The sequence below is a fragment of the Phocoena phocoena genome, chromosome 1 (assembly GCF_963924675.1).
Source record: "Phocoena phocoena chromosome 1, mPhoPho1.1, whole genome shotgun sequence".
Classification (NCBI taxonomy): domain Eukaryota; kingdom Metazoa; phylum Chordata; class Mammalia; order Artiodactyla; family Phocoenidae; genus Phocoena; species Phocoena phocoena.
In genome coordinates, this window is record NC_089219.1 from 132163788 (window position 1) to 132740503 (window position 576716).

Sequence of the window (576716 nt, forward strand, 5' to 3'; positions counted from 1 at the left end):
GGAACCAAAAGGTGAAAAAAGTCACAACAAGGTCTTTTTTTTAACAAGGTCTTGATTTGCCCAAGTCCCCCAGAAATACAATAGACCTGGAGGTTAAAAGGAATGAGAAAAATTTGAAAGAGCCACTGTAAGCCTTGTGGAGGGAGCCTACATGCAAAAGAGGAAGGGTTGCCAAGGAATACAGTGAGGACTAGGTGAGAGCAGGAAGCAGTGCCCCAGGGCCACCCAGGGCCTGGGGAGAGGGGCAGAAACATGCTGGGCGGGGACTTGGCAGGAGATAATGAGGTAGAGTGGCGGCAGCAGCAAAGTCAGGGCTGGTGCAGGAGCCAGTGGTCCCGCACACACGCCTCCTTCCCCTCGCAAATGCAGGGTGGCAGGCCTGTGGCCAACACACCCACTTGCCTGGGGAGAAGTCCTGGCCCCTCCTGTCTCCGAGGTGCCCTCGTGTTGACAGGACTCCCCATGAGGAGCCCACAAAAGGGTGAAAAGTAACTGAGTGAGTGGACGTGACTCTGAAGGGCAACAAAATCAATGAATGGAAAAGAGTTTATTTCTGTCCCATTGATTTTCTTTTTCCTGCTCATTGAGGATGCGGCCACACATTGTCATTAAACTAACCACTTTGCAGTGAAATGCTTTAACTTTCTTTAAGACTGACTCTCTCATAACCAATTCCGAAAATAAATTATTTATAACGTATCTCTTCCTCAAAAGAGTGAAGTTTTAGGTGGTTGCATAACCACAGTGCGGCAGTCAGTCCAAAGGTTTACTCCCATCCTGACATAGCCTCACTGCCCTCGTCCTCTCCAGGCATCAAGACTTTTAACCCACCCTCCTGTATGAGACTCCCCTGCACTCTGCCTCCGTACCAGTCGGGCTTTCCCTCGGAATCCCTGAGCCCTTCTCCGGTTCCTCCTGCCCTGAATCCTTTGATTAGCCTCTTCTTGCCTCCCCATCACTCATTGCTCAGCCTCCAGGCCTCCAGCAGTTGCAATCTTGAACCCACCCAACACATCAGACAGACCCACCCTCTCAGTTCAGTGGCCCTAGCTTACCTTAAGAGTGGTCCTCACTAGAGGGAGGGGCTGTTGAAACCTCGGGGGCATAAGCGTTTGTAAAATTCTGCCACGGGGGCTCCCCTGGTGGCACAGTGGTTGGGAGTCTGCCTGCCGATGCAGGGGACGCGGGTTCGTGCCCCGGTCCGGGAAGATCCCACATGCCGCAGAGCTGCTGGGCCCGTGAGCCATGGCCGCTGGGCCTGCACGTCTGGAGCCTGTGCTCCGCAACGGGAGAAGCTACAGCAGAGAGAGGCCCGCGTACCGCAAAAAAAAAAAAATTAATAAAAATAAAAAATAATAAAATAAATTAATTAATTAAATTAAATTAAATTAAATTCCACCACCACTGTGGATTGAGACAAGCTTCTCCCTCCCCTGAGCCTTTGTTAAGATTCTGGCTTCCCTCCCACCTCTCTGGTCTCTGAGAGAATGCTTGTTCACACAAAGCCTGTGGTGTGGAATAAGCCTCCTGTTTGCCCGGAAACCTGATCACCGTCCTGGCAGGCCAGCTTTCCTCTGCTGGACCCTGCAGAGAGGCACAAATCCAGGGCTAGAAGGCGTGGTGAGGTGAGCGTGGTAATTTTCAAAAGGGCCTGGAGTTTTGTTTACCCTTTATTTTGACCTTGTCTAGAAATTACCTGGTATACAAAATAACCTGTAAAACCTTCCCCTTGGAAACTTTTTTTTTAAGGTGGTGGCGGTTTTCAGGCTTTCACAGATGGAAAGCGTGTTTGTTCCTGTAAATCCTCTGCCTTCCGGAAGGATCCTGCCCCATTCTCCATTTTCAGGGCTGATCTTCCTCCTGAGCATTTTGCTCCCCACTGCCTATGAGATCCGCCCACTTGGGTCCAATATTTAAATTAAAACTCAAAATGCCTCGTTTTGGATTTTATTACTTGCCCCCCGAAATCAGGACCCCCTAGTGACTTCCTAGTTTCTATTAATGAACCACTAGTAGAGGTTCAAAAAAATATTTTGAATAAATAAAGAACAGACTGATGCTTTTCCCAGGCCCCTGGGTCCACCAGCATCTAAGAACTGGGTTGGGGGAGAAGCTGTGCACTGCTAGACTCCTCCACACTGCTGGGATCCTGACACAGAGTGGAAAAAGCACCGGCTGGTGGGAGGTAAGGGTGCAATCTTGGTGCTGCTTTTTGTTAGTCCTATGACTTAATAAATTCTCTCGAATGGTTGGAAAGCTGCAACAGAGATTCAAGGAGTAGACAATGAAAAAAAGATGTAGATTCACTAACACTGAAAAAAAAGAAATTCTTTCAAATTTTTCAAATAAAGAAGCACAGATTATTATTACTATTAAATAATTAACCTGATTTCACCTGCATAAACATATATACAGTGGTGATGGGGTTCAGGACACACTATCCCAAAATATGGCACCTTGGCGTATTAAATATTTTAAATTGAAAAAGTTTGAGAAAACAGCAGAATCAGGAAAGTCATTCTGACCCCCCTCAACGCTTTTTCCCTGAAACAGATCATTAAACTCCTATGTGAAAAGTACTTTCCCTGTACCAGGAGGAAGGGAGACGTTCTTACCACCAGAAATGGGGAATTGGGGGCTGAGAAATCTGTACAAACAAAGCTTGTCAAACTAATCCTTGTCTTCGTGGTTACTTCTTCACATTTACTACCCCTGGCACAAACCCCTCTGTTTTGTCAACACTTCACAAATGTATTGTTTCTTTGTCTGAAAGGTATAAAAACGTCCTGCCCTGGTCACTTGTTCAGGTCTTCATTTTCTTGTGACAGCTCCCACGTACCTGTAAACATTCATGAAAACTTGTATGTTTTTCTTCTGTTTATCTGTCTTCATTTAACTTTCAGACCCAGCCAGGAACCCTACAAGAATTAAAGAAAGCTTCTTCCTCCCCTGCTGTGGAGTAGGGGGAAATGGAGTTCCACAGTGGAGCTTTTCAGGGCTTCTGATTCCCTTAGATTACCTGTCTGTAAGGTTAGCTGAAATAATAACTTGAATAAGTGTTCCAGTGTTGTTAGTTCATTCACTTAGGAAACGTTTCTGACTACTATGTCCCAGGCATACCGTAGGGATATAGCAGTAAATATAACAAAGATCCTGCCTTCATGGAACTTACTTTCCGGTGAGGGAACCACCAGATCCAGATCGCCCCCAACAAAATTAACAACAACCAAAAAACCTTCCACACACATAAAATGTCAGGTGAATAAAGCCAGGTAAGGAGAAAAGGGAGTCCCTGGAAGTGGAGAGGAAATTGATCTTTTATACGCTATGGTCAGTGTGGGCTCAGAGAGGTGGCACTGAGCAGAGACCCGGAAGAAGTGAAGATTGACTTCAGATGTACAGCTAGCCTGCCCTGGTTCGGGATGGTTCAGATTTGGCCACTGTGCCAGGGCACGGGTTCTCAAAGGTGGTGTGGTTGGTCTCCACCAGAGTCAACTGACCTGGGCCCCCACTGAATGTGCCATCTTGTTTTCCTGCTCCCCCCTGGTGGGGAAGTAGCAAAGTGGGATCCTCATACCTGGGTAAGCCCAAATCCTCTCATCCCTTTCTGCACCCTCTTCAGATACACTAAGAGCACATCCGTGATGCAGGAAGGTGTCAGACAAAAAGCAGGCCAGCGGTGGAGTATAGCACTGCTGTGATTAGCAGGGTCATTTCTATGGTTTTGGCCTGGCTTGATACCTCCAAACACTATTACCTACCAACACTGTTCCAACCAAGCTAGATGAGAGAAGAAAAATGTGGTCAATCACCTGAGGGGAATCCTATCAACAGTTCAGAAGCAAGAAATTTGGATCTGATGAGTTTAAGATTTCCTCCAGCAAAATGTTCTGTTAACACTTAGGAATTGTTATCCCTCAGCCTAAATATCCATTCTCCCTGTCCCCATGCAACTTGCCAAGGCCCACAGTTACAGTCAAAAGGAAGTTTTATGTTATATTTTAAGTTTCATTGTATGTGGTATTTAGCCTTTCCCTTTCTTCCTCTTATTGTTCATTTCTTACTTTTATTTTTTCTTTCCTTCTTTTTTTTTTCTGACTCAGGGAGGGGATATGCAGATATATGTATGCATATAGCTGATTCGCTTGGTTATACAGCAGAAACGAACACAACATTGTAAAGCAATTATATTCCAATAAAGATGTTAAAAAAAAAAAAAAAGAATAAATCAGGGACTTCCCTGGTAGTCCAGTGGTAAAGAATCCGCCTTACAATGCAGGGGACACGGGTTTGATCCCAAGTCATGAACTAAGATCCCAGATGCCACAGGGCAACTAAGCCAGCGTGCGCCACAACTACTGAGCTCGTATGCCTCAATGAGAGAGCCTGTGTGCCGCAAACTAGAGCCCATGCGCCCTGGAGCCCTCACACCACAACTAGAGAGAGAAAACCCACATGCCGCAACTAGAGAGAAGCCCACACACTGCAACTAGAGAGAAGCCCACGTGCCGCAACAAATACCCAACACAACCTAAAAAATAGAATAAATCAGTTTTCTGAATCTCTGAGTCAACACTTGTTGTATACTCCAACCTCAAAGTAGAAACACTGGTAATAAAAAGGAGAGAGTGACAAAAAAGAAATAGCAGGAGACAGGAAGGAAGAAGAGTCACAATAACAGAAGGAAAGGCTACAAATAGAGCCCTAATTGATAGTTTGATGATGTCCCTCAGTTCTACCAACTCCTCCAGGTACCCACAGCCTCAAGCTCTTGAATTAGTGTGCTTGGGCTGCCATAACAAAGGACCACAGGCTGGGTGGCTTAAACAACAGAAATGCATTGCCTCAGAGTTCTGGAAGCTAGAAGTCTGAGATAAAGGTGTCAGCAGGGTTGATTTCTCTGAGTCCTTTCTCCTCAGCTGGTGGATGGCCATCTTCTCCATGAGTTTCCACGTAGTCTTCTCTGTGTATGTGCCTGCATCCAAATTCCCTCTTCTTATCAGTATACCAGTCACTGGATTAGGCCATTAATGACCTCATTTTACCTTAATTTCCTCCTTAAAGACCCAATCTCCAAACAGAGTCACATTCTGAGGTTCTGGATATTAGAACCTCAACTGATGAATTTTTGGAGGAGACAGTTCAACCTGTCTCAGCCCTGAAGCTTCAAGATCTCTGAACTTTTGTTTTCTTTGTCTTCACTCTTCCTCCTTTCTGGGCTAGTTATTCTGGAATGGAGGAATAAGGAAGAGGGTGTGCAGAGCCAATGGCGCCCAAGAGGCTGGCTCCATCACCGCAGTGGTGTGGATGCCCTGTCCTTTCCTCCCGTTCAGAACAGGCCCAGCCGAGCAGGGACCACATGGCCTCGCCTCAGTCCCAGTGAGCAGTGCAGCTACCCGCAACTCTCAGAAACAATGGACCAGAATCTCGCTCTAACAAAAGATGAGGGAGATGGGTTTCCTCAGTGATAGACCACTAGGGAAATGAATTTTCTCTTTTCTAGGGAGCAGTCAGGAGTCCATGAACAGAAGTCAAGCTTCTAACCATCCTTCCTCCCCTCACCAACACACCACCCATCTTCCCCTGCCCCCAAGATCTGAACATTCTGAAAGGAACCTGCATCCCTGAGGCCTCAGAGGTGAAAACAAGTTCTAGTTCCATCAGCCATCACTATCCACGTCCTCCAGACTTCAAGGAAGTTCTCAGGCCTTGTCCTAAGACCCTCTGCCTCACTTCTTGAACTCTTGCCTGAATCCCCCTTCAGGCGTGAAGTTGGGAACACTAAGGATCTTTCAAGCTCATAGCCCAGTGAACAACCCTCTCCCAACCTCCCACAGTTGGGTGTTGTCCCAAAGACAGGACTGTTTTCTCATTTTTCTCCCTCAGACTCACCCAGCTTTGGGGGGGAAGCCAGACTTGAGCAGCACTCCCACGTCTGGATGACACAGTTACGCAACAGCATTTTCCTCAGACAATGGAAGGCTCACCCTAGGCTACAGTGCATGGTGCTGTGCAGATAAGATGGGTTCCAGAGAGTCTGCACAGAGCTGTCAAAGCATGGCAGAGCTTTAATGATTATCCAGAAATGGCCCCTCAGGCTTTCCATCTTGCCAAGGACACAAGCTAGAGCTACGAATATTGGCTAGGCCTTGGATGGGTCTCTGCTGTATCCTCCTCCCAACCCCACTCCTGCTTCTCAAGAATCAAGGAGAAATGGGCTGTTCACAAGAGTGTCAACTGCCCCTCAGGGCCCATCAGGTAAAACTGTTGAACAAACAAACCCGAGTTTCTTAAATTTACTGCAGAAAGAAGAGCACCATCTTGTCAGGGCCTTAGCAGTGTTCCCAAAGGGAGAAGTTAAGGAAGAGTATTTATAGTACTTTGGGGTCTGGGCTCAAAGAGTTTAAGGTGGATCTTTTAAGGGAAGGACTTAGACAAAATTAGGCAAAGCTCCTGACATAATAGTTTAAGTTGAGTGGACACAGTAAAGAGAGGGCTTTGATGTGAATCTTGACAGGCACTCTCTTGTTTGAGAAGCAAGTTGTTTATTTAGGTAAGCAAATTATTATTCTGATCAGAGAGCTGTTTGTGCATATAAGAAAACTGTTTGCCTAAGTTGGTGTGTAGTGAGGCTGCAGTCACAGGTGTCTCAATTCTTAGTCCCCGCTCATGACCATTCTCCAGCCTAAGCTGGAAAATAAACCATTACTTTCTAGGGTTGTGATCTACCCAGATCTGCCCTGCTGTTTGAGGTGCCATGATCATGTGTCAGATTCTGATTGTAGCTATTTCTACCTCTATAAACATCAGCTTTTCCTGTTTCTGGTAGGCAGAAAAATGGCCCTTCAGAGATGGCCATGCCTTAATTCCTGGAACCTGTGAGTAGGTTATATTCCATACGTGTCAAGGGAAACTTTGCAAATGTAATTAAGGTTACTGACATTAAAATAGGAAGATTATTATGGATTATCAGGTGGGCCCAGTCTAATCACAAGAGCCCCAAAAAAGCTAAAAACTCTCTCCATCTGGAAGCAGAAGAGATGCAGCTGCAGGGGAAGTAAGAAAGTTTACAAGTATGAGAAGGATTTGACATGTCTTTGTTGGCTCTGAGATGTAGGGGTCCATGTGCAAGGACCAAAGAGAGGCCTACAGGAGCTAAGGGTAGTCTTCAGCTGACAGCCAGCAAGGAATGGGACCTTCTGGTTTATAGCTGTAAGGAATTAGATTTTGGCAACAACTTGAATGTTCTTGGAAAGCAAATTCTTCCCGAAGGCCCCCAATAAGAGCCCAGTCTGCCAGCACCTTGATTTCAGCCTTTTGAAAATTGAGCAGCTGAAACAATCAAAGCAGCCCAGACTTCTGACCTACACACCTGTGACATGATAGAGTTGTATTGTTTTGACCCACTGAATGAGTGGCGATTTTTTATGGCAGTGCTAGAAAACTGATACACTGCTTTTTGCTGGCTGATCATTTGTTGGGTCTTTTGATGGAGCAGCAAGTACACATCGAGCACTGTTGCATAACTAATGCAAAGAAAGGAATTATGATCAGTCCAGTCCTAAGCAAGGAGCCAAGTCTGTCCAAGAGAAAAGACCCATTACAGACGGAACAGCTTACAAAACCATATATGGAGTCATTAGTTACCTTCTTGCCTATTTTTTACGCTAGTCTCCCAGATCTCTAGAAATTTAAATACAACATTCTCCCCCTGAGATAGCCCATGTTCCACCTTGAAAGGCCAATATTATATCTGGGGTTTCTCTGTTGTGAATCGCCATCTGTCCAATCCTATAACCTTCTTGAGCCAGGACTTCTATGGCCTTCATAGCATTATCCAGCTCCCCGGTCAATGAATGGGCCATAGTATATAGAAATTTCCAGAATTTGAGGGCCTTTATTTAAAACATGAAATAAAGAGGCTGGAAGAAAAACAAAATAGTTCAGAATTCTCCTTAATGACTAAAATTTGGGCTATCAAATCAAGGCTTAGTTTTTTGAGTTATCCAAAAATATCTTCTTCCAAGAGGGAAAAATGGATGGGCCAAAACAAATTCTGGGTAATATCAGAGACTACTGGAAGGCAGGATAATAGAGACTATTGTTTTTCAGGATAACAAATCCCCATCTGGCTTGTGAGTTGCAGGCTTTTTGGCCACAAATTCAATCCTAGCTATTGGGAGCCTCCCAATGATCAGTAATCAGACAAAATACCCCTGTGAAGTTGTTGAATCTTGTTCTGGCAGGACTTGACAAGAGTGGTCTGGCATGTGCCAGTGAGATTTATAGAAAAGAGATCATTAGGTTGATCTGAAACAAAAGAGCAGGAAATTGGGCTTAAGTTGTGAGCCTTTCTGGAAGGGTCTGCAAAAGTAATGCAGCTCCCAAATGTTTATGGTACCCTGGCCCATATGTTTCATAATCCCTTTCCAAGGTCTGCTTCTGGGAGCATTCAGTTAGATAGGCCAGTTCCCATAAAAGGTTCCCAGGTGTTGTTTCAGTGGAAATAGGAAATTTCCTTCCCAGGTGTGATGTGACAGCAAGTCTTAGATTTTTAGCTCATTGGCCATCTTTGATGTTTGCCATCTAAAAAGTCACCAAATGGCTGAGGAAACCAAATGCCTCATCACAAAGGGCTGGTACTGAATAAAGATCGGTGGCAACCAAAGAAAAATGAGTATAAAGCCAACAGTTGGTTTTATTATATATTTTAGCCAAATCCTAAGCAAATCATAGCCAGATATTAGACTCTAAAATGCAAAGAGCAGTATGAAGACAGGAGCCTATGGGCGTCACAGTTAAGGGTTAACAAGTAGCTGTGAGCAGATTTTTTAAACTAGCTGAGAGGAAAGAATAACTAGCTAGGAGAACAAAGAACAAGAAATGCAAATTAAACCACGATCACGCATGGCTTAGGAAATCTGGATTTTGTTGTGTGGGTCTTAGGTGGAAATTTGCAGGAACAATTTACTCCATCGTCTGCTTGATCCAGGTATTGGTTTTATGCTGTTTCCTCCTTTCTGAAGTTGGTCAGAATCCTCAGCTTAAAGCCCCTGGATGGAGCAGTCTTCCAGGGATCTTTATTCTAGAGACATAAATCCAAGGGTCAACCCCTTGGAGTTTTACTGCTGTTCTAGTTATTTCTTGACAGTTTTGATTTTCCCCAGAAAACCATGTTAGCAGGATATACCTTTCTTCATCCATTTGCTTTTAATCTATATGTGTCATTATATGCAAAGTGGATTTCTTACAGACAGCGTGTAGTGGGGTCTTGTTTTTGGATCCACTCTGGCAATTTCTGTCTTTTAATTGGTGCATTTAGACCAATGATGGTCAAAGTGATTAGTAATATAACTACCATATTTGTTACAGTTTTCTATTTGTTGCCCTTGTTGGATTTTTTTTCTATTTTTGTCTTCCACTTTTTATCTGCCTTTAATGGTTTTAATTGAGCATTTTATATAATTCTTTCTTAGCATATCTAGTAGAGAAATGACCTGGTTTCCTCAACAAATAAATGGCATAATAAAAAAACAAGTGGGAGGGCTTCCCTGGTGGTGCAGTGGTTGAGAGTCCACCTGCCGATTCAGGGGACACGGGTTCGTGCCCCGGTCCGGGAGGATCCCACATGCCGCGGAGCGGCTGGGCCCGTGAGCCATGGCCGCTGAGCCTGTGCATCCGGAGCCTGTGCTCCGCGACGGGAGGGGCCACAGCAGTGAGAGGCCTGCGTACCGCAAAAAAAAAAGCCTGTAACATTAAATGATTCACATTAAACCTATCTAAAATATGTAATGGTACATAAATGGTTGGGATTGTTATTGTAGTAGTCATTTTCATCAACATCACGATTATTCAAATATATTTAGTTATAGGAGAGTGAAGGTGAATATCATATTTCCTATGGAGGGTAAGCCTGTGTAATGGGCCTAGGTGCTTGATAGAGAGAAGATGATGAAATAGACCAGAATAGGGTTCGATTCTCCTTGCCTGGTTTGAGAGACCTAGATATGGCCAGGAAGGTGGGACCTTCTAGGCCAAGACAGCTTTTTATTAATTCATTCATTCGTTCGTTTGCCCATCCAACAAACATATATTAGGTACTTGCTACTACATGCCAGGTGCTGTGCTGGATGCTGAGGAAGAAAGGAGCTCAAAGTTGAGTGAGAGGGACAGACATCTAAAAAGATGATGATAACAGGATGTGGCATTATGGGAACATGGAATAGAGACATCCAACTCAGTCTTGGAGTGTGAAGGAGAAACAGTAGGTAGGCTTCTTCAAGCTGTGTTGGTCAAATAGAAAGAGTGGGAAAGAACATTCCAGAGAAGGATACCATTACCAAAGACATGGAAGACGTGCTTTAGGAAACCACAAAGTGGCAGCAGTGGTGTATTTTTTGCCAGAGGCAGGAAGCTCTGACGTTGAAGGCACCTGTCAGAGTTGAGACTGAATGAGATGACAGAGGCCAGAAGCTGGGCATGGGGAGTGCGATCCTGAAGCCAGGGGATCTGTGGACCTGGTGACCAGACCGCAGTGGCAACTAAGAGTCTCCTGGGGGTTGGAAGTGGTAAGGAGGGAGCTGCTGTGCTTTTCCCTGCATTCGGGTTCAGTTCTGCATATAGGGCCTCCAGGGTGGCACACCCGACTTTAGGCTGAGCAAGCCACTGGGCTGAGGGCGGTATAAACAACAGCTAACTTTAATCGAAGATGCCACAGAGTGTGTGGTGCTGAGTGCACATTAATTAGGGCCTCCCAGGTGATCAAACAGAAGTACCACTTCCAGCTCAGTTAAGAAAAATGGTAATTAAAATAAATAAATAAATAACGTAAGGTTCAGATGCCTCTCTGCTGCCTTTTCAAGTCAAAACTCCATCTGTTCTTTGATTTGGGGGTGGTGAGTGAAGACTCCCCTCTCACCTATACAGCTGCAGAGCAAACAGCATCCTTTGACATTTGGGTCCATCAGATGGGCCCACGGAGGCGCTGCCAGCCTTCATCTCCCAGCTCCTGTCTGACTCACACATAACTCCTCCCTGCTTCCTTATCCAAGGGTGAACCTCAGTGTTGCTGTCCTCCCACTAAAGGAGGTGGATGTACGGTATGTAGATATAGAAGCTTTTTCTCATCTCTTTCCATGGAGCTGGGGTCAGTCCCTCATTTGGAGAACTGAAACTCAAGGAAACAGTACAAAGAGTATGCTTCTTAAACCAGAATCTTAGGATACCTACATGTGGGACTGTCCTGGATGTATTCCCAGTATCCTCTAAAATCTCTACATCATTTTTTAAATTTTGTACTTTTGTGTTAATCATAACCCCAAAAATAACGAAATCACAATCTGGAATCATCTTACGAGTGGCATTATGGGATTCTGTGCTCAGGTTTGTGCCACCAGAAGGCCAAATTGTTTCAAGCCACGCTGTATGAACAGAGGTTTCCAAATAGTTTACATCAAAACAATCACTGTCTCCAATCCCTTAGCCTCAACTCCTCCCTAAGGGGTATACGTGTCAGGATTTGCAACATTAACTATTGCAGGTAACTTGTACGTAAAGGATATGAGCTAACTTAAATGTTGGTTCAGGAGGCAGGGGATGCAATTGTCACATTAGAGCTGCTATGCCACACTCACAGTATTTTGCTATCACTGGAACCCCCTGATGTCAAAATTATAGATGTATCCTAAAAACAAGCAAAAACAAGAAGACCATTGTTGTAAGAGCAGAGTCGTCACACCTACTCTCCCACAATAGTGCATTTAATTTGTATTTACTTTTCTGCATTAAATAAAATCTTTAATGTGAATCTTTTCTTCAAGTAAATAGAATACCTTTAAAGAATTTTAAAATAACATCTCAGAACTGGCGTTTGAGATTTCCATGCTGGCCATTTTGATCAATTTGTAGATCCGATTGTCCTGAAATAGCAAACATGGCCCTGAATTTACCCAACATGGTTTGGACCAATATATTTAAATGCATTCTTGTCATTATTATTACTGAAGTCAAAATAAAGAAATAATGTAGAAGTGAATGTGAGCCTGCAAATTTCTCCCCTTTAGCCCAAAAAGTAGCTTTCAGGAAGCCCCATCATTTGTCAGTGTGAGGTCATGGTCCTGGGGACAGGCTTCGGAGGTAGTCCTCACAGGGCAAATCCCTGCCCTGCCATTGCCCAGCTATATGTTTTCTCTACGTTTGCCCCTTCAACTATAAAGTGGGAATAATAATAACACCTGTTAAGTAGGGTTATTTCAAAAACTAAATGAGTGAGTAAATAAAGGTAAAGTTATTATAACAGTGCCTGGCACATAGAGAGAGGTTTAAAAAAGAAAAATCAGTCATGAAATGGTAATGGTTTTAGTAAGCTATGGGCAAGTTCTTCAAACCAAGGTGAGGCCAATTGAATGGTTACTCTTTTCTACCCTTTGTGTGCCCTCGCTGGATTCAGAGCTTCTCATGGTGGAGAGAGGGGCCTTCATGGACAAAGTGGCCTACATACACTTCAGGAGTGGTTTCCAACTGTGCTCCTTGGAACCCTTGGAACCCAAGGGTACCCTGAGTTCCATGACATGTTTTGGGTTCCACAAATGTTCTGACTCAAATTTATAACATGATTTTTTGTAATTCTAATAAGACTCAACACAATCTCAAATGGCTCTGTGCTAACTTTGATATTGAAGACAACCAACCAATGGGTTGTTAACTCCATTCTGCCTAGTTAACTTGTTTTCATGCAGACCTTGGAGAAAAACTTGTACTGACAGATCGAGGGATATATTTGAAGGGCTTGTAAATGAGTCATTGATTATGATGTCTGTAGCTCTGCACTGTTCTTTTTAAAATTCAAACATGCACAAATAAAAATCAAAAAGTAAAAATAAAAATGTATATATAATCCAATACTCCATGAGAGACCAGGCAAGTTTGGTTTGTTCATTCATTCACTCAACAAACATTGATTTTGTGTCTGGTCGGTTCTTCTCTGGGCACTTTTATATAGCTATGAACAAGGCTCAGGCACATTTATTCAGCCTGTACTGAGTCATAATTAATATGCAATAACAAAATCAGAACACTTTTCATTGTGTTATTGTCATAAAATTGATAGGCTTTGTGTTTATTGTAAGGGTGGAGTGTTTATTGAATGACTTTTATATTTATGATAAGGAAGTGAGCTTGCTGTTAGTTGTTGGTGATTCAACTTTGAAACAAAAAAGTCCTACAAATCCTCTTTAATGCTTTGGATCAGTTTGATCGAAGAGAATCTTGAATTGCAAGGTAAGCTACTTGTCTGTTTGAATCAGGATTTCCTTGATATTGTATATCCAAAACAGATTACAGAAATAAGTTGGATATTGAGACTTGTATAAGACTGCAAATGTCAGCCACTATCATGATTTCCAGTTTTTTCATCCATCAAAATAGATTCAGTATTCTCTTTGATTGACTTTATAATAATTAGGAAAGGTGCAAGTATGAATTTATTAAATACGTTTATACTTATAAAATGGTGTCTTTATGTGATTTATATATTAGGATACTGTGTGAAATTTTGTCTAGAAAAAATCATGCTTCCGACTTTTTTAAATTGCTGGTCTAAAGAATCCAGTGAACTGAAGGAGAGAGAAGGTGTGATGAGTTCCACCCTCATAAATTGAAAACGAGAGCAGGGAACTATCAGGCCTTCCAGTTACTAACATAGGAAAGGAGTCAGAAACAGGATAAGTTCCTATAAGAATGCTGTAAGGTTCCAGAACCTTTTTATTCCCTACAGATTTTTTTTAAAAAAAAAGAAAAAAACCAACCTCAAACCCCTTTATCCTTGCCCTTTCTTAAGTATTGGCAGTAGAACCCTTAGAGCATAAAAGCTCTGTAGTTCTATTTTAAGGGACCACAAAGAAGAGAGAAGCTTGGGCGACTGGTCCTACCCCATTCTAGAAATATGGTCAGCCCTTAGAGCTCTGATTTGGAAAGCTACTTTGCGCTACTGTCCCCAGCCCTCCAGCCTCACCTGTGTTCTCAGTGTGGGTGGTAATATTTTCCTTTACCCCTAATGAATTTTCTCTTTCTCCTTACTTAGAGCAGTTATTCCAAACATTCAACATGCTCCCAAGTTCCCTGCTCTATCCTGGCTTACCTCACAGTGCACATAAAACTAGGCATTATAGTTAGGTAATCTGTGTAGTGATTTAGAACATGTACTGTTGAGCCACACTAACTGGGTTTGAATCCCCGCTCCACCACTCAGTAGCTGCATGAGCTTGGGTTGAGTTAACTCGTCACAGGCCTTGGTTTCCTCATCTATAAAATAAGATCAAAATGTGATGGTTAATTCTATGTGTCAACTTGGCTGGGCCACAGGGTGCCTGCCTATTTGGTCAAATATTATTCTGCGTGCTTCTGTGAGGATATTTTGGGATGGAATTAACATTTCCGTTGGTCGACTGAGCAAAGCAGATTGCCCTCCTTAATGTGGGCAGGTCTCATGCAATCAGTTGAAGGCCTGAGTAGAGCAAAAGGGCTGACTCTCCCCTGAGTAAGAGAGAATGCCTCCTGTCTCACGACCTTTGAACAGGGACATTGTTTTTTCCTGCCTTAGGACTCAGACGGAAACATTGGCTCTTCCTGGGTCTTGAGCCTGCTGGCTTTTGGACTGGAACTTACACTATTGGCTTTCCTGGTTCTTGGGCCCTTGGACTTGAACTAGAACAACACCATCAGCTCTGCTGTTTTACTGCTGGGTCTCCAGCCCGCCAACAGCACATCCTGGGACTTGTTGGCCTCCATGATCATGTGAGCCAATGCTTTATAATAAATCTTTTCTCTATTTGTTCTCTTTCTCTGGAGAACCCTGAGAATACAAATGATGACACCTTCCTCACAAGTTAGGCTAATGAGCTGATAGATGTAGGGCTCTTAGAAAAGAAGATGGTACATAGTAAGTGCTCAGTAAGTGTTAACTGACTGAACACATAATATGGCCTCTCTTCTCTTCCAAAATCATGTAATGACAAAAGAAATATAAAAACAAATTCAAAGCAGCACTGGAAAGTCAAGAAAGGCGCCAACTAGTAGCCCACACAAGAAGAATTTTCTGAAAAGTGAAAGGGAAAAGATTGACAACAAAGCCCACAAAACTAAGGAAGTCACAAATCCAACAGGTGAAAAAGGAAAGCTTCAGAAAAAGTGAATTTTCCGGGCTTCCCTGGTGGCTCAGTGGTTGAGAGTCCGCCTGCTGGTGCAGGGGACACGGGTTCATGCCCCGGTCCGGGAGGATCCCACATGCCGCGGAGCGGCTGGGCCCGTGAGCCATGGCCGCTGAGCCTGTGCGTCCAGAGCGTGTGCTCTGCAACGGGAGAGGCCACAACAGTGAGAGGCCCGCGTACTGCAAAAAAAAAAAAAAAATTCGGAAAAAAAAAAAGTGAATTTTCCATTAGTCCTCCAGAAAACCCTTAAAATCATAGGCACCAGAGGCTCACATAAGGGAAATTAATTTGTCACTGAGTGATGGAACAGCTGCTCTAAGTTCTTACTTTCAGAACAACGTATTTCAGTGCTTACCTCAGTCAAATTTTAAGGGCTGCTCTCTAAAATGGGAGTTCCAACATTAAAGTTTTAACTTGCAGGTCCGTGTTAGGACTGGAGAATCAGGGTACTGTCCCAAATAACTTAAGGCTACAGGGACATCTGGACAGTCTTCTCCCAGAAAATAAGCTACTTGCATACCCTAAATCCATGGTTCTCAAAGTTGGCTACATAATAGAATCATTGGTGGAGCTTTTGAAACCAATGAGGCCTGAGTTGAACCTGCAGAGGGTCTGACCTAATTGCTCTGAGGAGCAACCTGAGTGTCGTGATTTTTAAAATCTCCCCAAGGTGATTCCAGAGTGCAGGCAAGGTTGAGAACATGTTAACTAGAAGCCACCTGTCAGTAACCCCTCCCACTTACAAAACTAACAGAAATGAGCTATCTACTAGGTTGAACTATATGAAATTTCCAATATTCAACCATTTTTTTAACCTATAAACAAGGCCATTTCACATAGCTCATGGAGCATTGGAAATTGGAGGAAAGGGGATCTTTGTTACGTAGTGTCAGAAAGTTTAGCAATACTGCCACTTGCAGTAATGGGGACAATAAAAAATATACCCAATGAACTGGGTGATCTAGCTGGAGATATTTACAGGTCAAGTGCCTATAGTATTGACAGGAAATGTAAAAAGTGAAGGATATATTAAGAAAGGACTGTTAAACAAGGAGGAACTGGGAATTTATGGTTCTGAAAATTCTCAGCCTCTCTAAACAGCAAAGGATGCCAAAAGTAAGAAATGGCTCCTAAGATCAAGGCCAGGACATTGCCAGGAAAATATTGACTTACTAAGCACCTTTCTGAACCACCACCTCCTCTCCAACCCCACTACTATTGCAGTATTTCAAGCCTTTACTGTCTCTCATATGTTTTTATGACAGCATTTTGCCTGATCTCCCTGTATTTGGTCCAACATCATCAGTTTCCAGACAAAAATCTTTTAGCTGGTAATTAACATTTCCTTCTTCTTCCTATACACTTGTGATTGGTTCTCCCAAGGAAGTAACACCAGACCCATATTCAAAGTCACCTTAAAACAAAACAGCCCCCTGACAACTATACACCCCAGACAGTGCAAAGTAATGAGACTTTGGATACAGAAGCAACGGGGCTTGAAGCCCCGCTGGATGCCAAAGAAGGTTGAAGCTTTACTACTAGAGCATAAGATATAATTGGGAAAATTCCCAGAACTGGTATCTCTTTATTCTAGTTATCTTTTGCATTGACAAATAATAATGGCAGCCATTCCCAATTAAATCCTTATTTCCTATTTACACTTTGTAACCCAAAGACACTCTAATTCAGTAGACCCTTGGCATGCAAGAAGCTAACATTATCACCTACCATGTACCAGCAGCCCCAAAGATCTTTGACATGTGGAGATGTGTGATTTTGCGGAGACACAAATCTCAGCCACGTATGCTACGAGGCTGCTGTTTGTGAGTGAATCATTTAGCAGTGAGAGGGCCAAACATCCTAGAGTTTGCTGAGTCATACACTCAGGAATGGAGACTGAAGGCCAAAGCTCAGGATTTGTAGCAAATCGTTTAAGGCAAAGGGGGCCCAGGTATTTGTCATTCTGGAGGTAAAAACGAAGGAGAAACCTGAGATGGCGGCACTGCCCTTCACAATGAACCTCAATGGGAGAAGAACCACGGGGCAAGAGTGGCTAGTAGGCAGAGCCCATCTTGGGAAAACTGAGTTCTTGGGAACTTTGACAAAGAGAAGAGAGTTGGACAAGCTAGTCTGAGGCTGAGATGGAGACCCAGAGCAGCTTACAACAAGAACCAACCGAAAGAGAGAAGCTAACAGCCTTTCTTCCCCATCAGCATGAAGAATCATTACTTTTATTATCCTAAGTAGAAATGACTTAGAGCACAGCATGTTGACCAAGATGCAATAGCTGGAAGAGGCTGGGAGGTAAGAGACAAGCCAGGAGTGACACAGAATCCTCAGGCTCCTTGCCCAGAAGGGCAATCCCTTAAAAAAATGAGTCTTATTTGAGCGAAGATATCAGACTCCTAGTACCCATTTATAGGACTTGTTTCTGCTCCCTCTTGTACTCAGGGATGTCTGGATAACTCTAACCAGTGATAGAGGAATCTGCATCTTTGGGGGATACATTACCCTGGAAATCAAATTAAATGCCCTTTCGTATTGAGCTCCTCTTTCTTATCGCCGAGGGCTGGATACAGCAGCCGAGGGAGACGACGTTGCCAGGACTGGGCCTTGGAAGGAAATGGGTTTAAGCGTCTAGTTCAGTTTCAACACTTGGAAATCATCCATCTTGATGAAGAAATGAAATCAGATGATCTTTTACTTTGCTCATTTGGGGGCAACAAGACATTTCTCTGCATCAGATAATGGGCTTGTGACCCCAAAGGACACTTGCTCTCTCCACTTCACCTTGGCAGCTAGCTGTAAGCTCTGAGCAGCAGGTGCGAGCATGAAGGAAAAGGGGCTTCCTTCATGTGCACAGTCAAGGATGGATGGTCTGAGCCAACAGAGAGGTCAGGGACACAGGGAACCCCAAACGGCAGTTTTTAATTTTAATTTTAATTGGCCTTGGCATACCCTAGACGACTTCCCACATAATAAATCCATCCTCCTAATTATTAGCTTAATTAACCTAATTATTGGTTGGGCTAATATTTAAGTTAGTAGGTATTCTCGAAGTCACTCACAGTGCACAAGGACCCATAACCATGCAGAACCAGGAGCATTGGTCTGAGATAACACTGTTGGGTAACTGGGAGTTGACAGGCACTCCCACTGGGGGCATCAGGCACACTGTTGACCAGTGTAAACTGGTTAAACAAGGTTCTGGGTCAGCCAGGCACCCCAAACTCTCCAGCCGTCCTTCAGGGCTGGTTTCTCTTAATGGTGTTGACTTTACCCGGGGTGCTGAGATGGGAGAAGTGGCCCCAATTTACCATGCTGGCGCTCACCTCCACGCCTTGATGCACCCCGCTTGTATTACCCTACTCTTAAACTTCACTGGGCTCGCTCCTCCTTAAACTTTATGATCGTGCTTAATGATACCGCCTCCTGGCAGGCTTCTCAGTGGGCTTCCTAATCATTGTTCACGTATCAATAGCATCCAACACATTACCTTGTGGGGAAAGGCACTCAATAAATGTTTGATGAAGAAAGGAATCAATTATCCTGTTCTTAGCACTTTTTGCACTCTACAATGATTGCCTGTTTTCTTATTTATAACTCCAAGTACTGTGAACCCCTTGAGGACAAGAAACTTATTTTATTCATTTGTATGTCCCCACTCCTAATAATTCATGGCACAGAAAAGGCACTTAGCAAATGGGGGAAGAACGCATCTTGGGAAGTTGACTTTTCTGTTTAGAGATTATCCTTAAATAAACTAACTTTTGTGTAAAGCTTTCTGACTTATAAAATGTTTTTGATGTCTTATTATTGCTTGTCCTCATTGCAGGAAGACTGAGGGCAAACTGTGAATTAGATACTTGTATCATTCCCATTGTACAGATGGGGAAACTAAGGCTCATGAGGTTACATGGCTTGCCTGTGACCACACAGCTTGTAGATGAAGCAAGAGCTCAAGCTGGTTGTCTGACTTTGAGTCTATACTCAGTTATTTTCTAATCAACAGCAAAAGTTTGTTCCCATCTCTTACCCACAAGTCCCATCTCCCAGGAGCACTCTCCTCTCAGCTGGTTATGAACTAATGTTCATTCAGAGGTTAGCTCATTGCAGTTTACGGGTTAAGATAAAAGCATGTACAGAGGTCTTTGCCTTTTAAGATGACACTCCTGAAAATTGATGTCTAGAAGAGAATGACCTTCAAGTGCAAGAATTTTAGACACCAGGCCAGACAAGGAGAAGGTGGTTTACAACTACAGGAAGTAACTTAGGTGACCCAGGTTAGTCACTTATGTATGGTGTGTAAAATGACGATATTAGTCATTTATTGCTGCATAATGAATTACTCCCAAATTTAGCAGCTTACAACAACAGTAAACATTTATTTTCACACACAGTTTATTTTATTTTATTTTTTTTTTTAATTTATTTATTTGTTTATTTTTGGCTGTGTTGGGTCTTTGTTTCTGTACGAGGGCTTTCTCTAGTTGCAGCGAGCGGGGGCCGCTCTTCATTGCAGTGCACGGGCCTCTCACTATCGAGGCCTCTCTTGTTGCGGAGCACAGGCTCCAGACGCGCAGGCTCAGTAGTTGTGGCTCACGGGCCCAGTTGCTCCGCGGCATGTGGGATCTTCCCAGACCAGGGCTCGAACCCGTGTCCCCCCTGTATTGGCAAGCAGGTTCTCAACCACTGCGCCACCAGGGAAGCCCCTTATTTTCACACACAGTTTCTTAATGTCAGGAAACTGGGAGTGGCTTCACTGGGTGGTCTGGCTCAGGGTATCCTGGGAGGTTGCAGTCAAGCTGTCTGTTGGAGCTGCTGTCATCTGAAGGCCTGACTGGGGCTGGAGGATCCACTTCCAAGATGGTGCACTCACATGGTGTTAGTTGTTGGTAGGAGGCCTCAGTTCATCACCCTTTGATCCTCCCTCTCCATGGGCTACTTGTGTATCCTCGGGATACAGCAGCTGGCTTCACTCAGAGTGAGGGCTCCAAGAGCAAGCAAGGCAGAAGCCACAACGTCTTTGCCAATCCAGGCTTGGGAGTCACACTTCCTCCCTTCCGCAGTATCCTGTTGGTAACAAGGCCAGTCCTACACAATGTAGGAGGGTATATGGGAAGTTTGGATAATTAGGTACCATCTTGGAGGTGACTACCACAAACCAGTGGGCTGTTATGACCAGGATCTTTCCTCTGCCCCAGGTTTGCTTCATCGATGACTCCAGCATGAAATAAAAGTTTTGATTTTTATGTGTTTTAAACAAGCAGAACTTTAGTAAGATATTAAATCAAAGAAAGCCAAAAATGCAAAGTTAGGTCCTCTACCCTGATGAAGATGAGGTGGTCAAGGTCACACAGCTGGTTTCTGGAAGAACTCAGAAGAGACAAAAAGAGCAGGAGAGCTAGGTGGCCTCTACATTCACTGTGCCCTAAAAGTAGACTTTTGACCTTCTCTTTAAAAAAGTTATACACAGCCCTAAAGATACACTGATGGGACTGAAGGAAAAAGATGTTCATGGTTCAAACTTAGACTTGATTTTGTGACCATACAACACTGCCTGTAGTGCAGGATGACTGTGGATTAATATTTTTCTAGGTTTTGTGACTCTTAAAATATATTGCATTGTCTGTTTTCTGTAAAGAGCTCTAATTTATAAAATATAAACATTTGAAGTATTGTACAATTTTTATAACCCTCCTTTTTAATTGTTTCTTTTATTTTAATATACAAGGAGCCTCGAAAAGTTGAAGTACCCCAGGTCTCTCTTAACATCTGAGAGGCCTTGCTCTCAACACCCCCGCCCCACCCTTGTTCCATTTGAAAAAACACAGGGGTTGAGTACATGACCACAAAGGTCTTTCCAGGTCTAGAAGTCCTTTCCAGGTCTAGAGTCACAGTTGTCAAAGCGTATCTGTCAGTGCTCTGCGTGCCCCTAGATGCTCATTTAGTAAAAAGGAGGAAACAGGAAAGGGAAGCGTAAAGAACAAATTCTGGCCATCACACTGGTACTCTCTTCATAAGACAGTGAGCAAGGTAGGACCATGAAGTAGGAGAAAAACATAGGGATCATTTTACAGGGTTTCTTCCCTGATTCATAAAGTCACATTGAGATTGGCTGTTGGTTTGAAATAAAATGGAGTCTAGAATATTCCACTGGGAGTTCACCTCTCCTCTGTGGTCTGGCTCGGCCTCCAGCTACCCCTGCCGCAAACCTACTCTGGAAGGGCTATATATAGATGTCCTCCCTTAGGAACTGGGCCACAGAAGGGCTGGCCATTTGTTTTTGTTTGCTTCTTGTCCCCACTAGAATCTCTGCAAAGAATAATGATTGCAGCCGTGGGCCAGGGTGCAGGGCTGGGACACCGGGCAGAGGCAGGTAACACAGTAACGATTCCTGGTGCCCACGGGCAGTCAGGCTGCCATTGGCGCTGCTGGCGCTCTGCTAAAAAATCCATGCTGGATGTGTGGAACTGATAAATAGACTTCTTTGGACTGGAGAGGGGGATGTGGCCGGGTGAATGAATGAGGGAGGAAACCTCTGCTCACCACCCACTTCTGAGCCACCTCCCGGCTTTGGCAAAGGCTAAAAACATTGACTTGGTTCGATTAGGACCTTCCCCCTCCTCATTCTTTCCAATGATCCCTCACTGATCAAATGTCCCTGTCCCATAGCAAGGACGCTCAGCCCTCCTTATCTCCTGGCACTCAGCAAAGTCCCCTGCCTGGGTATCTGATACCCGGGAGGATACGAGCATTTCCCCCAAACTTCCCATCATGCCTGACACCAGCTACAGCTATAGAGTCCAGCTCCTCCAAGAACTTGCCATATCTCCCAGTAAGGTGCAGAGTGTAAATTCAGCTCTTTATTAAATGCCATTGCAGCTGAAGTCTTTTGCCCTCAGGTGACTTGCCTCAAACCCTAGGATGATACAGGTCTAGCCGCTACTTTTCCTTCAGTCTTTCCTTCTGGAGGAGCATCTGCTTAAGAAAAGAGAACCACTTGGCTTTCAGGGATGGAGATGGTCTCTTGTGGAACATCTATTGACATTGTGACACCATCAGAAAGCAGCTAGAGGGATGGGGCTCAGAGGAACTTTTTAATGTTACTGTATGATTGGGAAAAAACAAAATTAAAAAAAAACTTTGCTATTGTAGGGCCCTACGAAGATATACAACCATTGTCTACAACCATATGAAGAGCAGCCACAAAGAAGAAGTCATTCATTAATCCCAAAGGAAGGGCTAAAACCACTGGGGGAGGTTAGTGGGAGGCAGATTCCTGCCCAAAGTAGCATTTCCTGTCTTAAGAGGTGGTGAGCTCCCTGCCACTGGGGGTGTTCAAGAAACAATCTGTCCAAAATATTAGACAAATTTCAAAAATGAAAAATAAATTTCAGGAGACTCCAAATCCAACTGAGATTTTCTTTTTTAATGGAGTTGAAGGAACAGATGGATGAGTGTATAAATGGAGGAAGGCTTGAGCAAAGGGATTTCTTGTTATCTTTTCAGAGTTCCGAGTCTCTGTCCTCTGGTTCTTCCAAGACTTTAGGAAGCATGGGTTCCAGAAGGAATAAGACAGTGTGCCCATCCCCGGGCCCTCAAGGAAAATGAGCTGAGGAATGACTGGGACCTTTTCAACTCTAAGCATCTGTGATTCTGTCAAAAAAAAAAAAAAAACAGACACCCAGGAGATAAGGGAAATACTCCAAATCATTCCCAGACTGAATATTTAACAAAACTGGGTTTTGATTTTTTTAAATAAGGCATCAGTGGCTCTTTAAGCAACAAAGAGACTATTTTATGCAAATTTCCCCTCAGGGCCTTCATGAAGATGTTAACATCTTTCTTGTCACAATATCTATCTTATTACAATGAATCATAGTGCTTCTCTATTCTCTTGCTGAGACATCTTTGTAAGATAAATTCTCTGGACTGAGAGCAGGGCCTAACTTTTTTTTTTTTTATTAAAGTGAAAACCTCTTCTTGAGAGTTCCAAGGAAAGGGTTGGGAGACAGGAGATTTCAAAAAAACAAAGGACCTCTAGTGTGCTGAGACTGAAACCAAGGGAGGCCTTGTGGGACTCCTGAGCACGGAGGCCTTTTGGTTGCCCGTTTCTGGTAGGCAAGACTCCAGCCTCCATGACCTTCCCTGAGTTACAAAGGGCAGTTTCGAACAATTGCTAATCAAGGGAGGAGAAGCCAAAAAACCACCAGAGGCAGGATTAAAGGGACCGGAGAAGCTCATTCTGAGACAACCACCTGAGAGGGGATTAAGGGAGTGGAGGCCCTGCACACACCCTGATCTTATCAGCAACCCCACCCTTGAACCACTGTTATAAAACCCTTCATCAAATCCTCCTGGCTGCGGACACACAGTTTTCGAGGGCAGGAGCCCACTGTGTCCCCCTTTGCCTGGCAAAGCAATAAAGCTATTCATTTCTACTTCACCCAGAACTCTGTCTCTGAGATTCGATTCTGCACCAGCGCAGAGAGACCAAGCTTTTGACATCAAGTCCAGTGGGTGGACCCGGACACATTCTTGATGAAGAAGTGGGCTGGCTTGCTCTGATGGTTATGATTCAACTCCCACTGGACACCAAGCGCGTATCTCTTGCGCTGGGAACATTCGAATCATTCCACTTCTACTGGAGAGGCAACATCTAAGCCCTTTAAGGACAGCCTTCACCTCTCCATCCAGGTCCCCTCTCTAGGCCATGGGTAAATAAGTGGCTGTATGGTCACAAATACTATTTTTCTCTGCAGGGACTCATTCCATGGCCTTAGAATGAAAAAAAAAAGAAGTCACAGGAAAATAAACACCATGTATATTAATATATATAACTCCATGGTTATGGGGTTGGGAGGTTTTTGAATAGCAAGGTCCAAAAGAAAGAGAACCAGGAGTGTTTTCCATTGAGACCTAGATAGGAGAGCTGAGACCGGGAGCACAAAGAATCCACAGCAGCCTCGGGCTCCTTCTGCCCTACCAAGGGGGGCACTGAGATGGCAGGTCAGGGCGCGGGGGCAGCCTTCAAGGAGAACAGACATTCCTTTAGACCAGGAGTCGGCAAAGATTCTGTAAATGGACAGGTAGTAAACATTCTAGGCTTTGAGGGCCATATGGGCCAAATGGGCACAGAATGAGTGTGGCCATGTACACAATTAAGCTTTATTTATGGATACTGAAATTTGAATTTCACATTAGTTTCATGTCACACGAAATATTCCTTTTCCTTTTTTCCCCAACCATTTAAAAATGTAAAAAGCATTCTTAGCTAGCAGATTGTATGAAAATAGGCCTTAGTTTCTCAACTCCTGATGTGGACTGAACAGCTTTGTGATGGAGTCTTTCCCGCACTTGTGTGCGAGGCCCAGACACCCGTCACGGCAGAAAAGGAGCTCCCCAAACCCTGGGGGTGGCTGACTAGCCCTGGGAGGGTTGCATCCCAGCTCACGCTTCTTTTGTCGCCTGACCTCAAATGCAATGTTCTGCGAGGAAACCTTGTCTAAGTGTTCAAAAGTGCTTCTATTCTGCCTGTTGGAATGTGATGAAAGCGTGCCAGAGGAGAGTGGGGAGGCCAAGGGCCTTCCAGAAGATGTTTGGCTCAGACAGAGAGCCTGATTATAAAGAATGCTTTTACAATCATTTTAAAGAAGGTTGGTGCTAAATATTCATTGGGAAAGAGGAGGTTGCATGAAAGAGAAGTGAGTTAGAAGAGAATGCTGTGGAGCCGTCTTCTGGAAATGGCTTCGCTGGAAAAGGGGGTCACAGGACAGTAAACACCACAGACAATTCCACAGTCACGGGGCTGGGGGCTTGTATATATGAAAGGAGGGAGGGGGACAAGGCTGTTATTCCATGTGGCCTCGGCCACAGAGCTGAGGGGGCGGTTAGGAAAGCCAGGTTCCCTCTGACGATGACTCTCCAGGCTTTTAGCTGAAACACACCCCAGTCCTTGGGCAAGTTACTTACCTTTGCATGTTTGCTCTGGAGAGCATGCCTACTGCATATGAAGGACAGAGCATGGCAAAAATAAAGGGTCAATGAACACTGGTTTTTATTATCATCACAGCCATCACCACTTCTTAGAGTCTCTTCTACGGATTTCTATAAATACATAAAATTTCAAATTTGTTATGCTCAGTGGATCTTGCATTCTGTACTTTGCTCTTAAAAGCATTGTATATACTTTTCCCAGGTATCTGAATAACTTTCAATTTGTGGCCAATGGTTTTATAATATTTCTTTGAATAGTTGAGGTTCCAGTTACTTGACCTCTCCTTGATGTGTGAGGATTTGGGTCTTCACTATTATAAGCAGTGTTCCCATAAAGAACAGACTCTCCCAGGAGGGGAAACACAAGCCTGAAGATGGCCTCATATATGGGTTACTTATGGTCTGTCCTCCAGAATATTAACATTGACACTGGTGATAGAACTCCTGTCTGCAGAGAGCTGCACCAGCATTGGGTTTTATTATTTTAGCTTGTTTTTGCTAATAGACGGGAAGTGGGAGCTCACAGTTGCTTTATCTTTCTTTTTTAAAAATTAATTACAGGAAAAAAAAATTAATTACAGGGACTTCCCTGGCGGTCCAGTGGTTAAGACTCTGTGCTTCCACTGCAGGGGGCATGGGTTCGATCCCTGGTCAGGGAACTAAGATCCCACATGCTGTGTGGCACGGCCAAAAATTTTTTAAAAAAAGAAATTAACTACATATGACATGGGTCATCTTCCTCAACAGGCAGAAAAGAATATTGCATTTGATATTTGTTTACATTCTCCAGCTACAGGGTCAATAGACATGTGGTTTTATGCCTTGTAGACATGTGTAGGCTCTCTGTTTATGTTGAATATAAAACTTTTTCACAGGTTTTTCTCCATTGTTATCTGTGATGTCCATTTCCCATTCATTTCCTTAATATCTGGGTTTTATTGTTTTTCATGAACTTTTAACTCTATATGGATCTTAACCTGACGTTTTTATTAATGAAAATGTTATGATTCAAGCAAGGAAGAAATCAGCTCCCCTCCACAGTTAGGAAGGATAAGATTTATTTTATTCTTTTTTTTTTTTTTCAATATCGTGCCTCTAATCCACTCAGATATACAGTGCTATATGGTGTAAGTTATGGATCTGGAGTTCTCTCCACGTTGCTTCTAGTGATCCCAACAAAATATACAATTATGTGTTCCCTTGTGGTCCCTTATACTTCTCTTGTCACATATTTTTAAAATAGTTCCTCTTTAGAGTCTATTTCTGGAATGTATTCTGTTTTTAAGTCAGTACCATAGCATCTTAGTAATTCTCACTGTGAAATTAAAAAAATAACCTGTGAGTGCAAGTTTCTAGCAAGCAGCATGACATACAGTAGAAGCTCATTAAATGTTTATAGAAGAAATGAACAAAGCTTTCCAAATTACTTTTATTCTTAAGTATCATAATTTACAATAGTTTCCATATCTTTACTGTTTATTTAATAGTATCAAAACTGTAAGTTAACTTGGAGAATACTGTCATCTACTGTACTTGCCTTGTCATTCAAAAGTCCGGGAAGATTCCACATGCCGCGGAGCAACTAAGCCCGTGCACCACAACTACTGAACCTGGGCGCCTAGAACCCGTGCTCCACAAGACAAAAAAAAGCCACAGCAATGAGAAACTCACACACCCCAACGGAGAGTAGCCCCCGCTCACCACAACGAAAGAAATCCTGCACGGAGCAACAAAGACCCAACGTAGCGAAACATAAATAAACAAATAAATAAATTTATATATGTAAAAAAAAAAGTAGTTTTCCTTCTTTCTGATTGGAGTGTAACAGTGTAGCTATGTGACATTGTAATTAATACTCTTATACGCCTTCCTAATCCCCTTTGCTTCTGTCGTTTAGGTTGCAAGATCCCAGAGTTTTAAATTCTGTTTCTCTCCTTTTTTACTTGATATATCCTTTCTTTGTCTTTAAAGCTTTACAATGATATTTTCTGATCGTCTTTCTCTGGTCATTAATTCTAAAAGGGACTCTATACAGATTAAATTCTTTATTAAAAAAACTCTGGGAAACTTTCTACCATTATATCTTTATTTACTATTTCCTTATTTGTTAAGCTTTCTTGATTCCTATTCTCTATAGAGTAAATTTTCCTGTACAGCTAGTCTATTATTTTTTTCATGCATTATAATTATCTGTTTATTTAATCCTTCTATGTTTTTGTTTAATTTTCCAAGTTATCCTACATCTCACACATTTGTCATCCAGAGTCAATTTTAGTATTTTTTTCATTTCTAAAAATATTCTATTTTTATGATATCTATTATGTAACTATAGTCTCCACTTATTTGTGTGTGTTATTATTATCAATAAGCTTTAAATTTTCTTTTATTTTTCTCCAGGCATATTTTCTCTATTTCCTGAACCCTGGCTTGGAAGTATGTTGGTTTCATTTCTGTCACTATTTATGTTTTTCCTGAGCTTTTACAGCTTTATTTACTTTTTTATTCTGCTGCAAAACTTGTATTAATAAGTTTGGGTTAATTCAGGAGGGAGAGGGGCACAGGGCCCTTTGAACAAGGTTGAAATATGTCACTGCCCGGCTGAGAAGAGGTCCAAGCAATGAAAGTCATAGTGACCCAAGGAGGAGAAGGGTTCCCTGACCAAAAGATGCTTCAAGAAGAGGAAACCAGTGAATGATTGCAGCAGTAAATTGATGGGGCAAAGGGCGGACCTGGAGCATCTCCAGCTTCGGCAGTAGGAAGAGGGAAGAGCTGATTCACATGCTCTGTGTCTATAGTTCAGGAAGTCAGGCTTCAAATAGACCTGCAAGACAAACAGGGAAATAATTGGCTCCACAGAAAGAGGCAGAAATTGGAGAAGTTTCCAGAAGACTGATGAGTGAATTTATGGTGCTATGTAAACATGGAAGCTTAATAGGAAGAGTTTAGTGAGAGGTCATGATTGCACACCACTGTACAGCCAATTAAACGTTAGAACTGGAGCCTAACTGCTGTTTGTATCTAAGCCGATAAATCAGATCATTAGATTGGTTGCAGGGTTTTAGTGAAGAGGGCAGAGTTGCAGCTCTCTGATTTCACACGGGCTCACTCCTCACCCTCAGGTAGGAGGGAATAGTTCACAGGAACAGACAAGGACCTGGTGGATTGTTTTGTACATCGCAGAGAGCAGGAGGTGGGAGATACTGGGTGTGGAGTCCAGAAATCCAGGAGTTAGAGTGTGCAATGTTTTATCAAAGTGTTTCCTGCATTGCCCAGATGATGACAAGTGCCCTCGCCCAGTGATAGGGGTGGCTCAGTCAAGTGACTGCTCTTAGAAGGTGATCTACCCACCCTCCCAACGCCTGATGTTTGGTGCTTGACAAACGTTTGCAGTCATATCCTTCTCCCAAGTAGATCTGGTTCTGGGAGGAGAATTCACTACCCATCAGGAGCTTTCCAATCTGCTGTGTGTTGTGTTTTATTTGGTTTTTGTGACCTCCCAAAGTGGAACTAACGGTAATGGGCAGAATCTGTTGGAGATTGATTTGGGTATAGTTTTGGAAGGAAGCTTTCCAAGGATAGAGTGCACAGCCCGAGAAGTGGGAAGTGGGAAGACTGCAGACAGGGTTGGTGATTATATAAACTGTTGGATGAGACCACCTTTAAGAACATCTTCCAGTCCTGAGTTTCTGTGAGGTAAGGTAAGGGGAGACAACTTCCGGGTCTTCGTCTGGGGGAGAGGCAGCGGCTTGTAAGTGGTGAACAGGATCCTCAGGGGAAAGTCAGGGAGTTGAAGTAACAGCTTTGTTCTGCCAACTCTGACAGGCTACAGGACCTGAACCAGATCCTTGAACTTTCTCTAAGCTGTAAGATAAGAGGTTTAAACCTATTTTAACCCCAACCTCTTAAGTCCTACTGACTGCACTTCCAAAACGTCTTTTCCCTCTATACCTACTGCCTCAGCCTCTGCTGGACCCTAGTCCTTTCTCAGTCAGGCTATTACAAGAGTTTTCTCACGAGGTCTCCGGTGTCCTTCAGTGTCCCGCCCCCAATCCCTCCTCCACCCGGCCTCCAGAGTGATCTTTCTAAAATGCAAATTGGATCACATCATTCCCCTTCTTAAACTTGTTCAGAGGCTGTCCAGCACCTTCATAATAAAGGTCAACTTCTTTAGTATGACTCCCCAGACTCCCCAGCCGGCCAGCTGTAGGGACCATACTCAGCTAATTCCAGCATCCCCAGGACCTGGCACATAAAAGAGCTCCACCAATATTAGCTGAGTGAATGAATAAACAAATTTCCTGCCAGCCCTGTTATTACCCACTCTGTCAGCCCCAACTGACGTCTCTAAAGCACATGCCTAGCACATCTCTGTATTCTGGTGTTCTCCGCCACCTCCACAGCCCCAGTCATTCCTCTCCTTACCCCCCAATACTCCACCCTGCCTTTTCTAGAGGTTTCGGAGCACAGAAGTTGTATACTGTTCAGAACAGAGCATGGCTTTTGAAAGGGCACCCTACTTTGATCACATCTGCAAAAAACCCTCAGGATGCCCCCAAGGAGATAAACGTCACTGCCCCGATACGAAGTAATTAACAGCCTACCCCTTCCCTTCCCGAGATCTCCAAGAGAAACAGGGAGAGCCCAGCTTTTCTTAGTGGGGAGGAATCAGAGCTTACTCAAGCCGCACTCTCCCCTTCCCACGTCCATCAGAAAGGAATAAATGAGATGAAAAGGCGAAAAGGGGGACACGTTATAGATCAAAGTCAGGCCAGGGGGTTGGCTCTGCTCTTAATGAGTGAGAAAAGCCCTACCAGGTAGGTGGCAGGGAGAGGAACGCAGCACGAGGCTGGTAATTTATCGGGAGGCAGGAAAACTGCTGAATTTGACTCTGGTGAAGGGAAGATGTCAGTTGGACATTTGTTCCCGACACCTCAGCAACTAATTATTTCTCTGTGCACTGTGGTCGGTGGGCTGGAAGAGCCCAGGGGCTGGCTGAGTCCTGTCAATAAACCTGAGTTTGGCAAAATAAATCAGTAAATAAATAAACACAGCCCGCAGCCATTGGAAACAATAACACGCGAGCAGCTCTCCTCACCCCGTAAGATCAACTGATCTTCGTGCCTAGCAGGGCAGGGGAGCAGAGGCAGACGTGGGAAAGACTGAGGGCACCCCAACCCCTCCCTCCCATCATCTACTGTTCTCGGGGTCTCTTTCACCACATGGTCTCAAGAAGCACTAGTCCCCGTTTCTGGACCTCTTATTCCATAGCTGCTGAAAATTTCATGCTCTGTCAGCCCACATCTTCCTTGTTATCACAATCTGTGAGGACCGGAAACACCAAGAACATTTTTAAAGAGACTTTTCCTACACAGTGTCTACTATTGGATTAGATTGCAACCAAGTTGCAAGTTTCTTTGGGAAACTCTGTCTGCATCCTTTTCCCTCTTTTGACCCAATCTTGCCTCTCTCCTCACCTCTTACCTTCCCTGGGTCTCCAGCAAGGTAAACATCTGGCCAACTTCTTCACACATCATTACCAATTTAATTTGTGACGGTTGGTTTTCATATCTTTTTCTCCAAACCGGACAAGAATAATTTCTGTGAACCTGATGCCAGGTGCATAGATGGAGTCCAGTGAAAGTCTGAGGGAGAGAGGGAGGGAGGGTGAGAGGGGTGCTGTTGGTAGGAATGAATGAATGTTAGTAACAGTATGTCACTCCTCCTGGACCCCATAAAAAAAATAATGATTAATTCTAAAATGTAAATTGGGGTAGGAAAATGAAGACCACACCTGCAAGTCTGGAAATTTCCACCGTGGAGAATGAAGTCAAAGCCCTGGAAATATGGAAAGGGGGACATAGTAATGCCCAGACTGAGAAGGAACAGGTAGAAATAACCATAATTGTATTGTCACTATCGAGTGCTCTGGCCACGGGTAGGGGTGTTGCTGGGGGTGGTGGGAAGGGGCAATAAAGGCAAACAGGTACAAAGGGCAATGGCTCTGGACCCCAGAGTCAGCCATCTCTGTGGGCCCTGCCGAGTGCCATCAATTGTCTGAGACTCGGTTTCCTTGTTTGTAAAATAGGGACAGGAGAGCCTCCCTCAGAGGGTGAATGTCGGTAAGAAACCGGAGCTTCTTCCCTCCTGCATTCAGAAGCTTTTCCGAGGCTCATATCCGCTAGGTTTGTTCTGCTGAAAACCCTTCCATGACTCCCGACCACCCTTAGAAAAAAGCCCAAGGTCCTCCACAGGGCTCACACAGCCCCACGGAGTCTGTGCTTCCCATGTTTCCAGCTTCCCCTCCCCGCTCATTGCTGCCTAGGCGCCCAGATCTTCTTTCAGCACCTCAGCCTTAACTTGCCCCCACAGGGCACGCACCTGTCTTCACCTAGCTACTTCTACTCAGCCTTCAGATCTCAGTGCAAGTGTTGCTTCTTCAGGAAAGTCTGCCTTGGCCTCCCTAACCGGGTGGAACCCTCTTATAATAGAAGAAATTCCAAAGCTCACACCACCTCACCTCCTCCACCACCATCATCCAGGCCCAAGCCCCCACCATCTCCCTTCTGGGCTCCTGCTGACCCCCTTCCCACCACTGTTGCCCACCTACAGTCTGTTTCCACATGCAGCCCTTGTCCTTCCAGCCTGAGGACCTTTGCACGTGCTGTTCTCTCCACCTGGAATGATCTTCCTCTAGATCTCTGTGGGATTCTCTCACAGCTCTTCTGGTTCCCTGCTCACGAGTCATCCTTTCAGAGGGATCCTTCCATACCATCCTGCCTAGACTCACACTCTAACCACTTATTCTGCTTTGTTTTTATCATAGCACTGAAATTACATTTTCTGTTTATTTTGAAATTTTATGTTCAGTTGTGTTTTGTCTCCTGTACTAGGACATAAAATTAATGAGGACAGGATTTTACCCTGTTTACTGCTGTATTCTCAGCTCCTAGAACAGTCCCTGACACATAGAATAGAGCTTTAGAATACCATGAACTCTTATTGGTAGTAACCTCACAGTGGTTTTTGACTGCATAATACCTGCCCCTTTCACTGAATTATAGCTTCATCAGGGTGGGGACCATATCAGTGTTTCCTCATCATTGTCTCCAAGGCCTCACTAACATGCCTGATACATAGTAGGCACTCCATAAACACTTACTGAATAAATGCATGAGTAAGAGAATGAATGAATGGAAATGGAAAATTATAAGCACAAACATCAGGTCCTATTATGATTAGCTTCAGCCGTATCTCCTAATCATACTTGCTCACACTGAGAAGTAGTGATGGGCAGAATTTAAGTCTGTACTCTCCTGGCTTAACTCCCTCTATTGCTTTTCTCAAGGGTGTTGGCAGGGAGGGGCAAGCTCATGGGAAAACGTTCTCTGCCTCTCCGATTTCTCCTATACTTGAAAAAAGTTCAGGCCCACAAACACAGTTGTAAGGTTTCCCAACTTGTTTCCAGCACAATTTACCACTTCCCCCAACTCAGTCCTCAGAATAACCTCACATAAATATTAGCATTTTCTACATTGGCAGCACTTGTGAAATCTCCGTCTTGTGGGCAGGCTGCAAACTCAACTTGTAGCAAATATTATCTCTGTCTTGTTCTCCCCATTCCATGGAAGAGGCTGAGAAGGCGCCAGAAAAGAGCTGTGTTTGCATAAAGGTTGACGGTGTGCGATGCTGTAAACTTCATTGCCACACACTTGAGGAGACAGAAGTAAGCTGCTGGTATCCCTGTCACTCTGATGAAACATAGTCATTCCCAGCTCGGGAATGTAAACGTTACAGCACCCAGCTCTCTCAGAACGCGATAACTCACTTTCCAAGGGAATTCATCAAAATCCAGTTTATTTCATAACAGCATTTAGTGTGGTGATTCAAGTTACTATAAGCCCTCCAGAAATAGTCTAGGGCTCAAACAAGTCAGGGATAGACATCTAAACAGACTACCAAAAAGTCAACAGTCATAGTTCTGAATTCCATTCCTGTTCTACCAAGACCTTGGTCAATACCTTTTGATCCATCTAAGGTCTGTCTCTTGGAAAGCCCAGGAAAAAACTGATGGAAAACGTTGCAGGGTAGCCCTTTTAGAATAAGATTTGCTGTAATGTTTTTCTAACTTTGCATTTTAAGGTCTTAAAATGGGACCACTGTTATTTGACCTCCCTTTCCCACGTTTCCCAGCACTAACTAACCAGCACTGGTCCACGGCTTAGTGAAAGGCGTGTGGCGTTAGAAGACCTATTGATTAATCCTGTGACATCGGACAAGACATCTAATAATTCTGAGCCTCCATTTCCTGCTCTATCAAATCAGGATGATCAGTCCTGCCTCATAAAACTGCAATGAGAATTAAGTGAGATGATCAAGAGAGCTTATAATAGACGCTCAGTAAATATTGGTTCCTTTTTTAGAACACTGTCTCAATTCACTGCTTTCTTCAGTATCAGACTCAGTCTATCTTTTTTCTTGTGTTTGTTTGGACTTCAAACTAGATTATAAACTCTTTGGGGATAGGAATTGCCTCTTCTCTTTCTTTTGTAAATCACGATTTCACAACATCTAACTCTCTTGGCCTGTGTACCAGACAATGCTCTATTGACTGGGTGGATTTACAAGTGATGATCATGGTGACATCAGAGAGAAGGTGCTGTTCTGAGGCTGTGGGGAGAGCTGAGGAAGGGCTGAGCTTCCAGCACCAGTCTTTTACAGGTTGTAAGCAGCAGAAAAGTCCTATCCCAGAAGAGCAAATTCTCATTTCTCAGGTAGCAAGAATTTTCTCTGTGGCCCTAAAAAGGCAGCTTTTTTTTGTTTTGTTATACCTCATGTATGCATTTATTTATTTATTTGATGCCCTAAATATCATATGGAGCCCAAATCCCCATAAGGAAATCTGGTTGGCAGGGCAGGAATAAAGACGCAAACGTAGAGAACAGACTTGAGGGTGGGGGGGGGGAGGGGAAGCTGGGACGAAGTGAGAGAGTGGCATTGACATATATACTCTATCAAATGTAAAATAGATAGCTAGTGGGAAGCAGCCGCATAGCACAGGGAGATCAGCTCGGTGCTTTGTGACCACCTAGACGGGTGGGATAGGGAGGGTGGGAGGGAGACACAAGAGGGAGGGGATATGGGGATATATGTATATGTATAGCTGATTCATTTTGTTGTACAGCAGAAATTAACATAACATTGTAAAGCATTTATATTCCAATAAAGATGTGAAAAATAAAAAAAATAAAATCTGGTTCTGGCTAGGGGCATAGAAGGTCAGGTATAAGTTTGCCAGATTTAGCAAATAAACATGCAGCTTACCCATTTAGATTTGAATTTTAGCTAAACAACAATTTTATAAATACATCTGATTCGATATTCAAGACTTCCTTACGCTAAAAAATTGTTATTTAGCTGGAATTCAAATTTCACAGGGCATCCTGTATTTTATCTGGCAGCTCTAGCCAGGTAAGGGCAACCACAAAAAAAGCTAGATAGAGAGGGGTAAGAATAAAAAAAAGAGGGAGAGAGAAAAAAAAAACAAAAACCCAAAACCTCCCACTCAAAATGAGCCTTCAAACCAAAATCCCAATATACATAAAGAAATTAAAAGCTAATACATGTACAGCAACTATATTTCAATTAAAAAGAAAAGAACGCTAATACAGACAGCCAACAAAACATTTGCAACACAAATTCACTCTTGATGAAATTACTTTTTCGATAAATGGCATTAGGGGGAAATGTAATATCAATATTTTCTTTCTTGCCAAGCACATTTCAAGCATACTAAAGATTAGAATAACTCATTGTGCCTTTTTGCTTTTTAAAACATAATGTACATGGAGTAAAAAAGATTTAAATCCAAACCAAACAAAATAATAATAATAAAAAGAAATATAAATAAATTATATCAAATTGTACCATGTAGAGATAGATAATCGCTGCTCTCATTTTGATGTCTTTTTAATTAAGACATGAAGGACAAAAAAAGGCAGGCTTTTCAAGCACTGGGCAAAGAGCATTGCAGAAAGAGAGCAATATGTGCAAAGACCTTTCCCCCTGAGGTGGGAAAGGTCTTGTGTTGAAGGAACTAAATATGGGTCGGTATGGCCAGAGTGAAGAGGATATTGGTGAGATATGAGGTTGTACAGTAACCAGGGGTGAGTTCATGCAAACCTTGCTTAGGTTTATAATTTTACTCTATGTTCAGTAAAAAGCTATACATAGTTCTAAGTAGAAGTGGAGTATGTACTTAGCAACTATCCTTCTATTTGTATTTTTCCAATAGTATTTTAATAACTAGCTATGGCTTTTCTATCTTTTAGGTACAACTTTTTTTAAATTGAGATTTAATTGACATATAGCATTATATTAGTTTCAAGTGTACAACATATTGATTTGATACATGTATATATTTTGAAGTGATTACCACAGTAAGTCTAGTTAACATCCATTACGACACATAGTTCCAAATTTTTTAATTTGTGATAAGAATGTTTTAGATGAAACTAATTTTGTACAACAGTTGGACAAAGACTTTTAATTATAGTATCTTTAGTATGTTCTTAGAGAAAAGGGAAGCTATAACTTCCGTATTGTAAAGAATAAGATATCATTAAACAAAACTAGGCAGCAATAAAATAAGGATATTAAAATCCTAAAATTTAGTTCTAAGAGAGAACTCATTAGAAATCCTAGAAATTAAAGAAAAATGTCAGTAAATTTTACAAATTCAATAGTTGATAAAAACTCAGGACACTGTTGAAGAAATATTTCATAGTCTAGAAGAAGGAACTGAGGAATTCACCCAGAATCACACACACACACACACACACACACACACACACACTATATGTAATGTAGTTAAGCGACAAGAAGGAACAATTGAGAGAGGGTTTTTTTCTGTTTGTTTGTTTGTTTTGGTACGCGGGCCTCTCACCGCTGCGGCCTCTCCCATCGCGGAGCACAGGCTCCGGACGGCAGGCTCAGCGGCCATGGCTCACAGGCCCAGCCGCTCTGCGGCACGTGGGATCCTCCCGGACCGGGGCACGAACCCGTGTCCCCTGCATCGGCATGCGGACTCTCATCCACTGCACCACCAGGGAGGCCCCGGGAGAGGGGTTTTAACATTTATCTAATTCTAGAAAAAAGAGCGAATGAAAGGAATGACAGAGAATCAATATTTTAAGAGATAATTATTGAAATATTTCCCAAATTGGATAAAACACGAGTCATTAAACAGAAAGTGCATTCTAAAAATCTAGTAAGATAAATACAAATAAATCCAATCACCGATGCATTAAAAAACAATAACAAGGGTCATGGGGAAATCTTTAAAATTATCAGATAGGAAGATAGAACAATTAGACTAACAGTAGACCTCTCATCCATAATAACAGATGCTAAGAACAATAGAATGTCAGCCTCAGAGGGTAAGAGGAAACTAAATATCAACCTAAAATTGAATTTTGCTGTTAGCATCAGAGACCTAATAACAGGCTTAAACAAATCAAATAAAGGCTTCATTGTCTCACATCAAGGGGGCATGGAAGTGGCAGCCCAGGAGTGGGTGGGGCATCACAAAACCCAAGTCCATTCCCATGCTTCTGCTCTACTTTCCTTAGCTTGTGGCTTCTCTCTTCATTGTCCCATGAAGGCTCCTGTGTTCCACAAAAGAAGGACAAGGGTAAAAGTGTGCTCCTCGTAGATAAGTCAGCTCCCTTTAGGAAGATCTCCCCCCTTCAGTGTTTTCTGCTTACATCTCATTAGCCACTCATGGCTATGAGAGTCTAGAAAATACAGGCTTTCGGCTGAGCATACAGATGGCCTAAATAAAATCAGTGTTCCAATTCCCTTTCTAAGGAAGGAGAAAGAAAAGATGTGGGCTGGGCAGCTAACAGTAACTGCCACAGCTACCATTTAAGAGTGCAAGCAAAATAAAGACACTTTTAGCCATAAAAAAATACTAAAAGAATTTGGCATCCGCAGCCTCTCACTAAAAGCACTATCAAGGATGCACTTCATTTAGAAATAGTCAACCCAGAGGGAAGATCTGGACCCGGGGAAGCAATGGGGAGCAGAGAAATGTATAAGACATGTCAGTAAATGCAATTGCAATTTGATGAAAAAGATAAATATTATTTTTCACTTTTAAAAAGGGTAAAAGTAAACTGCAAATGAAAATTACAAGATGGTGGGGATATTTAAACGTAGCAAAATGTCAAGGTTTTACAAAGCTGGTGTTGAATATACAGGTTGTATGTTATCTTTTATATTTGTCTATGAGCTGGGAACATCTCATAATTTGAAAAATTGAAAGGCAATACTCTTAGTTTAAAGCAGCTTTACATCAAAAGGTATCACAAAGTTAAAAGACATCACAAAGTTAAAAGACAAGGGATAAACACCAGAGGGAAGACGCTTGTGATATACAACAACAAAAAATCAATGTCTAGAAAATAGAGCATTACTTTGCATCAATAGAGAAAAGCCAAAACCCAATGGAAGGAGAGGGAGAGGATACAAAGGAGATTTTGTCGAAGAAGAAATACAAATGGCTAATAAGTATATTAAAAGGATACTCAGCCTCGTAATCAGGGAAATTCAATTGAAAACAATAGAGTGTTATTTTTCACCCACTAGAGAAATAAAAACTTAGAAAATTGAAAATACTCAGCTTTGACAAAAGAATAGAGAATGGCTACTCTTAGACCCTGTGTGAATGTGCGTTTGGCAAAACTTGTTGGATTAATAATTTGGTAGAACTTAACATTTTTAAATGTTCATACCATTAGACCCAGAGTTACACTCCTAGAAATTCATTTTGCAAAAACCATGTGAACATGTGCACTGAAATGTTTGAGTAAGAGTAATCATTACAGCATTTACTATAAACATAAAAATTGGGACTAACCTAAATGACCAACAAGAGGAGAGGGGATAAATAAGTAATAATACATCTATGCTGTAGAATATCATGGAGCCATTAAAAAAAAATGGAGCAGACCTCTAGTCAGTGACATATTGTGAAGTGCACAAGGCAAGCAATGACTACAGCACGATCACATGTGTGCTCGTTAAAAATCATACATGAGTATGCTCTGTGCTTAGAAAAAAAGGCTGACATGATACTAAAATACTAATAATGGTGAATTCCAAGGAAGGGTGTGGGAAAGTTGCTCTGCTTTCTTCTGTACTGTTCGAACCATTTAAAAGAAAAGAAAGAGAGATAGTAGAATGTTCTGGAAGTAGTTCAGGAAATACGCTAGGCCTCATTTTTCTCATAGATAAAGTGAGGATAATTGCATCTGACCTTGCTCTTTCACTGGAGGTTGTAAGGTTCGAATGAGGGAGCAATGAGCACCTGTTTGGAGAAAAACAAGACCTTATTCAAAAGTAATGGATTATCATGGAATGAGTGGGTCCAGGCATTTCACATATGCAATAGATTTTAATATTTTAATTAAACCAGTCTAGTGAATGGCTGAGCTAGGGATTGAACCAAAGTTATTCTACCTCCTTGCTTTCCCAGAACCCCAAAGTCCAGCATCGAATGAGAAGCAGTTCCTGTAACGGCTAAGAACCCAAACTGCCTCAGTTTGGGTCTCCTGCTCTGTGACCTCGGGCAAGTTACTAAACTTCTCTGTTTCTTACTGTTCTTTTTTTATAAAATGGGTGTAATAATAGAACCTACTGCAGACTGTTATTGTAAAGATTAAATGAGTTAACACATGTGAAACACACCAGTACCTGACACAGCAGATGGTCTGTGCTGGCTATGTTACTATTCGCTTCAATTGCCTGGTGGATCAGTAGTAGAGAGAACATTTTCCTCAGCTCCTCTGCTTTGGGGCTGAGTGAGGAGTGAAAAACTCAATATGGACCTCTTTTCTCCCTTCGGAATACTTTATATAGAAGTAAAATATATCTTTATTATATTCCGAGTCCCCCCGTTCTCAAGGACATCTCCACCACTCCCTCCCTGCCACATGGCAATTCAAACACCAGCCAGGTCTGAGAATGGGACTTGCCCCTCACATGTTGTACACTCCAGCTCCACTCTTGGGGGCTCTCTTAGGTTGCCCCTGTCTGACTTAGCACTCTTTTTTTTTTTTTTTTTGCGGTACGCGGGCCTCTCACTGTCTTGGCCTCTCCCGTTGCAGAGCACAGGCTCCGGATGCGCAGGCTGAGTCAGCGGCCATGGCTCACGGGCCCAGCGGCGGCACGTGGGATCTTCCTGGACCGGGGCACGAGCCCGCGTCCCCTGCATCAGCAGGTGGACTCTCAACCACTGTGCCACCAGGGAAGCCCCTGACTCAACACTCTTGAATCCACCCTGCCAAACCGAAGACCAACATGCAGGGTTTTTTTAGCCCATGGATGGATCAGAGGATGGCAAAAGCCGCCTATCCATTTCAAAGCTTCATGAGAGGCATTATGGAAACCCGGCATTTCCTTCCTAAACTGTACATCTTCCCAGGACAGGGAAAGTCTGCTCCACTTTCTGCCATGAAGGGCCAGGGGCCTGAGTGACCCCAGCTCATCCTCCTGTACCAGGCCACCTGTCATCCCACTGCCAGCCTCTCACAGACTTCCAAGAAGTTCACGCATATCTGTCCACTCCTTCTACATGCAAGGAGGCAGGAGGAGGTTGATTGAGGACAGGAAGACAAGTCCTCTACTGCCTGCAACGCTGGGGAGCGAGGGCTGTGAAACCCCAGAGGGAGCTCCAGGGAGGGGCTCGCTCTGTCTCAGTTCTTCCAGGGACATGAGCTGAAGGCAAGGGCTGCCACTGTCCCTGACTTCACACACTTAGTCCATGGCTCAGGGTTGCCAAACAGAGTTCTCCTACTGGTAGGTAAAAGGCTTTGGGAAGCACTGAACGGCAGAAGGACCAAGGGCAAAGAGGAGGGAGAAGTAAAAAAGAAAGCCAGAGATAAAAAGAGCCCTCAGGAAATGGCAGCTCTGAAAAGCAAGATGCTTCGATCTTCAGGCAAAAGAAGATCATCATCTGGTATTTAAAATTTGTGGATCTTTGCCGACTGAAAAACATTTGGAAATGTTCTCTTTTAGGAAATGTGACTATGGCCCCTTCAACCAAAAAAGGTGGCTTTGAGCAAGTCTCTTAACTCTGCTTAGCAACTATCTCCTACTTTGAAAGGCAGGATAATCACACCTACCAGTAGAAGATGGATTGCACTGGTTTAAACAAGATAGAGGTTTATTCTCCTCTCATGTAACAAAAATCTAGAAGTAGGTCATTCTCGCTCCTTTGGCAGTTTCATAGACATTGGAGGCTCCAGGCTCTTGCTATCTTCCTATCTCACCATCCTTTGGCACATGGCTTCCAACTCCAAGTTCACTTCACAGTCTAAGAAGGCTGTCAGAGCACCGTACATCATGTCTGAATTCTAGGTAGAAATTAGAAGGAAGAAGGGATGGGCAAAGGGGCATACTTGCAGCTGAGTCAGTCTCCTAAAGAACTTTCCTGGGACCCCACCCCCCAACAACTTTTGCTTACATCTCACTGACCATTCGTAGCTGTAAGGAAGGCTGGGAAATGTCTTTAGTTTTGCACATTGTCCCCAGGAGTAAAAGGAGGAGGCTTAGGAAAGAAGCTGATGAGTGTAGATACTGGGCAGGCAGTCTGCTGTGAAACTTCAGGGAGCTGTTAAAGAACTACAGGAAATAGGGCTTCCCTGGTGGCGCAGTGGTTGAGAGTCTGCCTGCCGATGCAGGGGATGCGGGTTCGTGTCCCGGTCCGGGAAGATCCCATATGCCGCGGAGTGGCTGGGCCCGTGAGCCATGGCCGCTGAGCCTGCGCGTCCAGAGCCTGTGCTCCGCAACGGGAGAGGCCACAACAGTGAGAGGCCCGCCTACCGCAAAAAAAGAACTACAGGAAATAATGCCCGCGAATAAGCACTTGGTAAACTCAGAAGGGCTTTGCAGCTGTTCTCAATCACCTTCACAACAACACTGTAAAATGGAAACTGAGGTGCAGAGAGATATCCAAGGTCAGTAGCCATTAAGCGGTAAGAACTGGGATTCCAACGGATACCTGGCTGTGACTTTCCTGTACCTCCTCTTCCAATAGGAGAGGGTTCTTCTTAGGAGTCTCTTGTGAGTCTGTTGAGGGGGCTTGGCAGCCACGTGCGTATGACTGACTTCCCACTCCGCTGAGTCTAGATATTGGGTGGAGGGTTCTCTTGCGAGCTGAGAGCCTGGGCTGCTGTCCACTGAGTGTGGAGCATCAGAGGCCTCCCGTTCTTTTCAGCCTCCGTGAGCTCTGGTCATGTTGTCCTCTTAGAGATTATGGATGCTTTTAATTTTGCCTTTTACCAAGGGCCTTGGGACCAGAGGCCTTCAGGCATGAGTGCCCATAAATTGCATCTTATTACGTTATTAATTACCGTGTTATCTGGAGTCAAACAACTGATTAATTCTTTGGCAAGCAATGCAGTGAAGTAGAAATCCTTCCTATTGCCTTTCTCCCTGCCCCTCCCCAGCTCACAAGGAGCAGGTAGGGGATCAGACTTCTGCATGTGTTATGAACTCTTTGGAAGAACTGCCCCGTGACCGTGAGAGGCGGCTGTACTGTGGGTGTGAGTAGCAGTGTGCATAACGAGGAAGAAGTTAACCCACTGAAAACAGCATGATACAAACAGACACCCTGGGATGCCTGAAATCCAAGATGAGGTGGCGGGGACCGAGAGGAGACGAACCAGCCCGGGGTTTGGATGCAGCTAACAGAGGAGATGGGAAGTAAGAAGAGGCGTATTAGTTTGTAGGGACAGAGGGGCTAAAGAAGGGCAGCTGCTGGACTCAGAGTAGGCTGGGAGCCTCCAGCAAAGAGAAAGGAAGCACTCTGAAATATACGATTTGCCTGGAGTGTAGGCAGGAAGGCCCTTGGGTTCCTTGAGAACCCTGAGAGGGAGATCTGCTGGTCCAGAGGATAAACCCTGGAGATCTACGGAGGGATGGCAGCTGGGCCAACCGGGAATCGTCAGTGCTGCCTACCTGCCCTTTGCTCGGAGTCTGTGGTCTCTCCCCCAAGACTCCCCCAACCCCGTAATCATTCCTGCTTTCCAAATAGAGCCTCAGAGGACAGCAGCTGGGGTACCTTAATCCAGAAGAGGAGCATGAGAATAAGGTGATAGCCCAGGGACCTGCTCTGCAGAAAGGGACCTGTCTTTGCTTCTTGGTCCCCCAGTGCATGGAACCTCTAACTAGGGCTGGGATCCTCTGATTTCAGGGCATCCTGGAAGGTTTCTCACAAGCTCTTCTGATATTCCAGGATGAGAAGGTAGAGCTGCTCGTGGGTGGTAGATTTTTTTTTTTTTTTTTTTTGCGGTACGCGGGCCTCTCACTGTCGTGGCCTCTCCCGTTGCGGAGCACAGGCTCCGGACGTGCAGGCTCAGTGGCCATGGCTCACGGGCCCAGCCACTCCGCGGCATGTGGGATCTTCCCGGACCGGGGCACGAACCCGCGTCCCCTGCGTCGGCAGGCGGACTCTCAACCACTGAGCCACCAGGGAAGCCCGGTGGTAGATTTTTAAGGAGCTGTGACCTTCTCGAGTTTCAGTTGACAGATGATAGAAGCACCCCATCCCCATCTCCCACCGTCTTATAAGTGGTCAGACGTGCCGTGTCAGCGAGAGTCTTGGTGGGCTCTTCGTGTGGGAAGCGAACACTTGGCATCTTCCTGCTGCATCTATACGGTGGGCAAAATCCCTGCCTGCAGAACTGCTGTGAGGGTTCAATCACATACCTCAAACCCTTCACACGGTGCCTGATGCAGAAGAGCTCCTGAACAGATGTTAGCGACATATCGCTGCACTGGGCCCCTCCCAAAGGGATTGTAAATGAGAGCACAGGTGGGGAGGACAGGTGGAGGCAGGTCAGGGCTCCAGGGGGGAGCCTAAGAGGGGGAGCAGTCTTGGGGTGGGGGAGGTCATCACCCACAGTGAAGGTCTGCCCCTCTGTCTTTTCAGCTTGGGAATAAGAGCCACCTGCAGACTTTGCAGGGAGGCAACATGTCACACAGGGTTTAGCCTGAGTCGAACTCAGGTTTGGTATGGATTCTGCTAGTAACTCAGGTACTAGTTAGATAATCTAGGCCAAGCTGTTTAACCTCACTGAGCCTCAGTCACCTTACCTACGGAAGGATATTCATCATACTTCCCTTAGAAGACCCATGGTCTTTGAGGAAAACCCCTCCACCCGGACGTGAGGGTGCAGGCAGGTGGGGATGCTAAGCCATCATCCAAGCTCCCGTGGTCCCCACAAGATAGCTCCCAGAGCCCCTGTCAGAGAAAGGCCAAAGCAGAGGCAGCTGGAAGATTTCTCTTCCCTGGGTGTGGATGAGCATGGGGAAAGCCAAGAGGATGATGCCACCACCTGTGGGCTTCCCACCCTGAGGCCAAGAAACGTAGCCACTGTCGTTAGACACGACCCCACCCAGCTTCCCAGCCCTTTGGAGGCAGAGAAAGGGGGCAGGAAACTCAGGTAGAGAAAGATTGGCTTGAAGGGAATTGTAGGCCTAGGGAGAGTGAGGACTCAGGCTTCTCATAACCAACACTCAGGATGAATCCAGACTCAGCCCGTGCCTTGTTCAACCTCTCTCTCTGGTACATGTGTGCTCATGGATACCTACAGACACACACTTTTGAAATTGGACACACACTTTTAATACTGTGTGAAACTTGTGCATAAGTCAATGGAAAACAGAGCCGCTTTACGTGGGAACTGAACACTTGGCATCTTCCCTGCTGCATCTATAACAGTGGGCAAAATCTGTCCAATTGCTGTGAGGGTCAAGTCACATACATAAAACCCCTCCCCAGGTGCCTGACCGAGGGTAGCTGCGTAACAGGTGTTAGCTTTACGTTACTGCATTTGGACCCCTCCCAGGTCCACTCACACGCCACCACTCAGGTTGTGCGCTGCCCAGCTCCAGGAGACACCGTTCCCGTACACTATGCTGTGCATGACCCTTCCTGGATTTGGGCAGTGCACATCCCACACCACTGTACGTGGTAGGCCTGCTGAGGGCCTGCCCCTTACTCAGAGCAGACACACATCACTCTAGCACATCCCTTCTGACTTTGACTCTCGGCTGGCCTTCCTATCCTTTCACTTCCTCTTTCCCCAGCTTTTAATCACTCCATTGATGGAAAACCAAAGTGGTGTAGCCACCAGGAAGGCAGTGTGGGCAAAACTGAAGGCAGTCTGAGTTTCTTTCCTTCTTCTCTCAAGGTTTACCTAAATCTTTAGTCTTTTATTTTTTAGGGCCAGTGGCTGATTTTTGAGACAAAGTGTGCTGCCTTCCTTGGCCCTAGGCCTGGGATCTATCACCTGCGTCCTTGGGGGCCTGATTGAACTATAGCAGCCACCAGGTAGAAGAAGGATGTTGGGGGATAATGAGGTATTTTATTCAAAGCCAAGTTGAAGCCGGAAACCCTGGAGGCTGCTGCTGCTATTTCCATTTGAGTGTTGTTGAGTCTCAACCCCCAAGTCATTTATCCCGTAAGCCAGCCAGGCAAGGACAGAGCCTGGCTCTCAAGGCCGGCCCAGTTCCCAATGCGCTAATGACACTTGACAGACACCAGATCCTAGCAATTTCCAAACAAAACCTTGATGCTCCCATCCCAGGCCTCCCGGGAAACACTCCATTGCTTCCCCAGGCTTTGCTCAGCTGGTCCTCACTGATTGCCAACAATCCCCAGCTGAGCGAGTCCCTTGCTCTACCGCTCTCCCTCCCATCCTACCCCTTCCCTGCCCTCTCCATGTCCCCGTCTCTGCTTCGGTCTGGGAGGCCAAGTTAAGCTCCAAGAGCCTCTGAGAAGCTGGCGAGATGGTGCAGCAGGCCCTGATTTATGCTGCTTAAAATAACATCACCTGTTTGTAAGGGCTTTATCAGGTTGCTGCAATAATGCCAGTGGTGGACCTGGCTGGGATGTGCAGATCCACCATTTCAATGGTGCAGAGCTCCAGGGCTACTTCAAGTATTGTCTGCCAAGTAGCAGAAGATGGGAGCTTTTCACTCAAAAAAGACTTTACGCAGGAACGAGACGAGGCAGACTCACAGCCAGATTGGAATCCTTTTTACTCTGCTTCAGTTCTCGTTCTGAAAACACGGGGAATTTTTAAAATTGTATTATTATTTTAATGATGGAATAATTCATTTAAAGAAATATCATATATCGTCAGCAACCGTGTACACACCACCCCCCTTAAAGGAAATAACGAATGTGTTGAAAACTACGAGTGTAAGCTCCTCCCATCTCCTTGCCTCCTGCCCAGTTGTTGCTACCATGCTGAATTAGGTTCTTACTATCCCCCTGTGTCTTTATATACTACATTATTCTTTTAACTTTTTATCTCCAGATCCTTGCAGATTCGCATGCAGTTATAAGAAATAACAGAGCGAGCCTGTATACTCTTCACCCAGTTTCCTTCAGTGGTCGCACCCTGCAACATTTTAGCACAATATCACAACCAGATCACTGATGTTGGAACAACCCACTGACCTTATTCAGATTTCACCTGTGTGACGTGCATTTGTGTGTGTGTGTGTGTGTGTGTGTGTGTGTGTGTGTGTGTATAGGTGCATGTGTGCATTTAGTTCCATGTAAGTTTCCCTCCTGTGAAAATCTGTGTGACCACGACCGCGGTCAGATACAGAACAGTTCTATCACAAGGATCCCTGTCACAGTCACGGCCATCTTCTCTCTTGCCCTCCCTATAGCTCCTGGCAACCGCTAATCTGTTCTCCACTTCTATCATTTTGCCATATTAAGTCATATACATGGAATCATATAATAGGCAACCATATAAGATTGGCTTTTTTCCCTCCACTAGAGTGCCCTTGAAATCCATCCAAGTTGTTGCATCTATCACTGATCTGTTCCTTGTCATTACTGAGTACTGTTCCGGTGAAGGGATGTACCATAGTGGGTTTAATCATTCACCCACTGAAGGATATTTGGATTGTTTCCAGTTTGGGGCTGTTACAGATAAAGATGCTACGAGCATTTGTGTAGAAGCTTCTGTGTGAACTTAAGTTTTGATTCTTCTGATGCGAATGGCTAAGATCGCACTTGCTGAGTTGTAAGGTGAACACACACTATTATATGGTACTGATTCACTTCTTTTAAACATATATTGGTATCACACTGTGCATTTATTCTTCTGCAACTGACTTCCCTCTCAGCATATGTTCCCTCAAGCTTATCCACGTTGATACGTGTGGATAGCTTCTTTATTTGCACTGATGTATAGTATTCCATAGTGTGAATATACTACAATTTGCTATCTATTCTAACTCCAATTCTGGAAGGCATAAAATCGTTACAAGGGAATGGGTTTGGTAGGTATGAAGGTGATTTATCTTCCCAGTATTAGAATGGGGTGATATGGAACAAGCCTTAACCAGCCAAGAAGACAAGGCTTGGTGATTTAGCCTTGGTTCTGTCCACTAGATTACCTTGGTAACGTCACTTAACCTTTCTGAGCTCAGCTTTTTCATCCATAAAATGGGAATCTCCATAATAACAATAATATTTGCCCTAATACTTGTGGGAATTAAATAAAAATATAGTATGTAAATTAAACTAAACTAAAACATGCAGGATAAATAATTACATTTATTAGTTAATAACTATAATTAAGTACCTATTCTCACCAATGCAAAGAACAACCAAACTACACATTCTGGATTTATCACGGAAAATCCAGTTTCAAATAATCTCCCCCATTGTTCCTCTAAGTTGCCTTGTCAAGCCTGTCCTGCTTTGGGTGTCAGAAGATGCCATCAGTAACAAGATCCAGGTGACCACAGAGGTCCTGGCCCTGATCTCCCTTTAAGGTGGCAATTGTTATCCCACTTTATAGATGAGGAAACTGAGGCTCAGATGTTGAGTAACTGGCCCAGGATCACACAAGAGCTGGACTCCACTGCCTAGTCTGGATTCAGAGGCCATACTCCAATTTCCTTACTGACGTGAAGGGTCTCTGGGAAACCCAGAGCTGCCCACACGGCTTCGGCCCTGCTCAGGGTGGTCAGAGGCTCTTCCCTGCTCCCAGCAACCCCAAGAGCCACCCACCGCCCTCCACACACACACATACACATGCCACCAGAGGCCAGCCCATCCCCATCCCCTGGCTTCTGGAGCAAGAGGCCTGAGACCAGCTGGGCAACCACAGGATGGGAGGAAGGGAAAAGGGAAGCAGGGAAGCCTGCGTGAGACCAAAAACAAAGTCTTTAAATATGCGCTGCTGGACTGCTGGGCTAAGCAACAGCCAGGGTGACATGACAACACTCTCCAAATATTTAAAATGTGTGAGTCCTCAGGAAGGAGAATTTTTTTTTAGCCTGAAATGAGGAGGGGAGGCACTGGGGGAGGGGGCTGGTGAGCAGCAACCCTACAGGATTCAGGAGGAGAAGGAACTCGGATGTCGGACCCAGAACCCCTTCCCCTGGCTCTGCCTCAGTTCCTCCCCCTGTAAGTGGACGGGGCGGGGGTGGGGGTGGGTGTTGGCTGAATGTTCTCTGAGGTCAGCCCATGTCTGGAGTGTTCTTTGGAAAAACGTTACAGCTTGTACATCTGATGTCAAGGTGCTGCCTGTCCCGCAGGGGAAGCAGAGAAAAGAATGGTCCCCTGAGGAATTCCCGTTGCCCAGAGGGTTCCAGGCACGGGGTCTCACCCCCACTGCGTGATGCACCCCTGCTTTTTCTGGCTCCCCTACCTCAAGGTCTACTTGAGCTGGGATGTTTCCTGGGGCTGCAAGGTGAGGAAACTCACCTAGAGAGGGAGAGGGTAGGATGGAGAGACAGAGGGGGACGCTCCGGGGAGGGACTTAATCCTGGTTCTGGAAAGGGCATTGCCTGAAGCCCTGTTTTCCCAAGTGAGATCCACTGAGCCCCAAGCCCAAAGGTCCACCGTCTGTGACTCCCTGAGTGAAGGGCCTGGGGGCTCATCTGTCCTGGGTACTGATGCGTTCTCCTTGCAGCTCCACACAGGGAGTAGTGTCCTCACACAGGAGAGACCAAGAAGAGGCCTGCAGCCACCAGGCACCCCAGGTGCAAACCAGCCGCCCTGAGCCCTTGGTCATTCAGGGGTCAGGACCCCCGCAGCTCTTCCCAAGCCTCTTCTCCTACAATCTAAGTCTGCTCTCACAGGGGACAGAGCCCACCCTGGCAGCACCTTCTTCAGAGTTGCTGGTAGAAAAATACCTAACTTGAAACTCATCACCATTCCAGGAAAAACAGAAAGGAGCTCCTGCCTCTGCCCACTGGTTACTCACCGAGCTCTGCTCTCTACCCTTCTTGCCCCTACCTGGTCCACTCCATCCTCTCATTCCCTGACCCAATCAGGCCTCCTTCCGAGACGCTGCCCCATCTGGCCCTGCCCTTCTGTGCCCCACGCCACTCGCTCCTGCACATCACGTGCTTTCACATACATCACGGGCCCCCACCCCTCCTCCCGAACACATGGGGCCCGATGTGCTTCACAATTCAGGCTGTTTTAGGGAGGTGACCTGTGGCTTATCTCCTCTGGTGTCTAACATCCCAGCAAGGTCGGGGCCAACTCTCTGCAGGCAGACACATGAATACTTACTTCTTCAGGGAAAGCCACGAATATTCACGCCAAGCGGGAATAAATAAAAGACTATAAATAGCCTTATTCATGGCAGGTTTTGCCTCCAAATGAGCTCCATAAAGACTCTGTTTTCTGGTTTCCATAGATAAGAGAGTGAGGGCCTGACTCAGTCTGTCCTGGCCTCACCTTACACCTGGGCTGTTCCCCACTCACCTCCTGATCGGCACCTCCCTCCTTTGTCCGGAGTCCCTGCTACGCCCCGGTGGTCGCCTGCAGCCCCTGTGGCTCATCCTGCAGCTAGCTCATCTGCTGAAGACCTTCCACGCTGCCCTGAGAACGCAAGAAGTCCCCTCCCTCCCCTCTCTGGGCCGCTCTTCCCCAGGTCAGCGCCAGGCTCACGGGCCTCCCACCAGCAGTGCGCAGCCTCTTATTTCGCAGGCTCCTCGGAGGGTGAAGCTGGGCGATTCTTTGTCCTGTTGCGCGAGAGGTTTACACTGACGGTGCGGTGGGCGTAGACGGGGTGCTTGTTAAGACGGAGGCGTCGCTAAAGGAGACGGAGGCAGATGTTGAGGTGTTGCTCGCCCCTGGCAATGCCCGCTCGGTGGATGAGGCTGTGCAGCCTCAGCCTGAGGCCTGAGGGCGGGTGCCAGAAGAGCAGCTTGCCCAGTGAACGCCCCAAGTCACGAGCACAGGCAAGGCCACTGTGGAGCCCAGGACACAGTGAGCAAAGTAAACTGGGGATGAGGGCAGGACCAAGCCTGCCCTTATGATGCTTTTGTGCAAGTTATAAAAAGGCTCCCCCTCTAGGCAGGAACCTCCAGAACCATGGCCCAGCCCGTCCCTTCGCTCAGCATCCGCCCGTGTGCAGGCCACCAGGTGCGTAATTGTACACAGTGGCCCCAGGAAGTGGCCTTCCTGAGTTTCACGTAGAATACTGGGGCTTTGAGGGGAGCAGGCTGAGTGCATGGCCGGGGGTGGGTTTGCAGTTCCAGGGGTGCCTCTCTCAGACTAGACAGTGGGAAGTCCTCTCTCAAATGGCCTTGATGGGCAGCCAACATGGGGGATCCCCAGCGAACTGATGGTGAGCTTGCCAGACACTCCCCAGAAGGACTGATGGGTGTGTTTTGCAGGGAGTTGTCCTTTGATGTTATGCAGATGAGGGGCAACACCCAGACCAGTGAACTTTTTAAAGACCCCTTTGGCCATTAGGTAGTCAAAGCCTAGTTTTCTAGAACTGGCTGGCCCCTGACGAGTCAGAAATCTTCCTGCTGCTATTAAGAGAGGGGGCCCTGAGGTCAGGAAGGAGAGAGAGACCCAGGGAGGCTGCCTATTGCCCCCCAACGTTCTGAATTAGCCCTTCTTGTGCCCTAGGCGGGACAATGACAAATAAAGACAAATGGAGAGGAGCAAACGATGAGAAGGGCTCGCTTCAGCTCCCCTGTCCCCTCCGCACTTTTCCTAGAAGATCAAATTATGACCTGAAATCACTGGATACATATTTTATTATGTGGATAATTTAAAAGATTAGAGTGAGACAAAGAATTCATAAGCTGTAGTCACATTAGAAGATAAATTGTCTCCATTAATCTCTGAAGAAGGGAGGGAAAGAGAGAAATGAGAACATGTACGTGAGCAGGAGAAAGGCGGGCGGAGAAAGCAGAGCTGAGGAGGTGGGGACGGTGAGGCTTCTTTCCTCCCAGTCTCTGGCAGCGCCCACCACTCCCCAAAACAAGCTGAGGCTCCGCTCCAGAGAAGGCTGGTTTGCATTGCAGATTTATCTCAGCTGCTTTTTGCTTCTGTTGCCAACCAGAGACGGTTTAAATAACATGTATTGTTCTTCGTGATTCCTTATGCAAATGTTTCTGGCCTGTTTGTTATTCCTGAATAAATTCCAATGCCTGCTATCTGGGGCAGAAGAAGCAGCTCCCTTTCCCAGCTGTGCTAGGAATCACCTGCTGGTAGCAGGCTTTTAATGGTCCCGGCACCACTCCAGAAGGCCAGCAATGGCGTCCCGGCACCACTCCAGAGGGCCAGCAATGGCGTCCCGGCACCACTCCAGAGGGCCAGCAATGGCGTCCCGGCACCACTCCAGAGGGCCAGCAATGGCGTCCCGGCACCACTCCAGAAGGCCAGCTATGGCGTCCCAGAGAGCCAAGTAGGCAAGTCCCACCCCAAGGTTCGAGAATGTCACAGCTGGGAGAAATGCTAAGAATCTAGTCTAACTACAGGATTTTATGTAGAGGGAACCGAGGTCCAGAGGAGGGAAGTCCCCTCCGTGACTGGGCTCACCAGGTTTCTCTCTGAGGAGGAGGCCTGGGGAGTGCTGGTAGCACGGAGCCCTCTGCAAACACAAACCGTGAAGCCAAAGACCTGCCAACTGTGAAAAAACTAGTGAATAAAATGAACCATCTCAGGTGTAATGAATGAATTGTGTGGGCACCCACTTTTTTCCAGGAATGGGATCTAGAAAATAAGAATGTTACGGAATCAAATCTGGGTCCGCTCACCCGATGAGCAGCAAAGCCAATCTACTGATACCGGTTGTAGTGAAGCAAAGTCCCGTGTTTACTGCAGGGCGCCAAGCAAGGAGAATGGGCTGTTCATCCTCAAAAGACCTGAACTCCTCTATGGCTTTTAGGGTTGGGTTTTAAAGACAGTGTGAGGGAGAGGGTCGTGGGCTGTGTGATCAGCTTGAGCTCAATTCTCTGATTGGTTGGTGGTAAGGTAACGGGGTGATGTTTCAGAAATCTCAACCATCAACTCTTCCGTTCCAACCAGCCTGGGGTCTGTGTGCTGGTGGTCAGCATGCAGTTAACTTCTTCCACCTGGTGGCGGTTTTAGTATCTGTAAAACAACTCAAGGATATGGTCCAGGATATTATCTAGAATGCTTGAGGAAGAACTAAAAGTCCTTCACTTTGTTGTATGGCTAAACCATTATATTTTTTTGTCTTGCTTAACTGTTTTCCTTTGTTTCTTCATTTTCTCACTTCTCTGAATAAGTTTTCTCCTTGGAACTTGGGGAAGGCCTAGGAGACTAAAGTTTTTCTACAAACAAGAGGCAGGGGACGCGGGGGCTATCCCCAGGAAGGCCCCACGGGGTCTTGCTCAGTTTCAAAAATACAAAACAGACCCTTCTCTCAAGAAGCTCATTCTCCAGAGCCCAGGCTAGAGTATGTACGTGAAGCAACACCACCTTCAGGGTTTACTTCCCTCTCACTTCTACTGGATCACACTTTTGCCAAGGTTGTCCTGATCTTGTTTGCGAAAGAGAAGACCTGGAGGGGCTCTGAGAGTTCTCTTCAAAGACCTGGAGGCTGCCCAGGGACCAAGTCCAGAGGGCAGGTGTCAGTACAAGACACCAGAGATGTTTTTCTGCTCAAAGAGAGGAAGACTGTTGGAATGCTTAGTGCTATCTCATCAAGGAATGGGCTGCCTTGAGGGGTAAGGAGCCAAGCAGAGGATGGACACTGCAGGATGCTGGGGAAGGGATTCCAGAGTTGGCTGGGAGACTAGACTGTGCTTTGCAAAGTTCATTGACGTTATAGTTCCAGAATGTGTAGAGCACACAACACGTGATCTAGTAGGGAGAGAAAGGGAGAAATGAGGAGACTTCCAGGAGGAGGGGGCCTCAGACAGGCCCTTAAAAATGAGTGGAGTTTGAGTCATCAGAAAGAACAGATTGGAACGTTCTCAGCAGGGAAGTTGCAGGACCAGTTCCTTTTCTCGTGGGTGGTCCTGCCACCCTGGCCTCCTGCTGCTGACTTCCCAGGAGAAGTGCCAAGACGGCACATGGAGGTCAGGCAGTCAAGGCCTCAAGAGGAGCTCCCTGGGCCTGGAGCGAAGCAGGCTTCCAACCACCCACTGCCACAGCCCTGGCCACTCAGCTGCATGTTCAGACTCTGAAGAGTCTGATGTCTGCCCCCCCAAGCCTGAGTTGGAGGGCACCATGTGCTTGTGATGGGGACAAATGGACTGCAGCTTGGATCAGTGTGGGTCACCTTAACCTTCAAATCCCATTACACACTACAAAGGCGATGCTGTCAGACATGAACTGGTCGATTGAGAAGCAGTGAAAACACAGGCAGTGCTGGATGTGATTGCCACGCCCAGATGCTGCTGGAACCAGGAAATCAGTGGGCCCTAACTGGGGCAGATGGTCCAGAGGTGGGCACCCTAGCTGTGCTTCTTAGATCTGTGGGGACACTGAGCAAGTGAGTTCACCTCTCCAAGCCCTAATTTCCTCACCTGCGAACGGGAGGGAAAACACTTATGTCACAGGGTTGCCAGGAGGACAGGAGGAGATGGAGCAATATGTGTTCTCGTGGGCCAAAGATGGTGGCCAGCACACAGTGGGTGCTCAGTAAATATCCATCCATTTGTTTTATATCCTCATTTTTTCAATGGTGATGGACAAGTAGTGGGATGGGGCATTTTATATGGTACATAAAAGGGTCTCCCATCTGGGGTAAGAGGAGTATCTGTCACCCCTAGAAGCTGTGCTCCACCAAGCCTGGTTTGTTCTCATTTTAGTGCAAAAGATGAGAGAGAAGAGCAGTCACCCAACATGGCCTTAAAGCCCACTAGCTTTGGGCATAAGAATTCCAAATGCACATCTGAAATATGTAGACAAGTGATGCTATTCTCTTACCTTCCTCCCTAGGGTCCTAGGCTGAGTGGGGTGAGTAACTTCTTAACTCCACCAGTTTAGAGCAATTTTAAGCAAGTCCTTGAGCCTTAGTTTCTCCATCTGTAAAACGGGCATTAGAACACCTACTTCACAGAGATGGTGCAAGGATTAGGTGTCATAGTGCACCCAATACAGTGCTCGCAAATGGCAAACAAAAAAAAAAATGTGAGTTGCTCTCCCCTTCCCTCCCCTGCTGCTGATTCTAGCCCTGGGCTGGGGACCTTCCTCCTAAGCAAGGTGCTCACCCCTTTGATCCCTCAGTCTCCCTGGCAGTGGACTGACTATCATCCACCAATAACTGAAACTAGCAGCAGGACAGAGCAGAGTAGCAAGGGGAGAAGGAAGAAGCAGCACCGGAAAAGTCGTCAGCATTGATTAGAAAACTCTTGGTGGATTTACAAGGAATTAGTGTACCTTGTCTCATACCAGATGCCACACTGCTCTATTTTTAGAAACCTTGAGATGAGGGAAGTTTCCAGGCATGTGAGCATCCCAGCTCTGCAAGGTTGGCTCTATAAATACCCACCTAGCGGGCCTCAGCAGCCCTGTCCTCTGATCCAGAAACAGCCCCTCGCAGCAGCCCTGGCAGTCCAGCAGCGCCGGACACTGAGCGGGGCCACCAGCTCCCCACCTCCTGCCTCCTCCCCAAGGGCCACGCCACACCTCACAAGCTTGCTCTGGAGCCCCGGTGCCGGGGGCGGGGGGCAAGGAGGAAGAAGGCAAAGACAGAAAATAAGACGACTTTCCCTGAGCTTGGGGGTGAGAAGGAGGGGGCACGAGCCAGAGGGAGGACGGTGCGGCGGGAGGGCTGATGTTCATGTTCCCTGAAGCGTGTTCTGAGCTTCTGCTCCACCAGGCAGGCCTGGAGGAACATGGTAAGGACAGACACGGGCCTGCCCTCGGGGGGCTCGGAGTCCGCTAAGCCCACAGGGCAGGATGCAGGCAATCAGGCAGAACGCTGTCCTTCGGGGAGGAATAGAAACCTAATACCTGAATGGTTTGGGGAAATGGAGCCTAAAGAGAGAAGGAGGGAAATCCTCAGAAAAGCAAAGAAACTGATGTAGTTGCTCGGCTCTCTCGTCCATAGGCGCCTCTCCCAGTATCTCTGCACATGGGTGTGTAGATGGAACATCCACCATTTGCGTGAAGCGGGTTTTTAAAATATTTTTTATTGACGTATAGGTGATTTACACTATTAATTTCAGGTGTACGGCATAGTGATTCAGTATTTTTGCAGATTCTTTTCCATTATAGGTTATTATAAGATATTGAATATAGTTTTCTGTGTTATACAGTGAATCCTTGTTGCTGATCTATTTTTGTTTTTGTTTCTTGCGGTACGCAGGCCTCTCACTGTTGTGGCCTCTCCCGTTGCGGAGCACAGGCTCCGGACGCGCAGGCTCAGCGACCATGGCTCATGGGCCCAGCTGCTCCGCGGCATGTGGGATCTACCTGGACCGGGGCACGAACCCGTGACCCCTGCATCGGCAGGCGGACTCTCAACCACTGCGCCACCAGGGAAGCCCGCTTATCTATTTTATATATAGTAGATTGTATCTGTTAATTCCATATTCCTAATTTATCCCTTCCCCCGTTCCCCTTTGGTAGCCATAAGTTTGTTTTCTACGTCTGTGAGTCTATTTCTGTTTTGCATATACATTCATTTGTATTATTTTTTAAATTCCACATATAAGTAATATCATACCATATTTGTTTTTCTCTGTCTTATTTCACTAAGCATAATATTCTCTAAGTCCATCCATGTTGCTGCAAACAGCAGAATTTCATTCTTTTTTATGACTAATAGTCCATCGTGTATGTATATATCATATCTTCTTAATCCAATTGCTTGAGTCATGTTTTAAATGCACCCGGAGGGGCTCCATATTTAAGATGACCTACAACAGCTTGTCTGTGATGAAGCTAATTGTGCCCCCTGTACACACACCCAGAGGCACCACACTTTGCCTGCTTCGTCAGCCTAAAACATTCACTATGAGTTTCTAGAAGCTGGCCACCTCAGGCTTGGACGTCTTTGAAGAAGGGAGCCCCAATTCTCAAAACATCCTGGGTGGCTTCCGTCCCCTGTGCACTGGCCACGGAGGTGTGTCTTTGTGTCATTCTAGCTGCTGTCAGGTAGGGCCTCCCCACAGCCTCTCCATCACCCTGGAGGTCACCCAAGGCAGCTACAGCAGCCGAGGGATGCAGAGGAGGTGAGGGGGAAAGGAGAGAGGAGGGGAGAGGGAGGACTGAGACAAGGAGACGACAAATGGGACTCAAGGGAGACAGAAGGGGAGGTAAGTGGTCCTCACTTCTCTTCCCTTCCATCTGTTTCCTCAGTCCCCTCTCCTCTCTTCCTGATCTTTACCCCAGAGACCCACCTCACAACACACACACACACACACACATACACAACACACACACACACTACCCTCCACCCCATATCCTGGAGTCTGAGCTCCCCAACACAGATGTAAAAACCAGCACATGGGCCAGGCTCTCCAGTAGCCATGGGTGGGGTCTTGTTCTCCAGTGAAACTCCTAGGACTGTAGTCAGAGGTGGCCGTAGAGCTATGTGGCCTCAGCAACACCCTAAGCCTCCCTGTGCCTCGGCGTTTGCCTTGTGGGTGGGTGCTCATGAGACAAACCCACACGGCTGTGAGCCCTGGGATAATGTTCTCACGGCACAGGGCAGCTGTTCGATAGGGGGTGTGAAGCAATTGCACAGAATGACCTTGGACACATCATGGGTTTCATCTGTGCCTGGAAACGGGCACGCGGACCCAGCTGCCATCACAGACTTGGTTCCCCGGGAAAGGCCTTCCTAGTGCCCAGCACCTGACTGACATGGGAGTTATGAACGCGATTCCTGTAGCGGCCGGGGCTGTCCCATGCGTCCCTAGCTGGTGACCCTCTCTCAAGACCCATCCGCCCTCCCTCTGGTAGTTGGAGTTATTTTGTGACTTGGCACCAGTGGGCCTGAGGCACTATTTGGAGAGGTGGATGGTTTATTTTGAAACCCCTGTGTCACACTGAAGCAATCACAGGCTTGTTCCTGAGCCACTGCAAGGAGAATTAAATAGTCAGCAAGACTGCAAGGTTAAAAGTCAAGAAAGCAATTTTTTAAAAAAACCGACCTCAACTCATTCTGTAATATTTCCTATTTACATTGGGAAAATGTCAATTCTTGGCTTTAGGTCTCACAAGAGACCAAGGATTTAAAGATACTTATGAGACAGATATAAATCTTTGATAAGACAATAACCACAGAGAGAGACATGCCTGGAAATGTTAAGTGGGCTGGATTTGGTCACAGCTCTTTCCAGTCTTCCTCGACTTGACCTACACACGTCTGGGTGCTCTGCTTACTCCTGTTTCCTGTATCTAGTGCAAGGTGTGTGTGTGTGACTCGGGCACTTTGTGTCTGTGCCTGTTGTTCACAGGGGGAAAGAGCAATTAGAAACGTGCTAATTATCCTTTCATTTTTACTTTGGCCCCCAAAGCCTAAATGTTCAGCTTGCATTTATCTTGGTGTCTGATGCTGTTGTGGTGGCTCCTGGGGGCCCCAGCGCCGTCTACAGCTTCCCTTCCAGGAAGGCGAGATGCAACGCAGATCAGGCATCCAGGTGGAGTCTAGGAGTCAGGGCAGGAGCCCGGGGCAGGGACTGGACGTCAGGCAGGACTCTAAAGCCTTGACCGGACTCTTAGTTTCTTGAATCACACACCAGAGCTTGAGAATTAGTATGCCCAACAACACAGAACCGTGATGGGCTGGGCGGGGTTGGAGCCCAGGCTGCCCTGCCCTCAAGGCTCATGCCACCACTTTATCCGGCTACCCGGAGGCTTTCCCCAAACTAGCCTCCTCCACCGCTGCCTGTAACCCTGTAACTTCCCGGCTCCCTGCCTGTCCTGGCAGCCTCTCCCAGACTCTCAGTTCAGCTGACCATCTTGTGCAACTCGTGCCATTTCGAGCTTTGGTCTGATTCCCTGTTATTCTCCACCTGGAAGCAGCTGAGCTTGTCCATCTGGCTCTCCCGGCTCCTGCCGCAGCCGCATACGCAGCCCCGTAGTGTTTGGCAGCCCTGTTGTCTGTCACCAGGGGCCCCTCCCGCGGCTGCCCCTGACCCCTCCGCCCACAATCAGAAGTTGACAGAAGCCTGGGAGGTCATCCTGTCCAGTCTCCCACCTGGATTGCACACACCCTATTCTAGTCAATGGAGCTCTCACCTGTTAAAGTGACCCCGAAGGGAGACGGCAGTTCACCCCGTTGATGCCACCTGGAAGCACCTGTCTCCCCCAGGAAGTTGAGACTTCCCAACTCACTGCCCAACCCAAGGCTTTCCTGGCAAAGGAGGAAACTGGCCCGTGGCAGCCGTCCGACACACAAGAAACCCTTCACACCTTCAGCCCAGACCTGACCGTCTTCAGGCTAATTCCAGCTCCTCTATCTGCCCCCCGGGACCATTTCCAGGGCCCTAATCATCCTGGAGACTCTTTCCTCAAGACTCTGAAAGCCATCCTTAAACCCAGACTGTGAGTCCTTCCTTTAGGGTGACCTGAGTGGAGGCCTCTCAGTGACATCAGAGCCACTGGCTGTTTCCTCATCCAGGAGCACTGCCCACAGGCCACGCGGCCCACCCTGCGGGCATGAGGCCTGGGCCACTCCCAGTGGGAGCCTGGCTGGCGGGCTCTCAACATGGGCGAGCAGGAACCGCCCTAGCCGGGCCAATCCTCCTTTCTGGTTCTCTGAAGATTAGGAATGGGTGGGGCTGGGCTTTCCTCCCCAGGAGGATCTGGAGGTCGTAGCCTGCTGGGCAGATGGGATGGGGCCTAAGGGGCTTCCCTGGCTCAGCATGAGGTGCCCCTGTGTATGGGAAACAGGACACGGAGCTGTCCACTGCACACTGGAGGATGGGAGGGTGGGGACAGGCGAAGCTTGGGCCTCTTCTCACAGCTGTGCAGGTAAGCCATCAGGAGCCACCCCCAACATCAGCAGGGCAGAGGAGGTGGCCCAGACCCTGGTGCTTGGCTTGCATGGACCTCTTTGTTTGTTTGTTTGTTTTCATTTTAACATCTTTATTGGAGTATAATTGCTTTACAATGGTATGTTAGTTTCTGCTTTATAACAAAGTGAATCAGTTATACATATACATATGTTCCCAGATCTCTTCCCGCTTGCGTCTCCCTCCCTCCCACCCTCCCTATCCCACCCCTCCAGGCGGTCACAAAGCACCGAGCTGATCTCCCTGTGCTATGCGGCTGCTTCCCACCAGCTAGCTACCTTACGTTTGGTAGTGTATATATGTGCACAGACCTCTTTGAAAATGTCCTCGATGCTATGGACCACGCGTACAGAAGCTTGCCCACGATTTTAGGGGTGTGGCTGAACTCCCGGGGCCCCATGAACCTAGATCTGCCCGGCTGGCCTCCCCCGCTCCCTCTTGCTTTGTCACTGTACTCTCTGACCGCACAGTGCGGTCACACTGTGACTCCTGGGTGGGCTGGAGTCACCTCCCTCCTTCTGCCCCAACTCCCGGGAACAAGACGTTCCAAGGACCCTGGGCTCAGCCAGACGAGAGGGAGTTTCCTTCAGTCTCTTTGACTCTGGCCACTAAGGGATAAGAATGGGTAGAGGACACTCCTTCTGTGCTTGCTGTTTCCTATCCTGGTGAAAGGTCTGCTCTTGCGCTGCCGTAGGAGAAAAATAGGACCGTGACTGGCGTATCCGGGATTTGTGGCTGAAGTCATGCGCTTTGGATGGCCTGCCCTGTTTCTCACAGTTACACACACGCTCCTTCCCAGAGGGCCGTGGATGCAGGAGGCGCAGTCCTCCGCACAATCCAGCTAATCTCTTGGGGAGCTCTTGGAGTCTAGCCTGGGAGAGAAAATACAGAACGGGGAGTCCCCCTGGGAAGGCTGGAGGGGCCCCGATAATCCATAGCACAGCCCTCATCCATCTCAGATCCTCATCGGTCTGTGGCCTGTTAAGCGCTCCCTGCCTGTCGATAACCCAGTTTATGGCTCTCTTGCTGAGAGCACTGAGGCCAGCTTCCATTTGGCCGGAGAAATATCATGATTGTTTGTTTATTAGTTGGGAGAAAATGTCCAGCCACAAACGTGCCCTTGGGCCAAAGCCAAGCTCCATCAAGCCCTCCCTCGGCTGCCCTCTAGGTCTGCTGTACTGGTGGGTGTATAGGCTGGGGTCTGTCACATGCAGGTGGCCTAGGGGCTGCAGGGGTCCGAATGGAAGTTTCCACACAGCCAAGAACAAACAGGCAACCGTGGCTCCTTCTCGGCTGCTGCAAGGGCGGCAGGGGCGCCACCAGGGAGACTCCGGCACGCCACACAAGCTAATGTGACTTAGGATCCCAGGCTGGCTTGACCACAGGCTTGAGCCCTTCTGGGTGAGCTCCAGTGGGTCTTGGCTGGAAGCTGCTGACTGAAAGCTCTGACAACCGTTCCGAGGTGGGGCTACTGGGACCTATAGGGGGCCTGGGTGTGAGTAACCGTTTCCTCCTGCTCTGGGTCCGTTCCCACGCTCTCTTGACCAACTTCCTTCAGCAGGATCATGCAGACCTGGCTTCAAACACCAGCTCGACCACTTATAAACTCAGATCTTGGCGAGTTGTTTAACTTCCCTGAACCACAAATGACTCCTATAATCATTGGGAATCTTCTGATGGTGTGAGGTAGGATGCAGTAAGCGGCTGATCGGCAGCCTGTGTGTTCCAGGCCCCCAACACCAGGTAGTTGAGCTGCTCCTTTCTCCTCCTGGGGAGCCTGCACCTGAGGTTCACTCGGTGGCCTGTCTCGCTAATCTGTCTCCCCGAAACATCACTTTCCCAGTGGGCTGGGGGAACCCAAACCCCAGCTCCCACCTTCCTTGCTATCCCTCAAGTCAAATAATTTGCCCTTTTCTTTGGAAAGGTCTCACCGTTAATCACTAAAGGGAAACAGAAAAGATGCGACCAGAACTAGCATTGATCAGGCCCAGGCCCGAGTCCCAGCTCCAACAGAGACTCACAGTGTGACCTGGGACAAGCCATTCAGCACCCCCAGGTCCTCAATCTCCTCACCTGTCAAAGAACAGAACAGTCCTAAACAAGCCTGGAGAGGCTCCCCTACCTCCAAAATACTGTTTTCCTCTTAGAAACAAGAGAAATATCTTGCAGCATCCTCTAAGTACCATCTCTCGTCTATTTCCTGTGTTTACTGACCTCACACCATGTAAGAACAATGTTGCCCCACCGTTCCTGGGATGCTGGCGTCCCTCCCCACCCTCAGTGCTGTCTGTCTGTCCCACAGTCTTTGGACACCCTGTTCTGGAAGATCAATAGAGGTTCAGGTAACTCAGTGAGCCATTTACATCTCAGGGGAACTCCTAGGCACTGCCCTTCCCTCCATGGCTCCCAAGTTTACTCAAGCAAGGTCAGAGTCAATCAGTCCCTAGGGCATTGCCCTCCCTTTCTCCTCCTCCTTTCCTCACGTAATCGTCGTACCCATCAATTTAAGCTAAGTCCAGCAGTGGTAAAAATGGCCTTAAATCTCAGTGGCTCGAGCAGCCAGGAGTTCTTTCTTGCTCACACCCGTGTTCCTGGTGGGTCTGCAGCGCTCTGCTCCACACCCTATCCACTCCAGGACCAGGGCTGATGCAGAGCAGCCCTACCTGGCTGAGGAAGAAGCAATGATAGGATTGTGCAATGGTTCTTCAGGCTTCCGCTTGGACCTAGTCCCCATAGCTTTCACTATTTCACTGGCTAAAGCAAGTCACATGGTCAAGCCTGCCACAGAGGCAGAGGAGTCATAATCTTCCCACAGGGATAGACAGTGAGTATCCCGACAATAGCACAGTCCCCATAGTAAAGACTTACAGTGGTCCTCTAGCCTGCTCCTCTCATTTTACAGGTGCGGGGGAGAAAGCTCAGAGACAGGAGTAAATATCCCTGAGGTCACACAGCAATCAGTGGATGAGGAGGGGCTAGAGTCCAAGTGTACTGATGACCTTCCAGTTCAGATGTGGTATCGGGGCCAAGAAGAGACAGGTTTGAATTGAATCCCAGCTCTGTAATTCTGGACAAAGTATTTCAACTCTGAGCCTTGGCTTCCCTCTCTGGAACATGGGGTAAGGGTGTCAGTCTCCTGGCAGGGAGGTGGGGAGCTTGGGTGAGATTCAATAAAGTGTCACACTCAGTGTTTGACACAGAGAGATTTCTAAATACATGTTTGTTCTGGTCCCTTCCCTCCCTGTCAACAACCCCAAACTCTTTCCGCTCATCCCCTTCTACTCTTTTTCCTTACCTGCGTCCAAGCCCACCTCTTCTTTGTCAAGAAGAGGCCAGAGAAGCTCCTGGCTGAGAAGCCTCCTGGTGTTGCCTCCACGCTCAGAAAGCAAAGGGTCCTCACAGCAAAGTCTTTCTCAAGGATCTGACGACTCACTGCCCTTTTACATGCACTATCTCCTCAAAGCCTCACCTTAGCCCTAGGCATTATTCCCATTACACAGACGAGAAGACTGAGGCTCAAGGTGGTTAGGGGCCCGAGCTCGCCTGCCCTGCAGGAACCAGAACTTCTGATCCCTCTTCTACACTTTCCCACTGAGGTTGGGCCTGTCCCCATGATCACCTCTCCCTCCACATTCCCCTGACCCCTCGTGATGAGAAAAATGCCTCTGAGTTTCCAGAAGAGCCATGGTGGCTTTGGGCATGAGAGAAATGTGACTGGTGTAAAAAAATAAGAAAGAGCCTTCAAGAACAATTGTCACCAGTTCTGTGTGGCCTCGTCTTATAAAAATTCTGTTTTCAACCGTCATGAAATGAAGGTCCAGGAAAGTCTGTTCAAGCAAAGCCACTTCCTGAGAGATCGGACAGTTAACATTTCAGGGATGTGTGTGTGTGTATATATATATTTCAAACATCCCTCTCAAAGACAGCTCTGGAACCTGTTTGGAATATGTTTTTATGATTAGATGAGGGGTGTCTGTGTGTGTGTGTGTGTGTGTGTGTGTGTGTGTGCAGGTTGCTTGCTGCTGTGTTTGTGTTCTCTCTCTCTCTCTCCTCTCCCTGAAGGGCTGTTTTCTTTGTTCTGGGAATCTGGCTGTACTTGGAAGGTCTAACAACAGCACAGATGGTCCCAATTTATTGTCACCTCACCTGTCTGGGGAAGCATCTCCACGCCCCGTCCCACCTCCCCACACCTGTCTCCCTAAGAGTCCCGGGAGGCCCCTTCTGCAGCCGGCCTCTGCTTCCTTCCTGGGCCCCCCCTCTCAAAAGCCCTCCCATTCAAAACTGGCAGCTCAGGCTGCCCCTGCCCTGGGGTGGGGGGGTGCAGACATCTCTGCTTTGTGCTCCAACTGAACCAGGAAAACTCCCCTGGTCTCCCAAATATCCAGCCTCAACCAAGTGTGCAGACCTACCCGGCCTGGGTACAGGCTACCCAGCCTACCCTACCAACCTGCCCTGCAGGCTTTACCCAAAGAACGGGGGTCCCACAGAGAGCAAGAGAGAGACTCTGTTGTACTGATTTTGAACTGATTGTGCCAGAAGGGGAGAAATGTGTCTTTATGGTGGAGGACGAGATGGCAGTTTCGGCGTTTCCGTAGCAGCAGGCTGGACCTCCCTGGGGCCCCCCTCCCAGCACTGCAGGGCCTACACCTACCCCTCCTGCACCCCTCCTTCATCAAGCATTCTCTGAGAGCCTACCACACGCCAGACACTATTCTAAAACTCAGGGATATGGCAGGGGAAAAAAAGAAACGCAATTCTTAACCAACGTGTGGTGGACGAACAGTTGGATCAGAGAGAAAGGATAGAGTCCTAGGTGAGGGTCAGTGTGAAAGTTTAAGTATGACTTGAAGGAGATGAAAACTCAAGTAGGGCAGGTGTCTGGGGACAGAGCAATCCAGGAGGAGTGACCGGCAAGTGTGAAGCCTGAAGTGGGGCGAACCTGCTGTATTTGAGGGGCAGCAGGGAGGTGAGAGCGTCTGAAGTGAGACAGTGCCAGGGACAGAGGGTTAGGTGGAGAGCTGACGGGAGATCAGACTGTAGCCAAGGGCTGCTCCAGTGCCTGGCCGTTACTCTGAGGGCCACGAGACCATTCAAGGGAGTTCAGGATCTGATGTGTCTTAAACACACATCTGCTGTGTGGAGTATTGATGCAAGGAGGCAAGGATGGGAGCCAGCAGACAAATTGGGAAGCTTCGCCAGGAGCCTGGGGAGGTGGGAGCCAATAGGATTTGCCGGTGGCTCAGCAAGGGGCTGAGAAAAAAAAGGGTCAAAGATATTTCCATGGACTTGGCCTCAGCAACTAGAAGATGGAACAGGTTTGGAGGGGCCTCTCGGGGGTTAATTTTGAGTACATTATGTTAAGTTTAAGATGCCTGTTAGACATGGAGGCCAGGCAGACACATTTGGGAGTGGACATGCATGATGGGTGTGGAGCTGCACACGGAGGCCTTCCAGTCTCTATTCTCATTCACCGTGTCCTCTGGTCTTCACCACAGCCTTTAGAGTTGGGTGGAGACAAGCTCAGTAAAGTCCAGCGAGTTTCCTGAGCTCACACAGCCAGTAAGAAGGGCCTACAAAAGAACTCATCTCCTGGGAGGTTGTGACTCTTGACCTCGGGCACGTTACTCCCCGAATCCTCTGTTCCTCATCTGTGATTGGATCAGACATCACACATCAAACAGTAACATCAGACAAGATTTTCTTCTGAGGATCAAATGAGACAAGGGGCTCTAAAGAGATGCTAGGCCCCTTCTCTTCTCTTCTGACGTCGCGTCCCGGCTTTCTCCAGCGCCTGACTTCCAGTTAAAATGCTTCTTAATCATCCAGGACCCCCAGGCTCTGTGTTTATTTTGATGACTTTCTTACAGAGGCTCATTTAAGATGCCTCAACGTTACCCACCCTCTACCTGACTGTAAAAAACAAGCGGTTGCATTTTCTCATCTCTTTAACCCCATAGCTTCTAGAACAGTGCTTTGGATTTTGTAGATGGCAACCAGACAGACTGGAGAACCAGAATTATTTTTCTTGTACCCATTTCCCTCGCGTCCTCCCACGCTCCCTCCCACTGTTCTCTCCCTGTAGGTCAAGGCCATGCTCCTTTAAAGGCAGTCCTTTAATTCCTGTGACCTTGCTCAGGAGGAAGGGGGGATAGGGTAAAGTCTATGACAGAACACCTTCCCCTCATCCAGTCAACCTCCTGGGGGCCACAGGGTCTGAGCAGCCCTGCATGACAAAACTATCCTGTGAGCCGCTTCTGCATTTTCTAGTAAAAAAGAAAAATAATGAAAAGAAACAAGTGAAGGTAATTTTAACTGTATATTTTACTTAGCTCAATATAGCCTAAATATCATGGCAACCTATAATATAAAACTTAATAATGAGATGTACATTTTTCTTCATACCGAGTCTTGGAAGTCTGGTATGTACTTTACACTCACAGCACATATCAATTTTCAAAAGCCACATTTTAAGGACTCGGTAGCCACATGTAGCTAGTGGCTACTATACTGGATCCCGAAGGCGTTAGGGTCAGGTAGCTTTCCCAGTTTATCAGGTGTTCCCGGGTCCTGGTTGGTCTTGAATCCCTGGGCATCCCACTTGGCCATCCATCTCCTGGGTCAGGAGGGAGCCTCCCCCAGGGTCCCTCCCTCTCCCTTCCCATCCTCTCTGTCTTTTTAACACATTCTTTTCCTCTTCAAAATCCCCTCTGCCTCTGTCCTGGCACATGGTCACAGTCCCTGTCTGATGGCCTGGCTAGGTGGCTGCATTGGGGGAAGGGGAAAACAGAGCACTTCCAATCCTGAGTGTGGGGCAGAGGGGGAAGTAGAGAGCATGCTGGCCTGGGTGTTGTGCGGGCATCTAAGAAAGCCAAAGGTGGGGCTCCCCTGGTGGCGCAGCGGTTGAGAGTCCGCCTGCCGATGCAGGGGACACGGGTTCGTGCCCCAGTCCGGGAAGATCCCACATGCCGCGGAGCGGCTAGGCCCGTGAGCCATGGTCGCTGAGCCTGCGCGTCCGGAGCCTGTGCTCCGCAACAGGAAAGGCCACAGCAGTAAGAGGCCCGCGTACCGCAAAAAAAAAAAAGAATCCACCTGCCAGTGCAGGGGACCAGGTTCGAACCCTGGTCGGGGAAGATCCCACATGCCGCGGAGCAACTAAGCCCGTGTGTCACAACTACTGAGGATGCGCTCTAGAGCCCGCGAGCCACAACTAATAAAGCCTGCACGCGTAGGGCCCGTGCTCCGCAGCAAGAGAAGCCACCGCAATGAGAAGCCCGTGCACTGCAACAAGGAGTAGCCCCTGCTCGCCACAACTAGAGAAAGCACGCGCACAGCAATGAAGACCCAATGCAGCCAAAAATAAATAAATTTATTTAAAAAAACAGAAAGCCAAAGGTGACCTTCCTACTGGTGTAACCCCCGCACCTGATTAGGCTAAAAAGAGTGAGAGCTCCCTTCCCGCCTGGAATTCTATTGCAATGGCCCCTTCCAGGCCTTGGCTTTAGGAGGATCTAGGGTTCAAAAGGGACGGGCATGGAGAAAGCTTCCCCTGACTCCTTTCTTTCGCTTCACTCTCCCCAGGATTTTGTGACCTCACTTCAGATTGCTCCTCTCGGCCCTGGTCAAGTTCATCCCAAGCAAATTCATTGATCTTGGAGTTTGTTTAAGCTTGGGACATTCCCCACTGTCACCCTTTACTACCCCATACCAGACCTGAAGCCTGGAAACTTCTGTGGAACCCTGAGACATCATCCCTCAGCTAGTTCCAGCTCCCATCCACCACTCCTTCCGACCACCTGTCCCTCACTCACACGCAGACACCCGCAGGCGTGGAAACTCATCCTGCACCGTTAGTCCTGGTGGGCCTTCCCTGTGTCCCCAGAGCATCCCCTCCATGCTCCCTCTTCCCCTCACCCGTGAATCTCTTTGTGCGAAATGGAAATGATAGCAGAATCTACTTCATAAGAGTTACTGTGAAGACGAAAGGAGTTGTGTTTGTAAGGCTCTTAGAATGAGCAGAGTACGAATGAGTCTGTTTCGGGATTCCCATAACAAGTGCATGAGACAGGCATTTTAACCCCATCTCCGAGATGAGGAAACGGAGGCAGAGGAAGTGAATGACTTCCCCAGTCTCCCAACTAGGAGGTGGTAGAGCCCAGACTCCAGTCTGGGACTTGCCTCTCTAATTTCAGAGTTTGCCACATCACATGAAGCAGCTCCAGTGAAAAGAGAAAGCATGGTCTCTGCCCACAGGAAATGTAATGCAGTCAAGGAGGCTATAAATGCATGGAAAATTCCTGAGACTGTTATATAACTGGGGAATCCAGAGGGAAGGAGGCTGAGGGGTGCGATGAGCTGTCTAGCTCTCCCAGCAGCTGTTGTCAGAAGGGTTCCAACTCTCCGCCCCCATCGCCCCCTCAGTGAGGATCCCGGCTCACCCCCTCACCACCACCACCCCCCCCCCCCACCCCTCAGTGTGGGCCTCAAAGCTCTCCTCCTGGTTTGACTGACTGCCAGAAAATAAACAACAAAAAGCCCGGCTAGATTAGTGAGACAGCCTATGCTGCTCATGGGAACTTAAACAATTGCACTTCTAAATAACAGCTCAACATGGAATAGAAGAGATGTCACAAGGCAGGATACGATTAATTGCCAAATGAAGTATTGAAATTATAATTGCCGAGGAGTTCAGAGGAGTGTGTGATTGCTGCGAGTGGGCTCGGTCAGGAGAGGCCCGGGAGGAGGGCTGTGTGAGATGGGTCTGCGGTGAGGACAGAGATGGGCAGGGCACAGCCTGGGCGAAGGGTGTTCCTGACAAGGGGCAGAGGTGGGAAGGTCTGGCTCTGATGCCTGGAGCTCCCAGGGGCTGAACTGCAGACAGGTCCGCTCACCGTGGGCATCCTCTCGCCAGTGATCCCACCCTCACCATGACCTTCCACCTGTTCTCTGGGCCTGTGGGGTCTGAATGCCAATCCTCGATCCTTCTCTGGTCTAGCTGCCTCCTGTGTCTGTGCCTTAAGGGCTCCATCTGCACAGTGGGTTGAGAGGCGTGTCTTTCACACATCATAGGAGAGAAAACGCGCGTCTCTCAGCCTGGAATGGAGAAGTACAAAATTGGCAAGGTTTGCTGCAGCTCCATTATACTGAAGTTCATTTTTACAAGGGCTCAAATACCCAGTGAGCCAGATCACGCTTCCTGGAATGTGCCCTGTAGAACAGTGGCATAAGCACAGGCTGAGAGTTTATACAGACCTGCATCTCAAGCCCTGCTCTGTCTTGTGATGGCTGCGTGGTCTTGGCTAGCTTGCTGAACCTCTCTGAGCCCCCACTTTTCTCATCTGTAATGAGGAGCTGTGTGTGGCTATCTCCTGGTTGCCTTGAGTATTGCCTGCGATAAGGTAAACCAGGTGCCCAGCCCCTGGCTGGCCCGAGGTAGCCTAGCTCCATAAGCAATGGTGGTTATAGGCAATAGCTGTTCTTGGGGTCCCCAATGGACAATGGCATAAAGGGTGTGACATCCTATCGCTGTCCCAAGTGGCAGGAACGCATCATGGTTAAGAGCACAGGTGCCGGAGGACAGAACAATGGACCAGACATAAGGGCTGGGCACATGGAGATGTGATCAGGGAATGGAGAGGAGCACTAGCCTGGAAGACGAGGATCTGAACCCAGGCCGAAGGACGCTGTACTGTGTGGTCACCGTAATGATAATTAGGAAGAATTTGCAGAGATGTAAGAAAATGGTACTTTATGAAAATGGCAGAATTATAAAGCAGTACACACACTCTGGTTGCAACTAAATAAAAATGTTAAGGTTAAAAAACAACAATCGCGGGCTTCCCTGGTGGCGCAGTGGTTGAGAGTCCGCCTGCCGATGCTGGGGGCGCGGGTTCGTGCCCCGGTCCGGGAGGATCCCACATGCCGCGGAGCGGCTGGGCCTGTGAGCCATGGCCGCTGAGCCTGCATGTCCGGAGCCTGTGCTCCGCAACGGGGGAGGCCACAACAGAGAGACGCCCGCGTACCACAAAAAAAAAAAAAAAAAATCAATCGTGGAACTAGGCGAGTGCGAGAGTGAGGCTAGGACTATTCTGAGTTGATACAGCAGGTGCTGTTTGCTTCCTGTAAGCCATTTTTCAACCTGTTTGTTTTTTTTAAAGCCTTCCCTGAGGGTTGCCAGTACTATTGTATGGGGCCCTTTTAAGTCAGTATGATCGTTTCCCAGACTTCCATGATGCTGTTGAGGTCCTAAGTAATTGATACAGCAGTTGTGATCAATAAAACACTTCACCTAAGGAAAGAACTGTCATTAGCTTCTCGACATAAATGTGCCTCATCCGAAGGGCGGGGTTGGGGTCTCTGCCTCTTCTCCTGACCGGACCCTTTGGAGGGTGAGGCTCAGGTTTGGCGGCAGGTGTATTTTACGGGGATGGAGCCCAACGTGTCTAATGAACAGGCCCCCCAGGTGGCAGTCCAGGAGTGCTGCGTGGGAGGCCGCGACCCTCCCTGGTCCTCCCAGGTGAAGAGTTGCCAGGTGAAAAGGTGCTGGAAGGCAGTGCAGCCTGGCCCCCAGGGAGGAGCGGGTGGCGGGGGGCGTCATGTGGAGCAGAGGGGGCGGAGCGAGGCCGACCTTCGGCTCACGTAAGAAAGAACTTTCCAGCGTTCAGAACCTCCTGCGAAGCCATGGATGGATGACCAGCGGTCACGGGGCTGGGACGGGGGAGGGGCCGGGAGGAGCCAGCGGGAGGTGGACCTGGATCCCTGACTCATCAGAATCACCGAGGGGGTCGGCTGGGGTAGGAAAACACAGATTCCTGGAGCTCTAACCCAGACCCACTGAATGGGAGTCTCCAGCCTTGTATCAGAATCTGCGTGTTTGGAAAATCTCTTCCGGGTTCTGAGGCAGGGAGCGAGGCCGGCCCTGGGAACCGCAGGCTGACGTTGCCCCTAGTGGCCTTGGAGACACGGTGCTCCGAGCCCTTCTGGGGAGACGCAGCTGTGGGCCCTGGGCTCGGCTTGGTGCTTGCATGTAACGCAGCTGCCACCCTCCTCCTACCCCAGCAACCCCTGCACCCCCCACCCCCACCCCAGGGATGCTCTGATGGGGAACCCCTCGCAGCCACTCCCTTGGGAGAGGGTGGAAGAAGCTGTCCGGATGCTCCATAATTCTCCCTCCTTGCACTTGCCAAGCCAGATCAAAAAGCAGACAACGCGGAGTTGAAACCGCATATTCCTAATGAATGTGTGCGGAGAGTCTCAATGTCAGCTGACAAACAAAATATCACTTTTTTTTTTCTTAGAGTGAAGTTCAAGTCTCCATTTCCTCCAACTTGAATAAATCTACCCTCAGTCAGTATAAAAGCTGCTCCTGTCGCCCAGGATCTCACACAATCTGAGGCTTCAAGGAAGACCTTCTGGTGGTTCCTAAGTGGAACGGTCCACCCCTCAGCTTTCTCGTGGGAAACAGAAGCTGCTGTGAGGAGGCAGTGAATTAATACCTGTAAGGTAAGTAGATCAGGGCCAGGCACGGAGCACTCAGTAACCGTTGTTATTGTTGATCTGTCTCTACTGTGTACTACTGAGACACCCATTTTCCTGCCTTCATGATCCCTTCAGGCCCATATCACTCTTTTTTTTTTTTTTTTTTTTTTGCGGTACGCGGGCCTCTCACTGTTGTGGCCTCTCCCGTTGCGGAGCACAGGCTCCGGACGCGCAGGCTCAGCGGCCATGGCTCACGGGCCCTGTTGCTCCGCGGCATGTGGGATCCTCCCAGACCGGGGTACGAACCCGTGTCCCCCGCATCGGCAGGCGGACTCTCAACCACTGCGCCACCAGGGAAGCCCCCACATCACTCTTAGGGCCCAGGAACATTCAGGAAGAAGCCAGAAAGCTCCTCTAAGCTCTTGCTATCTTCCCAATTTGCTTTCACCAAATAGTTCCCAGCTTCTCACTCTGCCCCAGGCCGTTCTGAGGGAGCCCCTGTCCTTCCCCTCTCCCGGTGCCCTCAATGGCATTTGGCACAAGTTCATGTTAAATCTTGCACCAAGGCGTGCAGCAGCTTCTGAGGCTGTCGGGCTGACATGGGAGATGGGGAAATAGAGGGAGAATAAACACATTTCAGTGGGTGGAGCTGGGATTTACATCCAGGTGCCTGGAGGGTCCAGATTCAAATCTCTGATGGAGCCCTGAGAGCCCCCCAGCTTAACTACACCCCGGGAGGCTCACAGAGACTGTCAACCTGGTGGCTGATGGTGGCTTGGTGTATGTGTGCAGGGCTCCCCTCCAGGGCCACTCCACTTTGAAGGAGCCTCCTTGGGGACAGATAGCTCGGAGGACTGGTCCTCTGGTGATAAGTTCTGTAGACCTCCAGGGAAACATGAGCTAGAAATGTTGGGGTGAAATAGAGGCTTCCAAGTCCCCTCAAGTCATACCCACAAGCCTCAGGCCCACTCCATCATTCATTCAGTCAGTCAATTCATCAGAGCACTGGGGGGACAGAGTGAAGAGTGCTTAGAGACTCCGGGATGGGCCATTAGTTTTTATACCCTGGCTCCTGTCTTTGTCCACGTGTGCATCACTACAGGCCATCAGGTCAGAGGGCCATGCCCTGAAAAAACCCTGCTGGCAGTGATGGTATAAATATATCTCAAATATTGCATGGGACATATGTGTCCTAAAAAATTATTTGCCATTTATCTGAAATTAAAATTTAACTACTGGGCTTCCCTGGTGGCGCAGTGGTTGAGAGTCCGCCTGCCGATGCGGGGGACACGGGTTCGTGCCCTGGTCTGAGAAGTTCCCACATGCCGCGGAGCGGCTGGGCCCATGAGCCATGGCCGCTGAGCCTGTGTATCCGGAGCCTCTGCTCCGCAACGGGAGAGGCCACAATGGTGAGAGGCCCGCGTACTGCAAAAAAAAAAAAAAAAAAAAAAAAAAATTTAACTACTCACCCTGTGTTTTTATTTGCTACATCTGGCAACCCTACTTCCCAGGGGCACCCATCTCTGATCCACGGCCCCCAGGAAACCACCAGCCTGCATTTTTCAAATCCTGTAAAGAGTGTTCACCCATGTACAGAGAGGATCACAAATGCCCCAAATCACAGAGGTAGTGAAAGCACAGTCACAGCTAACACTTGGTGCTTTCTGGGTCTTTCTATGGGCCGGGCATTGTTGTAAGTGCAGACCTGTATTACGAGTACTAATTCATTTAATGCTCACAACAAGCCCATAAGGGAAATGCTATTACTACACCCCTTCTACAGGTGAGGGACCTAAGGGCCAGAGAATTAAGATCACACGGCTAAAAAGGGCAAAACCAGGCAGATCTGGGGCATGAAAGCAACTCTCCAGCCTGTGACACGGACTTTAGTTTTGATAAAAACGGGTCCTGGACCTACACTGAGAAGAAGATAGCACAAGTGCACTTGCTGGTGCTGGAGCTGCCAGATGGGCTGTGCCACCAGGCTGTCTCCCTCTCCAGTGTCATATAGAATTGTTGAATTGCATATCTATCATACAAACACAGCTCCATTTACATTCAGAATACTGACGGAGCATTAACCAGCTGCCGGGGCTGTCTGTCCTGGGCAACGTTTGGTGCACTGCCACCAACAGGCAGCTTCACAGACACGTGGGGACGTCACTGCCGGAGCAGGAACAGGCTGGGCTCCCGCACTGGGTCTGCTCCCCTGGCCTCCGCAGGCCTGTGTAAGACCTGCACCACTTCTGACACTTGACACTTGGTATTCATAATGGTGTGTGTACTGCCTGTCTCTTCCAATAAAAGTCGAACCCCTAAAGCAGAGAGCATGCCTTCCATTGATCCATTTACTAAATGTTTTTTGAGCACTTACTTTGTGCCAGGAGCAAGAGCTAGGGACTAAGACACACTGTCTCTATCATGGAACTGACAGCCAGTGGTGGCAGGGCTGGGTGGCCGAGACAATGAAAGAAACTAATATCATCAACTACGATGCATTCTAGGAGGGGTGCTGGATACAGAGAGGAGGCCGGCAGGGGCAGGCAGCTGAGCCATGGTCAGGAAGAGCTTTCCAGAAGGTCAGAGGCTGGGGAGGGGAGCCTGCTAGGGACCTGGTGGATGTCAACACGCTGTCCACTGTCCGTGCTACCCGTGGCCAGGCTTGTCGGGGGAAGGGAGGAAGTGGAGACACAGTGGGCAGGAAACATTTTCAATGTTCCCCTCTTTTCCCGGGAGGGGAAGGGAAATAGAGCAGAGGCTAAAGTGGGGTGATTCGGTTGTTGCTTTGCTTTTCTGGGTGAGAGACATTTGAGGATAATTAAATACAAAGGGAAAGGATGCTGTGCAGAGGGAGAGGTGGAGGATGCAGGAGGGAGGAGGGAGGGCGATCAATAGCACAGGGCTGGGGTGGGGCTGCAGGCATGGGGGGGGGGGCAGGGCAAGGAGACAGCTCCCGCTCACTACTCCAGCGGGAGGGGTGGCAGCAGACGCAGCCAGGGAATCTCAGCTACTACTTCTGTCTTCTCTGTGATGGAGACAGTAATCCCCCAACGGGTGGTGACTCAGGCAGAAGCTTGAGGGCAGAGGTGAGGGATTGAAACAGCCACTGTGCAGGACAGGACAAAGCTGAAGACGTTCCCATCCCTGCTGCCAGCTCAGAACACGGCCCACGGTTGGTGCCCCAGAATGTTTGCTGACCTTGACTGAACGGACTCTCTGCGCCCACCTGCGGGGGTCCCACCACCTTAGCCCAGGTCTTACTATGGTCTGCAAGGCTCCTGAGACCTGAGCCTGCCCACAGTCCCTCATCTGCCGTGCTCCCCCGACTCCCATGCCCACCCTGGGCCCTCTTTCTGTCCCTCCTGCCCTAACCCGCTAGGGGAGAGACATTCTCATCTGCCAGCCGGGGGTCTGTGCAGCGGCCCCTGCAGTCTCGCTCCCGCCCCAGGGCCTTGGCACCTGCCCTTCCCTCTGCCTGGAAAGCTCTTCCCCCAAATCTGCCCAAGGCCGCTCTTCTTCTCTTTCAGCTCTGGTTCCTCCAGGCATCACCCTCAGAAAAGCCTCGCCTGTCTACCTTTAGTAGCTGGAGCTCCTGGCCCCTGTCTATCCCAGCATCACCCCCACGACTCCCCTGTAGCTTTTATTACTGAGGGTGTTGGCATCTGTCACTTATTTAGTGCTTCCTCTCGGGAGAATATGACCTCTATGGGGGTCAGATCTAGTCTGTCTTGTCCCCTGTCTGGTACATAGGAAGCACCTAATGCCTATGGAACGAACGAATGAATGAATGAATGAACTAACAGACCCTGCCCCAGGCACTGCTGACCTCAGTTGTCACAGAGAGAGCAGCTGAGGCTTCCCGGGACCCCCTTGGTCCTCCTCTTCCTGTCTATTATTTTCCTCCTAAATTGTCTTCTGGGAATTTTGATGAGTTGGATTAGATAGCATAATCAAGATACACTGGTTGTTTAAACAATACCCCTGTAGACCACCCTATGGCTTTTCTAAAAGGCATTTTCACCAGACATTTTCTCTTCTGGGGATTAGGGCTTGTGCGGTAGGCCTTTAAAATGTGGCTGTTTGGTTTTTTAAAAGTGATTGCCTACCTCTGGGCTGTCAGATGCCCACTTCATTCATATTGAATAGACCATTTCCCAACCCCATGGTCCAGGCAGCCTGCGGAAAGCACGGCATCTTTCCTCCTCTCTAGAGAAGCTGCTGGGAACGTGAGACCCAGACCTCAGGGGGAACAGGGAGAACGAAATCTGCTGATAATCCATCAACTTGTAGCTTGCACCGAGAGAGGCTTACTGAGAGCCCGACACTGCTCTACAGGCTTTTCCGTGCCATACTCCTCAAGAATGCCACCAGATAGGCATGTCCCCATTTTACAGATGGCCAAGGCACAGAGACATTTAGGAACTTGCCCTAAAGTGACAAAGTGACTGGAGGGGCCAGGACTTGGCTCCACGGAGTCCAACACCAAAGCCAGCACCTTACTGTCTATTTCACTTTCTCAGCCTGTCCTGAGAGCTGTGGACAGGATGAACAAGGGACTGCAGGCGCTGCCCTCTCCATCCCTCCCTCCCTCACATGCCAACAAACAGGCCAGTGCCCAGAAGCGGGCAGGAGAGAACCTTGGGAACCAGGCACCTGGCAGGAGGCAGTGAAGCAGCCCAGCTATTGGCACCAGACAACCAGGGTCGGATCCCAGCTCTCCCTTCTTCTAAACACTCTCCGTTTCTGGGGGTAACACCCTGTGCTTCTCAAAGATACATTCCATGTATGACTTTGGAATTCCTTGGAGAAGCTAAAAAGACAAAAGAGATCAAGTAGGCGCATCCCGATGAGATAAATCCAGACGCTGAAAAGTGGGAAAGGGCCCTTAGCTACAAGTCAGACCCAAAGCCATGTTTTAGGGATAAGGAGACGGAGGCCCGCAGTGGGGAGTGACCTGTCCAGGGCTCAGGATGTGTCAGTGGAAGAGCAGAGCCCACTTCTTCCTCCCCTTCTCTTCTCTCCCCTCCCTTTCCTCGTACATCACTAGGGGAGGCGTGCTCCGTGCCACGTGGCGTATTCCTCTCCCTGCCCACAGACAAAGGCCTGCCCTGCTTGGCAGCCGGGCCACAGAGAAGAAGGGCCTATTGGGACAGGGATGACAGCCACGCTTAGGGGGTCAGTGTCGGCTCTCCACTCACCATCCCCCTGTCCCTAGAGAGATTTGGGCGTGAGAAAATGAACCACAGTGTGTGAGGGAAGCAGTTATGAGAGGAAATGAAGGTTTTAAAGAACTTTTGCTGTGGTCTACCTATCTCCCTTCAAGATTGCTGTGGTCTACCTATCTCCCTTCAAGACAGTCAAGACAAGTTTTAAGTGACACACTGGTTGTTAAATAGGGTGCTACTCAGAAACCAGATCATGAGGGTCCCAGCATCGCTTCATAAGCAGTACGTTTTTGGGCACCAACTATGTTCCAGGCACTCAGGACACCAAGCTGTCCTGGAAATCATGTCTCAGAGTAGAGATCTGAGTCACTCAGGACCCTGTCTTTTATCCAGAAAGTCTGAACCTAGACACTACTCTGGGAATGACTGTTTTCGGTCCCTGTAGGCAAGCATGGCTATGGCAGTGCTCCCCCTCCCACTTTCCAGGTGTCTATGTATATTTGTCAATAGAGCTTTGGCTGAAAATAATAGAAAATGCATGATAGAGGTTAAAATAAGGATTTATTCTTCTCACTTAGCAAGAAGTCTGGAGGTGGATAATTGCTGTTGGTGCTAATTAGGTGGCTCCATTCATTCAGCACTAATGTCTCTAAGGTTCTTCTGATCCTGATTCCCTCATGATTGCAATGTGGCTGCTGAAGCACCAGCCATCAGATTCTTATTCACAACAGGAAGAATGGAGAAAGGATCAGGAACCTCACAGTAGAGTTCCATCTTTGTCTTTTTTTTTAAATTATTCTTTTTAATTTATTATTCTTTATTTATTTTATTTTTGGCTGTGTTGGGTCTTCATTGCTGCACACGGGCTTTCTCTAGTTGCAGTGTGTGTGGGGGCTACTCTTCATCCCAGTGCACAGGCTTCTTATTGTGGTGGCTTCTCTTGTTGCAGAGCATGGGCTCTAGGCGCCCGGACTTCAGTAGTTGCGGCACATGGGCTCAGTAGTTGTGGTTCATGGGCTCCAGAGCACAGGCTCAGTAGTTGTGGCGTATGAGCTTAGTTGCTCTGCAGCATGTGGGATCTTCCCGGACCAGGGCTCAAACCCATGTCCCCTGCATTGGCAGGCGGATTCTTAACTGCTGCACCACCAGGGAAGCCCCCATCTGTGTCTTATTAGCTAGAATTGTGTCTCCTGGCTACATCATGGGAAAGGGCACTGGTTAGGAATGGGGCTTGGGTCAGGCAACCCACGTTATCAAACTCTCCTGGGCCTACTTTTATTTCTGCCAAACTCAGCTGAAGTTACTGTTATCTAAAGTGTAAGTTGAGAGGCAGAGGGGAAGATGGCGGAAGAGTAAGACGCAGAGATCACCTTCCTCCCCACAGACACACCAGAAATACATCTACACGTGGAGCAACTCCTACAGAACACCTACTGAATGCTGGCAGAAGACCTCAGACCTTCCAAAAGGCAAGAAACTCCCCATGTACCTGGGTAGGGCAAAAGAAAAAACAGAGACAAAAGAATAGGGACGGGACCTGCACCAGTGGGAGGGAGCTGTGAAGGAGGAAAGGTTCCCACACACTAGGAAGCCCCTTCGCGGGCGGAGACAGCGGGAGGCGGAGGGGGGAGCTTCAAAGCCGCGGAGGAGAGCACAGCAACAGGGGTGCGGAGGGCAAAGCGGGGAGATTCCCGCACAGAGGATCCGTGCCGACCGGCACTCACCAGCCCGAGAGGCTTGTCTGCTCACCCAACGGGGCGGGCGGGGCTGCGAACTGAGGCTCGGGCTTTGGTCGGAGCGCAGGGAGAGGACTGGGGTTGGCGGCGTGAACACAGCCTGCAGGGGGTTAGTGCGCCACAGCTAGCCGGGAGGGAGTGCGGGAAAAGGTCTGGAGCTGCCGAAGAGGCAAGAGACTTTTTCTTCCCTCTTTGTTTCCTGGTGCGCAAGTGGAGGGGATTAAGAGCGCCACTTAAGCTCCAGAGACGGGCGCGAGCCGCGGCTAAAAGCGCGAACCCCAGAGAGGGGCGGCAGACGCTAAGGCTGCTGCTGCCGCCACCAAGGGGCCTGTGTGCGAGCACAGGTCACTATACACACCCCTTTTCCGGGGAGCCTGTGCAGCCCGCCACCGCCAGGTTTCCGGGATCCAGGGACAACTTCCCTGGGAGAACGCACGGCAGGCCTCAGGCTGGTGCAACGTCACGCTGGCCTCTGCCGCCGCAGGCCCGCCCCTCACGCCGTGCCCCTCCCTCCCCATGGCCTGAGTGAGCCAGAGTCCCCGAAGCAGCTGCTCCTTTAATCCCATCCTGTCTGAGCAAAAAACAGATGCCCTCCAGCGACCTACACGCAGAGGCGGGGCCAAATCCAAAGCTGAGCCCCTGTGAGCTGTGAGAACAAAAAAGAGAAAGGGAAATCTCTCCCAGCAGCCTCAGGAGCAGCGGATTAAATCTTCACAATCAACTTGATGTACCCTGCATCTGTGGAATACCTGAATAGACAACGAATCATCCCAAATTGAGGAGGTGGGCTTCGAGAGCAAGATTTATGATTTTTTCCCCTTTTCCTCTTTTTGTGAGTGTGTATGTGTATGCTTCTGTGTGAGAATTTGTCTGTATAGCTTTGCTTCCACCATCTGTCCTAGGGTTCTATCCGTCCGTTTTTTAATTTTTTTCTTAATAATTAATTTTAATAACTTTATTATACTTTACCTTCTTTCTTTCTTTCTTTCCTTCCTTCCTTCCTTCCTTCCCTCCTTTAGACAACGAATCATCCCAAATTGAGGAGGTGGACTTTGAGAGCAAGATTTATGATTTTTTCCCCTTTACCTCTTTTTGTGAGGGTGTATGTGTATGCTTCTGTGTAAGATTTTGTCTGTATAGCTTTGCTTCCACCATTTGTCCTAAGGTTCTGTCCGTCCCTTTTTTTCTAAATAATTATTTTTTAATTTAATAACTGTATTATACTTTTATTTTACTGTATCTTTTCTTTCTTTTTTCCTTCCTTCCCTCCTTCCTTCCTTCCTCCCTCCCTCCCTCCCTCCTTTCTTTCCTTCTTTCTTTCTTTCTTCCTTCCTTCCCTCCTTTCTTTCTTTCTTTCTTTCTTCCTACCTCTACTAATTCTTTCTCTCTACTTTTTCTCCCTTTTATTCTGAGCCGTGTGGATGAAAGGCTCTTGGTGCTGCAGCCAGGAGTCAGTGCTGTGCCTCTGAGGTGGGAGAGCCAACTTCAGGACACTGGTCAACAAGAAACCTCCCAGCTCCACATAATATCAAATGGTGAAAATCTCCCACAGATCTCCATCTCAACACCAGCACCCAGCTTCACTCAACGACCAGCAAGCTACAGTGCTGGACAACCTATGCCAAACAACTAGCAAAACAGGAACACAACCCCACCCATTAGCAGAGAGGCTGCCTAAAAACATAATAAGTCCACAGACACCCCAAAACACACCACCAGACGTGGACCTGCCCACTAGAGAGACAAGATCAAGCCTCATCCACCAGAACACAGGCACTAGTCCCCTCCACCAGGAAGCCTACACAACCCACTGAACCAACCTTAGCCACTGGGGACAGACATCAAAAACAATGGGAACGAACCTGCAGCCTGCAAAAAGGAGACCCCAAACACAGTAAGATAAGCAAAATGAGAAGACAGAAAAACACACAGCAGATGAAGGAGCAAGATAAAAACGCACCAGACCTAATAAATGAAGAGGAAATAGGCAGTCTACCTGAAAAAGAATTCAGAATAATGATAGTAAAGATGATCCAAAATCTTGGAAATAGAATGGACAAAATGCAAGAAACATTTAACAAGGACCTAGAAGAACTAAAGATGAAACAAACAATGATGAACAACACAATAAATGAAATGAAAAAGACTCTAGATGGGATCAATAGCAGAATAACTGAGGCAGAAGAACAGATAAGTGACCTGGAAGATAAAATAGTGGAAATAACTACTACAGAGCAGAATAAAAAAAAAAGAATGAAAAGAACTGAGGACAGTCTCAGAGACCTCTGGGACAACATTAAACGCACCAACATTCGAATTATAGGGGTTCCAGAAGAAGAAGAGAAAAAGAAAGGGACTGAGAAAATATTTGAAGAGATTATAGTTGAAAACTTCCCTAATATGGGAAAGGGAATAGTTAATCAAGTCCAGGAAGCACAGAGAGTCCCATACAGGATAAATCCAAGGAGAAATATGCCAAGACACATATTAATCAAACTGTCAAAAATCAAATACAAAGAAAGCATATTAAAAGCAGCAAGAGAAAAACAACAAATAACACACAAGGGAATCCCCATAAGGTTAAGAGCTGATCTCTCAGCAGATACTCTGCAAACCAGAAAGGAGTGGCAGGACATACTGAGAGTGAGGAAGGAGAAAAACCTGCAACCAAGATTACTCTACCCAGCAAGGATCTCATTCAGATTTGATGGAAAAATTAAAACCTTTACAAACAAGCAAAAGCTGAGAGAGTTGAGCACCACCAAACCAGCTTTAAAACAAATGCTAAAGGAACTTCTCTAGGCAAGAAACACAAGAGAAGGAAAAGACCTATAATAACGAACCCAAAACAATTAAGAAAATGGGAATAGGAACATACATATCAATAATTACCTTAAATGTAAATGGACTAAATGCTCCCACCAAAAAACACAGATTGGCTGAATGGATACAAAAACAAGACCCGTATATATGCTGTCTACAAGAGACCCACTTCAGACCTAGAGACACATACAGACTGAAAGTAAGGGGATGGAAAAAGATATTCCATGCAAATGGAAACCAAAAGAAAGCCGGAGTAGCAATTCTCATATCAGACAAAATAGACTTTAAAATAAAGACTATTAGAAGAGACAAAGAAGGATACTACATAATGACCAAGGAATCGATCCAAGAGGAAGATATAACAATTGTAAATATTTATGCACCCAACATAGGAGCACCTCAATACATAAGGCAAATACTAACAGCCATAAAAGGGGAAATCGACAGTAACACATTCATAGTAGGGGACTTTAACACCACACTTTCACCCATGGACAGATCATCCAAAATGAAAATAAATAAGGAAGCACAAGCTTTAAATGATACATTAAACAAGATGGACTTAATTGATATTTATAGGACACTCCATCCAAAAACAACAGAATACACATTTTTCTCAAGTGCTCATGGAACATTCTCCAGGATAAATCATATCTTGGGTCACAAATCAAGCCTTGGCAAATTTAAGAAAATTGAAATTGTATCAAGTATCTTTTCTGACCACAATGCCATGAGACTAGATATCAATTACAGGAAAAGATCTGTAAAAAATACAAACACATGGAGGCTAAACAATACACTACTTAATAACAAAGTGATCACTGAAGAAATCAAAGAGGAAATTAAAAAAATACCTAGAAACAAATGACAATGGAGACCCAACGACCCAAAACCTATGGGATGCAGCAAAAGCAGTCCTAAGAGGGAAGTTTATAGCAATACAAGCCCACCTTAAGAAGCAGGAAACATCTCGAATAAACAACCTAACCTTGCACCTAAAGCAATTAGAGAAAGAAGAACCAAAAAAACCCCAAAGTTAGCAGAAGGAAAGAAATCATAAAAATCAGATCAGAAATAAATGAAAAAGAAATGAAGGAAAGAATAGCAAAGATCAATAAAACTAAAAGCTGGTTCTTTGAGAAGATAAACAAAATAGATAAACCATTAGCCAGACTCATCAAGAAAAAAAGGGAGAAGACTCAAACAAATCAATAGAATTAGAAATGAAAAAGAAGTAACAACTGACACTGCAGAAATAAAAAAGATCACGAGAGATTACTACAAGCAACTCTATGCCAATAAAATGGACAACCTGGAAGAAATGGACAAATTCTTGGAAATGCACAACCTGCCAAGACTGAATCAGGAAGAAATAGAAAATATGAACAGACCAATCACAAGCACTGAAATTGAAACTGTGATTAAAAATCTTCCAACAAACAAAAGCCGAGGACCAGATGGCTTCACAGGCGAATTCTATCAAACATTTAGAGAAGAGCTAACACCTATCCTTCTCAAACTCTTCCAAAATATAACAGAGGGAGGAACACTCCCAAATTCCTTCTACAAGGCCACCATCACCTTGATACCAAAACCAGACAAGGATGTCACAAAGAAAGAAAACTACAGGCCAATATCACTGATGAACATAGATGCAAAAATCTTCAACAAAATACTAGCAAACAGAATCCAACAGCACATTAAAAGGATCATACACTATGATCAAGTGCGGTTTATTCCAGGAATGCAAGGATTCTTCCATATATGCAAATCTATCAATGTGATAAGCCATATTAACAAATTGAAGGAGAAAAACCATATGATCATCTCAATAGATGCAGAGAAAGCTTTTGACAAAATTCAACACCAATTTATGATAAAAACCCTCCTTAAAGTAGGCATAGAGGGAACTTTCCTCAACATAATAAAGGCCATATATGACAAGCCTACAGCCAGCATCATCCTCAATGGTGAAAAACTGAAAGCATTTCCACTAAGATCAGGAACAAGACAAGATTGCCCACTCTCACCACTCTTATTCAACATAGTTTTGGAAGTTTTAGCCACAGCAATCAGAGAAGAAAAGGAAATAAAAGGAATCCAAATCAGAAAAGAAGAAGTAAAGCTGTCACTGTTTGCAGATGACATGATGCTATACATAGAGAATCCTAAAGATGCTACCAGAAAACTACTAGAGCTAATCAATGAATTTGGTAAAGTAGCAGGATACAAAATTAATGCACAGAAATCTCTGGCATTCCTATACACTAATGATGAAAAATCTGAAAGTGAAATCAAGAAAACACTCCCATTTACCATTGCAACAAAAAGAATAAAATACCTAGGAATAAACCTACCTAAGGAGACAAAAGGCCTGTATGCAGAAAATTTTAAGACACTGATGAAAGAAATTAAAGATGATACAAATAGATGGAGAGATATACCATGTTCTTGGATTGGAAGAATCAACATTGTGGAAATGACTCTGCTACCCAAAGCAATCTATAGATTCAATGCAATCCCTATCAAACTACCACTGGCATTTTTCACAGAACTAGAACAAAAAATTTCACAATTTGTATGGAAACACAAAAGACCCTGAATAGGCAAAGCAATCTTGAGAATGAAAAACGGAGCTGGAGGAATCAGGCTCCCTGACTTCAGACTATACTACAAAGCTACAGTAATCAAGACAATATGGTACTGGCACAAAAACGGAAAGATAGATCAATGGAACAGGATATAAAGACCAGAGATAAACCCACACACATATGGTCACCTTATCTTTGATAAAGGAGGCAGGAATGTACAGTGGAGAAAGGACAGCCTCTTCAATAAGTGGTGCTGGGAAAACTGGACAGATACATGTAAAAGTATGAGATTAGACCACTCCCTAACAGCATACACAAAAATAAGCTCAAAATGGATTAAAGACCTAAATGTAAGGCCAGAAACTATCAAACTCTTAGAAGAAAACATAGGCAGAACACTCTATGACATAAATCACAGCAAGATCCTTTTTGACCCACCTCCTAGAGAAATGGAAATAAAAACAAAAAATAAATGGGACCTAATGAAACTTCAAAGCTTTTGCACAGCAAAGGAAACCATAAACAAGACCAAAAGACAACCCTCAGAATGGGAGAACATATTTGCAAATGAAGCAACTGACAAAGGATTAATCTCCAAAATTTACAAGCAGCTCATGCAGCTCAATAACAAAAAAACAAACAACCCAATCCAAAAATGGGCAGAAGACCTAAATAGACATTTCTCCAAAGAAGATATACAGACTGCCAACAAACACATGAAAGAATGCTCAACATCATTAATCATTAGAGAAATGCAAATCAAAACTACAATGAGATATCATCTCACACCCGTCAGAATGGCCATCATCAAAAAATCTAGAAACAATAAATGCTGGAGAGGGTGTGGAGAAAAGGGAACCCTCTTGCACTGCTTGTGGGTATGTGAATTGGTTCAGCCACTATGGAGAACAGTATGGAGGTTCCTTAAAAACTACAAATAGAACTACCATATGACCCAGCGATCCCACTACTGGGCATATACCCTGAGAAAACCAAAATTCAAAAAGAGTCATGTACCAAAATGTTCATTGCAGCTCTATTTACAATAGCCCAGAGATGGAAACAACCTAAGTGCCCATCATCGGATGAATGGATAAAGAAGATGTGGCACATATATACAATGGAATATTACTCAGCCATAAAAAGAAACGAAATTGAGCTATTTGTAATGAGGTGTATAGACCTAGAGTCTGTCATACAGAGTGAAGTAAGTCAGAAAGAGAAAGACAAATACCGTATGCTAACACATATATATGGAATTTAAGGGGGAAAAATGTCATGAAGAACCTAAGGTTAAGACAGGAATAAAGACACAGACCTACTGGAGAACGGACTTGAGGATATGGGGAGGGGGAAGGGTGAGCTGTGACAAAGCGAGAGAGAGGCATGGACATATATACACTAACAAACGTGGGGTAGATGGCTGATGGGAGGCGGCGGCATGGCACGGCGATGTCAGCTTGGTGCTTTGTGGCCGCCTGGAGGGGTGGGATGGGGAGAGTGGGAGGGAGGGAGAAGCGGGAGGGAGGAGATGTGGGAACATATGTATACGTATAGCTGATTCACTTTGTTATAAAGCAGAAACTAACACACCATTGTAAAGCAATTATACCCCAATAAAGATGTTAAAAAAATAAAGTGTACGTTGACAAGAGTTTAAGGGGCTGCCCCCTTAGGAGGAGACTTAGTGGTCCAAAAGCCTTCAAGACACAAAGATATGAAGCTGCAAATAGTAGGAAAGCAGGTGGGTGGATAAATATGTTGAATCCAGTCCTGCCTCAAACTGTGCTCAGTGGCGAGCCCAGCCACATCATCCCTTGATGAGGTGTCCAGCAAATGTGCCAGTGAGTGGTGAGTTACAGATGGGAGCATGTCTGTAACTGCCCACTTTCTCAGGTCCCCTCAGTACTTCCAGAGATGAGAAAAAACTGACTTCTTATGGGAAAAGGCTTTCTCAGACCTTTTCCCCTCCAGCATCAATACAACCACCCAGGAAAAGTTAGTTCAACTCTATTCACAGAGATGTAGGAAGCACATGGTACATGCCAGGTCCTGGGTGAGGTGAGCTGTAAGACACGTGGAACATTGTCACCACCCACCCCATCTTGCCCTCAGGGAACCCACAGTCTAGATCAGCACTGGATTACCCAACAAAAAGATAAGACAGGCATCTAGGAAAGCCAAAGCTCCAGTCCAAGAAGACATTTGATTTTTAGCATAGAAGTGTGTTTTTGTCATTTGTTATTTTATGGTGTATCATCGCTTAACTTGAATTGTCTGTGGTGGCAGGTGGGAGACACCTCTCTCTAAACATACCCTCAGTGGGGTGCTCCCCAAGGGCAGGCGCTGTATTCACTCTCTTTTTGTCGCCAGCACCTAGTGTGTGAGTGCCAGGGCTCAAACATCTAAATGCAGCCCTGCTACATCTTGTCTGTCCTGCCGGCACAGAAATCCTTTACGGCATCTTTCTCAACCAAGTTATAAGGTGTCAAGTTTTGCCAGTTGTGTCACAAATAAGCTGCTACTAAACACAGTCTCAGAACCTAAGTTAGCAATGATGTTTTAAAAACTATGAAATATTTCAGACATACACATATTAGATGTCAGAGACCACTCAGGCTAGTCTGTATAATAAGGTCACTTCCACGGCTCTTGCTCTGATACATTTTTTAGGCCAGAGGGAGGAACGCAGCCCCAGGACATGTGTGGATGGGTTGTATGTCACTGGCTTTGTCCAGCGAGAAGTCCAAGTGCTCTTCAGTGTGAGGTCATGGGCATATAGGGAGGGGGTGGGATCAGAAGTGTGGTGCTTAGAAGTGCTGGGATGACAAGCGAAGGGGCTCCAGGTGACCCCTCAGGAGGCTGCTCAGGCCTCTGGTGAAAGGGTGGGGAAGTGTACAGCAGAGAGCCTCCTGAGGGGAGGCAGAGAGGGGTAGGGCTCTCCAGGCCTGGCTTCTCTGCTCCTAACCAGAGTCAGAAACACTGATGGTTCTCCAAGGAGGCCATGCATTCCTGGATGTAATGGCTCTTATGATGGGTTTGAGTCCAATGCTTGTAAACTATGTTGCTCCCAGACACTCTGGGAGCTGCAAATTTAGCCAGACCTAAATGAATATTAATCATCGGAGCCAGGACTGCTTTTCTGTGTTGCTTTTAGATGCCTCTTTCTTTGCTTTTAAGTCCCACCCGGGGAGATCCTGGACAGTTGCTCAGAGCCCCTCTCCCTGATCTCTAGGGCAGGGAGTGGAGGAAGGAGGGTGGGAGTAGAGGGGGTAGGAAGTGAGTGGGTCTAGGATCCAGAGGGCATGGGCAGATCTGAGCTGGAATCCATCTTCTGCCATTTCTGCAGGAAGAAGGAAAGCAAAGCAAACCAGTCCCTGTGGAATGGGCAGCTGGGTAGTCACATGCCCCTGACTGTTCATCTCCATCCTTACCTACAGGTGACCGAACCAGGGGTGGGCAGTTGACTCAAGGGGAATCAAACCACAGTTTGGTTGGTGGCCTGAACATGGACAGAGAGGATAGTTTTCCTTTGTTTTTTTTAAATTTGGGGGGGAGTATGGTTGATTTACAATGTTGTGTTAGTTTCAGGTGTACCGCAAAGTGAATCAGTTGTACATATACATATATCCACTCTTTTTTTTAGATTCTTTTCTCATATAGGCCATTACAGAGCATTGAGTAGAGTTCCCTGTGCTATACAGCAGGTTCTTATTAGTTATCTACTTTATATATAGTAGTGTGTATATGTCCATCCCAATCTCCCAGTTTATCCCTCTCCCCACCACCCCCTGCTAGCCATAAGAGAGTTTAGTTTTTAATCAGGTCAGTCAACTCTCCCACTTCAAACTCAAACTCAGAAATTCTCTATCCACTTAAAAAAAAGATAGTGAGCAGGGAAAGCTGCAGCTAAAGAACCGGCTGGGTGAGAGAGCATGGCCTTATGGGTCCTGAACATGCTACCCCGAACTCCTTTATCACCACCATCACGGTAGTCCCGAGACCTCTAGGTAGATGGAGGGTCGAGGAGGGCAGGTGGGGGGAGGATGTGTGCTTCTTACTGCACCCTGCCCAGCTCCACCAGGAACCGCCCCCGCCAGGTGTGAGCTACTTCATAGATCTCTTTCCAGGAAGCCGAGAGGGGCCAACCAGGTGGTCTCAGGGTGGGGAGGAAGGAGACCCTCCTGCAGCCAGGTTTTCATCACCTTGTTCCTCCTCTGCCAGCCACCAGCTGTTATCTGGGGGCAAGTGGCCATTAACCTGCCTGGGTTTCATCTGTAAAATGGACTAGTTGACCTTGAAGATCGTATTTGGCCATCTCAGTTGGTGAACGGTGCTCCGAAAGAAGTAACTGGGAAAACAGAGCGTGTGTGTGTGTGTGTGTGTGTGTGTGTGTGTGTTGGGGATAGTGGCTCCTTTGGTGGGCTGGCAAGGGGACCCTCCTGAGGATGCCACATTCATGCCGCAGGAGGGGCGATGGACGAGGGAGAGGGGCGAGGTTCTGGCGCTCCAGCAGTCTGGTGGGAGCATCCTCTCAGGGTGTGGGACCTAGTTCTCAGTCACAAAGTTGTCTTGAGTGCCTGCTGTGTGCCAAGTACCACAGTAGGTGCTGGGGAAGAAAACAAAACCACACAAAAAACGAAATGAAAAATACAGTGGCTGCCCACAGGGGAGCGCTCCACTGACGGCGTGAAGTTTAGTGGGAAATAAGGCAGGAGGGCTGGAGGCGTTATCAGTTCTGGTGCCTCCCGGACCGTGGTGGAATCAGAAACCGACACCCTCCATCTTTTCCTTTATTGAAACTGGCAGCACCTCTGACTTCCCAAGGAGGACATGACATAAAGAGGATAATGCTGACAGACCAGGTGGGGACAGGTTAAAACTTAGTTGGAGCATGCAGGTACCTGTGAGAACAGGACACATGGAGTTCCCAACAGGAAAAAAACAAAACAAATCAACTATCTTGGAAGCAACTATTTATTCAACACATTTTACGGAACACCTGCTATCGACTTGGTCCTGTCCTAGATACAGTAGGGCTGGGACTTGGTGACTGGCTGGGTGAGGTGGTACGTACCCAGCTCCTCCCTCCAGGGGAACCTCAGGCCCTGCAGACACCCCACGGCCTCACAAGCATCTCAGGTGCCCAAGACTCAGGGCCCAGAATGGTCAGCACCACAGGTGGGGCTTGTCCGGAGCCTCCCTGGGTGCCTGGGGAGCTGGAAGGTGGGAGGGCTGCCTGGGCTCCTCTCCCCGCGTGGCTAAAGCGAGGGAAACTGAAGCAGAACCGTCAAGCTGTTCTGGTCTATAAATAAACCCAGCCTGTAAATATTGGGTTGGCCCAGAAAGTTCATTCGGGTTTTTCCAGAGCATCTTATGGAAAAACCCGAACGAACTTTTTGAGCCAACCCAATACGAATGTGCCTCGGCGCTGTGACACTGTCATAATCTCTCATTTTGCTCCTCTGAAGGGCAGCTCCGGCACAGGCTGCTGCTAGGGTCGGAGGAGAGAGGGGTGGGCACTCCGTGCCTTCCTCTCCCGTAGAAAGGGCAGAAACAGCGCTTCAGTTCTCACATTTGCGTATCGCCTGCTACACACAGGCGTATGGCAATTCAACAGGGAATCAACGGCAGATGGAGCCCTTGTGATGCTGCCCGTACGGTGGGGACACGTGTGCCTACGTAAATCACAGATCCACCCTTTTCATGGCACCCAACACAGAGTGCTGTGGATGTACGCGGCAGAGGCTGATTTCCACGGTGGACGTGGTGCTGGTGGGGGGACGGGGACAGGGACAGTGGGCTGTGAAATCATGGAAGGTTTCCACGGGGAAAGGGCTTTCCTGGCAGAGGGCTTAGCTTGTGAGCAGGCTGAGTAATGGCAGATTCAAGGATGTTCTAGGGTGGTAGATTCAGAGGCTAGAAACCGTTTATTTATTCAACAAATACCTGGGTGCCCACTATGTGTCACTGCTGGGTGTTAGAAGCTCAGATGTCAGGGCCAGGAGCAGAAGTGGAATGGGGAGAAGGTAAGGCTTGCCCATTTTATGAGGACTTTGAAAATCAAGTTGAGAAAGCAAATATCTTTGAACAAACTAAGAGGGATGGGGCAAAGATCACCAGCAAGGGGATGACCAAGGTCATGTCCCTTTCCTCCAAGGGTCCTTAGCCTGATCCTTTGAAGAGAAGTCCCTAAATGAGGGAAGGAGGGGGACACACAGAGCTTCATTGGCAGGAGGAGCGGAGCCAATATAGTTCTGCGGAAACCCAACTTAGCAAAAGGCAAAGGAAACTGGGGTCACAGCAATGCTCAGAGGAGGTGTAGGGAGCCTGCCACCAATCAAGCCTTTGGACTCGAGGGGCTTTGGGAACCTAGTCCTGCCACAGGAAAGATAAATACCTCACACCTAAGGTTGGCAGAAGGAGCGTTCTTCTGGAGAACGCTAACGGGATCTGAACATACAAGAAGAGAGATAAAGAAAGAAAACAACAGTGACAACCCGGCACTCTTCTTGAAGCTGGGCGAGGCCTGTGCTTTAAAGTCATCTGCAGGCTGGGTGATGGTGGAGTTGGCAGCTATTAAAGCTACACCACCGTATGGCTGTTTGGAGTGGAATTCATACCTTTTCCACAAGAATATGTAAGAATATAGTGATACCACAGGTAGCATATTTGCTGATGATTTTGCAGAGTGTTAGAGAAATATGATTATAATACAATATAAATACAAACAAGGTCTCCTAACCCAGACATCCTCTCCACAAAGGTAGTAGAGAAAGAAACCCCTGCGATGACTGAATAAGTGTGAAGCCACAATGTGATGTGCATCACAGGCAACCCACTAAGAGATTGCAAAGACAGAAAGGAACCTACCCCTCATCTAGCCAAGTGGACACGGCCCATTACATACATGTTCCCAAGGTGATCAATCACCAGTCTTCAAGTAAGAGGACTTGACAACATCTGTGTCGTGCATAGCTCGTCCTAACTTTATTTTGGTAACTGGGGAGACCACTTGTGTTGGCTTGATCTGGAGGAGAAACAAAGTTCTCATACCTTTAGAACAAAAGGTAGTTTTGCAACTTGGAGCAAGGTGCACACAGAATTTAGGGTCTTACGGAGACAGGGGAGCTAGCTTCTTGGACGTTTGTGTTTCAAAAAATGTCTCCCAGGTCCAGAAGAAAACATTCCTGAACTGAGACACTGGCAAGAGGCTTACTTAGCCATTATAAATATTTATACACATATGAAAAGGACACGGAAAGAAGTTCTGAAAGAAAAAAGCATGTGTCTTTTCCCTTATTATTATTATTTTCCCCCTTATTTTCAACATGGAGATTTAAGCCTTATTTATTTATTTATGGCTGCCTTGGGTCTTCGTTGCTGCATGCGGGCTTGCGGCGAGCGGCGGCTACTCTTCGTTGTGGTGCGCGGGCTTCTCATTGCGGTGGCTTCTCTTGTTGTGGAGCACAGGCTCTAGGTGCGCAGGCTTCAGTAGTTGTCGCATGCGGGCTCAGTTGTTCCGTGGCATGTGGTATCTTCCTGGAGCAGGGCTTGAACCCGTGTCCCCTGCATTGGCAGGCAGATTCTTAACCACTGCGCCACCAGGGAAGTCCCAAGCCTCATTTATAATTTCTATTTGTCCTTACAATTTCCTCCCTGTGTTACTATAAAATAATAATGTTATAATCTTCTAATTATTTCCATTGTGGTGTCTACCTTTCTCTGGGCAACTTACAGTTGCCTAAATATCCAGTAAGTCCATAGTAAAATGCTAACAAAGCAATTACCAGAATTGCAATTTAATGTAAGGATGAATTTAAATATTCAGTGTAGCATATACAGAATAACCCAACGTTAAACTGGTGACATTAGACCAGTCTTTTTCAGTTTTTCTGTTTGTTAATTAGATGTTCTTCTTTTCTACATCATCTTTCCAAACAAACCAGTTAACATTTTTGTGTGTGTGTAAAATTTAGAGCTTGAGTACCTGGGTGCATATTAATTAGTTTCTTTGTTATTATCAAAAACGACTACTAAAGATGGTCCCACTTGGACTCTGCTAATAATCGGGCTACTGGACTTAAGTCCAGACTGTGTTCATACTGAGAGTACAATTTAGAGCTGATGAGAAAAATGTGGTGTGGGGACCGTTACTGGAAGCGCAGAAAGAAGGAGTAGGGTGTGTTTTCTTGTTAATGTGATTTTCAAAGTAAGTGGAATAATCGTGGCCGTGAGGAGGACAGCCAGGCAGCCTATGAGAAGAGTAATACATCTTCTGGAATATTTCTTTTCAGTTGAGGTCAATACCAACTGGTTCCTCTGGAAAAGTTAAGTGTTAGGTCCTTTGAGGGAACCACAGTCCAGTCCTCCTGTGGTGCTGGCTTCACATGGGAAGCATGAATCCAGCTGAGCTGTCCCTTCACTTTAGTAGCCTATGGGCGTGCAGCAGCAGATAGGGTCTCCTCCAACTTGGTGACAGCTGTCTTTCTTCTGGAACACCTTTATGTAGAGGAAGTCTCCCAGTTGACAGGGGTGGCCGACTTCCTCTTGGCAGGTCCTTTCAGATCCTTGTGACTTTAAGTCTCAAGGTTTCTGGGAAAAGAGAAGTCTTGAACACAATTTTAAGTATTGAACATAATTATGAGTGGATTCCATTAAATTGGACACAGAATATGGCCTCAGACCCAAATTCATAGGCCTGACACATAAGCTCAAAAGAAGACATTCCATGCCTGCTTGCAGGGGCTGTTCTAATTAATTTCTAACAAGACTAGTGATAAAGCTCTAGGCCAATGTTAACCTGCTAGATGCTGAATTTTATTCAAGGTGTTTTTGTTTTGTTTTAAGGTTTGATTCACTTGTTCTCCTTGTCTAGAGGACTGGGGCTTATAGGAATCTGCAAATGTTTGCATAATTCCTGGACAATGTAGAAATAAAGTGACTTCCTCTGATTCAATATAGTAAGAGAGCCTCTGCCACTGCCTGGACACCGGCTTCTGAAGAGGAAAACACTTCAGGCCACCCAAACACGGTATACACCATAAGTAGACACAGTCTCTTATCTTCCGCAGGCATTACTTCTATGAAATCCAATGGCCACCAGGTTCCTGTTAAAGCTGGTCAAGGAGAACTTTCTGTGCTTACTTTGGGAGTGGCCTGTAAGGAATTCTGTTGCCAAATAACACATCTTTTTTTAACATGTTTTGAATAATTTTACCTTTTTGGTAAGTGTAGTATGAGTTCAGTGCCTTTAAAATACCTCTCTTATTCAGGTGATTTTGTGGATGACACAACATCAACCGAGCAAAAGGGCACTAGTTTATGTTAGGTAATTCCCCTAATCCAGTCAAATTTCTTTTAGCCCCTTTTATATTCTTTTTGTCCGTTTTCTTTTGCAAGGCATGGTTTTAAAAATGAACAAACATTTCTTGTTGTGTTGAAAGTGGAGCTCTGCCATGTTTTAACAGCAGCTTTTGCCGCTGTCAGCAAAATGAACTACTGATATCGGAACAGGCAGTTGTAAAGCCCCTAACGAATCAGCTTTTGATCTGACGTGAGAGTTTTTTCATTCTCATTTAAGTCAAAAGTCCTCTATTTAAAAAAAAATTTTGCATGACAGACAGCAAACACATATTTACTACAAATATAAATTTTCATTTAAATTCCAGAATCAAAAATCAAAATCAAAAATCTAGTAACTATTAACTCAGCAGCTTGTGCCGATTTAATTCCAGACAGAACATAAGCCTCCAAGATTTTGCGGGAAGTCACTACATAGGAAGGCGTAAGTTGTTGTTCTTATTCTGGGTACATGACCCAGCAGCAAACATGATCAAATCTGTATTTTGATCTGAGACATCTGATGAATCAGGTCGAGGCCTAGTGTCTTCTTCTATTACTAATGTATAATCATGATCATCTACTAGACAGGATCTTGAAAGAGGGTTTCGGAGACTGCACCTCCCAAGCACAATATTAGGACTGGATACAAACGCTCACAGTTAGCTTGATGGTGCACTGACAAATGCTGGGTGTATGCACTTGTAAGATCACTGTCATAGCAGATGGACGTGCATGTAAGTCAAGTGACCCAAGGTAAGAGGTTGGGCCTTTTCACTAAGGATGGTGGCTGCTGCCACTGCCATTGCTCAGAGGCATCTAGGCATTCCCAGTACTGCAGCATCTAGAAAATCTGAGAAATAAGCTATTTGTCTATGGTCTGGTCCCAATTTTTGAGCCAATACTCTACTAAGTAGTAGTGCATGTTCAAACAAGTGGAAAGGTTTTTTCAAGATCTGGAATCCCCAAAGCTGGGGGAAAGGCTATAACCAATTTCAGTTGTTCAAAATCCTTGTCAGATTCTAAGGACCAGACCAGGGGTTCCGGAGAGTTATCATGGAATTGCTCTGTCAGAGGTTATGCATGCTTGGCAAAAGCTGGGATCCATTATCTATAACACCCAACTAGTATCCAATATTGTCCAAGTTGCTTCCTTGTAGTTGGCTGTCTTATATGCAAATTTGGCTGACTCCCGGACTGTGACACTTTATGGCCTTCAGCTGACAATAGATGCTCTAAATATTTACTTCGGCTCGGCAATACTGCAGTTTTGTCTAATGAGGCCTTATGATCCCATGAAGCAAGGAACTGCAATAAAGCCAAAGTAGCAGTTCTGCGTTGTTTTTTAGTTTCTGAGGCTACCAGCGAATCATCTGTGCATTGTATGATCACAGATCCCTCTGGTGGAACAAGTTTCTCCTCACTTCTCTTGTAAATGAAGAGAGAAAATAGTAGGGGAGTCTTGAAACCCTTAAGGAATTTTTTCCCCCACAAATATTGGGCTCCTTCATAAGTAAAAGCAAACAAAAATTTAGCCTTGTCCACTAGAGGGACAGAAAAAAAAAAACAGAACACAGATTGATCAGAAAGAAATATACTTTGCAGACAATGGTACTGAAGTTGCAGGGTTAGAGACTACAGGGGTTTGTGTGACAACACATTTATTCCTCTAAGATCTTTTACAAATCTATATAGTGATCGAGTATCTTTATCACATTTCTTCTTTACTGGAAGTATCGGGAGTATTAAAGGGTGAACGTTCCTTTTTAATTATCCCTAATTTTCTAATTCTTTTATACACAGCTTTATTCCTTTTAATTGAGCTCTTGACAAAGGATATTGCTTATACATGGACATAGCTTATCTTTCCTGTAAGCTATTTTTACTGGTTCCAAATCTCGAATTAAAACAATCCCATTAATCCCTAGGGCTCTGAGTGATGCCTCAATTTGTTTCGGGGTGCTTTTCCAGCATGGTGTGAAACTGCCACTCTTTGCCATCCCCCCTTTTCTTCCAGAGGGTACATAGCAACCAATTCACCTGCATCCCCCCTTTTTCAGGGAGCTCCACGAACACTCCATCCAGAGTACAGAATATAGTGGCCTTCGATTTGCACAGCAGGTCTCTCCCTAATAGGTTTACAGGAGAATCTGGAGAAAGTAAAGCACACATGCTCCTCAGTAAGGCTCCTGTCTGTATGGGAATCACAGAGGAAAAGGGAACAAGAGGCCTAACCTGAAACACCAACAGCTTGTACTATCTTTTGTCAGATGGAAAGTGAGAAATTTCTGAGGAAGTTGCAGAATAAGTAGCACCGGCATCTACCAGAAAAGGCAAGGATAACCCAAATAAAAGCTATTGACATATTTGGTTCCTCACTTCCCACCTCTGAGATTCTCTCAATCTGTGCATTCTGAGCCATCTGCCAAGTATTTCCTAGCAAAGGGATCTGCCTGTCTCTCTAACCTCCACGTGCTCCCATTTCCCTTTATGGTCCTTCCAATACCCTGGCATTTTGCAAAGCAGTTTTCTCCTCTTCCTTTGCTGTCTTCATAGGTTGGCCAGAGTAGGGTTTATTCCCTTTAGCGAAGAGTTCTAACTAAGCAGCCAACACAGCAGTCTTTAATCTCTCCTTTTCTTCTTTGTCTTTCTCTGGATTATCCCCCAATTGAGTAGCAGCTGCTAAGATTTGAACACTAGTCTATGCTTGCCATCCTGCCACCTTTTCCTTAATTTGGGTTTGGAGAGTTGGCAAGAGAGCCAAGAGAAAGGTTGTTACGACTAGAGTGTGGATTTGATCTGCCCCTGGGTCCACGCCCATAAAATTAGAGAAAGCAACAAACTGAGGATGGAAATCAACAGAGGACTCACATCCTCTGCTTACACTGCCCACAATTTTTCCCAGCTCACCTTGATTGGAAAGGTGTCCAGTCCTGCCATCAGCTACCTCTCAATGGGTCTCTCATGCCATCAGTTCTTCCGGGACTGTAGGGAGTGGTGGAGAGTCGACTTCTCTCAGCACTATGCCCTCTTCTAGGTGGATCACTTTCCGGTCCACAACGAGCTTGCTCCATCAAATACTCAAAATCTGCTGGTGCCAGAAGTCCCCACAGCAGCTAGTGCACATCCCCATGCGGGGCTGTAAACTGAAAACATGCTGACGAGCATTACTGCAAACTTTTGTGGATCTTCCTGGAGCGTGGGAGTGAAAAAAGCCTTTAGATGAATGATATCAGCAGGGGAGGTGGGCACAGAAACTCAGCATTTCCTTTGTGTCCGAGGGGCTTGGGTAGATTCTCAGCTGCGTCAGCTTTGCTAGAGATCCGAATAGAAGGGCTGGTTTTCTCCACATTGAGGTAGGAAAAAGGTAGGATTATATGGCACCTTGGTTTCTTTTCCCATATTTGTATTTATCAGCCTAGCTCCTTGCTCTTTTCTCTTTCTCCGAGTAACCAGTGTGACTACTCTCCATCCTCTATCCTGCTGTCAATCATCCCAGGATCTTGATCATTTCCCATTTCTGCCTTTCCAGCTACATGGTGTGTATATAAAAAGGGACTCCTGGAGGTGGAGTATGGTCTAGGACATGAAGTGGACTCAGGGCTAGGCCAGCAGGCACACGATTCTGCATCCTCAAGCAGGGCAGGTAACACATTATCAGTTGGGAAAGTTGAATCTTTCTTAGGGAAACCCACTCACCAAGGGAACCACTGTCTAAAAGATCATCATCTACACATTCTCAGGAGTCAGTTTGAGGCAGGGAGAGTCAAGCGCGGCAGGAGGAACAGAGGGGATGAGACAGCAGAGAAAGGCGGAGGAGGTTTCTGGCAAAGAGGAAACACCTTTAATTCCCACATTCCTGAGTTGTGAGGCTGGCAAGAGGCTTATTTAGCCATTATGAAGAGTTATACATATTTGAAAAAGACAGAGAAAGAAATTCTGAAAGAAAAAGGAGAGGAAGTCTTTCCCCTTATTTTCAACAGGAAGAATTAAGCCTCTTCTTTCTAATTTGTATTTGCCCTTGCCGTAGGCAGACAGGTGTTCTACCCGTTTTTCTCTCCCTCTGAATAAATGAAATAGGATTGTATTTTCAGATCTGAAATAGATCTGAAGGAATGATTCCATCTAGGTCCCTGCCTTCTGGCAGTGAGTGTCTAAATCATTTAGGACCAATAGTTGTCTGATCACCTCTGATGTTCTCCCAGGTGGAGATGTCACCCACCAATGTTGGTAGTGGCTTTCAGTGTTTTAGCAACTTGATAGGTTCAGAGTTTTATTTTGCCTATTTGAAGTCCCTTCTGCCATAAATTATCAGATAAATAGTATTAGATAAATTTAATTTATCATCAAAACTAGAAGATTCCTCGCTGTTTTGACAGGGTCGAGATGTGTACCTGTTCTCATCCTTGAAGATAACTCTCACCTGTGGCATTTAGCAGGTCAGTGGACGTAATCTAGACACAGATTCAAAATTTTTAGAGTGCCACTTAAATCCTACATCCTCTATACAACCCATTTAACACTCTAATCTGCCCTTTTAACAACCTTTTCACTATAATATAAACAGTAATTAATTTAACCCTTTTGAATGTTTTGTTTAAAAAAATAATGCTTACTTCACAGGATTACTATGCTATATAAAAATTATTTTCACAGGTGTATATCTTATCTGCCTAAAGCTCCATGAAGGGATCATGTCCTGTACTATTTGATATCCTCCAGAACACCTACCAGTAAGAACTAGGCCTAGTGGGGTGGGGAAGGGGTATTCCATTGAGACAGAATTCAGCTCAATCTAGGAAAAAAACTTCCTAACAATTAGAACCATCCAGGCAGGATGTTTCAGGAACCAGTGAGCTCTCTCAAATGCTAGAAGTACTTCAGTAGAGACTACAAGACTACCAATCATGGTACCCTATGAGGAATTCCTACATTGAGTAGGGTGTTCAGTTCACTGGTTGCTTTGGAGAGAGGACTGGCATTTTGACTCTGAGAGGAAAAAAGAAGGGATTACTTAATGCAATGTACTGCGACTGAGGTCACGAGGGCTGGATTTCTGCTCTAATGGCCTTACCTCTCCATCCCCCTCAGTCCAGAGGAAAGGTGAAACTAATGTCAAGGTTCTCTGGAGATTCTCAGATAATGGAGAAACAAGAATGCAGAGTTAAATAAACACTTGGTGTCACTAGACTGCTTACTGTCATATACCAAGGAGAGGTGAGGAAAGGGAGAGACAGAGAGACATTCCTCTTCTGCCATAAAGGTCTGTTACAACACAATTAGACAACCAGAGTGTGGCTAGATGCTGGAAGATAAGAACACTTCCTGGGGAATGAAACCTTGGGAAAACATCTTTGGCCACCACTTGTGGCTCTATGGATGTGAATCCTGTTTGCCACGATAACCAGTCTCTTCTCTTGCCTTCAGTCACAATTCCCCCTCCCTTCTCTACTCTTGTTCCCTGTGCTGAGAAATGAGACTGAAAAGACCCCAGTAAAGGTGATGCAGGTGTTTAGCCTGCAGTCACCTAAATCCTACTCTAAATCTTCTCTAGGGGGATAATGCACTAAGCATGTGGTAGGAGAAGGGACATTTCAGAAATTTCACTGTGGGCATTTTCCTAACTTTTCATTGCAGCTATGATGGTGGCCTCTTGGCAGGTCAGCTCACAGGCAGATGTCATGTTCAGAGAGCACAGGAATAAAGCCATTTTATGGACACACTGAGATTTCCAGAACAGCTAATCTAACCTTTCAACCTTCCATCCTTTTGTTGTTGATTGCGATTTTTATAATTTATACTTAATTATTCTTCATAATGGAAAGAAATTGAAGAGTGATTACAATTTTAATATGCATATGCTAATACTACCCTGTATTCAAGGAATGCTTTTTAATTTCCAAGAGTACCAGAGGCCTTTCCAGAGAAGATATATTACTGAAACTGCAAAGCTTTGCAATTCAGTGACACGGGAACATCACACCCCAGTTCTAAGAATAGAAGGGTGCCTTTCCCAAGGGAACCATAGAGCTCATGAGAAGTCTCTCCTGGGACTGGCCAAACAGAATTTGTAAAGTGGAAGTGAGGACTCTTTCTTATGGTATAACACTGACCAGAGTTTGGTCTTTAAACATGAAAAATATTGAAAAAATATAAAGTGCTTACTAACTGGGCTGGCATTTAACAGTGGTTAATTTGCTTAATTTAGGAAAAAAGTCATTTTGTTGCATATCTCAAAATTTAACCCTCAAAATTTGCCACAAAATAGGTATGAATACTTCTAAGAGACTCAGGCATTCCAAAGAAATATCAGTCAGGTTCCAAGTCTCCATGAAAGTGCTATGAGCTTGAGAAGCTCCTTTTATATTCAGAAAAGAAATTTCAATAGCTGAGGATGAAAGAACCAGAAAGGAAAGGGTGGGGGGATTGGGGGGAGCCAGCTTTGCACAATATCCTCTGCTTTCCCACAGACAACAGGCTGCCTTAAGCATAAATCTTTCAGAGTATTCAGTAAACATAATCTCAACCCCAGACCTCTCAGGTCTCTCTGTTCAAGGAGTAAAGATCTTCATATTCCATTCAAACAGTAAAACATCTAAAATGTCTTACTGTTTACTGAGCTTTAACAGAAAGAGTGCCCCCTGGTTCTGTGCAAATGCACGTACCAAAGTAGGTCAACACTGCTGTGCGCACTCCTGTGGAACTGCTATCAGTCCAGCAACCAAAAAGCTTTAGTCATGTGGTGTGCCCTGCAAAATGGCCTTCCAGGTTCCTGTGGTAGAGATACACCATTATGGAAAGAGAACCCCATTACTGCAGAAATACTTTTATTTACTAGAATGCAAGCTCAGGAGCGATTGGATTTTTCCTGGTTTTCCTTTTTCTTTTCCCCTGTCTCTGCTGTATGGTGAGCACTTTAGAATACAGGTCAGCAAACCTGGGCCTGCAAGCCAAATCCAGCTGGTGGATTTTTGTATGGCTCATAAGCAACAAATGGCTTTTACATTTCAAAATGCTTGGGAAATAATTTTTGAAAATATTGTGATACATGACAATTAAATGAAATTCAAATTTCAGTGTCCATTCATTGAGTTTCATTAGTACCCAGCCACACTCATTTGTTTACATTATGTCTAGAGCTGCTTTCACATGGTACAATGGCAGAGTGAAGTTGTCGTGACAAAGACCGTATGGCCCACAAAGCCTAAAATATTTACCATCTGGCTCTTTACAGAAAAAGTCTCATGACCCTTAGCCTGGACGAGACTACCTCATAATAGGCACTATTTGTTGAATGAATACAGCCACCCTACGCAAATGGCTATCGGACCTTACTCATCTCTTTTGAGCAACAGCCCATATCCATTACAGACCACTAGCTGAGGGTACCAAACTGGGAGTGAACTGGATTATTATTAGGCTGCGATTCCACTGAAGCTCACTCACAAAAAAGTTTCTGGAATAAAACATTCTTTCAGGTGTATAAAACTAAAGGTGAAGCCTTACATTTAGAATATACAATTACTTGTGTTTGCCTTGGTTCTTTCCCTTGAAAATCCTGAAGACTAGTTTTTATGTGGTTCTTCCAAAAGTCTCCTAAACCTCTGGTCACAGATAAGTACTGACAGTAGGACGAAAGCAGGGCATATAGGAAAATCCATAAAATCATTTGCAGAGAGACTGCAAAATATATCACACAATAATTGACTAACCTAGACTGTTACCACTTTTGGGAAGTTTCACTTAGAATTCATGAGAACCCCTACCCAGTTCCAATGCAAGAGCTCCTTCAGAACTTGGGCACTAGGGAGTTTGATTCAAAAACTGATCAAGGACAGATGACTCACAGAGAACGGAGGGCAAATTAAAACCATAAACAAATGGGAAAATTTCTTAATTCTCATACTGAGAAGCTGTAATGATCTCAAGTGAAAAGAAACATAATTGTAGGCACTCAGATATCTTAGTGACTAAACCATAAGAATGACAATGGAATTTGTATAGTATAATCTTATTTATTAACAGAGATTAGCATATCATTCTCAGTAAGTAGAATTTAGAGATAAATATGGAGTACAGAGGTTTACTTTTGTAAAACTACACAACTTCTTAGTGATAAAGTTGAGACTGTAACTTAAATCTCCTCTAAACTCCATGTTTGTCTCCATTTTTGTTTGAAAGTGGTCGCTGGAACAGATCATTGTGGTTTATTGTGTACTTCTCCAGCTTCAACTCACACTACTGTCTTGCACTTTGTTTTGTACATACTGAATCTATCCTCTTAACTTTTGTTTTTGATAAACTTACCTTAGAACAGCACTTTTAGATTTACAGAAAAATTGCAAAGAAAGAGTTCTTATATAGCCTACACTCAATTGCCCTATTATTAACATCTTACATTAGTATGGTACATTTGTTACAATTAATGAATCAATACTGATTGATTAATGAATCAGTACTGATCAGTCAACCGAAGTCTATACTTTGTTTAAATTTCCTTAGCTTTCACGTAATGTCCTTTTCTGTTTCAGGATCCCATCCAGGATATCACATTACATTCAGTCATGTCTCCTTAGGCTGTTTCTCACTTTCCTTGTTTTGATGACCTTGACAGTTTTGAGGAATACTGGTCAGGTATTTAGCAGAATGTCCTGCACTAGGGATTTAGCTGATATTCTTCTCATTTAGACTGGATTTATGAATTTGAGGGAGGAAGATCACAGAGTTAAAGTGTCATTTTCATTGTATGATATCCTGAGTACATAGTATCAACACGACATAACTTTTGATGTTGACCCGGATCACCTGGCTAAGGTAGTATTTGTCAGGTTTCTCCACTGTAAAGTTAATCTTTTTTTTTTCTCTCGTTCCATACCGGACTCTTTGGAAGGAAGTCACTATGCACAGCCCACCCTTAAGGAGTGGGGAATTATGTTCCATCTCCTTGAGGATGGAATAGCTACATAATGTGGAATTCTGCATGGGAAACTTTTCATTTATTTATTCAATCATTTATTTATATAAGCATGGACTCATGGATATTTATATTTTGGGTTATAATCTATAATCCAACACTAGTTTATTTTGTTGCTCAAATTGTTCCAACTTTGGCTACTAGAAGCTACTCGAGCCTTTTTCTTTGCTTCCCTTGGTCTTGAATGTTCCTTTACCTCTTTTCAGGATTCATCTGAGATGGAAAATATTCCTAAGTCCCCTATCCTGATCCTAATCTCCCACCACTCTAGATTATATATTTTTCCGGTACATCTAAAATGTATGTCTACTATGGTACTTACATATTTATACTTATGTGTCTCTCCCACTGGACAATAAACTTTTTGAGGGTAGTGATTACGTCTTATTTATTTTATATGCTTAGTATATAGTACATAGTGCCTCACTTACACAAAGCAGGAGCTCAACAAATATTTCTAGAATGATCACTATGATTTTCTCTTTAGTCCAAGAATCCAGGAGTGCCTAACATCTTAACCAGAAGCCACAAAGGTGTTGGTTACTAACTGCTCTGGTAGGAATTACAAGGTGCTACTATTGTAAGTATTAATGTCAGTCATGAAACACGTGTAATACGATAGGCTCAGGATCTAAATTAACACTTCTGCATGTCTCATTTCTAAGTAAGCAGACTTTTCCTGAATATTAATCCCAGTTACATGGGCATAATTACATTAAGGGCAATGACAAATTACCTTTATATTTAGAACCAAGGGTAGGCAGCTTCTAGTTTTGCTTAGCTTAGAGAAGTGGTGTCCTCAAAACAGCACACAGGAATTTGGGTCATGAGGTTCCCAAGTGACTTGCTGCTGGTTGAGGACTGCATAACCACTGAAGAAATAAATTTGCTGAGTTGCATTCTTTGTTGTCAATACATATTATGAGAAGATGACTTTAAAAATCAATGAAGAATCTTCCAAGATATAGGAGTTAAGAGGAACTCTAATAAACTGAAACAGGTTTTGAGGTTGGATCATGCTAGTCCAAGCCACCATTAACTCTTGACTGATCACCTTCCTAACTGCACTCTTGCCCTCATCTATCCATTTACCATAAATGAGATTGTGTCATTCCATTTAACACTTCCACTTAACTGCTTTTATAACAAAATTCAAATTTTCAAGCATGCCCTAGAAGTTTCCACATATCTTTCGGGCTCCTTCACCTCTTCAAACTCATCCCACACTCATCTCTTCCTCGACTAGTAATGGTCCAGCCATGCTCATCTTTCTGAGGTCGTGGCATGGTCCCATAAAATTTTTGATGTCTAGTAGCTCAATCTTCTTACAAGAACTTTTCAAAGTTTTTCAGTCCTTAGTGTTTCTTATGCATGAGTTCTGTACCTAAGAACAAAGGCAACTTTGTCTAAGAAACCCCTACAAATACACTGAAATAAAGATTAGATAAAAACATAAAAACCCATATTCTTCATGAGTTAAAGCTTTTTTGGTGTTAAAATGTATATTATCTTTAAGCTTTAGTTAACTAATATGTTATTTTTCTAAGAAACAGTAATATTTGTTTTTGACATCCTGCAAAGACTAACTCAAATTTTAAAATGGTTTCTATTTACAAGGAAAAGAGTTAAACACAAATTTAAATAAAACAACACTGCCTTCTTAAAATAATAAGTTATTAAAAAATTGAGTCCCTTTGATAACTAAAGGTACCTTACTGCAACCTTCCAAATGTATGAAAATTAACATAACCATACAATGCTGACAACTTGAAATAAAACAAAGAGACCAAACAAAAACCATAATAATCTGCTATTTAAACACATTCAAAGAGGCATTAACTCTCTGCTTCTATTTTGATGTCTTTCTGGACATATCTGCCTAAGTAAAGTTCTTTACGTGAACAATCTACCTGTGAATATTCTTTCTATATTTTTGCAAAAGGACATTCATTAATCTCAGAAAAAAGTCCAACTGACATGTTCTGGTTGATGACAAGTGTAACTTTTGAATGACAGTGACTTTTTCTCTCAGAATTGAGTCCAAAAGTTATCAGGTTCTTAACTCCCAGAAGTTAGTTAAGATATAATTGTCTTGAAGCTCTAAAAACTGAAAAATTTCACTTAAGTTTGAGGCTGACTCATTTGGCAGTAAAAACTGACCTGAACTAATGCAAGACTATTTTTTAGTCTGTATTAATCTCATATAACATGAACATTCATACATTTTGCTGCAGAAATATTAATGTGTTTGAAAACAGTATTGCTCCAGACTCTGTTGGAGGGTGTTATATAAAACATAGTGTATGTACCCTATTACTTTCCTAAAAGTCAGAAAGTTCTAAATTCCAAAACGCATTTGGCCCAAGGGCTTCAGATAGTGAAATGTGCACCTGCAGTAGGTTTCAATAATTTTAAATAGAGGGACACATGGGATATTCTGATCACCCTTATTATCCATATACTTGTCACACCAAGCTTTTCCAAGTGTCTATTTCTATAAAATACATGTGGCATAGAATTCTGTTTATATTTTTTTCTAAAAAGTGTTCAGACTTAAAGTAGCTCAAACAGAAAGCTTCACATTACTTTTGCTTGACCTGCTACTCTTAAGTTCTTTCCTTTTACAAATTGAAAACAATGTGTGAAACTAACTAGACAGTCTAAGAGATTATATGGCTTGGAAATTTGGATAATAGGGCTTCAATTTCTTTTCCTCTAAGTGAGAGCCTGGCAAACCATGGTCTGTGGGCCTCCACCTATTTCATAAATAGCGTATGCCCATTTGTTTATATATGGTCTGTCTGTGGCCGCTTTTCTGCCACAATGGCAGAGTTGGGTAGTTGTGGCAGAGACCATATGACCTGCAAAGCCTAAAATATTTACTATCTGGCCCTTTATGGAAAAAGTTTGCTGACCTTTGCTCAAAGTTGATCACCCCACAATGGTACTAACACCTATGACTATCATCTGATAGCCATGATTTTATAAAATAAGTTGGTTTGTGTACATTTAGCGTTTATTTAGGGCCTTATGGGTAACATTTCAAAGGAAAAGACAGAGATAGCTGTCACAGACTGATATTCCCTTTCTGTTTGAATGTGGTCTCAACAGGTCAAAATGTTAGACCCTTGGCCAGATCCAGAGGAACTGAGGAATCGGCTACTTGCTGATAATATAAATCTGGTCAGAGAATGAAGGGAGAACTTCATAAAGTAATTAATCTTTCTACCTACTGTAAACATTAAATTCACAGAAAGAATCCATATACTTTATGTTGATATGCATAATTCCAAAGAGGTGGGGAAATATGGACCTTAAAAATTATTCATCAGTATATTATACTATAGTTCATGTGTGCTACTTCTTGAAAAGATAAAATTATCTCTTGCCACATTGGACAAAAAGTTTCCCAGCTCAGCTGTGGCTCAATAAACTTTTATTATTTTTTGTTATTTATTTTTATTCAAAAGAATTTGTTTCCCTATCACAAAAATTAGATAACCATACCACCAACAGCAGCAAAGTCCATAGAGTTACATGGATGGTGGAGAGTTCACTGGGTATTCCCCAATGTCCCAAAGGTCATAAAGGAGGGAAAAAAAGGAAAAGAAAAAAATACTCAAAACAAATCCAAAACCCATGATGACTTTGGGGAGAGACATCACACGACAGTTTGTCTTCTCTTATTGTCAGCTGCAGATGTATTTCAGCCGGATCAAGTACGATTCAACTTGAGTAAACCCTTCATACCAACTCTAGCACCTAATAGGGAGAAAGAAGAATCAGTATAATAAAATAGTTTTAAAATATAGGAAGAGTTTAATCAGTCTTTATTATATTGTAAATGGAGAACCAAATCAAGTAGACTTTTCCCAACTGCTTTGGCTAAAATCAAAGAATTTGAAGGGATCAGACATTAATCCATTCTTACTTTCAATTCAATAGCTGCATGAACTCTTTCAGATTAGTTATCTCCACAGTCAACAAAGGAGCCTTCAAGATAAACTACATAAAACACATAGATAAATGAACTGACTGATCCATAGCATGAATATAACATTTTTGGAATATTATGTTGGTATCTTTCCACATTCATAAGAAAAAGTTTAAGTATCGCTGTTTAGAATTTTAATCCATTTATTTCTTGCACTGATAAACATTTTATAGTGATCAAGGTATACACGACCTAAAATCTTGTCTTTTCCTATTGCTTAATTTATTTTCTAGTCAAGCATCTGGATGTTGAGATATTTTGTTAGCTATTAGACTTAAAGTAGTACCATATCATACAAAAAAGCTGTGCTAAAACTAAAAATAAGAATTATACTTCAATAAAGATGTATAAAAAATAAATAAAATAAAGAAGAAGCAATGATCAGTTATAAAAGGAGTAGAAGAAATGGCTGAGAAAGGACATTGAACATGCAGACAATTATGAACACTGTCAAAAAGGATTATGTTAGATGGAGACTGTAATTCTAGGTGGCAAAGAATTAAAGGAGCAACTTATCTTCTGCTGTGCTAAGGCCTGACTTATATCTGTGCTTTCATAATGCTTTTTGTCTTTACATTTGCCAAGCAGGCTACTTTACATAAGAGGTCAATGCTGTTGAACAAAAATCTTAGATTTGTCGCTGAGGCCCTATAAGTATGTATGTAGCTTTGAGCTTTCTGTAGAAACATTAGCAATCCCAATTGCCTCAAAGGCCAAACTTGTTGAAGAATACAGTACAGCTTTTTCAATACATGTCTTGCCATGAGAATAAAGTAAAGAAAAACTGAGAGACTATAGAGAGCCACTTAAAACAGAGATTCCAAGACCTTCTACCATCTTGCTTGAGGCTTCCAGAACACAGGCTTGGCTCTCTAATGAGGCTTTCCAAATAGACAAACTGGCTGCATAAAAAGAAGTATACCATGTAAATTAATTTGACTAGCTAACAGTGCAGTTCTGCTTTGAGTTTGCTCATTTCATCTCTGTAGGACAGTGTGTGAGGCTTGGATTTGCTCTCTTGGCTGCTGGGTCATTCTCCGCTCAGGATGAATGGAAGGAAGCCATGGCAAAATTAATGCTAACTGGCAGGAAAATAGATACATATTATTTTTAAAAATGCATCCTGACACTTCTGTATCAGCAGAGAATATGTGGAAAGAACTGGTACCCACAGAATAAGTGCTAATCAAATCCATGTACTAAAAACCTCCTCCAAAATGGTGTTTTATTTAAAAGCTCACTGCTTAGCTCAGGATTTATTTATCCAATGTATTGTGCCCAAGTGCTGAATATCCAATGGTATAACTAGATAAAATTTTTACTGCCTTGAACTCCTAACTACGAAGAAAAGTATGTGGAAAACTATATATGAATTTGGGAATGATACTGTGAGCAAAGAGACATGGAAGTTTTCAGATTACACCAATGGCATGATCACATGATCAATCAATTTTCAACAGAACACTAGAATACCTTTTCTTTCCCTAGCAACTGAGCAAAAATCTCCTTGTCATGGAAGAGAAGGAAGAGAAACGCGAGGAAGAGAAGAGTAAAATCAGAGTAAGACATTTTAAAACCTGGTGAACGTCTAAGCATCTGCTGCTGTATCTTGGATCTTGTTCCCTGAACACCCTGTGGGGCAGCTGCACTGGCGTGACAGAAGCTCAGCAGTGCTCGCCCCACCGTGAATGCTTAACAGTCTTCATCTGTTTTTCATCCTGACCGCCTTTCAATCTCTTCAGCATTCGTATAACCTCTAACAAGTACTATCATCTTCCCCATAGTTGCAAGCTACCTATTCTTTTCCCCTTCAATCAAAGCCATTTCCAAGCAGACAGAGACCCATGATTTGGCATGCTCTCTAAGGCTTAGTACAACTCTACATTTCCATGTTATAGTTATAGTCTGTTATAGCCTAAAAATGGAGATGTATAAAATAGCTTACCTTAATTGTACCCTGACTGTTAGCAGCAATCAGCACATTGGACTCCTAGAAAAGAACAAGAACTTTTAGAGTATAGAGAAGGATTCCCTGGAGGGCAGTCCAGGAGAATAATTTAATCTTCATCCTTCTTTCTTCACTTTACCCTAAGACGCCAATACAATCTAAACTGGAAAACCAACTTTAACATGTTTTTAACTACGAATTATAAATACAAAATCCAATATTTTGAGGATTAAGTTTTAATAAAAACAATTAAGTTGGAAGCAGAGTAGGAAACTTTTAAATGTAAAGAAAAATAGAAACAGATTGCCACTAGGAGGAAAGCCAAGAGAAACAAAGACTGAAATAAAAATAAGAATAACTTGAGAAAAACAAAGTACACAATCCTTTCCACAGAAAACTCCCCCTTCATTCACTTTCTCCCAAAAGACACCAGTAATTGGCATAAATCTCTATTGCTAGCTATTTGGTATTAGAAAAACAAAAGAAAACAGAATGTGAATATTCATCTGGGAGAAAGAAGGCTATCTTTCTTTTTAATTATTCTATCACTCACTATATGCATTTTTAACAACCTTGGTGATTACTTGAAATAGAATGCATGTGGTAACATATTTTTAAAAATATTCTAAGCCTTAAGAAAAAACTATCTCTGGAAGGTAGAAGGGTAGAAAAAGAAATAGACAAGACTGAGTTTACCAGAGAGAATCTCATTGAGTAGGAAGAGCTAGGACATGCCTTCCATTGGAAACAGTCTAATAGGCTCTGAGCTTGGGAGTATAGACAAGTCTTTTCGCTTTTAAGAGCAGGCAGCCAGAAGGAAGTAAACAGACTCAAAACTGCCATAGAGGCCATATGGCTGATGGGAAGACCAAGCCCAAATAATAGCTTTCAAAAACAGAGAAAGTGGTCAAACTTCACTGAAGGATAGGATCTGTCTGAATACCCTACAGGTTTCATCAGAAAGTGATGAAGAGAAGAAAGAAAACTCTTGATCTGTATTCTGGGCAAGTTATTTCAGCCAACTTGAGTTAAACCTTAGTTTCTTTGATACAAGGCATCTGTGCTCTGCAAACTTCTACATTTCTATCTTTTAACTTTCTCTTTGATTCCTAGTACAGTTACTTTTGAAAAATGCTCACCTTGTTGCTACTGGTGAAGAGGAAATAAATAATTTCTTCCACTAACCCCCAAATTTGGGGGATCAAAATATTCCTTGAATGCAGTCAGTGGTGATAGCATCAATGGTCAGTTGTATCAAGAAGGAATAAAGACATGTTTCTTCTGGAGGCAGGCATGGGAATTGCTGATGATGGAGTTTGGAACACACAGCCCCCAAATATGGCACCGTGGCATATTGAATATTTCAAGCCAAAGGAGTTTGAGAAAATGGCAGAAGCAGGAAGGTCACTCTGACCTCCCATATCTCTCACCCTTTTCCCCTAAAACAGGTCATAAAACCCTCCTGTGGGAGGTACCCTCCCTATAACCAGAGTAAAGGAGCATCCTTATCTCCAACGACAGAGGAATGCTACGAAGAATCCAAATAAACAGGCCTTGCCAAGTTTCCCCACAGCTGACTACTCCTGAGTTCAATTACCTCACAACCCTGAACCTATCACATTGCTACATGACTACCCACTCTTCACAAATACAGCAGAAAATACACAGGTCTATATCCTTGGGTCTTCTTTTCCTTAGGAAGGCTCCCACGTCATATAAAACATATTAAATAAACCTGCATGCTTTTCTCCTGTTTATCTGTCTCTGTCAGCATAATCTTCCAACCCAGCCAAGGACCCTAAGAGGATTAGGGAAAACTTTTTCTCCCCTACACTGATATTTTCCTAGCTGAGCTTTTCCCTTAGATCAGCACATGTATTCTTGAAAATAGTAACACAGGTAATATAACATTCACTAGTAGAATTAGTTTTAATATCTACTTCGGGGAATTATGGGCTATCACTGGGGCTGAATGTGCATAGAATTAATACTTCCATATTGGGGAGGGTGTGTGTGGTTGGAATAAGGGATATTCCCAAATGCCCCTTATTTAACTACTCTTTTAGTAAACTGAGTTCAGAAAGAGTTTGAGGTATCCTTAGGGAATATAATAACTCACTCTGAGCTTCTCCAGAGGTGGAATTTCTAAGTCTGCCTCAGAAAACAAAAAGAGGCACTGTGGTGTAATGTGGATTTCTTTCTAGCAAGAACTTTAAAGAAGCTGTTTTACATTACAACTGCCACCAGAGAACCCAGAAATGATTCTTCTGTGAGCACCATCCAGAAATGAAGCTACAAACAGATCAATCTAGTTTCTGTTTGAAGAAAGACTCCTGTCTCCAAGAAAGCAACTACCATCATTAGATGCTGCAGTCACCAAGAATTGCTCCCTCTGCTATGGGAACACATAATGTCAGGATAACGAAAAATTTATAAGCCAGAGCTCTCTCTCTTTCTGCCATTTTGGTTCTAGTCACCTTTTAATACAGAAGAAGGTAGAAAAACGTGGTGGAGATGAAGATTCACCCTGAGGGTAAGGGGGAATCCACTTCTGCCAGTTATAGAGATTATGAATGACATAAATTTGTAATTCTTAGTGGAAGAATGTTTGAAAAATGTGATATATTATCATACAGTATGAAAGAGTATGCTCAATACATATTAAAAAAATCTAGTTAGATCACCACATAAGAGGGATTTGAAGTCTGTACAATTACTACACTAAACCCAAGAAGGAAGACATCTGATGACTACCCAACATAAATAAACGATGTCTTTTTATAACCCAAGGACTATTATGGCATTAATAGGTGGCCATATTAGGTGCTACCAGAGTTAACTCTAAACACCTTTTCCTGTGGAGACAGATAAATATCTCATTTACAAATAAGCCAACGCAGAAAGTGATTGCCCAGTTGGAATCGTCTTTTAGGACTAACATATAGGTGACAGAGTGTCCAAGGAAATTTTAGAAACACTCAAAACTATTCAAATTAACAAACAATGAAAGAAAAATAATAGCTTCACTTCTCAGTATGCCCCTCCCTCCAAAGACCATGAACTTATTAAAAAGGGATTTAGGATTAAACTGTCTTTCAGATAGCTAGATATCAGCTTAAGATAAATGAATTTTTACACACAACAGAAAAACAAAACCAGGTATTTTACTTTAGCATAGAGGTACAGAAGTGATATGTACAAGGTTATCACTGTAGGTTTTGAGTGATTCTTGTTTGCATTTTGCATGACTAGTAACTCTTAGCTGTAGCTATACCCTGCCAGAGCCCTAATGTAAGTTCTGGTTGAATAGGTTGCTTTTACTTGCGAAATAAAATTAAAATGCCTGCCAGTAATTCTCATTATTTTCTCCCTCTTTCTTGGAAACAGGCAGTTTTGCTGCAAAGCCCTCCTCAAGGTTAAGATAATAATGCAACTACTATTTTCTTCTTAAGATAAAGAGATTAAGAAAAGACAATGGAAAAATTAGCAGCAAGTTTTTTATAAAAGCAGAAGACACATACATAAACATATACCAACTTGCTTATAAAGTCAGAGATATATGTCAACTTATACTAAAACAAAACTAGCATCCACTGGAACAGTTTCCTCTTTGCCAGCTTGCCTACAAAAGTGCCATTATAGCTACTACATTAAAATCCTGAGCAAGTTGAGAAGTAACAATTATTCACTTAGTTTGCAGTTGGAGGATTTATTCCTAGAGATAATTGATTTTAAATGTGAAGCAATTTCACTAGATATATGAATATGTAATTTAAAAACTTCTATTTCTGGCTGTGATAGAATAAATGGAATGGATTTGCTCTCCTACTTTAAGCAACTAGAAAACTGAACAAAATACATAAGACACGACTGGACAACAGGCAGTACTGGACTGTGATCACTACAAGAGGAGAAACACAAAAGGTCAGTCCTATAATCCCCCTGGCTTTCTGCTTGGAGGCAGTTTCTGGAACACATAGCAAGGGAAGGGGAATCCAAATAGAGCACAGAGGAATCTGAGCAGACCATAGCAGACTAAGTTGAGGAGACAGAGGTATAAGCAGAGTATCTGTAGGGCAGCTGGAATTTGTAGGGCAAAGTATCACAGAAGAGAAAGCTACTTAAAAGTAGAGTTCCAGGAATCTGTACTGGGGTCCCCTTGATTGTACATCAGAATAAACAACTGTGTGTTCATAGGGTGAAACTACACAAAACCAGGCAAATAACAATGAACAGGGAAAGTACAACCACTGAGAACCTACAACATTATCAAATGCCAGAGTTCACACAGGGTTAGGAGATGTTTGAGTTCCGACCAACCAGAGTGAAGAGAACATTCAGTGCCCTCAATGGACATTCAGGGCATTTAGCAGAGTCCCCAGAAGGGTCATGCCTTATCAGTAGGGCTAAACTAGCCTTAAGGCAAATGTTTCTCTAGACCAGGGATCAGCAAATTGTTCCTGTGGACCAAATCCAGCCCTCTGCCTGTATTTTGTATTTCGGTTTTAGTAGAACCCAGCCATGGTCATTAGTTTACAGTTGGCCCTCTGGTTCCACATCTGCAGATTTAGCCAATGGTGGATCAAAAATATTTTGAAAAAAAAAATCTAGACAGTTCCAAAATGCAAGACTTGTATTTGCTATCTGCTGGCAACTATTTCCATTTCATTTACAACTATTTACATAGCATTTATGTTCTATTAGGTATTATAAATAATTTAGAGATGACTTAAAGTATACAGGAGGATGTGCTAGATTATATGTAAATACTATGCCATTTTATATAAAAGACTTGACCATCCACAGATTTTGGTATCTGTCAGGGGTCCTTAAACGAATTCCTTGACCATCCACAGATTTTGGTATCTGTCAGGGGTCCTTAAACGAATTCCTGTGCATACCAAGGACTGAGGGTATATATTGTCTATAGCTGCTCTTGCACTACAGTAGCAGAACTGAGGAACTGCAACAAAGACCATATGGCCTGCAAAGTGTAAAATATTTGCAATATCTAATTGCAAGGACTAAAATATTAGTCCTTTAAGAAAAAGTTTTGCTAATTGCTACTTTAGAGTCATCCTAATAAAGTTTAAAAACAAGTGTCAAAAGAATCAAGTTTATCTCCAAAAACTTAACTTTCTGTCAAAACAAACTTCAATACTCTTAAAAAAATTCAACAAAATCTAGACATTCAACAATAAAGCATTCACAATGTGTAGCATTCAAGCGGCAACAAGCATGACCTATAACGAGGAAAAATTCAATGAACAGAAACAGATTTAGAAATGACAAAGACTATAAAAGTAGCAAATGAGGACTTTTAAAGCAAGTATAATTATATTCCAATATTTAAAAGGAAACAATGAACTTAATGAGAAGAGAAATGGAAGACAGAAGTATAAAAACCAAATGGAATTTCTCCACCTGAAAAGTACAGTATCTGAAATGAAAAATTAATTGGATGGGCATAACAATAGTTAACACAGTGAAGAATAAAACACCAATAAATGTGACAACACAGAAAAAACAAAATCCCAACTGAAGCAGAGGGAAAAAAGGCTGGGAAGAAAAAAAAGATTAGTATTTGAGTGAACAGTAGGACAATATACAATCTGGTAAATGTGTAATTGGCATCCCAAACAAAGAAGGGGCAGAAAAGGTATATGAAGATATAAGACTAAAAATTTTCCAAATTTGAAAACTGTAAACCCACAATCTAAGAAGCTCAATATTCCAGTGGGAAAAAAGCACAGCACCACGTTAAGACATCACATCATAAACTACTACAAATGAGTGAAAAAGAGAAAATCTTGAAAACTGCCAGAGAAAAAAAGGACACATTATGTAGGGAGATTAGAAGGGGGAGCTCCCACATCCTATGATGATGATAGCAGAGCCCAGCAGGAAAAAGAAAGACTCCTTCTTTTGCCTGGCAAGAGCTCAGCCAATGAGAGACCGTCACAACTCAGCTAAGAAAAAGTCATGGACTCTTTGTTTACTATAGCTCCCCCAACTTCCTCTACCCTTCTATAAAAGAGTTCTCTTCTCCGTTTTTGCTGGGAACTTGCCTGTGCCTCGCCATGATTGTAAACCCTGAATTGCAATTCTGTGATCCTGCATAAACCCACTTTTGCTGGAGAAATAACTGACGGTCTATTTGTTTCAGGTCAACATTTCAGTGGCCCATATGGGGATCCAGACAAGACCCCCACAACAACTCCAAGGCTGGTGAGCAAATAGGTGCAGTACCCACACTGAACCCATTGTCACTAACTGCTTTTTTTGCAGACCTTGGGGTTTGAGGGTAAGTTTTTCTCTTGGATTTGAGCTTGCACCCTCTTTGTGGTTTTGAAGCTCACAGATTTTATTCAGGATATATTGTAAGGCTTTGTCCTTTCTGCTTAAGTGCCTGTTCTGTAGTGCCTGTTAAGTACTCATTTGGCACTTTGGGCTGATTATTGAAATCATGCTGTCCTGGCAAAAACTGCAAACCTTCAGCCTGTTCCTTTTGGAACAGGGGGTGTTTCATTGGAACTGTGCCAGTTAAGTCTTTGGCCTGACTCCTTCAGGATTGGGCTGCTCTAGTGGAACTGTGCTATTAAGCTTTCAGCCTGCCTCCTTCAGAATTAGGCTGTTTCATTAGAGCTGTGCAGTCTTCAGCCTGGCTCCTTCTGTACCAGACTGCTCCCTTAGGACTGGCTGGTATCATGTCTGCAGGCTGTTTGAGCTATTTGAGCTGTTTGAAAATTATTCTTTTATTCTAGAGAAAAACTTGGATCCCAGTTACCTAAATATTTTGAGGGTGTCCCCCGCCCTGAGGGGACTCTGGCCAATTTTATATTTAAAAACCAAGGTCCTTCTTCATGCATTTTTTTTTTTTTTTTTTTTTTTTTTGTGGTATGCGGGCCTCTCACTGCTGCGGCCTCTCCCGTTGCGGAGCACAAGCTCCGGACGCGCAGGCCCAGCAGCCATGGCCCACGGGCCCAGCCGCTCCGCAGCATGTGGGATCCTCCCGAACCAGGGCACGAACCCATGTCCCCTGCATCGGCAGGCCGACTCTCAAACACTGCGCCACCAGGGAAGCCCTTCATGCACATTTTTAACTAAATGGACCAACCTAACCAAAGATAATTTAGAACATCAATGGCCTTTATAGGGAACTTTTGAAATCCCTAAATTTACTTTTATAAAAACTAAATGAGGGACTTCCCTGGTGGCACAGTGGTTAAGAATCTGCCTGCCAATGCAGGCGACACAGGTTTGAGCCCTGCTCTGGGAAGATCCCACATGCTGCGGAGCAACTAAGCCCATGCACCACAACTACTGAGTCTGTGCTCTAAAGCCCATGAGCCACAACTACTGAGCCTGCGTGCCACAACTACTAAGCCTGTGCTCTACAGCCCATGAGCCACAACTACTGAGCCCACGTGCCACAACTACTAAGACTGCGCTCTAGAGCCCGTGAACCACAACTGCTGAAGCCCGCGTACCTAGAGCCGGTGCTCCGCAACAAGAGAAGCCCACGCACCACAACATAGAGTAGCTCCTGCTCACTGCAACTAGAGAAAGCCCACGTACAGCAACGAAGACCCAACACTGTCATAAATAAATAAATAAATAAATAAATAAATTTATTTATTTAAAAAACCCAAAAAAACAAATGACTCTGACATCTTTTATTTGTTCCATTTCTGATGGTACTAGAGCTGACCCTGGAAACACTGATCATCTATCACTACTGAATCAGCTAACACCCTCCTTATGGGCAAAATCTCTAACTAATATTGGCAAAATTCACAGCGCACCTCCCATGAAGATTCAAACAGATTCCTCAAAACCTCTTCTCCAAATTAACCAATATCTTTTAAGTAAAGAAGCTCTTCAAGGAATAAAATCTCTGATAGATTACAAGGCTCAAGGTCTCATTATCCCTCGTACTAGTTTCTGTAATACTCCCATTTTACTGGTGAGAAAACCTAAGGGCAGAGGGTGGGTTTTGTCTAGGACTTTTGAGTGATAAACAATGTTGTTATCCCTCCATGCTCTGTTGTTCCTAACTCTCATATGTTACTAACATCCATTCCCACTGTAACAGATTTATACAATGCATTCTTTAGTATTCCAGTTGAAGCTAGCCAATACCATTTTGCCTTTACTTGGGAAGAAAAACAACTCACCTGGGCAGTAATGCTTGCTCAAGGTTTTACTGAATATCCTTACTTCTCACAAATCCTGAAGGCTGATCTGCATGATATAAAGTTCCCTAGAGGTTCTACTTTGTTGCAATATATGGATGATTTGCTTCTTTACTCTTCTTCTCAAGCCTCCTCACAAGATAGCATCCACTTGCAAAAGCTTTTAGCATTAAAGGGACATAAGTCTGCCAAGGAAAAATTGCAGTTTGCCCAGATGAAGACTCAATATTTAGGGTATCTAATATTAGAACAAGGGCTACACCTAGATCCAGAAGGTTTCACGGTGTCCTAAGTTTATCAAAACCCCAAACTCAGTCTAGTTGGTTACTGCCAAAGCTGGATTTCAAATTTCTGTCTTATGGCCAAACTTCTATATGTTTTACTTTACAACAGCAACAACCCTGAACCAATTTTATGGGAAAAACTGGATGACATAGCCTTTAAGGCCTTAAAGGAGAGTTTGATGAACCTACCTACCCTTGGGCATCCCAATTACCAGATTCCCTTTTTCCTTTTTGTTTGTGAAAAGGAAGGAAATGGGGCTTCCCTGATGGCACAGTGGTTAAGAATCCACCTGCCAATGCAGGGGACACGGGTTTGAGCCCTGGTCCGGGAAGATTCCCACATGCCACAGAACAACTAAGCTGGTGCGCCACAACTACTGAGCCTGTGCTCTAGAGACTCCGAGTCACAACTACTGAGCCTGGGTGCCACAACTACTGGAGCCCGCACGCCAAGAGCCCATGCTCCACAGCAAGAGAAGCCACCGGCAATGAGAAGCCCGCGCACTGCAATGAAGAGCAGCCCCACTCGCTGCAACTAAAGAAAGCCCGCGCGCAGCAACGAAGACCCAACGTAGCCAAAAATAAATAAAATAATTAAAAAAAAAAAAAAAAAGGAAATGTCCTTGGGGTATTCACCCCATAACACAGGGACCACCACCAACCCAGAGGGTATTATAGGCAGCAACTGGACCCTGTGGAATGGGGATAACTTCTTTGCCTTATAGCCATTACGGCCACCAAAAGAATCGTGGGATCCCGTTTAATGAGGTATGCTGTCTTTAAAGGAACCAAGAGCAGTGAAACCCCTGTCATGGTCCAAAGGGACATTTCTACAAATGATAACTTAGAAAAACTGGCTAGAGAAGCCCAACAACTGACCTCAGAAAAGGAAAAATAAGATTGGAAATTAAAGTTATTAGTTTAATAAAAAGAGAAACCTCTGGTTTGGACCAGGCAACAATCCAGTCCTATTGGAGACTCTAAAATTCCCACTCCAAACCACTGTACATGCATTAAACTATTGGTTTATTGATAAAATAATAGCATTCGTTAATCAATATTGGTGGGGAAAACATTAAAAAGGCCGCAAAAAGTGCCTAACTCACTTGTCCCACTGTCTAAAATACAACACAGGGTAGCCTGTTCATACTGCTCCCACACATTTCAGACTACCTAATGGACCATTCAAGGTCTGGCAAGTGGATTTCATACAACTTTCTTTGTCTTGTGGAAATAAATATATTTTAGTCATGGTCTGTATTTTTTCACACTGGACTGAAGCCTTTTCTTACAGACAGGCTACTGCCTCTTCTGTGGCTAAAGTGCTCTTGGAAAAGATTATCCCTACCTGGGAAACTCCTCTTGAACTTCATAATGATCAAGGAGCCCATTATACTGGTTAGGTATTTCAACAAGTCTGCACTGTTTGGCTGGTTTGACAACACTTTCACTACACTTACCACTGTTAATCCTCTGGTTTAGTCGAATGCACTAATGGCATTACTAAGACTAAACTGGAAAAATCCATAAAGGCCCTCCAAATTCCTTAGCCAAAAGCACTGTCATTGGTCTTTCTAAATCTTAGATCCACCCCCTTTTGGAACTCAAAAACTCTCACCCTTTGAGATAGTCATAGGATGCTCAATGCCCTTGGCTCCTGATTCTTTACCCAAAACTGATAAAAGGAAAGATACTCAATTGTTTCTATTAAAACTAACCATGTTTTAGTACAGCAATCTTTTCACAATGTGCTCCCAGAAGATGAAGACCTTAAGCATCACACTTTGCAACACAGAGATTTCATCTATTGGAAAAGATACCTCCCAGAAAGATGCTCTTCAACCTTGCTGGAAAGTCCCCTATCAGGTACTACTAAACAACCCTTGTGCTGCCAAACCCCAGGGAATAGACTCTTGATTCACGTGACACAACAACAAAAAAAGTACCAAACCCTAACTGGACCTGTATATCATCTGGTGACCTGAAAGTAAAGATTTCCCAGAACTGAAGCAGATGATATCTGATGAAACAGCTTTCCCAAGATATCTGGACCAGGCCTGTTGGAACTTTGCCTGCACAACCTTTGATGATGACATAAAACTTCAGATGATCTCCAATGTCTATGATCTTGATAGCATATGGTCTTTTCTTTTGTTTTTTTTTTTTTGGTGGTACACGGCCCTCTCACTGCTGTGGCCTCTCCCGTTGCGGAGCACAGGCTCTGGACGCACAGGCTCGGCGGCCATAGTTCACGGGCCCAGCCGCTCCACGGCATCTGGGATCTTCCCGGAAAGGGGCACGAACCCGTGTCCCCTGCATCGGCAGGCGGACTCTCAACCACTGCACCACTAGGGAAGCCCTGGTCTTTTCTTTTTTTTCATTAAATTATTACATAATTTAGACAGTAAGTATGGTTTATTTTTGCTTCTTTCCATTAGAATACATTTGATCACAATTTTTTCTTTATACAGCAGGTTCCGAATAGTCATCAATTTTATACACACCAGTGTATACATGTCAATCCCAATCGCCCAATTCATCACCCCCCCACCCACAGCCCCCCCCATGGCTTTCCCCCCTTGGTGTCCACACGTTTGTTCTCTACATCTGTGTCTTAATTTCTGCCCGGAAAACCGGTTCATCTGTACCATTTTTCTAGGTTCCATATACAGGCGTTAATATACGATATTTCTTTTTCTCTTTCTGACTTACTTCACTCTGTATGACAGTCTCTAGAACCATCCACGTCTCAACAAATGACCCAATTTTGTTCCTTTTTATGGCTGAGTAATATTCCATTGCATATATGTACCACATCTTCTTTATCCATTTGTCTGTCGATGGGCATTTAGGTTGCTTCCATGACCTGGCTATTGTAAATAGGGCTGCATTGAACATTGGGGTGTATGTGTCTTTTTGAATTGTGGTTTTCTCTGGATATATGCCCAGTAGTGGGATTGCTAGATCATATGGTAATTCTATTCTTAGTTCCTTAAGGAACCTCCATACTGTTCTCCATAGTGGCTGTATCAGTTTAGATTCCCACCAACAGTGAAAGATGGTTCCCTTTTCTCCACACCCTCTCCAGCACTTGTTGTTTGTAGATTTTCTGATGAAGCCCATTCTAACTGGTGCGAGGTGATACCTCACTGTAGTTTTGATTTGCATTTCTATAATAATTAGTGATGTTCAGCAGCTTGTCATGTGCTTCTTGGCCATCTGTATGTTTTCTTTGGAAAAATGTCTATTTAGGTCTTCTGCTCATTTTTGGATTGGGTTGTTTGTTTTTTTAATATTCAGCTGCATGAGCTGTTTATATATTTTGGAGATTAATCCATTATCCATTGATTCATTTGCAAATATTTTCTCCGATTCATAGGGTTGTCTTTTCATCTTGTTTATGGTTTCCTTTGCTGTGCAAAAGCTTTTAAGTTTCATTAGGTCCCATTTGTTTATTTTTGGTTTTATTTCCATTACTCTAGGAGGTGCATCAAAAAAGATCTTGCTGTGATTTATGTCAAAGAGTGTTCTTCCTATGTTTTCCTCTAAGAGTTTTATAGTGTCAGGTCTTACATTTAGGTCTCTAATCCATTTTGAGTTTATTTTTGTGTATGGTGTTAGGGAGTGTTCTAATTTCATTCTTTTACAGTAGCTGTCCAGTTTTCCCAGCACCACTTATTGAAGAGACTGTCTTTTCTCCATTGTATATCCTTGCCTCCTTTGTCATAGATTAGTTGACCATAGGTGCGTACGTTTACCTCTGGGCTTTCTATCTTGTTCCATTGATCTATGTTTCTGTTTTTGTGCCAGTACCATATTGTCTTGATTACTGTAGCTTTGCAGTATACTCTGAAGTCATGGAGTCTGATTCCTCCAGCTCCGTTTTTTTCCCTCAAGACTGCTTTGGCTATTTGGGGTCTTTTGTATCTCCATACAAATTTTAAGATTTTTTGTCCTAATTCATGTAAAAAATGCCACTGGTAATTTGACAGGGATTGCACTGAATCTGTAGATTGCTTTGGGTAGTATAGTCATTTTCACACTATTGATTCTTCCAATCCAAGGACGTGGTATATCTCTCCACCTGTTGGTATCATCTTTAATTTCTTTCAAGAGTGTCTTATAGTTTTCTGCATACAGGTCTTTTGTCTCCCTAGGTAGGCTTATTCCTAGGTATTTTATTCTTTTTGTTGCAATGGTAAATGGGAGTGTTTCCTTAATTTCTCTTTCAGATATTTCATCATTAGTGTATAGGAATGCAAGAGATTTCTGTGCATTAACTTTGTATCCTGCAACTTTACCAAATTCATTGATTAGCTCTACTAGTTTTCTGGTGGCATCTTTAGCATTCTAGGTGTAAGGTTATTTGAGATTTTTCTTGTTTCTTGAGGTAGGCTTGTAGAGCTATAAACTTCCCTCTTAGAACTGCTTTTGCTGCATCTCATAGGTTTTGGATCATCGTGTTTTCATTGTCATTTGTCTCTAGGTATTTTTTGATTTCCTCTTGATTTCTTCAGTGATCTCTTGGTTATTTAGTAACGTAGTGTTTAGCCTCCATGTGTTTGTGTTTTTTCCCCTGTAATTGATTTCTAATCTTATAGAGTTGTGGTCAGAAAAGATGCTTGATATGATTTCAATTTTCTTAAATTTACTGAGGCTTGATTTGTGACCCAGGATGTGATCTATCCTGGAGAATGTTCTGTGCGCACTTGAGAAGAAAGTGTAATCTGCTGGTTTTGGATGGAATGTCCTATAAGTATCAATTAAATCTATCTGGTCTATTGTGTCATTTAAAGCTTCTCTTTCCTTATTTATTTTCATTTTGGATGATCTGTCCATCGGTGTAAGTGGGGTGTTACTGTTGATTTCCTCTTTTACAGCTGTTAGCAGTTGCCTTATGTATTGAGGTGCTCCTATGTTGGGTGCATATATATTTATAATTGTTATATATTTTTTTGGATTGATCCCTTAATCATTATGTAGTGTCCGTCCTTGTCTTTTGTAACATTCTTTTTTTTAAAGTCTATTTTATGTGATATGAGTATTGCTACTCCAGCTTTCTTTTGATTTCCATTTGCATGGACTATCTTTTTCCATCCCCTCACTTTCAGTCTGTATGTGTCCCTAGGTCTGAAGTGGGTCTCTTGTAGACAGCATATATATGGGTCTTGTTTTTGTATCCATTCAGCAAGCCTGTGTCTTTTGGTTGGAGGATTTAATCCATTCACGTTTAAGGTAATTATCGATATGTATGTTCCTATGACTATTTTCTTAATTGTTTTGGGTTTGGGTTTGTCTTTATAGGTCCTTTTCTTCTCTTGTGTTTCGCACTTAGAGAAGTTCCTTTAGCATTTGTTGTGGAGCTGGTTTGGTGCTGCTGAATTCTCTTAGCTTTTGCTTGTCTGTAAAGCTTTTGATTTCTTCATCAAATCTGAATCAGATCCTTGCCTGGTAGAGTAATCTTGGTTATGGGTTCTTCCCTTTCATCACTTTAAGTATATCATGCCACTCCTTTCTGGCTTGTAGAGTTTCTGCTGAGAAATCAGCTGTTAATCTTATGGGAGTTCCCTTGTATGTTATTTGTCATTTTTCCCTTGCTACTTTCAATAATTTTTCTTTGTCTTTAATTTTTTCCAATTTGATTACTATGTGTCTCAGCATGTTTCTCCTTGGGTTTATCCTGTACGGCACACGCTGCACTTCCTGGACTTGGGTGGCTATTTCCTTTCCCATGTTAGTGAAGTTTTCGACTATAATCTCTTCAAATATTTTCTCGGGTACTTTCTCTCTCTCTTCTCCTTCTGGGACCCCTATAATGTGAATGTTGTTGCATTCAATGTTGTCCCAGAGGTCTCTTAGGCTGTCTTCATTTCTTTTCATTCTTTTTTCTTTATTCTGTTCTGTGGCAGTGAATTCCACTATTCTGTCTTCCAGGTCTCTTATCCGTTCTTCTGCCTCAGTTATTCTGCTATTGATTCCTTCTATTGTAGTTTTCATTTCAGTTATTGTATTGTTCATCTCTGTTTGTTTGTTCTTTAATTCTTCTAGGTCTTTGTTAAACATTGCTTGTATCTTCTCTATCTTTGCCTCCATTCTTTTTCCAAGGTCCTGGATTATCTTCACTATCATTATTCTGAATTCTTTTTCTGGAAGGTTGCCTATCTCCATTTCAGTTAGTTGTTTTTCTGGGGTTTTATCTTTTCTTTCATCTGGTACATAGCCCTCTGCCTTTTCATCTTGTCTATGTTTCTGTGAATGTGGTTTTTGTTGCACAGGCTGCAGGATTGTAGTCCTTCTTGCTTCTGCTGTCTGTCCTCTGGTGGATGAGGCTATCTAAGAGGCTTGTGCACGTTTCCTGATGGGAGGGACTGGTCAGCATATGGTCTTTACATAAAAAGTGCCTAAGAGGTCTCCCTCCTATCTCTCCTTGTTACTCAAATGTGACCTCAATAGATTTCCAGTCTCTGCACTTTCCCTCTGTGTGAGACACTACAACCAGGAAAAGTCTTTCCTGGTGTCGAGGGGGAAAAAGCTACTGAAACTGGAAAACCTCATTCATGTTCAGCAATGCTTTCACAGAAAGGTCTTGATCAAAAGGGGGAAATGTAAAAGACTTAAATAGAAACCTCAATTAAAATAGAGTTGGAAGACCAGAAGGGGCAGCTCTCACACCCTATGACGAGAGCAGAGCCCAAGAGGAAGAAGAAAGACTCTTTCTTCTTGCCTGCCAAGAGTTCAGCCAATGAGAGACAGTCACAACTCAGCCAATAAAAGGACAAAGACTCTTTGTTTTCTATAGCCCTCACAACTTCCTTTTCCCCTCTATAAGAGGGTTCTCTCCATTTTGCTGGGGACTTGCACTTGACTCACCATAGCTGCAAACTCTGAATTGCAATTCTTTGATGATCCTGCATAAACCCATTTTTACTAGAGAAGTAACTGGCAATCTGTTTTAGCTCAACAATTACATATAGAGGAACAAGATCACAAATTTGTCATCAGAAGCAATGCAAGCCAATACGATATATCTTTTTAACATGATGAAAGAAAACACCTGTCAACCCAGAAATATTATTTAAAAGTAAAGATATTTTGAGACAAACTAAAGCTGAGATAGCAGCAGATATGCACTGTAAGAACTGTTAAAGGAAGTTCTTATAACACATGAAAACTCAGATTTAAACAAAATGATGAAGAGTGCTTGAAATGATCAATATGTGGGTAAATATAAAAGATGTTTGCTTATTTATTTTTTAATTTTCTTAACAGATAATTGCATGTTTAAAGCATAAATAACAATGCATTATGTTATGTTATAATAAACAGAAGTAACATATAGGACAGCAAAAGTACACAGGATAGAAAGGGAAAACAGATGTATATTGGAAGGTTCTTCCATAATATAAAGTGGTATAATCTGATGACAGACTGTGATAAGTTAAACATGAATATTATAAACCTTAGAGAATCCACTACAAAAATAAAAGAAACAGTATAGCTAATAAGCTATTAAAGGCAATAAAATGAATTATAAATACTCAATTAAAAAAAAGGAAATGAGGAATACGGGGACAAAGAACAGATAGGACAAATAGACAACAAACAGCAAAATGGCAGACAAATACCCAACAAGTAAGTGTAGATGGTCTAAATACTACAATTAAAAGGCAGAGATGATAAGACTTGATAAAAGAGCAAGAGCAATACACTGTCTATAAGAAACACACTTTAAATTTAAAAAAAAAGATATTTTTAAAATGAGAAGAAGATATACCATGCAAACATTAATCGTAAGAAAGCTGTGATGGCTCTACTAATATCTGAAAAAGTAGACTTCTGACCTAAATAGACATTTCTCCAAAGAAGACTGCCAACAAACATATGAAAGGATGCTCAACATTGCTAATCATTAGAGAAATGCAAATCAAAACTACAATGAGGTATCACCTCACAGCAGTCATAAGGGCCATCATCAAAAAATCTACAAACGATAATTGCTGGAGAGGGTGTGGAGAAAAGGGAACCCTCTGGCACTGTTGTTGGGAATGTAAATTGATACAGCCACTATGGACAACAGTATGGAGGTTCCTTAAAAAACTAAAATTAGAACTACCATACCACCCAGCAATCCCACTACTGGGCATATACCCAGAGAAAACCATAATTCAAAGAGTCATGTACCACAATGTTCACTGCAGCTCTATTTACAATTGCCAGGACATGGAAGCAACATAAGTGTCCATCAACAGATGAATGAATTAAGAAGATGTGGCACATATATACAATGGAATACTATTCAGCCATAAAAAGAAACAAAATTGAGTTATTTGTAGTGAGGTGGATGGACCTAGAGTCTGTCATACAGAGTGAAGTAAGTCAGAAAGAGAAAAACAAATATCATATGCTAACACATATATATGGAATCTAAAAAAAGAAAAAAATGGTTCTAGAGAACCTAGGGTCAGGACAGGAATAAAGATGCAGACATAGAGAATGGACTTGAGGACACAGAGAGGAGGAAGGGTAAGCTGGGATGAAGTGAGAGAGTGGCATGGACATATATACACTACCAAATGTAAAGGTAGCTAGCGGGAAGCAGCTGCATAGCACAGGGAGATCAGCTCGGTGCTTTGTGACCACCTAGAAGGGTGGGATAGGGAGGATGGGAGGGAGACGCAAGAGGGGAGAGATATGGGGATATATGTATATGTATAGCTGATTCACTTTGTTATAAAGCAGAAACTAACACACCACTGTAAAGCAATTATACCCTAATAAAAATTTTTGTTTTTGTTTTCTTTCTGCGGTACACGGGCCTCTCACTGTTGTGGCCTCTCCCGTTGCGGAGCACAGGCTCTGGACGCGCAGGCTCAGCGGCCATGGCTCACGGGCCCAGCCGCTCTGCAGCATGTGGGATCTTCCCGGACCGGGGCACGAACCCATGTCCCCTGCATCAGCAGGCAGACTCTCAACCACTGCGCCACCAGGGAAGCCCCCCAATAAAAATTTTTAAAAATAATAAATGAACTAATACTTGATAAATAAAATAAAAGTAAAAAAAGAAAAAGAAAAAGTAGACTTCTGGGAATTCTCTGGCAGTCCAGTGGTTAGGACTTGGAGCATTCACTGCTGTGGCCCATCTTCAATCCCTGGTTAGGGAACTAAGATCCCACAAGCTTTTTTGTGGTGAGGCCAAAAAAAAAAAAAAAAGGAAAGAAGAAAAAAGAAAAGGTAGATGTCAGGACAAGGAACATAACCAGGAATAAGAGTATTTTATAATTAAATAAGGGTCAATTCTTAAAAAAATCCTAAATGCGTATGTATATATGTAAAACAGAGCTTCAAGATACACAAAGCAAAAACTGACAGAACTGAATTGGAACAGATAACTCCACACTTGTGTTTGCAGATTTCAACACTCTTCTGTCAATAGTTCAAAGAATAAGTAGAGAGAAGGTCAAAAAAGATATAAAAGATGAAAAATAGTATCAGAAACAAATTGAACAAATTAATATTTACATAAAGTCTTAAATGGCAAAAATATGCATTCTTTTCAAGTGCCTGTAAACTATTTACCAAGACAGACTATGTGCCAGACCATTAAACAAATCTCAGTACATTTAAAAGAATGAAACTATACAAGTGTGGTCTCTGACCAAACAGATCTAGAGCAGAAATCAATAACAAGAGACACCTGGCACAAATCTCCAAATATTTGGAGATTTAAAAACACATTCTTCAGTAACTCAGGGCTCAAAAAAGAAATCACAAGGAAATGAGAAACAGTTTGAACTAAAAGATATTGAAAACACAATATATTAAAACTTATGTAATACAGCTACAACAGTGCTTAGATAGAAAATTATATCTCTTAATGTCTATATTAGTAAAGCAGAAAGTTTAACATTAATAATGTAATAACTTGCAGCTTAACGTAAGAAGCTAGGGAAAAAGCAAATTACACAAAACACAAGTATAAATATGGTAGTAATAAGAAGCAGAAACCAATAAAATAAAAAGACAAAAATAGGTAAAAATTATTAAAACCAAAAGCTAGTTCTTGAAATAAAGTTGATAAATCTCTACAAAGAGAGAAAATGTAAGGTAACAATATCAGGAATGAGGGTATATCACTAGACATCCTACAGATATTAAAAAAGATAGAGAATAAATAGAAACAACTTTATGCCAATAAAAGTGACATATAGTGAAATAAATAAATCCTATGAAAGATGCAATTCCCCAAAATCAAAGAACAAATCAGAAAACAGAGGAGGAAGGAACACTTCCAAATTCAGTTTGCGAGTCAAACAAAGCAAAAGACATTATTAAAAAATTACAGACCAGTTACCTTTAAAAACAGATGTGTAAACCTGTAACAAAATCTCAGTAAACATAATTCAGCCATATATAAAAAGAATAATATATCATGCCCAAGTGGTTTCTATCCAGATATTCTAGTTGGTTTAACAATTTTTTTAGACAATGAATGTAATTAACATTTTTAACAGAATGTAAGAGAAAAATCATGTAATTACAATTGACATGGAAAATGCATTTGACAGAATTCAACATATATTCATAATAAAAACTCTCAGGAAACTTAGAAAGGAATTTCCTCAAGGTGATAAGGAATACCTATGAACAACTTCCAGCTAACATTATACTTAATGGTGAAATGTTAAACTCTTTCTCTCTCAGACTGGGAGCAAGGGGAGGATGCCTGAATTCACCACTTCTATCTAACACTGTATTAGAGGTCCTACCCAGTGCAATTGTCTCTATTTGTAAATGACATGGCTGCCTATGTAGAACATCTTTAACTTCTCAGAATGAGAATAATAAATTCTGTAGAAAATATGGAAATATTTTATATTAACAAATCAAATATTTAAACCAAATGGAAAAATTCCTATAAAAAGTTGATCAAGAAGAAATAGAAAACACGAATCATCCTATAGGCATTAAAAAAAAAAAGAATCAACTGTCAAAAACTATTTCCACCTCAGGCTTATATGATTTTACCTACAATTTCAATCAGTCAAGAAAGGAGTAATTCCAATCATACACAAATTTTTCCACAGGAGAGAAAAGAAAGGAGCATTCCCTAACTTGTTTTATGAAGCTAATGTAACTATAAAATCAAAACTTGACAAGGACAATGCAATGAAGAAAAATTATAGGCCAATGTTATTCATGAAAATAGATGGAAAAATCCCAGGAAGTCAGTTTTAACAATGTATAAGGATAATACTTCTTAAACAAGTTGGGCTTATTCCAGCAATGCAAGATTGGTTTAACATTAGAAAAAAAAAAAAGTTACCTATTTTTACATCAATATTTCAAAGAGAAATATATCATCTTCAATAGGTGCAAAAGAAAGCAATAATATACTTCAGCATTCATTTATGATAATAAATCTTAACAAGCTGACAACTGAAAAAGAAATTTCCTTCTAAGGGTATCTACAAAACTCCTAAAGCAGAAATCATATATAATCATGACATATTCAAAAGTTTTCCCTTTGGTGAGTAACAAGGTAACGATGCCAGATATCAACATTTCCATTCAGTATTATACTAAAGCTCCTGGCCATTGGAATAAGTCAAAATGAATAAAATGTATCAAGGTACCAAAATTGGAAAGGTAGATTAAACTTTCATTACTTGTGGATCATATTATTATGTACATAAAAAATACAAGAAAATGTAGAAATGCATAATTAAAATTGATAAGAGTTTAGCAAGATTGCTGGATTTTAAAATGGGGACCATAATGCACCATTCTTCAGGGACTGTTAGGATACCTTCTTTCTCTCTTAAAATAAAAAAATGGTTTACTTGAATAGACAGAATACATGTGTGGTAAAAATCCAAACAGTACAAAAGAATAGAGGAGAAGTGAGCATCTCCCACCTCCCTGTTCTGAGTCCCTGGAGCAATTACTATGATTAGATATGAAATGTTTCCAGATAAATTAGCATCATTACTGTGAAGTTCAATTGTATGGTAATTATCTACTGATTCTTTCCTCTTCTTATCTTGTTTGAGTTTAGGGTATCAAACAACTCTACTTCCAATCTGGAATCTCATCCTTGTTAAAGTGACAAGCTATATTTTATATTCAATTCTAAGCCCCTTGATCACCTAAGAGAGGTCTTTTGGCCTCTCTTACCAAAAAAAGCAGCTCCACAGAATTCACTTCTGTATTCTGGGACATATTAGTAATTGGCCATCAGAACGAAATGGGCCTAAATCTGTATCCCTAAAGTCAAATTAACAAAATATGCAGACAAACTATGCTATACAGAGAGCTCAAGTGGCAGAGTGGAATAAACACAGTCACTGTAGTCAGAAACACTTGAGTTCAAAGCTCTAACACTTCCAAACTATGTCATCTTGGACAAGTTACCAAACCTCTCTGAATCTCAGTCTCCTCAACTGTAAAATAAAACTGAGCTAATGAAAACTGAGCTAATAGAGCTAAGGGAAGGGAAAAGGGGAAAGGGAAGAGGGAAGAGGGAAGAGGGAAGAGGGAAGAGGGAAGAGGGAAGAGGGAAGAGGGAAGAGGGAAGGGAAGGGAGAAAAAGTTGAGGGCTTCCCTGGTGGCACAGTGGTTAAGAATACGCCTGCTAATGCAGGGGACATGGGTTTGAGCCCTGGTCCGGAAAGATCCCACGTGCCGCGGAGCAACTAAGCCCATGCGTCACAACTGCTGAGCCTGCACTCTAGAGCCCGTGAGTCACAACTACTGAGCCTGCATGCCACAACTACTGAAGCCTGCGCACCTAGAGCCCGTGCTCTGCAACAAGAAGCCACCCAATGAGAATCCCATGCACCGCAACGAAGAGTAGCCCCTGCTCGCCACAACTAGAGAAAAGCCCGCACGCAGCAACAAAGATCCAACACAGCCAAAAATAAAAATAAATACATTTATTTAAAAAAAAAAAAGAAAAACTTGAGCTACGTGAGTTGTTGTTATGATTAAATGAGACACATGTATCTGGCATATAGAATGCATCTTATAAGTGTTTTTAAGTGACGGAAAGTTCCTTTTAAAAAAGAGAAGGTAGTCAAAACTGTTAAAAATCATGAGAAGATAAAAGATTGTTTAATAATAATAGGTTATTAGATTTGGGCATTAGATGATATTAGTGACCTCAGAGGCAACTCTACCTAATGGTCAAAACTGTAGGATAAAGGGCCTTTGCATAAGTCCCTGGAGCTAACTCAGCCTTTAGAACTTAGCTTTGACAGAAGCTTCTGGAAAAAGCTTTCCCTCATCTCCAAGGTGATATGGTAATTCACCAAATTGCTTCTACAGAGAGAATAAATGTCCATTATCCCAGCACTTTCAGGATATGATAGTGGCTTCACCATAAAGTTAATTAATTTCATGCCATTTAAACTCATCTATCATTATCCATCCATTTATCATCATTAGGGTAGATATTACATGCCAAGCATTGTGCTGGGTACTGGAGTTCTGAAGATAAATGAGACATGATGTCTGATCTTGAGATTATAAACTAGAAGGGGAAATGGACTTTTAAAAAGAAAACTACTACGTGTATTATTATAGTATAAGAAATACAGAGTTCAAAGGGTAATTGAGGAAGCAAGAAGGAAAGTGGGAGAGATGAGAGGTTTCACAGACAAGGCCACAAATGGAACATGGAAGAGTAATAGTTGAAATTTCTCCAGAGGAAAGATGGAGGATATTTTAGGCAAAGGGACATGGTCATGGAAATGCCATGAGTTTGAAAGAAAATGGTACTTTGGGGTGATGAGAAATTGTGAATCAGCCTGTGTATTAGTTGATGAGATAAGAACAATAGGTTGGGGTAAACATGCAAACTAACTCTCTTATACCAGAGTCAGGATTTTATTTATGGATACAAGGAGTCAGTAGCAAGGAGAAGATAAGATTAGATTTACTCTTGGTGTTCTATTCCCTCAGTGATGTCTCAACCCCTGACCCACCCCCCAGGCCCTAGGGTCATCCTTAATCCTAACACTTAACAAAACTCTTCAATTCAAATGTATTAAGTTCAGCAACTGAAATTCTTGGAAAAAGTAAAAAAATATAGGTTGTGTGCCAGTAGGTGAGAGAGAACTGTATCCTCAAAATAGTTCAAAAGATTTTTTTTGAAGTGAATATATTGAAATACCTTTAAATAAACATGTTTGTAATATGTGAGGTCAACTTTAACATTTTTAAAAGGAAACTGAATACAGAAAAAATACTAATTAAATCGTTTAATAACCTATCTAACTGAACTCTCTACTTCTAATCTCCTCTCATTACAATGTACTCTACATAACTGCTATGAAAATATTCTCATGTGATAATCTCATCTCCCTGTACAGTGGGCTTTAGCAGCTTACTACTCCCTATAGAAGATAGCCCAAACTTCTTTTTCTGTATGGCATTCCAGACTGTATACTCTGGTACCTCTCCAGCCTCATTCCCCAAGAGTTTCTATCCCAACTTCTTGCGTGTACTATATTAAACATTTCCTACACATCTGTTACGGTTTCCCTCATCCACACCTTTGTTCACACTTTTCTCCAACCTGAAGGCAGTGTAGCAGAAAGAGTATGCGTTTTGGAGTAAGGTAGACGTGGATTCAAATTTCAACTCTACTACTCCATATTCAGTTGTGTTCTCTTGAGTAAATCAGTTAACCTCTCTGAACCTCAATTTCACTGGTAAACAGACATCAAAAGTATATAACTTAAAAGACTTATAGTGATGATTTTGAATTAAGATAACACTTATTATATAATGCCTGGTTAGTAGTAACCAGATGCTGGTTTATGGTCTTCTGTCCAGATATGTCCTTTCATTGTCTTAAGCCTTCTGAAACCCTTTTTGTATTTATGAAGACCAGCACAAAAGCCAGTATCTTCATAAAGCCTTTTATAATTCTCCCATTTGGAAGTAATCTCTCCCCTCTAGGACCAATATTTTCAGGGATAATTCTCTTGTAAGGAGTTCTTTCATTCAGGCTTATACCACAGTTATTTGTTTAAAAATATTTTTGTTTACTAGGTTGTAAACCATCTAAATGCAGACATTGTATTTTTTACATTGCAAAATTAATATTTCATCAATTAAAAACAAGTAGCTATCTAGCTATGTCGATTAATGTATAAAATATTGAAGATGAGAGCAACATTTATTATTTATCAATAATCATTTACCTTGAGTTCCCCACCTATCTCAATACTTTCTATATATTTTCTTATTTTATTCCACAATATTATGTAGAAGATACCATTGTTCTGATTTCACAGAAGAGCAAACTGAGGCATGAAAATGTTAGTAACTTGCCCAAAGGTTCAAAGCTAATATTTAGAGGAGAGGAAGGAAACCTGGCAACTTGATTCCAGTAATCTTAATCAGAACACCACCCTAAGACAGAATTTAGAAATGACACACGCCTCCACCCACCATTTAGATGTTTAAAGCACAACCTTGCTCAATAAGGATCTCAAAAATTTCAGAAACATTTTCTCCCCCAAAACAATTTTATGGTCTGTGTTGTAAAACAAAGAAAGGAAAGTTCCTTGAAGCTCTTTTTTTGGGGGAAAAAAACCACCTAGACATATAATCTTTAAAACTGAGTCTCTCTTTCAAGTGATAGAACACTATTAGTGACATGGCAAATGTGAAGTACACTGAAATACTATTCACATTTGTCCTCTAAAAGCAAGAGCTGCAGTTGAGATAGCTAGCAAAAACTAATATAAGTGGTCTGTCTTCAAGCTTGTCCTACAAGCACTGAACTTTCTTCTTAAAGCGTTCACTAAGTTAAAACTGTACATGCGTTTAAGCCCTTTAGACAAGCACTTGACATGATGAAAAAGATAAATCACCATGTACGACATACAGTATCTGCAAATACAATTCCCTAGGGGACACAGAGCAGTGTAGAAGATGGCTGAATTTAATATTCTTCCTTAAAGATATACATATACCTTTAAGGAGGAATATTAAAAATATATGAAGAAAGAAGTATATAAAAATTTGAGATAACTAGCCTTCAAACAATAACAACCACATTATATCTGTTATATCACAATCTACCTTATATGTTAGTTCCTTAATATTCTCTCCATAGAGGCTCTTGTCTTATTTGGTATTCTCTTTTTTATGAACACAGATATCTTGTTTGCTCATTGCCAATAAAGAGTATTAATTTGGAGTATGACTGCAGTGTTACTACAAATAAAAGACCATACATACTTCAGGTTCTTTTCATACCAAGGTTATAAACACAAAAATAAAAGTAGGGCCTTTTGCCTCATTCTTTTCTTTCTTTGAGGTGGGGTGAGAGGGCGGTAACATTTGTATTCAAAATACATCTTGAAAATTAGAATGGCTTTTCTCCTCACGTAGGAGTTCATGGATTCTGTGTACAGCTGAATCTGATTTTCATTCAGGATCCTATAGCCACAGGACACTTTCAAATGAATTTGCCCTTTAAGCTTTTCTGTTTATTTATGACCTACAGTTGCCTTATGAGCATCCTCTTCCTCTCCTGTGAGATGAAATGCAAATATAATATGCAGAGATTCTTAGGAGGTTTTCTTCTAGCCATGTTCTGTTAAGTGATACTTTTCAATTATCCAATTTTTCCACTCCTTTGTATTGCCTTCAAACCATCCCAAAGCCTTTATATACTTCCCTGTGGTACCCTCTGATTTAAATACAAAGAAAGAAAATACTTCAAGTGCTAACATTTTGTTGCTTCACCAAACGGAGCTGTAGTGGATTTCCTGACAGGCAGAATCATTCTTCTATTAAAACCACTTATAGAGGTTCTCTTTTATCAAGTTTTTCTTTTTTTTTTTTTTTTTTTTTACCCAGGCTTGCTGTCTTCAGAGACGCCAGGACCCAGGGTCAGTCTTTGCACAGCTGTTTCACTTGTTCCACAAATAGTTATTGAGCTCAGTGTCAGGCTCTAGCTTCAGTGCTGAGGATGCAGCCATGAGCAAAGCAGATGGGGCCTGCCCTCAAGGTCTTTTTTTTTTTTTTTTAAATTTTATTTATTTTTTTATACAGCAGGTTCTTATTAGTCATCTATTTTATACACATCAGTGTGTACATGTCAATCCCAATAGCCCAATTCATCACACCACCATCCCCACCCCCTGCCGCTTTCCCCCCTTGGTGTCCATACGTTTGTTCTCTACATCTGTGTCTCTATTTCTGCCCTGCAAACTGGTTCATCTGTACCATTTTTCTAGGTTCCACATATATACATTAATATAGGATATTTGTTTTTCTCTTTCTGACTTACTTCATTCTGTATGACAGTCTGTAGATACATCCACGTCTCAACAAATGACCCAATTTTGTTCCATTTTATGGCTAATATTCCATTGTATATACGTACCACATCTTCTTTACCCATTCGTCTGTCGATGGGCATTTAGGTTGCCTCCATGACCTGGCTATTGTAAACGGTGCCGCAATAAACATTGGGGTGCATGTGTCTTTTTGAATTATGGTTTTCTTTGGGTATATGCCCAGTAGTGAGATTGCTGGGTCATATGATAATTCTACTTTTAGTTTTTTATGGAAACTCTATACTGTTCTCCATAGTGGCTGTATCAATTTACATTCCCACCAACAGTGCAAGAGGGTTCCCTTTTCTCCACACCCTCTCCAGCACTTGTTGTTTGTACATTTTCTGATGATGCTCATTCTAACTGGTGTGAGGTGATACCTCATTGTAGTTTTGATTTGCATTTCTCTAATAATTAGTGATGTCGAGAAGCTTTTCATGTGCTTCTTGGCCATCTGTATGTCTTCTTTGGAGAAATGTCTATTTAGGTCTTTTGCCCATTTTTGGACTGGGTTGTTTGTTTTTTGAATCTTGAGCTACACGAGCTGTTTATATATTTTGGAGATTAATCCTTTGTCCGTGGATTCGTTTGCAAATATTTTCTCCCATTATGAGGGTTGTCTTTTGGTCTTGTTTATGGTTTCCTTTGCTGTGCAAAAGCTCTGAAGTTTCATTAGGTCCCATTTGCCTGTTTTTGTTTTTATTTCCATTACTCTAGGAGGTGCATCAAAAAAGATCTTGCTGTGATTTATGTCAAAGAGTGTTCTTCCTATGTTTTCCTCTAAGAGTTTTACAGTGTCCGGTCTTCAATTTAGGTCTCGAATCCATTTTGAGTTTATTTTTGTGTATGGTGTTAGGGAGTGTTCTAATCTCATTCTTTTACATGTGGCTGTCCAGTTTTCCCAGCACCACTTATTGAAGAGACTGTCTTTTCTCCATTGTATATCCTTGCTTCCTTTGTCATAGATTAGTTGACCATAGGTGCGTGGGTTTATCTCTGGGCTTTCTATCTTGTTCCATTGATCTATGTCTCTGTTTTTGTGCCAGACTTATTCTTGTTTTTGGATCTCGGGGTTACACGCCTTTTACTTTTGTCTGGATCTGATTTATCAGGAGAGTCCTCCAATTGGCCCTGAGTGGTTATTTACCTTAATACAGACACAGACCTGTGCTGCACATGGGGAGAGCCCACAGAAAGACATTCAAACATTGGGTCCAAGATGATCTCCAATGGTTTTCAAATAAATGCCACTGGTAAGACAAACAGGTTTTTTTTGTCCCTGACCTTTCTTTCAGCATGTGGTTTTTCAGAAATGACTTAGTAAAAATGTATGTAAATATGTCTAAGAGAGAATGAATACAAAACCACAATCTATCAATAAGAGGTCCTGCTCTTTAAAATGTTACAGTCAGCCTTCCTGCCTTCTATAAAGGATCTAAAACTGAGTGAATTAGTTGTTTGAACTGTATTTTCAAGACAAACAATAAATAAAATTTGTGATCAAGACAATAAATAAAATTTGTGATCCTAGAATCTAAGGTTCTCATTTTACTTATCTCATTGTCTTATTTTACTATCTTACAGAGATAGTTAAAAACACAAGAACAGAAAAAGCCACCCCAAAACAAAAAACAAACTTCTACCATCATCACATAACTATTTGTTGAGGACTATAGGCCAGTTACTTTGTTAAGGACTATATAAATTATTTCACTTAATCCACATACCAATCTGTTATGTCTATTACAGATATTTATCTATTTTTATCCTCAATGTACAAAGGAAAAACATGGTCTTAAAGGGACTTAATAACTTGTCCAAAACCATACACACAACTATAGCATAGCAAAGCCATGATCAACATATGGAGACTGATAAAATACACCAATTGATGGTTTTTAGCATATTGATTTGGTAAGTTTATCATATGACTGGCCCTGACCTGAATTTATAAACTCAGAAGGGAAGGAGAAAAGAGTTTTAGGTGAGCATTTGATATGTATGGGAGAACCTCAGATCTCAGACATTATATATGGATATTACATCTTAAGTCTCATATACCTAAGATTCCTAAAAGGCTTATTATACGAAGAATTTGGTCTTTTATTTATCTCTCCACAAGTATGATTTTAAGTAATATCATTAGAGAAAAGGACTTGGCCACAGAAATAAGGTGGAAGGGAGTACACTATGTAGTCAGTACAGACAGTGGCGGTGCCAGGCTAATACCCACCCCTCCAACCCAATTCAAGATCTTGGAGACTGGAGTTTCTTCATCACAAGGGAACACTTTCAAGATTACCCAGTTAAACACAAATGCTCTCTTTCCTCCCCACTGGTATCCTTTCTTAGGATGATACTGGGTCCCTTTCTAATCCCAAACTATAAAGGCTATTATGAATAAAAACATATAGTTATAATCCGTGATTAACAGAATAATGGGTCATTATTTCAGTAAAATATATTACCTTCATCACACTTCAACTCTTTTTGATTCATTTAAACAAATACCGACTTTTATAACTAACTTACCTAATAGGAGGAAATGAATTATACTGCTAATCGAAAGAACTTCTAGACTTGCTGGCTGGCTTATTATATTTTCAATTCTAAAATTCTAAAGCTTTATAAATAAGAGATTTCTATAAATAATGAAAGTATTCCATGTTGAAGATTTTTTATAATCATTCTAAGACAAGGTGGACCAGATATTCTTATGGCAAACAGATGGTGTTCTAGGTGCTGGATATCTCTTACATTGCATGACTAGATTTAAGAAACAGTAGCATTAATCAGACAGAAGACATAAGTGCACATGAAATTCAAATTTTATCTAAAGGTAAAAGAGCCGAAGGTGATCATGAATATAAACACAAAATGATAGCCCATTAAATTTTACCACTGGAATCTGTCTGTACCAAATAAGTATGAAAATCAGCATTCATTAAACATAATTTGGTATAACGTGTTTCTCTTTCTGGGAATACAGCCATATACAGATTAGTCTAGTGAGTATAATTTCTTCGTAGGGCTTCCTCTAAGATGTTTGGCTATTTTGAAAGTCTAACTTAATACAGAAAGAACTTACTCAAACTTCAAAGTAGTAAAAAATCATGTCTAAGTATCCGTTTGGAAAGATATGTATATTTGGACAGAAACACACAGATACACACACACACACACACACACACACAGACACACACACACATACAGAGGAAGGAATCACCTACCTACCTACACCAGAATCACCAGATTACCATATATCCTCTCTGCCCCCAACTTACTTGTTTTTCTGATAAGACCTAATAGTTTTATTTGGTATCTGAAGGAACTTGCATTCACAATTAGAACACACCTAACATGTACTGTTATCAGGGGTGGTTATCAAAAATATTTTAAAAACTTTAAACAGACTCATCAAGTAAAAAAGAAAAAGGGCCTAAATAAATAAAATCAGAAATGAAAGAGAAGTTACAACCAACACTAAAGAAATAACAAAGGATCATAAGAAATTACTATGAACAATCATACACTAATAAAATGGACAACACAGAAGAAATGGATAAATTCCTAGAAAGGTACAATCTCCCAAGACTGAATCAGAAAGAAATACAGAATATGAACAGACCAATTACCAGTAATGAAATTGAATCAGTAATAAAGAAAATTCCCAACAAACAAAAGTCCAGGATCAGATGGATTCACATGTGAATTCCACCAAACATTTAAAGAAGAATCAATGCCTATACTTCTCAAACTATTCTAAAAAGCTGAAGAAGAAGGAATGCTTCAGAAAGCATTCTACAAGGCCAGCATCACCCCGAAACCAAACCCCGACAAAGGTATCACAAGAAAAAGAAAAGTACAGGCCAGTATCACTGACGAACACAGCTGCAAAAATCCTTGACAATATATTAACAAACCGAATTCAACAATACATTAAAATGATTATATAGCATGAACAAGTGGGATTTATCCTAGGGACACAAGGATGGCTCAATATCTGCAAATCAATTTGCACAACACATGAACAAACTGAAGAATAAAAATCATATGATCATCTCCATAAATGCAGAGAAAGCTTTTGACGAAATTCAACATCCATTTACCATAAAAACTCTCAATAAAGTGGGTACAGAGGGAATATATATCAACATAATATAAAGGCCATATAAGACAAACCTACACCCAACATCTTACTCAACGGTGAAAAACTGAAAGCATTTCCTCTAAGATAAGGAACAAGACAAGGATGTACACTTTTGCCGCTTTAATCCAACATGATATTGGAAGTCCTAGCCATGGCAATCAGAGAAGAAAAGGAAATAAGAGGAATTCAAATTGGAAAAGAAGAAGTAAAACTGTCACTGTTTGCAGACGACATGATACTATACACAGAAAATCTTAAAGATGTTACCAGAAAACTACTAGAGCTCATCAACGAATTTGGTAAAGTTGCAGGATACAAAATTAATATATAGACATCTGTTGTGTTTCTAACTATAAATAAAAAACTATCACGAGACTGAATCAGGAAGAAATAGAAAATATAAACAGACCAATCACAAGCACTGAAATTGAGACTGTGATTAAAAATCTTCCAACAAACAAAAGCCCAGGACCAGATGGCTTCACAGGTAAATTCCATCAAACATTTAGAGAAGAACTAACACCCATCCTTCTCAAACTCTTCCAAAATATAGCAGAGAGAGGAACACTTCCAAACTTGTTCTACGAGGCCACCATCACCCTGATACCAAAACCAGACAAAGATATCATAAAAAAAGAAAACTATAGGCCAATATCACTGATGAACATAGATGTAAAAATCCTCAACAAAATACTAGCTAACAGAATCTAACAGCACATTAAAAGGATCATACACCATGATCAAGGGGGGTTTACCCCAGGAATGTAAGGATTCTTCAACATACGCAAATCAATCAATGTGATAAATCATATAAACAAATTGAAGGAGAAAAACCGTATGATCATTTCAATACATGCAGAAAAAGCTTTCGACAAATTCAACACCCATTTATAATAAAAACCCTCCACAAAGTAGGCATAGAGGGAACTTACCTCAACATAATAAATGCCATATATGACAAACCCACAGCCAACATCGTCCTCAATGGTGAAATACTGAAACCATTTCCACTAAGATCAGGAACAAGACAAGGTTGTCCACTCTCACCACTATTATTCAACATAGTTTTGGAAGTTTTAGCCACAGCAATCAGAGAAGAAAAAGAAATAAAAGGAATCCAAATCAGAAAAGAAGAAGTAAAACTGTTACTGTTTGCAGATCACACGATACTATACATAGAGAATCCTAAAGAGGCTACCAGAAAACTACTTGAGCTAATCAATGAATCTGGTGAAGAAGCAGGATACAAAATTAATGCACAGAAACCTCTGGCATTCCTATACACTAATGATGAAAAATCAGAAAGTGAAACTAAGAAAACACTCCCATTTACCACTGCAACAAAAAGAATAAAATACCTAGGAATAAACGTACCTAAGGAGGCAAAAGACCTGTATGCAGAAAATTATAAGACACTGATGAAAGAAATTAAAGATGATACAAACAGATGGAGAGATATACCATGTTCTTGGATTGGAAGAGTCAACATTGTGAAAAGGACTATACTACCCAAAGCAATCTACAGATTCAATGCAATCCCTATCAAACTACCAGTGGCATTTTTCACAGGACTAGAACAAAAAATTTCACAATTTGTATGGAACCACAAAAGACCCCGAATAGCCAAAGCAGTCTTGAGAAAGAAAAACTGAGTTGGAGGAATCAGGCTCTCTGACTTCAGACTACACTACAAAGCTACAGTAATCAAGACAATATGGTACTGGCACAAAAACAGAAATATAGATCAATGGAACAAGATAGAAAGACCAGAGATAAGCCCACGCACATATGGTCACCTAATTTATGACAAATGAGACAAGGATATACAATGGAGAAAAGACAGCCTCTTCAATAAGTGGTGCTGGGAAAACTGGACAGCTACATGCAAAAGAATGAAATTAGAACACTCCTAGCATCATACACAAAAATAAACTCAAAATTGATTAAAGACCTAAATATAAGGCCAGAGACTATAAAACTCTTAGAGGAAAATATACGTAGAACACTCTATGACATAAATCACAGCAAGATCCTTTTTGATGCACCTCCTAGAGAAATGAAAATAAAAACAAAAATAAACAAATGGGACCTAATGAAATTTAAAAGCTTTTGCATAGCAAAGGAAACCATAAACAAGATGAAAAGACAACCCTCAGAATGGGAGAAAATATTTGCAAATGAAGCAACTGACAGAGGATTCATCTCCAAAATTTACAAGCAGCTCCTGCAACTCAATAGCAAAAAAACAAACAACCCAATCCAAAAATGGGCAGAAGATCTAAATAGACATTCTCCAAAGAAGATATACAGATTGCCAACAAACACATGAAAGAATGCTCAATATCACTAATCATTAGAGAAATGCAAATCAAAACTACAAAGAAGTATCACCTCACACCAGTCAGAATGGCCATCATCAAAAAATCTACAAATAATAAATGTCCGAGAGGGTGTGCAGAAAAGGGAACCCTCTTGCACTGTTGGTGGGAATGTAAATTGATATAGTCACTATGGACAATAGTATGAAGGTTCCTTAAAAAACTAAAAATAGAACTACCATACAACCCAGCAATCCCACTACTGGGCATATACCTTGAGAAAACCATAATTTAGAAAGAGTCATGTACCACAATGTTCACTGAAGCACTATTTACAATAGCCAGAACATGGAAGCAACCTAAGCGTCCAATGACAGATGAATGGATATGCAAGATTTGGCACATATATACAATGGAATATTACTCAGCCACAAAAGGAAACGAAATTGAGTTAACTGTAGTGAGGTGGATGGACCCAGAGTGTGTCATACAGAGTGAAGTAAGTCAGAAAGAGAAAAACGTATACCGTATGCTAACACATATATATGGAGTCTGAACAAAAAAAAAACGTTCTGAAGAACCTAGGGGCAGGACAGGAGTAAAGTCGCAGAGGTATAGAATGGACTTGAGGACACAGGGAGGGGGAAGGGTAAGCTGGGACAAAGTGAGAGAGTGGCGTGGACATATAAATACTACCAAATGTAAAGTAGATAGCTAGTTGAAGTAGCCGCATAGCACAGGGAGATCAGCTCGGTGTTTGTGACCACCTAGAGAGGTGTGATAGGGAGGGTGGGAGGGAGATGCAAGAGGCAGGAGATATGGTGATATATGTATATGTACAGCTGATTCACTCTGCTATAAAGCAGAAACTAACACACCATTGTAAAGCAATTATACTCCAATAAAGATGTTAAAAAAAAAAACCTATCAGAACGAGAAATTAAGAAAACAATTCCATTTACAATTGCATCAAAAAGAATAAAATACTTGGGAATAAATCTAACTAAGGAGGTTTAAAAAAAAAAACCTGTATTTGGAAAACTATAAGACACTGATAAAAGAAATTGAAGATGACACAAACAAATGGAAAAATATACCATGTTCATGGATTAGAAGAATATTGTTAAAATGGCCATACTAACCCAAGGCAATCTACAGATTCAATGCAATTCCTATCAAAATAGCAATGGCAATTTTCACAGAACTAGAACAAAAACTTCTAAAATTTGTAAGGAAACACAAAAGACTCCAAAGCAGTCTTGAGAACGAAGAACAAAAGCTAGAGGTATCATGCTCCCTGATTTCAAACTATGGTAGAAAGTTACACTAATCAAAACAGTATGGTCCTGGCATAAAAACAGATATAGATCAATGTAACAGAATAGAGAGCCCAGAAATAAACCCACACTTATATGGTAACTTATTCTATCACAAAAGAGGGAAGAATATACAATGGGGAAAAGAAAGCCTCTGCAGTAAACAGTATTGAAAACACTGGACAACTAAGTGCAAAAAAATGAAACTGGACAACTTTCTCACACCATATACTCAAAATGGATTAAAGACTTAAATGTAAGAGCTAAAACCATAAAACTTGTGGAAGAAAACATAGGCAGTATGCTCTCTGACTTCAGTCTTAGCAGTATTTTTTTGGATATGTCTCCTCAGATGAGGGAAAGAAAAGCAAAAGTAAACAAATGGAACTATACCAAACTAAAAAGCTTTTGCATAGTGAAGGAAACTAGCAACAAAACAAAGTGGCAGCCTACTTGAATGGGAGAAGATGTTTGCAAATTATATATCTGATATGGGTTAATATCCAAAATATACAAAGAACTAAAACAACTCAACATTGAAAAATAACAATCTGGTTAAAAAATGAGCCGTACAACTGAACTTACGTTTTTCCAAAGACGACATAAAAATGACAAACAGACACATAAAAAGATATAATCACTAGTCATCAGGAAAATGCAAAGAAAAACCACAGTGACATATCACCTCACACCTGTCAGAACAGCTATTATTAAAAAGAGAACAAATAATTGTTGGCAAGGATGTGGAGAAAAGGGAACCCTCCTGCGTCATTGATGGGAATGTAAACTGGTCTAGCCACTACGGAAAACAGTATAGAAAACAGTTCCTCAAAAATATTAACAATTTAACTACCATACGATCCAGCAATTCCACTTCTAAGTATTTTCCTACAGGACATAAAAACACTAATTTGAAAAGATATATGCACCCCCATGTTCACTGCAGCATTATTTACAATAGCAAAGATATGGAAGCAACCAAAGTGCCCATCAATAGATGAATGAAGATGTGGCATGCACACACACACACACAATGGGATACTACTCAGCCATAAAAAAGAATGAAATCTTGCCATTTGCGACAACATAGATGGATCTAGAGAGTATTATGCTAAATAAAATAAGTCAGAGAAAGACAAATACTGTATGATTTCCCTCATATGTGAAATGTAAAAAAACAAAATAAAGGAACAAACATAACAAAACAGAAACAGATTAACAAGTACAGAGAACAAACTGGTGGTTGCCAGCGTGGAGGGGGGTTGGAGGATGAGTGAAACAGGTAAGGGAGACTAAGAGGTACACACTTCCAGTTATAAAATAAATGAGTCATAGGATTGTAATATTCAGCACAGGAATATAATCAATATTATAATAACTTTGTATGTGACAGATGTTAACTAGACTTATCATGGTGATCATTTTGTAATGTATGAAAATATCAAATCACTATGTTGAACACCTGAAACCAATGTAATACTGTAAGTCAATTATACTTCAATAAAAAACAAATTTAACAACAGGCATAGGCACCAAGCTATCATAAAAAATCATACAGCTATACCATTACATATCTGATTGTCCCTGTTTTTAGTATACCCTTGGCCACAAAAGTGCAGAGCAAAAATAACATAAGTGAGTAAAAAATCATGAAATGGTTTATTAAAATGAAGAACAGAGTAGAATAAGGACTTCTAAAGAGCCTAGAAAAATAAGACTACTTACTCAACAATGGTCTAATGCAGTAACTGGTCAGAATAAGAAATTTGGGATTTCAGAACCACCAACAAGGATTCTCACACAATTAGTTATAAATAAACCCAGCAATGGCTTACATACCCTGGTGCTGTATATCACACCTCAGTGCATCAGAAATGCCACGGCAGCTCCTTCCCCTGTTCCCGTACCGTTCCCCACAACTTACTGCGGAACACACACGATGAAAAACTAAGATTTCAAATTTAGTACTAGGTTAATACTTGGTAGCAAGCTTTTCCCCAGAAACAGTCATTCCTGAAATTTGGTTATAGACTTATAAGATTACATAAACTGTATTTTGGAAAAATCACTTTCTTAATGACAAATCAATTCTTAATGATTCATGGAAGCTAACTCTAAATACCTTCGTATCTAAAATATTGACTGACCTTTTCTGATAACCCTGGATTAGTTAAGCCAATGTGGTCCCTCAGAAAAATAATATTTCTGTGTTCATTCTACTTCCTGGTTATAGTTTCCTTAATCAAACAAAAAAATAATAATACCTAGTTTTTAGAAACGATAATATACCTCAAAAACTAGTTAAGATGGATGCAGAAGTAACCACACCTGGTAGTCTGTTAATAATGTAGTACACTTAATCAGTAGAGATAGTAAACAAAATGGCAAGGAAAGCAGTACTTGGAGTGTTGGCTTTAAAGGCTGTATGGAGGGGAACGATCAGACTTAGCCAGCTGTCCTAAGCCAGACAGAGACCTCCATGTTAATGTAGGATCACTGCAATTTGTAGACAAAAGGCATTTTTTCATTTGTCCACATGGTTGGTTCCTGCAGGTTCCATTTTTGCTGTGCTTCATTATTAAGAAGGCTTTTGTTATCCAGTCTTTTCTATACCAACCTCTTGTCTGCATCAAATCCTCATTTTAAATACACTTTAACGCATTCAAATAAACTACAGGAAAAACAAAAACAAACCCCCCCCCCAAAAACATCATGATTCAGAGAATAGAAAGATTAAAAAGGTACACTTAGCATACAAACTCAAAATGATCATTATTCAGGAAGAAAAGGTTGTAAAAACCATGTACAAGAGAAAGAGGATTGAAATACACAAAAATATCACATCATTTTCACGACTCTTCCTTCGTTCCAAATCTTTCCTAAGTCTTCTCCCTTCTCACCAAGCAGCCCAATCAACTTAATTTTCCTTGCAATGCCAGACAACTTCCCTCACGTATCAATACCTCTTGACCTTGGAAGCGCTCCTGAATAAAGCTTGAGAACAAGGTGCTTGCAATGGCATATCTGACAGGGAAAAATGACTCTTTATTGCTGATTAATATAAAGGAGGGCCTCTGAGCATGGAACTATGCATTTCTAAGGGCGCTATTTGCAAAATTCTTCTAGAGTACTCTGGCAAAGCTGTTCCAAGAATTCTGTACTATTTTAGGAATACCGTGTAATGCAGTAGAAACAGCAATTAATTTAAGACAAGGAGAACTGGACCTGCATTTTGGTTCTGCCATAGCACAGTCCAACCCTCTTAGAAACTCAATTTCTTCAACTATAAAACAGATAATCTTAAGTACTGCATAGAATTTTTATGAAGACTCAAAGAAAACACAGTAACGTACCTAACCAAAAAAGATCTGGCATATTTTAGGCACCAAACAAATAAGTGGCAGTTTTTCTTATTAAGACGTTGTAACCTAAATTTCTTTACAATTAAAGGGCAGTTTTCTCAAGTATGACTGTACTACTGTATTATTTTCATCACCAGATTTATGATCTTATAAAATTGATTAAAAACATAATGTAGACTCTGCAGATTAAGACTTAAATTTTATCTTAACTGTAACTCTTTCCTAGAAAATGAAGTAGCTTTTCTTATGGCAGTTGCTAGTGTTGACATTTTTTGCTCTCAAAGTAGAAGCAAGAAATATAACTAAGGCAACACTAATGACGTACAACCTTAGAACCAAATACACTTGAATGACAGCTGGTACAGGGCATTCTATAAGTGCATGAGTACCTGTGAGAAACCAGAAACCAAGGAAATGAAATGGTTAAGAGAGGGATAGAAAAGTAGGGGTTGGGTTGGGACAGGATGAGAGGACTTAGATAAATGGAAGAGAGAGGACAAGGCAATATAGACATATAAGGAACAACGATGAGCACAAGTTCAAAGGTAAAAATAGGAATAGGATGGGACAGTGAAGAAACTTTTCTAATGGATGTTTTGTGCTTAAAAAAAAACAGAAATAAGGTTGGACAAGTAGCATTATTCTAGATTCTTGAAAATCTTGAACACAGGCAACAGTTTAGATATGATGCCTAAGATCAAATACACAAGGAAAAAGGAATCATTAAAGAAGCAGATAGAGGAGTAACAATTAAAAATCATGTCTAAGATTATACTTATTTTAAAGGTTGACCTCTTAATTAATTACTACTAAATTTAATTCTGAGCTAACCTTTGAATCAGTTCTTCTATTATACTTTTTTCTATAATTGGAATTGGATTTTTTAAAGGCTCATATTTAATAATGAGGGCAAAATATAATTTTTTTTTACTAGACAAAGGTATCTGAAGTGAAAAAGTTAAAATAATTGACAAGTTCATGTAATATATTTATCAAATTTTCCCCTAATTTTTAACGAGGGCCAAATATACAAGTTGGAGTTACATGCAAATACTGAGTTTGAGAGAAACTTTTCTGGATCAAAGGCAATAGTAATAAGCAATGTTTCACTCTATCTGAATTCCTCTGAAAAATGATTAAGGACATAAAGGGATTAGAAGTAATCTATGGGAGTGGGGGTAAAAGAAGAAACAGCAATGGGGAGACAAAGTGCATAAATGAATGAAAAGAGACAAATATAGGAGATATTTGAAAAAAAGTATCATTGTTTGATGAATAATTAGAAAAAAAGATAGGTTGATAAAATCGAATTTGTTAAATTCAACAAATATTTACAAAGCAAATACAATAAGGGGGAAAAAACTCAAAAACTGATATCTTACAACACTTTACTACATATGAATTCCATGAGTAGTGTCTTAAAAATGGAGGTTCTGAAGCTTCTGGCTTGGTGATACATGGAAGTGATGAGAAGATGGCTTGCACAGAGAGGGCACAGAAGCCCCATGCCTTATACCCCCACCAATACCTTTCCCTATGCATCTTTTCCACTTGGCTGTTCCTGAGTTGTATCCTTTATCATACATTGATAAACATTTGGTCAAATTAGGCTGATTAAACGTAAGGATGTGCGGCCTTTTGGGAGATAGATCTTTGACTTAAAGCTCTGATGAGCTTTAAGATCCTGATTTTCCACAAGCACCAGAAGAATGTTCTAGCCTTTATTTCTGCCACTGAGGAGATCAACAAGAACCCCAGCCTACTACCCAATGCTTCCCTTACAGTCGGTCTTTAGAGCTTCCAAAGTGATCAACTTCCAAAGGAACCTTGGAAAGCCTCTTTATGTGGCTCTTGGAAGTGTTTGAGATAGTACCTAATTACTCCTGTGAAATGAAGAACAGGTCTGTGGTGGTCACTGTTAGAAACACTTTAAAAACACTTTTTTTCCCCCTTCCCAGATGAAAACACTACTGGATCTCTATAAATTTCCACAAGGCTGATTATGTAGGGAATGGAAATCTGCTTCTTTCATGTAATACTAGGCTTTTTAATAAAACGAAAGAGAATTATGCATCCCATAAAAAAAAAACAACAAAAAATGGAGCTTCCTGGGTCTCTCCCTCAAACTCTGGCTTAGTAAGTCTGGGGTTTAGAAATTTGCATTTTTAATACATAACTCAGGTAATTAGTAATTCTGAAGTAGATGATCAGTAGACCATACTTTGAAAAACACTAGTATAGATACTGGAAACTCTCTATCAATGTTGAACTCAAAGAAAGGAGAAATCTGCATCTTTCTACTTTTGGTCAGGGGGCTGGTGAGAGGGAAGTAGAGAGAAAAGATTTACTTGTTTGTCTGTTTGTTTTAATTTACTGAGTGCCTATTTACCAGATCCCATGCAAGGCCAACATAATACCAAGATAAATAGGACAAGACTTCTTAACCTATGAAAGCTTTTGAGTTCAACAAGAATGATTATACATGTAAAGGTTATTCGTAATACTTTTACAAACCTATATAAATTTATTTGGTTAAAAGATATTATATTCAGTACTGGTATTTGAATTACACAAGTGGCTCACAGAAATTGAGAAGTAAAGTTAACTTCCCAAATGGAAATCTACGAGAATTTAAAAGAAATAAAATGGAATGGGAAACAATATTGGGTTGTTACCTATACTAGTGTAGTTTACATACACTAGTAATTGTCTTATTCTTCTCTTTCCTTTCAGTCTCCTATTCCCATATTTTAAACTAGTCCATGAAAGTGTAAAGTACATGAAATCAGCACAACTTCACAGAATACAGTTCTGAACTCTTTGCCTACTTTTTCAAGTGACATTATACCCCCAAAGGGTTCAAGTAAATCTGAGGTAGAGTTTTTTGAATAATGAAAATTATTCAAAAAATGTTAACCTTTACCGTATGCAGAGCCACAAGTTCTTGAACATTACACATTTAAAGATATTTACTGTTTATGAAGTGATGGGTAAAAAAAAAGATAAGAGCTGTTTTTATAGGGTAACTCTGTAAGATTTAGAGATAAGGAAAAATACAATGGACTTCCTTATGAATCAGGAGCTCCCTGTCACCAAAAGTGTTCAAAAAGTTTGAAGGGTACTCCATTAGAAATATGATATAAATCATTTCAACGATGGGCAAAAGGTACGGCTAGATCAATCAAATGGCAGTCATCCGCTCAAAGAACGCGCCACTACTTTTGTGGCTACAAAACCCAGCACTGTACCTTAAAGGGCTTCCAGTCTAATGACATTACAATATGTAACAAATAGAGGTGCAGGAAAGGGTAACTAGGCAGAGTGAGCATCAAAGTCAAAGGCACAAAGGTTAACATTCAAAAAAACAAACAAAAACTCCATCAGCGGTGTTTGAGGATCTATAAGCAGTTCAGTGTTGCTGAGGTATAAAATAATGCCTATGCAAGTGGTAGGTGACCATACTGGGGAGGTAGGTGGGGGGCCTGATGAAGGAGGGTGTTGTTAGATGTCACATCAAGAAGCTTAGATTTTATTCTGTAAGCATTGGGACTCCACTGAAGGAGTTTAAGCAGCGCAGGGTAAATGAGCCTGGGACTACTGAGAAGTATCTGCAGGGAATGATGAAAGCCTGAATTAGTGGTGTCAGAGTAGCAGGGGTAGAAATGGATGATGGATTCAAGATATGTTAAAAAGAAAATGGGATCGCATTTGTGCTTAGATCACATACCAAAACTTAAGATTCCAGTTTTTAATGGTTAAAACTTTGTACTTGAATAAATTTATAAAATGCCAAAGAATAGGACTGTGCTTAATAAAATTTAAAAAAATCAATCCAACATTTCCTGTGATAGTAAATCATAGCAATAGCCTATATTATTGGAATTTCTACAGCAATTCATAAGTAGAATGCCAAACTGGCATGAATGTGTGTCTTCACACCTGTCAGCTGCATAAAATAAATCTGGCAAATTTTTATAGAAACACCCAATATTTGAGATTAAATAATCAAAAAGTTCCTAATGGTTAAGACCAGATCACATCACAATTTCTGGATAGCCTAAATATTTTCCTCACACTTTTAAAATTCTCGCCTCTGGCTAAAGGTATATTGAGACTTTCATTAGAAAACTAATTTCAAATAGATGATTCCATTGCCACTACCAATTCAGATACTGGATTGCCTTTTGTAATTGAGATTACTTTTTTGTCACTAGATTGAATGATTACATGTAATATGGGGGGGGGGTGGTTACGGATGGATATATACTGTAAATCGTATTTTGAAAAAGTAACCATCTCTAAAATGTTACAAGAAATAAAACATCTATTTACTCTTAACATAGTTCTGAAATATGCTGACAATACACAAGTTTAAAGAGCAAGAACAGAAGTCTATGATAACTGATTATTAAAAACCCCTTATATTTATTTATATCTGTAGACGTAATCCGAGTCTTAAAAACTAGAAAGCTGAGCTTAGAGATGGAGAAACCCGGAAAGAGTACTGCTCCTGTGCTTACAACAAGAGCTAGACAACCTCAAATTAATGACATTTCTTGAAACTACTAGAGAACTGCGTCACAGGCACAATAAGCGAAAATGAGAAGAAACTGGCAGCTGCAGGAGAGACAATACCAGAGTATTTGCTTACCTGGCACAGAAATAGTTGGATAAGCCAGTAGGGAGATTAATGTTTAAGAAAATGCTACAGGGTAGCTAGCATGAGCACGTGAGGCCCGTGCTGCTGTAAACAGTGTGTGTGTATGGGGGGGGCGCAGGCGGTAGAATACTCTTCAAACTTTTCCTCCATGAACTCCACCAGGGAAGGCTGGAGAGAATCCTGAGAAACCTCATGTGGTGTTGGCTGGAGGAAGGGACTAGCGACCCTCTCCTAAAACCACCCTGGTGCACATCTACTATGTCTCTACCATGTCCTACTTGTTTTGAGAGGAACGAAAATGGAACTTTATGTACTTAAACAGAAAAAAGAATCTTACTGAAAAATATGTGTGTAACTGGTCATGCAAAATGTACAGTTACTGTATTTTCTTAACCATTGACCTACTAAGCTTCCCAAGGAAGGAGCTTTTGTTTCAAGATTATTACATCAAAAAACTCACATGATAATGCAAAGCAGTTAGCAAGGCAATTATGCACAGAACAATAAATGATTTTCCATTTACAAAAACAGCGAGTATATAAAAAAGCCAATATATATAAATAGCTCAACATCCTTTTTTGTTACTTTTTACCTATATAATAACACAAGCATTTCATTTCACATTCTTTTTCTTTTTTTTTTTTTTTTTTTTTTTTTTTTTGTGGTACGCGGGCCTCTCACTGTTGTGGCCTCTCCCGCCGCGGAGCACAGGCTCCGGACGCGCAGGCCCAATGGCCATGGCTCAGGGGCCCAGCCACTCCACGGCACGCGGGATCTTCCCGGACCGGGGCACGAACCCGTGTCCCCTGCATCGGCAGGCAGACTCTCAACCACTGCGCCACCAGGGAAGCCCTCTTTTTCTTATATTCCCTATAAATACTCGCAGAATCTATCACCAGGCATACTGAATCAACAGACTGTAAGACAGGACACAAATGATAGATTCAGTCCTTTTATTTCAAATTCAGATATTTCACTATAAACGATTCTTCCTACAAAGCTCCTGTTAAAACATGCTTTATATTTTTTCAAAGTTATATTGATAACCCTTGGCATAACCCTATAAAATATACCTTTAAAGATAGCTAACTGAGGTTGAAACTTATTTTCACAAACACATTTAATATCTTAGATGGGAAAAAAAGATATTTTTATGGTCTTATTTACCTGCTCTTGCTTTTTATTTGTGAGATTATGCAGATTATTAGCAATTTTTATGGAGTTACTTTTTAACTATGTATTAGAACTCTTCTGTTCTATACATAACATATGTACCGTGCATAAACGTAATGTCATGTGAGTTAAAATGCTTGTTCACAGCCAAAAAGCTCATTTGAGTTTTACAACAGGCAATAAATCTGGTGTTACCTACTTTTATACAAGATGAGGAAACAAATAAACAGAGGCAAAGTGATAAGGTTTCTCTCTCTCTCATAAAATAATAGATAACACAAATCTAGATTGGAAGAGGTAGAGGAAAAGAATAAAAGAATTAAAATAAAGAGCTTCTATACAATTATTCTGTGACTTTTTCTTTGTTTGAGTCTGTCAAGATATATAAAAATTAATGTAAACTTCATACTAAGTGAATTAAGTCAGGGAAAGACAAATATCATATGATATCACTTATATGTGGAATCTAAAAAAATGATACTGAGATAGGAGGTAGATGGGGCCCTGGGCTGGACAGCTGGAGTTTGTCGAGCGGAGTAAATTGGAGCTTTGTTTTCCCTGACACTCCAAAGACAAAGTTAGGCCCGGAGCTGAGCTCTGCTAGAGTAAAGAGATAAGACGACCACATCTATTACCTCCCCAACTGCACATGCACAGAAAAGCTCCTCAGGGGTCAAAAAGGGAGGGACACGACCCCATAATAAATGTTGTCAAATCTCCCACAGGCCTCTGCACTGAAATCCATCTTGGCAAAAAGATGTGCATGCATGTTGGAGAGATTTCTAGGGCAGGTCAGGTGTGAAAAAAGAAACAAGATAACTGGCCAAAGGTAAACAAAGACCTGGAAGAACTGCCCTATATAAATGATTTAACCCCCTCTTTACTGCGCTCCTCATTAGGGAGGACACCCGCACCCTTTCTCTCTGGGTGTGTATTTCTGCCTTGCTTCTACCTTAAATAAATAAACTGTTTCTCTGTGTGCTCTCGCGCATGTTATGCTGTATCTCTAATAATAAACTTTGTACCTGTTTTTGCCTCTTTGAGGAATTCAGTTTTCAAATGGGAAAGAGCTGGGGGAACTTTGCTTCCAGCCTCTAGCCCCTGGTGATCTAGCGGCTAGGATTCCTGGTTTTTTCAGCCAGGCTACCCAGGTTCAATTTCTGGGCAGGGAACTAAGACCCTGCTTCAAGACCACTTGCTGCTGTCTCTTCGAGATCAATACAGATGAACATTCACAAAACATAAATAGACTCACAGATATAGAGAACAAATCTGTGGTTACCAAACGGGAAGGGAGGGGAGGGTAAATTGGGAATTTGAATTTAACAGAGACACACTACAAACTAGTATATATAAAATAGATAAACAACGAGAACCTACTGCATAGTACAGGGAACTATAGTCAATATCTTGTAATAATCTGTAATGAAAAAGAATCTGAAAAGGAATACATATATATATATATATATATATACACATGTATATACACACACACACATATACATATATATGTGTAACAATCACTTTGCTATATACCTGAAACACTGTAAATCAACTATATTTCAATACAACTTTTTAAAAAATAATGTAAACTTTAAAGTGAGGGCAGAAAAAATATTTATAATTTTTAATAACTGGTATTGCTAGTACAATTTAATTCACAGCCCTATCAAGACAACTTGCCAGACTACATTTTTTCAGCACTGATTTTTTTTTTTTTTGCGGTACGCGGGCCTCTCACTGTTGTGGCCTCTCCTGTTGCGGAGCACAGGCTCCGGACACACAGGCTCAGCGGCCATGGCTCACGGGCCCAGCCACTCTGCGGCATGTGGGATCCTCCCGGACCGGGGCACAAACCTGCGTCCCCTGCATTGGCAGGCGGACTCTCAACCACTGCGCGACCAGGGAAGCCCAGCACTGATTTTTAATTACTAATGTTTTGATCCCTTTTTGGAACCCAATAAAAGCAACAAACTCTCTTTTTAGAAAAATAATTACATGGACATGACAAACTTTTTCATATGCTTTTAGCGGGACCTGAAGATCCTTGTGGGGTGGGTTCCATGAATTCAAAGTGAGTTTTTCATATTCTTTCAGCTTTTCACATGCTTTTAGTGGGACCTGAAGATCCTTGAGGGGTGGGTTCCATGAATCCAAAGTTAAGAGTTTTGTACTAGAGGAACTGAAAAGCCCCAAAGGATCATAAAGAGTAATCAAATGTGGTAACTGCTACTCTGATATACACATTTGATTTAATAAGGAGCTTTAAGAAAAAAGCTCAGTCCTGGAAAACCAGTCAATTGTATCAACTAACTCAGCACTAGTCTGAAGTGTCAGAATTACCACTCATTCTATCCCTTTTAGTATTTCAATATTAACAGAGCAGTGAGAAGGGTGCTAACTCATGAAAATATTTAAAGACTATTAGTTATATGTACAAAACGTGAACACTTCTGCATCTGTGCTTTCATTTTACACATAGGTTAAGTTGTACAATCAAAACTTCGGAGCAACGTTAGAAAGGGAAACATCAATCTATGATTTTTCCATTTCATAATAATCCTTTAAGATACTAAGTGATTAGAACAGAAACTCTTCATTAGAGGAACATGACAGAAGCAGAGGTTATTAAGGTGCAATATAAACTAAAATATAACACTTTCTATTAATCTGTGGCAGTAAGAGTCTATCAGAACATTCACTGATATTTCTTGCCAATTAATGCAAAAAATAATGCAGTAATTACAGTAACAGAAATATCACATTAAGAGTTAATTAGTAAAGAACATGGGAACAAAGGATGTTCAAAACATTTTAGAGAGGTTTTTTAAAATGACATATTTATTTCTCTTTCCACTGTTATTTGTAAAATATTCATATGTAAGAGCTATAGTCCTTGGAAGGTGTTGCAATTCACTCAATAAGAATTTCTAAAAATAGTCAAAATTCATTTTTTCTTTGAAAACTGCCTTTAGTAAACTTTTTGCCCCATCTTCTCAACATCAAGAAAGTTTCTATTCTGAGGTGAGTTATGTCCAACAGGCAGAGGATTTCTTTCCTTGGGGTTAAAGGACACCCTGGAATTGGAAGCAGTTATTTCATTTGTGAGTTTAAGAGCTGAATCAAGAAAGAAACAATGCAAACCAAAGAGTTTCTCAGACAGTTTGCTACACATGACATAAAACAAAGTTTGATTTGTTGGTTGACTTACATATAAACAATATGGTCTTACTATAAGCATATTTGTCTTACAAATGGCCCCTGGGAAACAGAAATCTAGTATACAACTCCTTCAAATTAAACAGGGAAATGAAATTCAAACATGTTAAGTGACTTACCTAAAATGAAAAAAGCTAATTAATTGCTATAAACCTAGAGGCATCATCCCTTTAATGAAAGAGTAGATCTTGCCAATTTAACCTCAAACCTATCTTCCAAATTCTTGAACCAAAAGGAAAACCCTGTCAGCAGTGCCGTTCTATTCTAGACTACGGTATGCACTTCTGCTAGCACTACCTTTGTGGGTATTTTTTTAACTAAACTAAAACTACAGATAAAAAAATTGAAGTCAGTCACTCTTCTACAGTCCTTTACAATTGCACAGATAAGATTCAAGGTTCTTAACAGTCTAGAATGACCCTTAAAAATCACTCCTAATCTACCATTTCTCACTTCATTCCACTTATGTCGTTAAGTACTAGCAGTCTCTAAACACACTGCACTCTTTCATATTCTCAAGCTTTTGCACATGCTGTTCCCTCTGTCTAGAAATACCTGGAATAGATTTGGATAACTTATGCAAATAGTAATAAGCAAGATACTGAAACAGGATAGATACCCAAATGTTAATTTCCCAAATTTTACACATTAATTTATTACTCACAGTAGCTACCATTTATTTACTATATGCAAATGTTCCATGTGCATGATCTCATTTGTTTCCTAACAACACTTTAAATATTCATATTAACCCACTGCAAAAATGAAGAGGTAGACTCAGAGACGGTAAGGAATTTTCCTAAGGTATCATAACTAGTGACAAAACCAAGGTTTATACCTAGAGATCAGATCTCAAAGACTGAGCTACATGAAAATATAAACATATACACATGAAACATCTCTCTTTATCCTACCATCATCTCCCCTCCCCAAAAACCACTGTTAGCACAGTTAAAGGAAATTGCAGTTTAAAAATTGGCCTTTTTTGGAAATCAAAATAATAATAGATATTAAAAGCTAAAAAAATATCTGAACACTTTGTTCCAGTTTTTTCCCTCCACTTATGGGATTTTATATTACAAATATAATATTACCAGATAAAAGCGGAAAAACAATATGTCCGAAAACAGCACAAACTTAGAATTGAGAAAAAATCAGAGGTAGCCTAAGTGTTTAATAATAACAGACAAATAGTAATTGATAGTATATATAAATGCTTTCTACTAATATTATGATGCAAGGTGAGAAAATGCTTAGATGTAGTTAGATGTAAAAAGCTAGATACAAAATGTACCTGTACATACTGTAAAATTAAAATTGTAGGCTGAAAACTGAAAGGACAACATCAAAACGTTAACTGCAGTTCTGTTCAGGTGGTAGAATTACAGGTTGTTTCCCTATTCTCTATTTTGTAAAAGTTTTGATTAGTGGAGAAATACATAACACTGTGAAGCGAAGATGTTAAGGGCCAAGAAAGGTCATTAGGTTTCTTGAATAAGATATAACTGGATTTGGAGGGTCCAAGTGCTGAAAATGTTTCTGCTTTGTCAGACATTACTTTATACATTACAACAGGCTGAGAAGGAAGCTTGTAGTTTTTTTGACTCTACTGATATATAACTTGTATATTTTAACAAGAATAATAAAAGAAAACTGCACAGGGGCTTCCCTGGTGGCGCAGTGGTTGAGAGTCCGCCTGCCGATGCAGGTGACACGGGTTAGTGCCCCGGTCCGGGAAGATCCCACATGCCGTGGAGCACCTGGGCCCGTGAGCCATGGCTGCTGAGCCTGCGCGTCCGGAGCCTGTGCTCCGCAATGGGAGAGGCCACAACAGTGAGAGGCCCGCGTACCGGAAAAAAAAAACCCAAAAAACCCAGAAAACTGCACAGTAATTCAAACGCAAATTGTTCATGCAAAGAACAAAAAAAACCTCATGCTTATTTTAAAAAGTAATTGCCACTTATCAATTAGTGAGAAACATGGCACCGAAACTGTATGAGAGAATCTCTTCCTAAAGGTTTATTCGCATCTATTCCGAGCCAATAGTTTCACTCTTAACTTAGGTTGATGAAAACCCTTACATCTAAAAAACAGGGCATAAAAAGCTCAAAAGTAAGTTATGTTTTTGATAAACCTCATCCAATAGAAAAAATACACCTTCCAACAATTTACTAATATTATCAACAAAACAAAATCTTTCCCCCACATTAGTTGTATTAAATGAGTACGTTGAAAGTTAATGACATTTACACAAAGACTAACAAAAAACGAAAACCCCAAAACCTCCAAGTTATTAACCTTGAACAGTGATCTTTTTCTCCATATCCCTAAAATAATGATTTGGAAAGGATAAAGTGAAAAGGAAAAAGAGAAATAAGTAAGAGCACACACTAAATATATAGAACAACACACACTGGTCAAAATTAAGTGGTTTTCTTCACTCTGCTTCATTACAGAATGACTGAAAACTGGTGTTTAAAAATGATGAGTACTCTGACGAAGAATATAAAATCTACAGGGTAACCAGGCTTTTCCCTACCAATAAGACCAGTGAAATCCCCAAAAGGAACCTACAATTTGTTTTGCTATCAATAACTTATCCTTTCCATTACTGAAGGGAAACATAGTTGTCAGATCTTTAAAATCCCTCAAAATGTAAAAGGCATAGAATTAAAAGGTCTTAACCCTTTATAAAACAGAAACTTTGAGGAAATGAAAATATTCCTTATAAATAGAGATTCCTTATTGAAATTTGAAGTTCCAAGGCTAACTTATTAATTGGAAGAGGCATAAACCCTCTTATATTTTATTCTTTTCAAAATATAAGATAAAAATATTTTCAAATGTAAATACCCAAATAAATCTCTAGATCAATTATCCATTCTTATTAGTTGACATTTTGGATTACTCTGAACCACTACAGTCTTCCGTTAGTACAAACATCAAGGATTATCATCTGAACTACAAATTTGGTTAGTAAAAAATTATAAGGGCTCATGAGTATGTTTTGTGAAACTTAAATGACTCTTGGCTGCTAAAAAGAGGGATTATATATATTCAGTTACATATTTCAAACTAGACAAAGATATTTAGATACTCTGGCACGAAATAAAGTATTTTAATTCCTATTTACCAGGTGATACTACTACCATACAATCCATAAAGACTTTTTTTGAGAGATAAAATAATTCTTATCAATTTTTTTTAAAAGATAAACTCTTGGGTCTCCTAAAATAAACCAATGTTTGGAATGTCGTGAGAAATAAAAAGACACTAAAAGAAAAGACAGGGCTTCCCTGGTGGCGCAGTGGTTGAGAGTCCGCCTGCCGACACAGGGGACACGCGTTCGTGCACCGGTCTGGGAGGATCCCACATGCTGTGGAGCGGCTGGGCCCGTGAGCCATGGCTGCTGAGCCTGCGCGTCCGGAGCCTGTGCTCCGCAACGGGAGAGGCAACAGCAATGAGAGGCCCGCGTACCACAAAAAAAAAAAAAAAAAAAAAAAAACAAAGAAAAGAAAAGAAAAGACAACTACTACTATTTTTCTCTCCCAATCTCTGGAAAGCAACTTACAAAGATATGTGTGGTGAATCACAAAGCCATAGCTCTAGATACTTAGGATTTAAAACAGCAAATTAACAAAATGGAACTGAATCTTGAAGTCAGATTGATGTTTTATACAATCTATTCCTAAAGCTTCCTACTTTCATCAGAGAGTCAAAGATCTTGAAGGCAAATACAAGCATAACTAACTACCTATTTAATTCTCAACAATGTGTAAATACTTTGTCATTAAAACCAAATGATTTAGATTTATCTTCTACCTCATCTTCATTTTATGGTTGGCTATCACAGTTCAAATAAAGAATCTATATTTTCATCGAAGTTGATCTTCTTATCTACAGAAAAAAAAAGGACTAAACAAGGCACAAAGTTAAATGGCTTCTTTACAGCAATTATAATAGACTGACTCTTCTACATAATCAAATTATTCCTGTGTTCAGTAGTAATAACTTTTCTACCATTCTGGGAATAGCCAATGCCTACTTCTGATGGCTTTAAGTGGAAAAATGCTGCATAAAATGGGATTTAGGATACAATGGAGTAATAAGAAATAGAAAGGCACAAACCCCTGTAGGGATCATATCAATATAGGAGACTGTCATAAGAACAACAGAGATTAATGTGAGACTGTGGAAGTAAAATACAAAAATGTATTTCTTTTCCCCAGATAAGATGCAAGTTTGAATTAGCAGGAAACACTTTTCTCTTAAACAGTTGCTGCCCTTGGTTAATTCTGCTTTAAGTAATTGTTAAATATATTTTTATTCAATTAGAAAAGAATAATCACATTTTTTCATATATACACTTCAGCATATGAAACCAATTCAAGTAGTATTCGTTAAAAACGTTTAAGTCAAGGAAATGATATCCAATATTCATTCTCTTTCCTTTCACTACTGCTACGGAAATTTGTAGGAATTATCAAAAGATAAATATTTTAGATACCAAAGTTAAATTCCTTCCCATCTCAAAATATTTTGGACACTCTTAAACATGGTGGGATGACAATGAAAATTATTTATAGGTTAATGGCATAACTCAGAATGCACTCTCAAATTAGTATATTTCTTTTTTCCCTTAAAAATGGCAAAACAAAACCCAAAACCAAGTAGCTTAAAGATCTGTGTCGATTCTGTTCTTCAAAATTGGCATACTTCAGGACAAAAACTATTTTTAAAGAAGTATTTAATGAGGAAAAAAATTATAAGAACCATTCTAATATAAGTCAAATTCCAGTATAGTACATATAAAAATGAAAATAAGGAAATATTTTAAATATCTGTCGACCTACAGACCCACTAAATTATTTTGTTGATTTCATTACATTTTCACCATAAAACATTTAATGCAAGAAATGTTTTCACAGGAACTGTCCATACAGTAGTGCACCTTAAGGTTAAGGAATATTTACACTTAATGTAGATTTAGAGAAGAGATAAATGACAGGTTTGCTTCAGTTTTCCACAACCTTCTTGTCTCCTCTATTTTCTACTCCCCTACCCCACTCTAGTCTGGGCACTAAGGGATGAGTGGGGCACTTAGGAGAAGATGGGAGCCACAGTCTTCCTGGAAGTCAGGGTCCATGCTCAGAATCTTCTTTCCTTCCACGCCCAAGACAGACAAGAGTTCATTCAGATTGGCCCTCTTCCAGTCAGGAAAATTTTCTAAAGTGTTATAAACCATCCAGCTAGAGGGAAGAAGAAAGGAAAGGAAAGATAAAAGAAAAGGAAAGAAACAGAAATGAAGAAAGGAGAGAAGAAAGAAAAAGAAGTTCCTATGTTGTCTTCTCAGTGTTCACTGAAGAATTTAGGATGAGAAATAGTTTATAAATGTGGGAAATCAATATACATTAAAGGTAGCTTTTTTTAATTAAAGAAAAGAAAAAAGACCGCATCTTATTCTTTTGTGTGTTTCTTCCTGAAAAGATAAGGGAGTAGCAAAATCTAACAGACATTAGGTATTCATAAGTATAATTATCCCCCCTTTAACAGATGCTTGAGAACCATTAATGCCGCTTGGTTATCATGTGTACAAATCTCCAGTGGTAACATAAGTCATCTGTTTCCAAAATTGACTGTTCACATAATTTTCTATGGAGACCTGGGGAACTTTTCAAAATACAAATCTCTTCTCTCTTCCCCTCCTCCCCCCAGAGTACGGACTCAGGGGTCTAAGAAAAGAACTGTTTTATTTATTTTTTGAAAGATCCCAAGGTGATTCTGATGATCACTTGGTTTGAGAATCACTGCGATAAATAAATTTTATCATAGATGCCTTCTGCATTTTAATGGACACAGATTGGCTTTTCACATATATTTTAGCTTCCTTAGTTTAGTGCAATCTGATGCTCTATACACAGTTTAGTAAGTCAGAGAGGGATGCCTATCTCTTGGATAAAAGCATATATAAATTGGAAAACAGATATGTAAGTCTTTTTGAGGGAAGACTGAATTGTGAAATAGTACAAATGCAATGGAGAAAGGGAAGGACTGGTAATAAATACCAATTCCTCCATAGGTGCAGGCACTTTATCTCTCACCTCTACTCCAGCATTTCCTTGGTTTCAAAAACCAGTATTTAATTAATCATGCAACAAACAAGGTAAAGGACAAGTCTGAAGGATTGTATCATTCATTACAAAAATTATATATTAATGATACATTATGTGAAAACCATCTGCTTAGTGGTAATTTAAAAATGAATGTTACTAATAGAAAACACTTTAACTTTCGCTATAGGTCAAAAACTATTCTAAACCCTTTATGTACATTAACTTATTTTAACATTATAATAACCCTAAAGGGAGGTTATTACTATCATTAGCACTATATAGATGAAGAAACTGAAGCACAGTGTACTTAAGGAACTTGAGCAAGGTCACAGAGCTAGTAAGTGGAAAATCTGATTTTAACCTCAGTGGTCTGGCTCCATAGTCTTTGCTCTTACTCTACACACTATGATGCCTTTTTTCAAGTAGTTTGCAAGCCAGCAGAGGATAGGAGACATGAACACAAATAACAGTACAAGGCAGTGTATTAATTCATTCAGGAAATATTTTTAATGGATAGGAATCATGAGAGATTTAGGTGAAGAAAAGATCTCCATGAGAACACAAAGTTTTAGTTAAAAACACTTCACAATAAATGTTTCATTATATGAAGTTTTATTTGTTAGAAATAAAGACAGAAAGAATATATTTCACTATTTGACTAAAAAAGATGCCCTTGCCTAATATAATTATAACTTTGTACAGTATGGGTGATAACATTGTTAACAAATTCCCAGGCTAAGTTTTGCTGGATTTGGTTTCAAAGGAGGGAAATCATTATCCTGTCATCCTTCACTATTGAGTTAGAGAAACTTTCAATATGACTTCTGGTGTTTCAATCCACAAGAGAAAAAAACCCACCCTTAATAAGTAAAGCTTTTTCTGAGGATACAATGTGTACACACACACACACACACACACGTCACTTTTGAAGAGCTATGAGAGTCTTTAGTGTCATTTACAAGCATTGCCTTTTACCATTAGATATCTATTTAGAATTGGTGACCCAAGGCTAGATAATCTTGTACGATGTAACAGCCTCAGCGGGAGTCATCAGGGACTCAAGGTCTGCCTCCAACAAAAATATGGTGTCCCTTTACACAGACATGATCACTTAACAGAAAGTAATTTGCATTCTTGAATTAATTTATATTTCATTCCAATAGTTTCAGATAAGAATTATTCCACAGAATTGTTCCACAGATACAGAACATATATAATCTCCTTTACCTAACTTCCAATCTCTGAATAAAGGCAGTGATGATAAAAAGACATGACAGAAATAAAGAATAAGAATATTGCCCAAATTTACCTTTGCTTTGTAGCATTACTTTCAAGGTGGATGTGGGGTGTAGGAGGTAATGGAATAGATATAAATGACTAATACCAAATTGCCCAAGGACTATAATTATAAAACAATATCTCAGTTGCATAGTATTTCCTTTTCAAGCAAGAATTTCTTAAGAAACAAACAAGCAAAAAAACCAGTTCTCAGTATGTAAGCACACAATTTGTAAAAAATCAAAAGTTAATGTTTTAGAAAATTGTTTATTGAAACAAATGATTAAAGAAGATTATTTTACTAACAAGATATTTTCAAACTGGCAAAGATACTGACATTATATTCCATGTTTTATGGGCATGGTCAAACTGAAACCCCTGGACTTTCTCAGTGCAAGACCAAATGGAAATAGATTGTTCTAGAAGGCAATCTATCAGTTTTAATCAGAAGCTATATGAATAAAGCTATCCATTTAATAAATCTCAAGTTCTCTTCTAAAGAATTAATTAGAAATTTAAAGATTTATTGGAAAAATATTCAAGAAGTGGTAAAAAGTAAACATGAGTATCTTCAACAAAACAACAGTATACCAGTTATGGTAAATCCTTAGACTAGAATAATATGGAACCATTTAAAACACTCTTTACAAAATATATTCAGACCTGGGAAATGTTCATGACAAAGGCAAAAGGTAAACAATACATGATAATATATAAAATATTCACTGTTATTGGGAAAAAAGTTCCTTTGAGTGGAAAAATTACATGGTTAATTACATTAAAATGTTCATATTAGTTATTTCTGGGAAAAGTGTTATCTGATATTTTCTTGTTTTTTGTTTTTCTAAATTCTCTAAAACATACATGTATTTGTTTCTTTCAGTAATAAGCTACTATAATCATTAAAAAAAACCAACCCAAAACCTAAGAGATAATGTTCCAAGATGATCGCATTATTCTCCACCAATGCGCTTGCCAGGGAGATTCACTCTGACTCCATACTCTCCTAATATAAAGCTGCAAAAAACTTTTTTTGAATCAACTCTAAATTAGTTTAAGGATAATTACTTAGTTAATGAATTATCCAAATCATATCACTACTGCCTTTCAGGAGGAAGGGAGGGAGGGAAGGAAGAAATAAATCTTTTGTTAGTCCACATTAATACCTGCTAGAAATTGTGAGCAAATAGAATACTTTAGAAAGAAAGACTGAAACTAGAACAAACATGAACTGTTGATTACAGACTTTAATGATCCAGATAATGGCTGTGTCCAGTAAGTATCAGACAGCAAACATTACTACATCTGGACAGAAGAGGTTAAAATAAATTATGAGGTACTTTTCAAGGAAGTAAAGTCACAAAATGAATTGAAATTGTAGTCTAATAGCCCACCATTCTCTATATTCAAAAGTATAGTTGACTGCTGTACATGGAAATAAAAAGCAAACTACACTTATTTCAAAGATAGTGTAATTATTCAAATGGAATGTATTTGGATGTTCAATCATATATGGATATAATACATTCAAGTACACAGTTTTAGAATTTACAATTGTTTCTTCAAATAAATGAATAGTAAATTTCTTTTATTACATCAAGTTAAACAAGCTCATTTCATCTATATTTTAAAAATAAGCAGTGGGGAAATTAAATTCCAAAGCCCAAATAAAAATAGAGTGATATGTGGTATTCCAAGTAGTTATTTCTCACAAATTCCGCCTTCTTTTTTAAAAAAAATCATGAAGTTAAAACTGAAATAGGCAATGCAAATAAGATTTACTCTTGGAGGTTAAAATCCTAAGAATTTGGCAATAACAGAATATCCATATGTCAATAATTCTAAATTAATAAAGTTTAATTAAAATATCTTCAAATGAATTAAAATAATAAAGTAAAAACAATATATAAAATGAAGGATTCTGCATTCTTCATTAGTATAGAGTAACTATTACCATCTCTAAGTATTCTAGAGAGGACCTATGTTGTAAAATAAAAAAAATTCTAAAAAGAAGCATTTTTAATACAGTTCAAACAAAACTTATCTTAAAACTCCTTTGAAAAGTAAATGTGGTACAAGAGGTTGTGGCACTTTAATGGTAGAAATGCTGGAGCCACTACCTTTGCAAGCAAAGCTAAAGAACAAAGGACAGAAGACTGTCAGCAAAACCTAAAGTGACTGAATAAAACTGCTTTTAGAAACAGGGAAAGTATTAGGAAGAAAAAGAGAAAGGACAAAGTACTGTCCCTCAGATTAAAAGAAACAACTTTAGACATATTCTCTGTCTTTAAACAGAAGTAATTAAAAGCAAATATTGTAAGCCTAGAAGAAAAAGTAGACTACATGGCAAAGGTGAAGGTGGGAGAGAAGCATCCTGCTAACTTCCACAGCACTGTGAAATAAAAGGAGAAACACAACAAAATGAACTTGACCAGCATCTTTAAAAAGGGCAGTGTATAGCGTTCTTTCCATTTTATATGCAGAATGGTAGAAATAAAAAGAGTAGAAATTATATATAATCTTGGCTGATAACTCAAAACAGGACTTGAGATTACTGGTTCATTTTCAGCCAAAAGTAGCCAAAAAGAAAAATAAATGTATCTAGATTATAGGAAAAAACAAGGTTAGACAAAAATTTAATCTGCAGGCAAATATCCTAAATTTTTATAAAACCAAGATACTGTCTTAAGAGAATATATCTGTTTGTATTTGTGCCTCTTCCTCTACCACTCATTCTTAATTTCTCATTCCCTCCCTATGACTAAATCACTACCATAAATGGTAACACAAAGATATATGCAATTTTTATACCATCATTAATTGAATAGTTTTATGCTTTCTATTCATTCATACAGTAGATTTGATATACCACTAATATACGTCCAAACACTAAAAAAACTTTCAAAGTTAACCTATTTCATAAGTGCCCTTAAACTGATCTCTTTCTTGTGATCAAAATTAGGTAGGACAGAAATAAAGCATAGAAAGACAATGAAATGTTTGGCTACTGATTTCACGTCTTAAAAAAGTAATCTAGGTGAAATTAAACATTGTATTACTTTCTTATTCCCCAAAACAGTTCTCTGTACTTCACCATCTCTGTCTCCCTTTCCTAAAACCATTCCAGTCAAACTTTTGTCTTACCACTCCTATCATTTTTTTGCTCATCTTACTTGTATCAGTAGCATCTGACAAAGCTTAACCAATTCCTACTTTTTTTTCTTTTCAGTTGTCATGTCTTGTAACTCTTTTTTAATTTATAGGTTTCCTTTCGTCTCTTTTTCTCCCTTTTGCAATTTATGTGTTGAAGAAACTTGATTGCTTAACAGTTTCTGATAGTCTTGGGGATTTTTCCGCTTCATTACCATGGTTCTTTACCATGTTCCTTTTTCCTCTGTATTTCCTGTAAGTGGTTAGGTTTAGAGGCTTAATCAAACATGGGTTGAGTTGACTTCACAGGGTCCCCTCCTTCAGGAGGCCCAATGTATGGCATCTCTCTCTCTCTTTGTGATGCTGTAGCTGGATGCTCAGATCCATTGGTTAGGTTGCAAAATGAGATATTCAAATTTTATCATTACTGCTTTCTTTTCTTTTTATTGTTTTAAAACAGCTTGAGATATAATTCACATACTATACAATTCATCCATTTTAAGTGTACAATTCATCCATTTTAAGTGTACAATTCAATGGTTTTTTTGTATATTCATAGATATGTGCGACTATCACCACACTCAATTTGAGAATATTTCATCATGTCAGGAAGCAACCCTGTACCCTTTAGCTATCATCTCCCTATCTCTCGCCCACCTAAGCCCTAAGTAACCACTAATCTACTTTTAGTCTCTATAGATTTCCCTCTTCTAGACTTTCATATCAATGGCCAATTCCTCCTCCTTGAAAAACCTTCTTCACTTGGCTTCCCAGGCACCAGTTTTCCTACTATTGATAACCACTCCTCGGTCTTTTTGTTGATTCTTCCTCATTGCCTAAATCACTGAACATTGAAGTACCCTCAAATAAGGTACTCATACTACTTCTAATCTCTGATTACACTCCCTTGGAGAGATCTTATCCCATTTCTTGCTTAAATATCATATGTTGACAGCTACCAAATTTATATGCCTAGCCCCACAATCTGCTGTGAACTCCAACTTGGCAGGTCCACTTACACGGCAAGTAATACCTCAAACTTAACCAGTTCACAACTTTCCTGTGAATCCAAAATTGACATCTCCACTTAGTATTTTTAATAACTCTCAAATCAGGCCGGTCTAGAGGTCAACTCCTGGTCTTCTTCCCTGATCTTCTCCCATAAGACAGTTCCTCTGGTAATCTTCTCCATCGTAAGGAATGGCAATTCCACTCTTATAGATGCTTGGGGAAAAAACTTCAGTGTCATCCTAGACTTTTCTCTACCGTTCTCCACATGTAATCTATTGGCAATTCTATTTATTCCAGTTTCAAACTATGAACAAGATCTGGCTACTTCTCACTGGCTTATCACTATTTAATCTTACCTGGATTATTACAACAGCCTTCCTGATTCCTTATGTCTGTTCTCTACAAAACAGCCAAACTGATTTTTAAAAAATTTAAGTCATATTGTATCACTACTTTGCTCAAAATCTTACAATGGCTCCCAACTCCCAGGAAAAACAAAAATCCTTACAATGGTAAACGTGCTCTATTTAAACAGCTCTTCTTCAATGCTCTGAAATTATCTACTACTCCCCACCTAGACCACTGTAGTACAGCAACTCTGGCCTTCTTTCTGTTCCTGGAACACTAATCGCATTCTTACTTCAAGACCTTTGAACTGTTTACTACACCTGGAATACTCTTTTCCTACATTTAAATATGGTATACATCTTCATCTCCTTCTAGTCTTTGCTCTAATTCAGCTACTCAGTAAGGCATTGTCACCACCAATTGAAAATTACAACTCCCTACTCTAGCACCCCCATCCCACTTTCCTGCTTAGTTTTTCCCCAAAGCACTTGTCACCTTCATACATATGTATTTTTTTTGTCTGCTCCAGCATATAATATTCTAAGTCTCCTAAGAGGGCCAGAACTTCTCACAGTTTTGTTCAGAGTTTATCTCCAGTATGTAGAACTGTGACTGCACATACTAAGTATCTGCTGAATAAATGAACAAAGGAGTGTCTCACTCCTTCTGCCTCATATAAAATAAGGAAATGAAGTTATTTTTTGTAGCTAATCAAAGTGATAGTTATATAAAAGTCAGATTTAAATTAAATCTGGAATGGTACTAAAGTGAGTTACAGAACTTTTAATCTTTTTATTGTGAAATAAACAAGTTCCCTGGTGATGCTGCTCTTTTGGTCTAGGTAGCATACTTTAAGAACTTACTTTGAGGGTCATCCTATGAACTACAATATGCATCCTTTCAGTCTAACATTAATTAGTTCTTTTGCCACCTTCCTTGACAAAACAAGGACTTGAGAACATTTTAATTACATTTATTCTTCTGACTTATGTTATTGTCAAGTACTTAATTCTATGTGTGTATTAAGTCCAACAAGACATCATTGCTTTACACAGTCGACATGCATTTAGATTTACTGCATATTTACCATTTCTATTGCTTTCCATCCCTCTCTGCATGTCTTACCTTTGTCTTCATTTTCTGCATTTTTTTCTTTCTGCCTTAAGAATTACCTTTAAAATTTTCTTTAGTGTAAGTCTGCTGGTGGCAAAATCTTCATTTTCATTCATCTAAAAATGTCTTTATTTTACCTTTGTCTTGAAAGATTCTCAGTGGATATGGAATTTTAGATTGGCAGGTATTTTCCTTCACACACTGAAGATCTGGCTCCACTATCTTTTGATTTCTGCTGCTTCACTGAGAAGTTGGCTGTCAGTCTAATTACTCATCCTTTGAAGACAGTTTTTCTCTGCCTTCCTTTAAGAATCCCCCATTGTATTTTATTTTCAGCAGTTTCACTATGATGTGTCCCACCACCAGCAGGGGTCACAGGATCAGGCACAGTTAGTTTTGATCTAGCAGCTAGTTAGCTTTATAGAAGGACATAAGATAGGATATTCAGCATGCACAGCATCTTCACACTCATCAGGAGGCTAAGCAAGTATTCACATGCACAGCTTCTTAGATCAAACCACACAGAGTGAGCACAGCTGCCAAGGACAGCTGAAGTGCAGGTGGTTCACCTCAATACAGAGGTGTGCCTTGGTTTCCTGCCAGTCTTGTATCGCTCTCATTGCACAGATGTAAGGCCAACATGTCAACTCACAATTCTCTCAGTCCAGAGGCAATACAGATGAGGGTTCATAATAAATTTAAGAGATAACTAGCTCTTAGCACATAACATTCCTTATTTGTCTTAATTTATTTCCACAGAAGAGTGCTATGAGAAGGAAGACTCAAGGTCCGATTTTCAGCAGGCCTAGGTCTGTTCAGGGTCCAGATCTGATATTAAATCTGTACTCACAATGTAGGTTTCAAGTCATTTATTCTCTGGGGTATGAAGGCTTACTGAATCTCTGCCTTACTGTCTTTCATCAATTTTGTAAAGCTTTCAACAATAATGATTTCTAATATCTGCTTTGGCTGTATTATTTCTCTCCCCTCCTTTTAGGTCTCCTATTGAATATGTTCAACTTTCTTACTTCAACCTCTATCTCCTTTCTCTTTTTTTTCATCTCTCCATCTCTTCATTTTTTGTCTCTCCATGCTTCCTTCTGTATATTTTCTTCTAACTTTCCTAAAAGTTCATTAATTCTCTTTTCAACTGTGTCTTATCTTCCATTCAACCCATCCACTAAGTTCTTAATTTTGGTAATTATATTTTTTTAGTTCTAGAATTTTCATTTTAAAAATACTTTTAGGGGCTTCCCTGGTGGCACAGTGGTTGAGAGTCCCCCTGTTGATGCAGGGGACACAGGTTCGTGCCCCGGTCTGGGAAGATCCCACATGCCGCGGAGCGCTGGGCCCGTGAGCCATGGCCGCTGAGCCTGCGCGTCCAGAGCCTGTGCTCCGCAACGGGAGAGGCCACAACAGTGAGAGGCCCGCGTACCGCAAAAAAAAAAAAAAAAAAAAACTTTTAATTTCCCAGTTGAAATTTTCAACCTTGTCTTTCATCTTGTCAGCATGGTTATTTTCAGGCTATGTGTTATAATATCCAGAGCTGCTGTGATTTTGTTTCTATTGTTCAATGCTTATACTAAATTTATTCATGTCGTCTTGGCTTTTCCTGTGTCTCTTTATTTTTTGTTGTGTCCTAGTTATATTTGCAATTTTGAAAAACATAAAATTCTGAGATGATCTTCTTTAGAAGGTTTTCTTGCAGAGAGGATTTAATTTTGCATTTTTTAACACTAGCAATCTAAGATCACCTCAATTTACTCAGGATTGATATGATCTGAAGTTGAGTTGCAAAATCACTGGGGGCTTATCCTCTACTGCTTTACCCTAGAGTAGGGCCCTTTGGGGACCTAAACCAAGGTAAGTTCACCCATATGGTGGTGAGCACTAGACTGCATTCCCTGTGCCCCCATGAAGCTACCATAAGTACTCAGTCATTCTACCAAAATTGGCAAATGCTCCCAGAGGAAAAGAATACTCAAAAGCCAGGCTCACATTCCTAGACTGGTAATTCTTTTCTATCTTGTTTACTTTCCAATGACTTAAAACAGGTTTTGGTTTTTAAAATATATATATTGAATACTTGGTCTAACTTTTCCACTTCTACTTAGCCGGAGGGTTGGTCCAAATCACCTAGTCTGCCATCGCCAAAACTGAAGTTGAGTAATAGAACTGTAAACAAGATAGCTTAAATATACCTAATTAAACAGATGTCTTAAAGTAACCATCAAGTAGAATTTTTTGGTGTCAAAACTAAAACCAAGTCAGTACCTAAAAAGCTATTTTTAAAAAGATGACATTAATGCATGACGAATGTTCACAAAATCAAGACAATAAAAACGATTATTTCTTCATGTAACTTATGAGAAAGCCTGCACTTTAAAATGTATAAATAAATAACAAGTTTGAGGAAACTGTTTTTTTGGGCAACCTAGAAGTGCAACTTGCTTGTTAACTGAATGTGTTTAAATATTCTTGTATAAATGTATTTTGTAGAGAGAAATTCTACCCTGAAATAGTATTTAATTAGGTATACATACAGGCCACTCTCCTTTCCCTACATCAAATTTTTTCCTTCTAATACAATACCAGGTTCAGCTGAATGTTTACTAAGCCTATATTGCATGTGACTAATAAGGAAAATGAGACACAGTGTGTTTTCTGGAAAAATTTCCAGTCCTATAGGAGAAGAGATAGAGATAATGTGATAATGCTGTAACAGAGGTATGCACATGATGCTATGGGCACACAGGGGAGACATCATGTCAGCATGAAGTGACATTCCAATTACTGTTCCATTTGTGACATTTCAATTACTACTTTCTAAAATGCCTGTTTCTTTTGGTGATGCAATACTAAGCAAAAAAGAAAATGTATATATCAATTTATATTTTAAACTTAAAAAAACTTACCTGTGTATACATAAACATAATGCATTATATGAGACACCAAGGTGAAAAAACTGATATAAAAACTCACCCCATCTGGCAGTGCCCTCCAGCACACAGCGCTAACGAACTCATTTGTATCATCTTCTTTTCGGTCTTTGTCCAGAACACTTTTGACCGTATCAAACTTAAAAGTTAGCAAAGTCTTAGAAAGTCCTTTATAGTACAGGTAAAGAGAGTTGTTCTCACTTCCTGAAAAATATTTAAAAATAATTTTTTTAGAGTGGGAGAACTTAGAATTAGGATATCACATTCATAAGGTAACTATCACTCAATGTTTAAGTTCAAAGACTAATAATCTTTTATGGTAAAATATGAAAGACCAGAGCACAGGATTTCTTGGGAATCATATGAGAAAAGGATTCACAGAAAAAAACGTATACTTTCCTAACCTAAAGAAATAACCCACTGTCAAATGATATAACAATACTGATACAAAAATCATTTTAGCAGAGGTCTAGAGAAGAACCAGAAGTGTGTTATTATAGCATGATCTTGAATTACATTTATAAAGATTTTTATCTAGAGGGGAAGAAGAAAGTTATAGCACTTAAAAAGGCAGATTTTAATAATCTACAAAACTTATTTCCCATTCCCCAATAAAAGTTGAGCAGTCTAGAAACCTATATTTTTGAGCAGTCTATCAAAGTAAGAGATTTGCTTTGACAGGGTTTAGGTTCATATACATGTAGAGACAGTCAACTTTACTGAATAAAAGGCCAAGTCACTTGAAAGTACTGACGAAAGTTCATATATTCAGGCATCAGATGTATTAAAGCATTTGAACAGTACCAAATTTGACTTTTCTACTGCTAATTTAAATTTGTATAAATTGTCAACAATGAAAGTCCTAGAAAAACAGATCAAGACTACCCAAACAGACTGTTTATTGAAGGGAACATTATATAGGGGAAAATGAACATCAAGCTTTAGAAGACAAATGTCTCCAAAATTAAGATATCAGCAGAAACTAATATTTTCTGTCTTCTACATAACATCTATAGAAATTATATTTTACCAGAGAACAACTACAAAACGTATTTAACAATCTTATGCTATTTCATGTGGTCAGGGCTTGTGCTCAGTGAAGGAGAGAAGGACTAATGCTTTTTCTAATCTGAGGAAAATTCAACATGCTGTCTTCTGAATGTATAGATCATTTCCTGAATTGGTATGTAGTCTATTCCATTGAATGCAATTTCCGTGACAGATATCTATTTAAAAGTTCCAGGAAATGACAGCTTCACTTACCACAAGCTATATAATCTCCATTGGAAGCGAGGCCTACAAAGTTTTTTTCATTGATATGACCCTTGAAGGAACGTAGACAGTACGGCTTCCCTACATTCCACAGCTTTAGCTGGCTGTCTGTTGAACTGAGATAAACACAAAAAGTTAGAACAACTTTAAGATCTCATTACATGAAACCCATCACTACTAATTAGAGGCAATCCGGTTTGGTGGTTGAGAATGCAGACTCTGGAGCTAGACTGAGTCAGAATGGTCAATATGCCATTAGTTTGCTTTTGACCTTAGGAAAGTTATACAACCTCTTTGGCCTCAATTTTTTCATCAGTTAAATGTGAAATATAATGATTCCTATCTTATAGAATTAGATGAATTTTATAAGATACTGCAAAAATTAAATTAATTCATTCTAAATGCTTTCAATAGTACCTGGGCATGTAGGAAGTAACAAACATTAGCCATCATACCATCACCATCAAACAACAACAGAGCTCTATTGGCAGCTGTGCTTAATTTCAGTTGTTCCAGTTGATTTGATTTACTTTTCAACTGTTGAATTATATTAGTATACTGAATATAAACTATTGATATTTTCACAGCTTAGTTGTACCTACAGGGGTGGAATACTATGAATGGTTGAATGGTCTATATAGTTTATCTTAATAAAATAATATGCAAATGCAGCTATTAATCAAAAAATAATTGAATATAAAAATCACTGCTAATCCTATCACACAAAGACAGTCTTAGGATTTGAATAAAATATCAAGTTTTTGTTTTCTTCTGACTTTTTGTTACAAAAATTGGATCATAACAACACATTATTTTGTAAAGTGCTTCTTGCTTGTTCAACAATTTGTTTTACATTGTTTATGTAAAATAAATGTTTCTATATCTTTATTAATGACTACACAATAAATCATCTTTTCTCTTGCTCTAACATTCACAGAATAGGGCACCATGCTAAATGTTTTACATAGATTATTTTATTCAGAGATTCACAACATAAGTAGTATTATTAGCTCCATTTCAGAGGTGAGGAAACAGATTTAGAAGGTTAAGGTTATTTTCAAGGTACCACAGCTAGTAACTAGTAGAGCCAAGATTGAAATTGTCTTATCTCAGAGGCTACACTCCAAACACTTCTCTATTGCTTCTCAGCATTTTTCAACATAACATCTATTCTTAGACATTTATGGGGTTTTTTTGTTTTTTGTTTTGGCCATGCCACGTGGCTTGTGGGATCTTAGTTCCCCAACCTGGGATTGAACCCAGGCCCCAGCAGTAGAAGCGCAGAATGCTAACCACTGGACTGCCAGGGAATTTCTGACATTTATGTTGTTTTAAATTTGTTTTTTGCTCAACAATATTGCATTGAAAATCCCTTTATATGTATGTGTGTGTGTGTGTGTGTGTCACAGCCCAAGAATTCAGAGGCTGCAGCAATATGTATATAGTTTAATATTATTTTTTCATATTTCCAAACATACTTGTGGGTAAATGTCTTACATACTTCTAACACAAATATCTCCAAGAGGAAAATCATCATGATTTATAAAAACCAAGAAGGAAAAAAGACTGGTGAATATACAAACCACAAATCTGCATTAAAAAGGTCAACTAAGATTTCCAATTTATACAATTAAGTATACATATACTTCAACTAGTTGAAATCAAACTAATTGATTCAACACTTATAAGTCTGAAATTTAAGAAAAATACTTTAAACATATAATCATTCATATTTGAATCTGAATAAAATTTTAATTTACTGCCCATTATTACTCCTAAAGATGGGATACTTTTTGACTGGTTACCACTTAACTTAGATTTGTGAACTAATTTCCTCTATTAACTCCTCTTAGAAAGCTCAGCTCTCACTTTCTTTTTTTCCCTTTTTGTAACTCAATTCAAATTACCTTGTTAAATCAACTCAAATTACCAAGTTCTTATCTAGAGCAACCAGTATGGAGGCAGATGTGGTGGGAGATCCCAAGTATAAGGCACTGGCATTAATAATCTCCTAAGAGATATTAGAAACTATGTGAAAGAAAGAAAACAATGTACAATTAGGCTTGAGAAGAAATAATATGTATGAAAAAAAGGAGACTGAGAATGGGTATTTACTAGAATAATACAAAATAAAGAGTACAATGATATGGATAACAGAAAGAAGGGACTGTCTCAGTAGAAAAGCTTACTTAACAGTATTTTAGCAACTGAGATTTATTTACCTGGTTGACATCTTGTTTCCTTCGACAAAACAAAAGACAACTAAAAGCTTATTTTATGATTCTCTAGTTCAGAAGGGCTTCTCAAAGGATATTTGTCAGGTGTAAGCAGTCACATTTAGAAAGTTCTCTTCAAAACATATTTAAAACTCACCACGAAATCATTGGGAGATCAAATAACATGGAATCATGAAAGTCAACCAAATATTGTTGAAAACCAAAAATGATACTACTATACTGCAATATAGATCAATATATAATAACGTATTAGTGGTCTTAAATAAATAAAACACTTCTCATTCTACTGCATCAACTATATTGCTTCTCTCTTTTTAAGGAGCAGGGGCTGAAATCCAATCTGAAGTTCAAATGTTTAAGGGGGTAACATTAAAAAATAGTATCATCTGGATTTTATTCACAAATAACATATAAAAGTGAGCAACACAGACTAGAATATATATGTATTTTAATTAGACAAGTTATAAAAATCTACTATTTAAGAAAAAGTGCATATACCACAGTGTTATTCTTCACAAAACCCACAGTGACATTACAAACTGGTAAATGATAGCATGTTAAATAAGCTCAACTTCTGAAAAGGGTAATACTCACGCAGAGACAATTTCCTCACCACTCACAAACTTTGCATAAGAGACTGCTTTTCGGTGTCCTTTGAATACCATGATTGGCTGTTTAGTGTTACGAAGATCATAGTAGTGAACACAGTGATCTAAAATAAAACAAAACAAAAAGAGAAAAATGTAGTAAATGAAGAAATGGAAGGCAAAGCTTATTTTAACTGGTTTGGGTGTTTTTCATCAAATGTTTAAGAAACAATATCCCACCTATAACAGTCAGAAAACTAAGAGCAATGACTCATTTTCAAAGATAAGAAGATACAGCAGGTTTTCTGTTTTGAATCTAGGAGACTATGGTTGTGTAAAACAGTGTATATACATATGCCAAAGTCAGTCTGAAAGGGAGTTCCACTGATATTTCTTGAGATCCTGGCTCTAGAAACAGTATTAAGGATTCAAAATAACTGGAAAATTTTTAACGTATCCTTACATTTTCATGGCTTTATAAAAGTAATGTAAACATTTTGGGTTTCTGGTTAAACAAAATGAAATATAATTTTATTCCCCACATTTGCTTTTTAAAATACACTTTCTTGAGACACATTTTACATATAATAAAAATCTACTCACTGTAAGTACATAATTCAATGATTTTTAGTAATGTTACCCAGTGCTGCAACCAACACCATAAATCAGTTTTAGAACATTTTCTTCATCCCAATAAGATCCCTCGTGCACATTTACCACCCACCACCTAGGCAACCACTGTATTTTACCTCTATACGTTTGCCTTTTCTGAACACTTTATATAAATGAAATCATACAATATGTGACTTTTATGTATGGATGGCTTCTTACACTTTACATGATGTTTTTGCAGTCCATCCGTGTTTTAACATGTGTCAGCAGTTTATTATTTTCTATTGCTGAACAGTATCCATTGCATGGATATACCACATCTTGTCTGTCCACTCACCAGTTTATGGATATTTGTTTCCATTTTTTGGTTATTGTGAATAATGCTGCTATAAACAATCGCATTCAAATCTTTGCATGGACGTTTATTTAGGTCTCAGGTAGATATCTGAAAAGTGTAATTACTGTGTCACGTGATAGTTCTGTGTTTAACTTTTTAAGAAACTGGTCACTGTACCATTTCACATTCCCACCAGCAATAATACATGATGGCTCCAATTCCTTTACTTGAGTTCTTAGAAAATTTTGGAAACACATCCGAAATGTGTTTTGCAAATATTTTCAACCTCTCTGTTGCTTATCTTTTTAGATAAGTACAGAAGTTTTGAACTTTGATAAGGTCCAATTTATCTTTTTTTCTTTCATAGAACACACTCTTGGTGTTGCAAATACAAAAACTGACTAATCCAAGGTCTTAAAGATTTTTCTATTTTTTTTCTAACTGCTTTATTGTTTTGGTTCTTACATTTAAGTTTGTGATCAATTTTAAGTTAATTTCTGTGTGTATGGTGTGAAATAAAGGTCTTAGGTCATCTTTTTGCACGTGGATGGATATGAATCCAGTTGTCCCAGTATCATTTGAGAACAGACTTTTTCCCCAATGAACCGCTTTGGCACCTCTGCTGAAAATGAATGGACTATAAATAAGGATTTTCTTTTGGATTCTTAATTCTAATCAACTGATCCACAGATGTCTACTCTTCTGCCAGTACAACAATGCCTTAATAACTACAGCTTTGTAATTTTGAAATTGGGAAGAAAAAGTCCTCCAAATTTTTCTTTTTCCTCAAAATTGTTTTGCTCTTGTTTGCCCCAACTGGTATCACAGCCTTTGATAGTTGTGATACTACATCTGATTGTTTTCAACAATACCCTGGGTACAGGTCTTTTCCTATGGAGGCTCTGAATCAGGTCAAATGGAAACAACATCTTGCAAATGTAGCTTTTTCTTTTCTAGTGAGTTGTAAGTCAGGTCAAGTAGTGAAAGTGATCTGGAAATGGGGATTTTTGAGAAGCTCCAAAACCAGTTTTTACCCCAGTGGTGACAACAAGGCTGCTGGTTTTCAAAGCTTCCATAACTATAATGTTGGTTCATTTTTATAAATTTGCCAGTATTTTTGTTGCTTATATGGAAAAGTATTCCCACATTGCCGTTTATGTTTATTATTGTAATTGCATTAAGTGATCACCTCAAATGACAGCATTCAGCTTATCCTGTGGAAGTACAAATGTATAGCTGTAATACATGTTAGAGTAATACGTGTTAGAGTAAAAATGGAAGAAAAAAATCCTCCTTCATCCGCTGTGCTCATGTTAAATTTATCAGTAAAAGACAGTAAACTTCTCTCTTGCAGTAAATAATTCAAAATTGAAAAACATTTTAGTAAAATAAGTCTTTAATTTTTCAAGTTATCTGAAAATAATGATACTATAAAGTAGCATACTACAGTATAATGATATACTACCTCATTCTCAGGCTAATAAAAAAAACAAAAGGGGGGCTTCCCTGGTGGCGCAGTGGTTGAGAGTCCGCCTGCCGATGCAGAGGACACGGGTTCGTGCCACGGTCCGGGAATATCCCACATGCCGTGGAGCGGCTGGGCCCGTGAGCCATGGCCGCTGAGCCTGCGCGTCCGTAGCCTGTGCTCCGCAACGGGAGAGGCCACAAGAGTGAGAGGCCCGCGTACCGCAAAAAAAAAAAAAAAAAAACAAAAGGGGATGTAATATGTAAAAGATATAGGGGTATAAGTAAAGGTTAAATTATGTCATTGTGTATTGCAAAAAGATTTTTCAGTAGTTGGAATGAGAAAAGTAGTGTGGAGACTGAGTAAGAAATGCAGGTGTTTCTGTAGACATGGCAGCCTGAAAAGAAATTGTACTGCAGTACTCAGAACCAGCTTACCATGTGCGATTTATTTTCAGCAAAATATATACTAGCTATCACATTACTGTTATTATGTCATCATGTTGGGTTTCTTTTCTTTTTTTGGTTTTATATTTTCACTGTATTTAATTAGAATCTGACTTGACTTTATAGTTGCTTTAAGAGCTAGGAACACACAAAGGTGATCTTCAGTTGTACATTTGTGCATATACTTTAGCAATATTATGATATAAATAATTTAGGTAAGTAGGTTAAGTACTCAGTAATTTTCTTTCCTTTATAAAAGGGAAGTCCTTCTGAAGTGTCACTACAATTCTAATAGTCTTAATAATTTGAAGATATAGTATATGATCCCATCTCTATTTTTCTTTTCCCCCTTTTTTACTTTGAAAAATTTCAAATCTGCAGAAAAGTTGAAAGAATAATACAATGAATACCTTTGTACTTTTCAATCTAGACTCACCAACTGTAAGCATTTTACAAAATTTGCTTTATTCTCCCTTCTAAAAACAAAAAGCACACGTACTTTTTTTTCCCCCTTGAACCATCTGAAACTAAGTTTTAAATATCAGGATACTTTACCCATAAAAATGTCAGCACCCACCTTCTAAAAAGAAGGAAACTCTTCAACAATATCATATGTCATACTCAAGAAATTAATACTGACATGAGAATATAACTTAATATGTATTCTGTATTCAAATATCCCAACTGTTTAAAATGTATCCTGAAAACTATTTAATTTTGCTGAAGGTTCACACACTATATTTAGTTTCTACGACTGTCATTTTATATATAACATTTTCATAATACTGTTATTTTTGAAGCATCTAGGCTACTTGTTTTGCAAAGTGTTCCACAAGTCTAAATTTGTCTGAATGCTTTCTCATTATTATGCTCTTATTACATAGCTTTGACAAGATTACTGTAAAACTGATGGTCCTTCCTACTGCATCACATCAGGAGGCATATAATGTTTGTTCCATTGGTGGTCCTAAATTTGATTGTTTAGTTAAATGCCCCATGGCCTTGTCAATGTAAACAGAATCTGTTTCTTTTTCTTTAACTTTTTAATCAAACTATGCTACTTGTAAAACCATGAAGAGGAATACCAAGAAAGAACAATTTCCAGTATAATGAATAATTTTCCTATAGGGATACTAAAAAAAAAAACCAAAACAAAGCAAAACACCCAAACAAACACAGTTTCACCATTAATAAGGTAATCATTGCTGATATGCTAAAATAATAGGATGGAAATAATTTGTCTGGAATAGACGTAGAAATATCTTATTGAACTTAATGTTTAATGAACAGTTCATTACCTTCTACTAAAGTAAGAATAAACCAAGTATAACTGATAAGTCAAAGTTTTTAAATACAGTTTATGACACAGCCACCTTAGACTGTGTTCCAAAAAGCAAGAAGACAATATGGCCAATCAGAGATCAAACTGAATTTTTAAAATCCTCGATACTATTTTCAGGTTTCCCAGATGCTTGAGAATTTATAAAAATTCTCAATGTTCCAGCTTTTGGATATCACCAAGATAGGGTTGGGATGAGAAAGCAAGTTGGAGAAATCCTTAGAAAGCATTCCTTAGGCAGGGCAAATAACTTTAGTATTTAAAAACACACATGTCAGGCTTCCCTGGTGGCGCAGTGGTTGAGAGTCCGCCTGCCGATGCAGGGGACATGGGTTCGTGCCCTGGTCCGGGAAGATGCCACATCCCGCGGAGCGGCTGGGTCTGTGAGCCATGGCCGCTGAGCCTGCGCGTCCGGAGCCTGTGCTCCGCAACGGGAGAGACCACAACAGTGAGAGGCCCGTGTACCGCACAAAAAAACACACAGGTTCACTGGTTACTGATATTTATCTCATATAGCTATCATTACTGTTCTTAAAAACAATGATTAAATCATTTTTACCTCCTTTAAGCCTTTGATGATATCCTAACATACCACCTCAGAGATCTGAAAGAAAGCTAATCTTTGGAAACAGAAAGATCAAGCAAGTATAAGTTAAATAATACAAATGCACACGGAATACTTTGGAAGCATTTGCTTTTAACACCAGCTCTGAATCTGGTTGTTAGATCTTTGTTCATCATTTGAGAAAGAATCAGAAACTGTCATTGCTTATTTTTTTTATCGTATATAAAACCCTAGAAAGACATATTAACTTTAGCCCACTATTATGTACGCTTTACTTTATGAGTCACCCCTCCTTACCAGTCTGCAAAAGATGCACAAGCAATTGTGATATTCTCCTAGTGTCACAGAAGTAGCAACTATCTATCTGTACATTAGAGATTAAGCCACAATCATCAAATCAGCAGCAGTTAAAAACAAACGAATAAGTTTTCCAGTTCTACACATAAGGTGCTTAGAAGTTAACACTCCATCCTAACAACAACTAAAAGGTAAACAGACTAAAAAATCAACAACTATTCTAGGATCCATAAGAGAGATGAGGGCCAAGGTCAACCGCTGACACAAAGATTGGAAAGACAAAAGCAGATACAGGGAGTCATAGCTTATCAGAGCAGAGACTCACAAGGAGAAATTGCCATGGGGAACCAGAATCTGGGTATAAAAATTTGAACTGTAACAGGTGAATTGCTGAAGGCTCAGTGTGGACAAGTCTAAGGGTTAAAAATTCCAGAAGGATCCAGTCATAGGAGTCCTCCATAATTCTGTCAGATTTATTTCTAGAAGCTTGATCAGGTTCTTAAAGGCAGCATGCAGAGGATTTTTAGAGCAGTGAAAATACTCTATATGATACTATGATGATGAATACATTTGTCCAAATCCACAGAACGTACAATACCACAAGTGAACTGGTGATTATGATGTGTCAATGTATATTCATCAATTGTAACGAATGTACCACTCTGGAGGGAGATATTGATAATTGGGGGTTATGCATGGGTAGGGCAGGAGATATAGGGGAACTCTCTGTTATCTCCCTCTCAATTTTGGTGTGAACCTAAAACTGTACTAAAAAAAAAAAGTCTTTAAAAAGAAGTCTCAGTTATGTATCAATATATTTTCCCAAAATTAAAAACAAAAACTCAGTTAAGAAAAAGTAGCAGAAACATTTATAATATCCTCCCTGGCTTAACTTACTTAGAACCTCAGGATATAAAACCGATTAAAGTAAGAGCTGCTCTGGTTAGAGCCCAAGGAGGAACAGGAGCCCTTTTCTAAGCCCCTTCTCTCCCTACATTTGGCTTTCCTTCCCACCTGCCAACTCATGAGAAATCTGAAGAGACAGAATTTGAAAATTAATAATTTTATTATTGATCACTATGAAAAAATGACTTCCTTTATTTTTTCCCAAATTTATCTCTATTTATGGTAGGGAGAGAGTATATTAATGAATTTTAAATGCTTAATTCCAAAGTTCATGGGCAAATAAATACTTTTACAAATCGCTACTATGACCACTCCCAAATCCAGTTCAAAATATCAATAACACCTATTTTTTTCAATATCTATTTGTGTATGTTCATGATTTGTTGGTTTTAATTATCTCTGATGGAAGAAAGTGTGTTTCCCCTAAAAGAGTTTCTCTTGTGCTGTCTCTAAAACTAGACCGGCAACAGGGAAAATATTGTTTAAATCTTCATACTCACTAATACGACCCAGTACAATGTTCTATACATAGACATTAGTGGCTAAACAATGATATCATTGTAAGCTTTATCACTTGGAAACGCAGAAAAATATGTATCACGTATAGAAAAGTCTTAATGTTTGTGTTTGTTATTTGAATTCATCTGAAAGTATACACAATGAATTACTTGTGGAATATATAGTTTTATTACCATACTGCTGTAGTAGGTTACAGATAAACATAAACCACACAATCTAAAATATTCACAGTGGCTTATAAAACATTAAATAAGCACAAAATGTGGGCAAAATTTCCTGGTTTCACAGTTTGCCTTCTTTAGAATCAGTCTCTACATAATAAAATGTGTGCTAATTACCAGGGAAATTTAAGGATCTGTTTTCCTCTTCTGCTTAGTAGGTGATATTTTTTAAACAATTAGATTTTTATAAAATTATTCAAACATCATAAATCTAAATTCAGAGGCAATGTCTTGCAAATCTAAATGGCTGTAGAAATATAAAATGGGCATGCCCACACTAGAAATAAAAGACTGAAATACATACTCAAGATGCAGTAGAAAATTATTTCCTCAACGTAGTAGAAAATTATTTCCTAGTTTGCTAAGTTTATGTCTAGCCAAACTAACCACCTGTAAAAATATGTGAATATTTACTTTGTGAGAATTAATTTGCTTCAGTCTTTACTGATCTGCTTTACTCCAATCTCTTTTCACAAAATGGTTGTCTAAATTAATGGTAGTAGGAAAGAACCAAAAGAAAAAAAAAAAAAACTAAATAGTTTTTATACAGCATTTAGCTGAAAACTTTTAAAATTTTAATAAAATAACCCAATCAGGGGATTTGGTCTTTGAACTGATAAATTTAATCTGTTTCAATTTACTGTGTTCAGATTAGTCAGATGTTTGGATTAACTCTCATCACCTTAGTTTTTACTTTTTATCCTGGCTTTTTCTATGGTTCTTCATTTCCTTGTTTCCTGCCTGCTATAGATTGAGTTCTTTTTAATACAGATTGAGTTTTCTCTCCTACTGTAGGTCTGGAAGTAGAGATTCTATTTCTATTCTTTAATGATTATGCTTAAAATTGTAGAATGAACGTATGACTTGAAGAACAAAGTTAATTAATATTGTTACACAGATTATACAAAAACCTTAGATTGTTTTCCATTTCATCAATACTCCTCCAAAACCTCGGTTACACTTTGTCCAAATTTTTACTTCCATCTTTTTAAAACATCCAAATTAGTCTCATTTTTCTATTATTGTTGTTGTTGTTTTATTCAGTCAATGCTAAGATTTACCCACATTTATGAATTTCTTTGCTCACAAGATTTCACTCCTTGTATTTTATTCAATTCTTGATTTAATTCTCTTCTTTTGTCTGTTTCTCTGTGGTGGGGGCAAGAAGAAGCAGCATCCTATGCCATGAAGTCAGTGGTTAGAATTCTCAGGGGTCCAGCTCCTCTCCACCACTCAGAGCCCAGGCTAAGACAAAGTTTCTGGAGATTTCCCCATGTAGATATGCAGATAGGCAATTACAACACCCTAGGTACACACTTCCCAGGTCCACATCACCTGTTCCCTCCCCACTAACTCTTCAATATCCAGGTCTCTGGATTACTGAGGCCAGCAACTTTCCATCACCACCAGGCAACATAACTTCAGCTCACATGTTTACTTCTCTGGTTTTTATATTCTGCCTTGTTTGTGACCCTTTGTGATTTCAATACTTTATAAGCTATGCATCTAAAATAATATTTTATATATTTTATCTAAAATAATGATTATGTAACATAAATAAAATGTTTATTGGCAGAGGATTTTCGGTTTATCTAGTCTATCACATTGTTAGAACCAGAACTCCCTTTTGAGAATTTTATTACTTCAATTGGTATAACCATTTGTGGCAAGTTTCAAAATAAAAGACTGATTAACCCTTCACTACGTCAAGTAACTACTTTTCTGGTGTATTTCACAGCTGTCCCTCCATTTCCAGAGGTACTTTCATCCAACCCAGGGTATTATTATTAATATAAAGTATATTTTTATATTAAGTGTCTTTCTATAGCAAGTGTCTTTCTATAGCAGTAATATAATAGGTAGACTCCATGCAAGTAAATGATTGAAAACTAATCTAAAATGGAGAATTTAAGTGCAAAAGATAATGTAGATTTGGGGTTCAGTCTATTTAATGACCTCCTTTATGCTTTATTTAAAGTCATAATGAATCCTATTATCTCAATAATAACAGTTCATAAGAAAAAACAATTTGGTTTTTCTCTTTTACTAGACAGATTTGGTCCTTATGTTTTGCTAAATGCTATTAAAACAGAGACTTAGTATTTTAATTCAGTTATGTTCATCAGACAAAAACAGCTTTCTTACTATGACATATAAAGGGTCTTCATTATTTAGCCTACATCTGCATTTCCAAATTCTTGTTCCACCAATTCAGGAACCTGTAAATATTTTTAGCATAGTTATTCTTGTCGAAGGAGAAGACAGAGGGGTACACATGAAAATGATATAAGGAGCAATTTCAGAATACAAATGCTTGGTCTCCTCTCTGAAGATTCTAATTCAGTAGGTCTATGATAGGGCCCAGACATGAATAATGTTTCAGCTTCTCAAAAAACACTGATATGTCTCATAATGTAAAAACACTATTCTAATGCTACTTTTTACAACATACTATAACTTATTTGCTTGTCTGCGTTATCTAACTGTAACATCTTGAGGGGTAGGATTACTTGTTTTTGTATACATAGTAACAAATACAAAGTTATTTTAAAAATAAGTGTTTGTGAAGTTAATAATTCAATGATATAATTCTGACGAAAAGAATTCCGTATCCTGATTAATGTGATAGAGGGGGTAATTTTTTTTTCTAATGGCACATGGTCTAGTTCCTCTAATCACTATTTACTTTCCCTTTAGGGACTATAAGAAATCTTTAGATATATGTTACACATTGCATAAGCAGATCTGTAATTAAAGTGGAGACTACAAAGTTCATGTGCTTAGGCTGATCAGTATCATAACATTCTATTTGTGGATCCGGAGTGCAGCTAAGTATCACTTACCTGGTGGTCTCACAAGATGTTTCAACCCAGAATGACCACAGCTTCCTAATACTAACACACCCCTACTATGTGTCTTCTAATATAATTTTATTCAGAATTCAGTATTCTAGAGTTATACAAAATCAAGTGGCTGCTTTTGTTTCTATTTTCTGCAATTTATATCTGGAATAGAACCATCTTTTTGTATCCATGCATCCATCCTCCACCTAACCATCTGTCCATCCATCCATGCAGGTAGGGTTACTAACATCTTAAACTTATCACAGTTCCAGAGCTAATTAAACCACAGTTTTTGGTTGCTTGAAAAATCTTTGTTTTTATTTGTAAAAAAAGATTTTTTGGCTGGATATAGAATTAGGGGTTAAAAAAACTTTTTAGCACTTTAAATGTGTGGTAGGTCCATTGGTTTTTGGTCTGTATAGTTTATAATGAGAAGGTTGCTATAACTTTTATCTTTCACAGTATATTTCTCTGTCTTCAAGATTTCTCTTTGTTTTGGACATTTTGACTATGATATACCTAGGTATTTTTGGTCTGTCTGTTTTTATTGTGTTTGAGGTTCTGTGAACTTCTAGTATCTAAGGTTGGTTACCTTTCACCCATCTTGAAAAATTCTTGATCTTTATCTCTTCAAATATTTCTTCTTTCCTTTTCTTTCCTTCTGCTTTTACAACTCCAATTACAAGTATGTTTGACTGTTTGACATTGTCCAGCAACTCTTTGCTACTGTGTTCTGTCTTTCCCTCCCACTCTTTTCTTTGTGTTTCACTCTGGATAATTTCTATTGACCTATCTTCAAGTTCATCTAGTTTTTTCTTAGTTTGTATCCAATCTGCTGATAAGCACATCAAAGAAGTCTTTGTTTCCGACATTAAGATTTGTATTTCCAGTATTTCCATTTCACTTTTTTTTTTTATGCGTTACGCGGGCCTCTCACTGTTGTGGCCTCTCCCGTTGCGGAGGACAGGCTCCGGACGCGCAGGCTCAGCGGCCATGGCTCACGGGCCCAGCCGCTCCGCGGCATGTGGGATCTTCCCAGACCGGGGCACGAACCCGTGTCCCCTGCATCGGCAGGCGGACTCCCAACCACTGCGCCACCAGGGAAGCCCCCATTTCACTTTTAAAAAATACTTTGCATTTCTCAGGTGAAATTCTTCATCTTTTCAAGCACGTTGTTTATCTTTCCCACTGGATCCTTTAACATGTAATCATTTATTTTAAAATTTCTGTCTCATACCCCAACATCTGCGTTATCTATAAAACGAAAGAGTCCTTTGAGTCTTGACAACAGGATGCTTATTCTTACTTATTTGTATACCACATACTTTTAAATTAAAGGTAAGAGATCATACATAGAACAGTAGACTCTGAGGTAAACAGTATTTCTGCCTGGAAATGAGTACCTCTTTTTCTGTCAGGCAATTAGTGTGATGGAATCAACTATCCTAGTCAGTGGCTGAGCTGAGTTTTGGTTTTGGTTGTTAAGCTCACTGTTGTTAACTGCATCACAGGCTTCAAATTTTTCCAGCAATGACCTGTCAACACTTTGTGCTTAGTGTGGTCCTGGGGCAAGAGAAACTCTTCTCAGTATTCCTGCTCTACTGTTATTTTTGAACAATTCCTGCATGTCTGAGCCTAGGAGAGGGTCTTTCTCCATGTTACTGCCCCTCCTCTGGTGGTAGAGGACTGTTTCTTGTTTTTCTGGTGATAGGATTCTGTTTGGAGAGGGGTTCTCAGTTCTTCTGTTCCATCATGAGTCCTAGGAAGGGTGCAAATGCCTGAGTTTCTGGTATGGGGCTTCTTAAGCATTCCAACCCCTCACCATCATGGCAGGCAAATTCTACATAGCATCTGAGGCAGGTCTTAGACAAGAGAGAGTTTTCATGCCACTCAATCAGTAGTAGTAGATCTCTGCTTTGTATGATGCAGCATCCTGAGCCCAAGAAGTTTTCCTGCTTCTCTCCTAAGAGCTTAAAGCTTCTGCTCGATATGAGAAGAGGGTCTGGAGAAAAAGGTGATATTTTGTGCTGGTCTTTCATCAGGAACTCATCACTTCATGAACTTCTGACTGTCACTGACGCAGGTTACTCTCTTGCCTCATTCATTTTGTGAGCAGCCAGTGGAGGGCCATGGAGAAAAGCTTATGAGTAAGTGTGCATTCCTCTTTTGTTCTGGACTTCTAATTATTCTACACTGCTTTGCCAGCCCACACTTGGCCTTTAAGAATGCATTAACATTTTAGCTCATTTCTTCTTACCAGCTTCTATGGTGGCTACTTCTTCCTCTTGTGGTCTGCAAATGTTCATATGTCCTAGCTTTCCTTGGAGGGGCTTGGCATTCCTTGGAATTCAGTTACCCTGCCTTGTGACTTCAGCTCTCTGACAGGCAGGGGTCAAGAAAAGTTATAATTTTGTAGCTCATATAGTTTTTCTGTTTTTAAGATGAGGGTAGCATTTCTCATGGAAGAGAAAAAGAAGGAAAGGGAAAAAGAAGTAAGGGCAGTTGAGAGAAAGCACTAGAGAACATGAGCAAGCAAGAGTCAGTGCATGTACAGGCAAGGAAAAAAGTTTCTGAGATTCTGAACTTCTTTCTACAACCACAGATGGTTCTACAATAGTTGAGAGAGTTCAGGTTTTCAGATTCATGCATGAATTTATGAAAAAAATCCACATCTTACTAAAACTCCTTGATTTATATCATAAAAATACATATTTATTTACAATTAAAATATTTAATTTTTTATTTAATGTTGTGCAATAACTCATTTAAAGACTAATCTAACAATTAAAGCATTTAGCACCTGATTTTTGACTAGTAATAGCCACTCATTGATTCTCTGCCACCTACAATGATCTATCTATATCTGTCCCAAAATTAACTAACCAAGTAGACTTCTAATTTTTTTTCTAAAAGAATACTAAAAAACTATACCCTCATAAATTTTTAAATCGATGTCTAAAATTTTTCATCATTTGCCATTTATAACATATTTAAATGACATTTAAAAATATGAATTAAGTATATCTAATGAAATCTAAACATCACAGTAATTTGATGTCAAACATCATCCACTAAAAAATATACAGGAACACGATATTCTTTAAGAGTGGAAAACTTCACGTAATCTTTTCCTTGAATTTGTATTTTTGTTCCCCTTGCAAAATAAAATGTATCCCATAGATTTTATACTGTCTTTTTTTTTTTTTTTTTTTTTGCTGTACGCGGGCCTCTCACTGTTGTGGCCTCTCCCGTTGTGGAGCACAGGCTCCGGACGCGCAGGCTCAGCGGCCATGGCTCACAGGCCCAGCTGCTCCGCGGCATGTGGGATCTTCCCGGACCGGGGCACAAACCTGTGTCCCCTGCATCGGCAGGTGGACTTTCAGCCACCAGGGAAGCCCTATACTGTCTTTTTAGGCTAAGTCTTATTTAGCATTCTCTCTTCTTTGAAAAAACGATGTATATAATACAAACATTAATTTTCTGTGACCAAAATGCTCTAATTGTAAGATATTTTCTCCATTTGAGTTACTATTAAAATTATCAGTATACAATTGATAAAAAACAACAAATCTTGATAATTATTAAACAAAAGTAATATTTTATTAGAAATACAGGTTGTGGCACACCCTCTCCCTCTGCCTTTTGTACTGACTGTGTTCTGGTAACTACAAATGAATATTACCTACTCTTAGAATTCCATTCTTATTGTTCAGCATTAATTCTATTCCTATAGTTCATTTATATATTTATACAGATATAGTCATAGAAATGTAAAATTTCCTCACAGTAATGTCATTCAATTTTTTAAATCCCAAGTTTGTGCCAAAAATCACACAGCCACTTATTATCAAAAATATTTTTAATGATCTGACATCTTTATTGGACCAGTCTTTAATTTTTTATTGAATACAAAGAACTAGAACCATCTACCTTGCTACCTAGTAATGAAGAGTATTTTAAAATAAGAATTTTTGCAAAGTACTAAAACGGGTTTACCAACATCAAATCAAATGTGCAGAAACACAATCCCTTATCCCAAGCACTTGGGGCAGATAAGTTTCATAATTCTGAATTTTTCAGACTTTGAAAGGAAATATGCTTCATATTATGCAACACTCCAAGTAAGGTCTATGTCCACATTCTGTAATCAAATACATTAATATTTCTACTGGAAAACTTATGAACAATTACATGAAGTAGGATATATAAAGATAAGTAGCTCTGCTCTGTATCTAATCACGCCATCAAATGAAAATGAGTTTTTGGTATTCAGAGCTTTCTAGATTTTCAAATCGCAGATAATGGACTATGGACCAGTATTAATTATACCTGTTTATTTGTCCAACTGAAGTAAGAAGATCTACGTTCAATATTTGGTGCTAATGGCTTCTTTGCTTTGCTCCCATGGAGCTTGAGAATAAGGAACAATGCAAACGTTTTTTGGCAATACTCAGAAGAAGAAAAAAGTCCTTTAAAGAAAAAAAAACTTCACCCACTTTCACTCTCTTACTCAACAAATACCTAAAGTAAAAGAACTCAAAGTACAAAATATATTTTTTCTAATGCCATGTTTCTTAATAGAAATACCTGTAAGACAAAGAATGACAGCAAGTTACTCTAGTAACATTTAGAAGAAACATCCCTTTGTCAGATAATCCTGAGGGTTTTACAACCTGGTAAAATGTACCATGTTAAGGTTCATGATAATGAGAAATATGTTTTTCTCTTGTAAAACAGAAAAAAGCTATTATAAAAGTTGAAATATGGGGACTTCCCTGGGGTTCCAGTGGTTAAGACTTCAACTTCTGGGGACTTCCCTGATGGCGCCTGCCAATGTAGGGGACACAGGTTTGAACCCTGGTCCAGGAAGATCCCACATGCTGCAGAGCAACTAAGCCCGTGCTCCACAACTACTGAAGCTTGTGCTCCAGAGCCTGCATGCCACAAATACTGAGCCCAAGTGCCACAACTACTGAAGCCTGCGCTCCTAGAGCCTGTGCTCCACAACAAGAGAAGCCACCAAAATGAGAAGCCTGTACACTGCAACGAAGAGTAGGCCCTGCTCCCCGCAGCTAGAGAAAGTCCACGCACAGCAATGAAGACCCAATGCAGCCTAATTAATTAATTTAAAAAATTAAAAGACTTCACCTTCCAATGCAGGGGGTGCGGGTTTGATCCCTGGTCGAGGAGCTAAGACCCCCACATGCCTCGTGGCCAAAAAAGCAAAACAAAAAACAGAAGCAATACTGGAACAAATTCAATAAAGACTTTAAAAATGGTCCACATCAAAAAAAAAAAAAAAACCTTTAAAAAAAAAAGTTGAAGTGGAAAAGGAGAACTGGAATGATACCTCAGGCTTCACTATCAGGCATATCAACTTACGTATGAAATTTGAGGACCTAAAAGTTGATGTTCTTAAATCTGTAAGTTTCTACACAAACCCTAAATGCTTTTAGTGCTCCATCAGGGTTTTCTTACTCCAGTTTGGAGACCTTTGCTTCAGATTACATGTCAAGTATTTAAGCATGTACTTCTATATGTGAAGATTTTATAAAGCATGTGCCTAAAGGTAGCAGAGTATTTTTACATAGATTTTTTTTCCTGTGCTTTCAGAGAAGTGGAATCCAGTGAATGTGATATAGTTGGCTAAAGTACACTGATACTCTATAAGTAATGATTTTTTATAAACAGAAGATGATTAGAGCCTTGATAATTATGTAGAGAAATAGCCTTTATTCATTCAATATCATAAAATTTCCCAGAACAGTGTACTGATTAGCCATTGCCACAAAATTGCTGTGTAACAAACTATTCTAAATTTTAGTAGCTTAGAACAGTCATTTATTTTCACAGATCTGAGGGACAGCTTAGGGTTAGCTGATTTCAGTAGAGCTTATTTATTTGTCTGGAGGTTGGATGATTTGGCTGGGGCAAGTCAGTACCACTCCAAGTGGCTTTCTTCCTCCTCCTGGAACCAGTAGCTAGCTTGAGTAAGTTCTCTTCATGGTGATGGCAGAGGGGAAAGAGTAAGTAAGCCCAACTGTGAAAGCATATTTCAAACTTCTGGTCAATTTCACACCTAACCATCACTTGGGCCAAAGCAAGTCACATGGCCAAGTCTAGAGTCAGGGTGGAGTTGTTTCCCACAGTGGGAAAGCACTGTTTAGTGTCAAAGTACATAAATACAGGGAAGGATAAAGAACTGAAACCAAAAATGCAATTTAATATAAATATTAAAATCTGAAACAAATCTTTCAGCATCTTATAATAGCTTAATATTAATAGAGACCAATTAAATTGGCTCTTGGCTCTGTTGTTAAAGTAAAATTTGTAGAGTCTAAAACACAGTTTATATAGCTTAAGATGAATTCAGAACCACTAGAGGAAGAAGTGACTCTTAAAATACTAAGAGGTGCAAGCACTGAATTTATACCTTAGATAGTCACAGAAAGATGAAATAATTATCACTAAACAGAAAGAAAGCTAGCTTAGATAGGATTTCGAGCTTTTGGTTTGTAATACTGACATGCAATCTATATGTTCTATTTTAAACTAAGATCTCTAGGGGGATAAAGAATAGTCACATTTTATTTAATTCAATTAAGCCCTTTAAGATAATATTTTAACCATGGTCTCTGTCTAGTGATATCTAACTCAGACACTAGTACCTAAATTTTATATTTTCTGGAGCAGCCCTTTATAATATAGCCTATTCTCCAATCCTCATTCTAATTCTCCCACTAAAGAAATAATCTATAAATTACATGATTCATCACTCTACTACTGTGTTAAGTATCAATATATTAAAAAAAAAAACTAACCTTGCAAACAAAATGTGAAAACACCAAATAAATATTTAAATTCAGAAAAAATGATTTAAATTTTTTAACATAGGTTTTTCAAAAATATTTAAAGTATTTCATATGACAGATTTATAATGACCTACAACAGTAAGCCACATTTACAAGTCAATTTTTTAAAACCTCAATGAGGAAAAACACATTTTCTGGAACACTTTAAGTAAATCACATATATCAGGATGTAAAAACCTTCTCTTATTGAGTGAATATCTGAATAAACAATGACAATCTTATCTATTCTGGCATTAAGCTTATTCTAAAAATTCCCTTAAACATAACCCATCCTAGCTGTCTGTAGGTGCTTGCAGAAAGGAACATAAATGATGTAACTGAAACTGAAGTGTTAGCGGCTTACTGGGAAGAGAAACAACAAAAATTGATGAAGTCTCAATCTTTTATTAAAAAAAAAAAAAAGAGAGACTACCATGAATTTTTATTCACTTAAACCATTTTCACTTATAACTGCCAAAAACTCAATTATAAGAAGTTTCTATTGTAATATCTTAAAAGTATTTAATGATATATTTTATGAATTTTCTATATGCTAAATTTTTAGCATTTGTTTAAATTAGTCTACATCTTTTCCATCTTTTTTAAAAAAATTTCTTTCTGATTTGGAAAGTAGCCTGCATATAGACAGTTTATAAACATGTGAAAAGTTTCAACATCTTTGTAACTACTACAGTGATTACAACTACAATATTAAAGCCTCCTGTACATCACATTTTTTTTTCCTCCTTCTGAGAGGTAACTGCTATATTTGAAATTAGAACAATTATTTCCTTTTTTTTTTAGTGGTTTGACCACATATTCCTATGGTCAATGTACATATTCCTAAACACTGTAGTTTGTTTTACATGCTCATGAATAGAATTGTACTGTGCATTTTTCTGTGACTTTCATTCAACATTTATTATGCTTGTTACTCATCCACATCAGTTCATGGAGCTGCAGTTCATTCATTTTCACTGTTGAATACGTTCTACAGTGTGAATATGCAACTACATACATTATTTAAACACATGTTTCTCTAGGGCAAGGTTTCTCAAACTTTAGAGTGCATAAGAATTACCTGGGGAGCCTGTTAAAAAACAGGTTCCTGGGGTCCACCTTCAGAAATTCTGATTCAGTAGGTCTTGGTCAGGGTGTTAGAATTTGCATTTCTTACAAGCTCCTAGGTGATGCTGATGCTGATGCTGTGCAGAATACGATTTGAAGAGCAAAGCTGTAGGATGTATTTATCATTTCCTTATTTATTTGAAAGAGTTCTTCATGTAATATAGATATGAAGATTTCTGTCATTTATATGTGTTCTACATATTTTCTCTCAATTAATGACTTTTTAAGAAATTATTTTCCAGGTATTATTTGGTAAATAGAAGTTTTTAATTTTACTGTAGCCAAATTTATCTACCTTTTATTTATGGCTAATACTTTTTGTATCTTAAAGCCTTCCCTATTACAAGATCATGAAGATATTCTCTCTTAACTCATTTTCTAAATACTTTATATTTTGCTATTCACATCTAGGTTGTGTGGTGACCTGGAATCGATTGTGTATTGTATGGCACATGAATTATGACATCATTTTCCCACACCAATTGTCCAACTATGAAAATTCCATATTTTCCAAACTCCTATGCAATATGATCTTTGCCAGGTATCAAACATCCATGCATTTGTAAGTCTATTTTTGGTTCTGTTCCACTAGTCTATCTATTCCTGTGCCGAAATAAAACTGTTTTCATTTATCTTTCCTTATCCTTGTTTTACATGTGTCTCTTGTAAAGAGTATATTATTGCATTTTGAACATTTTAACTAGTCTGTTAATCTGCACCTTTAACTTGCAGCTGTTAAGTCGTTTCCATTTACAATAATTAGATACATCTGAATTTCTATCAGCTTATTTTCTGTTTTTTAGCTATCCCAAATTTTCTATGCTTCTCCCCCTTTCAATTCTCATTTCCTTTATGATTAGCCAAATATTCTACTCCTCCCCCCTGACCCCAATAATAATTTGAATTTTGTGCTTTGCTTCTATTATTTTAATGATCTTTCTAGAAAGCGTATCATGTATTTCGTACTTTCCCGTGTTTGTAGTGACTGCTCAATATTAGTTTCAAAAAAATGAATGATCAACCGAATAATAAATGCCTGACTTTAAAATATCTCTGCATTTAATATGAATATAAAATTTCCTGTGAAGCCCTTTTTTTAAAAAGATCTAGCTAAACGACACTTACAGCCTGGAAGGCAAGACAGACATAAACAGGTGAAAGATTTACTAGGTGCCTCAAAGTTGTTCTTAAATTCTAGACTATCAAAAGTAGATTTTACAACAAAATAATAGAATAGTTTGTTTCCTGAATATTGGCGTTATGCATGCCACTTCCATTTGCATTCAAACCGATTACTTAGAAACTTGAAAACAAAATGTCCTTGATGTAGTATAGGTAACTGAAACACATGTTCATGAATGCTCTGATGCTAATTAAGATTTATTAAATAAATATTCAGACATTTAATTTATTTAAATGTGAAGGAAAAGACATCCCCACTGGCAACCACTATATAAAATAAAAAACAAGGCAGATTTATGAACCTAACAAACCTAAAATATTTCCCATTAAATAAAGACAGAAAAAATGTTTAAGATATCCTAAGCACTTACATATCTATCAAGTTTCTCCATGTTAGCTCTATAAAATGAAACTAAACCTAACACCAGGTTCTTAAGTTGAAAGGGATGAATTATATTTTGGGGACAGATATAGGAGGAAGGCATGGAAGAGCAGAAGGTAGTCCAAAAATTCACATCAGAGATCTAAAGATAACCTAAAACTATGTGTATTTTACATAATGTGCATGTTCATCTTTTAGAATCCATCTTGATTCTTAAAAACAACAAATATTCTAAAAAAGAAAAATACCTATTGGTCATCTCCACAAAAAAAGCTCCCTATCTATGGAAAGACACTTGTAAAAGTATTTTAAGAAGTACCTCTGAAGAGACAGTTTAATAATGTGTGATCAAGGGGAACTTAAGCTTTATCTGTAACATATCAAAGTTGAGACTGAGGATTTAACCTTGTACTACTTGTATAATTAAATATAAACAATTTTTAAATGATTACATACATTTTAAAAAGTGGAAGATACATATGTAAGATACGTAGTCTCAACTTTACTGAGAATCAAGAAATCTTTATGAAAGACGAAGCTTTATAAAAATTCTTCTCAGTGAAAATTTTCAAAGAATAAACAACATAAGTCAAGTATAAGGAATACTGACAGCAATCATGGAGCGCCTAGAACAGAAAGCAAAGGACTCTGTATTTATTCTTTAAACAATAAGAAACCACTGCAAGTTTGAGAGTCAGGAAAGTAATATCAGTACTTAAAAATTAATTAATCAACAAAACCAAACCAACCAAAAAGGTTATTTTTTCCTTTTGAAGACTAAGAGTTATCACATATCAAATCACAAAAACTAGAAAGTATTGAAAATGGGAAAACAAATGGTATATGTTTATGTGTATGAACTGTTTAGTTTGCTGACAGTAACAAAGAGTTTACAGCAACCAAAACTGAAAGTGTTTGTTGAGAACACAGTTTAAATAGAATATTTCAGAATTCCTGTTTGTTTGTTCTAGAAACATTATTCCTTCCCAGTGAATATGTTATTAGTATAAATATCAATCTTGAATCAGAATAATATGAATCTTACCTTTGATTTATATCACTAATTTCTGGGGGGAAAAACACAACTATTATTACTTTAAAGAATATAACTTAGGAGTACCCACATTTCCGATCTGTTATACTAATTACAGTTTTAAAACTTGCAAAATGCTTCAAGTTAGTAAGCAAGCAACTCTACCATTCTATTAAAACCACAGATGGTTAGTAGTTCTATTTATTTTAGTCTTACAATGTTCTCTCAAACTGGCTTTAGAGAAGATGAATTGGAAAGAAATGGTTTTTCTACCTTTTTCTACTCAATAAGAAAACATCATGTAGTAATCAACTAACAAGACAATTAATAAACACCTTTACCGTTAGGTCAAAAAACTTGCTCTGCTAAATGGATACAAAAACAAGACCGTATATATGTTGTCTACAAGAGACCCACTTCAGACCTAGGGACACACCACACACAGACTGAAAGTGAGGGGATGGAAAAAGATATTCCATGCAAAAGGAAATCAAAAGAAAGCTGGAGGTATTCCCTGGTGGTGCAGTGGTTGAGAATCTGCCTGCTAATGCAGGGGACACGGGTTCGAGACCTGGTCTGGGAGGATGCCACATGCCGCAGGGCAACTAGGCCCATGAGCCACAACTACTGAGCCTGCGCGTCTGGAGCCTGTGCTCCACAACAAGAGAGGCCGCGATAGTGAGAGGCCTGTGCACCGTGATGAAGAGTGGCTCCCGCTTGCCACAACTAGAGAAAGCCCTCACACAGAAGCGAAGACCCAACACAGCAAAAATCAATTAATTAATAAACTTCTACCCCCAACATCTTCTAAAAGAAAAAAAAAGAAAGAAAGCTGGAGTAGCAATTCTCATATCAGACAAAATAGACTTTAAAATAAAGACTATTACAAGAGACAAGGAAGGACACTACATAATGATCAAGGGATCAATCCAAGAAGAAGATATAACAAATATAGATATATATGCACCCAACATAGGAGCACCTCAATACATAAGGCAACTGCTTACAGCTATAAAAGAGGAAATCGACAGTGACACAATAATAGTGGGGAAATTTAACACCTCACTTACACCAAATGACAGATCAAAAAAACAGAAAATTAATAAGGAAACACAAGCTTTAAATGACACAACAGACCTGATAGATTTAATTGATATTTATAGGACATTCCATCCAAAAACAGCAGATTACACTTTCTTCTCAAGTGCGCATGGAACAATCTCCAGGATAGATCATACCTTGGGTCACAATTCAAGCCTCAGTAAATCTAAGAAAATTGAAATCATACCAAGCATATTTTCTGATCACAACGCTATGAGATTAGAAATCAATTGCAGGGAAAAAAACGTAAAAAACACAAACACATGGAGGCTAAACAATACGTTATTAAATAACAAAGAGATCAATGAAGAAATCAAAGAGCAAATCAAAACACACCTAGAGACAAATGAAAATGAAAACATGACTATCCAAAACCTATGGGATGCAGCAAAAGCAGATCTAAGAGGGAAGTTTATAGCAATACAATCCTACCTCAAGAAACAAGAAAAATCTCAAATAAACAACCTAACCTTACACCTAAAGCAACTAAAGAAAGAACAAACAAAACCCAAAGTTAGCAGAAGGAAAGAAATCATAAAAATCAGAACAAAAATAAATGAAATAGAAACAAAGAATGCAATAACAAACATCAATAAAACTAAAAGTTGGTTCTTTGAGAAGATTAACAAAATTGATAAACCATTAGCCAGACTCATCCAGAAAAAGAGGGAGAGGACTCAAATCAATAAAATTAGAAATGAAAGAGGAGAAGTTACAACAGACACCGAAGAAATACAAAGCATCCTAAGAGACCACTACAAGCAACTCTATGCCAACAAAATGGACAACCTAGAAGAAATGGACAAATTCTTAGAAAGGCATAGCCTTCCAAGACTGAACGAGGAAAAAACAGAAAATATGAACAGACCAATCACAAGTAATGAAGTTGAAACTGTGATTAAAAACCTTCCAACAAACCAAAGTCCACGACCGCATGGTTTCACAGGTGAATTCTATCAAACATTTAGAGAAGAGCTAACACCCATCCTTCTCAAACTCTTCCAAAAAACTGCAGAGGAAGGAACACTCCCAAACTCATTATAGGAGGCCACCATCACCCTGACACCAAAACTAGACAAAGATACTACCAAAAAAGAAATTTACAGAACAATATCACTCATGAATATACATGCAAAATTCCTCAACAAATAACTAGCTAACAGAATCCAACAACACATTAAAAGGATCATACACCATGATCAAGTGGGATATATCCCAGAGATGCAAGGATTCTTCAATATATGCAAATCAATCAATGTGATACACCATACTAACAAACTGAAGAAGAAAAACCAAATGATCACCACAATAGATGCAGAAAAATCTTCTGACAAAATTCAACACCCATTTATGATAAAAACTCTCCAGAAAGTGGGCACAGACGGAACCTACCTCAACATAATAAAGGCCATATACGACAAACCCACAGCAAACATCATTCTTAATGGAGAAAAACTGAAAGCATTTCCTCTAAGATCAGGAAGAAGACAAGGATGTCCACTCTTACCACTATTATTCAACATAGTTTTGGAAGTTCAAGCCACAGCAATCAGAGAAGAAAAAGAAATAAAATGAATACAAATTGGAAAAGAAGTAAAACTGTCACTGTTTGCAGATGACATGATACTATACATAGAGAATCCTAAAGATGCCACCAATTAACTACTAGAGCTAATCAATGAATTCGGTAAAGTAGCAGGATACAAATTTAATGCACAGAAATCTCTTGCATTCCTATACACTCATGATGAAAAATCTTAAAGAGAAATTAAGGAAACACTCCCATTTACCACTGCAACAACAAAAAATAAAATACCTAGGAATAAACCTAGGCAGGGAGACAAAAGACCTGTATGCAGAAAACTATAAGACACTGATGAAAGAAATTAAAAACACAAAAAGATGAGGAGATATACCATGTTTTTGGATTGGAAGAATCAACATTGTGAAAACGACTATACTACCAAAAGCAATCTACAGATTCAATGCAATCCCTGTCAAATTACCAAAGGCATTTTTTACAGAACTAGAACAAATAATCTTAAAATTTGTATGCAGGCACAAAAGACCCTGAATAGCCAAAGCAGTCTTGCGGGAAAAAAAGAGAGCTGGAGGAATCAGACTCCCTGACTTCAGACTATACTACACGCTACAGTAACCAAGACAATATCGTTCTGGCACAAAAACAGAAATAAAGATCAATGGAACCGGATAGAAAGCATCGAGATAAACCCACAAACCTATGGTCAACTAATCTATGACAAAGGAGGCAAGGATATACAATGGTGAAAAAACAGTCTCTTCAATAAATGGTGCTAGGAAAACTGGACAGTCACATGTAAAATAATGAAATTAGAACACTCCCTAACACCATACACAGAAATAAACTCAAACTGGATAAGAGACCTAAATGTAAGAACAGACACTATAAAACTCTTAGAGGAAAACACAGGAAGAACACTCTTTGACATAAATCACAGCAAGATCTTTTTTGACCCACTTCCTAGAATGGAAATAAAAAGAAAAATAAACAAATGGGACCTAATGAAACTTAAAAGCATTTGCACAGCAAAGGAAACTACAAACAAGATGAAAAGACAACACTCAGAATGGGAGAAAATATTTGCAAATGAATCGACGGACAAAGGATTAATCCCCAAAATATATAAACAGCTCATGCAGCTCAGTATTAAAAAAACAAACAACACAATCCAAAAATGGGCAGAAGACCTAAATAGACATTTCTCCAAAGAAGACATGCAGATGGCCAAAAAGCACATGAAAAGCTGCTCAACATCACTAATTATTAGTGATATGCAAATCAAAACTACAATGAGATATCACCTCATACCAGTTAGAATGGGCATCATCAGAAAAATTACAAACAATAAATGCTGGAGAGGGCATGGAGAAAAGGGAACCCTCTTGCACAGTTGGTGGGAATGTAATTGATAGAGCCACTATGGAGAACAGTATGTAGGTTCCTTCAAAAACTAAAAATAGAACTACCATATGACCCAGCAATCCCACTACTGGGCATATACCCTGAGAAAACTATAATTCAAAAAGACACATGCACCCCATGTTCATTGCAGCACTATTTACAATAGCCAGGGCATGGAAGCAACCTAAATGCCCATTGACAGACGAATGGATAAAGAAAATGTGGTACATATATACAATGGAATATTACTAAGCCATAAAAAGGAACGAAATTGGGTCATTTGTAGAGACACGGATGGATCTAGAGACTGTCATACAGAGTGAAGTAAGTCAGAAAGAGAAAAAAAGATATCGTATATTAACGCATACATGTGGAACCTAGAAAAATGGTACAGATGAACTGGTTTTCACAGCAAAAATTGAGACACAGATGTAGAGAACAAACATATGAACACCAAGGGGGGAAAGTGGCGGTGGGAGGGTAGTGGTGTGGTGAATTGGGAGATTGGATTGACATATATATACTTAAATGTATAAAATGGATAACTAATAAGAAACTGCTATATAAAAAAATAAATAAAATAAAATTTAAAAATTAAAAAAAAAGAAGACATTCCCCATGACGATTTTAAGAAAAAAATGAAAAGGAAAGAAAAAAAGAAATGAAGGAAACAACAGCAAAGATCAATAACCCTAAAAGTTGGTTTTTGAGAAGATAAACAAAATTTATAAACCATTAGCCAGACTCATCAAGAAAAAAAGGGAGAAGATGCAAATCAACAGAATTAGAAATGAAAAACGAGAAGTAACAAATGACACTGCAGAAATACACATGATCATGAGAGCTTACTACAAGCACCTATATGCCAATAAAATGGACAACCTGGAAGAGATGGACAATATCTTAGAAAAGCACAACTTTCCAAGACTGAACCAGGAAGAAATAGAAAATATAAACAGACCAATCACAATCACTGAAATTGAGACTGTGATTAAAAATCTTCCAACAAACAAAAGCCCAGGCCCAGATGGCTTCACAGGAGAATTCTATCAAACATTTAGAGAAGAGCTAACACCTATCCTTCTCAAACTCTTTCAAAAGATATCAGAGGGAGGAACACTCCCAAACTCATTCTACGAGGCCACCATCACCCTGATACCAAAATCAGACAAAGATGTCAAAAAGAAAGAAAACTACAGGCCAATATCGCTGATGAACATAGACGCAAAAATCCTCAACAAAATACTAGCAAACAAAATCCAACAGCACATTAAAAGAATCATACACCATGATCAAGTGGGGTTTACCCCAGGAATGCAAGGATTTTTCAGTATATGCAAATCAATCAATGTGATAAACCATATTATCAGGTTGAAGGAGAAAAACCATATGATCATCTCAATAGATGTAGAAAAAGCTTTCCACAAATTTCAACACCCATTTATGATAAAAACCCTCCAGAAAGTAGGCATAGAGGGAACATACCTCAACATAATCAAGGCCATATATGACAAACCCACAGCCAATATCATTCTCAATGGTGAAAAATTGAAAGCATTTCCTCTAAGATGAAGAACAAGACAAGGTTGTCCACTCTCACCACTATTATTCAACATAGTTTTGGAGGTTTTAGTCAAAGCAATGAGAGAAAAAAAAGAAATAAAAGGAATACAAATCAGAAAAGGAGATGTAAACCTGTCACTGTTTGCAGATGACATGATACTATACATAGAGAATCCTAAAGATGCCACCAGAAAACTACTAGAGCTAATGAATGAATTTGGTAAAGTTGCAGGATACAAAATTAATGCACAGAAATCTCTTGCCTTCCTATACACTAATGATGAAAGATCCAAAAGAGAAATTAAGGAAACACTCCCATTTACCATTGCAACAAAAATACCTAGGAATAAACCTACCTAAGGAGACAAATGGCCTGTATGCAGAAAACTATAAGACATTGATGAAAGAAATTAAAGATGATACAAACAGATGGAGAGATATACCATGTTCTTTGATTGGAAGAGTCAACATTGTGAAAAGGACTATACTACCCAAAGCAATCTACAGATTCAGTGCAATCCCTATCAAACTACCACTGACATTTTTCACAGAACTAGAACAAAAAATTTCACAATTTGTATGGAAACACAAAAGACCCCGAATAGCCAAAGCAATCTTGAGAAAGAAAAACGGGCTGGAGGAATCAGGCTCCTGGACTTCAGACTATACTACAAAGCTACAGTAATCAAGACAGTATGGGGCTTCCCTGGTGGCGCAGTGGTTGAGAACCTGCCTGCCAATGCAGGGGACACGGGTTCGAGCCCTGGTCTGGGAAGATCCCACATGCCGTGGAGCAACTGGGCCCGTGAGCCACAACTACTGAGCCTGTGCATCTAGAGCCTGTGCTCCGCAACAAGAGAGGCTGCGATAGTGAGAGGCCCACGCACCGCAATGAAGAGTGGCTCCCGCTTGCCGCAACTAGAGAAAGCCCTCGTACAGAAACGAAGACCCAACAAAGCAAAAATAAATAAATAAATAATAAAATAAAGGCATTCCTTAAAAAAAAAAAGACAGTATGGTACTGGCACAAAACCTGGAATATAGATCAACAGAATAGGATAGAAAGCCCAGAGATAAACCCACACACATATGGTCACCGTATCTTTGATAAAGGAGGGAAGAATATACAATGGAGAAGACACAGACTCTTCAATAAGTGGTGCTGGGAAAACTGGACAGCTACATGTAAAAGAATGAAATTAGAACACTCCCTAACACCATACACAAAAATAAAGTCAAAATGGATTAAAGACCTAAATGTAAGGCTAGACACTATAATCTCTTAGAGGAAAACACAGGCAGAACACTCTATGACATAAATCACAGCAAGATCCTTTTTGACCCACCTCCTAGAGAAATGAAAATAAAAACAAAAATAAACAAATGGGACAAAAATGTTACATGGGACCTAATGAAACTTAAAAGCTTTTGCACAGCAAAGGAATAACTAAACAAGACGAAAAGACAACTTTCAGAATGGGAGAAAATAGATGCAAATGAAGCAACTGACGAACGACTAATCTCCAAAATTTAGAAGCGGCTCCTGCAGCTCAATATCATAAAAACAAACAACCCAATCCAAAGATGGGCAGAAGACCTAAACAGACATTTCTCCAAAGAAGATATACAGATTGCCAACAAACACATGAAAGGACGCTCAACATCACTAATCATTAGAGAAATGCAAATCAAAACTCTGATGAGGTAGCACCTCACACCAGTCAGAATGGCCATCATCAAAAAATCCACAAACAATAAAGGCTGGAGAGCGTGTGGAGAAAAGGGAACCCTCTTGCACTGTTGGTGGGAATGTAAATTGATACAGCCACTATGGAGAACAGTATGGAGGTTCCTTAAAAAACTACAAATAGAACTACCATACGACCCAGCAATCCCACTACTGGGCATATACCCTGAGAAAACCATAATTCAAAAAGAGTCATGTACCACAGTGTTCATTGCAGCTCTGTTTACAATAGCCAGGACATGGAAGCAACCTAAATGTCCATCGACAGATGAATGGATAAAGAAGATGTGGCACATAGATACAATGGAATATTACTCAGCCATAAGAAGAAACAAAACTGAGTTATTTGTCATGAGGTGGATGGACCTAGAGTGCGTCATACAGAGTGAGGTAAGTCAGAAAGAGAAAAACAGTACCATATGCTAACACATATATATGGAATCTTAAAAAGAAAAAAAAAAAGATAGTTATGAAGAACCTAGGGGCAGGAGAGGAATGAAGATGCAGACGTAGAGAATGGACTTGAGGACATGGACGGGGAGGGGGAAGGGTAAGCCCGGATGAAGTGAGAGAGTGGCATGGACTTATATACACTACCAAATGTAAAATAGCTAGTGGGAAGCAGCCTCACAGCACAGGGAGATCAGCTCAGTGCTCTGTGACCACCTAGAGGGGTGGGATAGGGAGGGTGGGAGGGAGATGCAAGAGGGAGGGGATATGGGAATATATGTATACATATAGCTGATTCACTCTGTTATAAAGCAGAAACCAACACACCATTGTAAAATAATTATACTCCAATAAAGATGTTAAAAAAGAAATAAAAACTCGTAACCAAAAAAAAAAATTGATGGCCATTGGTGGGTATGTTTATAATATTAAAAGCTCAAAAAGCTACTCTAATTAAATCACTGATAAAAAATTAATAATAATAACTAAGTAATTATTGAGCATCATTTTCGAAGAGCTTTACAGACAGCATCTTCCTTTCATAATCGTCATAAGAGACCCAAAAGGCTATCTCTATTTTAAAGATAAGGAACTTGGGGAGAGAAGTTTTGCCCAAAGTAACATTTCTAGTCAGAGACTAAACAGGGATTTAAATAAGGGAAGAGTAGGTCCCAATGGAAAAGAGCAGCATGTAGAGGGGGGAAAAAAATCTATCTGCTAATGAAAAGAGAATTCTACCCACATACACATGTTCATCCATACCCTCCTGGAATTTAATTATGAAATTATGCCAGTATGCAAGTGAAATAAATAGTAAGTTGGAATAAGGAAAAGATGTTATGACAAATTAAGATTTAAATTTACCTTTTTTACAAGGTAATATTGTGTTCATGATATGGTGCTAGATTATCTTTTTTTTTACTCAAGATTATCAATAAAAAAAGGAATCAAGAATCAAGGAGATTTAACAATGCTAAAGTTAAATTACAGGTGTTTACTGCTTTAGTAAACATTCAAGGTAGGAATTCAGATATAGAAGACAAAGGAATTATGAGTAAAAGTGACCATATAATTTATCTTCCAACCCATAACACTTGTGAGAATGAAAGAAAGCCCTATCAGTAATCATGATGGTAAGACAAATTGAAGGAATTATTAGGTTTCCTTTAATTAAAAAAAAAAAGGTTTCCTGTGTCTAAACAATACAGCTTCATTGTTTAAACATCATTATGACCTAAGTTTGTAAACAAATAAGCATTATTCATGCATGCAAAGACTCAGAGGAACAAAAATAATCAACAAACCCATCTCTATGTATTAGACATGGGAGACAGAACACTGAAATTAAGGCACAGCAATTAATGAGTAAAAATGGCATACCACATAGTTCTAATTTAGAGTATAATAATGAAAATAAAGTTTAAACCTACAAAGAAAGTTATTCATTTTAAAACGTTCTTTTATCTTAGTCATGAAAACCAACAACAAAAGAAGACAAATCTTTCATTTCTTACCTGCACAGCCGAAAGCCAGATGGTATCTAGAAGAGGGGCTGAATTTAACACAGCACACGTTAGCCTTTGCCTCAATGCTTGCCACCGAGTTGTCTAGGTTGGTAGACCATAGCTTCACTAAGAGTAAGGAACAATAAAAATGAAAATAAACAATACATAGGCCAGTGCTTCTGTAACTGAGAAAGTCTGCTTATTGCTACAGCTGTCTTTTCACGCTAATCTAAGCATTTTGGTTTACTAGGATCAAAAATGTTTAACCTGAATGAATGAATAATAGAACAGTATATTTAAACCAACAGAACTTAGTTTCAAAGTCAGAAAATATTATATAATCAATACATCTCATAACTAAGGCATAAAAGACAGGTTAAAACAAAGCAATCTGAAATACATGTGTATTTGCCTTAGTATTCTTTAAACAGTGTGTGTGTGTGTATGAGTAAGGCAACTACATGGTTTATCGTCCAACCTATTACACTTTTGAGAACCTCACATACACACATACACACACATTTTCACCTGTACGATATATATCAGATTGTATATATGATATATACACAAATATCTTTTAAAGTACCTGGGAGCAGTTCTTATTTCATCTTTCAATTAAGAATTCCATGATTTAAAAATTTTACATGGGAACTTAGTTGTATGATTTAGTACGTCTAAAGTAACAGATGACAGAATTGCTTAGCTGAACTTTAAAATTTAGCTTTAATATTTGATATTTAGTCCATTCCAATGGTATATATTGAGATTTGTAAGGATTAGGGAGTGAAAAGCTGACTGATCAGAGCAGGTCAGATCTGAAAGCAGAAGTATAAAAGTGAGATGTTATCTTGTGAGTTACCAGAGCAACCATATCATTTTTAAACAAAAATGTCTTAGTAGACACTAGAATACAAATAGACTTTCAAGATACAAGTTACGATCCTGGTTGCACATTAGGATTAATAACAAACAATAACAACGACAAAAGCCTTCCTAACCCATCATTCTATGGGTCCCAATGTCTCATCAGGACAGTGCCCAGATGGGGTCCAGGTATTGGTGGTTTTTTAAAAGGCTCTCCGGGGGCTTCCCTGGTAGCGCAATGGTTAAGAATCCACCTGCCAGTGCAGGGGACACGGGTTCAAGCCCTGGTCCAGGAAGATCTCACATGCCTCAGAGCAACTAAGCCTGTGTGCCACAGCTACTGAGCCTGAGCTCCAGAGCCCGCAAGCCACAACTACTGAGCCCATGTGCCACAACTACTGAAGCCCACGCACCTAAAGCCTGTGCTCCACAACAAGAGAAGCCGACGCAATGAGAAGCCTGCATACTGCAATGAAGGCCCAACGCAGCCAAAAATAAATAAATTAATTAAAAAAAAAAAAGCTTTCTGAGTGATTCTAATGTGTAAAGCAGAGTTGAAAACCAAAATATAGAGTTGGAGGCATAATAAAATTTTAGAATCTTTTTAGGATTATTAATACAGTGATCTTTAAATAGGAGTGAAAAACATAAAAATGGTTCCAACAACTACCACTTCTATGAATGTTATTTCATAAGAATAGAGACTTCCTCTGTGTGAACAGGATCATTTATCTTCTATGAACAGAATTTCACAAGAATAGAAAATTTCTTTAAATATGTGAAACCTCTGAATAAAAATTAATCATTAAAAAAAGTTATTTAAAACCTGATGAATTGGGCTTCCCTGGTGGCGCAGTGGTTGAGAGTCCGCCTGCCGACGCAGGGGACACGGGTTTGTGCCCCGGTCCGGCAGGATCCCACATGCTGTGGAGCGGCTGGGCCCATGAGCCATGGCCGCTGAGCCTGCGCGTCCGGGGCCTGTGCTCCGCAACGGGAGAGGCCCGCATGCCGCAAAAAAAAAAAAAAAACCAAAGAAAATACCTGATGAATCTATTAGCCTTCCCAGAGAAACATAAGATACTCATTACTAAAATAAAAAAATAACAGTTTTAAATAGAAATGTTTGATTTGTTTCATGTTATTTTCCAATAGGAATCGTGCTATTTCAGTCAACATACAATTGTTCAGGCAATTAAGATACACAATTCTGAGATGAGATGGCTAGCTGTAATTAAAAGTCTGCATGTAAAAAAAAAAAAAAAAGTCTGCATGTCAAATAGTACTTATAGATTAGAATATCAAGTGGTAGGACTGTACTCTAACAGCGTGGCAAGCCAAAGTTAATCCACAACAAATATTTATGGAGCACCTACTAATCCCATAACCTCACTACTAATCACTAAGAACCTTTACAAACAAGGGTTATATATCAGTGTTTCATGACTATTAAATATGAGTAGTCATAAAAATGAACCAGAACTAACAGAACAACAGCTAACTTAGAAGTGAGGTCTTCTTTTTTATTTCAAAGTAATTTTCTCAATGGAGTAATCATTTACATTTTAAAAATAAGACATAATGGTAACCACCATGGTTATAATTTTCAACACATAAGATATTAGAATCTAATATAACTGTCTGAACTGTAAGGATACCTAAGGTTTAAAATACTATAAAAATACACTGAATATATAAAGCATAGAAAAGAAAAATGCACAAGGAATATAATACTGTTATTAAGGTATTAGTTATTAAATAGAACAGGTACTGTGGATTAAATTGTTCTCCACAAAAAGATACGTTGAAGTCCTAACACTAGGTACCTATGAGTGTCAACTTATTTTGAAATAGGGTCTTTACAGATGTAATCAAGTTAAGATGAGGTCATACTGGAATAGGATGGGCCCTAAATCCAATGACTGATACCTTTATAAGGCGAGGGAGACTTGGCTACAGAGGCAAAGAGTGAAGAAGGCGATGTGTAGAGAGAGGCAGAAATTGGATGCAGCTACAATTAAAAGAATGCCAAGGGCTGCTACGTAACCACCAGAAGCTAGGAAGGCAGCAAGGACGGATTCTTCCCTAGAGTCTTCAGAGGGAGAATGGCCCTGCCAATACCTTACTCCGGGCTTCTAAGCCTGTAGTACTGTGAGAGAATAAATTTCTATTGTAGGAGCCAGGCATGTAGTGGTACGCTGTTATGGCAGTCCTAGGGAACTAATATAACAGATATGATGAAATAACATTAAAATCAATTTAATATCCTAAGATAACATCATAGGTCAAAAGGTAAAATAGTATAATTTTTTGGAGAAAGAAATCAATAAAAGTACCGGAAGAAAATGTCTAAGACTGGGAATTCCCTGGCGACCCAGTGGTTAGGACTCGGTGCTCTCACCTCCTGGGTTTGATCCCTGTTAAGAGGAACTAAGATCTGCAAGCTGCGTGGTGTGGCAAAAAAAAAAAAAAAAAAATGTCTAAGACAAATATAAATGAGATGTTCTTCACAATAAGGAACTATGGTTCCTTTCTCCGTAAAAGTCTGATAGTAAGAATTTCTTTTAACTACAAAATTACAGTCTCAACATTTATTGTGAAAATTCCTTTTGGCAAGAAAAAACAAAGGCGAATTTAAAAGAAAATATCCTCAAGGTGAAGAGCTAAAGCAATTAAATCAAACAAAACACAGTGCCCTTATTTATATAGTCTCCTGTGACACTCAGAAAAAAATCAAAATAGTGACTCCTAGGAAAATCATGTCAAAATGTAGGAGACTAAAAAAAAAAAAAAAACCTTGTTCTGAGTACTATCTAGCTGCCTTTAGGAAATGAATTTTTTACTTATAACTAGGTGTTTTATTACAAGTTTGATTAATGTTAATAGGTAAAGAAAAGATTTTTGTTTTTTTGTTTTTCTGGTTTTTTTGAGTATCACCTAAATCTTAAGTCCCATTAAAAAGTCCTGAATTTAAAAAAATCCAACTACCCTAGAGGATTGGTGAGGTTTATCATCTACAAATCTTTAAAGTCTGGGTTAAACACTCCCTAAGTTCTTTTGTTCAAAATTATTTTTTCCAAAAACAGAACACAATACATATCTATAATAATGTCAGTACCAATTTCAATGTGCAGGATTTATGTTTCTGAGCTTTTCAGACTGGGTCCACTGTATATCTATTTGCACAAAGCTTCCTAAGAAAGAATTCATTGTAAAAGATAAAGGAAACAGGCCCAGGAGTTTGACACAATAAGAAAGCCTGTCTTTAGTGAGAATGTGCAAGTATGAGTATGATTCATATCTGGTACTACTGAACCCACTTCTGAACTACTGTCTAGATCCTACAGAAAACAGAATGAATTAAAAGGGAGAATGCCGCTTCACCCAAAATTATCATAAACATCTATACTATTTCATAAGCCTAAAAAAGTGTAAAAGATTAAACACAAAGATGTGTACTTTGACAATGCTAATTATCAAACATAAGTTTTTCTTTTAAACTTCATCAAAGAGAAAACAGGCCTTGTCGCATTAGTTAGCTAGTGTTGCACAGCAAATTGCCCCAAAACTTAGCAACTTAAAACAACAAAATTTACTATGTCACATAGTTTCTGAGAATCAGGAATCTCCAAGCAGCTTGGCTGGGTGCTTTTGGCTCCCCGTGTCAAGGCTCAGAGGTCACAGTAAAGCTGAGCTGAAGAATTCGTTTCAAAGTTCACTCAACACAGCTCTTGGCGTGAGGATTCGGTTCCCCACCATTTGGGCTTATGATACAGCTAGCTTCTCCCAAACCAAGTGAATGGAAAGAGAATGATGAAGACAGATAAAACTAATTTCAGAAGGGACATACCTTCATTTCTACAGTATTCTGCTATCATGCAGACTGGAGCAATGGGGAAGCAGGGGAACTAAACAAGTGTGGGAATAATAGAAACCAAAGATCACTGGGGTCCATCTGGGATGCTGGCCAACACAAGCCTTTTAATTTCTTTTGGATCCAGGAGATATTATACTTAGTAGAGTTATAACTTATGGGAATGTAACTGTTATCATAATGCTGTTTATTTATTATGTTGCAGTTCATTTTTTAGTCCTCTGATGATAAGAAGTGGAAGCATTTCATTCAGTATGAGTTAAGTAAAATTAATTTTTGAATTTACCAAGATTTCAAATTCAGCACTTTACATTAACATATACAACTATGAAAATTTGGAATAAAGCAGGCTAAATTTAGGGTGTCCTAAAGCCTAAATTCTTCAAACTCATATGTGGAGGGGAAAAAACCTTTAAAGAATGTGCTGGGCTTCCCTGGTGGCGTAGTGGTTGAGAGTCCGCCTGCCGATGCAGGGGACGGGTTCGTGCCCCGGTCTGGGAGGATCCCACATGCCGCGGAGCGGCTGGGCCCGTGAGCCATGGCCGCTGAGCCTGCGCGTCCGGGGCCTGTGCTCCGCAACGGGAGAGGCCACAACAGTGAGAGGCCCGCGTACCGCAAAAAACAAACAAAAAAAGAATGTGCTTATTCTATTTCAAAAACAAGATTATTTATTGGAAATGACTCTCAGGTTATGTATTTTAAAAGGAAAATACATTTTCCCAAAAGAACTTATAAAATGGCACATGAAACTCTTTTCTGATTACCTTGCTAGGTACTGACAGTTCTTTAACGTGCAAATATGTGCACATATAATTGGAAGTAAACTGTTTTTATTTTTTTTTTTAACTTTTTGTCTTATAACTGGCTTAGAGAAGTTAGATCAACATGGTTGATCTGTCGGGGAAAAAAGTTCAGTCATCATTTATGAGGAATTAAACTATTGTTAAAATATACAGATCAGAAAAATATCATTTGTAAGGACTGAGTATTTAATTATGCAATGAAAAAATAACTTCCATTGTTAATAATGGTTAAAAATTGATCAAACAACAAGTATAAAAAATGTTAAATATTTTTGTGTAAAATACATTAAAAGTAATTTAAAAAATATTCTTACTATAAAATTATTATAAAGGCTATATTTTATAAGTAAAATCACCAAACAGTCAAGGAGTGATAAATATATTTAAGAAACAGTAAATACAGGCATTCCTGTATAGAGGGTTTTGTTCCAGGCCACCACAATAAAGCAAGTACTGTAATTAAGGGAGTCACAAAATGTTTGTTTTCCCAGTACATGTAAAATCCATGTTTATATTATACTGCAGTCTATTAAATGTGCAGTAGCGTTATATCTAAAAAAAAAAATTTACACACCTTAATTAAAAAATATTTTATTGCTAAAAAATGGCAACCATCATCTGAGTCTTTTTACTGGTAGACTGTTTTGCCTCTAAGTTGATGGCTGCTGACTGATCAGAATGGTGGTTGCTGAAGGCTTGGGGTGGCTGCAGCAACTTCTTAAAATAAGACGGCAGTGAAGTCTGCCCCATCTATTAACTCTTCCTTTCATGAACAATTTCTCTGTTTTCAATTGGCTTTGCCCAGATTCATCAGAGGAATCACTATCTATGGCACATATAGCCTTACAAAATGTATTTCTTAAATAATAAGATTTGAAAGTTGAAATTACTCCTTGATCTATAGGCTGTAGAATGGATGTTGTATTAGCAGGCATGAAAAAAACATTAATCTCATTGTCTCTCTCCATCAGAGGTCTTGGATGACCAGGAGCATTGTCAATGAGCAGTACTATTTTGAAAGCAATCTTTTTTTCTGAGCAGGAGGTCTCAACAGTGGGCTTAAAATATTCAGCAAACCATGTTGTAATCAGATGTGCTGTCATGCAGGCTTTGTTGTTCCATTTAAGGAGCACAGGCAGAGTGGATTTAGCATAATTCTTAAGGGCCCTACAATTTTCAAAATGGCAGATGAGCACTGGCTTCAATTTCAAGTTACCAGCTGCTTTAGCCCCAACAAGAGTCGGCCTGTCCTTTAAAGCTCTGAAACCAGGCACTGACTTCTCTAGTTATAGAAATCCTAGATGGCATCTTCTTTCAATATAATACTGTTTCATCTACATTGAAAATATGTTGTTTAGTGGAGCCACCTTCATTATCTTAGCTATATCTTCTGGATAATTTGCAACATCTTCTTTTTATTTATTTATTTTAACATCTTTATTGGAGTATAATTGCTTTACAATGGTGTGTTAGTTTCTGCTTTACAACAAAGTGAATCAGTTATGCAACAGCTTCTAATCAGCACTTGCAGCTTCACCGTGCACTTTTATGTTGTAAAGACAGTTTCTTTCCTTAAACCACATGAGCCAACCTCTGCTAGCTTCAAACTTTTCTTCTGCAACTTCCTCACCTCTCTCAGCCTTCATAGAATTGAAGAGAGTTAGGGCCTTGCTCTGGATTAGGCTTTGGCTTAAGGGAATATTTGATCTTCTATCCAGACCACTAAAACTTTCTTCATATCAGCAATAAGGCTATTCCACTTTCTTATCATCCATGTGTTCACTGGAATAACACTTTTAATTTCCTTCAAGAACTTCTCCTTAGCATTCACAACTTGGCTAAGTGTTTGGTGCAAGAGGCCTAGCTTTCAGCCTATCTTGACTCTCAACATGCCTTCTTCACTAATCTTAATCATTTCTAGCTTTTGATTTAAAGTTAGATGTGCCACATGAAAAGATGCTCAACATCATAACTAATTATTAGAGAAATGCAAATCAAAACAACAATGAAGTACCACCTCACAGTGGTCAAATGGCCATCATCAAAAAATCTACAAATAACAAATGCTGGAGAGGGTGTGGAGAAAAGAGAACCCTCCTACACTGTTGGTGGAAATGTAAGTTGGTGCAGACACTATGGAAAACAGTATGGAGGTTCCTCAAAAAACTAAATATAGAGTTGCCATATGACCCAGCAATCCCACTCCTGAGCATATATCTGGATGAAACTATAATTCAAAAAGATACATACACCCCTATGTTCAAAGCAGCAGTATTCACAATAGTCAAGACATGGATAAAATCTAAATGTCCATCAACAGAGGAATGGATAAAGAAAATGTGGTATGTATATATATATATATATATATATATATATATATATATATATATATACACACATACATACAATGGAATACTACTCAGCCATAAAAAAGAATGAAATAATGCCATTTGCAGCTACATGGGTGGACCTAGAGAACATCATACTAAGCAAGGTGAGAAAGAGAAAGACAAATACCATATGACATCACTTATATGTGGAATCTAAAGTATGACACAAATGAATTCACCTACGAAACAGAAACAGACTCATAGACTTAGAGAACAGATTGGTGGTTGCCAAGGGGGAGGGGAATGGGAGAGGGATGGAGTTGGAGGTTGCGGTTAGCATATGTAAGCTATTATATATAGGATGGATGAACAACAAGGTCCTACTGTATAGCACAGAGGACTATATTCAGTATAGTTAAACCATAATGGAAAAGAATATGAAAAAAATGTATATATATGTATAACTGAATCACTTTATTGCACAGCAGAAATTAACACAAACACTGTAAATCAACTATACTTCGATTTATAAAAAATAAATAAATAATAAAGTGAGATGTGCAACTCTTCTGTTCACTTGAACAATTAGAGGCCAACAGAGGGTCATTAACTGGCCTAATTTCAACATTGTTATGTCTCAGGGAATAGGGAGGCCTGAGGAGAAGGAGAGAGACAGAGGAACGGACAGGGGTGGAGCAATCAGAACACACACTACGTTTATCGATTAAGTTTGCCATCTTATATAGGTGCAGTGTGTGGCACTCCAAAACAATTACAATAGAAACACCAAAGATCACTGATAACAGATCACCATAACACATACAAAAACACTGAATAAGTTTGAAATTTTGTGAGAATTACCAAAATGTGACAGAGAGACATGAAATGAGTAAAAGCTGTTGAAAAATGGCGCCAATAGACTTGCTCTATACAGGGTTACCATAAACCCTCAATTTGTAAAAAACATAGTATCAGCAAGGTGCAATAAAACGAGGTATGTCTGTAACACTTCTGAGAAAGGCTTAAATGCACTTGGGAATGTTAGTACCAACCAAGACAGAATAATCTGTCAGTCTCTCTCACTGTGAGTTTACTCTGGACAATTATCAAGAAAACAGAAAGTGACTCTCTGAGGAATGTGAAAAATAAGGAAAACCAGTCATTCGGGGGAGGAAATTCAAGACTTAAGAAGTGACCAACATGGAGGTGAGAATACTGTTTTGCTCCTCCCTCTATTCTCCCATAGAGAGGCAAAGTCAGTACCTCAATCAGCAAAAACTAAGGAAAATCCCTGTGTATCTGGCCATAAGACTAATAAAAGGGGTTCTTGCAAGCCAGAGGTTTGGGAGTAATTTTCATTGTTTTTCTTTTGTTTCATCCTTTTTCTCTTTCAACTTTTCCCCAAGGGAGGGCTTTAGTCACAGAGCTGCATCAGTATGGGAAGCTAATGCACCAAGAGAAACTCCATCTCCACAGCCATAAAAAGGAGTAACTCATCTGTACAGAAAACCCTACTTTCTTGAGAAACCCTCAGTAAAAAAGACTCTGGGGGATGAAGAGTGTGCAGGAGAAACTTCAAAAAGAAAGCACTGGAAAAGGAGATCCCATACTTCTGTGTATGAACAGTATTAAGTCTTGTAGTTACTTCTGAGTTCTATGTGCAAGATGGACACAAAGTAGAATGGCAAAAGCTATGAGCATTGAACTACGTTTGAAAAGACCTACTAATTTCCAGATTAACCTCTGACTGGCATATGCATCAGACAAACCAATGGAGCACAGCAAAGGCTCTGAAAACTGACCTGACAGTAAAACAAGCACTCACATAGGCAAGATAGAACTCACAGTCAAAATCTAAACCAACTGGTTACCCGATTTAAAAAAACAAAACAAAGCACTCTCCAGAAAATCTGAACAGTACCCAGAGTTGTACAAAATAATATTCAAAATGCTTAACATATAACCTCAAAATAACTCAACATACAAAAATCCAGGAAAATGTGAAGAATTTTCAAAGGAAGATGCAATCAACAGAGCAATGCTATAAAACAGATGTTAAAGCAACTATTGTAACTATGTTCCATGGGGTAAAAGTAATAAACATTTAAAATTAATGGAAAGATAGATGTACTCAGAGAGATATGGAAACTGTGAAAAAGAACAAAATAGAAAATTTTAAAACAATTACAGTAATTTACATAAAAGATTCACTGAGGTAAATTCATAGCAAAAGGGAGATAGACACATAAAAGTTAGTGAACGAGAAGACAGAAGACAAATTACTCAATCTGAAGAAAGGAAAAAATATTGACAAGAAAAGGACAGAGTCTCAGGGACCTATAAGACAAAATACAAAGGTTTAACATTCATGCAGTTGGAATCCCAAAGGAGAAAAGAATGAAATTACTGGTTTGATGAATATCTAACAAAACAGTTTCAGAAGAAAGAATATCAATAGGGATGAAGAGTGACACTAAATACTGATAAAAGGGTCAGTTCACCATGAAAATATAACATTTCTAAATGTTCCTGACCCTAACAATAGAACTTCCCCCCAAAATGAGGCAAAACACCCTCCTCCCCAAGATAACTGAAAAGAGAAATAAAACTAGATCTCAACACTCCTGTTTCATAATTAATAAAACAAGGAGACCAAAAGAGGGGGGAAATAGAAAACCAAAAAAATATTATCAACAAGATTGATCTGACACTTATAGAACACTCCATCAAACAGCAGAGTATAGATTTTTTCGATGCACTTGGAATATTTACCAAGGTAGACTGTATTCTGGGCCACAAAACAAATCATAACAAATTTAAAAGGATTAAAATTATATAAAAATACGTTCTGTAATTTTAAAAGAATTAAGCTATAAATCCGTAACAGTAAGAGCTCTGACATATTTTTTAAAAGACCGAAAATGTTAAAATATTTTAAAATAATTCTTAGCCAAGTAAGACAATCACAAGAAATATTAGATGTAATTTTATTTATTTATTTTTATATTATTTATTTTTTTGGCTGTGCCGCGTGGCATGTGGTTCGCTGACCAAGGATCAAACCTGTGCCCCCCTGCAGTGGAAGCATGGAGTCTTAACCACTGGACCACTGGGGAAGTCACAGATGTAATCTTAAATTGAATGAAAAACATATTATATGAAAATCTGTGGGATCAGCTAAAGTAGTGCTTAAAGGGAAATGTATAACAAAAAATATTTATATTAGAAAAGATAAATGCTCAAATCAATGACATAAACTTCAACTGTAACAACCTAGAAAAAGAAGAAATTAAACCCAAAGCAAGAAGAAAAAATTAATGGACAAACATCAATGAAACTGAAAAGAGAAAACCCAATAAAATCAGTTAGATATTTGAAAAGATCAATAAGATTGATAAACCTAACATCACACTGATCTAAGTACATAAATAATAAAAAAAAGAAAGGACACAAAATACCAATTCCTGAAAGATACATACTATCAAAACTCGCTCAAAAAGAAATAGATTAATTGAACAGTTCTAAATCTACTGAAGAAATTAAGTTCTTAGTTAAAACCTTCAAACAAAGAAAACTCCAGGACAGAAAGCTTCAATAACGAATTCTACCAAACATTTAAGAGTTAAACAGTAACAATTCTAAATAATCACTTTCTCCACCCACCCCACCCAGGGGTACACACACAGAAAAAGGAAAATCATTTTAGGAGGCCAGCATTATCCTGATACAAAAAGACATTACAAGAATAGAAAAATAACCCTCATAAACATAGATGTAAAAATCCCCCCCCAAAAATTAGCAAATCAAATCTAACAATATAGAAAAGACAGATAATACATCATGACCAAGATGAGGTTTTTCCTGGAAATGTAAGGCTACCTCAAGATTTGAAAACAGATCATTACAGGGCTTCCCTGGTGGCGCAGTGGTTAAGAATCTGCCTGCCAATACACGGGAAACGGATTTGAGCTCTGGTCCAGGAAGATCCCACATGCAGCGGAGCAACTAAGCCCATGTGCCACAACTACTGAGCCTATGCTCTAGAGCCTGCGAGCCATAACTACTGAGCCCACGAGCCACAGCTACTGAAGCCCGCGTGCCTAGAGCCCGTGCTCTGCAACGAGAAGCCACTGCAATGAAAAGTCTGCGCACCGCAATGAAGAGTAGCCCTCCTTTGCCGCAACTAGAGAAAGTCCGTGCACAGCAACAAAGACCCAACACAGTCAAAATAAATAAAATAAAATAAATTAATTAAAAAATCCCAGATCATTATAGTTCATGATACTGAAAAACAATAGAATCATCTCAATAGATACAGAAAAAGCATGACAAAATTCAACATCCATTCATGATAAAAAATTCTCAGCAAACTAGAACAGAACTTCCTTAACTTGACATAAAAAAAATGCCTAATGCAAAACCTAAATCTAACATCATATTGATGATGAAAGACTATAAGCTTTCCGCATAAGATCAGGAACAAGGCAAGGATATTTGCTGTCACCACTCTTGTTCTGGAAGTTCCTGCAAGTACAATAAAGCAAGCAAAAAAAAGAGAAAGGCACACATGTTGAAAATGAAAAGGTATTAATGTTTCTGTTTGCCAACATGATTGGCCCAAGGAATCGCCACACATAATCTCTTAAAAATAAAGAGTGCAGTTAAAAGTGAGAGAGTGGCATGGACATATATACGCTACCAAACGTAAAATAGATAGCTAGTGGGAAGCAGTCACATAGCACAGGGAGATCAGCTCAGTGCTTTGTGACCACCTAGAGGGGTGGGAGAGGCGGGTTGGGAGGGAGGGAGATGCAAGAGGGAAGAGATATGGGAACATATGTATATGTATAACTGATTCACTTTGTTATAAAGCAGAAACTAACACACCATTGTAAAGCAATTATACTCCAATAAAGATGTAAAAAAAAAAAAAGTAAAGAGTGCTTTAGCAAGGTTGTTGAAATGTAATTTATATTTAAAAAATCAATTGTTTTTCTATAAACTAGTAAAAAATGAATGGATATTAATATTTTAAATACCATTTTCAATAGCACCAAATATTAAACTATTTAGTTGTAATAATGTGCAAGATCTGCATTCAAAAACTATAAAGCAATAAAACTATGATAAGAGAAGTCCAGAAAGGACTAAATATGAAGAGATAAACCACGTTCATGGAATGGAAGTCTCAATGCATTAAGATATCAATTCATCCCATATTAATCTATAGATTCAACACTATCTCAATCAAAATTCCAGCAGGATTTTCTGTAGGTACTGGCAACTTGATTCTAAACTGTTTATGGGAAAGGAGAGAAAGTAAAGAGTTAAAATCATTTTCAAGAACAAAGATGAAGGATTCACACTAAATGATTTCAAGACTTAAGCTACAAATCAAGACAATGTGGTATAGTAAAAGAAGAAATACACAGATTAATGTAGAATCTAAAAAATGTCACACCCTTCTATCAGAAATGGACAGATACAGCAAGCAGAAAATCAGTAAGGACACAGTTGAACTCAACAACACCATAAATCAACTGAATATAATTGATATCTACATATTACTTTATCCAACAACAGTGGGATACACATTCTTCTCAAAGTCACATGCAACATTCATCCACTCTGAGCCATAAAACACACCTTAACAAATTTAAAAGAATGGAAATCATACAATGTATTTCTTAGACCACAATGGAATTATACTTGGAGATCAAACAACATGCTTCTAAGTAATACATAAGTCAAATAAAAAACCTCAAGCGAAATTTAAGAATATTTTGAACTAAATGAGAATGAAGATATAACTTATCAAAATCTGTGGGATGCAGCACTCAGGGGAAAATTTATAGCACTGAATGTACATATTAAGCAAAGAAAAAAGATGCAAAATCAATAATCCGAGCTTCCAATTTAGGAAACTAGAAACGCAAATTAAATCTAAAGTGAGCAGAAGGGAAGTAATAAAAATTAGAGCAAAAGTCAATAAATTAAAATCAGGAAGTCAATAGAGAAAACCAATGAAACCAAAAGCTGGTTTGAAAAGATCAATTAAATCGATAAGCCTCAATGCAATCTGTAACAAAATCTCAATGAAGTTTTTTTTTGCAGAAATAGAATGAAATCCATCCTAAGATTTATGTGGAATCTTAATAGATCTAAAATAGCCAAAACAATCTTGAAAAAGAAGAAAAAATAATGGAAGACTCATTTCCTGATTTCAAAACAAAGCTACAGTAATCAAAACAGTATGGTAGTGGCATAATGACAAATATATAGACCAGTGGAAAAGAACAGAGTCCAAAAATAAGCCCTCAGAGATACGATAAAATGATTTTTAACTAGGGTGCTAAGACTTTTCAATGGAGAAAGGACAATCTTTTCAACAAGTGGTTCTGGGAAAACTGGATATTCACATGTAAAAAATGAAGTCAGACCCTTACTTTACACCATACACAAAAGTGAACTCAAAATGGATCAAAGCCACAAATGTAAGAGCTAAAACCATAAAACTGTTAGATGGAAAAATAGGCCATAAGCTTTATTACATTGGATTTGGCAATGACTTCTTGAATATGACACGAAAGGCACAGGCAACAAAAGAAAAAAATTGGCAATTTGGAATTCATCAATATGAAAAAATTGTGTGCATCAAAGCACATATTAATAAATCATATATAATGGATATTTGATAATCATGATAAGGGATTAATATTCAGAATACATAGAGAACTCCAAAACTCAATAACAACAAAACCCAATTAAAAAATTGGCATAGGACTTGAATAAACCTTTCTCCTCAGAAGATATACAGATGGCTAATAAGCACATGAAAAAATGTTCAACATCACTATCACTGGGGAAATGCCAGCAAAGCAAAACCACAGTAAGATAACACTTCATACCCATTAAAATCATTATTAAAAAAAAAAAAAGGAAAAATAAAAGAACAGGTATTGGCAAGGATGTGGAGAAATGGAAATAGTTGGGTACTATTGGTGGGAATATAAAATGGTGCAGCCATTGTGGGAAACAGAATGGCAGTTCCTAAAAAATTTAAGTATGTATCATATGATCCAGCAATTCCATTTCTGAGTATATACCCAGAAGAACTTAAAGCAGGGATATGAAGAGATATTTTGCCATTCATGTTCATAGCAGCATTATTCACAATAGCCAGAAAGGGGAAGCAACCAAGTGTCTATCCATCAACGAATGAAACAAAATGTGGTATATTCATACAATAGATTATTTTTCGGTCTTATAAAAGAACAAAATTCTAACACATGCTACAACATGGATGAACCTAAAAGACATTACGCTAAGTGAAATAAACCAGTCACAAGAAACAGAAATTAGAAAGGTGATTGCCAGGGGCTGGTGAAGGGGGAATGGGGAGTTACTGTTTCAGTAAAACAGAAACAGCTTCTGACACAGAGTTTCAGGTTTGCAATACGAAAAAGTTCTATGGATTGACAGTGGTGAAGGATGCACAACAATGTGAAGGTACTTAATGCCACTGAGCAGTATACTTTAAAATGGTTTATTTTATGTGTATCTTAATACAATTTAAAATCAAGGGACTTCCCTTGTGGCGCAGTGGTTAAGAACCTGCCTGCCCATGCAGGGGACACGGGTCCAATTCCTGCTCTGGGAAGATCCCACATGCCGCGGACCAACTAACCCCGTGTGCCACAACTACTGAGACCACGTGCCACAACTACTGAAGCCCATGCACCTAGAGCCCGTGCTCCGCAAGAAGAGAAGCCACTGCAATGAGAAGCACATGCACCGCAACGAAGAATAGCCCCCGCTTGCTACAACGAAGACCCAATGCAGCCAAAAATAAATTAAAAAAAATAAAATCAGTAAGTAATTAAAAAAAAAAAATCTCTTCCTACTTAAATTGCTCTTCCTACTTAAATTACTTCTATTTTCCTGAGGAAGTACACAAGTATTCTCAATAAAGGCTACCCCACTACATTATTTTAAAAAAAAAAAAAGTTTAATTAATGTAGCTTTGTATTCCAACATAAAAATGTCAATTATAGCACAATTCTCTAAATAATTCAGAAATTCGAAGATAATTTCTTAAAGCAATTGAGAAGATAATTCCTTAAAGTATTACAATCTATATATACTGTGGGTAAACAACTTGCTACTTTCTGATCTAAAACTTTTTTGGGGTCAAGCCAGTCATGTCATTTCCCTTTTACAGAATACGACAGCTCTATCATTGTGAAATAAAGTTTTCAATGGTAAAGCCACCCTTGCCTATCTATCCACTAGTCTGCAAGTTACATGTTGAAAAGAAGGAAAGGGCAAAGAAATTAAAGCTATTAAGATAAAAGAAACCTGTTAACAGGGCTTTATAAATATAATGATGAGAAGAACCAGGCCAAAACAAGACAGTAAGGTTAACAGAAAAGAATGAATAGTAAAGATGGATATACCAAAAAAAAAAAATAGAAGAGAGGTAAATTAAATTGGCAGAAAGAGGGCTTCCCTGGTGGAGCAGTGGTTAAGAATCCGCCTGCCAATGCAGGGGACACGGATTCGAGCCTTGGTCTGGGAAGATCCCACATGCCATGGAGCAACTAAGCCCATGCACCACAACTACTGAGCCTGCGCTCTAGAGCCCGCAAGCCACAACTACTGAGCCCACGTGCCACAACTAATGAAGCCCGCACATCTAGAGCCCGTGCTCCGCAACAAGAGAAGCTATGACAATGAGAAGCCCGTGCACCACAACGAAGAGTAGCCCCCGCTCACCACAACTAGAGAAAGCCCGCACACAGCAACGAAGACCCAACACAGCCAAAAATAAATAAATAAATTTATATTAAAAAAAAAACTGGCAGAAAGAGATGTAGAATTTTTGCCTTGAAACATGATAAACTTCATTAAAAGATTTTGGTATGCAGTCAGAATTTAATATAATTCAAAATACAGAGATGTCTGAACTTCATTTCATGGTATATATAAAGGAACTGGTTATAAAAATGTCACAGTGTGGCATGAACCCAGAAAACATTATCATAATGAAGATGCAGCATATTCATTTTTCTTTCACTCCAAGAAATATAGATTTCTGTGCTTAGTAGATTATGTTTAGAATAATCAGTAAGCACAAAGGATTGTTATGAGTTTCAATAAACATCTGCATCTCTGTCAGTAAAAGGAATTAAGTTGGGGGAGGGAACTCAAATAGTACCTTTTGCATCATCAGAACCCGAAGCCAAGAGTTTAGGATCCATCAAATTAAAGTCAACACTCCAACACCTTTTCTCATGCTCCTGGATGGAGAAGGAAGACAAAGTAGTCTCAAACAGAATATAGATCTTAAAATAAATAAAGCAAAACAAACAAACAAACTTGATACCAATTTATCACTATGGTGGGAGGGAAAAGAACTGGCTATGAAAACAAATGAGATGCAAAGTAGTTCCTAAACTTTTTATATACACATTTACAAAATTACTGCTTTTGGAAATTCATTTGATACATTCTACAAATGCAAAAAGTCTGAAGAGATGCTTCAGAGAAGCATCTCTTTGGAATTACATAGGTATAGAAAATGCTAAATAATGACTTTAAATTTGTAACTATAAAACACATGAAGCTCTACAATTATTAAAAAGTGAAAATGTGATATTTAAAACAAGTAACTAGTAACCTTATTTACCTGATAGACCTTTGACCTCTGTCCTGTGAATCCATCCCATAGTATGACGGTGCCTTCATAATCACTGCTGGCTAACAGGTTCTTATGGTAACTACTCCAACTGATACAGCTGAAAGAAAGGAATACTGTTAAGCCTCATTTTACATAAAAATAAATAACAATGGGTACAAAGAATTTTGATGTGTTCAGAAAGATGAGAACCCTTTCAAAATGGTTTACATGAGTTCACAATCATTATTCTGCCCACAATACATCTGGGAAGAAAGGTATCAAATAATTCCCAGATTTTTCAACTGAAACTACCAAGTTATGACCTGTAACCACTTTTCATGCTCATCACGAGCTGTAAGATGGATATGATGAGCCTAAAGTTGCTACTGGCCATCCTTGATACATGAGAAAAGCACGTCTCTAAGTGAAGATAATAGAGGCCAAGGGGGCAATAACATGCCATGGCAGAGCGACAGACCTAATCAGACTGTTTAGGCCCCTGGATCCAGCTGTGCCCAATCATATAAACCAATAAACTGGTTTGAATTGGATTTCTGTATTTACACCCAAATCTTAACTAATATAAGTGTATGACTGAAATTTCAATTAAATGCATTTAACAGTTAGAATTAAACTTTTAACATTTATGGTTTCAGCTATTCTCAAATGTTTCAAAACTGAGAATGCGACATCTAAAAATACACTCTTTTGGTTAGACACATATGCACATCATGCATACAGTAAAGCTAATGTATATTATAGAAAAAAGTCACCTAGAAAGCAAAGCAATTAACCTAGGTGATCTCCAAGCATTTGAACACAAAGCTTTTTTGCTCTCTACTAGTTGCATTCATGCTAAACTTTAGGGGTTGGAAGAGTTCATTTGCAACTTTAAGTATACTTGTTAGAATTTCTGGGAGAAATTATATGAAACAGTTAAGAGCCTTGGATTTAGATAGACCTGAGCTTAAATTCCAGATCTGCAACTTAACTAGCTGCGGCTTTGGGTAATTTAGTTCACTTTCACAATTGGTGTGCTCCAAATTGGTTTTAGGCAAGCTTACATATTGATCCTTTCAGCCCCAAGCCCATAGTTTCCAGCCTTGAACTGTTTCCTTCTCTTTATTCCAAGATGCATAGAGTTCTGCCATAATTTTTACATATGTCAAGACAGAAAAGGTAAACCCTCTAATCCATATTTTCATTATAGTAACATTTACTTGATGTGGGCCAAGTACTGTGCTGAGTGCATTATGTGGATTTACTTAAAAGTACAATCCTATGAAATACATATTAGTATTAGAGCCCCTATTTTATAAATGAGTAGCATGAAATGGTTAGAAGCACAGATTCTGGAACCAAACTACTTCTGTTTGAATCCTGGCTCCTCCAGAGAATAGCTGTGCAATCTTAAGCAAGTTAATGAACTTTTCTGTGCTTCAGCTTCCTTGTGTATAAAATGGGGCAACAACGGTCAGCTTAAGACAAAGCACTTAGGACAATGCCTGCCACATTAGAATTCAATAAAGTTATGTCTTACGTTGTATTCTTTTCACTTAGGAATAAAGTATATAAACTAATAACTATAACAGATTCTCAATGATGAGCACCACTGATGAATGAGCACTATCAGCCTACCATTTTTATGAACGAATTAGAAAACAAAAAAGAAAGCTATAACAAATAAAGACTACAATACTTGCTATATTATTAACATTATTAAAATGAGTACATATACACACTGACTATAGGTGTCATTCATCCAGACAAAAAAGGTACAAGGATGACTGGAAAATGTTGAAAGTTCTAAATAAATTTATTATTAAGTGATTTCCTTACATCACTCCCTTTTAAGCCAGTGCCTATTGAAAACAGGGAAGCTTGTTTTAAAAATACAGATTCTAGGATTCCTCCAAGATTTGGGGGTGGGGCATGGGGCAGGGGTGGAGATCAGAAGTAGGGTCCAGTTTCTGCAGCCTTAACAGTACTCAGGGTTTAAAAAGCACTAATTATGAACTCTAATCCCTAATACATGAAACTTAAATACTATGCCCTCATGAAAAGAAGCAACATGTTCTTCTGAAAAGAATTCTTAAAACTGTAAACAATTATAATGTTTAGATATACGCATGCTAGAGGAAAAATTCTTAACTCTGAGACACTATTCATTGAGCTACGGGCAGAAGACCTAAATAGACATTTCTCCAAAGAAGATAGACAGATTGCCAACAAACACATGAAAGAATGTTCAACATCATTAATCATTAGAGAAATGCAAATCAAAACTACAATGAGATATCATCTCACACCGGTCAGAATGGCCATCATCAAAAAATCTAGAAATAAATGCTGGAGAGGGTGTGGAGAAAAGGGAACCCTTCTGAACTGTTGGTGGGAATATAAATTGATACAGCCACTATGCAGAACAGTATGGAGGTTCCTTAAAAAACTACAAATAGAACTACCATACGACCCAGCAATCCCACTACTGGGCATATACCCTGAAAAACCATAATTCAAAAAGAGTCATGTACCAAAATGTTCATTGCAGCTCTATTTACAATAGCCAGGAGATGGAAACAACCTAAGTGTCCATCATCGGATGAATGGATAAAGATGTGGCACATATATACAATGGAATATTACTCAGCCATAAAAAGAAACGAAATTGAGATATTTGTAGTGAGGTGGGTGGACCTAGAGTCTGTCATACAGAGTGAAGTTAAGTCAGAAAGAGAAAAACAAATACCGTATGCTAACACATATATATGTAACCTAAGGAAAAAAAAAAAAGGTCACGAAGAACCTAGGGGTAGGATGGGAATAAAGACACAGACCCACTAGAGAACGGACTTGAGGATATGGGGAGTGGGAAGGGTAAGCTGTGACAAAGTGGGAGAGTGGCATGGACATATATACACTACCAAACGTAAAATAGATAGCTAGTGGGAAGCAGCCACATAGCACAGGGAAATAGCTGGGTGGCTTGTGACCACCTAGAGGGGTGGGATAGGGAGGGTGGGAGGGAGGGAGACACAAGAGGGAAGAGATATGGGAACATATGTATATGTATAACTGATTCACTTTGTTATAAAGCAGAAACTAACACACCAGTGTAAAGCAATTATACTCCAATAAAGATGTTAAAAAAAAATACCCCATGAAAGGCCATCTACAATAAAGATCTTTATTTGATTAAGTGAAAGAAAGAGGATTTTCATTTGGCAAACAGAAAAACACTAACTACTAACCCCCACAGGGAAAAAGCAACCCATGTCTATAAAAAAGATATTCTGACATATCCTCTGTATACAATTAAAGTGTTTACCATGAATGAGTAAGGAGTCTCACAAAAAGGTACCATAACAAACTCATACTAATTATAGATACTAACTGTTATATACACACTGCATTAGGCCAAGGAAATAATGTAAATACCTGATTTTGGAATTGCAGGTCATTTCATTTTCAGGGTAATGAATATCCACCGCATCCTGAATGACTGTGCCATATTCATAGACTTTAATCTTCTTTGTAACCCCAGCAATTGCAAAGTAGTCACAATCCCGGTCAAATTCAATACTACGGGAAAAAGTACATATGTGGGTCAGTAAGACTATTTACCTACCCTTGTGATGTTTACAGTGACAACATTTCAGAATTTGTTTTTTTCTATTTCTAAAGTGATTCTGTCTACAAGGATAATAGATCTACTTGAAATGCCCTCAAATTGTACTAGACCTTATGTCCAGATTAAGTCATTATCAAGGCATATAAAATTACAAGTGGTGGAGAACTGTGCACAGCTTCACAATTCTGAACCATAGATGGTTCTTGTGTTCCTAGTAACTTGACATGTTTTTCAATTTGGCTTTAGTAACCATATTACAAACGACACACCCAACTGTCAAGGCTAACAAGTAATACTGTAAAAGTAGTGAGGGAAGATTCAATAGTTTGGCATATTAAAAATACGTCAAAAGAGAATTGCCAATAAATCTTTTCATAAATTCTAGCTATTTCCCTTCCTACCATACTGTGGGGATGATAGGATTTCACAATTTTTAAAGTTATTTTAATAAATAAATGAGTACACAAGCTGAATTACTGAAGCGATTAAGGAAGAGGTGATGACAAAAGGATAAAATACACATAAGAATGGAATCTTTGAATAATCATTATGTTTCCCCCAATCCATTTCTAATCTCCCAATCACATATGATCTCTCTGATTTATGAACCACAAACAAACAAGGGAAAAACTAAAAATCTCTCCAATTCAAGTTACTTAGGAAATTCACCCCTCCTACTGACTTTTTAATAGAAGCTTCAAAATAAGCTACTTCAAAGCAGAGCACAAGGCTTTATTCACCTTTATAGACCTCAACTTGGAGTCCTAAAAAAGTTGCCACATAATCAGCAAGAATACTAAGTGACCTAATGGAATTAAGAGTAAAATGAATCATCACATACATTATTTCTCAATGAGTTAAGCATCTTTCTAGAAGCTTATTCATAAAATTAGAAAATACAAAAGAATTCTTATTGATCTTCAACTAATTATATAATAATAATAAACATTCACTGACCACTCACTAACTATAACCACTGCACATATTAACTCATTTAATTCTCATCATAACCTATGAGATAGGTATTAATTTATCCACATTTTACACATGAGAAAACTGAGGACTAGAGTTGAGGTAACTTGCCCAAAGCATCTTGTAAGTGGCTAAAATGATATGCTAGTACTCTGCATATTTCAAGCATTTACTAAATGCATACAAATACCTACATGACATACTCTACTGCATAGATTAACTGTGATATCCTTTTACCAAAAAATATATGGTTAGTTAATAATATAGTAAGAATCTTTGCTAAGCTGATAATAAATAAGGAAAATAAGGACACATTAAGAATACTTCCCATAAAAATACACTTTTAAATGCTCAGTTTTCATTATAGCTTTAAATCCTTCCTTAATTTTATAAATTTTTTAAAGGAATTTGATTAAATGTCATTGACTATTGCACAATTCGGCAAATGCTCCCTCCAATACAGTATGACTATGTAGCAATGCAATAGATTTATCTGTACAACAATTTCAGCTGAACTGCTGTCTCAGCTAATGTCATCTGCCCTGTGGACTCTAATCCAACATAACTGTATTGATGGCAACTATTCATCTATCCCAACTCAATTTATACTCACAGCCTCATGCCACAGAAGGAGAAATATTACTGTGTCTGTCAAAGGACAGAGTTATCAGAAATCCTATCCTTAACAGGAAATTTTGTTATGGCTGAGACTTCAAGAGAATACCAGTTATGTTATCTCTAAATACTTTTCCTCCTCCTACAAACATGCATGGCTAATAAGTCAAAAACATTCCAAATGTTGTACGAGTAAAAGTCAACATGCCACTTCCAAATTATTTGTTTTTAATACAAAAAAAGTTTAAACACTAACTTATTAAAGTAAAAGTCAAAAGATACTGCAGGAAGAAAACTGGCATATAAATTAAAATGCTGTCAAAGGAATGGATTTGATGATATTAAATAAGAAATTGAGTCTATTATTTCTTCCTTTGCTACCTCATTATTCAACACAGCTCTCTTTTTTCCACAAAGGTTATTTTTTAGCTATATCAGATCATTATTAACTCCCATACTAAAAAATTAACTTTTTGTTTTGACTTTACTGCTATCGTTTTCTTACATTCTGGTTATGTTTTCTTCTTAATATGTTAGTATTACAAGGACCTAGATAGTGTCCTTTTTTAATATTCTAGGATATTGAGGTTTTCTGTAGTTTAAAAACAAGATTTTAATAGAAATACTGATCAAAAAGTATAAAGAATAGTATTATTTCTAGTAAATTCTGGTTAAAAGGAAAAAGAAGACAAACAGCTACCTTTAAAAAAAAAATGCAAGTACTTCCACATAATTAAGACTCAGAATTTAAGTACTTCCAAACATGAATCATTTGTTCCCAACCTCACACAGATTTAATCATATTTGTTCCCAAAGAAAACAAAGTTAGACTCTAGAAACAGATCATGGAATAACTCAAAAGAATAATGTAGTTTTCAGGTGCAGAGAGCTAATTCAAAATGGATGGGTTCTTATTTCACAATACAGTATTTCAACTGTTTTAATTTATGAAATCTGATAAAACAAAAATAAAAACAATGATTAGTTAGGCTGAAATAAAAACAAAAAGGTAAACAAATTAAAACATACTTGCTTGTGCAATGAAATTCAAAAAAGAACTATAAGAAGTCTTGTTATACAAAATTCATTTCTGCTATCCACTATCACCAGTAATAAAACAAGTGGTTTATGAAAGTTAATTGCAATAATAAATTCAGTTTCATAGAATTTTTTAAATTTAAAAAACATTTTGAAAAATTATATGAATGGGGACTTAAACGTGAAAATAAACTGCATTTGTCTTTCACACTTGGAATGTTTCAACTGTTTTTAAAAAGTGATTTATTTAAGCAGTTATAAAATGTAATTCAGCTGTGGGAAACTGGCTATATTCTTTGTCAAAAGGGCCATCAGTCACGTGATTAAGCATCAAGGCAATAGGCCACACAGGACACCTGATAAATGCATACATCTAGTACCCTGTAGCATAAAGCAATGTAAAGACGTCAATATCTCAAGAAGGGAATTTTGTCAGTATTCCCACTGTCATATTTTCATGTAATTATAAAACATGTATTAGCGAACAAGGTGAATTAATATCCCTGAACACTAGAATCCAATTTATCAAAAGAAAATGTAAAGTGGGGACTTCCCTGGTGGTCCAGTGATTAAGAATCCGCCTTCCAATACAGGGGACACAGGTTCGATCCCTGGTCGGGGAACTAAGACCCCACATGCCGCGGGGCAACTAAGCCTGTGTGCCACAACTACAGAGCCCACGTGCACTGGAGCCCGCACACTGCAACTACTGAGTCTGCACGCTCTGGAGCCTGAGTGCCACAACTAGAAAGAAGCCCACACGCCACAACTAGAGAGAAGCCGAGCGCCGCAAGGAAGAGCCCGCATGCCGCAACTAAGACCCGATGCAGCCAAAAATAAATTTAAAAAATAGAATGAAATAAAAAATAAATTTTTAAAAAAAGAAAATGTAAAGTGAACAAAGTTGTTAAAGGTCCAATTCATTACCATGTTAGTGTGCTCCAAGAGACAGGGGCTGCTATAATTTCAAGGAAACAAAGAAAGGTTCAGAAATGGCCTTTTTAATGAAAAGAAATGAGCAGAACTTTAAAGAATACAAACACAGGTAAAGTACTTAAGAATTGAGGTTATTCAACTGACTTTCTTCCAAATCAGTAGTACCTGCGAAAACTTCCATAACATAATTAACACTATGTGTCAAGCATTGTTTTAAGCACTTTACATAAAATATATTTAATCTTCAGATCTCTACTGTATAGATAAGGAAACTGAGGTATACTAAAGTTAAGTAATTTGCTCAAAGTTCACTGGATAATTCCAAGTCAAGTCATCTAGTTTCAGAGTCTATGCTCTCAATCACTATGCAAAACTCCCATTTTAATGAGAACAAAATGGCTAGTCTTCAAGGAACACACACAAAGGCAAGATAAACAGTAATAACAACATAAAATAATGGTACCTACTACAGTTTATATATGATAGTAATGACATATCATAATTCATCCTGTGCAACAATTTAAATACAGGGAGAAAAAAAGAGAGCAAAGTAGCCTCACAGGGTTTATAATTAGTGAGAAAATTTTTTTATTATTATTATTAAAATAAGCAAATGCCAAATGATAACAAAACATGCCAGAGGAATCAAGAGTCAATGATTATGAAGGCCCACTGGAAGAAAATGGATGATGCTTGAATATTCACATCCATCAAATAACCAGCGTGCCTGCTATGTGCCAAACACTGACCTAGCTGATGGAAAACCAGGACGTTACACCAAAACACATTTGATAAATTTGCATAAATATGCATTAACACAAACCTGGACTATGGCAATAGCCTCCTTACAAGTCTGCCAGTCCTTTTATCTTTTCTAATCCATTTGAAGGACTGATATTAGGTAAAATTTCCTAAAACACAGCTCTATTCACATAATCATCTTCATTTACTACCATGAAAAATCCAAACTCCATTACCGAAGATCCTTCACAACCTGGCTTGAATCTTTTCTTAAAACTTATTTTATTTTAAAAAATACATATATGTATAGGCAATGGTTCAAAAAGTATAGAGAAAAGCAAGTCTCCCTCCCAATCCTGCCAAATAAGCACCCAACTGGCCTCCCTAGAGACAATTAATAGTTACAGTTTGTGCATCCTACTAGTTACCCTATGCATGAATAAGCATATGTGTATTCATATTTTTTTTAAATTAAACACATTGGATGATATTGTACATACGGATTGGCACATCACCCTCTTCTCCCCACCCCTAATAGTATCTTGACAATCATGTCACATCAGTACATATTAGGGCTACGTCATTTTTCCCCCAGTGGTTGCACAGAATTCCAACATATAGGTATATCATAAATTATTTAACCAGTCTAGCAAGGAACATTTACTATTTAGCATTGTTAAAAAATGCTGCAATAAAATAAATATCCTTCTATGTGTGTCATTTTTCACATATGCAAGAATATTCTTAAATATACCTGGATTATGAAGTGCTAGGTCAAAAATCACGTGCTTTTAAATATAGTTAAATAAAGCTAAACCTTTCTCCATCCAGATTAACACCACTAATAATTTCAATTTTGTCTCTGAATGTTCCATTTATTTTCTAAATCTAACTGAAACCTAGCTCCTCCCTGAAAATGCCGATTCCCCTAAAGCCCTCTCATGTTCCATGTTCAAACAGACTTGGAAATAAAGTCAGTGTCCTCCTTGCTATGCACAGCTTCTTCCAGCCATTCTCCCTCCTCCCTAAAACCTCCCAGGCTCAAAATCTCCTGTAACTTATATCATGCAATTTGATCCTTGTTACTCCTTCTACCAATCCATTAGTTCTTGGAAATTTTAACTTTCAGCTCAATAGCACTCTCTCCAAATCTACCCTTGTCATAATTCTTAATCATTTCAATAATCACATAGATGATTATTCTAATACTCTGGTCTATCAAGTTTCTTGACTTTCCCTTCTCCAAAGATCTTTTATTCTGCTCACTTCCATCTCACACAACCATGATCATACCCCAGGCTTTTTGATTACCAATAACTTCATTCCCTCCATAATTTCAATTTATGACACACTGCTTTCTGACAACCACTTCCATTTGTTCCAGCTAACTCGCTGGTTCCAACAATCCTTCAGACCTTTAAGCCCATGGGAACCTAAAAATTCACAGATTTTATCACCACTGTCCCTCCATGCCTTGCATATTCACTTTTTCTTTACCCACCACAAGTTATGTAGTCAATAATTAGGACTCCCTCACATATAACTCTGTACTCCTTTACCATTTTTAATTCTCTTATTTCTTATACCTAAGAAAAGTTTTCTTTGGCAAAACTCTAACCCTAGTTAAATCTAGCTCTCTACTCACTCTACGTTTGAACTGGCCCAGTTGAACATGGCTAGAGAAAAAAACATGTTCTCCCATCACATTTTAAATGCATGATCACCATCCTCAGGTGGAGCCCTAACACTGCCTAGGTTTATGGTAAATTTCCCTTGTCCCATATACTTTCCCATTTGCTTAAAAGAAAGGTACATACTTTCTTCATTCTTCTCAAATTTCCCATATCTCTTTCCTCTCAATCACTCTCAACAGATTATTTTGCTCTCTAGTTTATCAAAAACAAACAAACAAAAAAGAACGAGAAGGTAATTTCCAAAGGCTACCACCATCACATCCTCTGGTCGCTGAGTGAAGGATCCATGCTCCTAGACCTGACCAACATGTCTACTTGTACACTAGATCCCAGCTTTCCTTGCTTACTCTAGGATTGCTTCCTCAATTCTCCACCTCTCTCCTATATCATTCATTTCTTCCATTCTCCTAGATCTTTCCAATAAGCCTTTCAATATGTTTTCTTCCTAATTTAAGTGAAACACAAACAAAACATCTCTTACAACCCTAATTCTGTTCAGCTACCATCCTATTCCTTTCCTTTCTGACTGCAGAAATTTACCAAAAAAGTTGTCCATACTCACCGATTCCAATTCCTCTCCTCCCTTTCCCTTTAACCCACTGGAATGAAGCTTTCACCTCCACCACTGAAAATGCTGTATCAAGGTCAACAATGACCTTCAGTTTGCTAAGTCTAACAGTCAAGTGTGAGTTCTTATCTTACTTGAATATCAGCAACACCTAACTTCGATGATCACTCCCTCCTCCTCAACAGAGTAGATTTTTCTCCCACCTCACTGGCAGCTCCATCAGAGTATGCATTGTTCATTCCTCCTCCTGTCTCCACTTTTACACTCAAGTATCCCAGAGCTCAGCCCTTGTCCCTCACCTCCTTTTACTCTCCATGGACTTCTTTGGGGAATCTCATCTAATCTTGAGGCTTTAAATATATACACTAATGACTATCAAATGTTTATCTCACATACAAGACCTCTCTCTGCACTACTGGTTCATGCCTACTTGACAGCTCCAATTTTAATGTAACAGGCATCTTAATCTGTCCTAAAATGAGTTTCTGAATTCCCCATCAAAATCTTCTTCATCTTATTAACTAACCCCATCCCTCTTTTAATTAACTTTAACATCAAATCTTTCAGCCCAACCTTCAAAATACATACAGAATCTAACCACTTCTCACTGCCACCACTCTCATCCAAGCTACCATTATCGCATGTCTGTATTATCATAATAGGCTCCTTATTGGTACCCCTGCCTCCATACTTGACCCTTACAATCTATTCTCAAACAGGTCCAATCAACAGTCCTTTGGTTCAAAATCATTTAATGGCTTCCTACCTGGTCTCAAGAAAAAGGTAAAGTGATTATAAAACGGTGTATGTGATTTGCCTCCCCCTCTCCCTTGTTCCAGTTACACTGGCCTTATGCGAAACCTAGGAAATTCCAAACCTAATCCCACCTCAGGGCCAATGCACCTGATAGTCTCTGACCCTGAAGTGGTCTAATCTGTTTCAAACTGCAGCTTTCTACACTCCACCCCCTGTTTTGCTGAATTATCTCCCTCTGCTTTATTTTTTTCCATAGGATTTAAAACACTTATATCCTGTATTTTCTTTTAATACTTTGCCAGTTTCTTTTGCTTTTTTTCATTTAAATATTCATTCCATCTGGAATTTATTTTAAACTATGAGAAGAGATGTAAATTTATATTTTCCCACATCATTACCTAGTAACCCCATTTACTGAATAATCTCTTTTCCCCATTTATTAGAAATGCAGTTTATATCATATAAACTAAGTTCTTATAAGAATAACTGTAGACATTCTCTGTTCATGGACTTGTACCACACAGTTTTAATTACTGATTCATCAAAATATGCTATAGCATCTTGTAGGAACTAGTGTCCTTTTATTAACTGTTTTCTTCAGAATTTTCCCAAGCATCTTGTAACTATATTTTTAACACCAACTTATTTCCAAAAAACAAAAAACTGTATCCTATATGATATTTTCATGGCAATCATGTTAAGTTCATACACTAATTAAGGAAAATAGTATTTTTGTGATGCTTAGCCTTTCCATTTAGGCATATGCTGTATCTTTCCTTTGTTCAAATTTTGTTTCCTCAGCAGTATTTTAAAATTTTTCTCCTTTTAGATCTCCTACATTTCCAGTTAGGTTTATTAGTTTCTATTTGACAACTTTCCCCTAATTTTCCCATGTAATTAGCCTGTGTGGAGTTTTGTCCCTTCTACAACCAGTTCAGATTATCTACATTGCCTACAAAATAATCTCTGTCATTGAAGAACCCAAGATTATTTGCAACAGATTTCAGCAAAGTAGTTCCTTATTACTTTTTCTTTCAGTGTACCTGTAGTTATTTCCTTAGTTTCATTTCTTATTTCATGTACTTGAAGTTTCTCCTAGTTTTTACTTGATTAGGCTAACATGCATCTTTTATTTCTTTTAAAAAGCTTGTTGATTGAAAATCATTGTTTTTTTTAATAATTCATTCATTTTTTCACGTTTACCTTACTAGTTTCCTTCTAGTTTACTTAGGTTTATTTTGTTCTTTCTCTAATATCTTCAGTTAAATATTTAATTTATTTTCATACTTCCTTCTTTATTAGTTAAGAACGTAAAACAAGAAATTTTATTCTGAGCACTTTTAGCTGCATCCCATAGGTTCAAATATATAAAAGCTTCACCAAAGTGTCTTCACTTCCACTCTGACTCTAGAGTTGCCAAAATAGCTTTTAAATTTCTATGTGGTGAGTTTTTTTCTGTTTTCCTATTGAGTTATAAATGTCTCATCTTACTGTGTTGTGATCTGCTATTTTTATTTTTATTTTATTTTATTTTTGTTTTCTGTAATTTGACATGGACATTTTAAAAGAAGTCATATTCTTTATACATGTTTGTATATATCTTCTAACTTGTTATGTTATTTAGGGCTTCTACAGTTTTATTTTTAGTCCACTCAATGTCTGGCCTGTCATGAACTAAGATCTGATCTGATTTAAAGTCTCATACAACTAGTATTTTTATTTTGTCTTACAGTTAACAAAGAATGTTCCAAAGCATAATGATATTTACAACTACTTAAACTTCATCATGGACTGAATCTTGATCATTATGAAGTGCCGGGGCCGGGGGTGGGGGGGTATGGGGAGCTGTGGAGAGAAAATAAGACTTAATGATTTCTAGCCTGAATTAAACCTTACTTTTCAACATTCACAGCTCCAAGTTTTAGGAACTCATATATAGTACAGATTTATGCTTCATATTATGATCTAATGTGAAAGTATTTCCCTTTGGATGGGAGGTTTAGCCTATTTACATTTATTTATCAAGGACATGTTTGCTTTTATTTCTCTTTTGTGATTATTTATTTATTTATGCATGCTGCGTTGGGTCTTAGTTGCTGCACGCAGGATCTTTGTTGCGGCATGAGGACTTCTTAGTTGCAGGATGCGAACTCTTAGTTACGGCATGCACGCGGAATCTAGTTCCCTGACCAGGGATTGAACCCGGGCTCCTCGCACTGGGAGCGTGCAGTCTTACCCACTGGACCACCAGGGAAGTCCCCAACTGCATTTTTAATTAAAAAATATCTTTGACCATTTGACTGCTTTCTGTGTGCTATTCTCATAAATGGGAATTGTAGTATTTCTGTCTAGTGGCTATTTTTATGACTTTATGAATTACTATAGAAAGAAATAAAGGATTCAATGTATCTATTAAGTCTCTAATCTGAACAGAGGACAAAATTATTTTTGCCTTCCCTCTTCCCATCCTATTGATTATCTTAGAATATATATATTCAAAGATATTTTTACCACTCATTCTTGTGCAAGTGAAAAACCTATAAATAATTATCTGAGCATAGAAATGAATCCCATTATACATATAAAGACAAACTAGCCATGCATTTCTAATATTCACAGACTGTTTCAAACTTATTTATTATAAGTAGGTTCAAGTATCTGACGACTCCATTATACTATCTAATGCAGTCATATCAAGAAATTTATGTATTAAAATATACATTAGATTTTAAATTATTTTCCTTTTATTTCTCTCATATTACAGTTAGGACACTATAATTTTTTTAATGTGTGTATAGGTTGCAATATCTATTAATTTTATTTCAGAAGAGCGTCAATGCTCAAATAAAACTTTATTCATGGATGTTGAAATTTGAATTTCATATAATTTTCACATGTCACAAAATTATTCTTTATATTTTCTCAACATGTTAAAAATATATAAACTATTCTTAGCTTGTTGCTGTACAAAATTAGTCAGTGAGTCAGAACTGGCTTGCAGGTCTTAATTTATTGACCCCTGTCTTGAATGAATGGATACACTTGAATTTATTCTGTAGGCACTAAAGTGAAGCCACATTTAAAGTCTACATATATATTTGTATGATTATTTTCATTAGCTGCTGGTTTTAATTTTAATCCCATTAAATCCCATTAAATCCCATAAAGCCACAAGATCTTGCTTTAAAACAACTATTTTTAAATTTTTAATGTTTCTGTCCCCTCTGGCTATCACTGAATAGCTAAAACAAATATGTACACTATCTGACATATATTCTGGAACACTTTTGTGAATGCCAAGTGTTTACACTGTGATAAAATGTCTTTCTACTGAAGCATTTAAAATTAAAGATGCAGGCTTCCCTGGTGGCGCAGTGGTTGAGAGTCCACCTGCCGATGCAGGGGACACGGGTTCGTGCCCCGGTCTGGGAAGATCCCACATGCCGCGGAGCGGCTGGGCCCGTGAGCCATGGCCGCTGAGCCTGCGCATCCAGAGCCTGTGCTCCACAACGGGAGAGGCCACAACAGTGAGAGGCCCGCGTACCGCAAAAAAAAAAAAAAAAAAAAATTTAAAGATGCAACTTGAGGAGCTTTAAGATCAATATACTGATTATCAAATTTTTCTCATCTAAGTCTACAGCAAGTTATAATTTATACTCACTTAAATTAACTTAGTTGTAGACTCTTCATCTGTCCTAAAACACCTTTCTGTGCACAGTATAACAATATCCTATGATAGATGGTGTTTATTAGAGAACTTTGGAAAATTGAAAATAACTTATGAAGCAAAGATTAACAGAAAGATTTTATAAAAACATCTACTAGAGAAAAAAATAGTTAAAAAACAAAATATCTTTTGTCCCCAAAGCTACTATGACATTTTGTCATTTTTGCAATGTGTCTATATTTAGTAAAGTGGAGGGAATGATATGAAAGTAAAAGTTCCAATTCTTTACTTTTGAAATTGAAGTAGAAGATTCATCTAACTTTTCAGTTCTGTATCCTTGGTAGCATTTACAAGCAACCAATGAGGTTACAATATTAAATCATTAATGTCACTGCTGTGATGCTTCATCACAAAACAATATAACTATGATAAAAAGAAACTATTCAATGCTACAGAGGGCTAATCTGAAGTGAAAATGTACAATCTAGAAAAAATTTCATAATGAATATATAAAAGTGTCCCCAAAATATCAGTTAGCCAGACAGACTTTAATAAAATCAGAAACTCATCTCATATTTCTTATAGAAACAAGTAGACAAAACCACTGAAGAAAAATGTAAAAGAGAAAATTTGACTCTTACTAGATTAATCCTTTCAAACCATCACAACAGAAAAAATAGAGAGGGAGAGAGCTCTTGTTCTAAAATATTTACAGAAATGCAAAGAATTTAGAAGAGCAAACACAACTATGAAAAAGAGTATCAAAGTTGTAGGATTTGCATTACCTGATTTAAAGGCTTATTATAAAACTACAATCATCAACAGAGTGTGGTACCAGTCTAAGAGCAGATATATAGGTCAATACAATAGAACAGAGTCAAGAAGTACATTCATACATTATCTGCTCAATTGATTTTAAACATAGAAGCCAATGGGAAATTCATCTTTTAAACAAATAATGCTTGGAACAAGTGGATATCCAAATTGGGGGAAAAACTGAACTCCAACCCCTACTTCACAATCTAATAAAAATTAACTTGTGGACTTCCCTGGTGGTGCAGTAGTTAAGAATCTGCCTGCCAATGCAGGGAACATGGGTTCGAGCCCTGGTCCAGGAAGATCCCACATGCCCTGGAGCAACTAAGCCCGTGCATCACAACTACTGAGCCTGCGCTCTAGAGCCCACGAGCCACAACTACTGATCCCATGTGCCACAACTACTGAAGCCCGTGTGCCTAGAGCCCGTGCCCCGCAACAAGAGAAGCCACCGCAATGAGAAGCCCACGCAACGAAGAGTAGCCCCCGCTGCTGCAACTAGAGAAAGCCCGTGCATGGCAACAAAGACCCAACGAGCCAAAAATAAATAAATAGATTAATTAATTAAAAAAAATAACTTGAAATGGATTATGGACTTAAATGTGAAAGCTAAAACTATTAAAATTATAGAAGAAAAAAAAGGAGAAAAATCTTCACAATATGGGGCAGGTCAACATTTCTGAAGGAAAGAGCTTAAATCATTTTAAAAAACTGATGACCTGGAATTCATAAAAATTAAATACTTACGTTATTTGAAAGATACCATTAATAAAAAGGCAAGTCACAGACTCAGAGAAAATACTATCAATACATATTTCTGATATCTAGAATACATAAAAAATTCTGACTATTCAATGCTATTAAGGGCCTGATTTTTAAATAATAGGCAAAAGATTTGAATAGATGTTTCATAAAAGATATACAAACGGCCAATATGCACATTAAAAAGCATTAGTCGTATGGGAAACATATAGTAAAATAACAAGGAGGGCTTCCCTGGTGGTGCAGTGGTTGGGGGTCCGCCTGCAGATGCGGGATGCACGGGTTCGTGCCCCGGTTTGGGAGGATCCCGCGTGCCGCGGAGCGGCTGGGCCCGTGGGCCATGGCTGCTGGGCCTGCGCGTCTGGAACCTGTGCTCCGCAGCGGGAGAGGCCGCGGCAGTGAGAGGCCCGTGTACCGAAAAAAAATAAAAAATAACAAGGAAATATCACTATATACCCACAAATAAAAAGACTGACAATGCCAGGAGTTACTGAGGATTTGGGACAAATGGAACTCTCTTACATTGCTGACTGGAATGTTAAAATAACTCAATCATTTTGGAAAACAGTTCGGCAGTTTCTTAAAATGTTAAGCACAAACTAATCATACAGCCCAGCAATTTCAATCTCAAGAGAAATAAATATGAATGTGAATATCCAAATGACTTGTATGTGAATATTCATAGCAGCTTTATTCATAATAGTCAAAAATTAGAAATAACTCAAATGTCCATCAACACATGAAGGATAAACAAATTGTGGAATATTCATTAAATGGAATATTGCTAAATAATTAACAAACTACTGATGCAGAAAACATGGATGAATCTCAAAACACGCTGAGCTAAAAAAGCTAGACACACAAGAGTACATTCTGTATGGTTCCATTTATAACCAGAATGACTAAACTATTCTATGATGACAGAAAGCAGATAACCAGTGGCCTGGGACAGGAGTCTGGAGAATTAAAGGCAAAGTGGCAGGAAATAAAATTTTTGGAAATGTTCTGTATTTTGATTGTGGTTTATACAATTGCCAAAATTAAAACTTAACACTTTATTGTATGTAAATTGTACCTCAGCAAGGGTGATTTTTAAAACTACCCAATTTGTGATTCTACATTTATTAAACTTAAGTTATGTAAATAACAGAACAACAAATTAAGCCCTCTCAAGGATGGATCAAAGAACAGTGTTTTATAATTTTAGATGCTATCAACAAAAATTACCTATTAATGTGGGAGAGGAAAAGGTAAGAGAAAGCATGTAAACACAAAAACCATTAGTGGTAGAAAAGCATCCATGTTTCAAGATTAGTATGATATAGTTAATCATAATAGTGCAAGCTTTTGTCTTATTTCAAGGCATTTTTCAGCTCCACTTGATAAATAATTTTTAAAAGACACATAGGAAACTTTCCGCTGAACAAACCAGGATTTGTTATTAAAAGAGTACTAAAAATCTGTAGTTGGGCTTCCCTGGTGGTGCAGTGGTTGAGAGTCCGCCTGCCGATGCAGGGGACACGGGTTCGTGTCCCGGTCTGGGAGGATGCCACATGCCGCGGAGCAACTAGGCCTGTGAGCCATGGGCACTGAGCCTGCGCGTCCAGAGCCTGGGCTCCGCAACGGGAGAGGCCACAACAGTGAGAGGCCCGCGTACCGCAAAAAAAAAAAAAAAAAAAAACCCTGTAGTTATCACTCAACCAATCGACAGGCTGAGTGATAGATCATTTGTGCTAAGTAATATGAAGCATATAAAATAGCTAGTCATCACTAAGAGATCAGAAAATCCGATACAAACCCCTTTTTTTCCATAGACACACTAAGGCCCCCCCAAATATGACAGAACTTTAATCAAATGTAGTAGTATGTCCTTAGAGCCTCAGCAAATCTACGAGGTCAGGAGTCAGCTAACCTGTTCTGTAAAAGGGTCAGAGAAGCTGCGCAGGTCTCTACTGAAATGACTCAACTCTGCTGTTGCAGTTCAAAATTGGCCATAGGCAATATGTAAAGGAATGAGCATGATTATGTTCCAACAAAACTTTACTTATGGATGCTGAAATTTAAATTTCATGTCATTATTATAAGTCATGTTACTGTACATCATTATGTTATTATTTTTCTTTTGATTTTTTCAGCCAATTAAAAATATAAAAACCATGCTTAGTTCATGGGCCATTCAAAAATAGGTGAGGGACCGAATTCGAGTCCCATGGGCCACAGTTTGCTGATTCCTGTACTAGGTATAAAAGTCAGTATTTTTCTTATTCATAATGTCTTCTTTTATATAAATAAAACCAGTGCAAAGCTTGAAACTTACAAATACCAAAAATTTTAAAGTAATTACAAAGAAATATGAATTTTTTCATAATACATTTATACCAATGGCAGTATTTACATTTAAAATTACTTTTAAAGGATAATAGAATAGTATTTTCTGGACACTGTCTATAGACATACGCGTCTATTGCTCTAAGACAGAGTATGTGCCCAGTAAATATTAGTTAAATACATTTCAGAACCAACTTTTGATTCCCTATGAGTGTAACCTGTCAAATGTAACATATTCCTTACTATCTTTATATGAACACACTGAGCATAGTAAGGTGAACAGCCCTACTGACATTAGTTACCACACTCGCTCTATTACATCTCAGTGATTGCAGAGTCTATTTAGATACGGCAAACCACTTGACCTCATATTAAATGGAAACAAACTGCTTTATTTTTTAGCTCCTATTTGCAGTTTCATCATTTCTTCCCTTTGTCAAGCTAGGAGCTATCACTTCTTGCTACTGTCATTGAACCTATATATTGAAATTTCCCTTCCCTTTATAATTTGAAGAGACACAAACCAGACAACTAAGATTACAGGGGTTGTATATAAAAAAGTCAATAGACATGAAGTAACCCAAGAAGCTGGCCATTTGTGAATGTATGAGCTTTAGTCATTAATTTAATAGCATTTATTTTGTTCTAAAGCTTTTTTATTTTTCATTTCAGCCTTGGTTACTGACTATGTTTCAGCCATATGAGACTGCCACAGGTTAAATTCTGTATAGGTAAAGTGTGAGTATAATATCAAACTATTATGAACACTAGATTTAACTCAAATAAAGGGGAAAAAAATCAAAATAGTACATGTGTACAACTGCTCCTAGAGTAACAGCCATTCTTACCTAAGTTTTAAATGTCTGATGTTAGCAATATATAGGCAAATTACCACATCTAAGGCAAATAATGGTACACTGAAGTTGCCTTTGTCAAATATTTATATTATAAAACACTTCACCAGATTGTTTTCTGTATACTGATATCACAGTTATTTCTAAGTTGCAGTAAACTGCAGTCCTACTAAATTCACACTAGTGACAAGATGGACAGAGACTTTGATTTTATTTGAAGGAAACCAGAATGTCACCCCCAAATATGCCTCTTTGACATAAAAATTATTTTGAGCTGAAGGCAACTAAAAGGCAGCAAATGAAGAAAAAGCTCTCTCCATCCTCCCCCTCTTTCTGCCTAAAAGCAGGGTATAAATGCTCTTAACTGGACACTCTAGACTCTTAAAAGCCCACAGATGGCACTAGAGGAATCTGCAAACAAACTAGTTCCCTCTGTATATTTAGCTTCCCACAGCTTGCTGTCCTTGGAAGCCTAAAACTGCTTTCCTCTGTCCTGTCTTTATTCTACGGATTATTATTGTTTGTTAAAGATGCAATGTAAGCCAGAGTTCTAAGCCACCTCTCTGAGTTACTCACTTCCCTGCGTTTCTCCCATGTATATATGAAATATAAATATTAATAAACTTCTGCTTTTCTTTTGTTATAGGGATCCCAGCCAAAATCTCAGAAAAGTAGATGGAAAAGGATTTTTCCTCCCCTACATAACCTCCTGATTAAGTCAAAAGTGCAAGAAAGAGTGAGTAAAGAGATTACATTTAAGAACATATTTTTTTCAAATTTTAAAAGGTTCAAAACTTCCCTCTCAACCCCCCAAAATGTGTACCCTACTTACTGGCAGCCCAGTGACTCACTTCTATATCAAAGTGAGATGGTCCTCCAGCAAGAGTAAGAGTAGGCTTCCTTTTAAGAACTCAGCTTTGCAGGTTAATTATTAACATGAAATATCAATATTTTATATGTTAAAGACCTCAATCCCAATTTTCACTATAAACTTTGTTCACCAAAAATTACTACAACAACTTGGAGAGAAAATAAGATACTTTATTTGTTCTTGGTTCTCTAAGCTAGAGTCTCCCTATCACTGTGCAGCAGGTAAAACAAATTAAGTTAAACATGTGATTAATCCCCTCTGTCCTTAGGACAGTTGATTATAAGCTGGTTCTCTAACCCAGCCCTCACGCAACTGTTCCAAGAACAGAAGGAATAAATGTCTTGGTACAAATGCAACCCATTCACAGCACACTATGACAACTTATTGGTTAGGAAACTATAGACTAAATGGGGTTTTTTTTAACCTTATTTTCTTTGATTCATAAACTATAAAAAATAAACAATGATGGTCTTCTCCTAAAGAATTAAAATGATAAATATTTCCTATTAGAAGTAAATTTCTTCTACTGGAAGTAAATATCTTCTTTGTAAAGCTCTTAACCTAAGAAAGTGTCCCCAAAGTGCTGTCTCAGACCAGCAGCATCAGTATCTCCTGAGAATGTTAGAAATTCTTGGCCCCAGCACAAAAAACCCTGGGAGTGGGCTCAGCAACCTGTGTTTTAACAAGCCCTCCAGCTATATCTGAGGCCTACCAAAGTTTGAGAACCATTGTCCTTAGGCATGTTGGTAAATCTGAAACAGTAAGAATATTGCCTAACATTTACTTAGTAGTTACAGTGTGCCACACAAAATGCTAAAAAATTTCAAATAAGTTCTCATTTCATCTCATTTTAAAAGGATGAATTGAAACTACTGCTAATTAGGCTAGATAGCTGAAATAAATAAAATTATTTTTTTAAACTACATGAGATTTCACTCATTCAAATTGGTCTTCTTTGTCCCCATTCCAAATTAGTAATTTTACTATAAAGATTTACAAAGGTCTTCCCCTATAGAGGTAGTCTCTATCATTCAACACGTGTGAATAATTACATTCCCTTATTTCTCCTCCACATATTTTATCCAGAGAAGCTGCAAACCAAGCTTCATCTTCCCCCTGAACTTAAGCAAGTACAATGATAGCCAGCCTTTAACAACAATTACTACTTCTACCACAAACTTTAGCAAGACATTATGAAAGAAAGGATTTTGAACACAATGAAGTAACAGCAAAAAGTATATTAATGGCACTTCCTATCTTAAAAATCAAGTAGAGAAATAATAATCTATAGAAATTCAGAAGAAAAAACTTAAAAGAACCACTTCAAATACTTCCAGGAACCTGAAAGTCATAGCCTAAAGTGAACTCCCTCTTTAGTCAACTCCCTCAGCATTTTATCAGATCCCCACAAGCATTTATTATTTATTTTTTACCTTGCATTTTAGTTTATTCTACAACTGAGTCAACAAACAGGAGAGTCCATTAGATATCAGGTAAACTACCCAGTGTTACAAGTACAAAGATGAAAAAGAATTCCCTGCCAAAGGTGCAAATACCTCTCTGACCACAGTCTCCACAGCACCCCCGCTCCCACCACTTGCTCTCTATTCTCACAACCCTTCATTCTTGTCCTCTACAAAGGTGATTCCACCACTTTTGCCTCTTTCTCAGACCTCTCCTATCTTTATTTCCTTCAGTATGCAGTTTAAATTCCACGGTTCATAAGTTTAATCATTTTCGTCATCTAATATCTTTTTCTTTCACAGTCAAACATGAACACTAACTACCCTTTCTACCTGTCACTGTGAGATGACATATGGAAAAAGCATAAACTCTTAAGAGAAGAACTCCTTTATCTCCTTGTCACTAAATATACAAACATGCCTGCCTTTGAACGCATTCTCTTCTCCTTCCCTCCTATTATGGAGGAGGAAGTGTCCTCCCTTCTAATGAAAGCAAAAAGTCTTACTTTGCTTTGGATTCAATCCTGCACATGATCTAATTCTACAAATTATCTCATGTTTCCTCATTGGTTTTCATGGCAATAAAGTCTCCTACTTTTCATTTTCATCTGGGAACCTTCTTGATCTGCTTTATGGGTTCCTCCTCGTCTACCTGATCTTTAAATGTTGGAGCTCTATGAGTCTACATCCATGATGTCAATTATCAACTGTACAAATTCCCATATTCATAGACCTCTTCTCTGTACAACCAAAGAGCCTATGCATAATCTCCCATGTGCCTCCTTACTTTTAAACCTACTCTTCTTCCAGTATCCCTATCTCTGTAAATAACACCAATATTTTTCAGCCGAGCTCCTCAAGCTTAAAGCCTGGAAGCTATCTTCCTCTCCTTCAAGGACAACACCCATCAATCATCAAGTTTTGTCTACCTTAGTCTCCAAATATTTTTTAAAATATTTATTTATTTATGGCTGCATCAGGTCTTAGCTGCAGCACATGGGATCTTTCATTGCAGTACGCAGGCTCTTTGCTGTGGCGCATGGGCTTCTCTCTAGTTGTGGCATGTGGGCTCAGTAGTTGTGGTGTGTGGGCTTTCTAATTGTGGCATTTGGGCTCTCTAGTTGTGGTACGCAGGCTCAGTAGTTTTGGTGCGTGGGCTTTCTAATTGTGGCATTTGGGCTCTCTAGTTGTGGTACGCAGGCTCAGTAGTTGTGGTGCATGGGCTTAGTTGTCCCGGGGCACGTGCGATCTTAGCTCCCTGATCAGGGATGAACCCGCATCCCCTGCGTTCGAAGGAAGGATTCTTAACCAATGGACCACCAGGGAAGTCCCAAGTCCCCAAATATTTTTTAAATACTTCTTCACCTAAGCCCCACTGACCTTACCCTAGTACAGGTCACAAGCCATCATCATGTACTGATGCTATGCCTGGCCAGTTTCAACAATCACCTATATATTGGATCTCCCTACTTCCTATTCTTGCTTCTTTCAAATCCATTCTCCATGTTGTACCCCCTAGATGCTTTCATAGCACTTACAACACTTCATTCTATATATTGGCTTATAGGTTTGTCTCTCCACTATTCTGTGTATCACTCTTATTTGTACTCTCAGCACGTAAAGTATGTTATGAATAGGTACAATTTTAAAAAATTAAAACAAAAACAATATCCTAGAAAAATACAGGTGAACATATACATATAACTGATCTCAGGATTGCAGAAAATTTTTCTTGATTAAAAAAAAAGAAAAGAAAAACTAGAGCTTAGTTTTAAAACTAAGAAGAACATACGGCAACGACCTCCCGATGAAGCCTATTCCACTTCTACACACTGCTGACTACAAAGATCTTCCTTATATTAACCTTAAAATGTGGCTTCCAGCCGTTAGTCCTACTTTTATCTCTTGGTACCAAACAGAACCATTCTACTTCCTCTTTTACTTTGATTATTTGAAGAGAGTCATAGGTTAACAAACTCTACTCTTCTCCAGGTAAATAATTTTATCATGAATAAAAGGCAGCATTCTAATTCTAAGCCTTTGTTGTAGGCATCTGTTTTATGTTCTGATTAGTGACAAACTTACTAGTCTACTAAAATCTCAAATGCTAGCCTAACTAACACTTTCTTTGTGGTAATAAGCGTAAAATGATTTGAGTTTACGGTTTCACTACGTACTACTGACAAGCCTCAGCATAAGCGAGGGCAAAGGAAAATAAACAGGAAAAATAAGAGGAATTGAGATGAGAAGAGGAAAAAGATAGGAAAGAGGCTATGGGGAAGGGAGAGGATGTAGCAATTTCTAACGCTTAAACTTAGACTGTGTGTATTTCATCTTTAGCCTGTATCTTGAATTGTCACAGAAGCAGGAAACTCATTAACACATGCTGACAATCTTGGACGCTTCTATTTTAAATTGTTAACATTAACTTATTTTTCTGTCATGTGTCATTGGTGATTTACAGACTTCTTTTTTAGCCTAGGGATACTTTCTTCAAAGGAATACTTATCAGAAAGCAAATATGTAAAATCAGGTTAAGGTAGACAACTGCTAGAGCCCCGCCTGCTCTGGGTCCTCCCAGAGCATGCAGCAAGTTTCCCATTCATTCATGCATTCATTCAACAACTATTTACTAATGGGCACCTACCATGTGCCAGGCATGGAGATGCAGCGGGAAGTAAGGCAGATAAGACGCCCTCCCTGATGAAGCTTCAAGCCTAGAACACAATTTTTTAAATTACTGCTTTAAAAAACTGGTCCTGGGCCAAATTCTGAAGAAAAAAAAATCCTTTCCTCTGCACTCCCACTCCTCCCATTTCTCATCAACCCCAGATGACCCGATAACTCTTTAGACAGTAACAGAAATATCTTCTGACAAAAAGAGAAGTGCATAAGTCATCCTAAAAATCATACATCCTTACCAAGTAATTAATTACCTGGAGACAACCTATTTTTAAGTACAAATTTAAAACTCACAGCATTCTACAATAAAGCATATATTAAAAGGTACCCTAAAGCTGGATCAGCACTGACTGTCATTATAAACTGAAGTTTAGTAAAAAAACAATCCTTATAACTGGCTACTGCAAAAAAAATAAATATTTAACTTGAATACTTTCAAACTATGGCAAAAGTGACACTGGAACGTCATATCTACATTAAATTAAAAATAAAAAATTTTCATTATCGAGGCCAAGTTAGACAAGACAGTAATAGGGATACAAAGTATCAGAAACTCAAAAGAATTACTTCTTTTGTTTGTCTCAAAAGTAAAGTGCTTTCAGAAACTTTTCCCAAGGTTTCAACAGATCCAGAAGGGACAAAAGAACTGCAGAACACAGGGCCCAGAATGCCTTAGTTCAAATCTTAGTTCTGTCATTTACTAGCACTGTGTTGATCTTGGACAGGTTAGAAAATTTCTCTCTACCTCAATTCCTCATCTGTAGAATGAGATTAATAGCAATGCCTTACTCCATAGTAAAGATTAAATGAGTTAGTGAAATACTTACAAGGTCATGTAAAATACTTACAATGGTGTCTGAAGAAAAGTAATCAAACACTACATTACCAGCAGCAAAAAAATGCCACAATATATAATCATTTTCTTCTTATGAATTTACTAATGCCTGATGTAAGTCTATTTCAAGAGTTTGAGAAAATATAAGCAAAACTGTTAACATAATCTGTAAACTACAGAGGGAGTGTATAACAATGTTAACCAAAACAATCTAGGTATGCAACATTCAAACCAAGAATTCAACAGCCATTGCTACTAAGTATTCAGTAAGTTTAAACAATGCAGTTTCATTCCTCTCTGGTGGTCATGAATACCTAATTCAAGAAAAAAATGCAAAATGTTCCATTATTGCTGTGTGTAAGAAAAGTTCTCTATCCTTTCTATTACTTGGTGACGTTAACCTAGGACCATCTAGTATTTATGAGAATGAACTTCACTATAAGCCACTGATTTCCATACCTTGTCTATTGTCTATTAGTTGAGACATTGTCAAAGTAAACAAATGCTGCCACCTTGTGGACTCATGAGTATGGGGTTAAATAACCCAAAGTGATCCATAAGCAAAGGAAGACAAATTTTAAAATGAGTTTCCAGTTCAGCTTTTTCTCTCAGTGAGATTCTCACTGCAATAAATGACCAACATTAAATACATGTCATGCCATTTTACAGTAAGAATAATTTCTTTTACAATGTAATGAAATAATGCACCAAATTCAACATTATTTATCATCTCTAACAAGTCTTCACCCCTCTTTCCAAAAGAAATTCTTCATTAAATGTCCTAATTTGCAAGGAATTAGAAGTCTTTAAAATGAATTTATTATCAATGATGTGTCTGAATGTGAGAAACTAGAAAAAGCAAAAAATCACCAGGACTGTGAAAGTTTCAAAGTCCCTTCAATACTATGGATACTATGGTCCTTTGCTGCTGCCTACTATAGTTCTTCAAGCATTCTGCCTGATAAACTTCCTGAATTGGAAATTTTTCCTTCAGAAATGTTAATTCAATGTAAATAAGAGAAAAGAATGGATGTCAACATGAAGATGAAACAACTAAAGGTACCTTTAAATTTTTTATTTTGCTTGACATATTTTGATATAACTAATCTCACCTTCAGTAAGTATTTTTCTAAACTGAAATCTTGTCTTCCCATAACAGTAAATGTCTGCCTTAGAAAACATAGCACTCTGATATAAATGTCTTTATATGATCAAGGTTTACTTATTTTTTAAAAAACAAAATTACATTATATCAAGCTAAAATGGCTTTCAGGAATGAAGAATAGCTCTTACTCTTTTTTGAATACCTAGAGATGTATAACCAATCCTACATTTTCTAACTAGAAATGCTGCTTTTGTAATATGAAGTTAAGAAGGAAATTTTTATTTTGTTTTTGGTTTTTTGTTCATTTTTAAATAGAGAAGAAAATACAATATAGGATGAATTCACAATGGTCAGGGACATTAACTGTTATTACAACAGAGTTCTAATCTGCATTACATTTCAGTTGGGTAGAGCCATATAATTATAAGTGTGTACATACCAGATCAGTATTATTTCTTCTATAAAGGCACTGAAATAAAATTGAGAGCTCTCCTGAATACAAGCATCAAAGCTGGTCTGTTCATGATTATACTCCTAGCCTCTCCCACACTAGGTAGTCAATGAATTTTTGTTAAATAGGTTAATTACTAATTTAATTAATTAGTTAAACAAAACCCACAATTTACTGCATTTTAAAACTTTAATCACTCCAGTGCCTGATTAGGAAAACTTACACTGCCAACATATAGAAAAATAAATAAATGTATGATTTTTGTCTTGTTACCAAGTTAAACAACAAGCTTGAATACCATAAAAGATTTAATGCAATAATCTCTTTAGCTAATGGCCTGAATTTCAAGATCAATATTCATATACATAAATAAAAATCTCAGTCATGAAAATGGAAAAGCACATGTAGTTTCAGTAATTTTTAAAAAGCTAAAAATTGTCAAATTCCTGATCCACATCAAAAACATTTTTTTAAGGCTTCTTCATTCTATCTAGAAAATTTGAACATGGACTAGCAATTTGATGATTCCAAGGGACTACTGCTAATTGTGTTAGAGGTGATAAAGCCCCGTGGTTATACAATATCCATATTTTAAGACATAGAGATTCTTAAGAATCTACAGTTGAAATGACGTAATACCTGGGATTTGCTTCAAAATACTTAAGCAAAGAAATTAGGAATGAAGGGTATAAACAAAGCAAGTATAGCAAAATTTGGATCACTGATGAGTCTGGGAGATGACTGTATAAAGGATTATATTCTTTCCATCTTTATGTATATTAGAAAATTTATTAAAAATTTTTAAAGAATGGTCAAGTGATGAAGATAAAAATAATACAAATTAATAAAAAAAGATAACTAGAAAACCCCAATATTTGAAAACTAATGTCTCAGTAATCCATGAGTCAAAATAAAATGAAATTTGAAATTTAAAAGATTTTTGAAATGAGTGAAAATGAAAAATATCATATCCTTGATATAATAACAATGAACAATCTAAAAAGAAAATTACAGAAACAATTTCATTTACACGAGCATCAAAAAAATATTTAAGAATTAACAAAGGAGGTGACTTGTACAATGAGAAGTACTAAACACTGCTGAAAGAAACTAAGATATAAATGAAAACATACCCCATGTTCATGGACTGGAAGGCTGAATATTGTTAAGATGTCAAATACTACCCAAAGTGATCTACAGATTTAATGCAATTCCTATCAAAATCCCAATGACTTTTTTTTTCAGAAATAGAAAAGCCCATCCTAAAATTCACATGGATTTCCAAAGGACCTGAAGTAGCTAGAGGACTCATACTTCCTGATTTCAAAACTTACTACAAAGCTACAGTAATCAAAAAACATAGATAAAAACAGACATATACACCAATGGAATAGAAGAGAGAACACAGAAATAAACCCTTGCATATGTGGTCAAAGGATTTTTGACAAGAGTGCCAAGACCATTCACTGGAGAAAGGACAGTTTTTTCAAAAAATGGTTCTGAGAAAACTAGATATTCACATGCAAAAGAATGAATTTAGATCCTTACCTAAAACTATATACAAAAATTAATTCAAAATGGATCAAAAACCTAAATCTAAAACCATAAAACTCTTTTCACAACCTGGGATTTGGCAATGATTTCCTGGATATGACACCACAGGCACAAGCAACAAAAGAAAAAATAGACAAATAAGACTTCATAAAAATTTTTAAACTGTATGCACTGACAACAGACAATATCAAGAGTAAAAAGGCAACCCACAGAATGAGAGAAAATATTTATAAATCTGATAAAGGAATAATATTCAGAATATATAGAAAGCTCCTGAAACCAACAATAAAAAACAAACTCAATTTAAAAATGGACAAAGGACTTGAAAAGACATTTTCCCGAAGAAGATATACAAATGACCAATAAGCATGTGAAAAGACATTTAACATCAGTAATCATTAGAGAAATTCAAATCAAATCTAGGCAATCAAACCTAACCTCATACCCAGTAGAATGGCTACTATCAAAAAAACAAAATAAATACTGGCAAAGATGTGGAGAAATTGGAACCCTTAGGCTCTGCTGGTAGAAATGCAAAATGGTATAGCCCTGGTGGAAAATAGTATGGCAGTTCCTCAAAAAATTAAAAATAGAATGACCATTTGATCCAGCAATTCCATTTCTGGGTATATACCCAAAAGAATCGCAAGCAAGGTCTCAAAGAGATAGTCTTACCCATGTTCACAGTAGCATTATTCACAGTAGCTAAAACATGGAAGCAACATAAGTATCCATTGACAGACAGACAGATGACCAAAATGTGTTATATACATGCAATGGAATGTTATTCAACCTTAAAAAGGAAGGAAATCCTGACATATGCTATAGCATGGATGTACACTGATGACACCACACTAGTGAAATAAGCCAGTCACAAAAAGACAAGATATTGCACCATTCCACTTATATGAGATACTTGCAATAGGCAGAATCATAGACAAAGAAAGTAGAATGGTGGTTGCCAGGACTAGGGGCAAGAGGCAACAAGGAGTTATTGTTTAATGGGTACTGAGTTTCAGTTTTACAAGATGTCAAGTATTAAAGAGATGGATGGTGATGACAGTTGCACAGTATTATGAATGCACTTAATACCACTGAACAGTTATTAAGATGGTAAATTTTATGTCATGTGTATTTTACCAGAATAAAAAAAAAATTGGAAAAAAGACAAGATATCAATCATATCAAAATTTGTGAGATGCAGTTAATGCAACACTTGGAGGGAAATTTATAACACAAATTATCTATATTAGAAAAGAAGAAAGGTTTCAACTCAATCACTTCAGTTTCTCCCTTAAGAAACTAGAAAGATAAGAGCAAATTACTCCAAAAGAAAGCAGAAAATGGGAAATAATAAAGTTAAGAGTAGAAATCAATGAAACAGAAAACAGAAAAATAGTATCAATAAACCAGGAGCTGGTTCTTTGAGAAGATAAATAAAATTGAAAACTTCTAAGCCAGACTATTAAGTATAAAAAAAAGGGAAACAAATTTCTGAAATCAAGGATGAGAAAGGAAAAATCATTACAGAATCTAAAGACATCAAAAGGATAATAAAGGAATACAATAAACACTTGTATGCCAGTAAATTCAACAACCTAGATGAAATGGACAAATTCCTTGAAAGGCACAAACTAAAAATAATGCTCAATCAAGAAGAAACGGATAACCTGATTAGCCTTACATCTCTCCTAAAAATTGGATTTGTTTTTAAAAATCTTCCCTCAAAGAAAACTCAAAACCAAGATGGCTTCACTGGGGAATTGTACAAAATATGTAAGGAAGAACTAACACCAATTCTTTACAAACTCTTCTAAAAAACTGAAGAGGAGAGAGAGCATTTATTAGGAGAGCACATCTTGTCATTAAAACCACACAAAAGAATTACAAGAAAACAAACTGCAGCCCTATGAGGCGGATACTAACAATCATTACATTTTAGAGATAAATTGAGGACTAAAGAGATTCAGAAACTTGCCTAAGACCGCAGAGCTAAAAATTGGCAGGCAAGCTGGATTTCAGAACAGAGGCTCTTAACCATAACACTATAACTGCTTCTCAAATTCAATTAAATTCTAGACACTCCTGCAAAAGAAAATAGTAAGAAAATAGTATGCTGCCCCATACTTACCTAGAAACTATGCTGGAACCATTATAGAGATCACTAGCATATGATAATGTAGCCAAAGGTCGTACTGAATTATATCGAGTAAACTTGGACAAGCATTCCTGAAATTCATCCAACTGGCTTGCAGTTCGACTGTCATCTATATGAAGAAAACAAAATAAAATAAATGAATTGAACTGAAACATAAGTCAAAGACCAATATCCACAGACTAAAAACTATATACTAAACACAAACAACAACTCTTCAAGAGTACTTAGAGAGGACTAACATACACAAATTATTGAGCTGATCTTTCAACTTTTAAGAAAAATTTCTCAGTGGTTCTTGAAAGACACAGTCTCTTTCAACACCAGTAAGAACATACTGTGAATTCTTTTTCTTTTTTAAGCAATAAGTTCTTGCAAAAACAAAAAAAGTACCTCTGATCAAGAGACGTTAAATCATTTATTAAAACAAAATCCCTTATCAATGAAGAAGGTGAGGGTGGAGAGACAAGTACATATACTGGACAGGGTATTTGTTAAAGGAACATATTTACAGGGATACATCTTCATGTTCATGTTTACTTATAGTCAAAACACAATAATAACATAGTTTAGATTAAAAATTGATTTTTAAGTAAAAAGAAAGTGAAATATTTGTTCACATAATACTTTGAAGTGTTTCAAATCCAATTATGGGACGAGAGTAAAAAACTGCAGTGTATGAATTATTAATTTTCAAAATCAAACTTAAAATAGGTTCACTCGGGCTTCCCTGGTGGCGCAGTGGTTGAGAGTCTGCCTGCCGATGCAGGGGACACGGGTTCGTGCCCCGGTCCGGGAAGATCCCACATGCCGTGGAGCGACTAGGCCCGTGAGCCGTGGCCGCTGAGCCTGCGCGTCCGGAGCCTGTGCTCCGCGACGGGAGAGGCCACAACAGTGAGAGGCCGGTGTACCGCAAAAAAAAATAAAAACTAAAGATAAATAAAATAAAATAAAATAAACAAATAAAAATTGGTTCACTCAAATGTTTTGGTGCAATATGGAAAACAATAATTCCATCCAATAGAACTCTTTACAAATACTTTGAGTAAAGTCCATTTCAGTAAACTATTCATAACTAAATGATGTAGAATTTAAGTCACGAAATCAGGTTATAAAGGACCTGAGAAGACAGCTAATTTACTCTCCAATGTAGAAACAGGCCTACAGTAAAAGCATGAATAAAAACATTGTTTTTCAAAACTGCTTAAAGTTTGGACTTGCATTTTCCCTTCCAAAGAAAGAAAAGAACACAATTACTTTAGTTAGCTTTCTATATTGAAACTTGAAATAAGCCTGTTATAACACAGTGTTTTCATACCTTCTTCCTTATTCTTAGCTCATATACATATACACACACAGAACTTTTTTAAGGTAAACTTTTGTGATTTCCCTTCTTAAATGTCCTTTGAAAATACTAGTAAGCAAAAAGAAATTAAGCTGTAAGAATCATTAAGTCAAAAGAGTTACTATTACTCTACTATATGATATATAATAAAGAATTTATTTATTTTATCTGGAGATTTCCAGTTATCTTGAATTGCTGACATGAAGTACTTTATCTAACAATTATTATAAAGAAAAATGAACAATTAGTTGAGGAAACTAAGTAAGCTTCTGGCCCTAATATTTTACATTTTAAAGATTTAAACACTAACTTAACATAGTCATCTAACAACCTACATTAAAAGCGCTCAATTTTGTAGTGTTTCCATTCTAGAAAACACAAAAGGAACAAACCCAATTAGCATGAAATATCAAGATGTTATTGAGCTAAAGTACTTGGTCCACAAAAATTATTCTCAGGAAATTCAACAAATGATAAATAAAACATAGGTTATTGCAAAAGCGGGGGAGGTATCAACTGCACTGCAAAGTGGTTTGGATACAACATGCATCCAACCATGTAACTGGTTCTTTTTATATATAACCCTATTACTGTGAGCTACGTAATGCAGTAAATACTGAAAAGACAGTTACTTTATAGCTAACCATTTAAAAATTGTTTTAATATTAATATATTCTTTCAACATTTTGACATCAATCCCTAAGTACATAAAATTCACAAGCATTCAAGAATGTCTATTCTGCAGAAGATCACAATCCTTTTCTAGGGTAGTTGAACTTCCAGCCATCATATCCACTCATTTAATACCTACTTTCAACAGAAGTTATAAAAATAACACTAAAAGCAGTTATTTCAGTATCTGAAAGCATAGGGATTAGATTTCACTTATCTGGTTGTAAAAAGGTAGGATTTTGTTTGCTTGGTTGGTTTATGATCAATACCCATACATATCTGATGGCATATCACCCCTCCTATTCTAATTACAGATTAGTTTGCAAAAGTGTGTTCAGTGTCTCTTCTCTCTTCTAATCTTTATAATTTAGCTTCTCTTTCAATTACAATTAAGAGTTCAAAGCATTTTTTCTTAGTCTTCATGTCTCATTTTCATAGATGAAAATAAAAGTTGGGGATGGGGAGTGTGTTCTCATTTGAAGATATATAAAAGGGCAATCAAACTCTTAGGTACCCCATTACAAAGAAGTTTAAATTTCCTCTTTACAGCCAAGGACACTAGGAGGGACTCCATATTCAGCAATATGATCAGTGTAGACACTGCAAATTTGTTAAGTTAAATTTGAGATTCCTAAAAACTAAAGACAACATGTGTTAAGTACAATACAGCCATGTCTACAAAAATAAAAATCTAATCTTCCTCCTGGTTTTAACTTACTAGTCTACCTCCCTATAAAGCTATATCTCCAAAATAAATTAAATTGGTTTGTGATTACCTTTACTATCCCACAGCATGCTTATGCTATAGTTATTTACAAATTATTAATCAATAGCCTACTCCAATCTCTCTTTCCCATCTTGCTCTCCCTCTTTTTTTAATGTCTGCCATTTGCCTGTGGTTGTATTTCAACATCATACCAACAAATAACATCTGAAAGGGTTAACATGAACCCTCTGCCAGTCAGTAGAATGTAGGTCTAAGACTACTTTCAATGTAACAGCTTCCTACTATAGCTTATAGACTATTACAGAAGTTTAATAAAGGGCTCAATTCTCAAGACAATACAATGAGAGCTTTGCATCTGTATGAAAACTGTTGACTATTAATTTCAAACACACTTATAAACAAAGTTTGGCTTTCTTCTAGTCTTCAGAGGAAAAATGCTATGTGAACCTATATACATTTTTCTGCCACCTCCAGTCCTGAGGCAAATTTCTCCAAAGATTCTCTCTCTATAATGTGTGGATTATAATACAAACATGCCTATTCAAGAGAAAACCAAGGAAAAATTTTTAACAATTAATAAAATAACAGACATTTTTTTCCTTGGTGGTCCTCATTTTGAGCAGGTGTATTACAAATGACATCAATTAATTGAGAATCTAACTTATACCAAGCATTGTATTTTACATGCATCATCTATAAACCTTAAAAAAAAAAATACCCTGCTGGGTCGGTATAAATGTCCCTACTGCACTGGTGAGCAAAGACACCAAGAAAGGCTAAAGATCAGAGAACTAACAAAAAGGGAACAGAACTCGGTTACTTTTCTATAGCAATAAAAATATTTTATACTATTGTGTACAAATCTTTGCATAAGTTATTTCCTCTACTTTGAATATGTTTCTAATTACCTTTTTTAGTTAATTAATACTAGCCTTGACTAAATACAACATCTCTGAAAGCCCTACAGGAATCATTTTCTCACATTTCTCCATTTTCAACATGGCACGGCTTTTTCACTCCCAGTTATATTAGTGGTTATTCTTCTCTATTCCCTTAATGCCCTTTGCGTATGTATATAACATAAAATATCACATAGAATTATTATTTTTTTTTTTTTTTTTGCGGTACATGGGCCTCTCACTGCTGAGGCCTCTCCCGTTGCGGAGCACAGGCTCCGGACGCGCAGGCTCAGCGGCCATGGCTCACGGGCCCAGCCACTTCGCAGCATGTGGGATCCTCCCGGACCGGGGCACGAACCCGTGTCCCCTGCATCAGCAGGCAGACTCGCAACCACCGCGCCACCAGGGAAGCCCGACACGTAGAATTATTTACCTGTTGCTTCCCCCCACAAAATTCATAATACTCCTTGACGACAAAAACAAGTACTTTCATCTTTTTATTCTTAGCACAGAGGATAGTGCTTAGAACTTAATAAATGTTGAAGAATAGAAGGCAACTGAATGGAACTTATTTTTGCTAGCTACATATTCATGGCTGATTTGTTTTTAACTTTATACAGCTCACTATATACAGATAAAAAATTCCCAAATGAAGAAAGAGAACAAACATAGATATGGAAAAGCAATGTTCTCCAAGATGTCTAAGAACCTCCACAATACTGTGCTAGACTATGTTGAAAACAGACACTTTTGCTTTCCATAAATCCAGCATAAGAAGCTAGATTTGGATATGAAACATGAATCTGAGATATTTTAAGAAGTCCTGAATGTACCTGAGATACGAGACATCCTTGTAGAAAAGTAACATTGCTCTAAGTCTTCAAAATGAGCAGTGAGTCGTTTTCGTCTTGATGCTAATGTGCTGTTATACCAGGGCTGTTTCTTTGTCTAAGGTGATAACAAGAAAAGACACTTGTAACTCAGAACAAATCATACTATTTCTCTGCACAGAATATCCAAATGCTTGAATATTTAATTTCAAAAGTTCACATTAAAATACTTACAAATAGCAAAATCCCATAGTTCTTAGACCATATTTCGAATTCTTATTTTAAAGGGAAAATAGGTCAATTTTATGAGAATAAAATGAGAAGCTTCTTTCAAGTCTCCAAATTAAATGAAGATAGAATCTATTATAAGGGCTATTCTAAAAAGTAGAATTTTGAGAATTTTACTTTAATGTGCATCAATTGTTAGAAAACTATTACCAAAAGAAAACTAATTACTGCTTCATCATCCCTATATTGCAACCTATACCTTGTGAATAACAGGAAGACTGCTTGGCTGTACAGAATAGGTATTTAAATTAACACTGATTATTAGGTTAAGGGGTAGTTAATATGTATAGTTTGACATATACATTAGAAGACCCAAATAACTAAATCACATACACACACACACACACACACACACACATATATATATACACTTAGAGAACAACAACAAATCTGAAATATACTGGCATATAAATCTTATTTAAAAAGTTTATAAAAAAAAAAAAGTTTATAATCCTAAATATATAATACTACCAATACCATGTTAATTAAAAGGGTATGAAAACCCTTCCACAAATGGTTACTATTATGCTTGTGGCACATTAACAGATAAAGAGATAAGACACATAATGAGATCCTGAGATGACACAAGTTCACCAATAAGAATACCAGAACTGCAAATGTATTAAGTAAGAAATATTAAGTTACTACAATGAACAAAAAACACTTATCTAAAGTGAACTCCTGCTAAAAGTAAATGGTAACTAAGATATATTTTAAAGTTGTGCTTGGATCAAAAGAAAAAAAGGACTATTTTCCAAAAGATAAACAACCAAACAGGAAGCTGAACTCAGAGAGGTAACAGTAAACAAAATATAAGAGTGTAGAAAAGGGGAAACAAGGGGACAATCTGATTTGAGGACAAATACCTACAAAAGAACAAGTATTAGATTTGGAGAATAAAAAGAGAATTTCCAAAGTGGAAGATAAATCTGCAAAAATTATTCAAAATGCAGGAATAAAGTCAAGAAGAAAGAAAAATTTGTAAGACAAGAGACACAGGAGACAGGATAATAAGGTTTATGCCAGAAAAAGATGTCAGAATAAAAATAGTGAAGGTGATCCAGGACCTTGGAAAAAGAATGGAGACAATGATCGAGAAGATGTAAGAAATGTTTAACAAAAACCTAGAAGAATTAAAGAACAAACAAACAGAAATGAACAATACAATAACTGAAATGAAAAATATACTAAAAGAAATCAATAGCAGAATAACTGAGGCAGAAGAACGGATAAGTGAACTGGAAGACAGAATGGTGGAATTCACTGTTGTGGAACAGAATTTAAAAAATGAATGAAAAGAAATGAAGACAACCTAACAGACATCTGGGACAACATTAAACGCAAAGACATTCGCATTATAGGGGTCCCAGAAGGAGAAGAGAGAGAGAAAGAACCCGAGAAAATATTTGAAGAGATTAGAGTCAAAAACTTCCCTAACATGGGAAACGAAATAAACACCCAAGTCCACGAAGCACAGAGCATCCCAGGCAGGATAAACCCAAGGGGAAACACACCAAGACACACAGTATCAAACTGGAAAAAAAATGAAGACAAAGAAAAATTACTGAAAGCAGCAATGGAAAAACAACAAATAACATACAAGGGAACTCCCGTAAGGTAAACAGCTGATTTGCCAGCAGAAACTCTACAAGCCAGAAGGAAGTGGCATGATATACTTAAAGTGATGAAAGGGAAGAAGCTACAACCAAGATTACTCTACCCAGCAAGGATCTCATTCAGATTTGATGGAGAAATCAAAAGCTTTACAGATAAGCAAAAGCTAAGAGAATTCACCACCACCAAACCAGCTCTACAACAAATGTTAAAGGAACTTCTCTAGGTGGGAAACACAAGAGAAGAAAAGGACCTACAAAAACAAAACACAAAACAATTAAGAAAATGGTAATAGGAACATACATATCAATAATTATCTTAAACGTGAATGGATTAAATGCTCCAATGGAAAGACACAGGCTTGCTGAATGGATACAAAAACAAGACCCATATGTATGCTGTCTACAAGAGACCCGCTTCAGACCTAGGGACACATACAGACTGAAAGTAAGGGGATGGAAAAAGATATTCCATGCAAATGGAAATCAAAAGAAAGCTGGAGTAGCAAGACTCATATCAGATAAAATAGACTTTAAAATAAAGAACGTTACAAGAGACAAGGAAGGACACTACATAATGATCAAGGGATAAATCCAAGAAGAAGATATAACAATTCTAAATATATATGCACCCAACATAGGAGCACCTCCATACAAAAAGCAACTGCCAACAGCTATAAAAGAGGAAATCGACAAACACATATTATCTCACACCAGTGAGAATGGCTATCATCAAAAAATCTAGAAAAACTAAATGCCAGAGAGGGTTTGGAGAAAAGGGAACACTCTTGCACTGCTGGTGGGAATGTGAATTGATACAGCCACTATGGAGAACAGTATGGAGGTTCCTTAAAAAACTACAAATAGAACTACCATATGACCCAACAATCCCACTACTGGGCATATACCCTGAGAAAACCATAATTAAAAAGGAGTCACATACCAAAATGCTCATTGCAGCTCTATTTACAATAGCCCGGAGATGGAAACAACCTAAGTGTCCATCATTGGATGAATGGATAAAGAAGATGTGGCACACATATACAATGGAATATTACTCAGCCATAAAAAGAAACAAAATTGAGCTATTTGTAATGGGGTGTATAGACCTAGAGTCTGTCATACAGAGTGAAGTAAGTCAGAAAGAGAAAGACAAATACCGTATGCTAACACATATATATGGAATTAAGAAAAAAAAATGTCATGAAGAACCTAGGGGTAAGACAGGAATAAAAAACAGACCTACTAGAGAATGGACTTGAGGATATGGGGAGGGGGAAGGGTAAGCTGTGACAAAGCAAGAGAGAGGCATGCACATATATACACTAACAAACGTAAGGTAGATAGCTAGTGGGAAGCAGCCGCATAGCACAGGGAGATCAGCTCCGTGCTTTGTGACCGCCTGGAGAGGTGGGATAGGGAGGGTGGGAGGGAGGGAGACACAAGAGGGAAGAGATATGGGAATATACGTATAACTGATTAAATTTGTTATAAAGCAGAAACTAACACACCATTGTAAAACAATTACACTCTAATAAAGATGTAAAAAAAAAATAATAATAAGAGTGGGGGACTTTAACACCTCACTTACACCAAATGACAGATCATCCAAACAGAAAATTAATAACAAAACACAAGCTTTAAATGACACAACAGACCAGACAGATTTAATTGGTATTTAATATTTAATAATATAGATATTTAATTGATTTCTTTCCATCCAAAAACAGCAGATTACACTTTCTTCTAAAGTGTACACAGAACATTCACCAGGATAGAACACATCTTGGGTCACAAATCAAGCTTCAGTAAATTTGAGAAAATTGAAATCATATCAAGTATCTTTTCTGACCACAATGCTATGAGATTAGAAATCAATTACAGCGTAAAAAACACAAACACATAGAGGCTCAACAATATGTTACTAAATAACCAAGAGATCACTGAAGAAATCAAAGAGGAAATCAAAAAACACCTAGAGACAAATGACAATGAAAACACGACAATCCAAAACCTATGGGATGCAGCAAAAGCAGTTCTAAGAGAGAAGTTTATAGCAATACAAGCCGACCTCAAGAAACAAGAAAAATCACAAATAAACTAACCTTACACCTGAAGGAACTAGAGAAAGAAGAACAATCAAAACCCAAGGTTGGCAGAAGGAAAGAAATCATAAAGATCAGAGCAGAAATAAAGGAAATAGAAACAAGGAAAACAAGAGCAAAGATCAATAAAACTAAAAGCTGGTTCTTTGAGAAGATAAACAAAATTGATAAACCATTAGCCAGACTCTTCAAGAAAGAGGGAGAGGACTCAAATCCATAAAATTAGAAATGAAAAAAGGAGAAGTTACAGCAGACACTGCAGAAATGCAAAGCATCCTAAGAGACTATTACAGGCAACTCTATGCCCATAAAATGGACAACCTGGAAGAAATGGACAATTTCTTAGAAAGGTATAACCTTCTAAGACTGAACCAGGAAGAAACAGAAAATATGAACAGACCAATCACAAGTAATCAAATTGACACTGAGATTAAATATCTTCCAAGAAACAAAAGTCGAGAACCAGATGGCTTCACAGGGGAATTCCATCAAATATTTAGAGAAGAGCTAACACCCATCCTTCTCAAACTCTTCCAAAAAAATGCAGAGGAAGGAACACTCCCAAACTCATTCTATGAGGCCACCATCACTCTGATACCAAAATCAGACAAAGATACTACAAAAAAAGAAAATTACAGACCCATATCACTGATGAATATAGATGCAAAAATCCTCAACAAATACTAGCAAAGAGAATACAACAACACATTAAAAGGCTCATACGCCATAATCAAGTGGGATTTATCCCAAGGATGCAAGGATTCTTCAATATACGCAAATCAATCAATGTGATAAACCATATTAACAAATTGAAGAAGAAAAACCACATGATCATCTCAATAGATGCAGAAAAAGCTTTTGACAAAATTCAACACCCATTTATGATAAAAACTCTCCAGAAAGTGGGAAAAGAGGGAACCTACCTGAACATAATAAAGGCCATATAAAATAAACCCACAGCAAACATCATTCTCAAGGGTGAAAAACTGAAAGCATTTCCTGTAAGATCAGGAACAAGACAAGGATGTCCACTCTCACCACTATTATTCAACATAGTTTTGGAAGACCTATCCACAGCAATCAGAGAAGAAACAAATAAAAGGAATACAAATTGGAAAAGAAAAGGTAAAACTGTCACTGTTCGCAAATAACATGATACTATACATAGAGAATCCTAAAGATGCCACCAGAAAACTACTAGAGCTAATCAATGAATTTGGTAAAGTTGCAGGATACAAAATTAATGCACAGAAATCTCTTGCATTCCTATACACTAATGATGAAAAATCTGAAAGAGAAATTAAGGGAACACTCCCATTTACCACTGCAACAAAAAGAATAAAATACCTAGGGATAAACCTACCTAGGGAGATAAAAGATCTGTACACAGAAAACTATAAGACACTGATGAAAGAAATTAAACATGACACAAACACATGGAGAGATATACCATGTTCTTGGATTGGAAGAATCAATATTGTGAAAGTGACTATATTACCTAAAGCAATCTACAGATTCAATGCAATCCCTATCAAATTACCAATGGCATTTTTTACAGAACTAGAACAAAAAATCTTAAAATTTGTATGAAGACACAAAAGACCCCAAATAGCCAAAGCGGTCCTGAGGGAAAAAAACGGAGCTGGAGGAATCAGACCCACTGACTTCAGACTCTACTACAAAGCTACAGTAATCAAGACAATAGGATACTGGCACAAACGCAGAAATATAGATCAATGGAACAGGATAGAAAGCCCAGAGATCAACCCACACACCTATGGACAACTAATCTATGACAAAGGAGGCAAGGATATACAATGGAGAAAAGATAGTCTCTTCAATAAGTGGTGCTGGGAAAACTGGACAGCTACATGGAATAGAATGAAATTAGAACACTCCCTAACACCATACACAAAAATAAAGTCAAAATGGATTAGAGACCTAAATGTAAGACCAGACACTATCAAACTCTTAGAGGAAAACATAGGAAGAACACTGTCATAAATCACAGCACGATCTTTTTTGATCCACCTCCGAGAGTAATGGAAATAAAAATGAATTAAACAAATGGGACATAATGAAACTTAAAAGCTTTTGCATAGCAAAGGAAACTATAAACAAGATGAGAAGACAACCCTCAGAATGGGAGAAAATATTTGCAAACGAATTAATGGACAAAGGATTAATCTCCAAAATATATAAACAGCTCATGCAGCTGAATATTAAAAAAACAAACAACCCAATCCAAAAATGGGCAGAAGACCTAAATAGACATTTCTCCAAGGAAGACATACAGATGGCCAAGAAGCACATGAAAAGCTGCTCAACATCACTAATTGTTAGAGAAATGCAAATCAAAACTACAGTGAGGTATCACCTCACACCAGTTAGAATGGGCATCATCAGAAAATGTACAAACAACAAATGCTGGAGAGGGTGTGGAGAAAAGGGAACCCTCTTGCACTGTTGCAAGGTGGGAATGTAAACTGATACAGCCACTCTGGAGAGCAGTATGGAGGTTCCTTAAAAAACTAAAAATAGAATAACCATATGATCCAGCAATCCCACTACTAGGCATATACTCAGAGAAAACCATAATTCAAAAAGACTCATGCACCCCAGTGTTCATTGCAGCACTATTTACAACAGCCAGGTCATGGAAGCAACCTAAATGCCTATCGACAGACGAATGGATAAAGAAGATGTGGTACCTATATACAATGGGATATTACTCAGCCATAAAAAGGAACGAAATTGGGTCATTTATAGAGACATGGATGGATCCAGAGACTGTCATACGGAGTGAAGTAAGTCAGAAAGAGAAAAACAAATATCGTATACTAACACATATATGTGGAACCTAAAAAGTGGTACGGATGGACCGGTTTGCAGGGCAGAAATTGAGACACAGATGAGGAGAACAAACGTATGGATACCAAGTGGGAAAGTGGCGGGGGTGTGGCAGTCGGGGGGTGATGAACTGGGGGATTGGGATTGACATATATACACTAATATGTATAAAATGGATAACTAATGAGAACCTGCTGTATAAAAAAATAAATTAAATTAAATCCAAAGAAAATAAAGAAGGGCTTCCCTGGTGGCGCAGTGGTTGGGAGTCTGCCTGCCGATGCAGGGGACACGGGTTTGTGCCCCGGTCCGGGAGGATCCCACATGCCACGGAGCGGCTGGGCCTGTGAGCCACGGCCGCTGGGCTTGCGCGTCCGGAGCCTGTGCTCCGCAACAGGAGAGGCCACAACAGTGAGAGGCCCACGTACCACAAAAAAAAAAAAAAAAGAATAATAAGGTTTAAAATATGGGCCCCCAGAGACCCAGAAAAGAGTTACAGACTGAAGAAGACATATCTGAAGAGTTGGTGCTGACAATTTTCCAGAACTGAAAACATACATGAATACAGACATAGAAATTATTCCTACCAAGAAGGATAATTAAAAACAAATCCACAAGGCGTCTCTGGTGGTACAGTGGTGAAGAATGTGCCTGCCAATGCAGAGGACCCGGGTTCGAGCCCTGGTCCGGGAAGATCCTACATTCCAGAGAGCAACTAAGCCCCTGTGCCACAACTACTGAGCCTGCGATCTAGAGCCCACAAGCCATAACAACTGAGCCCACGTGCCACATCTACTGAAGCTCGCATGCCTAGAGCCCGTGCTCCACAACGAGAAGCCACCACGATGAGAAGCCTGCGCACTGCAACAAAGAGTAGCACCTGCTCGCCGCCAACTAGAGAAAGCCTGCACTCAGCAACAAAGATCCAACGCAGCCAAAAATAAATAAAAGTAAGTTAATTAAAAAAAAAAGAAATCTGCAATTAGACACACTAAAGCAAAACTATGTTTTTTTACAAAACAGAAAGGTTTTAAAATGAGACAAACAGAAAAGTTAATTCACCTAACAGGAACAATTAAACAAGCAAAATACTTCTCAAAAGCAATAAGAGAAGTTAGAACAAAGTAAACTTTGGTTATCCTTAAAGGTTGAAATAAAATAACCCCAACCTAAAATTCAGATTCCAACAAAACTGTCCTGCAACAACACGAGCAAAATATTTTTTCATGTAAATGAAAACAAGGATTATCACCAATAAGCTACTTCTTAAAAAATTTCTGAAACCATGTAATTGAAAAGTTCAACAACACAAACCAGAATGTCTGAGACACAAAATGAAAGAGAAGCAAGGAAACTAGTAACCAAGTAAGTGATTTTAAATATTGTTTACATACATTAATTATAATATCTAATTCATGGGGTTCAAGAATAAGACAGAATAAATACACTGAAAACCAGCATACACATCAGAAGAGAGGGCCCAGATACTTTTACATGAAAATTCTACCAAATATTCAAGGAAGACATAACATCAATTGTACACAAACTCTTTCAGAAAACACTTCCCAATTTGTCTTCTGAGACCAGCATAGCTGTAATACCCAAACCCAACGAGGACACTGGGGAAGGGGAAGGAAAGAAGAAGGGGAATAAGGGCCTTCATGAAAACAAGCACCCACAACAAAATAACAGCAAATCAATTTCAACAACATGTAAAAAGAATAACTCATCATGACTAAATGGAGTTCAGTCCAAGAATGCAGGGTTGTTTTCATATTAGAAAATCAATCAACGCAATTCATCAAGTGGGCAGAATAAAGGAGATATCCATATAAAAATTTCTGCCTGGTTTGCAGGGCATAAATTGAGATACAGATGTAGAGAAAAAACATATGGACACCAAGGGGGAAAGCGGCGGAGGTTGTGATGAATTGGGAGATTGTGATTGACATGTATACACTGATGTGTATAAAATGGATGACTAATAAGAACCTGCTGTATAAATAAATAAAATTTAATTTAAAAAAAAATTTCAAGAGATGCATAAAAAGCATCTGACAAAATTCAGCACCTATACATGTTAAAATTTCTCAACAAATTAGGAACAGAAGGAAACTTCCTCAACTTGATAAAAGGCATCTACCAAAATGTAGAGCTAACATATAAGTTGAAGTATAAGGGGGAAAGGGGAGGAAAAAAGAGGAAAAAGAAGAGAAGGGAGATGTGGCGAGAGGAGAGGAGGGGAGGGAAGAAGGAGAGGAGAAGGGGGAAGAGGTGAGGGGAAACAGAAAAGAACACACAAAGATTAGAAAAGGTAAAAATATCTTCTTGCTGATCATATGATTTTACACAGAAATTCCTGAGAATCTACAAAACTACTAGAATTAATAAATTTAGAAAGAAAATTAATAAACTTAGCAAGCCAATAAGAAATGGCTAACGTACAAAAATCAATTCTATGTTTATATATTCACAACAAAGTAGAAAATAAAAATTTTAAAATAATTGTATCAATAATAGCATCAAAAAGAATTAGAAATTTAATGAAAGCATGGAAGACCTCTATATTACAAACACAAACACTGCCAGGAGAAATTTTTAAAGGACCAAATAGATGGAAAGATATACCATATTCATGGACTGGAAAGCTCAATATTGTTCGTGTGTTACCATTATGGTAACTGGGTAAATGGTACAGGGGCTCTCTCTGGTTTGTTGTCTTTTTTAATGCTTTTTGTTTTGTTTTGGCCGTACGACGCAGTTTGTGCAATCTTAGTTCCCCAACCAGGGATGGATTGAACCCAGGCTGCCAGTAGTGGAAGCATGGAGTCCTAACCACTGGACCACCAGGGAATTTTCATGGGCTCTCTCTGTATTAATTTTTACAACTGCATATGAATCTACAATTATCTCAAAATTTTAAAATTTAATTTTACAACTCTAAAGAAACTTAGGAATAAACTTATGAAGAAATAAATAAAACCTAGACTCAACTTAATATCATAATCAATTCCTCGTAAGGTAATTTATAAGTTAAAGGCAGTTCTAATAAAGATACCAAGAAGCTTTTTTATGCAGCTAGAGAAACTGATACTAAAGTTGATGTGAGGGCTTCTCTGGTGGCGCAGTGGTTAAGAATCCGCCTGCCAATGAAGGGGACACGGGTTCGAGCTCTGGTCCGGGAAGATCTCACATGCTGCGGAGCAACTAAGCCCGTGCACCACAATTACTGAGCCTGCACTCTAGAGCCCACAAGCCACAACTACTTAGCCTGCAAGCCACAACTACTGAAGCCTGAGTGCCTAGAGCCCGTGCTCCGCAACAAGAGAAGCCACCATGATGAGAAGCCCACGCACCACAATGAAGAGCAGCCCCCACTCGCTGCAACCAAAGAAAGCCCATGTACAACAATGAAGACACAACCCAGCCAAAAATAAATAAATTTTAAAAAATAATAAAGTTCATGTGAAAAAACAAACAGGAAAGAATACTCTGTAAAACACTGAAAAAGAAGTGCTGGGGGGTTGGAGGAATTAGTTCTATCAGACATTAAAACATACCATAAAGAGGTGATAGTGAAAAGAGAAACACATCAGCAGATAGAAGAGAAAGACCAGAAATAAATCCATTTTACACACAGAATTTTTGATATGAGAAAGGCTGCATATCACAACTCTCGATCAAAGATAGATTTTTAAAAAGTGGGCTGGGACAACTGACTAGACATTTGGATAAAGATAAAATTAGATCCACACCTCAAAACATACACAACAATAAACTCCAAACAGAACAGGAATCTAAATGTAAAAAATGAAATGAGACAAGTATTTTAAGAAAACATGGGTAAATTTCTCTGTATTTTAGTTACAGGTAGACATTTTGAACTATGACTCAAAACCCAGAGGTAACAAAAGATTGGTAACTTTAAATAATAATTTAAAAATTTTGAACAGTTTCAAAGAAAAACAGAAGAAAATATAGGCAACATTTATCACAGATAAAGGGCTAATATTCTTAATATACCGTCAAATCTTAAAAATTGAACAAAACAGATCAAAAACCTTATAGAAAAAATAGGCCAGGGCTTCCCTGGTGGTGCAGTGGTTGAAGAGTCCGCCTGCCGATGCAGGAGACACAGGTTCGTGCCCCGGTTCGGGAAGATCCCACATGCCGCAGAGCGGCTAGGCCCGTGAGCCACCACGGCCGCTGAGCCTGCGCGTCCGGAGCCTGTGCTCCGCAACAGGAGAGGCCACAACAGTTAGAGGCCCGCGTACCGCAAAAAAAAAAAGGCCAGAAATATGAATACATAATCCACTAATAAGTATATTAATATACCAGTAATCATATGATGTTTGTTCAACTTCATTCATAATTACAGAAACATAAAACTATTCTGAGATATATTTCTCACCTGAAAGATTGGCAAAAATTTTAAAGTAAAACTCATTCTTTTAGAGAGGCTCTGAGAAAGACTCTAGGAAAACAGGCACATTCATATATTGCTGGGGAAAATGCAAATTGGTACAATTCTTTGGGGGAAGAGGATGATTTGGCAATATCAATCTCTTTCTCTCCATCCATCCGTCCGTCCACCCATCATCCATCCATTCATCCATCTACATCTTTGACCCAGAAACCCCATGTCTAGGAATTTACACTGAAGATACATTGTCCAACAATATGAAAATACATATGCACAAGTTAATCACTGCAGCACTACTTGTATTTACAAGATAATGTAAACTACCTGTCTTTATGTAACAAATTGATTAAATAATCCTATGCAGCTATAAAAACAATGAGGAAGAGTTCTATGAACTTCTGTGGATTTGTTTTCATGATAAATTGTTAAAATAAAAAAGCAAAGTGCAGAAGAGAATCACTAGGAAAGCTACCCTTTGTGTAAGAAAAAAGAAATAAAGAGAATATGAATATGCATCATGAAAACCTGACTAATAAAACTGGTTACCAACAGGGGGTAAGAAACAATGTAGTGGGAAAAGATAAAGGATATGGGAATTGGTAGAAGGGCTGGACGGGTGGTATTTATTATGACTTTTTGTATAGCTCTGACTTTTAGAATCAGGTTAATATTTCATATATTCAAAAAAGTCTGTATGTCATAAAAATGGGGGGTGGTGGAACACAAACAGAAGCAAATGAATTTAACTGTATTTCAAAGAAATATCACAGTTTATACTGATGAAAATTAACAATCAAAACCCAGTAAACTTTGAACACACTATATTTTCACACTATATTCTCTCAGACTAAAGACAAAAAGAAATTTAAGTATCACTAGTTAGTAGATTTGTTTTCTTAGTAATTTCCATACTAGTTTATATATATTTTTTTTTTCTAAGACTATGACAATAAGTAAAATTTATTTTGATAATGAGAGCTAGGTTTCTGTCAGAAAAGAGAATTAGAGATATAGAAAGGGTACAATATAAAGCTACAACGAACCCTGTGATAGTGAACTGCAATGAGAGCTCATCAGTATGAACTCATAGCTTTTATGACAGATGCAGAAACAGACATGTTATTTACATATATGATTACATAAATATTATGTTCATAAACTGAATAGCATAGATTAATCTCAGCTAGTCTGTATTGCCCACATGGTTATCTCCAGAACAGTTGACTCTTACCTACATTACAAAATGTTGTGGGTTTTTTTAACAATTCTTTTTTTTTTTTTTAATTTATTTATTTTTGGCTGCATTGGGTCTTCCATTGCTACATGCAGGCTTTCTCTAGTTGCGGCGAGTGGGGGCTACTCTTCGTTGCGGCTCACAGACTTCTCATTGCGGTGGCTTCTCTTGTTGCAGAGCACGGGTCCTAGGAGCATGGTCTTCAGTAGTTGCAGCACGCAGGCTCAGTAGTTGTGGCTCGTGGGCTCTGGAACACAGGCTCAGTAGTTGTGGCGCATCGGCTTAGTTGCTCCGTGGCATGTGGGATCTTCCCAGACCAGGGCTCGAACCCGTGTCCCCTGCGTTGGCAGGCGGATTCTTAACCACTGCGCCACCAGGGAAGCCCACAAAATGTACTAAATAAAGATAAATGATATTCCATAACCATGGGCCTGTGAGTTGTTTGGGAGCAGACTGTATCAGTCTGTCAGCATTGTTTAGTAATAATAAGTGAATTTATGATTCACCTGATTTCAGTGGAGCCTGTAACTTAATGGCTGGTCACATAACTAGAATGCACTGCCCATGTGACTAGCTTAAAATAAGAGATCCGACCTCAAGCCAAATTTGAATTTCCCATTACTAAGGTGCTTGAGATGCAAGCTAGCAGTTGTTCTGAACGTAGAAACAAAGCAATTCCTCTGTGACTCGGTGGTAGAAGGACAAAGAAGACTGTGCCTGAAGTCTTCATATCCCTTTCAATGAGTACCCTTCTTCTGCTTGGCTGTACTATATCCATTGCCTATAATGATGTTCCAAAAGTATAAACTGCTTGATTCCTGTGAGTCCTTTCATCAAACACTTAAGGTGAACAATATATAATTAATGGATACATATTATAATATGTTATATATACAGATATACATATTTCCTAGCTCTGTCCACTGAGAAGATCTACAAGCAATGATGCTCTAAGTGCAATGAGCACACTTAAAACCCAGATCTTGCGCTTCCCTGGTGGCGCAGTGGTTGAGAGTCTGCCTGCCGATGCAGGGGACACGGGTTCGTGCCCCGGTCCGGGAAGATCCTACATACCGTGGAGCACCTAGGCCCGTGAGCCATGGCCGCTGAGCCTGTGCATCCGGAGCCTGTGCTCCGCAATGGGAGAGGCCACAACAGTGAGAGGCCCGCGTAGCGCAAAAAAAAAAAAAAAAAGAAAAAAAAGAAAACAGGGCTTCTTGGATACATGGTTGATTCCAGGACTGGGGCAAGGTAAGTACAAGATGATGCTGGTATATCTTGTTGTCTAAGAATGTAATAAGTCACTTAAAGAATGATAAGAACATGAAAATCAGCTTGAAGGAGTTCCAACTAGACAAACAGGGAACAATTTCAGTTTCAAAATGATTAACAGAAAAAATTAAAATTCCATGATTCCATAACCATATAAACAAACAAAGAGGGAGGGAGGGAAAGATCCTCCCTTTCAGTAGAAATGCTAACGAATAAATGTGGAAGTATTACTCAGCTATTTAAAAAAATGAAATAATGCCATTTGCAGCAACATGGATGGGCTTATCACATTAAGTCAAGTTAGACAGAGGAAGATTATACTGTATGATATCACTTAAATGTGGCATCTAAAAAAATGATACAAATGAACTTATTTACGAAACAGAAATAGACTCACAGACATAGAAAGCAAACTTATGGTTACCAAAGGGGATAGCACAAGAGTGGGGGTGGATAAATTAGGAGTTTGGGATTAACATATACACACTACTCTATATAAAATAGGTAAATGACAAGGATCTACTGTATAGCACAGAGAACTATACTCAATATCTCATAATAACCTATAATGGAAAAGAATCTGAAAAAGTACACATATATATGTGACTCACTTTGCTGTATACTTGAAACTAACACAACACTGTAAACTAACTATACTTCAATAAAAAAGTTAAAAAAATAAATGTGGAAGAAAAAACGAATTAAAAATTATCATTTGGGCAAAACACATTAATAATTATTTCAAGTAAGATTTATTAATAGATGCTCAAATGGGAGAAAATGGTAAATTTACAGAGGACAAATCTGGCAGGCACTACCTTAATCAAGTGGTCAGAATTAACATCACCAGTACTGAGCAAACTCATATCATATGGCTCAAGATATGACAAACTAACAAAGGATACCACATCGGTTCTGTAGTATTCCTGATAAAAATGGATAATCTGTATCTAGTTATAAGGAAATACCACACAAACTCATATTAAGGAACGTTCTACAAAATTAATAACTTATAATATTCAAAAACGTCAACATCACGCACAACTAAGGAAATATAACAATTTAGAGGAGATTGAAGAAACATGACAACTAAAGGTAACCAGTGATTCCGGATTCATATTGGAGAAGGAAAATTTTTTTCTTTTGCTATAAAAGAATATTAGGGGCAAAACTGCTAAAATTTAACTACATTATCTCAAATAATAATACTGCATTAACATTAAATTTCCTGATTTTACTAACTGTACTAAGCTTATATAAAAATTCTAAAGCAAAATGAACAGGCAATTATAAAACTTCAGTGGTATAAAAAAATTGTTTCCGGCTTCACCTACATTATATTGTTAACATTTTTTTCAGTTCAATTACAACTATAAACATTATTTTTAAGAGTAGTAAAATAATATACCCGATAGCTGTACCATAGTTTCTATAGCTATTCTACTATGATTGGGCATATTTATTTTTCTAGAATTTTTGCTTTTATAAATAATACTGGTATATAATCTTTACATAGTACTTTGAATCATTTCTTATAAAAAATTCCTATGTTTATCACTACCAAATCACACATTTTTAGCATTTCTCATATGTATATATCGCCAAATAGTCTTCCTGTAAGACAACTCTCTCCCCCCTCCCCTTTTCCCCCTCTCTCAGTACCCCATCCCATCCTCAACACTACATGTACATGCACACAGCAAGCAAGAAGATTTCCCATTTTGAAACATCCTTAGCCACTATTAGGTGACTTCTTTGGTACCTTACACTACTTCATATTGTGCTTTTATTATTTAGGAAGTTGAGTATTATTTCATATGTGAGCCAACCATCTGAATTTGCCTTTTCCCCCCATGTTCTTCATCTTTTTTAAAAAAAAATTTTTGGAGCTTTCATCAAAAGAATGAAATTGGTTTAAGAAACTTTTTTCATTTTGAAGCAATGTGAAGCAACTGACAAAACCTTTCCCAGTTTGGGTTTAAAAGCTTGTTTATGGTGCCTTCTTATATACAGCCCTCTTTTTTCTATAGTTCTATTATTATTTAAATCATTATTTAGCTGATCTGGACTCTTACAGTAACAGATAAAACAGAAAGCTAAATTTCCTTCAAATGCTTCCTGGCTAACACTGCATAATTTACTTAATCTTCGCTTTTGACTCCCTCCGGCAAGAGCACTGGAATCACAACTAACTGTTGAACAATCATCAACAAGAAGACACTGGAACTCAGCAAAAAACATAACCAACATCCAAAGACAAAGGAGAAGCCACAATGAGATGCTAGGAGGGGGCGCAATCACAATAAAATCAAACCCCATAATTGCTGGGTGGGTGACTCACAAACTGGAGAACACTTATACCACAGAAGTCCACCCACTGGAGTGAAGGTTCTGAGCCCCATGTCAGGCTTCCCAACCTGGAGGCCCAGAAACGGGAGGAGGAATTCCTAGAGAATCAGACTTTGAAGGCTAGCGGGATTTGTTTGCAGGACTTCGACAGGACTGGGGCAAACAGAGACTCCACTCTTGGAGGGCACACACAAAGTAGTGTGCACATCAGGACCCAGGGGGAAGGAGCAATGACTGCATACGAGACTGAATAGACCTACCTGCTGGTGTTGGAGGGTCTCCTGCAGAGGCAGGGGGTGGATGTGTCTCACCATGAGGACAAGGACACTGGCAGCAGAAGTGCTGGGAAGTACTCCTTGGCGTGAGCTCTCCCAGAGACACAATTAGCCCCACTAAAGAGCGTGGGTAGGCTCCAGTGTTGGGTCCCCTCAGGCCAAACAACCAACAGGGAGGGAACCCAGTCTGACTCATCAGCAGACAAGTGGATTAAATTTTCACTGAGCTCTGCCCACCAGAGCAACACCCAGCTCTACCCACCACCAGTCCCTCCCATCAGGAAACTTGCTCAAGCATCTTAGATAGCTTCATCCACCAAAGGGCAGACAGCAGAACCAAGAAGAACTACAATCCTGCAGTCTGTGGAACTAAAAACACATTCAGAGAAAGATAGATGAGATGAAAAGTCAGAGGGCTATGTACCAGATGAAGGAAGAAGATAAAACCCCAGAAAAACAACTAAATGAAGTGGAGATAGGCAACCTTCCAGAAAAATAATTCAGAATAATGATACTGAAGATGATCCAGGACCTCGGAAAAAGAATGAAGGCAAAGATTGAGAAGATGAAAGAAATGGTTAACAAAGACCTAGAAGACTTAAAGAACAAACAAACAAACATGAACAATAAATGAAATGAAAACTACAACAGAAGGAATCAATAGCACAATAACTGAGGTAGAAAAATGGATAAGTGACCTGGAAGACAGAATGGTGGAACTCACTGCCATGGAACAGAATAAAGAAAAAAGAATGAAAAGAAATGAAGACAGCTGAAGAGACCTCTGGGAGAACATTAAATACAACAACATTTGCATTGTAGGGGCCCCAAAAGAAGAGAGAGAGAAAGAACCCAAGAAAATATTTGAAGAGATCATAGTCGAAAACTTCCCTAACATGGGAAAGGAAATAGCCACCCAAGTCCAGGAAGTGCAGAGAGTCCCATACAGGATAAAACCACAGAGAAACACACCAAGACACATAGTAATCAAATTGACAAAAATTAAAGACAAAGAAAAATTACTGACAGCAGCAAGGGAAAACCGACAAACAACATACAAGGGAACTCCAATAAGGTTAACAGCTGATTTCTCAGCAGAAACTCTACAAGCCAGAAAGGAATGGCATGACATATTTAAAGAGATGAAAGGGAAGAACATACAACCAAGATTACTCTACCCAGCAAGGATCTCATTCAGATTCCACAGACAAATCAAAAGCTTTATATATAAGCAAAAGCTAAGAGAATTCACCACCACCAAATCAGCTCTACAACAAATGCTAAAGGAACTTCTCTAAGTGGGAAACACAAGAGAAGAAAAGGACCTACAAAAACAAAACACAAAACAGTTAAGAAAATGGTAATAGGAACATACATATCAATAATTACCTTAAATGTGAATGGATTAAATGTTCCAACCAAAAGACACAGGACTGCTGAATGGATACAAAAACAAGACCCATATATATGCTGTCTACAAGAAACTCACTTCAGACCTAGGGACACATACAGGCTGAAAGTGAGGGGATGGAAAAAGATATTCCATGTGAATGGAAATCAAAAGAAAGCTGAGGTAGCAATACTCATATCAGATAAAATAGACTTTAAAATAAAGAACGTTACAAGAGACAAGGAAGGACACTACATAATGATCAAGGGATCAATCCAAACAGAAGATAAAACAATTATATATATATATGCACCCAACATAGGAGCACCTCAATACATAAGGCAACTGCTAAGAGCTCCAGAAGAGTAAACAGACAGTAACACAATAATAGTGGGGGACTTTAACACCTCACACCAAACGACAGATCATCCAAACAGAAAATTAATAAGGAAACACAAGCTTTAAATGACACAACAGACCAGATAGATTTAACTGATATTTATAGGACATTCCATCCAAAAACAGCAGATTACACATTCTTCTTAAGTGCGCATGGGACATTCTCCAGGACAGATCACATCAAATGAAGCCTCAGTAAATATAAGAAAACTGAAATAATACGAAGCATCCTTCCTGACCACAAAAATGTGAAACTAGAAATCAATTACAGGGAGAAAAACATAAAAAACAAAAACACATGGAGGCTAAACAATACTTTACTAAATAACCAAGAGATCACTGAAGAAATCAAATAGGAAATCAGAAAATACCTAGAGACAAATGACAATGAAACAGGCCAATCCAAAACCTATGGGATGCAGCAAAAGCAGTTCTAAGATGGAAGTTTATAGCAATACAAGCCTACCTCAAGAAACAAGAAGTCTCAAATAAACAATCTAACCTTACACATAAAGGAACGAGAGAAAGAACAAACACCACACAACATTAGTAGAAGGAAAGAAATCATAAAGATCAGAGCAGAAATAAATGAAAGAGAAAAAAAGAAAACAATAGCAAACATCAATAAAACTAAAAGCTGATTCTTTGAGAAGATTAATAAAACTGATAAACCATTAGCCAGACTCATCAAGCAAAAAAGGGGGAGGACTCAAATCAATAAAATTAGAAATAAAAAAGGAGAAGTTACAACAGACACTGCAGAAATACAAAGCATCCTAAGAGACTACTACAAGCAACTCTATGACAATAAAATTCACAACCTGGAAGAAATGGACAAATTCTTAGAAAGGTATAACCTTCCAAGACTGAACCAGGAAGAAACAGAAAATATGAACAGACCAATCACAAGTAATCAAATTGAAACTGTGATTAAATATCTTCCAACAAACAAAAGTCCAGGACCAGATGGCTTCACAGGTGAAATCTATCAAACATTTAGAGAAGAGCTAACACCCATCCTTCTCAAACTCTTCTAAAAAACTGCAGAGGTAGGAACACTCCCAAACTCATTCGATGAGGCCACCATCACCCTGATTTCAAAATCAAAGATACTACAAAAAAAGAAAATTACACACTAATATCACTCATGAATGTAGATGCAAAAATCTTCAACAAAATACAAGCAAACAGAATCCAACAACACATTAAAAGGATCATACACCATGATCAAGTGTGATTTCTCCCAGGGATGCAAGGATTCTTCAATATATGCAAATCGATCAATGTGATACACCACATTAACAATTAAGGAATAAAAACCGTATGATCATCTCAATAGATGCAGAAAAAGCTTTTGACAAAATTCAACACCCATTTATGAACAAAACTCTTCAGAAAGTGGGCACAGAGGGAACCTACCTCAACAAAATAAAGGCCATATATGAAAAACCCACAGCAAACATCATTCTCAATGGTGAAAAACCGAAAGCATTTCCTTTAAGATCAGGAAGAAGACAAGGATGTCCACTCTCACCACTGTTATTCAACATAGTTTTGGAAGTCCTAGCCATGGCACTTAGAGAAGAAAAAGAAATAAAAGGAATACAAATCGGAAAAGGAGATGTAAACCTGGCACTGTTTGCAGATGACATGACACTATACATAGAGAATCCTAAAGATGCCACCAGAAAACTACTAGAGCTAATCAATGAATTTGGTAAAGTTGCAGGATACAAAATTAATGCACAGAAATCTCTTGCCTTCCTATACACTAATGATGAAAGATCAGAAATAGAAATTAAGGAAACACTCCCATTTACCACTGGAACAAAAAGAATAAAATACCTAGGAATAAATCTACCTAGGGAGACAAAAGACCTGTATGCAGAAAACTATAAGACAGTGATGAAAGAAATTAAAGATGATACAAACAGATGGAGAGATATACCATGTTCTTGGATTGGAAGAATCAATATTGTGAAAATGACTATACTACCTAATCTACAGATTCAATGCAATCCCTATCAAATTACCAATGGCATTTTTTACAGAACTAGAACAAAAAATCTTAAAATTTGTAAGGAGACACAAAAGACCCCGAATAGCCAAAGCGGTCTTGAGGGAAAAAAACGGAGCTAGATGAATCAGACTTGCTGACTTCAGACTATACTACAAAGCTACAATGATCAAGACAATACAGTACTGGCACAAACTCAGAAATATAGATCAATGGAACAGGATAGAAAGCCCAGAGATAAACCCATGCACCTATGGTCACCTAATCCATGACAAACGAGGCAAGGATATACAATGGAGAAAAGACAGTCTCTTCAATAAATGGTGCTGGGAAAACTGGACAGCTACATGGAATAGAATGAAATTAGAACACTCCCTAACACCATGCACAAAAATAAACTCAAAATGGATTAGAGACCTAAATTTAAGACCAGACACTATAAAACTCTTAGAGGAAAACATAGGAAGAACACTCCGACATAAATCACAGAAAGATCTTTTTTGATCCATCTCCTAGAGTAATGGAAATAAAAACAAAATTAAACAAATGGGACCTAACGAAACTTAAAAGCTTTTGCAAAGCAAAGTATAAACAAGATGCGAAGACAACCCTCAGAATGGGAGAAAATATTTGCAAATGAATCAACAAAGGATTAATCTCCAAAATATATAAACAGCTCATGCAGCTGAATATTAAAAAAACAAACAACCCAATCCAAAAATGGGCAGAAGACCTAAATAGACATTTCCCCAAAGAAGACATACAGATGGCCAAGAAGCACATGAAAAGCTGCTCAACATCACTAATTGTTAGAGAAATGCAAATCAAAACTACAATGAGGTATCACCTCCCACCAGTTAGAATGAGCATCATCAGAAAATGTACAAACAACAAATGCTGGAGAGGGTGTGGAGAAAAGGGAACCCTCTTGCACTGTTGCAAGGTGGGAATGTAAACTGATACAGCCACTCTGGAGAACAGTATGGAGGTTCCTTAAAAAACTAAAAACAGAATAACCATATGATCCAGCAATCCCACTACTAGGCATATACTCAGAGAAAACCATAATTCAAAAAGACACATGCACCCAAATGTTCATTGCAGCACTATTTACAACAGCCAGGACATGGAAGCAACCTAAATGCCCATCGACAGACAAATGGATAAAGAAGATGTAGTACATATATACAATGGAATATTACTCAGCCATAAAAAGGAACGAAATTGGGTCATGTGTTGAGATGTGGATGGATCTAGAGACTGTCATACAGAGTGAAGTAAGTCAGAAGGAGAAAAAAAAATCATATATTAATGCATATATGTGGAAACTAGAAAAATGGTACAGATGAACTGGTTTGCAGGGCAGAAAAAGATACAGAGATGAGGAGAACAAACGTATGGATACCAAGGTGGGAAAGTGGCGGGGGCGGGGGTGGTGGTGGTGGTGGGATGAAGTGGGAGATTGCAATTGACATATATACACTAAGATGTATAATGGATAAAATGGATAACTAGTGAGAACCTGCTCTATAAAAAAATTAACTAAATTCAAGAAAAAAATCTTCCCTTTCACCACTGATCTGCATATCCACGTTCACCATAGGGTAAACTCTTCATTACCTTTCTGTTAGATTTTACATTTTTTATTGTGCCCGTTTTGTTACAGCAGTCTTAGAATACATTATAATAACTTAATGCCCTTGTAATTATTATACCTCCGCAGCATTCATTCTATAAATAACCATTAAAGTCAATTGGTCACACTCTCTACTGACCTTTAAAAAATATTGAGGATTTTTAATTGGAATCACATTAAGTTATGGTTATTGGTCTATTCAAAATGTTTAACAATTGCTTTAACCTATTTTAATATTTTTTATTTTCCTTGAAATTTATACATTTTATTAAGACTGCTATTTTTACTAGTATGCATCAGCACTAAGTTATTTTAATCTACTCAATATTATAACAGCCAATTTCAATTATATATTATAACATACAGGATCTTTTTTATTTCTCTCCACATTTGCCGTCTTAAGTTTTTCCCAGTGTCTTGAGTTCAATGCCTAGTTCATTTATTTTTATTCGCATCTAAAAATGAATTCATTTAATGATACAATTTTTAGGAAAGTTCTGACCAAAATTTCAAAAATTTTGATACATAATATTTTCACTAGCATTATTTTCTGAATTGTTTGTAGCAACGTCTGTATACTCTTTGACACAAAGGTATTAAGAGAAGTATTTAGTTTTCTCTCTTCCAGATTGTCTAAGTAGTTATTTATTTGATGTTCTGATTCAGAGAATGTAGATGGTACAATTTATTCTGTTTTAGAATCAATCCAGTTTTCTAAATGCTCTAAGATTACTATAAATAATGTATATCCCTTGAAGCAAAGTATAAAGTGAGACAAGTACCTATTAAACCAAGTTTGACTCATCTCAAACAAAGAAAAAATCCCATGTCTTTAAAATGACATAAGAAAATCATGCACCAAAGTGGCCTCTGTCATGGTTCTTACCTCATTTCTATTTTTCTCCTCCTTCCTCATTCCTCTCCAGTCATACTGGACTTCTGGACTGTGTCTGGCATTCTTGTACCTTAAGGCTCATGTACTTATTTTCACTCAGCCTAGATCTTCCCGGAGATATCCACATAGCTTGCTCCCTCACCTCCTCTTTGTTCAAAGGTAATCTATTCTTATTACTATTAGTATCACTCCAACTAGACTGAAAGTTTGGCTACAGCATGAATTTTGGTCTGTTTTGTTTTTGTTCAATAACCAGAGCCTATAATAGTGTCTGGTAAATAGGAGGTACTCAAAAAAACTTTTGGTTGAATAAATTAATATTTAAAAGCACCTGCCCTGAAGCCATAATGCCTGAGTTAAAATCTCTGCTATATTACCTTGGGCAACCTCCTCAACTTTTCTTTGCCCTAGTTTCCTCCTCAATAAAATAGAAAATAATAGTAATAGTACTTATCTCATAGGGAAATTCTAAGAATTAAAGTAGTTAATACATGTAAAGTACATTGAGCAATGTCCATGAATAGTAAATGCAAAATAAATGTTACCTAAATACTTTTGTTTCTACTTTAATTACTTCTTGAATTATACAGTAGGCCCTCCATATCCGCAGGTTCTGCATCTAAAACTTCAATCAAATGCAGACCAAAAAAATCCACACACCACCCTCCCCCCAAAAAAGAAGAAGAAATTCCAGGAAGTTCCAAAAAGCAAAACGAATTTGCAGCTGCACTGGCAACTATTTACACACTATTCACATTGTATTTAAAACTTTTTATATAGCATTTACATTCTATTAGTTATTACAAGTAATCCAGAGATGACAAAGTATATAGGAGGATGTGATACCCCGGTTATATGCAAATATACACCAATTTATCCAAGGATTTGAGCAACCTTGGATTTTGGTACCTGCAGGGGTTCCTGGAACCAATCCCCCATGGATACTGAAGGACATCTATACCTTAAAATCTCTTACCATGTTTAACTTTTAATCAATTTTTGAAAATTTCTAATAGGTTTTGCTTTATATAAATACCAATGCTTTAGATTATGTCACAAAAATGACTATTTTGTGGGATTATACCTTTCATTATGTGAAAACCTGTATCTCTCTTCTATGATTTTTTCCTTGAGTTCTACTTTGGTCTACTCTTCTTTCCTTTTTTGTTGTTTGTTTGTTTTTGTTGTATTTCTTACCATTCTTATATTTGCCAGGCTTATCCTCAACTACTCCTTTGTTTTCAAGTCTTTCTGTGTCAATCTGTTTTAAGTCTGCCTCTTCTAAAGAGTATACCTAGAAATGAAGCCTAAGGACTTCGGCACAAAATGTCATATTAGTTCTATCCCATAAGCACTAGTAGGCTTTCCTCCTCAGCAACTTCCCTGTCCTCCAGCAGATACTAAGGTTGGAGTCTCCTGAGAGACCCAGACTACTTCATCCAAAAGCACACTTTTCCTCTGCATACAGTGACTCATATGTTAGGTGGACTTCCTAAGTATTCTTTTTATCTTTACAAATTCTTTTTAAGTTTTCAGTGTGAGGATAGCAATATGTCAGTGGGATTTCTAGTGGGTGGAGGTTGGAGGGATTACATTGGCTTAGTGTACAATCTCAAACCAGAAGTCTCCTTTATTATATGCAAACAGTAAAAATTTTTAAAAAAACTATTCTGATTGCTTTTTTTTCTATTCAATTTCTATTATTTCTAGCTTATGGAATTTGCTAGAAATTCCAAATCAATGTTCTATAAATGGCAATAGCAGAAAATCTTCTCTGTTCCTCTATGGAGACTTTGTCAAAGCCCTGCAGCCAAAGACCAATAGGAACACACCTGTAGTTGAACAAATTTTATTATTGCTCATTGCAACAAAGAATACAGCACACTACAGGTTAAGGTAAGAGTATGTTACAAACTACTTATAGGATATAGGCCCATGTTAAGTGATTTGGGGGAGGGTTCAAGGAAGTAAGGCTTTGCTCTAGATTGGACACTATCAAGAAGTGGAGATAATTCTGTGATTGAGTACCTTAATATATCTTACCTAGACAAACGGAAAACTACAGTGAGACTAAAGTTGTAATTAGTAAAGAAACAGCAACTGCTCATATTAGCCATGATAGAGGTGTGTTTGGTATTTTATGTGGCTTACACAGTGACTTCTTTTTGTATGTGCTTAATAAATTTATGAAGTGATCTTGGTTTTTGCTTCATTTCATCACCGTCCCAGAGTGACTATGTCTGATGTTGATGTTCTGTGAGATTATGTTTAAAAGGAGAACAGCTGTGAATGCCAAGCCTGTTTCCAGATTCAGAGACTGCTTTTCCAGTTCAAGTTCTTAAGGATGTTTCAATTTAATTCTTTTTTTTTCTTTTTTTTTTTCAATTTAATTCTTAAAAATTTCTCCTGATATATCCCATTGTCTTATTTAAAAAACACCTAGGGCTTCCCTGGTGGCACAGTGGTTGAGAGTCCGCCTGCCGATGCAGGGGACACGGGTTCGTGCCCCAGTCCGGGAAGATCCCACATGCCGCGGAGCAGCTGGGCCCGTGAGCCATGGCCGCTGAGCCTGCGCATCCGGAGCCTGTGCTCCACAACAGGAGAGGCCACAACAGTGAGAGGCCCGTGTACCGAAAAAAAAGAAAAAAAAAAAAACACCTAGATCTGGTGTTTTCATGGCTGTTCAGAAACAGATACAAACCAATCTATAAACTTACTATAAAAAAACAACAGGCCAAATCCAAGCATGCAGTTGAAGATAACACAGGATATACAGAGTAGTTACACAAACTAACCATAAAAGTAATAGAGGCAGTTATTTAAGTAGTGTGGAAAGAAAAACACAAATAAAAGCTGTATTATCCGAAAGAATTTTCTTTCCACTTTGATAAAAATAACTGCACTATTACATAAAATGAATACACAAATGAACATGCCTCATTTGAATGCCTTATGTTTTTTTCCTTTTAAGGAGAACAGGATATTATAAAGGATACTGGAAGGACAATTTGTAAAATCTGAGTAAGATATAGAGATTAGATAATATCACCATATCAACACTAACTTCTTGAATTTTAAAGTTATACTGTGATTACATAGGACAATATCCTTGTTTTTAAGGAAATATACACTGGGGTATTTAGAGATAAAGGAACAGTATGTCTGTACCCTGCTCAAACATCCAAAGAAAAAATTTTATGTGTGTATATATAAAAGAGAGACAGAATGAGAATGATAGAGCAAATGTGATCAAATGTTAACATCTGGATAACCTGCATACAGAATATAAAGGAATTATTTTTTACCATTCTTGTAACTTCTAAGTCTGAAGTTATTTCAATGTGAAAAGTTTAAAAAAAAAAAAAAGTCTGGCCTCAAAATTATATTTGACAAATGTCAGCATCCCCAAGTCAGAGATGAAGGCAGTAAAAATCAAAATAATCATACAATTAATTAAAGAAAAGGAGAAGCCAGAGTCTATTTTCCTCAAGCCTGTAGTTTACTTTCCACAGAAAAACTACTTTTCAACATAATAATGGGTAATTCATCAATAAATTACAACTTTCTTATCTGAGAGAAACAATGCCCTGATTACTCATAATTTCCTCTTATGGTATTTCCTTCCTCTCAAGGTCTGATGTTACCAGTATTTTAAAAAAAAATTTTAACTCAGTGATGAGCAAATATATATCTGATTATGTATCAGAGCTATTCAAGTCCTAATCAATGCCACAGCATTCAAAACAGCTGTCTTTATGACAGGACATTCCAGTAAACTCATCTGTGATTTTACAACTCAGGTGATTATATTTATCGTACCACTGTAACATACTGTTAGATGTATCATTTACCTGAGAACTGCCACTGAAACCTGGAGGTTGGCTGTATTCTGTGGAATCAATAATACTACTGCAAAATGAAGAAAGAAAAATGTGATTTCAGTTTTTACATTCTCTTAGCAACAGAAAAAGTAAATCTAAAATATATCATATATAAATCCAATATTTCTAATTTCTAAGCAAAGAAAATATTTATTACCAATAATTTAATTAGACATCAAATAAATACATATCCCATAAACAAAAAATGAGTAAATATTTAAACAATTTACCCCTTCATCCCACCACCTTAAATATACCCACCTTGAAAGAATGTCAGTAGGGAATAATCATAAGATAGGTGTATATATAGAAGTATTTCCTACAATTTCATTTTCAGATAGGTTAATATGTTTGAACTCTAAGGAAAAGAGGACTTAGAATATTGGGAAAAGAGCACAAGCATGCAGTCAAAAGCTATGGTTAACAGATCCTGTTATGACACTAGAGCTAGTACCCTTGGACAAATACCTTATAATAACTGTTTCCTTAACTGCAAAGTGAGATGAGTGGAGACTAGCTATCTCTAGCTATATCTAGAGTCCCTTCAAGCTTCAAAATGTTATGATAATCACCTCACGTGAAAGAAAACTATCAAAGGAATGGAAGAAATGGTAAAATACCAATAATCTTTCTTTCATAACCCAAAATCTATATTCTAATTACCTCTGCCCTAGTGGAACAGAGTCTACTTTCTCCATTGGTTCTTTCTATTTGATTATATATATTCTCTGTGCATTTTCCTACCTAACCCTAGAAAAACCTCTAGAAATCCCAACTAGCTTCTCTTCCTAAGAGTTCCATCTTACCATATCTATCTTATCACGTCACTCTTACCTCCCTCCCTTCTTTAAATAAATTAGCTTATGAAGACTATTAACACTTGAAAATGATATAACTTCTACATCAACCATGATAGATCAACAGTTTTTTACATTTTTAAAAATTCTTCCCTATTTCTACTATAGAAATGTTTATATTTTTGTCTACCCTAATGAAATTTAAGCAATTAAGTATACTAATTTCAGTGTGTCTCTTTACATAAATATACAAAATCATTATTCACTTTAGTACTCAAATAATCACAAAGGTTATAATATGAGAGGCACTCTTAAGAGTACAGAGTGGGTTTGAATTTCACTTGTTAGCAGCTAAATGACTCTGGGCAAGTTATTGATCTTATTTGGCCTCTCTAGCTTCTCCATCTGCTAAATGAGTAAGATACTTCAGAGAGGTATAAGATTTAATTAAGTGGGTTAATTTCTCAGTACGATGCCAAAAAATGGTAGATGTTCAATAAATTTTACCCTCTATGAATAAAATTCATCAATAACATACAAACTTATGCTTTCAAAAATATAATGAGATGCAACTGTCTTCACAGTAGTCTTTTTTTATAAAGCAATACATAATAATAGATATTCAGTGATCTTAACCATTCCTATAGTAAGACTTATGTAAGAAAGACCCTTCAAAGCACTTATACTACAAATTAAAGAATTAACACAATCGTGTAATGAATTTCTTTTGATGAAATATAACCAATTCTCACTTTCCTTGCACAGAGTCATGAACTGATAAGACAGGATCACACGCTATTTTCAGTATACTCTAACCAGGGACTAACAGAGCTAAAAATGAAGAAATGCCATGCATTCAAAAATCTGTGTTCCTCGGTCAGAATGGCCATCATCAAAAAATCTAGAAACAATAAAGGCTGGAGAGGGAGTGGAGAAAAGGGAACCCTCTTGCACTGTTGGTAGAAATGTAAATTGATACAGTCACTATGGAGGACAGTATGGAGGTTTCTTAAAAAACTAAAAATAGAACTACCATAAGACCCAGCAATCCCACTACTGGGCATATACCCTGAGAAAACCATAATTCAAAAAGAGACATGTACCACAATGTTCACTGCAGCACTATTTACAATAGCCAGGACATGGAAGCAACCTAAGTGTCCATCGACAGATGAATGGATAAACAAGATGTGGCACATATATACAATGTGGCAATAGATGTGGCAAAGATGTGGCAATATATACAATATTACTCAAGAAATGAAACTGAGTTATTTGTAGTGAGGTGGATGGACCTAGAGTCTGTCATACAGAATGAAGTAAGTCAGAAAGAGAAAAACAAATACCGTATGCTAACACATATATACGGAATCTAAAAAACAAAAAAAAAGGTTCTAATGAACCTAGGGGCAGGACAGGAATAAAGATGCAAACGTAGAGAATGAACTTGAGGACATGGGGAGGGGGAACGGTAAGCTGGGTCGAAGTGAGAGAGTAACATTGACATATATACACTACCAAATGTAAAATAGATAGCTAGTGGGAAACAGCTGCATAGCACAGGGAGATCAGCTGGGTGCTTTGTGACCACCTAGAGGGGTGGGATAGGACAGGTGGGAGGGAGACACAAGAGGGAGGGTATATGGAGATATATGTATGCATATGGCTGATTCACTTTGTTACACAGCAGAAACTAACACAACATTAAAGCAATTATACTCCAATAAAGATGTTAAAAAAAAAATCTGTGTTCCTTCCACTAATGAAACCTAATTCCCTATTATCTGTATAAACATTAATAAAATTATGAAGCTGCAAATTTAGAGGTTGATAGAACAGAACTATTTCTAGATATAATTATTTTATGGTGTTATAATTCAGACTTCTTTGACTGCAGGCTGGAACAATGATATTGACATATCAATGTATATAGTGAGATAACATTGCATTCCAAATACATGTTTAAAAATAGTACTCATCAGATTGTTGAAGGTATTGAAATTACAGGTTTTAAATAGTATTTTATTAATAATAACTGCAGAGTTTGAAATTTATTTTATTTCAGATCTTAATCTTACTCACTAAGGAAATTTATTATTGCATATACAACCACAACAGAAGCAATCTGAAAAAATAAATCCCTTTAATTCTGCTTTTTAAAATGTGTGTGTGTGTGTGTGTGTTTCTATGTGTGTATAAAGTAACATGATTAGAAGAGAATATTAGAAAGCACTGCCTGGGCTGGGTTCTCTTGATTCTGGTGCTATTCTACTGCTTATCTCTGAGTTAGCCACAATCCACAGATGATAATGACAACAGCAGTATTAACAGCTATCATTTATTGAGTATTTACCATGCTGTAGACACTGAGCTAAGTAATTTAAACTTCATAACTCAGGTAGACACTATTATCATTCCCATTTCTCAAGTGAGGAAACTCAGCCACTGACAGATTATACATTTGGCCCAAGTTAACAAAGTTAGTCAATAGCAGAGTTAGGATTCAAAGCCAAGGAGTCAGCTTCTAGAGTCTACACTGAACCACCATGCTATGCTCCCTAGGCACATCACATTCTACAACTGAAGAGTAAGGAAATCCTGGATTAGCCCAACCCACTTCATAGACATAATTTAAGGAGAAAAGTGAAAAAAATGGCAACCTATAAATATGAGAGTCATCAATTATTTCAAATAAATGTCAAATAAATAACTTCAAATTATTTTAAATAAGTTATACAAACAAAGCCACCAAAAAATGGCAAGGGCAAGAAGAAAATTTCAAGATAGTAACTAAAACTGAGTTAGGAATAATACACTTTATTCATGATGGGGAAAATAAGATGATAAAAAAATTCTTAATGTTCTTGCTGGTGACAATGAGGAGCTCAGCTAAAAACATATGAAAACTATACAGTTGTTAATCCAAGTTACAAGGGAAATTCACAGTTATGCAAGTAGATGTCACAAAACTACTTACTGTCAGTTAAATTATTTGCTTCCAAAAGCAAAGATATACTTTGTAATTAAAAGATAGACTTTTACAAATGAACTTATATACAAAACAGAAACAGACTCACAGACATAGAAGTGTATGGTACCAAAGGGGAAATGGGGGGATGGATAAATTAGGAGTTTGGGATTAACAAATACACACCCCTATATATAAAATAGAGAATCAAGAAGGACCTACTGCACAGCACAGGGAACTATACTATTTTGTAATGACCTATAAGGGAAAAGAATCTGAAAAAGAATATATATGTATATGTATTTATGTGTATATATACGTATTTATGTGTGTATTATGTGTATATATGTGTGCATGTGTATATATATATATATATATATATATATATATATATATATATAAAAAACTGAATCACTTTGCAGTACACCTGAAACTAACACAACATTGCAAATCAACTATCCTTCAATTAAAAAAAAAGAAATAAAAAATATGTTTAAATAAATAATTTAAAAAAGACTGTTAAGTCAATTTCACATATAAGCTATATCTATAAATGAATAGGAAGCTAAGAGAAAATTTTGATGCAAAATTCAATTGAAAATTAAGGTGAAATCTTTTCTTCTACAGTGTCTCGGACTCATTAGAATAGACAGTAGTACTACTCATATTGTGGTATTTGTAAGAATTTCAACAAGATAGTACAACAAATTTTATACAAAAGATTTTATACAAATAAACATCAGTGATTAAAATGGCCTTTTCAGCAATATACAGTTTGGCTTTTAAAAATACTGGGCTTGGGACTTCTCTGGGGGTCCAGTGGTTAAGACTCCACGCTCCCAATGCAGGGGACCCAGGTTCGATCCCTGGTCAGGGAACTAGATCCCGAATGCCACAACTAAGAGCCAGCATGTCACAACTTAAAATCCCGCATGCCCTAACGAAGATCCTGCAACTGAGATCCGACAAGCAGACAAATAACTAAATAAATATTTTTTAAAATAAATAAAAAATAAAATTAAACATATATATATATATATAAATATTGGGCTCAAAAAACTTACATAAAAACATATGATCACCTCAATAGATGCAGAGAAAGCTTTCAACAAAATTCAACACCCATTTATGATAAAAACCCTGCAGAAAGTAGGCATAGAGGGAACTTACCTCAACATAATAAAGGTCATATATGACAAACCCACAGCCAACATCGTCCTCAATGGTGAAAAACTGAAACCATTTCCACTAAGACCAGGAACAAGACAAGGCTGCCCACTCTCACCACTATTATTCAACATAGTTTTGGAAGTTTTAGCCACAGCAATCAGAGAACAAAAAAAGATAAAAGGAATCCAAATTGGAAAAGAAGAAGTAAAGATGTCACTGTTTGCAGATGACATGACACTATACATAGAGAATCCTAAAGATGTTACTAGAAAACTACTAGAGCTAATCAACGAATCTGGTAAAGTAGCAGGATAAAATAATTAATGCACAGAAATGTCTTGCGTTCCTATACACTAATGATGAAAAATGTGAAAGTGAAATCAAGGAAACACTCCCATTTACCATTGCAACAAAAAGAATAAAATACCTAGGAATAAACCTACCGAAGGAGACAAAAGACCTGTATGCAGAAAATTATAAGACACTGATGAAAGAAATTAAAGATGATACAAACAGATGGAGAGATTACCATGTTCTTGGATTGGAAGAATCAACATTGTGAAAATGACTATACTACCCAAAGCAATCTACAGATTCAGTGCAATCCCTATCAAACTACCACTGGCATTTTTCACAGAACTAGAACAAAAAATTTCACAATTTGTATGGAAACACAAAAGACCCCAAATAGCCAAAGCAATCTTGAGAAACAAAAATGAAGCTAGAGGAATCAGGCTCCCGGACTTCAGACTATACTTCAAAGCTACAGTAGTCAAGACAGTATGCTACTGGCACAAAAAGAGAAATATAGATCAATGGAAGAGGACAGAAAGCCCAGAGATAAATCCACACACATATGGTCAACCTTATTTTTGATAAAGGAGGCAAGAATATAAAATGGAGAAAAGACAGCCTCTTCAATAAGTGGTGCTGGGAAAACTGGAAAGCTACATGTAAAAGAATGAAATCAGAACACTCCCTAACACCATACACAAAAATAAACTCAAAATGGATTGAGACCTAAATGTAAGGCCAGACACTATCAAACTCTCAGAGGAAAACATAGGCAGAACACTCTATGACATAAATCACAGCAAGATCCTCTTTGACCCACCTCCTAGAGAAATGGAAATAAAAACAAAAATAAACAAATGGGACCTAATGAAACTTAAAAGGTTTTGTACAGCAAAGGAAACCACAAACAAGACGAAAAGACAACCCTCAGAATGGGAGAAAGTATTCGCAAATGAAGCAAGTGACAAAGGATTAATCTCCAAAATTTACAAGCAGCTCATGCAGCTCAATATCAAAAAAGCAAACAACCTAATCCACAAGTGGGCAGAAGATGTAAACAGATGTTTCTCCAAAGAAGATATACAGACTGTCAACAAACACATGAAAGAATGCTCAACATCATTAATCATTAGAGAAATGCAAATCAAAACTACAATGAGATATCATCTCACACTGGTCAGAATGGCCATCATCAAAAAAATCTACAAACAATAAGTAATGGAGAGGGTGTGGAGCAAAGGGAACCCTCTTGCACTGTTGGCGGGAATGTAAATTGATACAGCCACTATAGAGAACAGTATGGAGGTTCCTTAAAAAACTAAAAATAGAATTACCATACGACCCAGCAATTCTACTACCGGGCATATACCCTGAGAAAACCATAACTCAAAAAGAATCATATACCACAATGTTCATTGCAGCTCTATTTACAACAGCCAGGACATGGAAGCAACCTAAGAGTCCACTGACAGATGAATGGATAAAGAAGATGTGGCACATATATACAATGGAATATTACTCTACCATAAAAAGAAACGAGATTGAGTTATTTGTAGTGAGGTGGATGGACCTAGAGTCTGTCATACAGAGTGAAGTAAGTCACAAAGAGAAGAACAAATACCGTATGCTAACACATATATATGGAATCTAGAAAAAAAAAATGGTCATGAAGAACCTAGGGGCAAGATGGGAATAAAGACGCAGACCTACTAGAGAATGGACTTGAGGACACGGGGAGGAGGAAGGGTAAGCTGGGACAAAGTGAGAGAGTGGCATGGACATATATACACTACCAAATGTAAAACTGATAGCTAGTGGGAAGCAGCCACATAGCACAGGGAGATCACCTCGGTGCTTTTTGACCACCTGGAGGGGTTGGATAGGGAGGGTGGAGGGAGGGAGATGCAAGAGGGAAGAGATATGGGGATATATATATATGTATAACTGATTCACTTTGTTATAAAGCAGAAACTAATACACCATTTTAAAGCAATTATACTCCAATAAAGATGTTAAACAACAACAAAAAAAGATTACAGAAAACTTCAATTCCTAAAACCCAAAACTATGAAAATCAAACACTTTTTGTAACTTTCTGAAGTGAAAACCTGACCTGAACAGATTTTGATACCGTTTATCTCACTGACTGCTAACATGCATGCTTCAATGCTGAAATATTAATGTGCTTGATTATATGGAACCGCGTTTTACTCCTCCTCCAGTATATGTAATATATGGCATATGTACTGTGTTACCTTTCTAAATTGGGGAGGGAAGGGTATGGGGGCAAGACATAACACTACATAGTGAAACACATCTGACTCCAAAGGTTTCCCAAAAAGGTTATGAAAACCTATATATCATACAAGCTTTGGATTTACTTCGGGAACATAAGGGTAGTTCAATAATAAAAACATTGGGCTCCAGAGTACATATCTATGATCTTTAGGAAAAAGAGATTCAATTTATTCTTCAAAGAACAGAAGTTATCAGAGTATTTCAAATATCCAGGAAAAACTTCCTCCAACACCCTCTGTCCCCTTTTAATGGTAGATGGTTAGAAAGGGTTGTAGATATACAGTACATAGGAGGACTGTATGAACCTCATATTATGCTGCCTTTTAAAAGGTCTGTAATTCCATAATATTACTAAAGTTTAAAAAGAAAAGCAAAAGGGCAATTCATTTTAAAGTTTTCATCATAAGAGCTTCCTCAGGGAGAAACTTACTGCCGGCAGATGTGAAAAGCACATGTGATGGAAAATTTCTGAAAGATCGAACAGGTCTGAATCTACTGCTTACTGCCTTTGGAAGTAAAAATTTGCTTGGTAGAATTTCAAAAACAGAATAATAAGCTCAAAAGAAAAAGACTGAAGAAACTCATTTGTCTCCAACACAGCTAATAAAAGTCCCAGTTTGTTAGGCTAAGTACTGCATTTGACTCCATTATATTCTAACCACTTATCAATGAGTGGGAATAGTTATAATAGTTACAATTTAGTTATAATTCACAGAGGAGAAATTTTTAATTATCAGATGATGTAACTGCCATAAATCTTAGTGTTACAAAAACCCAGGTCTCTGAAATCATCTCAGAAAAAGGTTTTAAAAACAAAGTAGAGAGGGCTTCCCTGGTGGCGCAGTGGTTGAGAATCTGCCTGCTAATGCAGGGGACATGGGTTCGAGCCCTGGTCTGGGAAGATCCCACATGCCACGGAGCAACTAGGCCCGTGAGCCACAACTACTGAGCCTGCGCGTCTGGAGCCTGTGCTCCGCAACAAGAGAGGCTGCGACAGTGAGAGGCCCGCGCACTGCGATGAAGAGTGGCCCCCCTTTGCCACAACTAGAGAAAGCCCTCGCACAGAAACGAAGACCCAACACAGCCAAGAATAAATAAATAAACAAATGTGGGGTTTAAAAAAAAAAAAAAAAAAAAAAAAAAACAAAGTAGAGGAAGCATTCCAAAAACAGCAACAGAAGATTCAAAGGTAGAGGATCTGAATGGGAAAAAGATACTGGAACTTGGGTAGAGGAGAGACAGTAAACAGCAGAAACAGAAAATGGTGACAGCACATGAAATTTTATGCTTGCATTCAATTATTCTTACATCTAAGCTAGGGTTACAATGTATAGCTTTGGTTTTCCCAGCTTCTCCCATCCCTGACCTCCCAGAATCAAGGTACACCTATAATAAGCAAAGGGGTGAAAAGATTCCTACATGACTCTAACCTGAAAGCGCAAAAGGCCATGAGCAAGAGGGTCTAATCACAGTAATATGAATGGAATCAACAGGGAATGGCTGGTAAATACCAATAATTTGCTTCCTTCCAAGAAACTTAATTTTAACTGTTTTGGCTCTCTCAAGCCCAGGAACATAACTCAAGGCATTTTTAAGACATTACAGAAGGATATGTAACTTTACAAAGTAGAGAGTAAATAGAAAATTTTACCTTATCTTCCCCAAAAATGAAATAAACTTAAGATAGTTATAAAACGTTAGTGTTGAATGTCAGAGCTTTCTTTTATGAAAAAGAAAATAAATATATCTTACCTAGAGATTTTTAAAACATGTCAGTAATACAGACATATTCACTGCCCACTAAACCAGTATTTACATATTTTTAAAGTATGATCCTCCAGGCCTACATGTGAATCTCAGGAACTCACCTCAGACCTAATGATCAGATTTCGGGGGTGGGGTTCAAAAATCTGCATGTCAAACAAGAGGTTTGGTTGATACTCATACACATTGAAATCTGTCCTATTCACACCTCAGATTTCAGAATTAGAAAGGACTGGTAGTATCTTCATCAAGCAGTGACAATTACAGTTTATAACAAGAACCCAAAGATGTTTTTCAAAAATCCTGAAATACCTACTCATCAAACATAATTTAAGTTAAATGTATTTTGATTATTTTAATTACTGGAATCAAAAAGTCTATTTATACCATATTTTAAGCAGAATAATTAATTTGACAGCATAACTTATTTTCCGTCCTTTATATAACCATGTGAGCAGAGTTCTAGGGTCTGTCATATTCACAACTGTATCTCCAGTGCCTAAAACTGTGTTTTATATATGCCTGATACACCTCCAAAAACTGGCTTAGTGACTGAAGAATTCTTCAAATATTCTAAATAAAGGAAATTGAACTATTTCAAAAACATTTTTCTTTACTTGCTGCAATTCTATTACCTATCAAATTAATGAGAAACTACAGATGTATGAAGAGTACCCTTTACATTACTGCCAAGGAAATTTGTTTTCTGTGCTTTGTGTTTCTTTGTGTTTGTTCAAGTTGAAAATTCCGTAAGATTCTTCAGTATCCTCCATCGCCTATGGCATCAAATTCAACTCCTCTGCATGGTATAGGGTCAGAGTTAAGGCAAGTAGTCCTCAGTAGTCGCAACAATAAATGCAAGTGTAGCAGAGATTTCTTAAGATCTGTTCATAATCATCTAACCTTGGAAATACAAGTCCCCTATATACGAACCTCCAAGTTGCAAACTTCCAAAGATGCAAACGTGTTCGCATGTCCAATCACATAAGTTAGTTCACGTGTCTGGTGTACACTGTCACACGCATGCCTCCTCTATAAGTGGTTGTGCTTTTGTGTACTTTTTACTGTACAGTACTGTATAGAGTACAGTAGTACAGTATCTTTATTTCAAGCCCAGGATGTCCAGAAGCAATGGTAAAAGCAGTGGTGATGTAGCTGATACTGCTAAGAATCACCAAGAGAGACAAGAGGAAGAAGAAGTAACTGAAGAACCGAAGAGATTCACGATACAGGAAATGGCAAAGGGATTTTCTTTGAGGAGGCACTGTTAGTTTTTGAGGCATAGGACCTGAATGTAGAACGGTACACAAAGGTTGCAGCTACCATTCAGAATGCAATCTAGTGCTACCATGTCATCTATGACAAGAAAAAAAGAGCTACTACCCAGACATCACTGGATCGTTTTTTCAAGAGTAGATAGAATTGAATCCAGCAAGGAACCAGAACCTGTGCCATCAAACTCAGGAGTGGGCAGCTTGCCCTCCGACTCCTACTGCTGACGATCCTTCAGCTCCACCATCTCCCACCTCCTCTCCCTCCTCCAGTCAGTAACTCTTCTTGCCTGTTCACTCGATGCCAGCCCCTGTATGCCAGGTGTTGTACTGTACTACTGTACTTTTCAAGGTACTGTCCTGTGAGATGAAAAATGTTTTCTTTATTTTTTGTGTTTGTTTTTTATGTATTGTTTGTGTGAAAAGTATTATAAACCTATTACAGTACAGTACTATATAGCCGATTGCATTAGTTGGGTACCTAGGCTAACTTTCTTGCACTTACGAACAAATTGGACTTACAAATCCTCTCTAGGAACGAAACTCGTTTGTATGTAGGAGACTTACTGTATGGAAAGCAGTGTCAGGCTGTGTATGGAGAATTTCCTATATTGTATAATTCCCCTCCTCAACAAAGGGAAATAAATGTTATATGAAAAACTCTTTAGGTTTATGTAGAAGATTTGTTTAAAATATATAATAAATTAGGGACAAATCTGTAAGGATTAGAGTTAGACCTGACCGTAAGAACATTTCAATTCCTACGTTTTAAAAACAGTTATCTTAGGAAATTCCCTGGCAGTCCAGTGGTTAGGACTCCGTGCTTTCACTGCCAAGGGCCAGGGTTCGGTTCCTGGCTGGGAAACTAAGATCCCACAAGCCACGCAGTGTGGCGAAAAAATAAATAAATAAAATACAATGAAATAAGTAAATAAATAAATAAACAAAATTTTAAAAGTTATCTTCCCAAGTAAAACCAAGCAGTTAAACCAATAATAATTGCTAAAAAGTACCAAAAACTTAAGCATTAATATGTGAAGAAGAAGCCATTAACACTGCTCTGGTCAGTGATCATAATCCAGCCAAAGACCCAATATGCAATAACAGAGAAGATGGGTCCATTTTCATCCACTATACCAAAGAGCCATGCCTAACCACCACCCACCCTCTGCCCATCACACACATTTTTTTTTTAATGACTTGGGGGAGGGGGCATGTCACAGGGGTAAGTATGACTGCGTAGAGTTGTGTGGGTGAGTTAAAGAGGAATTTCTTAACCTAGTCCAAGAGCCATTACACAATATCAAATTCCTTGAATTTTACTAGTTTATTCATTCAAATGATAAAATATACAAATTCACAAGGTACTAACTCACCATTATATATATTTATATATATACATATATATATTCTTTATAATAGTTAAATACTTCTAACATCCATAAAGTGACCCCTTGCTTTTTCCTTCATTTTGATTCATCTGGACCTTTGTCAAAAATGACAGACACCCAGGGACTTCCCTGGTGGTGCAGTGGTTAAGAATCCGCCTGCCAATGCAGAGGACATGGGTTCAATCCCTGGTCCGGGAAGATCCCACATGCAGCGGAGCAACTAAGCCCATGCGCCACAACTACCGAGCCTGCACTCTAGAGCCCGCTAGGCACAACTACTGAGCCCACGCGCCACAACTACAGAAGCCCACACGCCTAGAGCCTGTGCTCCACAACAAGAGAAGCCACTGCAGTGAGAAGCCCAGACACCGCAACGAAGAGCAGCCCCCGCTCGCCACAACTAGAGAAAGCCCATGCGCAGCAAGGAAGACCCAACGCAGCCATAAATAAATTTATTTATTTATTTATTTATTAAAAAATGACAGACACACAAATGAAAGATTAAGTCTCAAAAATACCTGATAGAGTAGTTAAATATAACCAAAAGTGTCGTATATAAATGTCTTATCTATATATTTTATTTATAAATATCCCTGGTCTACACCACAGAAAAGTTCAATAAGCAATTCACAATTTAAACTTATGTATGCATCTTTTAAAAAATGAATTAAATTTATGACCAACAGAAATAAAAAAATATGTCTGGCATTTAAATAATGAAGCTAATAATTATGAGAGAAAAATTAAAATTCAACTACATGCTATTTCTTAAAAATAAAAAAAACTCAAATATTGATAGTATAACATAACATTCTTCCCATGTTTAATTTCCCATCCAAATCTTAAGGGTCATTTCCCAAGAATATTTAAAGCCACATCATTTTCCCAAGTGTCTCGCTCAAACCTTGAGTGATAATCAAATTACTCGTTTCAAGAAAATATCAAAACACTCTTTTGAAGAAAATATCATGTTTGCCCATTTTCTCATCTTCAACTGTTAACCAGTCTCACCTCTGCCCAAATCTCATTTGACAATAGTGCTCCATACAATTTTAGCGATTCAACAAAGTTTTCATAGATATCATGAAATCCTCTATCTTTTATGAGATCAGCTATTTTACTTTATAATACAACCACTTCCCTTCTCTTCCACCAATAAAATCCTATAAAATCCAATAAAATTCCACCATTTCCTCTCTTCTGGACTCTTGCAATGTTCCTAACGTTCATCCTAGCTTCCAATGGCAGGGGGCTGAGAGGGACACAGAATCTCTGTCCTCTACATGGGAACCCCAGTAAATATTTTAAAATCTAAAACAGATCCTACTCAAAACTCCCCCATGACTTTTTATTATCTCTTCACTTCACTTCATTCATGTGTCAGCTCTCTAATACATTTAATTTCCTTTCTAGGGTACTACTTACATATTTTGTACTACTACTATATTATATTTTTGCTTATTTAGCATCTGCCCCAACCTCCACACACACACACCCCAAAAGGTAAGTTCCATAAAGGCAGGAAATTTGCCAGCTAGATTCAACACTTCGAACAGTGCCCAGTGCATCAGAGGCATTAAATAAACAGAGCCAGTTAAATGAATATAATACTATATGGTTAACAAGTTATTAAAAGTCGTCAATAAGATTAACAAAGACCTGGACACACAGACAGAAAGAAACACTACTGTTAAAGGCTATGACAGAGAGTCATATGACGATGAGAACTATCAGTTTATTAGAGAAGATTCTGTGATATGACAACTTTTTCTTGCCTGCATGCACTCACATAATAAATATTCCACTGACAAAGATTCCATGTGCATCAGGAAGTGAATGTTAAGCTTAAAGATAATATCCCACAGCTGAGTCATTCCCAAGTGTTTTAAAGAAAATAAAATATGGACAAAAACAAGCTGAATTACACAGGTAAAGTGACCCCAGAATCACCTAGTACTCACGAGGATTCTCCATAAAATGGTTAATGAAAAATATCAAACAACCCAGGAATGTTCTTTAACTGAATATCCCTTGTGCCCCTTCCCCACATTTTGTCCAAAACTAGATCTAAAATAGCTTTCCTGAACTGACACTGGCTCTGAAAGTTAGTGTAATCTCTTGTACTGTCATTGGACTGCCTGATAATCCATGTGTTATCCTAAAACTATCTGTCCGAAAAGCTTACATTAGACCACTATCCTAAATGGATTAGCAAGTTAAAAACATGTAAAATTGCTCTCGCTTTGAACACAACAAAAAAGTTCAAATTCAAATTTTAGGTAGTAGATATTTCAAATAGAACTTTAGAGCTATATAGGGACCACAGATATTCATTATTATTTCACAAAAACTTACTGAAGGAGGCCAGTCACTACTGCTACTCAAAAACCTAGGGAAACAGTCACGAGCAAGACAAATGTAATTCCTGCTCTAATAGAGGGTACAGAAGGGAAGACAAATTAATAATGGGGAGTTATAAAGAAAATACCAGGGATATCTAAACTAACAGATCTATCTAATGGCCTCACTTTAAATCTGGGGAATGAGATCTGCAAGAAAATTCAACTGGTTAGTGGAAAAGTTAAAGGTATTAGTTTATCTAATTCTCCCCTAATATTACCATTTCATGTTCTCCAGTTGTAGATTTCTAATGCCATCTGATTTTAACTCGCAAAGTATTTAAAGCTGCCATTATTTTAAGAAATCCACCAAACTTTTAATCCAACAGTGAATTCACAGTATTATAATATTCTACTCACTAACTGTCCCTGGCATGAAAATTCAAAGCATTAAGGAAACAGGCTATCTCAATCTCATTTCTAGATCATGACCAAAGTAATTTCTCAGGGGTTTTTGTACATTACATGGAAAAGGCTCCTAAGGATTAATACCATATGTGCCCTCTGTAACATAAATCCTAAGCAATTACAAGTTTCAAGATTTGTACCTGTGTGATGGAGAAGGAGCTTCAAATTGAGGCACTGTGCTATCCTCACTGACAGGAGAGTATAAGCCGCTCATTTCCTGGAAGCACAATTATTAGAGTTACAGACACTCCAAAGAGAAGATGTATAAATCAAAAGGAGTTATGATATTATATTCCTTTCCAATCCCAGGTTTTATCAGTCCCTTTTTGTCTCAACACCCAAATTTCTCAAAGCTTCCTTTCCACAGAGTACAAAAGCAAGGATATCTGAAAGTTAAGAGACAAGCCTTTTCTATGATACACATTCTTAAAGAACCAGAAACACTTTAATAAATATTCATCACTAATGAAGCTACCAAATGCAGAAAAAGACAAATGTAAATAATCTGAATGAGATGTACAGTACACTATGTGAATAGTGAACTAGCTAATCATTAATCCAGGTGAGACCCTATTGATAAATATTAAGATAAATATGACAGTATGGCAACTGGATCATTAGGTTCAACTCTGCAAAGTACAGAAAAACATGATATGTCAGTCCCTACTTCAAAAATATTCTCTGCAAACATTAAGAAAAGTAGCATTCCTCTTGATTCAAATATTAGCTTTCTAGTAAACAATGGATTAAACTCTAACTTTGATCATTAACTAGAGGAAAAGGCCTCCTAATAAACTATTACTGCATAAATTATGACTGTGACTTTCTATACAATGGAGACCAATCCCATAAATTTAATGCAGCAATTTAAAGGCAAAGCAAAAATTTCATGAAATTGAAAAATTACTAGAGATGTGAGAAATTCTTGATATCTTACTTCCACTCTTTTGATATCCTCTTCCAAAACACTTAACTCCTTCTGAATCTGCTCCAGTTGCTGTAGATTAGAGAGGAGGAAATAAAAAGCCTAAACCAAACCACACAAGCATCACCACAATCATAAAATAACTTAACGTTTACAAAATGATTTCTAGGAAAATGTGCACTAATGGTTGTCAGGGTGAAATACTGCAGACAAAAAATGCTGTACGTTCCTATGTTAAAAAGTAAATGTAAAGACTTAATATTTAAGAAAACAGTATTTTCTTTAATGCAAGGATTGGCTTTATAATAAAAATATTAAAGATGAACAACAATGACAATATGACTTAATAAAAACAGAAGACATCTGAAGAATTTTCAAATTACCTCATTTAACTGTCAGCAATTAATGTCAGCATGTCAGTTAACCCCATTTTAAAAATAAAAAAAGTCTCAGAGATTAAATTCTACCACCCCAAAGCAATCACAAATTAGCCTCTTAAGCATTTTTTAAAACATATTTAAGATAATCTTTTATCTTTGATATCTTACCTACTGCACCATAACCTTTCTCCACGCCATTAAAATGCAAACATTTTAATTGTTGCATCACATTCAACAATATATTTAACCATCAGAGATTTAAGTTGTTTGCAAACTATCATAAGTAATTCTGGAACATACTAGTCTGTATTTCAAATTTCATTGATTATTAAAAATGAAATTATTCGATCAAAAGAAAAAGCTAGCAAATCTTCACTGCATAAAAAAAAATGTTTTTCAGAAACACTATCAAATTTAAATTTCTATCACTATTATGTATAAGTGGCTGTCTTAATCTAACCCAAATATATTGAGCCAATTTTTAAAATGTAAAATAACAATAATGAATACTTATGTAATAATATTTATTGCCAGGTGTGAAATAGGAACTACTACACAGGAAAATGAAGCACAGAAAGGTTAAGTGACTTGTCCAAGATTATTCAGCAAATACATGGCAGACAAACAGATTTTTAAGCGCCTTTTCTTCTGTGGCAATATATACACAATTGATAACATATTAATTCAAATATTTGCCAATCCTAAGCATTTTGCTAAGCACTGTGAAAAACAGGATTCAGAAAACTCTAGCCCTTGCCCTCATGGAACTCAGTCTAGGGAAGATGGCAAAAAGTAAACCAATAGTTGAAATATCATAGAAAACATTATGATGATGGTATGTACAAAGAATTAAAGGTACACAGACTGCCCGTAACCTAGATGGAAAACTTGGGGAGAGGGAAAAGGCAACTGGATAACTGAAATAGGATCTGAAATTAAGTGAAATGCTGAGCATCAAAGGACTAACAGTAATTTGCCAGGTGGAAAAAAGGTGGGAAAAGACAGAATAAACAGAGTAAATAATAAAACACACAAAGACCTAAAAGCTATGAGAAAGGGAAATAATAAATCTGAATTTATGACAATGAATGAAATCACCCAATGTCAATCAGTACAGTCAGAAGAGATGAGAAAAAAAACTGGGTGTAGGGAACACCAACAGCTAAGAGATAGGCAAAGGAAGAAGGAGCAGCTCTATGTCAACCATCAATAAGGGCAAGGGCAAAAGCCAGGAGAAACGATAGCACAGTATCACAGAAACCATGGTTGGGACAGGGGGAGGGGGTTAAAAAAAAAGTGATTAGCATTGTCAAATTCTTTCAATTCTTCCATCTACTTTAATAAACTTTACTCCACCCTAAAATTTTTCACACAATACTCCTACCTTAACTGAAACTTTGCTCTCCCTCAAGGACACAGTCTGCCTTGGAACTCTTTCAAATAAAAGTTGGTCAAGTGATAAATTCTCTCATGCCCCAGACTTGCACTTCTACTGCATTCATTGGCCATTCCCAATAATTAGTCTTCCACTCTAACATAAAAAACACTCTGGTCTGGCTCAATCCAAGCAGCCAAATCACTGTCAACAGATTTAAGACATCTACAAATATCCCAGTTATTTCCTACGATCACTAAATCCTTTTGCCTTTTGGTCCATAGCCATTTTCGACTCCGCTGACCCTAACCTCTAATTCAGCAAAACATCCCATGGTCACCCCTTAACTTTTTTCATTTAATTAGCCTGAAATGCTCCACTGCTGAAATCCTTATTTAAACAAACGCTGACAGGGTCTTTAGTATGATTGTTTTCAAAACACATTTAAAGAGAAGGATGAAAGTAAACATCTAAAATATCAACATCCAGAGACAGCCAATATCACTTGTATGATACATAATACATATTTAAGATCAAATTAACAATTTTCATTCCACTTCTGCAATTGAAGTATCAAGAAAAAAAATCCAGTATCACCTGAAATCTCAAAATACTAAATGCTAATGCCCAACCCTCTGAAGATAATGTCCCATCCTTCCAGTGCCCCAAAGCTTTGCTGGATAATACATCCATTACTATATATGAAGGCCGTATATTAGATGAACTACATAAAACTACCAATGTTCAAACAATTTTTACTTCCAAAGGCAGCAATTTCATACGGTTCAATTTAAAATAAAACAACCAAGGTACAAGGGCTGCCGTAATAAATACATAGGTATAGTGTATCGATAAAACAAAATGATGTAACCTATTTATGTGAAAAAGTCTGCAAAGGTGTCAAGGCAAGAAATTTTTTCTTAAATTTCAGTGAATGGAAACTATTTAGAAAGCACATGTTAAATGAGGTGTTTACATTTCAAGACGAAATTCTGAAGAAGTTTAAAGCTCTAAATTATTAAGACATTGTGTTATTCTGATTTATAATAAGAAATATAACCTCCTGTAGGGCCTCCAGATGGGGATTGGTTGTTAGGGGAACCAGCCATGTGATTAGAGGGTTGGAACTTTCAGCCCCACCTTCTAACATCCAGAAAAGAGAGAGGGGCTGGAGACTGAGTTGAATCAACAATGGCCGATCAATCATGTCCATGGAATGAAGCCTCCATAAAAAACACTAATTTAAGGGGTTCAAAGGGCTTCTGGGTTGGTGAACATGTAGGTTGGTGAGCACATGGAGATGCTTGGAGAATGGCACACCTGGAGAGGGTATGGAAGTTCCATGCCCCCTGAGTTGTATCCTTTCACCATAAACTGGTAATCTAGTAAGTAAACTATTTTCCTAAGTTATGTGACCCATTCTAGCACATTATCAAACCCAAGGAGGCAGACATGGGAACTACCAATTTATAGCCAGTAGGTCAGATGCACATGTGACTTCCTGGACTTGCAATTTTCATCTAAAGGAGCAGCTCAGTCTTGTGGGACTGAATCCTTAACCAGTGGAATCCGGGGCTAACTCCAGGTAGACAGTGTTAGATAGAATTGAACTGAATTGAATTGAACTGTAGGACACTCGGTTGGTGTCCAAAGAGAACTGGAAAATTGGTGTGAGAAATGATCTACACATTTGGTGGCCAGCAATATGGAGAGTGGTGATGAATAATGGAAACAAGTGTTCTCCTTTCAGGCACCAATATAAGACATTATAGTATGAGGAAACAGAAGAAAGACAAAGGATAACCATTTTAAAAAGCAGAAAGAAAACTGGGCTAACTTCACTCTGCAAATATGTTTCATAAGCCAGAGAGGCAGAATCTAGAATAAAAGCATGAATCAGAGTCCAAGAATGTTTTGGAGATATATGAAAGAAGTCCTTATAAAGCTGAACTGTCATTATCTAAATGAAAATCGATCACAAATTGGGAATGATAATAAACAAACCTCTGGATCAAATCTGCCTTAACACTATTATGAGTTTGGGGGCTACTGAAAATAATAATAATAAATACATAAGATGGAGAAATGCTATTTGAGAACACAGTCCTAAGCCATCAACAGCAAGCACTCTCTTAACACAGCATACTGTACCAAAACCCAAAGAAAATTTTAAAACAATTTAAATTTAAAAAGTGAAGAAAGAAAGTCTCAGAAACCCTTAAGACTAAAACAGAAAAGAATTCAAAAATAGAGCCCCCTTTTATTGACATTAGCTTTGGTGCAGGTAGGTATCATCAGCACTCATTTATTTCACCATCACTATGATTTGATAAAAATATGCTTAAGTATTAAATTCAGTATTTTGTTTTTTAGAGCTAATATAATTAGAATACATCATAGCTGCCAAGACTTCTTCAATTATCTGACATATTCAAAACTGAACAAAAAAAAAAAAACTGAACAAAAGAATACTGATATACTTTCAGAAAAAAAGTTGGTTAAAAAGAGAGTAGCAAAATTAATATATGATATAAAAACAAGAAAGCACTAAAAAAAATTCAAAAAAAAGAAAGCACTGTACACCAATCAGATCATCCAACACCCAGAACACTAACAACACCAAAAGCTGACGAACATGTGTAGCAACAAGAGCTCTCATTTATTCTTGGTAGGAATGAAAAATTGTACAGCCACTCTGGAAGACAGTTTGGCAGTTTCTTAAAAAATTAAACACACTTTTATCATATGATCCAGTATTACACTCGTTGGTATTTACCCAAAGGAGTTGAAAACTTAAGATTCCCAAAAAACACACTGATAGCAGCTATATTCATAATACCAACACTTGAAACAACCAAGATGTCCTTCAGAAAATGAATGGATAAATAGTGATACATCCAGACAATGGAATAATATTCAATGCTAAGAAGAAATGAGCTTTCAATCCATGAAAAGACATGGAGGAAACTTAAATGCATATTACTACAGCATGTATGGAAAATCTCTGTAGCTTCCTTTCAATTCTGTGAACTTAAAACTGCTCTAAAAAACAAGGTCTTTAAAAATATATAAATACATTCAAGTAACAAAGAAAAAACATAAGAACAAAAACTCAAAAGAGAAAAGAAACGTAAAACAAATAATAAAATGGCAGGCTTAAACTCTAAATTTACATTAAATGTAAATGGTCTAAATACAAAATTCTAAGACTGCTGAGCCAGGCAACGTGAATGAAAAAACTCTGCTGTCTATAAGAAACTCACCTCAAATAAGTAAGTGATATAACAAGGAACCAAAGACTCAGTAAGGATGCAAAAAATTCTCACCATATATTTAACAAACTTTACACCACACCATGCAATTGCAGGAAACACATTCTTTTCAAGCACAAATATTTCAAAATTTAATGAACTAACGGGTGATAATGCAAATATCATATTAAGAAAAACACTAATTATTTTCTGATAACAATGCAATTATAACATAAATCCAGAATTTAAAAAAAAAAGAAAATCCCCACATCCAAGTAATAAGTTTATCTCTAAATAACCCACATGCCTAAGAAAAACTATAATGAAAATTAGAAACTATTTTGAACTAAGGAATAACAAAATTGCCATACCATAATTTTTAGATTCAACTAAAAGAAAAATTGTGGCCTCAAATGCCTATATTAGAAAAAAGTCTGCCTACTAATATGTATATCCAAATTAACAAATTAGAAAAGAAACAACAAAATAAAACCAAAGAAAGTAGAAGGATGGAAACTGTAATTATAAAGAGGGTATTAATAAAATGGAAAACAAAATAGAGAATATAAAACTGAAAGTTTGTTCCTAGATAAAACTCAAAGTTGTTACATTCCTGGCAAGAACTGATCAAGAAAAAAGAGAGAAATGCACAGCACCAATAAGCAGAGTCAGGAATGAAAGACATCACTAAAAAGTCTGGGGACATTAAAAACTTAGTATTAAGACGAAGCTAATAGCAATAAATTTGAAAATTTAGATGAAACAGACAATGTTAGAAAAAGTATAACATGTCAAAAATGGTACCTAAAACAAAAATCTGAATAAGCAGTAACTGAATCAATACTTTAAAAGCTTCTGCAAACAACAGGTCCAGATAGCTTCTCCAGCAAAATCCTTAAACATTCAGCAAAGACATCGATCCTAGATTATACAGATTCTTCCAGAAAATAGAAAAAGAGGGTACATTCCCCAACTCATTTGATAAAGCTATCTTTATAACAAAATTGGACAAGATCAGTGTAAAAAAAAAATTAAAGAACAATCTCATTAATGAATACAGATGCAATAAGGAAGGCAAGTAGGGCAAACAACTGTCCTGATGGGGTTTCTAGAATGCAGAACATTCAGTGATAAAACTAGAATACTCTTGGGCAAATCAGGACAGTTGGTCACCCTAGGTGCAAAGTTGATTGACTTTTTAGTGTTAAACCAATGTAATTATCCAGTATAAAATAATGAAAAAAAAATATCATCTCAACTGCACAAAAATTTTGGAGAATACTCAACCCCCACTTATAATTAAAAAAAAAAATCCTTTTAGGAAACTGGGAATAGAAACTTAGCTCCTTGAATGATAAAAAAAAAAAAATACCTACCAAAAACCTACAGAAAACATCATACCTAATGGTGACACGTCGAAAGCTTTCACTTTGAGATCAGCACCAAGACTAGGATGCCCCGCTATCACCACTTCTATTCATCATTGTACCGGATGTCCTAGCCAGCAGAGTAAGACAAGAAAAATAAATAAAGGATATAAGGATCATAAAGAAAGAAACTAAACTGTTATTATTTGCAGATGATGATGCGTACACAGAAAACATAAAATAATCTACAAATAAATTATTAGAATTAATGATTTTAACAAGGTTGCTGGATACCAAAAGAAATGTGTCAAAATCAACTGCATTTCTATATACCAGCAACAAATAGTAAGAAACTGAAATTAAAGACACAGACATCACTTACAATAGCATAAAAATGATTGAAGACCTAAGAACAACTCTAAAATAAAGACGTGTAAGAATAATACCCTGAAAAATATCAAAATTTTTAAGGACATTCTTAAGGATCTAGATATACAGAAAGAAATACCACGTTCAAAGGCTAGAGGACTCAATATTGTAAAGAGAGTCTCCCAAATTCATCTATGGAGTCAAAGTAATCCCAGTAAAGATCACAGCAGGTGTACCATGGAAATGTATCAGCTGGTTCTAATATTTATAGAGAAATACAAAGAGCCATGAATAGCTGAGACTTTCCTAAAAAAGAACAGTAACTTACTTTAAAGTTCTAGTATTTAATACAATGTGGTATTGCCAGAAAGATGGACAAACAGACCAGTGGAGCAGAAGAGAGCCCAGAAACAGACCCACACATGTATGGACACATGATGTATGACAGATGTGGTATTTCAAAGCAATGGGAAAAGGATGGACTTTTTAATTAAGGATGCTTGGACATCTGGACATCCATATGAAAAATTCCCAAGTAGATTATAGATGCGAGTATGAAAAATAAAAGGTAAAGATTCAAATAGGTAATATAGTAAAATGTCTTCATGACCTCAGGTGGAGAATTCTTTACCTAACATACAAGGTACTAATTATAACAGGAACGACTAATGAATTTGACTCTATTATAGACAGAAACTTCTGCTCATCAAATGACATCATTAAGACAATGGAAAAAGCAGCCCAATTAGAGGGGTAAAAGATTTGCTACAGATAAGTAGATACAGAGATAGATAGATAGATAGATAGAACAAAGAACTTTTATCTAGAATATATAAACAATAAACCAATAAGAAAATCAACTAAATAGAAAAGATGCACAAAGCTTTAAACAAGTACTTCACACATACCCAAAAATCCCAATGGCCAATTCATAGTACTGTGTACTCAACCTCACTGGTCTCAGGGAAATGCAACTTAAAACCACAAAGAGATAGCAATACATATCCTAAGATTTGCTAAACTGAAAAAAGTCTATTGCCACCAAGTACTGGCAATAATATAGTGCAATGGGAACATTCCTACAATGCCTGTAGGAAGAGTAACCAATACAACTGCTCAGGCATTGTTTGGCATTATCTATTAAATTTGAAGATGTACATATCCTATGACTCATTAATTCCACTTCTACATGTGTAGCATAGAAAGATATATGCTAATATACCTGGATAAATATATAAGATAGTAACATTGTAAATAGCTCAAAACCAAAAACAACTCACAAGTCCATCAACAACAAAAATGGGGTGTATTCATTTAATAGAATACTATACAACAACAAAAATGAATCAATTATAGCCATATACAACAATGGGGATGAATCTTAGCACTGAGCCAAAGACAAGAACAGAACATTATATAATGCAGAAGTGCATTTATATTAGTTCAAAAGAAGAGACTTATAAATACTTAGGCATCAAAACAATAAAGAAAAACAGAGAGGTGATTACCATAAATATCAGAATATTGACTACCTAATGGGCAAGGGAGAAGGCTCTAATCTGGAAAGGGTAGGGAGGGAGCTTCAGGAAGCCTAGCAAAAATCTATTGTTTAATCAGGATGATGGTCACACGGATGATCACTCTACTATGAATCTTTAAACTGTAAATTCGTTTTACAAAATTTTCTGTGCTTTATTTCATATAAAAACATTGTAAAATTCAATTCTTTCAAATATTCAAAATAAAATTCTGAACAAAACCAAAAGGAAACCAAGACTCATCAAAACTGTCCTATTACAATGAATTAAACAGGTACCACAAATATCCAAAAGTATATGTTAAAATTAAATCGTATGAAATATAAGGTAATTGTTCAAATGCTGGTACAAATTTGCACAGAGGAGACTGGCTTTTACATGGAACCTAAAGCCCTTTTGTTCAATCTGACCATGAAGAAAGAATAACATGTTCATTTAAAAACATACATTTATTAAGTGCTGTGGTAGGCTGGCTGTAAGAAAGCCTCCAAAGATTCCCACCTCAGAATTCACACCCTTATGTAATTCCCTCTCTTTGTATAGGCTGGACCCAAAGATTTGCTTCTAATGGAAAAAACAGAACTCTTGTTGAGATGTAACTTTCAAGATTAATCTACAAAAAGCATCAGACTGCTGTCCTCAAAACCCTCTCTTGCTCCCTGTGAGGGAAGTCAGCTGCCACACAGTAAGTTATCCTATGGAGAAGCCCATGTGGTAAGAATATGGTATCACTTTCCAACAGCCAACGAGTGAACTGGGAAGCATTCCTATCCCAGTCGAACCTTAAGATAACTGCTGCCCTGGCCAACACCTGGAGCGTAGCTTGGTGAGAAACCCTGAGCAAAGGCACTCAGTTACTCTGCACCAAGATTCCTGACACAAGATATTAAATGATGTTTTTAAGCCGTTAAATTTGAGGGTAACTTGTTACACAGCAATAGATAACTAATGAAAATGCCTACTATGTGCCTTGCACATTCCTTTCTCTTAATATTCAAAGGAGAGTCAAGGAAAAAAATAAATCACAAATAAAAATTAAATGTAGGATTCTAACAGCAAGATGTGACATTGGAACAAATAAGTATGTTAAATCTGAAAAGCAGATTCAGAGTCTTGGTTTAGACTCATCATAACTGCAATTAAAAGTCAAGCATAAAATCACAAAGTTAATTTTCAAAGTCTGAATGTTAATCTTAGGAAAAGAAAATCAGAAATAGTAGTTTGTCTCCTGGTGAGTCTGTATTTTGCTTGAATAAGTTCAAGTATAAAATTATACTACAGGAGATAAGACCTTTAACAACCATATTCACTTTGAGGATTAAACACACAAATATATACTTTATAATATATGCAAAAAAAAAATAACCACTCACTTCATTCTGTCTGTACTAAATCATGAGGTATTAATCAACTACATTTTCTAGACTAAAGTTTACTATTTCCAAATCACTAGTGTACCTGACTCCAATCACAGAAAAATTAATGAAATTTAATCAAAGTAACTGGTAAGTTTTTAAGTCTGTTATCCTAGCTCCAAATTTTCAAAGTTTTAGAACTTTGTTAACCTAGCTCCTCAGAGTCCCTTGTGTAGTTAAACCTGATATACTCAGAATCACTCAATTATGGATACACTAAAAACAAGAAAACCAAAATATATTAATGACAGTATAATCATTGCATATTAAGAGGCACCAATATCCAGAAGTACTTGGAACCAGTATGTTTCTAGGTTAAATTGCCTATCATAAGAAAATATGATCCAAGAGAGAAAAAAAATCTATCATTCACAAGGATCTTATAAGATTCAAATTAAACTCAAGTTGAAAAATTCTACAGCACAATTAACCCAGACATAATAACAAAAATATAGGAACACTGATACTAAGGGCTATGTGATCAAAGGCAATATCATAGAAGAAGTTATTGGAGGCCACTGGCCACTGCATCAGAGAGAGGACAAATTAATATAAGAAGGAAGAGCTATCGTTGGGAAACATTCTCCACTGATCTCTCCCATTTCTGCACATCTTTTGATAACTTTTGTTCCAAATTATCTTTTCAAGGATGTCTGTTTAGTGAACACCCTGGCAAGACAGAAATACTGACTTCCTCCAGGAGAGAGGGCAGATTTGTTTTCTGATCAATAAAATAAAAATAGTGTCTCCCTGCAGGGCAAAGACTGAACAGATTTGCTAGCAGACCCCTTTAAAACACTGGGGTTTCCTAAGTTCAAAGTTCTTTGGTTGTAATACATATCCATTGTATATGCAGAATCTACCAAGGCCCATCTCTAAACCGCCCCTGAGGGACTTGCAGGTCATGAAGCTGATGCTGCCAGATATGCCATGAGTAGTCAAGACTTTATTTCCAACCCAGAAGTCTCATGTCTTCTGCCAGCATCTATGAAACTGTGGCAGACTAACTTGTCAGCTTGCTAGTAAAAATACCAGAACATTCATACTTGTTTATTTTATAGTTATATGCTGCATCCTTCTTACCTGAGAAAATTTCAAATCTAAATATGTTGCAAGCATTAACAGACACTAGAGAAGTACGAAAAACCTCAGAGGCTAATGAAAACCTTAAATAATTCAGATCATACACAGTGATCAGCCATTTCATTTAACCCCCAGATATCCATATGTTTGGACTGTTCACTTAATTGATTCATTATCAGGTTATTTCCTATGTACCAAATCTCACTCGATGAGTTCAAAGTCGAAGGTGAAAAGAACTACATAAAACTACTGGAAAACAATTTCACATTCTGTTTTTAAAGGAGAGAAGGTATGTACGGAATATAAAAAATTATCACTTTTCAAAGAATTTGCTATAGCAAAGACGGTTGAGTGTACATACTGAATTAATAATTTTGTTTCCGTATGCTATAAAATGTTCAGCTTTGTTACTCAAAGTGTGGTCCACGGACCAACAGCATCATCAGCTGCAGCGTGCTAGAAATGCAGATTATCAGGCTCAAACACACATCCTCTTAATCAGAATTTGGATTCTAAGAAGATCCTCAGGTTACTCTTATGCAAATTGAAGTTAAAGTACCCACCAAAAAAATAAAATTAAAAATCAAGAAGAATATATAAAACTCAAATTCATACTGAAGGTAATTTTTAATAGATACTAAAACATTAAAATCACAACTGCTACCTCAGTAAAAGTTAAAGAAACATACAATCATAAACCAGGTAAAGAACATTTAGCTATCAACACTAGCATAACACAGAAAAATCCAATCTGAACAAAGTAAGAAAAAGTTAAAAACAGACATCATGAATAGTCCAAAAAAAGCAGAAATATCAAACTAAGATAATGTAAAGTTCTGGCAATGCACACTTAAAGTACTTCATCAAAACAAGTTCTCATCTTTTTATTTTCAAAAATAATAAAGATGGCCTGGAACCTAACAAATATGGTTATTTTTTTTTTTGAGTAAAAATGTCTTAATTAGACAACTGAAAGTAAAAATATAACAGTTGGTAATTTAAATATAAAACAGTTTTCAAAGTTATTTTAGCATGCTACCAAGAACACAGGATTTTGCCTTTCATTTTCCCATATTTTATACTATTGTGAAATGACTGAGGAATCTTATAAATGTTAAATTAGGACATTCTGTTATAAAATTATTAATAAAAACTTATCTTTTAGTTATCCTGCATGACTTACACTTTCCAAGTTCTAAATAGGTAGCTATATTTTTACTTGTTTCCCGCCACCAAGATGTATTTTAATCATAGGAAAATGGTAACCCTCTCTACTTAAGAGTTCATTATCTAAATTTTCCTACGTTTTCTTTTCAGGGTGAAAGTTAGACTGCCATTTGATAATTCTATTATCTATTCTTTATAGCTTTGAGGTAACATCATTATATTCACTCCTATAGAAAACTTTTTAGCACACCTCCAGAAAGGGATTTTTAAAATATCAAGTTGTAAACGTAAAAGGAGTTAAAATAACAAAGCTTAAAAAAAACTCCTGAAAACTCAAATGCTTTTAAATGTTTAAATAAAATTTTTAACCTGAAATGCCTTCACAAAAATGGAAAAAAAAATGGGAAGAGTCAACAATAGTAAATGACACATTACGTAAAATACACAAAATAATATACCTCTCTCTTATTTCTTCTTGCAACCTTGAGGAATTCCATAAGGATCTGTAGTTGGGCTGCATGTGATTCCTATAATAGAAAATTATAATTGTTCTTTTAAAAACATAACTTTGAGTTCAAAGTTTTCTTTAACACCACAGTATAATCAGTATGAAGCAACCTAACTCATCCACTTAAGTTAGTCTCTTATTTCTATTTAGTCATTTTCCACTTGCTAACTGGCATTTTTAAAAGCAAGCCATTTCCCCTAAAACTAACTTGAAAAAAACGGGTAAACGGTGTTTTCAACTACATTTCTCATCAACCATGCAGAAAAAACTATTTATCGGAAATGGCAATTCTGTTATCTGTCCTGGCTTTCTCTTCCCCAACCAAACTAATAAAACATCAAGACAAAAACTGTAGTGGAGGAACTTCCCTGGTGGTCCAGTGTTAAGACTCTGTGCTTCCAATGCAGCGGGTGGGGGTTCGATTCCTGGTTGGGGAACTAATAAGATACCACATGTTGTGTGGTGTGGCCAAAAAATTTTTTTTTAATTTAAAAAACAAAAACATAGTGGAACCAATGTAGTTTCTAGACACTGAAATCACTTTCCCCATAAGAATTTAACTTGCAGGGGAGTAAGAAACATAATAAATAGGAAGAAATTCATGCTTTTCAGAAATCTATTTACTATTTCTGGTCATTAATTACTCACACAGATGTGAGAATTAATATATTTATATGAGAGATTTCAGTTAAACTCAAAAATTTAAAAACAAAATTTTAATAATATCAAGTGGAGGGGGGGTAAAATAACACACATTGGTAACAGAAACAAAGATGTAATAGATAAATGGTAATTATAAGTTTAACATTTTTTGTTATCAAAAAATAAAATTACAGGGGAACTCCCTAGTAGTCCAATAGTTAGGACTCTGCCCTTTTAATGCCGAGGGAGTGGGTTCAACCCGTTAGGGGAACTAAGATCCCGCAAGCACAGCCAAAATAAATAAATAAAATAAAATTACAAAAAGATACCTTTTAGTATTAAAATGTACACAATGAACCAATGAATTTCAGCTACATCTGATAAATATACATAAAAAGAATATCAAAAGCTAAAAGTGGAATAACAATAAGACATGGTTTATGAACAACTACAATTCTAAATTTCCTATACATATTTTAAAAGAATAAAAAAGTCCAGTGGAGCATTTCTAAAACAAACAAAAATAAGAAAGATTAATAAAACTTTCATTTACCTGGCTATGCAAGAGAATTATTTAAGGCATTTTTAAAAATAGACACTGGGACGGATTTTATATGATTCTGTTACTCTAGAAAAGATTCCAGGAATCTGTATGTTTATAGATTGATAAGAATACGCCAGTCAAAATTTGAAGACTCACTGAGATATTGCACATACTACAAAAAAGCATGGCCACTTCAGCTTGCAGGATCTTAGTTCCCTGACCAGGGACTGAACCCAGGCCCTCGGCAGTGAAAGCACAGAATCCTAACCACTGGACTGTCATAGAATTCCCAACTTCACTTTCAATGAACTGAAACTAGCTCAAGCAACAACTGAGCACCAACTCAGCTAAATTACTGATTAGACCAAAGAGGTGAGTCTCTTATCCTTGCTCCCTGACAAAGGGAAAGGCAAGACCATTCAGAAAGAAAGTATTAACTACTTTAGTCTCTTTACTGCTCTTGAATACAACTTTAAAATTACAAGACAGGGAAAGAAGTAGGAAAAGTCAAGAGAAAAAAACAGGCAAAATGGGACTTCCCTGGTGGCCCAGCGGTTGGGAATCCGCCTGCCAATGCAGGGGACATGGGTTCGAGCCCTAGTCAGGGAAGATCCAACATGCTGCGGAGTGGCTGGGCCCATGTGCCACAACTGCTGAGCCTGTGCTCTGGAGCCCGCGAGCCACAACTACTGAGCCTGCGTGCCACAACTACTGAAGCCCACATGCCTAGAGCCCGTGCTCCGCAACAAGAGAAGCCACTGCAATGAGAAGCCCATGTACCACAACGAAGACCCAACACAGCCAAAAATAAATTAATTAATTAATTAAATTAAATTAAAAAAAAAAACACAGGCAAAAGAATGAAATTCACAGGTGACCCACTTGCTGGAATGAGCAAAAAAGACTTTAAAATATGTCTCTATATTATTAAAGAATTAAGGGGGGGTTGGTGGGATGAACTGGGAGATTGGGATTGACATATATACACTAATATGTATAAAACAGATAATAAAAACCTGCTGTATAAAAAAAAGAATTGAGAAAATGGACAAAATGAGTGAAAAAAAGGAGAATTAGAAAAGAATTGAAAGAACAAAGTGTAAACCTAGAAATGAAGAATAAAAAGTCTGAAATAAAAAAATAAAAGTAAAAAAACTATGAATGAAGTTAGGAACAGATGGACAGAGCCAAGGAAAGGAATAATGAATTCAAAGACAGTTCAATATAAATTACTTAATCCAATTCAGAGAGAGAAAAAATAAAAACAGAGCATCAGAAATATGTGGGATAATATGAAACAATAAAGGGCTTCCCTGGTGGCGCAGTGGTTAAGAATCTGCCTGCCAATGCAGGAGACACGGGTTTGAGCCCTGGTCTGGGAAGATCCCACATGCCACAGAGCAACTAAGCCTGTGTACCACGACTACTGAGCCCGCATGCCATGACTACTGAAGCCTGTGAGCCTAGAGCCCATGCTCTGCAACAAGAGAAGCCACCACAATGAGCACGCACACCACAATGAAGAGTAGCCCACACTCTCCACAACTAGAGAAGGCCCACGCGCACCAACGAAGACCCAACGCAGACAAAAATAAATAAAATAAATTATTTTTAAAAAATGAAACAATAAAACATATGACTTGAATCCTAAGGAAAAGGAGAGAGAGCAAAGGGTTGAATAAATAATGGTCCACATGTTCAACAAACAGATCCTCCTGTTCTGTGAAACACAAGCAGGATGAATATTTTTTAAATGAAAGCTAGGAATATCACAGTCAAACTGAAAACTAATGTCAAAAAGAACATCTTAAAAGCAGCTAAAAACGATACACTAGGGGAAGAAGATTAAGAATGACTGAAAATTTCATCAGAAACAAAGGAGCAAATAGAAAATGAAAATATGTCTTTAAAATGTTAAAAGAAAAAAAAAACTAGACTTCTATACAGAACAAAACTATCATCTATACAAGAAATAGTAAAGAAAATTATACAGACAAAAGGGAAATGACTGAGATGGAACCTCAGATCTACAAGAGAAAATGGAGACATCTCAAAGGGTAAATATTTTGGTTTAAAAGGGTCTTTTCTGTTTCTTTTTTTTGCATCATTTCTTCAAAAGACTATTAACTGTTTATAGCAAAAATAACTGGTGGGGTTTATAATATAATTTGAATCACAAAAGGCAGGAGCTTGGTAAATTGAAATACTATAAGGTCTTGCACTTTCCATTAAATGGTATATAGTTGACCCTTGAACAACACACGTTTGAACTGCATGGGTCCACTTATACATGGATTTTTTTCGATAAATACAAACTGCAGTACTACACTATCCATAGCTGGTTGAATCCATGGATAATGAACCGTGGATATGGAGGGCTGATTATAAAGTTAGATGAGGATTTACAACTTTGCAGGCGTCAGCATGCCTAATAGCTGCATTGTTTAAGGGTCAACTGTATATTCAGTGTTGACTGTGAATACAATGTCCTTGAAGTGGCATACTATAAACTCAAGGTTGACTGTGCAAAGTAAAAAAGGCATTTTGCAATCTTTAGAGAAACCACTAGAAATACAATAATAAGCAATATGCGAAAAACAAAGATGGTATACTAAAATGAAACCCTGGAAACTCAATGATCTGTAAAGAAAGCAAGAAAGGAGAAAGGGTAAATAAGGAATATATGGAAAAACAGAAAACAAATACCAACATGGTAGACCTCAAGCCTGACCACATTGATAATTATTATATATTACATTTAAATGAACTTAAGTATTTGAATTAATGAGCTTACTAGATTGCATTAAAAACTCAATTACATACAGTTAAGAGACACATTTTTAAAATATAAAAACAACAGAAGAAAAGTAAAAGGGTACAGAAGAATATATCATAGAAACTCTAGTCATAACTAAGCTACTGAGGCTATATTAACATCAGAAAATATAAAATCAGACTCCAGAACAAAGTATATTTCCAGCAATAAACATATACAATTCATAGTGACAAAGGGGATGATTCATCCAGAAGACATAACAATCCTAAACATGTATGCACCTAATAACAGGCTTCAAAATACATGAAGTAAAAATCATAGAAATCAATGAAAAATAAAAAATCAAAAATTGTATTTTTAACATACACCAATCAATAATTGATGGAGCAAGGAGAAAATAAGTTTTTGAATAATATTAACAAACTCTACATTTATAAAGCACAGCAAATAACACACTGCTTTTAAATGAAGGTGAACATTTAACAAAACAGACCATATAGTGAGCCATAAAAAAAAAAAAAAATCACAATAAATTTCAATGGACCAAAAGCAAACAAATTGAAGTTACTGGCTAAAATGCAATGAGAAAGATAGAATTCCTACTTTAATCAACAAAACAGCAGGCGAGTTATATGAATGGATGAATTTCAGACAAAGGACCAGAAATAATACATTATCCCAGGAGCTAGGCAGAAAAACCTCGAAATACACAGGCATCAGGTAGAACACTCAATGAGACTGCCAAAAATCTATTCTAGCTCTACCTAACAAAGCTTAAAAAACAAGCTTCAAGATAATCAAACTGTTTTGAAAATACTTAACTACATGCCAGAACGAAGTTTAGAAATGTGTAAAGGAATACAAAAATAGCAACACTAAACAAGTTAAAATGTACAATTTCTGGCATCCAATCAAAAGATTAATAAGCATGCAAATAAGGAAAATACGGCCCAAAATAAGGCGAAAAAATCCATCAATAAAAACAGATGCAGCAATGACACAAGTAATAAAATAAGCAAATACAGTCATAAAAAAGTTACTATAACTACCTATATGTGTTCTCCAAGTTAAGGAGAGACAACAGATTATAGAAAAAAGTAGTGAACGTGACAACAGAAATAGAAACTATCCAAAATGAACTAGACAGGGGAAAAAGATAAAACATAAATAAGCAGAACTGTTTATGTGTGAGCTGTGGTATAACTTCAACCAACCTAACAGATGTGTAATTGGAGTTCCCAAAGTGGAAAAGGTGACAGAAAAATATTTGAAGAAATAATGACCAAAAATTTTCCAAATCTTATGGAAACTATAATCCTACCAATCCAAGAATCTCAAAGAACCCCAAGAACAAGAAACATGGCAGGGGGGAAACTATACCAAGGTATATCAAAGTCAAAATACTTAAAACCACAAAAAGAACATTTTAAACTGAGAGAAATACATTTCATTCTGAGGATAAAGACTTCTCATCTGAAACAATGCAAGACAATGGACAATGGAGCAACATCTTTAAAATACTGAAAGAAAAAAATTAAATCTAGAATTCTATACTCATTTGGAACTGCCTTTCTGGCATAAAGGGTAAATAAAGGCTTTCTCAGATATAGAAGGTGAAAGATTCATCACCAGCAGATCTACACTAAAGAAATGATAAAAGCTGTCCTTCAGGTGGAAGGAAAATTACAGATGGAATTCAGAAGAATGAATGGGGACTTCCCTGGTGGCAGAGTGGTTAAGAATCCGCCTGCCAATGCAAGGGACACGGGTTCAATCCCTGGTCCAGGAAGATCCCACATGCTGCAGAGCAACTAAGCCCATGCGCCACAACTACTGAAGCCCGCGTGCCTAGAGCCCGTGCTCTGCAACAAGATGAGCTATTGCAACGAGGAGCCCATGCACCACAAAGAAGAGGAGCCCACGCTCATCTCAACTAGAGAAAGCCCACGTGCAACAACGAAGACCCAATGCAGCCCTAAATAAATAAATATATATATATTTTTAAAAAACACACACGAAAGAATGAATGAAAGAGTGAATGGAAAACAAGACAATGAAGTATACCAGAAATGATAAATATATGTATATACAGAACTTCTTAAAAATCTCCAAAAAACATAATTTATTGTTTAAACCAAAATTAATAATGATTTATGGGGGGATGGTTATAACATATATAGAAGTAAAACATTTGACAAAAAATAGTACAAAGGCTGAGAGAGAAGAAACAGAAGTATACTGTTGTAAGGTTCTTATAATACTGATGAAGTAGGATAATATTACTCAAAAGTACAATGTAATAGCAATTATATTAAAATCCCAAATGCAACCAGTAAGAAACCAAACAAAATGTTCTATCTGACAAGCCAACGAGACAAATAAAATGAAATCATGAAAAATACTCAATCTAAAATCATATAAATCAGTCTCACAATACAATTCAACTAATTCAATTACCAAAATAGCATTTGGCAAAGTAGCAATATCCAAAATACACACACACACACACACACACACACACACACACACACACACACACAAACATACTTCTAACAAATCAGTAAGAAAAAAGAAACAATCTATTAGGAAAATGGTTATAGGCTACGAATAGGCAATTCATCAAGTAAGAAACCAAGATAAACAAACAAATGAAGAAACTCTCTTCGCTAGTAATCACAGAAATACAAAAAATACAAAATGACAAAACAAAACACACACATACACAAACAGAAGCATCTGACAACTATCAGACTGGCAGAAACTAAAAAAAAAAATACCAGTGTCGATATGGTACAAACCCACAGAAGAGCAATATGGCAATATTTAATATGGTTAAAATGGGCATTCAAACCCTATGAAAAGCAATTCCACTCCTTAAATCACTAAGTATATATATATATGAGCACAAGGAGACATGAATAACAATACTAAATGCAGTACTGACACTCACAATTATGAATTCAGAGCAACTTAAATGTCCATCAACAGGGGAATAGAAATGTTCATGCAATGGATTACTATAGAGAAGTTAAAATAATTAAACTAGATCTACAATTATCAGCAGGAACCTCAAAAAGTAAACAAAAAGGCATAGGTCAAAAAGATAACTACAGTTTGAAACTCTTTATATAAAATTCTAAATTATACAAACAATATTTTATATTCAGTTGTAGATACAAGTATATGTTTAAAAAAAGCTTATACACGCTTGAGAAGGATCCTTCCCAACTTCATATGGTGGTTACTCTGAGAGAATGGAATGAGATGAGAGGGTTTTAAGTACAAAAAAATATTTAATTCTCAAAAGGCAGACCTAAGACAAATATGGTAAAGTGTTACTATTTATTATAACTGCAAGATAAATCAAGAGTCTCATTATTTTCTGTACTTTCCTGTATGTTAGAAATATTCATCAAGTTAAATAATAATGCAAAGTAAAACAGGAAAACAATAATGAAAAATGCTATAATACCTATGACAGGAAGTTTGCTTCTGAACTGGCTCCCTCATCAAAAAATAACAGAAAAGATCTGAGTTCTAAAACTAAGATACCTGTACTTCCTCAATTCTAAGACAGAGACAAAAAAAGCATGCAAAGATTAATGTTGACATGTCAAAGGGGGAATAAGGTTAACAGCTCTCACGTTCAGTATGTAAACTTACCTATCTTCAGTAAATAGCCCATACACACCCTTAAGTGAGCCTGTGGTGCAATAGTCCAGAAAGTCTCTCTTTAACCACCACCACGGAAAAAAAATTCTACTGTTTTCTACTGTAGAAAAGGGAGAATCATTTGCTATGAGTTGTACAGGAAGGGATCAGAGAATCCAACTGCTTCCTAATCAGATCCTCAACAAATCATCCTGTTTTCAGCCTTTGCTGTATGAGCTATCTCATGCTACCAATTCCAAGGCCTTTGTTTAACAATATAAAAAGGGTTCCTTCCTAGCTCTTCCTCACTGCTGGCTCAGCTTTCTCAGATGTCTTAATCTATTACTTTTCATCCATTGCTGCCATTGTCTCTTCTCCCATTCTTTGGCCTTTTAAAACTACCTTTACTGTCATTTTATTTTCTTTTTAACATCTCTATTGGAGTATAACTGCTTTACAATGGTGTGTTAGTTTCTGCTTTATAACAAAGTAAATCAGTTATACATATACATATATCACCATACCTCTTCCCTCTTGCATCTCCCTCTCTCCCACCTTCCCTATCCCACCCCTCTAGGTGGCCACAAGTCACCGAGCTGATCTCCCTGTGCTATGCAGCTACATCCGACTAGCTATCGGTTTTACATTTGGTAGTGTATATATGTCCATGCCACTCTCTCATTTTGTCCCAGGTTACCCTTCCCCCTCCCTGCGTCCTCAAGTCCATTCTCTACTACATCTGCATCTTTATTCCAGTGTTGCCCCTAGGTTCTTCATGACCTTTTTTTTTTTTTTTTTTTTTAGATTCCATATATATCTGTTAGCATACAGTATTGGTTTTTCTCCTTCTGACTTACTTCACCCTGTATGACAGACTCCAGGTCCATCCACCTCACTACAAATAACTCAATTTCGTTTCTTTTTATGGCTGAGTAATATCCCATTGTATATATGTGCCACATCTTCTTCATCCATTCATCTGTCGATAGACACTTAGGTTGCTTCCATATGCTGGATATTCTAAATAGAGCTGCAATGAACATTGTGGTACATGACTCTTTTTTGAATTATGGTTTTTTCAGGGTATATGCCCAGAAGTGTGATTGCTGGGTAATATGGTAGTTCTATTTTTACTTTTTTAAGGAACCTCCATACGGTTCTCCATACTGGCTGTATCAATTTACATTCCCACCAACAGTGCAAGAGGGTTCCCCTTTCTCTACTCCCTCTCCAGCATTTGTTGTTTGTACATTTTTTTGATGATGGCCATTCTGACCAGTGTGAGATGATATCTCATTGTAGTTTTGATTTGCACTTCTCTAATGATTAATGATGTTGAGCTTCTTTCATGTGTTTGTTGGCAATCTGTACATCTTCTTTGGACAAATGTCTATTAACATCTGCTGCCCATTTTTGGATTCGGTTGTTTGTTTTTTTGATATTGAGCTGCATGAGCTGCTTGTAAATTTTGGAGATTAATCCTTTGTCAGCTGCTTCATTTACAAATATATTCTCCCATTCTGAGGGTTGTCTTTTCACCTCGTTTATGGTTTCCTTTGTTGTGCAAAAGCTTTTAAGTTTCATTAGGTCCCATTTGTTTATTTTTGTTTTTATCTCCATTTCTCTAAGAGGTGGGTCAAAAAGGATCTTGCTGTGATTTATGTCATAAAGTGTTCTGTCTATGTTTTCCTCTAGGAGTTTGATAGTGTCTCTCTGGCCATACATTTAGATCTTTAATTCATTTTGAGTTTACTTTTGTGTATGGTTTTAGGCAGTGTTCTAATTTCATTCTTTTACATGTAGCTGCCCAGTTTTCCCAGCACCACTTATTGAAGAGGCTGTCTTTTGTCCATTGTATATTCCTGCCTCCTTTATCAAAGATAAGGTGACCATATGTGCATGGGTTTATCTCTGAGCTCTCTATCCTGTTCTATTGATCTATATTTCTGTTTTTGTGCCAGTACCATACTGTCTTGATTACTGTAGCTTTGAGGTATAGTCTGAAGTCCAGGAGCCTGATTCCTCCAGCTCCGTTTTTCTTTCTAAAGATTGCTTTGGCAATTCGGGGTCTTTTGTGCTTCCATACAATTTGTGAAATTTTTTGCTCTAGTTCTGTGAAAAATGCCATTGGTAATTTGACAGGGATTGCACTAAAGGTGTAGATTCCTTTTGGTAGTATAGTCATTTTCACAATGTTGATTCTTCCAGTCCACAAACATGGTATACCTCGCCACCTATTAGTATCATCTTTAATTTCTTTCATCAGTGTCTTATAGTTTTCTGCATACAGGTCTTTTGTCTCCTTAGGTAGGTTTATTCCTAGGTATTTTATTCTTTTTGTTGCAATGGTAAATGGGAGTGTTTTCTTAATTTCACTTTCAGATTTTTCATTACTGCATAGGAATGCAAGAGATTTCTGTGCATTAATTTTGTATCCTCTTACTTTACCAAATTCATTGATTAGCTCAAGTAGTTTTCTGGTAGCATCTTTAGGATTCTCTATGTATAGTATCATGTCATCTGCACACAGAGACAGCTTTACTTCTTCTTTTCCGATTTAGACTCCTTTTATTTCTTTTTCTTCACTGATTGCTGTGGCTAAGACTTCCAAAACTATGTTGAGTAACAGTGGTGAGAGTGGGCAACCTTGTCTTATTCCTATCTTAGTAGAAATGGTTTCAGTTTTTCACCATTGAGGACGATGTTGACTGTGGGATTGTCATATATGGCCTTTATTATGTTGAGGTAAGTCCTCTCTATGCCCACTTTCCAGAGGGTTATCATAAATGGGTGTTGAATTCTGTCAAAACCTTTCTCTGCATCTACTGAGATGATCATATGATTTTTCTCCTTCAATTTGTTAATATGGTGTATCACATTGAGTAATTTGCGTATATTGAAGAATCCTGGCATTCCTGGGATAAACCCCACTTGATCATGGTGTATGATCCTTTTAATGTGCTGTTGGATTCTGTTTGCTGGTATTTTCTTGAGGATTTTGCATCTATGTTCAACAGTGATATTGGCCTGTAGTTTTGTTTGTTTGTGACATCTGTGTCTGGTTTTCGTGTCAGAGTGATGGTGGCCTTGTAGAATGAGTTTGAGAGTGTTTCTCCCTCTGCTATATTTTGGAAGAATTTGAGAAGTATAAGTGTTAGCTTTTCTCTAAATGTTTGATAGAATTCGCCTGTGAAGCCATCTGGTCCTGGGCTTTTGTTTGTTGGAAGATTTTTAATCACAGTTTCAATTTCCGTGCTTATGACTGGTCTGCTCATATATTCTATTTCTTCCTGGTTCATTCTTGGAAGGTTGTGCATTTCTAAGGATTTGTCCATTTCTTCCAGGTTGTCCATTTTATTGGCATACAGCTGCTTGTAGTAATCTCTCATGATCCTTTGTATTCCTGCAGTGTCAGTTGTTACTTCTCCATTTTCATTTGTAATTCTATTGATTTGAGTCTTCTCCCTTTTTTTCTTGATGAGTCTGGCTAATGGTTTATAAATTTTGTTTATCTTCTCAAAGAACTGGCTTTTAGTTTTATTGATCTTTGCCATCGTTTCCTTCATTTCTTTTTCATTTATTTCTAATCTGATCTTTATGATTTATTTCCCTCTGCTAACATTGGGGCTTTTTTTGCTCTTCTTTCTCTAATTTCTTTAGCTATAAGGTTACGTTGTTTATTTGAGATGTTTCTTGTTTCTTAAGATAGGATTGTATTGCTATAAACTTCCCTCTTATAACTGCTTTTGCTGCATCCCATAGGTTTTGAGTCACTGTGATTTCATTGTCATTTGTTTCTATGTATCTTTTGATTTCCTCTTTGATTTATTCAGTGATTTCTTTGTTATTAAGTAGTGTATTGCTTAGCCTCCATGTGTTTGCACTTTTTACAGATGTTTTCCTGTAATTGATATCCAGTCTCATAGCGTTGTGGTCAGAAAAGATACTGGATACAACTTCAATTTTCTTACATTTACCAAGGCTTGATTTGTGACCCAAGATATTATCTATCCTGGAGAATTCTCCATGAGCACTTGAGAAGAAAGTGTATTCTGTTGCTTTTGGATGGAATGTCCTATAAATTTCAATTAAGTCCATCTTGTTTAATGTATCATTTAAAGATTATGTTTCCTTGTTTATTTTCATTTTGGATGATCTGTCCATTGATGAAAGTGGGGTGTTAAAGTCCCCTACTATGATTGTGTTACTGTTAATGTCCCCTTTTATGGCTGTTAATATTTGCCTTATGTATTGAGGTGCTCCTATGTTGGGTGCATAAATATTTACAGTTGTTATATCTTCTTCTTGGATTGACCCCTTGATTATTACGTAGTGTCCTTCTTTGGCTCTTATAATAGTCTTTGTTTTAAAGTCTATTTTGTCTGATATGAGGATTGCTAATCCAGCTTTCTTTTGATTTCCATTTGCATGGAATATCTTTTTCCATCCCCTCACTTTCAGTCTGTATGTGTCCCTAGGTCTGAAGTGGGTCTCTGGTAGACAGCATATATATGGGTCCTTTTTTTGTATCCATTCAGCCAGTCTATGTTTTTTGGTTGGATCATTTAATCCATCTACATTTAAGGTAATTATCAATATATATGCTTCTATTACCATTTTCTTAATTGTTTTGGGTTTGTTATTGTACATCTTTTCCTTCTCTTGTGTTTCCTGCCTAGAGAAGTTCCTTTAGCATTTGTTTTAAAGCTGGTTTGGTGGTACTGAATTTTCTTACCTTTTGCTTGTCTGTAAAGGTTTTAATTTCTCCGTCAAATCTGAATGAGATCCATGCTGGGTAGAGAAATCTTGGTTGTAGGTTTTTCTCTTTCATCACTTTAGAATGTCCTGCCACTCCCTTCTGGCTTGCAGAGTGTCTGCTGAAACAGCAGCTGTTAACCTTATGAAGATTGCCTTGTATGTTGTTTGTTGTTTTTCCCTTGCTGCTTTTAATATTTTTTCTTTGTATTTAATTTTTGATAGTTTGATTAATGCGTCTTGGCCTGTTTCTCCTTGGATTTATCCTGTATGGGACTCTCTGTGCTTCCTGGACTTGATTAACTATTTCCTTTCCCATATCAGGGAAGTTTTCAACTACAATCTCTTCAAATAATTTCTCAGTCCCTTTCTTTTTCTCTTCTTCTTCTGGGACCCCTATAATTCGATTGTTGGTGCATTTAATGTTCTCCCAGAGGTCTATGAGACTGTCCTCAATTCTTTTCATTCTTTTTTCTTTACTCAGCTCTGTAGTAGTTATTTTCACTACTTTATCTTCCAGGTCACTTATCCGTTCTTTTGCCTCAGTTATTCTGCCATTGATTCCTTCTAGAGTATTTTTAATTTCATTTATTGTGTTCTTCATCACTGTTTGTTTGCTCTTTAGTTCTTCTAGGTCCTTGTTAAACATTTCTTGTATTTCCTCCATTCTATTTCCACGATTTTGGATCATCTTTACTACCATTATTCTGAATTCTTTTTCAGGTAGACTGCTTATTTCCTCTTCATTTGTTAGGTCTGGTGGGTTTTTACCTTGCTCCTTCATCTGCTGTGTGTTTCTCTGTCTTCTCATTTTGCTTAACTTACTGTGTTTGGAGTCTCCTTTTTGCAGGCTGCAGGTTCGTAGTTCTCATTGTTTTTGGTGTCCTCCTCCAGTGGCTAAGGTTGGTTCAGTGGGTCGTGCTTCCTGGAGGAAGAGACTAGTGCCTGTGTTCTGGTGGATGAGGCTGGATCTTCTCTTTCTGGTGGGCAGGTCCACATCTGGTGGTGTGTTTTGGGGTGTCTGTGACCTTATGATTTTAGGCAGCCTCTCTGTTAATGGGTGGGGCTGTGTTCCTGTCTTGCTAGTTTTTTGGCATAGGGTGTCCAGCACTGTAGCTTACTGGTCGTTGAGTGGAGCTAGGTCTTGCCGTTGAGACTGAGATTTCTGGGAGATTTTCACCATTTGATATTATGTGGAGCTGGGAGGTCTCTGGTGGACCAATGTGTTGAACTTGGCTCTCCCACCTCAGAGGCACATCCCTGACGCCTGGCTGGAGCACCAACATCCTGTCATCCACATGGCTCAGATTAAAAGGGAGAAAAAAAGAAAGAAAGATGATGAAATGAAATGAAATAAAATAAAATAAAATGAAATGAAATAAAATAAAATGAAATAAGAAAATAAATTTATTAAAATAAAAAATAATTATCAAAAAAGATTTAAAAAGTAATAAAAAAAAGAAAGAAGGGAGCAACCAAACCAAAAAACAAATCCACCAATGATAACAAGTGCTAAAAACTATACTTAAAAAAAAAGGGACAGACAGAACCCTAGGACAAATGGTAAAAAGAAAGCTATACAGACAAAATCACACACAGAAGCATATGCATACACACTCACACACACACACACACACACACACACACAAATATATATATATATATATCTCGCTGCTCCCAAAGTCCACCTGCTCTATTTGGGATGATTTGTTGTCTATTCAGGTATTGCACAGATGCAGGGTACATCAAGTTGATTGTGGAGATTTAATCCATTGCTCCTGAGGCTGCTGGGAGAAATTTCCCTTTCTCTTCTTTGTTCGCACTGCTCCTGTGTTTCAGCTTTGGATTTGGCCCCGCCTCTGCGTGTAGGTCGCCTGAGGGTGCCTGTTCCCCGCTCAGACAGGACAGGGTTAAAGGAGCAGCTGATTCGGGGTCTCTGGCTCTCTCAGGCTGGGGGGAGGGAGGCGTATGGAATGTGGGGCAAGAGACAGCGGCAGAGACCAACATGACGTTGCACCAGCCTGAGACATACCGTGTGTTCTCCCAGGGAAGCTGTCCCTTGATCACAGGACCCTGGCAGTGGCTTGCTGCACAGGTGTGCTTGCACACAGGCTTCTTGGGGGCTGCAGCAGCAGCCTTAGCCTCTCATCCCCGTCTCTGGGTTCCGCACTTTTAGCCACGGCTCGCGCCCATCTCTGGAGCTCCTTTAAGTGGAGCTCTTAATTCCCTCTCCTCGTGTACCAGGAAACCAAGAGGCAAGAAAAAGTCTCTTGCCTCTTAGGCAGGTCCAGACCTTTTCCAGGACTCCCTCCCGGCTAGCCATGGCACACTAGCCCCCTTCAGGCTGTGTTCACACAGCCAACCCCAGTCCTCTCCCTGGGATCCGACCAAAGCCGGAGCCTCAGCTCTCAACTCCCACCCATCCCGGGTTGAGCAGACAAGCTTCTTGGGCTGGTGAGTGCTGGTTGGCACCGATCCTCTGTGCGGGAATCTCTCCACTTTTCCCTCTGCACCCCTGTTGCTGTGCTCTCCTCCATGGCTCCGAAGCATCCCCCCTCCGCCACCCACAGTCTCCGCCCACGAAGGGGCTTCTAGTGTGTGGAAACCTTTCCTCCTTCACAGCTCCCTCCTGCTGTGCAGGTCCCATCCCTATTCTTTTGTTTCTGTTTCTTCTTTTTTCTTTTGCCCTACCCAGGTACGCGGGGTAGTTTCTTGCCTTTTGGGAGGTCTGGGGTCTTCTGCCAGCATTCAGTAGGTGTTCTGTAGGAGTTGTTCCACATGTAGATGTATTTCTGATGTATCTGTGGGGAAGAACGTGATCTCCACGCCTTATTCTTCCACCATCTTGAAGTTCCTCTCTACTGTCATTTTAATAGCATTAAGGGAGCAAGACTGTTTGTTCAGTCTATCATAGAGAAGTATTTTTATATCACTTATCACTATGTGAAAATAGTTACTTTAGTTTATCTCCTCAGCTACTCCACCCTATCCCCCCCAACACACACACACACACACACACACACATACATGACATAGCAGAATCCTGTCTTTTCCACTACCCTTAACACAACATCTAGCACACAGTAGATGCTAATAGAAAACTGTTTAAAATCATAGGAGAGTCTTGGCAACAATTTTTGGGATATGACACCTAAGGCAAAAGCAAAAAAATCAAAAATAAACAAGTATGACTATATCAAACATACAAGCTTCTGCACAACCAAGGAAATGATCAACAAAGTGAAAATGCGACCAATGCGACAGGAGAAAATATTTGCAGATCATATATCTGATAAGAGGTTAATATCCAAAATACTGTATATAATAAAGAATTCATATAATTCAATAGCAAAAAAACCCCCAAATAATCCAATTTAAAAATGGGCAAAGGATTTTCCAAATAAGACATTCAAATGATCAACAGGTACATGAAAAGGTGTTCAACCTCACAAATCATTAGGGAAATAGAAATCAAGACCACAAGGAGGGGGATTCCCTGGCGGCGCAGTGGTTGAGAGTCCGCCTGCCGATGCAGGGGACACGGGTTCGTGCCCCGGTCCGGGAAGATCCCACATGCCACGGAGCAGCTGGGCCCGTGAGCTATGGCCACTGAGCCTGCATGTCCGGAGCCTGTGCTCTGCAACGGGTGAGGCCACAACAGTGAGAGGCCCGCATACTGCGAAAAAAAAAAAACCCACAAGGAGACATCACGTCACACAGGTCACAATGGCCACCATCCAAAAGACAAGAAAGAACAAATGCTGGTGAGGATGTGGAGGAAAGGAAACCCTTGTGCACTGCTGGTGGGAATGTAAATTGGTATAGCCACTATGAAAAACAGTATGGAGGTTCCTAAAAAAATTAAACTACCATATGATCCATCAATCCCATTTCTGGGTATATATCCAAAGGAAATTAAATTGCTATGTCAGAGCAATATCTGCACCCTCATGTTCATGCAGCATTATTTACAATTTCCAAGATATGTTAATAACCTAAGTGTCCATCAATGCATGATTGGATAAAGATGTGGTATATATACAATGGAATACTATACAGCCATAAAAAAGAAGGAAATTCTGCCAATTGTGACAATCATGGATGGACTTTATGAGCAGTATAAATGAAATAAGTCAGAAAGAGAGACAAGCACTACGTGATCTCACTAACATGTGGAAGCTTAAAAGAAGAAAACAAAAAAACTAAAAACACCAAGTTCACAGAAAAAGATCAGATTTGTGATTACTAGAAGCAGGGGATGGGGGAATTGAATGAAGGTCAAGAAGCACAAACTTCCAGTTTTAAGATAAATAAGTACTGAGGATATGACATACAACATGATGACTATAGTTAACACTGCTGGAAAGTATATTTGAAAGTTGCTAAGAGAGTAAATCCTAAAAGTTCTCATCACAAGGAAAAAAACATTTTCTTCCTCTTTTTTCTTGTATCTATATGAGATAATATATGTTAAGTAAATTTACTGTGGTAATCTTTCACAATATATGCATCAAGTCATTATGCTGTATACCTTAAACTTACACAGTGCTATACATCAATTACATCTCAACAAAACTGAAAGAAAAAAATCAATTAAAGTCCCCCCATCCCCCCACCAAAAACACAGGAGAAATTCCCACCACAAAAAAGCCACAGCATGGTAGACTCATTTTGATCAGCTCAACCTCACCTACTCCTTTCTCCTACTAAGAGATTCTCATTCTATTAAGTGGTATCCAGATCCAGGCTATGTTAATCAGAATCTATCCACAGAATTTTTTAAAATCAAGCTACAAAGCTCTTTTTCTTCTTTGATCAAAAAAACATAAATATAAATGAGGAAGTACAGGTAACCACATTATCCGCCACATAATAAAAAATCCAAGAAAAGAAAATCAGACCTGTCCTAAAGAAAGTCATGAAAAGTAAAAAAGAAAAACTCCCAACAACATTCAAGTATCTGATTTCATTTGCATATAGTCTCCAGAGAAGTGATGGTTCCAATCTTCCCAACATTTGGTTGTTAAGCTCTTCCTTTTTATGTGTGTAAGCTACTCAGTCCCTTATTCTGTCAATTTATACCTCCTTTATGTTTAAGCTAGGTCAGGGTGGGTATTTGCTTGTGCTAAGGTATATATTCTTTATAATGAAGCATACTCAATTCCTAATGAACACATGCAAATTCCCATTTTATATTGTTTACATTTATTTACCAGAAATAAATGTAATTTTTCATTTATTTAGATTCCATTACATGAAACAGGATATAATTTCTTTCCAGTTCCCACCTTTCTAAATACCCTTAGTTAAGCCACAGACTGCTGCTACTGCCAATCAACACCTGCTGGAAGGATTTTATGTAGGTAGAAATAATCACTGTTTTCTCCTCCAAATCCCATATGTGAAGAGGGGAAGATTCACTAGAAGAAAAAATAACCAATGTAATTGTTCCCTTTTAAAATGAAACTGTACTTTCTCATGATCTTAACATTCAGCTTTTGTTAATACAAACTGGCCATTGCCAGTAAGTTGTATTATAAGGAATTTGTTCTTTCTTTGAATTGAAACAGGGGAACCTGTTAGAAGTGGTAGCTTGCAGATGTTTCTTATTGAAAAAAACTGGATGGACTGAGTAATCCTACCCTATTATTTTTAAACATTTCTAGATCTTTTTCAATGCAACTGACAGAGCACCATTTAAAACAAATTTTTTTTAAGTTCAGGGGCCACTTACTGCTTCCAGTTGTTTCTTCTTCTGCACTAGTAACTCCAACATGAGGTTGACATTGGCCAAATCAAGATTATCTTGGTCAGTTCCCAACAAATCCTGAAATATTTGCCACCTGTGGCCATTCTAAAAACAAAGAAAAGAAGAAACACAACAACTTCCTAAGACAATTGTTTTAGAGAGTCAAAATTAATGTTTGCTACTTCCTAATATGCTTATTAGATAACATATCAAAAATAAACTACGACATTCCAACCTATTCCTTCCCCAGCTAGTGGCTCCCCAATGCCTTCTAATTATAATTTAATCACTATTTCTCCCCTAAGTAAATGTAAACAATGGATATGAAAGGCATATTTAAGACATGTTAAGTCAGCATCTCTAAAGGTATAATTCTCTTCAAAATAAGTGCCTGGATTTTAATTACTTGTCTAACCATATCTGCAACTTTGTATTTGGTAAGGTATTAATTTAAGCTCATTTGCTTCAATAATTTGGGCAAATCCTCTTAAACTGAGAGTCTTTTTTTTCAGATTACCACCCATAGTTTCACCCTGCCATATAATTCTTCAAATGTAATGTATTACAAGCCAACTCTGACTCTATGTAATCTCGCCAGACCTTTCAAAAAATAAGAGTAAATTTTAGACAATGCAAGTAAGAAAGTTCTTTATTGAATAGAATAATCTTAAATCTCCTTTAAGAAAAATCAATAATATGCTAAGCTTTAATACCTAATTAATATTAAACCAATAAAAACAGCAAATTGAGATTTATTAAAAATAGTAATAAGAGTTGAAACATACGGTGCTACTCACTGAGTGGTCCAATTTGAACCTCTTTTCCTCAAATCTTTGCTTCTGTTTGAGAATGAGCTCATTCACTGAAAACAGAAACAAAACAAAAAGCACAGAAAATCTATATTTTTATTAAATGTATCATCCAATTGTTCTGTTTAGATGGATTCTATTTAACTTTAAAAAGTCCCAAACCTTAAAAAATGCTAAGCAGAAAATGCTAAGTTTTTATTTTATTTCAAATTAGAAACAGTTTTGCCGCAGCTACTACTACTACAACTACTATTATTACCACTACTGTTACTACGAGAGGAGAATTCTTCAGAATATGTACTTTCTCTTACATGTCTCAATGATGACACTATCAGCACTTGGAGAAAGACAAGTCTTCACTGTATGAGATCGTCCCATGCTCTACAGGATAACTGGCCGATTCTATGAGGTAGGCACTAAAGATTTTTATTTGTTGTTCTTTTTGTTTGTGACTTTTCCATAAATATCATGGCAAACACTGTCAGTTACCTATTCATAAACCATTCTAACCTTTTTTAAAAATAAAAATAGGATTTTTTCCCAAATGTCAGAATGCCAACTGTCACATACTTTCAGAGAGGCTAGATCCTTCACTGGCCCCATGGTATGAATCTTGACTAACCTAAGCCAATCCAGTCATACATTCTTGCCAGCAATTGATGGAGGGTTAACTATGTGATCTAATTTTGACCAACGAAGGGTATGCTGTCTTTCAGAAGAGAAGGACAGAAGAAAACAAGTTCTTTTTCTCCCTTCATTAAGGGATGATATCTGGAACTGCTTAAAGCCATCTTGCAATCTTGAGGGGAGCTAGCCAAAGAACCAACACATCTGCTGGAGACAGAAGGCCAGAAAGATGGAAAGAACTTGATAATATCACTGAGATACCAACTTAACTAATTCTAAAAATTCTTTTTGTATAAATCAATACATTTTCCTTAATGTTCAAGCCACTTTTAATTGCATTCTTTTGTTTTTAACACCCAATTGATAAAAAAAAATAAACTGATAAAGAAAAGGACAACTAGCACTAAGCTTGTTACCTTATTAGCCTTTAATTTATAGACATTATCCTATGGGTTATTCTTCACATTTTAGAGATGAGGGAATATTAGAAAGAGCATAAGGAAGTTACTCATGGTGACATACAATTCAGGACAGAGCTGGGAAACAAACCCAACTATCTAATACTTCCCACTATACCACAATCTACTACAAATATTTTCGAACAAATCAGAGAGGTTCCAGGGCCACACTAGGAGCCAAGCTTTAAAGATTAAGTAAGACTCAACCTAAGTAAGACTTAATCCAAGACTCAAGCAACTCAGAGTAGGAAGAGAAATATATGTGATGCAGCAGTTATAATATGATAATCAGTACTATCATTGAAATAGATTTTAAAAGAACAAAGGACAAGGATCAATTAAAATATTAACAAGCAGGCTTCACACAGAAGGTGACATTAGAACTGGGCCATAACAGGCACACAGGGACTTACTAAACAGGAAGAAAAGTGGAAAAGAACTCACATTAAGGGTGTATGGGGGGAATTCCCTGGCGGTCCAGTGGTTAAGACTCAGCGCTTTCACTGCCATGGGCCTGGGTTCAATCCCTGGTCAGTGAACTAAGATTCCACGGCCAAAAAAAATGGTGTGTGCGTGGACGGGGTAAAGTCATAAAATAGCAGGATATAAGATGATTTAAAATCAATATAGCTGAAACACAGGATCAGAGTGATTTTGTCAATGATTAACAGGGGCTAAGAACTAAGGCTGGAACTGTAGACAGATCAGAGCCTGATTCTGAGGAGCCTGTTATCTCACAAGCAGTTATTATTATAATCCAGGGAAGATAAAGGAGAGAACTTGAAATAACGTAGTGGGAATAAAGAAGAGTATGTGAATAAGAATTTAATGTTTCAGTTACAGAATTAGCTATTTAAATAAAAATTGTAACTTAAATAATTGTAACACTTAAATATGTACACCACATTGGATTTTACCAAGAAATCTCATATACCACTGAACGTGAATATTCTATATCCATAATTATAATTCTCTGGATCCTTATAACAGCCATAGTACTAAGAACAAACAATGCCTTTCTACTGCTAAAGCTTTCATTCTAGCAATTGTCTTTTCAGAGGCAGGATAGTATAGTAAAAGCACATACTCAAGCCAGACTGCTTAGGACCAAATCCCAATTCCGCCACTTACTGGCTGTAGAACTTTACACAAGTTACTTGACTTCTCTGTGCTTTAGTTTCCTCGCTGGAGGAATGAGGATGACAACAATTACCTATGTCATAGGACTGAGAATTAAATGAGTTAACACACATAAAGCACCTGGGAAAGCACTTGGCAGTAGTAAAGACGTTATGTGAGCTGCCTACATTTTTTTAAACAAGGATTTTAAATTTTGCGTGTACGTTACCTTTTACATTAAAGAATAAGAGGGTCATTCATTAGAGAGATAAAAATATTCAATTTACAAATTTTATACACAGAGAACACTAGAAAAGAGATTGCTAGGGGGTGAGGGGCGGGGGTTGGTAGCTGGAGAGAGATCATGCATCATGGAGGGACTGTGAGAGCTAAGCCCTGGCAAGAGTGTAGGAGAGCAACTGCAGAGGTGGGAGGAGAGACACCCCCTCACCCCACATGAGCCTTCCAGGATCAGAAGAGAGAAAGAGAGCTCTCAAGACCAAGGGGATAGAAAGGTGAAGAGAGTGAGCCTTTTTTTTTGGGGGGGGGTAGAGGAAGAAGAAAAATGAGGGACTGTACTGTAGTGCTTAAGGCATGAAAGGAAAAATCAAAATATCTGTCTTGACAAAAAAGCGCATGACTCTAATGACCAGAAAAACCTAATCCTACTTGAGTGTTTAGCTTCCAATTCTTTGCTTTCATTAGAAGTGAAGAAAGGAGTGGACTTGTTAACTAATAGGGTATTAAAAAAAATTTTTTGACTAAGTAAGTGCTTTTATTGAAGCACATAATTCAGAAGGAGATCAAAGAACTAAGTGATACAGCAGGAACAAAGTTCCTTCAATCCCCATCAAACTATTTATGTAAGCAAAGTTTCTCATGACTTACCCTTTCAAAAATAAAAAGGAAAAATCTTAAACTTACACAATATTATATGTCAGTTATATCTCAATTTTTTAAAAAGCTGTGATGATCCTAAATAAATAAATAAAAAGAATACAAATGAAACTGAGTCCTTTTCCTAGTAATAACCATAAATGGCAATGGAACTAATTGAGGACACCATCACACATTAAGCAGCCGATTTTCAATAAATTTTTGTCTAATACTTTATAAAATTTGTAAATATTTATTTGATCAATTGCATGTCTAATAATTACAATAACAACTCAGATAAAACATTTAAGATTTTTAAAATACTTAATATAAAATTATGTTCAAAAGAAACTTCAAAGTCTGTAAGTTCTATTTTCTGTTATAGAAAAGTATGACAGATAAATCAATCAGAATTTCAAGCATGAAATATATAAGGATAAAATTATGTGAGCAATACACAATTTAAGAATAAGTTCAAAGAGACAAAGAATGAAATTTCCCATTGTTAATGAAAAGTACTTATTTTTGAATCAATGATAAGTATCAAATCACTATACTATTCAGATTCTACTGGATACATTTTAAAAAGAGATAAAGCTTATTTTTAAATAACCATATTTACAATACTCCTAAAATCATATCCTTTACAAACACTTAAACTTATAAAGAAAAAATGTGGATGCTCATTTAAAATGTGGCATCAATGTGGGAAGAAGTACATTATTTTTCAGAATTTTTATATGGGTCACCCAAGTTGAAGACCACTGCTACAGAAAATGGGTAGCCCAGCCCTCTATCCATGACTAAGGTAAACGTAAAGCATTAAAAGTGAAGGGTCCTAACCTAGTAATAAAAAAGGTGCAAGTCTACCTAGAACACTTCAGAATCGTAGAACTTATACTTATTTCACCATGCTCAAGAGGAAATCTGAAATTACTTTTAAAAGGTTCAGGGTCTTTTTAATCCAACCAAGAACTACAGGCACTATACAAATCATGTAAATCAGACTAAAGCAATGGGAATAATTTTTTCAGTACAGAAAAAACAAATGATATTCCCCTTTCAAAAACAGATCTCAGTAGCATCCTGAGTGCACGGGAACCGAAGGATTTGACCATCACTGTACAAAGCTAAAGACTGGAAATGGTGATGGGCAGTAAAACAGAAATAGATATATCAGGATGAAATGTTATTTCTATGGCTGACATAAATAATCACACTGGAAGCTGCACTATAATTAAAAGATTTCAAATATGGGCATAAAACACACTCCCATTACCCAAAACCAAAAATTTTTATCCATATAAGAGAAGGTTAAAAACACTTCTCTGGTGGTCCAGCAGTTAAGACTCCATGCTCCCAATGCAGGGGGCCCAGGTTCAATCCCTGGTCAGGGAACTAGATACCGCATGCCGCAACTAAGAGGCCACATGTCGCAACAAAGATCCCGTGTGTGGCAGTGAGGATCCCTCGTGCCACAGCTAAGATCTGGCACAGCCAAATAAATAAATAAATATTTTTTTAAAAAAACTGTATCATTGACAAGATAATTTCTAGCTTAGGAAATCAGTAATTATAACTTCACTATTCACTGAATGTATACATTTGAGAATATATAAAGTATGAAATTACTTTACATCTTAGTGCTGTATTTTCATATTACTTCCATATCAGTATAATGGTGTTCTCTCTCTCTCCTCTCTTCTCTCTCTCTCTCTCTCTCTCACTATTTAGAAATTCACATAACAGAATTTGGACTCATTAAATTTGGTAAATATCAATACCAAAACCTACAGACCACTGGATTCCTTTCTGTATTTAACCATTCCAAAAGAAGAAGTAATTTTCGAAAGTTATGACAACTCATAGAAGAGTGATTCTAGATGCACAAAGCAGCATCAATCCATGTTTGTGAGTTCATGGACAAAGGGTTCTGCTTTGTGGGACTTTGGTTTCCATTTCACCTAACTTAGCTCATGAAGTCCAGTCCCACAGAGTATCATACCACTCAGTGTTTCTTCTTTTCCTAAGTTCATTCTCCTAGTTTGCCACAAGACTTTATCTACCTAGAAGAACTTGGTATTCCAACAGAAAATCTTCAAAATACTTCCTTCAGGGTTCATTTCTGCTATGCAATCATCTGATGATTTTCCTGTATGAAAATATATTGGATTGTACTGAAGAGTGAAAGAGAAAAAAGGATTGAAGCCAATGTAATTTTAGAGCAGAGATAAAAAAAGGAAAGCCATGGCTGAAAAGGTTCCAATTCATGATGTATTATAAACCACCAAACAAATCAAACTGCAACCAAAGCACTGGCAAGTCAGAATCTAATACACAAGTAGACACCACATCCTTAACTCTGAGTGTGTTACTCTTTAGGAATGAAGAATTATCCTTTCTGATATACATACCCAGTAGTGCCCTACTTCATGCCTACCCATACCTGAAAATTAATCTTTGGAAAATTAATCTTCATTCCCAAAAACTCAAACTAAAGATTTTCCACAATATCTTAGGCTTTTCAACATGTAGAATTTTTAGATTTTTCATAATTGGCCTCTGACTAGATACTATTCCCAATCACTTACCATTTACCTTAAGGGTTCCCTATTTGTGCCTCTCTTCTCCAGTCACCATTCCTCCCTCAAAAGTTTCATATCCATTGTCTTTCTTTCCTCAGTTTTACTTTTCAATCGCCTCCCCAGGTCACAGACTCTCTTCCTCCATCTAGGAGTCCTCATATACAAGTTGTATCTCCCTTCCGCCTCTCCATTAACCTTTTCCTCCATTGCGTCTCACTTCTGCCCCAGAAGTAGAAACAACAGGAATGCACAACATGATATAGAGACAGGTATCTGGAACTCTGGCATTCTTTAGCCTCACATTCTGTCCAGCCAACAATGTAAGAATCTAAGAGTTGTACCAGTCAATTTTTTTTTAATGAAACTTAAATATGATATGGTACATATGGTATAGAATCAATGTCACAACCCGGGGAAGACTGGGAAAAGCACCCTGCTGAGTAGGAGAGAGAGACTGCTTACCTCTAAGCTACGTTCTCTAAATAAATTAGTGCTAACACACCCTGTTGGGAACTAAATATTTTTAAAAATTAAAAATCATTCCAAAGACTCACCCAAGAAATTAGGATACAGATGGTCAATATTATCCACAACATAGTTACACTTGGGACATCTATTATTGTCCTCCAAACTCTGATGAATACACTTGTAGCTATAAACAAGAGAAAAAATAAAATAGCTTGATTAAATCAGTGATAAATTAATAAACTAGTCACAAAATAATGCCTATTAGTTTTCTATTCCTCATTTTCAACATAAGTTATCTAGCAGTTATCAAATTTATTTCAGCGTATACTTTTATATTAGAAGATACATAGGGCATTTATTAGATAATAGTATACAAAAGTTATTTTAAAATATTATTTAAAAATAAACTCAAATAACAAGCCTACTAGATATAAAATTTTAAAAGATATACTAACTTTTAAGTTTATGCAATTTAAACAGTATATAACAACACCAAGAAAAACAAATGCCTGTAATTTAGTTAAGCAAACAGACTATCTGTATCCTTGGAGTGCTGATATCCTCAATACAAAAAGAGCTCATTCAAATGAAAAGAAAATAAGAGAAGAACAGAAAAATCAGCAAGACAAAAATTAGTCATTAAGCATGGAAATCATCACTTTCATTAGGATGAAAAATTGATTTAAAATTATATATTAGTTTTTACCAATCAGAATAGAAAAATAAAGAAAAAACTGTCAGAGTTAAGGAGTACACGTATATATGAATAATTTCATGTACTGCTGCAGGAACTGCCATTTTCTAGAAGGCAAGTTGTATGGAAAAACTTAAGGCTGTGTATCCTCTTTCATGTAGTGATTTTACTTCTAGGAATTTATCATATGGAAATAAGCAGATTTTTATATGTAGAAAGATGTCCCATTCAAAGTTATCTGTAAATAGCAAAATAAATTAGAAGCAACCAAAACACTAGGAAATTGACTACATAAATTTGTAAACATCAATCCAATGCAATGTATATAGTCAATAAAAGTCACACTGTAATATGTAACTATATGCCATGAAAAATAATCTAATAACTATTTATAGGTATAGCTGGAGAAATATGATTATGAGAAATTTTTGCCTTCTTAGATTATATATTTCTGTAATGTTTGTTTTTTTACAATTGTGTATTGTCTTATAACAAAAAACTTTGAAAATGTCATTCAACTAAACCCCAAAGAAATATCAAATTGACATTAGGAAAAAAGTCACCATATAATTATGTTAGTAAATAAAAATAACTTCTAACACAGTGGATACAATTCCATTTGTTTTAAAAAATTATGTACGTGTACATTTTTTAAACTCTTAAAATGTATTTATTAAACTACAATTTGATTTACAATATTGTGTTAGTATCAGATGAACACCCTCAGATTCTTTTCCATTATAGGTTATTACAAGGGATTGAATATAGTTCCATGTGCTTTATGGCAAATCCTTGCTGTTTATATATTTTATATATAGTAATGTATATCTATTAATCCCATAGTCCTAATTTATCACTCCCCTTTGGTAATAAGTTTGTTTTCTAGGTCTGTCAGTCTGTTTCTGTTTTGTAAGTTAGTTGATTTGTATTATTTTTTTAGATTCCACATATAAGTGATACAATATTTGTCTTTCTCTGCCTGACCTACTTCCTTTGTATTATAATCCCTAGGTCCATCCACGTTGCTGCAAATAGCAATATTTCACTCTTTTTAATGGCTAATATTCCACTGTATATATACCACATCTTCTTTATCCATTCATCTGTTGATGGACATTTAGGGGGCTTCCGTGCCTTGGCTATTGTAAATAGTGCTGCTATGAACATTGGGGTGTATGAACCTTTTTGAATTAAGTTTTCTCCAGATATATGCCCAGGAGTGGGATTGCAGGGTCATATGGTAACTCTGTTTTTAGGGGATTTTTTTAGTTTTTTTTTTTGCGGTACACAGGCTTCTCACTGTTGTGGCCTCTCCCATTGCAGAGCACAAGCTCTGGAAGCGCAGGCTCAGCGGCCATGGCTCACAGGCCCAGCCACTCCGCGGCATGTGGGATCTTCCCAGACCGGGGCACGAACCCATGTCCCCTGCATCGGCAGGCAGACTCTCAACCACTGCACCACCAGGGAAGCCCTGATGTGATTTTAAATGAGATTTTTTTTTTTTTTTTTTACTTTCTCTGATATTTCATTGTTACTGTAAAGATTTCTGTATATTGATCTTGTATCCTGCACCTTGCTCAATTCATTTACTAGTTCTAATCATTTTAGCCACAGCAACCAGACAAGAAAAAGAAATAAAAGGTATCCAGATTGGAAGGGAAGAGGTAAAACTGTCATTGTATGCAGATGACATGATACTCAATATAGAAAATCCTAAAGATTCCACACAAAAACTGAAAGCATTTAAATGTGAACATTTAAAATAAACCGAAAAAGACATTCACCATAATGTTAACAGTATGTGCCACTGGGTAATATAATTATGGGAAACTTTTTCTTTGTAGGTGTCTACAAGTTTCTATAGTAAACATGTACTGCTCCTAACAATCAGGAAAAAAAATTACTTCTAAGAAATCTAAAAGGTGATTTACATATAAGATGATTCCTAAAAAGACAGTAACTCTTTTATCCTGTGTCCAAATTACTATAAATTTGCTTCAGCTTCATAAACTGAAGCAGATTTTTATATCTACCTACTTCCCTCCACCTTATCAAAACAAAATGCTACATCCATCAGGTTGCTCTGTTCTAGCTATCATCTTCTTTCTCATCTCACATTTGTTACTTGCAAGACAAGCAAAAAGAAGGACATTATAGGGAATCAATGTAGCATGGTCTCTGGCACAGTACAGGGGCCCAAAGATTAAACACCTGGCATATAACAGGTACTCAAATATTACATACAGAACAAATGACTTGCACAGTGTTCCAGAAACAATATCTTCAACTCCTGCAACTATGACAAGGCTAGGAATACCACATTACCAAAAGATAGGCTCCATATCTGAGAGGAAACTTCCTACATGGAAACTTCAATGAAAGAAATAACATCCTAAATTTTTTTTTCATTTTATTGCAAGGGAAAAGCATAAAGAAGATATGCAAATACAATAGATTAAGAGCTCCAACATGGGAACATTTATAGTCTGCTTAGGGGAAAAGGAAATGAGTTAATATTACCAGAATACATGACAAGATTTAATCCTTTAAAAAAAAACCTGCAGGGAATTCCCTGGCAGTCCAGTGGTTAGGACTCAAGCAGTGCTTTCACTGCCATGGCCCAGGTTCAATCCCTGGTTAGGGAACTAATACCCCACAAGCTGTGCTGTGCAGCCAAAAAAACCTGCAAGTTCAAATAAAGCAAGTCATGAAGGAGAGAGGGTTATTAAAGACAGGAGACAGGGACTGACAGATAAGCAGAAGAAGGACATTTGGGGTTTTAGCAAATGGCTTTTGAAAAGAAATGGAAGTCAGAAAATGAGCAAATAAAATGACAAGAAAAACAAGTTAAATTGTTAAGCCAGATAAAGAGTCTGTCAATATACAAGAAATTATTCCTGAATCCAATAGAACATTCTCCTCTCCCTTCTTCAGCATCCTAATCATATCCCTTGTCAGTAAGCTTACTACCATACCATCCTCTCTTAGAAGAAAAAGATAGTCTAGGACACAACCAGAAGGAACTGTCCTCAGAAACAGAAGCTCTAATTACTTTTCTGCATTGTACTTGATAATATTCATCTATACTATAAAATTTAAATGAATCAAATTACACACCACTGTATAAAACTGCAGTGATAACAAGATGCATCAAGTTTATTTTATAACATCTATTGCCTCACTACCACCTTGGGTAGACCCTCCCTAGTCTGAGAAATAGTAACTGTCTTATTCTGTACTTAATCTGTGTATGTGTTTGTCAGCCCCTCTTCTATTTGCTCATTAAAAGCAGAGATTTGTTTTACTCGTCTCCGTACCCTCAATATCTAGCACAATATCCTGTTAAAGAGCTGGAACTCAATAAATTCTGAATACATGAGAAAATAGATATAACCAAAAAAGAAACATACTTCTGCTGCCTTCTGGGCCATATAAAACACTGCGAGAAAGTCTCAATACAGTAACTCTAATTCATTCTCACTCATCTATCTCCTTGACTATCACCAGCCCAAATGCAATGTTTTGGATTCCAAAAGAAGAGTATATGCCTAAACTAGTGATCAAAATAGGTGGGCAAAAAGAGATAAGAAGGATATATATTTTGGGTCTACCTGAGAAATTTTCAATAGCTACTCACACTGCAACTCTTAAAAAAATTTATTCAGTACCACAGTGTGCTAACAGTACCTATGTCCCCTGATAAGTGTAGATCTGACCACAAAGAATGAATATTCCTCCACAGATGTATACAGTTGCTCTGTTTCTTCTATTAAGTATATACCTACCTACAAAATATAATTGATTTTTCTGTCTGTGTCAACAGGGATGAGTAGATACAGAAAACTGAATAATTAGAAAATTCTCAAAAAAGAAGGAACTATAAAAAGAAAAGAAAAAAAAAAAATCAGTACCAGTGGTTCTATATAAGAACCAGGTACAAAAAAAGACTAATAGTAAGGTACGAGGTGATGGATTAGTCAAAAGTCCCAAAAGGCAAACTGACACCCAGGCTTGATCACAGGTATGCTGCAAGATGACAACACTGAGGGACACTGTTAATTATAACTAGTTTGTATTGAAGCAAACAGTAAATCAGGAGCTGACATACATGAGGTCTGAGAAGCAGAGGGCAGAGGACAAGCTGGAGGCAGCAAAGGGGAAAGCAAAAGAGCAAACCTTATCTCTATGTCATACAGAAGCCAGATTTTTAAAATTATATCATTGAGTTTCAGTTAGATTATAGCTAATAGCAGGCTCACTGTGAAGTGGGAATGATTTAAAGTGAAAGAACTTCCCGCTATAATGTCTCCAACCTGTTACTAGGAAAGACTTATTATTTTTAAGTGGGACAAGGAATAAACAGTTGATGTGGCCCAATTTGATTTAGTGTTAATAATCTGGATGGAGCCTTGAAGTGGTATTCTGCTTGGCTCCAGGTAACCAGCCAGGGTTCAACTTAGCAAACAGTTGATACCACAGGCTACTGTTAATGACTTAAGTTCCACAGGCCTCTCATGTCTCACCGTAAATAATTAAGAGCTTTTGCTTTCAACAAAAGAACAAAATGTCTCACAGTTTATCAAGCCTGGCAATGGGACTGTCAGCTTCCAGGTTTATTGGCTCCTACCAATGTTATCATCCCTATCCTACCAACACCTGCTTTCTGGTAGGTATTTTAAAACACAATCACAGGGAGTTCCCTGGTGGCACAGTGGTTAAGAATCTGCCTGCCAATGCAGAGGACACGGGTTCGATCCCTGGTCCGGGAAGATCCCACATGCCGCAGAGCAACTAAGCCTGTGTGCCACAACTACTGAGCATGCACTCTAGAACCCACGAGCCACAACTACTGAAGCCCACACCATAGAGCCTGTGCTCCACAACAGAAGAAGCCACTACAAGTGAGAAGCCTGCGCATCACAATAAAGAGTAGCCCCCACTCGCCACAACTAGAGAAAGCCTGCGCACAGCAACGAAGACCCAACGCAGCTAAAAATTAAAAAATAAATACTTTTTTTAAAAAAACACAATCACATCAGAGTGTAACAAAGTAACTTGAATTGTAACAAAGATCTAACCTTTATTTTTATTTAAAGGTAAAAAGAAGGTATTTAAGAAACCAACGAACTAAACTCATACCATGAAGATTACAGGACTCACTGAAAAGGCCCGGCCTGTCTAGTTATAAAGTCAATTAGTAATTTATTGTACTTCACAACATACCGAGGCAAGATCATTGAACTGATTCAGCAGACTCTTAAGCTTTTTTAAATGCCACAGTGAATATGTTAGACAAGGGCAGTTAGGAAAAATGGAAACCTCACTTTACAATCTGTTTCACACTTCAACACCTTCAAATCTATGAAAGAAGAGTAGTGAAAGGGTAGGAAGACAATGGGAGTTGGGGGCCAGAGAGCAGCAGAAGATGGTATGTTGACTGACTTGATAAAGGTAAGTTTTAGACCCAGACCTAGATTCCTGGTCCACCAACTTCAAGAACTTGCTCTTTTAGCTTTATATCAGTAGTTCTCAACTAAGGGCTACTTTGTCCTCTAAGGGATATCTGGCAATGATTGGAGACATTTTTGGTTGTCACAGCTTGGAGTAAAAGGGTTGTTACTGGGTTACTACAGAAGGCAGGGATATCTAAAATACCAAGGACAGCTACCCACAACAAAGAATTATCTGGTCTAATATGTCAATACTACCAAGGTTGAGAAAGCCTACCATAAATCGCCCAATTTTCCAGAATAATCAAAACCCAATGTCTCTAAGAGAAGTATATGATTTCCTATGGAATGCTAAGGTGCCGGATCAATTAATGGACCAAAGAGAACACTACTGCTGAACAATCAGCCTGAAAAGACCAAGCCCATACATGTGTCAAGACCCACACGACCAGAATTTCAGTAGCAATACAGAGAAGAAAGTGATTCACAAATGATAATAATGTCAATGCAATATATACCAGGAAATAAAAATTATTTAAGAAGGCAAGATGGCCTTTTTTAAAAAAACAACAAAAAGATTCTGAAAGAATACACAGTCACTTCTTACCAGAGATAATCTTTGAGGAAGTAGAAAAGAAAGGCTAGGGGAAAGGAAACATTTACATTTCATATTATACCTTTCTGTACAATGAAAGCTTTTATAGCCAACAGTATACATTGTTCTTATCATTTTAATAACTTTTATTTTAATAAAGGACATAGATAATGCAAGCTAAGAAAGCTATTTTTATTCTAAAATTTCTTTCTAAGTGACTGGCAGATTGGATATACCTATCAACAAAGCACTGCACTCCAGATCAAACTAAAGGACTTACAAACTGGTGACAATACTCGTCTTCACTAATGGATATCAACCTACCAGATATCATATTCAACCTCAGTATAAAATTGTGGGTCTAACTTCAACATGAATTAGAATAATAAGATATATTAGAACACAACAGAAATACTAAACAAAGAGGGTAAATAATTTAGGGAGATGACTGACTGCAAGTAGAATATACCACCTCCAATCAAATAAATAGGTAAATAAACTAAAGGAATTAAACATACACAAATTACATACCCATTAGGATGACCACTATTAAAAAAAAACAGAAAATAACAAGTGTTGGAAAGGATGTGGAAAAATTGGAACCCTCTGCACTGTTGGTGGGAATGTAAAATGGTACTGCAGGTATGAAAAACAGTATGGAGGTTCCACAGAAGATTAAACACAAATGTACCATATGATCCAGCAATTCTGCTTCCAGGCATATACCTGAAAGAACTGAAAGCAGGATTTCAAAAAGCTATTTATACACCAATGTTCAAAGAAACATTATTAACAATAGTTAACAGCTGAAAGCAACCCAAGTGTCCATAGAGAGAAGAATGCACAAACAAAATATGATATATATGGTCATCCCTCAGTATCCACAGTGAATTGCTGTCAGGACCCCCGTAGATACCAAAATCCAAGGATGCTCAAGTCTCTTATATAAAATGGTGTAGTACTACCATATAACCTACTGTACATCCTACTGTATACTTTAAATCATCTCTAGGTTACTTATAATAACTAATACAATGTAAATGCTATGTAAATAGTTGCCGGTGAGGTGCAAATTCAAGTTGTGCTTTTTGGAATTTTCTGGAATTTTTTTTTCAAATACTTTGGAACCGTGGTTGGTTGAACCCACAGATGCTGAACCCGCAGATACAGAGGGCCAACTGTATATGCAATGGAATGTTATTCAGCCTCAAAAAGGAAGGAAATTTTGACACATGCTACAACATGGATAAAACTTGAGCACACTCTGCTAAGTGAAATAAGCTAGTCACAAAAGACAGATACTGTTTGATTCCATTTATATGAGGTATCCAGAGTAGTCACATACACAAAAAGTAGAATGGTGATTGACAGAGGTTGGGATAAGAGGGAAATGGCACTTGTTGTTTAATGGGTATAGTTTCAGTTTTGCAAGATAAAAACGTTCTGGAGACTGATTTGCACAACAATGTTACAATACTCAATACTACTCCACTTAAAAATGGTTAAGATGGTAGTAAACGTTAAGTATATTTTATCACAACTGAAAATCTTTTAAAATATACAGATTAGCATGACATATAACCTAAAGACAGCACTGAGCAAAGTGTTAAAGAACACAGAACTTTTTAATCCTCTAATATCCTTTTCCAATGACCTTCCAGCCTGCTTTAATGGCCCTCACATCTATCCCCCACAAGTGAGTTAAAGGTGCTTCATGCTTCATCCTAATTACCCAGCACCCCCCAGTTTCCTAAAACAGCAGTCAAAGCTCTTTAAACAATTAAGAAACCCAGAAGTTTATTATTAGAGTTTCATCTATAAGGCTGATAGTAAATCTAAGTATTTCACAGAAATTATACCAGCATCCACATGTTTGCCTTGAGCTGTCAAACCTGTAAAGGTATATCGGTCAAGGAAATATGATTCAAAATAACCAACAGTAGCTTTAAAAACATAACTTCTCACTGGCTACATTTACACACAAGTTAAGAATTGCCAAAAGACAATTTCACTAAATTAAATCATCTTACCAAAAGCTGTGGCCACACTTCGTCATGTATGCTTCCTCAATCATATCAAAGCAGATAGGGCTAAAAACAGAATAGAAAAATAATTAATACATTTTTTTAAGTAGAGTGATTACAAATTGGAAAAAGTCAGTAACAGTACCAACAAAATCATATTTCAATACATAGCTAAGTCTTCAAACTTTCTAGTGATGAGATGAAATTTCTATTGAGCTGAATGAACGTTAGGGGACTGCTGGTAAAATGACAATTTGTTCAAGATGGCCCTAAGCACCATCAAGTTCTAAGATGAATTAAATGAATAATTTAACTGACTCCAATACTTTGACTTGACCATAAATTTCGATAGTATAATGCAATCACGAATGCTTAAGTTCTACCATCTTTTTCAATCATCCCTGGTACAAAACCATCTAAATGCTCTATTTCCTATCTCAAAGAAAATGAATTTCCTGAGTGATAAATCTACAGTTCCAATCTCAATAACTCTTCTAGGTAGTGAAGATGCTAATGATAACTAATACTTAACACAAACTATGCATGTCCATTAAAACAATGACATATATTAACTCACTTAATCCTTTCAACAGCATAGGTACCTACCTATTACTAGACCCACTTTATAGATAAGGAAATTGAGACAGAGAATGTTAAAAGTCACACAACTAGGAAGTAACACAGCCAATTTTCAAACTCAGATCCATGTTCTCAACCACTCTTCTATTCTACTTCCAGATACCACGAGATAAATATCAAGTCATACCAACTATGCCACATGTTCTGGCCAAGGAAAGGGGGTTATCAATCTCTGAGAGGGTACCGTCTACCAGAAGAATGCAAAGCCTTCTAAGAAGCAATTTCCCTTTATCCTTCCCCCTTCCTCCCTCCAAAAACTCTGATGAAGTCTCCAGAGATACAACAGCCATCTTGAGATCATGAAGACAACAAACATAAGCTAAGAAGACAGGATATGGGTTCCTTGATAACATCCTTCAGCAGTTGCATCATCTATAGATTGTCAATCTCTGGACTACACATTACATGAAAAAGTAAATCCTAACTTGGTTAAGCCAGTAATTATCGAGTTTCCTGTTACTGGTATACAAATCCAATGCTTATTGATGTCACGGGACAATTAAACTGTAAATGAAAATTTACCCACTCCCTTCAAGAAAAGTTTCCTGGGCATAAATACTATCTTAGAATGTGAGGTTATAAATAAGTTATAAAATCTCAATGTTGCACAAGCTCAGAGTTTCATCATGCATAGTGTGCTGGCTTAGACTGCACTGGTTTTGCCAGTCTTTACTCTCCCAGACTCAGAATAAAGGGAAATCTCCTAAACGTGGGGATTTGGTAATTCTTCTTTTGGAACAAAGTCCATCTTGCTCCTGCCTGATGAAGGTAAGGAAGCAGGGGTGGGGCTCCCTCCTGAGGACATGTGGATGAGCTGTGGAGGCTGCTCTGTGATCTCAGTTTGCAACTAAACGATGCTGAAGAACAGATCTGAGATAGACAAATTTTATTTCACACTGGTACAGTGGGTGCTCAAGCAGGTATCTTAACGCCCAAAACCCAGAGTAGAGGCAATATTTATCCCCCACTTTAAAGACTTTATTTTTTTAGAGGAGCTTTACATTTGCAACAAAACTGAAAGGATGGTATAGAGATCTCCCCTGCCCCGACATGTGCACAGCCTCCCCTATTATCATCACTCACAAGAACAGGGCATTTTTTGTAAACAAGCATGAACCTATATTGACACATCATAATCACCCAAACTCCAAATTTTACCTTAGGGTTCATTCTTCATGTACATTCTATGGGTTTAGGCAAAAGTATAATGACATATACCCACCATTATAATATCATACATATTATTTACACTGCCCTAAAAATCCTCTATACTCTGCCTATTCGTTTCTCTCCCCTTACCCACATCCACTGATTTTTTTGTCTCCATAGTTTTGTTTTTTCCAGAAAGTCATATAGTTGGGACTAAACAGTATGTAGCCTTTTCAGATTGGCTTCTTCCACTTAGTAATATGCATTTAAGGTTCTTCCATATATTTTCATGGCTTGATAGCTAATTTCTTTTCAGTGCTGAATAATATTCCAGTGACTGGGTATACTGTAGTTTATTTATCCATTCACCTACTGAAGGACAACTTTGTTGCTTCCAAGATCTGGCAATTATGAATAAAGCTGCTACAAGCATCTTTGTGCAGGCTTCTGTGTAGTCCTAAGTTTTCAACTCCTTTGGGTAAATACCAAGGAGTAAAATTGTTGAATCATATGCTAAGAGTAAATTAGTTTTGTAAGAAATCAACCAAACTGTCTTCGAAGTACCTGCACCATTTTTATCCCCACTAACAAAATATGAGATTTCTGTTGTTCCACATCCTCCTCAGTATTTGGTGGTGTCAGTGCTCAAGATTTAGCCATTCTGATAGGTGTTTTAGCAATGTCTCATTGTTATTTTCATTTGCATTTCCCTGATGGCTATGATGGTATGGAGCATCTCTTCACATGCTTATTTACCATCTGTATATCTTTGAGGTGACGGTCAAGGCCTTTGGTCCATTTTTAAATCAGGTTGCTAGCAGAAGCAAAAACAACTACAATCCTGCAAACTGTGGAACAAAAACCACAGAAACATAGACAAGATGAAAAGGCAGAGGGTTACGTACGAGATGAAGGAACAAGATAAAACCCCAGGACAACACCTAAATGAAATGGAGATAGGCAATCTTCCAGAAAAAGAATTTAGAATAATGATAGTGAAGATGATCCAGGACCTCGTTAAAAGAATAGAGGCAGAGATCGAGGCGATGCAAGAAACGTTTAACAAAGATCTAGAAGAATTAAAGAACAAACAAACAGAGATGAACAATACAATAACTGAAACGAAAAATACACTAAAAGGAATCAATAGCAGAATAACTGAGGCAGAAGAACGAAGAAGTGACATGGAAGACAGAATGGTGGAATTCACTGCTGGAGAACAGAATAAAGAAAAAAGAATGAAAAGAAATGAAGACAGCCTAAGAGACCTCTGGGACAACATTAAACGCAAAAACATTCGCATTATAGGGGTCCCAGAGGGAAAAGAGAGAAAGGACCTGAGAAAATATTTGAAGAGATTAGAGTCAAAAACTTCCCTAACATGGGAAAGGAAATAGCTACCCAAGTCCAGGAAGCGCAGAGAGTCCCATACAGGATTAACCCAAGGAGAAACACACCGAGACACATAGTAATCAAATTGGCAAAAATTAAAGACAAAGAAAAATTACTGAAAGTAGCAAAGGAAAAATGACAAATAACACACAAGGGAACTCCCATAAGGTTAACAGCTGATTTCTCAGCAGAAACTCTACAAGCTCGAAGGGAGTGGCATGATATACTTAAAGTGATGAAAGGGAAGAATCTACAACCAAGATTACCCTACCCAGCAAGGATCTCATTCAGATTCAATGGAGAAATCAGAAGCTTTACAGACAAGCAAAAGCAAACAGAATTCAGCACCACCAAACCAGCTCGACGACAAATGTTAAAGGAACTTCTCTAAGTGGGAAACACAAGAGAAGAAAAGGACCTACAAAAACAAAGCCCCCAAAATTGAGGAAATGGTAATAGGAACATACATATCGATAATGACCTTAAATGTGAATGGATTAAATGGTCCAACGAGAAGACACAGGCTTGCTGAAACAGTACAAAAACAAGACCCATTATATGCTGTCTACAACAGTCCCACTTCAGACCTAGGGACACATACAGACTGAAAGTGAGAGGACAGAAAAAGATATTCCATGCAAATGGAAATCAAAAGAAAGAGTAGCAATACTCATATCAGATAAAATAGACTTTAGAATAAAGAATGTTACAAGAGAAACGGAAGGACACTACAAAATGATCAAGGGATCAATCCAAGAAGAAGATATAACAATTATAAATATATATGCACCCAACACAGGAGTACCTCACCACATAAGGCAACTGCTACCAGCTCTAAAAGAGGAAATCGACAGTAACAATAATAGTGGGGGACTTTAACACCTCAGTTACACCAATGAACAGATCATCTAAACAGAAAATTAATAAGGAAACACAAGCTTTAAATGACACAACAGACCTAACAGATTTAATTGATATTTATAGGACATTCCATCCAAAAACAGCAGATTACACTTTCTTCTCAAGTGCGCACGGAACATTCCCCAGGAAAATTCACATCTTGGGTCACAAATCTAGCCTCAATAAATTTAAGAAAACTGAAATCATATCAAGCATCTTTTCTGACCACAACACAATGAGATAAGATATCAATTACAGGAAAAAGAACCATAAAAAACACAAACACATGGAGGCTAAAGAATACATTACTAAATAACCAAGAGATCACTAAAGCAATCAAAGAGGAAATCAAAAAATACCTAGAGAGAAATGACAATGAAAACACGATGATCCAAAGCCTATGGGATGCAACAAAAGCAGTTCTAAGAGGGAAGTTTATACCTATACAAACCTATCTCAAGAAACAAGAAAAATCTCAAATAAACAACATAATGTTACACCTAAAGGAACTAGACAAAGAAGAACAAACAAAACCCAAAGTTAGCAGAAGGAAAGAAATCATAAAGATCAGAGCAGAAATAAATGAAAGAGAAAAAAAGAAAACAGCAAACATCAATAAAACTAAAAGCTGATTCTTTGAGAAGATTAATAAAACTGATAAACCATTAGCCAGACTCATCAAGAAAAAGAGGGAGAAGACTCAAATCAATAAAATTGTAAATGAAAAAGGAGAAGTTACAACAGACACCGCAGAAATACAAAGCATCCTAAGAGACTACTACAAGCAACTCTATGCCAATAAAATGGACAACCTGGAAGAAATGGACAAATTCTTAGAATGGTATAACCTTCCAAGACTGAACCAGGAAGAAATAGAAAATATGAACAGACCAATCACAAGTAATGAAATTGAAACTATGATTAAAAATCTTCCAACAAACAAAAGTCCAGGACCAGATGGCTTCACAGATGAATTCTATCAAACATTTAGAGAAGAGCTAACACCCATCCTTTTCAAACTCTTCCAAAAAATTGCAGAGGAAGGAACACTCCCAAACTCATTCTATGAGGCCACTTTCATCCTGATACCAAAATCAGACAAAGGTACTATACAAAAAGAAAATTACAGACCAATATCGCTGATGAACATAAATGCAAAAATCCTCAACAAAATACTAGCAAACAGAATCCAACAACACATTAAAAGGATCATACACCATGATCAAGTGGGATTTATACCAGAGATGCAAGGATTCTTCAATATACACAAATCAATTAATGTGATACACCATATTAACAAATTGAAGGAAAAACACCATATAATCATCTCAATAGATGCAGAAAAAGCTTTCAACAAAATTCAACAACCATTTATGATAAAAACTCTCCAGAAAGTGGGCACAGAGGGAACCTACTTCAACATAATAAAGGCCATATACGACAAACCCACAGCAAACATCATTCTCAAGGGTGAAAAACTGAAAGCATTTCCTCTAAGATCAGGAACAAGACAAGGATGTCCACTCTCACCACTATTATTCAACAGTCTTGGAAGTCCTAGCCACGGCACTCAGAGAAGAAAAAGAAATAAAAGGAATACACATTGGAAAAGAAGAAGTAAAACTGTCACTGTCTGCAAATGACATGATACTACACATAGAGAATCCTAAAGATGCCACCAGAAAACTACCAGAGCTAATCAATGAATTTGGTAAAGTTGCAGGATACAAAATTAATGCACAGAAATCTCTTGCATTCCTATACACTAATGATGAAAAATCTGAATGAGAAATTAAGGAAACACTTCCATTTACCACTGCAACAAAAAGAATAAAATACCTAGGAATAAACCTACCTAGGGAGACAAAAGACCTGTATGCAGAAAACTATAAGACACTGATGAAAGAAATTAAAGATGATACAAACAGATGGAGAGATATACCATGTTCTTGGATTGGAAGAATCAATATTGTGAAAATGACTATACTACCCAAAGCAATCTATAGATTCAATGCAATCCCTATCAAATTACTAATAGCATTTTTTACAGACCTAGAACAAAAAGTCTTAAAATTTGTATGGAGACATAAAAGACCCCAAATAGCCAAAGCAGTATTGAGGGAAAAAAACGGATCTAGAGGAATCAGACTCCCTGACTTCAACCTATATTACAAAGCTACAGTAATCAAGACAATATGGTACTGGCACAAAAACAGAAATATAGATCAATGGAATAGGATAGAAAGCCCGGAGATAAAGCCATGCACATATGGTCACCTTATTTTTGACAAAGGACACAAGAATATACAATGGAGAAAAGACAGCCTCTTCAATAAGTGTTGCTGGGAAAACTGGACAGCTACATGGAAAAGAAAGACATTAGAACACTCCCTAACACCATACACAAAAATAAACTCCAAATAGATTAGAGAGCTAAATGTAAGACTGGGCACTATCAAACTCTTAGAGGAAAACACAGCAGGACATTTTTTCATCCACCTCCTAGAGTAATGGAAATATAAACAAAAATAAACAAATGGGACCTAAGGAAACTTAAAAGCTTTTACACAGCAAAGAAAATCATAAACAAGACGAAAAGATAACCCTCAGAATGGGAGAAAATATTTGCAAATGAATCAACAGACAAAGGATTAATAAACAGCTCATGCAGCTCAATATTAAAAAAACAAACAAACCAATCCAAAAATGGGCAGAAGACCTAAACAGACATTTCTCCAAAGAAGACATACAGATGGCCAAGAAGCACATGAAAAGCTGCTCAACATCACTAATTATTAGAGAAATGCAAATCAAAACTACAATGAGGTATCACCTCACATTAGTTAGAACAGGCATCATCAGAAAATGTACAAACAACAAATGCTAGAGAGGATGTGGAGAAAAGGAACCCTCTTGTACTGTTGGTGAGAATGTAAATTGATACAGCCACTATGGAGAACAGTATGGAGGTTCCTCAAGGAACTAAAAATAGCATTACCATATGACCCAGCAATCCCACTACTGGGCATACACCCAGAGAAAACCATAATTCAAAAAGACACATGCACCCCAATGTTCATTGCAGCACTATTTACAATAGCCAGGTCATGGAAGCAACCTAAATGCCCATCGACAGACTAATGGATAAAGAAGATGTGGTACATATATACAATGCAATATTACTCAGCCATAAAAAGAAACGAAATTGGGTCATTTGTAGAGACGTGGATGGATCTAGAGAGTGTCATACAGAGTGAAGTAAGTCAGAAAGAGTAAAACAAATATTGTATATTAACACATATATGTGGAACCTAGAAAACGGTACAGACAAACTGGTTTGCAGAGCAGAAATTGAGACACAGAAGTAAAGAACAAACGTATGGACACCAAGGCGGGGAAAGTGGCAGGGGGTGGTGGTGGTGGTGTGATGAACTCGGAGATTGGGATTGACACGTATACACTGATGTGTATAAAATGGGTGACTAATAAGAAAATAAATAAACTTTTTTTTTTAATTTTTTAATAAATAAATCAGGTTGCTTTCTTACTGTTGAGTTTTAAGAGTTCTTTGTATATTTTAGATAAAAATCCTATATGAAATACGTCTTCTAGAAATATTTTCTCCAAATCTGTGGCTTATCTTTTCATTCTCTTGACAGTGTCTCTTACCCTGAGGAGAAATTTTTAGTTTTAAAGAAGTTTTGTTTTTTGATCCTTTCTTTCATAGATCATGCCTTTGGTGTTGTGTCTAAAAAGTCATCACCAAACTCGTTTACCTAGATTTCCCGTCATCGTCTAGGAATTTAATGGCTTTGCATTTTACATTTAGGTCTGTGATACATCTTGAGGTAATTTGGTGAATAGGGATAAGGTCTGTTTTTAGATTTTTTTTTTTTTTTTTTTGCATGTGGATGAACAGTTGTTCCAGCACCATCTGCTACAAAGACTATCTTTCCTACACTGTTTTGCCTCTGCTACTTTGTCAAAGATCAGTTGACTACATTTACGTGGGTCTATTTCTGGACTCTGTTCGTTTATATTGAGCTGTCTACTCTTGCCAACACCACACTGTCTTAATAACTCCATATATTATTTTGATTTTAAAAAACTGTTCCTCTGGATGAAACTTTGTTGTCCCAATAATGGTTAATTTCTAAAACTCAACTGTTAAGTGAACAAGAGGAAACATTCCAATTCTTCTATTACAGAAGGTCTAGATATTAATACACCAACCTTTTAAACCGCTAATAAAGTATTTTTAAGATTTGGGGGAAGAGATCTTTCTGTTCCCAAAGTAATTATGTTTGTAAGTCTGAGTAACAATACCATCACATCTGTTTTATACTGCATTAAATGAAGCTTAGAAGCAAGATGCAAAATATCTTAACAGACTGATCTCTCAGTCTAGACTTCCAACAGTGCCAACAATAAGTATTTTAGACTGGCCTCAGCAACCAGAATGAATCAACTGTGAATACTTATCAATACCCTCTCAGATAATTCCAAAAATCTTAAAACAGTCATATACTCAACAAATTATATATTAGGTACTGACTATATACCAGACACTGTTCTAGATACCAAGGACAGAGAGGTGAATAAAACAAACAAAAGTCCCTCATGGTTCTACAATCTAGTGGAAAACACATTTAATAAATGAGATAAATAAGAATGACCTTATTCAGTAAGGCTAGATAGTGATAAATGATAAGGAAAAAATTAAGTAGGGAAGGGGGATAGGAAGTGTTGGGTTGGGTTACATAGAGTAGTCAGAGAAGCTTCAATGAGAAGTTGACATTTGAGTAACTATTTCTAGATAGCAGGAAAAGGATCCACACAAAAATCTGGGGCAACCACAACCTAGCAGTAAGAGTAAGTGCAAATATCCTGAGGTGCCATGTTCAAAGACTAGCAAGATGGTCAGTTTAGAGTAGAATAAGCAAGTGGGAAAATAGTAGAATAGGAAGCCAGAGAGGTAACAAGGGGTCATATCAAAGAACTTCCTTAAATCAAGTTAAGGACTTTGGCTTTTACAGTGAATAAAACAGGAATTCACTGAAGGATTTGGAACACAGGAGTGATAATGAACTTGATCACTCTACCCCATATGTTGAAAAAAGACTTAAGGAAAGCAATTGTAGAAACAGAAGCTATTATAAGAATTTGGGTGCTGGATTAAACTAAGTGGGTAGCATGGCAATAGGGTTAGTCATAATCTAAATATAATTTGAAGGTAGAGCTTTGGTTTCCTATGGATTAGATGTTGGGTATGTGGGAAAAATGAAACAAAAATTTTGGCCTGAAAACAAAAAGAATTGACAATAGGTTTATTTCACATAGAGCTCTATCACCCATTAGTTTATTTAAAAAAAAACAAAGAGCAGGACATGATATAACTTGTCACATAATATGTTCCACTAATAGTAAAAATTGCATGCAGTACCTAAAAATTACTATCAGATCAGTTTCAATAAGCAGTTTTTAAGGAATGGCTTCTGAATACCATGTGAATTAAAGAGAAGAAAGTCTCCATTCTTTTCACCAAAAGCTAGCTTTTCAACCACATTAAAGGCCAAGACTGCCAATAAAAATGGAATTCAACTGAAATTAATCCTAGCTATGCTACCTACAGCTTTCTGACTTTGGCAAGTAGTTTAATCTCTCTAACCCTGTTTCCTCTTTGGTATAACTGGGATGATATTTACATCATAGAATCACTGTACTGATAAAATATCTATTAAGTACTTAGTACAATTCCTGGTATACAACATTAAATAAATGGCAGAATACACAAAAAGAAAAAAATGGAAAAATCTGTAGCAATGATACAAATGTAGGAAGAGTAAAATCCACCCAAGCTAAAAAACTGAAAGAATTTTCCTATTAGAAAAAGGCACAATAAATCTTCATGACATTGGGCTTGGCAATGGTTTCTTAGATATGACCCCAAACGCATGAGCAACAGAAGAAAAAATAGATAAACTGGACTTATTCAAAATTTAAAACTTTTGTGCATCAAAGGACGTTGTCAAAAAACTCAAAAGACAACCCACATAATTGGAGAGAAAATTTGCATATCACATATCCAAGAGGGGACTTATACCCAGAATATATGAAGAACTCATACAACTCAACAACAGAAAAATAAACAACCCAATTTAAAAACTGGGCAAAAAGCTTGAACAGATGGTCTCTGACTTAGTGATCTGAGTTACAATTTTTTGACTTTATGGTACACATTCAATAGACACTGTACTTCAAAAACAAAAAATTTTTTTTGAAGTAATACCTACAATAGAATAAAGGAAGAAAAGGACTAACTGATCACTCCCCTTCCCAAGAAAGGGTTGAAATATGCAGGAAATATAGAAATACAGAGGAGATCCTAACAAAACACAACTAACTCTTCCCAATTTTGTTTTTTGTTTTTGTTTTTGTTATTTTTCTTGGCCATGCTGTGCGGCAGGTGGGATCTTAGTTCCCCAACCAGGGACTGAACCCGTGATCCCTGCAGTTGGAAGCGTGAGTCCCAACCACTGGACCGCCAGGGAATTCCCAACTCCCAGCTCTTCCCAATTTTGAATAGCAAGAACATACCCAGAGTAGGTTCTGGGAAAAATTGTAAACAAACAGTTTAGAACCCCTTCTACTCTGCCTATCAATAGCATTGAAGGACGATGAGCCAGAAGACCTAAGCATAAGTACAAGCATAGCAAGTATATGAATTGGCAGCCAGGCCAAACATTATACAAACACCTTAAATTTTATACAACCCCCAAAACTTTATACAGACCCCCCAAAATGTTTATGGACACCCCTCAAAACGTTTTATGGACATCTGACAAAGTGGCAGCATCAAAAAGGGGGAAGAAATCACAAATGGATTAAAGCCCCTGCTGTGACCATTCATGTCTCTTGTAGCACCATAACACAAGCGATTCTTGTAAATCAACATATAAGACAGAAAATCCAATAGAAAAAATGGGAAAGAATGTCAATTCCTAATTCACAGCAGGGGAAAACACACTGCCTTTCAAGTACGTGGAAAGATGTTCCAACTCACTAGTAATCAAAACATGCAAATTAAAATAATAAAATAACACTTTATCCCCATTAAGTTATTAAAAAATTAGAATATCAAGTATGTTAGGGAGGATATGGAGAAACAAGAATCTTCATGAAGAGTTACTCTAACTAGCAACTTACATTGCATATTCATATACTTATGACCCAGCAATTCCACTCTTGAGATTATTTGTAAATAGGTACAGATATAAATATATACACATCCTGGAGCATATGTGTAGCATGTGTGTATATATATGTAAATATATACGTATAGCTGTGTTTCCATTTATGTATATATGTATGTCTGTGCATGTGTGCGTACAGCTAAGAGAGAAACATCCACATCTGTCAACAGGGAACACCTATGAGGATACTTGCAACAAACTGGATACTTCTTGTTACAGTAGGGAATTAGAGGCAGCCTTAATGCTCAAAATTACTAGGATGGAGAAATAAAATGTACCTAGATATATACTACAAAACATCATGCAACAGTCAAAAGGAATGAACCAAAGGTATATGGAGCACCATTGCTGGATATTTTGTCAAGTGAAAATTGAAATCAAAATAAGATCTGTGACACAACACAATTTACATAAAATTAAAATACAAAAAAATATATTTCACAGGTATACACACATTCAAAAACATATATAAATTACAATAGAATAGAAAACCAAGAGAAGAGGTCAGGAGAATAAGAAATGAAGTAAGGGGAGGAATACAATACCTTATTCAACAGAATCTAAAAATGACATCAATAATAAGCTGTACCATCATATGCAACTAAAAAAGAAACAACTCTGCTAATTAAACTATGATAATACTTTCTTATCAGTTAGGAATTTTACCCTTTTCTAAAAAGTTCTTTTAGACTTAAACAAGTTTTATCATACACCACTCTTGTGGAAAAAACACACACACACATATACTTATATATAATTAGGTTTTCAGGGACTTCCCTGGTGTCGCAGTGGTTAAGAACCTGCCTGCCAATGCAGGCGACACGGGTTCAATCCCTTGTCTAGGAAGATCCCACATGCCTCAGAGCAACTAAGCCCATGGGCCACAACTACTGAGCCTGCGCTCTAGAGCCCGTGAGCCATAACTACTGAGCCCATGTGCCACAACTACTGAAGCCCACGCACCTAGAGCCCATGCTCTGCAACAAGAGAAGCCACCGCAATGAGAAGCCTGCACCCCACAACGAAGAGTAGCCCCCACTCAATGCAACTAGAGAAAGCCCACGCAGAGCAATGAAGATCCAACGCAACCAACCAAATAAATAAATAAAAATGAAACTTAAAAAATAATAATAATAATTAGGTTTTCCAACTAATTCTCATTCTTCAGGGTCTAGCTTTTCTGAATCACTTTTTGACTAAGTCACTGATATGCAGATTTTTCCACATAATATTGTCTATTACTTTGGTAAAGTATCCTTCACTGAGAGAATACATAATAGAACTAATTAAAAGCTACTGTTCTTGGGATTGTAAGCCAAGTTTACATTCAGTCAGCTCACCAACATTTGACTCCAGCTTTAGGAATGTTGCTAAACACTTCTAATTCACCAAATTCCAAAATCTCCTCCACCTCTCTCTCCCACATTCAAACATTTAGTTCACAGGGAATAAAACAGTAATTCACAATTGTCTGAGAGACTTTCCCCCAATCTGCTGAAATATATATTCATATTTTGAGGCAGGCATTTTCTCTGTTGACACATCTGTATGAAATGACAGCTACCTCCAACTGCCACCTAGCCAAGAAGAATTTTTCTTAATTCCATCATCTATAACATATAACCCAATTTTCAAATATGTCAAAGTAAATGAAGCAAAAATTAGAATCAAAGAAATATGACAAAGTAAAACAAAGCAAAAGAGGAGCCTTGGGTGGTGAATGAACAATGTGAACATGATTAGCTCATGATTAGCACTTCAGGTCAAAATTTAACTGACGCGAACTTACCCTCTTACTATACACACTTAGAAAATGGGGGAGAGGGATAAGATAAATGAAGCAACTGCTTTTAGACACTGGACACTAAGCAACACAGTACTGAGATCTCTGAGGGAAGGGGAACAAATGAAGTGAACACTATCACAGATTCAGCTTTTTGCCTTCACAGAAAGTTTCACAGGCCCAAGGAGGGAGCACACAAGCAGAGCACCACAATCTTGCTGAGTTCAGGAAGGATAAAGAGGAAAGAATTTACAGGGCAGAACACCAGAGACGGACGAGCTACAAGAAGAAAATCCTAAAAAATCTACATAGTGTTCTCATCAAGTTCATTGTTGAATACTAGTCACACATGCCCAAGGTAAAACTCCACAAGATCACAACATCAGAGACAAAGGATCATTTCCATGGGTTCATTAATACATGAAATACAAGTTAAGAAAAGAAGCAGTGAATCAGAAGATGTATCCAAATTAAAACACAAAGGGAAGAAAAGAAAACAGAGCATCTATGGGCTGTGGGTCAATATCAAATGAATCAAAATACACGAAGAGACAGTGGCTGACATTTTTTTAAGTAACAACAAAAAAAGACATTTTACCACATATCCAAGAAGTTCAGAAAACCCCAAGCAGAACTGTTTTTCTTTTTAACATCTTTATTGGAGTATAATTTCTTTACAATGGTGTGTTAATTTCTGCTTTATAACAAAGTGAATCAGTTATACATATACATATGCTCCCATATCTCTTCCCTCTTGCGTCTCCCTCACTCCCACCCTCCCTATCCCACCCCTCCAGATGGTCACAAACCACCAAGCTGATCTCCCTGTGCTATGCGGCTGCTTCCCACTAGCTATCTATTTTACGTTTGGTAGTGTATATATGTCCATGCCACTCTCTCACTTTGTCACAGCTTACCCTTCCCCTTCCCAATATCCTCAAGTCCATTCTCTAGTAGGTCTGTGTCTTTATTCCCATCTTACCCCTAGGTTCTTCATGACTTTTCTTTTCTTTCTCAGATTCCATATATATGTGTTAGCATACAGTATTTGTTTTTCTCTTTCTGACTTACATCACTCTGTATGACAGACTCTAGGTCCATCCACCTCATTACAAATAACTCAATTTTGTTTCTTTTTATGGCTGAGTAATATTTCATTGTATATATGTGCCACATCTTCTTTATCCATTCATCTGTTGATGGACACTTAGGCTGCTTCCATGTCCTGGCTATTGTAAACAGAGCTGCAATGAACATATTGGTACATGACTCTTTTTGAATTATGGTTTGCTCAGGGTATATGTCCAGTAGTGGGATTGCTGGGTTGTATGGTAGTTCTATTTGTAGTTTTTTAAGGAACCTCCATACTGTTCTCCATAGTGGCTGTATCAATTTACATTCCCACCAACAGTGCAAGAGTGTTCCCTTTTCTCCACATCCTCTCCAGCATTCATTGTTTCTAGATTTTTTGATGATGGCCATTCTGACCGGTGTGATATGATATCTCATTGTAGTTTTGATTTGCATTTCTCTAATGATTAATGATGTTGAGCATTCTTTCATGTGTTTGTTGGCAGTCTGTATATCTTCTTTGGAGAAGTGTCTATTTGGGTCTTCTGCCCATTTTTGGATTGGGTTGTTTGTTTTTTGGTTATTGAGCTGCATGAGCTGCTTGTAAATTTTGGAGATTAATCCTCTGTCAGTTGCTTCATTTGCAAATATTTTCTCCCATTCTGAGGATTGTCTTTTGGTCTTGTTTATGGTTTCCTTTGCTGTCCAAGCAGAATTTTAAAAAACAAACACCCTGACACATACAATGCATTTAAACTGATAAAGGCAAAAATGAAGAGAAAATCTTGAAGGCAGTCATAGAAAAAAGACACATCACATATAAAGGAACAAAGATAAGAATACAGCAGACCTCTCATCAGAAACTGTACTAGCCAAGAGAGTTCAGAGGGCTTCCAGATTGGTTAACACCTGTAGATTCGGGGAGAGCGGCATATTTGGAGATAGCGTGGATGCTCTGCACCCTTTCCCAATACCTTGTCCTATGCATCTCTTCCATGTGGCTGTTCCTGAGTTACACCCTTTCATATTAAACCAGTAATAGTCATTATCCAACTTTTAGAGGTGATGGATCATCTGCAAAGAGGGGAATTGGTTGCTGCAATACTCCATAAAGGAAGTATCTATTTCAACTCTTTTGCCCATTTAAAAAAACTGGGTTGGGGAGAGTGGCCAGGATGGTAGAATAGAAAGACCTTGAGCTCACCTCCTCTCACGAGCACACCAAAATCACAATATGCAGATCAACCATCTTTGAAAAAGACTGAAACGTACCAGAAAAAATTTCTACAATTAAAGACATAAAGAAGGAACCCCAAAAAGACCAGTAGGAGAGGCAGATTCGTGATATAATCAAATCCCATAACTCCCGGGTGGGTGACCCACAAACTGGAGAATAATTGTATTACAGAGGTTCTCCCACAGGAGGGAAAGTTCTGAGCCCCAAGTCGGGTCCTGCAGCTCAGGGGTCCAGCGCCAGGAAGAAGAGCCCCCAGAGCATTTGGCTTTGAAGGCCAGTGAGGCTTGATTACAGGAGCTCCACAGGATTGGGGGAAATAGAGACTTCACTATTAAAGGGCACAAACAAAACCTCACACCCACTGGGACCAAGGGCAAGGGAGCTCTCTCCCGGAGGCTGACATTTTGGCACCAAGACCTGGTCCCACCTAACACCTATAGGCTCCAAGGCTGGGATGCCTCAGGCCAAACAACAAACTGGGTGGGCACACAGCCCCACCCATCAGCAGAAAAGCTACCTAAAGGTTTCCTAAGCACACAGCTCCCTCCAGACATGCCCCTAGACACAGCCTTGCCCACCAGAGGGCCCCAGTTCTACCCACCAGGAGGCAGGCATCGGCCCCTCCCACCAGGAAGTGTCACAAGCCTCTAGACCAGCCTCACTCACCAGAAGGCAGACACCAGAAGCAAGAAAATGACAGTCCCACAGCCTGCAGACCTAGTCTGCAAAGGCAGGCCAGATTCTACCCTGGGACCGTCTGGCACCTGGCCCTTGGGTGATGAGAGGGGAGTGCACTGCTGGGATGAGTAAGACGTCTCCTACGGAGGGTCACTTCTCCAAGGTTGAGACTATTGTTAAAATGACCTTACTACTCAAGACAATCTACAGATTCAATGCAACCCCTATCAAATTACCAATGGCATTTTTCACAAAAAAAATTTAAATTTGTATGGAAACACAAAAGACCCCAAATAGCCAAAACAATCTTGAAAAAAAAGAACAGAGTTGGAGGAATCATGCTCCCTGGCTTCAGACTATGTTACCAAGCTACTGTAATCAAAACAGTATGGTACTGGCACTAAAACAGATATATAGATCAATGGAATAGGATAGAAAGCTCAGAAATCAACCCATGCACTTTTGATCATTTAATCCACAACAACAGAGGCAAGAGTATACAATGGAGAAAAGACAGTCTCTTCAATAACTGTACTAGCCGCAGCTGGAAAATCAGCCCAATTCGTACTTCACCCCTGATCCCTTCAGCAGTAGAAGGCCCCACCCCAGTTTCAGCCCTACTCCACTCAAGCATAATAGTTGTAGCAGGAATTTTCCTACTTATCCGTTTCTACCCCCTAACAGAAAATAACTAACTCATTCAAACAATAACTCTTTCTCTAGGCGCCCTCACCACCTTATTCATAGCCATTTGTGCTCTCACCCAAAACAATATCAAAAAAATTATTGCTTTTTCCACCTCCAGCCAACTAGGCTTAATAATAGTGACAATTGGTCTCAACCAACCTTACTTAGCATTCTTACGTATTTGCACACACGCTTTCTTCAGAGCTATATTATTCTTATGTTCCGGCTCTGTCATCCATAACCTAAATAACGAACAAGACATTTGAAAAATAGGAGAACTATACAAAACCCTTCCCTTCACTACAACCGCCCTTATCATTGGCTGTCTCCCACTAACAGGAATACCATTCTTCACCAGATTCTACTCTAAAGACACCATCATTGAAGCCGCCACTTCATCTTATACCAACGCCTGAGCCCTATTATTAACTCAAACCGCTACCTCCCTCACAGCTATCTATAGCACTTGCATCATTTTCTTCACACTACTAGGACAACCTCGCTTCCCTGCCTCCATGAACATTAATGAAAACAATCCCCTATTAATTAACCCTATCAAACGCCTATTAATCAGAAGCATCTTTGCTGGCTTCATTCTATCCAACAACATTCCTCCAATAACCACTCCCTTAATAACCACACCCTTACATCTAAAACTAACCGCCCTCGTAATAACGTAATAACGACTTTAGGCTTTATCCTCACATTCGAAATCAACCTCAACACACAAAACTTAAAATATATACACTCCTCAAACTCCACTAAATTCTCCACTCTATTAGGATATTTCCCCACAATCATACATCGCCTACCCCCTCACCTGAACCTACCAATAGGCCAAAAACTAGCAACCTCCCTACTAGACCTAACCTGACTAGAAATCATCCTACCCAAAACCACAGCCTTTATTCAACTAAAGGCTTCCATGTTAACCTCAAACCAACAAGGCCTTATCAAACTCTACTTTTTATCTTTCCTATCGCTATTACGCTTGGTATACTCTTATTTAATTACCCCAAGTAATCTCCATAATAACCACAACACCAATAAATAATGACCAGCCTGTAACAATCACCAACCAAGTACCATAACTGTATAAAGCAGCAATTCCCATAGCTTCCTCACTAAAAAACCCAGAATCTCCTGTATCGTAAATAACCCAATCCCCCAACCCATTAAACTCAAACACAATCTCCACTTTCTCACTCTAAAATGTATAATATTACCAAAAACTCTACCACTAATCCTAAAAGAAATGCCCCTAACACAACTTTGTTAGAAACCCAAACCGCAGGGTACTGCTCAGTAGCCATAGCTGTCGTGTAACCAAACAGAACCAATATTCCCTGCAGATAAACCAAAAATACTATTAAACCTAAAAATGAACCACCAAAGTTTAAAACAATCCCAAACCTAACACCACCACCCACAATCAAAGCTAAACCCCCATAAATAGGCGAAGGCTTTGAAGAAACCCCCACAAAACTAATTACAATAATGCTTATAATAAAAACAATGCCATCATTATTCTCACATGGACTTCAACATGACGAATGACATGAAAAATCATCGCTGTCATTCAACTACAAGAACGCTAATGACCAACATTCGAAAAACACACCCACTAATAAAATTTCTCAATAACACATTTATCGACCTTCCTACTCCATCAAACATCTCTTCATGATGGAACTTTGGCTCCCTACTTGGCCTCTGCCTAATCATACAAATCCTAACAGGCCTATTCCTAGCAACACACTACACACCAGACACGACAACTGCCTTCTCACCTGTCACACATATTTGCCGAGATGTTAATTACGGCTGAATTATTCGATATCTACATGCAAACAGAGCTTCCATATTCTTCATTTGCCTTTACGCCCACGTAGGACGTGGCCTATACTATGGCTCCCACGCCTTCCAAGAAACATGAAACATTGGAGTAATCCTACTATTCACAGTTATAGCTACTGCATTCGTAGGCTATGTCCTACCCTGAGGACAAATATCATTTTGAGGCGCAACCGTCATTACCAACCTTCTATCAGCAATCCCCCACATCGGTACCACTCTAGCTGAGTGAATCTGAGGTGGCTTTTCCCTAGACAAAGCAACACTAACACGCTTCTTTGCCTTCCACTTCATTCTCCCTTTCATCATCCTAGCACTAGCAGCCGTCCACCTACTATTCCTCCATGAAACAGGATCTAACAACCCCACAGGAATTCCATCCAACACAGACAAAATCCCATTTCACCCCTACTACACAATCAAAGACATCCTGGGTGCCTTACTACTAATCTTAACCCTACTTACATTAACTTTATTCACAACTGACCTACTAGGAGACCCCGACAACTACACCCCAGCAAAGCCACTCAACACCCCACCACACATTAGACCAGAATGGTACTTCCTATTTGCATACGCAATCCTACGATCAATTCCCAACAAACTAGGAGGAGTTTTAGCCCTACTACTCTCAATCCTTATCCTAATATTCATCCCAATACTCCACACAACCAAACAACGAAGCATAATATTCCGACCCTTCAGCCAACTTTTATTCTGAGTACTAGTCGCAGATCTCCTGACCCTAACATGAATTGGAGGCCAACCCATAGAACACCCATACATAATTGTAGGCCAATTAGTATCCATCTTATATTTTCTCCTAATCCTAGTAACTAGCCTTATTGAGAATAAACTCCTAAAATGAAGTCTTTGTAGTGTAGCAAAATACCCCGGCTTTGTAAAACGGAAAAGGAGAAAACCACACCTCCCTAAAACTCAAGGAAGAAGCATTAACACCTCAACGCCAGCACCCAAAGCTGAAATTCTACATAAACTATTCCCTGAAAAAGGCTTATTGTAGAATAACCACAAGGCTACAGTGCTATGTCAGTAATGAAAATAATTTATTTTATAATACTTTTGTCATATAAATCATACTCACATGTACTCCCACATGTCAATAATAGCGTCTTCCTGTAAATGTATATATGTACATGCTATGTATAACTGTGCATTCAATTATTTTCCCCACGAGCAGTTGAAGCTCGTATTGAATTGCATTAATTTTACATGTTACGTATAAATTATTGGTCGTACATAGGACATGTCCTTAAATCAGTTTAAGTCAACTAACATTATGGCCCCTCCATTAGATCACGAGCTTAATCAGCATGCCGCGTGAAACCAGCAACTTGCTCGGCAGGGATCCCTCTTCTCGCACGGGGCCCATAAACCGTGGGGGTAGCTAACGGTGATCTTTATAAGACATCTGGTTCTTACTTCAGGACCATTTTAACTTAAAATCGCCCGCTTGTTCCCCTTAAATAAGACATCTCGATGGGTTAATAACTAATCAGCCCATGCTCACACATAACTGAGATTTCATACATTTGGTATTTTTTATTTTTGGGGGGGATTTTGCACAGACTCAGCTATGACCTTAAAAGGTCTCGTCACAGTCAAGCAAACTGTAGCTGGACTTGTATGTATTTGTTATTTGACTAGCACAACCAACATGTGCAATTAAATTAATGGTTACAGGACACAGTACTCCACTATTCCCCCCGGGCTCAAAAAACTGTATCTCGTAGTGGATCAAACCGCCCTTATCCCATACAACACTAACCATCTGCTTAGATATTCACCACACCCCTAGACAGGTTCCTCTCTAGATCTACAAACCATTTTATTTATAAATCAATACTAAATCTGACACAAGCCCCATAATGAAATTATCTGAACATCTTTCACATCCCATAGGATAATGTAGCTTATTTTTCATAAAGCAAGACACTGAAAATGCCTAGATGGGCTCACCAGCCCCATCAACATAAAGGTTTGGTCCCAGCCTTTCTATTAATTCTTAACAGACTTACACATGCAAGCATCCACATCCCAGTGAGAATGCCCTTCAAATCACAAAGATCAAAAGGAGCGGGTATCAAGCACGCTACACTAGCAGCTCACAACACCTTGCTTAGCCACACCCTCACGGGACACAGCAGTGATAAAAATTAAGCCACGAACGAAAGTTTGACTACGTCAGGATAACTAGGGTTGGTAAACTTCGTGCCAGCCACCGCAGTCATACAACTGACCCAAATTAATAGAGACCCGGTGTAAAGAGTGTTAAGGAATCACACAGAATAAAGTCAAATCTTAATTAAGCTGTAAAAAGCCATAATTAAAACTAAACTAAACTACGAAAGTGACTTTAATACAATCTGACTACACGACAGCTAAGACCCCAACTGGGATTAGATACCCCACTATGCTTAGTCGTAAACATAAATAGTCACAGAACAAGACTATTCGCCAGAGTACTACTAGCAACGGCATAAAACTCAAAGGACTTGGCAGTGCTTCATATCCCTCTAGAGGAGCCTGTTCTGTAACCGATAAACCCCGATCAACCTCACCAACCCTTGCTACTTCAGTCTATATACCGCCATCTTCAGCAAACCCTAAAAGGAAACGAAAGTAAGTATAACTACCCTACATAAAAACGTTAGGTCAAGGTGTAACCTATGGGATGGGAAGAAATGGGCTACATTTTCTATACTAAGAACACCCCTCATACTCACACGAAAGTTTTTATGAAATCTAAAAACCAAAGGAGGATTTAGTAGTAAATTAAGAGCAGAGTGCTTAATTGAATAAGGCCATGAAGCTCAGACACACCGCCTGTCACCCTCCTCAAGTACCACAGCAAAGCCCCAGCTTACTAACCCATGCTAAGCAACTATACGAGAGGAAACAAGTCGTAACAAGGTAAGCATACTGGAAAGTGTGCTTGGATAAAACAAGATGTAGCTTAAACAAAGCATCTAGTTTACACCTAGAAGATTCCACAACCCGTGTATATCTTGAACTAAATCTAGCCCACACCCCCCCACCGCTACTACCGTAAACCAATCAAATAAAACATTCATTATACATCTAAAGTATAGGAGATAGAAATTCAACCACCAATGGTGCTATAGAGAAAGTACCATAAAGGAAAGATGAAAGAAACACTAAAAGTAAAAAAAAGCAAAGCTTACCCCTTGTACCTTTTGCATAATGACTTAACTAGTAACAACTTAGCAAAGAGACCTTAAGCTAAACTACCCAAAACCAGATGAGCTACTTACGAGCAGTAACTAGAACGAACTCATTTATATGGCAAAATAGTGAGAAGACTTATAAGTAGAGGTGAAAAGCCTAACGAGCCTGGTGATAGCTGGTCGTCCAAGAAAAGAATTTCAGTTCAATGCTAAATAATACTAAAAACCACATCAAGTCTCAATGTATATTTAATTGTTAGTCTAAAAAGGTACAGCTTTTTAGAAATGGATACAACCTTAACTAGAGAGTAAAATAAACATAAACCATAGTTGGCCTAAAAGCAGCCACCAATTGAAAAAGCGTTCAAGCTCAACAATAAAACAATGTTTTAATTCCAACAATAAGTAAATCAACTCCTAGCCTGACTATTGGACTAATCTATATAACTATAGAAGCAATGCTGTTAACATGAGTAACAAGAAATTCTTCTCCTCGCACAAGCTTACAGCAGTAACTGATAGTACACTGATAATTAACAGCTAATAAATATAACCCAACACTAAATTATTTATTAAAAACACTGTTAACCCAACACAGGCTTGCATTAAGGAAAGATTAAAAAAAGTAAAAGGAACTCGGCAAACACAAACCCCGCCTGTTTACCAAAAACATCACCTCTAGCATAACCAGTATTAGAGGCACTGCCTGCCCAGTGACAATCGTTAAACGGCTGTAGTGCGGTGCTGGGAAACCTGTACAAGTGAAAGAATGAAATTAGAACATTCTCTAACACCATACACAAAAATAAACTCAAAATGGATTAAAGACCTAAATACAAGACCAAATACTACAAAATTCTTAGAGGAAAACACAGGCAGAACACTCTTTGACATAAATCGTAGCAATATTTTTTTGGATCCCTCTCCGAGAGAAATGGAAATAAAAACAAAAAAATGGGACCTAGTCAAACTTATATGCTTTCGCACAGCGAAGAAACCCATAAACAAAGCAAAAGGACAACCTACAGACTGGGAGAAAATATTTGCAAACGATGCTACCAATAAGGGATTAATTTCCAAAATATACAGAAAGCTCATGCAACTCAATATCAAAAAAAAAAAAAAGACCCAATCAAAAAATGGGCAGAAGTCCTAAACAGACATTTCTCCAAAGAAGACATACAGATGGCCAACAGGCACATGTAAAGACGCTCAATACCACTAATTACTAGAAAGGCAAGTCACAACTACAATGAGGTATCACACCAGTCAGAACAGCCATCATTAACCAGTCTACAAATAATAAATGCTAGAGAGGGTGTGGAGAAAAAGGAACCCTTCTACACTGTTGGGCATGTAAATTGGTGCATCCACTATGGTAAACAGTCTGGAAATTCCTTAAAAACTAAAAATAGAGTTACCATATGATTTTGCAATTCCACTTGTGGGCATATATCCAGAGAAAACTCTAATTTGAAAAGAAACATGCACCCCAATGTTCATAGCAGCACTATTTACAATAGCCAAGACATGGAAACAACCCAAATGTCCATCAACAGATGAATGGATAAAGAAGATGTGGTATATATATGCAATGGAATATTACTCAGCCATAAAAAATGAAATAATGCCATTTGCAGCAACATGGATGGACCCAGAGACTATCATATTAAGTGAAGTCAGACAAAGACAAATATTATATGATATTACTAACACATGGAATCTAAAAAAATGATACAAATAAACTTATTTACAAAGCAGAAACAGACTCAGACACAGAAACAAACTTATGATTACCAAAGGGGATAGTGGGGCGGGGAGGGGGCAGGATAAATTAGGAGTTTGAAACAAGCAGGTACAAACTACTATACATAAAATAGGTAAACAACAAGGACCTACTGTATAGCACAGGGAACTGTATTCCATATCTTGCAATAACCTATAATGGAAAAGAATCTGAACGAGGATATATATATATGTACAACTGAATCACTTTGCTGTATACCTGATACTTAAAAACACTGTATATATATCGCCAAAGACAATGGAGTGACATCTTCAAAATACTGCATGAAAAAAACTTTAAACTTGGAATTTTATACCCAGCAAAAAAAAATGTTTGAATATGAAGACAAAACAAGTAATTTTTCAAATACAAATAACTTAGAGAATTCATCGTACACAGACCTTCACTGCATGATATATTGATGTAAGTTCTACAGGAAGAAGAAATACAAAGTGGGACAGCAAATATACACAAAGAAATAAATAAAGAGCTCTAAAAATGGTAACAATGAATATAAGCATGAAACATATTTTATGTTTAATCACTCTAAAACATAAGCAGCACAAAGAGTTCACAGTTGAATATGGAGCATAATACTATCCCTAGAAACAACGAAAGCACAACAGGAAGACAAGATAAATGGAAATTAAAATCTAATATTTTAAGATGTACTAAAAAAAATAAAGAAAATGACAAAAGCATTGAAAGATAAAGAATATTCTCAATTAGATAACCTCAGAAACCAAGTATTAGGAAGAAAAGCTTATTTGAAAAGAGGTGAGAGAACTCAGAAAAACTTAGAAATAAAGAAAAAGAAAGACATAAGAGCAAATAAGCATAATGGATACTGATTTAAGAGAAAATTAGATGGCCATTTTAGGCATCTGATTTTGCAACCTTACCACAGAACTTTAGATAGACCACAAAGTGAAACTAGTACTATTCAAACCATTATTAGTAGTGATTATTTGAACTTTTCATCTTGTCACTGTTTTATTAAAATAATGATCTTCAGTTCAATCTTGTGAAGAAGACATTTTCATACCAACTGCCAAAACTGAAGGTAGATATTATAGTGCACAACCTTAAGCTCGCCAAAAGGTTATGTGTGTCATTTAACTGCATTTAAAAACCAACAATGCAGAACAGATATAGATACAGAAAATTATTTAATTCTACTATTTTCTATTTATAAGGCACATCATCTCAGTTAAGCAAGGGTCTTATGGCAATCAGTTTGACTCTCAAGTTAAACTTTTAATCAGTGCCTTATTTATACTCTGCCTAACTTTTTAATGTATTACCTGCTTCAAAAGCAGTATCCAAACTTATCAAATGGTATAGTAATAATAAATGGTACAATAATAAGGACATTGCTCAATCCATATATATTTTGGTACTGACACTAACTCCATTACAGTTCCACAAAATGTGTCAACTGTCTCACGGTAGTACTGGTTCTAAGTAACCAAGCATTCAATCTTTCAAAGGTTAAGTACTAAAAAACATAACATCAAGATAATCAGAGCCAGGTACAATTTAGAGTTATTTAGGAAAATAGGGAGTGGTTACATCTTACCTAACAGGACCAAAGAACCACTTTCATATTTTGGTACCAAATGTGAAATCCTGGCAAACACCACCTGATTCCTTTCCGTGATTTTATAATTTACAATGTCTTTATACATGTATTATTATATAATCTAAACCTCACAATCCTATAATGGAATATCACTACATCTCAATTTATAAATGAAAAAACATGCTCTAAGTCAAACATATATTTGCCGGAAGTTACATCTCAGGGCTTTTAATGCCAAGTCCAGTGCCCTTTGCCTCATGCTATGATCTCAGAAGATAAAGGAAACAAATACTTACATGCATCACTGTGACCATGAAATTTCAAATCACTATCAACATATAGAAAACCTTGGAAACAACTATTTTGAATATGCTGAAATTTATATACATCCTTTCAAGAGTGAAAGACACGCAGCAAAAGTCAGTAGCCACAGAAATGTTTCTTCTTTCCTCTCAAAATGTCCAAAACTTGACATTTCTCTAGCTGCCTCCTTCCCCTTAAACCAGCTGTTTTGTGACCATCCCCAAGCCATCCTCCATTCTCAACTGGCCCCAGGTGGATTCAGAACTGAAAGACAAGGAAATAAATGAAAAGGAAAATAATAAACCTCAAATCATTTTTTAACACCTACACTGGTAACACTAAATCCCCAGCACCAATCTTCACAGGCAGCAGTTAAGTTCCAGCCTCTGTCCATTCATCTCACTCCTTCCTGTTTCATTTGATATGATAAAAAGCCCTAAAAATCTTAGAAGTCTCTTTTAATAAAAATTAAGTTTATTTGGTATTTTGCAATGAGATTTTTTTCCTATCTCCACTAAGACCTGTATTTAACTTTGGTTTATGTCACAGGATTCTATGAATAAGGATAGGAAAGGTAAGGAAGAAAAGGAATAGAAGGCAAACTTCTTAGACTCTAATTTAACAATGAAATCTTTAAAAAAAAAAAAGAGGGGGAGTGTATTCAAAATAGCTGTGTGCTAGCTTCAGGGGCAGAGTTTTCTTTAAAAAAAAACAAAAAACGAGACCACATAGTATAGGAAAAAAAGGACACCATGATCAATACAAATGATAGGCATGAAAAGATAAGCAGGGGAAGGGCTTCCCTGGTGGTGCAGTGGTTGAGAGTCCGCCTGCCGATGCAGGGGACATGGGTTCGTGCCCCGGTCCGGGAGGATCCCACATGCCGCGGAGCAGCTAGGCCCGTGAGCCACGGCCGCTGAGCCTGCACGTCCGGAGCCTGTGCTCCACAACGGGAGAGGCCACAACAGTGAGAGGCCCGCGTACCGCAAAAAAAAAAAAAAAAAAAAGATAAGGGAAGCAATCTCTGGTGTTCCGTCCCCTCCAACCCCCCTCAAAAAAAGTAGCCTGGATCAGGAAACCAAATATGGCCAAAGAGTGTCACTACTGATTCCTCCCAGTGTGAAATGACTCCAATACACTCTCAATCTCTTCCTGGATCTTATTCTACTCACACACTCCCAACGTTTCTCTACTCAAACAGAGCATCAGTTCTAATGACTAAAGGCTTAGAGTTGGCGAATAATTTTAATTAGGCTTGTGTAGCTATAATATAAGTGGAAAAATAAGAATTATCTCATAGCAAACACCATGACCAGGGCTCACAGGACCTGGTCTTAGATTCAAGGTGGATCTAGGGACTTCAGTGCACTTATATGGAATACACATCTTCACTAGTGCTCCACTTTTTTTTTTAAACTGGCTTCATTCACTTTATTTTTCTCATAGAAAACGATGTGGTGGCTACAGCTGGAGCCTGGGTCCTCTGCCCGAAAACTCTGGTGTGAGTCTTTACAAGATGGTCAGTGAATTCCTGATACAAAGACTTGGTGAACACCATCTTTCCAGAAATCAGGAGTGAGATAACTGTAGGTCTTGGAAATGGCATCAAAAGTGGCCTTGGTGAAGTTGCCCAGGGCGGCGGTGCAGCCCCGGCAGAGGCATAGTAGTCATCAATTCTAACCATCATCTTCTTGGGCACAGGGGCTGAGACGATGCCAGTGGCCCTGGGGGCAGGGATGAGGCACACCAGCGCTGAGCCACAGCGGCCAGTCACCTTGCAAGGGATGGTATGGGGCTTGCCGATCTTGTTCCCCCAGTAGCCTCGCCGCACGGGGATGATGGAGAGCTTGGCCAGAATGATGGCCCCACTGATAGCAATGGCTACCTCCTTAGAGCACTCTACACCCAAACCAGCATGTCCGTTGTAATCCCCAATGGCAACAAATGCCTTGAACCAGATCTGCTGGCCAGCACAGGTCTGCTTTTGCACAGGCATAATCTTCAAAACCTCGTCCTTGAGGGATGCCCCCAAGAAAAAGTCAATGATCTCGGATTCCTTGATGGGCAGAGAGAAGAGACAGATCTCCTCCAGGGACCTGATCTTCATGTCCTTGACCAGACAGCTCAGCTTGGTGACAGGGAGCCACTCCTTATCCTCAGCCTTGCCTCTGCAAGCTCCTTGGCCTCGGCCCCGACCACGACCCTGGGCCCGGAGGCCGCTGCTGAAGCCTCTGCAGAAGCCACTGCAGCCTCCTATTCCAGGGCCCCTGGGGCCTCCAGGCCCTCCGCAGCACCAGCATCATCCACCATTTGGTGTTTTTACGAAGAAGGTAGTGCTCTACTCTTTATGTGACTAATGCTTCTTTTTCTGCTTCTCAAGGATATCAGCTTGCAATATACAACTGACCCTTGAATGACACAGGTTTGAACTGCGTGGGTCGGCTTACACACAGATTTTTTTCAATACTGAGTACTACAGTACTGCACAATCTGCAGTTGGTTGAAAGCACAGATGCAGAGGGACTGCGGATATGGAGGGCTGACTGTAAGTTAAAGTGGATTTTCCACTAGGCAGAAGGTGGGCACCCCAACCTCTGCGTTACTCAAGGGTCAACTATATAGCCCTTCCAGCACCAGCACTACAACAAGAACTTTATTTTTTTTTCATATAGGCCAATTCAAGTGTTTTTTTTTATTTCAAATTCCTTAAACAAAATATGATTGACCCAATATATTGTTTCAAGCCAATTCCAACAAGATTTAACTGCTATATTTTAGTCATTAATTCAGAAGAGCACCCAACATAGGCCATGAAAGGCACCGGATACAAAAGACCACATATTGTATAATTCCATTTATATGAAATGTCCAAAAAACACGCAAATCTGTAGAGACAGAAGGCAAATTAGTGGTTGCCAAGGGACAAGAAGGAGAGTGACTGCTTAATGCATATAGGGTTTCCTTTTGGTGTGATGAAAATATTCTGGGAGTAGATAGTGATGATGGCTTCACAACACTGTCAATGTACTGAATTGCACAGTTTAAGTGGTTAAAATGGTGAATTTTATGAGGTATGAATTTTAACTCAATTTTTTTTAAAAAAGGAATAGAGAACTATTGAGGGAGTAACTGGAATGGATCCTACAGAATGGAAGCATACTATTACAAGATTCTTACAGTGTATGTGAAATGACATAACATGATTTTAGAATATAAAAAATTAAAAATGAGTACTATAAACCGTAGAGCAAACACTCCCCCCCAAAAGACACACACATCCCACACAGCTATCACTAATAAGTCAACTGTAGAACAAAACAGAAATCTTCAAAACACCCAATTAATCCAAAAGAAGGCAGGAAAAGAAGGAAAAAAGACAAAAAAGGAATAGAAGAATAGAGGGGACAAACAGAAAACAAAGAGCAAGCAAGACATACACATAAAACCAAGCACATCATAATTATGTTAAAATGCAAAAAGTCTAACCAAGCCACTTAAAAGGCAAATTGTCATAATAAATAAAAAAGAAAGACTCAAACATATGCTATCTACAAGAAACCTACTTTAAAAATTAAAACAGATAAAGAAGTAGTGAAGGACAAAAAAACATGCCATGTAAACACTTAAAGAAAGCTGGAGAGGTTATACTATCAGACTAAATAGATTTCAGAACAATTATTACCAGGAATAAGCAAGGACATTTCAAAATAATAAAGGGATCAATCCACCAACTCTAAATGCATGTGCCCTACTAATAAAGTTTCAAAATACGTGAAACAAAATTGACAGAATTGCAAGGAAACACAGCAAAACCCACAATTACACTTGGAATGGTTAAAGATTTTAACACCCCTTTCAGTAACTGACCGAACAAGTATATAGAAAATCAGTAGGAGTATACAGAGTTTAACACATCAACAAACTTGACATTTATAGAATATACCAGTCTACACACTGCAGAAAACTCATTTTTTTAAATGCATATGGAACATTAACCAAGATAAAGCTTACCGTGAACCATGAAACAAGTCTCAATAAATTTAAAAGGACTGAATTCACACAATTCATATTCTCTGAATGAAATTGAATTATATTAGAACTTAATAACAGAATATCCAGAAAATTCTCATTTAGAAATTAAAACATTTCTAAATAACCCATTCTTCAAATAAGAAATCACAATGGGGACTTCCCTGGTGGCACAGTGGTTAAGAATCCACCTGCCAATGCAGGGGACCCGGGTTAGAACCCTGGTCCGGGAAGCCTCCACATGCCACGGGGCAACTAAGCCTGTGTGCCACAACTACTGAGCCTGCTCTCTAAAGCCCACGAGCCACAACTACTGAGCTCACATGCCACAACTACTGAAGCCCGTGCACCGCAACAAGAGAAGCAACTGCAATGAGAAGCCCACGCACTGCAACGAAAAATAGCCCCCCTTCGCCACAATAAGAGAAAGCTTGCACGCAGCAACGAAGACCCAATGCAGCCATTAGTAAATAAATAAATAAATAACCAAAAATAGTTTTAAAAAAAATCAGTGGAAATGAAAATTAATGCAGGGATTAGAAAGGGAAACTAATAAAATTAAATGTTTTTCTTAGAAAAGGCCAAAATTATCTAAGATTCTGTAGTCAGAAGCCAGAAAATGATGAAACTCTAAGTAGAATAAAAATAAAGCCAAATATCAGGGAAATAGAAAATGGACATTTAGAAAATCAATAATACCAAAACCAGTTATTTGAAAAGATTAATAAAACTGACAATCCTGGGCTTCCCTGGTGGCGCAGTGGTTGGGAGTCCGTCTGCCGATGCAGGGGACACGGGTTCGTGCCCCGGTCCGGGAAAATCCCACATGCCGTGGAGCGGCTGGTTCCGTGAGCCATGGCCGCTGAGCCTGCGCGTCTGGAGCCTGTGCTCCGCAACGGGAGAAGCCACAACAGTGAGAGGCCCGCGTTCCGCCAAAAAAAAAAAAAAAAAACCTGACAATCCTCTGGCTAAACTGTTCAAGGAAAAAAACAGGGAAAACACAAATTACCAATATCAGGAATGAAAGAAGGGACATCCCTCCAAATCCTACAAACATTTAAAACATAAAGAAGTATTAAAGCCTAAGTCAGAAAGAGAAAATCAAATATTGTATATTAACGCATATATGTGCAATCTAGAAAAAAGGTACAGATGAACCAGTTTGGAAGGCAGAAGCAGAGGTGTAGAGAACAAATGTATGGACAAGGGGGGAAAGCGGGGGGTGGGGGGGTGTGATGAATTGGGAGATTGGGATTGACATATATACACTAATATGTATAAACTAGATAACTGATAAGAACCTGCTGTATAAAATAAATAAATAAAATAAAATTCCAATAAACAAAAAAAGTATTATGAACTTATGCCAACAAATTCAATTGCTTGGGTGAAACGGAGAAATCCCTTAGCAAATTACCAAAGCTCACTTAAGAAATAAAGAACCTGAATAGCCCTTTATCAATTAAAGAAACTGAAATAGTAAATAAAAACCTTGCCACAAAAACTATGGCTTCACTGATGAATTCTACCAGACAAGAATGAAACATACCAATCCACAAACTCTTTCAGAAGACAGAGGTGAGCTGAACTGTATCCTCTCCCAAATCCATACATTGAAATCCTAGCCCTCAGTACCTCAGAAGACTATATTTGGAGACTGGGCTTTAAAGAGCTAATTACGGTAAAATGAGGTCATATATGTGGGACCTAATCCCAATATGACTGGTGTCCTTATAAGAGATTAGGATACAGACAACACACAGCCCCAGGGACAACCATGTGAAGAAGGTGGCCATCATCAGCAAGTCAAGGAGAAAAGCCTCAGAAGAACCCAAACCTGACAACACCTTGATCTTGGACACCTAGCCTCTAAAACTGTTGAGAAAATAACTTTCTATTTTTTAAGCTACCCAGTCTGTAATTATGTTATAGCAGCCCTAGTAAACTAATACACCCTGATATCAAAACCAAAATATATAAAGTAAATATATGTATATTATAAGAAAACCATAGACGAATATCACCCATAAATAAAAATACAAAATATCTCTTTAAAAAAAATCAGTAAATAGGGCATAAAATTGGAAAAGAAAGAAGTAAAACTATATTGATTTTCAGATGACATGATTGTCTTCTCAGAAAATCACATCGGTTCTACCAAAAAACTATTAGAAGTAATAAGTGAACTTAACAATTCACAGGACACAAGGTCAATACACAAAAATAAATTTTATTTTTATATTAGCAACAATTAGAAATTGAATAGCAAATTAGCAATTTTTAATTAGAAATTAAAATAACACAACAGCATCAAAAACATGAACTACTTAGGAGTAAGTTTAACAAAACATGTTTAAGATCCAGAAACTGATAACTATAAAACTCTGCTAAGAGGAATTAAAGACCTAAATAACTGGAGAAACATACTATGTTTATGGCTCAAAAATTCAATATTGTTAAGATGTCAAATCTTCCCAAATTGGGTCATAGATTCAAAGTAACTCAAATTAAAATCCCAGCATGCTTTTTTTTAAGAAATTGGTAAGCTAAAATCTATGTGGAAATGCAAACACCCTAGATAACTAAATCAACTTTGAAATAGAGGAACAAAACTACACTATCTGATTTCAAGATTTACAACAATGATACAGAAATCCAGACAATGTGGTACTAGCATAAGGATAAACACATAGATCAATGGAACGGAATAAAGACTCCAGAAATAAACTTACACATATTAATTAATTTTTGAGAAAGGTTCCAAGAAAATTGAATGAACAAACATGGTCTTTTCAACAAATGGGTGCTACAATAACTGGACATCTACAGTGGAGGGAAAAAATCTCCAACCCTTACCACACACAGTATATAAAAATTAACATGAAATGATTATATACCTAACCACAAAAAAGCTATAAAGCTTCTAGAATATACAAGAAGACTCAGACAACAATTTCTTCAATAGAACACAAAAGCCATAGACTGTAAAAGAAAAAAGTCCATAAATTGGACTTAAAATTTTAAACTTTTGCACTTCAGAAGACTGCTCAGAAAACTAAAAAGAAAACAACAGACTGGGAGAAAACATCACAATATTTAGGACTTACATGCAAATTATGACAATAAGATACTACTACACACGCCTACTAGAATGACTGAAATTTGAAAGACTGAAAACAGCAAGTGTTGGCAAGAATGTGGAACTGAAACTCATATATTGCTGGTAGAAATGCAAAATGATAGTCACTTTAGAAAACAGTTTTGCAGTTTCTTATAATGCTAAATATACACTTGGGAATACAACCCAGCAATACACTCCTATGTATTTACCCAAGAGATGTGAAGACAGGTCCACACAGAAAACTGAATGTGAATGTTTACAACAGCTTTCTTTACAATCACTGAAAACTTTAGAAACAAAGAAACTCAAATATCTTTTAACTGATGAGTATATAAAGAAATCACGTTATATCCATGTAATGGAATACTACTCAGCAATTAAAAGAAAATTAGTGAGACATTCAACATTATTGAATCTCAAAAACATTACTCCAAATAAGTCAGGCACAAAAGTCTACATACTGAATGACTCCATTAATATAATATCCTAGAAAAGGCAAAACTATATTGATAGAAAACAGATGACCAGTTGCCAGGTGTCAGAGATGAGGTTCGAAGACAGAGTGCTAAGGTGTAGCACACTGAACTTTCTAGTGTGATGGAAATGTTCTGTATCTTGATTACGGTGGTAACATAGACGTATTCACTTGTCAAATTCATTGAACTATACACTTAAAACTGGTGACTGCTATGGTATGCAAATTATATCTTAATAAAGCTGATTTTAAACAAAATCTCCAGCCTCTGAAGGGCAAAGCAATATAGTGGTTAAGAACTTGAGCTTTGAGCCAAAACGTCTGGATATAAATACTGATACCACCATTATTAACTATACGAACTGAGCTTTGAGCCAAAAGCCCATCCTTAAACTAAACTGAGGCCTCATACCCAGTAAGTACTTATACATTGTACATAAATATGTAACCAAAAGTTTCATCAAACTATCTTTATAATGACAGGTTCTATGATACCTGCTATTTTATTTCACTTTTTAATAGTTTGGAAAACAGTTATAGTAGCAAGAATGGTCAACAGATTTCATCTTTAGGGCTAAATGTAATTAATAGGTAGTGGCTGCCTGCAGTGCTATGTTGAGGACCGTGAGACAACATCTGAATTCAGAAAAGTATTTAGCATCTGCCATGGTACTAAGAGAAGCAATAATGCCAGGATGTGATACTATAATTATGTGATTAAAAGTCTTTCTTCACGTTAAATCGTGAGCTCCTTCAGGATAGTCCATTTTTAATAGTTGACATGAGAATTTATTAAATGGTAGATGGATTTCATGTAGATTCTACCTACATTTTATCAGGCAGAGGTAACCTTCCCACAAGGGGCTTACTATCTACCTAAAAATACTTATTTCTGCTACAACTCAGAGAGTATCTGGGACTTGAAGAGGTAGAAAAGGTTATTTCAGGGGGTTGGAAAAGCTAATGCAGAGGCAGTAGTAATGTGATAACATAAAAGAAAGAAATTGTCTTTCAAACACAGGCTATTTAAACATAATTTAAACGAATTTAAATGAATCGTAATTTAAATGAATCATGTAAGAAAAATTTGAAAAATCAAAGTAACAAAGACTTCCTTTGAATGTCCAAGATTTATCCAACTTCAAGCTATATACTACTCTCTACTGTACTACAGAGTCTCCATCTATAAAACACTGTTAGAATTATCTGCAACTTGACGATACTTTCAATCCTTTGTTTGAAAGAAATATTAAAGTAAAAACTATAAATCCCTAAAATGTTCATCAATTCTGCAATTAAATATAAACTTACTTTCAAATATGAGTCAGGAGAGGCCAATATGTATTATTGATAATTAGGCATTTGACCTTAAATCAACCATTCTCAAGGAGGGGAAGAGGACGTATCATTATTAACAAGGGAGCTTCTGCAAACTACACTGCCCACTCCAGCCTCCAATTCAGTTTTGTCCTGTTGGGACATGGGCAAGCAGACAGGCAAGGGGAGAGAGTAGTTAAGGATAAAGACATTTATCTCCTGTGATTATGAAACAGCTGTTTCCCTTCAGTCTACCACATTTAAGAACCACGAAGCTAAATACATGTACTTCAACTTATAGATATGAAATTTTTAAATTCCATACAAAGAAAGCACTAAATTGAGAATTCAGAGATACGAGTTTTAATTTTGTCCTTGAGCTACCCAATCTAAAACCAAGTTACTTAACTTCTCTGTACCTCAATGAGAATACAATTATATTAGTATTATATAAAGTTGGAAGTTCTATATAACTTCACAGAATTGCTCTAGGATAAAATGAAACATGAAGTATAAACATATCTTTAAAATATGATGAATAAGGAATTGTTATCATTATTCAAACTTAAGCTTCATTTAGCTGTAAAAGCTTAGAATAATTTGGATTGGTTCACAGTTTGACCTTGAAGCAGACAAGACCAACCACCCAGAGCCAATTAGAAATGAAAAGGATTCCTTGGGCCTTGCCTAATCCTCACCTTCCTGCCCCAAATGCTTGGCCAAATCAAATCTAGCTGGAGAATCAGGAAAACTGATTTCCATTAATGAATTCTTCTGAATATTCAACCTCACCAGAAAAAGAAACAGAGGACTATGAAATTCTTAGAAAGTGAAATATTCGGAATTTTTAACTCATGACTCTCACTGGACACTTCCTCTTGGAATATAAAAGAAAGCAGAAGGGGCTTCCCTGGTGGCGCAGTGGTTGAGAGTCCGCCTGCCAACGCAGGAGACGCAGGTTCATGCCCCGGTCCGGGAAGATCCCACATACCGCGGAGCGGCTGGGCCCGTGAGCCACGGCCGCTGAGCCTGCACGTCCGGAGCCTGTGCTCGCAACGGGAGAGGCCACGACAGTGAGAGGCCCGCGTACCGCAAAAAAAAAAAAAGGAAGCAGAAAAATCTAAACAACAGGTTAAGACTCAAGAGACTGGATTTTAATTTTTAAAAATTAGTTGACAGACTAATAAAGATTTTAATAATCTTACCCCTAAACAATAAAAATTAGTGCCAGCTGCTTATACTCTCCCATCCCTCTCCAACTTCCTATAAAATGGCTTATAGTAAGTATAATGAGATGCATACAGTGCCTGGCAGACAGTGAGTGCCAAAGAAATATCTGTTGAATGAATGATTAATTTCCTTCTTTCTCACACCTTTCACACTATCTTAGTGTACCTATATGGATGCTGGCATGTTTGTTTTCTTTTAACCTACTAAAAAGTGAAATGCAAATGGTGGCTAAAAAGACAAACTGTGCAAACCCTCACTTTGTTTCATTAGCTTCTACTTTATCTTATGGGATTCTCTACTGGCTATGAACACAAACACATCTTATACCCAACGATAAGCTGCTCAAATTATTTACAAATTACAATTATGGCCCAGTTTCAGTGAAAAATGAATCAATTCTGAATCCAGAATAATTTATGACGAAAGCAAAAGTATGAATAAAGGTATTTTTACTGCAAGAACTAGAAACTATAAGCCTAATCAATAACTTTCCTATAGTCCCAACTTCTAGTCTTATCATATTTAATGACAACAACTTGGACCATCTTCAACCCTGAAGTGAATCAACTTCCCGTATAGTGACAGTGCAAGCCAACTTCCTACATCACTAGTATTCTATTCTATCAACAATTTCCTCCAGAGGAAAAGCACAAAATCCTACCAGTTCTCACTCAGCTAAAAGCAAATCCTTTCTTGCAATCTTACCATTTGAATTGGATTTTGAACACAAAACCCAACGAAAATGGAAACACTCTCAAGCAAGACAATCAACTCCATTTTTCACTTAATATGTATAATCCCTCTATGCCAAATGTCATAACAGGACTACTGCGTAGCATTCAAGATGCTAACTACGATGACAACACATCTAATTCCTAGCTTTTCTCAAATCCGACGTTCCAGTATACGCTGATGTGTTAATACAAGTGTAGTGCAGTCACATCTGACACATGGATGATACTTAATAAACGTGGTCCCCTCTTTCAAGACATTCAGTTGAGAGGTGGAAGTTGTTGTGAACAGACTCTCTTGACTACAGGAGCCTCAACAACAAATTTAAAAGTGACCCAGCCTTTGAAGCAGGAGGAGATAATTTACACGTACACACGATGGATATTTACATCAAATACCACTTCTTAAAACAGCCATACCCATGTTTAGAGCATCATCTACCATGCTTCAATAAGCAAATTCTGACCCACAACTCCCTCCCTCAGCATCCCGGGAAGCTTAATCCTCTCCCTTTACAAGTTTAATTCACCTCAACGAGAAATCCGGACTGACAGGGTACCTAATTCACCAGCGAGGCAGAAAATTCAAGGCCCAACCTCCGTGCCCAGCTTTCCCCTTTCATGCACAGCCATTAATTTGGCCTTTCATCTCCCCCCCTATTTATTATTCCCTAACCTCCCTTCACTTCTCCCCACCAGCACTGACCTCTTTAGTACTCCCACCCTGCGTCAGGACTCCAACATTCCCCCACCTCAGCCCACCAACCGCTGCAAACGCTCGAATGCCTCTGCAGACACCGCCACAGCGCCCAACAGACCGCCCTCACCCCGGACCCCAGCAGCCCCAAGAGCAGAAACTCCTAACGCAGAGAGGGCGAGGAGGCTGTTCGTCCAACCCACCAGACGAAGTCGTTGCTTTTGTCCTCGTAGGAGTTGATGAGCCCGTTGCACAGGGGGGCAAGCAGAGGTCGCTTCCTGCTGCCGCTCCCTAGGCTGGAGCTGCTCCCTCCTACGCCGGCGCTGGGCCTGGCTGCGCAGCTGAGCCGGGACAGGCCCGCGGACACCGCCCCGCCGCCGCTCCCGCCGCCGCTGCCGGACACCGCGGCCGCCACCAGCACAGGCCGCACCGGGCCCCCGAAGCCGCCGGAGCCCGCGGCCTGGGCCGCCCCGCCGGACCCCAGCGCCGCGGCCGAAGCCGCTACGGAAGGGGGCGACGGTGAAGAGGATAAGGACGAGGAGGCGGAAGTCACCGAGGAGGCCGCAGAGGAGCCAGGGCTGGTCCCGGCTGAGCCCGACCCGGCCTGGCGACTCCCAGACATCGTGACTCCCTCCCCTCCGGCCGGGCGCTCGGAGGAGAGGGACCGCGACTGCGACCCGCCGCCGCCTTCCTCCCCTCTGCCTCAGTACATCCTGAGTAGGCGCGCCGCGCCGGGAGGTGGGGCTGAGGAACAATAAAGTTGATTTTTGTACGGCAACCACACAACAGCGTCCGACGGGAGGGGGCGGAGGGAACTATTAAAACAAGAGCAGCAACCACTACCGCTCTCTAGGCCGCCGCCGCCGCGATCGCCGCCGCAACCAACCCGGGCGCTCCGTGGGCCGGCCGTGCGTGCACGCGAGCGGCGGAAGGGGCGGGAGCGGCGGGGGATACAACTTTAGACACGGCGCGGGCGGCGCTCAGACAATCTCAATGTGCCCTAGGCGGCGGCGGCGGCCTAGTAGCGACTGCCGCCCTCGTCAAGAGCTGGTTTCCTTCGTGACTTGCCCGAGGGTAGGGCCAGCCGTCTCTGGGTGACAGGGCTGCGGAGAGAGGAACGGATGGTAGGGGTGGCGCAAGGGGTTGGGGAAAGGGGAGGGGGGAAAGCGCTCCAAAAGCGACTGCGCACGCGCGCCCTGGGCGCCGACCCTTGCGGGTTACCCAAGGTTCCTGCTTCAGGCCAAGAAGAGCGGCGCCGGCGCGGGGCAGTTGCACCACGCATGCGTGAGGGCGAGGCGCATTCCTGAACGTTAACCGGGAGCGGTAGCTGTCGCTTGGGAGGCAGGCAGTATAACCCAGTGGCGAGGGTACGACAGGTACTTCCGAGTCGGGGATTGAAGGCCCTGAAGACTGGGGCACACGGAAAGAATCTAGAAGCTCTGAGCAGTTGAAAAGAGCACTGGACTGAGAGTCAAGGACTCTGGGCTTTGCTGTTAGCCGTTCCACAGTATTGAAGTCAGTGACTAGTGCTTTGTAAATTGCAAACATTGTAGCAAGTGTCACCTACTGTATGCATTCGACCATGATATCTTGTTTTGAAAAGTTATTTACCAAATTAAGCATAATAATAATGGGAAAACAAATCATGCCTAATCGGACCACAGCTCAGTTAAAATCTCCGTCTAAGGTGAGTCTGATATGATTTTTAGCACAAAACAAGGAAACCTGGCAGTTAATACCACCAAAAGATGCAATTTATGGTAGGCTTTTTGAAATATTGAAAGTTGATTACAGATTTTCATTTGCCATTTTGAGACTCCCTAAGATTCTGGGGGATGTAAATTAGAAACAACTAAACTGTGATTTCAGTATCCTTTACAACGCTATCATTCTATGATTCTCAGAGGGAAAGATCTCAGAGTTAATTCTGTTCTGGGTATTGAAGACTATAGGGGCAACTGGACGGCCTTTCCCTAGGAACAGCTGTCCATGCTGAGGGGACAGGGCCAGGGAAGGGCCTAGATGAAGGCCCAGCAACAATAGCTAGCCATTCACCTGGCAGTGAACCATCGTAAGGCTCAAGTCTGCCTTAGCTGATCACCTTCATGTTCCCAGCTCAGGTTTCTGCTCAGAATAATGATATAAGAATGGGCATGTCAGATTTCCAACAACCACCTTCCTTTTATGAATATTGTGTTATCCAGTCCTTTGTTTAAATTCACTTTCAAGACCCATCTAAAATGTGAAGCCTTACTGACTCCTCGGCAGAAAGAGTTGCCCCCATTTGTGCCCCTAGGATATTTTGTTTGCACTTATAGCATTGTATTTTAGTAGCTTATATGTATAATTCTCCTCTACTAGCCTATCAACTTCAGCTTTGTATTCCCAGCGAATTCAGCACGTAACACAATTCCTGGCCTATGGTAAGTGCTTGTTAAATTTTTCTTTGCAAACAAATAAAGCAATTGATCTCATTTTTATCTTAATTATTTGCTTAAACTCTGTCCCACTAAAAGTTAAGCTCCATGCAAAAGAGGACTATATTCTCAGTGGGCATTCCATAATTTTTTTATGAAAGAATGGATGAATAAATGAATATAAAGAATTTGATGAATATTTATTGAACATTTATTACATATAGGCCTGGACTAGGCAAGGAGGAGATAAAGACGTATATAAAACATTGCTTCTACATTCAGAAAGTTTATGGAATAATTGAAGAATTAGAAAAATACATAGAAAGATAAGTAATATTACCAAGGTGCACATGCTTAATGAGTAAAGCAGAGAATCAACGTAGGAACTGAAGCAAGAGCAAGTGCTTAGTGCCAGCCATGCTGAGGGAGGAAAAGTTAGGCCTGAAGAGAAAAGTATGGTTTGGTCAGTCAAAGTGTAATTAAAGTCATGAGCCCAGAAAATAAATAAGTAAAAAATGCTTAAATCAAGTTCAGATGTCTATTTGATAGAGGTAAAAGAGTTCATTCAGTAAAAATTCATTTGGGGGCCATATTGTAAAGAGCCTTGACTCTACTTTGTAAAATAAACTACAAGCATTTGGAAATAATGAAGCCATTAAGTGGGGATAAATATATTGAAAGTGGTGTTTTGAAGATTACGTTTTCAGCAGATTAATCTTTGAGAAGAGCTGGGAGATTAGGAGCAAAGAGACTAATTAGGAAAAGATTATAGCAGTCCAAGCATAATTGATGAGATTCTAGATTAGGGTGCAGACAAGGAAAGTAAAGGAGTATTCTGAAAAACAAAACAAACAAAACCACAAAAGAATCTACAGGATTAAGTTGCTCTCTCTAAAATAATCTTCTTGATCCTTGGGGGCGTGACCCATGTCTGTCTTGTTCATCACTGTCCTTCCCAGTGCTTGGCACAGAGGCCAATAAGTTGATTAAGTAAAAATGAGGGAACACGAGGATGAGTGACTCCAATGATGGCTTCACGTATACCAGCATGACAGAATTAGAGGTGAACAGTGGATGGTTTAATTTTGGATGTGTTAAGTGAGCGTGGGATGAAAATACATTCAAGTAAGCATATCTAGCCAGTGACTGAAAATTCAGGCTAAGGCACAGGAGAAAATTCAGCACGTAACAGAAATAAAACTTTCAGGTTCCTGAGCTCTGTCTCCAGAGATATTGAATCTATGGTTCTGGGCTAGGACCTATGAATATGCATTCTTATCATCACCCAGGTGAACCTGATGCAGGTAACCTTTTGAGAAATACTGTGATTAGTATTGTAGGGCGTATAGGAGAAATAGGTAAAATAGCCTCTTCCTTCCAGTTATCTTATTCAGGGGACAGAAAGTGATATGACCCCAGCTGAGAAGTCTCCTAGGAAAAAATTATCAATGCTTATTTGTATCTCTTTGGAACCTATCTTCAGTAAAATCTGAATTCACAAAAGGAAGCTGAGGGAATGTGATGCAATAGAATTTCCCTTTTATACCAGATAAATGTATAAAGACTATTCTGAAAGTACACAGTCCTTTTTAGTTTCTAATGGCAAGATCTTCTGGGAAAGCAGAAGAGAAAAGAGGAAGAATGGCAAAACACACACACACATACACACACACAGGAAGTCAGCCAATTCAGGATAAGTAGCTAACAGGAGAAGAGAAGAGAACATTACTGAAAAATAAAAGTAAAAGTGAAATAAAAACTAAGCCCTAATAATTGCAAAGTCTTCTACAAAAACACTTCTGAAGTAAAGTCTCATGTCTTCTGAAGTAAAGTCTCATGTAGTTAAGGATGGATTGGAATTACCAAGAGGATTGAACTTCCCAGACCTATTTCTAAGGTGTCTTATCTAAATACAATATTTTAGGGAAATATGGCCAGTGGTTTCCATCTTCAACTAACCCTGCCCTTTGGTAACCAATCTCCCAAAAAGATCCTCCCTAAAACAGCTAAATTGAGAAGAAAAAGGAGAAAAATATTTTCTGTCCATGTGAATGGAAGGAAAGAAATAGAAGAGTTTATGAAATGCAATAACATAGTAATACATCCAGCAGAAAACAATCTATAATCCACTGGTAAAATTAAAAGCTCCAATTTATACATCAAAACCAGAGGTAGAAAAAAAAAAAAATAAATAACCAGAGGTAGATTGTTACCTGTGGAGAGCTAATTTCTTATAATTTGAGGACAACTCTTCTGAAAATGTCTACCACGCTGTTTTCAGTGCTGGAATTGCATCATTAGCTTTTATGCCCTTCTAGTCTTTCTGTATAAAATTACAAGCACTTTTTAGAGAAGGTAAACTAACAGCGTTAATACCTTAGTAAGTCAGTCATCCTATTAAAAGAAGTTAATTTCCTTTTGCAACCCACTGCTAGCAATTTTAGTCAAAGTACTTGTAAAATACGGCCTAAGCCAATCAGAAGTATTGTAACAATGAAGAATTATAGGTAGAGCTGTATGAATGTGAATGCAAGTTACTGAATAGGTTTAGTCAGCCGAAAAGAAACAAAGCAAGATTGGGAAAAGCCAACATTGACTAGAAAAACATAAACTTGTTTTATGTGTGGTGAATGTGTACAGATTTTATGAATATATGGGTAGGTTTAGATCCACTTAAAGATCATAAACCAAAATGAGGTCTAATGCATTCTGCAAAAACAGAACAATTGATGTCATCATGAGGTGGAGACCAGGTAATATTAAAGAGCCAAAGAAAAAACACCTCACACTGAAACTGAAGCATATAACATTGCAGGTCATTTGCCCCTGGGATTTGACCATCCATGCATGTAGTGTCACATACCTAAGAGATCTGGGAACGTATGTATAGCTAGAATCAAGAAAGGTTTAAAACAGTACCTTATCCACTATAATTTGTATCAAATCTCTTCCTAGATCATGAGTGATATTTCTTTCTGCCTAGTACCCTGAGTATACTAGGATGTATTTGCTGGCAAATCATACTATGATATCTCCTCCAATACCCACTCCTATCACCCATTGAATTCTGTAAGAAACTAGGAATGCTAAAGTAGCACTGAATTATGAATTTGTGTAAACAGCCTAGAATGAAGGATGAAGAGTATTTGGATATAATAATTAGATTTATATCAGGTTGGAAGAGAAGTTAGTTTGGGAGTCTATTCTTAACCTTTGAAGGTGATGTCAACTAAAACAAAATATTCCATCTGCCAATATGTTTCCTCTTTTTCCTGAGTTCCTATGGTAATTCTTATATTCTAAATGTGAATACTCAGGTATAGCAGGTATTTCTTTTCTCAACACTCATTGAGTCCTCCCACACAGAGCCCTGGGCATCTTCCATTAAACCAGTTCATCAACTGCATTTGCACTTATCAATTTATTGTGAAATAGTAGAAACTGGTATTACCTCATCTTCAGTTTAGAAAAATTAGGTCAAAGCAGTAAAGCTGCTGGCCAAAATCCCAGCACTACACCCTATGTTCCACAGCTGAGGTTTGCTAAATCTGGGTGATCTCTGATGATAGTTGAACTGATACAAGAGCATGTAATGGTTTTGAGTCAGTTAAACCCAAATCATAAATTAAAATTGAGTATCATATACCATTCTTCATTCTTCCTTTGCTGTGTAATACTACGTAACTCTCAAATGTTTGGTTGGTACCAGGATGTAACCAATGTTGATAATACCTCTGAAGAAGTTACAAGCTGAATTCCATGCTGAAAATCTAATTGAGTACTGGTATCCACTGCAGGACCAATAGCAGTGTATGATTTTTGTATTGCTGCCAAAACAAATTACCACAAATTTAGGAGTTTATAGTAACAGAATTTAGGCTCACTGGTTTCCCTGCCTGCATCTCAGAAGACTGAAATCAAGGTGTCAGCAGGCCTACTTTACTTCCTGGAGACTCTAGGGAATATATTCTGCCTCCAGGCTCACTCAGGTTGTTGGCAGAATTGAATTCTGTGTGGTCATATGACTGATGTTGGTTTTTCTTTACTAAGAAAAGTCTCAGCTTCTAGAGGTCACCTGCATTCCTTTGCTCACAGCCCCCTTCCTCCATCACCAGCCCCAGTAGGTGGGTCAAGACCATCTTACACCGTATCTCTCTGACTGAATCTTCTGTCTTCCTCCTCTACTTTTTAAGGGCCTGTGTGATCACATTGAACCAACCTAAATTAACCTCCCTATCTTTTTTTTGGAGGGGGGTGGTGCATGCTGGGAGGCTTGTGGGATCTCAGCTCCCCAACCAGATATCAAACTGGGGCCCTTGGCAGTGAAAGCATGGAGTCCTAACCACTGGACAGCCAGGGAATTCCCAACCTCCCTAGCTTAAAGTCAACAAATTCCAGTTGCAAAATCTCTTTTACCTTGTACCATTAACAATTGACAGGTTTCAGGGATTAGGACGTGGACATCTTTCCTGGGGCTTTAATCTGCCTACTACATAATCCATAATCTACTGATAAAATTAAAAGTGCACATTAATGTAGTACCTTAATAGTAGGGGAAACTGTTGGCAGGGAGGAGAGATACGGAAGCTGTATGTACTCTCTGCTGAATATGTCTGTAAACCTAAAACTGCTCTAAATAATGAGGTCTAATAATTTTTTAAAACACATGGAAATAAAAATAAATTTCCAGAGGTTTGAGTATTAGATACGGGATAATTGAAGGGCAAAAAGAGACAAAGAAATGTTAGAAGAAAACTTCCCAGACCAGAATAAAAACTTTACAGTGAGATCCAGTGACCCAAAAAGTGCCAAGCAAAAATATGAAAAAAATGTTTTTGCCAATGAGATTTCAGATCATCAGAGATAAAAAGGAAATACTAAATTATTTTCAATATAGAGGAAGATAACTATTACTTAAGAGTAATGAGAATCAGGGACTTCCCTGGAGGTCCAGTAGTTAAGACTCTGCACTTCCATTGCAGGGGGCACAGGTTCACTCCCAGGCAAGATCCCACATGCCGCACGATGTGGCCAAAAATTTTAAAATACAGAATTAAAAAAAAAGAATAATGAGAATCAGATTGACACTGCATGTTGTTATGGTCTGAATGCCTGTGTCCCCACCCACAAATTCATATGTTGAAATCCTAACCTCCAGTGTGACAGTATTAAGAGGTGGGGCCTTTGGGAAACGATCATGAGGTCATGAGGGTGGAGCCCGCATGAATGGGTTTAGTGCTAGGGGCTAATTAGATTAGGGATAGGGGCCTCCCTGGTGGCTCAGTGGTTAAGAACCCGCCTGCCAATGCAGGGGACATGGGTTTGAGCCCTGGTCCAGGAAGATACCACATGCTGCAGAGCAACTAAGCCTGGGCACCACAACTACTGAGCCTGCACTCTAGAGCCCGCGAGCCACAATTACTGAGCCCAGGTGCCACAACTACTGAAGCCTGCACGCCTAGAGCCCGTGCTCCACAACAAGAAGAAGCCACCACAATGAGAAGCCCACGCACTGCAACAAAGAGTAGCCCCCGCTCGCTGCAACTAGAGAAAGCCCGTGCGCAGCAACGAAGACCCAACACAGCCAAAAATAAAAACAAAAACAAAAAAAGAAGAAGAGATAGAGGAGCTTGCTCCCTCTATCTCTCCCTGCTCTCTGACACGTGAAATACAAGGAGAAGACAACCATCTACAAACCAGGAACTGGGCTCCTATCAAACACCAAATCTGCCAGCTCCTTGATCTTGGATTCCCAGTCTGCAGAAATGTGAAAAATAGATGTTTGTTGTTTAAACCGTCCACTCGATGGAAATTTGTTATGGCAGCCCAAGCTAAGACAGATGTCTTATAAGCTACATGCTAATAGAAAACTATGCCTTCAAAGTTCTGAAAGAAGTCTATGTTGAGCCTAAAGTTTTTAAACCAGTTAAATTATCAGTCAAGTGTGAGGGCAAAATAAAAATATTTTCACACATCAAAGTACATGAAGTGCTTACCACGTATTGTAGATACTGATGGTGCCCAACCCAGATTCTGTTTACCTGGCACCCAGCTGCTGAGTGTTGGCTGCTAATGGCTGACAGCTGCTTTCTCTGGAGGATTGCCATTGTGGATACTGGAGCTGGGAGCAAGGGCTCCGGAAAATTGTTCTTCTGTGTATTGGAATGTTAACCTTACTAACCTGCTCCTATCCCTCTACCACTCCCACACTGGCAGCCAATGGCCAATGATTGACACGAGGGTAAATGAAAATCCATCCTCCTTGGGACCAACTTTGCAGTGTAGTTGGTGCTCCCAGGCTCCCTGGAGGACTAGACTGAAAGTAGTCTCCAGCTGAGACCTCAGTCTTGCCTAGTTTTCTTCCCCTACCCTATCCTGCTTCCTTCACTCCTGTTCTTCTGAGAGCAAACCCTCATTAAATCACTTTCATAAGAATTCCCATCTCAGGCTCTGCTTCTAGGGAACAATCTCATGCTCTACACATTCTGGGGAAAAAAAAAAAAGATTGCTTAAGAATGAACTCTGATTTACACACTCAAGGAACTTCTTCTGAACAGTATGGAGTAATGTGAACCAAATTTGTCCTTCCACATGAAACAACTAAAAAGGGCACGCTAAATGAAACAATGCTTTTAGATATTAGATATCAGGTAGTACAGAGCAGTGATCCCTGAGAAAGGGGAAGAAAGTGAGGTAAGCCCTACAACTGCCCCAGCTTACTGCCTGAAGAACAGCTCCAGGCCACACTACAGGGAGGGGGACCCAGGTCTCAGATAAGGAAAGAGAAGTGGGAGTCTGAGAAGTGGCTGAGAATCCAGTGGCTAGCGTTTTCAGGGCAGAGTTGCAGAGAGGAAAGGGCTGTACAAAGAGAGAGCTCCAACAATCTGAAGAGTTTCTTCCTTAAGTCTTCAGCTCAATACTGATTAGGACAAGCATGTGAGGAAACTGCCTGAGGATAGTTAGGGAAAGAAGCACCCAAAGTAGCAGGGGGACCACTCCCAAAGCTCACACAGAATGAGGAAGAGTCATTGAAATGTGAAAGTTTATTGCAGCAACTAGTGCAAATTACCCTAGCTAATAATTCACAAAAATTTCAATATGCTTTTCAAATTCTTAGCAAGCACTGAAAAAAAAGGAAGATATATAAATATTAGACAGAGACAGTGCTAATATTATTCAATAAATCATGCTGGGGAAATTGTTTAGAAGGATTATAAATGAAGTCCTTCACACCATGCAAAAAAAATATATATATATATTCAACATAAATTGAAGTTTAAATATCAAATAATTATCAAATAATAGCTAATATTTTTGATATATCATTACTGAGCCTAATATAACCTTTTTCATAACTTGTGATATCAGTGTACTGTGACATTTAGGTCATAGTGAATGGGGTTCAGGCTTTAGAGCAAGACTGCCTGTATTTGCATCATTCCCCACCTTCATCTCTCACCCTCTTTTAGTATTTAAACCTGAGATCACATCCTTTATCCTTTTTCTTTTTTTTACAGTGTAAGTTATTTTTAACATCTTTATTGGAGTATAATTGCTTTACAATGGTATGTTAATTTATGTTTTATAACAAAGTGAATCAGCTATACATATACATATATCACCATATCTCCTCCCTCTTGCATCTCCTTCCCACCCTCCCTATCCCACCCTCTAGGTGGTCACAGAGCACCAAGCTGATCTCCCTGTGCTATGTGGTGGCTTCCCACTAGGTGTCTATTTTACATTTGGTAGTATATATATGTCTATGCAAATCTCTCACTTTGTCTCAGCCTACCCTTCTCCCTCCCTGTTTCCTCAAGTCCATTCTCTATGTCTACATCTTTATTCCTGTCCTGCCCCTAGGTTCTTCATAACCATTTTTTGTCTTTAGATTCTATATATATGTGTTAGCATACGGTATTTGTTCTTCTCTTTCTGACTTACTTCACTCTGTATGACAGACTCTAGGTCCACCCACCTCACTACAAATAACTCAATTTCGTTTCCTTTTATGGCTGAATAATATTCCATTGTATATATGTGCCACATCTTCTTTATCCATTCATCTGTCGATGGACACTTAGGTTGCTTCCATGTCCTGGCTATTGTAAACAGAGCTGCAGTGAACATTGTGGTACATGACTCTTTTGGACTTACGGTTTTCTCAGGGTATATGCCCAGTAGTGGGATTGCTGGGTCGTATGGTAGTTCTACTTTTAGTTTTTTAAGGAACCTCCATACTGTTCTCCATAGTGGCTGTATCAATTTATATTCCCATCAACAGCTCAGAAAGGTTCCCTTTTCTCCACACCCTCTCCAGCATTTATTGTTTCTAGATTTTTTGATTATGGCCATTCTGACCAGTGTGAGATGATATCTCATTGTAGTTTTGATTTGCATTTCTCTAATGATTTGTGATGTTGAGCATTCTTTCATGTGTTTGTTGGCAATCTGTATATCTTCTTTGGAGAAGTGTCTATTTAGGTCTTCTGCCCATTTTTGGATTGGGTTATTTGTTTTTTTGATATTGAGCTACATGAGCTGCTTGTAAATTTTGGAGATTAATCCTTTGTCAGTTGCTTCATTTGCAAATATTTTCTCCCATTCTGAGGGTTGTCTTTTCGTCTTGTTTATGGTTTCCTTTGCTGTGCAAAAGCTTTTAAGTTTCATTAGGTCCCATTTGTTTATTTTTATTTCCATTTGTCTAGGAGGTGGGTCTAAAAGGATCTTGATGTAATGTATATCACAGAGTGTTCTGCCTACATTTGCCTCTGAGAGTTTGATAGTTTCTGGCCTTACATTTAGGTCTTTAATCCGTTTAGAGTTTATTTTTGTGTATGGTGTTAGGGAGTGTTCTAATTTCATTCTTTTACATGTAGCTGTCCAGTTTTCCCATCACCACTTATTGAAGAGGCTATCTTTTCTCCATTGTATATTCTTGCCTCCTTTGTCATAAATTAGGTGACCATATGTGTGTGGGTTTATCTCTGGGCTTTCTATCCTGTTCCATTGATCTATATTTCTGTTTTTGTGCCAGTACCATACTGTCTTGATTACTGTAGCTTTGTGGTCTATTTTGAAGTCAGGGAGCCTGATTCCTCCAATTCCAGTTTTCTTTCTCAAGATTGCTTTGGCTATTTGAGGTCTTTTGTCCTTCCATACGAATTGTAAAATTTTTTGTTCTAATTCTGTGAAGAATGCCATTGGAAGTTTGATAGGGATTGCATTGAATCTGTAGATTGCTTTTGGTAGTATAGTCATTTTCACAATGTTGATTCTTCCAGTCCAAGGACATAGTATATTTCTCCATCTGTTTATGTCATCTTTGATTTCTTTCATGAGTGTTTTATAGTTTTCTGAGTACAAGTCTTTTAACTCCTTAGGTAGGTTTATTCCTAGATATTTTATTCTTTTTGTTGTAATGGTGAATGGTATTGTTTCCTTAATTTCTCTCTCTGATCTTTCATTGTTGGTGTATAGGAATGCCAGAGATTTCTGTGCATTAATTTTGTATCCTGCTACTTTACCAAATTAATTGATTAGCTTAAGTAGTTTTCTGGTAGCGTGTTTAGGATTCTCTATGTATAGTATCATGTCATGTGCAAACAGTGACAGTTTTACTTCTTCTTTTCTGATTTGGATTCCTTTTATTTCTTTTTCTTCTGTGACTGCTGTGGCTAAAACTTCCAAAACGATGTTGAATAATAGTGGTGAGAGTGGGCAACCTTGTCTTTTTCCTGATCTTAGTGGAAATGGTTTCGGTTTTTCACCACTGAGAACGATGTTGGCTGTGGGTTTGTTATATATGGCCTTTATTATGTTGAGGTAAGTTCTTAAAATGGTTGTTGAATTTTGTCGAAAGCTTTTCCTGCATCTATTAAGATGATCATATGGTTTTTATCCTTCAGTTTGTTAATATACATCCTTTTTTCTTATCTCTTTCATTTACCAATCTATGTACCTTTTCAATCTGAGTTATTTTATTTTTCCTTAATTCTGGAAAATTGATCATTGCATATTTCATCACATACTTCCTCCTTTTTCTTTCCTTCTAAGATTTCGATTAATTGAAATTTCAGTTAAGTACTTTATTTCTATCCTCTCTACCTCTTACATATATATATATGTATATAATTTTATACTTATATTCTCTCTGTTTATTTTTTACCTTCTAGTAGAGTTTCTCTATCTTATCTCACTAATGTGTTTTATGGCTGCATCCATCTGCTATTATCCTATCAATTATTATACTTTTCCTACCAAATATTTTCACTTGGTTCTTTTTTTATAACTTTTGGTTCCTGAGACAGATATGATTAGTAAATAACATCCAATCATAAATTAGTTACTCATTTGTAGGAGGTTCAGTGGGTCAGTCTTTCTCTATTCTTCAGTAATTATATACATTCATCCAGCAAGCATTTGTCGGAGACTTACCATGTATCAACCACTGTACTGAGTTCTGGAGATAGAGTACTTACACAAGGTTCCTTCCTCATGTGTTTTATGTGTTAGTAAAAAAATAAGTTAACATTTAAATCAGATAAGTTCTGTGAAACAAAGTTGACTGATGGAAATGCTATTTTTCTTAAGTTGGTCAAAACCATCTCTGAGACTAATGTTTGGGCAGAGATCTGAAATAAAAGAGGAAGTGGGCCAAGGGAACAGCAGGGGAGGATCATTCTAGGCAGGGATTATCAGAGCATGTGTAAAGGCCCTGAGCAGGGGAAATGCTTAGTATTTGAAACTCAAAAGCCAGTATGCTGGAGCAGCATGTTAGGGGGAGAGAGAAAGTAAGAGAAAGAGAGAGAAGAAATGAGGTCAGAAAGGTAATATTAGAGGCTAAATTATATTCCTCCCCACTCCAATTTGTATGTTGAAGCCCTAATCCCTCATCCCTCAAAATATGACATTTGGAGATAGGGTCTTTCAAGAGATGATTAAGTTAAAATGAGGCCATTAGGGTGGGCCCTAATCCAATATGACTGGTGTCCTTATAAGAAGAGAAAATGCGGACACACAGAGATACCAGAGGCATGTACATTGGAAAGACCACGTGAGGACACAACAAGAAGGCAGCCATCTACAAGCCAAAGAGGAAGGCCTCAAGAGAAACCAACCCTGCAGATGCCTTGATCACAGGCTTCTAGCCTCCAGAACTGTGAGACAATAAATGTATGTCTTTTAAGACACCCAGTCTGTGGTATTTTGTTATAGCAGCCCTAGTGAACTAATAGGTGGTCAGGAGCCATTTTTAATAGTAAACTGTTAAAATTTGAATAGAGATTTTATTCATAGAAACTGTGCAAAATTATATGTTCCGTTTGTTTTAATGGTGTACTTGGTGGGACTTTCCAGAGAATGATATTGTATTAAGACTCACAGTTTATTTCCTTTTTTTTCCCATGAGAAAAGAATGCATAATCAATGATGTGGTGAGAATTCCCTGGTGGTCCAGTGCTTAGGACTCCACGTTTTCACTGCCGAGGGCATGGGTTCAGTCCCTGGTCACGGAACTAAGATCCCATAAGCAGGTGACATGTGTGGATCTGTGCCCTTTCTCCTTTTCAGTCCATGAGACTGGGTCCATGGGAGAGAGAGCCAAAACTCAAAATTCCAGCAAATTTAACACATAATCCAGACTTAAATCAGTGAATCACATTATTAGTGCCTCCCCCACCCTTCCCAGCAGAGTTATTGGTTCAGGAATGGACAAATTACTCAAGAAAGAGGAGCTTTTCCTGGGACATCTAGGAAGGAGAGCTTGCTCCTTTCTCTTTGGATCTGAAGCCAAAGAAGTCATAGCTGTTGCCACCATGTTGGTACCATCTTGCTACCATGTGGAACCCAAGAATGAGATCAACATAGACGAAAGCAAAATTAATAAATGGAGAGAAATGAAATTCTAACCAGTCGTTTCAGCCCTGAATCGTGCCATACCTGATATCAGCACTAACCCAAAGTATTTAGTTACACAGGCAATAAATTTCTTACTGTTCTCATTGCACTTAACATTGTAATCGTCAGTACCTTTCAACTAGACTGTCAGATTCTTTTTTTTTTAATTTCTGCATCTCTTTTGTTTCCTGAAAGCACATTCCCAGAAAGTATAAATGAATATAAATGTATTTACATCTTTATTATATTTTGCCAAGTTACCACTTTTTAATACTGTACTCTGAAGGGGAGAAGTCACCATAAAGTAGGCAACATTAGACAATCAGAGAAAACATGATATAAAAGAGACAACACTTCTCATGACAAGAGAGAATAACTCGATCCCCTCCTCTGTTCTACTACCCACTAGCTGTTTGAACATGGGAAGGCCATTTAAATTTTCTGGTTCTCTATTGATTCATATGTAAAATTATAGGAACTCTCTGTCAACAAAGCTCCAGAAAAATATTTATAATTTATGACATAAAAATAACAGTTTTAGTTTGACCAATCATCCATTCTGATTGCTTAGAGTGATGAAGAAACAAAAATTTTTTTAAATCAATTTCTCATCAGTGGTTTTGGCAATGTGGTATCATAGTGACTTCGGTAAATTAAGTATACTAACAATGGTCATAGCATATTACAACTCAGAGAGTAAATTTGAAATAAAACACTGAGTGAAATAAATAATGATTGGGACTTCCCTGGTTGTGCAGTGGTTAAGAATCCACCTGCCAATGTAGGGGACACCGGTTCAATCCCTGGTCCAGGAAGATCCCACATGCTGCAGAGCAGCTAAGCCCATGTGCCACAACTAATGAAGCTTGTGTGCCACACCTACTGAAGCCCGCATTCCTAGAGCCTGTGCTCCACAACAAGAGAAGCCACCACAATGAGAAGCTGCGCACCACAATGAAGAGTAGCCCCTGATTGCCACAGCTAGAGAAAGCCCGCACACAGCAATGAAGACCCAATGCAGCCAAAAAAATTAATTAATTAAAAAAAATAATGCTTGGAACAGCACTGGCTTTAATGAGACAAAAGCCCATTGATCTTCCCCATTTCTATCTCTCTCCAGATCCATGAAAAGTTTGAATGACTCTGACTCAGATGTTTATGATAGAGATCAGAATTTATAAACTTTCCTACACAAAATAAATGGTAATTTAAAACTTGGATCTCTTGGACATGGATAAAATTTTGTATACATTATGTATTTAAAATTTAGACTGTCAGATTCTTGATTGCAATGACTATGTCTTTTCTGGTCTATTCCCAGCATCTGGCAAAGTGTGTGGTATATAGAGGACAAGGTTCATATATTTTTTACTAAATAGATATTGAATTAAGATGCTCCCATATTTTCAAGATACCTTAAAGACTTATCCAACTTCCTTTGTGATTTTGAGTTTTTACAATATCATGAAGATATTTTCTAGTCTAGCGTGAATGCATGACTCAGAGAACTAATATCCTCTTAGTATCGTGATTCCGTATTTTTGGTGGGTGATATATTTGATACACTTCCAAACACCCCCAAAGCAACTGAAGTTTCAAATATACACTCAAAAGTCATATTTTCATCCTTGTCAGTTTATCTACTATATATCATCTCAGATCAGAAGCCCCAGTTGCTATCTGTTTTGGAAGTCCTTGTTTGCCTTCTTCCTACTTGGGAAGGAATACAGTCTCCAGACTGATGTTATTCATTTGTTCATTCATCCATTTGTTCATTCTTTCATTCATGTGTTCAGTCAATGTATCATCAGTCTACTGCTGCATAACAAATACCCACAAACTTAGAGGCTTAAAACAATACCACTAACAGTCACTTGAGTCCATAACTTTACAAGCTGACAATTTCTACTGAGCTCCACTGGGAAGTTCTTCAGGTCTCACTTGGACTCCCTCCTGTGTCTGCTGGATTGGCTGGAGGCTAGATGGTATATGATGACCTCAGCTGGAACAGCAGCAATCTGCTCTACTCTATGTGGTGTCTCATTATTTTATCCTGAGTATTAACTCAAGGTTAACCATAAAACGTAAAACCCTATGTTTGGGATGTCACAGAGTAGGCAATACCAAGAGAAATCATTGATGAGACTAGAATAAAAATCAAATCTGGATTTAGTGAAGTTGAGACTGTATTCGAAAGGATTATTGCAAGTGAGGGAAATGAACTATTGCAAATTGAGGAGGGAGGTTATTGCCACAGGGAGTGTAAGGAATGGCACCAAAAACGGAGGAGAGCTTAAGCAAGCTTTATTTGGGAACGCTCCCAGGCGAGGTTCAATGGTCGTAGAGAAAGGGGCCAGAGAAGTCGAGCCCGGGTGTGGGCGTGAACAAAATTTATAGGGGTGGACGCAGGGGAGGTGCTTGCTGTGTGAAGCAGCCCTTTTTTGGTAATCTCTCGGGTGTTGTGACAATGTCAGGTGTTGGTTGCATCAGCCTCAAAGCTGTTGGTTCCACCCGTCGGGGAGCTGGAAGACCGGGACCGAGTGGTGTAGCAATGTCAGGTGTTGGTTGCATCAGCCACTTTGGCGGGGGTTCCGTCTGGCTCCCTGGGCCCTTCCCCGGACCTGCTGGCCTTACAGGGAGAAAGAATGCTTTGACCGTAAGGTCTGTAAGCAACTCCCTAGTTAGGCAAAAAGAGAAGAGTAAACAAAGCTAGAAAGAACTAGGTGTGGGGAACAGGAAGTGTGTGAATGCCTGGCACATTCAGGTAGTAGACCAGAGAATATTTTATTTTACCTGAGGCCAGTTTATTCTCAGGAGAGGATGTATACTGGCTTAGGTTGAGGGTGAGCCAAAGTGTAGGGGCCTGGAGTAAGGAGACAGATTAACAGGAGGAAACATAATGATTTTAATTATATACTTATGGGGCTTCAAAGAGGAAAAGTCAATTCTTGGTTAGTTGAGAAGTGAAAGTGTTTGGTAAATAAAGGTTGCCCTGCTGGGCAGATAAGTCTCTCAAGTGAAAAAATTATCTCTAGAAATAGCCTTCTTCCTGGCGTAGGCTCCATTTCTAACATAGATTTCCTTTATAAATGTAGATTTCTCTTACAAAAGGGTATTTCTACTCTGTTTTCAGAGCTTCTATATCTACAGTTTCTTAAAAATAATCAGTTCACATTAATCCTTATGCCAAAGAGGCATATTTTGGGATGACATATTCTGCTACCCTTCAAAATGTTACCTTGTTTTTATTATAATAAACCTCAGAAAGTCCTATTGTTGTCAAACACAAGTTCAAGAGTCCAACACACAGTGAGGCCAAACAAATGTCAGAGTTTGGAGCAGAGAATGGTTTATTGTAAAAGCCAAGCAAAGAGAGCAGGTGGCTTATGCTCAAAAGACTTGAACTCCCCAATGGATCTCAGAGAAGAGGTTTTTTTTTTTACTATAAATTTATTTTTTATTCTACTTTTTAAATTTTTGACTGCATTGGGTCTTCATTGCTGCACACGGGCTTTCTCCAGTTGTGGTGAGTAGGGGCTACTCTTCATTGCGGTGCACAGGCTTCTCATTGCAGTGGCTTCTCTTGTTGGGGAGGATGGGCTCTAGGTGCATGGGCTTCAGTAGTTGTGGCATGTGGGCTCAGTACTTGTGGCTCACAGGCTTATTTGCTCTGCAGCATGTGGGATCTTCCCAGACCAAGGCTAGAACCCATGTCCCCTGCATTGGCAGGCAGATTCTTAACCACTGCACCACCAGGGAAGTCCCCAGAGAAGAGTTTTTAAAGGCAAAATTTGGGGTGAGGGCTACAGGGTGTCTGACTTTCTTCTGATTGGTTGGTAACAGGGTGGTGTTCCAGAAATCTTGTGCTCAGCCTGCAGTTACCAACCTTCACCTGGGTGGAGGGCTTAGTTCCTATAGAAGAACTCAAAGATCTATTGTTATGTATATCCCTTGAGGAGGAGCCAGGACTCTGCTTTATTTCTCCATTATTGTTTCTTGACTGCTTTTCCTTTGTTTCTGAATTCCCTCCATAATTAGTAATTGTTTGAATCTGACCTTTGGAACTCAGGGAAGCTCTAGGAGGCTGAAGCCTTTTTCCTATAAGCAAGAAAACTGGGGACATGGAAAGGCTTTTTTACCCAGGAGGGTCCCACAGGGGCCTGCTCGGTTTCACTATCTTTTAGGAATGGATAAGTATAATAGAGCCTGGGGAGAAAGTGATCCCTCATTCTGGTAAGAGAAAGCCTTGCATGTCAGTGAGGACATGATTTTTTTCATACTTTCCAATGGAAACAGGCAGGAAAGCCAACTTACACTAAGTTAACTGGAGAATTTTTGGTTGTTAGGAGGGAATAATTTATAAATGTGGACATCCTGATGGCAGTAGGCAGAAAGAGAGTGAACTGAGACATTCTATTAATATCAAAGGAATCTGTGTAGGTGTCTATGGTACCGCTGTGCCAATGACGTATTAAGGACTTAAAGGACTGCCAACTTAGGAAGTAGGGGCTATTGTGCGAGTTAAGAGAAATCCAGGGCCTTTGTCACAGCTTGCTGAGAAGACTGGGGCCCAATTGTCTTGGCCCCAGCTTAGGAGCAATTGTTCCATGCCAAGAGAGGCAAGCTGAGAGGGTCTCAGGCTGCTGCTTCCCGCCCCCACAACATCACTGAGCACTCAGTTTTTACAGCAGGGGTGTCGCTCAGAGAGAAACTTGCCATTGTTCCCAACCCCAGCTTCAGAGCTTGGGCTCAGAAATTTTTCCTGGGGAGAGAAGTGGGCCATAAAACAGATAGCTCCTGATCTTTTCCCAAAGGAAATGACTTCATTTGTAGCAGAGTTTGGAGAGTTCAAGTCTACGGGCCTGAACAGTAGAGGCTGTGATGAGAGGAAGTTGGATAGAGACCCGTGCATTTAATAAGGATACAGACCAGACTGTAGGCTGGCTGGTTTAGGAGGACTGAAGAACAGGATAGCTGGGAGGACCCCTTTTGGAGTCAGAAAAATATATAGAACACTGCCTTCAGAAACTATTTCTTTAAAGGAGTTACAGTTTGATGGGATTAGTTTATCGAGCAATTTATGTCCCCAGGACATTGATGAAAATAAATAAATAAATTAAGCAACTAACGGGCGATTAGTGGAGTCGGACATCTGGGTGTGGTCAGGGAAAGAGAGGAAGAGAACAAGTTCATCCCAGAGTGACTGTGGGCATATCCAAAACTGTCACGCCTTAAGGAGCAATATGAGAAGTTTAACACTGTGTATATGTGTGTGTATGCACATGAGTTGGCAGGGAGACTAGACTTCACTAAAATAATCCAGCCAATCAGGAAACAAATTGAGTGGGGAGGCACTTGCTAGACTAGTGTTGCTGCTAGCAATCTGGGCCAGCACAGTGGCTGAACTTAATGTCCCTTCCAAATGTGGAAAAGTTTGGATGAAAATAAATGACAAATGAGAGAAGGAGAAATAATAGCTGAGAGTAAAGGAGTGTATAAGTGGGTTATGCAATGAGAGAAATCCAACCTCAAGAGAGGCTCAGAGAACGAGAATAATATTATTTCTTAGCAGAATTATACCAGATGCCCAGACGGGCAAAGCTGTGTTTGCCAAGACCACCCCTGCTTTTGATACTGACAAAGTCAGATGGCAGCCTGCAAACCTGAGTCTGGGAGACGTTCTGGTCATAGGATATATTTGACGAGCAGGATCAATGTTACTGACTAAATCAAGCCCTAATAATGTTCCAGTATCTTTGACTATTTTTCAGGCTCCATCTATCAATACTATAAAAGATATCATTTGGGAAGGGATTTCTGAGAACTGCTTCCTACTGGAATTTCAGACCCTGTGGTGGATGGCTCCCAGCAGACTGATTACCGTGTAGCTATAAACCTTGATGAGCAAATGCTTCGAAAGGTCCCTGGTTATAATAGAATACAATGGCAGCCTGCCCAACACGCCACAGTGTGGTGTGCTATGCACAAACACAATCGTCCTGGGTTTTGTGGATGGAAAGCTATAAGCAGAATGGGGAAAAACAATGGGTTCCTACTGGGATTAAAGCAGTGGGCATCACGTGGTGGATCTGGGTCCCCTGGGGAACAGTCCCACTCAGACAGGAAGGCTGTGGGAGGACCTATGACATACTCAAACTAAATTACAGCTGGCTTTGACCGACCAACCCTATTGTGGGGTGCCCAATATTTCTGGGTACAAAATATGTATCCTAACTGCACCCAGGCTGTTAATAGGCAATAGCAACAACGTGCGTGGTGGATTAAACAACAATGGCCCACAAGTCAGAAAAGGGGAGATAGATGCCAGTCTAGGTATTCTGGGGCAAGCAGAGTTTGCTTTTAATGAGAAGCAGCATTCAGAGAAAGAAGATTTATTCACTAGAATAGGCATATTAGAGGGAGTTCTCTTCCAGGCAGAAGGTAAAGGATAAGAAGCAGCTTGGAGAGATAAAGAAGCACCAGCAAACTGCATCAGGCCGACTCCACAAGTAATGCTTGGTATTGCTAGAACCCAGGGTTGGGAAAGGGCCTGCACCCTGACCTGACAGGTCCTCTTGACCATTTTAATATGGATAGAGGCTGAAGTGGCCAGGAAACAATGGTCCCCTATCCTAGTCCCTGCGCCTCAAGGGGGTACACCTGTGGAAATCTTAAGGCCTGCGAGCTTATGGAAGTTCTCTGTGGGCACGGCACTTGTAACTTTACACCAATGTATAATGACTGTGCTTGCCCCCAGAATAAGTTGAAATTAAACATATCCTGCAGTATAGTTAGCAGGGATAGGAACTATTCTAAATACTGCTCGTATCCTCCCCTTGGGAGGAAGATGGGCTTTGCTATATTTATACACAATGAAAACCAGTCTCAGTACAAGCCTACGAGATGGGGAGGGTGATTGACTTTTCCCTCCAATTAACTTGAATTAACCCAGATAAAACTAAGCCATGGCCAGCTGTAATGATACCTGTCTTTTCATAATAATTTCTGCTATGTGGGCAAGGGTAGATCTTGTTGGGTACGCAAAGCATACATCTCTGTAATCCTTACTGATTTGTTCTGTAAGGAAGCTGAATTGCACTGACCATATGGCAGTGTGGTATTGTTGGAAAGATGTAACTGCCTCACGTCAATGTGTCCTATAATACTGATACTCATGATCAAATGTATTGCGAGATTAAGTTAAAGCCTCCTCGGGATGTAATACCTAAGGAGGAACTAGAGTCTAGCTAACCATAAGCTGATTTCTGTGCTAAATAGTTCTGCACAAGTTTATCATAAGGTATAAATAGAATAGATCAAGGGAAAAAAATAAACAAGTGCAAGAATATGAAATATGAAGATGTTTATAATGGCTTTATAGGATGAATTAGTTGAATTAGTTGTTTCTTTAAATTAGTTGAATTAGTTGTTTCCTTAAATCTGTCCCTACCTCACACTGGCTTCTTCAAATGTTAGGCATATTTGTATTGGTTCTGTTAAAAATAAACAACAGGTCTGAAATGGAGTTACTTGTGTTAAAGCCCCATATCAGCAAACCAAGACTTAATACCTAACCTAATTGCAGTTACAACCTCCCGCAGAAGTGTAACCTTTAATGAGTCAACCTGGAATTACCTGGTTAGCGCTGAGGTATTTGGCCAACAGGCCCTTCCGTTCCTATTAGGAGAGTGGCCTTACCTAAAACAATGCATTCTTTGCTAATGATTTCCTTTTTCCTGCTCCCTCTCTGCCTTAGAAAAACTGAAAACCTTTCCTTTTCTGCAGCTAGATGAAGCTCCTTCTGTTTGCTAGGTTGGATGGTGCCCATTTCATGAGTCATTTAATGAAGCCAACTGGATCTTCAAATTTCCTCATTTGAATTTTTGTTATTTAACAGTAAGTACTATTGCTAGAACTGTTCTATAATATAAATGTTACACCAAATGTAAGTGCTTTGGTAGGTATGATCATTTTGCTGTAAGGGATCTGTGTTCAAAAACTAGGGGGTGGCCCGTGATATTGAGATATAATAAGAAATATATATTTTGGTGCTGGTCTGTGATTCCTGCCTCTCAGCTCTAAAAACTTGTATTTTCCGAAATGATTAGAGCAGTAGGGGCATCTTTTGTTTTATTTGGTTTTTGCCTTTGATTCCTGCAATGGTTTTAGAGTGATAAAGGTAAAGTGGGTGCATTTTGTTATTCATAACAAGCCCTTTCAAACACACCTGAGTTTATGTGCGTGAGGAAATTTTTGGAAAGCCTCCGGATAAGGATGGGGGCGGGTTGCCAGGGGAACCAACTAGGGTAATTAGAGGGTTGAAAAGCAGGTTGGTGAACAAGAACACATCCATGTGTTAGGAGGGTGGCATACCACAAACTCCATGGGGACAGCAGCTCCTGAACTTGGAACCCTTTGGGACCTTGCCCTACATGTTTCTCCATCTGGCTGTTCATTTGTATCCTTTAACATCCTTTGTAATAAATTGGTAATCTAGTAAGTAATCTGATTTCCTGAGTTCTTGAGGTGCTCTAGCAAATTAATCAAACCTGAGGAGGTTGTGGAACCCTCTGATTTATAGCCAGTCAGTCCTTCAGAAGTACAGCTAATATGCTGGACTTGGTAAGTAGTATCTAAAGTGAGGTGGGGAAGGAGGGGGGCAGTCTTGTGAGACTGTGTCCTTAACCTGTGGGATCTGATGTTGACTCCGGGTAGATACAAAACTGAATTAAATTGTAGGACACCCAGCTGGTGTTGCACAATTGCTTGCTGTGGGGAAAACTCCCAAATACGGCGACTAAAAGTGAAATAGTACTGAAAGTACACAAGTATTCAGTGAGTAGTGAGTAAAGAAGACTTTTATATACATAAACAAAAAGCAATTCACAGTCTTCGCTGGAGAGTCGCCTCGATTTCCTGCTTCAACAGTGCTTGGAGGGAGCCCGTCTTCTCACTGCCTCAAGGTCCTTCACGTCCGCTCCAGCACCGGAGCCTCATCTCCTCAGCTGCCTGCAGAGAGGACCGCGGCCCCCTCGCAGGTGCGCCAGAGCTGCCATTTGGACTCGGAGGCCGCCATCACCCGCCAGATCAACCTGGAGCTCTACGCCACCTGTCCACGTCAGACTACCTTGACAGCGATGATGTGGCTTTGAAGAACTCTGCCAAATACTTTCTTCACCAGTCTCCTGAGGAGAGGGAACATGCTGAGAAACTGATGAAGCTGCAGAACCAGAGAGGTGGCGGAATCTTCCTTCAGGATATCAAGAAACCAGACTGTGAAGACTGGGAGAATGGGCTGAATGCAATGGAATGTGCGCTACACTTGGAAAGAAATGTAAATCAGTCACTACTGGAACTGCACAAAATGGCCACTGACAAAAATGACCCCATTTGTGTGACTTTACTGAGACTCATTACCTGAGTGAGTAGGTGAAATCCATTAAAGAATTGAGTAACCATGTAACCAACTTGCGAAAGATGGGGGCCTTCCCGAATCTGGCATGGCAGAGTTATCTCTTTGACAAGCACACCCTGGGAAACAGTGACAACAACGAGAGCTAAGCTTTAGGCTGGCTTCCTGTAGCCATGGGTGACTTCCCTGGTCACCAAGGCAGTGCATGCATGTTTGAGTTTCCTTTACCTTTTCTATAAGTTGTACCAAAACATCTACCTATGTTTTTTCGTTAGTACCATTCCTTCAAATAGAGTAATTTGGTACCCACCCCTCTGTTAAGAAAAAAAGAAAAGAAAAAAATAATAATAACAAAAATAGCCCTGGAAAGGGGCCGGGAGGACCAGTATTGCAGTATTGCAGTTGCTGCAATATATTATGAAAAATGTCTATTTTTCAACAAAAAAGTTTGTGGTGTGCAAAAAACAGGGAATTGTGACCTATACATACAACTGAAACTGTCTGCGAGAGTAAGTAGATGAGAGATTTAAGAGAAAAAGACTTCAAAGTAGCCATTATAAACATGCTCATGGAACTAAACGGAAGCATGATTAATCTGTAAGGAAGAGATGATGACAGTGTGGCATCAAATAGAATATCAATAATGAGATAGAAATGGTAAAGAAAAGCCAAATGCAAATTCCTTTGAATTTGAAGTTGCAAGTGTTGATGGAAAAAAAAAATGCACAACCTAAAAGCTGAGGATTATGTTTTATTCGGTAGACTTGCTGAAGACTCAGCTACAGGAGGCAACCTCTCAGATAGCTCTGGGGGCTACACTGAAGAGGTAAGGGAGGAGCCAGGATATATAGGAGTTCAAACAAACAAACAAACCTAGTAGTCAAACATCAAAAGATCACTGCTAATTAAAGAAAACCAGACATCTCAAGTGAATGAATCTTGTGCTTTTCTGTGTATGGGAAGGTGCAAAAGTCTGGGTTCATTGAAATCATTCCTTTGATATGTACCTTAACTATCTAGGGCCAGTATCCTGTTTTTCTCCGTCCTCAATCCCCTCAGCATGCACAGCGGGGCGGGGGGGTGGGGGGAGCAGCTGCAGTGTCTGATGGCCACAACATCCTTTGTCTACTGACCTGGCAGTCCATGTCCACTAAAATTACAGTAACTAAAATTTAAAAATTCGCTAGAGGGATTCAACAGTAGATTTGAATGGCAGAATATAAAGAATTAGCAAACTTGAAGACAGATTGATAACCTTCCTATAAGTACACTTTAGCTCTGTCCAAAATATTTTGATGTATTTTTATTTTCATTTAGTTTCAAATATTTATTTCTTCTGATTTCTTTGGTTATTTAGAAGCTTGTTGTTTAGTTTTTTGAGGCTTTTCTAAATATCTAATTATTATTGATTTCTGATTTAATTTCATTGTGCTTAGAGAAAATATTCTGTAAAATTTAAGATTTTAAATATTGAGACTTGTTTTATGTCCCAGCATAAGATCTGTCTTGGTGAATGCTCTATGTGCATGTGGAAAGAATGTGAATTCTGTGGTTTATTGGATATATTGTTCTGTAAAGGTCAGTTAGGTTGAAGTGGTTAATATTTTTAGATCTTCCACATCCTTCTAGATTTTTATCTAGTTATTAAAGAGGAAATTGATATTTCTACTTTGTAAATTTGTCTATTGGTCTCTTTAGTTCAGTCAGCTTTTGCTTCATCTATTTTTAAGCTCAGTTATTAGCCACCTACATTTTAGGTTTGCTATGTCTTCTTCATGGATTGACCTATTTATCATTATAAATGTCTCTATCTATGATAATTCTTCTTGTCTTGAGGTCCATTAAGTCTAATATTAATAAAACTCAGCTTTCTTTTGCATACCATTTACATGGTGTATCATTTTCATTCTTTTTAACCTATTTTTTCTAACATTTAAAGATATTATTGGTATGGTTGGATTTAGTTCTGTCTTGTTTGTTACTTGCTTTTTTTTAAATTGAAGTATAGTGTCATGTTAGTTTTGGTGTACAGCAAAGTGATTAAGATATATGTATATACCTGTATATATGTATATATATATATATATTCTTTTTGTTTTCTATGCCTGTCAGTGTGTTTCTGTTTTGTAAATAAGTTCATTTGTATCATAGTTTAGATTCCACATATAAGCGATATCATATGGTATTTATTTTTCTCTGATTTAGTTCACTTGGTATGATAATCTCTAGGTCCATCCATGTTGCTGCAAATGGCATTACTCATTCTTTTTTTTATGGCTGAGTAGTATTCCATTGTGTGTGTGTGTGTGTGTGTGTGTGTGTGTGTGTGTGTGTATTATATATATATCACATCTTCTTTATCCATTCATCTGTAGATGGACATTTATGTTGCTTTCATATCTGGGCTGTTGTAAATATGCTGCTATGAACATTGAGGTGCATGTATCTTTTCAAACTAGAGTTTTCTCCAGATATATGGCCAGGAGTGGGATTGCTGGATCATATGGTAACTCTATTTTTGTTTTTTAAGGAACCTCCATACTGTTTTCCATAGTGGCTACACCAATTTACATTCCTACCAACAGTGTAGGAGGGAGGGTTTCCTTTTCTCCACACCCTCTTCAGCATTATTGCTTGTGAACTTTTTAATGATGGCCATTCTGACTGGTGTGAGATAGTACCTCATTGTAGTTTTGATTTGCGTTTCTCTGATAATTAGTGATGTTGAGCATCTTTTCATGTGCCTATTGGCCATCTGTATGTCTTCTATGGAGAAATGTCTATTTAGGTCTTCTGCCCACTTTTTGATTCAGTTGTTTGATTTTTTTGTTATAGAGTTGTATGAGCTGTTTGTATATTTTGGAAATTAAGCCCTTGTCAGTTGCACCATTTGCAAATATTTTATCCCAGTGTGTAGGTTGTCTTTGCATTTTGTTTATGGTTTCCTTTGCTATGCAAAAGCTTGTAAGTTTGATTAGGTCTCATTTGTATATTTTTGCTTTTATCTCTTTTGCCTTGGGAGACTGATGTAAGAAAATATTGCTACGATTTACGTCAGAGAATGTTTTGCCTATGATCTCTTCTGGGGGTTTTATGATGTCATGTCTTCTTTAGGTCTTTAAACCATTTTGAGTTTATTTTTGTATATGATGTGAGGGAGTGTTCTAATTCACTGATTTATATGTAGCTGTCCAGCTTTCCCAAAACCACTTGCTGAAGAAATAACATACTCTCTTGACCGTTGTAGCTGTATACTAAGTTTTGAAACCAGGTAATGTGAGTCCTCCAACTTTGTTCCTCAGTATTATGTTGGCTATTCTAGGTATTTTGTCTTTCTTTGTATATTTTAGAATCATTTTGTCAGTAGCTACAAAATAACTTACAGGGATTTTGATTGAGATTGCATTGAATCTATAGATCATGTTGGGGAGAACTGACATCTTAACAATATTGAGGCTTGTAATATATAAACATGGAATATCTCTCTGTTTAGTTAGAGCCTCTTTGATTTTTTCATCAGAATTTTGCTGTTTCTACATATAGATTTTGAACATATTTTGTTAGATATATAGCCAAGGATTTTATTTTGGGGTGGCTGTTATAATTTTTTTTTAAATTCCAATTGTTTTTAATTCCAATTGTTCATTGCTGGTGTATAAGAAAGCGATTGACTTTTACATATTAACCTGTATCGTGCAAGCTTGCTATGATTGCTTCTTAATTCCAGAAATTTTTATGTCAGTTTTTTTGGATTTTCTATGTAGGCAATCATGTCATTTGCAAACAAAAACCATTTTATTTCTTCCTTTCCAATTTATGCCTTTTGTTCCTTTTCTGGTTTTATTGCAGTAGCTATAACCTCCAATATAATATTGCTATGGACTGAATATTTGTGCTTCTCCCAAATTTATATATTGAGACCCTAATTCTCAATGTGATGGTATTTGGAGGTAAGGGCTTTGGGAAGTAATAAGGATTATATTAGGTTATGAAGGGTGGGACCCTCACGATAGGATAAATGCTCTTATACAAAGGAAAAGACACAAGATCTCTCTTTCTGCCTCCATGTACCAAGGAAATTAAAATAAATCAAATTAATATTGAACTCAGATGTTGGGAAAATAATTAACTAAACCTAACAAAAACAGAAAGAACAAGTAAGAATAAAAGTACTAATTAATGAATTAGAAACAATAGAATAAATATATAACCTAAGAGCTATTTTCTTGAAAACAAACTTTATTAAATAGAAAACTCATTAGTTTAACCTATCAAGATATGAGGGTGAAAATGCAAACACATAAAACTCAGGATGAAGATGGAGAAATGATAGCTATGGAAAAAAAAGAAAGAAATTATAGGCAAATTTTTTATAACTCAATAAATTTGAAAAATGTGGAATGGTATTGAAATTTATATACTGTGCTTCAAGTTTTATAAACCTTGAAAACTATAGTTTCTTTATTTTCTACAAGTGATCTGAGTATTTTCATAAATTCATATACCAGTGAATGATGGAAAAGTAAATGTATATTTGTATTTAGAAATATCTTATTATCTTCAAGATAAGAGTCTCTTTTCTTTAAAACTGGCGCTTTTGGATAAAAGCTTGGTCTTTCTGAGTTTCTTACCTCTCTTCTTCCCAAAGGTAACATCTGCATATAGTTGACTGGAAAACTGTGCTCTTTGGTGATGGGGAAGGGGAAGGCTTTGTCCTGGCTCTTCAGGGGACTCTGCTGTTCAGCTCTGCTGGTGAAACTCCTGGTCTTTTCTCTCAGTGTGGGGATTATCTGCAGGGAGTTTGGCCAACTTCCACGTGAGTAGGCCTTTCTTCAGCCTTTACTGGTGCCTCTGGCCCTCTGAGATCTGGCTAAGACTTTCATGTGATTCCTCTTGGAACCTGCCCACAGGTTCTCAACCACATTTCTTGCTTGTCCCTTCTGTAGCAATCCCTCGGCATCTTCGCTATCATCTACATTTTACAACTTTCCACAGGGCACATAGGAATCTCTGGATTCTTTAGGATATTAGCACTATCTCTGGCTTTCTATCCATTTGGCGAATTCATTCTGCCGATTTCACTTTGGAGTGACTGTCCCATTTTGACGTGGAAACATCTGGAACCATTCCCTATTCCCTACTCCACTGCTTGAGGGCATTTAAGCTTTCCACTAAATCCATAGCATATGTTTTGGGAGGAGGAGCAGGAAAAGGTAAATGAGGTATTTAAGCTGAAAGAAAACATTTTAAGGGAGTTCCCTGGTGGCCTAGTGGTTAGGACTCCAGCCTTTCACTGTCGTGGCCCAGATTCAATCCCTGTTCGGGAAACTGAGATCCCACAAGCTGCGCCACGCAGCCAAAAAAAAAAAAAAAATGATTAAAAGAGAATGAGCTACTTTAAACTGGCTAGTTTATCTTCTCTCTGCCTTCCTGCACCCCTCACCAGGATAGGTATACAAGAGGAACACTGGATTTGTTATGGAAGATAAAAGAAACCTGCATGTTTTGCACATCTCAGTGCTAATTATTACATTTTTGAGCTTACTACATTTGAGGTATTTTTAGGTATAATCTCATTGCTTGTAAACCTTGTTGCCCAGAAACTGTTCCTATTCAGAAACAGGGAAGCTTCCATCTAAAACAGAGTCAATCAGCTTGAAGGTTCATAGCTGATTTTTTTGGAGTCTCTGGCAAAACGCTAATCTGACAGCGAGAGTTAAGTGTCTAAAGAGATTTCTAAACAAACAAGCAAACACTTCTCTCTTTATCAAAAGCAAGACTTGGAGCACTGGATAGGAAGTCTATCATAAGTGTAAGATGGAAAAAAACAGGATTAAGGCTAGAAACATCCAATAGTCAGGAAAAGGAGGAACGTTTCCACCTAAGAGGTCTGGAGAGAAAAAAAGGCTAAGTGAAGTGAGAAGTTAGCATCATCATATACCCTTTCAGGTCAAATCTTGGGAATCAGAAGACACAGCGGTACATATAGATGGGCATAGGGAAATCAGAAGACATCAGAGCTAGTGACTAGCTTTTCTAGGCATATTCAGTACATGAGGGAAAACTTTCCAATTTGACCCACATTCAGACAGGGCCACACCTAAAATGATTCAGGAGCAAGAGAGCAGCATTGGAAAAGATAGGGGCTTCATGACTTGTGTGTGGTACAGAAGATTTAGAAATCCCAGTGTACTTCATGTAGAAAACATAGAAGATAGACAAGTAGAGAACAGGTACGCTTGCAATGGGGCCACCTTGGCAAGGAACAGGGTGATTCTACAGTGGACACTCCTGGTTTCATGGTCTTATCTGAGGACAAGATGGAGGATGTGGCTGAGACTCAGAGGATCTGCAGCCCCAGAAAGAGCTAAGGTGGGACCATCAGACCCTGATTGTGTCTAGAAAACACACCAACTGATTCATTACCCAGGGACTTCAGAGTTTCAGAGTCTAACCTAAAGTCATACATGTGGACTCAAGGCACCTCCCTCATTTCTTTAAGGATTTATAATCTTCCAGATACACCTGATTACATCTTGGGTAGAGGGGGTGAGGAGAAATCCTAAAGCACTCAATATTTACCCTCAAAGACAAATTTTTCTAAAAGAGACAGAATTTACTGTTTTAAAGCCAAAGAGACTAAGATGCCTTTAGCTGGAAAGTTTAAATTACTTCCCCTCACTACCTAGAGGATGGAGGCTCAAAATCAAGATGAGTTTAATTACAGACAAGAAAGGCCAGTAATACCAGACTAGAGAATTTGGACAAACCCTCCCACTGAAGACAACTAAAAATAAATAGAATATACACATACATATATAAAAGCATCATCTAAAAATATAAAACTATGAAGAGTGACATTTTGCAACTTCTCCATGAAGTATCTAGATGTGTATTTCTTTATTATCTAGCATGGGGTTCATTGAACTTCTCTGTATTGATGTATTTCATAAGTTCTAGAAAATCTCAGCCATTATCTTTTCAAATATTTGCATCAAACAAATCAAATAGAAAACCTTTTAAGGCAGCTAGAGAAAAGAGATATTACCTAAAGGCATAACAGAGCTATAGCTAACTTCTCAAAAGCAAAAATAGAGACCAGAAAACAATGCAATATCTTCAAGGTGATGAAAAAAATGGCACCCAACCTAGAAGACTCTACAGAGTGAAAGAATCCTTTGGATATGAGGAAAAAATATAGAAAATTTTGAACAAACAGAAACTGAGATAATCATACAAAAAGGAGAGTCTAATGGGTATTCTTCAGATTTAAGGAAAATAACCATGGACGGAAGGTCAGAGGTTTAGAAAGAAATGAAGAGCAATGAAATATTCATTAAATGAACATTGCATAAAATAATTGCCTTGTGTTTAGGATTTAGCTAGCTAGCTAGAGAAATAAATACATGCAGAAATAAACTTATAAATGGGAAATGAAGATAAATGTAGTTAAAGTGTGATCAGGCCTTTGCTTTGTCTTGGAAGAGGTTAAAATGATCGACTATAGTGAATTAAGGAGGGATGTGGTAATCTCTAGCGTAACTATTAAAAAGTACAAAAGCAATATATAATTTCCAAACTAATTGGGAGTATGGAATGATAAAAAATAGTGAATACATTCAAAAGAAGTCTACACCCTTCTGAAGTTTGCATTATCCTTATATACTACCTTTTATCATTAACACATACCAACACATACCAACATTCCTGATTACACCAAGAGAAAGATGTATTACATGAGGGCAAAGGAAAAGGTCTTCAAATGACATTGAGGAGTAAGGAGAACACAAATTCTACACATGATTTAGGGGTTAGTGGGGTATAAGGAGCACCCATTTAAGAAGGATTCAAGAGAAGAAATGTCCATGAGGAACATTCACTGTTGATAATGTGAAAAAGATTGTCTTCCATGGTCTGGAGATTTCAGAGGGCACCGTCGAAGGGTTTGGGAGAAAGGGTAGCAATAGGCATTGGATCAGTGGGGAGGCTAAGAGCAGTGTAGTAGGAAGTCATAGATGACCAGAGCAGCTTCATGCCAGAACAAGCATAATGGTAGAAGGCACGCTGAATTTAGCTGACTGAAAGATTTTCTAGTTAACTAGTCTCATGAATCCCCTGGCAAGTCTATGGCCTAGTGAGGTGGATGGACCTAGAGTCTGTCATACAGAGTGAAGTAAGTCAGAAAGAGAAAAACAAATGCCGTATGCTAACACATGTATATGGAATCTAAAAAACAAAATAACAGCAAAAAAACAATTGTTCTGATGAACCTAGGGACAGGGCAGGAATAAAGACACAGACGTAGAGAATGGACTTGAGGACACGGGAAGGGGGAAGGGTAAACTGGGATGAAGTGAGAGAGTAGCATTGACATATATACACTACCAAATGTAAGATAGATAGCTAGTGGGAAGCAGGTTCATTGCACGGGGAGATCAGCTCAGTGCTTTGTGACCACCTGGAGGGGTGGGTTAGGAAGGGTGGGAGGGAGATGCAAGAGGGAGGGGATATGGGGATATATGTGTACGTATAGCTGATTCACTTTGTTATACAGCAGAAACTAACACAACACTGTAAAGCAATTATACTCCAATAAAGATGTTTAAAAAGAATAAATGTACGGCCTGTCAGAAGCATTAGCCAAGGGTAGGGTGATTGAGTTTCTGAAAGATCCCTGGTCTTGAAAAAATGACCTTCAAACAGTCTAGTTGGTTCCCATGACTCATGCTGTGGAAATGACAGCAACTGTTTGGCTTTCAGGTGACTTCGATAATATCTGCCTTGAAAGTTTGCAAAATTGTCATTATTTTCTAAAAATATGTCTGTTAACAAATTGAATATACCCTTCCTCAAAAGCTAGGTATATTTTGGTCATGTAAATTCAAGAACTCGAGGTCATCTTTTCAAAAAGAACAGAAAAGTTCAATAAACAGCCATCTGAATTTTGTGGCTCTGGACATCTATATACATCAATAAATCTGTGTCTTCTAGGTATGCATAGTAGTAAGTATCTCATCATCTCTTCCTTCCTCTTTAAATTCTGGTTTGTGCTCTGTGTTCAGTAATGCTGGACTTACCCTGATTTCCCACAAGTCATCTAATAATTCAATGTTTTAATAAATTCATCAATAAGGCTCATTTTAGAACTTACATATTCAGTTCAATATGTATTCTATATTCTACCAATGGCAAAAAGCAGACCATGAACTGCATTCCTTTTAAGTTCGACTCTCTATTGGAATAAATGGTAAGACTCTTAGGTAGTAAGGGAAACAAAATCTCACTCCTATGGTCATTGAATGAACTGGATATGGCAGGAGTGTTGCCTTGGGAGGAGTGGCTCTTACTTCAATGATCAGTCATTATCACCAGCTCTGCAGTGGAAACTCCTGACAAATTTTAATGGTTTTAAATCCTTATTCTATAATAAAAAATCAATTTGAATTCTAGAATCATAAACTGCTTGAGAAATATCTGATAAAATATTAAGGGTCTGGTTTATCCTTCCATATTACATCTTCTAAGTGGAACTGGAGCCAAGAGGTGGTGCATGGAAAGATCACTGATCACACCACTCCTTGAAGAGCTATTTTTTTTTCCCAATGCATTTTTTATTTTCTACCTTTTTTGAATCTTAAAATAGGGGCTTCCTAAAGGCAAAAACATGGGTTAGTGAAAGGATTTATCTCAAATTAGGGAAAAAGTTATGCATGCATAAAAGAAACTTATTCTGCGTGTGTGTATCTATATATCTATATCTATGTTATCTATCTACCTTTTGATCTGTAATTTTTGGAATGGCTCAGTAAATTAATTCAATTCCATTGTCTGAACCAATGGAAGAGCAAGTAAGCAGGCAGGCAGCTGTCAGTCCATAAACTGGAGCCTGGTGAGGAGATGCTACCATTTGAGGGCAGGTATTTAATACCTCTCAGGTAACTTGTTTCACTCCTTGAGCTGCTTCTATGGCTCTGTTGGTCTAACTTGAGCTTGAATTATTTCCTCTTCCCCTTTTAATATTAAAAAATTATTTTGGGGGGCTTCCCTAGTGGCGCAGTGGTTGAGAGTCCGCCTGCCGATGCAGGGAACACGGGTTTGTGCCCCTGTCCGGGAAGATCCCACATGCCGCGGAGCTGATGGGCCCATGAGCCATGGTCCCTGAGCCTGCGTGTCCGGAGCCTGTGCTCCGCAACGGGAGAGGCCACAACAGTGAGAGGCCCACGTACCGCAAAAAAAAAAAACCAAAAAAAACCAAAAAATTATTTTGGGGGTATTAAAAATAATGATACTTATGGGGTAGAAAATTATAAAAGTATACAAAAATATAAAATGCATTGGAATGGGGAAATTATACCCAGTTATAGCTTTCTTAACATTTTAGTGTTCTTACATGTTAAAAGCAAACACACACACACACACACACACACATCCATACACAGAGTATACTGATAATTCTCAATCCTGGATACACATTAAAAATCATTATTAATGTCACTATATATGTAACAATAATGAAGGTTAAAAAAAATGATTATCAGTTTGCTCTACGTAAGAAAGAAGAATTGAAACTGCAGTCATTTGAACAATGCTTAAAGAATGATCCTCACTCCTACCTCAAAAGATTGATTAATAATATACATTTATTTTTAAGTTTTAAAAGGTTATATATATGTATAAAATTGTTTATCAAATATGTATATAGTTTCTAATTTTGATTTTTTCACCTACTATTTTAAGTATTTCCATGTCATCAAAATTCTTAGTAGTCATCATCCTTAATGGCCACAAAAATTCCATCTTGAGAAAACACCAGAAATTATTTAATATTTTTTATTTATTCTCCAATAATTAAACGTCAAGGTTATTTCCGTAAAATACGCAATGATGAACAACATGAACTAAATCTTTATATACATATCTGATTATTTCCTTAGGATAGACTCCCCTACATGTGGATTCACTAGATTGAAAAAAGGAAAGTGGCAACATTTGGATTAAGAAAACAAGCTTTCCTAGGAATCCCACAACAGATTTCCTCTTACATCTCATTGTCTACAGCAGTGTCAAGTGGCAACTCCCAACTAGAAGGTAGGAAGGGAGAAAAAATTGGCCAAGCCAACAAATGGAGTCCATCCCTATGGCTATACAATTTTTCTACACACGTTTTATCCTTTTTCATGGAACATAGTTATCGCTACTCCAAGTTCAACAACCCGAAAGTCTCATGCAATTACTGCTTCCAGCCTGAAAACCTTAATCTCCAGGTGATAAACAATTCTTTCTATCTGGGATATGGTTTCCAGGGGTTCAGCAACTTATAAACTAAAGCAATGATTATTAATCTTTCACATTCATCTGAATCAGCTAAGAGCTTGTTAAAACAGATTGCTGGGCTCCACCCCAGTGTTTCTGATTCAGTAGCTCTAGAATTGAGACCAAAAAGTTTGTGTTTCTAACAAGTTCCTGGTAATGCTCCTAGTCCAGGGGTCACATGTATTACATATGTATTACACAGATACAGTATGATATCACAATAAGGAAACTGACATTAATATAATCTATTGATCATACTATTTTTAAAAATAAATTTATTTGTTTTTATTTTTGGCTGTGTTGGGTCTTCGTTGCTGGGCGCGGGCTTTCTCTAGTTGTGATGAGCGGGGGCTACTCTTAGTTGTGGTGTGCGGGCTTCTCATTGTGGTGGCTTCTCTTGTTGCAGAGCATGGGCTCTAGGCACGCAGGCTTCAGTAGGTGTGGCACACGGGCTCAGTAGTTGTGGCTTGCAGGCTCTAGAGTACAGGCTCAGTAGTTGTGGCGCACGGGCTTAGCTGCTCTGCGGCATGTGGGGTCTTCCCGGGCCAGGGCTCAAACCCATGTCCCTTGCATTGGCAGGCAGATTCTTAACTACTGTGCCACCAGGGAAGCCCGATCATATTTAGTTTTCACCAACTCAGCATGCACTGATTTGTGTGTGTGTGTGTGTGTAATTAGTTATGCAGTTTTATTACATGTGTAGATTTGTGTGATTACTACCTGTAGTCAAGATACAAAATAGTTCCATCCATGAATCCCTTGTGTTATCCTTTTATAGTCACCAACACCTCTCTCCTTCACCCGATCATTCAAAATCTGCCAACTACTAATCTGTTCTTCATCTCTATAATTTAGTCATTTCAAAATGCTTTGTAAATAGAATCATAACCTTTTGAGATTGGCTTCTTTCACTCAGCAAAATTCCCTTGAGATCCATCTAAATCACTGTGTATATATCAATAGTTTGCTCCTGTTTATTACTCAGTAATATTCCTTGGTATAGATGTACCACAATTTGTCTAAAAATTTAGCTGTTGTAGAACATTTGCATTTTTTCCAGCTTTGGGCTATTATACATAAAAGTGTTATAAACATCCATGTACACTTTGTGTGTGTGCATGTGTGTGTGAATATAATTTTACATTTCCTTAGGATACATGCCTAAGAGTGAAATTGCTGGGTTGTATGATAATCACATATTTAGTTTTATAAGAAACTGACAAACTTCCAGAGTGGCTTTACCATTTTACAGTCTCACCAGCAATGTATGAGTGACCCAGGTTTTTCATATCCTTACCATCATTTGGTGTTGTCACTCTTTAATATTTTAACTTTTTTGATAGACAACGTAGGATATCTTATTGTGCCTTTAATTTTCATTTCCTTAACGGCTAAGGTCTTGAACATCTTTTCATGTGCTTATTTGACATTTATACATCTTCATTGGAGAAATATCTATTCAAGTCCTTTGCCATTTTAAAAATTGAATTGTTTGTCTTTTTGTTGTTGAGTTGTAAGAGTTCTTTATATATTCTGAATACTAGACCTTTATCAGATATACGATTTACAAATATTTTCTCCCATTCTGAGGATTGTCTTTTCACTCTCTTGATAGTGTCCTTTAATGCACATACGTTTTAAATTCTGACAAAGTTCATTTATCTATTTTTGTTGTTGTTGCTTATACTTCTTATGTCATATCTATGAAGCCATTGCCCATTGCCCATTTCAAGGTCACGAAGATTTATCCCCATGGTTTCTTCTAAGAGTTTTATAGTTTTAGCTTTTATGTCTAAGTTTTTAATCTATCATTTGGTATCTTTGCTATGTTGAACCATGTGTTTGTATGTTTTACAATTTCTTCATTGTTGTAAAATACAGATAACATCTTTTTAAAGTATACAGTTCAATAATGTTAAGTATATTTGCATTGTTGTGAAACCAATTCCTGGAATTCTTTTCATCTTGTAAAATCAACATTTATATGCTTATTAAAAAGCTCTCCATCTCCCCTTTCTACCAGCCCCTGGCAACTACCATTCTAATTCCTGTTTCTATGAATTCAACTACTCTAGATACTTCATATAAATGGCATCATATAGTATTTGCCTTTTTGTGACTGGTTTAGTTCTCTTAGCATAATATCCTCCAGGTTCATCCACATTATAGTATATGTCAGAATTTCTTTCTTTTTTAAAGTGGAATAATATTCCATTGTATTATATACCACATTTTATTTGTCCATCCATACGTCAATGGACAGTTCAGTTGCTTCCACCTCTTGGCTATTGTGAATAATGCTGCTGTGAACATTGGTGTACAAATATCTCTTTGACACCCTGTTTTCAGTGCTTTTGGGCATATATGCAGAAGTGGAATTGCTGGATCATATGGTAATTCTACTTTTAATTTTTTGAGGAAACATAATAGTGGCTATACCATTACATTCCCACTGACTGTGAACAGGGTCCTAGTTTCTCCACATCCTCACTAACACTTGATAGTTTCTGTTTTTTGTTGTTGTTTTGTTTTTTGATAGTAGCCATTCTAGTGGATGTGAGGTGGCATCTCACTGTAGTTTTGATTTGCATTTTCCTAATGATTAGTAATGTTGAACATACTTGTTCATATGCTTGTTAGCTATTTGTATATCTTCTTTGGAAAAATGTTTATTCAAGTCCTTTGGCAATTTTAAAATCAGATTGTTTGGGTTTCTTTTGTTGTTGTTGAGTTGTAAGTGTTCTTTATATATTCTGGATCTGAATCCTTTATTAGATATATGATTTGCAAATATTTTCTCCCATTTTGTAGGTTGCCTTTTTACTCTATTGATTGTATCTTTTGCTGCACAGAAATTTTTAATTTTGATGTGGTCCAATTTATTTTTATTTATTTTTAAAATAAATTTATTTATTTATTTTTGGCTGCATTGGGTCTTCGTTGCTGTGCGCGGGCTTTCTCTAGTTGCGGCAAGCGGGGGCTACTCTTTGTTGACATGCGCAGGCTTCTCATTGCAGTGGCTTCTCTTGTTGCAGAGCATGGGCTCTAGGCACACTGGCTCAGTAGTTGTGGCACGTGGGCTCAGTAGTTGTGGCTCACAGGCTCTAGAGCACAGGCTCAGTAGTTGGGGTGCACAGGCTTAGTTGCTCCACGACATGTGGGATCTTCCCGGGCCAGGGCTCGAATCCGTGTCCCCTGCATTGGCAGGCAGATTCTTAACCACTACACCACCAGGGAAGCCCTATTTTTATTTTTGTTGCCTGTGTTTTTGGTATCCTATCCAAGAAATCATGGCCAAATTCAATGTCATGAAGCTTTATTCTAGGAGTTTTATTGTTTTTGCTCTTGTATTTAGGTTCTTTGATCCATCATATGGTATCTTTGATATGTTGAACCCTGTGAATGTATCACCTCTAAAAAATTCAAACAAGAAAACTAATAAATAAACAACATTGAGGCTTTTATTGTGTTGTAATTAAACTCATACAGTTATTTGGGAAGAGTTGACAACTTTGTAATATTCAAACTTCACATATAGGAAATTATGTAAAGTCATTTATTTGAAGGGTTTTTAATGTCTGACTTAATATTTGAAATTTTCCTTAATAGGCTTTGTATATTTCATGTATTATTCCTAGATACATTATATTTTAATGCTACTCTAAATACCATATGTTCCTATTATATTTTTACACTGTTTACTACTGCCTTTGAAGAAAACTAGTTTAAAAAATAATTGTATTGTATATTTCACTTTTTTTTTATGGCATGTGGCCTTTCAGTAAGAAAGGGGGAAAATAAGAGTACATATTTTTATTTGCTTAAGAAAACAATGGAAGATATGTGTATTTCATTTTAATAAATTATCTTTTAGTTATAATACTTCTAACACATTTTCCAGTTGTTTCTCTAGAATTGTCTGTGTGGGAGAAAATGAATGCTCTCATCTCTATTTCTAGATGATATGTTTGTCTACCAGTATAATCCTAGAACATGAGCTTAATTTATTTTTTTAATTTTTTAAATATTTTGGCTGTGTTGGGTCTTCACTGCTGCATGCAGGCTTTCTCTAGTTGCGGCGAGCGGGGGTTTCTCTTTGTTGCAGTGCATGGGCTTCTCATTGCGGTGGCTTATCTTGTTGTGGAGCACAGGCTCTAGGCAAGCGGGCTTCAGTAGTTGCAGCACGTGGGCTCAGCAGTGTGGCTCGTGGGCTCTAGAGCTCACTCTCTGTAGTTGTGGTGCATGGGCTTAGTTGCTCCAAAGCATGTGGGAATCTTCCCAGACCAGGGATCAAACCCATGTACCCTGCATTAGCAGGTGGATTCTAAACCACTGCACCACCAGGGAAGTCCCAGAACATCAGCTTAAAATTATTGGAGAGACCAGTAAAGTGGTTATCTCTAAAATAAATTTAATATACATAGTTTTCCTTTATATCTAGAAAATATATTAGAAAAATCCCCTTCAAGTTACAGAAAAAATGTGTAATAACCAAAAATAAAATATTCTCCTTTTAATGGAGGAATATAATGCAGGAAAGATTAATGATTTTATATCACTTATCTTACCTGCATTACAAAGTATAGTTATTAAGAACACGGATTTTAACACAGACCTTACATTTACTAACTATGCAACTTTGGGTAATTAACAACCACTGTAAGCTTCAGTTTCTACATCTGAAGAGTGTTATTAAAGTCCCTACTGTGTGAGCTTGTTGTAATAATAATCCAGGTGAAATGCTTGAAACAATTCAGGTGAAATGCTTAGTGAACTACATGATACATAATAAGTGTTAAATATACTGTCATTGTTACTTTATGGGCAAGACATCTAGAACAGAGTTATATAGTAAGGTTGTAGCAGGCATTCCTTTATTCTCTATGGCACTAAAGAGGATGTTATTAGTGCTTCAAAATTAAACATGATGCTTACCAGAGGTACATTTACCTTGAATGAAGCCTCAGATGCAGAGATTCCCACTTACACATGTCCCTTTCAAGACCCTGGGCAGTGTGTTCACATGATCACATATTTTTGTAAAATTTGCAAAAGTAAGATATTTAAACACAGTTTGCTAAGATCACCATCATTTCTTTCCAGGTTGGCTTCCCCTTCATCATAGTTCTATTACTGTCAGTTGGCCTTGGAGTTACTGTGGTATATCAATTATTTATTGCTATGTTAAAAAAAAAAAAAAAACCTCCTAAATTAAAAAAAATCATTTATTAGTTTAAAATTCTCTGGGTGAGTAATTTTGGCTGACCTCTGCTGGATGGTTCTGCTGGTCTTTCCTGGGCTCACTCATGTGACTGCAGTCAGATGGTGGGATCGCTGGGGTATGTAGAGTTTCAGATCATTTCTCTCATATGTCTGGGATGGTGAGAGAACTGAACTTCATGTCTCTAGCATCTATTGGGTTATCATGGCAACTATATTCTTTTTGTCAATTCCACACTGCCATGATTTGCTATAACTTTGAGTCCTCCAAATTTGCTTTTCTTTCCAGAATTGTCTTGGAAATTCTAGTTGTTTTGCTTTTCTACATAAATTTTAGAATAAGCTTGTTAATATCTCAAAAAAAAGAACCTTGCTGGGATATCTGCTAGGATTGCATTATACCTATAGATCAAATTGGGGAGAATTAATATCTTAATAATATTGAGTATTCCAGTTCATCAGTGTGATCCCTCTCTCCATTGATTTAGATCTTCTTTTATTGATGATTTGTAGTTTTAAACATACAGGAACTATTCATATTTTGTTAGATTTATTCCTAAGTATTTAATTTTTTGTGATATGGTCATTAGTATTTTTAGTAATTTGAAATTCCAACTGTTCGTTGCTGATATATAGAAATATGATTGACTCTTGTATATTCACTTTGAATTCTACAACCTTGCTAAATTTACTTTTTAGCTCTAAGAGATATTTTGTAAATTCTTTGGGATTTTCTACATAATCTTGTCATGTGTGAAAAGAGAAAGTTTTATTTCTTTTTTTCTATCTGTGTTATTTTTCTTGTCTTATTGCACTGGCCAGGATTTCCAGTATGATGTTATATAGGAATGGTGAGAGAACACATCTTACCTTTTGCCTGATCTTCAGAGAAAACATACAGTCTTTAACCATTCACATGTTGTTGAATAGGAGTGGTGACAGAGTGGTAGGCATTTTGGTAGATGCCTTTATTAAGTTAAGGAGGTTTTCCTGTATTCTTAATTTGCTGAGAGTCTATATCATGAATAGACATTGAGTTTTTTTTTTTTTTTTAGACATTGAGTTTTGTTCAATGCTTTTTCTCTATCTAATGAGATAATCATATGATTTTTCTTATTTAGTCTGTTAATATAACTATATTGATTGTTATTTGAATATTGGAATAAACTTGGATTCCTAGTATGAACCCCAGTTGGTTGAGAAGTGTTATCCTTTTTGTTATTGATGGATTAAATTTGCTGATTCAAGTTCCTGTAATACTTATTCTCAGCTTCCCTGGTGGCACAGTGGTTAAGAATCCACCTGCCAATGCAGGGGACACAGGTTCAAGCCCTGGTCTGGGAAGATCCCACATGCCATGGAGCAACTAAGCCCGTGCGCCACAACTACTGAGCCTGCGCTCTAGATCCCGCGAGCCACAACTACTAAGCCACGTGCCACAACTACTGAAACCCACATGCCTAGAGCCCATGCTCTGCAACAAGAGAAGCCACCGCAATGAGAAGCCCAGGCACTGCAATGAAGAGTAGCCCCTGCTTGCCACAACTAGAGAAAGCCCATGCGCAGCAACAAAGACCCAATGCAGCCAAAAATAAATAAATAGATTTATAAAAAAAAAAATACTTATTCTTTTCTTTGCCATCTTAGATGTGGATCATAATTTGGCATTGTATTTCACATTTCCTTCTGTCATTCTTATTTCAGTTATCTTCTTTTTACCTCCTCTTTTATTTCAATTTATTTCCCCTTTCTGGCTTCATCTCCAAAATTTCTGGCAAATCTTGTTTTATCAAGATTTGGTGCTTTTTCAAAAATAAACTCAAAATGGATTAAAGACCTAAATGTAAGGCCAGACACTATACAACTCTTAGAGGATAACATAGGCAGAACACTCAGTGACATAAATCACAGCAATATCCTTTTGGACCCACCTCCTAGACAAATGGAAATAAAACCAAAAATAAACAAATGGGACCTAATGAAACTTAAAAGCTTTTGCACAGCAAAGGAAACCATAAACAAGATGAAAAGACAACCCTCAGAATGGGAGAAAATATTTGCAAATGAAGCAACTGACAAAGGATTAATCTCCAAAGTTCACAAGCAGCCCATGCAGCTCAATATCAAAAAAAACAAAAACCCAATCCAAAAATGGGTGGAAGACCTAAACAGACATTTCTCCAAAGAAGGTATACAGATTGCCAAAAAACACATGAAAGAATGCCCAGCATCATTAGAGAAATGCAAATTAAAACTACAATAAAGGCTTCCCTGGTGGTGCAGTGGTTGAAAGTCCACCTGTCAATGCAGGGGACACGGGTTTGTGCCCTGGTCTGGGAAGATCCCACATGCCGCGGAGCGGCTGGGCCCGTGAACCATGGCTGCTGAGCCTGCGCATCCAGAGCCTGTGCTCCGCAACGAGAGAGGCCACAACAGTGAGAGGCCCGCGTACCGCAAAAAAACAAAACAAACAAACAAACAAAAACTACAATGAGATACCATCTCACACCAGTCAGAGTGGCCATCATCAAAAAATCTACAAACAATAAATGCTGGAGAGGGTGTGGAGAAGAGGAAACCCTCCTGCACTGTTGGTGGGAATGTAAATTGATACAGCCACTATGGAGAACAGTATGGAGGTTCTTTAAGAAACTAAAAATAGAGCTACCATATGACCCAGCAATCCCACTACTGGGCATATACCCTGAGAAAACCATAATTCAAATAGAGTCATGTTCCACAATGTTCATTGCAACTCTATTTACAATAGCCAGAACATGGAAGCAACCTAAGTGTCCATCGACAGATGAATGGATAAAGAAGATGTGGCACATAGATACAATGGAATATTACTCAGCCATAAAAGGAAACAAAATTGAGTTATTTGTAGTGAGGTGGGTGGACCTAGAGTCTGTCATACAGAGTGAAGTAAGTCAGAAAGAGAAAAACAAATACCATATGCTAACACATATATATGGAATCTAAAAAAAAAAAATGGTCATGAAGAACCTAGAGGCAGGATGGGAATACTCAGACCTACTAGAGAATGGACTTGAGGACACGGGGAGGGGGAAGGTTAAGCTGGAACAAATTGAGAGAGTGGCATGGACATATATACACCACCAAATGTAAAGTTGATAGCTAGTGGGAAGCAGCAGTGTAGCACAGGCAGATCAGCTTGGTGCTTTGTTACCACTTAGAGGATTGGGATAGGGAGGGAGATACAAGAGGGAAGAGATATAGGGATATATGTATATGTATAGCTGATTCACTTTGTTATAAAGCAGAAACTAACACACCATTGTAGAGCAATTATACTCCAATAAAGATGTTTAAAAAAAAAGATTTGGTGCTTTTTAAACATTAAATAGGTTGGTGTGTACAACGACTAGCAGACATTTATCTTACGAGGGCCGGCTGAACTGTCGTTAGATCTTTGCTTGGTTTAACAAGTGGGTTCTCTGATTTACTAAAGCATAAGATACATTTTTTTTCTCTGGAATAGTGTGATATGAAAAGTTATATTATCAATATGTTTTCACCTAAATATACTTAGACAACTAAGAATGATTAGATGACTGTATCTCCAAATATCCTGTCTGCTTTTACCTAATTGAGCACTAAAGATTGTAGTTTTTGAATAGATATACAAAGAGAGGAAATAATAAAGTAGAAAAATCAAAGAACATGGCTATTTGTGATTCTGGCTTTGGCTGATATCATTGATGGACAGTCATTTGTTTTGCTGCTTATTATATTCACTGTGTCTTAGAGTTGGAGACACGTAGTGAGGGAGAGGTGAAGACCTTTCCTCTCTTTTGGGGGGGGATTTTCTATGATATTTTATTTTGGTTATAGAAATGTGATTTATAGTCCAAAAATGTTTCTTAACCCATTTTGATTGACAATGCAGGTAATGGAAATTCCCCTTGGACTTGTCCTTTGGCCTTCTCATATGACAAAGTTGTAGCTAGTTTTTATCATTTTGTGTATTGTAGATTTTTTTTAAAGGTGATTTGCGGGACTTCCCTGGTGGTGCAGTGGTTAAGCCTCTGAGCTCCCAATGCAGGGGGCCTGGGTTCAATCCCTTGTCAGGGAAATAGATCCCACATGCATGCCACAAATAAGAGTTCTCATGCCACAGCTAAGAAGTCTCGTGCCACAACTAAGGAGCCCGCGAGATGCAACTAAAGAAGCCCACCTGCTGCAACTAAGACCCGGTGCAACCAAACAAATAAGTATTTAAAAAATAAATAAGATGATTGGCTCTTTTTTAAAAAATTTATTTTTGGCTGTGTTGGGTCTTCATTGCTGTGCGTGGGCTTTCTCTAGCTGCGGAAAGTGGGAGCTACTCTTCATTGCAGTTCGTGTGCTTCTCATTGCGGTGTCTTCTCTTGTTGTGGAGCACGGGCTCTAGGCGCGTAGGCTTTAGTAGTTGTGGCATACGGGCTCAATAGCTGTGGCACATGGGCTTAGTTGTTCCGTGGCATATGGGGTCTTTCCCGGACCAGGGATCAAACCTGTGTTCCCTGCATCGGCAGGAGGATACTTTTTTTTTTTTTTCCCGGTACGCAGGCCTCTCACTGTTGTGGTCTCTCCCGTTGCGGAGCACAGGCTCCGGACGCGCAGGCTCAGCGGCCATGGCTCACGGGCCCAGCCGCTCCGTGGCATTTGGGATCCTCCCGGACCGGGGCACGAACCCGTGTCCCCTGCATCGGCAGGCGGGCTCTCAACCACTGTGCCACCAGGGAAGCCCCAGGTGGATTCTTAACCACTGCACCACGAGGGAAGTCCCTGTGGTAGATATTTTAATGGTGAGCTGGGTGTGAGTTGAATTGTATCAGGCAATGCTGTTACATTGCTATACAGCGAAGCATACCGAGAATTGTGGAGTAACTCTTATAAAGTCATAGGGCCTGTAAATGTGAACATTTGTATTTAAATTTAGTTTTGTTTACTTTAATGTCCAAGGTTAAAGAGTCACAATGAAGTTTAAGAAAGGGTTCAATACAAGTGAGGGAATGAAAGTCATATAGAGGAAACCAGGTTTTATGAATTTGAAGGTGGAGCAACATTGTATAATAAAATCCAAAGTGTGCCTGTGTCATCTTGTAACTGAAGTGAAGTGTTAGTTAATGTCATTGGAACTGAAGAATTCTGTGGTCAGGGCAGTAGGTGTTAAGTCAATAAGAATGGGAATGGTATTGTGTAGGGGATCGGATGAATAGAAAGATTAGCTCATTGATCAAAGTCATCAGGAATGGGGGTATGACCTGTAAGTGATGGTAATAAGAGTGGTGAAAAGCTGTCATAAATTGATAGAGTGGGTTGGAGCAAGAAACATTCAGAACTGAATCTCCTCTCATCCAATTAACGAGAGGGACTTCCATTGGTCAAAAGAATTCATGAGGTAGCTGTATTATCACAGCAAAGCCATGTTTTAGTTGAGGAAACAACTGTGGAAAATTCTGAGACTATATAAACTAGTCTTTCTCACAATTTGAGTAATTCCCTTGAGGTGTCTTGGATCCATGTAGGAATGTACCCCTTTGGCTTCAGATTAAAAGTGTCTCAGAGTCAATGGAATCTAGCACTCATTTCCTGTTCTCACATGATTCTATCAACACAGATTAAATTTCTTTCCATTTCCTTGGTATGAAAAAACTTACTCAGATCCCAAGAATTCCTCTATTTTTGTTCAGTCTGTTTTGGTTTTCCCCAGTTAGCTTTCTTTTTCTGAATTACCTTGACACACTCTCATTTTCTCTTGGGAGCAACATTTTCTAGCCTTTGATTCTTTTTAGATTAATGTTTCATAAAATAAATCCATCTGCAAAGCCATTTACAGATGGATATTATAGACTTTGAATACTGTGAATTCAAATACATTTTCTCCCCTTGCAGAATGAATGACACCCTCCCAATTTACAAAAATTTGGTGGAGGTTTTTTTTTTTTTTTATTCTTGTATATTTAATTAAGACGTAACCATACCTCTTGTTGTCCTCTCTCCAGGAAAGAAAAGGGGAGAGTAAAACTCCATCTGTTCTGCCTTCTAATAAATTGAGAATTCATATAGTGATATACTTTGAAAATATTTTCCCAGCTTTATTTATGAGTATGTCCTTTAACAATAGGATTAAAGACTTTTTTCTCCCCTTTCTATCAAAATGCCTGGCAGTCTGTCATGGAATGATATTACACAGGTCTGACTGATTTATCCTTCCCAAAGTCCTACTTATTCTTCACTGGCATCTTGTGATCTTTTAGTGTTTTATAAATGAAATGATTGATGAGTTTGGTCTATTCAGGTATCAAAGTTAAGGTGACCAGGCTATAATTTTTAGGGTTATTACTTTATTTTCTTCTTTAGAAGTAGGCCCTACCCATGTTCTTTACTGTTTTTAGGCTGCATAGCTGTCTACCATGTGTTCAGAAAGATTGTTTCTATGATAAATTCAGGACATGTCTTAAATATTCCTGGATCTACCTACCAGGACATGCTGATCTGAAAACATACACTGTATTTAATCTCTGACTTATTTATCTCCTATTGTGGATGAACTTTGTATCCTATTGCAAATGTGGTAGAAACTTTGTTTATTTGACCACAGTTGAACCTTTTTACAGGCTTTCTACTCAAATTCAGCTTTAGAAAAAAAGAAAAACAATTACCCACACAGGAGCTCTGTAGTTCAGAGGTCACAATCTCCCTATCCTGAGATTAGATGATAGAAAAAATTAGTGGTATTTGGAAAAACTCAGGAAGATGCCCAACAGTGGAGTACATGTTATTATTTTTCTATGAATCTCTAATCTTCTATTGCCATAGGGTATTTGGAAATTGGTCAAGGAGGCTTTGTTTAGCTTCACTTTTCATATCAAAAGACTTCACAGTTATGTCACCCTGTTCTCCCAGTAAGTCTAGGTCAGAACTTTTCCTAACTGGGATTTCTTCCTACTATGACAAGCTGAACTTATTTAATTGGTTTATTAAATGAGCTGCATTCAGTAGAATGAAGCAGAAAGCACCGTTATTTTTTTCCCTTGTTCTTTGGATTAGTTACATATTTCCAGCCCCTGGAATAAAATCTCAGCCGGGTCCCAAGATTCTTCTGTCTCACTAAATAATTAACAGCACCTATAGTCAAATATCAGAAGTCCAAACTCTCATTCAGTTTAAGATCTCTTCTTTGCCAGTTTAGGTGTACCTCAGCCTTAGAGGATTGAAGGGTTTGGAAAAGGAGGGGCTTTGATCTTTTTCCTTTTCTTGCTTCACTGCATTCTACACTTAATAGTTGCTGTTTGGGGGCCTTTTAATGTTAGAATAGGGGAAAGAGTAGTAAGGGGCAGAAAAGTCCTTCTGGACTGGTAAAGTTATAATGTGGTAATGATGCCATGTGAGCATGATGGAATCCAAGGCTTACACTTTTTTTTTCCCCTGAGGTGCCTCTTTTAGTTTAGCAATGCTCTCCTTGGAGACCTTCATCTGCAATTCCTGGCAGGAGTGATGCTGCTTCCTTGTGGCCAGTTTCATCCCTCCACTCCACTTCGGCATCCATGGGGCATCTTTATCCTCTCATTGTTGTGACTGCCTCACTCTTGGCAGGGGATTTCGGTGGGATTCCTGGCCAGCTAATCAACTTGACTATCAGTCACTCCACTCTGCAGGGTTTGTATCTGATCCGGGGAAGACAGACCCCCTGCCCTGCTGTCAGTAGATGTGTAGCTTAATATTGATACTAACTTTTTCTTCTTTAGGCAGCTCTAGCTATACTTACCTTTGCTTTTCGGGTCAGTCATGGATCAGGTAATTTGTTCCTATGTCCCTTTAAATTCCAGAGAATGCATATTAGCTTTTCAAATGGTTCTTTTGAGATTTCAATGGGCTTAAAGTGAGGAGGGAGCATCCCTTTGTGAGGAGGGAGGAAACTTACAACACTCTTCATCTGTGTTGTAACATCTAACAACAGTCTTCCAAAAAGAAAAAACAAAAACAAAAAACAACTCCTCCTTAGCAGCCTCTTCACCCTCCCAATGGATTCTTAGTCATCTCTCAATCAAGAGGTGAGTGACTGAAGAGCTAATTTCACAGTGTCTCCGATGTCCACTGGAATCTAAGCAGTAATAAAGCAGGCTATTTTGTCTGTTCTGTTTACTGCAGTATCACTGGGTTTTAGAAGAATACCTGATACATAGTAGGCACTCCACAGATGTATGCTGAACACATGAGTGAATGAAGAAACAGTCAAGCACCTTGTTTGTGCAACATCTGTTATATTCTCAACCTTTGGAACTTCTGTTGAAGCAAGATAGAGAGAGACAGAGAGAGAGGGAATGAATTTAAAAATTATCTTTTACAAATAGAACAAATACAAAGCTTGTGGATCATCTTTCAATAGTGATGTTAAAAAATACATGTATTTTTCAGGGACCAAAAGCTATAAATCCAAAACTAGAAGTTTGCTAATCTTAGGCATTCCAGAACAAATAGGAAATTTGGTTTATTTTAGTAATTTGTCCCATCCATTTGCAGATCATACATCCCAGCTAAAACTTTTTGAGTCTGTGAAGACTGTGCAAAAGTAGAACTTACTAGACTCTGACTCACAGAGGAAGACACTTAGGGTCACATCTGGGAATGCTCCTCTCTCAAATTTCTCTGATATGTGTCTTTGCCATTAAGTCAGAAGTTTTAAAACTTGTTCTGACTGTGGGTCATGTTGGCAGTCAAAACTATGAATCAAGTGGGACTTTTGTGAGTCCAAACATCGGCAAAGATGATACACCAGTAACGTCACTGGAAAAATCTCCCTATGGTTAACTGGACAAACGGCGCTCTTTGAAGTTAAGAAGGAGGAATTTCACAATTAAATGTTTTATTTATGCAAGTATCACAAATGTAGACACAGAATGGCAAATGATTTTCTTGTCATGTGCCAACTTTGATCAATTGGTAGTGGTGCTTGGAAAGCTAGGCTGAGAAGGGTTTTAAGACTAAATCCAATCCCAGTGCTATATGACTGATCAGAGGGAACACACTGCAACAGGGAGATAGCATGCTTGCATTTCTATTGTGCTTAAATATGGTTTGAATGTCTGAAGAGTGGGTGATGGTTCAAATTGCTAATCATGCAAGAATTGTTGTTAAAAGATGGTAAAGGTAATTCTACCCCGTTTTCATCTCTTAAATAATTAAAAGCAACACAAAGGTTAAAGAGTAGGAAACATCTCCACTGATGGAAATAACAATCACTCGACACTAACGATAAAGGATAACTGACAAATTAGTAAAATCAGATGAAAGGAAAAATGTGAAAGAGATACTTTTGCTCTGTATTTTTGAACAGTGTTCAGGATTCCCCAAAATAGATGGCTCAGACTTGAAGAGGGCAAACAACAATCTTTCAATTGATATAAAAATCATCTTGGGCTTCCCTGGTGGCGCAGTGGTTGAGAGTCCGCCTGCCGATGCAGGGGACGTGGGTTCGTGCCCCGGTCCGGGAAGATCCCACATGCCGCAGAGCGGCTGGGCCCGTGAGCCATGGCTGCTGAGCCTGTGCGTCCAGAGCCTGTGCTCCGCAACGGGAGAGGCCACAACAGTGAGAGGCCCGCGAACCACAAAAAAAAAAAAAAAAAATCATCTTATTTATGTGGCCTGAGGCACAGTGAGAGCACAGAGGTAGAGTACTGAGTACTGTGGAGCACTCAGCGTGGTGAGAAGATATCTGAGCAAAACATGTTGTTATTGAACGTGCCTGTTGTGGCAACTCAACACAACTCCCTGGCTTTTTCTTCCGCAAATAATAGGCCAGGAGAGAATGGATTAGAAAGCACAGGGTTTAAACCGAAGCACAATGAGTATAAAGGAGGACAAGAACCAAATGCACAAAAGGTAGCAGATGAATGCGTAGCAGCAGAATATGTGTTAAGTGGTAGTCGAACATTTCAAATAAACACTTTTCAGTGATATCAAAGAAATTTTTTAAATGATGTTTTTGAAACAAGAACATAGGAAGAATTACCAGCATTAAAGAAATAATTCCTAAGACAACATAAAGAGACGAAACGTGATCTGAAAGCATGCAGGAAAGAAATGGCAGGGTGAAAAAAACAATATTCCAGGAATAAAAGTAGTTTTAAAAACAAATAAACAATTTGTAGGGAAATCAGATCTGAGAAATCTGTATGGAAGACAGATTCAAGAAAATTTTGCAAAAAACATATACAAAAAGTAATTAAAAGAATAAAGAGTTAAAAATGTTCAAGAGGGTCTTCCCTGGTGGTGCATTGGTTGAGAATCCGCGTGCCAGTGCAGGGGACACGGGTTCGAGCCCTGCTCCGGGAAGATCCCACATGCCCCAGAGCAACTGAGCCCATGCGCCACAGCTACTGAGCCTGTGCTCTAGAGCCTGTGCACCACAACTACTGAGCCTGCGCTCTAGAGCCCGCGAGCCACAACTACTGAGCCCGCGTGCTGCAACTACTGAAGCCTGCCTAGAGCTGGTGCTCCACAACAAGAGAAGCCACTGCTATGAGAAACCTCAGCACTGCAATGAAGAGTAGCCCCCCCGCTCACCGCAACTAGAGAAAGCCCGTGAGCAGCAATGAAGACCCAACACAGCTAGAAATAAATAAATATATATATATATATATATTAAAATAAAATGTTCAAGAAAACAATATGTATGGGAGACAGGGTCCAATCATGCAGCAGAAACTAGAGAGTAATTGGAGCTAGGAAAGCATAATATAACAAATCATTAAGTATGACAAGTGGTTGGAGTAATGGGGGATTGGCTAGTGTATTCATTCACTAGGGCTGCCACATAACAAATACTGTAGACTGGATGGCTTACACAACAGAAATTAATTTTCTTACAATTCTGGACGCTAGAAGTCAGAGATCAAGGTGTCACCAGGGTTTATTTTTTTCAGAGACCATTCGCCTTGGCTTATAGATGCCTATCTTCTCCCTTTGTCTTTTGTGTCTGTGTCCACATTTCCTCTTATTACAAGGATACTGATCATATTTTATTTGGGCCCACCCTAATGACCTGATTTTAACTTAATTACCTTTCTAGGGATCCTATCTTCAAATATAGTCACCATCTGAGGTACTGGGAGTTAAAGACTTCAAAGTATGAATTTTGTGAGAACGCAATTGAGCCCATAATAGCTAAGAAGGAGTAAAAAGAACTCTAAATACATAAAGGGCAGTTACTACCCTTTGGAATGAGGTATATTAGTGGAGGAAGATAGGTTACCCAAGCTCTAGAAGACCTCTTTTCCCTCCCTTCAGGTCTGAGATCCAGATCTTGTGGAGAGGGTGTGCTGTGCCTCACTGCAAAGGAAATTCACTGAGGCTGTGAAGTTGTCCACCACGAGGTGCTGGGCAGGCAGAGCGTTCTAGGGGAAGTTTCCCTTGGCGAGGTGCCGTGTGCTTCTTGTTGCTGAGAGCTGTTGGAACCTGCTCCTGGAGGAACCATGTGTGCTGCTGGATCAGGGCACTGCAGAAGCTGCATGTGCTGCAGGGGCCTCCTGGAAAAGCACAGTGGAACCAGGAAGAGAAACCTCTTTCTCCTCTAGTGTGCCCACTGACAAAGGAGAAATAGTTATACGTCCATCTTAATTGTCATAGAACAGGCAGTGAAGGAGAGGAAACGCAATGAATTAATAACTGGCACGACAGGCAAAGGAGTTTCAATGTCTTTACCATCAGTGTCACTGAAGAAGAAATGGGACAGAAAATATAGTAAGAGGGGATGTCCAGACTGTGAACCCTGCAAGGACAGGCACTCAAGGTCATCAACAAGTTGTATGAGTATAATATTTATATAAGTATTCTGTTGAGTTGAATTTTTCATGTAAAGAAGAATTCTATGAAGTTGAGCGTGGTATTTAAGAAAAGTGCTAGTTAGGGACTTCCCTGGCAGTCCAGTGGTTGAGGCATTGTGCTTCCACCGCGGGGGCATTGGTTCCATCTCTGGCTGGGGAACTAGAATCCCGCATGCCGTGAGGTATGGCAAAACAAAAAAAAAAAGAAAGAAAGAAAAGTGCTCTTTGTACTTTACATGTCAGGAAGGTATTTGAGGAAGTCAGTAGGTAGATCCTTAGATATAACAAGTCTTGTCTTGGGCAAGTTGCTGTCATTGGGGACTGCCAGATAGTGTGTCTTTGTGGTATGAAGGGACATGAGGGTGTTAGCACCAAACTAAATCCAGTCAGCAGACATCTTTTTTTTGCCCTATTTTAAAATGGTTTGAATTTGAATATCTCTCAGTAAACTGATATATATGAATCTGATTATTGGAATGCTATGGGCAAAGTTCCCATTACATTTGAATATTTAAACCGTATTCTCCACTTTATTACTACCTACAACAGTATTGGGCAGATACTCATTAAAAATTTTGTTGACTAATATAATTATTAAATCCTGAAAGATAAAAGGAAAATGCTACAGTTTTGCTAGGTTTACTCCATTCAGTTATAATGTTAAGGTTTGTAACCTCAATAGATTTGTTGGAGAGGTTAGATTCTAAAGTTAGCTTATAAATTATATGAATGGGTGTGCAACTTCACTGTATACCAGGATGAAAAATATCACCATGGACACAGAGGAAATTAAAAGAACTATCATAGATTTCTTTGATCAACTATTTGAAAAGCATGTCAAAATAGATGGCTTTCTAGGAAAATTTAAATCACCAAAATTGATGAGAGAGAAGTTGCAAAATGTAAACAGACTGATTTTCTTAGAAGAAATAGAGGAAGTTGTCAGAGTTACCTCCTAAGAAATACTAAGCACAGAATTCTTCACATATGGTATGTCTCAAACCTCCAAAGAACAAATAATGCTATTTTAACTGTTCCAATGCATAGAGACAGCTTTCAAATATTCTCTATGGTGCCAGAAAGCAGTTATTCCAAAACTTGATAAAGGTGGTACAGGAGAAAAAGAAAATCATTGACAAATGTAACTTCTGAATATCAAAACTCTAAAAAAAAATTAGCTAGTAGCATCTATTAGTAATTTAAAAGAATAATACATACTAAGCAAAGTTCCTGCCAGGAATGACCATTTGGTTCAATGTTAAGAAACCAGTTGGGGGGCTTCCCTGGTGGCGCAGTGGTTGAGAGTCCGCCTGACGATGCAGGGGACGCGAGTTCGTGCCCCGGTCTGGGAAGATCCCACATGCCGCAGAGCGGCTGGGCCCGTGAGCCATGGCCGCTGAGCCTGCGCGTCCGGAGCCTGTGCTCCGCAACGGGAGAGGCCACAACAGTGAGAGGCCCGCGTACCGCAAAAAAAAAAAAAAAAAAAAAAAAAAAAAAAAAAGAAACCAGTTGATTTAATTCATATGTTAATAGTTAAAGGGTTAAAACACATAGGCCTATCTTTTTTTTTTTTTTTTTTTTTGCGGGTACGCGGGCCTCTCACTGTTGTGGCCTCTCCTGTTGCGGAGCACAGGCTCCGGACGCGCAGGCTCAGCGGCCATGGCTCATGGGCCCAGCCGCTCCGCGGCATGTGGGATCTTCCCGGACCGGGGCACAAACCCGTGTCCCCTGCATCGGCAGGCAGACTCCCAACCACTGTGCCACCAGGGAAGCCCAGGCCTATCTTCATGGATGCTGAATGGGCATTTGATAAAATTTAACATTCATTCCTAAGAAAACAAAAGCAAATAAGCAATAATAATAGCAAATTGCTTTAATTACCTTTCAAACAAGGTAAATTAATAATTCACCCCCTAAGGTCACACAACCAGTAAGGATGGAGCCTGGATTTGAACCTAGATAGCCTGGATTTGAACCTAGGATAGCCTTTAAATATGTTTTAATATATAATATATATTATTATAAATAATAAAAATAAATTATTTATTAATTTGGTATTGAAACAACTGACTTTCCATTTGGGGAAAAATATAGCTGAATCTCTATCAACTCCTAAGTTGTCAGAAATAAGTAAAACAAACAAAGTATTTAAGAAAAATATGTACATTTAAAAAATTAATAATTTGGGGTAAGGAAGAATTTTCTAATGAAGATACAAAAACAAAGATAGAAAAATACTGATAAATGCCTATATAGCAAAGAAAAAAAAGCTTTCTGTATAGCAACAAATATTCTAAACAAATTCAAAAGACAATTGGAAAATTGCAAATTTCTAATATATCTAACATTTCAGGCAAAGTACTAATTTTCTTAGTACACAAGTATTCTTCTTTTTAACGTTATTGAAATATGTTCTGTTTTAATTTTATTTATTTTTTGGCTGCATTGGGTCTTTGTTGCTATGTGCGGGCTTTCTCTATTTGCGGTGAGTGGGGGCTACTCTTTTTGCGGTTCATGGGCTTCTCATTGCGGTGGCTTCTCTTGTTGCAGAGCTCGGGCCCTAGAGCACGTGGGCTTCAGTAGTTGCAGCACGTGGGCCCGGTAGTTGTGGCTCGAGGGCCCTAGAGCGCAGGCTCAGTAGTTGTGGCGCACGGGCTTAGTTGCTCTGCAGCATGTGGGATCTTCCCAGACCAGGGCTCGAACCTGTGTCCCCTGCATTGGCAAGCAGATTCTTAACCACTGCACCACCAGGGAAGTCCCCACAAGTATTCTTACAACAAGAATTAACAAGAAAAATACAAGCTTATAAAAAAGAAAAAATAATTATCAAATAATATAGGTATTTTACAGAAAAATAAATGCAGGTAGATTATAAACACTTCAAAAAAGGTCCACCTCGTTCATAAATTTAAAAATGAATATTGAGGGAATTCCGTGGCAGTCCAGTGGTTAGGACTCAGCGCTTTCACTGCCGCGGCCTGGGTTCAATCCCTAGTCAGGGAACTAAGATCCTGCAAGCCGTGTGGAGCAGCCAAAAAAAACCAAAGCATGTTGGAACAAACAAAGAAAAGAACACAAAGGAGATGTCATTTTCTACCTATCAGATTATTGAAAAGGATTTAAATTGGATAATAAGATACATACAAATTGGTGCAAATTACTCTGTGGAGGACAATTTAGCAATATCCATTAAAATTCAATATGCACAAAGTTTCTCATCCAGGTATTCCACTTTTAGGAATTTATCCAATTTCATACAGGTGTGAAAAGATGCATATGCAAGTTGTTGCAGCATAATTGGTAATGAGAAAAAAATTGGGGGACAACCTAAATATACAGCAATAGGGAAATATTACACAGTTCTTAAAAAGGGATAGTTGTATTAAAAAATACAGAATAAATCATATTCCTCTATTTGTATAAAACAATAAAATTAGATAGATTGCTATTAAAGCACATATACATATATATGCATGGAAACTCTGGAAAGATAAGAAACTTCAGTTGGAGGGAATTTTGAGATGCAGAACTGGCCAAGGGCCTGGAGTAGGAAGGAACTCCCTAAGTTATTCCCCCCTGCATGTGTGCTATTTTATTAAAAAAAAAAAAAAAAAAGGAATAAGCAAATTACTCTTAACAGTACTGATCATCTTAGGAAATCTGGTGTCCTGTGGAGAAAAGCCATCTTGCTGAGATTTTCCAGAATGGCCACTCTCCAAATAAAGCATATCATAAAATATCTCAGTGACTCACTTACACCTTTGTAGTTGTAACCAAGTTTTTATGATTCATTTTACGATTCAATCCCATTCTACTTGACCTAAGATGCATTTGTGCATCTTATGGCCAGAAATCAACTTCAGAGTGTAAGATCAGACTTTTCACTCCAATTCTATTTCCCCTTAGACTTGTAGAATAAGCCACTTTTGGTGTGGCTCTTCAGAGGAGAAAATTCTCCAGATAAGATGATTGGAAAGTGGGGTGAGAGTGGTAATAAGGATAGAAGGAAAGAGGTAAAGAAAGTCTACATTTTCAGTGTCTTTATCTGATCCTTTGCTCTCAGCCTATTGGAGGTCATTTCCAGGACTGAAGTAGGGATTAGCCATTGGACTGCAAACATTGGTCCATTGTTAGATAGACTTGAAATTAAATTTGAAATAGTGATGTTGGAGGGGAGAAATGTTTATACTTTTAAGGGTATGTGTAGTACATGGCGACATAGCCATCTATTTCAGTGTGAGAAATATGGACTCAGAAGGGAGGGGAAAAATTGGCATTTGACTGAATTCAGTTTCTAAAAAATGGAATATATTTTAAGCCAGTTTTTTGTAGGTAAGTCCTTTTGCCATTGATGCCTATTTTACATAGGCATGTGAAACAAAGAGCCAGTCATTCAGTCAGAATAGTTAGCTATTTAGTTAATGTCTTCTTGCTTTTTTCTGCTCCTTCCTCTCCCTCAAAGTGCAAGCAGTGCAGGCATGCCCTAATGAATGTCTTTCTGGTTAAATTTTCTTCTGGTAGAACTCTTTCTTTTTTACAGCAAAGGATTAGTTTATTCATTATCCCGTTTTCTAAGCAGAACCATCTGTTTATTGTTTATTTATCCTTCTCTAGAACCACTTACACAGAGGAGGTTATTTGAAGTGGGGTTATAGCCTAGAATTTGGAGTTGAAAATCCGAGGCACCCTCTCCATTCTTTTTGTGGGTTAGGTGGGGCAGGAACCAGCTAGAACTGGTATCTCCTTGAGGCCTAAAGGTGGCCACACCTAGGAGGGTATGGTTGATCCACAAATGGGAAGCCAAATTATCTCTATCAAGGCACTTTTATCTCAGTAGGGGGCTGGAAGTGGGCAGGGAGCGTTGCTGGAGCTGGGTGGAGTTTACTTTTTTTTTTTTTAACTTTTTATTTTATATTGGAGTACAGTTGATTAACAATGTTGTGTTAGTTTCAGGTGTACAGCAAGGTGATTCAGTTATACATATACATGTATCTATTCTTTTTCAAATTCTCTGGGTGGAGTTATTGCCAACGGAGGAGTTATTTGCAGGTTTCAGAGAAATGAGGGGCATTAGCCTACTCACCACCTGCGGAGGCAGTAGAGGCTACTGTATGTCTTTGCTGTCCCAAAGGAAAGATGGAGTAGCCATTCACAGCCAAAGAGGCTGTGGTGATTAGGCATCCAGGTGACGATTTTGGACAGGTTTCCTTTTTTAACCAGGGCAATAATGGAAATGATCAGGCTATGAGGATTCAGGAGGCGGCACTCCAGGGCTGGTTGATGAGCTGTATCTTAGAAAGCAGCAAGAACCTCCTCAACCACGGACAGGGAGAAGTACCCTGGGTACTGTGCAAGGCACTGAAGCAGATGGGAACTGACAAGCGCAATATAATCTCAGCAAAATGGAGAGTTCCTTTTCAGGTGTGCAAGACCTTGGTGCAGAGAGGCTCTCTGGATTCACCTTAGGGCTGGGAGTGCTGGGCATTTGCTGGCTTGTGCAAGGTTCAAAGACTTGCCAGTCCAGCATCATTGCCAACCATCTGGCCGGGATGTCTCTGTCTCTGTCTCTATCTCTATCTGTCTCTGTATCTCTATGTCTCTCATCATCTATCTATCTATCCATCCATCCTATCTATCTATCTATCATCTATCTATGTTTCATAATTTGGTCCATTGTTCATGCACACATAACAAACTATCATATTAGGATGTAAAATGCTGAAAGCATCTTCCCAATTACCAAATAACTAATGTTGTTGTTGAAAAGCAATTGCTTTGAATGCAGTAACATTTAAAGTTGACATGCTGTACCATAAACTTTACAGTCACAACAAATGCCACACAACAATAAATTGGTTATAAAACGTAGACATAGTAAAAATAAAAAACAAGGCAGTTTTTGATAATGAACTGTTACTTTTCAAGTAGATATTTGAAGCTTGTAAAAAGTGAGAAGGTGAAATGGAAGAAGAGTTGAAATATTCATTATTTATCCCTGGTCACAGAAGGTGATGATGTGAATGTGCTTGATGACAAAGGGGCAATTGTAGGTTATTAAAAAAAAAAAAAAGACTGTCTCTTTCCTTTATTGTAATGGTGCTAGGATACAGTGAGTTTAGGGTTGCCAGTGGCCATTTTCTCCAGTCACAGGGAAGAAGACTGCCTGTGGTTAGAAAAGAAGACCAATTTGTGGAAGGAAGCAGAGTAAAAGATGGAAAGGAAAGAAGCCCGATTACATCATTCGGATCCCCAGGTCAAATCACACCTAAATCTCGTTCTATTTTTTGACTTTGCAGATAAATATGCCAATAGATTCTTAAAATTTTTTATTTAAATATAAGTTAATTTGAGTTGGATGTCTGACATTTGTAATGAAAAGAAACTTGACTAGTACAGTCTCAAGAATCAGCACTCTTGGGCCTTCAACCATAACCTGTGTTAAGGGACTTCTTTCTCTCTTTGCTCATTTGATAGGAGGTGAAGAAAGGAGGGGTAGGTGTACAGATGATTTAGAAATATTCCTTAAAATGAAATGCATTGAGAGTGTGACTCTGATCTTATTTTGGAGGTACAGTGGGGAAACATGTGATCTCAAAAGACTAAATGATCACTAAGAATGTATTTTACCTTTAAAACATTATAGTACAGCAAATAGATTTACTAGAAGCATTTGGCCTTGGCTTCAGGAATGTTATATATTTCCCAGATAGCATTTGTGGGCTGACCTGGCTTGTCCTAATACGGACATTCTCATGTAAAAGAGCATCTCAAGTTCTAAAATACTGACCTAGCTGTGCCTTTTTTAAAAAAGGTACTGGAACGTCTGGAGATTTGTTTTACTTTTCTATCTTAGAGATTGTTTCCTACAATATAATGAAATGTGACATAATACGAGATGTCAAAGGTAGGCTTTGTTCTAAGAGTAAATGAGCTGTACACTTGTCTATCTTGGTAAATAAAAAAGTCAATAGCGTCATACTTTATGAGTTTATGGAATATATTTCATACCTAAATCTCTAGCCATTGAATAATTGAAAAAAATCTACCAAGGCATTCTATTTAATTAACTTTCAAAAACTTCTGCTTGAAATCCCTTTATAACTTAAAGGTTATGGAAATAACCTTTAATACACATTCAGTGAACTTATGTTTTGAAATAGAATAGGTTTTAAAAAAAATTAATCAGGGAAATTGTTATACAGTTATTCTGAGTGGATAACTTTTATTTTACATTATGTTGTAAATACATTTGGTATTTCATTTTTAGGGAAGAAAATTTTATGTGGATCTGCTTTGGACCTTTGTGTTTGAAGTAACAAAAAGAAATTCATGTGTAATAGAGTCAGCATTAAGATGGCTCCATGACATGGATCCTGAAACAAATTATAGCATTACTCATCCTTTTACATCAATAACGATTCTATTTTCAGACATAATGACATTTACTGGTTTGGAAACTATTTTCACCTTAATATTAAAGAATACTACTTTTATTAAAAATCTCTTGGAGATCCGATGACATTTGCTGATTGAATTTGAAAGTTAAGTACAATGAGATGTTCCCTCTCAGGCACTATAATATGGATTTTAAAGTTTGAAAGACCTGGCTTCAAATCTCAGCTCTGCAACTAGCTAGCTGTTTGAGTTTGGGAAAGTTACTCAACTACTTAGGGTCTAGCACACTAATCTTAAAGGGTAATGTGAGCAATAGTGATAATGTATCCCAAGCATTTATCATAGTGTCTGGCACATGGTATTTCCTCTTTAAAAGGTAAACTTCCAAATATGATGGTGGAAACTGTCAGGTCCACACGAGCATCTGAAATAGAATGGTTTCTGAGAGAAACCTGTGTAACTGATAATAGCCCATAAACCCACCACATTTTGCTTTTTCTATAAGGTTAGAACTGTGTTAACATGGCTAAAATATAGGAATGTTCCTGTGAGAAAACCACCATATAAGTAGGTGAAGAGAGCAGCCCTAAGAGAGACTGAAGGTGACTCTCTGAAGAGAAAAGTAAAAGGGTCTTTTTGTGGGGCTGTGTGTGTAGGGGCGAGAGGCTGGAGGGTATGAAGCAAACAGATTATGGGAAGAAAAATCAAGTTTTCTTCCTCCTCAGAAAATCAGAGGATTTCATATTTGGTCAGGATATTTGTTTTGTTTTGTTTTTTTCTTCTTTAGTTGACAGACACTCAAACTGGGGATTTCCACAGACTAGAAAGTAAAGCATCTAGAAGGCGGTCTCAGTGGCAAGAAAGCCATCCCAGTGGTCAGGAGAGGGATGAGGAAAGGTGAAAGGAGGGGAGATTTTCTTATGTCCTGTACCAACCAGGGCATTAATGTAGGTTTTGCGTTTTTAAAAATTAAGATTGTTAATGTAATTCTGTATTAGTATATTAGTAGAGTTTTCAGGGTATATGCCTGGAGAGAGATGTTACAGCAGACACTGTTATTTCTCTGCCCAATATCCCTTCTTTCCTTCTTCATTGCCTACAGAACTCTTACTTTGAATGGAGCTGTTCTATGAAAATCACGTTCTTTTAAGCCTCCTGTGAAGCTAGGGGTGGCCATGTGACATAATTCTGACCAATGAGATATAAGTGGGAGTCAGCCAGTGTGTCTTTGAAAGCTTTGCTTTCTTGGTAACAGGGGACAGAAGTGACTGTTATTGCCCTTTTGCTGTTGTTCCTGCTTTGATCGGATGTTTGGAGCTGCAACATTCATCTTGTAATTATCAGGTGTCAAACAGCAGGATCCATGGATCCAAGAGCCTGGATCCATGAAGGTGTTATAGAGCCAAGAGTCATTACATACTTTTGGACTTCTTGCTCTGTGAGAAAAGTCAACTCCTTTTGGCTTCATTTGCTATCAGTTGAGTGTTGACACTTGTAGTTGAACGCATTTCTAACCAACACTATTGACAAACAGGTTTTGTGTACTGTTTCTTTCTTTTCTTTCTTTTTTTTTTAAGAAATTGAGATTTAGTGAGATATAGTTAACATACTATACAATTCATCCATTTAGAGGGTACAGTTCAATGTGTTTTAAAATGTATTCACAGGGTTGTGCAATCATCACCACAATCTAATTTTAGATACTTTTTGTTTCCTCCCCACTAAACCCCTTATCCATCCACAGTCATTCCCTATCTCCTCCCTCACCCAATCACTCCGGAGCCCTAGGCAACCACTAATCTACCTGCTATTTCTATATATTTGCATATTCTGTACATTTCACATGAACGGAATCATATAATATGTGGCCTTTTGTGTCTGACTTCTTTTACTTAGCAAAGAAAAGTAATCAGAAATGAAAAAAAATTTTCATGTTTTCAAGGTTCGTATGTGTTGTAGCATATAAACCATTCTGTTTTTTGCCTGAATAATATTCTGCTACATGGATTTACCACATTTTATTTCCCTATTTATTCCCTAAGAATAAATAGACATTTGGGTTGTTTCCACTTTTTGACTGTTATGAATAATGCTGCTATGAACATTTGTGTACAAGTTTTTTTGTTTTTTTTTTTTGCGGGGGTACGTGGGCCTCTCACTGTTGTGGCCTCTCCTGTTGTGGAGCACAGGCTCCGGACGTGCAGGCTCAGCGGCCATGGCTCACGGACCCAGCCGCTCCGCGGCATGTGGGATCTTCCTGGACCGGGGCACGAACCCGTGTCCCCTGCATTGGCAGGTGGACTCTCAACCACTGCGCCACCAGGGAAGCCCCGTGTGTACAAGGTTTTTGTGTAGACATGTTTTCACTTCACCTAGAAGTGAAGTTGCTGGGTCATATGATGATATTTTGAGGAACTGCCAAACTGTTTTCCAAAGAAGTTGCACTGTTTAACATGTCCACCAGCCATATATGAGGGTTCCAATTTCTCCATCTCCTCACCAACACTTATTAGTGTTCTTTTTTTTTTTTTTTTTGATGATAGCCACCTTAGTAGTTATGAAGTAGGTATCTCTTTGTGGTTTTGATTTGCATTTCTCTAATAACTAATGATGTTGAACATATTTTCATGGACTTTTTGGCTATTTGTATATCTTCTTTGGGGAAATGTCTATTCAGATCTTATGCCTATTTTTATATACATTGTCATTTATTTATTTATTTTTAAATATTTATTTATTTATTTGGCTGCATTGGGTCTTAGTTGTGGTATGCGGGATCTTCATTGTGACATGTGGAATCTTCATTGCAGTGCATGGGCTCTTCGTTGCAGCACACGGGCTTCTCTCTAGCTGTGTCGATCAGGCTCTAGACCGTATGGGCTCAGTAGTTGTGGCACACAGGCTCAGTAGTTGTAGTGTGCAGGCTTAGTTGCCCTGCAGCATGTGGGATCTTGGTTCCGCAACCAGGGATCGAACCCTCATCCCCTGCATTGGAAGGCAGATTCTTAACCACTGGGCCACCAGGAAAGTCCCTTATGCCTATTTTTTAATTGGGTTGTCTTTTTATTATTAAGTTGTAAGAGTGGTAACTATTTAAGTAGTTACTTAAATAGCAACTATTTCTAAAACATAATATACTTTAAACAAAGTAGGATATTTATATAATTGTCATTTTGATGCTTTCGAGTCAGTCACAAGAGGCATAGACATTGCATTTTAATTAATATGAAGGCACAATCATTAATGGTATTAGCATTTTATTATAAATATGTTTAGCCCTAAATCTCTTACTAAATCTTAACTGCTAATATACTCAGTTTAACCAACTGGACCCAGTAGAGTCAGGTTGGCTAGATTTTGTCTGGACTTGCGTAGTGTCATTTGGCGATCAAGTCAGTGTCCCTGAATGGTAAGTGCTTTTATTTTCTGCTTCAGCATTGATTGATAAAGCAATCTTGTCAAGACTCCTGGTCTCTGACTCCCAAGAAAGGCCTTTTGGGGTACCTTCACCTTCCCTGAGAGTCAGAAACCACTAGAGTAAAACATCAATTTACTCCAAATACCTGAAGTTTCTCATTAACTACTACTTGTAGCAGTGCTACAGGTTTAAGCATCTATTCTCTAGAGGTGATCCAGGGCAGAGGTGATTATTTTCCCCTGAACAAGGGCAATGACAGTGGGGGTGAAGGGACATGGACAGATTTGAGAGACACATAGGAGGTAGCTGTGACAAGATTTGGTGACTGATCGGAGAACAGAAGGGTGAAGGTGAGAGTGGAGTAGAGGATGATCCAGGTTTATGAAGTGGGTGACAGAATGATAACAAGAGAGTATCACAGGGAGCATGAGAATATCAGGTTGGTGTGAAGGCAGTGCCAAGTTCCGGTTTGAACACAATCCATTTGAAGTTATCTCTGGGAAATTTACAAGATAGTATTGAGTAGATAACTGTATACCTGGATCTGGCCCTTAAGAGAGAGCTGTAAGGTAAGTTGATGCGTTGGAAGTCTGAGCATGAGAGAGGATGATAGCACTGAGAAAGAATGGAGAGTGAGGAGAAAAGAGGGCCTTATTCAGATCAGTGAGAAACATCAGTGTTTGAAAGACAAAGAAAGGAGTCTGCAAAGGTGACTGATAAGGAGCAGCTGAAAATGTATACAGAAAACAAAATTTCTGGAAAAAAAGAGTTGTCATCTTTATCAAATGATTCAGAGTGGTCCAATAACATAAGAACTGGAATGTGTCTATTAGATTGAATCAAAAAAAGGCTTTTGGTGCTTTTAATGAGAGTAGTTTAAAAGTATGCTCACATAGCTAGTTTGCTGCAGACCTGAGACTTGAAGCCAAGTCTGTCTAACTTTAAAACTGACATTCATAGTGCCTGAGAGGGAACATCTTATTGTACTTGACTTTCTTTTTTTTAAAAAATTTTTTAATTTAATTAAATTAATTTATTTATTATACAGCAGGTTCTTACTAGTTATCTGTTTTATACATACTAGTGTATATATGCCAATCCCAATCTCCCAATTTGTACTTGACTTTCAAATTCAATCGGCAAATGTCATTGGACCTCCAAGAGATTTTTTAAAAAAGTAATATTCTTTATTCTTTTATTTTTATTTTATTTTTTAAAAAGAGAACTAGTTGTCTAGTCATTTGGTTGCACCAGGTCTCTTAGTTGCAGCAAGCAGTCTCCTTAGTTGTGGCTCGCTGGCTGCTTAGTTGTGGTATGTGGGCTCCTTAGTTGTGGCATGTGAACTTTTAGTTGCGGCATGCATGTGGGCTCTAGTTCCCTGAGCAGGGATCAAACCTGGGGCCCCCTGCATTGGGAGCATGGAGTCTTAACCACTGTGCCACCAGGGAAGTCCCAATAAAAGTAATATTCTTTAATATTAAGGTGAAAATAGTTTTCAAAACAATAAATGTCATTGTCTGGAAATAGAATCTTTATTGATGTATAAGGATGAGTAATGCTACAATTTGTTTCAGGATCCATGTCATGGAGCCATCTTAATGCTGAATCTATTACACATGAATTTCTTTTTGTTATTTCAAGCACACTGGTCCAAGGCAGATTCAGATAATAGTCTATTGCAGCAGGGAAAAGGATGGAGAATGATGGAGGAGGGTACTGCCAGAGGAGATGATATCTGAGCAAGGACCTGAGTGCAGTGAGTAACAAAGCCATGGACGTAATCAGGGGAAGGAATATCTGGCAGAGGGAATGCAAGTGCAAAGGTCCCAAAGTGGAAAAGGATTTATCAAGTGGAAGGCAGAGCAAGAAGGCTTAGAGTCTCAAGGTTTAATTCTACAGTGGAACTACTCAAAAGTCTCAAAGGATGCAATGTCTAGCCTGTCTTTTTATCCTTTTTCAATATGTAAAAAATCTATTTTGAAAAAGAAATCTCACAGAGCAAATGTTCAAGTATAGCACAGTAATGTTTTTCTTTGAAATATTTGGGAGTAAGGAAGCTGTTGATGTGGCCCATTGCCCCAAATCTTTTACTGTGTGTTTTTTACAGAAAAAAAATTGGTCCCAGAGACAACATTTTTGGGAGAACCATATGGAATTTTTTCAAGAGTTTCATCATTGAATTTATTAAATATATCTAAGAAGAACAATGTTTATCATACTTAGACTATGTGCATAAAAATATAATAAATTAATATATTAATATTTGTCAAAAGTTGTAGTACAGCATATGTTTTACTGTTTTACAGGTACTCAATAAATATTTGTTGAATGAATGAATGAATGAAATACATTATTTCCTCAGAAAGATTTTATAACATAACACTTTTAGTTCAGGCAGCTTAATCTGACTGTACTGTCCCTCCCTCCTGTCCTAGCTGTAATATCATATAATTCAGCATTATTATTACTTTTAAATTATTTTTATAAAGAAATATATGTCAGAATAATGGTGTATTATCTTAATGGATTTTAATACTAATAAAAAACTTGTTGTTTTTATAATTTTATTAGTTTATATAATCACCGGCATGAGCAAGTTAGTAAATGCTAAAACATTATGTTGCTGAACTTTTAAGTGTATGAATTTATTAAAAATAAGGAAGACATGTAATTAAAAGAATTTATTGAAGTATAGTTGATTTACAATGTTGTGTTAATTTCTGCTATGTAGCAAAGGGACTTAGTTATACATATATGTATATTCTTTTTCATATTCTTTTCCATTATGGTTTATCACAGGCTATTGAATATAGTTCCCTGTGCTATACAGTAGGACATGTTGCTTATCCATTATATATATAATAGTTTGCATCTGCTAATCCCAAACTCCCAATCTTTCCCTCCCCCATCTCTCCTCCCCCTTGGCAACCACAATTCTGTTCTCTGTATCTGTGAGTCCGTTTCTGTTTTGTAGATATGTTCATTTGTGTTATATTTTAGATTCCACATATAAGTGATATTATACAGTATTTGTTTTTCTCTTTCTGACTTAACTTCACTTAGTATGATAATCTCTAGGTCTACCCATGCTGTTGCAGATGGTATTATTTCATTCTTTTTTATGGCTGAGTAATATTCCATTGTATATATATACCACATCTTCTTTATCCATTCATCTGTCGTTAGGCATTAAATGTAATATTTATTAGCAACTCATGGGCCATGGACAAAGGAGTTATTTGAAATTATGGTTAAATGTTCTGCATATCTCCAAGTGTCTTAATATTGCTTCTAGATGATTAAATATGTTTATATCATTTATTTTTTCATTTGCAGGTTTACTTCAATTTTTACTTTTGTATTTTCCTTTTAAAAAATTAATCAGTATTAATGATATATTTGTAGTTCTTATGTGCCAAACAGGATTTTTAGTTAAGGCTATATACTTGTCCAAGTGATCTGCTAAGAAATTGAATAGATTCGAAATGGTGCCTTTCCTGTGATCATTTCATTGAGTATAACATCAAACCTGTATCTCATAAGGCAAGTGTTTCCTTTCATTCATTTTCCTTAACTCGCGTACAAAAACGAAGAAAGCAATTAACCCGTAACGGAACTCTGACCTACATTATAGCTAAGTAACTGATATAGCTATAGCTACGTAGCTATAGCCATTACAGCTAAGTAGCTGATATAGCTATCGCTATGTAGCTATAGCCTCTCACATTTTCTGAAGGAGGTTTTGTGCTGGACTTGGAGGTAGTCCATTATTCTTAAGAGATGAATGACTTGAAGGAATAATTGAAGATTCTTCAAAACACCTCTAGTACCTTCATGATCATTGTGACATTTGTTCAATGATGCCTGATGGCGTTACTTGATATTTGTTCATTTTCTTTCTTGCATACCTGTTTGCAGCTGACATGCTAAGAAGGTTATATCTAACTCCCTCTTAAATATAATTGAGGAAAATCTGTCATTATAGTATTTACCAAGTTTCTTGGTAATTCGATTTGTCCATAACAAATGCATGATTTTTTTCTGCATGGTTTTACATGGCTTCTTATTTTGGTAACTGTGGAATGTCTTCCTCTAGTGATGATGAAGGTATTGTACCCTTTTTGGTAACATTAGTCTGTACTGATCTAGACTGGTCTGCTGCCTCTTTGAGGTTGTCTGCAGCAATGCAACCCCTGTGCATTGGGGCAAGTTGCTTATTCTCTTTGTGTCTTGTTTCTTCATTTGTAAAATGTTGTAAACAATAAAAGTAGCTACCTTCTACTATCTCCCGGGAGGTTTAAAGGATTAATATGTTAAATGACTTTGAACAATTCCTGGCAGATACTAAGTACTAAATAAATACTACGTAATAAGTTCTAAATATCATGAATAAGTACTAGATGTTATTTGTGTTGAGTGCACTGGTATTAAGCAAAATACTTTCCAGCTCTGTGTACGTGCAGTTGGCTCAGGCTGTGCAAATAACCTTTCCCTATCTCTTCTTCTAATTCATGTTCCAATTTGTATATGATGTTTTAAACCAGCGGTCCCCAATGTTTTTGGCACCAGGGCCAGTTTCGGGGAAGACAATTTTTCCACGAACAGCGGGGTGTGAGGGGTAATGTGAGCAATGGGGAGTGGTGAGGAGCCACAGATGAAATTTATCGGCCGCTCGCCTCCTGCTGTGCGCCCGGTTCCTAACAGGCCGCCGAACCCCTGTTTTAAACCATTTTTAAAGGCAGTCTTGTGAGTAGGCCATAGTCATGTCTCACTCTTAACCATCATCAGTAGAATGGATTAGTGTCACTGGATATGGATCCCTCTTCCTTGACTACAAGGTAACTCTTGTACTGTTTAATGTTTGCAAGGCAGCCTGAAGCCTGGAGGTAAGGACGCAACTCCTAACAGTTGCCTCTGTAACCTTTCCACGCATCAGCTTTCTAACCAAGGGCTTAAAGGAGAGTGAATATTTTAAAATACAATGACTTTGAATGCAACAAACACAAATTCATTTATTATCATCAGAAAACATTTAAACTCGGTGCTAAGTAACCGAACAATATTCATGAAATGGACTGAGTCTGTCTCTGAGAACAATGAACAGTTCCTAATCTGTTGGAAGATACAGCAACTTTTGTTATGTTTTGTGTCAAGAAATGCTATTGTTCCATATTTATTTCAGAAATTTAAAGGTAAATCCAAATTAATTTAGTTTTAAGAGTTTTAGATACCTTTTGGGGTATTACAACATAGGTATCACAAAATGAACCTTGGGAATCATTGGCCAGTTTGTAACTCACCATTCACACTTGTGGAAAAAAAACAAAATAAATGCACCAACCGTGCTATCATCTGCAGATTACATTCACCTCTAGACCCAGCCGCAGATCTTACATAGCGACTTGAAATAAAAAGGACATGCTTTTGTGTTATAAGGCAAAGAATGAGCATAGAAGTAACACAGAGAAAAAGACGAGATTAAACATTGACCTTTTTATAGTCAGAGGACTCGCTATCATTACAAGTTATGAGAATTCTTAGAGCGTAGTTGAAAGAATTTATTGCTCAATAGGCTGTTAGACACTGAGTGCGTGGAGGGAGAGGGATGAGAAAAGAGAATTTGGTGGTTGGAAAAATAAGTGGGACTAGAATGACTGACCTGGTACTAAGATCCTTCAGTCCAAGAGATGAACAAATGCATTTCTCTTTCTGCCTTCATAAACCACGACTGACCCGTTCAAGGTGGATTCTCCAAGCAGGGCAAAACAGAGGTCACCCTGACATAAACCCATGGACAGGAGGCCCCTGAAGATTTATGTAGATTTGGGAAGATTCTGTTTTTTCTTCTTTCCTTCTCTCTTTTCAAACACTCATGGAATGCCGTAGGGAGTCCTGGATATGTCCCAGGAGCCTGGCAGGGGACAACTGAGCAAAAGTTTATTAACTAATGATCTGAATTTACATCAGAATTTTGCCACCCTTGCTGTTTCTGTGTGAACTGAACACAAGTAATTGATATATTTCTCCTGCCATGCCACAGCACTAACCAAATGATGGGTCCACTTTTCTTGTTATATTTCTAGCTAAGATGAAATCACATTTAGAACTTGAATTGTACACTAGTCTCATTAATTAATGTAATAAATGCTTACTGAGTGATACTGTGCTAGTCTGTGTGTAGGTATGTGTGTGCATGTGCACTTTTGTGTCTGTGTGTGTGAAAAGAACACATCACAGGCTGATCCCTTAAATATCCTCCACTCTTTGAAGGGAGCTGAAGCTTGCACATTGTTAATTCCCACTCAGGCCTAGATGCTATAAAATTTTAATTGGACCATGAAGATGTAGAGTGGAAGGAGAGTACAGGCATTCTAGAGGGAGGAAAATTTATATGCCAAGGCACAGAAGCAGTGAAGTCCAGATGTTTATGGGAAATAAAAATTTCATCCATTCATTCATTCATTCCATAAATATTTATAGAGTACCTACTATGTGACAAACACTGTCCTAGACCCTGGATAGCCAGCACTAAACAAGGAAAAATCTTTGTTCTCATGAGACTTTCATTCTGAGAGACAAGGAACAGATGGTAAACAAATAAATTAGATACCTTCAGACAGTGATAAGTATAATGAAGAAAAGAGCAAGGTGATACAGGGCATAAATTGGGTAGAAGACATTAGATAGTGCTGTCAAGGAGGGGTTCAGTTTCTCTGGAGATTAGGTTCTGTGATAGGACTGTCGGGTAGAAAACTAAAAAGATCTGTATGAGAGAGTCGATGACTGTGAATGTCAGGCCTGGTAAGCTCTTCTGGGACATTTCTAGAAAACACTAAGTACTTTAATTCTTAAAGAAGTGATATCTGGTGCTCACTTTCCTGACCAATGGTCTTTTCTAATACCCTGTATAGAGGAATACTTGTATCCATGCTTCACAGCTAAGTGGAAATAATCATTCTCTATTTGGGCACTATTACATCTTGAGTCATTTAACTTTATTCAATTTCTAAATGCCAAGAGGCTAATCTTGACAAGCTTATCCAAGAGAGCTTTAAGAATTTTTTTTTAGTTGCTCATAAGTATTTTCAAATCGCATTCAACTTTAGTTTATTACTTTTCCTGTGTTTCACGAAAATTACCTCACACTGAAGTCTATCCACACGGGAATCAACAAAGTTCAACCACTTTTCAGTTGTTTTTGTAAAAATAACTGAATTTTGAAAAATTTTAATATTATTTCTTTGCTTCCACACCTAAGGAAAAAAATGTCTCAATGGATTTTTCTCAAATATTCCAGTAATACAATTTTTCATTCAATGCAAATACAGAACATTTTAACTTACAAGGAGAATTTTTTTTTTTAATAAATAATGCTAAATTGTTCTCAAGAAATGCTATGCTGTGAGTGGTGTAGGAGAGTGGCCATTTTTTCTTTTTTTTTTTTTAAAGGGAACTTTATTTTTATTTATTTATTTTTTGTGGCATTGGGTCTTCGTTGCCGTGCGAGCTTTTCTCTGGTTGTGGTGAGCGGGGGCTACTCTTTGTTGCGGTGTGTAGGCTTCTCGTTGCGGTGGCTTCTCCTTGCGGAGGATGGGCTCTAGGCATGTGGGCTTCAGTAGTTGTGGCATGCGGGCTCAGTAGTTGTGGCTCACGGGCTCTAGAGCTCAGGCTCAGTAGTTGTGGCTCACAGGCTTAGTTGCTTCGCAGCATGTGGGATCTTCCCAGACCAGGGCTCAAACCTGTGTCCCCTGCATTGTTAGGTGGATGTTTAACTACTGTGCCACCAGGGAAGCCCCTACAAGGAGAATTTTTAAAGAAAGTTTTAAGCATGTGAGCTATAGTGGAAACTTATTATCTTAATGATTTTTGTTTTTCTTGACACAAAAACTATTAATCAAACACTACTAGCCTGTTGTAGCTCTAAACCTCTGTACTTCCTTTAGAAGAGCTTGTAGTTTATAATGCTTACAGTCTGGCTATCTGGAGTATGTCTTATGAGAAGAAGACAGTTTTCACAAGTTAAGCTGAATGATATCAAAGAAATAGGCAATACTGAGATCATTTGCTGACAGTGTGTGTTGGGAGGGAGAGTCCTGAGAATGGAAGGATGGGGCAGGGTTGTGGACCACATTAAACATTAGAAAAAATGGAAAAACATGAAAAGAAAATGGGGTGGGAGTAAGGTGGTTTCTGTGTTCAATAAGGACACACCATCCCATGAAATTAAGCCACAGTATCATGCTTGTTAATTTTGCCAGTTTTACAGAAACATCACTTATAAAACTGGACACTAAAGTATAATAAGAAAAAAGTCATCATTGCTTTTTATAAAATTATAGAGGTCACTCTTAGGAAAGCAGTAGACAAGGTTAATTTTAAGGTTGCAATTGTAGTTTGAGGGTAGACTCCAAATTATTGTGCTGAGTTACTATCTTCCTTAATTTCATTCAGTTTATGAAATATTTTTTCAAGTTTTCATAACTGGTGGGTGGGTGACAGGAGATGCAGCATAGCAGAGTTTATGGTGACCAGAGATGAGAGACTGGGTGCCAGGTAAGCAATAAAGAGATAACAAGAGAAGACATGTATCGTGTATGTAATAGTCAGCTTGGGCATAACTGTAGAGTGGGTGGCTTAACCAACAGAAATTTTCTCATAGTTCTGGAGGCTAGAAGTCCAAGATCAAGATCCTAGCTCATTTGGTTTTTGGTGAGAGCTCTCTTCCTGGCTGCCTTCTTGCAGTGTCCTCACATGTCCTTGGTGTGTATGCAGGGAGGGAGAGAAAAGGAGAGTAGCCAGCTCTCTAGTGTCTCTTCTTGTAAAGATACTTCTCCTGTAGGATCAGGGCTCCACCCTTATGATCTCATTTAACCTTAATTACTTCCTTAGAAGCCCTTATTTCCAAATTTAGCCACACTGGGGGATTAGGGCTTCAACATATGATTTTTTGAGGGTACATTAATCCATAAAATATAGAAAAGGGGATGAGACTTCTAACAGAAGCAGGAAATAGAAAAGTTTTACTACAACTGAATAATAAATTTGGCTCTGAGCCTCCTGGCAAATAAGGCAAAAAGGGAAACATAATAGGCAGTGTGAATTTAAATCAGTGAATAATCTCTTTGACATCTTAAGACTATTCCCTCATACCGTGTGTTTCTGTTTGGTAAAGTAATTTCAGCTATTGACTGGTAAGGGCAGGAGGTGGGGAGGGATGTATTTTGGGGGCTAGAAATTCTAGCATTTCATATCACACTGTAGCATTCTAGCATTTCATATCACACTGTAGATTTTTTTTACATAGAAGGCTGATTTCAAACACTGCTTTTATCCCTTGGAGACTGGATGGAAGATGTCAGGTAGTACAAGTTCTGGACTGGAGTTGAGTTTATTGCCACTAGAATTAAAGACTGGGCTTTTGAACTGTCAATGCATATGCAGGAATGAAGCAAAACAAGTGGAAAAGTCACAGATCCTGCAAGCAGATTGTTTCAATTCTGAGGGGGATTTGTAAACCCTATTGCTGGTTCAAGTTAATAAAATACTTTTTACCAAAAATGCTAAAGAAGATCACTTATGTTAATTGTTTTATATTCAAGTGAATTTAAAATGATTTTATCCTGATAGTTGCCACTATCTATGGAATAACTAAAGGCAATTTATTCATCACAAACTAAAGTTGACATTTTTATTTTAGATGCTCGGGGTTGGTCAATATAATGTACACAGTGCAAAGGGTCACAAAATCATTTGAATGATGATTGTATTAATAATATTAAGTTCTTAAATGGTTTGTGCCATTCTTATTTTTGTTTTTTAATCATGCCATATAGGGCTTCCCTGGTGGCGCAGTGGTTGAGAGTCCGCCTGTCGATGCAGGGGACACGGGTTCGTGCCCCGGTTTGGGAAGATCCCACATGCCATGGAGCAGCTGGGCCCGTGAGCCATGGCCACTGAGCCTGCGCCTCCGGAGCCTGTTCTCCGCAACGGGAGAGACCACAATGGTGAGAGGCCCGCGTAGAGCAAAAAAAAAAAAAAAAAAAAAATAATAATGCCATATAATCTTCAGTTAAGTACAAAGACCTTTTCAATCACATAACCTAGAGCTGATTTCACCCTATTTGGCTGCCAGTCTCTTATTTCTCTCTCTTCAGCAATGGTGAGGTGGATCCCTTTTCCTTGGGGAAGAGATAATCTGTGGTTTGTTGCCTTTACCAATAACAAAAATGTTGGCGAGCCAGGAGGCAAAGCTGTTGCCTTTGGCATCTTTCACATGAACCATATCAAAAGAACCAGGAGGTCTCTTTCTGTTGGTGATCACACTAGTTCTTCCCAGGTTAGCACCTCTGGTCACCGTATACAGGTTACCAGTGTTAAACTTGATGAAATGGGTAATCTTGTTAGTCTCCAAATCAATCTGAATGGTGTCATTCACCTTGATGAGGGGATCAGGGTAGCAGGTGGTATGAGCATCATGAGTTACCAGATGAGGGATTCCTTTTGTGCCCACAAAGATCTTTCTCACTTTGTACGATTTGTACTTAGCTTCCTTAGGTGTACTACAACAAACAGCAAAGTGACCCTTGGTGTCATAGAGAGATGGAAATTCTCCCTGGTCTTGTTAAGGCTGATGAAATCTCCTAAACCAGCAGGGTAGGTTATATCAGCTTGGACCTTGCCATCAGTCTTAATGAACTGTTGCATGCAGATCTTTGCTTCATTTCCTGTCAGAGCATACTCAGGTCTGTTCCTTAGAAAACGATGAGGGGGAGACATTCTCTCAGGCTTGTGGGGCCTGGTAGATGGACGAGGAATGAACACATTGGTCAGTTTATCAGCACCCAATGCTTTGGAGTTGTTACATGCTTCAGATGTTTCTTGGGATCATGAGTCATGGCTGTGCTAGCCATGAAAAGAGCATTCTTCAATCCTTTTTAGCTTGCCTAAACTTTCTTTGAAGTCAACTTGGTTCTTAAATTTACATTGTTTTCTCAAAGTGGTAAAAAGAGAAAAAATAATTTCTGATCATTGAGATCCTTTCAAAATGGCAAATTCAAGACTATCAGTGTCTCAAAGTATAACCAGAAAAACAAGTATAATGTAAACCTCAACATTTTTTTCCTTCATTCTCCTTTTGTTCATTCACAATTTGATCAGTTTATATTGAGTACCATCTACATGCCAGGATATTTGTTAGGCTCTGGATAAAATGTGGTCTCTTGGAATTTCCATGCTATTAAAATGCAATGTGGTGTGATAGCTGCCATTCTGGAGATAAGCACAAGTGTTACTGGAACACTCGTGGGCATCACCCTGGCTAGATGAGAAAATTTGGGTTGGTTTCTGGAGGAAGTAGCACGTGAGCTGTAAGATGAATAGGAGCAAGCCATGGATAGAGCAGGGAGTTCCAGAGGTGACATTATATGCTTGGGAGCAGCTGGTTCAAAGGCAGAGAGGCACAACTGAGTGAAAACTTAGAGAGTGACATGTATACAGTGGACTATCGAGTGAGAGTAGTGTGAGGCAAGGGGGAAGGCTAGGCTAGAGCTTTGCATGCCATGCTAACTTGGCACTCTCTCCTAAAAGCACTCCTAAAACCTTTGAAGGGTTTTAACCATTGGATTGGGGGTGATCAGATCTGATTTTTGAATGACAGTGCCAATAGGAGTGTGGCAGATAGATTGAGGGTTGGGTGGGAGAACCGTGGTCTAGGATCAAGTTATAAACTATGGCAGTAATCCTGGCAAGAAGTGATGAGGTGCTGAGTGAGACTGTTAACTATTTCCCAAAGACATAAAAACAAATTCTTACACAATTCTGGGCCAGAGGCTTTAAACAGTTATTTAGAGGAAAGCAGATAATTTCTGTTTACAGGCAAGGCTAGTTCATTTTTCTCTTTCTCATTAAAAACAATATAACCCATCAATGCAATTTTGAAGCCATATGATGTTTTAGAACTTCCTAAGAAAAAAACAATAGATAAGCCAATATTAAATCATCCATGCTTACAAATAGTCTACTCCCTTTTCAGGCAACCCTCTGTAGATTAATTAGAACCAATCCCATAAATTTTAATAGTAACATATGTTCTGTCATCTGCCAATCTATTCTCAAGTCTATACAGGTATATGACTGTATGCCACGGTGAACGAATGAACTGGAAAGATCAAAGTTACTTGATCTGATTCTATGACTTATAATTTTCAAATCAATATGAAGAGAAAATAGCAGGCATCAGACGTCCATCTATGTTTGTACCAGGTCATACACTGTAATTCCATCCAAGTACAAATTTCCATGGTAAACAGGGCAAGACTTGCCAACATTTCACAGGTTTCCAAAAAGAAGCTATGTCCCTCTTGGGAGAACTTTGTAACTGGAAAAGAAAATCCTCACAGATGAAATCTCCAGCAAAATAAAGTCACAGACTGTATTTCTGCAGCAGGCCTTTTGCCAAATGTCTCATCAACAAGTATCGTGCTGGCAGTGACCCGTCTATGGTAGATGGGTAAAATGCTACCACCAAACCTCATTTTTATTTGCTCACAGCTTCCTAGAAAAAAAAAAAAAATCTGACTTTGAGTTGAAATTTTCCACGTTTCATCCCAGTCCAAAGGTGACTTTAAAAAAAATTTTTTTTTTTTGGAAAGTTGAATTAAAGTCAAGTGAAATTTGTAAAGTTTAGTCATTTGGGGAGGTATGTGTACACAATGATCTCAGTGGGTAACACACAGAAAAATATATTTTCCTTTCCCTTGTGACTTTTGAGAGACTAAATCCTTTTGGCTCTTTCTTTTAAAAGGATTTAACCCTGTCTCAGTTACAGGGGCAGGAAACCAACCATTTTTTTTCAAGTTATTCAAACAGTTTTTTGCCTAGGAAGAACTAATAAAATAAGACTTTACATGTTAAATCCACTAGTAGTTTAAAAAATTTAGAATGTCCTCACATACATTTGACAGAAAAAAATATTCACAAATAATGAGTGTAATTCAATTAAATTCAACAAATCTACTAAGTACCAGGCACTAAGTCAGTGTTTAGTGTTCAAGGTATATAAAGCTGAATAAGGCAGGTCCTGTCCTCCAGAAATGTATTATTTGGTAGTGGAGATAGAGTAATAAAAATGGCAATAATATAAGGCAGAATACAATAAGTGTAGAGGTATAAGCAAAGTGATGTGGGACCACAGAAATGGAGAAATTAATGTTGATTGTACGATGGGAATAGTTTATTCTGGGTTTTGAAAGATTGAGAATGGCAAAGATCATTGAGTTGGGAAGGACATTTCAGACTAGAGACCACTGTGGGTACACCAATTGAGGTTAGAGATGGGACTAGTCAAGGTGGCTGCAGAGTTGGATATGACAAAGGAAGGAGTAGAAAATAAAGTTGGGAAATTTGAAAAGTTAGTCTCCGAGTTTCTCAATGGGTATGCTACTGGTTTTTTGGGGTGGATGGGTCTTTGTCATCTTAGGGAGTGTGCATCTCTGGTCCCAGCCTTCTAAAAGCCATCAGTGCTGCATGGCATTTTGACCACTGAAAAGAATCCCCAGAGATTTTCAAACACATCCTGGGGCAGGCAGTATCACCTCTGAAGAAAATGACTGAAGGTGGCTTGGATTCCAAATTTGGGAGCAGTCCTTAATTCTGTAGGTGGTGAGCATCTACAAAAATGATTCTGACCAGAACAAGGGCACGAGCAGACTTGGGATTCAGGACAATGATTTCTGGAGATTGAATCAGAGGAGGGAAAGAATGGGATAATCAATTCAGTCTATTGCAATAGTCTGGAGAAGAGTCAATGTGGACTTAAACTAAATTTCATGCCTAAAAACATTAATAGACATTATTATTATTATTTTAGCTATTCCTTTTACCTCTGATACTCCATAGCACTGCATTGTAGACCTCTTTGTGCTATAGCTGCTTTCCTGTTTTTTACTTTCTCCAAATTAATATCATATGGTAAAGTCAGTATTACAAAACAAGATTTTTAGAGGGTGATCATAACACCCTTTCTACAACACACTTTCTAATTATAGCATATACACGTGGGGCGTGGAAAGCTCTGTTTAAAAACAGGACAGAAAGAATGCTGTTTCTCTGTTTCATTTTAGATAGTGTTTGGATTCTTGAGTGGTTGTTTTTCTTTTTCTTTCTCTCTTTCTTTCTTTTTAAAGAAAGACTCTGTTGTCAGTGGATTGAATAGTTTTGAATCCCAGATGCCAGTGCAGTGGAAACTCAAAGTGAATAGGCAGATGGAGTCTTTCAGAAGCACCACTAGTTTCCAAGACAGAAGACGGTGCCCAAGGAAGTAGGTAGTGTCACTACTTGGTTGTGTGCAGGAAATCCTCCAGACTAGTGGTGAGGGTGCAGAGCACGGCTGCCCTCACAGAAGCACCAGTCTGCACATCTCAAAAGGGCGTCCTGACTCAACACAGCAGCTGTGATCACATCTTGTAATGTGTCCTTCTCTCCCAGCTGCTGGAGCATTGCTGCCTTCTGGTTTCCCCAGGGAACTTTGGAAGGGACTATACTGACAGAAGATCAACCACAGATATGTTATGCTTAAGTTTTTTGTTTTTTGTTTTTTTTTTTTCTAAAAAACCCTCTTCAGGAAACATTCAGGTAGTTTTCCATTTGAAACAAAATGGGATTTCAAGCCCATTAAGCAACTGAAAACTCATACCACATCTATGCAGAAGCTCAAGGACTTGAGATCACAAAGTTGAATCTGATCCTAGTCATTAGTGAGGCTCTCATTCTCCAAACTTCACCTGAACTTCCAGCTAGGCTCCTGTTAAGGGTCTCTAAAACTGGCTTGGGACCCCACTCAGTTTTTCTAGGGCTCTATTCCCTTCAGTTTCTCTTGTGAAAAATTGTTAATCTTGCTCTTCATTTAAGAACATACTGAAAAAATAATGATTACAATGTTTTAATTTTCTTGGTACTTTATATGTTATAAAGCATTTTCATATATATATTAATCTATTAAATACTCTGAAGCACAGAGGATTAAGGGACTTAAGCAAGGCCACAGAAAGAAAAATACAGAACTCAGGTCCAGGTCTTTTGACTCCGAGCCCATGCTGTTCCCTCTACAGTTTGTTATTTAATTACCACCACTTCGATCCCCTGAACTGATGGTGAGGAGGGCAAGACTTTCTGAGCGATAAGATCTCCAGTTCCAACCTAGGGTCTGCTGCTTTGAATAATAAGAGTCAGTTCCATTGGCAGTTTCCAGAACTGTCTTTTAGAAACTTGTGGTCTATGGCCCTCAGTGATAGGAGAGGCCAGTAGCCCCAGCTCCTGGTGACCATTCCACCCTATATTGTTGCACGCAGTAACTCCGGGCAGTATTTTCTGCTGGCTGTGGTAACTCCCAGTTGTTCCTGTCAACAGCTTTTGAAAGGTCCTCTGGGCCATTCCAGGATTTCTTGCTTCCTGGAATAGCTCATTGGCCAGTAGACAGCACAGCGTCACAACCTCAGCACCACCGCTAAGGGCAGATCACAGCTCTAGTGCTCCACAGCTCTTTGCGGAACTTCTTCAAATAAGCCCCCAAAGTGACTTAGGGGAAGCAAGACTCTGTAAGGGCCTGTAATTTCACACTGGGTTTTGCTGGACTCTAAGACAAATTTGGGTCTCCTGAGTTTCCGCTGATTCAGAGTGAGTGCCTTGATATTCTTCTTTCAGAAGTTACACGTTTGCCCATAACATTTCCCTCTGCGTGCTCAGTCCTTCCTTATCACGTGTTCATGTGGAACGAGCCCCAGAAACTGCCCTACGTATCTCCAAACTCTCAAGCCCTCAGGATTTTCTAACACTGACCCCGGGTTATGTAGAAACTCACAGTTATTCTCAGTAATCACTTAGCAACAACAGTAAGGTGAGGTTTATTTAGAGCTTGCCACATGCCAAGACCTTTTCTAAGTGCTTTCTATTAACTTTTAAAATCCTCATAACACATCCCTGAGGAAAGTCCTGTTATAAGCCCCTTTTAAAAACAAGGAAAAGGAGACTTATGAAGTTAAAAAAAAATCACCTCAGGAGGTAATGGATGGGAGATCTGCCTTCTGGTTGTTTCTGAATTCCAGAAGTTTCTAGTGGATAAGAAGGTATATCACCTTAAAAAAGTTGAGCACCTACTTTATCCTTGCAGAAAGCCATGTTTTCCCTGAGGGCAAACTTCTTTAAGCCTCCTGTGGTCTGGACAGAGCTAAGGTTTCTGTGGCAGACACTTCTTTTCTCACCTAACAGCCATTCCTGTTTCTTCCTTGCCAAAGTCCCTGGCTTTGTTCATATGGCAATGTGCTGTGGAGCCTTAAGGGACGGGACCCTTGTTGGTCTCATTCAACCACAGAGATCCCATTCTTCTTTGCATGTTGGGTATAGGGGCAGTTCTGGATGAGTTGGGGGACCTTTCAGGGTGCTTCTAGACCTTCTAGACAAGATATTCCTCTTTGAGTGAATACAGAACCACATGAGGTGAAAGCCCCTTTGCTCTCATTCTTCTCTTCCTGCTTTGGGTCATGTTGAGTGAGGAGGTGCTGTCGTGGCCTCAGAGAGCTTTTGGCCATTAGATTACAAGCCTGAGGATAGAAACAAATACCCTGTGGCTGGCAAAATGGGATAATAAAAAAAAAAGCCTGGGTCTTTTTTAATGACATGGAGCCTCCAAATTAACCCTGGGATCACTTCTGAATTTCTCATGAACTTGATAACAACTGTCCTTTTATTTATGCCAATGCTTCTCAAAATGTTAGAAGTATGTGTCAGTACACAAACTGTTTCTTACTGCTCTGCAAAGAGATAAGAACAGAAATTGAGAATAAGGGTTTAGATACTTCCATAGTACATTGTTTGACATTGTTGTTAAACCAGCAACAGTAGACTTGTTGAACAAAGTACTGACCAGTCCAAGATGGATTGAAAATTAAAAGGACAACAACAATGCCATAGGTAATTTAGTTGATAATTCAGTGGACTTTTTTCTTACTGTCAGCTAAGAGTATTCCTAACCCTTAAGAAAAGAAGTTTGTGCCCACATGACTGGTGTGCTCTCAAATTTAAACAGATTTATGTCACACGGTAGAGGCTTAGACACAACTGGCCTTTCGCCTAGAGGCTATCTTAATAAATGTGTCATTCTGTTTGATCTGATTCTTCTGTGGTTGTCGTGCTTTGAGGGAAAACCAAGCCACTTCAGGTAAAGCAGGGCGGCACGGACCGGTCACTTATTAAATATAGCAAAAGTATGAAGTTGGCAGCATTCAGCTCAGAGCTCTGTCATGTGGTCGTTCAGGGGTCCCTGCCACCCAGCCAATCTGTCATTCCTCTTCTTCTCTCCCCCATTCTTGTTTTTGCTCTCAGCCTGATGTGAATTCATCTTTAATAAGTTTTTTTTTAATTTTAATTTTTTATTGAAGTATAGTTGATTTACAATATTAGGTTCAGGTAATCACTACAGCATAGTGATTCAGTATTTTTACAGATTATACTCCATTAAAAGTTATTACAAGGTAATGGCTATAAGTCCCTGTGCTGTACAATATATCCTTATTGCTTATGTATTTTATACATAATAGTGTGTGTCTCTTAATCTCATACCCCTAATTTGCTCCTCCCCCATCCTTCTCACCTTTGGTCACCACTAGTTTGTTTTCTTTGGGTGTGAGTCTGTTTCTGTTCGGCATATATGTTCATTTGTATTATTCTTATTTTTTAATTCTTATTTAAAATTTTTTATTTGTATAATTTAAACAAATTTTTATACAATTTTTAAAGGTTACTTTCCATTTAGTTGTTACAAAATATTGACTATATTCCCTGCATTGTACTATACATCCTTGAATCTATCTTACACCCAATAGCTTACACCTCCCACTCCCTCACCCGGAGATTGCCCCTCCCCCCCACAGCTGGTAACCACTAGTTCGTTCTCTGTATCTGTGAGTCTGCTTCTTTTTTGTTTTATTCACTAGTTTGTTGTATTTTTTAGATTCCATATATGTGATCTCATCCAACACTTGTCTTTCTCTGTCTGACTTATTTCACTAGGCATGATATTTTCTAGGTCCATCCATGTAGCTAAGAATGGCAGAAGTTCATTTTTTTATGGCTCAGTTATATTCCACTGTACATATACATCACATTCTTAATCCATTTGTCTGTTGACGGGCACTTCCATATCTTGGCTATTATAAATAGTGCTGCTATGAACATTGGGGTGCATATATCTTTTCGAATTAGAGTTTAATAAGGCTTTAGCAAATAAATTCCCATAAAGCCACTTAAAACTTTGTGCCTTTAGGAAAATCACTAACCTCTCTGAATCTCAGTTTATAAAATGAGAATAATATGACACCCCACTATATAAATAATAATACCTAGCATTTACTGTGTGCTTACTGTGTGCTTGGTACAATGTTAAGTCCTTTATAGGTATTACAACATTTAATTCTCTTAATGACTTTATGATGTATGTGCGACAATTTTATCTCCATTATATGAACAAAAACTGTGACGAGGTTACAGAGCCATGGTTTGAACCCTGATGTGACCACTAGAGCTCTCCTGCTTAACCACTATGCTGTAGCTCCTTATTGTAAATATAAGGAACTGTTAATATTATCTGATGAAAAAATTTGGATCAAAAATAGCTTATCTAGTGATTTTGCCTGTGTGAACCACCCATTCATGTAATTGCATATTAATATGACTAAGTGTTTAGAAACGAGCCATTTCAGAGAATCAAGAAAGGAAAAAAGAAAAGAAAAGAATCAGCTGGAATATCTAGCTTCTGATTGGTTTCCTGTTCAGAAGTTTCCTAAAAGTAAACTTAATTATAGTGTTGATCTTGGTAGATTAGAACATGTGAATAGCTTGGAGTATTTTGCCAACTGGACCAACCCTTTTCAGGTTGATCCCTCAGCAGCCAGAGGCAGTGGAAAGATCTACTTCATTCCTTGGTAATCAGCCTGTTTGATGGAAGGCAGGGCTACGTCCAGGAAACATACAAGACCAGGGTCAGAGGAGTTGGCCTCTAAGTCTGGCTCTTTTACCACCTGGCTAAGCGACATTGGGCAAGTTACTTAACACTTTCAAGTGTCAGCTTCCTGCAATTTGCAGTGAGGCTCAATTGAAATAATAGAGGTGTAAGTTGCTTGTCCACTGTAAAGCCTTGTGAACATATTTTTATATTTTCTATTTATATCAGTGCCTAATCCCTGATATTGACACTGTGGTATATTTGGAAGCAGTAGCATGCTTCAGTGAAAATTCCACTCTCTCCAAGACAAGTGATTTGATTTCCAGTCTTACTCCATATCTAACCTGCTGCAGCAATGTTTTCTTACATGAAAAATGAGGGATATTTATGGAGGGAGGGTTTCTAAGTGATCTCTGGGACCCAGCAATTCATCATCAGAATTGCTGAGATACTTTCTTTAGGTATTTATTAACAGAGGTTGCTAATGTTGCATTTCCATGTAGCTGAAGCACATCTACAAAAGGCACCAGAAACTACTCTTTTGACTCATAAAAGCAGACAGCACAGCTATGGATCAAAAGGGTATCACACAGACACAGCTCAGATGCAATCTGCCAAGGGAAGGAGCTTGCATGCGTGCTTGGAGAGCACCCCAAGTACCTCACTGGAGTGGACACTGCGTGAGCACAGGGCTGTGAAGAGATTGTTTTTGTTTTTTGGTTTTTTTTGCGGTACGCGGCCCTCTCACTGTTGTGGCCTCTCCTGTTGCGGACCACAGGCTCTGGACGCGCAGGCCCAGCGGCCATGGCTCACAGGCCCAGCCACTCCGCGGCATGTGGGATCTTCCTGGACTGGGACACGAACCCGTGTCCCCTGCATCGGCAGGCGGACCCCCAACCACTGCGCCACTAGGGAAGCCCTGTGAAGAGATTTTTAAATCCCAGTATGCAACTGGGTTTGGCCAAATCAGCTCTGCTTAGAACATCAGAGCTGCGAAGTTCAGTGTGGACCAGGAGGAAACTGAGGTTCAAAAAGAACACATCAATTGCCTGAGGCTGCACAGAAGATCAGCAGTTAACAGGCTGTAATCCATCTCACCTAATTCCCAGGCCAGGGATCTTTCTATTGTCCCATGCAGCCTTATTTACAAAGATGACGTTATTAAAATTATCTTGAGGAATTGCTCAAAGAAGTCATCGCAAAACACTTAAAGAACACAAAACTTTTGAAACACTAGGATGATTTATATATTTTTCACTCATCTAAGATGTGGATATTTTAGCAATATCTTTTTTTTTTTTTTTTTTTTGCGGTACGCGGGCCTCTCACTGTTGTGGCCTCTCCCTTTGCGGAGCACAGGCTCCGGACACGCAGGCTCAGCGGCCGTGGCTCACGGGCCCGGCTGCTCCGTGGCATGTGGGATCCTCCCAGACTGGGGTACGAACCCGCGTCCCCTGCATCGGCAGGCAGACTCTCAACCACTGCGCCACCAGGGATGCCCCGTAATATCTTTTTTTAATCGACATATAATACGCATACATAATTCAGTAACATTCCTTGCATCATTGCTGAGAGTTATATATAATTGCAAAGAAAATATTGTGATATCAAGCTGATGAAACTTTATATTTGAAAAATTTCTTTTTTTATTAATTATCATTGGAATATAGTTGCTTTACAATGTTGTGTTAGTTTCTGCTGTACAGCACGATTTCTCTTTTTGATGTTCTTATTCATAGGCATCTGAAGCAGTTCTCTGAAAGAAGTCTTTTATTTTGTGTGGAACATAATGTAAACACTTACCGCAGATCAACCAGGAGGAAATACATAGTGGTGAAAAAACGACTGAAGGGGAATGGCATGTTTAGACCGGGTAAGACCCGAGGGTCATGGTGGACTATTAGCCAAATACAAGTCGACAATAATCTTATTATAAAAGCAAGTATTATACGTGGACATTTCAAATGGAGTAAGCTGTGATATATGCAGAATTATAGTAATTTTCCTATTATACTCAGTGTCTGTCAGTCCTTTAGCATTGAGTCTAGTTTTGTATTTCTCTTCAAGTAAATTCAATAAATGGCAAAGGAACAGTAGAAGAGAAGAAGCTCAGTGATTAAAGCATAAAGAATAAAACCTTTCAATCATGTGATAAATTACTATGGAAGATGTCATTATCTGCTAGAAGAGGAGGGACAGTCAGATAAGGTATCAGAAAGGATACCTAATTACAAGATTCGTTGAGAATTAGATGGTAAATTAATAGATAACATTTATTGGGTACTTATTATGTGTCAGGTACTGTGCTAAGTACTGTTCATGGACAATCCCATGTAATCCTCATAAAAACTTAGATGGTAGTATTGCCCAGAGATACGATGGATTTAAATTATATAACTTATCTTTATGACCAGTCATAGAGGTAGGAGGATCAGAAACTTCAGGCCCTAATTTGGGCTATTTGAATAAAGTAAAAATCTGGTTTTATTTCAATTTACTAGAAGCTTGCCAATGGCATTGTATGCTTTAGGTATAATTTCTTCCTATACGAAGTGGCCAAACTGGGCTTCTTTACAGAGAACCTTTCAGCTGAAGGACTTTTATTCTTTATTGAAATGTTTTCAAAGCAAGGATAGCCACTCCTTACTTTTGAACACCGGGCACACAAAAACCTTATGAAAATGAATGGTTGGCTAGGAACTCCTAAACTCAGAGAAGAGTATATAAATGATTTAGGGCCTCACAGCTGGCAGAAGAAAATGCAAAACCTCTCTGGAGGAACACTTCTTCAACCTAGGGTATGCAAGATTTCCACAGATAAAGCCACAATGAAGATAAGCTCACACTCCAAAATTATCAAATAATAGAGAACAATTCCTTATGAACGACAGTGCATCAATAGAACTATTAGGTGGAGACTATCAAATATGTATGCTTAAAATGACATAAAAGAAGGAATAATATCATAAAGCATAAGATTCTGAAAAAGAATAGGCATATTTAAAAATAAATAAAACTCTTAGAAGGTTTCCCTGGTGGCACAGTGGTTAAGAATCTGCCTGCCAATGCAGGGGACACAGGTTCAAGCCCTGTGCCACATGCCATGGAGCAACTAAGCCTGTGCACCACAACTACTGAGCCTGTGTTCTAGAGCCTGCGAGCCACAACTACTGAGCCTGCGCGCCTAGAGCCCATGCTCCACAACAAGAGAAGCCACTGCAATGAGAAGCCCATGCACTGCAAAGAAGAGTAGCCCCTGCTCACTGCAACTAGAGAAAGCCCGCACGCAGCAACGAAGACCCAACGCAGCCAAAAATAAAATAAATGAATTAAAAAAAAAAAAACTCTTAGAGATGAAAACGTGTAGACACTGAAATTAGTAGGCAGGTTTAAAATGCTGGCTAAAAAGAGAATTAGTATACCAGAAGATAAATCTGAGGAAATTATCAGGAAAGTGCTGAAAAAAAAAAAAGAAAATGTTGGAAAAAATGAGACATCAAGAGACCTTGAAGATATAAGAAGATGAAACATATATCTACTAAGGGTTTCAATAAAAAAGAATAAAGAGAACAGTGGAGAGGTAATATTCAAAGATAGAGAAACTAAGAATTTTTTCATTGATTTTTCATTGATTAAAAACATTAGTCCTAAAAAAACAAACAAACAAACAAAAACATTAGTCCTAAGCCTCAAGAAGCACAACAAGTTTCTTGGCAAAATAAGTAAAACAAATACACATCTAGAGCCATCTTAATGAAACTACAGAATATCAAAGACAAAAAATATATAATAAAGGCAACTTTAGAAAAAAGACAAGTTAACAAAGGAATGATAGTTCAACTAGCTGGAGATTTTTCAACAGACGATGGAGTCAAAGGACAGTGGGAAAATATCCTCAAATTGTTAAGAGAAAATAAATATTAACCTAAATTCTATAGCAAATTAAACTTTAAGAATAAAATCTCCTCTCCCTCCAAAACAACATTTTCAGACAAAATAAAGCTGAAAGACTTTAGCACAAAAGAACCTTTTTGAAGGAACTTTTGAAAGATGTAATTCAGGAGAAAGAAAACTGAACTAAGAAGAAAAGTGTAGGGAGTGGTGAGCAAATGAGTCTGTGTTTCCTCTTACTGCTGCTGGATGTCCAGTGCCTTGCATAGGGTTAAGGGCAGGGCCTGAGTGTGGAGATAAGGTAAGGAGACAGGCTGCTATTGCTGCATGTTTATTTTTGTGTATGTGTAACACATTTTCCCATAGGTGCAGTACTGCAAATAATGGTGAGGTTCCCATGCTGGCCCTTCAAAGCCTACTGAACTCAAGTGCTACTGACACATAAAACTATCTGATGAAAGAAATACTTGAGTCCATAAAGAATTAAGCAAAGAGATCAAGATTCCTAAATTTCCAAGTCTAAAGTCCTAGAGTGGTGGCAGTGTCACTCATGGGGATAGGGGCAGTGAGTACATGAACGTCAGGTTCCTAAAGGAAATTCTTCCTCTGAAGAAACATGCATTCTTCCCCTGGACTCTAATCAGACCTTGTTTTTCTTTAGTGGTTACTGACAATAAAAATGGAAGAACAAGAACTCTGGGAAAAAAATATTACCAAAGGGGATATGATTGCCAGCAAGCCTTTGGATTTCATATAAAGTGTCCTTTTAGGCAAATAGTTCTTTAGCCTAAAGGCCTAGCTGAGTTGCCTGAAACACACTTTAGTGCCCAATCATTGTTCTGGAAGTAAGCTCGCCAGCAGACTGATGATTAGATGCTTACGCAGATATGCAAACCTCAGAAACCTTCTGGATGGAAGGAATGCCTGAGCCCAGCAGAGGGTGGGCACTGAAGGTCTGGAGAAGGGCAAGGAAACAACAGGTGTTCTTGGTTGGCTCCAAGGGTCTCTGCAGCAGACAGTCTCATAAAACATTCACAAGGTTGGCCAGTGCTGGGGTAGAGCCCAGAGTCAGGGCAGGTGCAATGGAAAGGGAAATCCCAGGGCAGCTGAAAATAGAGATTCTAGGAAGCAGACAGCCAAGTAGGGAAAAGTTAAAGTTATCCTGCACCCGCCTCCACACCCAGATAGAGATGAAACATGTGGGCTCAGGTTTCTACAGGGTAAAATGGAAGTTTGAGAGCAGGTGGTTTTGTGTGAAAAAAAACAGAAATCACCAAAAGGCACACAGAACCAAGAGCTATTATGTTAGCATAGTTCTAACAGAAGCTTTTAACTGAAGGGCAGTTACTTGACTGCAGAAAAATTAAACTTGATCAGGTTAAAGTGATTGTTTAACATGGTGTCATCGAATGGAATGAGAGATCAAGAAGTCATTAGAATATGCTTTTCCATAAAGGATTCTGATTTAATAATGCCTACATTTCTAAAGAATAAATTAGTTAATATTCTAAAAAGGTGTTGACAAGCTTAATGAGCCTTTAATTGGGGAATAAAGATATTGTAATTAAGGAACCCGGTAGAATGAAAGCTGAAACGCTGCCTTGAAGGGTTATGTTAACTTGAAAAGTAATGTATGCCACATGGTAATTTTACCTACTGAGTTCCTTATTTTTGTGTTTCTTTTTGACTGAGAAACTATGGACAACGGACTACTTTCCCCTTTCCTTTTTCCTCCTTCCTATCATTATCGCTACTACGACAAGAAGATAGTTTTACTGTTTTCCCCCCTCTGAACCCTTCATTCCAGCATGAGTGTTTGCATGAAAATCCAGGGAGCTATAATCAATTCAGTTTAACAAATATTTATTGAATGCCTGCTATGTCAGGTGAGGTACCAGGGACTGCAGCTGTAAAGATGGGATGATATAAAGGTGAGTGAGGGAGACAGGCAGGTAGAGCATCAGGTCATTCTTACGAGCTGGTTGATAAAGGTGGCTGAAGGGAGTACTGTGTGTATTCTGGGGGTTATTATTAACAGGAGCCTAGAGCTTTAGGACAGAGGTTTTCAATACTGGCTGCTTTCTCATATTTCTAGTGTTAGAACCACCTGAGGAGATTTAAAAAATGTTCTTACCACCCAGTTCTTACCACCTAGATTCTGGGTTAATTATCTGGGTGAGGCTCAGGCCCAGTCCTTTTCAAAGGTTTCTCAGCTTAACAGCCATTGGTTTAACAATGGGCTGTCTTATTTCCAAAGCCTGGTTCCAAACTCAACCAGCCAAGGCCTCAATTTTCTCATTGCCAAATAGGGATAATGTTGGTATTTACCTGTAGTGGACATTTGCCGGGCAGCTTGCTTTCCACTAGGAATGGCTCTCCCTGACTCATACGGTGTCAATCCCATCACCTGCGCATCTCTGGTGGAAAGGGCTAGCCACAGGACTCAAGGCCCTTGGAGCCTTTGGTCTGAGTGTAGTGCACATGGCTCAGCAGGGCCATCCAAAGCCTTCCATGATGGAGAGAAGGAGATGGAGAGGGCAGGAAGAGCAAGAGGGAGGGAGTGAACAAGAGAGGAAGGTCTGCTTCCTTTGACCTCTAAGAATAAGCATGGAGGCAGTCAGTCTCCCCAGGTATACCAAGAGTGACTAGCTGCAAATGAAGCTACAGTCAGAGTAAAAGAGATCTGAGAAACGAAAACAGTGACAGAATCCTGAGAACATTATCTGGTCCCCTGGATTCAGCTCTTTCTGAAGCCAAGAATACCTACCCCTGGGCTTTCCAGTTATGCCAGACAATTAATTCCCTTTAATGCTAAGCTATTTTGAGCCAGTTTTACATTACTTGTTACCAAAAAAAGTCCTGAAGCTTCTGTGAGGATAAAGTGAAATAATGTAGGGAACACACAAATCCTGAGATATTATAAACACTCAGTAAATTCTAAGTATCATCATCATCCTCATCACCATCACAACATTGTCCTCGTTGCTACCATCACCCATTTTTCTTCTTAAGGGGACTGTAGAATGGGATGCAGTTACAATATTTTCTCCCTTCTGCACTGTTTACTAGAAAGAACTCAGAAATTATTGACATGCTATATAGCTTGTTTGTTGTTTATATTGTCCCAGCCATTGCTCGCAGTTCCATGAAGGAATGAGGATGCTTCAAGCTTTGGGGACTTTGAATACACCCAGCCTTCAGAGTTTCATGCTGTAGCTGGTAGAGGCATAGGAGCTACTTAGAAGACATCTGTTCTTTATATATTTTCACCATTAGTTGAAAAATAAGCCTCAGTTCCCCACGTGCCCACTGCATGTTCCACCTCTGCACATTTGCTCCAACTTGATTCAAAGTCCTTCCTCACCTTTTGTTTGTCCATCTCAGTCCAGATGCCCTACAAGACCCAGATCAAGTCCCTTGGAGCTTTTCTGAACACTTTCTCTGAATTCACTCCCCTTTCCTTAATTTTTTTTTCCCCTTAAAATTTTAATGTTGTATTTAGTTTAGTTTAATTTAATTTATTTTTTTTAATTTATTTTTATTTTTTCTGGCTGTGTTTCCGTCTTCGTTTCTGTGCGAGGGCTTTCTCCAGTTGCGGCGAGCGAGAGCCGCTCTTCATCGCGGTGCGCGGGCCTCTCACTGTCGCGGCCTCTGGAGCACAGGCTCCAGACGCGCAGGCTCAGTAGTTGTGGCTCACGGGCCCAGTTGCTCCGCGGCATGTGGGATCCTCCCAGACGAGGGCTCGAACCCATGTCCCATGCATTGGCAGGCAGACTCTCAACCACTGCGCCACCAGGGAAGCCCTTTTGTTTAGTTTTAAATGTGTGATTGCTTTATCTCCTCAACAAGATGGTATTTTCATTAAAGGCAAGGGAAATCTCTGTATTTTGCTGAATCCCCCTGCACATACCAGATTCCCTATTACCACTGGTTCAAAGAGTATCGTTCAAATTAGGCAGTTCTCTCAGGGGCAGATGAAGAATTGCATTGGTTGGTTGTAATGCTGCATAGTAGACCTAGCTCCAGAAAAAATCACAGCAGTCTTTATAAGCCATAGCTCCAACTGCAGGGAATTCTAGGTACCAGTTCTTAACTGCCTTTAAAGTTTGAGGTCAAGTCACAGAATTTTTTTTTCTATTGTCTTATTTTCTACTTCCGCCACAACTTTGCCCTTGGAGGTTGCATGAAAATTTAAGCTCCATTGAGTTAAACGTGAAATCTCATTATTTATATCATAATCTGGTCATATTCTAGGAGTCTATGTCAATTTCCAAAACTCGTTTTCTCCTGGCCTTTTTCTTTGTTGTTATGCCGATCAACGACATGCACTGTCCAGTGAGGTCACCCTTCTTATGTGTGATGACGATTCCTGCTGCTTTAGACTAATTTAGATGATGATTATTTAATAAATAAATGAACATATTTGGCTGCTCTCCCCATATATAATTGTACCTGCTTTGTTAAAGCCAAGGTTGAAATGAATAACCTGTTTCATTCTTTCTTTCAATTTTGAATTCTTAGTATTTGTTTTTGTGTTCTTTTGGCAGCTTTTCTGCTAACATGCTGGAACATGCAAGAAAAGGATGTTGCACCTTAGATTCAAGATTATACATTGGTAAGGGTCCACCAGAAGATGCCGTGCATTTAAGAGCCCTTTGAAAACTGTAAAACCCTGTAAAAGTGAGGGCTAATGTTATAATTAGAAGGTTCACGATTCTGGTAGCTGCAGAAGAGGTGTGTTTTACTTTAGTTCATAGGCTTAGCTTCTTCAGGAATTTAGTAACAACATCCCAGCATGCCAATGTGAAAATGGTTTACCGCACATTCATATCTGGCTTCTTTACTGATTACATAAAAAAACGAGAAAACCCAACACAAGCACACACACCCTCCCTATGTGTACAATTCAAGGAAAATACTGAATATATGAAGAAAAATTGCTAAAAAGTAACTTTACCAGGAAACTAACTACATATTACCACATTACAGCAAAAACCACTAAATAAGCCATTATTATTCAATAATCTTAGTAAACTTCATGACTTACAAAGGAAGGGCTATTTACTTAAAATGAGCACAAATGGATATGTTTTTAGTTATATACATTGAATCAAACTTTGGGCACTAGGGATCACAGTACTTGGTCATGTAGCATTAACATATTATAAAATACGTGGTATATGAGGAGTGGACCCACCAGCCTTTCAAGAACAGCGTCATCAACTAGACAGTAAAGCCCACTCTGTCTATCATTTCATACATGGGTAGCAATTATGAAATCAGAAAAGGAGCTGTATCTTTTAAATTTTGTATTTAAAAACAGAAAGCAAGCTTAAACATCACTCCTGTTTACACTAATAATTTTGAAGTACACCATTTGTACCAAAGGATCAAGAACAAAAATATGTTTATACAGGGCTTCCCTGGTGGCGCAGTAGTTGAGAGTCCGCCTGCCGATGCAGGGGACACGGGTTCGGGCTCCGGTCCAGGAAGATTCCACATGCCGTGGAGCGGCTGCGGCCGTGAGCCATGGCCGCTGAACCTGCGCGTCCGGAGCCTGTGCTCCGCAACCGGAGAGGCCACAACAGTGAGAGGCCCGCGTACCACAAAAAAAAAAAAAAAAAAAAAAAAAAAATGTTTATACACAATAGTAGGCTGGTGGTGAATGGAGTTGGCTTGTACCTGCTCCAGAGAGACCACTCCTCCTTCAGTGAAATTTATCATGGTGGGAGTATTTATGCCTTGGAAATTGGCAAATGCTACAAATCAACACCTCCCCCCGCCCCCCCCATCCAAAGAGCAGGTTGTTAAACATTTTCCTGCGTACCACTGAGATCCAAACATAAATGAGTGTCGACAGATCACAACTTTCTGATGATACCTCATAATTGCTGGCACTATTCAGAGTTGTAAAATTCTCTGCCAGGTATTTGAAAATTGTGCAGATAGTTTAATATTAAATCAAAGCCCTTCTCATCCAGAGATTACATCCAGAGAGACACAGGCCAATGTTGCTTGGATGCACACAAATAATCTCAGTAGATGTGGTGTTGCATAAACCTAGACCATATCAGAATAATCTGCAAGGATTCCAGAATACTGTGGTCTCAAAGTTGTAGAGTGCTGAGTGTCCAATATTATACTGCATATGCATTTATGTATGTCATAATTTCATTAACAACATATTCCTTATTGTCTGTATTTCCTTGAGAGTTCTTATAATCTGCATAATCCTCAAGATGATTCCACATTCCTTCTGGTAAACTGAGGAAAGCAGCTTTGTCTGGTAACCAAGTTACTGTCATCAGTAAGTCATGGGTTTCGTTATTCAGGAAATTTTAACTTCACCTCTGTTTATGTTTTTTTGGTTTCAGTGATGGTGTCCATTTGGGCCCTTGACTTCCCAGGTGGCTGAGAGGTCTCACTGGCTTGGCCACCAGCTCCATCTTCAGGAGCTTTCTGTTTGTTTTTTTTTTAATTTTTACTCTTTTTTTTCAGAGGGGAAGTCCCCTCTCATCATCCTCTCTGCATATTGTTCTTTTTTTTTTTTTTTTTTTTTTTTTTTTTTGCGGTACGCAGGCCTCTCACTGTTGTGGCCTCTCCTGTTGCGGAGCACAGGCTCCGGACACGCAGGCTCAGCGGCCATGGCTCATGGGCCTAACCGCTCCGTGGCATGTGGGATCTTCCCGGACCGGGGCACGAACCCGCGTCCCCTTCATCGGCAGGTGGACTCTCAACCACTGCGCCACCAGGGAAGCCCAGCATATTGTTCTTGACTGGCTTTAGAAGTTCTCTGGCTTTTTGAAGATTGCTGTCCATGTTCTGGAACACACATTTCATCCTTTTTATTTTAACTACACTAATGTATAAAGATTTTCACTTGCTTTCATATATGATTATCTTTCCGTAAAGAGGAGCCCACGAGAGCATAGCACCTGCTCACTTTCCTGGAATTTACACTTCAGAACCTGCTTTAGCACTACTTATCAACAATTTGCCACCTCCTCCTTCTTCTACCACCCATGATCCCCCAAGTTAATTTTTATTTCAGGATCCTGCATATACAGCATGCATGCAGGAGTTCATTCATTCACTCAATAAATATTTACAGGGGACACACCATACACCAAGCATTGTGTGAGGTTACCTTTATGCTCTAGTAAAGGTAGACTGAAAATAAGCACTTTTCAGAGAATTAAAATATGGTGATGTATGTGAGGATAGCACAAAATGGGGCTGGCAGGTAGGCACAAGTGGGGGTCAGGATCCTGGCTAGAGGGGAGCAGCAGCTTTGCAGGGTCAGGAGATTAGCTACAAAATGAGAGTTTGAGAAAATGCATTTCTCATTGTCAGAGAAGGAAGAAGCAAATATGGAAAGGGCACAACTAGAATGAAATGGACCATGCGATATTGGGTTAGAATTGAAGGTACTGGTGTGAACTTATGGCTATATGTAAAATAAGTGTAAAGTGAGTGTGTTTATGTATATATGTGTGTGCATATATGCATGTACATATACATACAGGTATATGTTTGCATAGGATATATATGTATGTATTCACGTGCATAATTTTCTAGTTCTGTTCACTGAAATGGACTAGGAAAAGCAATTCCTCAGAAGTAGTAAAAGCACATCTAGAGTCCAGATCTTGGTTTCTAAACACCACTCTCTTGAAGAAATGGTGGATTCTAGGGCTGGGGAAAAGTGTAAGATGAACCTGGAATATCTTGTTGTGTTAGAGAGAAAAAAATGCTCAAAGAATGATGAGGGCATGGCAAGCATGCAGAAACTAGCCTCAGAAGCCCAGGGGCCAAATCTAGAACAAGTTAAACATCAAAATGACAATGAGAGTTATGGATTATGACCTACTGAATGAAACAGTTAACTCATGAGTCTGCATTGATATACACAAATGAATTAATAACTAAAAGGAGAGAAGAGAAAGCTGTTCCTTATAGTAGAAAGTCAATAATAATAAATGTAGAAGTAATAAATGTAGAAGGCGTGATGGTATTAGATAATCACCGCTGGCAACCATAGGAGGAATAATTAATTTAAATAAGAAACATCAGTGAATGCTAAAACTAGTGGGGTGAGAAGTGAGATTTTACAATGTCTCAACTTATTTCCTCACATGTGAAAGCTAAGAAGTACAATAAGTTTAATTAAACTTGGAAGGCACTGTCTTTTTTTTTTTTTTTTTGGCGGTATGTGGGCCTCTCACTGCTGTGGCCTCTCCCGTTGCGGAGCACAGGCTCCGGACGCCGCGCAGGCTCAGCGGCCATGGCTCACGGGCCCAGCCGCTCCGCGGCATGTGGGATCTTCCCGGACCGGGGCACGAACCCGCGTCCCCTGCATGGGCAGGCGGACTCTCAACCGCTGCGCCACCAGGGAAGCCCCTGTTTTCCTACTTTTAATAGTGGAAGTGAGGCTGAGAAAGGTGACTAAGCCAAAGTCACACGCTAGGATTAATAGAGCAAGGCCATAGACCAAGACCTTATAACTTCAATTTCAGTGGATTGTTATGCTACCAAGAGAGATCTTGGAATACATTCCATCTGGAGGGATTTATGGTTGAGCCCAGCATACGTCCAGATGGAGATGCCAGGCCATAATACAGATATTCACCACCAGAGGGTGCTCTTACCCAAGAGAAAATTGTCGGTTCTTCCCACAGTTTAAGAACTTTTGCTAATGTGTTTCTTTTCTGAGGTTCTTTCTTTAGAAACTGCAGTGTGAAGAACCTGAGGGCAGTAGCCCAAGAACTGCAAACTGTAGAGCAATGACCTGTAGCCTTCCACACCTTGTGTCAGAGAGATGAGATTGGTAGGGAGATGCTTAATTCTCTCTGAAAGAAATCCAGATTATGCCTGTGTGGACGGGAGGAGCAAGACAGTTCAGAAATAAAGCTGTTACGGTGATTGAAGATGGAAGGAGTGCTTCCTGCTATGCTAACGCAGGATTATTTCCACGAACTCTAGGGTTCTTTCCAGGGATGATTCTTAGTTGATTTGTAGGTCCTCATTGTAAGTACTTTCAAAGGATCATGTTTAAGAATTTTGATTTCGCCTCACTAGGACAACCTCTTTGCAAAGTTATGCAGGCAGTAGTCTTAGCCTTCCCTGTCTCTTCTGTGAACAGCTTCCTTCATGATCACGCTCCTTCTCTCTCACTCCTTTCCTGTCTTCCTCTACTTCTTTTCTGGCTTCCCTCGCTCATTAAAGTTACTCCAGTAAAGAATAGGAACTCATTCACCTTAAGGTTAAGGTAGCTGATAGTGACTTAAAATGTTACCTTCCTAGGAGATCATGTACTGTAACAGAAATTAAGGTCTTAAATCAAGGAATTGAAGTTTTAAAGATATGGAGCAAGTGGGGACAATTTTGTTTTGTTTTGTCTTTTTGTACAGAGAGGTGGGCTCTCGGTGGGCAGTAGTTTCTCCCTGGAGTTTTAAAAAGTCATTTTTTTTTTTCGTGAGCAGTCTTGTATTTGGCCTTTACTTTATAGTTATCTCTGGGAATCTCCTAGTTGTGTCATTTGTTGTCTATTCAGGAGGAAAGTAAAAACTGTGTGATAATCTGGCCTGGATAATTTGAAAACATATTCTTTCCTCTCTATTTTGGTCCACCCCGCCACCCTTTACAATAGCTAGCCTCTCTCAACCCCGGGGAGGGTATCAGGAGTAATCCAAGGCCTGAATAATAATAATAATCCAAGGCCTGATCCTCTTTGCCTCCACTTGCTTCTACTAGGCATGGTCTCGGGGCTTGGGTGAAACAAAAGTGGACTCCATGCGGTCAAAGCTCACTTTCTTGATGCCCTGTTAAGACTCAGTCTGGGTGGGCAGGTGCAGGTGGGGAACACCAGATTCATTACATGTGTCCTGTTCAATGGTTCTCGAAATTCTTCTAGCTTTACCCTTGAGGGGAATTTAGCCTAAAATAAAGACATTTAAGTTCATACCTGCAGGAGAAAAAGACATGGCTGTCCATAAGAACCTAGAGGCCTATGACAATCTCCCAAGTGGACAATAGGTCTTATTCCTGTTTGGTAAGTGTTGAAAGACATAGTTTAGCCTGTTTTCTTCGCTGGGTCCTTCTGCCTTTTTCTTGTAACAACTGTTTTCCTTTTGAGCTTGGGGACATAGTGTCAATGTCCTGGAATGAGCCACTTACCCAATCTGTGGGTTTTGGGCAAGTTCTGGATTATGATTTTATTCTGATGATTTGAGTTGGGAGTAGGGTAGTGCACATATTGGAGAGACTTGACCACATTCCATCTTTTGCAGTTAGTCCTATCCTGTAACTTTCCAATAGTGGTTTCAATGGCAAAACCCAAGGAAGAGGTGATGTATGGGACCACTAAGCTGGGCACACCTACCAGGTAGTTTTATCTATAGCTTATCATTCCACCTTTGTAGTTTCATCTCTTTAATCCTCTAAAGTTTCTCAGTCTTCAGGAATCATCTCTTAAAATGCAGCAATTCCAGGGAAAACTCGTAGCTTAGTCCTTAGTAAGGTATTGTCTTACTTCTTAACTAGTAGTTTAGCAGGGTATTAGAGTCACGCAAGGTTTTCCCTTAGAGGATCTTCAGATATTGCTCACTTTACTGAGGCTAGACAGACAGAAGAGGATCAGCTAAGGTTACATATCTTGAAAAAAGCAGAACAAGGGCTACAATTCATTTTTTTCAATTTCTAGAGTGGTACCTTTGTCCCCTCTCTTGTTCTGTGAATGAGACTATGCTGGGGGTGAAGATGAGAGGGAGAAAGGGATGCCAAGAGAGAGGAAATGAGCACTTGTGAAAGAGGTGGTTAGTTACCCAACACTCATGCAAAAAATATGTTTTGGACACTACCATTCTAGGCATTGAAGTAGATATTGCAGACTGTAAAGACAAATAAGACATAATCATTCTTCTCTTGAGCTAGGCAAACAAATCGACAATTATAATGAGTGTGATGATAGAAATGAGAGGCATGGGTGGGCTTTGGGAGGACGGTCTATTGTCAAGATTCTTTTGGTTGCAAGTGACAGAAAACTTAGCTGAAAACAACTTGGATAAAAGAGAGAATTTACTGATTAATATAATTAGGAGGTTCAGGAGGTATTTCAAACACAGCTATATTCAGTGTCTCAAAAACTCTATTAGAACAATTGTCTCTTAGCTTTTCTTTTTTGTGTGTGTTGACATCATTCTCAGGCAAATTCTCTGCAAATAGTGCCAAGGATGGGTTAGGGAGCTGTGGTCTTGCTTATCTGCTTAACAACCCTAATGGAAAGAGGGTGTTTTTCTGTCAAACTGATCTCCTTGAGCTGACTTGGATCACATGCCTATTCTGAAGCAACCAGGGAAAATGGAATACTCTTATTGGCCAGGTCTGGGTCAAATGCTTATTCTGGAGCTGAAGAAATGGGATTAGTCCCAATCAGACAACATGGATTGATTGCAGAGGTGATTTCTTGTGCACATGTAAAAGCAACACAGATTCTAACACCAGCTGCAGAAGAGGTGGAGAGGAGGAATAGAAGGTTATCCTGTTTCAAAACCCAACTGGGTGTACTACTATACAATTCTGACACTAACCACTTGGGGTTAGACTCAGACTCTACAAATTAAAGGGTCAGTCCTCTACAAGACTGCCTTTACTTCACATGCAAGCTGCATTTTGAGGGGTCCCAGGTCATCTGCTCTTCTGAGTGCCTGACTGTAAATTCAAGGGTCTCCATAATCTCCTCAGGTGTGAAAATTTGCTAGAACAACTCACAGAACTCATGAAAGTACTATAATTATTATAGTTTTATTATAAAGAATACACATAGGATAGGTTCTGATAGGGAGTACAGAGCTTCTACACCCTGTCCTGGTGGAGTCAGAGTATATCACCCTCTCAGCCCATTAGTGTGTTCACCAACCAGGGAGCTCCACGAGCTTGATATCCAGAGTTATTGGGGTTTCATTACATAGGCACGATTAATCAAGTCATTGGCCACATGACTGAACTCAATCTCCAGTCCTACTTCACTCCCTGAAGGTCTGGGGACTGAAAGTCACAACCTTCTTCTGGTGACCTGCCTCCATCCTGGAGCTATCTAGGGACCCACCAAGAGTCACACATTAGCATAACAAAGACACTTCTGTCACTCAGGAGATTCCAAGAGTTTTTGACGCTCTATGCCAGAGAAGGGAGATCAAATTCTTCACCTACAGAGGTGAAGAAAGCCTTCCAAGGGAGGTGATATTTGAGTTGAATCTTTACATTGGCAAAGAACACATCTGCGTGAAATCACCAAGGAGTAAAAAAGAAGTGTAGTTTTAAGGGACTATATACAATGAGTGAGGCAAGAGAGGGCTACAAAGATGGATGGTGTCCATGTTCGGCAGTGTTTGTAGGTCTGCTTCTACCATGTGCAAACTGTGGAGAACCACGGAAGGATTTGGATTTTAGTAGTATGTCTGTAGCATAGATATGGAGGGTGGAGGGAAGGTGAGCAAGGTGGAATGAGGTGAGTACAATAAATCAGGCAAGAATTTCAGTTCCCAGAGATACCTGCTTCACTGTTTTGCCAAGGACAGACCCTTGACTTCTGTATTAGTGTCTTAGGTTTGCCATAAAAAGCTGCCGCACACTGTGTGTCTTAATACAACAGAAATTTATTCTCTCACAGTTTGGAGGTCAAAATTCCAAAATCAAGGTGTCGGAAAGGTTCTGTCTCAGGGAGAGTCTGTTCCATGCCTTCCTCTTAGCTTCTGGAGGCTGCCAGTAATTCTTGGCATTCCTTGGCTTGCAGATGCCTCACTCTAATCTCTGTTTTTGTCATCACATGTTGTTCTTCTGTGTCTCTGTGTCCAAATTTCCTCTTCTTATAAGGACACCAGCCATTAGATCAGGGCCCGTTCTAATTCAGTAAGACCTCATCTTTACTTGATTACATCTGAAGAGAACTTATTTCCAAATAAGGTCACATTCCCAGGTACCAGGAGTTTGGACATCAACATATCTTTTTGCGGGGCACAATTCAACGCATAACAGGCACCAAGCCTTCCTGGGCACAGAAAGGGACGTGATGGATCATCTGTGTAGCCTCAGAGTGTCATAGCTGTCTCCTCAGCCTCATTCACACAGAGCCCATAAGCTCTGACAATGCTTTGGGTAGAGTATCTTTTTCTTTATTGGCTGAGCTGAGCCAAGATGGATGGACAGTGTTGCCTTTGCTACTCTCCTGGAGGAGAAGACTCTGTTCCTACCTTCTCCCAACTATGTTCTAAATTGGGAGAAGGAGAGGCTTTTAGTGTACTCCTCCCCTGCACCAACATTTAATTCTCATAGCACTCCTATTTCTTTGGAGAAAATGAATAATAGATGATTCTAAGCTCAGTGACTGCTCTTCTCTCACTAGAAGAGGGATGGTGATGTGAAATCAACACAGGATGACTTGTCTCTTTCCCTTACCCTCTCTCACCCACTTAACCAATACACTTAACCAATGTGTCTTAACCAATACATTAAATGGAGCACCTCAATCTGGTATCTTCTTTGCTGTATTTAAAGATGTAACCCCTCAAAAATCAAAATACTTTACTGATCATATCTCATTCATCCTAAACATGCAGCTGTGTGTTGGGAGTTTTAAGATTGGTTGTTCAATATTGGTTGAACCAGGTCCTTCCAGTGTATAAGCTACATCCTGGGAATCACTAGATACCTTCATGGAGTCAATCTGTTAAATGGTACTCCATTGCTTCAAAGAGACCAGGGGTACCACAGGGAGAAACTAAGCTTTTGAGATCATGGACGTTGCGATGTCCCGATTTCCTGTCTCTCTGGAGCCAACGCTCTAGGATCAGACATGGCTGGCATCTCTGTACTCTGTCTTTTAAAGATTTCATGCATTTTTTTTTTCTCCTGTTGGATATGGGTTACTGTGAATTAAGGCAAAGAAGTTAAAATTTTAAATTCATTTTTAGAGTTGGGAGATATGAGTTCTATGTAGATGAAGTGAGTTTCCCAGACTAACTTCATAGAGTGGCTAACTCATCCTGGTTTGCCCTGGATTCTCCTGGTTATAAAAGCCAAAGTCCTAAACTAAGCCTAAACCCTTTCAGTCATCCTACCCCTTAAACAAGACCACAAATTCCTCAACGGCAGCGAGTGGTTTACCTGTCTTAGATATCCACCATCTTTCCCCTTCTTTTCCCTCCTCACAATATCCAGCATAAACTTTAGCACGTATCTGCAGTCCAAAGGAATGTCACCTAAGATGCCAGAGCTACAAGAAGATCACCCAGTTTCCAGTATTTGACTTTATTCCATTAATGTCCTGAATAGTGAAGGGGCTGAGAGGGCCAGGAGAGGAAAAGTAATGAAGATGGAGGATGCAAACTCAGAATGCTATTTATGGTCTAGGAAGAATCTTTGGTTGAGTTACTGGCTTTTCTCCAAGGGTCAAACAACTCCAAATTTCCAGAGGAAGCCCCTGGAAAGAAACTTTTCTAGGAGAAATCATTATGTAAGTTTCCTCAATGAGATCAAAGCAAGTGTCCATCCGGTGATGTCCTGTTCCATCTCCTTTCACCCTTGGAGATCATCCCTATGATGAAATTTACGGACTGTGATCAACCAAATACTTGTCACAATTTCATAGCTAAAGTACATTCACATGCTTGTTGTTATAGTAACCATCAATAATATTAATAAAACCGTGTGTGGTTGAACCAGATGAATGGGACATGTAAACACAGACAAGAATAGCCTTATCAGATGTCAACACAGAACAACATAAGCATAACAGTCTGCATGCTGCTAATCATCTTCTATCCCACCCCAGCAGCTACATCTGTCTTGCTTGTGCTTGAAACACCCGTTGACTTCTGTGTAGGGGCTATATATAAATGGATACACAGCAGAAAGGAGTCTTCCTTGACTTCTAAAATAAGACAAAGAGAAAAAGTTTACTCTGAGTTTAGTATTCCATAAAACTAGGGGTTCCCTGTATGATGTTTGTACATTGTTCACCAATTATAGTCATCATAAAACACATTATCTACAAAGCTTGTTCTTATTTTTTTAAGTATCATTATAACTTTATTTTAATTAATTTGTTTATTTTTGGCTCTGTTGGGCCTTCATGGCTGCGCTTGGGCTTTCTCTAGCTGCGGCAAGCGGGGCCACCCTTTGTTGTGGTGCACAGGCTTCTCATTGCGGTGGTGTCTCTTCTTGTGGATCACCAGCTCTAGGTGTGCGGGCTTCAGTTGTTGTGGTGTGTGAGCTTAGTTGCTCTGTGGCACATGGGATCTTCCCAGACCAGGGATCGAACCTGTGTCCCCTGCATTGACAGGCAGATTCTTTTTTTTTTTTAATTTAATTTAATTTTTCTTTTTTATACAGCACGTGCTTATTACTCATCAATTTTATACACATCAGTGTATACACGTCAATCCCAATCACCCATTTCATCACACACCCACACCCACCCACCCCGCGGCTTTCTCCCCTTGGTGTCCATACGTTTGTTCTCTACATCTGACTCTCAACTTCTGCCCTGCATACTGGTTCACCTGTACCATTTTTCTAGGTTGCACATATATGCCTTAATATAGGATATTTGTTTTTCTCTTTATGACTTACTTCACTCCGTATGACAGTCTCTAGATCCATCCACGTCTCAACAAATGACCCAATTTTGTTCCTTTTTATGGCTGAGTAATATTCCATTGTATATATGTACCACGTCTTCTTTATCCATTCATCTGTCGACAGGCATTTAGGTTGCTTCCATGACATGGCTATTGAAAATAGTGCTGCAATGAATACTGGGGTGCATGTGTCTTTTTGAATTATGGTTTTCTCTGGGTATATGCCCAGAAGTGGGATTGCTGGGTCATATGGTAATTCTATGTTTAGATCTTTAAGGAACCTCCATACTGTTCTCCATAGTGGCTGTATCAATTTACATTCCCACCAACAGTGCGAGAGGGTTCCCTTTTCTCCACACCCTCTCCAGCATTTGTTGTTTGTAGATTTTCTGATGATGCCCATTCTAACTGGTGTGAGGTGATACCTCATTGTAGTTTTGATTTGCATTTCTCTATTAATTAGTGATGTTGAGCAGCTTTTCATGTGCTTCTTGGCCATCTGTATGTCTTCTTTGGAGAAACGTCTATTTAGGTCTCCTGCTCATTTTGGGATTGGGTCGTTTGTTTTTTTAATATTGCGCTGCACGAGCTGTTTATATATTTTGGAGATTAATCCTTTGTCCGTTGATTCATTTGCAAATATTTTCTCCCATTCTGAGGGTTGTCATTTCGTCTTTTTTTATGGTTTCCTTTGCTGTGCAAAAGCGTTTAAGTTTCATTAGGTCCCATTTGTTTAGTTTTGGTTTTATTTCCATTACTCTAGGAGGTGGATCAAAAAATATCTTGCTGTGATTTATGTCAAAGAGTGTTCTTCCTATGTTTTCCTCTAGCAGCTTTATAGTGTCCGGTCTTACATTTAGGTCTCGAAACCATTTTGAGTTTATTCTTGTGTATGGGGTTAGGGAGTGTTCTAATTTCATTCTTTTACATGTAGCTGTCCAGTTTTACCAGCATCACGTATTGAAGAGACTGTGTTTTCTCCATTGTATATCCTTGCCTCCTTTGTCATAGATTAGTTGACCATAGGTTCATGGGTTTACCTCTGGGCTTTCTATCTTGTTCCATTGATCTATGTTGCTGTTTTTATGCCAGTACCATATTGTCTTGATTACTGTAGTTTTGTAGTATAGTCTGAAGTCAGGGAGCCTGATTCCTCCCACTCCATTATTTTCCCTTAAGACTGCTTTGGCTATTCGGGGTCTTTTGTGTCTCCACACAAATTTTAAGATTTTTTGTTCTAGTTCCGTAAAAAATGCCAACGGTAATTTGATAGGGATTGCAATGAATCTTTAGAATGCTTTGGGTAGTATAGTCATTTTCACAATATTGATTCTTCCAATCCAAGAACATGGTATATCTCTCCATCTGTTGGTATCATCTTTAATTTCTTTCATCAGTGTCTTATAGTTTTCTACATACAGGTCTTTTGTCTCCCTAGGTCTTGGAAGAAATGCTTTCAGTTTTTCACCCTTGAGAATGATGTTTGTTGTGGGTTTGTCATATATGGCCTATATTATGTTGAGGTAGGTTCCCTCTATGCCCTCTTTCTGGAGAGTTTTTATCATTAATGGGTGTTGGATTTTGTCAAAACCGTTTTCTGCATCTATCGAGATGATAATACGGTTTTTCTTCAATTTGTTAATATGGTGTATCACATTGATTGATTTGCGTATATTGAAGAACCCTTGCATCCCTGGGATAAATCCCACTTGATCATGGTGTATGATCCTATTAATGTGTTGTTGGATTCTGTTTGCTAGTATTTTGTTGAGGATTTTTGCATCTATATTCATCAGTAATATTGGTCTGTAATTTTCTTTTCTTGTAGAATCTTTGTCTGGTTTTGGTATCAGGATGATGGTGGCCTCATAGAATGAGTTTGGGAGTGTTCCTTCCTCTGCAATTTTTTGGAAGACTTTGAGAATGATAGGTGTTAGATCGTCTCTAAATGTTTGATAGAATTCACCTGTGAAGCCATCTGGTCCTGGGCTTTTGTTTGTTGGAAGATTTTTAATCACAGTTTCAATTTCATTACTTGTGATTCATCTGTTCATATTTTCTGTTTCTTCCTGGTTCAGTCTTGGAAAGTTACACCTCTCTAAGAATTTGTCCATTTCTTCCAGGTTGTCCATTTTATTGGCATAGAATTGCTTGTAGTAGTCTCTTAGGATGCTTTGTATTTTTGAGGTGTCTGTTGTAACTTCTCCTTTTTCATTTCTAATTTTATGGATTTGAGTCCTCTCCCTCTTTTCCTTGATGAGTCTGGCTAATGGTTTATCAATTTTGTTTACCTTCTCAAAGAACCAGCTGTTAGTTTTATTGATCGTTGCTATCATTGCCTTCATTTCTTTTTCATTTATTTCTGATCTCATCTTTATGATTTCTTTCCTTCTGCTAACTTTGGGGGTTTTTTGTTCTTCTTTTTCTAATTGCTTTAGGTGTAAGGTTAGATTGTTTATTTGAGATTTTTCTTGTTTCTTGACGTAGGCTTGTATAGCTATAAAATTCTGTCTTAGAACTGCTTTTGCTGCCTCCCATAGGTTTTGCATCATCATGTTTTCATTGTCATTTGTCTCTAGGTATTTTTTGATTTCCTCTTTGATTTCTTCAGTGATCTCTTGGTTATTTAGTAATGTATTGTTTAGCCTCCGTGTGTTTGTGCTTTTTATGTTTTTTCCCTGTAATTCATTTCTAATCCCATAGTGTTGTGATCAGAAAAGATGCTTGATATGATTTCAATTTTCTTAAATTTACTGAGGCTTGATTTGTGACCCAAGATGTGGTCTCTCCTGGAGAATGTTCCATGTGCACTTGAGAAGAAAGTGTAATCTGCTGTTTTTGGATGGAATGTCCTATAAATATCAATTAAATCTACCTGGTCTATTGTGTCATTTAAAGCTTCTGTTTCCTTATTTATTTTCGTTTTGGCTGATCTGTCCATTGGTGTAAGTGAGGTGTTAAAGTCCCCCACAATTATTGTGTTACTGTCGATTTCCTCTTTTATAGCTGTTAGCAGTTGCCTTATGTATTGAGGTGCTCATATGTTGGATGCATATATATATATATTGTTACATCTTCTTCTTGAGTTGATCCCTTGATCATATGTAGTGTCCTTGTCTCTTGTAACATTCTTTATTTTAAAGTCTATTTTTTCTGATATGAGTATTGCTACTGCAGCTTTCTTTTGATTTCCATTTGCATGGAATATCCTTTTCCATCCCCTCACTTTCAGTCTGTATGTGTTCCTAGGTCTGAAGTGGGTCTCTTGTACACAGCATTTATATGGGTCCTGTTTTTGTATCCATTCAGCAGGCCTGTGTCTTTTGGTTGGAGCATTTAATCCATTCATGTTTAAAGTAATTATTGATATGTATGTTCCTATGACCATATTCTTAATTGTTTGGGGTTTGTTTTGGTAGGTCCTTTTCTTCTCTTGTGTTTCCCACTTAGAGAAGTTCCTTTAGCATGTGTTGTAGAGCTGGTTTGGTGGTGCTGAATTCTCTTAGCTTTTGCTTGTCTGTAAAGTTTTTGATTTCTCTATCGAATCTGAATGAGATCCTTGCAGGGTAGAGTAATCTTGGTTGTAGGTTCTTCCCTTCTTGGTTGTAGGTTCATCACTTTAAGTATATCATGCCACTCCCTTCTGGCTTGTAGAGTTTCTGCTGAGAAATCAGCTGTTAACCTTATGGGAGTTCTCTTGTATGCTATTTGTCACTTTTCCCTTGCTGCTTTCAATAATTTTTCTTTGTCATTAATTTTTTCCAATTTGATTACTATGTGTCTCTGTGTGTTTTTCCTTGGGTTCATCCTGTATGGGACTCACTGTGCTTCCTGGACTTGGGTGGCTATTTCCTTTCCCATGTTAGGGAAGTTTTCAACTATATTCTCTTCAAATATTTTCTCGGGTTCTTTCTCGGTCTCTTCTTCTGGGACCCCTATAATGTGAATGTTGTTGCGTTTAATGTTGTCCCAGAGGTCTCTTAGGCTGTCTTTGTTTCTTTTCGTTCTTTTTTCTTTCTTCTGTTCTGCGGCAGTGAATTCCACCATTCTCTCTTCGAGGACACTTATCCGTTCTTCTGCCTCAGTTATTCTGCTATTGATTCCTTCTAGTGTAGTTTTCATTTCAGTTATTGTATTGTTCATCTCAGTTTTTTTGTTGTTTAAATCTTCTAGGTCTTTGTTAAACATTTCTTGCATCTTCTTGATCTGTTCCTCCATTCTTTTTCTGAGGTGCTGGATCACCTTCACTATCATTATTCTGAATTCTTTTTCTGGAAGGTTGCCTATCTCCACTTCATTTAGCTGTTTTTCTGGGCTTTTATCTTGTTCCTTCATCTGGTACATAACCCTCTGACTTTTCATCTTTTCTATCTGTCTGTGAATGTGGTTTTTGTTCCACAGGCCGCAGGATTTTAGTTCTTTCTTGTTTCTGATCGACAGGCAGATTCTTAACCACTGCACCACCAGGGAAGTCCCAAAGCTGGTTCTTTTTAAGTAGTCACTTTGCACATGGTAATTACTTAAGTAGTGGTTCATTTTAGCTGGAGGGTTAATAGACAATAGTCTGGTGACCAGTGCATTTACTTAGATTCTTGTTTTGTAAAATGGTATAATCAAACCTTATAGGCAGTTGTGCTAACCTAATGAGATAATGTAAGCTAAGCTTGTAGCACAGTGATAACATATAAGTGCTTAGCAAATGAAATATCATGGGAGGCTAACATAGTGGTCATGGACTTTGAAGTTAGTTCAAATTCCAGCTTTTTCGCTTTCCAGCTGTGCATCTTTGCACAAGTTTTGTAAATCTCCCTCAGCCTTAGGTGAGTTTCTTCATGTACTGAATGAAGAACTTAATAGTAACCACGTTATAGAGAGTTAAGTGTTTCGAGAATTAAGTGATGTTATGTACCAAAGGTGTTTACTTCATTGCTTAAGACTTGGCCAGGACACAATAAATAGTAACTGTTGCTGATATTACTAGTAATAGTGGTATTAGAACTGTGAGCTGCTCAGTGATGTGACAGAACAGGGTTGTAACAGAGACTTGGAGAAAACAAATTTTGGTAGTGGTGGGGGGATGGGGTGTGATTGTGCAGCTAATGATTGTAGCTTTTCTCTGTCCCAGTTTACCTAGCTGACAGATTGGAAGCACTACTCTTTGAACTTCTATCTCTAACCTTTAAATTTCACTTTTAAAATTCTAGGTATAAATTAGTGCTATAAATAATCAGATTATATTCTCTATTGCTTCTAGACTTAAAGCCCATTTCTGACCTATTTCTAATTTTTTTTCTCCCACCTCTTTGTACTGTCAGTCCTCACCTTTGCTAGCTCACTTCTTATTTTTGTAATCTATGAGACAGCATTTTGGTAATATATAGTTTTTATCATTCGGAAAACTTTAATATCAAGGATAGGAATAAGAAGCTTGTTTCCTGGCGTCATCCAACCATGATGTTTCTGGTCTCAGAGAGATCTTTAGCCCTTAATAATCCTCTTTCCAACATAATTTTTGTGCAATCATAACAAGATACCAATTTTTAAGAGGATTTATTGGAGCAGTCATGCCATGTAGATCACTAACATTTTAGAGATTTTCCTTCAATCAAAGAGGAGCATTTGTTTGCTAGTATGACACCTGCTTTCCTCCTTTTCTTTTTATGTCAACAAATGGATTCAATCAATTGATTGTTTTCTCAGCACTCTGCTCAACAACTAGCTTAATGGATTAAAAAAAAACCCCTAGCAAACAAAGTAATTCTAGTAACAGAACTTCCTCGTTGTTTTAGTGTCACAGTAGGTACAGCCCTAGACTGTGTTTGAGGTAATCGGGACATGGGGCCTGTAGTTAATCTTTTATTGCCCTCAGAAGTCTTTGTTTACTTCAAGTGTTTCATCTTCCCAACTAGAGGTGGATTTCCTTTTCAAAGAAACTTTTTACTGGCTTACTTCCTTTTCTCTAAGAACTGATCTCTACTCACAGGACCGAAACCCTGTGGCTATAACTGTACCAAACAACTTTGTTGTCTCCACAGACATAGCTGTTTGTACCAATGGTAGGCACCCAAGGCAATTTGGGCCAATCAGAATCTTTCTCTTGGGAATTTGGGAATCAGATACTGGGACCTATTAGTTGGTGGTGCCAGAGCAATAGGCACAGGGCCGCAGGGCTGGGCCATTGTAATAGTTACTTATTGCTGTATAACAAATCACCCAAAAGTTAACATTTTTAAACAAGAAACATTGGTTATCTAGGTGTATATCTAAGGAATGGCTTAGATATGCACCTCTACCTTATTACCTCTCACAAGGCTGCAATCCAAGTTCTATATACTTTGACTGGACAGGACTGTGGTATTATCTGAAGGGTTGGCTGAGGTAGGATCTGTTTCTCTTCTCACTCCCATGGTTTTTGGAAGGAGTCAGTTCCTCATGGGCTGTTGGACAGGCAGTCTCAGTTCCTCACCGGTTGTTGGTTAAGAGCGTCCCTGAGTTCCTTGCTTTATGGGGCTCTCCACAGGGAAGCTGGCTTTGATCAGAGGACAAGAGCATGAAAGAGGGAGAATGCACAAAATAGAAGCTACAGTCTCTTTGTAACCTAATCCTGGAAGTGGTATTTCATAACTTTTGCCATATTCTGTCCATTAAAAGGAAGTGACTAGGTCCGTTCCATACCAAAGGGTAGATGATTACACAAGGATGTAATTATCAGGAAGCAGGTATTGAAGGTCATCTTAGAGGATGCTTACCACAGTCTACCCTCTGACCCCCAAGGATTCTTGTCTCTCCTGCATGCAAAGTACAGTCACTCCTTCCCAGAAGTATGGCATTACGGTATCAGTTCAAAGTCCAGAACTTCATTATCTAAATCAGTTCCAGGTTTGGATGAGGCACCTTAGTTCCTTAAGTACAGCTCCTTGAGTATGGTTCCTCTCAATCTGTAGACATGTAAGACTAAAGAGATAAATTATCTGCCCTCATTACACATAATACACAATTATGGGACAGGCATAGATTAACCAGTCCATTCCTGTTCAAAAAGACATGGAGAAATAGAAGCCACAAAGGAGTCACTAGTTTATAGCAATTCTGAAATCTGGACAAGCAAATGTTGGAATTCCTTGACTATGTCTCAAGGCCTGAGTATAGTACTCCATGGTTCTGTTTTCTGGGTATCTTGGATGCAACCTGTGGATCATTCTTCTTTTTATATAAAAGGTAACATTTTTCAGCTGAGTAGTTTTCTCAGCCTGCTTCCTAGTAGTTAAATTTGGGGGTGTTGAGCTCCCTCTTTTCTTTTTGCACTGCCTCTGTCCCTTTGAGTCTAAGATGGCAGTCTGCTGATATAATTCTCTCAGAAATATTGTGGGCTTCCTATGAATGTCATTGGAGTTAGAATTGCCATTAGATAAAGTCCATACTCATAAATATCTTTGGGAAAAGCCTTTCTTCACATTGAGCCTCTGCTGAAATGAACAAGGGACAGTATATGTAAGCTCCTTAGAAGAACTTTTGTTTGAGAAACTCTTTACAAAAGTCTTTGTAAAGGCACTTTTGTGTGATTGAATAATACTATTAGGCATCGCCTATTTTTTTCTGAGGTCTGAACAAAAAGTTTTACAGTCGTACTCTGAACTTCATCTTTCAACCATGTTCTCCTAGCAGTGCTCTTTATTTGCTCCTTACTTGGAAACCATGTTTTTAAATTTTAGAATTGTTTGCCATTTGAAGTGGCTTCAAATTTTAAAAATTATTAATTCCTGGTCTCTTTTTGTTTAATAGTCCTTCTATTTATTTCTTTTCTCTCACATCTGTAAGAGGAAACCAGGTGGTGCTTTCAGCATTCTACTTAGAAATCTACTTAACCAGATCATACACTTTATTAGGAACATTTTCTGCTTTCCACATAACTACAGATGACAGTGTTGCTAAGCTTTTGACCCTTACGTAATAAAGATCTCCTTTTTTCAGTTTTCAATAACATGCCCCTAAATTTTTTTGAGCCCTCACTGGCAGCATCCCCAAAGTCCAGATTTTGACTAAAAATGTGCTCAAGGCAATTTAGGCTTTCTCTAAACATGCTCCTTATAACCCTTTTGGCCTCCATCCACCTCCTGGTCCTAAAGCCACTCCCATATTTTTGGGTATTTGTTATGGTACGAAAATCTGTATTATGTATCTATACATAAACATTTTCCCCCCAATTTAATGGCTTTTAACAATAAACATTTATTAACTCAGTTTTTTTGGGTCAGGAATCTCCATGCAAGTTGTTTAGATGCCTCTGCCTCAAGATCTCTCACAAGGTTTCCATCAGGGTTTTGGCTGGGGCTGCAGTCTCATCTGAAAGCTTACCTGAGGTTGAATCCATTTCCAACCACTCACTGGTGTGGTTGTTGACAGGATTCCATTCCTCATGAGCTGTTGGACAGAGGGTCTCATTTTCTTATTGGCTGTTATTTGGAGGACTCCCTCAGTTCCTTTCTGTGTGGGACTCTTCATGGATCAGATTTTAAAATAACAGCTGGTTTCACTCAGAATGAATGAAGAGTGAAAGTGTGCAGGATATCTCTTTAACCTAATCTTGGAAGTGACATATTATTATTTCTGTTGTATTCTATACTAGGAGTTACAGGGTCCAGTCCACACTCAGGTCTAAGGGATTACATGAGTGTGTTAATATGAAGATGTGGAGATCATTGAGGTCATTTTGGAGGCCACCTATCACAGGCAACCATCTTATGCTATAAGCAGGGAGAGAAAAGAAACAAAATGTACAAGAAATGTAGAGATAAGGACCACATTCTGCCTTGACTCTAATACCTTTCCAGTTCCTAACTATAGTCTTCAAAATGAGGACCAACTGCGTGACTTGCTCTTGGCTTCCATAATATACCCCTATGATCTATGCAATAAATTCTCATTTTTTTCCTTAAGATAGCTTGAGTGACTTCTGTTACTTGCCACTGAAAAAGCCTTGACTAAGGCGGGATTGTACTTCATCAGCACAGGTCTAGACCCATATTAGATTTTCAAACCACACTTGCACTAATTAAACAAAATGTCAATCTTTTCTAGAATGTTCCCTGTGGGACTCTGGGGTAATCTTAAACACAAACCATCACCAGCAAGAATATCTCCTATTTCAGTGTTTGGTGTCAACCATAATTTCTAAGGGATAGGATTTCACAGACTGAGGGGTTAGACCAGGGCTTGGTGGTGTGAGTTGTTTATCATATCTGTTTTTATTCAGTTTTACAATATTTGTGTGAGGAGCAGATTCACTTCCATAGGCCCTTGCATTCCACGCATAGATAATAGTGTTGAGGGGAGATGCTAAGGCTATAATAACTGGGAAAGGGGAATTGAAAGTTGCCCACAATACATTCCTTGCTGCAAATAGTCTGAGGCAGGGGCCTTCATCATTAGTCTTAGCATGTTCCAACGTGTTTTAGAGTTTCATTCTTTCAGCTTTTCACCACTAACCCCTTGTAAAGGGCTTGGCTCTGTGGTAATGTGGACTGACTGTGAAGTGTTCAAAATGTCATGTTTTGGCAAAATGTGGAAATTCCTTTGAGGACGACTGTGGCTCATTGTCAGAGATAATCCTTTTAGGAATTCCATGTCTGGCAAATGTGGCCTTCAATTTGTGGACTCTTGTGGTAAATTGGTATTGTTCAGGCTTTCCAATCCTGAGATTTTTATTGTAGTTATCCTCTCTAATGATATATTCTCTGTTACTTTTTCTTCCAGATAAACATGTTGGTGCCAATGTTCTGTTGTGGTCTGGTTGTTGAAGCTTGGGATATCATTAATGTTTTTAAAATATATCTACATGTATACTATACACCTTTCAAGTGAGATTGGACATTTGCTGAAGAGTCAGCTTATTTACTAATGAAACTACAGGACTGCAAGAGTAGGCTGCTGATGGCATTTCATATGCTTACTGGGACCATGACAGAGTTTGAAAATGTCAAGAGACCATAGAGATTGTCCAGTTCACAACCCTCAGTTCAGAGTCAGCCTTAACTGATCCAGGGCTTGAAACCAGGGTTCTTGACTCTTTCCTTTTACCATGCTATTTTTAACTCAATCAAGTCTCATTATTAAACAGCTTTATACAGCCAAGAGAAATGGAGCTTAACATGCCAATGAACATCTTATGTCATTATCTCTTTATTTCTACTATTAGTCTACTTTTAGAAAACTTCCCAAGATAGTAAACTCACATTTACCTAGAAGCCAAATGTAACTTAACATTCCTAAATTTTCTAGACTCTGCAATCTTTGGATTTCTTTGATATTGAATGGCAATAATTGGAGACCCTGAGTTATGTGGCTGTAGGAAGTCCAATACTCTCTCTAAGTATTCTGAGAATGCTTGGTTTGCAACAGGAATGATACCATATCATATAGTTACCCATTTGCTTTATCCCACAATACACACACACAACAGTCTCAGAATAATAATACCAGCCCTTTCACCAACAATATGATTTGGAGTCTATTTTTAAAGTTGCTTTGGTCTTTCTCGCTATGCGGTTATGTAACCAGCTGGATACACATTTAGGTTCTTTAGTTTCATTTCATTTTAACTTTTTTTTGGAATGAATTTTTAAATTTAATTTTTTACAGTCATGTAAAATTTGTACATGTGTCCAAAGTTAAATTTATAAAACAAAATATACTCAGGGAAGTCCTGAATTTCTCTGCCCACTCCACAATATTCTTTACTTATAGGTAATTATTTTTTTTAAATTATGACTTATCTTTTCATTTTATGTTTGCTATACAAATCTTTTATATAAATAATATTTCACTGTGTGGTCTTTTATTTTTAATCTCTTTTTCTTATAGTATACATATATATTTAGTATTTAGAAATGTTTGCACTTTATTGTAATAGTGAACAAGTGCATTTCACATTTTCCTTTCCAATATAGATATTTTTTTTCTTGTCTAATTGTAGTGGCCAGAACTTTCAGTACAATGTTGAATACAAGTGAGAATGTACATTATTTTCTTGTTCCAAATCTTTTTTAAAATTTTTATTTATTTATTTTTGGCTGTGTTGGATCTTTGTTGCTGTGTGCAGGCTTTTTCTGGTTGTGACGAGGGGGGGCTACTCTTCACTGTGGGGCACGGGCTTCTCATGGCAGTGGCTTCTCTTGTTGCAGATCACAGGCTCTAGGAGCTCAGGCTTCAGTAGTTGTGGCTCACGGGCTCAGTAGTTGTGGTTCGTGGGCTCTAGAGAGCAGGCTAGGTAGTTGTGGTACATGGGCTTAGGTTGCTCTGGGGCATGTGGGATCTTCCTGGACCAGGGATAGAATGCGTGTGCCCTGCATTGGCAGGCAGATTCTAAATCACTGTGCCACCAGGGAAGCCCTGTCTGCATCTTCTTTAGTGAAATTTGAGTTTATGTCTTTCACAAAATTAGCCCATTTCATCTAACTTGTTAAACTTATTGGCATAAAGTAGTTTGTAATATTTCCTTATTATTCTTTTAATGTCTATCGATTTTGGAGTAATGTTACTTCTCTCATTCCTGATATTAACAATTTTTTCCTTCTCTCTCTTTCTCTTTTAAATCAGTTTGGCTAGAAGGTTATCAATTTTATTTGTTTTCTCTAAGAAACTACTTTTCATTTAATTGATCTTCTGTGTTGTTTTTCTACTATCTATTTCACTGGTTTTCACTCTAATCTCTATTATTTATCTTTCTTTGTGTACAGTGGGTTTAATTTATTCCTCTTTTTTTTCAGTTCCTTAAGGTGGGAGCTGTAATTTAATTGAAACCTTTATTACTTTCTAGTAAAGGCATTTATTACTATAAATTTCCCTCTAATCCCTATTTGGCTGCAACTCACAAATTTTGAGGTGTTTTTTCATTGTCATACAATTAAAATACTTCTTAACTTCCCTTTTGATTTCTTCTTATACCCATAGGTTATTTAGATAGTTTCTGTTATATAGTTTCTGTGTTTTATTTTTAATATAGCTCCACTGTTGTTTGAGAAGATACTTTGAGTACTTCTAAATTTATTGAGACTAGTTTAATAGCTCAGAATATGATTTATACAATCTGGTTTTTGTTCCCTTTTCCTGCCATCTTTTGGACTGATTATTTTTTGTAATTCTATTTAATCTTTTTGTTGATTTCTTACCCATAATTCTTTGTTTTCTTTTCTTTCTTTTTATTTTGGAGATTGATTTAGAGTTTGTAGTATACATCTTTAAATTACAACTGTTTACCTTCAAGTGACTAAACATTTAAAGTATACTATAAGAAACTTACATAGATCTCCATTTCTTTAGATTCAGTCATTGGAGTTTCATTAGTTTCCTTTGGTGGTGTCATGTTTCCTGGATTTTTCATGATCCTTATCATCTTGCATTTGTGTCTGTGCATTTGAAGAAGAAGGTACCTCTTACAGGCTTTGCAGACTAGCTTTGTCAGGCAACGTCCTTCACCAGTCAGCCCCTCCAGAGATTCTGGGTAGCCTGTCTGGTGGTGTCTGTGGGTGGCTGGAGTCCATGGGTGGGCAGGTCCAGTGCTTGGGTCAGCAGGTGAGCCAGCCTGGTGCTTGGGTCCATGGGGACCAGCCTGGTGCCTAGGTCCTCAGGGGCAGGCCTGAAACCTGGGTCCCCTAAAGTGGGCCTGGTGCTTGAGTCTGAGGGAATGGGTCTGGGACCTGGGTCTTTGTGAGTGCAGCTGGATCCTGGGTTCACAGGGGTCAATCAGGTGCTAGGGACCACTTGGTTGGGCCCCAGGGTCTTGGTCTGTGACAGTTGGTCTGGTACTAGCACAGGCTAGGAACCTGATTTCACTGGAGTTGACCTGAAAGCTGGTGCCATGGGGGCTGGCCAGGCATTAGGATAAGCCTGGAGCTTAGGGTTGTTGGAGTCAGCCTGTAACCTGGGGTTTGGCCTGGAGGCTGAGGCTGCAGGGCTGGCCTGCTATGGTGGGTTGGGGATCAGGGTCTGTGGGACCCTTTCTGGAATCAGGGGCCAGCCTGGCACTGGAGTGGGCTGGGGACTGGTGTTCATGGGAGTCAGCTAGGGCTGCAGGAGTGGACCTGGTGCTGGGACAGGCTGGCTCTGGCATCCATCGTGAAGTTGGGTGTTTACTTCACTCTCTTTCTCCCATGGGGATGGTGCCTTTCTGCTGCACTGGGCTGCCTGGGAAAGGGATGATGGGGGTAATGTGAATCTATCTTTCCTACTCTCCTCAATGCATCTTTTCTTATTTCTGTGCTTCATCCAGGTGCTGTAATCCTGGAATCCTTAGCTCTTGTGAAGGTATTTTCACATGTGGATAGTTGTTCAAACTGATATTTTCTTTTGGGAAGAAGAGCTAGAAATTCCTATGCCACCATTTTACTGATGTCACTCCCAAAGTCTCTCAACTCTTCTTTCAAAAGATGTTTTTACCCGTTATAGAATTCTAGGTTGAAAGGTTTCTTCTCTCAGTTATATTGCTCCATTGTTATGACTTGCATTGTTTCTGACAAGACTCTCTTCCTCTGTATATAATGTGCCAATTTTCTTTGACCACTTTTAATATTTCATCTTTATCACTAGTTTAAGCAATTGATCATGATGTCCCTTGCTGTAGTTTTCTTAATGTTTTATGTTCTTGGGGGTTCTTTGAGGTTCTCTGACCTGTGAGTTTCAGTTTATATCAAATGTGGACAATCTTTTGGCCACTATTTCTTAAAAAAATTATTTCTTTCCTTTATGCCACTTTGGGACTTGAATTACACATATATTCCATACACATATAGGTCACTTGAAATTGTCCTAGAGCTCACTGATGATGTATTTATTTATTAATTAAAAACATATTTTTCTCTATGCATTCTATTTTGGATTGTTTCTATTGCTTTGTTTTCCAGATCACTAATCTTTTCTTCTTCAAAGTCTAACCTACTCTTATATTTATCCAGTATTCTATCTATCTGAACATAGGGAATACAGTTATAATTTATGTTGTGCTGGAAAATATTTGGCTTTTTGGCTAAAAAAAATAACACAGCCTTGATTTGTCACATCTGAAAATTTCTATGCTTTATATTATCCCACTCTGGCTAATTTCAAGCTACCAACGTGTCATCACTGAATGTAGAGTTGAGAACAGATGCACAATAGGAGCACACTATTTGATAGTATCTGTTCATAACATACAAATACAATAACCTTAACCTCAGAAGCATAGATCATACTAAAATGTAGCAAAATACTTAGCAAGTGATGAGTTTTTGTATTTGTTACCTTTGCTTTAAATATAAATTATTTAACTGTCATATGCATATAATTTTAAACAATGGTAATTCCCAGTAATTGAGAATAATTGAAAAATGGGGTCTCCTGAGCCAGTATGACCTGACTTCAGTACACCACTGGATAATAATGCTCTTAATATCTTTATTTACTAATTCTATTTGTGTGATTGCTGGGTCAATTGGCTTGAATTTTTCTCTCACTGTGGGTCAGACCTTCTTCTTTCTTTTGATGGCTGGTAATTTTGATTGGATGGCAGGCATTGTAAATTTTACCTTGTTGGGTACTGGATATTTTTGAACTATTATAAATACTATTGCCTCTTGTTCAGTGACACCATTTAACTTCTTGGAAACAGTTTCATCGTTTATGCCTAATTTTAAGTTTTTTTGTTTATTTGCTTTTGTTTTTGGTGGGACAGAGCAGCATTTAGCATAGGGTTAGTTTTTCCCTGATACTGTGGCAAAACTCTTTTGAGTACTCTACACAGTGCCCTGTGTTAAATTCTGCACTCTGACAGGTGGGAAGAGAAACTCCAAGAGCCCCAAGAACTGTTTCGTCTAATGCTTTTAGGTGTCTCTTTCCCTGCCTGCGTAGTTTTCTTATATGAATGGATTGATTAGTATTCATATGAAAACTCAAGGAGGACCCTTTACAGATCTCTCTCTCTCTATCTCTCTCTCTCTCTCTCCCCCCTCTCCTGTCTAGTATTCTGACCTGTGAACTCTGGCTGCCTTGACCTCCCTAGATTTCCACCTCTACCCAACTCCATGAGGACTCTGAGATATTCTTGAGTGTTCCCCACATGCCCTGTGGCCTGGATACTGTCTTTGGGCAGTACACTGGGACAATAGTAGGGCTACTATTTGTTCCCTCTTTTTCAGAGATTGGTGACCTTCACTGCTAGATGTCTGATGTCTTGATAACCGTTGTTTCACATATTCTGCCTTTTTTTTTTACTTGTTCATATGAGATGGTAAATTTGGCCTCTTATTCCATCTAGGCTGGTATTGGAGATTCTAAACTCTTCATATTTTAGTTTAAAAATTTCATTCTTTAAATTTTCTGTTTATCTTAATGCATTATCTATTTTATTTATCTATTCATTTGTCCCTTCTAATTTAGTCATAATTACTGAGATTATATATTATTTTATTTATATTCTTTTCAGAGTTCTGTATTCTCTTTTCTAAGGATTCTAGTTATGATGTATGTGTTCTTTCAACACTTCCTTCATTTTCTTAATTGATTTTTAGCTCATTTTGAAATATTAGGTTACAGTTTTTATCTGTTTTGTACACATAACCTTTTGGAGTGCTTTTGTTGTCTAAAAGGATGTTATTCTCCTCTTTATTTCTTTTTAAAAATGGGTTTTGATCATGATCCTTGTTTGGGTCTCATTTTAAGCAAAATGAAATTTTCTGTGTTTCCTGAAGATAGTGGAATGGGCCAAGATAACTTTTCAAATTTCATGATTCAGGAGCTTCATCTTCTGTTGTTTTCACAAAGTGATTGATAAATAGACTTATACTTTCTGAGATTGTTTTCCCCTACCCCTATTCCCCTTTTGTTACTGTTTCTCTGTCATGCTGTATTTGAATAGACTTAGGAATTTCTCCTTACTGTTGGGATTTGTCCTGGATAAGTATTTAGTTTGTTAATTTCAAGATTTCACATAGCTTAGACTGATCTACGTTCTTCATACTTCACCGTGTACTCCTGTATTCACCCTGAGCATTGAACTTCTCCCAGTTCAGCTACTGACCTTAAATTGGCCCACTGCTCTTTCCAGTGAGTGTCTATTGGGGATTTTGGAATTCTCATATTCTCAGGAGCTCAAGACACCCTGCTATTTTCCTCTGTGTAGATACTGATGCCATGCAGGCCTTGTAGTTGTTGCTGATTCTCTCTCTCTCTCTCTCTCTCTCTCTCTCTCTTATTTTTTATTTTGTGGCTTGTGGTAATTCCTGTCATCTAGTTTTGTGGTGAATTTATCCATGGGCACATTTTTAGCTACGTGCATTAGGCAGAATAATATTCACCTCCCCTCAAGGTATCTCCATCCTAATCCCTGGAACCTGTGAATCTGTTACCTTACTTGGTAAAAGGTGCTTTACAGATGTAATGAAGTTAAGGATCCTGAGATAGGGAGGTTGGTTATACTTTATTATCTGGGTGGGCCCAGTGTAATCATAAAGGTACTTATAAGTGAAAGAAGGAGGTAGAAGAGCCAGAGAAGAAAATGTTGCTGGAAGCAAAGTTTTAGTGTGATGTGATATAAGAAAGACTTGACTGCTGGCTTTGATGATGGAGAGAGGGGATTGTCCCGGGTAGAAAGGAAAGGAAGACTTGAGTCTTTGAAACGTGCCGAATCCAAATTATTCTGCTAGATTGGTATATTATCGTCATGTGGCTACTGCAAAAAATTATCACAAACTTAGTGGTTTAAAAAAACAGAAATTTATTCCCTTACATTTATGCAGTCTAGATATCTGAAATCCAGATGTTGGGAGGGTTGTGCCCCTTCTGAAGCTCTAGGGAAGAATCATTCCTTGCCTCTTCCAGTTTCTGATGACTCCGGATGTTCCTTGGCTTGTGCCTGCATAACTCCAATCTCTGCCTCTCTCTCGGCCTTTTCCTCTGTGTCTGTGTCTTCTCCTCTTCTGTCTCTTATAAGGACACCTGTCATTGGATTTAGGGCCCATCTGGATAATCTAGGATGATCTTTGCTTGAGATCATTAACTTAATTATATTTGCAAAGATCCTTTTCCCAAATAAATTTACATTCACAAGTTCCATAGTTTAGAATGTGGAAATTAAAAAACATATATATATATATAATTTTATTTATTTACTTATTTTTAAAATAGACTTTATTTTTTAGGGTAGTTTTGAGTTCACAGAGAAATTGAACAGATACAGACATTTCCCATATACACCCTGTCCCCATATACACATAGCCTCCCCTTTTATCAACATCCCCCACCAGAGTGACACATTTGTTACAACTGATGAACCTATGTTGCCACATCTTTATCACCTAAAGTCCATGGTTTACATTAGAGTTCATCCTTGGTGTTATACATTATATGGATTTGGACTAATTTATAATGATGTAGCCACCATTACAGTGATACAGAATAGTTTCATTGCCTTAAAAATCCTTTGTGCTCCACTTATTCATCCCTTTCTTCCCCTTAATGCCCGGCAACCACTGATCTTTTTATGGTCTCCATAGTTGCACCTTTTCCAGAATGTCATAAAGTTAGAGTCCTATAGTATGTAGCCTTTTCAGATTGACTTCTCTCAGTAATATACATTCTATTTCTTCCATGTCTTTTCATGGCTTGATAGTCCATTTCTTTTTTAGTACTAAATAACGTCTTGTGTGGATGTACCACAGTTTATTTATCCATTCACCTACCAAAGGACATCTTGATTGCTTCCAAGTTTTGGCAGTTATGAATAAAGTGCTATAAACATCTGTGTACAGGTTTTTTTTTTTTTTTTGTGGACATGAGTTTTCAATTCTTTTGGATAAATATCAAGGAGTGTGATTGCTGGATTGTATGATAAGAGATTTTCAGTTTTATAAAAAAACAACCAAATGACCAAGCTGTCTTCCAAAGTGGCTGTACCATTTAGCATTCCTCCCAGTAATGTATGAGAGTTGTTGTTGCTCTACATCCTCCTCATCATTTAGTGCAATCTGGTTATAATAATTTATTAGTTCCAGGAGGATTTTTTTTTTTTTTTTGCTGATTCTTTTGGATATTTTACATAGATGTTTATATCATCTGTGAACAAAGATAGTTTTCTTTCTTCTTCCCTTATGTGTTCCTTTTATTTTTTTTCTTTGTCTTATTGCATTAGCCAGGGCTCCAGTATGATGTTGAAAGGCACCGGTGAAAGGGGACATCCTTGCTTTGTTCCTGATCTTAGTTGGAAAACTTCAAGTTTCTCACCATTAAGTATGATGTTAGCTGTAAGTTTTTTGCAGGTATTCTTTATCAAGTTGAGGAAGTTCCCCTCTATTCCTAGGTTAGGGACACATCTTTTTGGGGGTCACAAAAACTGAACACAGTTGTCTAAAATAGTTGTCTGGAAGAAGGAAATCCCTCTTGTCAGACAGTAATTCTTCTACTCTGTAAGAACATCAGTTATTTGAAGTCCAGTTTTTTTATGGTTATTACTAAAGATGATGAACTTGGGCCTTTATTTGTATAATTGCTTTTATAGGTTACTTGTATAACATATGTGTTTTGATTAATTAATTAACAAAGTCCTTTATCCCACCTTGGTATCAGTGTAAGAAAAATCAGTATAAACTAACTATACTGTTCCTCTTGAGTTGAGGGAAAGATTTGAAATCTAGAGGTCTTTGAATAAAATAGTATAGCTCTCCACTTTCTGTACAACTATGTGGTCCATAAAAATAATTTAGAGTCACTTTATAAGTAAAAAAAATCTGGTGTCAGGCTGAAACTCTCTAATCTCTGGCATCCGGGATCAGAATTGGAAAATATACCACCTAGAATTTCCCTTAGATGACTGCAATTATGCTGCTTCAAGAGGAAGAAGATAGTAAGAAAAAACAATGAAAATCTTTCTAAGTTTTGGTGTCTTCTTATAGTTTCATTGCTAGCTATTCTTTTGGTTACCAAATCCAAATTTTATGCTATACATAGTTAACATCTTTGTGACAGTTCATTACTAAAATAACTTTAAAAGGGGTTAGACTAACTCTTTAGAAAATGAACTTCTCTTGGAAATTATGCTGTTTTGTGCACAGTTAAAATAGATTATTAATGGAGCTTGTTGAAAGTAGACTAGACTCTGTGTAGACCTTCTTTAGATATGAGTAATACAGAGTCAGGGATATAACACTAGATTGTACCATCCTGTGGTTTTTATTTTATGTTGATAACTTTGTTAAATAAACAACACATAACTTGATTTTATTTGTCCTTATAAATTAAAAAAAGTCTCAGAGCAAAGGTGAAATGAAACATGAATCCGGTTGTTTTTCAGAAGAAAGGACTAAATTGCTTTTAAAATGCCTATTATTCTGTGAGAACAAGTGGATTTAATTCCTGGTAGCCACATTTCTTTATTGGTCTGCTATCTGAGGCTCAGAGCCTCTGTGTGGTTTAGTCTCCTGGGTGCTTCTCTGAGCACTCGGAAATGTCCTTCTCAAACAGCTGCTTGGTCTTAATGCTCTAACTTAGAGTCCTCCTTTATGCCTAATGGCTCTGCTTTTCAGCTTGGAGTCTACAAAGGTCCAGTCTTTTTCTCATGCACATTTTCAAGTCACCAAACAAAAGATCATCATATCCCAAAGGACTAAAAAAAAAAAAGGGTAAAATGAAGATTGAAAAAAAAGGAAATTGGGAGCAAGAAATATATTAAAAGATTGTTCCATTATTTAAAAGTAGGTGAGGTAATGTTAACATTTGTTGAGGATAATACAGACCTGCCTAACTCTTATTTTCCTCATTCTTCTCTTTTAAAGAAAACAATTAACAAATTGAAAGATAGAATAAAGAATTAAAGACTGAGATGAATGAGTGAAAGCAAAAGGGCATCTGACTGCTTTAAGTATACTCAAATCTTTAGACCAAGAGGAAGTAAATCATGAACCTGGAAAAGTATGCATATAACTGCTACTAATGATCTTTGAGAAAAAAAAAAGGCAAAGCAGAACATTGCCAATCACTTCAGGGAGGCAAACATTTTAACTTTTATAATGGAAAAGATAAACATCAGATATTACAAATGGGAGACTTTAAAGTTGACTCACACAATTTTCTACACTGGTTCTGTCCATGCCCATGTTCAAGACTTGGCAGGTAAGTGGTGCCCTAACCCCATGCCAGCTCCCAGAATTCTTGAACCTCAGCCCAATATCAGAGTCTCTTGGCTTCCATTTGCCATTGAGAGGAGATAGGACTGCAAACAAATAGCTTTAGGAACTTAGAAAAGTATGCTATTTTCACTGGGAACCAGTAGAAATGCACTAGCAGCAAGTCATACCAAAGCAACTTCTTTTACTTTCTGAGGGTTTACTTGTGTTGAGAGTATCATATTTCACCAAGATACCAGGAATTGTGGAATTGGAGAGCTGGTAAGGATCTCAGAGATCACTTAGTTCAAATTACTCATTTGTAAGTGAAAAAGGAAGACCAGAAAGAATGACTGTATTGCCTAACGTCACACAGTAAGTTTATGGCAGATAGAGCTTGGAATAAACTCAAGTTTCCTAGTCTGAGTTCTTTGTAGAACATCAGGGTCTTCTCATGATATCTTTGTTGACAAGAAGTAAGGACTGAATGAAGCATAGTTAGGTGGATTTATAGTTGGTACAATAGCCACACTCCAAAAATGTTTAAGAGATTTGTGTCATTTGAAGAGAAATCTATAATGGTATACTTCAGGTTTCTGGCTCTGTCACTGTCACTTTTAATATTTTAATAATTGAATTGAGATGAAGGCACAGAAAACCTCTTACTAAATTTTCAGATGACAAAGCTGGGAGGAATAGCTAAGACACTGGATGATAGAATCAAGATTCAAAAGGCTTTTGACAGGCTGGAACAATGAGCTGAAAGTAATAAGATGAACTTTAGTAGAAGTAGGAGAAAAATACTACAATTAATTAAAAAAAAACAACTGCTTCTATTCACGATGGGGTGGTTTGTAGTTTTAGCTGAATGTAAGTGCAATGTAGGCCAACAGTGTCATTTGGCTGCCAAAAGAATGTACTGCAATCTCACGCTCCCTTAGAAGCATTCTTGTGTTCTGATCAAGGGAGGTGGTTATTCCCTGCACAGAACCCGTGTGGAAGACGAACTGAACTTCAGCACCACATTTTATTTTATTTTATTTAACATCTTTATTGGAGTATAATTGCTTTACAATGGTGTGGTAGTTTCTGCTGTATCACAAAGTGAATCAGCTATACGTATACATATATCTCCATATCCCCTCCCTTTTGAACCTCCCTCCCACACTCCCTATCCCACCCCTCTAGGTGGTCACAAAGCACCGAGCTGATCTCCCTGTGCGATGCAGCTGCTTCCCACTAGCTATCTATTTTACATTTGGTAGTGTATATATGTCCATGCCACTCTCTCACTTTGTCCCAGTTTACCCTTCCCCCTCCCTGTGTCCTCAAGTCCATTCTCTGCGTCTGCATCTTTATTCCTGTCCTGCTCCTAGGTTCTTCAGAACCATTTTTTTTTTTAAGATTCTATATATATGTGTTAGCATACGGTACTTGTTTTTCTCTTTCTGACTTACTTCACTCTGTATGACACACTCTAGGTACATCCACCTCACTACAAATAACTCAATTTCGTTTCTTTTTATGGCTGAGTAATATTCCATTGTATATATGTGCCACATCTTCTTTATCCATTCATCTGTCGATGGACACTTAGGATGCTTCCATGTCCTGGCTATTGTAAATAGAGCTGCAGTGAACATTGTGGTACATGACTCTTTTTGAATTATGGTTTTCTCAGGGTATATACCCAGTAGTGGATTGCTGGGTCATATGGTAGTTCTATTTTTAGTTTTTTAAGAAACCTCCATACTGTTCTCTATAGTGGCTGTATCAATTTACATTCCCATCAACAGTAGCACCACATTTTAACAAAAATATTGATAACTGTAGCGCTTTAGAGGAGAGTGACAGGATTATGAAGAATCTGTTGTGAAGAAAACTAGATATATTTCTTCTGAAAAGGAAAAGACTTACAGATAATTTGTTAATGATAGCTATCTTTAAAATTGTTCATTTTTTTAATGTTCAATTTATCATTCATTCAATAAAGTTTTATTCAGAACCCTCTACTAAGTGCCAGGGATACAGAGGTAAATATGATAAGATCTCTGCTCTTAAGAACCGCATAGTCTAACGCTGTGTTTCTAAAAGCAGGATCATTGGACAACCTGGGTATCTGTCAAACAGTGTAGCATACTAGGCTTCACATCAGATCTACTGAATCAGCCTAAGGGGTGACATCTGGAAAGCTACATTTTTTTAGGGTCACACATATTAGCAACATAATTGGATAAACATTGTTGTGGAGTTTTGTCTAATGTACTTAGGAAGCATATGGGAAGGAGAATCAGAGTCTGTTTGATAGTCTGCCATGTATCAATAGTATAGGAAACACAGATAGTTCTGGTTGTTGTAGAGGGCAGAATTAGCACAAGTGAGGAGTAGAAATTAAATGGGATCAGTTTTCAACTCAGAACAGTGAAGAACTTTCTAACAATGGGGGTTTCAGTAACGGAATAGGTTTCCTATTGAACAGCGCACTTCTTATCCTGGAGATGATCAAAAAGAGTCTTGACAAGAAACTGTCCTGGGATTTGGGGAAGAATGTTCATGCCTCCCATTCTACGGCCCATGTTAGCACAAAGAGGGTCATTTCTACCAATGCTTCTATCCCCTTTCTCTCAACTTGCTCACTTCTCCTCATGGGAGAGACTAGTCTGTTTTGTTAGAGTCTGGGGTATTTTTGAGGCCATGCTTTGCTATGGGCAGGTCATCATATAAAGCTTTTTTAAAGAGGCTGGTGATTACTGTATGAGTCAGACATGCAGGCTCTTTATCCAGATGGGTGTGGGTCTCCAGGGTCTGCTCTGTGGGACCCCATGGCACAAATGTGTAGGCGCCAAGGTATATATTGAAGACGGAAAATAGGGGCGCCATTTAGCATCTGGTATAAACTGTATTCTCCAGCACAGTTATTAGAACACCTGCTTTGAGGATCACTGAATGCTTTCCAGGCCATTAAGAAGCTGATTTTTGGAACTCTGTTTGGTTAACTCTGTCTGGTTATCAGACAGAGTTCTGAGGTGGAGAGCAGGCCCATGTTCTGAGTAGTAGGCCCATGAATCCATACATATTTGTTTTTCATTGAGTGATGTAAGGAAACTAGCAGTTGGGCTCTCTTGGTACTCAGACATCTAGTCTCTAGAGGTAGAAGGTTGGACTAAATGACTCCGTTAACCTTTCAGAGTCTTAATGGAGCCTGGATGCTTTAAGTCCCTGTTCATTTACAGAATCTAGCTGATATTATTTGAACAATTTGTCCTTAGATCTGGTGATCAATAATATCCATCTATCAAATGGTTGGATCTCATATTTCCTATGGCTTTAGGAATCCTCAGAAAGATGGTGTGGTCTCTCATGTAATTTAGGCTGTGCCCTTCATTTATGTAAACAAATTGTGGTGCATGTGTGGTATGCTGCCCAGGTCCTTCCTTGAGGACTGAAACACTCATTCCTCAAGTTGTTGAGAGTTGGAAACTTATGGCTTGTAGTGGAGTCCCTCACCAGAGACTGTCCTCTGATGAATGTCTCCTCACCCAAGGTGATACTTCCTTCCTGGAGGCAACCCACATGGTTGATACAGAGGTATAAAGGCCCACCATTTGCCCCAATTTGAGATCACTCTGTAGAGCCATCCCAGTTCCAAATCTCCCCATGGGATCAGCTGAGGATTTTTTTTTTAATCCTATTTATTTATTTATGTATTTATTTATGTCGCACTATGCTGACATGTGGGATCTTAGTTCCCCGACCAGGGATTGAAGCCATGCCCCCTGCATTGGGAGCATGGAGTCTTAACCACTGGACCACCAGGGAGGTCCCAGGATCAGCTGAGGATTTTGTTGTGACCCACCACAAACCAATTTTTCTATCTGTTCAGTGTTGCTTTCATCTGTTCCCATAGGTACAGTCCCAAGAGGACTCCACAGCAAAGGTCCTGCATATGACTTGCTGTCTCAGAAGTCTTCTTCATCCTAGAGAACCCAAACTGCAATGTGAATACTTGCTGTCTTAATTTAGGTATCAAGCAAGTGCTAAGTGTATGGAATATGGCAGTGAGAAAAGAGCCTACAATTCAGTTGTTCATCTATTCCAGTTACTGTGCTTCCCTGATCTAGGCTATGACTTGGTTTAAATATATTGCTGCCTGCACAGGTCAACCTTGCTGCGGATATTCACAGGGTCCTGCTGCTGCACCTCTCTTAACCCCTGTACTTTTGGGCATGTCTCATCACTGCCTATGGCTGTGCCACTAGTCACCTTGATGCTACTGGCTTGGCTCTGCCATGCTAGCTATGCTAGACCCTGTTGATAACCTGTTCTCAACCTCTACTTCCCTCGATATGTCTGTTCTTTTCACTGCTGTCTGATTGAAGCTTATCTCCATCTTTGCCCATATTTGTTCTCTGAATCTTTCGCTTGTGAGGAAACCTGTTCCCCTTCTTGTGTCTTTCTCCTTTATGGGGGTCTTTCCCTAGTGGTAAAAGCTTTTATTTTCATCATCCAGCCCTCTGTGGAGGTCATTTTCTTGTCAGAAATGCAGACGCCTTTGAGTGATTGATTTCTTTTGTATATTTGTTTTCATGTACTTCTCTTCTGCCTTGGATATATAGACATCCCAGGGGGCTGGTTAGGGTTAGATGGAGAGTGTTTTAAGAATAGCCTCATATTGTACCCAGAATAACAGTTCCCTTTTCTACACTCAGGCCCTGATACTAAGCCTCTCCCTCCTGAGGCTCCTCCCTACTTATGGTAACTTTTCCTTCAGTGGCCTGCTTGTTGCTGTTTGGAGCATAGCTTCCCTTGGGACCTCCCCAATCTATCAGAAATGTCTGTATTTGTCTAGACCTCAATTATGAACACGGTTCAAGTTCTTTCCCATGGGGGTCCTAGGCCCATACCAGTAAAAGGATGCAGCTAGATTCTTATCTAAGTGTCCACAAACATTCCGTGACAGTTACCCTTAATAGCCTGGTGCACATAGATGACCTCTGGACAGGAGGGCGCCTAGTTCCACATGCTAGCATATCTGAATCTCAGCCAGAATGCATTGCTATATACAACTTTGGGATCCCATGAAGTGATAATGTGTGATAGGAAGAGAACTGGACCTGGATTCAGGAGATCTGGAGTCTTGTTAGTGCCACAAACTCATTGCTTTTTAGCTCTTTGAGTCTCAGTTTCCACAATCAAAAATGAAGGAGTTAGACTAGATCATGTCTAAAAAGTCTTTCAGTTCTATCACTTTATGATTTTTTTCTGGCCACTTGTGTCATCTTTCCACTCTTTATTATCATGACTTTAATTGGCTCTGGCGTGAACTCTCTGAGGGATGACATTTTCAAAACACTTTGCTGCTGGAATGCAGATGATGCTTTTCCAGGGTTGACACATATGCATTTCTTTGTGTGACCTCTGAAACCCAGCACAGAATTTTCCATCACAGTCTGCCTGGAGAGGCCTGGAGAGGCCCATCCAGGATAGCTCCTTTGTAACAGATTTTTGGATAGAAAGCGTTAGGTTCACCTTGTGCCCAGATAATATTGAAAGCTGGAAGGAAATCAGCTGGTTGGAGATTTTTTGAAAATGTATTTACTCCCCTAATATGAAATCCTTGAATTCAGCATACAACAAAAAGCAAAGAGTAATAATGAGTGCATTATACATGCATATAACAAGAAATTCAACAATTAGAATGTCTGTAAACCAGTTCTACAGGATCAAATGCTGTCAGTACATAATGTGAATGTTTTAACATAGGGTATAAAGCCCAAAGACAGAATCACAAGGCTAAAAAGAACTGTATGAAGATATCTACGTTTCCTTTTCTGAAGTGTAGATGAGCCTCAATTAAGCCACTGAAAGATTATCAGTGTTACACCTAATCAAAAACCAACAGAGAATCTACAACCCTCAGGAAGAAGCACTTTCTCTTTCTCTTCACAGTAATTCAATGTCTAGAAAGCCTTCCTGTCACCACTGTCTCCATTCAGGGGAGGTATTAGGCAGGTAACTAGTACAGAGACACTTACAAAGTCGGCCTTCTTCTCCAGTCTCTGTCATCCATGGTCTTACCAATTCTTTCTTTAAAAGGCCACCCTAATCTGTTCTCTATCTTTGTCACACCTAACCTGCTTTGGTTTAGGCCCTCGTCATTTCTAATCTGGATTACTGTAATTGTCTCTTCATTCAGTAAACTCCAGTTCCATGACAAAAGTAGAAACATGGGACCCAATGCAAGACTGATATTCCCAGCCACTATAAAATTTCACATTCTCTTGTAAGCATGGGAGGTAAGATTGACCAGCAATGGTCTGGCAGGCATGTGTAAGGGAATTGGAGAGGGATGGAAATATTTATACAATGTTGGGCACACCTGTACCAAAGACTTGAAGAAAGATACCTTGGTACCATGAATGATATAGTTTCTGTATTCCTGGGCACTTGTATGGACTTAAGGGAAGGTGTGAAGTTAACTGGGTTCTGATCAGAGGTTATGACTCATCCTGTTTTTTTCCTACACTACCCAGGCGGTACTACTTCCTTTTCCTATCTATTTTTCAGGATTTTGTTTTGGCCCTGGGATTGAGCTCACACAGTCCTGCCATACTTTTCTACATTAGATGCATTAGCTTAGTTTTTCTACCACTTCAGTCTCATACTCCTTTAGTCCATCCTTTACATTACTGCTAAAGTCATTTTTTTCTAAAATGCAAATATTTTCATGTATTCTCCCACTCATCGTCCTTCATTGGTTCCCCACTGTCTTCAAGGTACCATCCAATCTTCTTGTTGGAATAAACATGGCCTTTTATTATCTAGCTGTTGCTTACCACTCCTGCTTTTCCTTCATTATGCCTTCTTGCTCTTGTGTATGCTCTCATCTCAGTCTTGTATACCTGTTTATCTCCTGGGACTTGGCTGATTCCAGCTCATCCCAAGAGTCTCCGGTACTGGAAAGTCATTTCTAATCTCCCTTCATACTTTTAATTATGCTGATCTCAGTGCGGTTCCATTCTTTACTCCTGTGAGTTCCCACAGAATCCTGAACTTGTTTCTATCATAATAGTCATCACACAGTATAACAATTATTTGTTTCTTGTTTATCCCTGGCCTGGTTGGAAGCTTCTTGAGGCCTAGATCTTTGTTTCATTTTTATATCTTCTGCTGTAGCAGGAGATTGGCCCATAGTGGATGATCAGTAAGTGTGGGTTGGATAAATGAGGTTGAAGACCTTCCTAAGAGGGTTATCTACAGAAGGTTTTTTTTTTTTTTTTTTAAACGAGTAGTACAAGGTTTAACTAGACAACCTCTAAAGTTCTTTCTAGCTCTTAGATACATGATTTTATGCTATATTGGGGACCTTGAGATAAAATGCTCAGAAAGTAGGGCTTCCCTGGTGGCGCAGTGGTTGAGAGTCTACCTGCCGATGCAGGGGACATGGGTTCGTGCCCCGGTCCGGGAGGATCCGGAGCGGCTGGGCCCGTGAGCCATGGCCGCTGAGCCTGTGCATCCGGAGCCTGTGCTCCGCAACGGGAGAGGCCACAACAGTGAGAGGCCTGCGTACCACAAAAGAAAAAAATTCTCAGAAAGTAGCTGCTTCTACGTAACACACATTTTTCTTGTTAGGGTATTTAATTTGGTGATTTTGATCTTTTACATGGTTCAGTTCACAGCATGAATCCTCTTTTCAAAAGGTTCTTCTAAGTCAGTCATTTAACTGACAGAAATAATTTTCATTATCTTTGTTCAAACAATTTGATTAGATGTATTACTCAGTGATTTTATTCTGTATCTCTAAGATCCTATCAATGTACCTACAGTGTCAAAGAGTTTGATAGGGAACAGGAATTAGGTGTGGGTTGAAAAGACATAGGCAGACATAGTCCTAAGAGTAAACCAGATCATCTAAGGATCAAGGTTCAAGAGCCAGAATTCAGATGAGCAGTCTGACAGTGTCACAGACATGTTGTCACAACCTGGCAGTGGAATAAACCTGGGCAGAGGAACAGAAATCAAGAGAGCACAGAACCCTCAGTATAGAGCAAGACAGGACCAATAGCCTAAAGTCTTAGCAGGTAGAGATAGAGGAAGAGCTGGGAAAGGGTCAGGGACAAGAAGGAAGACCAAAGCAGGAGCGAAAACAGATTCAAAGAACAAAACCTTGACTCTGAGGTAGAATCTGACCCGGTCAGAAGATTCTTGATGCTCTTAGTATAGCAGAAATGAACATCAGCTTTGCTGGAAGTAATCTGAGGTTAGCAAATAGGAGCAGAAGTTGACTATTGGAGTCCTGTGGCATTTCTTATGGTACTTTTACTTGTTTTATAGTCTCTTATAAGCATATCTACTGTCTCCTGTTACACAGTGAACTCCTTGTGAACGAACACCACGGTTTTCTCTCTATTACACTGAGTGTAGTACTTTGCATATACCTGGTGCTCAGTAGTATGTAATGAATTAAGTTACAGCAGTTAGGAATTACATTATTAATGCTCCCTGGAGAATACTGAGTGGCTCTAGTGATTCCCAGAATGTTCATTTAAGCCATCTGTAGATTCAGTTGTTTTTAATGCCAGTCACTGATTTTTTTTTTTTCTGGGTAATTGAATATTTAAGGTCTGTGTGACCCTGGAAAATAAGTAATGCTCTTAGGAGATGTATTGAGATCTCTAATGAGTGAAAAAAAAAAAGAGTAAGTTTTCTTGGGACAAGATCCCTGTCAGAATGCCTCCCTATTGAGTGAGAATATCAGATTGTTTGCTCATAAAAGGATCAACAGCTGACACCAGTGGAATAAGTTTAAGATTCAAATTTATCTCAATGTCTCATAATTTAAAAAGAATGGTGTTGAAAACTCTGTAAAATTTAGAAACTCAATATGGTGAATCAGTTTCTGCTTTCTTGATAAAGTATCCTTCTGCTTTTAGGACTGTACACCTCTGCAGCCAGAACGATATTCTAGAAGGAACAGCCATTTAGAAACACTGAGCTTTCAGAATCTTATGTAATACACACTTATGATACAATATCAAATTTAACCCCGACAAATGAGTACTGGAGCCTCACAAGGAATGGCTCACATCTTCTGATTTTTTTCTGAATCTATTTCTATACCAACTGGAGTCAAAACATCCTTCTACTTGCTTGGCCTTCCTAATCGTTTTCAGCTTCTTTTTCCTCCTTGCTAAATGATGAAAATAATCCAACTTTATGGTTTTCCAAGGTCAATATGGTGGCCCTATAGAGAGAGTGAATTGAGATTAAGAATTCAGTTTTAATTCTGGGAGCTTGACACAAAATTGGTTTAATTTGATCTATTTGATTTTAGTTCTTTAATTTCCTCATAAAGGAAATTTAATTTTCACCTGATGGATTTTGCTGATTACCCTTTGCCCTGTCTTGTGCTAGGCAAAATTCCAAGTAGATTTGGAGTCCGAAGTGTTGGATTGGAGTCTCAGTTTCACCATTCATTAGCTATGTGAGTGTGGGTAATCACCAGAGGCTTAGTATTTTCACTTGTAAAATAAGAATAAAAACCTCTTGCCCTGGGTGGATTAGATGAAAGACTGTATGTCAAGGTATTCTGACAGCACCATGATCATTACCTAAATTTTTGCTTTATTTGTTTATGGATGGAAACTCTCAGAAAGTTAGTTCCTCTACTGTCTTAACTTTTAACCTGAAATCCTTAAGGCAAAACTCAATCAATGTTAACCAAAGACAAATAGAAACTAAAAATCGTCATCACCATCACCACCCTCAACATCACAGTACAAGGTATACAGGGATAAAAAACCATATCAGGCTAAGAGAAAGGCCCTCTACTGCTTGGAAGAACAAATAAGCCAGCAGTGCTTTTTGCTATGCAGAATCAATCCAGTAGAAAACTACCTACTTTGGTATGATTTGAGGGGTAGTAAAAACATTTCTGTCCTAAAATAGAATCCTGCTAATGACCTACAGTAGAAAGTGAAAAAAACATGGGAAACTGGGCTAGTTTCACATACTTTGTGAGACTTCCAATTGTCTTAGGGAGGATCTACGGGGTCTGGGGACAATGTCAGAGGTGACACTTAGGGTTTCAATGATCAGCGGCATTTTAAAAATGGGGTTTCAAATTTATATTCTCTGGGGTTTTTTTTGTTTTTTTGTTTTTTGTTTTTTTTGCATCTACATGGAGGAGGTGAAAGATGTAGGGGAACGCTACAAGAAGATAACAGAACTTTAGAAACTATGACCCCAAAACATTCTTCTCTACCTGTTCCACTGATTAATGATTGATTGTAGGTGGGTAATATGATATGATGGACAGTAACCTGGCCTGGGGTCAAGATATCTGGGTTCCAGGCTTGTCTTTACTATTAAAAAATTTTGTTTTGCCTTTTAGTCCTTCATAACTCTGAGGCTCAGTTTCCATTCTTTTGAAGTAAAGGGGTTGAATAAATATCCTCTTAGTTTCTTCCTTTGGAAAACATTATTGAGCTCTTTTTTTAAAAAAATTAATTTATTTAATTTATTTATTTTTGGCTGAGTTGGGTCTTCATTGCTGTGTGCGGACTTTCTCTAGTTGCTGCGAGCGGGGGCTATTCTTCACTGCGGTGCGCGGGCTTCTCATTGCAGTGGCTTCTCTTGTTGCAGAGTACGGGCTCTAGGCATGTGGGCTTCAGTAGTTGTGGCATGCAGGCCCAGTAGTTGTGGCACTCGGGCTCTAGAGTGCAGGCTCAGTAGTTGTGGTGCATGGGCTTAGTTGCTCCACGGCATGTGGAATCTCTCCAGACCAGGGATCGAACCCGTGTCCCCTGCATTGGCAGGTGGATTCTCAACCACTGCGCCACCAGGGAAGCCCCCGTTATTGAGCTCTTGTTTCTTGTTTAGTACTATGACACAAAATAAATAAGACACAGGCCCTACCCTCAAAGAGCTTACAGACTAAGAGGGCAGATAGAAGGGTAGACAAATATGTGTAGTAAAGGAATACTAATATTAAGCTAGATGTCTGTCTAGGTCTCTTCTAATTCTAATGTTTTATTATTTTTAAACTGTCCTATAAAATACCAAGGGTTAATTATTAGCAATTACCAGCACAACTTTACTTTATTGTAATTTTGTCAGGGATTCTGTTGTCCAGTGACCTTCCTATTCACTGAAAATCATTTTTGACAATATGTCACTGCCTGTTTTAGATATTTTTACGTAATACAATGAACTTCCTAACTTAAAAAGGGATGGGGCTTCCCTGGTGGCGCAGTGGTTGAGAGTCCGCCTGCCGATGCAGGGGACACGGGTTTGTGCCCCGGTTCGGGAAGATCCCACATGCCTCAGAGCGGCTAGGCCTGTGAGCCATGGCCGCTGAGCCTACGCGTCTGGAGCCTGTGCTCCACGACGGGAGAGGCCACAACAGTGAGAGGCCCGTGAACCGCAAAAAAAAAAAAAAAAAAAAGGGATTATTTTAATGTACTTGACCCATATTATTCATACCATTATATGTCACCCCAGATTCACCAGGATACAACAGTAAAAATAACAACAATTATTGCTAATGCCACTATTAATTATTCATGTTAGTGTCATCCACTAAAGTCATTCCAGAATTTCCTGGGTAGATTTAGGCAGTTTCTCTTCCATACTACCATCTCCTTTCCTATCTTCCTCTTCCTTCTTTCCTTGCTTCCTTCTATGCTCACAGCGTTACTACAATTCTTTATTATCTTATCTCCTCCACTAAAATATAAACTCCTCCAGGGTGCAGGCCTCTTACCTATGTGAATACCCTGGCACATAGCACAGTCTCTGGGCACAGTGTAGATATTCATTGCATGTTAGTTGAATGAAAGAATGAATTTGATTATCTTAACTATTGCTCTTTAGACAATGCAATGTTTTAAATCATAATTTCTTATTGGATATCCAGTGGACTTCTGGACATTATACGTCTGTTTATGTTTAAAGAAAGGGACTTCAGTTGAATGTCATTTTACAGACTTTCAGACTAGCTTATTCCTTTTTTTAAAGGGTTTCTTTGCCTTTTTTTTTTGGCGGTACGTGGGCCTCTCCCGCTGCAGAGCACAGGCTCCGGACGCGCAGGCTCAGCGGCCATGGCCCGCAGGCCCAGCCGCTCCGCAGCATGTGGGATCCTCCCAGACCGGGGCACGAACCCGCATCCCCTGCATCGGCAGGCAGACTCTCAACCACTGCGCCACCAGGGAAGCCCTCTTTCTCTTTTTGAAAGAACACACCGTCTCCATAACCGGAACCATCCACCCCCAATTCTCCTCTCCCCCACCCTCATGCCTACTTTCAGTGGCACACGTATGATGCAGCACCATTTTGGGGCAGAATTTTATAAAGAGGAGGGACACTGGATCCATTCAGGTGATGGAGAGGTGAAAGAACAGCTCATGTGTTTCTTTGTTTTCTGTCATTTTTTCCTCTCCTCATTAAGGCCTGTAAAGACAGCCTGTGTGAAAGAATCTGAAGGCTAAATATGACACCATGGGATACCCAAGTAGTAGTGGAGTGGGGGGGAGGGGTTGGATGTGAAGATGTGAGGAAAGAATTTGGATCCTGAACCAGCTTCAGCTCAGTTGCCAACTGATCAAATGTCCCTTTGGTTCCCTGAACTTATCCATGAAATTTGTATCTTGGAAAAACTGCATTTGAACTTGGCAGGACACAAGTTTTATGTTTATCAGAGTCGAGTTTTAAGTGTTTTGTGTTCTCTTTCCCCAAGTGCTCCATGTGCTCTGAATAATCCTACCTTCTCCCCAATCCACAGTAGCGAAGAAATGCTGCTCAGGGTATGGAAAGATCAAAAAATATTAGCTTCAGAACTTGTCTAAGTTTTTTTCCATTGGCCAGGGAAAATGCCAGATTCCCCATCCATTCTGGCCATGGACAAGCCAGTAACATCCACATTAATCTAGACTATGTTGACTTCATCCTGTTCTGACAACATGTAATATTATGTGTCTTGTTTAATCACACAATAGAAGGACACTTCTCACTGAGTCATTCATTCAACATATTCCAACTGTGGAACATTTGATCATGCTTTTAATATTTATGTGGTGCCATGAATGTACATGACAGGGAAATCACACTTGGAGGAAAAAAAAAAAGGTTGTGCTCTCAGGAGACTAGTGTGGAGGAATGTACTCTTTCAAGCAAGCAGAAAAGTTTGAGATCAACTCAGAAGGGTGAGCAGGCATATTTAAAATTCACCTTAGTGCAAGGTGTCATTGAGATTCATTTAATCATGCGAAAAATATTTATTAACTATCTACCTTTGTGGGCACTGTGCTAGGTGTTGGGGCATAAACTCTGTGCCCTTACAGAGCTTAAGAAAAATATTGAACAAGTGACTATGAGTGTGAAGAGGGTCATAAAATAGATTATATAGAGACAGCATATGCGATATACAGAAGTATAAACCAAGAAGAGCTAACCTTCATCATGGGGTTGACACCTTCTTGGAAGTGATATTTTATTTATTTAAAAAATTCTAAGTGTTTATTGCCATGAATTTTCTCAAAGTGAACAGATGGGTGTAACTACCCAGATGAAGAAGTAAAGCATCACCAGAACTCAAGAATCCCCCATAATGTCCTCTCCCAGCCCCGACCTCCAATACCCAAAGGGAACTGGGATCCTATCACCAAATATTATTTTTCCTAATTTTTAGAGTTTTTATAAGTGAATTTCTACAACATGTACTCTTTTGTGGTAGCTTCTTCCACTCAATGACAATCATTCATAGCTGTTGCATGTGGCTGTAGTTTCCTGATTATCACTGTCATATTGTATAAATACATAAGAATTTATCCATTCTACTTTTTTTTAATTTTAAATTTTAATTTTTTTGGCCATGCCATGCAGCATGTGGGATCTTAGTTGCCCAACCAGGGATTGAACCCGTGCCCCTTGCATTGGAAACGCAGTCAACCACTGGACTGCCAGGGAAGTCCCTATCCATTCTACTTTTGATGGCCATTTAGATCTTTCCCAGTTTTTGGTCATCATTGCTGCTGAGAACATTCTTTTATGTTTGGTGTGCATCTAGTTGCATTTCTTTTTTCTTTTCTTTTCTTTTTTATTGAAGTACAGTTGTTTATAATGTTGTGTTAATTACTACTGTACAGAAAAGTGGTTCAGTTATACATATATATACATTCTTTTCTTAAAATACTCTTTTCCATTATGGTTTATCATAGGATATTGAATATAGTTCCCTGTGCTATACAGTAGGACCTTGTTGTTTATCCGTTCTATATATAAAAGCTTAATCTGCTAACCCCAACCTCCCACTTCATCCCTATCCCAACCCCCTCCCCCTTGGCAACCACCAGTCTGTTCTCTATGTCTGTGAGTCTGTTTCTGTTTTGTAGATAGGTTCACTTGTGTCATATTTTAGATTCCACTTATAAATGATATCATATGGTATTTATCTTTCTCTTTCTGACTTACTTCACTTTGTATGATAATCTCTAGTTGCATCCATGTTGCTGTGAATGGCATTATTTCGTTCATTTTTATGGCTGAGTAATATTCCATTGTATATATGTACCACATCTTCTTTGTCCATTCATCTGTTGACAGACATTTAGGTTGTTTCCATGTTTTCTCTATTGTGAATAGTGCTGCTATGAAATAGCGGTGCATGTATCTTTTTGAATTATAGTTTTGTCTGGATATTTGCCTAGGAGTGGGATTGCTTGATCATATTGGTAATTCTATTTTTAGTTTTCTGAGGAACCTCCATACTGTTTTCCACAGTGGCTGCACCAACTTACATTCCTACCAACAGTGTAGGAGGGTTCCCTTTTCTCTGCATCCTCTCCAGCATTTGTTATTCGTAGACTTTTTTTTTTTTAACTGTTTGTTTTCCGTCAACCTATTTCCATTTTAAGAGTGTGGAAGAACAGCTTAAGATGATTCAATGGTTGTTCCTACCCATTCAGTGGCCTGAGCAGTGGGAGCTGCAGACCAGTCTTCAGTGGCAGGCTGAGCACTCCAGTCTTCAGTGGGGAACGGCTGAATAGGCACAGAGGGCACCTGCACACATTCGGACCAGTCTGCCACCTCAGGTTGAGAAGCAGTGAACTCGGGATGTGGAACAGACCATTCACTCTGAAATTCCTCCTTGGTCACAGCTTTCTTGGCTGTCACCTGCTCTTCCTTTTCAATCTCTTCAGGATCTCTGTAGAAGCAGAGATCAGCCATGACCTCCCATGGTTGTTCACGGGAGATGGTACCACGCATGTGCAGAACATCCTCGGCGAGCATTCACCACATCAGATCCACTGACTGGGCTCCCTTCTTGTTGCATGGGATGGCAATGTCCACATAATACAGAGGAGAGTCTGCGTTACACAAAGCAATAGTAGGCAGGTTAACGTAAGAGGCCTCTGTGAGAGGCTGGTGGTCAGCTCTGGGATCAGTAACCACTGGAAGTCTTGGCTCCCGGAAGGCTGCCTGGATCTGGTCAGTGAAGGTTCCAGGAGTGAAATGGCTCACAATAGGAGTGGCTCCGGTGGCAGCAGTAAACTTCAGCACAGCTCGCTGGCCAATATTCCTGGAGGATATGACACTGACATCAGCTGGGTTTTCAATGGCAATAATGGGACGAGCTGCCAACAGAAGCTTCTCCCAGGTTCCCTTCCTTTTGTACATGTACTATTCCATTTGGAAGTCAAGGTTGCTGCCACCTAAGTGGGTTCCTGCTGCAAGGAATTTGAAGACATCCTCTCCCTTCATTTGCAGGACATCAAGGTCTCCAGACATTGTGGAAGTTTCCCTTTAAGTTACAATGGGAGGGCTAGAGCTTCAAGATGGCAGAAGAGTAAGATGCAGAGATCACCTTCCTCCCCACAAATACATAAGAAATACATCTATATGTGGAACAACCCCTACAGAACACCTACTGAAAGCTGGCAGAAGACCTCAGACCTCCCAAAAGGCAAGAAACTCCCCATGTACCTGGGTAGGGCAAAAGAAAAAAGAAAAAACAGAGACAAAAGAGTGGGGACGGGTCCTGCACCAGTGGGAGGGAGCCGTGAAGGAGGAAAGGTTTCCACACACTAGGAAGCCCCTTCGCGGGCGTCGGAGACTGTGGGTGGCAAAGGGGGGAAGCTTCAGAGCCACGGAGGGGAGAGCAGCAACAGGGGTGCAGAGGGCAAAGCAGAGAGAGTCCTGCAGGGAGGATCGGTGCCTGCAAGCTCTCACCAGCCCGAGAGGCTTGTCTGCTCACCCGCCGCGACAGGTGGGAGCTGGGAGCTGAGGCTCCGGCTTTGGAGGTTAGATCCCAGGGAGAGGACTGGGGTTGGCTGCGTGAACACAGCCTGAAGGGGGCTAGTGCACCACAGCTAGCTGCGAGTGTGTCCAGGAAAAGGTCTGGAGCTGCCAAAGAGGCGAGAGACTTTTTCTTCCCTCTTTGTTTCCTGGTGCGCGAGGAGAGGGGATTAAGAGCGCTGCTTAAAGGAGCTCCAGAGACGGGCGCGAGCCGCGGCTAAAAGCGCGGACCCCAGAGATGGGCATGAGACGTTAAGGCTGCTGCTGCTGCCACCATGAAGCCTGTGTGCGAGCACAGGTCACTATCCACACCTCCCCTCCCAGGACTTGTGCAGGCGCCACTGCCAGGGTCCTGGGATCCAGGGACAACTTCCCCGGGAGAACGCATGGCACGCCTCAGGCTGGTGCAACGTCATGCCGGCCTCTGCTGCTGCACGCTCGCCTCGCATTCCGTACCTCTCCCTTCCCCCGGTCTGAGTGAGCCAGAGCCCCTGAATCAGCTGCTCCTTTAACCCCATCCTTTCTGAGCGGTAACAAGTGCCCTCAGGTGACCTACACGCAGAGGCGGGGCCAAATCCAAAGCGGAGCCCCTGTGAGCTGTGCAAACAATATATATATATATATATATATATATATTTTTTTTTTTTTTTCGTTTTCTGTTTTTCCGTGTGGACGACAGGGTCTTGATGCTCCAGCCGGGCGTCAGGCCTGTGCCTCTGAGGTGGGAGAGCCGAGTTCAAAACACTGGTCCACCAAAGACTTCCCAGCTCCACGTAATATCAAATGGCGAAAATCTCCCAAAGATCTCCATCTCAACGCCAATACCCAGCTCCACTCATTGACCAGCAAGCTACAGTGCAGGACACCCCAAGCCAAATAAATAGCAAGACAGGAACACAACCCCACCCATTAGCAGAGAGGCTGCCTAAAATCATAAGTTCAGAGACATCCCAAAACACACCACTGGAAGTGGTCCTGCCCAGCAGAAAGACAAGATCCAGCCTCATCCACCAGAACACAGGCACCAGTTCCTTCTACCAGGAAGCCTACACAACCCACTGAACCAACATTAGTCATTGGGGGCAGACAACAAAAACAACAGGAATTACGAACCTGCAGCCTGTGAAAAGGAGACCCCAAACACAGTAAGTTAAGCAAAATGAGAAGACAGAGAAATATACAACAGATGAAGGAGCAAGATAAAAACCCACCAAACCAAACAAATGAAGAGGAAATAGGCAGTCTACCTGAAAAAGAATTCAGAATAATGACAGTAAAGATGATCCAAAATCTGGGAAATAGAACGGAGAAAATACAAGAAACGTTTAACAAGGACCCAAAAGAACTAAAGAGCAAACAAACAAAGATGAACAACACAATAAATGAAATTTAAAATATTCTAGAAGGAATCAATAACAGAATAACTGAGGAAGAAGAATGGATAAGTGACCTTGACGATAAAATAGTGGAAATGACTACTGCAGAGCAGAATAAAGAAAAAAGAATGAAAAGAATTGAGGACAGTCTCAGAGACCTCTGGGACAACATTAAATGCACCAACATTTGAATTATAGGGGTCTCAGAAGAAGAAGAGAAAAAGAAAGGGACTGAGACAGTATTTGAAGAGATTATAGTTGAAAACTTCCCTAATATGGGAAAGGAAATAGTTAATCAAGTCTGGAAGCACAGAGAGTCCCATACAGGATAAATCCAAGGAGAAATATGCCAAAACACATATTAACCAAACTATCAAAAATTAAATACAAAGAAAAAATATTAGAAGCAACAAGGGAAAAACAACAAATAGCATACAAGGGAATCCTGCAAGCCAGAAGGGAGTGGCAGGACATTTTAAAGTGATGAAAGGGAAAAAGCTACAACCAAGATTACTCTACCCAGCAAGGATCTCATTCAGATTTGACAGAGAAATTAAAACCTTTAGAGACAAACAAAAGCTAGGAGAATTCAGCACCACCAAACCAGCTTTACAACATATGCTAAAGGAACTTCTCTACGCAGGAAACACAAGAGAAGGAAAAGACCTACAATAGTAAACTGAAAACAATTAAGAAAATGGTAATAGGAACATACATATTGATAATTACCTTGAATGTAAATAGATTAAATGTTTCAACCAAAAGACATAGACTGGCTGAATGGATACAAAAACAAGACCCGTATATATGCTGTCTACAAGAGACCCACTTCAGACCTAGGGACACATACAGACTGAAAGTGAGGGGATGGAAAAAGATATTCCATGCAAATGGAAATCAAAAGAAAGCTGGAGTAGCAATTCTCATATCAGACAATATGACTTTAAAACAAAGACTATTACAAGAGCCAATGAAGGACACTACATAATGATCAAGGGATCGATCCAAGAAGAAGATATAACAATTGTAAATATTTATGCACCCAACATAGGAGCACCTCAGTACATTAGGCAAATTCTAACAGCCATAAAAGGGGAAATTGACAGTAACACATTCATAGTAGGGGACTTTAACACCCCACTTTCACCAATGGAAAGATCATCCAAAATGAAAATAAATAAGGAAACACAAGCTTTAAATGATACAGTAAACAAGATGGACTTAATTGATATTTATAGGACACTCCATCCAAAACAACAGAATACACATTTTTCTCAAGTGCTCATGGAACATTCTCCAGGATAGATCATACCTTCGGTCACAAATCAAGCCTAGGTAAATTTAAGAAAATTGAAATTGTATTCAGTATCTTTTCCGACCACAATGCTATGAGACTAGATATCAATTACAGGAAAAAACCTGTAAAAAATACAAACACATGGAGGCTAAACAATACACTACTTAATAAACAAGAGATCACTGAAGAAATCAAAGAGGAAATCAAAAAATACCTATAAAGAAATGACAATGAAAACACGACCCCAAAGCTATGGGAGGCAGCAAAAGCAGTTCTAAGAGGGAAGTTTATAGCAATACAATCCTACCTTAAGAAACAAGAAACATCTCAAATAAACAATCTACCTTACACCTAAAGCAATTAGAGAAAGAAGAACCAAAAAACCTCAAAGTTAGCAGAAGGAAAGAAATCATAAAGATCAGATCAGAAATAAATGAAAAAGAAATGAAGGAAACAATAGCAAAGATCAGTAATACTAAAAGTTGTTTTTTTTGGAAGATAAACAAACTTGATAAACCATTAGCCAGACTTGTCAAGAAAAAAGAGGGAGAGGACTCAAATCAATAAGATTAGAAATGAAAAAGGAGAAGTTACAACAGACACCATAGAAATACAAAGCATCCTAAGAGACTACTACAAGCAACTCTATGCCTATAAAATGGACCACCTGGAAGAAATGGAAAAATTCTTATAAAAGCAAAATCTTCTGAGACTGAACCAGGAAGAAATAGAAAATATAAACAGACCAGTGACAAGCACCGAAATTGAAACTGTGATTAAAAATCTTCCAACAAACAAAAACCCAGGACCAGATGGCTTCACAGATGAATTCTATCAAACATTTAGCGAAGAGCTAACACCTATCCTTCTCAAACTCTTCCAAAATATGGCAGAGGGAGGAACACTCCCAAACTCATTCTACGAGGCCACTATCACCCTGATACCAAAACCAGACAAAGATGTTACAAAGAAAGAAAACTACAGGTCAATATCACTGGTGAATATAGATGCAAAAATCCTCAACAAAATACTTGCAAACAGAATCCAACAGCACATTAAAAGGATCATACACCATGGTCAAGTGGGGTTTATCCCAGGAATGGAAGGATTCTTCAATATACACAAATGAATCAACGTGATACACCATATTAACAAATTGAAGAATAAAAACCATATGATCATCTCAATAGATGCAGTAAAAGCTTTTGACAAAATTCAACATTGATTTATGATAATAACCCTCCAGAAAGTAGGCATAGATGGAACTTACCTCACCATAATAAAGGCCATATATGACAAACGCACAACCAACAGTGTCCACAATGGTGAAAAACTGAAACCATTTCTGCTAAGATCAGGAAAAGACAAGGTTGCCCACTCTCACCACTATTACTTAACATTGCTTTGGAAGTTTTAGCCACAGCAATCAGAGAAGAAAAAGAAATAAAAGGAATCCAAATTGGAAAAGAAGAAGTGAAGCTGTCACTGTTTTCAGATGACATAATACTGTACATAGAGAATCCTATAAGATGCTACCAGAAAACTACTAGAGCTCATCAATGAATTTGGTAAAGTAGCAGGATACAAAATTAATGCACAGAAGTCTCTTGCATACACTAATGATGAAAAATCTGAAAGTGAAATTAAGGCAACACTCCCATTTACCATTGCAATAAAAAGAGTAAAATACCGAGGAATAAACCTACATAAGGAGACAAAAGAACTGTATGCAGAAAACTATAAGACACTGATGAAAGAAATTAAACATGATACAAACAGATGGAGAGATATACCATGTTCTAGGATTGGAAGAATAAACATTGTGAAAATGACTCTACTACCCAAAGCAATCTACAGTTTCAATGCAACCCCTATCAAACTACCAATGGCATTTTCCACAGAACTAGAACAAAAAATTTCAAAATATATATGGAAACACAAAAGCCCCTGAATAGCCAAAGCACTCTTGAGAAAGAAAAACGGAGCTGGAGGAATCAGGCTCCCTGATTTCAGCCTATACTACAAAGCTACACTAATCAAGACAGTATGGTATTGGCACAAAAACAAAAATATAGATCAATGGAACAGGATAGAAAGCCCAGAGATAAACCCATGCACATATGGTCACCTTATTTTTGAAAATGGAGGCAAGAATATACAATGGAGGAAAGACAGCCTCTTCAATAAGTGGTGCTGGGAAAACTGGACAGCTATATGTAAAAGAATGAAATTAGAACACTCCCTAACACCAAACAAAAAAATAAACTCAAAATGGATTAAAGACCTAAATGTTAGGCCAGACACTATAAAACTCTTAGAGGAAAACATAGGCAGAACACTCTATGACATAAATCACAGCAAGATCCTTTTTGACCCATCTCCAAAAAAAATGGAAATAAAAACAAAAATAAACAAATGGGACCTAATGAAACTTAAATGCTTTTGCTCAGCAATGGTAACCATGAACAAAACAAAAATTCAACCCTAAGAATGGGAGAAAATATTTGCAAATGAAGCAACTGACAAAGGATTAATCTTCAAAATTTACAAGTAGCTCATGCAGCTCAATATCAAAAAAACAAACAACCCAATCCAAAAATGGGCAGAATACCTAAACAGACATTTCTACAAAGAAGATATACAGATTGCCAACGAACACATGAAAGAATGCTCAATATCATTAATCATTAGAGAAATGCAAATCAAAACTACAGTGTGATATCATCTCACACCAGTCAGAATGGCCATCATCAAAAAATTTACAAACAGTAAATGCTGGAGAGGGAGTGGAGAAAAGGGAATCCTCTTGCACTGTTGGTGGCAATATAAATTGATACAGCCACTATGGAGAACAGTATGGAGGTTCTTTAAAAAACTAAAAGTAGAACTACCATAGGCCCCAGCAATCCCACTACTAGGCATATACCCTGAGAAAGCCATATTTCAAAAAGAGTCATGTACCACAATGTTCATTGCAGCCCTATTTACAATGGCCAGGACATGGAAGCAACCTAAGTGTCCACTGACAGATAAATGGATAAAGAAGTTGTGGCACATATATACAATGGAATATTACTCAGTCATAAAAGGAAACAAAATAGAGTTATTTGTAGTGAGCTGGATGGACCTAGAGTCTGTCATACAGAGTGATGTAAGTCAGAAAGAGAAAAACAAATACCGTATGCTAACACATATATATGGAATCTAAAAAAAAAAAAATGTTCATGAAGAACCTAGGGGCAGGATGGGAATAAAGACTCAGACCTACTAGAGAGTGGACTTGAGGACACGGGGAGGGGTAGGGTAAGCTGGGACAAAGTGAGAGAGTGGAATGGACATAAATACACTACCAAATGTAAAATAGATAGTTAGTGGGAAGCAGCTGCATAGCACAGGGAGATCAGCTCGGTGCTTTGTGACCACCTAGAGGGGTGGGATAGGGAGGGTGGGAGGGAGGGAGATGCAAGAGGAAAGAGATATGGGGATATATGTATATGTATATGTATAACTGATTCACTTTGTTATAAAGCAGAAACTAACACACCACTGTAAAGCAATTATACTCCAATAAAGATGTTAAAAAAAAATTTACAGTGGGGATCCAGAACAACTCCGTATGGACCCCTGTCTGTGTAGCACGGAAAGCTACTTGTAGACTTTTTTTTTTTTTTTTTTTACAACCGTTAGTATTTGCCTTATGTATTGAGGTGCTCCTATGTTGGGTGCATAAATATTTACATTGTTATATCTTCTTCTTGGATCGATCCCTTGATCATTATGCAGTGTCCTTCTTTTTCTCTTCTAATAGTCTTTATTTTAAAATCTATTTTGTCTGATATGAGAATTGCTACTCCAGCTTTCTTTTGGTTTCCATTTGCATGAAATATCTTTTTCCATCCCCTTACTTTCAGTCTGTATCTGTCTCTAGTTCTGAAGTGGGTCTCTTGTAGATAGCAAATATATGGGTCTTGTTTTTGTATCCATTCAGCCAATCTGTGTCTTTTGGTGGGAGCATTTAATCCATTTACATTTAAGGTAATTATCGATATGTATGTTCCTATTCCCATTTTCTTAATTGTTTTGGGTTCGTTATTGTAGGTATTTTCCTTCTCTTGTGTTTCTTGCCTAGAAAAGTTCCTTTAGCAGTTGTTGTAAAGCTGGTTTGGTGGTGCTGAACTCTCTCAGCTTTTGCTTGTCTGTAAAGGTTTTAATTTCTCCATCAAATCTGAATGAGATCCTTGCTGGGTAGAGTAATCTTGGTTGCAGGTTTTTCTCCTTCATCCCTTTCAATATGTCCTGCCACTCCCTTCTGGCTTGCAGATTTTCTGCTGAAAGATCAGCTGTTAACCTTATGGGGATTCCCTTGTGTGTTATTTGTTGTTTTTCCCTTGCTGCTTTTAATATGTTTTCTTTGTATTTAATTTTTGACAGTTTGATTAATATGTGTCTTGGTGTATTTCTCCTTGGATTTATCCTGTATGGGACTCTCTGTGCTTCCTGGACTTGATTAACTATTTCCTTTCCCATATTAGGGAAGTTTTCAACTATAATCTCTTCAAATATTTTCTCAGTCCCTTTCTTTTTCTCTTCTTCTTCTGGAACCCCTATAATTCGAATGTTGGTGCATTTAATGTTGTCCCAGGGGTCTCTGAGACTATCCTCTGTTCCTTTCATTCTTTTTTCTTTATTCTGCTCTGCAGTAGTTATTTCCACTATTTTAACTTCCAGGTAACTTATCTATTCTTCTGCCTCAGTTATTCTGCTATTGATCCCTTGTAGAGTATTTTTAATTTCATTTATTGTGTTGTTCATCATTGTTTGTTTCATCTTTAGTTCTTCTAGGTCCTTGTTAAATGTTTCTTGCATTTTGTCTATTCTATTTCCCAGATTTTGGATCATCTTTACTATCATTTTTCTGAATTCTTTTTCAGGTAGACTGCCTATTTCCTCTTCATTTGTTAGGTCTGGTGGGTTTTTATCTTGCTCCTTCATCTGCTGTGTTTTTCTGTCTTCTCATTTTGCTTATCTTACTGTGTTTGGGGTCTCCTTTTTGCAGGCTGCAGGTTCATAGTTCTCGTTGTTTTTGGTGTCTGTCCCCAGTGGCTAAGGTTGGTTCAGTGGGTTGTTTAGGCTTCCTGGTGGAGGGGACTAGTGCCTGTGTTCTGGTGGATGAGGTTGGATCTTGTCTTTCTGGTAGGCAGGTCCATGTCTGGTGATGTGTTTTGGGGTGTCTGTGGACTTATTATGATTTTAGGCAGCCTCTCTGCTAATGGGTGGGGTTGTGTTCCTGTTTTGCTAGTTGTTTGGCATAGGATGTCCAGCACTGTAGCTTGCTGGTCGTTGAGTGAAGCGGGGTACTGGTGTTGAGATGGAGATCTCTGGGAGATTTTCGCCATTTGATATTATGTGGAGCTGGGAGGTCTCTTGTGGACTAGTGTCCTGAAGTTGGCTCTCCCACCTCAGAGGCACAGCACTGACTCCTGGCTGGAGCACTAAGATTGTTTCATCCACACGGCTCAGAATAAAAGGGAGAAAAAGTAGAAAGAAAGAATTAGTAGAAGTAGAAAGAAAGAAAGAAAGAAAGGAGGGAGGGAGGGAGGAAGGAAGGAAGGAAGGAAGGAGGGAAGGAAGGAAAAAAAAGAAAGAAAGAAGATAAAGTAAAATAAAGTAAGATAAGATATAATAAAGTTATTAAAATAAAAAAGTAATTATTAAGAGAAAAGAAAACAACAAAAAAGAAATGGACGGATAGAACCCTAGGACAAATGGTGGAAGTAAAGCTATACAGACAAAATCTCACACAGAAGCATACACATACACACTCACAAAAAGAGGAAAAGGGGAAAAAATCATAAATCTTGCTCTCGAAGCCCACCTCCTCAATTTGAGATGATTCGTTGTGTATTCATGTATTCCACAGATGCAGGGTACATCAAGTTGATTGTGGAGCTTTAATTCGCTGCGTCTGAGGCTGCTGGGAGAGATTTCCCTTTCTCTTCTTTGTTCTCACAGCTCCCAGGGGCTCAGCTTTGGATTTGGCACCGCCTCTGCGGAGGGCGTCTGTTCTTCGCTCAGACAGGACGGGGTTAAAGGAGCCGCTGATTCGGGGCCTCTGGCTCACTCAGGCCGGGGGGCGGGGGGGGGGGGGGGGGGAGGGCGGAGCATGGAGTGCGGGGCGGGCCTGCGGCGGCAGAGGGTGGCGTGATGTTGCACCAGCCTGAGGCGCGCCGTGCGTTCTCCCGGAGGAGTTGACCCTGTTTCCCGGGACCCTGGCAGTGGCAGGCTGCACAGGCTCCCCGGAAGGGAGGTGTGGGTAGTGACCTGTGCTCGCACACAGGCTTCTTGGTGGCGGCAGCAGCCTTAGCGTCTCATGCCCGTCTCTGGGGTCCGCGCTTTTAGCCGCGGCTCGCGCCCGTCTCTGGAGCTCCTTTAAGCAGCGCTCTTAATCCCCTCTCCTCGCGCACCAGGAAACAAAGAAGGAAGAAAAAGTCTCTTGCCTCTTCGGCAGGTCCAGACTTTTCCCCGGACTCCCTCCCGGCTAGCCGTGGTGCACTAACCCCCTGCAGGCTGTGTTCACGCCGCCAACCGCAGTCCTCTCCCGGCGCTCGGACCGAAGCCCGAGCCTCAGCTCCCAGCCCCGCCCGCCCCGGCGGGTGAGCAGACAAGCCTCTCGGGCTGGTGAGTGCGGGTCGGCACCGATCCTCTGTGCGGGAATCTCTCCACTTTTCCCTCCGCACCCCTGTTGCTGTGCTCTCCTCCGCGGCCCCGAAGCTTTTCCCCTCCGCCACCCGCAGTCTCCGCCCGCGAAGGGGCTTCCTAGTGTCTGGAAACCTTTCCTCCTTCATGGCTCCCTCCCACTGGTGCAGGTCCCGTCCCTATCCTTTTGTCTCTGTTTATTCTCTTTTCTTTTGCCCTACCCAGGTATGTGGGGGTGTTTCTTGCCTTTTGGGAGGTCTGAGGTCTCCTGCCAGCGTTCAGTAGGTGCTCTGTAGGAGTTGTTCTACGTGTAGATGTATATCTGGTGTATCTGGGGGGAGGAAGGTGATGTCCGCGTCTTACTCCTCCGCCATTTTCCCGGAAGCCCCCCTTCGTGTAACTTCTTACTTGTAGACTTTTAATGATGGCCATTCTGACAGGTGTGAGGTGATACCTCATTGTAGTTTCTTTTGTTTGTTTGTTTTTGTTTTTGTTTTCCCGGTACGCGGGCCTCTCACTGCCGTGGCCTCTCCCACTGCGGAGCACAGGCTCCGGACGTGCAGGCTTAGCGGCCATGGCTCACGGGTCTAGCCGCTCCGTGGCATGTGGGATCTTCCCGGACCGGGGCTCGAACCCGTGTCCCCTGCATCGGCAGGCAGACTCAACCACTGAGCCACCAGGGAAGCCCCTCATTATAGTTTTGATTTGCATTTCTCTAATAATTATCCATGCTGAACATCTTTTCATGTACCTATTGGCCATCTATTTTTCTTGTAGTGATATTTAAACTGACGCCTGATGGATGAATAGGACTTAGCCAAGGTTGGAGGGCATAGTGTATGCGTGTGTTTGTGTGCTTGCACACATGCGTGTGTGTTAATACAGGGGAGTGGTTCTGTCTTACACCTGAGAGCAAGGTCAAAGGGGTAATGAATAGGGTGGGCAGGAGAAGGGCTATTGGTGGCAAGGAAATGGAAGCATATGATGGGAAGATTTCAGTGAGCATTTTCATTGTTTTAAGGTGTCAGGACAAGGTTCTGAGAAGCCTTGAAGAAGTACTGTAGGAACTATGTGATTGGAGTATTTCCCACATTCATGAAAACTAGAAAATGAAGCTCCCTGAGGGAAGAACCAGGTCCTTCCATTCACCCATGAAGTCCCCAAGGTTACTGAATACCCAGCTTATAGTTGACGTTTTTAAAAAATATTTATTTGTTTTGGTTGAGCCAGGTCTTAGTTGTGGCATGCATATGGAATCTAGTTCCCTGACTAGGGGATCGAACCCAGGTCCCCTGCCTTGGGAGTGTGGAGTCTTATCCATTGTACCACCAGGGAAGTCCCACATAGTTGACTTTTAATACATATTTGTTAAAAGTACAAATGAATAAATGAATAAGTAAGAGGATGAATGATTATCTCGAAAATTATCTTGGTTGTGCCTTCAGCCAGATTTGCTTTGCCGTTTTCCCAGAGTTACTTGGAGATCCTTGGAAGCTCTGTAAGTAGCCCTGCTCTGCTCAGCTTGGTTCTAGGACTTATCTCATAAAGCAGCTTTGAACTTCCCAGGTCTGTTTCCATTCTGACCTAAGTCTTTGGAACACACTGTGAGTGCAGATGTCTAATCATGGAATAATAAAATGCTCTGTGGTTTAGGGACTTAACATGATAGCAAAAAAGAGGTTTGCCGTCATGACTGGTCCCTTGTAAATTCTCTAAATATTATTTCCAAGGGTGATCTTTTAAAATCCCATAGATCATCTTAGATTATAAAGACTCAGTCTTTCAAGGAGATCATGATAGGTTAACTTATTATGGTGGTGGGAACCAACATTTTTGTAGTAACTTTCAGTTTGCAGAATATACTAGGGTACAGTCTCAGTACTTTATTTCATTTTGGTATTGTTACTGTCTCTCTTGGACTCATGGGAAAACTGATGTTCAAAGGTAATTTGTCCAAGATCACAAAATAGCAGGTCATGAAGACAGGACACACACCGTATTTTTCAAGGACTTTTTCTCTTTTTTTTCCACTAGTGTTTCAACAAACTCGTAGTTTTGGGACTTATATCTCAATCTTTAGTTTCCTTGTTTGCAGCTATCAAAGATAACAGTCAGCTATGCTAGAACTATTTCTCATGATTATGGCTTTATGTTTTATATCTGGGGACATAATACTTAAACCTAAAAAATGAATGATTCCATAATAGCATAATTTTAGGTGTCATGGTAGGCTTATTAAAGAAATGTCCTTGTGTAAAAGGGCCTTTTCATGGTCCTCAAATTTTATGAGAGCACAATATAGTGGAAAAAGCACTAAGTAGGAGCTAGAAACTCAGGACAATCCACTGAACTTTCGGTCTGAGTCTCTTCCTTCATGAAATAAACCTACTATTGTTCCATTTCATCGCAGGGTGGTTGTGAGGATCAAGTGCTGAAGTTTTTCTGAAAGAACTTTGTACACTGTATATTACAATGCATGCTATCATACCTTATGGTTGTCTATAAAAATGCATTAAAATGTGTCAACTTACCTTAGTAAATATTTGTTTGAGAATAAAAAGTTCAATTCAGAAGTATTGACAACATGATTTCTAATTTCCCTGTCGGCTAACCGGTCATGTTATTTAAACTGTTCATCCCTCTGCCCACATACATGGTTAACAATAAACGATCCCTATAACTTTCATGTACAATGTACTGACAAATGGGAAAACAAGCTGGAAAAGGCTTTGAGGAAGGCTGTGCTATGGGATTACGACTAGTCTTTCCAGGTTCCTTTTGGTGAGCACAACATATGTTTCTGCAACATTTAAGGAAACCTTTCCATCTTCTCTCCATGATGAGGGGCAATGAATCTAGTCCCTTTTCTTCTAGGGATCAGAAAGGCGGATAGGATATTCTGGAAGATGAAATTCATGAGGAGGGACAGAAAATACATGGATATAGGGAGGTGGCATTTAGGGAACAGACAATTTGGTCTTCCTACAGGCCAGGATGGTAGAATAAAAACAATAAAGCAGAAGGGAGAATTACATAGGAGAGGAAGTTGGGTCAAGAAAGGAAACACAGCCAGAACCTGAGTGGTGCAGTGCCTTAACAGGGAAGTCAAGTAGTTTAAATTGTTTCCAGAAAACACAGAGGTGCCAGGGAAGGGGCTTATTCAATTAGCATAATAAGAGTATAATAAGCCTAATAGAATGTCCCCATGGTAAAGGGTGGGGAGCAGCAAGTGTTAAGTGCAACATAGTCTTATAAAGCTTCAATTTGGTGTCATCATTTCATAAAGAACTTATTTCTCTTCTTCCCTCTTTCTTTGAATAAACCTCCTTGAAGAACAGAACTCACAAATACACCAACAGGATGGAATTTAGAAAAACTGGAAATATGGGACCAGATTTTAAGTACCGTAGTAAGGTAAGTTTTTTTTTTTTAAATCAGATTAATGTCAAAGGAAATGATATCTGTATAACTGCAACTTGGATTAGTCAAAGAGTATTTTCTCAATGCCATTCTCCCAACGTACATAGGAAAACCAACCAAAGCTAACGCGGAGGATGGGAGGGGCTTGATGTAAAGGTCCAGTTCCTGTGGCACCGGAACTGCACGTGTTGAGGAACTCTTTTTTTTTAAAATTAATTAAAAATATTTTATTATAAAAGCATTTCATGCATACAGGAAAAATGAAGAGAATAATGTGTATCCACCATCTCAACCACATGTTGAGGAACTCTTGTCTAGATCCCTGCAGAAGCCTTCCCTGTTAAGTCCTGTGTGTGAATGCTGGCCTCCACCTTAGCGCCTTGCTTCTCCTTCCTGGGAAGGAGATCCAGGCAGGCGGCACCTTTCTGAGTGCGTGAGCGAGCTGCTCCCCCCACCTCACCCCTCTCTCCTGCAGTGGTAAGCCCTTTAGAAGAATGTTGAGGTTTGGGGCCTCCACCCCAAGGTACCCAACAGTAACTTCAAGGACTAATGAGTAAAGTACAGTAACAAGAGCAAATCCCAATGAGCTTATTAAAAAACTGAACCGCAACTTTGGCAAGGGCAGAAACTATTATCTGGGACTTGTTTGTCGATTTTGCCTTCATATATTCCCCACCCACCCTTTCAGAACAGAGAGATTAGCAACAAAAGTTAGGTCTTCAAAGCTCCACACATCTGTGATTTATGCTCCACCTTGGAGACCTTAGGAAGACTTCTCATTGGGACTGTACAGGGTTCCAACCAGTCTCTGTTCCAGCTGACCTCCTGGGACTTTTGCTGTGGTGTATGTGGAAAGCGGAAGCGGTCTGATCCAACTCCCATTTCTTTTGCAAAAGCTCCTCTGTAATCGCTTTGGACTTTACAAAACTGTCCCCGAACCAAAAGCAAATAAACGGTTTCAAGTGCAGTAACTCTTCTCTCATGGGAATATGTATCACGAACAGCATGGGATTACCCCCAAATTGCTTTTTCCCTCCCCGGGGGAAGATCGTGTTTTCAGAGCTCTTACAGAGGTTAAAGTAGCTTTTGAGAATGCCAGGGAATTCCTGCTTTTCAGGGACTTGCATCCTCCGAGGGGTAGTTGCGCCGTTCCTAATAGGTGAGTTCTAGTCAAGTTCTCTGTTAATGAGACCAGTGTTGGAGGGTGAAAATCACAGGTGAAAAATACATAGGAGAAAATCACGGGTGAAATACCCTCTTGGAGAAATGTTTGGTGGTATCTCCTGAAGCTGAATTCATGCCCAGAAGCTGCACTTTCAGGTGTGTACCCAACAGAAAAGCACCAAAAGACCTGTTTGAGAATGTTCATAGCAGCATTATTCATAATACCCACATCCTGGAAACTACACAAATGCCCACTGACAGGATAGGATAAATAAATTATGGCATTTTTACACAATGGAATAATATACAGCAATTAGAATAAATGATCTACAACTAAATGCAATGACATGGATGAATCTCAACAAATAATGTTGAGTACAAGAAGCCGAGCACACAAGAATACACACTGTAGGATTCCAGTTATATAAAGTACAAAACAAGCTAAACTAATCAAGGGCGTTAGAAGTCAGGAGAGTTTATATACTCTTGGAGGGGTGTACAGCGACCAGAAGAAAACATAAGGGAGGCTTCTGGGGTGGTGATTAAACATGTTCAGTTTGTGAAAGTTCATTGTGTTATACACTTACGCTACGTACTTTTTTCTGCATATTTATTGTAATTTGATAGAAGGTAAAAGAAATCATGGGGGTGGTTAGTTTTATTCTGTTATGTGATCACTTGGTTAAACTCCAACCTTAAAAGTCACCTAGGAAAGGTCGTGCTGTTGACTGCAAGAGAGAATGGAATTGGGCACTAGCTCACTACAACCCTATCAGCACAGTTCAAGATGAGCAAACAAAGAAACCAAAAACTAAAACTGAAGGTTTTAAAGTCCCTATTGATTGGTATCCACCTCACCCTACCCATCTGGTCTCTAGACTTTTTGCCTGTGTGTAATCAGAGGGCTCCAGGTGTGCTCCAGTGACCTGGTGACCCATAAGAAAGATCAGTTGTGTTTGCTCAACATGGCATCACAGGTGCATCAGTGAAACCAGATGAGGGCATCTGTGCTTTGCAGCAAGAGGCTTTTTTGGCTGAATTTGGCGATCTCCATATATCACCTCCGTCATCACCTCTGGTAAAACCAAATTCTCATCTTCTCTTGAAACCCAAAATATATACTTTCCCTGGAACTGTCTGTAAACTCACTGTGTTCTCCTGAAAGGAGAAGTAAGACAAAAAGCTTTTGGTTTGGGTTTTTCCACACCTATATTGAACAATAAGTAGATCTTCCCACATGGCAAGCATCTTATTGGACTACTCCAGAGTAGATATAAAGTCTATTTTATTCCTATCTTTTCAACATCTTGGGATGGGAATTAGATTGTTTGCACCCAATCTATAAATATCTGAGGACTGCTGTATGGAAAAGTCCCCTGTATTACAGTTACTTCTTCACTTATTAAATGGATATTTACTGAGTATCTACAGTGCTACAGGCACTAAGGGGGTGAGTACACTTGGGCAACCAGTCCCCTTTCTATCAATGGATATCTATTTAGCCTTGTCTCTTCACCATCATGCTAGTGGAATTAAAAGAATAAATACATTTTTAATTATAGAATAGCAATCAGAAGCATGGACTCTGAGGAAGATAAATCGGAGTTTGAATCCTGGCTCAGACACTGAATAGCTACATGTTCTTGGGCAAGTCCCTTAATTTCTTTAAGCTTTGGTTAAGATAGGAGTAGTAGTTGCAACCACCTCATAGGTTTTTTGGCAAGGATTAAATGTGATCAGATGACAGTTTCATCTTGTCCTAAGTTAGAGGCATGTCTGGATTTGAAGGAGCCAGAGGCTTGTTTCTTAACTGTACCTGCAGTGAATATAGACAGCATTCCTTCCAGATCTCAGGTCCTTCCTACTGGTTCTTTGTGGCCTGTGTGCTTTGCATCTAATGACTCACACCTCCACCTACTCCAGAGGACTGTCCTTAGCTTTCTAGAGCTTCTTGGTTTATATACCAGTTAGCCAATGGCTGATTTTGTGGAATATGAAAGGCCAGATTTCTGGTCTTGAGAAGGGACAAACTCTGAGGCTGTAATTTATGCTGCTGATCTCCCTGTGGGTTTAGATTGAGGCTGGGACTTTTCCTGGTCACACTCTTGCTTAACTACTACTGATTCTCTGTTCTCACAAGTGGTTTATTCTACTTCCTTATCAGTTTCTCCTGGAAACACTTCCCTAATAAGTTAGTTGCATATGAATCCTCATTTCAGGGTCTGTGAGCCTGACCTAAGATGGTCCTTATTGTCATACACAAACTAAAGTAAGTTTCCCTGGGCAGTAGTTGGATTTGGGATGAGAACAGATATAGCCATTAAGTGGAGCAGTATATATATTTGGGAGTGGCTGCCTGTTTTTCTATAAAGCAATTCCCAAATGAGCTCAAGGTTTACCAAAAAAATATTCTGATAGTGCCACAAATTGTTCCATTGAACAAATGATTGTTAAGCTCCTATCATGTACCAGACACTATACAAACTAGGCTGTGCCTGGGTACCTGACCCACAGAAACTGTGAAATAATAAATGTACATATATATATATATATTTAAGATACTACATTTGGGGATAATTTGTTACATAGCAACAGGTACCTAATACAAAAAGCAAGGAGGTCCATTTGTTTGAAGTGAAGTGATCCAGGGGAAGAGCAGTAGGAAAGGAAGTCAGAGAAGTAACAGTGTTGGGTGGGGGGAATCAGACCTCATCTGTCAAGACTCTGATTTGGTAGGTTTGATTCAGTAGGGTTGGAGTTTGGGCATCTCAATGACTTTAAAACCTCTGCAGGTGATGGTGCAGTGATGGTTGAAGAGCAGTGAGAAGAGGAATGGTACTCGTGTTGTGATGACAACACCAGGAGTGAGGTTCACTATATTGCAGTCAAGGACTGTTGGTGATTGGAGTCATCCTTATCATATTTATCAGCAAAAAGGACTCAAAATTTAAATGATTTTAGATGATGGGTTTGTGAAAACATCACTGAATGCAAAAAGCCCATGTATTTAATTTTTTATGCTTCAGTTGTTCCTCCAGGTGAACAAACAAGACGAAGAGAGATACTCCTTTTATTCCTATTTCTTTCTCCTACCTTGCCACCTTCCTCTTTATAGGAATGTCCTCCTTTGGTTGAAAGCTTCCCTGAAGTTGACTGTGCCAGTTTCCTCATCACGTTCTGCAAGGTCATACCCTATTCCTAGATCTCTTTATTATTTTTCCAATTTCCTTTGATCCACATCTGTTATTTCTTCCAAATGCTCTCCAGATCTAGAATGCAGCCTTCTTTGACTATGTCAGGTCCTTGATGAATCCTCTAAGAGCAAGTAAAACACACTGAAGTTTTGGAAATCAAGGAATATATGTCTGTGTGAATATCAAGAAAGATTTTCTTGAGAGGAAAAAGGGTTACCCTATAGGGCATAATACGAGTTAATAGGTATTAATACTATGTCATTATAATTGTGATAGTTACACAAATATTAACTAATCCTTTTTGAGAACCATTAAGAATTTCTTTAAGAATTTGCCATGGCCTCTCTTAATTATCTTCCTGGAATAGTCTCCTCTCTAAACATTCTCACCTTTAATTTTGTTAATTCTTACCCATCTTTCCAGTTTCATCAAAAATATCACAACCTCTGGGAAACCTTCCCTAGCTATCATGATTGGATTAAGTATTCCAGTTTGTCCCTCCCCAGCACCCTGTACTTCCACAGCATGGCCCTTACTATACTTTAGCTTTTCAATTTCTCTCTCCTCCCTCCAAGACACTGAGCAATTTGAGAAGACAAACCGTGCTTAGTTTGCTTAGTTTGGTTCCTTAGAGTCGAGCACCTTGCCTGACACCTAGTAGATACTTGAAAACTCTGTTGTAGCTGTGTTGGAGGAGGTCACTGAGAGGAGGCAAACTCTGCTTGGCCTGTGAGCTGGACCTAAACAATCAGAGGCTCCTCACCCCCTCCCCTGCCCTTGGAATGCATGTCCCACCTGCTATTCCCACACAAGCAGTCATTTCAAGGACAGCCTTGAGAGGGTAAGATGTTGTTGAGACCATCTGAACAGAATATATAACTGACCTTAGTTAAGATTCTGGCAAGTGGGGGCCGAGATCTACTCATCTTGCAGCCACCCAAGATAAGCCTCATATGTATGTTCTCTTGCTTATTAAAACTGTCACGTACCAATCTGGAGTGTTATACCTCTTTGGTCTCTCCTTGCCCTCAGGTGATGGAGACCAGTTTTGAATCTTTCCCAGGGAACTCCTGAAGTTGCACACCAAAAGGCGAAGACTTTCTTATAGCCCAGTGCCAGACTCTTTACATAGCTCTTTGCATAGTTATCTTTTAAAATATTATAACAACTCTCCTACATATTACATATTAGTCCCCACTGTGCAGAAAAAGAAATGGTGACCCCAAATGGTTAAATGAATCAAGTTTTTATAAAACTTGGCAGAGTTAGGATGGGAGTCAGGACTGTCAGACTCTAAAACTTTGAATCACTACCTTAGACTTCCTCTTATAGGAGACTTCCTGTAAGTCATTGGGAAAGTCAGTGGAATTAACTGTTAGGTTTTAAATCTGTGTGACAGCGGAGCCATGACCCCACTTCTGAGGTTGAGATCTTGGCTCGCTAAATGCCAGTTTAAAGGTCCGTTACAGTTACTGTTGTTGCCCCTTCTCTCTCCATAAGATGCAACCTAGCCCTAACTGCTACTCCTGGCATTCATTCTTTCATTCATTCATTCACTTACTTTCTTAAATTCAATAGATGCTTGTTGAATGCCCACTATATAAAGGCATTTGACTAGGTACTGGGGCCCCTAAGATGCAGAGCCACAAGGCCTGCCCTCAAGGAACTTATATTTTGGTAGGAGGAGTCAGGTAGAAATAAATAAGTGCAATGGATTGCCACAGTGGATAGTTAACCTTCGTAGGTTTTGCCTGCCCTGGAAGTAGCATTTCAGTTTTTCTTTATGGAAATACTCCTTCTTTATTAGTCCATGTGTGTCATATGGGGCTGAACCAGTGGTTTGCAGGCAAAAGACACAGGCCTGGCCAAGCAGAGCCTTCAAAAGTCTGGTCACATCGGTTGTTTGAGGATGGGGCATGTTTCAGGACAGTGCAGGATGGGGCATGAGAGCCCCATTCAGAACTCTGATGAAACTCTCAAGGAGGAAGTATCTTCTTTCTGCTTGGGTTGCTAGAAAAGTAAGATGCAGCTGGGGACCTACTCCTAGAGAAATTTTGTCTGTGACAGAAGCCAACTCAGAGGAAAGTAGAGTCAAGAGGTAGAAGAAAAGACAGAGTCCTGATGATGTTGTTTGAGCACTTGCTGCATTATTATTGTTGACTTAAATTGCTTTTAGTTGGGTTTTTATTAACTGCAATATAAAGAGGCATGACATAAAGGGCTAGGGTGGTGGAGGAGAATAAAAGATCATGTGGTCTTTCAAGCTAACAGAAATGACCTTGAGCTTATCCTACAATTTGTATAGGTTAACAAATGTCCATGGATGCTAAGTCAAATTTGAAAAGAAGAGCAAAGAAGAAGATTCATTCTACCAGATATGAAACACAGTAAGCCATAGTAATAAAAGAAATAAGTAGTGAAAGCAAGTAAAAGCAAAAAGTAGTGTGAGGAAAAGAATCGGAAAATAAATCCATGTAATGGAACAAAGAATTAAAAGTAGACCCATGTTTATTTGGAAACCTGGCATATGATAGACGTGGCACCACAAATGTATATGTCATTGGATTGTTTAATATATGGTATTAAGGAAATAAGGCCACTATATGGAAAAAATGAAGACAGATTCCTGGGACTTCCCTGGTGGCACAGTGGATAAGACTCCACGCTCCCAATACAGGGGGCCCAGGTTCGATCCCTGGTCAGGGAATTAGATCCCACATGCATGCTGCAACTAAGAGTTCACATGCCACAACCAAGGAGCCCATGGGCTGCAACCAAGGAGCCAGCGAGCTGTAACTAAGGAGCCCACCTGCCTCAACTAAGACCCAGCGCAACCAAATAAATAAATAAATAAATATATTTTTTTAAAAAGACAGATTCCGATATGACACTAAAAGTTAATCTTCTAGAAGGATCAAATACCTAAATGTGAATGTCATTGTAAAGCTAGTGGAAAAGAATGTCTTTGTGAGTTTGGAGTGAGGGAGGTCTTTTAAAATAAGACCACTAAAGCACAATTCATAAGGCAAATAGTTGATGTACTTGACTACAACAAAGTAGAAGAGTTATCTTCAATGAATGCACCATAGATCAAGTTAGTAGACTGGTAATGACTGGGAGAAGATATTTTCATTAACCAATATAACAATAAGGGATAGACATCTAGATTAGAACAGGAATTCTTAAAATTCAGTAAGACAGATCTGGGAACTCAATGGAAAATGTTCAAAAACAGGAATACGTAATTCACACAAGGGGGTATCTGAATAGTTAACAAATATATGAAAATTTGCTCAAATTCAAAAATCAGAGATATGCAAATTATAATAACAATAAAATACTATTTTATACTCAATGGAATAGCAAAAATTAGAAATATTGGTGAGGACTTGGGGACACTAGAACTCATGCTCTGCTGGTGAAATGTACATTGGTACAGTCATTCTGGAGAATAACCTGGAAGCCCCTAGCTAAAGTGATGTTTGTGGGTATACCTTATGACCCAGGAACCCTAGGCCTGAGCATATACCCCAGAGAAATGTTCACGCATTACCGGAAGGGGGAATGTACAAGGATAGTCATAAGAGCTTTGTTTACGGAGGCAGAGAACTACAGGCATGAAAGAGGAGAATGAAAGAAAGTAAGAAACACAATGAAATTTCCAGCATAATACCACCTAAGTCTATTTAAAACACATACACACACCTCACACTGTATATTTTTCAAAGATAACCCTCCTCATATGCATACATACAGAACATAGATATACACATAACTTCATGTACATATATACATGTATCTCTATCTGCCTATCTATATCAAACACATTAATGTGGGTGCCTTTAGGGTGGAAGAGGGGCTAAAAAGAAAGAGAGAGAGGGAAATGTGACTAGAATCAGGTATAAAAGGAGAATAATAAAATAAAATAGGAGAGAAGCCCTGCACGTACTGATAGTGATCGTGTGCTGTGAACTGGAGGGTATAATCAACTCAGCTCTCTAAGTACATCAGGTTCAAAATAAAATTACAATTAAAATTTAAAATTAGAAATGCCTTAGGTGAGGAGAGGGTCAAGAATATTTCACATGAGCTCTAGTCTCATCCTACCTGGGAGTAGCATGTGACCTTAACTGTCCTTAAAGCGACATGGAGTAGATATTGTACTCTTCCAATTACCTCTCTGTGCAGCAAGAGTGAAATTAGATCTAAGCTATAAACCATTTTCCATGCTTTAAAAAGTAACACAGGGCTTCCCTGGTGGCTCAGTGGTTGAGAGTCCGCCTGCCGATGCAGGGGGACACAGGTTCGTGCCCCGGTCCGGGAAGATCCCACATGCCGCAGAGCGGCTGGGCCCATGAGCCATGGCCGCTGAGCCTGTGCGTCCGGAGCCTATGTTCTGCAAGGGAGAGGCCACAACAGTGAGAGGCCCGCGTACTGCAAAAAAAAAAAAAAAAAAGTAACACAATATGAACTTTGGGTTTTTGCTACTAGGATTAGATAGAAAGCAATTTCTATTTTTTTAAAAAGCAAACAACTTGTTGAAAATCAGTATGTTTACTGTCTAAAATCTTTGGCCTGAAATCAGTGCTTTTGATTTCATAGGAACCTGCAGTTTGGGGTTTCCTAAAATATTCAGTGGTATGCAAGTTTTGGCTGTTCTCATTTGCATATGTAAATTGTACTGTTTTCCTCCAGGTTCGAGATAAAACAGTCACACATCATGAAGAAAACTATTGGGTCCTAAATTATATCTAACATTCCTTTCTGGTTTTTGTACCCTGAGCCTAAATCAAACATATTCTCATAGGACACATTTACCTTTTCTTTTTTTTTTTTTTTTTTTTCCTTTTCTTTACATGAGACAAATCCAAACACACCATCCCTTTTCAGCCATGAAATAAACTTTACAAACACACAAGCAACATGAGGCTCCAGGACCTAGCAAACTGTATCGAAGTGTTGTTCTGGGAACTCAAGGAGTTTATTTTTCTTGTTCTTTGCTGTATCCCTATGCCTATCATAACACCTGGAACATAGTAGGTACTCAACAGATATTTGTGGGATGAGTGAATATGCAAATGAGCTCACGCACAGACACCCCCCCCACACACACACACCCCCAAGCACACACCTATTTGTCTTTGGTCTGCAACCAACTGTCACGATTCATTTTTTCTTTTGTTTCTCCCTTTGAAAAACTTAGCCAGTCAACAAGCTCTTTACTAAAACATCTTAATGTACTGACATCTGTGAGAGTTGAGCGGGAGAATAAAAAGGAATTACAGAATATAGTTCTCATGGCTGCGAAACTTATGATCTAATAGGGCAAATACATATGAGAAACACATGAGAATAAGAACAGGAAGTGTTTTAGCACTACAGAACACTGCTAGGAAATTTATGAGAAAGAGACAGAGCGGGTTGATGTCTAGGAAACGGGGGGACAACCTCCCAGCTGGCCTGTACAAAGCACAGGCCTCCCAGCACAGTCTGAGGCTTTGAGGGGGTGGAGGAGTTTTTTGGGAGAGCTGGCCTGGGGCAGGATCTTCACAAAGGTTTTCTTGGGTAACCAGAGTTTGAGCAAGTCACTGGTGGAGGCCTCACTGTTCTAACCAGCTACTAATGAGAAACTGGCTCTTTGATGCCAGGAGAGGCTGCTGAGGAGGCACAAGTACTTAATGGGTTTCAACTGAGCTTCTGCAGACACATCCTCTAAGGAGTGGAAAACTCCGTTCCAGACCCGAGGAGGCCAAAAGGGTGCCCATATACGTGAACAGGCAAACTGTGGCCAAAAAAGCCAATAACACAAGGATGGAAACCCTCAGCTTTGCGTCCAGGGAAAGCTTGGTTTAGCAATCACTGCGAGTGAGTGGAACCAGCTCAATCAACGTCAGCAATCTGAAGACATCTGGTCTTTATTTTTGGACTTTTGTACACTGAGGAGGATTATGGTTATACGATGTAGAGGCCATTTAGCTTTGTCAATCTACAGAATTTCTTATAATAGGAATCTCTCACACTTAGAATAGAAACTTGTTCTCCAAAGTCGCCTTCAGAGTTTCAAATATTAACTCTTTATCCCCCAGAGTGACAGTCTGAGGGACATTACTTTCAAGAGACGTTTTTTAATAGGGAAATTGAGTCTGGAGTAGATATGTATTTTGCCAAAGGGTAACCTATTAGTCGGTGGAGGCCCCAGGAACTTCAGCATCCCATGACTGCCAGAAGTAATGCTTCTGTTCCATTGGCCTTCATTTCTTCTCTCTCTGCTTTGCCTTCTCTTCTGACTTTTGTTTATCTTTAGTCATCCCCTAGCTGGGCCTAATCTAGAAAAAGTTATTAGTCTGGAAGTCACTGATAGTCCAGTATTCACTTTCCACCCATTGCCCTTCATATCTTTTGGCCAAGGACCTGGTGCCTCCCCCAAGCCCACTTAGGTCTCTCATCTTCCTCTACTTCTTCCACCCTTCTGCCCCCATGATTCCTGACCTTCCTTACTTCCACTGTTAATACCTGTGTTGAGTTCCATTGCCCAGGGCTCTAATAGGTGACTGGCTATTTTAGGTAATTTATTTGTAGCAAAGCTGTTAATGGCCTAAAAATGGCTCAGAGGCTTCCTCCACCAGATAACATTTACATTTTCATTGGGAATTTCAATGTCAAAGAAGTCAATGGAGCATTCCTGCGCCTTGGCAGTCTTCATTCTTGTTGATTTTCTTCCGTCTGGCTGCCCACTGAACTCACCTGCAGCGCTGGCACCTGCTCTCAGACCGTGGCTCCTGCAAGCTGGTTGGGCTTCTCTTTTTCTCATTCCAGTGTTTTCAGTTTATGTGGTGTTTTTCAATATTCTAGGAGCAAAGGACACAAGAAAAGCCAGGTAACAGGAAGAGGGAGAAGGAACATCGCACATTGAATAAAGGGCCAGGGCCCCAGGCTGAGGTATTCCTGCTGTGGAGAGGCCCACTGGGTACCAATGATATTGTAGTCCATTAAAAAAATCCATAGGCTTTTTAAACATGCATTTTCAACTTAATACGGCAGGAGCAGCCACTCTGCCGTGCAATTCCTGAGGATTTATCGCTGGTTGGGGTTAATGGTTTGAGGTGTTATTTCTTTCTGTGCTTCGTTAATCCCCAGGAAGCGCCTGTGCTGAGGTGGCTCTTTGGCTTGGGCTGGCCACAGAGACACCCCCGTGCCTACTCCAGCTCCACGGTGGTGGCCAGCTCTCAGCCCCTGCTCAGCTTTTTGTCTGTACCACTGTGTCCCTTCCAGCCTGGGCTAGTGACCCGCACAATGGCTTGGGCTCTAGGTAAGTTTCAGGACAGATGGCAGACATCCTTCTTAGATACTGGCTTCCATGGTATGACTCAGTCCTGCCCTCACCACCCTCCTACATCTCAGAAAGTTTGAAAAAGACAAAATTGTCCCTGTCTGAAAAAAGGGAGGGTGAGTGCAACTCTCCTCATGTCGTGGGTGACAGAGGAGACTGGTTGATGGAGGGGGCAGAACTGGAAATGGGGGGCAGAGACTCTCAGCAGCACACCACGCTTTCTGATGATCAGAACTTATTACACTTGGGGGGAAATATCATAGCTTTTGAGAGGCCACAGTGTTTATAAAGTATTCTGTCCCACCTCTTTCTCTTCCACCAACCTTAATTGAGCCCTTCCTTCTGAGGTGCTAATGTAAATTTTGGGGACACACCAGGAACAAGAATGACAGGGTTCCTGTCTTCAGGTTTTCTACACTTTAGTGTATCTTTGGGACATGTGTGAGAGGGCCTGACAATACACAAACATTTGGTCTTTTTACAGCCCTGTGACTCAGGCAGGACAGGTGTGCCTATACGCATTCGTAAATGGGAGAGCTGAACCTTCCAAGAGGTCATGTGACCTGTTTCAGGTGAACTGGCTTATGCATTCATTTGCTAATCTCTCAGGTTTATTGAGGGCCTGCTGTGTTCCAGATCATCTCCTGGGCTTTTGAGACGTAAAGATGTCTAGGGAATGAGCCTTGCCTTCCAGGGCTCACAGTGTAATAGGGAAAGAGCCACAGAAACACCTTTGAATCTGGTAACTGCTGTGATGAAGCCTGCACTTGCAAAGTGGGGCCTTGCATGAAGAAGCCCCAGGTCTGCCTGAGGACGTCAGTGGAGCAGGAGACAGAGCTGGGCTCTGACACAAGGTGAGGGCCCCCTCCTGGTGGCAGAGTGAAGAGAACGTGCTCCACAACACTTGTTGCATTAAATTGAGCCAGCCCTTCAAGGTCTGGCTTCATTCTTTGTTTTTTTTTTTTTTAAAGAAACTGTTTTATTATTTATTTATTTTTATTTTTAAAATTTTATTTATCTTTGACTGTGTTGGGTCTTCGTTGCTGTGTGCGGGCTTTCTCTAGTTGCGGCGAGCGGGGGCTGCTCTTCGTTGCGGTGCACGGGCTTCTACTTGCGGTGGCTTCTCTTTTTGCGGAGCACAGGCTCTAGGCATGCGGGCTTCAGTAGTTGTGGCACACAGGCTCAGTGGTTGTGGCTCACAGGCTTAGTTGCTCCGTGGTATGTGGAATCTCCCCAGGCTGGGGATCGAACCCCTGTCCCCTGCATCGGCAGGCGGATTCTTAACCACTGCGCCACCACGGAAGTCCCACTCTCTTGTTTAAAAAGGGTCCCAGGCCATCTGAAATCCTATATTTTCATTCAGCAAAAAATCCTCTTCTCATTCTAAACTGAAATAAAAACTGCTCATTCTACTTTTGGTCAGGCTTCCTGCCTTTATGTGATTAATTAACAGCTGAGTAGCTGCTAAACAGCAAGACAAATGGCAAATTATTTGTATCTTATTTATTAAGGCAAAATGTCCAGAAATTCCTGCAAGGGTCTGCTGCCTCCCCCCTCATCTTTCTTGCATCCCTCCCCTGCCTCTGTTAGACTGCTACCCAACCCCCACCATAGCAGTGTCGAAGGAGCCAGAGAGCAAACCCAGGAAACCTCGGTTTGTGTCCTGGGCCCACCATTAGCTAAAGTTCTGACCTTGGGTAGATCCCTTCATCTCTTGGTGTCTCGGTTTCCTAAGCTATAAACGGGAATATAATACCTGTCCCACCGTATACCATGAGTCCTTCTGAAGATTAAATGGGCTCCAATACATGGCAGAGATTAAGAAGGAGCAAAACTCTTAGGACATGTTAGGGGGCATCAGTACTATTACTATAGCATGTCTGCTGACTGAGGAGGATGCTAGACATTTGCTAACTTGGCTTGGTTTCTGATGTGAGCCAGGGGGTGTTAGACGTCTCATATTTCTTTAGCATTCAAGGGCCGGGATGTGGCCCTGGCAACTGAGAGCAAGCATCCTTTTTAGCATTCTCCCTGTCCAAGGGTCAGGTTCCCACTTAGAGGCTCAGTTTCCCCAGTCTAATAAATTGTAACAAATTGTCTCATTTTTCCCTGATAAGTGATGACCCCTGGCTGCCTTGTCTCCTTTTGGGCTGCAACGGCTTCCACGAGCTGGCAACTCCAGTTCTCCTGGGCTTGGGCCAGGCCTGGGTGGGAAGACCGTGAATGAGATTAGGATGAGGGTTATCCACATCCTCTGCAGACACCCTCTCATGTTCAGTGTCTGCTTGGCGGCATTAAAGGCAGAGGGAGCGCTGAGGATGGGTATGTAGGGGGTGCAGGAAGGAAAAGATGGGTAGGGAGAGTTCTGTTGCCAAGATTAAAGTGTTATAAGAGGAAAAGTGGGTTGAGGGGAAAAGCAGAGAGGGAGGATATAATAGTCAGAGCCAAATATCTTATTTGAACAGATGAAAGAGAGAATATTCATTTCTTTTATAGATAGAGTGATCGTGTTATACAGATCAAAAACCATGACTGTGCACTGTGATCAGAAAGGTATATGTACGACAACAAGAGGAAGTATAGTTCAAATATAGGCTGTCTGGGAAAATTCTGGAAGAGTGCTTCCTTCTGTCTATGACCTCATATCCTCTTAAAACTTTAAAACCTTGCTGAGTGCAGTTTTGCTATGAGGCGCAATTGGGAGGTTTGTGTTTGGGATCCTCCTATCTCTCCCTCCTTTCTTTACTTTCAACAAATATTTATTGAGCACCTGTAGTGTGTGGGGTAGGGCCAGCTTCATGGGTTTGAGATGTATTTAGTTGCACAGGGCCTCCACTTAGGAAGGCTCTGTGCTTGGTTTAGCGTACTACTGCTGTTGTCTTGAAATTTGTAATATTTCTAGAACAAGTGTTCCCGAATTTTCATTTTGCACTCTCCCTGTAGGGTACCATATTAGGTGCTGGAGATATAAAGTTGAAAAGATACAGCCTTTTCCCAAAATTTCTCCCTGGCTGTCACCAGCCTGCTGCCTAGGCCACACCCCAAGTGCTGGACACAGCTTTCCACATGGTCATCTGCTAAACACTGTCCTAGCTAACTGGGCCTTTGAAAAGTTCCTTCTTAATTAATTCACTATAAAACATTACAAATTACATGAACATGTTTCTTGTTATAACAGTGGTTGAAATCACTGTACAAAATTTGAACTATGCAGAAAAATATAAGGAAGAAAACATAATCTATGAGCCTGTCACTCATATGCAATGGTCATCTCTGGGTGTTGGGATATTAGATATTTTCAATTTTAATTATTCCTATTTATATTTTTAACTAAAATTAGGAGCCTACTGTGCTTGCAATTTTGTAATCCTGCGTTTTCACTTAAAATTCCATTTCTTGCCATTTCCCATATCTAATCACATCTTTACTCATTATCTTATCAGAGTGCTCCTTTTTCTTTCTTTTTTTTTTTTTTTTGTATCTGTGAGTTACTTATCTATTAACTACCTCAGTTTTTTTCTTAATGTATTAGGGAACACGCAGAATTAGATATGAGTGGCTGATAACAAATGCATATTTAACATGTTATTCCTACTAAAGATTACTGTTAATAATTCTTTGAACTTAAACAATTATTTTCTCTCTAAAACTTTAGTGATGTTCATTATGAAAATGAGTTACTGTGAAGGAAGTGAAATTCTTATAATTGTAAGAATTTCTGCAAAGGCTGAATGAACATCCACCAAGAGTGCTGTGGAGGGGATTCTTGCACTAGGTGAGAGGTTGGACTGACTGAGTGATGTCCAATCATTTTTGATTCTTTTTCTCCAATTTTAAGGGTAAAATTTCAAATATCAATGCCTGTCTGGCTAGGGTTCTTCCAGTTCTAATCTATGAGTAGTTACCTCCAGGTATGTTCAGGCCATCCTGGGTCAAATAAGTTATCCCATTAAATAACAGTATACTATCTGAGATACAGTGAGATTAAGTTCCCAGTGGTATGATCAAGGGGACCACACTTCAGTATTATGGGGTGTCAAAAAGAAGGACTCTTAGGAGGGCTGTAGAGATCAGGGAAGTCCTCATGGATGGGGGGAGCCTTGAATGAATCGATCAGTGCAGTAGAGAGGGGTGTGAAGGCTTTCCAGGCGCAGAAAACAACAATGTGACTTGAGGGCTATGAACCTGGCCTAGGTGGGGCCCTGCATGTTTGTCACCAGTCCAAGTCAGGGCAAAAGGGGATTGGTCACCTTGGGAAGTCAAAAATTCCTTGCTACATGAAGTACGAAGATTGTTTCCAGAACTAAGGGCAACTCCAGCTGGGGATTCCACAGTACAATCCTGGTTGTTAGGCTTATCTGTTTTGCTTAGAAATTCTAGATTAAGTCTTGTAGCTCTGAGGCCTTGGAAGTCTAGTCATTTTTGAATCATTCTAAGAGAGCTGAGGGGTTTTCTCTTCCTTTCCTTTCCCAGTTGTTTCCTCCTGATCTTCTATCCACATTGTTAAAAGTGTTGGCGGGTCCGGTTAGTTGCAAACAGAGAGAGCAGTTGCTTTTCAGGAAGTGAACTTCAACTTATCCATCTGAACTTTGACAATCTGCTTTCACAGTTGGAAAACTATCTCTTTGTTACAAAGGTGGGTTCTGTTGCAAAGGAGGGGGCCTTGGCACCTGGGCTGCCTGGTGAATCAGTGGCAGCTTGTACCTTGTTCACTCAGTTAACAGAGTGAGGTGCTGGGTTCAGTTCTCACTCGAGCCAGTTGACTTCAATCTGTTCCACAAATGGTCCTAACTTACACTCCCTAATCTGATCTGTCAGTTTACGAAGTCATTAGTTTGGGGGGAGAGGTGTAGGTGCTTCAGCACACACTACTTTCGGGTGGTTGGTGTGCCATGAATCCACCCAGTAAGTTTTTATGGAGTCACTGCAGTGTGTTCCAGGAACTGTGCAAGGTGCTGAAAATGCAAATTTGATTAAGGCGCTCTCTGTCCAGTGGATTTGACAAATATGTGAAAGATAGCATTATACAAGAGGGGCTGGCTGGGAAGGCTAAGTGGCAGCAAGGGGTGTGAGATCAGCGCTAGTCATTACAAAGTGGACAAAAGGCAATAGACAGGGATAATATAAAAGGTCGCACTACCCCCAAACTCCGTTTACCTCAAGATTTGTGGATTCAGGTAGCTTCCAAATTAGTTTTGATTACTTCACTTTTGGAATACCTGAATAAGCACCAGAAAGGAAGGTGATGTTTAACACAAGCTTCTGAGAGTCTCCCACCCTGAATGTCACTAAGCCATCACATTCCTCCCTCAAAATACCCTTTCTGGAGAGCTTCAGGCTGAGTTTTTCCATTGTGCTAGAGGCTTGTTTTTTTTTCCTGTATTAAATACCTTTTATTTTTTTTTAATTTAAGTATACGTCGTGTATAATGTTGTGTTAGTTTCTGGTGTACAGCAAAGTGATTCAGTTATACAGGTATATATATTCTTTTTCATATTCTTTTCCATTATAGTTTATTACAAGATATTGAATATAGTTCCCTATGCTATACAGTAGGTCCTTGTTGTTTATTTTATGTATAGTAGTTTGTACCTGCTAATCCCAAACTTCTAATTTATCCCTCCCCCCTTTCCTCTTTGGTAACTATAAGTTTGTTTTCTATGTCTGTGGGTCTGTTTCTGTTTTGTAAATAAGTTCATTTGTATCATATTTTAGATTCCACATATAAGTGTATATGTATACTTTAAATTGTTTTAAATTTTCTTTATTAAACTATAGTTGATTTACAATATTGTGGTAGTTTCAGGTGTACAGCTTCAGACTTTTTTCCATTATAGGTTATTATGAGGTATTGGATATAGTCCCATGTGCTAAACAGTAAATCCTTGTTGTTTATCTACTTTATATATACTGGTGTGTATCTGTCAATCCCATACTCCTAATTTATCCCTCCCCTCCCCTTTGTCCTTTGGTAACCGTAAGTTTGTTTTCTATATCTGTCAGTCTGTTTCTGGTTTGTCAATAAGTTGATTTGGATTAGTTTTTTAGATTCCACATATAAGTGATATCATATGATATTTGTCTTTCTCTGCCTGACTTACTTCACTTAGTATGATAATCTCCAGGTCCATCCATGTTGCTGCAAATGGAATTATTTCATTCTTTTTTATGGCTGAGTAGTATTCCATTTGTGTGTGTGTGTGTGTGTGTGTGTGTGTGTGTGTGTGTGTGTATTACATCTTCTTTATCCACCCATCTGTCGGTGGACATTTAGCTTGTTTCCATGTCTTGGCTGTTGTAAATTGCCGTGAACATAGGGGTGCATGTGTCTTTTCAAATTAGAGCTTTCTCCAGATATATGGCCAGGAGTGGGATTGCTGGATCATATGGTGACTCTATTTTAAGTTTTTTGAGGAACCTCCATACTGTTTTCCATAGTGGCTGCACCAATTTACATTCCTTAGGGGCTTTGTTGATGCAAGAAGAACGTTTGGGTATTTCACCAGCACCAGAAAAAGCAAATCTGCTTATTAGTCCCTGTGGCTTTTAGTCTGTCCACAGCTAGTGAGGGGTCAGTTTGGAAGGCAGACAGTTTAACCAGCTCAGCAAATTCTCACTGCATCTTGTTGTGGACACCCTTCCAGGTGTATGAGCCCATCCCTTCTTTCTTCATACTGGCTAAGCACTGGGGGCGTGTAGTCATGAGCTGGACTCACTTAGTCCAGCTCCAACCCTCTTGCAGGTAAAGTGGGCTTAGAAAGAATTAGGAGCTCCAGCAGCAATATCTTCTGCATGGGGTCCTTTCTGTGTTCTCTTGTTCCTTCCCATCCTTCATCTCTCACATAAAAAGGCAAACTGATCTCCTGCTTCCAGGTATGACCCGGAAGTATACATTTCCCTGATGGTGGGATATATGAAGAATGTGGATCCCCAGCTAATGCTTCTCCTATCCCTCATGGGGACACATAGCCTTTAAAAACTTTACCTTAATAAATAATAATAATAATGCTATATTTATAGAACATAAACCACCTGTTAGGTACTCTGCTTTGGTAATTGAAACACATCATCTCATTAAACACACCAGTCCCACAAGGTAGGAACAATTATTATCCCCTATTAAGGGCAAGTAAAGTGAAGTCTAGAGTAATTAATAACTTATAGTAGCTGGTAGGTGGAACAATCCAGATTCGAGTCCAAGTTTTTGACTCCAAACTCTGTTTCTAACCATTATACCATCCTACCTCCAAATACTTCCAGAGATTATATACACTCAGCAGCTTGCTGGGCAGCACACCCTGGAAGGAACAGTGTTGGTCTCAAAGGCAAATGTTTCCTTCTGTTTTAATTTCCTTGATAAGTCCAGATCTTTTTGACCAAAAAACACAGTCACTTTCCTCAACTCACTGTGGCTTTTTAAAAGCCTAACTATTGAAAAAGTTCTTTTCTATCACAAGAGAAGTAGTTTGTGACTTCCCTCTGGCATCCATTGAATGCGCTAGTCCCTCCTCTTCTCCCTCCCTCTTCTTTTCTCGTTTATTTCTCTGGGTGTGAGTGTTAAGTCCCTGTGGCATGCAAGCACACGCTATAATCCCTCTAGCACCCCTATGAACACATCTGTGATGATAAGTGGAGGATGGATGGTCCAACATTAATTGCCTAGTGAGGAGAAGTGGGTACAGCAGCTTTTCCGCTGGGCTCTTACTGTGGGTGGCACCTTGGGGGGGGCTGTCTTTAAGGATTACATTAGCAGTTGCGTACTTCCCGCCCAGGCCGGGAGAACAGCTCCCACTAGAAAAGGAAAAGAAAAGCTGACTATGGTATTTCTTGGGAACTGGCCCGAGTATGACTGCTTGTGAGAACATCCATTGGGCCAAAGGTCCTGGACTGTTTTACCTCTCACCTCCCAAGCGCGAGGGGGCCCCCGAGACACTTCACGCATCCTCCAGATGTCCCCCAGCACCTGTAATCCCGGGATGCATCAGAGGCCTCGTCGAAGCCCGCAGTATACATTCCACCGCTGCAAATACGCGCTCCTGGCGCGCTCCCCGCTGTTCTCCGAAGTTAGTCCTGGTTCCTGTCAATACTCTTTACGCACCTTTGCAGGGGCAGCTGTCAACTACTTGATAGATTTTTATGTGCTGTAGGAAGGGACTTTGCCGTCCAAAATGCCTTCCAGAAAACATGATGGGATTTCTCTAACGAGAAGCACAACTTTGAGTTTAGTTAAATTCCCCAATGCAAATGCTAACTGAAATTCACACTAACATGTCATTGAGAACCACCCCACTCCAGCACCACGCAGGGAGGTCCCGGACTTCAGAGGTGGAGATGAGGAAGGATGCTGGGTGGGGCTCACTCACCCACCACAGCATTAAGGGAGAGACCCAGGACACCGAGAATTAACTTGAGCTAACTTCTCATCTTGCCCCATGTGGACATGTTTCCATCTATTTCCTCCGCTTACCAGTGGCCCCAATGAATAAGGGGTAAGAATTCTCACTCCTGTCCTCCCTTCCGTGGACGGCTGTATAGAACAGTCCCCTTTCTTTAGTTTCCTAATGAAGATGTCTCAACATCCATGCTTTTCACCTGCCCCTTCTAGACCTGAAAGCAGGAGAGACAAACCAGAGCAACGTGTTCTAGATCCAGGGGAGAGGAGAGTGATCAGAATGGAGAGAGTCAAGAGAAATGAGGCTGGCTCTAGGCTACATGGAACACTCGGAGAGAAGGAAAACAGAACTGAATTGAGGAAGGAATGCTTTCATGAAGGAAGACTTAATGTTCCTGATGGCAACAAAACAGAAAATCCAGAGAAATATTCAACCCCTAATGAAAATGGCTCAGAAGCAACAAAAAATGTGAAATGAAAACACAACCATTTTTAAAACAGCACAACAATTCCAAGAATACTTTGTGCTTATCAGCTTTGCGCCAGCCTTCCTCATGTGGTGTCTCCTCTAATCTTGGCTGGATCTGATTTCTAATCTGGAGACCACTGTTTTGGGTCAGTGAATTAAAAAAAAATTAAAATTCTTTTTTTTTTTTTTTTTTAAGTTTTGGGCTGAAAGAGAGGAAGAGCTGGTCCCTTGGTTTCGCTCCAAGTCCCCAGTGGCTTCTCAGGTCAAAAAGCACACCCTCAGAATGTAAGGGAGCTATTGATTATGGATCCTGAGTTTGTCTTCTCTGACTTTTACAGATAGTTGGCGATACCTGGTGACTGTGCCTCTTTGGATGGGGTTTATGCCTAAGCCAAGAAGGACATAGGAAGGGAGGTGTTTGTTACTTGGCACAAGAAGAAGCTGTGTGGGGCAGTGAAGAATGGGCAGAGCTTAGGAGAGGGGGATTATGCATGGTTCTGACCTTGCTTGGTTTGGGTTTGAGGGATTTGAGGTGCTGCCTCCAAAGGGATGAGGAGCTCCAGCAAGGTTCTGGGAGACTTATTTCCCTCTAAGCCAATTAGATTTTCATTCCTAACTTTCATTTGCCCTGTGTTTTAAGACCCAGTTCAAGATAGCCTACCTCTGGAAAGCCTTCTCCAGAAACCTCAGCTCATGTGTGTGTGTGTGTTTTAATTTAAAGCCTTTTAAAAATTATAACATAAAACACAAATACAGAAAACCAAAAAAACAAACTCAGGGCTTAGTGGATTGTTAAGGCAAGCACCTACTTACCCATCACTCAGATAAAGAAAGAGCACCTTGTCAGCCATGTCAGAAGCCCTCCAAGGGCCCTGTACTGGACCTCCCTGCCCCTGAAAGTAACCATTATACCGACTTCTATAGAAATCACTTTCTTCTATTTTTTTTTAAGGTGGGGTGCTGGTTTCTACCAAAGTGGCATCTCTAAATACTATAGTTGAGTTTTGTCCATTTTTAAAAACTTTGATATGTCTTTTAAATCTCTTTAAACCTACCGTTCTCCCTTCCAAACTTTTCTTTTCCCTACAAGTGATCTGTTGAAGAACCCAGGTCATTTGACCTGTAGAGTTTCCTGCGGTCTGTTTGTTTTAATTGCATACTCCTGTTGCAGTTCAGCAGGTTCCTCTATGCTCTGTATTTCCTGCAAAATGGCAGCTGGATTTAGAGGCTTGAAACTCAAGGTCAATCACTTAGGCAAGATGATGGGTGAGCCATTAGGAAGCATATAATGCCAACTGTCTCTCTCTGTTAAGCGAATATTGATGCTCAGTATCTAGATCCATCAATTTATTGTGAACTGCAAAATATTATAATTTTATTATTTTATTTATTAGAATATTTCTATAAAAAGACACTTTTCCTCATCTGTTATTTGTTTAATCAGTGGTATAGTTCAGACAGGAAAAGCAAAGTAAATGCTCCATTCTTTTCTTTACCAGTTGTCAAAATAATGAATGTTTCCTATCATCCTACAAAGATGTCTTTTTATTTTAATTATCATGGACTTGTGTATCCATGTATTCATACGTGTATTCAACATATTGGATAGGTTTCAAGCAATTATAATAATTATCTTTATTTTCAATTCATCCCATCTTTGGCCAGTGAGAGCCTCTTCCATTGGCAGTAGAATCCTTTGATATGACCCTAGTAGTCTTTGATGGCTTCCTTACTATTTGACATAACAAGATATTCTAGACTTATCTTGTGCATTTTCTGCCCCAAACCTGGAATCTGCCATTTCTTCAAGAATCCCTTGTTTCTTTCAGTAGGCAATGGTATTTCAAAGCCACAACCCAGGTACAAAGTATGTTCATTACTACTGTGTTGATTATTGTTTCTAGGCCTTTTCAGTGGATGGAACGAGGAAATATCCATATATTTTTAAAGATAAAACACCTCATGAGTGCATTTTGATACTTTCAGTTCAAATTTGGTACTATAGGTTTTTTTACAAGCACGACAGTCTCAGAACAACAATACTAGTACTAATGCCACCAATATGATTACTGAGTTACATTTTTAAATTTTTTCTCTGTAATTGCTTCCATTTTTATATGTGAGTGTTTTATTTTTTAATTTTTTAAATAGATTTTATTTTCTAGAGCAGTTTTAAGTTCACAGCAAAATTGAGCAGAGGTACAGGGATTTCCCGTTAACCTTCTGCCCCCACTTACACACAGACTTTCCCACTACCTATATTCTCTACCAGAGTGGTACCATTGTTACAATTGGTGAATGTACATGGACATATCATTATCACTCAAAGTTCATAGTCTACATTAGAGTTTATTCTTGGTTATGTATATTGTATGGATGTGGACAAGTGCATAATGACACGTATTCCCCGTTATAATATCACACTGAGTAGTTTCATTGTGCTAAAAATCCTCTGTGTTCTGCCTATTCATTCCTCTTCCCCCTCCCCCTGATCTTTTTACTGCCTTCAAAGTTTTGTCTTTTCCAAAATCTATATGGTTGCAATCATATATTATGTAGCCTTTTTGGATTGACTTCTTTAACTTAGCAATGTGCATTTGTTTCCTCCATGTCTTTTCATGGCTTGGTGGCTCATTTCTTTTTAGCTCTGAATAATATTCCATTGTCTAGATGTACCACGGTTTATTTATCCATTCTCTTACTGAAAGACATCTTAACTACTTCCAAGTTTTGTCAGTTATGAATAAAGCTGCTATAAACATCTGTATATAGGTTGTTTATGTGGACATAAGTTTTCAACTCCTTTTGGTAAATACCAAGAATCATGATTGCTGGATCATATGGTAAGAGTATGGTTAGTTTTGTAAGGAACTGCTAACCTGTCTTCCAAAATGGCTGTATCATTTTACATTCCTAGCAGCAGTGAATGAGAGTTCCTGTTGCTCCACATCCTTATCAGCATTTGATGTTGTAAGTGTTTTGGATTTTGGCCATTCTGGTAGGTGTATAGTGGTATCTTATTGTTGTTTTAACTTCCAGTTTCCTAATGACATACCATGTTGAACAAATTTTCATATGCTTATTTGCCATTTGTATACCTTCCTTCGGTTAGATGTCTGTTCAGGTCTTTTGCCCATTTTCTAACCTCATTGTATTTTACCTACTTTTGAGTGTGCCATACTTAGAATTAGGGTGACAGGCAGGTGGGTCATTCAGCATGAGCCTCAGATGTATCCACTATGGATTTCTGATGTTTGATGAATTGGTAGAACAGATACGTAGAAGGCTATTTGCATGAAATGTTTCCTGGAGGTGAATCCATCAGGGGCAGTTCTATAGACAGTAAAATGTATATTACTCCTATGTCTGATTACTATAGATGTGGTTGGCTATAGATAAACACTAAAAGAATGATTTCACTAAAAACCATGTCCAGTAGTAAGAATAGGCTAGGTAACGATGCATGTTGCAGAAACAATCAAGTGTGGAATCCCAGTGACTCGATAGCACAATAGTTTACTTATTTCTCATTCCACACGTTCAGTGCAAGTTGGTGGGGGCTTCATTACCTCAGTCATTGGGAACCCAGATTGATAGAGGCTCTATCATTTTAAGTTTGTACAGTCAAGAACACATGACCTTCTTTGTTAGAGGGACAGACTCATGGAGGGTTCCGTGTTGGCTTTGCTACATTCAGACCTGGGAATGACACACACCCTTTCTATTCATAGCCCATTGACCAGCACTAGCCACATGGCTGCCTAACTGCAAGAGGGCTGGAAAATATGGGAAATCAGCTGGAATGCTTGGTGAATTCCACTATTTCTGCCATACTCTGTTAGCCATTGTGGACTCAATGGGGGTGATGGAAATGCCCACTTGAGACTTGGAGACAGAGTCCAGCAGGAAATGGTGGTACCCAGTGGGATTAGAAGGGATGCTCAACAGGAGACTTCAGGGAATAGAGGGAAACAAGGACATCTAGTTCCTATCCAAGGCTCACACACTTATTACAAGCTCCATAATTGTTTTATTGCTTCACATAAAAGCTGCAATTACCAATTCTTTTAATTTGCATAGTACAAAAATGAGAGGAAGCTGCTACCAGAAAATGTGATAGTTTTCAAACCTGAGCTGTGAAATAAGCCATAGGAATAGGAACAACTTGGTAACTCGCCATGGTCCTTAAAGTACTTGCACTCTCAAGCCCCAGGAATTTATTTTTTCCATTTTTAAAATTGTGCTAAAATACACATAATATAAAATTTATCATCATAACTATTTTTAGGTATATAGTTAAGTGGTATTAAATACTTTCATAATGTTGTGCAACCATAACCACCATGTAACTCCAGAAGTCTTTCATCTTGTAAAACTGAAACTCCATACCCATTAAACAATACCTCCCCATACCTCTCTCACCCCAAGCCCCTGGCAACCACCATTCTACTTCCTGATCTCTCTGATTTTGACTACACTATGCTCAGTACCTCATATAAATGGAATCATAAAGTATTTGTCTTTTTTTGTTACTGGCTTATTTCACTTAGCATAATGTCCTCAAGGTTCATCCATGTAGGATATATAGATTTTTCTTTCCTTTTAAGGTTGAACAATATTCCATTGTACATTTATACCACATTTTGCTTACCCATTCATCTGTTAATGGATACTTGGGTTGCTTCCATGTTTTAGCTATTGTGAATAATGCTGCTATGAACATGAGTGTACATATATCACTTTGAGACCCTGCTTTCAATACTTTTGGGCATATACTCCAAAGAGGAATTGCTGGATCATATGGAAATACCATTTTTAAATTTTTGAGGAAATGCCATACTGTTTTCCACAGAGGCTGCATCATTTTACATTACCAGTAGTGCGCAAGAGTTCTAATTTGCCCACATTCTCACCAACACCTATTTTCTGTTTTTATTTTATTTTTTAATAGTAGCCAGCCTAATGGGTGTGAGGTGGCATCTCATTTTAGTTTTGATTTGCATTTCCCTAAATATTAGTGACGTTGAACATCTTTTTGTGTGCTTATTGTCCATTTATTTATTTTCTCTAGAGAAATATCTACTCAAGTCTTTGCTCATTTTTAAATCAGGTTGTTTATTTTCATGTTGCTGAATTTAGGAGCTTTCTATATATTCTGAATATTAATCCCTTATCAGATAAGTGATTTATAAATATTTTCTTCCATTCTGTGGGTTACGTTTTTACTCTTGATATCATTTAGTGATGCACAAAGAGTTAAAAATTTTACAAAGTCTGATTTGTCTATTTTTTCCTTGGCTGCTTGTGCCTTTCAAGTCATATTCAAGAAATCATTGTCAAATCCAATGTCATGAAGTTTTTGTCCTATTTTTTTTCCTAAGGATTTTATAGTTTTAGCTCTTATAATATGTCTTTGATCCACTTTGGGTTAATTTTTGTATATGGTCTTAGCTAAGGATCTAATTTCATTTTTTGGCATGTAGATATCTAGTTTTCCCAAGATCATTTGTTGAAAAGACTGTCCTTTCCTCATTGAATGATGTTGGTTACCCTGTCAAAAATCATTTGGCCATATATGCAAGGGTTTATTTCTGGGCTCCCTTCTATCCATTGTTGTATATGTCTGTTTTTAATGCCAGTACCACATTGTTTTGATTACTGTAGCTTGGAAGTAAGTTTTAAAATTAGGAAGCATGGGTCCTTCAGTTTCGTTATTCCTTTTCAAGATTGTTCTGGTATTCTTGGTCCCCTGAGATTCCAAATGAATTTTAGGATGAGTTGTTCTCTTTTTGCAAAAGAATATCTTTGGGATTTTGATAGGGATTGCTTTGAATCTGTATCTTGCTTCGGGTCATATTGACATTTGAACAATATAAAGTCTTTCAAGGTATGAACATGGGATATGTTTCCATTTATTTATGTCTTTTAAAATTTCTTTCAGCAATGCTTTGTCATTGTACAACCCTTTTACCTCCTTGGTTTAGGCAATTCCTAAGTATTTTGTCCTTTTTGATGCTACTGTGAATAGAATTGTCTTTGTAATGTCTTTTTTAGATTGTTTATTCTTCATGTATAGAAATGCAACTGATTTTTATGAGTTGACTTTGCTCCTGCTACTTTATTGAATTAATTTATTAGTTCTAGCAGTTTTTTTGTGTGTGTGGTGTGTGAAAGCTTTAGAGCTTTCTACATGTAAGATCACATTATCTGCAAATGGAGATAATTTTACTTCTTCCTTTCTGGTTTGGATGCCTTTTATTTCTTTTTCTTCCTAATTGTTCTGGCTAGAACTTTCAATACTGTGTTGAATAAAAGTGGTGAAAGCAGGCACCTTTGCCTTGTTCTTGATTTTAGAGGAAATGCTTTCAGTGTTTTACCCTTGAGTATGATGTTTACTGTGGATTTTTCATATGTGGCTTTTATTATGATGAGGTAGTTTTCATGTATTCCTATGTTTTGAGTGTTTTTTTATCATGAAAGGGTGCTGAATTTTGTCAGATGCTTTGGATGCATCAGTTGAGATGATCATGTGATTTTTTTCCCCCCTGCATTCTGTTGATGTGGTATATTACATTAATCAGTTTATGTATGTTGAATCATCCTTGTATTCCGGGAACAAATCCCATTTAGTCATGTTGTATAATCCTTTAACATGCTGATGAATTCAGTTGCTGATATTTTGTGGAGAATTTTTGCATCATTGTTGGTAAGAGACATTGGTGTGTAGTTTTCTTTTCTTGTAGTGTCTTTGTCTGGCTTTGGTATCAGGGTAATGCTGGCTTCACAGAATGAGTTAAAAAGTGTCCACTTATCTTAAAGTTTTTGGAAAAGTTTGAGAGAGATTGATGTTAGTTCTTTAAATATTTGGCTGAATTCATCAGTGAAGACATCAGGTCCAGGGCTTTTCTTTCCTGGGAGAATTTTGATTACTAATTCAAAATCCTTATTAGGAATAGGTCTATTAAGGTTTTCTGTTTCTTCATGATTTAGTCTTGATAGGTTTTATGTTTCTAGGAATTCATCCATTTCATCTAGGTTATCCAATTTGTTGGTGTATAATTGATCATAGTATTCTTGTACAATCTTTTTTATTTCTGTAGAATTGGTAGTAGTCTTCCCACTTTCATTTCTGATTTTAGCAATAGGAATATTTCCTCTTTTTTTTTTCTTAGTCCATCTAGGTAAAGTTTTATCAATTGTGTTGATCTTTTCAAAGAACCAGTTTTGGTTTCATTGTTCTTCTCTATTATTTTTCTGTTTTCTGTTTTGTTGATCTCTGCTCTAGTCTCTATTAGTTCCTTCCTTCTGCTAGCTTTGGGTTTAGTTTGTTCTTTTATTAGTTTTTTAAGTTGTAAAGTGCAGTTGTTGATTTGAGATCTCTTTTGTTTTTTAATGTAAGCATTTATAACTATAAATTTCCCCTTAGTACTGCTTTTTCTATGTCACATAAATTTTGGTATGTTGTGTTTTCATTTTCATTCATCTCTAAGATTTTCTAAGTTCCTTGTGATTTTTTCTTTGATTCACTGGTTATTTAAGAGTGTGCTATTTAGTTTCCAAAGATTTACAAATTTTCTAGTTTTACTTCTGTTATTGATTTCTAACTTCATCTTGTTGTGGTCAGAGAAGATACTTTGTTTGACATCTATCTTTTAAATTTTATTGAGGCTTAATTTGTGGCCTAACATATGGTCTATCCTGGCAAATACCACATGTACACTTGAGAAGAATGTGTATGCTATTGTTTTGAGTAGAATGTTCTGTATATATCTATTACATTTAGTTGGTTAACTGTTAAGTCCTCTATTTCCTTACTTACCTTCTGTCTGGTTGTTCTATTCATTATTGATAATGGGGTATTGAAATATACAACTGTTATTGTGAAACTATGTAATTCTCCCTTCAGTTCTGTCAGTTTTGCTTCCTATATTTTTATGGTCATTAGGTGCATACCTGTTTATAATTATTATATCTTCTTGCTTTGTTGAACCCTTTATTAATATATAATGCACTATTTTGTCTCTTGTAACTTTAAAAACAATTTAAAGTCTATTTTGTCTGATATTAGTATAGCCACCTCTGTTCTCTTTTAGTTACTATTTGCATGAAACATCTTTTTCCATCTATTCACTTTCAATCTCTTTGTGGCTTTGGATCTAACGTGAGTCTCTTGTAGGAAGCATATAGTTGGATCATATTTTTAAATCCATTCTGCCAACCTCTGTCTTTTTGTTAGAGAGTTTAATCTGTTTACATTTAAGTAATTACTGATAAGGATATACTTACTTCTGTCATTTTAGTATTTATTCTAAATATGCCTTATAGCTTTTTTGTCCCTCATTTCCTGCATTACTGTCTTCTTTTATGTTTAGTTGACTTTTTATAGTGACACTATTTTTTTAAATACAAATGAATTTATTTACAAAATAGAAACAGACTCACAGACATAGAAAACAAACTTATGGTTACCAAAGGGGAAGGCGGAAGGGGGGGATAAATTAGTAGTATGGGATTAACACATACACACTACTATATATAAAACAGATAAACAACAAGGATTTACTGTATAACACAGGGAACCATATTCAATATCTTGAAATAACCTATAATGGAAAAGACTCTGAAAAAAATATAACTGAATCACTGGGCTGTACACCTCAAACCAACACAATATTGTAAATCAACTACACTGGGCTGTACACCTGAAACCAACACAATATTGTAAATCAACTACACCTCAAAAAGATAGTTTGGGTTCCAATTCTTGTTTCATTCTTTGCTAAATGTATGTAATTACCATTTAAACTTTCTAAGCTACAGTTGTTAAAAAAATCTGTGAAGTGAGGATGAAATACCACTAATTTCAAAAAACAGTTTTGATGGGGGCTTCTCTGGTGGTCCAGTGGTTAAGACTCCACACTTCCAATGCAGGGGGTGTGGATTTGATCCCTGGTTGGGGAACTAAGATCCCACATACCACGCAGTATGACCAAAGGCTTTTTAAAAGTGCATAAAAAATAGCTTTGATGATTTAATGAAATTATATAGGTAATGTGATAGCCTCTGACACAATATAATTAATAACCTTAGTAAAGGTATAATCATTATTATTTGTTCAGTACTATTATGTTAGAAGTATAATCCCAATGAAGAACAAATGGCTTAAAAAAATATCCCTAGATAGATTTTTACGTTCTTATATGGATCCACAGTATATAGTGAGATATTTAAGTGTTTTCCTCATTTACTTTTGTGTATATTCTATAGGTATTTTCTTTGTGATTATCCTGGGAATAACATTTAACATCCTAAAATTATAACAATATAATTTGAATTTATACTGGCTTAATTTCAATAACATACAAAATCTCTACTTCTTTAACATCTCTGTCTCCATCCCTTTCAGTTGTTGATATCACAAAATCACATTGTTATACATTGCCCCAAAATATAAACCAATAATTATTTTAAGTGTATTAGTTTCTTAAATTATGTAAAAAACAAAGTGTGTAGTTACAAACTAATATTTACAATTATACTAGCTTTTGGACTAATTATTGTTTTTTTTAGAAATGTAATACTCTTGTAAGTCATATTTAGAAAAAAAAGTGGGGTTATAAATGATTGTTACAATAATATTAACTTTTATAATTGTCCATCTGTTTACCTTTATTAAGATATTTATTTCTTTATATGGCTTTGTCTAGTGTCCTTTCATTTCACCTTGCAATTTTCCCTTGAGCATTTCTTTCAGGGCAAGTCTAGTAGTCACAACGTCCCTCAGCTTTGTTTATCTGGGGATGTCTTAGTTTCTCCTTTACTTTTAAACGACAGTTTTCTGGATATAGGATTATTTTTTTTTTTTTTTTTTTTTTTGCGGTATGCGGGCCTCTCACTGTTGTGGCCTCTCCCGTTGCGAAGCACAGGCTCCAGACGCGCAGGCTCAGCGGCCATGGCTCACAGGCCTAGACGCTCCGCAGCATGTGGGATCTTCCCGGGCCGGGGCACGAACCCATGTCCCCTGCATCGGCAGGCGGACTCTCAACCACTGTGCCACCAGGGAAGCCCTGGATATAGGATTTTTAATTGACAGGTTTTTTTTTTTTCTGTTTTGGAGCTCTCTGGCCTTCAAAGTTTCTGAGAGAAATCTGTTGATAATCTTATTGAGGCTGTCTTGCATAGGAAGTGTCACTTCTCTCTTGCTGATTTCAAGAGTCTTTCTTTGTCTTTGTCTTTTAAAAGTTTTATTCTAAAGTGTCTCTGTGTGAGTCTCTTAGAATTCACCTTCCTTGGAGTTTGTTGAGTTTCTTTGATGGTTATATTAATGTCTCTCATCAAATTTAGGAAGTTTTCAGCCATTATTTCTTCAAATATCCTCTCTGACCGCTGCTGTCTCTCTTCACCTTCTGGGCTTCTCACAATGCATATGTTGTTTATTTGGTGGTGTCCCACAAGCTTCTTAGGCTCTGTTAATTTTTTAAAATCTTTTTTCTTTCTGTTCCTCAGACTTAATCATTTCCATTGTCCAGTCTTTATGTCCATTGATTCTTTCTTCCACATGCTCAAATATGTTTTTGAATCCCTTTAGTGAATTTTTAATTTCAGTTACTATACTTTTTAGGGTCCAGAATTACTTTTTGGTTTCTTTTTTATGTTTTCTATCTCTTTATTGATATTTCTATTTTGTTGATACACCATTTCTTGACTTCCTCCACATATTCCTTTAGGTCTCTGATTTTTCTTTAATACAGTTGTTTTAAAGTCTTTGTTAGTAGATCAGGTCTTTTTCAGGGACTGTTTCTGTTGATTTATTAAATTTCCCTTTGAATGGGCCATACTTTCCCATTTTTTGTATGCCTTGTGATTTTTTTGTGTGTTGAAAACTAAACATTTAAATCTAATAATGTGGTTACTCTGGAGATCAGATTCTCATTCCCTAGAGTTTGCCTTTTTTGCTGTAGTTTTTGTTTATTGTTTTTGATTTTTAAATTGTTGTACACTTTCTTTGTGCCAAGGATAATCCTGAGGTGTAAACTTAGGGTCTTCTCAGGTTTTTTTTGAGCCTGCACCTTTCCCTGGGTGTGCATGGTCATTTTCTAATTTTTCTATATATGCAGTTGCTTTTGAATAACCTAGTCTTTAATGTCTGGCAACCAAAAGGGGAAAAAGAAAAAAATGACGAGAAGAAATAAAAGAGCACTAGCCCTTTAAATCTGCTGGAAGTCACTTCAGCCAGTGGGGAGGGACTAGTCACAAAGAGGGGAAGTACAAAAATGGTTGCCCATTTCTTTGTCTACATCTCAATGATTATAAGCAGCTATCAGAGACCAGAGCACAGATCCATGATATTTCAAGGAGGGGGTTCTTATTGCCCACCCTGACTTGTGCAAACTGTGTGCAGAGAAACACATGCACAGTTGCCTGACACGGGGCTAAGGGTGCAGGACGGATAGTTGCGACTGTTTGAAAAGCTGAAATTGACCAAAATTAACCACAATTTACCATCCAAACCTTCCCCTGGAAGTTGCAATCCTCAGTAGACTCCAAAGTTCCAAAATGGTTATATCAGACAGGTTCTGTCAGTGCAATTATTGTCTAGGTCAGGAGACGGGTTCCTGATGCTTCCTACTCCACCATCTTCTTAGAATCCTTTTCCAAGCCTCAAGATTTTGCACTTGGAAAAAATCATAAGTTGTATCAATAAGAGGGTGAAACAAGCAAGATAGAAAATTGTATGTGCAGTACAAACACATCTATGTTAAACAACTGCAATAGAAGCTCAATACAGAAAAAAATGGAAAGAAAATAAACCAAATGTAAATGCAGTAGTCATCTTTGGTTGGTGGTCTTAAGAGAAATTTCTTCTTATTCTACTTTTCTGTATTTCCATATTTTCTATGTTGAAAATGAAAATAGAATGAATTTACGTGGTAAATAAAGTACATAAATTCTATGCTATAAAACTGTTCCTGGGGTATGTGGCTCATTTAAAGCATGTGCAATAGGCTTCTTGTGCTGAGAAAGCCACACTGTCATTAACTCTGGGCTGGCAAAGAGTAGGTGATAAATAAATATTTGTTGACTGAATGATTGTGTGTGTGTGTGTGTGTGTGCGTGTGCGTGTGCGTGTGTGTGTGTGTGTGTGTGTGTGTGTGTATGTATGACTTGGCTCACAAATAACGAAACACCTAGTACAGGTGAAGATTTTTTAATGGAGTGTTACTGAAAATGAAAAGCCCGGATTCTCCACTCTTGGCCCAGCATCAGTTGTTACTGGCCTCAGTGCATCCTTACAGAAGGAAAGTATACACTGGGGAGAGATGGTTGCCTCTTTTAGTAAGCAGCAAGAACCCTGTGTACTGTCACTTTGTCCTCCTGATACCCAGGAATAGCCCTGGCTAGAGAAGTTCCTGTCATTATGGACTTTCCAGGATGGGAACTGGGAAAAAAATTGCCAGACAAATTTACTTTCTAAAAATCTCACCAGACAAGTTAAATGATTGAAAAAGGTCATCTGGCAATGTCTTGGCTGGGCCAAGAAAATAACTCAACATCTTATATTCCTTTTAATAGAGATTAGCAATTTTGGTGTGTTCTTTTACTTTGTTTTTTGGAGGATGGGAGTGGGAAGTGTTTTTAGGAGGAAGGAAAGAGTCATGGCCATTTGTCCACTTAATTTTGAAAGTCTGAAAAATTGGGATGGTAGAATGTTAAAAGAGAAGTAGCTGAATTATCTATCTTGAGACATCTAACTGGTACCTATTATGGAAATGGGAAACAGAAACCAAGAGTAATTGCTGGGCTTGCAGAGGGTGCAATTTTCCAATATTAGTAAGGTATTGGATTTTCTGAGTTACTGTACTTACTTGGTGCTGTGACTTTAAAAGGCTTTACTAAGTTTCAGAGCAAAGACTGTTTCATACAGTTTTAATCATTTCTCATCTACCCTAATATCTTTTCTGATGACCAGGCCAGTATCCTTTTAAAAGAGAAGGGAAAATATTGAAAACACATTCTCAGGAAGGCCTCATCTCAGTCTTGCCAACATCTGAGTCCCTTCAGGATGTAAAATGTGGTTCAAAAACTGTCAGCAAACACTTGTGTCTCATGTCTATAACGTATGTTCCTTGAGAGCAAGGAACTTGCCCGTCTTATTCCCTGCGTCCCAACACCTAGAATGGTGCCAGCACACAGGGGATTCCCAATGCTTATTTGTTGACTGAATATCATTTGTTCTCTGCCATACTGATGGTTCTGAGAATCTAAGAGCTGAAGCCCAAGTCCCCACCATAATAAGGAAAACAGATGATGACTGTCATTGTTTCCTAAAACCAGCAATCTGGCCTCCAGGTGACATGCTTTATTGTGATGGGATGTGAAAAAGATGGAGTCTTGAGTGGGCCAGGTCAGTAGCAAGAGAGTATGGAGGCCATTGGCTTTGTCTGAGGAGATCCCAAAGTGGCATTTGGGATGGGTATCAGGGTGTGAATGAGTAGTCTCTTATAGCTACGGCAGGGAAGTATCAGAGATTCTCATTCCACTGGCACAAACAAGTCAGAAACCAGAGCAGCCAGTTAGATATGGAAGACAAGAACTGGAAATCAGAAATTTGGTGGTTCACATGAATTTCAGTGACTGTTTTTAATGGAATAGTCCTGTGCATTCTGGATGCCAGTGTGGGGAAAATTTACCGGCACCATGTGGCTTCTGTGCCCATGCTAGCCAGAATGAGCATCTGTGTTACTCTTCAGGACGGAATAGTCCTCCTGTCCTTTCCATTTGCAGATTTTCTCCAGGCATATAGAACTTAATGCCTGGGAAAAAGAAATACTTCTCTACCTTGGGGAGAATAGACTCCCAGTAGGAAATGCTATTCGTCATCCACACCTGAGATTCGGGCCCTTCAGAATTATCTGAACACTAGCCTTTGGAAGGAGTTCACTCTACTCTTGCCTTTGGTAACAAGGACCTTTAGAGATCTTGTTTACGGGAAAGATAAGGAAGTGTTCCCCTGCCCTAAAGCCTTAATCCTTGTCCAAGTCCTTGTGCTGACTTCTTCCAGTAACTCTTGTTGGACAAAATATGGTGCCTGGCAAAGAACTCCTGGAAACCAAAGCATCCTTAAAGTTTGCCAAAACTCGTGTGTGAGATTCAGGGCCCCTGGGGTGGTTCAAAACAGATGCCTGGTACCTTGGGTACCTTCAGACCACATGGAAGCAGAGCCATAAGCAGACTGCTATCTTAGGCACCCAGAGCCAGAGAGCTAGTGCTCCTACATGCATGGCCCTAGGCATGCATCCTCCCATGTGAATATTTACCTGTCCCACTCTTAGGCTTAGACTCAAGAACTCCCTCCTTCCACTCTGGTTGCTCAAGATTTGTTCTCATGGGTATACTGCAAAGCCAGCAAGGCCCTTAACTCTCACTTCAAGGGCACTTTTTATTTCAGTTGATCTGTTGGCCCAATTGTCAGTTTGGGAACCATGGCTGGGCTGACTGTACCAGCATCATCTGGGAAGATTTTAACAATTACATATTCCTGGATTCTTCCTCAGAGGTTATAATTCTGTATGTATAAGGCGGAAGCCCTGGAATGTGTATTTTTAGAAAAGACTGATGTGAAACCAGTTTGGAACCAAGTGGTCTATTGCCCCTCCTTTGGCTCATGGGTATTTGCCTGGGGAAAGTTAGAGTCAGGTGCTTTCAGCTCTGTTACCATGTTAGTGAGGCACTGGGAGCCTCAAAATCCTACTATCAAAATTTGATAAGAACTTTAAGTGGGCCAAAGTCATCCTTAGGCAATCTCAATTTATCCTACCCCCCAACTCTGCCCCGACACTATCCTCTTCCTGTTCAGCTTTTCAAGAGAAGCTCCAAGGAGATGCCCTCTCAATCCCATCTAACTGTTCTCAAGAAGAGAGATCAGTTTTGTTGAGAAAGACAGTTTTTTGATTCCTTTATTCCTCCCATCAAAATCTCCCCTTCCTGCCCTATCCTTCTTCTCAGGATCTTGGCCCAGTTTTACTCCCTTCTTGTGACTTCGGTTCATGCCAGTATTCCCTTTGACAGGCAAAGTGTTGGGGAATGTGAGTCTAAAATTTTAAAACCATGGCTTTCACAATAAGAAATGGATTTCATATTGTGATTCATTACAAACATACATACCTAAAAAAAAGTCTCACGCAGCATTGTGAACTCTTACTACATGTGATACACTCCATTCTCTAATCTATACTATTCTGTTTAATTTTAAAAAGTAGACTGCTTAGATCTACAGAATTATTTTTATGGTCCACTAAGGGGGCTCAAGCCATTTTTGAAAAACACTGCTATAAGGATTCTCAGACTGACCTATATCTTAAATATGGGTGTGGAGAGAATGAACAACAGAGAATTCAAGCTAATAACAGATTGTCAGCCTAGTTATTTGCTCTTAAAGACATGGGTCAATTGTGTGGATTCAATATGTAGTAGTTATAGCTTATAGGTAATGCCTGATGCAACATATCTGGAAACTGCTGGCATGCTAACCTTGGCTAGGATCTATGGCTGAATATTCTGAGTGGGATCTGTTATTGAAAAGACTGTAAAGGAAAAAGCATATGCCAGCCTGTGGGGCACGAGCCATCAAAGCACTTAATTTTCAACAACAGGAGACTGAGGAATCGTTGTTAAGAATCTATATTGATTTCAAAAGGCATTCCATATTCTTATATGGCAGATTCCTTTTAAAAACAGTTTGAATGTAACTAACAATAAAGGCTACTGTTTAAGATCACAGACTCAGGAGTCAGATATACCCTGATTTGGTTCCCAGCTCTGCAACTTAGTAGCTGTGTGCCCTTGGGTAAGTTACTTAACCTCTCTGAGTTGCAGTAAAATGGGGAGAAAAGTAAAATTTACCTACCAATAGGGATATTATGAGGATCAAATGAAGAAGCATAAAGTGTTAGGGAGGGTGCATTACACAGCAACAATCATAGCCTGACAGTAAGTACTTGGATTATGTCAAATGCCAGATTTAGGTTCAGACAGTGGATTTGTTTTTACCTCAGTTAGAATGTGTGGACGTCAGCTTGAGAATGTGCAGACAGGGATTTTATCTAAGCTGTCAGTATTGTGCCACAGTATTCTCGGGCTACTGGTTAGACAGAACAAAGAATGGCCAGCAAGACTGGTCAGGTTTCTCCATGCTCAGTCTGTCAATCCTGGGCTCAAAGATATGGTGCAGTCTTGCTAAGTTCCTGGTGAAGCCTCTCCAGCCAGGTCCTCAACTAAGACCTATTTATATTACAGTCACCTATTTATATCATAGGAGTTAAACTCTGCTCTCCCTTTGGTGGAGCTGAATCAAGCTGTATTGAGGTGAGATCTAAGTTATACAAAGCCTTGAGGGCAGACTGGCTGCTTCAGTATCTCCACATTAATTAATGAATGAGGACGTTTCCTCCATGGGAACTTGAGCAGAATTCTTCTCAACAAACATTTTGGGGGCACCAATAATAATTATTATAGTAATCATGTTAGCTAACACATCTACAGCGTTTAGTATGTGTTCTAGAAATCTTTACATATATTATCTCATTTATTTATCATAGCAACCCACAGGATAGGTACTATTATTATCTCCATTTTGAAGATGAGGAAACTAAGGCACAGAGAAGTAAAGTAATTTTCCCAAGGTCACACAGCAGGTAAACTAAAGCACAGAGCCAGATTCTGTGAGAGCATAAAGCAGTGGCATGTGGATCCATGCTTTTCACTTTTTCTTGTGAAGGTTGTGGTGGGTGGATGGTGGGGAATAGCATCTCTGAAATACTCATCAGAGTCATAAAAAATAGGAAGCGGTGATTCTTTGGCCTTTGCAATTGCAAGATAATCGTACAACAGACTCTGAGCACACCACACTAGCAAGCAAGTGTCCCGAAGAAATAACACCCCTTGACTTAGATGTGTCCGGAGAAGGAGAAGTGTTAGACAGGAGGTGATGTGGTTCAAGGTTAGTGGGCTATGAGGACCCTTGGGGGTTCTTGTAGGTGTTTGCTGAGTAATTGTAGAGTGGGCTGACTCAGAGAAACATCATCAACATGGGAGTGCCTCTTACGTACGGCCTCTTCATTCCTTGCACTTTTCTCTTTACTGTTGGTCAACCTGTTATTTAGTACCTAGTAGGGTTCAAGCTTCTCTAGAGAAAATCCGAATACCTTGCTTTGACTCTAGGAGTTTCCCTTTTCCAAGCTCTGCATCAAGAAGCCTCAGCATGCGAGATGAAATACAGTGAGTTGATTTGTAAAATTGACTTCATCGCTTAATTCCCCAAATTTATAGCACATCAGCCTTAAAGCACAGAAAGTTAAAAAAAATTTTTTTTTTCTAAAGCCTGGATTTGAAGATTTAGCCTTTGGAAGAGAAATACACAGGGAAGTGCCCATGGCCAGGGGCCCCTCTGCATCTCCTCCTAGCCACAGGGTAGGGTTTCCAGCTGACTGACAACCTTTGAGGCCTCGCACTGAACACTGCTGCTCGCTAACTCTTGTTGGAGAGAAGCCAGCTAGGGGAAGAGGGTGTGTGTGTGGAGAGAAGCCTTCTCCCCGCCCAGTCCTGCTGTCCACACCTCCCTCCCTCGACCATGCCTGTAACTGGGCTTCCTCAGTTCCCAGCTTGGCTTGGCAGTACTGCTCTGAGCACCAGTCTCCAAGAAGTCTCTCTGCTCCCCCGCAGCTCCTGGGGCACCCGAGAGGGCAGTGCTGGGTAACTCTCAGGTACACAGACCAGCCCTGGGGAGAAGGCAGCTCCATGGTTTCTGGGCGGGCAGACCTGAAATGAGTTGGCAGAGCTTAATCCAGTCCTGAGGGACAGGTACCCACACCAGGAAACCACCATCCGAACTGGCCCCTTTTTTGGCAGTCTGAACTGAGAGGCTGAGAAGGGAAAAGGAGAATGTAGAATTCCACCCTACCTTAAGGGCAGGCATGTGGTTGGTGGGGAGTGGAGGTGGGCAGGCTTGAAGGACCAGGTGGGGACGGGGACAGGCAGGGGTTACTGTGTAGCACACGAGCTGTCTGCTGGGCAAACTCTGTCTTTGTAGACGCTCATGCTGTACCTCTTTCTACCCTCATGAGGGGCACCCACATGTGACAGAGAATGGATGAAGGAAAATATTTTCTTTCTCCAGCAGTAATTGCCTTCCATGACACTGGTTAGGACCTCCTTCTCTCCCTCTCTCCACCTCTCCCTCTGGCTCTTGCCAGGAAGGAAAATCCTACGTGCACACCTGGAACCATAGACCAGACGAAAACACTGAAGCCAGTCACCCGACTGTGCACACGTTCTCCAGCTTCCCAGGGTGTCCACACTGACCATCTCTCCTGGACGTACCTATGGCTGCGTGTGGGAGAGCAGCCCTCCCTCATCCCCAGCCCCCTCCACACCTCACAGGGCCTTCTTCTCGTCATCTTGCTCTGCCCTTGGTCCCCTCCCCCACCCCGTCACCACCCATCCTGTTAATGCAGCAGGATTGTGAAAGGGTGGAGGGTTTCTGAAAATAAGTCTGAATCCAAAGTGACGAAGGGGGAAGAGAAGCTTTCTGAATATTGGATTAAGACTGGCTCCAAGAATATTGATATTCCCATAAGAAGGCCGTTAGCTTGCCCACTACTTTAGATCCCCATGAATATTTCATTGGTTGATTTAAGCTCTGAGATTTTTAAAACACACAGACACAGACACAGACAAAGCACCTTTTCAGCACCGGGGCCATCATACCCTCCTCCTGTGCCTGGGGCTCAGACACAGCGCTGGGGTGATGCCATGCGGCAGCTTTGAGACAGAGTTGTCCATCCACCTCACAGGGATCTAAATTTGTGTCTAACCAGGGACATCTCCTAATGTGGCCAGGGAAAGGTGTCCAGAAGACAAACAGTGGTTTAACACACATTTGTGACTCACTGAGGAAGCCGATTTCCCTAGCTACCCATTGCTGAGGGGGACCAGTTGTCAGATTAGTTTATTGTCTGCAACTGAGTTAATAAAGGGGGCAAATCAGCTTTAATTATAACATTTGGGTTTAAAGGAAAAATTGAGGCTATGATTTATATTGCTCTGACCCTGGGCAAGAATGGATATTCTTAAAAGGATAAATCTCTACATATTTCCAATTAGTTTCAAAATAAAGAGTTTTTACTAGTTCCCTTGGTCACATTGCCTCACAACTTTGATGCTCTGACATTCTCTTCTCTTCACTATAACACATTCCCATGCCATGGGGGGAAAAGAGAACAGCCAGTCAACACAATCCAGGAGAATCTTTCAGTCATACTGAAATCTATTAGTCCACTATGCTGATTAATGGCAGTCGTAACAAATGCTGCTGCTTTCCTTAGCAGAGTCTGGTATAGTGGAAAGAACTGTTAGAGTTAGAAGACCTGGTGTATATAGAGTCATCTTGGCCACAGAGACTTTGGGCAAGTCACTTTTCTCATCAACTGTTTTCGATTCTACAGTCACTAATTAAACATCAATATTGTGTTCATGACTTTTTCGGTTGTAAGTGAAGAAAACTAAAATCCAATGGTCATGAACAACAAAAAAGGAGTTTATCATCTCATGTAACTAAAAAGGCCAGGGGTGGCTTCAGGCTAACTAGGTCCAAAGGCTCACACCAATGTCATTGGAATTTGGTTTTTCTTGGCTCTGCTTTCTCTGTGTTGGCTTCATTTTTCAGTCAGGCTCTACACTTTGGGTGGCAAGATGACTACCAGCATCTTTGAGCTTGTAGCCTGTCTTCTCAGCTTCATGTCCAGTGGGAAAAGGATTCCTATTTCCTGGATGCTCTAGTCTTGGTATGTCTTGGGTGTCAATCTCATTGAAGCAGTTTGGGTTATGTGCTCATCTCTGAACCAATCATAGTAACGAATAGATGCAGCGTTCTGGCCAGGCTTAGATCACATGCCCAGCTCTGGGGTCAAGCCTACTCAAACTATATGTAATGAGAGAAGACGATGAATGGCTTCCCAGCAAAAATCAGGGCACTGAGACCATGAATTGGGGAGCGGGGGAGGGGTGCTGGGCAGGTAACACTGGTCTATGCTGTTTTCAGGGTTACCAAATATCCTCCACATTCCTGAATCCCGAAGTCAATTCTCCATCCTTCTCTTACATGAAATCAGAACTATGTGACACACTGGATTACTCCTGCCTTCTTGAAATGTTTTCTTACCTTGGATTCCAGGCCGCACCCACCTGCACCCGTCTGTGTTCTCCACTGACTGCTCCTTTGCTGGGTCTTTTCCTCTCCCTGACTATATCAGTCAGGACCCAATCAGAAATTACACCAGTGATTTGAACAGAAAAAATATAATACAAAGAATTGTTTTATACTAGTGTATTGTTTGATACACTGGAAAAAGTGGCTAAGAGAGGGGTAAAAGAGGACTCTGAAGGATAGAGAAAGAGCAGATTCAGAAATCCACCCGCAACTGAGATTCAGAGCTCTTTCAGCCTGGTGTGGCCACTCCAGAGAACACAAAGCCTGGCAGTGGTAAAGAAATGGGCCAGACGCCATGGGCAGAAGCTGTAGGGTGTGAGCTGCAGCTGGTCCATGAGGACCGCTGAGGGGAGGGCTTCCAGACCTCCGAACCCAGTCTTCACTCAGTGAATGGCACAAAATCCAAACCTACCTCTCAGCAAATGGCAACTCCGCCTTGTAGTTGCTCAGGCTAAGACACTGGAGTCCACTTCTCTTTCTCTCACACTCCGTATTTAATTTCTCAGCAAATCCTGTTGGGCCTACGTACAGAATGTATCCAGAATTAGACCACCTCCACTGCTGCCTGGTCCACATCAAGGTTATCTCTCACCTGGATAATTACGGTACCTCCTCATTGGATCCCTTGCTTTAGCCCTCTCTCTGCCACCATAATTTCAGTCCAACAGAGCAGCTAGAGTAACTGTGTCAAAAATTAAGATATATTACATCAGTCTTCTGTTCAAAACCCTTCAATGGTTTCCATCATACTCAGAACAAAAGCCCAAAGTCCTTGTAAGGGCTTACAAGGTCCCAAATGATGTGTCTCCCCATTACCTCTCGGATCTCATATCTTTCCTTCTGTCTCACTCCACTCCAGCCATGCTGAGCTCCTTGCTGTTCCTCAGACTCTCCAGACACATATTTTTCAGACCTTTGCACGTGCTTGACCTTGTGTCTACAAGCCACATGCTTCACTCTCCTACCTCCTTCAGCTCTTTGCCTATATGTCACCTTCTCAGGGAAGTATTTTCTTATAATTCTATTTGGACTATTTTTAAACAATTTTTAACAACCATAGCACTTACGATTCTGACATCTAAATATGTATATTGTCTATTGTCTATCTCTCCCCACTGTAATACATAAATACAGGTTCCATGAGAGCAGCGATTTTTGTCTCATTTGCTCATTGATATAATTGCAATGCCTAGCATACAGTAGGTGTTCAAGAAATGCTTTTTTAAAATGAGAGAATGCATGTGTACTCTGGTAATATGTGTGAGAGTCTGTGCTGGGGCCTGGTATGTCACAGAGATATAATTAACATATAGTCCTTGACCTCAAGGAACATACAGTCTAGTAGGAATACTCTGACAGGTACAGACGTATCTATAGTACAAGGTAGAATATCAATATATACTACAAGAGAAGTTCTTTTTTTTTTTTTTTTTTTTTTTTTTTTTGCGGTACGCGGGCCTCTCACTGCTGTGGCCTCTCCCGCTGCGGAGCACAGGCGCTGGATGGCGCAGGCTCAGCGGCCATGGCTCACGGGCCCAGCTGCTCCACGGCATGTGGGATCCTCCCAGGCCGGGGCTCAAACCCACATCCCCTGCATCGGCAGGCGTCACCAGGGAAGCCCAAGAGAAGTTCTTATATCAAGTGCTATTGGGATTTAGAACTTAGAGAGATCATACTGAATGTAGGGAATCAGGAAAGACTTCATGAAGAAGGTGGCATTTGAGCAGTGTCGTAATTCTCCTAGATGGAGACTTTCAAATGGAGGGATGATCACAAGCAAAAGCCTGGGAGTGAGAAAGCACAGAGTATGTTTTGAAACCAGTGGACGTTTGGGGTATTTCTATAGGTAGGGACGGCAGCAGTGGGAGATCAGAGTGGAAAGACACATTGGGACTAGATTATAGTTGGCCTTGCATGTCAGATAAGGAAAATGCACTCAGAGTTTAGGAGGCCTTTGAGAGCCATTGAGGGTTTTTGAAGAAAGAGGCTCTGGACAGCTTGATCATGCTTATGGGTAGAAAGAAAGGGACTTATATGCCATATAGAGGGGGAGGGTAGATTGAAGAAAGAAGAAATACTTGAAGTGGAACCAAGTCCACAGAAGGTGAAAGGGGGTGAGATCAAAGAACAGGAGGAAATGGCCAAAAGGGCTTACCCAGATCCTAGTGGGGGAGCAATCTGCCAAATGCCACCCTCCCCTGCTTCCCCCAAGGTAATCTGGTGTCAACTATTTAAAAACACGCCTCGGAAAATATAGATGTAGGTTATCATTAAGAATCAGCAACATGAGCAGTTCTGAAAACACTCAGTGTTAACAGAGGCTGGGGTTCTGGTCAAGGCCATCTTGACCAAAGTTCCCCCTGTAGCCATTATCTAAGCTACATCCCTTTGAAGACATGCTCCAATGCCAGCAGTATTCAGAAAGCCTGCAAGTGCCAAGTCTCCATATCTGCCCCTGGGACTACCGCACTAATGTGGAGTCTTCACTCCTGGAATTGCTGATGACCAGCTACCGTTGTCTGCTGCTGTTTATATCCACCTTGGCTACCGTGGCCAGGTAGTCACAATCTAGCTGAGAAGCAAGTTGGTGAAATTCCAAAGAAAGATTTCTAAAGCATGACTGCAGTTTAGTTATGAGAAACGAAGTACCCTGGAAGCTTTTATTGTTATTTTAAATTTTCAGTATTTTTCCAGTTCCTGTGACCTCAGTTTCTGGCAAAAACACTCTAGACATAAAGGAATGGGTAAGCCAAGTGGGCGGCCAGGGCTGGAGTGAGTATTCCCGGAAGAAACACGACCAGTTCCACACACTGACTGTCAGGCTGGTTAGGCTGGGGTGGTTCCTAGGAGTGACTCTAGCAGGCACTTACTGAGTGTGAGTGAGTGCCAAGGCCTGTGCTGGGACCTGGTGTAGTTCCTGCTCCCACAGGGGTTCTGAGTCAAGTAGGGGTCACTTATGTGTGTACATAGTACCAGAGAGACAATAAAGGGCACAGGAGGGGGTTAAAAAAAAGGTAGCGGGGCCAAGAATGGTAATATCCAGACTCCAGATTCCAAACCAAAATTCTGTTATTGAGGCCTCTTCTTACAGTCAGTTCAAACAATGAGGTTGATGTGGGAATCCTATCTGGAATTTTAGGCAGGTGAACAGGAAAAATGGAGAGGGCTGCTTTTAAATCCTGTTATAAGCGTGAGCAGCAAAAGTATATTTGGAGATATTAAACCCTCGTGCTACTATTCTATTCTTTCCTTTCTGTGTGGTACTGTTCTTTCTCCAGGTGTCCTGTGTGGATAGAAAATAGGCCCAGGTCATCCTCATTTCCCAGAGTAACTAAACTTTTATAGGCATCTTATTTGTTATTTAAAATAAGTGAATGAATGGAAGAGTGGGTTGGGTCATAGGTTACTACTTCTTAGGGATGCTTTAGCTTTATCTTCTAATATATGCATCAAAATGTGGAGTATAATGAGGGTTGGAGATTTTATATCTATATATCTATATATGTGTATATGTGGATAAGATATAGAGATACATGTGTGGGTATAGATACATAGATATAAATATACACACAGAAATATATATTTGTTTATATAATATATAAAATTGGAAATAAATGTAGAGGAAAAGAGTAGTTAAGACATGGGAAATAGGGTTAAAATATTTGGAAACAGGGTTATGGTGTAGAGGGTTTAAAGGAATGACTTTGAAATTAGATTTGAGTTATCAGTCTTGGCTCTGCACTAAGTAGCTGTGTGGCCTTGGGCCAGTACCTAATTCTCTGATGTTCAGTTTTGTCACCTGAATAATTGGGATGATAATACTATATACGTGATACATGATTGAGATGTAAAGTACTTAGCATGGTGCAAGGCCCATAGTAACTTGGTAAATATTACCAATTATTTCTACTCTTTTGAGGATGGAACATGGTTGTTCAAACAGGGTGTGACAGAGCCCAGTGCAGCTTGTGTCTAGTTGGTAAATGGAGGTACAGAGGTTCAGCTCTTCCATCCTCATCCTCCCTCCCTGTCCTTCCCTCACCTTCTACCACATCTGCTCTCCCTATCAAGATCCTGTGTACAGGGAGACCTCCAAGATGGTGGAGGGGTAAGGCGTGGAGATCACCTTCCTCCCCACAAATACATCAGAAATACATCTACATGTGGAACAACTCCTACAGAACACCTAGAATGCTGGCAGAAGACCTCAGACTTCCCAAAAGGCAAGAAATCCCCCACATACCAGGGTAGAGCAGAAGAAAAAAGAAAAAACAGGGACAAAAGAACAGGGACGAGACCTGCACCTCTGGGAGGGAGCTGTGAAGGAGGAAAAGTTTCCACACACTAGGAAGCCTCTTCACTGGCATGAAATGCTAAGGCTGCTGCTGCAGCCACCAAGAAGCCTGTGTGCAAGCACAGGTCATTATCCACACCTCCCCTCCCGGGAGCCTGTGTAACCCGCCACTGCCAGTGTCCTGTGATCCAGGTACGACTTCCCCAGGAGAACACACGGCGTCTCAGGCTGTTGCAACGTCAAGCAAGTCTCTGCCGCCGCAGGCTCACCCCGCATTCCATACCCCTCCCTCAACCTAGCCTGAGTGAGCCAGCGCCCCCTAACCAGCTGCTCCTTTAACCTCCTCCTGTCTGGGCAAAGAACAGATGCCAGGAGGCGACCTACTCGCAGAGGCGGGGCCAAATCCAAAGCTGAACCCCAGGAGCTGTGCGAACAAAGAGAAATGGAAATTTCTCTGGAAAGCCTCAGGAGCAGCGGATTAAATCTCCACAGTCATCTTGATGTACGCTGCATCTGTGGAATACCTGAATAGAAAATGAATCATCGCAAAATTGAGGTGGTGGACTTTGGGAGCAACAGTAGACTTGCGGTTTGCTTTCTACATCTAATTTGTTTCTGGTATTATGTTTATCTTTGCTTAGTATTTAGAGCTTTTATTAATGGTAGATTTGTTTATT

The 576716-nt window shown here is 39.0% G+C and overlaps 1 protein-coding gene, 2 non-coding genes and 4 pseudogenes across 3 annotated transcripts; 1 reads left to right on the forward strand and 6 right to left on the reverse strand.

Annotated features, from left to right (window-relative positions):
• Positions 1 to 104047: 104047 nt before the first annotated feature.
• Positions 104048 to 380970, reverse strand: COP1 (COP1 E3 ubiquitin ligase). The gene is made up of 20 exons (XM_065880802.1): positions 380493 to 380970; positions 343173 to 343232; positions 334490 to 334587; positions 328247 to 328323; positions 327447 to 327566; positions 309295 to 309363; positions 296904 to 296963; positions 296107 to 296183; positions 281177 to 281234; positions 254583 to 254697; positions 250083 to 250218; positions 223051 to 223194; positions 219622 to 219730; positions 219151 to 219232; positions 202075 to 202191; positions 172637 to 172754; positions 169797 to 169921; positions 168577 to 168737; positions 106545 to 106589; positions 104048 to 104367 (listed from the first exon to the last, which is right to left on the reverse strand). The coding sequence occupies exons 1-20, from the start codon at positions 380909 to 380911 to the stop codon at positions 104350 to 104352; spliced, it is 2208 nt and encodes a 735-aa protein (XP_065736874.1). The 5' UTR covers positions 380912 to 380970; the 3' UTR covers positions 104048 to 104349.
• On the reverse strand, positions 142588 to 142728 carry LOC136141041 (small Cajal body-specific RNA 3). The gene has a single exon (XR_010657699.1). It is a non-coding gene; the product is annotated as a small Cajal body-specific RNA 3 (non-coding RNA).
• Positions 207650 to 207732, reverse strand: LOC136141046 (small nucleolar SNORD12/SNORD106). The gene has a single exon (XR_010657700.1). It is a non-coding gene; the product is annotated as a small nucleolar SNORD12/SNORD106 (small nucleolar RNA).
• On the reverse strand, positions 370116 to 370999 carry LOC136132195 (small ribosomal subunit protein uS5 pseudogene; annotated as a pseudogene).
• A 964-nt stretch (positions 380971 to 381934) lies between the features above and the next one.
• Positions 381935 to 404165, forward strand: LOC136143833 (ferritin heavy chain pseudogene; annotated as a pseudogene).
• A 49099-nt stretch (positions 404166 to 453264) lies between these two features.
• LOC136117871 (small ribosomal subunit protein eS4-like) lies at positions 453265 to 454094 on the reverse strand (annotated as a pseudogene).
• A 62682-nt stretch (positions 454095 to 516776) lies between these two features.
• Positions 516777 to 517634, reverse strand: LOC136126793 (small ribosomal subunit protein uS2-like; annotated as a pseudogene).
• Positions 517635 to 576716: the final 59082 nt, after the last annotated feature.

Bases quoted from the DNA above. Each gene is read 5' to 3' on its own strand.
- COP1 (XM_065880802.1), bottom strand. From the start codon at position 380,911: ATGTCTGGGAGTCGCCAGGCCGGGTCGGGCTCAGCCGGGACCAGCCCT. The intron at 343,233-380,492 runs GTGGGTTGGACG...TTCTGTTTTTAG, and splicing joins AAAAGCAACGACTTCGTCTG to CCCTATCTGCTTTGATATGA. The intron at 328,324-334,489 runs GTGAGTCTTTGG...TTCTGTTTTCAG, and splicing joins TCTGTATCCTAATTTCTTGG to TGAATGAGCTCATTCTCAAA.